The 562,787-nt window shown below is 43.5% G+C and overlaps 2 protein-coding genes across 8 annotated transcripts; both read right to left on the bottom strand.

Moving 5' to 3' along the window:
- Window positions 1-64,186: 64,186 nt before the first annotated feature.
- RNF24 (ring finger protein 24) lies at window positions 64,187-204,338 on the bottom strand. Of its 4 annotated transcripts, none has more exons than XM_029593520.1 (6): window positions 203,896-204,338; window positions 119,315-119,464; window positions 93,775-93,817; window positions 92,496-92,537; window positions 77,811-77,890; window positions 64,187-66,658 (listed from the first exon to the last, which is right to left on the bottom strand). In XM_029593520.1, the coding sequence occupies exons 2-6, from the start codon at window positions 119,455-119,457 to the stop codon at window positions 66,520-66,522; spliced, it is 447 nt and encodes a 148-aa protein (XP_029449380.1). In that variant the 5' UTR covers window positions 119,458-119,464; window positions 203,896-204,338; the 3' UTR covers window positions 64,187-66,519. The 4 variants fall into 4 exon arrangements, with proteins under 4 accessions (XP_029449380.1, XP_029449363.1, XP_029449388.1 ...); XM_029593503.1 differs by lacking the exon at window positions 203,896-204,338 and adding an exon at window positions 203,246-203,464; XM_029593528.1 differs by lacking the exon at window positions 203,896-204,338 and adding an exon at window positions 128,710-128,853.
- A 61,379-nt stretch (window positions 204,339-265,717) lies between these two features.
- Window positions 265,718-510,650, bottom strand: CHL1 (cell adhesion molecule L1 like). Of its 4 annotated transcripts, XM_029593458.1 has the most exons (27): window positions 510,589-510,650; window positions 466,937-467,003; window positions 443,839-443,981; window positions 427,622-427,730; window positions 422,115-422,305; window positions 419,771-419,893; window positions 416,562-416,732; window positions 398,215-398,326; window positions 371,757-371,941; window positions 367,041-367,172; window positions 359,334-359,477; window positions 355,095-355,206; window positions 354,815-354,981; window positions 353,675-353,840; window positions 347,267-347,391; window positions 346,209-346,310; window positions 344,177-344,374; window positions 341,822-341,892; window positions 339,065-339,287; window positions 335,728-335,843; window positions 325,548-325,752; window positions 317,091-317,213; window positions 309,919-310,098; window positions 291,264-291,425; window positions 289,349-289,480; window positions 279,811-279,883; window positions 265,718-267,777 (listed from the first exon to the last, which is right to left on the bottom strand). In XM_029593458.1, the coding sequence occupies exons 3-27, from the start codon at window positions 443,921-443,923 to the stop codon at window positions 267,567-267,569; spliced, it is 3,618 nt and encodes a 1,205-aa protein (XP_029449318.1). In that variant the 5' UTR covers window positions 443,924-443,981; window positions 466,937-467,003; window positions 510,589-510,650; the 3' UTR covers window positions 265,718-267,566. The 4 variants fall into 4 exon arrangements, with proteins under 4 accessions (XP_029449318.1, XP_029449327.1, XP_029449309.1 ...); XM_029593467.1 differs by lacking the exon at window positions 466,937-467,003 and having other exon boundaries at window positions 510,589-510,637; XM_029593449.1 differs by lacking the exons at window positions 466,937-467,003; window positions 510,589-510,650 and adding an exon at window positions 497,924-498,111.
- Between the last annotated feature and the right edge of the window lie 52,137 nt (window positions 510,651-562,787).

Here is a 562,787-nt window from a genome sequence, read left to right as displayed (position 1 = left end):
TTTTTTTATACTTAATCTGATCCCATTCAAACTAGACATGAGCACCATGAATCAAAGTTCTGGTTCGGTTCACATTTCTTGCTAATAAGAGATACCAGACACCTCTGACTAGTTGGGAACACTGCTCTGCAGCCATTGGTTGTGCTGTATGGCTTTTTGTTGAATGTTTGGTGTTACCTATGCCCAAAATGTGTTAAAAATATAGTATAATTCATTGAAGATCACTTGTTATATGAAAAACAAACTGTGCCTAATGCTGTAAACCTGGAAAAAAAAAACATGCACAAAGTTAAGAAAAAGCTGGGGTTTTTGGGGGGGATTTTTTTTTTTTATCAACTTACTCAAGTGAAAGACCAGTTTCATCTCCTGATATAAATCCTTGTGCTTTATGGTTACCAAACAAAAGGCCAGATGTACTGAAGGGTTTTTCCAACTGTTTGTGTGTGGGAAAGAAGCTTTAGCACCTCTGGCCCAAAGTTTCCTGGGAAAAGATATCAGCAATGTGAGGAGTTCCCCAGATTAGATCACAAGAGGATTTTCCCTGGGCCCTGGATGACAAGCTACAGCTTTTCTTTTTTATTGGAAATATGAAATTGGAAGCATAGGTTTAGTGCTGCAAAAGATCTGTTATAAAGCATCCAGGCCACAGTGAGATTAAGCAGGAAACATTAGGTTGGCAAACTGACAACATAATAAACTACAACTAAAGCGGAGAGTAAACACTGGAACTTGGAAGTCCCCAGGCAGTGACTTAACAACAAAAAACTCATGATTCCACTAACATGGGGAAGAAAGACACTGCGGTTGGAGACTGCTAGATATCCATCCCCCCCCCCCCCCCCACACACACACACACACACACATATGAATACTCAAACACCTGCTGGCTTTTAAAATTGGCAGCAGTTTAATAATCACGAACCCAAGCCCTTACGATTAACTTTAACTGTAAACACCCCTGCCCTCCCCCACCCTTTTCCTGACCTCCATCACCTTAAACCCCAATGGTGGAGTTACCCTCCTTTCCACCTGCTCTGCCTCGTAGAGATGTGAATCGGAACCAGAATCGGTTTGGATTTCAGTTCCGATTCACATCTCGTGCCTCGTACCAGGGAGAGCAAGCTCTACCGTGAACCTTTGCCCCCACGGTTCACCGGTCCTCCCGTATAGCAGCCCCCCAACTACACCGGGCACTCCCCCCTCCTCCACAAATGACTCCCCCACCCCATCATAACAATGGGCTTGGGTTTCCCGCCACAAACAAGCCGGATATGGCTTGTTCCCCCACTGCGGCCCTCAATGCCTGCTCGCTAACCCTCCAGCCCCTCTTGTAACGCATTATTAAAGAGATCCATCCCTATCTCAGAGAGATGTACTCCATCCCCGCTAAATAGACCTTCCTTAACCCCCCCAGGCCCATTGATGCCTGATCCAAAAACCTCCTTCCCAACCCATCCATTTCCCCAGCTGTCGATTTAATTTTTTGACACCAGTGCTCCAAATGGTGTCTTCCCTATTCTTCAGGCGGACAATAATGTTCGACCACCCTATCTTCACCCGGGGCCACCAGATCATGATTTGTGCCAAATCCTTCTTGATGCACGTCATCAATGCTCTACATGTTTTGTGTCCCACATCATTGCCCCCTAGATGAATCAGCAAAATGTCCGGAAGGCCCCACATTTCAATCCTTTCGGCAAGAAATGGCAGCAGTTCGTCCCACTGCATGCCCCGACGGCTAAACCAGGCTAACTTCCACCCCAATCGCTCCAGCTCCAAATCCTCGCCGTACGGCCACTTTAAGGCTCTTCGCTGGGCTCTGTGGATATACAAATGATCCCCGATCCAGGCACATCCGTTCTCGCGCTTCCGCCCTGTATAGTCTGAAACAAAACAAACGCATTAGTAACTTGATCACACCTGCCCCCCCCCCCCCCCCCCCCCCGCCGCTTCATTCCCCTTTCCCCATCCAAATATACTCCCTGAAAGCTCCAGATTTCCATCTTCCAATACTCTGCCTTCGTCCGTCAACCCCCCCCCCCCCCCTCCTCAGCTGCAGATGTCTCTGCACCAATCCTGAAGGAATGGGAACTATACCTCTGCGCATCCCTCCCGTCCTCTGTGACTACCCTTCTTAAAACCTGTGCAAACTGGTACCTAATCAGCAGCATACCATCTGCATGTACTAGGAAAGAACCGACCACCGCTGGCCGGATCCTGTGATTCGCTAACGCCGCGTGGACTAGACAGGCCATTACATTCTCAGCAGGCAACATAGTAATGAACATGCCTTTCCCCATTTGATCCGTTTTGGATTTGGGAATAAACAACTTCACCCACTGCTGAGTAATCTGAACACAATTGAACAGTAGTCCTCTGTGTCGTGTACTCCTGCGGGACTGCGCTATAAGTTTGCTAACCCTCATAGCACCAAAAAATGCCCTCGAGAGAGCCACCCGAAATAGTACTACTTCGAACCCTGACCTGCTGTAGCAATACTGAAAATCATATCACATCCTTATATCTGATAGGCAATCTTTGATCCCTATGTGTGCCCACTCTTTTTTACCAACCTCTCAAAACCTTGCTCAACCAAAAACTGTGTGTGGGGTTGCCCCAGCCCTTCAATTTCTGGAAAAATGAAAAACCCGCTAAGTGAGCTCTCACTGTGGCCAACGAATAACCGCTTTGTTTTGCCCACAACACAAAACCCACCAAACATTGCTCAGGCACTGCCCCTCCCACCCCTGCTGCTGTAAATAGGAGGCTAACACTGTGTTTCTTTTTAGGTACGCATTCCAAGTACTGAGGGCTACGGAATCCTGTATTAAATCCCAATCATCTTCATAAATTATATCCTGAAACATCTCGCTGGCATTCCAGCGCCTGGAAACCCTGTAATCTATTATAAAAGAAATTATCAGCTGTCTACCTGTTCGATACTTTAACACTGATGTCCTGCCCAGTAATTTCCTTTCGCTGCGAGTCATATGGTTCCCCCTTTTTTATTTTTATTTATTTATTTTTTGGTAATGCTCCCCTTGTCTATTCCCCAGTGCCCTGGCAGGACCATCTTTGTGCCCTCCTGCCCCGCCTCTTACCTAAATTCCCCTGCCAAAACCCCTCTCCCTCCTCCGCTATGTCCATCCTGATGCTGCCCTAACCCTTCTACCCGAGCTCTCACCCCTCGTCCCGTGACACTGCTACGGTTTCGGTACCCTAACATTTCCTTTGGCATGGGCCTGAGGACACTTGATGCTAGGGTGGACACCGTTACATACCGCGCATGCATATCTGAACTTGCATTCGGGAAACAAGCAAGTGGCCCTATTGAATCTCCAGCAAACATCGCTGTGCACCAAGCTTCCCTTTATTTCTCTAACTATCTGGCTCCCGCTCCCGTGCTTTTGTCCCCCAGAGTATTGCCTGCACCGCCTACCGTGGAACTGCCTGCTCCTCCTGGTGCCCCCGCCCCTATTCTTCCTTGCTTTGCGCCCTTATTTGTCATTTGCGTGAGGCATAAATTAACGTCCTGCATTCCCCAGGACATGAATCTATTCCCCGCCATCTTTTCCCTGAATCGTTCATCGTAATTGAGCCAGGCCCAACCTTCATAATCCTTGAATGCTCCATGTTGTCCGGGCTGATAATGCCCCACCATGCTCGCTAAACGCAGGAAACCCCTCATCCAGTTTAGGATATTCTTAGGTACCTTATTCCCCGGCACTTTCTCGCTCTTGTGCTTACTGCCTTTCCTATGCCTCCTCTTATTGCCCCTCCTGCCATCTAATAACTGGAAGATGTTGACATACTTGCGATGCTTGATTTTTCTGCATAGATTCCCTGGCACTCCTTCCCACAATTCTGTAAGGGTGGTGGGTGACCCATATCCTGCTCTGGACCTAAGCCACCCACCCTGGCCCGTCGTGCCAATGTGCTGGAGGCCGTGGAGGACTCCGACGACGAGCTACTACTCGTGTCACTTGATGAGGAATCCCTTTTGCACTTAGCCCTGCACTTTTTCCCGTGTTATGTTCTGCGTGCCGTAATCCAGCATGGCTTGCTTATAAAAGGGAACTGGAAGAATCCATAATTAAACAGTGAGCAGATACTGTTGCATAGGTTGTGGGTGCTTGTGAATCTTTCAAATCCTAGACATAAACAGCATCTCATTGAGGCTTTGGGGGGTTTTTTTTTTCTGTGGTGTTTAAGAAGAATACATAATATTGCCAGGGAAATTCCAGCACTGGGGCTTAAAAAAAACTATGCTACCCAGAGGCAAAGAACAATTGTTTTATGGGCATTCCATTCAAAGTGCACATCCCGTGTGCTGACCTTCCCTTCTAAAATCAGCAGATCCAAAACTGGCATAAAGCAAGATGATAGAAAACACACACACACACGTACGTTTAGTATTAACGTCACTTGTGAGATGAACCTCAGTGGAAGAAGGGGAAAGGACCTCAGCTGATGTGGTATGCAGTTACCGGCACAAAGCCATAGCATACGTGCTCTCCAGTCATTGGTCTAAAAAAAAACCCCTTCTCAATATGCTTTATTTTACTTTATTCCACTGATTCAAAAGCACCTCATTTTTAATTTTATATTTATATAAAATTAAAAATTTTAATATCCCACTCATGTTGATCGGAGCTACTTACTCTGAGCTGTTATTTAACTGTATTCTAGGTTTATCTGTTACTGTAAATAAGCCATGTTTAATGTTTTCAATGTAAAAAGTTTTAAAGTTTTAATGCAATGTTATGTAAATTTTAATGTTTTAATGTAAAAAGCCCTGGCCAGACAAGCCCTGGGCGAGTTCCCGTTCTCTGTAAACCGGATTGATTTGTATCTCATACAGGAATTTCGGTATAGAAAAATTAAAAATAAATAAATATTTGTAAAACTGCCAAATTTTAGTTTGAAAATAGAACTTACCTTAAGAGCATCATCCTTGTGCCAGATTAGAGGCTTGCAATCTTGTGCCAGATTAGAGGCTTGCAATCTTGGCACGCTAATCTGGCCCAAATGTGATAAAGACTCTGAACTTTGGCTTTCTAAAGTTCCATATGACTGAGTAAACTCTACCCCCCCCCCCCCCACCCCCCATTTCTTCCACTCGTTACACTGTACTTTATCTTACCACTGTACTCCGTCTCAAGCATGTTATAATTCTGTTAGTTTTGATTTGCACTACTTTCACTGGTAGGCTGTTAAGAATCTATCACCCTCTCAGTAAAGAAGTATTTCTCATGTTTCCTTTGAACCATATTCCATTTAACTTTATTTCATTTGAAATTTTTTTTTTCTATGGAAGATTTCACCCTTTCATACATTATTGATGTCTGTCAACTATTTGAATGTTTCTATCATGACCCTTCATCCCTTTTGGTGAGTGCTTTTTGAGTGCTGTAAGTCTCTTTGTAGTTTGTGTTGCAAACCTTATGTCATTTTATTAGCCCTTTTCTATGACCTGCTCCATCTTCTTAGTGCCTATGTGAACCTACTTGAGGTGGGGGTCTCACTAAGGACATAATATTGCTTCTGTATGTCACATCTTGCTGAACATACTGTTAGCTTTCCTGGTTGCTTTACTAAATTGACTGGTTCTCTAGAAGTCAGCTGAGATTATTATTCCTATATTTTGTTTGACAGCTCCCAGTTTGTGTCCTAATTGATACGTGATGATGAATTTTTGTATTCTAAATGTGTGATTTTATATTTTTTCTCATTGAAGCCCACTTTCTAAACTCTCAATTCTATGATATAAGATTGAGTGAACCCCACGTAGACACATGGTATATTGCATGCTCAATGAGGTTCAGTCAAAGTTTTAGAAATTTTTCATGCTGGGCTCCGTCTGATGATATCACCCTTGTGTGAGGACTGACATCCTGCTGTCCCAGGAGACCACCTGTACAGGTAAGCAACTCTACTTTATCCCATTTAATTTCTATGCTCTAGCCAGCAGGATCCTCTGTGTTTGTAACCCTTTTGAATTCAATTACTGGTTTTGTCTTAAACACCTCTTCCAGAAGGGCAATCCACCCTTTCTGAGAACAAATATTTCCTGACATTGTTCCTCCTATATCTTCCCCTTTTGTGTATCATTAATTCCTTTCATCTCTTTGAAAGTGTGTAACATATCTCCCCTGTCTCTTCTCTAGGGTATAATAGTGAGGTCCTTTAGTCTCATCTCATAAGTCTTTCCCTGCAGAGCCCAAACCATTTTGATTCTTTCTCTGGACTACTTCTATTCTGTCTTTATCCTTTCTGAGATACAGACTCCAGAACGGATCAGTACTCCCAGTGAGGCTCACCAAAGGCACAGGGCATTATTACCTCCTTTTCCTGCGCGTTATGCTTCTTTCTTTCCAGTCTAGCATCCCTCTGGTCTTAGCCACCACCACCACTACCTTGTCAGATAGCTTTGCTGCCTTCAGATCATCAGACACAACACTCTTTGTATACCAACGGGGAGAGACACTTCAGTCTTTTGCCCCTTATTTTATACAACTCCTTTGGATTGCTGTCCTCCAGATGCATTACGCTGCAGTCCTTGGCATTGAATCTCAGCTGCCAAGCCTTCAATCATTTCTTGAGGTCTCCTAGGCCTTTTTTTTTTTTTTAAATAAAATTCTCTACGTCTTCAGCTGTGTCCACTCTACTGCAGGTATAAACCCCTCACTAGTGGGCAGAATGGTTTAGGAGCCACACAGTTTCCAGGGCTGCACAGTGACTTTCTGTACACCTTTCATCTCTACCCTGTTCCACACATTAGCTCCTAGGTGGGTGGGGGTTCAGCAGCGGAGAGGAGGTTATACACCTCCAGAGCACTTGGTGCAGTAGTGGGGGATCTGTATCACCGTCCTTGACTTTCACTCCAACACACTCACTGCTCAGTTTGTACTCGCTGATAGAAGAGGCCTCCTGATGAAGCAAACACCCTAAAACAGGGAAGGAGACGGCTATGGTCTTCAACTCAAAAATATTTACTTAAGTTTGAAAAATAACATCCATGCTAGTATGGCAAATATCATAAACCGCAAAACAAAAATCCTCACTTCATAAGCCATGGTGCCAGGTCTTTTAGTTCCTCTACCTCCCCCTGAATCAGCGTCCAGGCCAAAGTCCTCTCTATAAAGGGTGGGAAAATTCTGTTCTTGCTCTGATATGTGCTAGAGGGGGAAACAATCCAAAAACCCCTCTGACTCAAATCTTGGTATCAAAAATCCTTCCTTCTAGTAACAAAGATTGTCTTTAACTCCCAGTGGACCTAACCCTACTGATACTGGTCATAGGCTAGATTCACCGGTTCCCCAGCCCTTTCACCCCCCCAGGGAAACTGGCTGAGATGTCTTGCACTGGTCAAAAACAGAATAAATTTCAATCGCTAGACATGAGGCCTACCAACAACTTCCCCTCTCTCAAAAAAAAAAAAAAAATCTACTTTCCCCTCTTCCACATAGAAGGGTTTCCCTCACCACCACCAACAACTCAGAACTAGAGCTGCAACTGAGCATGCTCACCACAGTATATATAGAAAGCACAGGGGCATGGGCTCCCCAATAGCGAGGAATAAAAAAAAAAAAATAAAATCCTCTCAAACTGTAGAAACTTCATAAAGAGGCAAAGCTCTCTTTACCCTGGAATAAAGCTCTGCAAGAGAACCTGATGAGTGGGGAGAGGGGCTGAAAGATGTTATGCCAGGGTGGAGAAGGAAGGAGGTTATGCCAGGGGATTGGGGGGGGGGGGGGGGGGAGTGGGAAGGGAAGGTGAAAATGCTGACAAGGTAGGGGAAGGAAAGTGATGTGTATTTACTGAATCCCTTACTTTGAATGTCACTGCACAACAAGCTTGCCCTGACTGTTTAGCTTCTAAGATCTGATACCTTTGGGTCACTCAGGGTCCCAGTGAAGGCAGTAGAGACTAAAATTAATATAATTCAAGAAAGCAGAGCACTAGTACAGAATATCCTTTGATGTAAGGATAAGGCCTGGGCTTGGCTAGGATATAACACATTACATCCGCCATGGGCAGACCAGATAGTCTTGCAGTCCTTATCAACCATCGGGTTTTCCATTTCTATCTCTGAAAAGTTTGGAAGACTACAGTGTTAGGGTGTTTTTATATATTATGTCAGCAGGTGTCACTAGTGAGTTAAAAATGCATATTAGATTTAGAAAACTACATGGATATAGATAAGGCATAGAAAGCTCCTGGAGGGGCAATCCTTGCCAGGAGCAGGATAGATTCCCAATGGATGCTGGGTCCTTCAATGTGGTACAGAAATATATACAAGACAGAGGAATTTCTGCCTTCTCCTTAGGGGAAAAGGCAGAACTCTGGGCTACCAGTGACAGCTAGTGCAATTAAACTGTGAAGGGTAAATTAAATTTGCATTATAAATTATTTGTGGCAATATGGTGGAAAGAGAAAAGCGTGGATGGGGAGAGAAGGGAGTTAAGCGGGAGAAGACAAAACAGAGAAAGGGGTATATTCTGCTCCCTAATCCAGGTCCTCCATTCCTGTCATTCTCCATGCAGAAAGGCCTGGGGTCAGGGACCAGAGGGAATGGGCTAGACCAGCACAGGGATTCAGCTGGAAAGGGACAAGGAAAGCACTAGAGAATTTTTTTTTTGGGGGGGGGGGGGGGTGAGAGAGCATTGGGGATCAAGCTGGGAGGGGCAGATAGTGAATCATCAGGAGAGAGGTGGAAAAAGGAGAAAGAATACCTCTATAGCAATGGTTCTCAACCCTGTCCTGGGGATCCCCTAGCCCAGTGATGGCTAACCTATGACACGCGTGTCAGAGGTGACACGCCGAGACATTTTTGCTGACACGCGCAGCGTTTCATGGACTATCGGGAATTTTTTTTTTTTTTTTTATCGGCTGTGCTGAGCCTTTTTTTTTTTTTTCCGGCTGCGCCGACCCTTTAAAAATAGTTTTTTACTATCCCCCACCCTCCAGACCCCTCCACCCCCACTCCCCAATGCCCCCGGGCACAGGGAGGCTCGTGCAGCGATAGGCAGGGCAGTGGTGAGGCTCACATCACCACGGCCCGAAGAAATAGATCACATTTAAATGCGCTGATGTTCCTCCTCCTTCCTGCCTGTGCGGCCCCGGAAGTAAACGTTGCCAGAGCCGCGTGGGCAGGAAGGAGGAGAAGCATCAGCGCATGCAGAAGAGGAGCAGCACTTGTGCTTACGGGCCGCTGCCGCGAATTCCAAGTCACAGCGGCCGGAGAAGAGGAAGAGGCCGGGTAGCAGGGTCACTGCGGCCCGAGAAGATCAGGGCCGCTGCAGGGCCCATCCTGCGGCAACCCACGAAGAGGAGGCCCAGAGGTGAGAGAGTGGCTGAGGGTCTGTAGAGTGTGTGTGTGTGTGTGCGCGTGTATGAGATGAGTTGAGAGATTGTGTTTGAGAGTGAGGACCTGAATGTTTGCAGAGACAGCATGTGCTTGAGCAAGACAGCATGTGGGAGAGAGAGAGAGAGCCTGTGTGTATGAGAGTCAGACAGCATGTGCCAGTGAGAGACTGTGTGTATGAATGATTGTATGAGAGAGAGCATGTGAGAGTGAGAGCCTGTGCTTGAGCATGTGTGAGTGAAAGAGAGCCTGGGTGTGTAAGTCAGACAGCATGTGCCAGTGAGAGATTGTGTGTATGAATGATTGTATGAGAGAGCATGTGACAGAGCCTGTGTGTGTGTGAGAGAGAGAAATGCATGTGAGAATGAGAACCTGACTGTGTGTTTGAGGGAAGAAGATGGAGAGAAAAGAAACAGAAAAAAAGACAATATAAAAGGAATTGGCAAAAAAAATAAGAAACGGAAGGTGGAAAAAGAAATCCTGTGACCAACCAATTAGAAAACTAAGATCAGACAGCAAAGGCAAAAAAAAATAGATTACTTTTTAGTGATTGGCACATGTAATCTTTGGGAATGTGCAAGAATAGCACTTTCTCTACGGATCTCACAATGTACGAGATCAGCATGGAGAAAGTGGAAGCCCACAGGGTCTGCACAGAGGAGGCAGCAGAATGGACTTCAGTAGCAGCAATCGGCACCTCCCCAATAGCCATGTGGCAGCAGTGACAGTGGCAGCAGAGGAATGAGAGAGGTTCCGAGGTTGCTGGCAAAAGAGAGGGGGGTCTGAATTTAGTGTGTGGCATGTGTATGAATGGGACTCTGCCTGGGGGGGTGTATGTGTGTGAATGCATGGGTGCCTGCCTGGGGTTCAGTGTGTGTGTGTGTGTGTGTGTGAGAATGCATGGGTGCCTGCCTGGGGGTCTGTGTGTGTGAGAATGAATGTGTGCATGCCTGGGGGATGGGGAGGGAGTGGTGTGAAAATGAATGGGAGCCAATAAAAGAAACAGACTGACAGATGAAGTTTGTAACGCTTGCTTGGGCTTGAAGTGTACGAAATACCAACCTTCAATTGAAGATTTAGCCAATGAAATTCAGCAACAAAAAACTCACTAAGCAGGTAAGGTAAAGAATTATTTATTTTTGCTTTATTAATAAATACAGTACATATATTAAAATTATAACTTTGTTATTAGAGCTACAAATATCACAAAATTATGGATTTTTCTAGAAGTGACACACCACCCGAGTTATGCTCGGGTTTTTTATGAATTTTGACACACTGAGCTCAAAAGGTTGGCCATCACTGCCCTAGCCAGTCGGGTTTTCAAGATATCCACAATGAATATGCACGAGAGAAAATGTGTATGTTATGGAGGCAGTGCATGCAAATGACTGGCTGGGGGAACCATTGCTCTATATGAGCTTGGGGAAAGGAGAGACAGCACCTGCAGGAGGAATGGAGAGATTGAAGGAGGACGGAGATAAAGCTGGAGGAAGGTGGATAGAATAGCACAAGTGAGGGGAGAGAGTGTTGGAAGAAAGGGAAGAGGTGACAAGGCCCAGAGTGAAGTGCAAGATCTCAGGAGCAAAGAGGGGAAGAGCATGCAGGGGCCCGAAAATGCTGGAGTAAACATAGGAGAAAAGAACACAGGATGCAGATGGGGTACAGAGCATGAGGGAGGAAGGGCTTGGGGTGAGAAAGCACAGAGATAAGAGGAGAGAAAAGCAGGCTTGGGGAGAGAACAATGGAGGGAGATGGAGAAGAGGAGGGAGCAAAGCAAAGAACACATTTGAAAGGGGAGAGGTGTCACAGTCTACAGCAGGCAGATGGAGATGAAAAGGGGAGAGAAGAGTACACAGGAGAAACTGGAGGAGCAGGAAGAGAAAGAGTAATGAGAAATATACTGCTGAAGAAAAGGGAGACAAAAAGAGGAAGAGACAAGGCCAAGGCAGAAAAGAAAGAAGGAAGTGGAACAAAAAAGGAGAGAAAAATATTTCCAGCGAATGAGAAAAGAGACCTCCTAAGCTATAATCAGGCCAAGAGCCAGGAAAGGTTAGAAACAGTTTTATCACCTGAAAGAGAATATAAGTCAATGCAAAACATCCTGTTGCCCAATTCCAGTGATCCAGATGTATTCCTCACAGAGAATTTACAGCTAGCAATTACTGAATTTAACTGGTTGATCAGGTTCATTCTCTTCGCTGCAGAACAAATCCTCCAGATTGGAAGTCTGCAATGGGCCCTTTGAATTTTGTGGTAACAATATGTGCTTGTAGGTAAAAGGAAATTGCCTTTTTTTTGAGAATAGATTATTATATTTTTTTCTGGTTTACTTATAAACTGTATGTTGCTCTGACTACTAAACTATTACAATTGTTATATATTTTAGTGTATATACATTTGCAGGGGGGAGAGGAAAAGAGATGCACCATGTATCAGTGAGTGAGTGTAGTTAGGGCAGGAATAGAGGAAGGGGCAGGCAGCAGCAGCAGTCCTATGGGCCTGTATCTAGTAATGCATCTGCAGCAAAGACTCCTGCAGCGCTGGAACTGAACTACAGATGTATGAAAAGACTGCCTAGGAATTGACTGGAGGTGTTTTATATTTTGAACTTTAGCCCAAGAAGCTCCCTGACAGATGGATGCAACCACATCTACCTTCAGTGACTGAAGTTCCTTTCTTTGTTGTTGTTTTTTTTTACCTTGAGATCAGGGGTGGCTCAAGGCAATCTGCTGCCTGCGGTGGGAGACAAGATGGTAGCCCAATACCCATAAGATACACTGCAGAAAGATGTATTTATTCTTGGATTTATTAAATCACCTTGCATGTTACTCAAGGCCAATAAATAACATGAAAAAGGAAAGGCAAGATGGCCACCTAAAGGATGATGCTACTCCCATGGCTCTCCTGATTTTCATAAGAACATAAAATATGCCATACTGGTTCAGACCAAGGTTCCATTAAGCTCAATATCCTGTCTCCAACAGCAGTGGCCAATCCAAGTTTCAAGTACCTGGCAAGTATCCAAACATTAAATAGATCCCATGCTACTAAAGCTAGCAACAAGCAGTGACTGTTCTCTATTGATTAATATCAGTTTATGGACTTCTCCTCCAGGAACTTATCCAAACCTTTTTAAAATCCAGCTTCACTAGTTGCCTTAATCACATCTTCTGGTAAGGAATTCCAGAGCTTGATTGTGCATTGAGTGAAAAAGAATTTTCAATGATTTGTTTTAAATGTGCAACTTGCTAACTTCATGAAGTGCCCCTTAGTCCTTGTATTATTGCTCATTATGCCTCCTAAATGTAAGGGCGAGGTCAGGATTTTCCCCACTAAATCCCCTTGCCTAAATGGACAGCCATTAATATCGTCCTTCTTATCCATGGCTCAAGATATGATGGGCAGAGATGTCCCTGTTGTGGATTCCACCAAGGGAGCTTTGGTGTCTTCAGGGGGACGAGGAGTTGCTCAGCCCCCATCATCAGAACATGTTATTGGTTTGCAAGCTTGATTCCTCCCAGATGGCGGTGGAAGTGCTGGATGTCAATTCATTGCTAACCAGTTTGTAGGGGCCCTGGAAGGTTCAGATTCTGCTTTACCACCTTTGTATACACCCAGTGGTTCCCCACAGATGGTGGAGATTCTTAATCAGGTGATTGCTTCCCTAACCTCTGGATCTAAGTTGGTGGATGCAGCCTTGAGTAATTGATCTGAGGAACCCCGTTTTTAGATGAGAACCCGAAGCTTGTTGGTAAGCTGGCTACCATTACACTCAATTCACTGTGAGACCTATTATCCAAGTTTGGTCAAGTTATGATTCCTTCTTCCCTAAAATTGGACACCATATCTCTAAATTGGATCCTCAAGTTTCAAGGTATGACTCTTTGCTAGTGGATCAAGTTAACACTCTCAAAGTTGTTAAATAAGAAATTGGGGAAATAAAAGCTGTACAGGGTACTATGTCTCAGGAATAAGGCACTCTTTCACGAAGAATTGAGTCTCTTGAAAATGCCCATAAAAATTTAAATTTTCGGGTTTTGAATTTTCCAAAAGTTTTGGGGGAGCTTTCTCTTATTGCCTTTGAGATATCTAGTGGATTGTTTACTTTATTCTGCGGACTGTATTCCCTCGGTTAATAAGGTTTTCTTTACATCATCCTCATCTATTTCTTCTAATGTACAAGGCACAGTTACTTCTTCACCTTTACTTAACCTGACATGTTGGAATCTCTGGGGGTAGAGATTATAGAGAGATCCACTTTGTTTTGTTTTTTACTGATTTGGATTTGAGTAAGTCATGTCTGCATATTTTAGAAATATAAATGCTCTTTTCTATGGTCAAACTGTGAGAGTATACCCAGATCTATCTCAAACAACGCAGCTGAAGAGAAGAGCTTTGCATCAAGATACTAATTATAGCATTGGGTGCAACATTTTTGCTTCATTACCCCTGTAAATGCTTTGTCAAATATCGCAATGAAACTTGTTTCTTTTACCCGACCAACTTAAAGCTTTCCTGGATGCTAGGAGAGCTGTTTTGATGTCTTCTGTTCCCACAATGACTCAATAGTCCTGAGTTATATAGGTAGTCATTGTGGTCTGGACTTCAGATCATAACCATAATAATTTCCTGTTCCCCCTTTATTACTATTGCTTTTTGCCACCCAATTGCTTATTAAGAAAACAGAAATGTTTCCCCCCTTGCTGCTTTTTTTTTTTTTTTTAATGATTTTAACATTGGTGTTATATATCAAGCTTTTTGCTTTTCTGATTGTGTTTCTATACAAAGTTTTCTGGTTTTGTTTGACTTTATAATTTCATAAAAATAAAGTGAAAAAAAACCCCATGAAACACATTACAAAGAACAAATGGCAAACATACAAAGCTAGACATTACCAAAAATCATAATAAAATACAGTGCCTTGTAAAAGTACTCATACCCTTGTGCATTTTTCATATCCTGCGACCAAAAAAATATATTCAAGTAGAAGCTTGTATAGAGTAAGTCGTGTAGATCAGTAAAACATTCCTGATGAAAACAGTTACAGAAATAGTACAGAAGTCATTTGGTCACAATGTTTTACCTTCAAGCAGGGCAACTCAGGATGAATCTTGCCAGGGGCAGATTGAAAGAAAACAACATCAGCCCGGGGAGCTTTTTTTTCAAAACAGGCCCACATGTTATATATCTGACCCCCTCGTGCGCTTTCTGTGCAGCCCGCGCTTCAACAGCTCCCAAAAGCAGGCCCAGCCTACCCTTGAGCGGTCCATCATTTAACCTGGAGCCAAAATATCTCCACGTAAATTTCACATTTTCCCTAAATAACTAAGAAGTAGAGAACACCTAGTCCAAGGATGATGTAACTGAACTACAGTCCTCCTCCCGTCCATCCAACTGGTCGGCCCCCTGCCTCCCACAATTTTGGTTAACATGGTAAATGAAAGCAGAAAAAGACCCAAGTGGTCCACCCGGTCTGCCCAGCCTGTTGTTTGTTTGTGTTTTTAATTTCTTTTAGGGTAGTGACTGCCACTCTGTGCAGGTTATCCCTTTCTTCATTTCCATCCTTCTAGCTACTGTGGATCCTCTGTGTTTACCCCACACCCTTTTGAACTTCATTGCCATTCTTGTCTTCACTACTGCTCCCGGGAGGGCATTTCCCCCATCCACCACCCTTTTCGTGAAGAAATATTTCCTGATGTTGTTCCTGAGTCTACCTCCTTGGAGCTTCATCTCATGAACCCTAGTTTTCTGCTTTCTCTTTCACATATGTGCATTAATACCATTCAGAAATGTAAAAGACTATATCATATCTGCCCTGTCTCTCCTCTCCTTCATGGTATACATATTCAGATCCTTCCGTCTGATTTCAAATGCTTTCGAGGCAGAGCCCACACCATTTTGGTTGCCTTTCTCTGGACTATTTCCATTCTGTCTCTATCCCTTTTGATGGTCTCTCTCATGTATATACCCTGGATTCTTGGCCTGGTGCTAAGTCTCTTGCTAACCAATCAGCTCTTGTACCAGTTGCCAATTGATAAGGCAACCACACTGTCAACCAGTGGCTCAGGCACAGACATACACATTCTGCTGTTATGCTGCTGCTCATGTGCTTACTTAGGGGGTCATTTTCAAAAGCATTTACATGCATGAAACTTGGTTTTACGCATGTAAATCACTTTACCTGTGTAAGTGGGCTTTTGAAAATTGCTACAATTTATGCCATTGTATTGTCAAAAGTTTTTATCTATGTAAGTGCACAGTAAACATGGCTAAATGGCTTTTGAAAATTGCTACAAAGTATATTACATTTACCTGTGTAACTCTTTTGAAAATTACCTTCTTAGTGAGCATTCCCAGAAACATTATGGAAAATTCTTGCTTTCTTCCCCAGTCTTCAGTACCCCCTGTCTTTCCATTTTCTATGCCTTCTCAGCATCCCCCACCCCCTCTCCAGGAGACTCACTGGTTCCACAGCCCAGCTAGTTCAGACAGAAGCCTCCGTATCAATGCACAGGCATTTTCTTAAGGTTCACACCCTCCTTTACTATGACTGTAGCTTTCCTCCATTTCTCTGCACACCCCCCCCCCCCCCCCCCCCTTCACCCCCTACTCCAGCACCTTCCCATTGATTGGGTGCTGCTTTTACAGTTATGGTTCTCCAAGCTCTGCTCTGGCTACCTACTCCAAGGTAGAGAGGACCAGAACTGATCCATGCTGCCGGATACCTCTAAGATTATAAAAACAAATTTAGCTATGGTCAAGACTGCACGCAACACTTCTGCAACTGAGACTGGGAACAACCAGTGGCACAAAGTTTGAGATGGAATCCTGCTTTCCTACATTGAACCAGGGCAGCCAGGGCCATGGGTGTTAGACACCCTAGGTAAACCTTACAGCCTTGCATTCCCCACCCTCCACACACACAACTGAAAATGATGCATTTATAATAGATTTTACATGAAAAAGGACATTCAAAATAGTCTGAGGTAGTAAAAATATAATTTACAACATGTATTTACATGCAGTGCAGTGGTGCCAACCAGAAAACCCTGCAAAAAAGACATTTGGAACCCATATCGTATTAGACTTATTCTTACATGTGTTGGGTGTGGACTTGGCTCTCAAAGTCTTGAATTATAATATAGTAAAACTGAATTACAAAATAGTAAACCTATCATACCAAAATATTACTAACTGACAGCACTCAAACAGTAACAACCTTACTTATGAAAAGGCAACACTACAAATATTACACCAGGCTCTAAAACACCAACAAGCTGTTATTGTTTGGGATAGTTGTGGGTGGATCCTTGGGCCAGTGGCAGATGACCATGCCCCCAGGGGAAGATCCCAAGAGGGACCATTGGTCAGGCTCAGAATTTGGAGACAGACACACACTAGTTCTTTTATTAAACAGTATATGGAACCACCAGAGGTGGCAGTAGTGAGCTGGAATGCCCGGCTGGGCTGTAGTCCCTCAGGTACTGGAACAGCGATCCTGGATAACTGAACTGTAGAGAAACTGAATATAGTGAGTAGGCAGGGTATGCAGAGTTCAGGAACAGAACCTTGATGGTAACTCTCTTACAATAGTCTTTTAGAAGCAGCTCAGGAGCTGGAAAGAAGTAGGCCCTCGAGGAGCGAGTACCTGGTTCCAGGGAATGCTATGAGAGAGAGATGGTAACTCACTGGTGTTGTAGGCAGCGATGACTTCCTGGCAGAAGTGGTATTCAGTAGCAAGTCCGGGTACGTGGGCCCTCGAGGAACGAGTACTGGTTCCAGACTGCGACCTGAAAGGCAAAGAGAAACGAGGCCCCCGAGGAGCAGAAGAACATAAGAAAATGCCATACTGGATCAGACCAAGGGTCCATCAAGCCCAGCATCCTGTTTCCAACAGTGGCCAATCCAGGCCATAAGAACCTGGCAAGTACCCAAAAACTAAGTCTATTCCATGTAACCATTGCTAATGGCAGTGGCTATTCTCTAAGTGAACTTAATAGCAGGTGATGGACTTCTCCTCCAAGAACTTATCCAATCCTTTTTTAAACACAGCTATATTAACTGCACTAACCACATCCTCCGGCAACAAATTCCAGAGTCTAATTGTGCGTTGAGTAAAAAAGAACTTTCTCCGATTAGTTTTAAATGTGCACTATGCTAACTTCATGGAGTGCCCCCTAGTCTTTCTACTATCGAAAGAGTAAATAACCGATTCACATCTACCCGTTCTAGACCTCTCATGATTTTAAACACCTCTATCATATTCCCCCTCAGTCGTCTCTTCTCTTAAGTTTCCTCTGCCTCTTCCCCCTCTTATTTTTGCATGTTTTTATTTTTTCTTTCTGTTTTTATGTGATTTATTTTATATTTTATTTCTTATCGTGGTATATTTTATTTGTGACTATTATCAATGTATTATTTTATGAGGCTATATTTTTTAATTGCGATTATGTATTTTTAAATTTTGTGAAGCGGTGTGATTTTTTTTTTTAACATCAGTATATAAAAATAAATAAATAAATACATATCACACACAGAAGCACCCTCCCCATCTCACATGCATACCACACACACATAGAAGCCCCCTCCCTCTCTCACATATCCACCACACATACAGAAGCACCTTCCTCCTCTCACATGCACAGTGCACCTTCTCTCACATGCACACACACACACAGGCCCCCAGATAAGCAACATCAATCTTTGGCCCCACCAATCTGGTCTCTGATGGTGGCCAGCAGCACAGTCTTATACAGGATGATGCTGGACACAGTGATGCTGCAGGTATGGGGCCACTGTGACCAACACCAACCACATGATTGGGCCTACTGGTCCACTGGAGCAGCCCGAAGGCCTGATCGGCCAATCTGCCCCTGCTCTTACCCCCTTCCCCCTCCCTCTCTTCAACCCTCTTTAACATTTACCTCACCCTCTTCTGCAAACTCTTATCAGAACTTGGCCTCAAATTCTTTCTCTACGCTGATGATGTGCAAATCATCATACCCATTCAAGGCTCCCTATCTGACACCCTTGAATCCTGGGGAAACCATCTCGCTGCCATCAACTCCTTACTTTCCAACCTCCACCTCGCTCTAAACACTGCCAAAACTGAACTCCTCCTCATATCCCATCACCCCCCTACTAATCCCGCACTCTCAATTGACTCTGCTATCAAGATTCCTCATGCACAGCCCTGCGCAAGGAACCTGGGGGTCCTAATCGACCAACAACTGAACTTCAAAAAACATATCAGTGCCATACTCAAAGAGGGTTTCTTCAAACTTAAAGTCTTAAAAAACCTGAAACCTCTCCTTCACGCTAGTGACTTCCGCACTGTCGTCCAGGCTACACTGGCATCCAAGATGGATTACTGTAACTCCCTCTTTCTTGGCCTACCCTACTCCTCCTTAAAGCCCCTCCAAATGCTACAGAACACTGTAACCAGAACCCTCTCCAACGCTCACAAATACGACCACATTTCCCCTTTACTGAAGGACCTACACTGGCTCCCTATTCCCTCCCGCATCCTCTTTAAATCCCTGACCATTATACATAAAGCCTTATATTCCCATCACTCCAACTGGCTGGCAGATCCCCTCCAATTTGCCTGCTCGAATCGGCCGACAAGGACCACTAACAAAGGGTCCCTCCATGTGCCATCCCTAAAGAAAGCGCACCTCACAGCTACAAGGGATCGGGCGCTCTCCATTGCTGGACCTATGCACTGGAACTCACTCTCAACCCACCTCAGACTTGAACCTTGCATCACCATTCAGAGCCCAGCTCAAAACCTGGCTATTCAAACAAGCCTTTCCTCAACACCCTTGATGAATATTGAATTGTGATGGATCATGACCTGAATTTGACTATGACCTTGTTCTTATGACATTATAGTTCACTTGTTGTTTGTTCCTATGCTTCTCTGCTCTCCTTATGGATTTTTGTACCCCTTTACCCTTCCCCTGTTACTTGTAATTTCCGTTGCTTTTGTTCCATGTAAACCTAGTTGATGTTTCACTAACATCGGTATAAAAGACTTTTAAATAAATAAATAAATAAAATAAAATGCAGAAGGGACAACAGCTGCCTGTGGTTAATTTATTTTTTAAAGTTTATACTTGTATGCTAAGGGAGATGCATGCAGAGACCTGGGATAATAGAGTGCCTGAGGGCTGCCACATTCGCTTGTCTGCCTGTTGCTGCAGAAGTAGGTAAACTTTTCCTTAGGAAGTGGTAGACTACAAGGCCTCCATACTTTTCACCATTTTTTTTTTGCCACAGCCCAAGGACAAGGGGTCCCACAGCAGATCAGAAGGCATAGAACTGGGAGTGGCCATGACCTGAGGGCGAAGAGTCATGGGGCAGAGAAGTAGGCATAGAGCTGGCAGCAAGGCAGTAGGGGGTGTGCATTCGTTTTGAACTTAAATGGAAAACGCAACTTATTTTTTTTTTTAACTTAAAAAAGTGATGAGGCGTAAACGATCGGATTTCCAACTTATTCAACTTATTCAACATAGCTATGTTGAATAAGTTGGGCCTCCTGACCCCCCCAAGCTGGCCAAAAGTGCCTTTTGGGCCCAACGAGGGGTCCGGGAGCAAACCCGCGGGGAATCACGTGACGCCGCGTCACTCTGACGTGGCGCCGACGTCACGTGATTCCCCTCGGGTTCGCTCCCGGACCCCTCGTTGGGCCCAAAAGGCACTTTTGGCCAGCTTGGGGGGGCCTCCTGACCCCCCCAAGCTGGCCAAAAGTGCCTTTTGGGCCCAACGAGGGTCCGGGAGCGGACCCGAGGGGAATCACGTGACGCCGCGTCACTCCGACGTGACGCCGACCTCATGTGCTCCTTGCAAAGGAGTTCAGAAATGGCGTCCTGACCCCGCTGAACCACCAGGGAGTTTTGGTAAGTCTTGGGGGGGGGGGGGGGATTAAGGCGGGTGAGGGGTTTAAATTTTTATTTGCACATATGAACATAGACTCAACTTATGGAATTCTCCATATGTCCATATTGACCGCAAATGACCCCCCCTTTCGACTTATGGACTTATGAACTTAAACTTTTGGTCTGCACATCCCTACAAGGCAGTCACAGTAGGCCTACCGCCTGCCTTCCTCAGGAAGAGACATAACTGGAGACGTTGAGGGGAAGCGGTTGGATTGGTTGCCCACTTCTGTGGGGGAGGGGGTCTGAAAGTGCAGCAGCAGCATGACTAGGAGGCCGCTGCCATGGGAAGAGTCAGTGAAAGGAGGGTCATGCTATGTGAGAAGCGCAGCTAGGGGCTCCATGGTGGTCACAGTGGCTCTGCAAGCATGGGGTCACTGTGACCATCCCTAATCACATAATTGGCTGAAGCAGCCCATCGGTGTACGCTCGAAGGCCCAATAGAACAATCCACTCCTGATCTTGGCGCTCTAGGGGCTCTCACTCACAGGACCGGCTCTAGGACAAATGGTGCCTTTGGTGCAAATCATTGATGCCTGCACCCCCCCCCCCCCCCCCCCTCCTTGGCTCCTCAACTGCTCCCTGCTCCTCAGGAACAAAGTATAAGGAAGTCAGATGGGCAGGGGGAGGTAGAAGGGTGAACACCCCTCCTCAGAGTGCCATGGATTGGTGGACATACATTCACTCTCCCTAATCTCAGCACTCTCCCCATTCCCCTCTATCACTCCAGTGCTGGCCTTATAAATATAGAACTACATATTCTCTAGATACAGAAATGATGCAGTTAAAGAATTAAAAAAAAAACATGTTTTCATTTTCTGTTAATTATGTATCCTTGGATCATGCATCACCAGCAGCATAGAACCAAAAATTCTCCAACCCAAATTTCAAATTTTGTCTAAATAACCAAGAAATAGGGCACACCCCTAGACTAACATTAACTGTATCTGGTAACTTGGTTATGTTGCGAGAGTGGGGGTGCGGTGCCTTGCTCTAGGGGGATGTGAACTCTTGGGCCATGGCGCGGCTCAAGGAGGAGCCCCGAGGCACACACCATGGGAGGCGAGAGTGTCCAAGCACGGGCTGGAGCTGGAACAAGGCTGGACCAGGATCGAGATGTGGGACTTCGAGGAACTGGAACAAGGCAGGCTCAGACCTCCACTGGACCTGCACGCACACATGAGACCGAGCAACACAATGCCACTCGCTAGCCCTTCCAGACCCGCCGCTTGGGAACGACGAGTGCGTGAGGCCAGATGGAGGCTGAGGGCAGGAACAAGACTCAGACAAGGACTCAAGGAACTTGGAAGACTCAGACGAGGATTCATGATTCGGGCACTAGTACAGGGTTAAGTACTGCACCGCAGCGTACACAGCCACCCATGGCTGGTCACGGACCACGCTGGAAGCGAAGCAGACTCCAGATGAGAAGGTGAAGACTTGGAACTGGAAACATGACAAAGATTCAGGAGAGGCCTGCACTGAGGTGCGGCCTACCCAGCCGTCTGTGGCCGATCACTGGCCACGTTGAAGCAGAGCAGGCTCTGGCTTGAGTCTAGGGCATGGACGGAAGCAGGAACAAGGAACTCCAAAGACCGGGAACAGGATTCAAGACTCAGGATTCAAGGATTTAGAACTCGGATTCAGGAACAGACCTCGGCATTAAAAGCAAGGGCCTTCCTGAGACTTGTGCTGCAGACATGAGGACAGACCTTGTGCCACGAAGCGCCCTACACTGCCCCCCATGGCCTGGTCATGGATCATGACAGTGGCACGCCAGGAAAGGTGGATGAGCAGGAAACCTGGAAGCAGGACGAAGAGCCGGAGACAGGAACATCAGGACCAGGACTAGAACATCAGGAATATTGGAGAGACGACGATGGCGCTCCAACAAAGAACAGGAACATCCACGGAGGCCAGGAACATCTAACATGGAGCCATCTAGACAAAGGCAGACCACAGAGGATCTTGATCGGACAGAGGAAGCATGGACTACCACGATGATCTGATGTGAAGGCCCCGAGGAGAACAAGCTGAGCCCTTTTATAGGGCTATGGGAGCGACGAGGCGATGACATCATCAGTTGGGGCCACCAGGCTTTTCCCGCTGCTGGCCCTTTAAACTGAAGTGCAGAGGCACAGGTGCGTGCGCCTAGAGGAGCCAGGAGGAGAAGGACATTCCTTCTCCTCCTGGAGTCGGCGGTACCCCGCCGTGAAGGAGTGAAGCACAGAGGTGGCGGCGACACCAGGGCCATGAAGAGTGTGCTGACAGCGGTTCCATGCCCCGAAGAGGTGGAGTCAGCAGTTTCCATGCCGCGAAAGAGCTGGAGTCTACGGCGGCGGCACTCCTGCTGTGAAGAGGGAAGGAGCGGCGGGCCTTACCCACCGGACAGCAGCTTTGGAGGCGGCTCCCCAGCTGCAGAGAGAGGCGGCAGTCAGGCACCGGCCCGCACGGCGCAGGCAGCGAAGGAGAGGTGAGAGGCTGCTTGCGGGCCCCACCGCGAGTAGCACTGTAATAGGTTAAAAGGCATTATAAGATAAACTCCCAAGGGCTCTATATACAATAAAGAAAGGCCTGGCCAGTTGTGGCCACCTAGCAAAACTTTTTTTTTTTTTTTTAAATCGACTGTCACCTCATGGATTACACAAATTAAAAGCCATAGGCATCAATTAACTGTTAGAAACAAATGCAGAATAAAGAGACCATAAGCTATATGCAGAAACCAGAAGCTATATGCAGTGCAACATTACCCTTACTCATAAAACATCAAATAAAAAAAAAAAAAAACAACTCATGAATCATCATAGTTGAATGATCCTAAGAAAAAGAAACATTTCAAAACCTCTGATGAATAAAATAACCAATAATTAAAAAAGGTTATAAACTTCCCAAAACACCAAGAAACTATTTCAGAAAGGCAGAAACATCAAATTATACTCAATAATTAAAACTAATACAGATTCAAAAATCTCTCTGTACCTTGAATCCTTTGCTTTTCAGCCACCCTGAGATTGTCTTGGATTGGAGAGAGGGGATGCACAAACTTCATATTCTTTCTCTTGCATACTTATTTAATTTATTTATTTTAAAAAGCTTATATTCTGCTGTTTCTAAATAAGTTATCCATTCAGATTACAGTAGAACAATCATGAAAACAGAAAACACATATAGCAGTCGTAAATTTAAACACACATGTTTATTCTCTCACACATTCCATCTCTCTCATTTACACAGGTACACACACACACACACACACACTCTCTCTCTCTCTCTCTCTCTCTCTCTCTCTCTCTCTCTCTCTCGCTCTCTCATCACACACACAGACAGGCTTGGAAGGCCTTCCCATCTCTTCAAGCTTCGGTGGGATAGGGTCTCCTTTGGCCCCACTGGGTCTCTCTTCTGGCCATGGTAGGATAAATGATGCTGGAGGTACTTAGGGCACCTGCCCAATGTGCCCTACCCAAAGGCTGGCACTGCTCACTCACCTGTCACTGTCATCCCATCCCCCCATACCAGTCTCTCTCTCTCACTCTCCAGTAAGTGTCATCCCCTCCCCCAGACCAGTCTCTTTCCAGTCAACCCATCTCCTCAGACCAGTCTCTCTCTCTATCCAGTCACTATCACCCCCTGCCGCTGACCAGTCTCTCTCTCCATTCACTGTCACCTCCTACCCCTAGACCAGTCTCTCTCTCTCTCTCTCTTTACAGTCACTGTCATTCCCTCCCTCAGACCAGTCTCTCCAGTCATTGTTTTAACCCCTTTCTCCAGACCAGTCTCTCTCTCTCACCAGTAAGGGGGGAGGAGCCTGAATTCATTTGGTCACCTGCGGTTCAGTGGGAGAACCTGTCACTGCAGCATGGATGCTGCTGCTTACTGAAGAGAGGCCTTCCTCTAAATCTGCTCCGGTCCCCACCCCTACACTGTCACAGCCTCCTGTTTGTGTTGCCACACTACTGCTGCCTTGGCGAGTTCCGTCCCTTCTTCTTGGATTCTGCCTCTGTTTCACTTCCCCAGCACCCAGGGTGGATGGTCACTGCCTCTCTGAGACTCCCTCAGCCCTTCTTTCTAAGACCTCTGTCTGGCTTCCTCTGCTCCTGAGGCCACTGATCAACAGAGGGGGCAGAAGGAGTCGACAGAGGCTGAGCAATAAAACGTGACAACTTAGTTTTTAAATTTAACATAATGCTTACTGCTTTCTTTAATCTGAGATCCCAACCTGGCAGTGCAGCACAAGCAAGGCAGCAACCTTGAGCAGTGCATGCGGAACCAGCAAAGGGGACCATTGCTATCCTGCACTGTTTCTTCAGTGCTGTACCTTGCTCAGCAACGCTCTGTAGTACAAGGCACAGGAGGCAAAATAGAGTGATAAGTCTACGTGCCTGGTGACGCTATATCTCTGCAGACAGATTTTAGGTGATCATGTGTGCATTCTGCTTTATCAAGTGAGGCAGCCAACACTGGGGTGTTTTTGGGGACATTTTTTGCTGCCTCAAAACTTTGCCGCCCAAGGTGGCTGCCTCACCCTGCCTCATGTAAGAACTGCCCCTGCTAGAGACATATGAAGGATTATGGGGCCAGAAGATTCCTAGTGCAGGGATGGATGCTACTTGATCACCCAGATCCTGGTCTCTGAAGAAAGGCCTCTTAATCCTTGTTGAATTTTATTAGTTGAAGTTACCTGTTTAATTTTTTGTGGTGAACCTGGAAATAGTTGGCTATTTAATATATTTTTGTTGATATTTAAAGATTGATGTTCTATTGATTTTTTTTTCTTTTGGTGTGAAAATTTCTTGCATTCTTCTGCATGTTAGGATTATTATATGGATCCCCAAACCACAACACCAGGTGAGCTCTTTGATGGGAAGCATTTCCATGATTCAATTAATCTTGAAAGCTAAATGTGCTGCCAATGTGCCTAAACTAGTCTTTAGTGAGCAAGAAATATCCTCGTGGCCTTCTCATAACTCAGCACAGCTTAACCTTCCTTCCAGAGATTAGTGTTCGCAGGTCATCATGTTGGGTAGTTTTTAACATTCCTCAGCAATATTCCACGGCAGACATTAATCAGTCTGACCAATCAGTAATTATCTAGCATTCAGCTTAAGTGTAGTGTCAGCAAGTCTGGAGCCCCAGCTCTCAAATTAATATCTCTTATGTTAGCCCAGCACATGAAGGTGAGGGGAAATCAGATTCCCATTGTCAACACATTAATAAAAGAGAGAGAAGATGTTATGTATTGGGGGGGGGGGGGGGGGGGGGGGGTTTGTGTATTGTATCCAGCAGTTTCCACCTGCTTCTTTTGTATTTCTAGCTCAATCAGAACCAGAGCTGGGAGTCTGGCACCATGAACCTTCATTTGCAACTACCGGGAGATATTTTCCTTATTTCATATCACCTCACTCGTAATGTACATAGTCTGGTTATTGCACTGATGATCCTGGACTGGGAGCCGTGCACCACGGCACCTTTAGGAACTCCGCAATCGTGAGACCCGAATCTGCCGAACAGGTGTCGCCCTTCAGCAATGACTGTGACTTCCTCCCCCTCCAGGGTCTGTGAATGCTTCTTCTGCAGTGTGCCCAGGTCAAGCCGACCCAAGGAGCGAAAGATCTTCCACGTGGCAGGGCACTGCCCTGTCCTTTAAGGCAGCCCAGGACATTATCTATTCTAGGTACTGACTGTTTCTGTGTTCCTTGGAGAACCGACACAGAGGCTGGCAGGACCTTATTCAAAAAGATTCAGAATCTAGAAACAATTTACTGATAGGGAATTTGTCTCTCTAATTTGTAGGAAACATTTTGTATGCAACACCTCTCTAAGGCCTAGATTCATCATTTTGCTATAAATTTTGCGTGAATAGTGCCTGCGATCAAAGAGGAGTTTGGCTAGGGTAATTTGAGTTACTGCAACACCCACTATTTTAGTGCTTTGCATAGGTATTTTACTGCAATGCTGAGAGAGAAAGAGAGAGAGAGAGAGAGAGAGAGAGAGAGAGAGAGAGAGAGAGAGAGAGAGAGAGACTCTTTATAAAGCTTTCATATTAGTCATCTATTTATACCAATATGGAGAGACCTCTAGTAACTTGAGGTGAGGCTTTGGTGCTGGTCTCTACCTGGGTTCTATCAAGCTAGGGCGAGAATACATTGTAGAAATCTCATCTTTGTGTATCTTTCTTAATTCCAAATAACATCAAATCTTCACTGTGCTGTTCATACGTCTGACTGTGCATGTAAAACTGGCCCCCAAACCCTAGACCACCCCCAAAACCTCACCTCGAGTTACTAGTTGACCCTCCTACAGTGGTATAAATAGATGACTAATATGTGTGCCACCCTAGAGGCTCTCTCGCTCTCTCTACTCTGCTCTCCTTTTCTGCCCAAAACAGGATTCACAATAAATATCATGAATTCCATTTTGGGCATATTGCACAGCTTAACACCAGGAAAAAAGGTGTCGTTATTTCCAGTGTTAAAACATGGGATAACGTGTGTTATGCTGTCACACACAATGTTAAACATTCCTCTTTTTCATAAACCCCACCCAAACTCTTCCCCTTTGACTAAATTTTCAGAATTTGCGTACACATTGTGTGATGCAAAAAATAACGCATGCATTATGGTGTTTTCACGGATGTTAGGTCCCTAATGCCCACGATAACACCCAAAAGCATTTTGATGAATAGCTCTGGCAATCCTTAAGCTGATAGTGCTGTTTTCTTAAGATGATTTCCTTCTAACTTCTGCTTGCCACAAGTATAAATACGGAAGAAATATACTGATTCCAGAGCCTTCCACTGCCACAGGTATCCTACTACCAAAGTGGATATTCAGCCCTCCAGCGTACACAAAGGGGGCCCCAGTCCCTCCATCCTGCAGCTTTTTAGAGCAAGCAATATCCAGAAATCCTACTTCAAAAGAAAAAATGTTGCTTAACCACACAGTCAACAGAAAGAAGATTAATGTATTTACACTGTGATGGAAAACAGATAAGAATTTATATCTATAACGAACAGAAAAATAGAAACAACTTATAAGCAGCTTTAAAAAAAACCCAAGAACACAAGTAAGCTGCTTGCTCTTAGATATGAGAAATAATTTTCCTCACTGAGAAATCATTAATGTCCCCAAACCACTGAAAAATATTGCAGGATGCAGTATGTTCAGAAATCGTAATTTCAAGTTTGTGTATGTTTGGGAAATGGATGGTCACCAATAGAAAAAAACCCCACCCTCACTGCAGGAGCTTGCTGATTTGTATAGAAAGACAAACATCTGAGCTAACCAGCTGGTTATAGGATCTTTTAGCAATTTCTCCCTCATTTACAAAGTTAAGCTGGGCAACCTACTGACTTTTGTTATTGGAAGTTAAGCTGACTATATATATTCAGTGTGTGTGTGTATATATATATATATATATATATTACGCAGTGCTAGCTAGTTTTTTTCTCTGTTTTTCTATTCAATGCAAATATTGTGAAAGCTTGTATAAAATGTAATAAATATTAACTTTCATTTTTTTGTGATTTTGTATAATGTTCCTGTTTTCTTGTTACAGTATATATATATATATATATATATCACAAAAAAATGAAAGTTAATATTTATTACATTTTATACAAGCTTTCACAATATTTGCATTGAATAGAAAAACAGAGAAAAAAAACTAGCTAGCAGTGCACAATGAGGAGTAAAAACTAACAGAGTTTATTTTCAAGATTATTGAAAATTCAAAGTTCTTTGAATTTTCAATAATCTTGAAAATAAACTCTGTTAAGAATCCTGTTAAGAAATGAAAACCTGCTTCAGGATATTGAGAAAGTAGTTGCTTGATGGAAAAAATCTATGAGAAAGTTCCTTATGTTAACAGCTCCAATGGGAGTCTGTGTAGGTTGAAACGATCACAATAAAGCATATCCTACTTCAGGGAGAGGCTGTGGAAGGAAAGGAAATCAGAGCTGAGCGCACCTCGACAAAAGGCCTGGAGATGTTTTGCCAATGCTGTCTTCTTCAGGGGGGAATGATGTCAGAAACACTGGGCACTGTGAAACAAACATATTGAAAATGATACTAAAAAACTATAAATTAATATAAAATATATTTCAGCACAAGATCACTAAGTGTAAAAAATACCCAAATGTTTTTCTCTCATTTATAATATACACTCAACATCACAACAGAACAAGTACTTAGCCTGACTCAAACATTCACTATCCCTAATGGGTTTGCTATATTAACTCCACTTCACTGCTACTTGCCAACATTATTACAATGGTAGAAGTGTTTAAATATGCTTACACAGCTTTAATCAGCCTTCTCTCCCTGCATTTCATGTAAAAGCAATTTTCATTTCATTTAAAATTATTTTATGCCCCAATGTTACCGCATCCGATGACTAACTGATCAAGACAGTTAAAGACCTTTTCCTTAATGGCACAAAAGCACCTCTGAAAATGCCGACAGGAATTGCCTCCATTTGTGGTCAGCAGGAATTGAATGATACAACTTTATTGTCATTTTAATAGAAGAATTCCCATTCAATAGCCTGATTCAATCCCGTGGGGCTAATAGTGTGCCATCTGAAGATATATGCTTGCTCCTTACGTCACAACGTTAGGCCTAGATTCATCAACATGCTATTCATTTTGCATGAATAACGCCCGCAATAAATAAAAAAGGGGTGTGGTTAGGGTAATTTTTTAGTTACTACAATTCATGTTAAATTTATTTCATGTGAGAGAGAGAGCAAGAGAGAGAGAGAAAGCCTCTTTATAACGCGTGTATATTAGTCAACTATTTATACCACTGTAGGAGGGTCAACTAGTAACTCGAGGTGAGGTTTTAGTGGTGTTCTAGGGTTTTGGGGCCAGTTTTACATTCACAGTGAGACGTATGAACAGCACAGTACACATCAGTGAACATTTGATGTGATTTGGAATGGTAGTGGTATAAATAGTGTGCCATCGCAAAGGTGTTCTCTCTCTCTCTCTCTCTATCTCTGAAAACAGGAGAAAGGTGTAGTTATTTTCGGTGTTAAAATGTGTATTACATTATTGCATGCGATGTTAAATGTCCCTCATTTTCATAAACCCCACCCAAACACTCAGGTCCATACTCTAAGGCCGCGGTAGAAAGAGTACGGCAGTGCCTGGCGCACCCTCGTTCCCCGCACGCACAGTTCTCTTCACCTACTGCTCGATACTCTCTTCTAATTGCACGCAAATGCATGCCGCGTCTGCGAAGCGTTAGGGAAGCGTTAGGCCCGCGCAACCCATTTTACTGTATAGAGCGCCTATACAGTAACCTGGGTGCTCGGGCCTAACGCTTCACGGCCATGCTGGTATCTGTCATTTCAAATGTCATTTGAAATGACAGATACCAGGAAGTCGGGATTGCCATCCCCTCTCCCCTCCTCCCGAAGCAAATAAAAAGTGAAAAAAAAAGTTGCGAGAGGGGAGAGGACGGCAATCCTACGCTCGGCGACTTACTTTTGCAGCCCCCCTCCGGACATCGTGGCTTCCCCCGTGCCAGTTCCCCTTCCCCTCCTCCCGAAGCAGGGCGCGAAAAGCGCGAAGCGACTTACTTTTTGCAGCCCCTTCTGGACATCGGACGACCTCTCCTGCCTCCAGCTGCTCGCGTCACGTCTCCTGCCTCCAGCTGCTCGCGTCACGTCTTCAGCAGCCTGCACGGCTGCTGAAGACGTGACGTCACAACGTTTGACGTCACGACGTTTGGCGTCACGGCATGTGACGTCACGTCTTCAGCGGCCGTGCAGGCGTCCATCTTCGCGAGCAACAGGAGAGGTCGTCCGATGTCCGGAAGGTGCTGCAAAAGGTGAGTCGCTTCGTCGCTTTACACTGCCAGTCCCTTCTTCCCTCCTCCCGAAGCAGGGCGCGAAAAGCAGCCTTGCTCCGGGAGGAGGGAAGAAGGGACTGGCAGTGTAAAGCGGCGAAGCGACTTACTTTTTACAGCCCCTTCCGGACATCGGACGACCTCTCCTGCCTCCAGCTGCTCGCGAAGATGGACGCCTGCATGGTCACATGCCTGACGCCAAACGTCGTGACGTCACGTCTTCAGCGGCCGTGCAGGCGTCCATCTTCGCGAGCAGCTGGAGGCAGGAGAGGTCGTCCGATGTCCGGAAGGGGCTGCAAAAAGTAAGTCGCTTTGCTGCTTTACACTGCCAGTCCCTTCTTCCCTCCTCCCGGAGCAAGGCTGCTTTTCGCGCCCTGCTTCGGGAGGAGGGGAGGGGGAACTGGCATGGGGGAAGCCACAATGTCCGGAGGAGGGGGGCTGCAAAAGTAAGTCGCCGAGCGTAGGATTGCCGTCCTCTCCCCTCTCTCTCTCTCTGGCAACTTTTTTTTTTCTTCGGGAGGAGGGGGGAGGACTGGGGCTGCCCCGGAGGCCAGCATCCATGGACGCAGCCAGGGCAGGTGAGCGGGGGCTGGGGGAAAGCTTGCCGCCTACCCTTACCCCTGCCTCTAACGCAGGGGTAGGGGTAGGCGGTAAGTTAGCAGGTTAAATGCGGGGCAAAATGGCAGCGATAGTCGGGGCGCTCGTTACAGTATCGGAGGGGAATAGCTAATTCCTTCATTATACAGCTAATTCGTTCATTTACATATCATATACATGCTGCGTGCGGAAAGGGTTATGCGTCTGTTTTAAGAAGCGCTAAGGACGCGTGAAACTGGAGACTGTATCGCTGGATCGCCTTACGCGTCCGAATTGTGCGCTCCCAGCACGTTACAGACGGGAAATCTTCAACCGCATGTTACAGTATCGACCTGATTATCTTTAGGGCCCTAATGCATTTTGATGAATGACCCTTTTAATGTGGTATCTCCTCCCCTAGTCATGAGCAAATGATGAATTATAAAAAGCTGGAGCTGATCAATAGTGTGCCCATGCTGGATCCAATGGTAAACCAAAGGAGCATCTACTTTTTGTTTCTAATACAACTCTTATGTTGTATAAATCATGTCTTAATAGATCTCTTAGTATGTCCTATGTATAGTTCTAAGCATGGATCTTGCACTGCATAGACAACTTGTGAAGTGTCACAAGTATAGCGCTCCTGAAGAGTGTGTGGGAAGACTAGACTGATTGTGTCAGGCATAGGGTCATTGTTAGAACCATTGTCTAAATATATTGATTTTTATCAGCCCTTTGGTTTCTCAGACAAGATCATATGTCAGAGATTTGACCCATTTTCTTCAGATTTTACAGACCTTAGCTCCACAGTTTGATGAGGGATGATTATTGGTTACTGGTGATATTTTCTCACTGCATACTAATGTTCCCCAGGAGCAGCATTGGGGGTCATTAATAAAGCCTTAAAATCTGCAGGTTTTTTGAAATCACATTGAGAATTAATTTGTGAATTAGCTTGACTCTAACAAAAAAATGTCTTTACTTCTTCAGGACAAAATATATCACCAAATTAAGGGCACAACCATGGGGGCCACTATGGTCCCCTCGGTTGTGTGCTTGCATGTGTCAGCATTTGAAGAATCATATGTGTACCCTTCTCCATTTTGGAATTACATAAAAATGTGTGTATGCTTTATTGATGATATTTATTTCATCAGGTCGGGGTCCCAAACTATGCTTGATGAATTCACAGTATGGTTAAATTCTAGGAACAACACCAATCTGCAGTTTACATTTCAGTTTGACATGAGGAAAATATCTTTCTTAGATCTAATTGTCTATAAATAGGAAGGAACATTTAACATTACCATTCACTATAAAACTACAGACAGGAACTCATTGTTGTCCTTTCTAGCCACCATCCTTGTAGGCTTCAGGAAAATACACCAGTAGGCCAATTTCTGCAAGTTTCTCGCTTATGTTCTTGTGAGGAAGAATTTAAGCATCATGCCCTCTACATGCAGGCATGGTTTACAGAGAGGGGATGTCCCTGGAAAGTTATAAAGAGAGCCTTGTTTGCTAACAGAGATTTGTTGTTAACATCAGTCAAGAAGGCTCCTATTGATTGCTTGATATGTACCATCCCATACATCATTTTGAAACACTGGAATATGTTGACAGTGCATGATACATTATTTCCATTAAACACACTCTTCACTAGCACTATATGATAATCCCTATTTTTCATATCCTGTAGGAGAGAGAAAGAGAGAGACTATCTACAAGGCCCTCTTACTAAGGAAGTATTTATATCTCTATAGGAGGGCCACCTAATAGGTCGAGGTGAGATGTTGGTGGTGGTTTAGGGGCCAGTTTCGCATGTAGAGTGAGATCTGATGTTATTTGGAGTGAGGAAAGTCTCAAAAAGATGAAATTTCTATTATGTTCTCTAACCCTAGCTAGATGGACTCTATTTCAGGGTAGCATCAAGCTAGGGTGCGATAACATAGTACAGGTGTACTGTGCTGTTCGTCTGTCTCACTCTACATGCGAAACTGGCCCCTAAACACTAAACCACCACCAACACCTCACCTCGACCTATTAGGTGGCCCTTCCAGAGAGATATAAATAGGTGCACACAGTGAGGCCCTCCCCAGAGGCACTCTCTCTCTCTCTCTCTCTACCTACTCCACTCTACTCCTCACTTCTCATTTCTCTCTTCTCACTCCCAAGCCCAGAAATGGCCAAAATGCAATTAAAAAAATGTATCACAAATTGCTTTATGGCCATTTTGGGCATATCGTATAGCCTAATGCCAGGAAAAAAGATGTAGTTATTTCCGATGTTAAAGCCATGCAATAGCATGGATTATGCTATCGCACGGTGCGATATTGCCCCTAATTTAACTAAATCCCACCCAAACCCCTCTCCTGATCCCACCCCCCAAAAATTTGCATTTATGCCATGCATTACCATACATTATGGTGTTAACACGCACATTAACTCCATAACGCATTTTGATGAATGATGGGGTAAGTTTGCGATGTAAGGAGCAAGCATATATCTTCAGATGGCACACTATTAGCCCCATGGGATTGAATCAGGCTATTGAATGGGAATTCTTCTGTTAAAGTGACAATAAAGTTGTATCATTCAATTCCTGCTGACTATAAATGCAGGCAGAGTAGGCTGATTAAAGTTGTGTAAGCATATTTAAACACTTCCACCGTTGAAATGTTGGCAAGCAGCAGTGAAGTGGAGTTAACATAGTAAACCCATTAGGGACAGTGAGTGTTTGAGTCAGTTAGGCTAAGTACTTGTTCTGTTGCGATGTTGAGTGTATATTATAAATGAGAGAAAAACATTTGGATATTTTTTACACTTAGGTAAGCATTTAATGATCTTGTGCTGAAATATATTTTGTATTAATTTATAGTGGCAAGGCTCGCTCTATTAGCTTCTTGAATAAGACTCATGATGAGATGCTATAGAAAACCAAACCCAGTTCAGGTGAATCTTTGACGAGACTGTTCTTTTAAGAAACATGCCATTAGCGTGTCGGCTCGGGTGAAGCTCTGCTAGGATTATTAATTTGTGAAGATCACTGCAACAGCCTTGGTTCCTCCTGAGAAAGCTCATAATAGGGCGAAAAAAAGCTTTTGTAGAGGTTGTTTGTTCATTGATCACCTTTGGAACTGTTGGTACCTATTTTTGAACTTTGGAACTGATCTCCATGATATGCAGTGACATAAAAAACATAGAACGTTAGTCTAGAACATGGGCTTGTGGCAAAATGAGTCTGAGAAACAGCTGTGCCTAGTATATATTTATAAAACACACATTTAGTCTATAAAGTATTTTTGTATATTTAAAAAAAACAAACATAAGAAGAGTCATTGGGACATGTAGGGATATTGTTTTTAGGATGGTATGTGTGTGTGAGTGGGTGTTGTGTGAGGTGTTTTATATAAAATGCTAATAAAATTAGAGTATTTTTCACATCGAAGAGAGAGCAATAGACAGGTTTTATGAAATTTAATGCAGTCAATAAAATTTGTTTTGTAATCATTGGAAGAATAGTTCAATGTTAATTGTATATTCATTGTCGGAGGCATTCTGGATGGTGTGTGTGTGCATGCACCTCCCTCAATGAATATACAATTAACATTGATGAGTGTATATATATATATATATATATATACACACACCCACACTCATCTGTACTTTTCTACTGTCAGAGCTGGTGCTTCCATTAGGCAAACTAGGCAGTTGCCTAGAGCACCAACATTTGGAGGGGGAGGCAAAATCCTACCAGCTTAAGAATATAAAAACATAAGAAATTGCCATGCTGGGTCAGGCCAAGGGTCCATCAAGCCCAGCATCCTGTTTCCAACAGAGGCTAAACCAGGTCACAAGAACCTGGAAAGTACCCAAACATCAAGAAGGTCTCATGCTACTGATGCCAGTAATAGCAGAGGTCATTCCCTAAGTCAACTTGATTAATAGCAGTTAATGGACTTCTCCTCAAAGAACTTATCCAAACCTTTTTTGAACCCAGCTACACTAACTGCACTAACCACATCTCCGATTAGTCTTAAATGTGCTACTTGCTAACTTCATGGAGTGCCCCTTAGTCCTTCTATTATCCGAAAGTGTAAATAACTGATTCACATCTACTTGTTCAAGAACTCTCATGATTTTAAAGACCTCTATCATATCCCCCCTCAGCCGTCTCTTCTCCAAGCTGAACAGCCCTAACCTCTTCAGCCTTTCCTCATAGGAAAGCTGTTCTATCCCCTTTATCATTTTGGTTGCCCTTCTCTGTACCTTCTCCATTGCAACTATATCTTTTTTGAGATGGAACGACCAGAATTGCACACAGTATTCAAGGTGCGGTCTCACCGTGGAACGATACAGAGGCATTATGAAATTTTCCATTTTATTAACCATTCCCATCCTAATAATTCCTAACATTGTTTGCTTTTTTGACTGCTGCAGCACACGGAGCCATCGATTTCAAAGCATTATCAACTATGATGCCTAGATCTTTTTCCTGGGTGGTAGCTCCTAATATGGAACCTAACATTGTGTGACTACAGCAAGGGTTATTTTACCCTATATGCAACACCTTGCACTTGTCCACATTAAATTTCATCTGCCATTTGGATGCCCAATCTTCCAGTCTTGCAAGGTCCTCCTGTAATGTATCACAATCCACTTGTGATTTAACTACTCTGAATAATTTTGTATCATCCATAAGTATGATAACCTCACTCATCGTATTCCTTTCTGGATCATTTATAAATATATTGAAAAACACCAGTCCAAGTACAGATCCCTGAGGCACTCCACTATTTACCCTTTTCCACTGAGAAAATTGACCATTTAATCCTACTCTCACCAAATCCTGCATTCCACTAAGAATTACATCTATAATTGCTCCCTCTCTCGTTGGTTCCTGAACCAATTGCTCCATGAAGCAGTCATTTATTACATCCAGGAACTTTACGTCTCTAGCAAGTCCTGATGTTACATTTCAAAAGACATGCTATATTTATAATGTTATATTTATAGGCACATATTCCAACTCGATAAAGAATTTAATTAAGAACTTTCACATGCCCCTAAAAGAAGCACTGCTGTTGCAAAACATCGGCCATGTTGGGCGCTATTCAATGATTTTTAGAGTGTCTTTTTGGAATATATTCTCTGGACCAGCGGTTCTCAACCGGTGTGTCGCAAAACACCAGTGTGTCGCCAAGCACCAGCAGGTGTGTCGCAGCTCCCGGTGTTCTACTGCCCCACTTGTGCTTCCCTTCTCCCTAGAGGTGGGGCTGAAGAGTGGAGAGATGCTGCATCTCTCCACTGCCGGAGGCCAGGCCGGCAGGGGCCGAAGAAGAGAGAGACTTGTGTGCCACTGCCGACAGGGCTGAAGAATGGTGAGATGCTGCATGCCGCCACCGGTGGCTGAAGAGTGGAGAGACCTGTGCGCCGCCACTGGTGGGGCCGAAGAATAGAGAGATGCTGTGCGCCACCGCTGGCAGCTGAAGAGTGGAGAGACCTGTGCACTGCGCTGGAGGCCATGCCAGCGGGGCCGAAGAGCAGAGTGACCCTGCGCACTGCTGGAGGCCAGGCCAGTGGCGGCTGGAGAGACGTTGCATGCTGCCGGAAGTCAGGCTAGCAGCGGCTGATAAGCGGAGGCCATGCTTATTGGGCCAAAGAATGAGAAGAGGCTCCATGTGAGCTTGTGTGTATGTGTGTGTGTGTGGTAGAATGGGTGCCTGGGTGCATGAGTGAGAGCTTGTGTGTGTGTGTGGTAGAATTGGTGTCTGGGTGCATGAGTGAGAGCTTGTGTGTGTGTGTGTGTGTGTGTGTGTGTGGTAGAATGGGTGCATGAGTGAGAGTTTATGTGTGTGTGTGTGGTAGAATGGGTGCCTGGGTGGTGAGTGGCAGCTTCATGTGTGTGGTAGAATGGGTGCCTGGGTTCATGAGTGGCAGCTTTGTGTGTGTTTGGTAGAATGGGTGCCTGGGTGCATGAGTGAGAGCTTGTGTGTGTGTGGTACAATGGGTGCATGAGTGGAAGTGTGTGTGGTACAATGGGTGCATGAGTGGAAGTGTGTGTGTGTGTGTGTGTGTGATTGTAAGTGACAGAGCATGTGTGTGATTGAGAGAGAGAGAGAGAGAGAGAGAGAGACTGGTCAGAGGTGATGTGTTTCTGTGTGAGAGAGAGACAGACTGGTCAGGAATATGACTGGTATGTGTGTGTGTGTGTGTGTGTGTGTGAGAGAGAGAGACAGAGATGGTCAGGGAGGTGACTGGTGTGTATTGTGTGTGTGAGAGACAGAGACTGGTCAGGGAGGTGACTGTGTGTGTGAGGGAGGCAGACTGGTCAGGGAGGTGACTGGTGTGTGTGTGTGTGTGTGTGTGAGAGAGAGAGACAGAGATGGTCAGGGAGGTGACTGGTGTGTATTGTGTGTGTGAGAGACAGAGACTGGTCAGGGAGGTGACTGGTGTGTGTGTGTGTGTGTGTGTGAGAGAGAGAGACAGAGATGGTCAGGGAGGTGACTGGTGTGTATTGTGTGTGTGAGAGACAGAGACTGGTCAGGGAGGTGACTGGTGTGTGTGTGAGGAAGAGATACTAGTTAGGGAGGTTACTGGTCTGTGTGAGACAGAGACTGGTTGTGACTGGTTGTGGCCCTAAGGAAGAACACTGTGAGGACAGAGCTTCAGCAGCCACTGCTGCTTCTGGTGAGTGCTATTGGCCTGCAAGGGAAAGGAGTAAGAGAGTTGCTGGAGAGGGTAAGTAAAGGTAGCTTTTTAAGTTTATTTTTCTTAATTGACTGCCATTTTAATTATTGGGTATTATGTGTCTGCTGTTTTGAAATATTTTATTGATATTTGGACAATTTTAAATAATTTTTATGAGTTTTTAATTGGATGTTATTCTATCATCAGCTGTTTTGTAACATTTATTAGTATAGTTTTACAATTATTTCTTAGTGGGTATCTATCTACAGCTTGGCTTGCTCTGTTTTCCTAATAGGAGGTATATTAGTGTTTAGGGCCTGGTTATTGTCTTTTCATAAGGAGGGGTATTATGCCTGACAGTAAAGAGAGTTTGTTTTGCTTTTAAGGAGATGTCATCAGAACCAGAATATCTTCTTTTGTATGGTGAGTTGTACGGGTAATGCCCTAGTTCTGTTCTGCACCCATTTTTGGGGGTTGAGGGGGTTCCTGAGGATGCAGAATGTATATTTACATTTTGCCCCGTGACAGTCACATGTTCAGTGTGTCACGCATGTGAGAACCATCTGTCAGGTGTGTCTCGGCCGAATAAAGGTTGAGAACCACTGCTCTGGACTGTGGTTTGCAATTTGAGAAAAATATTTTGAAAATAAATTTTTTGAAAATTTCTAAAAAAATTATAGTGCAATAAAGTTCTGAAGGTGAATGATTGAGAAGACCGGTTGGTTTCGGTTGAAACATACAACATCAGGCTTGCTGACACCTTCATTTAGGCTTTAATTATAATTTGATTTATAGTTCCCATTTGGCTTTGATTTGGTTATTTCCTTACTTGGGTAACTTTATGACTTCCTTGAATTGAATTTGGGTAATTGAAATCTCCCGTTATTACTGCACTGCCAAATTGGTTAGCTTCCCTGATTTCTCTTAGCATTTCATCATCTGTCTGAACATTTTGTCCAGGTGGATGGTCGTATACTGCTATCACATGGGATTTCTACCCATATAGATTCTACTTAGCATTTAGTCTCTAGCATGATCTTTATCCTGTTGGACTCTATACCCTCCCGGACATAAAGTGCTACACCCCCACCAAGTTGATCCTCCCTAGCATTGCGATATAATTTGCACCCTGATATAGCACTGTCCCATTGGTTATTCTCCTTCTACCAGATCTCTGTGATGCCAATTATGTCAATCTCATCATTTGCTGCTATACACTCTAACTCTCCCATCTTACTTCTTAGACTTCTGGCATTGGCATACAGACATTTCAAAGTGTGTTTATTGTTTGTATTAACAACCTGCTTTTCAGTTGATAGGGATAATTTGGAAATCTTTAGCTCAGGTGATTTTTTACATATAGGCACATAGACTACGTTTGCTTTTATTGGAACATCTCTGTTGGGATGCCCTAACTCTCCTGTTTCATTAGTTTTCTTCAAGGATACATTCCTCCGAACCATGCACTGCTCAGTGACTGTCAGCTTTCCCCCTTGTTCTAGTTTAAAAGCTGCTCTTTCTCCTTTTTGTCATAATTGTCCGTACGTGTGATATGTTTAGGGACTATAATGCAAACTGTAACCAATTTTAATAATGTAATAGTTTTATTTGATGTATTATTTTAAATAATTGTTAATCAATGTAAACCGATATGACGGTCCCCACCAAATACTGGTATAAAACAGTTTTTAAATAAATAAATAAATAAATAAATACAATTTTTAAAGTTAGTGCCAGCAGCTTGGTTCCACTCTGGTTAAGGTGGAGCCCATTCTTTCAGAAAAGTCTCCTCCTTCCCCAAAAGTTTCCCCAGTTCCTTACAAAACCAAATCCCTCTTCCCTGCACCATCGTCTCATCCACGCATTGAAACTCTGGAGCTCTGCCTACCTCTGGGGACCTTCACGTGGAACAGGAAGCATTTCAGAGAATGCCACCCTGGAGGTTCTGGATTTCAGCTTCCTACCTAAAATCCTAAATTTGGCTTCCAGAACCTCTCTCCAACATTTTCCTATGTCGTTGGTGTCCACATGTACCACGACAGCCGGCTCCTCCCCAGCACTGTCTATAATCCTATCTAGGTGATGTGTGAGGTCTTCCACCTTTTCACCAGGCAGGCAAGTTACCAGGCGGTCCTCACATCCACCAGCCACCCTGCTATCTGCATTTCTAATAATCGAATCACCAACTATGATGGCCGGCCTAACCCTTCCCTCCTGGGCAGTAGCCGTGGGAGACTTGTCCTCAGTGCGAGAGGACAATACATCACCTGGAGAAACAGGTCCTTGCTACAGGATCACTTCCTGCTACATAGGGTGATGTTCTCCTACTGGGAGACATTTCTGATCAAAGGCAGCACTGGGGCTGCCAGACTGGATTTGGGACTTGGCTACTCTGTCCCTGAAGGTCTCATCTATATACCTCTCTGTCTGTCTCAGCATCTTCAAGTCTGCCACTCTAGCCTCCAGAGATCGGACTTGTTCCCTGAGAGCCAGGAGCTCTTTGCACTAAATGCACACATACAATCTCTCACCGGCGGGTAAAAATCATACATGTGACGCTCAATGCAAAAGACTTGAAAGCCCCCTCTGTTGCTGCTGGACTGCTGCCATCAGCTTGAATATCAGAGAGGTGTTGTGTCAGAGCCAATATCACCAAAGAAGGGAGTGCTGTGCTGGAGCCACTGCCACTGGTAGGAAGCACCACTATGCTGAAAGTAAGTTGGGGAGGTGACCCTTAGGTTCGCCTAGGGCACCAAATACTCTTGCACTAGCCTTGTCTATCTCAGTGTGCAGGTATGAGGAGAAATAAGAGGGGTCTCAGAGCAATTCCCTAAGAATTCTGATTTGCTTCCAGTTCAAAGCTTGTAGCCTTTCTTTCTTTTACTGTGTGCCATATGTACTATACCTGGGAACATTTCAGTTGTGGGTAACCAGAGATTACTGTTGATTAGCGGAGGTGGGGGTGGGGGCAGAATATGTATCAGCTTTCTCTCTTCCACAGCTCCCAGCCCCCTTAATCCACATTATCTCTCTCTATCTCCACCTTTTTCCCATTCCAAGAGCTGACCCCAGTTCTCTTCTCTTTGCCTCTTCCTGGTCCCTGAAGTCTCCTTCCCTTGCTTACCCCTTATAAGTCATATCCTCAGCTCCTGACTTGTACTCTCCCATGCTACCTTCAGCTGAGTCTGGAGTCCTGAAATCACAGGGAGCTGCAGTATCTGACAAGCCCCGTGCTCCACTTTCTCCCCACAAGCTGCCTCTTGATGCAGAGGGAAAGGAGTGAGGCTAGAGTAGCAAATCAGAGCAGAAAACAATAGCTCTGCTGCCTTCTCCAACCCTTCCCTTCTGTTCCTTGTATACTTCCTGAAGGGGAAGGGCTGGAGCAGTAAAAATGTAAGGCCTCTGCCAGGAGCTTTCTAGTTTAAAGGGGAACTTATAAAACTGTTCCTTGTGAGAGATGAGGTGTAGTGCTTTCTGACACTCCCCATTCGGGGGTGTCTTGGGGTTTTGGTGATTCAATATACTGAAGGAGCCCAGAAGCTTCTTTGTTCTTTTCCTTATGGCTTTCTCCTAGGAAGGAGTCCAGGATTTAAAATCCAAATCGTCACCAGCAAAGTTCAAAGCGAGTTACAATCAAATAATAGATTTTATTAAGTCAACAGGCAAGAGACAGTATAGTTCATTAGTTATATCACCATTCAATAAGGGAACTTTAACTGTGTTTGGTAAAGCGTTCTGTGTAGATGATGTGAGTGTGTGTGTGTGAAAGTGAGGGGGTGGAGATTTCAGCAGGTCCAACGTGCCTCTCTATATGAAGGAGTAAGTGGGGTGCAGAGTTATTGCTTAGTAGCAAATGCTGCTTAAAATAGCCAGGTTTTTTTTTTTTTTAATTATCACTGGTCTGGGGTTAGGCTGATGTGAAGAGATAGGGAGTTCCAAAAAGTAGAAGCAGAGTCTGCGAAGGTACTTTTTCTGGTGTTTGTGAAGTGAATAGATTTCTGAGATGGGATCACCAGATGGATCTAAGGACAGGGAGGGGCTTATAAGGGGGAGGGGCTGAGGTAAGTTGATGTCATGTCTTTTAGAGATTTGTAGGTCAAGGTCAAGATCTTGAATTTGGTACGGTAAAGTGCAGATAGTCGGTGAGAACTTTCCAGGACTGAAGTTATTTGGTCAAATTTATGTAGTCTGCAGAATTTTGTATGAGCTGTAGGCGGTGCTTCAGGGCATTTGGGATTCCCACATACAATAAATTACTGTAGTCCAGGTGAGAGGTAATGGTGGCCCAAACAGTAGTAGTGAAAGAAATGCCATCCAGTAAGAAGTTGGAGTTGGCACAGGTGGAAGAAAGCTGTTTTAGTTACTGCATGGACCTAGGCTTTGAGAGTCTAGTATAAAGCCTATACTCCGGACTTGTGAGCTGAAGGTAAGAGTTGTGTCCCCCCCCCTTACATGGTCACTCTGGGAGAGGATGACTGGGGTCTTTTTTTTCCCAATCCATATCATCTCAGTATTTTGGGGATTTAGGCTTACTTTGTTTTGGCACAGCCAACTGGCAATTTTCACCAGGGATCTATTCAGATATGGGATGTTCAGGTCCCGATTTGTGCCAATTGGGATTAGGAGTTGGATGTCATCCGTGTAGGAGTAGTAAATGATGTGTCCTTGATTAACTCATCCAAGGGGGGCTGGGTAGATACAGTATTGACAATGGAACCTTCTAGTACTCCACAGGAGAGCAAGTGGTATTTGGAGAAGGCTTTTCCCATTGAGACAGTTTGGGTGCAGTTTGGGGGGGAAAAAAGTGAACAAGGTAAATGCTGGGTCTGCCTGTCCTATATTATATAGTTGGGTGAGGAAGAGTTTGCAGTCTACCATTTCAAAATGCATGGGACTCTGGAGATGCAGTTTATGTATTTAAAGAATTTTACTCATTTTACTACAACCAGGGGACCCAAGTGAAGAACATAGCGCATTATTAACAGCAATAACCTATACAACCTTGAAGCAGCTTTCAGGCTCTGAGTTGGTCAAAGAAGATTCCTTTGGAGGGGAAATCTAACCCAGATTTCTTGTTCTTTTGGGAGTCCGTTAGATTGTGTGAATTTGTGGAAGAAGTGGAGATAACACTTTGGAGTAGTCCAGGCTCCAAGGAATATGTGTTCTGCTACTGAAGAGATTCTGCAACCAAGGAGAGAGGTGGCAAGAATTCTCTAAAGTTCATGTGAAGGGAGTTCTCGGAGGAGAAATCACCGGAGTGGGAAGGATCTCATTTTTGTACAGGGAAGAAAATGCCCTGCATTTTATCAGTGGAGAAAATGGAAATCAGCAGCTTCATACAGGTACCAAAAGAGGGATCTCACATCTGGGGTGGTCTCTAAAGGAGGCCAGAGGAAGCCCTTGCTGCTGTCGGGGAAGGGCTAATTTTATTTATTTATTTTAGAGTAAGCTCACCCCTTTTCATTGATAGCTCCTGGCAATTTACATTCAGGTACAGTAGGTATTCCACTGTTCCCGGAGGGCTTAGTCTGTTTGTACCTTAGGCAACGCAAGATGAAGTGACTTCCCAAGGTCACAAGGAGAGTCAGCAGGACTTCCCTGGTTCATAGCTCGTTGCTCTAGCCATTGGGCTTTTGCTCCTCTCTTCATGAGCGGTATTTTTGTTACTATTTGGATTTTTGTTTCCGATACTGATTTTGCCAAAAAAACTGTACATTTTGTCAAATTACCATTCCACAAATACTGCAGTCAACCTTTATTTTTGGAACAATCCCTATCTGTTATGTAGCTGTGTTGTTTTTTCCTTACTGGAGATACAGACAAGGGTCAGAGCAATAAGGGCCCTGAAGGCAAGTCTTCATCCCTATCAGAAAAACCCAGGAGGCTCGTAGAGTGAACGATGGCCCTGCTGTTCCCAGCTACATTAATATAGCCAAGGAGAGAGTGGAACAGAGATTATACCTGCACTATTTTCTATTTTATGGAACAAATCAGGAAAAAACCCAATTCTATGTAATCCCTGCTGTCTTACTGTTGTGTTTTAGAAATTAAATTTAAAGAACAAAAAAGAGCGTAGCTTGGAGGTTTCTTTCTCCTTTTACCTTTCAGCTCGTTCAGAACCGGTACTGGATTCTGCTGCCACGAGCCTTTACTTGTAATCACAGGGGGATTTTTCTCCTTTTTTTAATTGTTCCTAGTCTGGTCTGTGCACCAATGGTCCTGAGAATGGAAACCATGTCACAAAAAGGAAGTCATGCAGGGTATGATATTTACTGAACACTGTAACCTTAGAGGTGACTCAGCGCATGACTGCATTAAATATCTCAATGCATATATATGGGATGGTGCACTTGCTAAAGTATAATTGGCCCTAGACTCAAAGCCCAATAGGTGAAAACTGTCCAGTTGTATGGGCAGAAGTCAAAATATAGACTCCATATATGCCATGAGGATATTGGGCTCACAATCCCTTACAAATGAGAGATGCCTTCTACAGAAGTAGACACTTTACCAGGTTTCATCTTTGTAATGACAGCATGTCTAGTATTATTCCTCATCATTTTAGTCATGCATTTCCTGTCTTATATCTACACCATGTAATCGTGTTGAAAGATAAGAGATTTGTGGTTAAGGGATTTGTGTTAGAAAAGCATCTAGGCTAGATTTTGTTTTGTTCCTTAAGAGTTGTTTAGCAAGTTTTAACATTTGCCATCATATAGCCTTTAAAGCCAGCTTTCACTGCTTCTCTTAAATAGTGTGACTCACACCCAAATCAGGATTTTCTACATTATAATTAATCCAGCAATGTCGTAAATATTCCTGAAACCTTAGTATAATCCAGGATCCATTTTCCTTTATTCTGACTGAAAAGATGTCTTCCCACTCTGCAACTGGAGAAATAGCATTTACCCTAATATGGGAAGTTTCCAATTTAGCAAATAAGAAATCTGAAATCAGATTCTCATTAATTCTAGAACAAACACTATGGGGTTTGAACAAATAAAAAGCATAATTGGATTCATCGAGATGCATACGTCTCCAAATATCTGGTTAGCCCAGAATATGTATTCCTAAATTATCATTATGAGGTTTAAGCTTCATTTTGGGGGGGGGGGAATCACAGTCAGTAGAATGATCTGTGATGCATCACAATCACCTCAGATAATCAGATGGTATCCTCCTGAACAGGGGCGGTTCTAGAATTAGACAGAATGAGGCGGCCTCCCCAGGTGGCAAAATTTGGGGGTGCCAGCAAATACCCCCCCCCCCAAATACTTCTGCAGCAGCCGCCTCTCTTTGCCTTTTGAATCCTGCATCCCAGCGGTCTGAGTTTGATGAGAAGCCAGTGGGATTCCTGTACCCCGCTGGCAGGAAGAAGAAGATCCGGTGGTGGTGGTGGTGGTGGTGAGGCGTTGTAGTGAAAGGAATGGAGGGGGTTGAGTCAAAAGGAAGAGAATGGGAGGAGAGTGAGTCGGAATGGGGATGAGTGAGAGGGAAGGGGAAGGGAAAGGGTGTTATAATGTGGAAGAGGGATTGAGAAGGAAAGAAGGGGGAAAGGGAGGGACGTAGATCGGGAGCAACGCTCCATGGCAGGGTGTGCGACTGGGAGAGAGTGTGCAGGGCCGGTGGAAGCAGTAGGAGGTGCGGGCGATTGCCTAAGACGCCACAGTCTACAGGGAGGTGCAGCAGTGGTAGCACCGTGGCCACTGCTCCTCTTTGTTGTTCCTGCCCGCATTGGCCCAGAGGACCAAGTTATGTTGGGTGGGCAGGAAGGAGACAGTGCAATCTCTGTGGCCTGAAGGCGCAGAAGTAGCATTGGCCCACATGGCTGGAAGAAAGGAAAGGAGCAGAAACAACTACAGCCTGTGCCGCAGGAGGAAGAAAGAGGAGTCTTGTCAGCCTGGTGGGCTGAAGGTGGACGCTGCTGCCACTTGTGCGTACTGGAGGGGAAACGCAGTGAGCATTTGAGTGAATATGTGTCAGCGTGTGTATGTGATAGAGAGAGAGAAGATCTGATAGAATCTAGGAGTATCTGTCCACTGGAAACAGGGTTTCTTCTCCTTTGCCTTTTTGATGTAATGCAGTGCTCCCCAACCCTGTCCTGGGGGGCCCACCAGCCAGTCGGATGTCCACAGTGAATGTGCATGAGAGAAAATTGGCATGCACTATGTGGATATCCTGAAAACCCGACTGGCTGGTGGGCCCCCAGGACTGGGTTGAGGACCCCTGATGTAATGGATGGGAATAAAATGCCAGATGACTCCATGCAGGACTTTCTTTCTGATACTTGATGCTATGGGGACCTTGCCCGCTCTTGCATCAGCCCCAGGGAAATGACAGGAGAGGAAGGGCTGTAATAGGGAGCGGAGCAGTTCTTCTCTGATCGGTGCTGTCTGCTCCTGTTTCGCATGCTCTGCTCCTGATCTCTGCAGACTGCTATCTCAGAGGGGCGGGGCTCCGTACAGCAGGAAGCACTGGGCTGTGGTTTGCAGGGTGCAGGCCTTGCATGCGGTGACCCGAGACAGCATCCGAATCTGATACTTGTTCATACTATTAGTCATTCTACACTAATGCTATTAGTGCTGTTATTCATTTATAGAGATTCATTTGAGTGTTTCTGCACTTCCGTTTCTGTCAATTGTTTGTTTTATTACGAACATTTTCTTTTCGCTGTTAAGCCGCTTAGAGCCTTGGTTAGTGGGTGGCGTAGAAATATTTTAAATATAAATTAAAAAAAAGAAATAAAAAATAAAAAAAAAAGAAATATTTTAAATAAATAAATGCTTTTTGGTTTTTTTTTTTCACCTTTTAACCACTTTATATACATACCTGGGAACTTTTGACTTCCAGTCACCCTGAGATTACCATGGATTGGCCGGGGGGAACTGCACAGTGGGACAGGATGCTCACAAATTTGCTCTCATAAACACTCTTACATGTTCACACTTACTTTCACTGCTCATTCTCACATTCTCACATCCATTTACACCTTTACTTCTGCTATTCTCCCAACACACACACACACACACACACACACTCACTCACTCACTCACGTCTCTCCTTCTTCCATACACACGTGCCCACTCATTTTCACACCCATGCTCACTTGCACTCGGCTCTCTCCTACTCACCTACATACACTCTCAGATCTCTTCCTACACAAATACACACTCACTCACTCTCACAGACATGCTCATTCATTCATTCTCTCCACCCCTTTTAAAACACACTAGGAACAGCAGACTCTAACTTGGGTTCCTGGAGCAGCAGCAGCCTCTTCCTTCTCCTCCTGTGCTGCGGAAGTGGACGCTGCCTGTTTCTTACTCCTCGTTTGATGCACGGGCAAGAAATCACAATGTCGATTGGCCAAGGCAAAGAGGATGGGGCGGGCAAGTGGCTGGATACAGGAAACAGGCTGTGCAGGAGCAGGTGGTGTCACGAGGAAGTGAAGATAAGAGTTAAAAAGGTCCGGAGATGGTAGAAATCACTGTCGAGTTCCTCCTTTTTCAGCCGTGCAAGGCTAGTGACATTCCTTTCTTCTTTCCGGGTCCAAGCAGATTGGTTTTGTTGCAGCACCCGGAGATTTCCGGTATTGGCCCGGAGACCCAGTAATTCTTTTAGAATTCCGGAGTCTCCGGGCCAAATCCGGAGAGTTCCCAGGTATGTTAATGTATTATTTTGGAAATACATGTACAGATTTTCTCATGATAATAAAGTTTCCTGAATCTACATCTGAGAAAAGGGTCAGAAGGGGAGGGAGAGGAGATAGGGAGAGAAAAACCACCAGTGGTGCCTCTCTCTTTCTCAACCTCCCCTCTCCTCTCTCCCCTCCCATCGGTGCTTTTCCCATGCCATTATGGTGGCAGAAGAAGAACCAGCATGTAAGTGCGCTGAGGACCTCACTCTGGCTGACCCTGTGGCAAGCCACAAAAGGTGGGGGCTACCATGGGGTTGCCGGATACTGGGCTGTTACTCCAGTTCTCCTCACCCTAAATATCGCCCTGCATCTGAGTCCTGGCACCTTTCTTTCTAGATAAAAGTAATGACTGTGGTAGAATTGGAGGGCTACTGCTCTCTCTCCCTCGGGTGGGGATTCAGCATGGAGAGTGGCGATGGAATTAAGACATGCTCTGGGTTTTACAACTGTGTATACTGCTTTAAAGCTTGAGGTTTGTGTTTTGGTTTTATTGGGATTTTATTTCTCAACTGAGATTGGATTGATTATACCTGAAAAAAAAAATATAAATGTTTAATGAAATAAATAAAAAGAAAAACCAAAACTGTTGCTTTATAGAGCATACTGTTACTTTCAGTGCTAGCTAATCCAAAAAGCATGCTCAATTTAACAATGAGCCTACATATGCACAGCCCACATATTAGTTCCTGATAAATTAAAAAAAAAAATCAATGTTATCTTATTACAGAATATGACTTAACTGCATATTCATACGTTTATTCAAGCAGACTGCTAAAAACCCTGAATACTTCATCCTGTAGATATAATTCTTGATAATACAATATAACAATTAACCTCAAGTGTGGAAAAATAACTGCAAGAATGCAACAAAAAATCCCATACTGTGAAAAAAGCTGCTGTGATTTATCAACAAATTTTTTTATAATTTTTTTATAGAGTGACCATCATATAGAACACATATTCCAAATGCTGATTGTTATGCAGATATATAGCATTTTATAATCATCGATCAGACTTGATCAAAAAAACATCAAACAGTGATCCATTTTTTTAAAGCAAATTTTATTCTTGCAGGTAAAAGTGGTCATTTATCTTAAAGCACTGACAATGTTTCAAAATCTTTGAAAATTCTGCTTCAGGGGTGACTACGTTTATAACAAAGAGACTTGATTACAGCGAGCCAGGCAGCAGCGCTTCTGCCTGGTGCTCAAGTCTGCAAGGGAACATTTTAAAAAGAGCTTTTGTTCTAAAACTATAGAAAATGTTTGAACAGGAGCAAAGGACTCTGGATATGAACTCTTGACTGTTCCAAAGGATGTTGGGCGCCAGATCTCAGATTGGCCCTTCTTGTAACATACATATGCCTTAACCAAGTGTACAATCTTTATGCATATGTACCGGTAAGTTTGAAAACATAAAAAGAGAAAGGCCTGAAAAGCAAGCGAGAATCAATTCCTGTCTACTCATAAACAGGCTAATTAGCTAATTTTAAAACGAGTGCGCAGGTGCCCATACACATGCGTATGGGTGCGTGAGTGGACATATGCTGGAAGTTTAAATCTTGTGCATGTATGATTTAAAATACACCGACTACACGTAAGTACGCGCATAATTTTAAGTGGTTACTTGAACCATCGTACTCTGCGTATCTTCCTTAGGGCTTTGTTGGCTTTAACTCGCACAGGTAAGCGGATTTTAAAACATGCTCAGGCGAAGGACATTCACAGTTTTACCAATTGTTCCACCAGTTTGCCCAGTCAGTCTCGAGGTTATCCAGCCCCCTCTGGTTTTTCATCCTGCACTCCCTCCCCCCCTTGTCGTGTTAGGCCTCAAACGTGATGTCTCCAGTCTTACTCCTCATCAGCAACAGCAGTAAATATATGTGGCTGATAAGTCACTGCGCGCTGTGGTCTCCGGTTTTAATATATCGATTTGCGCACGTAACTGTTAGCCCTGCCCTGGAACGCGCACGTGCAGATAAGCACTCAACTAGCGGCTTTTAAATTCCGTGTCGCTCAAGCATGGCCCACATACTCACGTATATGAGCCTTTTAGCGCAAGCAAAGCTTTTAAAATTTGGCCCAAAGGTTTGAGAGATCATCCTATATAACTTTGGGAACAGAGTGTGAATTGGGCAAATTGTACATTAATCTGATTTCTTATTGCATTGTAAAATTTCACATATAAAGGACTTAAAAGAACGGGACAAATGTATGTTTATAATGGAAACTTTAAATAAATAATTATTTTGCCTAATTAAAAAAAACTTACATTTCACTATCTTTAGGCAAACAGCAGAGTTCTTTGTTCTAAGAAAAGAATCTAAAATAAACTCTGATACCCAAACATTCATAGATTTGTAGATATCTTTACAATCCTTGTTTTCCAGGACATTAGCTACTCTTTGATACATAGATTTTAGTTTTGCTGGAGAACCCCAGAAAGAATTTAATTCCTTTACAATGAAGTTGAGAGGATTATTTCATAGCAATTTGCCATCACTTTCACAGAAAAGTCAGAGGATATTAGCAGATCCCTCCCTTCATACATAAGTTCTCTGTTCTTTCCATATACAGCCATGAACTTATATTTTTATCAGCATAGTTCAAAATGTGTGCAATTAGCTGCCTGGCGCTCTGTGAACTGCTCTGCTGTATTCCTAACCAATAGACAAATTCAGAAAGAATTTTGGTGATATTTTGTGCACTACCCAGCTACTCAGGAATCTATTTTTCACACGTGTCCAGCAATTCAGAATTCTTGATTGCCTCAGGAAGTCCCATGATTCTAATGTATGTGTGTTCTCAACATCTAACTGCTCATTTGTTTGTTTAGGAGCAGTAAATTGTGATCTCACAGTTTCCAAACTGTCTTCTGAAGCTGGCACTCTGTATTCTACATCTGATATCCTCACAGTATTTGAATCTACTTTCTCTTTTGTCTTCTACAACTGCAGTTACTGTCTTTGAGATTTCTTTGATGAATATACAAACTGTGCTACTGCTGAGCTCCATCACTATCTTGGACTGTGTATACATTTATTTATCTCCCCATTGGTTTTCTTAGGCTTTTTTTTTTTTTTATAAGGATGTCCTGTTTTAAAACTACATGGGCGCATTCATAATAATTGTTACTTTCTTTTGTGTGACTCCTGATTTCACCATAAGGGTGGAAAGGATCAGTCCATTCTTTGTGCTAGGGCAATGGCTTACTTTGGATGAACTTTAAATAGTACGGCAATTTTGCACATATCTCACACAATTACAATCTCAAAATAATAAAGTGATATAAAAAAACAATTTAGAATTTATAATTTTCACTTTTATTTATCCAAATTACAAAAATTTCATAAAATATTTTCTTTACTAACAAGATACACATAGAAAAAAGTACAGGAACAATTCATAGCTCACAATTCATCTAACAACATTAAAACACACACCCATACAACCATTCATACAAAAAAAAAAATCCAAGTTTTCTGAATGTCTCCCAACATGTTTCGCTATACAAAGCTTCTTCAGGGGAGTTCACTTTAATCACATGTCATCAACTGATCGATGTTCCTGCACACTTGGAAAAGGCACGTTCTTATGCTTCTTTGTTTCAAATGTCAATATCTCTCGTCTAATAATAAATCATAGACGTGTATCTTCCCAAATCTATCATCTATGCTCATATATGGCAACAAAGGCAACCTTCCTTCAATTTTTCACGTAGTTCACATCAAGATCCACAGGGGACAAACATATCTTTCAATGTGGAAAACGCGTACCGTATCAATATCGGAGATGGTATGGTGATATTGATACGGTATGCGGTTTCCACATTGAAAGATATGAGCATAGATGTTCAGGATTTTAGATTTGGGAAGACACACGTATATGATTTATTATTAAAAGAAATATATCGATGTTTAAACTGCTTTAAACTGGTATTTAGCTCTTTCAAGAGAGTAGAAGAAATTTAGTACAATAACAAAGGCAAACCATCCAAACTTGGTCATTTTCAAAAGTCTTCATTTATTTACTTTTCAGGTCATCCACATGCAAACATTTTTTTATGAAGAGCATGAGCAATAAAATGCATTATTATATATTAAAATAGCAATTAAATATACAAAAATATTGCTTACAAAAAAAAAAGATGCAAGTGCTTTAAAAAAATATTCTGTTGCAGAATTCTTAGTATATAAACAGGTCTATGAAACCAGGTGCTACAGGTGTCATAAAATATTCTTAGGAAGAGTTATATAATATCTAGAGAAAAATCCTGATAGCCTAACACTATCATTGCTTATACATGATATATATTACAGAAAAAAATTGGAATCATTTCTCTTTCTAAGGAAGAATACAGTCTACTCAGAGCACTGTACTGCACACTTCAGATCAGAGGTACATGGAAATATCTAGCTCATCGTCTTAATATTAGAATATTCTAAACCAATACAATTGCTACCTCCACCCTATGGGCAGATTTAAAAACCTGCGCGCGGGCGCAGATTTGTTCGCACAACCCTTAGATTAAGCAAAAGCTATGGGATAGATAGAGGCACGGTTCTAAACGCACTACAATTATACATGGGTATACAAAAGCACAAAAACTGTTGGAGGCCTCCTAAGTTTGCTGCTGTCCGCCTTGCCTGGAAAGTGTATAACTCTCAGGGCAAAGTTCCCCAACCTTTTTCCTTACAGTTTACTGATATGGCATACCTCAGAGCGAAAGGCTGGAGGGAAAACAGTGATAGTAAGCAAATATTAGTAACACAGCAAAGGCAAATATTTTGGCTTGATTTAACCAGCATGGAATGTTCCCAAGAGAATTTATACTCTTAACAAGCAAGTAGTAAATCACATTTTTGAATCGCACTCCTGTCATATTCTAAGGCAGGTCAGAGATATAGAATTTGTATCCACAGTCAAAGCCCTGCTTCATAATGAGAACCAGCTGTACCAGATATGCTACTAATTCACAGATGACGAGCAAGAGGCTAAACATTTTCACCAGTGGAATAACTCTTTCTGCTGATGGGATATATCCTAAGGATGTGCTCTCATTTTGTTTAGTTTAGTGCGCATGACTATAAATTTTTTTGGTGCATGCTAATTTTTTAGGGTACACTAAATTGAATTAGTGCGCACTAAATGGGTTTTAGCACGCACTAAAACGAAATGATATAAACTGAAACAAACAAAAAAGCAAAACAAACTCCCTCCAAAACAAAATGAAACCAATGAAAACTTTTCGACTGCACACCCCTAATTATAGCCCTCAATAAGTGCAATAAATTGGGTCTGATCACCAAGGCTTTTCTCCCATTCTGTGTCAAGGGGGGGGGGGGGGGGGAACTTGGTGAATCTTGACATTTTTGCAAAGGTAGATTATCTTTGAAAAACGAGTTGAGTTGAACATATAATTTATGTACATTATTTTAGAATCATATTCTCATGAACCCCCTCCCTATCTTTTTCTCTTATTGAGGAAGGGCAAATGCTGCTATGAGTAAATTGCTATTGACCCTTGACCTCCCCCATTGTTTGGCACATTACAGAGCATGGAATGTTGTGAGATCTGAGAGATCTAATTTCAGGGTGAGACTTGCTGACTGCTGGACGACATAGGATGAAATCGTGGCCAGTTAGTTTGGTAGCATGCACTGTATGCACAATTTTGTGATTATTTTGTATCCCATGTTGACTTACCTTCAGACAGCCCCATGCACATTTGGTGAATGGAAGCTACTGAACTCTTATCAAGTGCTAAACAAAACCATACAAAATAAGAATTGTTTTTGTAATGTAAGATTGTCAACAAAATGTCCCTTAAGGTATGGATCAGAGTCTTCATTGACACCGAATATGTGATATAAGAGAGAGTAGGAATGTATAGTGTTCCCTGAAACTCTCCCGAGCAGAGCTGTTCCCCACACTTTGAGGGACCTTGTGCCACCATGGTAGCTCTATACCCAACACTACAATTTCCTGTCAACTTGGGAGTGGAACCATGCATGCTAGCATTCTGAGCCCCAGCAGCAGTCGATTCATCCTGGGTCCCATACCATCCTAAGGTCAGCCCTGCCCCAGTGGGAAGCATCTTGGCAGAGAATGTTTTAACAAAACTCAGAAGCCTACTTTGGCTTCAATGGCTTGTGTAATTTCATCCAGTCTTCCATTCTGAAAAGGTGGCCAAGACTCAAGGTCAGAGACCTCAGGCTTTCCAGGAGGTAGGGAGATTTTCTTGGGGCACAAGAAGGATCCTGAGATTAAGAGAACCAAAAGAAGTGAAGAATAATTAAAGAGGAGTTTGCTCCATAAGCCTTGCATTTTACTGAAGATTTGCCAGAAGGTTTGCATGGTGAATTTCTGGTGGGTGTCAGAGTAAGGACTGTCACACTGGAAGATCTGCTTTCAGAGTTGCTGCTTGGAAGGAGCCAGCGGAAGCTCATCTGTTCAGGAGAGTGTTCCAGTTCAGCTACTGGACTATGGAGAGCTACACATCAGAAAGCAGAGTCCAGAGAGGGGAAAGTCCAGGAAGGGTCCCATTCTCCAAGTTGTCCATAGACTATAGAGGCCGATTTTTAAAATGGCCGGGCATGCAAAAATCTGCACTTGCGCATGGGGCCGGGCCCTGCGTACGCTGCACGCATTTTCAAAAGGGCCTGGCCACGTGCGGAAGGGCCGATATGTGCACAAGTGCCGGGCCCTGAAAAAGGGGTGGGCCAGGGGGGCGAGGTCCTGGACGGCGGCCATTAGCCGCTGTCCTGGGGAAACACGCACTGGCAGCCAGCTGGCGCGTGCAAACTACTTCTGCTCCAGAGGAGAAGCAAGTCGTAAAATAAAACATTTTTGGATAGGTAGGTTGGGGTTAGGCGTCAGGGTGGAGAGGGGAAAGGGGAACAGGAAGGAAGGTTAGGCAGGGGGGTAGGGAAGTTCTCTCTCAGTCTTCTCCTTATTTGGAGCAGACTGGGAGGGAACTGGGGAAGGCCCGATTGCGTCGCTGCACGTAATTTAGTAAAATTCTCCCCCTCTGCGTGTGCTGCCTGCATATGGTCATGCGGCTTTTAAAATCTACCCCTTAATGGGTACTGGAGGCAGACAATCCCTACTGTAACTTTTTAGACTGTACATTGTCTTTTTGTATTTGCTGTATGATTGGATTGCAATGTTGTTTAGTGTGCATTCTACTGCTTTTATTTATCTGCATCCATTATTCCAATAAATCATTTATTTTTTACCACCACCAGACTGTATGGCAGTATCTTATTCTTACTGGAAGTTGTCACTAATGTTCTGTCCATCAGGAAAAAGCCCAAGGGAGCATGGGAGGAGTGTGTGTGTGTGTGTGTGTGTAATTATCCTATTGATTCCAAATATGCCTCAAAGTTCTAGTAGCTTGTGCAATAAGGGTTACAGTAATTAAATGGAGTTAACATCATTTTTTAAAACATATGTCCAGGATTTTTTAAACCATGTTCCCTTCAAATGTGTCACATTTAGAAAAAGAAAATAAATACTATAAAAAAAACTAGTCTGCGCCATTATTTTGGACCCATACCAATAACATGCTTTTTTTTTTTTTTTACAAAATGTCCAGCTCCTCTGCAGTGTGAATGGTGCTTGTGGAATCCAGCTGCACTGTGTGTGACCATGGCAGGAAGGAATTATTGACCTAGGGTTACAGGAACAGCTGATACTGATTAGTAAATCTTTATGTAACCCTCAGCAGGGTTTTTACCCCAAGGGCACACAAACATATTTATTTATCTTCAGGGGCTGCTCCGGCTAGCAAATTACTCCCATGCTTGGCTCTTAATCCCTGGGGGGGGGATTCTTTTTATGGAGGTAAGCTCTCACTTTTGGCCCAGATGATGGTGTGTTGCTTCTCACAACTAATGTGGATACTTCCCAGGTGTTAAAATAAAGTTTACTGATAGGTAATCAATAAATTAAGTCCATTTGTCAATAATGCTGAAGTTGCATCTGTGTGATGGTACATGAATGATTTTCCTCTGTAGGTAGGTGTCTCTTATTCAGACCTCTGGGTGGAGCTCCCACGGTGATATTTAACGTGCAAAGCTCACCCCTCAGCTCTCCGGGAATCCTAGTGGAGGGGGTCCCCAACTTCACAGTGAAACAGTCCCACCTTACTCCATCTCCTTTCTGGACACCCAATCCGTATTGTTCCCAGAGGTGTGGAGATCCGGTTGGGGTCTCCCGATCCTTGATTAGTTGGTATTTCTGAGGGGACATCTCATGGGGAAAGGTCAAGTGGGATCAGGCTACCTCAGCACTGCAATCACAGCGGGGAAGGGAGGGGGGAAGGGGGGGGAAAAGATCCAAAATCCTCCCCAAACTGTTCAGATCCAAAATAAATACTTCTGAAATTTAAACTGGATACCTCTTCTGCCCTCACTGTCTCTCGCAGCAGGATCCATCACTGGGGCTTGCCCACCTAGGATTTAGAGTGGGCTCACAGGTCTTTGGTCCCCCGGTGAGAGCCTTTTTGCCCCCAAAGGTTATCAGGTGTAAAAATCTCTCTCTTCTGTAAAATAGTAGAAGGCCCCTCTGGTAGGGGGTGCACTATGAGGTGTCACTTCTAACTGAAACGCATGCTGGGAGGCTTCAGCAGAGTGTAAAACCGAAACATCCTTACTGTTCCAAGGCTTCCTCAAACTGATCCCAAAGGGCCCTACAATGGCTGGGCTAAATAGCGTTGAGGCATCCAATCCTGACCCTCCAGGTGGCAGGGACTGAGGGGAACCGATGGCTCATGATATTAAGGACAGTGACAGCTGCTGGCAAGGCTTGGGGGGGGGTGTCCTGCCACATTTAAACCAACAAATACATTGAGTGCCTCTCTCTAATAGCAATAAATGACACAGAATATTTTTTTTCTCCTAACAGAAACTATGAACCCAATATTTTAAATTAATGACCTTATCCATACAATCTTAAAGGTGTGAGCTCAGCGCAGAATTCTCTGGTAAGGTGATTGATCAATAAGGGTTGCTATTCTGCCTGACCAAATGCTTCAGTTTCTTCTGGCAGTGGGAGAAAGAAAGGTCCATATACTATATAACCTGCACTTCTTTAGCTAAATGCAATCAGTCCATTGCAAACTACAGTATGAAGCTGTAAAGATGTCGGCATCAAAAGGCGTTGCTATGGGGACCTCATCGCCTCCATTAGTCCCTTGCACACGAATAATGGGCCAAAAGAGATGATTCGTCAAATATTGCATTTATTTTACTCTCCACGCTTCAGGCTTTAGCTGGATAGACAAGTGCACAAAAAGAAGGGACATTTTATTTTGGCGTAATTCTGGGACCTTCACGCATACATAGACATAAAGTTATAAAAAAAACGAAATTTTTTTTCCTCAATAAAAAAATAATTGATTGTATTGTATACATTCAATTCAATGATTTTGTTTTCTACAGCACTCAAATGGACGCAGAGCAATAGCAGATAACAGGGGTACCCATGGATTAATGTCATCCCTGTGTGAAAATAAAGGTTTCATGTTTGGAACTTCCACTTCAACTGCCAAATGGAATTTAAAAAGAAATATACACATACCCCATGTGGACTTATACTTGAGCTGTTTCTTAAAACCGATGACAACTGTGAGTAGTCTTTATAAATATATATATATATATCTATATATACATACACAAGTAGACTCTGTACACATTCTGACAGGTGATTACTACAGGAATAGTGGAGGGAGAGAATACTTATATTTTCTTTAGGTAATCAACTTGATTACTATGCAACACTAATACATAGGGGAGGGTTATTTTCAAACAGCCTGTGCAGGCTGAAATCTGCAGGTACTTTTTATCCGAATTTTCAAAGTGGTTTGATGCACATAAAAGTACACGTGAAATCGTATTTTGCCCATACTTTTACATGTATGCACTCCAAACTGAATTTCAAACTGGGATTTATGCACCGAAACCGGGATTTCTGCATGTAAATCCTTTTGAAAATGTACCCCCTTAGGGGATCATTTTCCAAGTCATCTCTGCAGATAAACCAGTGCTTTACCCATGGAAATGGGCTTTTACAACGCCGCCCACCCGATCTGCGGGTAAAAGTGCATGCCTAGGGCCGGTATGTGTGTGCTGGGGAAGAGACACCTTTGTGGGCGGGACTGGGAATCGCAGCAAACTGCATTTTCATAAGCATGTGTGTGCCTTTCCCTGCAAACCCTCGGCATGCGCATTAGCAGGCAGAAATGTGAGCAGGTAGCTTTGGTGCAATCAGTTTCAAAGGGAAAATATGCACATTCCTTTCCTTTGAAAACCGGTGTAAAGTCTATGAATAAAAAGTACCCGCAGACTACACCAATGTGGGCAAAACAATTACCCCCGTAATGCCAGTATGACAGCACCATCTATATAGGCCATTATATATGCCTAAAGTACACGAACAGAAAATAATAAGAAATCGAGGACCTTGCCTGAATAAGGGCATTCAGTATTCCAAAAAAGCCTACACCTTTTACTGTTCGTTGGTCTAAAACTGACACCCCCGTTTCACAACTTCATCACTGGGTTTCTTTTAACGAAAGTTTATTATTTTTGACAGGTTAATAAACCCGTTCCCTCCAGCCCCAACCCCCTTCTGTGTCCTGTGCATATTTCCATTCCAGTCTAGCCAATCCAGATTTTGCGTGTTTTAAGTGGTACAACCTAAGATTATGTCTGAATCAGACCCTAAAGTGTAACCTTCATGAAGCTTTTCTTGACCAGATTCAATAAGGGGAAAACAATCTTCAAGAAACCTCACTATAACCTTTTTCTTTTCTAATTTCTTGGTTTAGATAAACTATTGTACTATTGTGTTTGGGTTAGAAATATGGTGTGTGCCCAAGGCTGACTGCTGTCTGATTCGAGCAGGTCCCAATCTCTTAGTTCACCTTAAAGGAGCTGTTCCCATTTACATTTATACATGGGGCAGGCAGAAAGATATGTTTAATACATACAGTCATTTTGCCTCATCTTGTCACATTTATTAATAAAGTTGGAAACTGAATACTGAATGGATAGGAGAGGGGCAAGAGCTAGAAAACATGGCTTTAAATTAACTTTATCCCACTATACTTTGCTTTGTGCACTGGGGTACAGTGGAGACCAAGAGAAGCCAAACTTATTAATTCAGTGCTGCTGCTCTTGCTCGGGGACTGTCTGGTGTCTCAGGCTACAGCCTGAAATGCTGTTGCAGCTTTTTACCACCTGTCCATATGTGAGTTAGACGCTGAAAGTCATATGGTAATTAATAACTGTTCTTCCAAGCAGCCACACCGCGTACAAATGCAGGAAGCCTGCAAGAATCAGCACATTTTTGTCCTAGCACTTTGCAGAAGGAAACAATCCAGTACCATGAAGTAAATTTCCAGTGGGAATATGAACACTGCAGCCCTTGTCATTCCATTACAATAGCAAAAATTACATTAGCCTGACCCAGCAGAATAAAAACGACGAGTATACAGAATAAAGTAGGGCGGCTGCAGTATTAATCCACTTCAATACGCAGCATCGGTGATGTGCTTACCCATGACAGTAAGTACACTGAAAATTGCCAAATCCAATAAGCACGTTAGAGATGAGTCTGAAAAGCAAAACTATCATTTCAGGGCACTGATTGGGGTCTAAACTTTTAAAGTGCTAGGCAAGAGCTTTCAGCATTATCGTATCCAGAAGCAAATCAGGAAAATGTTGTGCCAAGTTAAGGAGTCTGAGTTACCCATTTCATGGTGGAAAAGGAGGCAGACAATAAATAGCTGGTGAATAAAACGTTTACTATCCAGTGCTGGAGTAAAGGCTGAGTGGATGGCTGAACAGTAGCAAAACTGTGTTTAACGATGCACTTCAGAATCACTCTGCTCTGATTGCAGAACGCATCTCATTGACAGGGCCTGAGTATCTCTTAGTGAACATGCAAAGTTGCACTGGTGACAGTGACACTGGTCCCGTTAACAAAACAAAACAAAACCCAGGGAATCTGCACTGAGCACTGTAGAGGCAATGTCAGTGCAATTTTAAAAGGAACACACGTGTGCCCATAAACGCACATATCGGTGTGCAAGCGGCGAAACACAATTTTAAAATGTGCTTGCAAGTAAGCCTGTATCATTTAAAGTACCCTTCCCCTGCTTCAGCTAGAACTTTGGCGGCTTATAAGCGCGTATGCAGGCGGATTTTAAAACATGCTCAGGCGAGGGAAAAACCAGTTTTTCCAAGTAGTCCGTCAGTTTGCCCAGTTCTTATCGAGGTCTTCAAGACCCCTCTGGTTCTTCATCCTGCAAGCCCCCCACTGGACCCCCGAACCCTCACCCAGTCCTAAAGGCCCTGAAACACGAGATCTCCAAACGTGCTCCTCATCAGGACCAGAAGTAAAGCTACGCGGATAACAAGCCCACGCGCGCCATGGTCAGCTTTTTTTTAAAGTGCAGCCTTGTGTGTGTAAGTCTTGGCCCTGCCTCAGCACACCCCCTTCTACCTGACACGTGCACGGGTCCTGTCTGTGCATACTGGGGTAGATTTTTAAAAGGGTTACGCCCCTGCGTGCGCTGGCCCCGGGACGCGCGTTAAGTCCCAGGGCTTCGCTTGGGGGGGGGGGGGGCGTGTTGGGTGGGCGGCATGACGTTCAGGGCGTTCCAGGGGCGTGGTGCCGGCCCGGGGGCGTTCCGGGGCTGCGGCCAAGGCCTCCGGAACAGCCCCCGGGTCGGGAGATGGCCAGAGGCAGGCGTAACTTTTACAATAACGGTAAGGGGGGGGTTTTAGATAGGGCTGGGTGAGTGTGTGCGTGTGGGGGGGTGGGTTAGGTAGGGGAAGGTGCGGGGGTGGTGGTGGAAGGATAGTTCCCTCCGAGGCCGCTCCGATTTCAGAGCGGCCTCGGAGGAAACGGGCAGCGCGCGCAGGGCTCGGCGCGCGCGCTCTTTTTTAAAAATGTACCCCTTAGGGTCAGATATAGTAAGATTTTTTTTCCCCTTATACACAATGGGGTAGATTTTCAGAGGGTTACGCACGTAACCCCCGAAAACCTACCCCAAAACCCCCTTGCATAGGCTTCCAGCGCGCGCAAAGCCCCGGGACTTTCCTGGGGGGGCGTGTCGAGACTGGTGCATCATCGGGGGACGTGTTGGGGGGGGGGGGGGCGTGACATGGCGGCGCGTCATCCGGGGGCGTGGCCGTGCGCCTCCGGACCAGCCCCTGGACTGGAACATGGCACGCGGCAGCTGGCCCGGCGCGCACAAAGTTACGCCTGCCTCGAGCAGGCATAACTTGTTCAACAAAGGTTGGGGAGGGGTTAGATAGGGCCGGGGGTGGGGGGGTGGGTTAGGTAGGGGAAGGTGGGGGGAGGCCTAAGGAAAGTTCCCTTCGAGGCTCCTCTGATTTCGGAGCGGCCTCGGAGGGAACGGAGGCAGGCTGCGCGGCTTGGCGCGTGCAGGCTGCCGATTTTAGGCAGCCTTGCGCGCGCCGACCCCGGATTTTAATGGATACGTGCGGCTACGCGCGTATCTATTGAAATCCCGCGTACTCTTGTTCGCGCCTGGTGCACGAACAAAAGTACGCGTGTGCGCAAATTTATAAAATCTAGCCCCAGTCTGTCCCCCTCTTTGTATGCGTGTGTGATGTGATTTTTATTACCTTTCTGTGCTTTCTGTTGCATGCAAGAGAAAGGTATATGCTGTTTCTGTGTTCACTGAGTAGTGACTGTTAAGATGCTTATCTTTTTTTTTTTGGTCACATTGTTTTTTTTCTTCTGGGAATCCTGCTTCTTCGTGTAATGGTAACCTTCTTGTATCTATATTTCTTCCCTTCCCACTGAAAAAATGCAGCAGCCTCTCCAAGGAGCCAGTGCCCTGAGACCAGGTGTGCAATCTATCTATATGCACGCACACACATTCCCTGGAATTTGCTCCTCTTGGTGGTGACGTTGTATGTGCTACCTTCTTTCTTTTGCACCTGGGGTTTATGATTGACCTGGGATGCATCCTGAGTAACTGTTCTTTTTCTTTTTAGCCTCACCCAGATGTGTTCATGTTTTACCTTTCTGAACTGCAGGAAGATGACCCATGGAGACAGAGGTAGAATTTGCACCTTACCAAGAGCCAAGTCCACCACCCTCTTTTCTACCTGCCTCCTGAGAAAGGGGATACATTTTAATGTAATCTTTTTTCTCTGTAATATATTATTTTCTTTCACATTGGCAGTTGGAGTCTTTTATTTTCTTATGAGGAAAGGCTGAAGAGGTTAGGGCTGTTCAGCTTGGAGAAGAGAAGGCTGAGGGGGGATATGATAGAGGTCTTTAAGATCATGAGAAGTCTTGAACGAGTAGATATGACTCGGTTATTTACAGCTTCAAATAATAGAAGGACTAGGGGGCATTCCATGAAGTTAGCATGTGGCACATTTAAGACTAATTGGAGAAAATTATTTTTCTCTCAATGCACAATAAAGCTCTGGAATTTGTTGCCAGAGGATGTGGTTAGTGCAGTTAGTGTAGCTGGGTTCAAAAAAGGGTTGGATAAGTTCTTGGAGGAGAAGTCCATTAACAGCTATTAATCAAGTTTACTTAGGGAATAGCCACTGCTATTAATTGCATCAGTAGCATGGGATCTTCTTAGTGTTTGGGTAATTGCCAGGTTCTTGTGGCCTGGTTTGGCCTCTGTTGGAAATAGGATGCTGGACTTGATGGACCCTTGGTCTGACCCAACATGGCAATTTCTTATGTTCTTATGCTTTTTTTTCCTAGGTTTAGTGGTGTGTGAGCATCTTTGATGGCTGCAACTGCAGGAGTGCATGCATACAGTGCATGTTCAAATGCTTGGGCAGTAGGTAGGGAAGTCAATACTGTTATTCAACAGAGAAGCACCACAACAGGTTGCTTTTACAACAGTGAGAAACAGCTTTACACTGCACTGTCAATGGAATCGGATAGAATGAAAGGAAACGGAGTGGAATGTGCCAGCTCCTTTGATTTTTCATGGGAGAAAATCTAAAAATTTTTTTCTCCCCTACACAACACTGAGAGTGAGGCAAGCAAATGGGAGACTGGATGGATGTACTCCTGCTCTGAACTGGAATAAGCCTCATGGAGATCAATAAAGGCAATGAGGTAGATATGTTAACCAGATAAAATGTATTCGGCTTAACTTACATGGGATATTCCTTTCTATGGCAGGTCTGACTTATTCGGTTAACTTAACCAGATAAGTACCAATATCGCTACTTATCTGGCTAAGAGGGTCATTTTTCAAATCGCGTTAGGGCACTAATGCCCGCGATAACGCCATAACAAATGCGATAAACAACATGTCATGAGATGCATATGAAAATGGGGCCAGTTTTACATGCACAGTCAGAGGTACGAACAGCACAGTAGACATCAGTGAAGATTTTGTGTGATTTGGAGTGAGGAAAGGTATAAAAAGATAAGATTTGTATAATGTACTCTTGACCTAGCTTCATGCATTCTCTACCTAGCTACTATCAAACTAGGTTGAGAGCACAATGTACAAATCTCATCTTTTTGTACCTTTCATCACTCTAAATCACATAACATCTTCACTATCTACTGTGCTGTTCGTACCTCTGACTGTGCATTTAAAACTGCCCCCCCCAAACGTAGGCCACCACCAAAACCTCACCCTGAGTTACTAGTTGCCCCTCTTACAGTGGTATAAATAGTTTAGTTATATGCAAGCCTTATAGTCTCAGTCTCTCTCTTTCTCTCTCCTTGCAATGTGAAAATATTGTGTGATAAATTTAACACATGTTGTACTAAAATAGCAATGCAGTATCAGGAAAATTGCCCTAACCACACCCCTTTTTTTTTTTTTTTTTTATAAATCACAGGCACTATTTTTCACAATTTTAGAGCAAAATGATAAATCTAGGGGCAAGTTAGCCAGATAAGTAGCAGCACTGCCCAATTCACCCACTAGATATTCGGCTATCTACTAAGCTGGATAAATGACTTATCTGGCTAAGTAGCACTGAATATCAAGCTCTGTGTATCTATTTAGATGGGTGAATAACTATCTTGAAGCAGAAGTTGAAATGGAACAGAGCTTGATAATGGAAAGTATAAATGGGCTGTCTCTTCCCTCAAGTGCTTAGAGTATCTTTTTTTATGCCCTTGCAATGTTTTTCAGAGTATCTCCTTTTTATGACAGTAGATAATAGGAAAACCCAAAATTCAGCGACTAATTACTTCCTAAAGGCCAAAACCACCATTTGTATGTCAATCCCTTTGTATGTCAATCCCTTCCATTTCAGTACTCAAGTACGAATAGTGAGCAGGAGCACAGCATGTTGAGTGAAAACTGAAATGACTCATAAAGTGCTGTGCGGGTGTTGTGAGTGGTAAGTTGTCCTGACTTTGCATTGTGCCTACTTAGCTCACACTGACTTGACCACTTCAGGGCAATAATGTTGAGGATGCCTTGTCATGGGATTCTCTACAACACCTTTAGCAGGAACATGTTTAACTTAAAAAAAAAAAGAGGCCAGATTTGTTGGATATATAACTAGATGTGAATGCTATATTATGTGGCAATGCTTTAAAAATGCATGCAATGAAGTGGGCTTGGTCTTCTGTCTGATGTCATTGTGCAAGCCTACAAGGATTTTCCTGAGCTTTAAATCAAAACTCACTTAATTATAGGACCAGAAAGCGGGCTGCCTATCGGTTTCATACGCCATACTTCACAAGGGCTTTCAGAGTGCTGCTGGGGATTGTTTTGGATTTTTTTTTTTTGGCTGAGGATTCAAGTGAGAGAATCTCAGGCACGGAACGCTCTGCAAAGCCCTAGAAAACTGGTAGCCACACAAAGGCGACCTAAGCTCCTCGAGGAAGACAAGGGGTTTACTGATCAGAAGGCAGTGCCTTTCCTTCATTTGTAGGTTCCCCAGCTGTTTACACTAGAGTGTTCAAATCTGCTTGGCAATCTGCCGCTGAGAAAAATGTGCCTGTACTTGCAGCATCAAAATGAAAGCCTGTACATGCCAGAAAAGACACAAAGCAGTCAGAAAATGAACACACAAAGCAAGCAGAGTGGCATGACCATTTTTTTTCAAACATTAAAAAAATATATAAAGAACTTTTTTATGTACAGCTCTTCTCCCCTTTTAACAGTACAACATGGTCTGCAAACAATGTATAGGTGGCACGTGTGAAATGGTCAGATTCAGTGTGCAACATCTGATCATTAAAACAGCTTAAAACAGGAAGCTCACCTTCCATTAAATACCACTTCTATTTAGAAGCCAAAATATCTCAAAATTGAACTTACTGTAAAACTGGCATACTTTGCATACAAGGAAGACAGATAATAATGAGATACAGATATCTTTGTTTTATTTTGTGCTAAGCTTATAAAATAAGAGTGTATTGGCATTTTGATCCAGATCTGTTTGAGTTTGGTGCACTTAATTTAGCGCTGGCTGTAGGTAATCATAACCCAGAGAGGAGAGATGCTGCTGTATCATCTCTTATTGCAAATAAGCAGCTTATATAAAAGCCATAATACTTCCAAGAAGTGACTCAGTCTGAAATTTTCCATTGCTGTGGGAGTTGCAGCACCTATACTTCATCCATGTTTGCCTTTTTCTTTTAATGGCCAATAGGATAACTATCTTGTACTAATATTTTGGCTTCTAAAAGCAATGAAAATTGCTTGGTGGCATTCAGGGAACTGAAAAGAGAGCTTACGAGCAGCATCATTGGGTTAACTTCTAAATGAGATGGCAGATTTTGCTTGTGTGTAGGAAAATCCTCTTCTAAGTGCACAGGTGGGGATAGAGCTAGCCATGGGGGGAAATATGTAAGAAAATGCTTGAGACAAAGTTACAAAAATAAGTACGTCTTTTCTTGAAATAAGAGGCAGCGCAGGGCACAGGTGTGCTAAGAGCAACAAATTCTACAATGTATAAATATGCTATTTATCATTAGATTTAAAATCAGCTAAGTAAATTGGATTTGGGTTTTCCTTCTGGTCTACCTGTGCTCTGTTTTTTTCATTCCATGATCTTATAGACTTGGATTTCATAACTGCTGTATTTTCAACCACTCAAATGATAAGGTCTTCCGCCATCCACCACTGTATGCTGGCTTATTGACAATAAGCATGGTGACTCTTAAAACTGAAAGGGCGTGTAAAACAGATGCACAGACAGCTTTACCTTCTGCATTTCATACTACTTTGAAAGAAGACCTTCGCTTTACTTAAGGTAGGAAAACATTTTTAAAAATAACTATTTTTTTTTTTTGCAGTACATTAATATGGATACTTTTAAAGCATAACTAATACTGCACAGAATAAGATTCAAATTAATGACTTGTCATTAAGCGCGTACTCTCTGATTCCAAATAAGGCAGAAAAAAAAAATGCCACCTTTTTCATTTTTCTAGCTTTTTGCTCTGCATTTATGAACATTTTTCAGGGGGAAGAAGTGCTTTATGGATAACCAAGGTAAGTCAGCTCAGCTGATTCAGAATGGTGCAAAAGGAGAATGGGATAAGAGACGTTAAGTGCTTTTACTCTTTAGAATATGACAAGGCTCAATTCTGTAGGGAAGAGGGAGCGCCACAGACTTTGGGCCTGATTTACTATGGCTTCTTTTTTTTTCTCCCCCATTCTGCATTTAAGGGAAAAAGCTTACTAAAAGTTGGCCTAGAGGCTGATGACACCATAGCTGTTTCCATAATAGCAGACTGCTCGAAGTTCTGAGTACTTCGGTGATGCAAACAAATCCTGTTTAAATTGTAGAGTCTAATGGACCCTGCCAAAGTTGCTGTCAATCTACGGAAGTCACCAGAGGCTTCCAAAAATCTGGGACTGTTAGCACGCGCTAAGCACTGCTAGATTTTCCCTTGTCTTATTTTTTTTGCAGGTAGAGAAGAAGTGCACTGGTAAGAGAAGTTGTTTGCATAGTATCCTGAATCATCTGATGGAAGCTTCAGTATTTGTTTTGGAGAGGCCTTCCTCCGCTGTCTTTGTACTGGTAACATTACCCCCATATGCTCAGTTCATGCCGACCCCCATTTAGAAGAACTCCCTATCTGAGCTATCAAGAAAGTACTGGGACTAGTGGTCCTTTCAAAGTACTCCTGAAAAAGCCCAACATTTTACACAATCCGTTCTTGCCCTTTGCCCTCTTGTTGCTCTAATGCCTGAAGTACCTTGGTTGCTCAAAGCCCAAACATAAGTGCCCAAGCGCATCCCGGGAGCTCTTCCCAAGAGCTGGAGGGAATCCTGAATTCTGGGAGTACACCAAGAACATAAGCAACAGATTTTAGAAATCTGATTCCCCGCATAGGTGGACCGTTTGTTTCCCTCTCACAGTCTTTTGTCCTCCAAAAGCAGCCAGGTCCATCCAGTGAACTATACTATGTTTTCGGCTCCTGGCAGGGGCCCTTCCGGAGGCCTGTGGTCCTGTTTACTGTGGAGCTGAGCCAGCTGAAGAACAGGCATGTTGCACAGGGGGCACACCTTCCGCACCTCCAGCCACTTAATGAGGCACCTGTGAGGAAGAAACGAGAATCAGTTGTCAGATACACTCTAGGCCTTTTTTTTTATGACCACAGCAGTATGTCCTAGGAGAAACCTCAATTTCCATTTCAGTTCTTGTACCTTTCGAAACGTTTATGAGAAGGAAGGACCGATGGCAGACATGGTACATACTTGCCAACACGGCCATCAGTACAGGGCTTTTTTTGTTTTTGTTTTCGCTCCTTTCCATTCAAAAACTCTTGTGCATGGTCTCTAAAGTCTAACCCCCTCTTACACACACACGACACAACCACTGAGAAGATTTTCTGTGCCTGAAAGCAGGATCCCACTATGGCTGCTCCACGCACCGAGACCTGGGAGCTACCTGGTAAATGATCAGGGTTTCTGTCCTCCCCAGCAGCAGGTGCAATAGCACAAATCCCAGTTCACAAGGAGCAGCAGAGTTGTCCACGTGACAGCGAAGCTCACCGACTGCTAGGCCAGGGCTTCCGAAACCTGTCCTGGGGACCCCCACAGCCAGGCGGGCTTTCAGGATATGCACAATGAATATGCATGAGATACATTTGCATACCAAGGAGACTGAATATACGCAAATTTATCTCACGCATATGCATTGTGGATATCCTGACAACCCGACTGGCCCTGTGTGCTAGGCTTTCTTTATTGACATATTTATTCATTTAATTGATCGCTGCTCCCGGGAAGGCTCCAAAGCGGTTTACAAGGAAAACATAATACAATTGCTATTCATACGAACCATGGTGGAATTTTCTTGTACGGAGACAGCCAAGTGTATTGAAAAAAAATGTGACTTTTTGACAGTCAAATGTTCAATGTCAGCTACGTTAAGAACGTTTTAAATATATTTTGCTTGGGAGTCAAACCAGGATTTTTAACTCTCAGTTCACAGATAATTTGACCCATGAGGTTAAGGAGGAGTTGGGTTTATTTAGCCTGGAAAAGAGAAGAGCGAGGGTGTGACTTCAGTTACACAGATAGGGATTACAGGAAGGACGGTAATTGGTTGTTGTTGCCGCTCCATCTCCACTGGGAAAAGGACAAGAAGTCTCAGGCTTAGACAATGGCACAGAAGATTAAGGTTAAACACGATGAACAGCAGCTAACCGTAAATACCGCTGGCACAGGACCAAGCGGCCTAGGGAGGTGGCTGAATCTCCATCCCAGGAGGTTTATTAGAACATGTTAGATAAGCATGTGTGTGTGTGACAAAAACTAGCTGGCACAGATCCTGCCTGGAGGTAGGATAATGAACTATGAACATGGCTTTCCAAGCTGATCCTTTAGCCTTACCTAATGGGTCTATTTTTCTGGACATTTACCACAGATACAGGCAAATGTATCTCATGCACATTCCTAATAAATATCCTGGAAAACAAAACCTCTTAGGTGTCGTTCCAGAAGACCTCTCCAGGTTCTCTCTGGTCCCCTTTTCCTATGTTTCTATAAAACGTATGGTTAATGCAACAACAAGCTGCACCATTTAGCTCTCTGATATACTAGAAGTATTTACATCAAATATCTGGGGGTGTTTGAATCCTTTATCCACTGAGCTTCAAGCCCGATTCATGCGATGCAGCCTGGCACGGAAGCCATTTCCCCCCATATATTCAATTCACATCAACCAAACTAACTTTGAGGCGGGCAGGGCAGGAGAAGTGCTAGTTTCTAAGTTTAGATGCTTATGTCTGGAATGTTCCAAGCCAGGTCTTAACTAGCTGCAAGCATCTGTGTAGCAGGATGGCTGAGATGGCAGATGCAGGTTCCTCTGCATGATCTGGAGGCTTGGAATTATTGTGCCAGCTGTGCCAGTGCGTAACTGCTAACTTACTATTTCAAAAACATTTTGAGAGGCTTCCTAAATAAAAGTATTAAAAAAGAAAAACCTTTCTACTGTAATACACATATCCAGTGTTTTCTTAGGAAAAGCACTTCACAAAATACCACAACATGCATCACTGCAAAAACTCTTGTGTCTTATGCCTCTGCCTCCTTCTCCGAGGATAAGCAGGACGGCAGTCCTCACACATAGGTGACATCATCAAATGAAGCTGGGCACGGAAAACTTCTGTCAAAGTTTCCAGAACTCTGACTTGGCATACAGAGCACACCCAGCATGCCCTACACCACGCGTGCATGCGGGATCCCTCTTCAGTCTGTTTTTTTCCGTGGAACTTTGCATCGCAGTTTAAGTAAGCTCTTTGCTTTTTCTCTAAAACTTGTGGAAACTTTTCCCCCCCCCTGATTTTTTCTTCAGGTTTTTGCGTTCCATCGATGCTGGGTCCCTCTTGGTCCCTCCCGTAGCCTCCTTAGCTAGATTTCTCGGCATTTTGAGTAAGTTTTCTTTTGCATTGACTTCCCCTGTGGCGGTGGTGCCCATCGGTCATCGTAGCCCGCCTCCATCATTGTCGTTTTGCATCCCTCTTTTTTTGCTTCTGTCATGACCACAACCAGTTTTCATCAATGCCCCTGGTTTCCGAGGGCCATGTCTATCACAAATCCCTATGCTATATGTGTCCTCTGCCTGGGGTCATCGCAAGATGTCTAGTGTTGCTCCAGTGCACCCAAATGACCCCGAAGGGACATCATGCCCGACTCAACAAGATGGCGAACTGGGGAAGTCCAAGCCATCGACTTCGGCACTGGCGGCACCGATGAACCTTGGAGCTGCACCGATGGACATCACGCCATCAACATGGGCGGGCCCGTCTGTTGATGCCGCCGGTGGATGGGGCACAGGAGACCAGTCATGCTCGATCTTCTCCAGGTTGAGGAGATAGGGTTCCTCATCTTTGACCTCAGCACTGGCTAAAGACCGCTTCAAGTACCAAGAGAAGCTGAGGAAGAATTGGCATGGTTGCCTTTGAAGCATGGGTGCCGGGCACAGGGATGAGCTGGCTCATGCAATGATGCCCCTGAAAAGATACCACGGTGAGGAGGACCATCCTTCATCGATGCGATGGTCTCCACCGGTCCTGGTGCCAGTTACAACCCACCTCAGGGATTCGAGAAAGATCTGGCCACCCCTCTTTCCTCCCAGTCAGTGTTGGCTTCATCAACTTTCGAGTAGGAGCTAGAGTGGTGCATTGAAAAGCTTGCTCTATGCTTATGGCCAGGGACACAAGAACACTTAGACTCAGTAAAAAGTATAATGTATTTTTATTAGTTAATATAAGTGTTCTCAGGAGATGCTGGATACTGGGTGCCCTTAGTCTTACAAACTAATCTAGCTGGCAGTAGTCTTGTGATACTGGTGGCACTGATGCCGGTTCTGTCCACTTTGGAACTGCTGCTGGAGCAGCTCAATGTGCTCATCAGTGTGTTACCGGCCTGGCTGGCGCCGGTTCCTGCGAGGCCATTGATACCTGGCAGGGCACTGAAGCTTCCCCCAACCAATGCAGTAATCGGGCCCTGACCTTTACAGTTTGGGGAACAAATAAACATGGGGGTAACTTGCTGATGTGGCTTTTACTACCCTTAATCACTAAACCTAATACTTTTAATGCAGCTCCAACATTGCTCTCTGCTTTCACGGCAAGGGTTAAGGAAACTGGATTCAAACAGCATCCAAGTGCCCTGACTTTTACAGTCTGGGAAACTAAGCACGAGGGTAACCTGCACAGTGCAGCAGATACTGGCATAAGCTTGCTGGGCAGACTGGATGGATCATTTGATCCTTTTCTGCCATCATTTCTATGTTTCTATTCTATATTGCTGGTTCCTCCGAGGAGGTAGCTGCACCTTACGGAATGTTGTCCCCAAAGCCTATGGTTCAGCTTTGCCAGGACCTGTACAGGGTTTGCCGGTGACTGTACCCCTGGACGAAGGACCAGCACCCAGGGCCCATCCCCTTTTGATTACAGTGAGGATGAGGGTCCCTAAGATCTCTGGGGGGATCATACTGCAGAGTTCTCTTCTGAGGACTCTTCAGTTATTGATGGAGGAAGATGCCAGGTTCAAGATGCTGGAGATCCTCCATTTTGTGGAGCCTCCTAAGGAAATTGTGGCAGTCCCAGTGCACCATATCCTCAAGAACCTGTTGTTGAAGATATGGGAACACCTCCTCACAGTACCTCCTGTTAACAAGAAGGTGGACAAGGTCTACTTCGTCCAGAGGGCTACCGGATTCAATAAGCGTCAGATGTCCCACCAATCAATGATCGTCGAATCGCCCTCAAGAGGTCCAAGCACTTTCGGATCCATTCCTTCAGGCTGTCTCCCCCTCTGTTACCAACACTATGTACACAAACTATCAGCACTATATAACAATAAAACAATACATGATGATCCTGTAATTATTGCCATTGTCACTAAGCTATCAGTGACAGATAAACCCAGCTTCAATAGAGCAACTTTCCAACAGAAATCAGGAAAACTTATCTCAAAATACAGGGTGACAGGAAATAAACCAGGACTGGCTCAGCCTTTCCTGGAGGAGAAGTCACTTGACATGCATGCAGAGTTTAGTCTGATATAAACTTTTATTTATTTTTAGCATCTTCATTTCAGTATCACACGATGCACCATAGACTTTGGGGACAACATTCCGTAAGTTGGCTAAGTGCAAGGGATGTGGGCACCTTTGTTCACTCTTGATAGCCAATTTTTAAAGAAAACTATACAAGCAGTATTTCATTTTAAAATTTGCTTACTTAAATACCTGGTGACAAAAGCACCTGCAAACTTTGCATGTGGAGGAAAGGGGGCAAAAAATTAAAAAAAATATACCTATTCAGATTTTAAAATTCCATTCTGTGCACGTGTTTCACTCTCCTGACCTAAACACACTCCCAGGAACGCCCCTTTTTAGGGAGGACAGAAGTACATGTGTAATGAAGCCTGTGCATGTTTTGAGTAGGGCAATTTGAAGACAGGCCAATCTGGGTACTTGACTTTGAAAACTGTCCTCAGGGAAGGTAATTTTCTTTTTTTTTTTTTATTGACAATTTTTATTGCAATAAAACTTCATATACAACACATTGTCAACGTATAGTACTGACACATGCACATAGTCGACTTCAGTTATCTTTCAACATATTTTGCCAATAAAACGTGGCTAACTATTGAGACTATACATCCAAAGTTTGTCACTTGCCCCTCCCGCCTTACCCTCCCCCCCCTGCCCTCTCCCCCCTGCTATCTCCCCGACTAAATCCTTGTCCCTCCCGACCGCTACCGACCTGTGGGGGCCAGCGTGATACCCATGTACCACATCATTCCTGCAGATAATACTTTAGATGTGACCAGGTCCTATAAAACTTAGGTAGGGAATCCCTTCTAATAGCCGTCAGATATTCCAGCTTATAAATATGCCATAATTTAACTAGTAACTGTGGGCGGCTTGGTGTAATGTTTGACTTCCAGTTTGCTGCCACCAACATTCGCGCTGCAGTAGTCACAAACAAAAACAAAGTGTGTTGGTCATCAGTGTAACCCTCATAAGGAAGTCCCAATAGCCAGAACTCCACCTGCATCGGGATCCTGACGTCCAGTACACTCTCCATCAAACTCTGACAGACTTTCCAAAATTCTTGTATGTGTGGACAACTCCACCACATATGGAAAAAGGTGCCAACTCGGGAACATTCTCTCCAGCGTAAAGGGGAGCGATCTGGAGACCACCGGGCTAGTCTGGCCGGCGAATAATGCCAGCGGAATAGCAGTTTATATCTATTTTCCAGCAAAGCTGCCAACATCGAGACCAGTCCCAGATTGCGAAAACACTCCTTCCATTTATCCCTAGCCCATGTGGCTCCCAGATCCGACTCCCAAGCAGCAATATGTGTCCCCTTCAGGTTATCCGGGCCAACCAACAATTGGTAGGTCTTAGAGATATATTTCCAGACTCTACCAGCCAAAATGCAATACCCTTCAAAGAGGGATTGGCCCTGCTGCAGATCCTTGGTCACTCCCTTGGAGGCCAGAAAATGTACCAGCTGGGCAATGGCTAAAATGTCAGTGTTAGGCAGGCCATAGGTTCGTTGCAACTGCCCAAAGGGGATCACCCCATTTTGCCAGACCTGTCCCAAACATGTAAGACCCAACCTTTCCCATCTATGAAAAATGGGGTTCAGTCTCCCAGTAACAAAGGCTCTCAAATGGCGGATGGGTGAGAGAGTTGAGTATAATTTCCTGATATGTTAGTCCCTCCGACCAGAATATGTTATATAACGGGGGCCCGGCAACTAACACTTGCTCCATCCCTACCCATTGTTTGGTTGAAGCTGAATCATGACAGTCTATCACAGCTTTAATTTGGGATGCCACATAGTAGTGTACCAAGGATGGCAGCCCTATCCCCCCTTCCCGTCTGTTCCGGTATAGTACCATCCTAGCAACCCTCAGCGGTCTCTGCTGTCAAATAAAATAGAACAGCTTCCGTTGTAGTGGCTTCAGCTCATGCTGAGGAAGGAGGCAGGGTAGCGCCTGGAATAAGTATCTCAGTCTAGGTAAATTGTTCATTTTAATCGTATTTACCCTTCCAAACCATGAGAGCGGCAATCTGTCCCATCTATCCAGATCTCCCATTAGACTTCTTACTAAGGGATGATAATTAATCTGTGCCAGCTCCTCTAAATCCAGCCCTAGAGTGATTCCCAAATAACGAATAGGACCTGTGTAGTGAGATAAGAGGGTGTGTTAATGAAAAGATAATGGAGCAGATTTTTAAAAAGTATGCACGCGTGTACTTTTGTTCGCGCACCCGGCGCAAACAAGAGTACGCCGGATTTTAATAGATAAGCGCATAGCCGCGCGCATCTTTTAAAATCCAGTGTTGGTGCGCGCAAGGCTGCGCAAAATCGGCAGCCTGCCTCCGTTCCCTCGGAGAGAACTTTCTTTCCGTCTCCCCCTACCTTCCCCTCCCTTCCCCTACCTAACCCACCCCCCCAGCCCTATCTAAACCCCCCTACCTTTATTATAAAAGTTACGCCTGCCTCAGGCAGGCGTAACTCGTGCGCGATGGCTGACTGCCGGCATGCGATTCCCCGGCCCGGGAGCAGTTTCGGAGGCCTCGGCCATGCCCCCGAAACGCCTCTGGGCCGGAACTACGCCCGCGGCCCTGCCCCTGGAATGCCCCCAATGACGCAACGGCCGCGACATGCCCCCCTCAGGAAAGCCACGGTACTTGCGTGCGCCGCCGAGCCTATTCAACATAGGCTCGGCGCGCAGGGGAAGCTTGGGGCAGGTTTTTTGGGGGTACGCTCGTACCCCTTTGAAAATCTGCCCCAATATCATCTGCATAAAGTGATATTTTGTACTGATTTAAACCTACTGAGATACCATGTACCTCCGGGTCCTGCCTTATTGTCTTAGCAAATTAAATTAAATAAAAAAAACCCTAAATAAATAAATAAATAAATAAATAAATGGTTCCAGGCTAAGAGCAAATAACAGAGGAGACAACGGACATCCCTGCCAAGTCCTCCTCTGTACCTTGAAGTTCTGTGTATGGCTATGATTGATTTTTAAACACGTTAGAGGATCTCAGTATAGCTCCCTGACCCACAGAGAAATATCCCCCAAGGCCCACCTTATCCATGACCGCGAATAAAAAGGGCCAGAATACTTTATCAAAGGCCTTTTCTGCATGAGGAAGATTGTGGGCTGCCCTGCTCGCTTAAAGCTATAGATTAAATCTATAAGCTTCCTGATATTGTCTGCCGTGGTTCGGTCCGGCATAAAACCCGCTTGGTCCGTGTGTATAACCCCCTGAATTCTGCTCCTCAGGCGAAAAGCCAATATTTTGGCCAAAATTTTCAAATCAGTGTTGATTAACGAAATGGGCCTAAAGGAAGCACAATTAATAGGATCTTTCCCCGGCTTAGGGAGCAATGTTATCCCCGCAACATTACTGTATGGCAACAACTGCCCTCCATCTCAAATAAAATTAAACATACGGGCTAATGGTCCTCTTAAAATATGCCTGTATTTTTTGTAGAATAGTGGGGTAAATCCATCAAATCTGGGGCCTTCCCGGACTTGAGATCCTTAATGGCCCAATCTACCTCAAACTCAGAGATAGGTTTCCCCAGGGTACGTTGATTCTGGATGGATAGAGTAGGCAGGGCTATCCCCTCTAAGTACTCGTAAATGTCCGCCATGGTCGCCGATGCCTCCAGGGTATATAATTTCCCATAGAATGTTTGAAACCTGGTCCTTATTTCCTCAGGATTTGTGAGCATTTCTCCCGTGCTGGCTTTTATGTGATATATCATACCTTTAAGGGTTCAAGTTCGCAATTGGCGTGCTAGAAGTCTACTACTTTTATCCCCAAATTTGTAATATTTTTGTTTAAGAAGGTCCAGGCTATGGGCAATCGCCACAGTATGCAGGGCTGTTATCTCCTCCCGTTTCCCTTGTAGTATCCCAGGGTGTATAGATCCTGGATTTTGTTTATGCCTGTTTTCAAGCCGAGCTATCTCCAATACTAGGGTCTCTCTCTCTCTGTCTATTCATTTGTTTTTTATGATAAGTACCCATACCATTGAGATGACCTCGTACAACTGCCTTCGTACCTTCCCATACTGCCGTGGGGGGTACCTCCTCTCCCCCATTTAACCCAAAATAATCTTCCAGCACCTCCCCCAGTCTTTCCTGATAAGGATTCAATTTCAGTAGATAATCATTTAGTTTCCAGAATTTGCGCCCCTCCTCTCCTGGATGTCCTAATAAAGTCCAAAGGACTGGGGCATGATCTGACCAAGTGATGCATTCAATATCGACCACCTCAGTTTGAGCTATAAAATCTTATTAGGAACCGATCGATTTGGGTATATGAGTTATGGGGGTGTGTATAGTAAGTATAGTTCCGACTATGCGGATATTGTAACCTCCATATATCCACTAATTGGTAGTCCGCCATCAACTGCTTTAATATTTCCCTAGGTTTCCCTTGCCCACCTACCATCTGCGTAGAGGTGTCTTTCACCGGGTCGAAAGAAACATTGAAATCCCTAGCTATAACTAAAGGATCCCCTGTATATCCCTCCAACCGTTTCCCCACCTCTTGCAGCATTTCCATCTGGAAGGAGGGAGGACAATAAACACTTACTAATAACAATGGAGAATTTTGCAATAGGACCCACAAAATCAAAAATCTGCCCTCCGGATGCTTGATTGATCTAATATTTGTACTATTAGATGCTGAGAAAACAGAATCCCAACTCTCCAGTATTTCTTGTGCCGGGGGGCAGGGGCAAATTACTGAAAAGGGTATTTGTGGGAATGTAACAATAAGAACATAAGAACATGCCATACCGGATCAGACCAAGGGTCCATCAAGCCCAGCATCCTGTTTCCAACAGTGGCCAAACCAGGCCATAAGAACCTGGCAAGTACCCAAAAACTAAGTCTATTCCATGTTACCGTTACTAGTAATAGCAGTGGCTATTTTCTAAGTCAACTTAATTAATAGCAGGTAATGGACTTCTCCTCCAAGAACTTTTCCAATCCTTTTTTAAACACAACTATACTAACTGCACTAACCACATCCTCTGGCAACAAATTCCAGAGCTTAATTGTACATTGAGTAAAAAATAACTTTCTCCGATTAGTTTTAAATGTGCCCCATGCTAACTTCATGGAGTGCCCCCTAGTCTTTCTATTATCCGAAAGAGTAAATAACTGATTCACATCTACCCGTTCATGATGTTAAACACCTCTATCATATCCCCCCTCAGCCATCTCCAAGCTGAAAAGTCCTAACCTCTTTAGTCTTTCCTCATAGGGGAGCTGTTCCATTCCCCTTATCATCTCTGCCCCGGTGATGGGTCTCCTGAATAAATGCTATGGAGGCTAGGGAAGGTAAGTTTCAAAGACATTTCAGTGGTTGAATGGTGCCTTTTACAAAACTGCTCATCTGATATGCAGATAAATGTACACGCATTATATCTTGTTTCTGTGTAAATTTACCGGTAAATTTGGTGGGATAATTTTCAGAGCAGATTCACACACGGAAGACCACTCTGAAAGCTGCTGTAACTCAATACATGTTTTTGGAGACCCTCTATGTGGGCTGTTTGAAAATGCCCATCCCCCCCCCTTTATGCATTTTAGTTCCAAAAAAGAAATGCACTGAGCAGTGGAATGTAGCAGCTCATACCAGATGCCCTGGTCAGAGAGGAAACAAGACTCATTTTGTTAGCTTCAAGAAACAACACTCCAATACGTAACCCCCCCCCCACCCCTTTTGGTCGTCTAATCAGAACCTTCCGGACATTCCATCTCCCAAACTCGCGCACCTAGCCAAGACATGAGAAAGGGCTTTGTCCTCAGCAGCTCCCTTACTCCCAGCCCGTAACCGTAGGCAACGCGAGGGAACCCAAACCTTTGAGAGAACACTTCCGACCTCCTGCCCAGACTTCCTCCCTGTATGCCCGCTCCATTCGTACCGTATACGAATTAAGCAGTATGGAGTACCTTTCAGCAGCTGATTTGAGGTTGCTTGACTGTTGTCTGGTTTTATGTATGATCCATGTACTATTTTTTATGTAGGTGATATTGTACCCAAACTTTGGAGGGCGCGGGCAATAAATATAAAATAAAATAAATGTAAAGCGTAAGATTTTATCCCAAGACCTTCAGTACTTCTAAGCCACAAACATTAATACAAAATATGGGGTGGCCCATCAGAAACTGAACCAGCTATCCACATATCCTGGAATAGAATCTGAGTGGTATTGGACGATCTTTTATTCCCTAGCAACTGGACTTTCTGGTTGGAAGCCACAAGTAGCAGCTATTCAAGGTCTAACACTTAATTTATAGCTCATAATCCCAAATATACCATCAAATCAATTCTATGCCTAACAAACTGGAAAGTAAAACATACAAATATCCCTTACATAAGAGTGAAACTCTGTGTAGAAGACAGCTTGGAAATAAGTATTGGTTTATTCCGTTGCCTTTTCTCTATGTATCGAGAATTTTCCAAGTGCTAAATTGTCTTATTTCTGTATATTGGTAATGATTATAATTAGTAAATAAGTTCTTGGCAAAAAAAGTATATGTATATACTGTATATTCTTACTCTTTAACATATGACAAAAGACTAGTGAATATATGAAATGTGGTGATAAATGCACTTTCCCTAAAGACCTGCAAACAGGACTCCAGGGTACATGTATTAGTGGTATGGCACTTACTTCCTATGGAAGGCGTGTTTGCACGGACAGATTCCCAGCTCATCCTTGGGCTTGAACTCCTCCAAACAAACTGCACAGATCTGAAAAATGAAGAGATTAATGAATGAACCCCATGCTAAGAACCCTGACCCTAAACAAATATCCTAAGTGTTCGCCTACACAAGTATGGTACCTAAAGACATATCAATAACTTCATTTCCTATGTGGAAACTCATTTCCTGCTACTAGCTAATCTGCAAGCAAGCTTAACAGATTGAGCTCTGCATGCTTCCTGCTGTAGAAAACATGATTGCAGTTGCTTGGTTTAACAGTTTGTGAAGTGGTGGTAAACACACACACATACATATGTTTATCCATATTTCAGTTTTACAGTCGCTCCATTGGCTTCCTGACTAATGGCTTATTAAATACAAATTTGTAACATTAGTACAGAAACTATTACTTAAGAGCACAGATCCAAGATGAACTGTTATTTTGTACATTTATAAATCCATCTCATACTCTAAGATCAGTACACCGTAGTCTCCTGGAAGTCCTCTCATCACACTTTGCTCACCTATCAGAACCTTGGGAGAAGGAGTTTTCAGTGGCAGCCCCTATATTACAAAATACCCTACCAGAAAGGGTACATAAGAACATAAGATATGCCTTACTGGGTCAGACCAAGGGTCCATCAAATCCAGTATCCTGTCTCCAACAGTGGCCAATCCAAGTCACAAGTACCTGACAAGTAGCCAAACATTAAATAGATCTCATGCTACTAATGCCGGCAACAAGCAGTGGCTATTCCCTATTAACAGCAGTTTATGGACTTATCTGAAAGAGAAAATAAACGTTTAACATTTACCCATTCTAGTCCTTTCATGATTTTGTAGACCTCTATCATATCCCCCCCTCAGCCGTCTCATCTCCAAGCTGAACAGTCCTCACCTCTTTAGCCTTTATCATAGGGTATGTTCTACTATTTACATCCGAATATTTCAAAAACATCTAAAGGCATATTTATTCAGACAAGCATTTAAAACAGAAGACGATTATCTTGTAAATCCCTCTGACTGCTCTCTATTTTTGAAGGATATTTGCTAGCAAGGATTACTGTCTGTGCATTATGATGTATGTGTATTTATTCAATGTTTGCATTATGTTTGTTTTAATGTACCCTACCTTGAATGATGGATAAGGCAGAATTAATTACATATATAGTAATATAGATGATGTTAAATACAGTAGATGATAGCAGAAAGACTAACTGACCCATCCAGTATACCCAGTTATTCCTGTTCACACTACAAGGATATATTCCAGTAGCAGGTAGCTTGACCGCTTTTATGGCATCACTCCTTATCCATGTTACATTTTGTTTTCTTCTTCATTGGTTCTCTACCATCCTGGGTAGATAAGTAAAAAACATCCCATCTTAATCTAATACCAAGTCCCTTGACCCCCAATATCTTACCATCAAGCTACCAATACTAGTGAGGCCCAAATAGCCAATCTCTTCGGTCCCTGTGGCCTTGATGCTTGTTGCCGGCATTAGTAGCATGAGATCTATTTAATGTTTGACTACTTGTCAGGTACTTGTGACTTGGATTGGCCACTGTTGGAGACAGGCTACTGGATTTGACGGCATCGAGCTAGTTGGTTACTGGGGATTTGTAGCGTATTGGTTCCAACCTGGCTGCCCAATAGTCTGCAATATTGCAAACTCATGCTTTCTTTAGCCATCTTTTGCTTTATCCTTACCGCCTCACTTGCCACTGCACTTTAGGGAGTAAAGGGCGGGTTGTTTGCAATACTGCATCCGCCCAACCCTGATCCTACCACTGTCACAGAATATGACAGCAAATAAACACCAATGAGCCCATCTGCCCTGCCCAAATTCATTCCCGGTGCAATGCCAAAGACCCCCACTTAATCTCTCGCTTTCTCTTCCCTTCTTTGCCACTAGAGATCCTCTGCGCTTACCCCATGCTTTCTTGAATTTATTATTGTTTTTGTCTCCATCAAGTCCATTCTGTTCATCCATCACCCATTCCATGAAAAAAATATTTTCTAACCTCTGGAATCTCTGTGACCTCTTATTCTCGAGCATTCTTTCATTTGGAAAAAATAGATTCTTCCACCTGATTTGTACTTTTGAGGTATGAATGTCTATATCATATCCCCCCATCTCACCTCTCCTCTAGAGTATACATATTTAGCTCCTTAAGCCTCACATGAATGGTTTTCGGAACAGATCCCACCACATATTAGTAACCTCTCTCTGGACCACATCTACCCTTTGTATACCCTTTCACACACAGTTCAAAAATAAGCCCCCAAAGAGTAAATATCCCCCCCCAGGTTCTAATGCTCCCCCCCCCAAGGCACCCTGCCCTCCACCCTTCTGTAACATTAGTCGTCCTTGGTGTCTAGTGGCTCCCCATCCCCCGACCCCTCCCTTCCTTGAAACAAATCTCTGATGTCTAGTTGCCCCACCCACCCTAGCCCATTCCCTGGACCCCCACCATACCTTATGAAGATATCCCTGGTGTCTAGAAGGGTTTGGACTGGCACCAACCAGCCTTTGCCCGTATCACGTAATGGGGCAAAGGCTAGTCGGCACCACTTTTTAAAATGGCATTGACCAGCCTAGAGTCTAGGGGGTGCTAAAGGCCCCACTAGACACCAAGGATGTTTTCTCAAGGTATGGCGAGATCTAGCATGGGGGGGGGGGAGGGGCACCAGTTACCAGGAACTACTTCTCATGTTGGGGGTGGGGGGTGGGGCAGAATGCCTTGGGGGTGTTTTGGAAGCCAGGGTGGACTATTTATTTAAAGGGGAGGGGCATTGTCTTAATTATTTTTTTAATTATTTTTCAACTTTGGGTCCTGAGGGGGCCACCTTGCCAGAAGGCGGGAAACTTTAAAGACTGCCCAGGGGAATTTTTATACTTTTGCAGGGGGTGCTTTTTCATGCTGCATGCCCTTTAAATATCAGTGTGGGAGCACTGGGAAATGTATTAGCATTCCGATGCTCCTGAGAGAAAATATTTACAACTCCTGAGTTGTAGATAAAATAACGCGGCTTGCCAAATTTATGGCAAGCCACATTATTCTATTAGCAAAGTATTACATATGCATTAGTTGCTTTGCATGCATTTGTAAAATTTATGCATGGAAAACAGCTCTTTGTAATAGGGTATGTTTTGGGTCAAAATGTGAGAGATCACGCAATATTCAGCATTTATAGTGTGTTAATGGCATCTCACAGCTTAGGAAATCTCCTTCTGAGTTTGTACCCGAGGCACTGAAGAGTGAAGTGATTTATTCAGGGCCACAAAGAGGTTTAGAGGGAGAAAGGGGTTTGAATCCTGGCACTCTCAGCTTGCTGCTCTAATCACTTGGCCATTCTTCCATCCCAGCTGAGGTGCATCTGTGCTAAAAAGGCACACTAACACCAATCCATACACTACTGGACCCATTACACCAACAGAAACTTCTGCCACACCTTATATGCTTCAGGAATGATAGACAAAGCATGAAAAATGTGGAAAAAGGAGGTTCTTCATGGTTTTATGTGTTCTAAGTGCCTATGACATAATTATAAAAGCAATTTTATCTTGTTTTGTCCCTTATCTAAAGAAGACAACAGCATTAAACTCCTTGCTCCAAGACTGAAGTTGTCACTCAGTGTGTGCACAATGTTGAAATCTGTTTTACCACTCTTGACAGCAGCTGAACGCTCAGACCCAGTCAATGGCTGTACAATGCCTACCATAAAAAATGAGATGCTTCACACGTGATGTAGGAGAATGCACGGAAATTATACTGATCCTTTCCTGTGTGGTATGTCTGAAACCTGCCATTTTCTGTTCCAAGTCAAATCAGTTACAGCTGTGTTTCCCAACCTTTTCAAGCCCAAGGCACACCTAAATTAACAAAAAAACTGTTGTGTGGCACACTAACCTCCATGGGTCAGGCAGTGTGGACATGGAGAGGACTAGCGGTCACAAAAAGAGCTAGGGATGCACTGAAAGCCCCACCAGTCTCTCTTCCAAAGTTATAAAAGGGGAGAGAGAGGAGGTGGAGACACACATGAACTTGACACAATGGGCCAGATCCCTCTATGTACCAGTGCAGGAGGAAGGAGAAGTCAGTCTGATGTGAGCAGCTTGCTCGGTTAGTTAACTTGGCTGCCACATGGGCTGCCAGAGCTCCTCTGTTGCCGCTGCAGCTCCCAGCACTCAGAATGAGTCACAGCCAGTGCTCAGTGCACGCTCTCCCTGTCTCACTCAGCCTGGAGATAAGACAGAGGCTGGAAGGACGCAACGGAGGAAGCTCAGGAGGGGGGAAGATGAAGAGGTGCTGTCTAGCTATATTATAATATTATTATAACTAGCTCACTTTACACTTGGAATCCATACTCTAGAAGGAAATTCATACAAATAAACTTTTTCCATCTTTGATTGGGGTGCTCTATAATTAGATCACTTTAGGATAGCTTTCAAAGTGACACACGGCATATTGTAGCTGCTGGAAAACTTAATGTATCAGAAGTTGTTCTCAAGAGTAGTTGTCTGTGAACCACTTGAATGTAAGTAAGAACTGGATTCAAGATATTTCTCTGGTTTTGCCAAAGTAGATCAAGAAAAGGATGGATTGTGCAGAGTATGAAAAACCTCTCAGCCTAGGGGCTAGGCAAACTAGCAAAACACGACCATATGAAATATTTGTAGAACATTCTCAGCCAGCAGTCATATGCACTATACTGTCACTTCAGGCTATCTTTTGGATGGCAAGGAAACATGGTTCAGTGAGACTCAGGCCTAGGATACAGACTTACCCAGTTATAAGCCAGAGTAAGCAGAAAGAAGAGGTAGCATGTTACACTAAATTTACTATTAAAGCAACAGATATGCAAAGAGGTATGGAGAAAAGAAAAAAACAGTGTGGTTCACCTTGGAAAGGGGAGATGGCACTTCCATTTGTACAGGAGTGACCCGCGTAAGACTGCAATGAAAGGGGGTTGGGGGGGGGGGAGAAGTACTCCTGATGTAAGTTTTTAATCTGCTGGGTGTGAACAGCAGCGGTGTGACTTCACGGTGCTTCCATATAGGCACTGGGATAACCTGCTCGGAGTGACAATTACAGCCCTGAACAGAGCGGTACATGGTATCAGGCATCCAAGAAAGCTGAGGTGAACTGCATGGATGCACCATGGGTAAACAAAATGGCAATGAGTATGGGGAGGCTGGAATCATTTCTTCACCACTGCACCACTAACCTTGTGGTTACATAAATTATAAAACTTGATAATGAGGTATGATGGTGGTGGTGGTGGGGAGGAGTGTTGGCTGAAGTATTGGTCTTGTAAGAAGCAAAGTTGAAGACAGCAAGGTCTGAAAAGGCCTACTAGTGGTGGTGGTGGTAGTAGCCTTCATTGTAACAGTTTTTGAGCACACTTGGGACAGATATGGAGGGTAGTAGTAGTAGGAAGGACGAGTGGTTAGGTAAAAGACATGGGGAGGCATCCGAGAAATGAAAGCCTGTATCTCTATTTCTCACACATTTCTGTTTTATTTTTGAATGACTATTGCTCACGCGTGCTCACAGGAATTTCACAAGTCAGGGATTTAGTTCAGGGGTAGGCAACTCTGATCCCTGAGTGCCACAAACAAGTCTGGGTTTTAGGATATCAATAATGACTATGGATGAGAGGTATTTAAATGCATTACGTCCACTGTATGCAAATACTCTCTCTCTCTCATGCATATTCATTGTGGATATCCTGAAAACCAGAGCTGTTGCAGCACTCAAAGGCCAGATTATCTACCTCAGGTCTAGGCATTTAACACATACTCTAATCCATTCTTTCTTTCTTCCCCCCCCCCCATAATCAAGTAGTTTTTTAGGCCTGATGACCATGATTATTAGGATATTGGAAAAAAACAAACCCAAGTTGGAGAAGCTATATACTTAGAGGGCATACAGATAAAACTAGTGTTTTGCTCATGAGGCCTTGATGCAAAAGATGGCAGAGCCCTCTCCTTTTTTTGCATGCCAACTGTGTGCCTTGTCCTGTGTGGCCAAACGTTAGCTCCAATTCCAGCTGCTGGCACTAAGGTTCCCTTATGATGATGCTGTATAGCAGTTGGTCTCCTTGAGTCAGCAAAAGCATATATCTAGCTACCGGCTCCCCAGACCTTGGTGCCCGCCCCCTACCATGCTGCATCCACGTGTCTGGTCCTGACGTACTGTAACATAGGGGTTCATAGACAGACTGACAGATATTACCAGGAGATAAATTGTTTGCTTGCAGGAAGGATACCTAAAAAATGCATTAAAAGAACTATGGAGACATGTCAATTATTGGCAAAGTTTATCTGAAATGCCTTTGTTTCTGGGATAGATTTGCTGTGCCCTCAGAGCCTGGAATCCTGCTCTTCCTCACTGTTGAACTGCAGAAAGGATGTCGTCTGATTAAACACACATAATGGACTCGCTGGGCTAACCTACATGGAGCAGTGGCTCAACCTGTAAAAGCACTGGTATGACTGCTCTGAGCTTCCAAGGAAGCACTGGGAGGAGCCTGCACATAGGGATGCTGACGGTTTCCTGCAAGCCTTTTGCATTAAAGATGCTGCAAGCAGTGTTGGGCTCCTGATTTACTTACAATGCTGTTGTGTATAAGTTGTTCCAAATACTTTAGAAAGAAGTTTTCAGGCACCTTTCACAAGATAAAAGTGTTTTTTACTTGCATATAAAAAAACTATGCACCTTTGGCAGACCCTATACCTTGACACATGAGTTGGACATTAATCATACTTGTATAATGTGGGGTCAGCATCCCTTATAAGATGTGATGATTATAAAAGTTTGGCTCAGTGCAACAAAGAGCGGATCTGTTTCTATTTTTTGACTGACAACCTTACACGGCACTGGTATAATTGCAATGTTTAGAGCAGGGGGCTACAAAGCAAGGAAGCCAGGGTTCAAATCCTACTGCTTCTCCCTGTGACCTTGGTCAAGTCACTTTATCCCCCCATTGCCTCAGGGGGTGCCATTTACTAAGCTGCAGTATTTTCTCATAAGAGGCGTCAAATATCACAGGGGCTGTTCCCACAGTATTCTGCAGCTCCCTGACAAAATATTGTGGCAGTTTTGCCACATAATTTTTTTTTATCGTGGGAGAAATGTGTGACCAAAAAAAAAAAAAAAAAATCACATGAAGGTGGCCTACCTTGGCTGGGGCTGCCATCACATTACAGGGCCCGAGGCCCAAACTGCAGGGCAATACCACATGATTTCTAAAAGAATGTTTTAACTTTATTATTGCAGAGCAGCCTCAACAGGCAGCCCCGGGGTGGGCAGGGATCTACCAAGAATCCCGGGTGACATTTATATAGGGGGGGGGGGGCTATTATTTACATAAGATATGTCATACTGGGTCAGACCAAGGGTCCATCAAGCCCAGTATCCTGTTTCCAACAGTGGCCAATCCAAGTCACAAGTACCTGGCAAATACCCAAACATTAGATAGATCACAAGCTACTACTGCTTATTAATTACTGTCATAGCACTTTATGGATTTATCCTCTAGGAACTTATCCAAACCTTTTTTAAACCCAGTTACACTAACTGCTATTACCACATCCTCTGGCAGCCTGTCTCTTTAACAGGCCTCCAGAGGACATTGAGATGTGTGTTAGCATCCCGATGTCCCAAGGAACAAATAATTACACTTTACTGCGATAAAATAACATGGCTAAATTTCTTCTGTCAGCTACATTATTTTATTTGCATTGAATTGCCTATGCATGATCAGCTTTGCATGCATTAGGAAATTTTATGCATGCAAACCAGCTAATTTTCAAAGGGGGAGGAAATGTTTCAGGGAGTGGTAGGGGTAGTAGAGTTTTGTGTGGACAGGCAGACTAGATAGGCCGTATGGTCTTTTCTTGCCATCACTTATCTATGTTTCTCTCTCAGAGAGCCCCTGTTTGTACTATTTGTTGATACTCCATCGCTCTCCAAAGCTTTGACAATCCAGGTGCCCTTTTAAACTGGTAAATTCTGACCTCCATTGGCTACTCAAAACCAACAGTAATGCATAACATGAGTGAGGAGGCGCGGAGATGGGAAAAGTAGGAAGGAGAAGCAAGGGAGAAACCAGAAAATGAACACAGATTAAATCAATATATTCCTTCCCTTACCCTCCCAAGATCCAGATTAAGGAAAAGTGCTGCATACTGGCAGTGTGGCAGGGTACAAAATGATCTCAGTCAAACAGTGGGGAACTGAAAGTGCCAGAGATGGCTTTAGCTTTTGGGATGGATTTAAGCAACAAATCAGAACTGGAATCTGTTTGCCATTCCCGACTCCATGCCAGTAGCATGATTAAAGACAGTGTTAAGTTTTAGGTTGTGTTGCTTAACATGGAGATTTCCCATACTAGCTGAAAACTAATCACACTGGAAAACCATTCCAGCACATGAAGGTGAACCAGCCGCTAGCAGTCTCCCTCTTGCTCATTCCAAAGCGGCTTACTATGGCTCTCTTTCGTGGTCTTTCAATTAATGCAGCAGTAATTTACTATATGCAGAGACTTCCAGTGTACACCTCACATGGTTCAAATAACTATCATCTTAAGTTCTGAGCACAGGGTGAGCTCGTGACCCTCTTCGGTCACATATTGATAAGGGACAAGACGGGTTGCAGCTGTTTTAGCAGGTTTCACCACAGGTCTATTCCAGGAGCCCAGGGCTGCAGTGGTGAACAGGGCCCTCAGTCCTTTCACCATTGAGCCGCATGGCACTGAACTATCTCAGGAAGCAGGCTGACTTCACCTAGTCTGGAGGGGTTCTGGGCCCCGTTTCTGACTGCAGGACTCCTGGCATCATATAGGCATGCTATTTTGCATGAGAAAACAAATTTCTGCCAGCTTTGTTTGTCATCTTCATCGATTACAGTAGATTTTAATTTGTGAAAGCTGTCATTTGCTTATGAGACTGTTTTGTTCAATGAGGACCCCCTCCCCAGAGCAGGTTACAGAACTGCCAATTTATCTATTCATTCATATGATTACTTGCCATATCAGAATATCCATCTTAGTGAGACACAATGAACAAGTTACAGCATATATCAATATAATAATAAGTTATATGCTTAGTTGTGACTGAACACAGCAGTAAAAAAAACAAGTTTCAATGTTTCATTTAGGGAGCAGATTTAAGTTTTGCAGCAAAACTAAAGTATAAGAAGCCTGAAAGTCAGTTTGCTCAAAAAATTTGGATATAGTACATTTTTTTGTCCAATGATTTAATTTCTTGCATTTTCACATAGGGAAAAAATTCTAAAGAAGAAACTGTGAAAGCAGCTCCTACGAACCCCCCCTCCCCTTTACCAAAAAGTGCCAGGGTGGGCGTGTGGTGGTAGTGGGCCTGTCCCCGTGCGCCCTGGTTTGGGGGATGCAGGTTCAGGTCAGACCTGGGTCGTATTGTGCTCAGAACTGGGGAGGAAAGGAAAGCAGCTGCAGTCACAAAGCACTGCTGAGGGGGCTCCCTGGAGAAGGGGCTACGCCATCCTCAGGCTGATGAAGGGTTGGTTTTCTGCCTCCCTTGGGGGGTGGTGAGAGGTGACGTGGCAAAGATTGCTGAAGGCAGGAAAAATGAGGAAAGTTTAAAAAAATGAGGAAAAGAAAAGCCACAGAACTTTTGCCTTAAGGGCTACATTTTTGGATAGGGCAAAAATCACAGAGCATGTTCTGCTGACATTTTAATTTGCGCAGTTTTCAAGGTACATATGTCTTCCCTTCCTGAAGTTGCAGAAAACCAAATCTTTGGGCAAAAGTTGAACTATTTCAAAACTGTACAAGCAGACTGGCCTGCTGTCAATTTATTTGTCCCTCTTTTGGTGGAAATACAAATCTAGCCCACTAAGAACAGCAAGCAACAAACACCGTCACGGTTAATGCCGCTGAAACCTCAAAATGATAAGATGTCACCCTTGCCTCCTTTAAAATTTGACTAAACCAGTCCCTTAGTGGGCTTGCCAGATGTCGTAAATCCAACCAAGGGCATGAAGCAGCTGTGTACTCCCAGTTGTATTCCAGCAGCAGCAGTGCCTGAAATCCAGCCCAGGTTACTGAGTAGCAGCAATGTTGCAACAGTCACATCTGACCCACTAATGTAAACAGAGACACACACACACACACACACACGGCTCACTCTGTTCCAAACTACAGATACACACACACACGGCTCACCCTGTTCCAAGCTACAGATACACACACACACACACACACACGGCTCACCCTGATCCAAGCTACAGATACACACACACACACGGCTCACCCTGTTCCAAGCTATAGATACACACACGGCTCACCCTGTTCCAAGCTACAGATACACACACACACGGCTCACCCTGTTCCAAGCAATAGATACACACACACACACACTCGGCTCATCCTGTTCCAAGCTATAGATACACACACACACACACACACACACACACACACACGGCTCACTCTATTCCAAGCTACAGATACACACACACACACACACACGGCTCACTCTGTTCCAAGCTATAGATACACACACACACACACGGCTCACTCTATTCCAAGCTATAGATACATACACACACACACAGCTCACCCTGTTCCAAGCAATAGATACACACACACGGCTCACCCTGTTCCAAGCTACAGATACACACACGGCTCACCCTGTTCCAAGCAATAGATACACACACACACACACACGGCTCACTCTGTTCCAAGCTATAGATACACACACACACACACGGCTCACCCTGTTCCAAGCAATAGATACACACACACGGCTCACTCTGTTCCAAGCTATAGATACACACACGGCTCACCCTGTTCCAAGCTATAGATATACACACACGGCTCACCCTGTTCCAAGCAATAGATACACACGGCTCACTCTGTTCCAAGCAATATATACACACAAACACACACACGGCTCACCCTGTTCCAAGCTACAGATACACACACACACGGCTCACCCTGTTCCAAGCAATAGATACACACACACACACACACACGGCTCACTCTGTTCCAAGCTATAGATACACACACACACACACGGCTCACTCTGTTCCAAGCTATAGATACACACACATACACACGGCTCACTCTGTTCCAAGCTATAGATACACATACACACACACACTATCACAGCTCACCCTGTTCCAAGCTATAGATACACACACACACACACACGGCTCACTCTGTTCCAAGCTATAGATATACACACACACACACACGGCTCACTCTGTTCCAAGCTATAGATATACACACACACACACACACACGGCTCACTCTGTTCCAAGCTATACACACACACACACACGGCTCACCCTGTTCCAAGCTACAGATACACACACACACGGCTCACCCTGTTCCAAGCAATAGATACACACACACACACACATGGCTCACTCTGTTCCAAGCTATAGATACACACACACACACGGCTCACTCTGTTCCAAGCTATAGATAGACACACACACACACGGCTCACTCTGTTCCAAGCTATAGATACACACACACACACACACACAGAGACACACGGCTCACCCTGTTCCAAGCTACAGATACACACACACACACACGGCTCACCCTGTTCCAAGCAATAGATACACACACACACGGCTCACTCTGTTCCAAGCTATAGATACACACACACACACACACACACACGGCTCACCCTGTTCCAAGCAATAGATACACACACACACGGTTCACTATGTTCCAAGCTATAGATACACACACACACGGCTCACCCTGTTCCAAGCTATAGATACACACACGGCTCACCCTGTTCCAAGCAATAGATACACACACACACACACACGGCTCACTCTGTTCCAAGCTATAGATAGACACACACACACACACGGCTCACTCTGTTCCAAGCTATAGATACACACACACACAGAGACACACGGCTCACCCTGTTCCAAGCTACAGATACACACACACACACACGGCTCACCCTGTTCCAAGCAATAGATACACACACACACGGCTCACTCTGTTCCAAGCTATAGATACACACACACACACACACACACGGCTCACCCTGTTCCAAGCAATAGATACACACACACACGGCTCACTCTGTTCCAAGCTATAGATACACACACACACGGCTCACCCTGTTCCAAGCTACAGATACACACACACACACACGGCTCACCCTGTTCCAAGCAATAGATACACACACACACACACGGCTCACTCTGTTCCAAGCTATAGATACACACACACACGGCTCACTCTGTTCCAAGCTATAGATAGACACACACACACACACGGCTCACTCTGTTCCAAGCTATAGATACACACACACACAGAGACACACGGCTCACCCTGTTCCAAGCTACAGATACACACACACGGCTCACCCTGTTCCAAGCAATAGATACACACACACACGGCTCACTCTGTTCCAAGCAATAGATACACACACACACACACACACACACACACACACACGGCTCACCCTGTTCCAAGCAATAGATACACACACACACGGCTCACTCTGTTCCAAGCTATAGATACACACACACACGGCTCACCCTGTTCCAAGCTATAGATACACACATGGCTCACCCTGTTCCAAGCAATAGATACACACACACACGGCTCACCCTGTTCCAAGCTACAGATACACACACACACACGGCTCACCCTGTTCCAAGCAATAGATACACACACACACACACACACACACACGGCTCACTCTGTTCCAAGCTATAGATACACACACACACACACACACAGCTCACCCTGTTCCAAGCTACAGATACACACACACACACACACACGGCTCACCCTGTTCCAAGCTATAGATACACACACACACACACACACACACGGCTCACTCTGTTCCAAGCTATAGATACACACACACACGGCTCACTCTGTTCCAAGCTATAGATACACACACACACACACACACACGGCTCACCCTGTTCCAAGCTATAGATACACACACACACACACACACACAGCTCACCCTGTTCCAAGCTACAGATACACACACACACACGGCTCACCCTGTTCCAAGCTATAGATACACACACACACACAGCTCACCCTGTTCCAAGCTACAGATACACACACACACACACACACACACGGCTCACCCTGTTCCAAGCTATAGATACACACACACACACACACACACACGGCTCACTCTGTTCCAAGCTACAGATACACACACACACACACACACGGCTCACCCTGTTCCAAGCTACAGATACACACACACACACACGGCTCACCCTGTTCCAAGCTATAGATACACCCACACACACACGGCTCACTCTGTTCCAAGCTACAGATACACACACACACACACACACACAGCTCACCCTGTTCCAAGCTACAGATACACACACACACACACACACACACACACGGCTCACCCTGTTCCAAGCTATAGATACACACACACACACACACAGCTCACTCTGTTCCAAGCTACAGATACACACACACACACACACGGCTCAACCTGTTCCAAGCTAAATGCTCCCTTTTCTTGAGCCACATGAAGTTTGAGCCAAAATGGAAGAAAACATCTCCCACCTCATAAGGGACTATAAATCAGATACCTTTATTACTTTGCTTGTGTAAAAAGACCTCATGCAAGCAACTAGTATTAGTAAAAGATGCTGGGGTTTAAAATAAAATAAAATAAAATAAAATAAAAAATCCAAACAACAAAACTCTCCCTATGCAGTGAACCCTGATTTCTTTTAAGTATCTCTCATTTCTTCCCCATGATAAAAAACAGAAAGACAGAATTTGCTAATAACTTCTTTTCTTTTGCTGTCTGAACTGCTCAGCTCTCCGTTCGCCCTCTGAAAGGGTCTTGCTCAATATATGAATCCAAGCTCAAGGTGAGATACAAATTCAGAGATGGTAGGGATTTTGCTGTTCCAGAGGACCTACAATCTAAGGGGCCGATGCAAAAAAAAAAAATACGCGGAAAGAGGGCGCTGAAAAGTCAGTGCCCGCTTTCTTAACGCCCGCATGGTGCCCTCAAGGGGGGGGGGGGGCGCCCCTAGCGCCTCCTTGCTAACACGAACTCGCAGCGGCTGCCGGTTATGCAAACGGACGCCGAGTCGGCAGGCGTTAATACCTGAGAGCTAAATGTGCGTCTGAGAGCACATTTTTTTTTTAACGAGGAGTGAATGAGTAATAGCCTCATTCACATGCATTTGCATGTGATGAGCGCTATCGCATTTACTCCGTGTCGGAAGCGCGTTAAATAGGCGCTAATCCACCCCCTAATGCAATACTGCGGGTTATACAGTGCGCTCGGCTGTGTCACTTCACCCTCCTGAGGAAAAGGAGGGTGAAGTGACTCGCCCAAGGTCACGAGAAGCATCACCGAGACTGGAACCTTGACTCCGCTGGTTTGCAGCCCTGCTGCTCTAACCACCCCTCCAGGAGGAAGCCACCAAACAGCGCATCTTGGATTCATGCGCTTGTTTACAAGCCAGGCGGCAGCGTCTGACCCAGAACGATGCTACCTCAGGACTGGGTCGCGAGCAGACGGGCAAGTGCTGCAGAGTCGACTCGCCTAACATGGCTAGCCCAAAAAGCTGATCCAGAGAGGAAGGAAGGAGACAGGATTTGCTCCTGCAGGCTTCCACTTACCTCATGCAGGTTGAGCTCTTTCACCTTCTCCTTTAGTATAACCTGAGGACAAATCATATTTGTTAGCAGTCTGGCCTGACTAATTAAACAAACATGAATTACTTTATTTGCAGCCACAGCCTTTTGAATTTCTATAATTAGAATGCACTGTACGTATCTTTTTTTTTTGTTTCAGTTAACATAAATAAAGCATTAGAGAAAGACGAGAAGGGCAGGAATTTCCCAAAAGGAGAGTGCAGGCTCATTTTAACAATACAGGCATGAAGAGGACAATTTTCAAAGCGATTACTTGGGCAAATTCTCCCTGCCAGAAATTGCCGGTATCTCTCCCAAGCAGGCAAGTGTGTGTGCGACAGAGGTGGGCCTGGGTCGGAGATAGACTTTGCCCCTGTGATACGTTTGCACCCACAGGGAGTTTCCGTTTCAGAATTAGCTTGCAGATCCAACTACCTGGGTGGTTTAAAGACGGCCCCCTTCCCATGTTTCAAATCCTATTGCCACAGGTTGATTTATTAATCTGTTACGCTTCAATTACCCAGTTGGTATTCATTTTATTCATTCATTCCCAGATGTTAGAAGACAGGGGAGCTGGCCTGCCAGCCTTGCTAGTGCAGAACTGCCAAGTGACTCCGTTTCTGAATGGAAGCTTTAGGCCACTGCTGGTTTTGTTTTCTTAAATTTATGAGGGATGCTAGGTGGTTGTGGCAAGATAGGCATTATGTATGCCCAGAAGTGGTTTCAAATATTTCCTATAAAGCTCTGCAAAATGTAGGATAGTCACTAACAACGACGTCAATCACTTGCGTGACTTCTGAGTCACCTTGTCTTCAGAGAAGACAGCGAGAAAGAGCACAGGAGAACAAAAAGAGCAGGGTGTTGTCAAGCATATCACATCAGGAAGCTGGTCATTTTCTACAGGATTACATCGGGGAGCTTTGCATAAGAATCTGCTTACTTCATAATTTGTGATGGTGACTGGGGAGTACTGTGTTCTAATTTAATGTCTCCTTTGTCTTGAGTAAGGTTGCCAACTGGCTCCAGATTTTCAGGACAGGTTGATCCAGTCCTGGTTTTACCCCACTGCATGCAGGGACTTGTAGTTCTGACTTCCTTATTGCAAGTCCTTAGACAAGCAAGACTACAAGTCCCTGCATGCAGTGGGGTAAAGCCAGGTCTGGATCAATCTATCCTGAACATCTGGATTCTGTTGGCAACACTAGTCTTGAGCCAAGAAAAAAAGGTATAAATATTGAATAGACTGTATCAGGTAGAGTCTCACCTGCTTGTATGCATATAGCTCCTTGTGTGCTTGATGCCTCAGTCTGAAAGTTAAAAACAGAAGGAAAAATTATGAACAGAACAGCACAGGCTTTCAGGACATCCATGATACTCAAAACAAAACAATTGGTCTCTTGTTTCTTTCTATTTAGAAAAGGCTTATTTAGATAGCATGTATTGTCCATGAACTGTTTCTTTCTTCCTCCTTATCAAAACCAAAAAATGAGAAGATTGCCAAGTACTTGAACCTCCCAGGCTATTTAAAAAGCCCTACAGTCTCCTATTCATTTCATTTAGTTACTTCTATGCCTCAATTTCTGCCAGGAAAAAAAAAGCAAGTTTGCTTGCTGTAAATAATATTCTCCATAGACGGCAGGATGAACTAGCCATGATGCATGGTGACGTTAACTGATGGTGCTGAGTGGATCCAGCTCTCCTAGAGCTTTTGCTCTGCTGAGAATGTGTGGGAGTTCTTGGGCCTGGGCTGCCTCACGAGTCCCTCAACTGCTTTTTACAGCTTAACCCCTTTAGCTAAGGCAATCAACTCTCCACGGAGGCAGGCAGGTATTAAGCATGGCTAATTTATCCTGCAGTCGACAGAGAACACACCTTAAGGTAAGCAAACTTGCTTTCTCTGCTGACAGGCAGGGATGAATTAGCCATAGTATGTGGGGACTCCCGAGCTGAGGGTCGCAGCAGAAACCCTTACAGGCCGATTCAGTAAAAGGTGCGGGAGAGCTGGCGCTCCGAGTGCCTCCTTATTAGTGGACGAGGCGGCTGTCAGCGGGTCCGACAAACAATGCTTAATTTTACTGGCATCAGTTTTCGAACCCACCGACTGGCGGGCAGATTTTTTTTTAAATTTATTTTTTAATTTTTGGTTCCTCCGACTTAATATCGCTGGGATATCAAGTCAGAGGGTGTACAGAAAAGCAGAATTTTCTGCTTTTCTGTCCTCTTTTCAGATCGCTTCCAACTTAACGCCTGCCCTTGGCAGTATTCTGGGCAACTAACTAATAAGCTCATCAACATGCATTTGCATATGATGAGCGCTATAGGTTTTTTTTGGGGGGGGGGGGGGGGTTGGCCACATGTTTTCCACATGCTATTACTATCCCTTACAGTATAAGGGGTAATAATAGCACGTCTAAAACACGCGGCCAAACAGGAGCTAAACAGTGTGCTCGGCCGAGCGCACTGTTCTGTTTGGCCTGTTAGTCTCCCTACTGTGGAGGGTGGACAACTGGGTAAACAGGCTGCACAAAACTGCTTGTCCAAATTTACAGCAAAAAGACCATATTGCTCATCTAATCTGTCCATCTGTCCAATTAATTTAGCATTATAATTCTCATCATTTTCTTAGAGATCCCCTGTAATTATCCCATGCTTTCTTGAATTTAGATACTGTTTTTGTCTCCACCACTTCCACTGGGAGGCTGATCCATATACCCACCACCCTCTCTATAAAGAAATATTTCCTAACATTACTCCTGAGTCTACCCTCTTTCAACCTCATCTCAAGACCCCTTGTTCTAGAGCCTCCTTTCCATTGAAAAAGCATGGAAACTTTTGAGATATTTAAATGAGACCATCTTATCTCCCCTATCTCCCCTTTCATCTAGGGTATACATGTTTGTTGGTCTATTGAATGTTTTTTTTACATGTTTTATGTTTATATTTTGATATTTATGTTTTTATTATGAGTGCTATTTTTTTTATTGTAAATCACATAGACCTTTCTGAGTGAAGTGATTAATAAATTTTAATAAATGAAATGAAATGTTTAGATCTTTAAGTCTGTCCTCATATGCTTTAGAATGAAGACCATTGACCATTTTGGTAGCCACCCTCTGGACAGACTCCATTCTGTTTATATACTTTTGAAAGTGTGGTCTCCAGATCTGTACACAGTATTCCAAGTGAGGTCTCACCAGGGATCTATACAGGGGTAATACCAGCTCCCTTTTTCTGCTGGCTATTCCTCTCCTTATGCAGCCAAGATTCTTTCTGGCTTTTACCATCGCTTTATCCACCTGTTTGGCCAACTTAAGATCATCAGATATAATCACCCCCAGATCCTGCTCTTCCTTTGTGCTTAGAAGAATTTCATCTCCAATACTATAACATTTCCCTTGGGTTTTTGCATCCTAAATGCATTATTCTGAATCTTTTAGCATTAAATCTTAGCTGCCAGATCTTAGACCATTCCTCGAGCTTTGCTAGATCCCTCCTCATGTTTTCCACTCCTTCCTTTTCCACCCTGTTACAGATTTTGGTATCATCAGCAAAAAGACAAACCTTTCCCAACAACCCTTCCGTTATGTCACTCACAAAAATGCTGAAAAGAAACAGTACAAAGACCGATCCCTGAGGTACATTGCTAGTAACAACCCCCTCCTCAGAGAAAACTCCATTTACCACTGTTTGGCACCTCCCACTCAGCATGTTTCTAAGCCAGTCAGTCACTCTAGGATCCATACCCAGGGCGCACAATTTATTTACAAGTCTTCTGTGCGGAATCATGTCAAAGGCCTTGCTGAAATCCAAGTTCACTACGTCTAGCACTCTCTCTTTATCCAACTCTCCGATCACCCAATCAAAGAAATTGATCAGATTTGTCTGACAAGATTATCCTCTGGTAAAACCATGCTGCCTTGGATTTTCCAATCCATTGGATTCCAGAAACTGCACTACCCTCTGTTTTAGCAGTGATTCCATTAGTTTGCTCACCACAGAGGTCAAACTAACTGGCCTGTAGTTCCAGCCTCCTCCTTACTTCCACTTTTATGAATAAGAATCACCCACCCTTTTCCAGTTCTCCAGAACTACTCCAGACCATAAAGAAGCATTGAAAAGGTCAGCCAGCGGAGCTGCCAGGACATCTCTTATTTCCCTTACTACCCTCGGATGTATCCCATCCGGCCCCATTGTCTTATCTACTTTAGGTTTAGTTAGCGCTTCACAAGCACACTGTTCTGAAAATCGATTGAGGTTGACCTCACTTTCAATCTTATTTGTGTTTGTTTTTATGGATCCTATTCCTGGCCCTTCCACAGTGAACTCTGAACAGAAATATTTGTTAAGCAATTTTGCTTTTTCCTCATCAGCCTCTACTTATTCCTCCCCTTCACCTTGGAGTCTCACAATGCCACTTTTGCACTTCCTTCTATCACTAAAAGATCTATAAAATATTGTCCCCCCATTTTACTGTATTTGCTATTATTTCATCTATTTGAATTTTTGCATTCCTGACTACTTTCCCAGCTTTTCTTAATTTTCCCAGATATTGTCACCTGTTTACCTCTTTCTGTGATCTCTTGTAGTTAATGAATGCTAACCTTTTTTCCCTTACCTTTTCAGCTCCTTGTGGTACTACCCCTATTTTAACAAAGTTAGTTTTCCTGAAGTTTAGGACCCTTGTCTTTGAATGAATCTTCATCTCCTAATTCTGAACTACACCATCCGGTGATCACTGGATCTTAGATGATCATCCACTACCACATCAGAGATACTGTTCCTGTTGTAAGCACTAGGTCGAGTATTGCCCCTGTGGTGTGGGTTCTATTATTACCTGATTAAACACTTCTCCCTGCAAAAATCCAGAATCTCCCCAATTCTAGAAGAAACTGCAGGCTGAGATGTCCCAATCAATATCCGGCAGATTGAAATCCCCTTTTCATAGCATTAAATCTCTATCCATTTCTTCTGTCTGTGACAGAACAGAACAGAAACCTCCACCCCCAAATTAAAAAAAAAACTAAAAACTTGGCTGTTTTTACAGGCCTTCCCGCAATCTCCTCCCATTAATAACTAAATACTCTGAACTCTAATTAACATGACATCAATATGCTAGTCCTCATGTATTTTTCCACTCTTGCGATCCGTTTTTGCTTCTATTATTGATCCTGTCAATTAACCCTTCTCCACCTCTGTTTCTCCTCAATGCCAAATGTAAATACTCAATGCCAAATGTAAATACTGCCTCCTTAGATAACCAATTTTGTACCATTTTCATTGTATAAGAATATGTAACCAGTTTGTTGATCCCTGTTCCATTTTGTTCCTTGTTCCACGTAAAAGCCTCACCTTTTTTTCTGGTATCGCTCTCTTAGTTCTGTGTAAACTGATACGATGTGCAAACGGATATCGGTATATAAAAAACTCTAAATAAATAAATAAATAAATAAATAAATTAATTAATAAAAACAGATGTTCCATTCCTTTTCAGATTAACCCACAGTGCCTCCCCTGCAAGTCTGTTGCCTTAATATTATTTTTTATATATAGTGCCTTGCCTCTTCCCTTTCTTCCTACTGGGTCTTTCCTGAATAGATTGTAGCTCGGTATAACTATATCTCAGTCATGGTTTTCCATTTACCACATTTTTGTGACAACCAGTACATCCAAGTCAGCTTGTCGTATAGCTGCCTCTAGATCCATGATTTTTTCCCCATACTATGTGCATTAGTGTACACAGCTTTCTAGATGTTGCCATTTTTTCAAATTTTAATATAAATATTTAATATTTTACTTATCTTAGGGTTTTGTTCACTCATCCCAGATGATCCTAGTTTAAAGCCTTCCTCAATAGGTTTGCCAGTCTGTGCTGGAAGACACTGCACCCTTCTTCGACAGGTGGACCCCATCTTTAGTCAGCTGTACTTGAAACATCATCCCATGGGTTAGAAAGCCAAAATTCTCTCTGACACCATTTATTCATCTCTAGAATATGAGCTTCCCTGCCTGGGCCTTTATCCTTGATTGAGAGAAGGGAGGGAAAAACCAGCTGTGCACCTATCTGTTTTACCCTCTCTCCCAGAGCCATGAAGTCACTTTTGATATGATCTGATTGGTACCTAGCAGTATCATCTGTGCTAATAAAGATTTGCAACACTGCATAGTAGTTAGTAGGCTTCAGAATTTTCGGCAATCTCTCCATGTCATCTTGGACTCTGACATTCAGCAAACGGCAAACCTCCAAGGATAACATATCTAGTCAGCAGACAGATGCCTATGTGCCCTTCAGAAGCAAGTCACCAATCACCATTACCCTCTACTTCCTAAGTACAGTAGTTGTTGAGCCTGCAGCTTTGGAGTTTGCATGTTTTGGTTCCTCCTTATCTAGGGATGGTTTCTCCTTCTTCATTTCCAGGGCTGCTTACTGGTTCTTCAGCTCAAGAGTAAATCAGAGTCATGGTGTAGGATTTAGTGGCTGTAGTGATATTGGTCAATATTTAGATGAAAACTGACACCGTTTTGGTACGAACTTGGAGTGGGTGCCGGGCATCACCCTATTGTGGAAGAATTGCATATATGGAGAGTAATGCACCAATATCTGAAGCTCATTGAATCTCCAAGCTGACGTAATCACAAGGAATAACACTTTCTATGTGAGAAATTTCAAGGATGCTGACTCCAAAGTTCGAAGGGTGGCTTCATAAGCTGTGTCAGTACCACATTAAAATCCCATGACACTGGTAATCTGGCTATCAAATGTTTTGTATGCCATAAGCCTTTCATGAACATTGATACTAAAGGATAAGTGGCTGTCAGTTTTTCCTCCTCTTGAATGTGGTAGACTGCTCTGGCACTCAGAGCACCTTGACTGAAGAGATACTGAGACTTGTGAAGGAAAGAGAATAAGAACTGAAGCAGCTTCCATGGTTTGCAAGCGAATGGGTACAAGGAGCTCTGATGACACCAAAATGAAAACCATTTCCATTTAAAGTTGTAGGCCCTACTGGTTGAGGGCTTTCTGCCGGATACCAAAACGTCTTCAACTTCCTTGGGCACTCAACATCCAAGCCCATTAATTTACGAGAGGGGAGGTTTGGACGAAACAGACAGCCCTCCTCTGGAGGCAATAAGATCAGATCAGCTTCTAGAGAAATTGAGGACAACTGGATGAGGTACAATAAGTATTAAGCAAGCTCAGTGTTTGAACACTTTGTGCATTGATGTGGCTATTAGTGGAAGCGGTGGAAAAGCATACTTGAGGTTTGCATTCCAGCTGAGCAGAAAAGCATCTGGAGAAGACCTGTGTTTGTTTGAAAGAATGGAACAAAATCTTTCCACTTTTCTGTTTTTTTCTGACACGAATATGTTGACCAACAGATGTTCCCAAAAATCTGTCTGCTACTGACTAATATAATGACCACATGTGAGCAGGAAAGAGGCAATCCACTAACATGTTGGAAATCCCTGGAAGGCAGATTGTTTGCAGTAAGGCTTAGTGGTGACAAGCACACTCCCAAATCCTTATGGCCTCTTGACAGTGGGTCCATGATCTTGTGCCTCCTTACTTGTTGATATAAAACATGGCCACTTGGTTGTCAGTTTGGATGAGATGTTTTTCTCCAGAGGAGATATGACAAAGCTCTCAAGGCATGTCCGACTGCTTGAAGCCGCAATAGATTGGTTTAAAAAAGCCATTCTGCTGATGACCAGGTTCCCTAGGTTCGGAAAGGACACATGTGTACTCCTCATCCCTAGGCGGATACATCTCTTGCAAATCTGACTTGATGGGGAAGCAGATGAAGGGGGTGCTCTCATTTCTAAAATGTTCAGGTCCAGCAAACATTGGTGCCCTCTTTATTTTGTGTGAGACATTTACCAGGGTCGAAAAGAGCTGAGTCAACTGGTCCCATTGTGTGTGAAGGTACCATTGGAGGAAGAAAAAAACTATTTGAACTGTAGCCATCATGTAGCCCAATACAATAAACACTTCCCTGGCTGTTGCTTGATCCATCTGCATCATCCAATGTGCCAGGGATCTGAGGGATCTATCTGAAAAAACAGTCTCTCTTCTAGAGAGTCTATCCATGCCCCAATGAACATGATTTTCTAGGATGGAATCAGGTTAGATTTTTAAAATTTATGATGAACTCAGTGACTGAAGAAGTTGGATTGTCTTCTGCACGGAGTTCAATACCCCCTTTATTAGCCAATAGTTTATAGATTTTCTAGACCGTCACATCAGCCGTAGCCTTTACAACGGTGTACAATTTATAATTAGAATAAGAAATACAATAAATTTATAAAAGATAACAGCTAAAAATACTAAAAGATGAAGCACGGAAATAAATTAGCTGTTAAAATTACTTCAAAATAGTAAAATATCTAAAATAAACACCAATCATCCAGGTAAGGGAAAACAAGATGATGATGAAGATGTACTGCAACTACTCTTAGGCATTTAGTGAAGATCCTTGGCGTTGCTGAGAGCCCAATGGAGATGATTCCACCATAAAACCATAGATAATGCCAATGGGAAGGATGGATGAGAATGTGGGCATACACGTCCTTCATATCCTATCTCCCACCTGAATGAAAGGCCGGATTACATGGAGGGAGTTCACTTTGAATTTCTCCTGTAACAGGCTTCATAAATCGAGGATGTGCCTCAATTCCCCTGATTTCTTAGGCATAAGGAAATAAAGGGAGTAGAACCCCTGGCCATGTTGTCTGGAACGACAAGTTCTATCACCCACTGTGTGAGAAGCAACTCCACCTTCAGGTGGACCTGAGAGGTGTGAGAAGGATTTGGATTGAAGGCTGAACAAAGAGGTAGCTCCGGAAGCCAGGAGAAACATAAATAATAACCAGATTTCACAATCTTGAATACCCAGTAGTCTTTGGTGATTTTATGCTATGCCCAGATAGAGACAAATCATCCAACCCCCACAACTGGAGAAGCCAAGTTCTGGATGCTGAGGTTGGTCAAAAACTTGACCCAATTTTGGGTTGGGCCTGTTGAGTCATTTTTAGCTAACATCTCTCACATTATCATCCTCAAACTGGAAGCTCTTACTGTGGAAGCACAGGTGGAGCACAATTCCACTGGAACTGACAGGAAGGTCATCTTTAGAAATAGGAGCACTTAAAAACAAAGTAGGGTCACCTCAATGATGACTGGTACTCAGATCCTGTCTACAGAGACTGGACTACAATGTGTTGCTCCTTGATTTTGGTGATTGTTTCTGAGTTTGTCTATGAAGAGGTGATCTCCATGGCAGGGAACATCTGCCAACTTGTCATGCAGACTGCTGGTTCTTATGCAAGTCATTCAGCAAGCCCCAATGGCTGCCAATGATGACTGGGCCATATCAAATGACTCGCATACTGACTGAATGAGGTGGTGTATGCAATCTTCTGCATTTAGAAGTGTCTGTGAATATCTGGCATAGCCAGTGTCCCCTGGCCCAGCAGTGGTTTCAGTTTCTGAATGCATTCATGTAAGTATTGCACCATATAAAACTGGTGAGTGGCAATGTGGGCATTAAGCACTGAGCTCTGGAAAATCTTACCAAAGTTGTCTAGCAGACTAGGATCTTTTCCTGGTGAATTTTGGATAAGATCCTTGTTTTCTTTGCCAGCTTTAGCAATGACTCTACAACAACTGATTGATCGGGCAGTTGCACTACCCCAAACCCTGTGATTTTTTGAACTCTATATCTGAAGTCCAGTTTTCTGGCTATTGGAATACAAGAGATCATATTTTCACATATTCTTGTTTGTAGTTCCTGCAAAATTTTCCAGCTTGTTGCAAGCTTCCAAGTTTCTCTCCCCCTGTTGATTGTAACTTTGACTTATTCCTACTTATTGTTATCTTTCGTTTACGTGAATTTGTTACTCTTGTTTTTTTTCCCTTTGTTAAACTGTAAACCGATCCGATATGGTAATTTACTATGAAGGTCGGTATAAAAAACTGTTAAATAAAATAAATAAAATAAAATCAAGTGTATTGGAATCACTGCAAGTTCTGCTGGTATTTCCAGGATCTGGAGAAAGCCGAAGACTTTACAAACCTTGACTCTTAGGGCCTTCCCCAGCTTATCCAAAAACTTGGAATAAGAGAGGTCTCTGGGTGATGACAAACTCTCAGGAGGTTCAGCTAGAGGATCTGAAGGAATTCCCATCAATTCTTCCACTGAACTTAGGGGTAAAGGAACACATACCCAGGATCCGATTGATGATACAGGTGGCATCGTCAGTCATCTCGGAGGGGAATATTTCTGGAGAATGTCTTCCAATTGGCTGGACTCCACCATGACAGAGCTGCAAGGGCTAGAATCTGCCCATGGGGTTTCTGATGGAATGTCTTTGTTGCTGGAGGAAAAAGGACTCCCTCTTCTGAGAGCAAATCTGACAGTAGAGGTTGAAGAGTGCCCAGCTTTACAGGCAAAGAAAGTTCACCAACTTTGCCACTTGTTCTGAGGGCTGCCGTGTCCTCTGGCCAGGCAGTGGGGGAGGAACATCTTTTGAAAACAGTATAGGTTCCTCTTGAAGGCCCTCTGGACTCTATAGTTACTGTCTTGCAGGATGCATGAAGATAAGGCACCACTGAACAAATAGGATCCATGTCTCCAGATGAAGACCTTGTTCTAAAAGCCTTGATGGCAAAAAAACCCTGAAGTCTGGGGGAGGTAAATGGACCATATCTCCTTCTGGACCTCCTGTCCTTCTGGAATGTGCCAATGGAGTGTTGCACCAATTTAAGGAACAGTTGTGTTGGTAGCACCTAGTTCCAGTGCATCAATTATGCCAATATGTGCTCAGAGGCTTGGGGTGTTGATGGCTCCCAGCCCCGATGCATCGATGGCTCAGAGGGTGGATGTGTCAAAGGCACCAGGACCTGAGGCATCACAGGCACTGGGGCTTGAGGCACCAATGATTGGTGTGTCAACTGTGCTGTGGCTCTGTGTGATGATGGTGCTGCAGCTTGGTGTTCCTTCATTGGCACTGACTGCACCGCTGACTCCAATAACTTTTCTTTTTGGTTGGTGCTGAGCCCCATGAGGCCCTTAAGGGGCTTGTGGACCCCCGAGTCTAATGCTTTCATGTTTTACTAGAATTCGACGAGGCGGAGGGGCCCAAGGCTCGCTCCAAATTGGGGAGAGCTCTGCTTGAGGAGTTCTTGCTCAACTCGGCATCTGGGAAGCTAGAAGAAGCTCTACTCTAGGAGGAGAATTGGCTATGGCTCCTGTGTAACTCATCCATCTTCTAGGCTCTAGATTGCCAGGTCCATGGTAACATTCAGCCATAGTGGTAATACACACATTGTGATCAGGCCTGATATACTGATAACAGATGTTATGGTTGTCAGTGATGGATATCTTTTTACAACACATGCAATCCTTAAAGCCTGCAGGCGTAACGTACGCGGACCGGCTAACGGCCGGCCCGTGATCCCGGGCACAGCGGCAAATAGCCGCTGTGCCTGGAGGCTCAGGCCATGCCACGCCTCGCACCCCAGACCGCTCACGCCCCACCCCTACATGCGTCCCAGGGCTTGCGCGCGCCGCCGAGCCTATGCAAAATAGGCTTGGCGCGCGCAAGGGTTTTTTTTAAGGGTTTCGCACGTAACATACGCATGTAACTCTTTTAAAATCCGCCCCAAAGTGTTGAAAATTTTTAAAAGAATTTCAAAAAGAGTTAAGAAATGAATCAAGAAAATTAGAGAAAAGGGTACATGTTTGTGTTGTAGCTTGGAAGAAAAAAGACTGGGGGGGTGGCATGAGGCAGCACCCACACAGGAACTCCTGCACATGCTCAGTAGCGCAAAAGCTCTTTGAGCTAGAAGACAAGTATCCGTTCAGTACCATCAGATGTCATCACCATGTGTCATGGCTAATTCAGCCCTGCTTGTTGATGTGGAAAAAACAGAACAAAAATAGATGCTGCATTATTTTATTTTAATTTTGGAAAAGGCAGTAACTGCTGGAAGATTAAAAATGAATTGTTAATTCAGGGTTGTTTTTTTGCTTCTTTGATACAGAAAGACTAAAGTCACGTAGCACAGTGCACTGTGCACTGCTGGCTGTTAAGCCATGCCCATCCATTTAACACTAATCATTTCTACTTGACTTGCTCATTAAAATATTTATTCAATTTGACTTCTATTTTCCACCTAGATTTCGAGCATATGCTAATGGTTCCTAAAGAACTCAAAGATACATGTAATGCACATCTTTACAGTAACGGATTTAATCATCTGTGATAGTTTCAGCCATTACATAAAGCTGAAGCAAATAATGCCATCACTACTGATAAGTCACATTTATATATCCAATTTAGAAAATAAAACAAAAAACAAATAGATTCTGCATAAAGAATCTGAATACCAAAACAATATTAATATCCCTTTTTTAAAGAAAGACAAAAGATAATTTGTGGGGAGAAAAACTGGAGATTCACATTTGATAGTTACGATGAACTGCTAAGCAAGTAATGGAGGTCATTCTCATGGAGATCTATGGTTTTACAGATAAAAACAAGGAAATATCAGTGCTCTAGGTGAAAAACTTCTTGACCCACACAAGTTTAGTAATAGTTTTTCATTTCCTGTTTAGATGTAATTTGTCTTACAGAGTTCAGATTCAAGGTTTTATCATAATGCTATCATATCATTCATTGACTTCAAAGTAATCCCATCCACCTTTAATGCTGATTAACTACCACAACTCTGGTCCTTCATGGGCTTTATTTCTTTAAAAAAGGGAACAGTGCACATCTTTGGGAAATCCATAATGCTTCTAGATATTTACAGAAAGGCATTCTTCACCAATGAACAAAATATGATAGCAACAATATTTCAGAGGAAATAACAGTTTATAGATTTACCTCCATAATTAGTAACCTTAACCTCTCCGAGTTCAAAGATAGAAATCTGTGAAACAGGCAGCACAGTCTAGAAGAAAAAACGTCATCAAAGTCTTACGTTTTTAGCAACGGGGAAGCATTTAAAGATGCAGTATCCTTGGTTGTGACAAGAAGGTCGTCTTAAGGCTAGGAGGCTTGGAGCGCCTCTAGAAGAGCACTAAAATGCATCCTCAGAAGGGGCCGATGCAATATTTTTGTGAGGAAAACCGGTGCTTAGTGTGGAGCGCCCCTTTTCCTAACGCACGCCCAGCCACCTCTCCTGGGCGCTCGATGCAATATTTAAATTAGGGGTTGCGCTAAAATGGAGGCGCTAGGAAAAAAATAGTGCATCCCTAATGCCTCCTAGACATCGGGCGCCCAGGAGAGGTGGCTGTCAGTGCGAGCTGGGAAAACGGATGCTCAATCTACGAGCGTCTGTTTTCTCCCACTACCGGCATAAACACGCACAAGATAAACGGCCTGAACCGTGTATTGTGTGTGTGTGTATACTGGACGTCCAGAATTTTTTTTTTTTTTTACCTAAATCTGCTTTCTTTAGTTCCTCCTACTTAGTATCATGACGATACTATTAGGAGGAATCACGAAAGCAGGATTTTTCTTTTTCTTTTTTTCAATGCACCCATGAGCGTGGTATACCTTTAAACCAGATCCGGGCTGGCATAAAATTTGCCGCTTTGCAATGGGCGTATTGGCCGCGTGGGAAATTTTTTGCATCGCGGGGGATTAGCTAATAGCCTCATCTACATGGAATTTACATGTGATGATTGCTATTAGCTACGCGGTGATTTAGACATGCATTTTGGACACGCTAATCCCCGTATTGCATTAGGGGTTACGGATACACGTCCAAAACGCATGTCCAATCACGTGTTAAGTCGTGCACTAGCAGCTGTGCACAGTATTGCATCAGCCCCAATGTGATTTACATCTGTGGGGAGATGACTCACAGTCTGTGGGGTTTAGGTGGCGGAAGAGATTAATCTGCCTTGAGTTTTTGGCAGAATAGCATCCCTGTTTATTCATTAATTTGTTAGACAGTGAGCATTCTGAGTCTTAGGAATGCCAAGAGCATCTTTGACCTAGTAGAAATAGATCAAGGAATTGGAGAGAACAAGTTTGTTTATTTTTTTAAAACATTTCTAGATCACACAATTCAGTGTTTTAGGTGGCTTATAATAAAAACACACATGTAAAGTTGGGAAGCACTGTAAGCACCAGGAGCCAGTCAGCCAATCTTTTTGCTGAAGGCTCCCCAATCCTTCTCTCTTCAGATCCTCTCCAGTGGTTTTTGGCAGGTCTGTGCATGATAAAAAAAAAAAAAAAAAGGGCCATAGATGGTGTAACATCCTGAGCGCCTATTGCCCTGCTTCACTCTGGTCCATCTCGGCTTTGTAGAGACATCAAATGCAACGCCTCCACTAACTGAAAAGTTATCCGTCTATTTGGCTACTTGCGATATTCATCATCATATGCGCCTAAATTCTAGGTTCACAACGAGATATGCGCCTAGAATTTAGGCACATTACATGGCAGGTGTTTCTGGGCGAAGCAGAGTTAGCCGCCTAGGTTAAGCAGCTAACGCTGATATTTTTTAAAATTAAAACATACATCTGCTCTTGAATAGTGATAGCTAAATATATTTAACTGTCCATACTTTACATACAACTTAAGAACGCAACTCTTTGCCAGACCACCTATTTCACTTGAGCCACCCACTGTTCCACTGGGTTTGCAAGTCATTGCAGCTCAATTTGAAAAATAAACATGTACTTTGTAATGAGTTTAACAATCTTCTCCTACCCTTAAGAGGGCAAAGTCAAGTTATTTAAATAAAATGCTACTAGATTTAAACCAACTGGCGTGGAAAAACGACAGACCTTTCACAAGGCGGTGAAGTGGGCAGGTGTTTCCACGTAACGTGATATAAAAGGTCTTTCCAGAAAGAGGAGACAATGAGTGACTTGCTTAATCTGAGCCTGTAGTCAATATGAAGGGGGGTTAAAAGAAACAAACAGCATTTTCAATGTTCACTGATGCAGCAAATGCTCTCTTTGTAATGATAAATTTCTTTAACCACCATGTCAACAGTTTAAAAGTGTTGCCAAGCATGACAGACATGCCACCAACTGTAGCCAAGGTCTGATCATTAGACATTAGATTATGGAATGTTAGCACTGACCAAACAGCAGCCACATTCAGCAGTTATCAACTCACATTTTTTTAAATTACCTTGCCATAAAATTATATTTTCTTTAAAAAACTTTGAATTTTTTAAAACATGCTTCTAGTGAATTCAGTACTTTTGAAAGAGGCTGGCTTAAACAGCACTACGAACCAAAGTCCTCCATGTATTCACCAGGTCCAGCATGGACTGTGGCAGGGCAACCTTTCCCAGACTACACTACCAATGTGCCTCAGCCCTGCAGGGGATGGACCATCTTTAGGGCTGAGAGGGGAATTCAGTCTTCATGACTCTGCAATCTTTGGCCTCCCTTGACACGGACGGCTATGGAGGCACTTAGCATGACATGTAGACTGTCCACTCTTTTGAGGCCCGAGACCACCACTCTTATCACTACTGACCCAAAGTTAGATTTCAGTAAATTTATTATTTATATTTTAAAAGGTAATGGGCCTATCTACCTAAGGAATAAATTAGAGTGGCTCCACCCCACCAACCCTAACAACTATAGCCTAGGTCAGTGTGTCGCCAAGCACATGCAGGTGTGTCGCCACACTTCCCGGTCCCCCGCCGGCCCAGCTGCTCCCCCTGCCCCAGCAAAATAGGAACTTATCTTCCGCCTGGGCTTAAAATGACGATAGCCCAGGCGGAACACGGCAGAAGAGCCACGGTCTCTTCTTCCCACCCCTTGCGGCCCGGAAGAGGAAGTGACATGCAGCGGCCGAGCGCATGGGAATGAGAGACTATGCTAGTGCGGGCAGCATTGGCCCAAGAGAGGCGCGGCCTGAAGAATGAGCAGCGTAGCACAGAGCAAACGAGGAGCAACGTCAGCCCCAGCGGCCGATGGGACTCCTTTCTGGAGGCCTATAAGTAGAGGAGGCTGCTTCTGCCCATAGTTTGGTGGGGAGAAAGAGTGAGTGAGCAAGCAAGCATGTATGTTTGAGATCGTTTGTGTGTATGTGTGTGTGTGTATGTGTGTGAGACAGCATGTATGTGTGTGATTGAAAACCTGTTTGTGTGAGAGTATGTGTGTGTGATTGAGAGCCTGTGTGTGTGACTGAGATCCTTTGTGTGTGAGAGAGAGCATGAATGTAAGTGTATGATTGAGAACCTGTATGGGTAAGTGAGAGAGATCATGTGAATGTATGATTAAGAGCCTGTGTGTATAAATAAGAGAGAGATCATGTGTGTTTGTATGTGGCTGAGAGCCGGTGTAGGTGAGAGAGCATGTGAGTATGTGATTGAGAGCCTGTGTGTAAGTGAGAGAAAGAGAGAGCATGTATGTAAGTGTGTGATTGAAAGCTTGTGTGTATGTATGTGTGAAAAGACAGACAGCATGTGAGAGAGAAAAAGCATGTGTATATGTGTTTGACTGAGAGCCAGTGTGAGAGAGAGAGAGCTTGTGTGTGACAGAGAGAGGAGAAAGTTGAAAGCAACCATACCTCCTCCTGCTAATTCAAAACAATCTCAGGGTATCTGGATATCAAATGTTCCCAGGTATGCTGAGCAAAGCATTTTTTGTATCCTTATTATTTTTCATTATTGGGCCTTTGTGTCTGCTATTTTGAAATATTTTATTGGTATCTAGAAATGTTTTATATGAGTTTTTAATTTTTGGATATTCCATTCATCAGCTATTTTGAAATCTGTTCTTTTTGTTAGTATGGTTTTACTGCCATTGATTTTATGCTTCTTGATTTGTTTGAGGACTGGTGGTTACTCTTTTTCCTTTGTTACGCTGCATACAGTCTCTCTGGCTTATTGCGGTTTCCCGTTCAGTTTTTGTCTGCATGTTTCTAGTTATGCTTTATGGTCTCTCTGTTCTTTGTTAGGTGAGGGTCTGCACATGTGACTGAGGTTAGGTATTCTGCTGGCATGTAGGGCTCTACAGCAGCCTGGCTTGTCCGTTTTCCTAATAGGAGTTTTAAGGCCTGGTGTAATATTTTCAGTGTTGCCTTTTCTTAGGTAAGGTGGTTACTATTTAAGTGCTGGAAATTGGTGTTTTGATATGGGATGTTTGCTATTTATGCAATTTCAGTTCAGACAGAGTACTTATCTTTCCCTTGTGTCATTTTTTGCAATAAAAGTAATACTGGGCCTTTATTTTTTATTTCCTCCATGAATTGTAATGAGCAGTGTGTCACACATGTGAGTGTGGTCTGTCACGATGGGGAAAAGGTTGAGAACCACTGGTCTAGGTAATTTATTATCTTTATCTATTGTTAAAGTAGTTAAAAGAGCCAGGATTTGGGATAGGATTGTTTCAGTGGCCACCACTCTTTTATGAAATAATGTACTGGTGAATGTTAGGTCAGAACAAAATTATCTCCACTTTTGTAAATTGCTAAAAGCCTCATTGCTCCCTTAAAAGATGGGTGTTGGTTCCTCTGAGTCAGGGAAATGAAGTGAGGGTCTGATTTTGGTAGGTTGTCTGCATGTTTTTTTATTATTTTAATAATGTTTTATTGTTTAAGTCTGTATTTTCTGTATATGTTTTGTACTGTTTATTGGTTTTAGTGGTATTTGGTTTTGTTTTATGAATTTTTGTATTGCTACATGTTTATATATGGTACTCTTTGGATGAACTGCTTATGGCTGGGGAAGCAGTGCAGAAATCTTTAAAAATAAATAAATATACTGCTTCCCCATATACCAGATAGCGAACATAATTTAAAAATTACAGTTATACAATACAAACATCAATTAAAAAAAACCCAAATATTCCCATCAACCTTCCAAAATGTCCTTCGAAAACTAAATCATAAGCAAAATAAGTCAAACGTCAAATTCAAAGAGAAAATGCATCCCTGAAGCAAATCCCCTCTTTGAACAAGGCTCCCTAACACAGACAGTCAACAGGAGGAGGTGGAAGCAATAGCAAGGAGACCTTTACTGTGCCAGGCAATTCTTCTATTGACACTCTGGTAGGGTATATTTTAAAGAACATGCAGAAATAAATCAAATAATTATTATTATTATTTTTTTTTTGAACAGCCACATTCTCTTTAAGACTAAGTATAGACTAAGTATTCAATGCCATTAAGGCTCTGTTTTTGTAAATGTAGAAACCCAAACACACTAGGAAAAATACGTCATTATACATTCTAGACTGCCGTCAAGTGCAAAATGCACATATTCAATGGAATCTGTCGTAGAGGTTCCTACTCTACCACTCTTGTCTTGCATTTTACCCAACATAATCCTTGGCCTAGAACTGAAACAAAAGCACATGAGTTTTCAAGTCTCCCACACTTCCTAGTTACGCTGTAGAACATCTTTACTGCTTTACGGGTGAACCCCACCACTCACAGCACCAGCTCTGTAGGAGCTACAGCATCCCCAATATTGTCTCCTGTAGATTGGGAGCTGAGATGTCCTTGCTGCAGGCCTAAGGGGGAGGGCAGTAATGGTTTCTCTCTTCTTGCTATTGCTCCCGCCCCCCCCCCCCCCCCCGCAACCTGTTACTTTGCTGAGTAATATCTGAAACAGGCAGAAGGGGAGGGCAGGTCTGTCTCCCAGTTACTGTCTCCCAGTTACTGGCTGGTTACAGAATGTCTGATCAATGGGCTATTGGGAAGGGCAGACAAGACGTGCCTGTGTTTCCTCTAAAACTATTGCAACGCCCTCCTGACTGGCCTTCCCACATCCACCCTCAAGCCCCTCCAGCTCCTACAAAATTCCGCAGCAGGGTCACTAACAAATAAGAAAAAAACAGATCACATCACGCCAGCACTCAAACAACTCCACTGGCTGCCTGTCCCATTCAGATCCCAATACAAAACACTCATGCTCATTCATAAAGCATTACATAATAACAAAGCCAGCTGGTTACAAAGACCTCTGACCACCTGCATCCCCACTAGAAATCTCCGCTCTACCAACACAGGCCTACTCCCCATTCCCCCCACAAAGGAAGTACATAAAGTCTCCATGAGAGAACGCGCCGCATCCGTAGCGGGTCCTCACCTATGGAACAACCTTCCAACCGCTCTCAGAACTGATCCTTCTACACCTACCTTCAGAAAAAACCTCAAAACTTGGCTCTTCCGGAAAGCTTTCACCCTAGACAAATAACCCTGCCACAGTCCCCCCTCCCACCTTATAGCATGCCCACCCTTCCTCTGTACATAGTTAATTTATTATCCTTTTATAATGCTGTATTAAGTTATGCTATTCAAGCATGTTATAATAATAATTTGTGTAAAACCGTTATCTGTATGTAGCCAGTTACTCAGTTAAGCTGTTATAATGTACTATGTCATTACAAGGTTCGCCTTAGACATATTGTTATATGTAAACCGATGTGATATGCCAGATCGAATGTCGGTATAGAAAAATAAATAAATAAAATAAATAAATAATACTGCTGCCTTCTGGCTGGCTGTGCAGTGTCCGACCAATGGGCTGCAGGGGGGCTCCCTGAGGTGGAGTGGAGATGGGGAGGGCTACTGATAAAGGAGCTAAGAAAGGGTAAGAGGGGACAGAAGACTTATAAAGAGGACAAGGGGGACAGAGAGAGGATACTGTTAGGATCTGGGAGAGGGAGTAGTGGGGAGGAACTGGGAGAGGAGCTGTGGGAGTCTGTGAGGGGTGATAGGGGCTGGGAGAGTAGCAGAGAGGGCAGAGAGAGGACTTGGGATGCAAGAAGAAACGGAGAAGAAGAGGCGAGTGGTTAAGTGAAGGGAATTTAAGAGGAAGAGAGAGGTGAAAAGGACTGGGAAAGGAGCTGTGTGGACAGGTTGGGTTAGGTGGGTAGGGGCTGATAAAGGAGGTAAACCAAGAGAAGGGCTGTGAGAAGAGAGGGGAACATGGAGGAGGGACGAGGAAAGAGATGAGGCATGAGATGCAAGTGGATGAAGGGGTAAGATTAAGAGGAAGTGAGAGAAGACAGACAATGAGCGGTGAAGAGAAAGAGATAAACAGATGGAGGAAAACAACAAGTGATAGAGAAACGAGAGGAAGATCAGAAAAGAAATAAAAAAAAGAAATGAGGAGGTAGAGAGGAAACTAAGAAAAAGCAATAGTAAGCAGCGATACAAGATACAGTCAAATTACAGACACAAGGGTTGGAAAATTGTTTGTTTGAAGTTTGGTGAAGATTTCTGTGCTAGCTGGGCACGTCAAGGATGGGGGACAGGTATCTTCTTCCCTTTCCTTCCAGCCCTGCAGTCACTATGATAAATGAGGTATTTTACTGGAAGGAGGAATAGGTTGTGGTGGCTTACAATATCACTAGATCAAAATCGCTTTCTTCAAAATTGGCAGCTTCACTATTGAGAGGGGCTGCCGTCAGGGCTTGAATTGAGGTGAATATTGTTCCCCCTGTGCACAAAAATAAATAAAATATTCCCCTGTTATATCCCCCACAGGACGCCGCAGTTATCTCTGGGGTTTCCAAATCGAGGGCAGCTGGGGCCCTGGAGCTGGGGAGAAACTGACTGCTGGGCTGCTAGGACTCAGGACATACAGGTAGTGGAGTATCTTAGGTGGACTCTGCAGGAACGGGACTAGCTCTGGCCTGCTAAACCGGTGTGATATGTCCGATGAACATCGGTATAGAAAAACAAACAAACAAACAAATAAATAAAGTAGGGAGGCAGGAGCGGTTCCAGAAAACAAAAGTGTCTGGACTCAGAGAGTGCAGAGCAGGGAAAGGATCCGCAGGAAATCACACATTATGAACTGCGCCTGCCAATGAAGGGAAGCTTAAGCATGCTGACTAGGGGTGGGAACCAGGTGAAAGCATGGCTGAATCAAGCCTACAGAGGAGAAGAGCTGGCTAAGAAGGGGGTGAGGAGAAACCTGCTGGGGAGTGGAGGGAAGGGAAGAGGAACAGAAAAGGACAGGTCAGTAGGAAACAGGGAACGGAGCAGGCTAAGGGGTGCTGAACCCCCTCCTCCCAAATATAAAATTCAAAGTATGCCCATGCAGGAAGGGGAGAATTAAGGAGGAGGAGGAGGAGATTAGAGAATGAGAAAAAAAGGGGGGGGGGGGGGGGTTTGAGAGGGCATGTAGGTGACAGGTGGAGGTGGGGGAAGAGACTGGTGTGAGGATGCTATTGTTTGGGGGGGGGGGGTCGGGGAAATGGAACATGAGGGAGGAGACAAGGTTGAGGAGAAAAATGTCTGGTTGGACGTTCAGTCTTCCCCAGCTTTTGTGTCAGCCACGAGTCTTCATCACTATGTCCACATTACCTGTTCTCCTCTTGACATTTAAATACAGGCAGGTCAGTAACACTCAATATACTGTCAGGCCGATGCAATAAAATCGCGCCTGACCACCTCTCCCGGGCACCCGATGCAATAATCACATGAGCTGCCGTGCTAAAAATGACACACTAGGGGACACCGTGAGGCTCTAACGCTCCCCAACATGAGGCGCCCAGGAGACGCGGCCGCACGCGGGTTAGGAAAGCGGACGCTCAATACGAGCACCCGTTTCATCGCGTAGCTTCAGAACGCCATGAGCTGGCCGGTCCAGCGTCACTTGAGAGAGGACACCTTACATACGTACACGAGGGAATGGCCTGCAGAAAAACTGAAGTAAAACTGTTTCATGATTTAAGGAAAAATAAGAAAATGGACGAATCCTTGACAGTTTATTGCTGCAATACACCGAACCCGCAAAATAAGAAAAGCTTTATTTAAGACAGAACCACAGAAAGCAGTATTGTTTTGGTTTTCAGTTGAGCCCTGCACGCGCGGGTTGGACTTAAACACCAGCTCCAGCGCTGGCGTTAAATTTGCCGCGTTACAAAGGGTGCGTTAGCTGGCTCGTGCGTTCTTTTTCTTTTTTTGCTGGGGGTGCTATAAAATTTGCGTTGAGTTCAGCACTCCCAATCATTTTCAAAAGCTGGCTCCTATGCCCCCACTCCAACTTTCACTATCTCTAGGTTCAGCATCTTTGAGAGGCTGAAGAGGTCCAGGACAGACATTTGTTAGCACGACACTGCAAAGTGAGGAATGGGGATAGAGAACAACATATACCAGTTAAGAAAACAGGCAGCAGTGCCCAACAAGGAGCAGGAGACTGTGAGGTTTCCCCACCGTCTAGTGGCAAGGCTTATAAAGGTTAGAAATGAGCTGCTGAAATGCAACGATAATTTCTTGTTTATTAAAGTCTTAAAGAGACCTGATATACAGCACTTAAAGGTCAAGTGTTTGCCCTGGCTCAAAAGGGATTAAAAGGACTGAATAAAACTTCAAATAGTCATATGAAAATCATCTGTCGCTGCAGTACTTGATAATTATTTTGAAGAAAAAGAAAGTTCATGTCATTCTCAGGTTCTCTTGCCACCATTCATGTCGGCCATCTTAACTCCTAACCTCCTGCTTCATTATTAGCATTTTCTGATGCCTAATAGTTAACATGGATATATTTGAGAAGATGAGGCTACTAAAGATTTTAGAAGTAAAAGATTTGGGGAAAGAGATGTCTGGTTCATAATCCAGCAGAGTTCAGAGGTTTGCCATTTTGCTGGCTTCAGAGGGGCCCACTGTAACAGTGGTTCTCTACCATTTTTCTAGGAGGACACACCTGACAGATGATGCTCTCATGTATGACACGCTGAACACATGACCATCACGGGGCTAAATGTAAATATATATCCTTTGTATCCACAGGAAACCCCCCTGCCCCTCGCCTCCCAACAAGGGATGCAAAGCAGAACTAGGATATTTCCTCGTACAACTCTCCATACAAAAAAAAGATATTCTGGTGTCTTTTCAGTAACATCAAAACAATCTCACTCTACTAAGAGGTGCACTGTAATAAAGCAAAATTTGAAAATAAACAGCACAAGTGTAGCAAACCTACCATATTATAACAGCACTAACGGCGAGGACTCAAACAGCAATGACCCTATCTATGAAAAGGCAGCAGTTCACCAATAATGCATGTCCTATTGAGAAAACACAACAAATAAGACTGATACAAACCCCTACATGCTAGTACAATACCTTACCTCAGTCACACACACAGAGCACAGACGGACCATTTTCACCATATACAGAATGGAAGATAACAAATTACAAATGTGGAGACAAAAACTGTAACAGAAACTCCAAGAGGTTCCTCTGCATCCAGCGCACAACTAGAGAATTAGAAATGGAAAACATTTCCTCCCACACTAAGCAAAGTACAAAGAAGAAATGCACATTCTCAAATGACTCTTGCACTCCATCATCCCTCAATTCCTCCAACTACTCCTTTTCAATCATCCCCTCGCATACTCATATCCCTGCCCAGCATTCCCAAGCCCTCCGACATCCTATCTGCCACGCTCCCTCTCTCCCCTGCTCAAATCTCCCTGCCCTTTGACCCCGCAGGATATCCCTGATGATCTCTTTCTCAACCTTTCCTGCCTAGAATCTCCCTGACCTCCCCTCTCCCCTCCATCTCTCCCAGCCCAGCAGTCTCCATCTCCTTTTCCCCACCCCTTCCTACCCAGCAGACTCCTCACCCATGCTCTCTCTAATTTTTGATATGCTTTGTGCACAAAAATGTTCTTCTGTGCAACGTTTTATAAGCCGAGTTCAAACTTGGGCGCTATGAACCAGTATAATGCAAATAATGGAATTTCTTGTGCGCACTTGTTTTGTCACGTGCGCGGGATTCGTGACCTGTGTGCACATGCACACAGCTGAGAGGGAACAGTGCTCCTGAACCTGTCTCCCCACGCCTTCCTGCTCAATAAGACTCCTGAACCTGCCCCACCCCTCCTCCGTCCTAACAGCACCCACACCCTCTCCCTGCCTAACAGCTCCATACCCCCTCTCTCCCCATCCCTTAATGCCCAGCAGTCTGCCCAGACCCCCTCTTCCCTCCACCCAACTCAGCAAACTACTGATCCCTTCTCCCCCACTCCTCCTTGCCTAGCAGCACCCACACTCTCTTCTCCCCCACCTCTCTGCCTAGCAGCTCTCATATTTCTCCCTCCTCCTGGCCCCAGCCAGCGGGAAAATCCTCCACTGCATCCACAATCTCCCTCCTTCCTTTCCGGCAGATGAAGGAAAAATACTGGGGGAGGAGGAAGAGGAGGCGGTGGTGGCAGGAGTCGGCGGTGGATCTATGTTATGTGGAGTGCGCACCTCTCCCCCTTGTGCTGCTGCCGCTATCTGTCACTTCTGGGTCCCGGGGGGATGAAGAGAGCAGCAGCAGCACCAATACCACACCTGGAGGAGGAAGATAAAGTCGGTGTCCCACCGGGGCCCAGAACAGCAGGACCTGGCTATGTCTTATTTTAACCTGGGTGAAGGAGGAGGGAACGGCCTCCTACGGGGCCAAGAGCAGGAGAAGAACGTGAGAACAGCCTCGTGTCATGCTCGATAAAGGAGACGTCTGCCAACTCCCAGCCAGGCTGATCAGGACAGAGCGGCCTCCTGCTGGCTCCACAACGCGCCTGCTGAGAACCGCTGCACTATATAACGTGTCGTCACGACACAAGAAAAAAAACAAAAACGTCCAGTACTTAAAAGGAATCTGAGCTGATTACGTCGGGAGACCAATAAGGAAGCAACATCGCAGGATTATCGTGCCGGGGAGGATGAGGGGGGAAGGAACCTAGCATTTCATGGGATGGCACTGCTCATGTTGCCAGAGGAACAAACGTAAAGATCTGTTTTTCTTGCACAGCAAAACATACGTAATTGCTTGCCATTTCACTGCTGCTATGTGGCAAACCTATCGAAACACTGAAAGCAAGCCGGCATGCCACGAATAGTGAGCAGCTCTCTTCTCGTCTTGTGAGGCAGCACAGAGGGCGTCCACATTTTGTTTTTACGCCTGTTAACGTAAGGTAAATTCTGGCTCAAAATCCAATACCACAGACGCTATATTGTGTTAGACTGGCCCCTGTAAACCCACTGCCCCGTGAACCTCCTGCTTAGAGCAAGTAATGCTAGCAAAACATTTTTTGATTTTCCCTTGCAGCTGAAATGAGCAAAATCTTTTACAGGTCAGAGTGAGAAACGGGGGTGTATTTAATTTCTGAGAACATATCAATAGTTAACGTTTTGGAAAGTTCTTCGGCCATTCCCACCTTTCTTACCCTCAGGATACAGGGTGCGAATGTCAAGATCTTCCATGGGAACTCCTCGCAGAGATCGCACTGCCACATGCAAAGCACGGACTACGGCATGAGCAGCTGAATAGGGAAAAGCTTTGTGAAAACAGGGTACACGGCCAGAAGAGGCCACATCTTTTATTGCCAAATAAAGCGCTAGAACAGTTAAGAACGAAAGACACCTAGGTAACTAAGCCAAGAGCCAAGACTTAGCCCAGGAACAGCGAGAGCTGACTCTAAAAATGGAAGAAAACACAGCCAAGAGACTATTAAAGCTGGCATTTTGAAAAAAAGCAGTCTTACCCTGCTTGAAGATGCCTGACCTTGTGGAAATTTTCAAGGACCCAGGCATGGAGTGGCTACAAGTTTACAGCACTCATTTTACACAGCCCTAAAGCCAAAGCTTGTAAATAGTGAATATGCAAACTCTACTGCTTTACAATGGAAACACGCAGCTCTGCTGCTGCGTCTTAAAAATGTATCGTGTTCATGTGCAGGGTGCGGGACAACCGTTCCCAATCAGCAACAAATCCACACAGTTCACTGCTTTGCTTTTAACCAACAAAGAATTTTTACAGGAATTTAAATCCTGATATGGCCAAGGTTCAAACAGTTTCATGGCTCCCAAAAGACACCTGGCATTAACCCTCCTTGTTACAATGGGGGTGGGGCTCTGTCTGTCAAAAATCCAAGAAGGGCCAGTCCCGGGCTCATAACTCAGACCTTACATCTGATCTTAGACAAAAAGACTGAGAAGCAATGAGCAGAGTCAGGGGAAAGGGCCTGAAACGATCCAGACCCTGGCAGGAAGCTGCCCGACAGGCTGCACTCTCCATGTGGATAGCTTTGCCTTTATTCAGGAGGGTGGGTCCAACCTTTTTCCCCTTCTTTTAACATCTGACTTTGCTTTCCTTGCTTATCTCTGGGGGAAAACGTGTCTTTACAATTATTATCAGGAAAGGTTTCAAAACTGAAAACCTTTGCTACCAACATAACTGTTCAGATTAACATTTCCGCTTTACATGGCCACTCGACTGTGGTGTTGGGGAAGCCAGGGGCAGACAACGCAGAAATCCTGGTGGACTCTAAGGAGTTGTGAAGGAACTAACTAGGGCGCCGTTGGGAACACCCAGAGGGAAATTTATATTTTACCCAGTTTCCTTCTTATGTTTTGTTACAGAGCCACTTCTCCCACCTCCCTTTCCAGCACACTGTACAGACAGACATTTAAGAAAGGCACAAATGCAGATAAGGGCTTATCAGGCAACCTGTGCTATCAAGGTACAGGCTCCTTTCATGTTTACTCACATGGTTTTACAAGAGAGAAAGCCAGAGAGATGCATCAAAAAACCGAGTGGCAGACCATAAACATTTATTCAAAGTATTTCAAAATGTAGGGGATAAACATGTGAACCCTAGGATTTCTTCTCTGAAAAATATGCCTCAGAGCATGCAATTGAACTGCTAGGATTAGCATGTAACCCCCCACAGAAACATGCACTGGAAAAGCAAAACTGGCTTCTCCGGGCGAGAAATGTGCCAGCCACATCAGCGTGCATCACAGCTTAAAGATAATACATATTTTGTAAAGAAACAGGAGAGCGGATGATATCAGGAAGGTGCGAGAACATTTACCTGATCAAGTAGCAACAGAAGAGTAAACTGAGGATAAAAACGAATATGGCAGTGCCAAAAACCACAATGTATATGTTCAGGGGCAAGTTCTGGAATCCGATGTTTGGCATCCTGAAACTGTACTTCTGGAAATCTGAGCACATAGATGGGCTAGGGGAAGAAAACACAGAAAAAAAAAGTAAGCACTTCATGACCTCCACACAGGGTGAAAAGGCAACAGCAACAGACAAAAGGATTACAAAGCCCAAAACAGATGTCTGTAGATTTTTACACAAGGTAAGTAAAACTTCATTCAAGCTGGGAACACGGCTGCATGTAAATTGGTGAGAGTAGGTCTTAAGATAGCCAGACTGAATAAATTTATACCACAATTCTCTCTCTCTATATATATATAAAGAATGTTATGTTGTATTATTATAATTATTTAATACAAATTCGCCCCAGACTAGTTTACACTAAATCACATACATCATAATAACAATCCAATACATCACTAAAAGACAATACAACATAAGAATTACATCCCTAAAATGCATTCCCGCCATGGAAGGGAATGCTGACCTAATGTTACAGAAATACAGAGTCAACGCTCACGTAATAATTTATCACGCCATATAAATGCTATGAACAGCTCAGATTTTCTTCCAGGGCTGAAAGTGCCTTGGAGGGATAAGGGAAGCTGAGCCCACCATCCTACTGAAGGTTACTGTGGAGGTTTGAGCTGGCATATGTTAACAAAAAAAACAATCCATTTATAGCCAAGACTATAAATTAGTAGTGGGAAGCAGAATCTAGCTAGAATGCCACACTTTCTACTGGTTTGTTTTGCAACTGGATTTTTATTGAGTTTGAAAAGCCCTCTCTCAACAATGGCACACGTGCAAATACAAGAAAGTGCCACGGGACAAGAGAGTAACACATGTGAGAGAACTTTATCTTAGAATACGCCCAGAAAATACAAAACAAAAGGTTTCACACTTGTGAGGTACAGATTATTTTATCACAACATTTAGGATTTAGGTACACAAAATGTTCCAATAGCGGTGACTAAACTTTCCCATTTCTTATGCAAGAAGAGAAAGCTCAGATGGCCCAAGAACCCAGCGGAGGTTTCCTAGCCTCTGCCGATGGGATCACAAACAGGCCCAATGCAATACCGTGCGCTGGCCACAGTGCTTGGCTCAACGCACGTCTATAGCCCACGATGCAGAACAGGGGTTAGAGCGTCCAATCGCGCGTGTAGGTAATAGCGCTCATCACATGTTAATGCATGCTGATGAGAATATTATGTATTTCCCCCGATGCAAAAAAAAAAAGAATGTGCACCCGACGCGCACATTTTTACTCGCCACAATTAATGCCTGCCCTGAGCAGGTGTTCATTTTGGTGGAGCCCAAAAAGTGGCGATATTAAGTCGGAGGAACTAAAAAAATTAGAAATGTTCCCCCTCCCCCCAAAAAAAGGGTGCCGGCGGTCAGATCAGGAAAAGGGATGCTCTAAAATTGAGCGTCCGTTTTCCTAACCGGCTGACAGCCACCTCTCCCGAGCACCCGCTGCAATTTCCCCTAGCGCCTGCTTTTTTACTGCGACACCCGGTTTAAATATCAAATCGGGGCTCCCGGGAGAGGTGGATCGGCCTGCCTTAAGGGAGCGGGTGCTCAAAATGAGTGCCCGTTTAACACGCGCCGATACTGCATCGGCCTGAAAGAGAACTGCGGGGTCCGGTGTGACAAGGCATCCCTCTTTCCAGTTCAGGAAGGACCAAACCCTTTATTTTGCTGTTACAGTAATCTAAGAGTAGTGCGCAGCAGATTGCTGATTACACGGTAAGGAAATCTCATCTTCAACCCATTGCTGGTCCGAACATACGCTGACAGTTTTGGGTGTGGTTATGTTTGGGGTTGAAGAGGGGAGGAAAAATACATGGCTTGGACCTTTTAAAACATTGTGGGAGAACCTGCCTGCCAGAGTGCTATATTCTTTTTATGGCCAAGTTAGGACATTTATTTTTCTGTTCAGTTCACGTGAGTGAGTGTTGGTCTCTCTCTTCCGCAGGGCCGCATCCCCTGAAGCACTGAACCCTTCAAGAGCCAGGGATTCCTAAGACTCCAAGGAGCGTTGAGGATGGGGGAAGAGGAGAGCACATGCAGTGCCAGAAAGAATGTGACAGAAATGGAAAGGGAAGCCAAGAGAAGTAAAACCTTTTCCCTGATCCTGGGACCCCAGATGCAGGCAGCTCCGGAATCTTAATGCACGAATAAGACGACGGTGCAGGGAAGAGGGCTTTAGTTTTCTTAGAAACCGGGCAACACTTTGGGGAAGGGGGGGGGGGGCCTTTTCTGAAAGAACAGGCTCCGCCTTAACCACAGTGGAGCCAGGCTGCTGGCGCTAACCTTTAAAAAGAAGATAAAACAGCATTTGAACTAGATCATGCGGGAAAGTCAAGACTCGCTCAACAGTGCATGGTTGGGAGGATGGTATCTTTGAAGGATAATAAAATTATAGGGGTGTTAGAGCATCCAGATAGAGACGTTCCAATAAAAGCATGCATAGCCCATTTGCCTATAAGTAAGGAACAGATTGCATTAAGGCATTCTAAATTATCCCTGTCAAGTGCTAAGAAAGTTGAATATACAAATACAAAAATGAACCTTGAAATGTCTATAAGCTAATGCCAGAAGTCTAAAAAGATGGAAGAGTTGGAATGTACAGCACTGAATGAAGAGGTAGAATTAACTGGCATCTCAGAGACCCGGTGGAAAGAGGATAACCAACAGGACAGTGCTATATCGAGGTATAAATTATATCGCAATGATAGGGTGGATCAACTTGGGGTGGCGCTTTATATTAGGGATGGCATGGGATCCAACAGAACAAAGATCCTCAGGAGACTAAAGGCACAGTAGAATCTTTATGGGTGGAAATTCCAGGTGCAAAGGGGAATAGCAGTGGGGGATATACTACCATCTGACCGGCCAAAGTGAACAGACGGATGATGAAATGCTAATGGAAATCAGGGTAGCTAACAAATTTGTCAGCACAGTAATATGAGATTTCAATTACCACAATATTGACTGGATAAATGCCACATCAGGACATGCTAGGGATGTAAAGTTTCTAGATTAAATAAATGTCCTTCATGGAGCAGCTGGTCTGGGAACCGACAAGAGGGGGGGCTATTTTAGATCCAATTCTTAGTGGAATGCAGGATTTCATGTGAGAGGTAATGGTAGTGGGGCTGCTCAGCAATAGTGATCATAACGCAGTCAGATCTGAGTTTGTGATTGGAGGGAGGACATTAAGTAAAGCTACTGCTCTAGCATTTAACTTTCAAAAGGGAGACTTTGATAAAATGAGGAAACAGAAAACAAAACTAAAAGGTGCAGCTACAAAAGTAAAGTGTTAACATCAGGTATGGACACTGTTTAAAAATACAATCTTGGAAGCCCAGACCAGATGTATTCCATCATTAGAAAAGGCGGAAATCCAAACAGCTGCTGGCATGGTTAAAAGATGAAGTGAGAGAGTGGCTGCTTTAGCCAAAAGGGATCCAACTGAAGAAAATAGGAAAGAGCATAAGTACTGGGAAGTTAGGTGTAAAACACTGATAAGGCAGGCAAAAAAAGAGAATTTGAAAAGAAGCTGGCCATAGAGGCAAAAACTCATAATAATACCTTTTAAAAAACAGATCTGCAGCAAGAAGCCTGTGAGAGAGCCGGTTAGACTGTTAGATGATCGAGGGGTTAAAGGAGCACTTGGACAAAGCCACAGCGGAAAGATTAAATTCATTTTTTGCTTCGGCGTTTACTGAAGAGGATGCTGGGGAGATATCTGTGCTGGAAACAGTATTTAATGGCGATGATTTGAAAGAACTGAACAAATCACGGTGAACCTGGATGATGTGATAGGGCAGACTGATAAACTAGCAAATTGCCTGGACCAGATGGTGTACATCCCAGAGTTTTGAAAGAACTCAAAAATGAAAATGCAGATCTATTACTAGTAATTTGTAACCTATCATTAAAATCATTTATTGTACCTGACAATTGGAGGGTGGCAATGTGGCATCGATCTTTAAAAAGGGCTTCAGATGAGATCCGGGAAACGATAGACTGGTGAGCCTGACTTCAGTGCTGGGAAAAATTGTAGAAACTATTCTAGAGAATAAAATCACAGAATATACAGAAAGGCATGGTTTAATGGGTTACAGCCAGCATGGATTTACACAAGGGAAGTCCTGATTCACCAATCTTCCTACATTTTTTTGCAGGGGTTACTAAATATATGGATAATGACGATCCACAAGACATGGTGTATTTTATTTTCAGAAGGCATTTTCAAAGATTCTTGAGAAAAAGAAAAAAATCATGGGATAGGAGGCAATGTCCTATTGTGGATTGCAAACTGGTTAAAAGATAGGAAATAGTGGGGAGGAATAAATGGTCAGTTTTCTCAGTGGAGAAAGGTAAACTGTGGAGTGCCTCAGGGATCTGTACTGGGACTGATGCTTTTTAATATATTTATACATAATGTGGAAAAGGGATTAGTGAGTGATTCAAAATTCTTCTGAGTTTCAGAATCACAAGTTGATTGGAGAAATAGCAGGAAGACCTTGCGAGATTGGAAGACTGGGCATCCAAATGGCAGATGAAATTTAATGTGGACAAATGTAAAGTGATGCACATAGAGAAAAGTAACCCATACTATAGTTACATGATGATAGGCTCCATGTTGAGTTATGGCCCAGAAAAAGAATATGGGTGTCATTGTGGTCAGTACCTTGAAATCCTCATCTCAGTGTGCGGTGGCAGTCAAAAAAGCAAACAGAATGTTAGGAATTATTAGAAAAGTAATGGAGAATAGAATTGAGAATGTCATACCATCTCTGAATCGTTCTATGGTGAGACTGCACTTAGGGGTAAGATTTTAAAAAATACGCGCGCGTATCCATGTGCGCACGCTACCAGGTGTGCGCACATGGACGCACGATTTTGTAACATGTGTGCGCTGGCGGGTGCATATTATAAAACTGGGGGCTGAGGGCGCAAGGGGGGGAGGGTTGAAAATTATAATTTATGCGCAGGGCCTCCCCCAGTTCCCTCCCAATCCACTAAAATTAAGGAGCGGACTGGGAGGGAACTTTCCTACCCCCCTACCTACCCTCTCTCCCTCTTCCCCTCTCCTGCATGACCCCTTAGAAGGCCTTACCTTTTTTTTTTTCCTTGTTTTAGAACTTATGCCAGCTCCTGAGCTGGTGTAAGTTGCGCACACCGGCAGGCTGCTGGCGTGCAATCCCCTGGCACAGCGGCAAATAGCTGCTGTACTGGCTGCCTCCAGCTCTGCCCCCCCCAGACCGCCCCTCTCTGCCCCTGGACCACCCCTTTTCTTCGGCCGAGCTCTTGTGCGCGTAACGAGGGTTATGCGTGCGGCCGGGTCCCTTTTAAAACGCGCGCAGCACGTGCAAGGCCCGGCCGTGCGCGTAAAAATAAAAACAGGGTTGCGCACGCCGGGCATTTAAAATTGGGCCTTTAGAGTTCTGTGTGCAATTCTGGTCACCACATCGCAAAAAAAGATATAGCTGGTCTGGAAAGGTCCAGAGGTGAACGGCTCCCTTATGAGGAAAGACTAAAGAGGTTAGGACTGTTCAGCTTGGAGAAGGGACGGCTGAAGTGGGGATATATAGAGGTCTGTAAAATCATAAGTGGAATACAACTGGTAAATGTGAATTATTTGTTTACTCTTTTAAATAATACAAAAACTAGGGGACACTCCGTGAAATTAGTAAGTAACACATTTAAAACAAACTGGAGAGAATTCTTTTTCACTCAATGCACAATTAAGCTCTGGATTTATTGCTGGAGGATGAGGTAAAGGCAGGTAGTGTAGCTGGGTTTAAAAAAAACGTTTGGACAGGAGGAGAAGTCCAGAAGCTGTTATTAACTAGACAGACTTGGGAAAAGCCACTACTTATTCCTGGGCATTAGCAGCATGTGATTTATCTACTGTTTGAGATTCTGCCAGGTACTTGTGACCTGAATTGGCCACTGTTGGAAACAGATACTGGGCTTGATGGACCCTCGGTCTGACCCAGTGTAGAAATTCTTATGTACGTCTACTTGCCATGGGCATGTCTGAAACCCTAAGAGTGAATATGGAGTACTGTTCTGTTTGCAATAGAGTGGAAGGCATAATGTTGTAGCCCAGCCTGTCGCTGTCACAGCTGTAGATCTAATGTGATTCTGTGCGACCAGGAAAGCTGCAGGCTGCAGTTCTCAACACAATTGCCTCAGAAAGTGCCATGGTTGGTCACTAAATGCCGCAAGGAATGATTTAGGTTTATTTCATTTCCTGTGCTGACATCCGCAGCAGAGCTGGACAAAAATGAAACAAAATTCTTAAGAGAGAGTTGGCAAATGCCATCCAGTCTGATCTGGCACACTTTGAAAACATGAATGTCGTGATCCAGTAAATATCTAGATGGTTTATTTTATGAGTTTTGTATTCATTTTATTTTATTTGTTCGTTCTTACATTCCGCAACTTCTACATTGTATACTGGGCAGATTACAATTTTGATATTCATAAAGAAGAGATTGCACACTATGTTCATGCTATTAACGAGTATCCTGTTAGAATTTCAGAAATATGTAAATGAATTAGTAAGCAGAGGAGGGAGACTAGAAAAAGTGATTCTCTGAATTCAGCCCTGGTTGGGTGCTCCGTAAGCTGATTCTCTTTTGTCTGACAATATCTGATGACTGTTGCTGTTTTTGTGTTCTATGTCTGTCAGCAATAAAAAATTACAAATTAAAAAAAAAAAAAAAAAAAAGAAAAAGTCATTCTTGTAGTCTAAGCTGACCAGTTTTGTTTTTTTTAAAGCTTTATTGCTTCCTTTATGGGGCTTTAAAACTCTTTTAATCATGTGTTATCTACAAAACAGACTAGTGGCCTCTGTGCCAATACACCTCCTCTGTGAATCTAAGGTCTTAATCTACATATTATGGGGTAGATTTCCAGACATACGCGCGGGCATAGATTTGTTCGCGCAACCCGGTGAGAACAAATCTACGCCCGATTTTATAACATGCGCGCGCAGCCGCGCGCGCATGTTATAAAATCCAGGGTCGGCGCGTGCACAAGGGGGTGCACAATTGTGCAACTTATGCGCGCCGAGCCACGTAACCTTCCTCCATTCCCTCAGAGGCCGCTCCGAAATTAGAGCGGCCTCAGAGAGAACTTTCCATCCGCCTCCCCCACCTTCCCCCACCTTCCCCTCCCTAACCCACCCCCCTGCCCTATCTAAACCCCCCTTCCCTTTATCGTCGAAGTTACGCCTGCTGCCGGGCAGGCGTTAACTTGTGCACGCCGGCGCGCCATTCCTTGGAAGGGCCGCAATGGAGGAGGCCTCGGCCCCACCCCCGGAACGCCCCTTTTTCAAAGCCCCGGGACATACGCGCGTCCCGGGGCTTGCGCGCGCCGCCAAGCCTATGCAAGATAGACTTGGCGCGCGCAGGGGCAGGTTTTCGGGGGTTACGCGCGTAACCCTTTGAAAATCTACTCCTATATGTCTTTGGCACCTTTTATCATGGATGCACCCCTTTATTGAAAATGTGGTTCCTCCTGCCATTATACATTATTTATTCATCACCTTCGGTTGTTCAAGCAACAGTAAAGTGACGGCTTGGGGCTTATTACAGCATCACCTCAGCTTCTGAGATTCAGGGCTGAGGAAGTAGCAAAATGGGGTGGGGCTTCAAGAAATAACCAGGCTCAGCCAGTGGTTCACAAGCGGCACGACTGATTCTCCTATGTGCTGGGCCAGCCTGTTAACTCAGTGACGGTACCACACACTGCCATACAGGAGACCTTTAGGCCAGCAGGGTTTGGGGATGTGTGGTAATCACAATTCCTGGGGCAGGGATGGTCCAAGGGAACCGCAGTCATCGTACAACAGCGATTCCTAAATGTGAGGCTCGGGGTGCACATGCACCGGATTCCAAAGCGAGACACACGGTCTCCAGCCCCCTATCAAGGGCTGGCACTGCGAGGGCTGGGTTCTTAAAACAGCTGCAAGCGCAAGAAGTGTGGAAGGCAGCCAGACAGGGCAGCCAAAAAAAAAAGTTTGTTGCTCATCAGGATTCAAGTAAATCACGGAGGCAAGGCACTTGGCTCCCGGGGGAAGTGTGCTGCTGTGGGGGGACTCTCACAAGTGCGAGCGGGGTTGAAGGGTCTCGGGGGGAGCCTTCCCCCTGCAGTCTCCTGTGCACAAATCACCGTCTCTCTCTCTCTGTATATATACACATACACACATACAGATAGATACTGCATCAGCTTTTCACATCAAAGAGCCCCACATTAGAAACCTAGGCATAAAAATATCTCTCTGACTCTCCACGAACTAAGCCTTCAATTTTTTTTTTTAATTAGTGAAAAATATGAAAGATGGCAAATCTCTGAAAATGGAGCTCTCTCTGCATAACTTTAAGCACCGGAGAAAGTAAGCATTACCTCCCTGAAGCTCTGTCTGGGTCTCTTATTCTGAAGTGGTTTCTCAGAGAACCCACGGTTTAATGTTTATAACTAACAAACAGGCCGACGGAGCACACTGTTAACCTGCCCTTGGACGCGCGTTTTCGACACGCTAGCGTTACCCCTTATTCTTCAGTAAGGGGCTGAAAACGCGCGTCCAACCCCCAGAACCTAATAGGGCCATCAACATGCAAATGCATGTTGATGGCCCTATTAGGTATTCCCACGCGATTCAGAAAACAAAATGTGCAGCCAAGCCGCACATTTTGCTTTCAGAAATCAGTGCCTACCCAAAGATAGGCGCTAATTTCTTCAGGTTTTTACTGCTTTTCTGTGCACCCTCCGACTTAATATCATGGTGATATTAAGTCGGAGGTCCTGAAAGTTTCCAAAAGTAAAAAAAAAAAAAAAAATTGAAGTCGGCCCGCGGCTGTCGGGTCGAAAACCGGACGCTCAATTTTGCCGGCATCCGGTTTCCAAGCCCGTGGCTGTCTGTGGGCTCGAGAACCGACGCCGGCAAAATTGAGCGTTGGCTGTCAAACCCGCTGACAGCCGCCGCTCCAGTCCAAAAGGAGGCGCTAGGGCACGCTAGTGTCCCTAGCGCCTTCTTTTGCCTGTTTTTATCGCCAGGCCTAATTTGAATAGTGAATCGCGCGCACAGGAGAGTGGCCGGTACGCGCGCCGGGAGAGCAGGCGTTCGTCCGCTCTCCCGCGGACTTTACTCTATCGGCCCGAAAGTGAGCATCGATGGTGAGGGAGCGGGAGAGACGCAGAGGCACAGGAGAAAGTTTAGAGACTGAAGAGAAAACCTACAACTCCACAAGCCACTATTACTCTAATTGAAACGAATGTGCTCTGGAGCCTTACCTTCTCCTTCAGAAAGTCTTCTTGTAATTAAGCGCAACCTGGCCTCAGAGCCAGCTATCTTTACAGAACTAGCACACACCTCCTGTTGTCCTCACTAACAGAAAAGCCAGGCTTCTGTTTGATTCTTATTATCCATTTCTGTCCTCTGGGTTTATAATTTATTTACATTTTTAATCCTTAGTGATGGCCAAACGAGGGTGAGGGCAAAGAATAAACCAAGCTCACTAGGATCCAGGAGAGAGGGGACATGGGGCATCAGACAGGACGGACAAATCACCTGCTTCTCAGTTAAAGCATAACCTTTCCATGGCAAATCGTGCCTCGTGCTTCGGCTACTGTCCTCAGTTTTCCTGAGAATCAGGAGGGTAGAGGCAGGGGGGAGGTCACGGCTGCACAGCGTGTGCTCGATCTCAGGAGCCACTTTCAGAGAAATAAACAAGGCGGGGAACTCTGCATCCGGTCAGATCACATGGATTTCCGAAAGGAGCAGCCACCATGGCTCTGCCCCAACAGACATGGAGTAGAGTGTAAATACCAATTCCTGTCTTCCAATTTGCTCTATAATCAATCATCATTTTAATTCAAGTTCATTGCAAGGTGACTCCTTTCACATTAAAATTGCATTTACACACATAGTCCTACACTGAAGCATGGCCTTCAACACGTTTCTGTTATCATCGTCTTTCCTATCTGCCAAAAGATGCATGAAGGGTATAAGAAACAGGAATACTATTCCCTGGACGTCAGATCCTCCTCTAGCGGCAGGCTCCAGCTGAGGCAGGCCTTAATCTAGAGCTACCAGATGGGTCTAAATCAGTGGCAAGAAGACTTTATGATAGGGGCTGCCGCACCCATCGAAAAAAACCAAACTTCATGTCTCAAGCATCCCCCTCCCCCCTCCCTATTATCACCAAGGTTAAGTGCCATCAACAAAACAAGCAGAAGGAAACTGTAAGAGGGCCTTGTTGATGGACCTGCTTGCATGAAAGATACATTGATACACAGTGATTTCTGGCACTATCATGTGCACCGAAAAACATTGAGTAACTCCTCCCTTCCACACTCTAAATTTTTCTTTTCTTAGCTTTGCTTGTATTCCTCTTCCCTGTCTGTGTCACTGTTCAGGGATGCAGCTGCTTCCCTCTGTAGAGGTACTATCTGCCACTCTTCTCCAGTTCTCTCCCCTCCAGTTGTGTAAATCACAGTGAACTAAGAGAATGGCCCCAAGGCAGGGCAGACAAGGAAGCTTCTCTCTGCCGCTCACACAGCCCATTGGTTAGTGAATTCACTCAAATAGGCAGCAGGAGAAACAAAGTGCTTCCTGTCCACTCTCCCTCAAGACTGCTAACTACAGGAGGGGAAGAGCATTCCTGGCTGCTGCAAGAGCAGCTGTTCTGTCAGTTCCTGTGTGTTTACTATTCCTGGAGGAATTCTACGCTACTGAGGAGCACAGAATTCCCCTCCTGTGCAGAATTTAGAGAAAGGCCTGTGGACCTTGAGCGGAGCTCAGCCTGCTTATGGCAGAAGCAGAGGGAGGCCGGCATGCCACAAGCAGAACCTATTCTCCTAACCCATTTTCACATCCACAGCTCCATCTTGTTACGTTTGGCAGTCTGCGGGCTTACCCCATGGACCACTGAACTCATCTTCATGGCTGGGCAGTCTCAGCTGGCTCCCAATACAACCTCATCTCTCCGGGCCTCCTCGCGCTGGGACGCTGCGCTCTGATGCGGCGAAGTGCTGGCAGTGTACTTTGCGGTACAACGCTGCAGGCTGCACGCCTCCTTAGTCACGCGCGTCGCCTCTAAACATTTAAAGGGCCAGCGGCTAGAAAAGTCCCACGGTGACTCCTGATAACATCATATGCTCAGGCCTATAAAAGGTTCTCGCTATCATCCCCTCACTGCTTCAGCAACAGGTCCAGTTCCTTGTTGTAGTATGTGTTGCTCTAGCGTCTTGTCTTCAGTTCCAGTCCTGCTTATCTTCAGTTCTGGTTCAGTTGTCTCCTTTCTGGTTTCCTGCCCTGCCTATCTACCCCTCCTGTCTTCCCTCGGATACCCAGTTTTGACCTTGGCTTGGTCCTTCGCTTCACTTGACTGCTGTCAACCCCTGACCATCACACAAACCCAAGACACCTCTAATTGCTGCCTGCCCTTGACCATCATATGGACCCCCAGATGCCTTTGACTGCCGCCTGCCGACGACCCAGCTTACTAAGAACCTCTTCTGCCACCAGCAGAGACCTCACCCAAGTCCTGCCGGCCCTGGCACCCAAAGGCTCAAACCGAGGGGAACAAGAGCTCAAATAGGTGTAGGTCCTGATGGGACCTGCTCTGCCTGGATTTATCAAAATGCACTAAATATTGCATGCGATAGGAAAAGGGATGTGTTTTATGATAATAGGCACTTTATCGCAATTTATGCTAATACCTATGCGAAGCACTATCTTAGTGATAACGTTTTTGCACTTTGCGATAAGTGCCGGGGGGAGATCTACCTGGGTAACATCAAGCTAGGTTGAGAGAACACTGCACAGATCTCATCTTTGGGTGAGTTTCCTCACTCTGAAGGTCATCAAATCTTCACAAGAGAGCACTGTTCTGTTCGTACGTCTCACTTCGAATGTCAAAGTGGCCCCTAACCCCTATACTAATATCTAAACCTCACCTCGAGTTACTAGGTGGGCCTCCCATAGTGATATAAATACCTCTCTAGCGTGAGGGCATTATGGCTAGTCAGTCAGTCTCTCTCTCTCTCCCCCTCCCAGGAGGGCCCCAATACCTTGGCTGGCTCTCCAGGAGCTTAAAACAGCATGTGCAAAAAACATCACAACCACAATGAAGCCCTATCACATAGCTTTACACAAATGAAAAAGGTGTAGTTAAAATTCACATTAAAGCCATGCAATTTAGCTTCTCAAAACTGTGAGCCTACTTGGCCAAAATTCCCACCCCAATATCCTCCCTTTTCTCATTTGCATCATACCAAATGTTATGTTGCTTTCACATGCATTAATGGCGTTTTCGCATGCATTAAGGAATTTTTTTCATGCAAAAACAGCTTAATGCATGCGAAAATGCCATATAGCACTTTGATAAATGACCCCCAATGGTAGGAACCTGTAGGGCTCCTCCCTGCAGGTAGAGACAATACTGCCTCAACGAAAGGGTCCACAGATACAACACATCTCATACCTCCCAGCCCATCTAATACATTTCCACCCATACCTCCACCTATTATGAAGTCCCTGTTTATCATCAATTCCCTATTTTCTCCCTCCACTAAGCCTCTGAACCTCCCCTCTCCCATGCAATCCACACCCAATATCTGAGTGCCCGATTTTACCATGATTCCCAGGTCTCCACTCTCTCCTACACATCCTACCTCTATTCTCTCTTTCCACTTCCTCCTGAATATGGAAGTCGCCTGTTCTCTTTTTCTCTCCTCACTCAGGAAGTTTCTAAAGAGAGACTTTGATAAAATGAGTAAAACAGAAAAATACTGAAAGGTGTATTTTGAAGGCATATGTTGAAGACGTGGACCCTTGGATTGAGGTGAAGTTGGTGCAACCTGCAGGGAGGAGTTTTAAAGGTCCCCACCGTCAGCTGGTGGAGTCGGATGAGGCAGAGGTCCAGCTGGTGCTTCACCTATTGCAGCCCATGTTCCCATTAGGTTGAGCTCTCGAATGCCGGAGCCAGCAGGTTTTAGGTGGGGGCCTTTGCTGAAGTCCTTAAGATCCGTAGGTGCAGCAATGGCAAACAGGAAAGATTGAAGGCAGGCCAGAGTCAGGGGAGGCTGCAATCACGGGAGGTCTGATGTTCAGGAAGTAGTCAGTGGCAGGCAGCAGTCAAGAGAATGTCCAGTGATCAGGCAGTGATTGGTGGCAGGCGGCAGTCAAGAGAATCCAGGAAACAAGCCAAGGTCCAAGCCGATGATTCATTTGAGGAAAAGCAGGATGGATGGGCAGGGCAGGAAGACAAGGAGCATCACAGGAGGCAAGGCACACAGAAGGACCACAGAACTGACCACAGGGGTTGACGGACAAGACGAAGACCATGAGGATTGAAGACCAGGATGAAGGCCAGAAGTGAAGATACGGAGAAGACCAGAAGCTGGAAACACAGAGCAGGCCAGGAACTGAAGACATGGAGAAGACCAAGGACGCAGGAGAAACAATGAGCAACTTGCAGTACACAATGGTAGGAGACCTGTTGCTGAGGCAAGGACCACAGCACAAAGTGGCCTTTTATAGGCCAGGGCTCCTGACATCGTCTGAGGGCGCTGCGGGGCATTTCCTGCCACAGACCCTTTAAATGCAAAAGGGTCAGGTGCACACGCGCCTAAGGGTGGCCATGTTTGGAGGCTGGTGGCATCCTGCAAGGTATCGCATTGAACCTGCAAGGATGAGGTGGTCTGCTGTGTCTCCTTCGGAGGTCCTGTGCGGTATCAGGGGTCCCTGTTGGAGGCTTGGAGCTGGAAGTAAGAGCGACAGTTCATGAGGGAGACCCTCAGACCGCCAAACGCAACAATGTAGTTACAAAGGTTAAGTTTACATCAGGTGTGGTCATTGTTTAAAAATACCATTTAGAAGCCCAGTAGATGTATTCCACACTTTAAAAAAAGTGGAAGGAAGGCCAAATGAGTGCCGGCATGCTTAAAACATGAGGTGAAACATGTGGACAAAGGTAAGCTAATAGATGTAGTGTATTTGGATTTTCATAAGGCATTAGACAAAGTGTCCCATGAGACTCACAACCAATTCAGAGGGCTTTCTCACAGAGGGAGTAAGAGTCCATGCCTCCTTGTTTGTTTATGTAGAACTTGTCCACTTGGTTGTCCATATGGATCAATATTCTGTTGCCCAAGAGTAGATAAGAGAATGCCCTTAGCACATAATGATGGCTCTCAGCTTCAGAAGATTGTTATATAGATGACTCTCCACTAGGAACTACAATCCTGGCTTCACACAGCACTGATGTCACACCCCACCCTTTAGTGGAGGCACTGATGTCACACTCCACCCCTTAGTGGAGGCACTGATGTCACACCCCACCCCTTAGTGGAGGCAGGACAGGGTTAACTGTTGCACTGGGATGTAGAGAGAGAGAGAGAACCATCATCAGAACCTCCGGGTCTATCCATAAATCCTCTGGGTTCATCTTGGGGCTTACAGAGATTTGGTGTGATAATGGTTGATACAGTTGATCTCACTGGCTTCGAGGGCCCACTGAAGGCTCCGCATGTGCAGACGAATAAGAGGAAACACATCACCATGGCCATGTGTCTGAGAAGAACCAGGATTGACCTTGATGATACTTGGTCCTCACTAGACTCATCAGCAGCACATCTTCTTCAATGGGAAGAAACACATTCTCCTGAAGTAAATATATATACAGGCTTCTATGAAGTGAATTGTTTGAGACAAAACCAAACTGGACTTGGTAATGTTAACCAGGAAACCCAAGGATGAAAAAGTTGTATGGTTGTCTTGAGGGATTCCAGGACTCCTGTCAGAGATGGAGTCATCACCAACCAAGGGAATACACACACTCCTTAGCAATAAAGCAGTGCAGCCACTATTGCAAGTCATTTTGAGAATGCTCTCAGGGCCACAAGACGTACCTTATATTGGTAGAGTATGTATGGTTGGGGCAAATGAAATTTATACATAAGCATTTTTCAGATCCAGAGCGCACATCAAATTCCTTGGTTGAATGAAGAGAAGACTTGTCTGAAGGGAATTCATCTTAAACCTCTCCCTTACCAACAACTTATCCAGCCTTTGCAAGACCAGTATAAACCTCAATCTTCCTGATTTCTTGGAGATGAAAAAATACTGGGAATAGACTCTGGCCATATTCTTGCAAAGGGACGAGTTCAATCACCTTCTGCTAAAGGAGCAACTCTACCACCAGCTAACTAGGAAAATTGAGAGGGGTCGGAGATAAAGACTGAAATCTGCTGGGATGAAGGAGGCCAGGAAAAGTGCAAGTGGTAGTCATACTCCACAATTTTCAGGACCCACTGGTTCCTGGTGACTCAGATCCATGCCAGAAGGATTGGACCCTTCCCCCCACAGGAGGAGCAGGCAGGCGGGCCTCAAAGACATCAAAAACTGATCCTGAGATCTGGGACTTCAGTTGACACTTTTCCCTCTCCCAACCTATAATAGGCATTGTTGCTGAAGAGTGGGAGGAGCTCAATGACATTGAAAAGGACATAAGGGGTGACTTTGGAAGAACAGACATTTGTAGGAAAAGTATGCTGTCAGACTGGAGCCAGCTAGTCCACTGCTACTGCTAACAACCGCAGGATAGACCAATACTCCTTAATCAGAGCCTTTACCTCCCGAACCCTGTCACCAAACAAGTTGTCCCTTGTACAGGGCACATCCGCCAAATGGTCATGCATATCTTCATGGAGGCCACTTATTTGCAAGCTTTCGAGCTCCTATGGAAGAGGTCAAAATTCTGGTCGCAGTGTCAAAAGCTTTGCACATGGAGTGGATCAAATGTTTCTCACATTTCTCCACGTCTTCCACTGCTCAATGGAGGTCCACCTTTCCTGGGTTTGACAATTCCATCAAATGGTTCAAGTTCTGCATGCATTCATGTAAATACTGCACTATGTATACAGCTGATGAGTCACAGTCCAAGCATTAGGCATGGATCCTTTGAACAAGACCTATTAACTCTCAAATATGGTCAATGTTTTGGGATCCTTCCCAGGAGGCATGTTAAAGGAAACATGAGTGCACTTTGCTAACTTCAATGCAGACTCCATTACAACAGAGAAGTGCAGTAGCTGGACTACCTCAAAGCCTGGATCCTATATAAGATGTAAAAACAAACAAATAAATAAATGTTATGTCAAGTTTCTGAGCCACCCTAATATATGATGTTGAGGTCTGCCACATCCTCATTTGCAGGTCCTTGAGAAGTCTATGCACTGGAATGGATGTGGAGTCCACTGAAGGTTGAAGAAACTGAAGAAGCCAGAAAGCATCTGTTCTTGGGTTTTGCTCCTTCCTGTTTCTGATAGTGTCTTTGCCTGCTTATCCAAAAAACGCAAGTAGCAGAGATCTTCCAGAGGAGAGGTATGCTGAGGCAAATCTGGCAGGGGGTCCAATGGAATCCCGGCGGAATCTTCCCCCACCTCAATCAAAGGAGAACACTGAGCCATGACCCTGATGATGAAAAAGGTGACCAAGCAGGGGGTCTCCATCGGTCTGAGGGGGTTACCACTGGCAGGAACTCAAAACAAACTGACCCTTTTTTTTCCCCTTCTGATGCATGAAGAGACTCCCCCTGGAGGAGATGAATTTACCACTTCAGGATAGGAACTTACTCCCATTGCTGGAAGCCACTGGGGTGAAGCATGAGCCCCTGGGGATTTTGGACTCTATTGTGTAAGAAGACAAAGAAATTCTTCATCAGCTTTGAAATCTGGACTCCCACAGGATGAGAACTTGGGGCCGCAGTTGTAGCTTTCAAAGTGACTGGCTCGGAGGCACTCTGTATTGGTTGCGTCGATTTCTCTCACTGCCCTGCACCAGATCTGGTCAATAGTGCCGGTGAAACATTTTTCTGTGCTATAGCAGGGCTCTTGTGCTTATGTGCTGAGGCATTCTGATCCAATGAGGAAGCAACCTTTGGGGGGCTATGCTGAGAAGGTGCTCCATGGTCTGCATTGCATCAGGATAGAATAGGTGGCTTGGCACCAAAGATGGCACCTGAGACAAGGACATGAACTTCCAACTCAGGGTTGAGGACAATTCCACTCCAGCAGAGTCCCATGACAATGACGCTGGCTTCTTTGGTACCAAGGAAGATGGCCCCAGAGAGCCCTCCCATCTCTTCAGTACCTTAATATTCTGTACAATGCTCAACCCCTGATCTGTCACGGATCCGGGAACCAGTGCCAGCATGGGAGGGGGGGGGGGCCTCCCCCAGACTTATGGTATAGAGTGGACAAGAATCCTGCTTTGATTTCCTGTGCCATGAGACTGACGTCTTTCTCCAAGAAGTAAAGCAGCTCCACCAAGCACCATAGTCTGGGCTCTTACCTGACAGCACCTTCCACAGGTCTCTATTTTCCAGGCCTAGTACTGCTGCGCCATCAGGAACATCCTAGCGTAACTGTAGCAGTCAGAGGCATGATCTACACCTAGGCACTGATAAAAAAAACCGCATGGGTATTGGTAATGCAGGCCTTAAATACACTAACCTCAGCCTTCTTGGCTTTGGGCTTTTCCATTTTTATTTTATTTTTGGAACTGAAATGTTCTGAGGAGAGGCTGATGAGGAAGCAGCAAAAACAAAAGATGCAATGAGGCCAATAATCGTCACAAATAGAACTTTTTCAGAGAGAGCTTGAGAACACATCTGTGCAGTAGATTGACAAAGAAAAAGACTGAGGGGTTCATGAGGAAGCGAGTGCATGGGGGAATTCCCATGTATGCTCAGTAAAGCTCTTACTAAACTCTGAGAGCCGCTTGTTGATGGATAAAACTGGGGGGGGGGGTTGTACGTTACATGATTATATGCACTTTATATAAAGTTGTGACTGTGATTTTTACTGTAATCCGCCCTGGGATCTGTGATATGAAGTGGGCAATCAAATGTGAATCATAAATAAATAAACGCACTATTTTATTTGTAGCCCGGCTTCTTCCATTAGAAGAACAGGCACCAAAATGCATCAGAAGCTGGTCTACAGCTTTGTCAGGAGATGTAGAAGAAAAAAAAAAACTGAGACAGAAGATGTCAAGGTTGTATATGACAGCTACCTGATAAACGTCAGATGGAAAAGAATAACGGGTCTCCTAGGAAATAAGAATTAAAAAAGAAAAAAAATAATCTTCAGCCAATAAAAGCACCAGGAGTTTTGTGTGAATAGCATTGGTAGTGCAGTATGGCGGTGGTTTACAAAGTTGTGAATCCTGGAGACCCTCAACCCTCACGCTCCATGACCTTTAAACTTCCTGTGCCCAAATGGTTTTATGCAAATACCTTGCAACCACAATTCATTCTGTACAGGGCGGTACACACTACCAGCATTATGTAACTTTTTAAAAGCACTTCCATCTGAACATTTGTCTTAAATAAATATCGGAGGCAAAACCCATGCTGGGATTAACTGTCGCCCTCAGACCCTTTGCTTCACATTTAGGCAAAGTGCTGGTGACAACGTCTGCACTCACACAAAGGTTCTTACGTTTACCTAACTCAAGATCAAGAATGCGCATGTTTCATTGGGGTAAGTTCGAATTAAAGGCCTCCAAGGGACAATTTCAGAAAGGATCCACCTCAGAAGATCTTTTCTTCTTTGGAGTCCCCGCTGCACTGCTGGGGCTGCTTGGGTAGAATTTACTGTAGAGCTGAGGCCAAGCAATTTGGCACGAATGACCAAGTGAAGAAGCGTGACGCACCCCGAATACATCCACACCACCATGACCTGAGAGACACTTAAAAATAAGTTAAAAAAAAAAATTAAACCTAATATTATTATTTGGGAAACAAGAATGACCTTGGACCCAAAAGCGTGACCCTTAGTTCTGTATGGATGTGATCCTTAACCTCAACCCAACGGATTAGTTATCTCTGTCTCGTTAAGCAACAGGGGTTGAAAAAGGAGTGTGTGGCTTAAGCCTTGATAATGTCATCTATAAACAGCCCCTCAACAAATATAGAATAAGGGATCACAGACTGGAAACAAACACAAACTGAAATGGGAATCCTCAGGATGAAAGACTTTGCAACCCCAGAGAAAGAAAGAGAAACAAACATGTATTTCCTCTTGTACTGTGCAAAATACCAAGATATCACGAACACATTCACTGTACTGAAACTAAAATAATTTTTCTTGTCTGGACATTTGGAGTTGAATTTTCAAAGGGGTTTTGTACGTAAAAATAGCATATATGCGCGAATAAGTAGTACACGTGTGTCTGTGTGTGTATGTATATATATATATATATATATATATATCGTATATATAAGCTATTTTATAAATGTCAAGAGTACATGCATATGTTTGGTTTCATGCATACCTTTTACTGGAGGAAAATAAGGGGCAATACAGGGGCATTCCAGGGCGAGGCTCTGAAGTAAGTGCGGTAGCGTTTTTTTTTGTTTTTTTTTTTATAAGAGATCACATATACATTACCAAACTTGTTCCTAACACTTTTACGTCTGCTAATTGGCTCACGCACGTGAACTCAGACTTGCCTGTAGTTTTTGGGTGGGAGGTAAGGAAGAACTGGTAGGGGATTCAGGGTGAAATGCCAGAGGATCTAGGTCAGTGATGGCGAACTCCAGTCCTCGAGTGCCACAAACAGGGCAGGTTTCCAGGATACCCACAATGAATATGCATGAGATAAATTTGCATACAATGGAGGCAGTGCATGCAAATCTTTCTCATGCATATTTATTGTAGATATCCTGAAAACGTGACCTGTTTGTGGCACTCGAGGACTGGAGGTCACCATCACTGATCTAGGTACACTGGAGAAGGACTGGTGAACTGGAGGAGCGATCAGCAAACTGGTGAGTCCAAGTAGGTGTACAAGCATTTTTCAAAACGGTATATGCACATTTAATTCTGTATTTAATTCTCCTCCACATTTAATTCTGTCTGTTTATTCACACAGTGTCATGATTATTTTACATGTATGTTTATATAATGGGTAGATAAAGTATGCACTTTCTTGCATTAGAAATATACGCGCGTGCTGAAGCATATGCATGTTATTCCTATACAGCCTGCCTAACCCCTGGGCTCTTCCTGCATACTCTAAAGGACACCTTTCTGCTTCAGAACAGGGATTCTGATGGAGATTTTAGAAATGTGAGAAAGTTGTCAGATTTGTCTCTAAATTTTTAAATAGCTAAATTAGCTCCATCTCATGTTCCCATTTCTGAAATCTCCATCAGGTTGAAAAAATATCATCAAATCTAGAGTCAAAAGAATCACTAAATTGGCAACACAGAGGAGCAGGAAGAAGCAGCTATGTACAGGAGCACTGGAAAGCAGCATTAATGCCCCCTAGTGGATAGTGTCTATGACCGAGGGCAAACTGACCATAAAGTAGCCAGCAGCATATTTTGAACCATCTGAAAGACTTTGCATAAGCTATACATGGTAGCAGCAGCTGCTTGCGCTAATCTTCCTGAGTCCTGCTCTCAGGATATAATACTGAGACAGGGAAATGTAAGCAAATGCAGCAGGCATCACTGTTTCTTACCAGGAAAAAATAATTATAAACAAACTATATCAAAAGAAGCCCTCAACTCTTGGAGGAGCCAAAATTTAGATGTATACAAAAAGGAGAGTACAAGCAGAGTGATCTGCGTAAGAAAAAATGTGCACAACCATTACTGTGCTGCTGCTTTTACATTGCACAAAGAAAATTGCATGGCTTTAACTGAAGAAAAAATAATTAGATTAGAAAACCGCGGAATGCTGGCATGGATTCCTCAGCTGGGTTGATAATTCTCCTTCAGATAATACCTTGATCTACTGTAGCACTGAACAAAACTCAGCAGTGCTGTAGTTAAGAAAAACAACTAGCTGAATTTATATCACAGGAATAAAAAAAAAAAAAAACCTCCCACACTGGTTTTCCAAGAAGGAAATCAGCATTCGACACAAGCATTACACAGTCCAGTTCCTACGGAGAAATCCTGAGGCAGGAGTAGCTGCTCTGAACGAGCCTGTGTGCAGGCTGCTGCCGCCGCTCTGCACAAGCAGGAGGATGTGAAGCTGGAACCCTGCGTTTCCGCCCCCGAGACCTGGGACGTTCTGTGATCATTTCCCTATCTGGCTACTCAGAAAGAAAAACAGAACCCAAGCCAGCTCACAGCTGCATTAAAGCAGCTGTGAAATGTTGCCAAAAAAAAAAAGAAAAAAATCTTCTAACAACATTAAAACATCTCAGCCTCGTGTAGAAATCTAACTGCAACTAAAAATAAAGCCAGATAAAAAAATCGATCCCCATCCCCTCAATGATTGCTTAAAATCAAATGAAATACCCACTGTATCCAATAGGGACTATCAATAAAAGGAAGACTGGTCACGATCCCCTTCGCAGCTGACTTAGCTCGCAGCGGCTACCAATGCCAGTTTTCCTTCTAGGCCCCTGACAGACTGGATCACAGACAGGCCAATTCAGTATGGAGCGTTCAGGCCGAGCGCACAGTTAGCCCCCGTTTGGACACGCGTTTTCGACACGCTATTATTACCCCTTATACAGTAAGGGGTAATAGCGGGTGGAAAACACGTGTCCAACCCCCCCCCCCCCCCCGAAACTAATAGCGCCCGCAACATGCACATGCATGTTGATGAGCCTATTAGTTAAGTCCTGCGCCATACAGAAAGTAAAATGTGCAGCCAAGCCGCACATTTTACTCTCAGAAATTAACTCCTGCCAAAAGGAGTTAATTTCGGCCGGCACCGGGAAAGTGTACAGAAAAGCAGAAAAAACTGCTTTTCTGTACACCCTCCGACTTAATACCATAGCGATATTAAGTCAGAGGTCCCCACCCCAAAAAAAAAAATCTGCCCGCGGGTTGGGTAACAGACGCTCAATTTTGCCGGCGTCCGTTTTCCGAACCCGTGGCTGTCAGCGGGTTCGAGAACCGACGCCGGTAAAATTAAGCATCGGCTGTCAAACCCGCTGACAGCCGCCGCTTCCGCCAATAAGGAGGCGCTAGGGAAGCGCTAGTGTCCCTAGCGCCTCCTTATTTGCGCGGGCCCTCATTTGAATACTGAAATCGCATGCCCAGGAGAGCGGCCTGGGCGCACGTTGGGAGAGCGGGCGTTCACCTCGGAGCGCCGGCTCTCCCGCGCAGTTTACTGAATCTTCCTGAGAATGTGGCTGTAAAAGGACAGAGCACACCCACACACACACACACACACACACACACACACACACACACAAATGACAAAGAAATGAATAATCAGAAAGGATTAAGTATCCTTAATCATTACCGGTAAATCCCAGAGCTGTAGGAAGCCTAAGTCACATTCAAGGAAAGGTTGCTTTCTGGTCTGCTTTCTTTTTTCTTTCCATGACAACGAGTTGCATGATGGAAGAGCCCTCCTGCTGATCCTTTCTGCCATCAGCCCTTCACCTCCATCCTCTCTTGGAACGTCTAAGAGAGGACATTCCAACCCAAGGACTCTCAACCTGGAGCACTACTGTCAAGTCACAGGGCCCACCCAGATACAGACATTATACCGATGAGACGCAGACATGCACTTCGGGAAAGGCAGGCAGAGACAGAGAGAGAGAGGAGCATGCATCTTTCTGTCCACCTCCTCACTGCTTCCGAGGGAACAGCACAGCTTCCTCGTATTAACCCAACGCTTCCCAACCCAGCCCTTGAGGCACACCCCAATTACGGTAGTTTGGTGTTCTGCACAGTTAAAATCAACATGCATAAGATAGATTTACATACACTGGGTCTCCAATATAGGCAAATGTCTTTCATGTACATTCAAAGCAGACAGCTTGAAAACCATAACAATGAGGAAAGTACTAGACTGGGAACAAGTTAAACTAATCCAGGCGGCATCATCTCTTGTGCTTCTGCTGAATAAAAAAAATTCTCTTTTATGCCAAAACATCTGGTTGGATCATATTTTAGGCCAAAAGGTGAAACACCTCTTGAACGTCACAGGGAGTTAGTGGAATTTCCGGAGAACAGATCCTACTGTTTGCAACTTAATCACACTCTTAGCTGCCTGGGGAACCTTGGAGGAGTCTAATAATTAGCACAAAAGCAGGAAATGTTTTAAATAATTAGTTATCATGACATGATGTGACTTGTTTAAAAGGTTCATTTCAACGTTCTTTGACCAAGGAAGTGAGGCAGTGTCCTGCACCATTCCAGCAACATTTAATTGGACTACACAGAGAACTTAAAAGCCCTGGGTATCTTACGATAACAGCAACAGGAAAAGTACAAGCATTAAAAAAAACCCAGAAGGCAATCTGGTTGTAGAGCCCCCATCACCAGGGCTGAAAATATATTTTGAAAACTTAGGCAGTGGTCCAAAGTTTTCAGGAGCCCAGCAACATTTTTTTCCTTTCTCCTGTTTCTGTGACATACAGCTGAGATCCTCAGACAAGAGGTTTCTTGTGAGAGTTTGCTTACATTCTCAGAAGAAATTCCCACTTTACAGGACTTCAGTCTGGTTAACACAGAAAATATGTGAGCCTGTTAAATGAATTTGCATCACTAGAGTGGTGTTATATGAAGGGGAGAGTGTGTGTGTCCGCAAATCAGAGCACTTCTGCTTGCCAGACCTGGCTAGATCCTCTACACAAAGCTCTTAATGTTCATTCAAGCTTGCACACATCACAGGAAAACTGCTGTTACAGCTCCAGTCTCAGCCATGAACACGTTGTTCAAAACCATTATCTCACTGGCCTATTAACTTCAGCCCAGTGTTTAAATCCCCAAACAGCCTTGAGCAGGTACCCTGTGCCCCACCCTTACCTACTGGTGCCGTACCTCTTCTAATTGAATTTTTACATAAGAAATGTACTTATAACTGGACTTAATTTCATCTAACAGCATAGCTGTGCTGATTTTGAACACCGTAACACTTCACTGGAGATGTCCATCTCCTGTAGGGCAGCAGAATTCCACTGCTCATTTTTTTTTTTAAAGCTGGTGACCTTGAGAGTCCATTGGTGAACACTTCCCTGCTTCTTCTATATAACCTATTAGCTACATTTCTCTCCTGGTCCTCAAAGACAACATTAATAGCCATATCCATTCTTGGCGACCTTTGCTCTATTTTTTTGCCCTTTTCAATTCCCATTTACAGTATTCACCCCATCAGCCGATGCTTGTCAAAGGGCAGCGGTGACACAATGTCGGGATGGGGAGATTATTGTGGTTTCAGAGCCACCGGCAAGCACAAGGCTCAACCTACCTAAGAACATAAGTGCCATGCCGGCTCAGACCAAGTTCTATCAAAGGCATCATCCTGTCTCTGACACTGGGCAATCTGGGTACCTGGCAGATCCCCCATAGTTGATCTACATTTTGTATCTTACTCCCAGGGCTAAGCACTTAGCTTTCTCAAGTCTACCTGGCTAAACTGCTTATGGATTTATCCTTCAGGAACTTGTCCAACTCTCTTTTGAACACCACTACGTTAGCTGCCTTGACCACATCCTCTGGCAACAGATTTCATAACTTCTTTGTGCACAGAGTGGAAAAATACTTAAGATTTGTTTCAAATCTGTTGCTTGCTAGTTTCATGGAGTGTCCCCTAGTCCCAGTGTTATCGGAAAGGGTAGATAACCATTCCCTATTTATCCATTCTACGCCTCTCATAACTTTATGCATCTCAAATATCTTCCCTCTCGTTTCCAAGCTAAAAAGCTCTAACCTGTTTAGCCTTTCTCAGTAAATGAGCTTTTCCATCCCTTTATTTTATTGATTTATTTATGTTCTTTTCTATACCGAAATATAGCTGGGAGCCTTCATTCCGGTTTACAGTGTAACAACTTCATTACATAGAACAGATATAAATTATAAATATAATATAATACAAATAGTAATACATATAACATCTCAGTAAAGAGCGGAGAATAACATGTTAGAAAGATACCAATTAGGTTTAAATTTTGCAAAGACTTATTGTACAGAAGTATTAGGGTTCAAGATGGGGTTGAATTGTTAAATATAGATATAGATTATATCATTCTGTGTATGATTGTCTAAACAACCATGTTTTTAGTTCTTTTTTGAAATTTTTGGGATCTTTGATGGAACTTAGGTATCCTGGGATAGAGTTCCATTCTTTTGGTCCGGCAATAGAGAAGGCTCTTTGTCTAGTAGAAGATAGTTTTGCAGATGAGAGAGGAGGAATGAATAGTTGTAGTTTGTTCGAAGATCTTGAAGAACGGGGTGATTTATGGATTGTAATCATGTTGTCCAGGGATGAATTGTTGACTTTGTGAATTTCATTGTGTAGGATGGTTAAGGATTTGTATTTAATTCTTTGTGAGATAGGTAGCCAATGAAGGTTTTTTAGGGTTGGGGAGATGTGATCGAACTTCTTTTTTCCGGTGAGAACGCGTGCCGCAGCATTTTGAAGTAATTGCAGTGGTCTTAGTGAGGATTTAGGTAGACCTAGGAGAATTGCGTTGCAATAATCTAGACTTGAGAAAATGAGGGTCTGAAGAATTGTTCTGAAGTCATTCGGGTATAGTAATGGTTTGAGATGTTTTAGGATTTGGAGTTTATGAAAGCCTTCTCGCGTTTTTATGGCAATGCAGTTTTTTAGGCTCAGGTCATAATCAATCCATATGCCAAGATCTTTTATTGGGTTTTTCATTTGTAAGTTGGAGTTGTCAATTTGAATGTATGGGATTTGAGAGGAGTGAATAGAGAAGTTTCTTTTTATTAGGATCCATTCAGTTTTGTTCATGTTTAAACATAGTTTTAGTTGGTTGAGGAAAGTTTTTGTTTGTTGTTTTATAGTTTTTGTTACCCTTCTCTGTGTCTTTGCCATCCTTGTCCACTCTGTCTTTTTTTTTTTTTGAGATAGGACAAACAGAACTGCACATAATACTAAAGATGCAGTCTCATCATGGATCAATACAAAGGCGTTATGATATTCTCAGTTTTGACATGAGCGGCGGTTGTCAGCGGGTTTGACAGCTGACGCTCAATTTTGCCGGCGTTGGTTCTCAAGCCCGCTGACAGCTACGGGCTCAGAAACCGGACGCCAGCAAAATTGAGCGTCCGGTTTTTGGCCCAACAGCCACGGGCCGAATTCAAATTTTTTTTTTTTTTTTACTTTTTTTACTCTTCGGGACCTCCGACTTAATATCACCATGATATTAAGTCGGAGGGTGCACAGAAAAGCAGTTTTTACTGCTTTTCTGTGCACTTTCCCGGCGCCGGAAGAAATTAGCGCCGACCTTTGGGTCGGCGCTAATTTCTGAAAGTAAAATGTGCAGCTTGGCTGCACATTTTACTTACTGTATCCCGCGCGCATACCTAATAGGGCCATCAACATGTATTTGTATGTTGAGGGCGCTATTAGGTGCCGCGGGTTGGACGCACGTTTTCCTCCCCGTACTGAATAAGGGGTAAGGGAAAATGCGCGTCCAATAGCAGGCTAACAGTGTGCTCCGTCGGAGTGCACGTACTGTATCGGCCTGCTAGTCAGCTCTGAGCAGCTCTTATAGTATATTAATCCAATAAAAGGTAGCACAAGCTGCAAAAGAATCCTGCAGTCTTGTGGATGCAAGAATTATGCTACAGGCCTGATCACTCTTGACATAAAATAACTGACATGTGGCTCCAGGAAAAGAAGGTAACAGTGAGCTCTAGTCACATATTTATTGTGACAGGTACGCGAGAGAGGCATGGTAACACTGGCCAAAAACATCTGCTGGAGTACGCAGTTTTTCATCTCTTATGGCCAAACGTTGATGGAAACTTGTGTTAAGACTCTCTCATAATCGGCAATGAAGGCAGCTGGCGCCTAGGGATCCTCTTTTTAAAACAAAACGAAACAAAAAAAACTTCCTATAGCTTTCTAATTATTTGGAATAAACGATATGCACCGTTTTGGCACAGATACCGTTTTCTGCTATTTATGCAGTCGCAGGATCTTGCCTTGGATGAAGGTAGATGATACAACCACAAAGTTTCTGATGAGATCCAGCACGCAGATCTCCTTCCAGGCATCAAGGGGGGAGCAGTTTAGCAGACAAAGCTTTCCAAAAAATGAGAGGGGCAATTATTGCACTCCAGGAATGAAATAAAACCCAGATAATCTTAATAACTGCCTTAGTTCCATTAAGAACACCACTTAAAACAAATACATGATTGGCACTACCACTCTTTCAATTTAAAGCACCCACTTGGCTGATTAGGGATCCCATTCCCCCCTCCTTTAAAATAAAAAGAAAGTAAAGCCCAGAAATGTTTAGCCTTTTCTCCCCTCTAATGAATGAACGGTTTTATTTAAGCTCTTTATAACGTGGCAGAAGCACCACGATGCATGCTAATCTGGTCCACTCCCCTGCTGCCGCCCTATTGAAAACCGTTCCATAACGCCGAACTGATTTAATGCCGTCCCGAAAACCTGCCAGCAGGCCTGGGCCCCAGATCAGGAAAGCTTTCTTAAAATAAAAAAAACAATCCGAAGAAAAACCCTTACAAGAAAGCAACACAGACGCTTCAGTAAGTTTTCCCCACTCCCTCCTGCTTCTCCCTAAAGCTCCGGGGTAAAAGGCCTGGCTGACTAATTACCAAATGAGCAGGACTTTTCCGGAGGGAGACTTTAAAGCTGGTTTGTGATGCATATTGGCTCCTGTAGTGCTGATGTCAAATGGATGGAGAACTACGAACGCTGTAATGGGCTACAATTCTAGGGGGGGGTGGGGGTTTTAAAGGCCTTGGCAGCCCTTAAGGGGTTTTATCACAGCACAAAATGGGAGCAATCGAGTGTGCTGACCTCCCCGCAACGTTCACTTGCCGGTATTAGCCTAATGCTGACCTTGAATCCGAGATACAGACAACTGAATCATCGAAAGCTTTTTTTCCCCCCCAACTGTATCCTTTCAGATAATTTACAGAAAGGAGGATTTCAAAAAGAGGAGGCTGCCAAAAACTAGAACACCGATGGCCCTGTGACAAAGAAAAGCTGCTCCTCAGTTCCTGCTCTTAAAAGTTGCATCGGAAAACCCAAAGGCCAATACTCTGCCAGTATCCAAAGGAAAAGTGCTCTCTCCAATTCGCAGCTCTTGCAAAACTGTCTTGGGTCGCTTGTATAACAGGCTGAGGAGTCACAGCAGGGCATGTTCAAGGCACGATTTCTCTCCCACGGTTGGGCTTGGCTTCAACTTTATATTCTAGTAATATCTGGGGAATTCCCATGGTCTGGCACAAATAAATAATGCTGTTCAAAAAGCTGTCATATGCTTTTTGTTTCAAAGGTTCTATTTTTAAGGTTCACTTTCATTTTTACGTACAATTTTGCAGCTCACTTTCATTTTTTTACCTGATTCTAGCATTTTACATTACAGCGCTAGTAGTCACGCTATACTGGCAACTGCCGGAGGAGCCAAGTTACTATAGCAACCGGCGCTAAACAGCAACGTACAGCACCATCGATTGTACGGCATCACCTGGTCTATAGGGGACGTGGTAAAACCCCCCTTTACTCATTCTCTGCGGTATAACTGTAAGCTGTGCCATATTCAACTCACAATGTCTACACAGCACAGGACCCCCACCCCCCCTGTTCCAACATATAAAACCAAAAAAAAAAATACCACATGGACCGAACTGCACATAGGGTTCTGATGCTCAGTCAGGACTCCGGAAAATTGCGAGGATGACAACACCTGCCATCTAACAAATCATCATCGTGGTTTATTTATACCACGTCTTTCCAACCAGAGAGTTCAAAGCGAGTTTCAAGACAAGCTTGCAATGTTTACATCAAGGTTGGGTTCATGGTACAACAGGTTAGGGTAGTGAACTAGTAAAACTAAAGAAAGGCAGTAAGTAGGTCAGTACATAAGGTGGGCTAAATAAACAAGAGTTTGTACTTTGGTCAGTCACAGGAAAACAACCATTAAAGGCATAGCATATTTGGTCAATGTTAGTATAAAAACAGGGGGGGGTCTGGAAGGTGCAGGCAGGTGCGAGGATCGTACAAGGGAAGGCCGATTATGACAGTAGATTTTGTGACACACAGAACATGACAGCAGATAACGCCTAATGGCCAAGCCGGTCTGCACAGCTTTGTAGTCCCTTCCTTTCCCCTCAGAGATCCTCTCTGCTTGTCCCATATTTCCTTGAATTCTGATACTGTTCTTGTCTCCACCATCTCCACAGGGAGGTTGTTCCATGCATCCACCACTCTCTTCTGTAAAGAAAATATATTTCTTTATATTACTTCTGAGCCTAGGCCCCTTTCACTCTCATCCCATGAGCCCCAAAAGGAAAGCAGTTATTTTTTCAGCTGACGGGAATCATTAAACATCCCCTTCATCTGTTACTCTGGGATGTACACCTTCCCCAAATGCCTCCCACTGGCAGACACTTGCTTGTAACATTTCACCAGCCCCATTATGCAGAACGAACAGATTATAGCACCATAACATCCCTAGAACTGGTAAGAAAAGGCCCAATTTACAACCCTTTTTCCCCACAGGCATAAAAACCTGCCAATTTACTAACTTTAAACTAGAAGGCAAATTGCTTTCCATTGTGCCATCTTTTTATCCAGGTGCAGGAAAGGGGGACGCCCGATGCGTGTATTCTCCCTCGAGGGCCCTGCGCATATCCTGTGGCATCATTTCCTGTTTCTCAAAAGCATTTTCATGGGATGAGGGGGGAGCTCTCCTCTCCTTGCCCCCGCAGGACGGAACGAGGTATTTGCTGGCCGGGCGGTCTCCACTCCAGCTGCGCTCCTGCTGTCCCAGTCTCCTTCCACTGGACAGGCTCAGGCTACGTCTGTCAGTGCCTTGTTAAAAATGATTGGCAACCTTTTACAGTGAATCCGTTTTCACTTTGTTTTAGCTACGTCCAGCTAGCTCCTGATACATAGGTTCTATTCTCCACCAAGATGAGTTTTATGTGAAACGTTATCTGACCAGTCTGATCTCAGCAGTTCCCGCGCTGCACTGAAATATGAATGTAAAAATAAGATGGCTGCAGAAATGAAGCCGGTCGTCTGTGCTCTCAGCTGGGCAAGCCGCGCGGAGGCAGACGCACACCCATGGTCTGTATCAACCCTTTGGGCCGAAAAGAAAATTCTTCCTTTCTCTGAAACTTGCTTTTTACTATTTCCTGATCATGTTATACCAAGTATAAACATAAAAACAGAACCATTTTACCTTCACTGGGGTAAATCTACGGTAACTTTGTATTGATGACCTTGCGCACTGACGCATGGCTCTTCTATGGCGTTTATGGTCCTGTTTAAGAAGTAACACTTTACTGGAAATCTATTTTCTTCATTCACGGCGCGGAAAGAGCAGGGTTACAAATTCCATAGGTTTTCAGAGAGCAGGTTGAAAATAATACTGCTATAAAGGTTTGGACAAATATAATCCAGTGAATAGGGAGTCTTCAGGTCACTTTAATGTCTGTGTCTACCTTAAGGGGCACAAGGGTTTTAATGTGCTCAAACAGGAATCCACTTGCTCTTCAGCCTGCATTTATTCTTTATAAAAACTGAACTGCCTGTTTATGTTGCCGTACTGCTAGAAATGAAACTAACCACTCACTGTGACTCCTAATGTGCAACAAACATACATTTTCATTTTCTAGCAGGCTGTATCCCTTACTATTGTTTTAAAAAAAAAAATCCAAACAAAAGGTTTTCAAGAATGAAACAAAAACGTAATATATGTGATTTGCAATGAGCGAGAAGGGTCTTCACCAACTCCAAGGCAGATAGAACAGCTCTGCTCCTTTAGCTGACCTTGTGCTCTTCATTCCGTAGAGTTTAATGCCAATTGCACCTATCAATATACATTTGACAGCCTCGTTGGGAAAATCTGCAGGTGGGTGGGCTGTGGCACTGCAGTCCATGTGAAAGAAATTCCAGACATCCCATTGCTTTGAAAATGGTGCAAATCAACCATGACGGCACAGCAACAGCAGCAAATGCCACATGCCTGGTCCCCTCTCCCTGTGTGACTTTCTTCTGTGATGTTTCCCCAGCCGGTGTGTCTTCAGACCCGAGCAGGTGTGCCACGAAAAAGTCACCACTGCCTGATGTTCTGATCCAGATCGGCTACCGGGCTCTGCTCTCAGCACCTTGCAGCAAAAGACACCAGTGGCAGCTCTTAAACTGACAGGAACTCGTTTCTGAGAGCGTGTTTAATCATGTATGCCTCTTCTTAGCTAAAGCATAAGACCAGGAATGTGGTAATTAATGGGCACCACACAGGGCACGGAGAGCTGGGATCCGCTTCGTGCAGCACCACCTCTTTGAATGCTTCAAGCCCCTGTCTCATCATCCCCAGGCCAAGTAAGACAGGGAGAGAGCGTGCACTGAGCACTGGATGGGATTCACTGAATGTTAGCAGCAAGCAGCTGTGATGGAGCTTTGCATGCCACATATACAATCAGCCAAAGCAACTGAGCTGGCTGCCCACACCAAACAGACTTCTCCCTTCTCCTGCGGGAGCTGGGACATCGTGATGGGTTCATGGATGCCTTCACCCCTTCTCCCCCTTTGTTTTAAAATTCAGAAGCGAACCTGGTGGCTCCTCTTTTGCTATCGGGCCGATACAGTAAAATGCGCGGGAGAGCCGGCGCTCCGAGGCGAGCACCCGCTCTCCCGACGCGCGCCCAGGCCACTCTCCTGGGCGCGCGATTTTGTATTCAAATGAGGGCCCGCGGTAATAAGGAGGCGCTAGGGACATTAGCGCATCCGTAGCGCCTCCTTATTGGCAGAAGCGGCGGCTGTCAGCGGGTTTGACAGCCGACGCTTAATTTTACCAGCGTCGGTTGTCAAACCCGCTGACAGCCACGGGTTCGGAAAACAGACGCCAGAAAAATTGAGCGTCTGTCTTCCAACCCGCGAGCCGCGGGCTGATTTTTTTTTTTATTTTTGGGGCCTCTGACTTAATATCGTTATGATATTAAGTCGGAGGGTGTACAGAAAAGCAGTTTTTTCAGCTTTTCTGTACACTTCCCTGGTGTCGGCCGAAATTAACGCCTGCCTTTAGGCAGGCGTTAATTTCTGAGAGTAAAATGTGCGGCTTGGCTGCACGTTTTACTTTCTGTATGGCGCGGGAATAACTAAAAGGCTCATCAACATGCATTTGCATGTTGCGGGTGCCATTAGTTTTTTGGGGGTTGGACACGCGTTTTCCTCGCGCTATTACCCCTTACTGTATAAGGGGTAATAATAGTGCATCGAAAGCGCGCGTCCAGACGGGGGCTAACGGTGTGCTCAGCCGAGCGCACCATTCTGTACTGGCCTGATTATGAGTCCTCTCCATGCCCGCCCCGCTGCTCCAGTGAGGTTGGTGTGCCACCCAACATTTTTGTTAATGTAAGCGTGCCTTGTGCTTGAAAACGTTTGGAAACACTGATGTACAGCACACACATGGTTGGGCATTTCAACACCACCCACCTCTGCATGGTTACTGTGAAGTGTTACTGTAATGCTATGCGCTTTGCCTGTTGAACTAATAATCTAAGGCCACACAGTTCATGCTGGCAACTCCAGCCATCAAGTGCAGGCTTCATATTCAGTATCTTGTTAAAGGTCAAGCCAGTCTGAAATTTAGATGAATAGTAACACAAGCCTTTAATGGCGCAAGATATTTTAAAACAGGGATATTAATCAAGCCATTGACAAATTCCATGGCTACCCAAGCACCTGTCTCTATTCTAGCGTACACTTCTAAGAGCCAAGAATAAAGGGAAGGGCTAGAAATGTTGCCTCTGTCCAGTTATTTTAATGTTATCAATGCTTGATAGCACTGCCTGGTTCACAAAGAAGGGAAAACAATGAATAAATTAATCAAATAACACAGGAACTGAAGTGACTTCTCTTTCTTACTCATTATTCCTCTCTGCTGCATGTCATCTGCTCCTATTCCCTTCTTAAAACAATATTTCAGCATAGCTTTCTCAGTGAGCGCACGCAGTAGAACATCACTATTATTTAGAGCTGAAAATCCACTACAGGAAGTGTTTCTATCCACTCTTTGTACTTCCTTCTGGGCTTTAAACAGGGTAAACTGGGTGCCTGGGCTTTATGAGCTTTCCCTGGCCCCGATATGAGTAAAACATGTGGACAGAGCTTCAGTCACATTTTCTTTACTCACGTGCAAGAGAGTTAACTCGCAATGCAATAAGCTACTAGTATGCCAATGCATTGGGATTTTTTTTTTTTTTAAAGCATGCTAACCTGAAAATGTGAACACCAAAGACATGCTGAGTGCACATAAAACATGATTTATGTACAACAACCAAGATCTGTGCTCCTAAATGTTATGCGCACAAAACATGAGCTAGGGGCATAAAAGTTGGGAACAGAAGACACGAGTTAGGAACACAACTTTATGCTCCCAACTTTAAGGAACACAATTCTTATGCTTCTAACTCATGTTTTGTGCACAGCTTTTAGGGGTACATCTTATGTGTGCAAATCCATGGCCAGACTTATGAGTTTTACACCCATAGGTAGGGTTGGAGAGTGGGGAATGAAGACCTTGAAGATGGGAAAGTAAGGGAACATAAGAACATAAGAAATGCCATAGTGGGTCAGCCCAAGGGTCCATGAAGCCCAGCATCCTGTCTCCAACAATGGCCAACCCAGGCTGCAAGTACCCAAACATTAAATAGATCTCAAGCTACTTATTCCTTATTGATTAATATGGATTTTTCCTCTAGGAACTATCCAAACCTATTTTAAACCCAGTTACACTAACTGCCGTAACCACATCCTCTGGCAATGAATTCCAGAGCTTAATTATGCGCCGAGTGAAAAAGAATTTTCCTCGATTTGTTTTAAATGAGCTACTTGCTAACTTCATGGAGTGCCCCCTGGTCCTTCTATTATCTGAGAGAGTAAATAACCGATTTACATTAACCTGTTCAAGTCCTTTCATGATTTTGTTGACCTCTATCATATCTCCCCTTCAGTCATCTCTTCTCCAAACTGAACAGCCCTAACCTCTTTAGCCTTTCCTCATAAGAAAGCCATTCCATAACCTTTATCATTTTTGGTTACCCTTCTCTGCAACAATATCTTTCTTGAGATGTGGCAACCAGAATTGCACTCAGTATTCAAGGTGTAGTACAGTCAAGCTATTTGGTGCCTTCAAAATTTGGTGCCCTTGGCAACTGCCTATATTGCCTTTACCCAAATCCAGGCCTGAACCAATCATGTGCTGCACACAACAATGCACAAATCATGTTTAATATGGATAAATGCCCAGTACAGGATTCCTGTACCATGAATTCTGAGCCCCATAGACTAACACTAACCCCAGAAACTTTACTCCACCTCTGACCAGGAGTTAAATTGCTAGCGTTAAGAAAATGAGTTAATCCTACAAACCTCTTTGCACAGAGGAGTAATTATTTCATTTTTATACTGCCTTCCCATCCTTCAGAAGGTTGTCCAAAGTGATATACAATAAAATATAACCAACAAATACAGCAGAAAACAAAACAAGAAAAACCCCCGGTATAAAACAACATAAAACCAATCTTAACAGCAGACCCAGCTCAAATTAAACCAACGAAACCTTCAGAACACTCTTCCTATCCTGACCAACTTAATAAGCCAGGAAGAGAAAAAAACTCAAATGTGTTTTCTAAACAAGGCCAATTCAGACTCCTGCCTCAACACTTCAGGCAAACTGTTCCAAAGCTGGGTACCAATGACATAGGAAAGTGCAGGAGGGAGGGGTTCTGGAAGCCAAATTTAGGGTTTTAGGTAGAAAGCTGAAATCCAGAGCTTCCGGAGTAGCATTCTCAGGAATGCTCCCCATTCCACATGCAGGACCCCAGAGGCAGGCAGAGCTCCAAAGTCTCAATGCATGGATGAGACGATGATGCAAGGAAGAGGGTTTTAGATTTGTTAAGAACTGGGCTTCATTTTGGGGAAAGGGAGGCCTTTTCCGAAGGGATGGGCTCCACCTTAAACAGAGTGGAACCAGGCTGCTGGCACTAACCTTTAAAAAGGAGATAGTGCAGCTTTTAAACTAGATGATGGGGGAAAGCCGAAAGTCGCTCAGAAGCACATGGTTCAGAATGACGTATCTTTGAAGGATTCTAAGAGAACAGGGAAAATAGGACATCCCAGTAGAGAGGTTGCAATAAATAACTGTAGTGTAAATCTCCAAAGGGATTGCTTTGTACTAATTTACCTTAGAAGCACAAGATATATTGCAAGGCAAGAGCTCAGTAACCCACAATCTAGTAGAAGCACTGAGAGGAGAGGATTACCTTGCTGGTAGCTGAAAAGAATCAGTAAATACTGCTTATGGAAATTTTAGAACCTGAACGTTTTGGGGAGAAGTAAACTATTTGGGGTATATTCTTTGGTGTGTTTGCGTGGCTGTATTAAATAGCTATTTAGAAGGCAGACAAAACAACTAGGAGTTTTGTGTGTTTGTTTTTCCCTCCCTCCCACCCACCTCTAGCTCATCCTTTAATATATAGGCAGCTGACACTTTAAAAAAAAAAAATCGGCTTTTTAATTTTAATTCAGAAATTCGCAATGTTAGGTTCTTTCTTAGGAGTTACCACCCAGGAAAGAGTTCTAGGCGTCATAGTATATAATACATAGAAATCGTCAGCTCAGTGTGTTATGTCGGTCAAAAGAGCAAACAGAATATTAGGAAGGGAATGGCAAATAAAATGGTGGATGTCATAATGCCTCTGCATCGTTCCATGGTGAGACCGTACCTTGAATAGTGCAATTCTGGTTGCCACATCTCAAAAAAGATACAATTGCCCAGGAGAAAGTGCAGAGAAGAGTAACCAAAATGATAAGGGTCATGGCACGGCTCCCCTGAGAAAAGACTAAAGAGGTTAGGGCTGTTCAGTTTGGCGAAGAGACGACTGAGGGGGCATATGATAGAGGTCTACAAAATTATGGAAGGATTTGAACAGGTTAATGTAAATCGGTTATTTACTCTCTCGGATAACAGAAGGACTAGAGTGCACTCCATGAAGTTAGCAAGTAGCTTATTTAAAACAAATTGAAGAAAATTCTTTTTCATTCTGCCCATAGTTAAGCTCTGAAATTCTTGCCAGAGGATATGGTTACTGCAGTTAATGTAACTGGGTTTAAAAAAGATTTGGATAAGTTCCTAGAGGAAAAATTCATAAACTACTGTTAATATGCATTATTTAATGTTTGGGTACTTGCCAGGTACTTCTGATTTGGATTGGCCACTGTTGGAAACAGGATGCTGGGCTTGATAGACTATTGGTCTGACCCAGTATGGCATATCTTATGTTGTTATGTAAATTCCAAAGGGGATCAGGTGCCTTTAAGTAGTGCAGAAAGATTCTAAATTACCCCTGTCAACTGATGAGCAGGCTGTTAATACAAACTAGAAACACACGTTGAAATGTCTATATACAAATGCTAGATGTCTAAAAAATAAGATGGGAGAGTTAGCATGTATAGCAGTAGATGAAGAGGTAGATATAATTTGCATCTCAGAGACCTGGTGGAAGGAGGATAACCAATGGGACACTGTGATACCAGGGTACAAATTATATTGAAATGATAGGACGGATCAATTTGGTGGCGGGGTGCACTATATGTTAAAGAAAGCATTGAGTCACACATGATAAAAGTTCTGCAGGAAACAAAATGTAATGTTGAACCTTTATGGGTAGAAATTCCAGGTGAAAAAGGAAAGAAAATAGTAGCGGGGGTGTTTTACCGTCCACCTAGCCAGAATGAACTAACAGACAATGAAATGCTAAAAGAAATTAGGGAAGCTAGCATCAGCAGTACAGTAATAAATGGTTATTTCAATTACCCCAGAATTGACTGGGTGAATGTTGCATCAGGACATTCTAGAGCAAGTAAAGTTCACAGATGAAATAAATGACTGCTTCATGGAGCAGCTGGTACAAGCACCAACAAGAGGGGAAACTATTTTAGACCTAGTCCCTAGTGGAACACAGTATTTGGTGTGAGTTGTAGCAGTGTTGGAGCCACTTGGCAAGTGATCACGACATTATCAAATCTGACAACTAGAAGGAGCACAAAAAGGAAATATAATATGACAGCACTTAACTTTCAAAAAGGTGACTTGTAAAATGAGGAAAATGGTTAGGAAAAAACTGAAAGAAGCAACTGCAAAGGTTAGAGTTTAGCTCAGATATGGATGTTGTTTAAAAATACCATCTTGGAAGCCCAGAACAGATGTATTCCACACATTAGAAAAAATGGAAAGAAGGCTAAACGACTACTGGCATGGTTGAAAGGTGAGGTGACAGAAGCTATAGTATCTAAAACAGTGGTTCTCAACCCTGTCCTGGGGACCTCCCCAGCCAGTCAGGTTTTCAGGATAACCACAATGAATATGCATGAGAGAAAATTTGCATAACATAACATGCAAATTTTCTCTCATGCATATTCATTGTGGATATCCTGAAAACCCGACTGGCTGGGGGGGTCCCCAGGACAGCGTTGAGAACCACTGATCTAAAAGACCATCTTTCAAGAAATGAAAAAGGGATTTGAATGAAGAAAGCAGGAAATAGCATAAGCACTGGCAAGTCAGATGCAAAGCACTGATAAGGAAGGCAAAGACAGAATTTGAAAAGAAGCTTTCTGTGGATGCAAAAACTCATAATAAAAACATTTTCAGGTACATTTGAGGTAAAAAGCCTGTGAGGGAGTTAATTGGACCATTAGATGATCAAGGGGTAAAAGGAACACTTAGAGATGCCAAAATCATAGGAGACAGACTAAATGAATTCTTTGCTTCAGTATTCACAGAGGAAGATGTAAGAGATATATCCATAATCGCAAAGAATACCAATAGTGTCCAAATTTATTTCATTCACCAAGAACCTTTAAAGTGAGTGTACATACTAGGCTTCAATGACCTTCATAATAGGCTTCATTGTATAGCATAGTTTCACTTTCACACTTCGCCTTTTATTTAATCATTGGTCAATTCAAATATATTGTTTTTGTTATATTTTTTTAATTTGCAAATCTCTCGTGTAAATGCCACCTGTGATGTGCTCTTATAATTCGCAGTACCAAATCATATCAGTCATATTACTTAGCTTAGTAAATGGAAGCTGCATTGTCCAAATAGCCCGGTAAATTCTGCCTGTTGAAACAATCCTTTATCAAGGGCTCGTTTATTTCAACCGCTCAATTGATGCAACATTCAACCAGTCAATTCTGGGGTAATTGAAATAACCATTTATTACTGTACATTCACTTTAAAGGTTCTTGGTGAATGAAATAAATTTGGACACTATTGGTATTCTTTGCGATTGTGGGTCAGTATTTACCAACGGTCCATCTCCAAATTGTTATTTATTCAAGGTCTGTGGTTCTAGAATTTGCAAAAAGAGATATATCCATGCCAGAAATGATATTTAAAGGTGATGATTCAGAGTAACAAACAAATCTCAGTGAACCTGGAAGATGTACTAGGGCAAATTGACAAACTAAAGAGTAGCAAATCACCTGGACCAGATGGTATATATATCCTAGAGTGCTGAAAGAACTTAGAAATGAAATTGCGGACCTGCTATTGGAAATTTGGAACTATCAAAAACATCATCCATAGTACTTGAAGACTGGAGGGTTGCCAATGTAATACCAATTTTTAAAAAGGGATCAAGGAGTGATTCAGGAAATTACAGACCAGTGAATCTGACATCTGTACCAGGCAAAATGGTAGAAATTGCTGAACATATAGATAAGCATAGTTTAATGGGACACAGTTAACATGGATTCAGCCAAGGAAAGTCTTGCCTCATATATTTACTACATTTGTTTGAGGCCGTAAATAAACATGTGGATAAAGGTGAGCCAGCTGATACAGTATATCTGGATTTCCAGAAAGCATTTGACAAAAACCTTCATGAGAAACTTCTTACGAAATTAGAAAGTCATGGGATAGGTGGCAGTGTCCTACTGTGGATTGCCAACTGGTTAAAATTGGTAAATTTTCCCAATGGAAAAAGATGAACAAGAGTGCCCCAGGGATCTATTCTGGGACCAATGCTTTTTAATATATTTATAAATGCCCTGGAAATAGGAACAACAAGTGAGGTGATCAAATTAGACGTTGACACAAAATTATTCAAAGATGTCAAATCACAAGAAGATTGTGAGAAATTGCAAGAGGACACTGCAAAACTGGGAGACTGGGCACGTAAACGGCAAATGAAAGGTAATGTAGACAAGTGCAAAGTGATTCATTTAGGGAAAAGTAACCCAAATTATAGCTACAAAATGCAAGGTTCCACAATAGGAGTCACTACTCAGGAAAAGGATCTGGTGTCATCATTGAAAATAAGTTGAAATCTTCTGTTCAATGTGCAGCAGCAGCCAAGAAAGCAAATAGAATGCTAGGGATTATTAGGAAAGGAATGGAGAATAAAACTCAGAATATCATAATGCCTCTATATTGCTCCATGGTGCAACCTTGAGTATTGTGTGCAATTATGGTCACCACATCTCAAAAAAGATATAGAAGAATTAGAAAAGATACAGAGAAGGGCAACCAAGATGATAAAGGGGATGGAAAAAAGACTAAAGAGGTAAGGACTCTTCAGCTTGGAGCAGAGACGGCTGAGGGGAGATATGATAGAGGTTTATAAAAGAATGAGTGAAATGGAATGAGTAAATGTTAATCAGTTGTTTACTCTTTCGAAAAGTACAAAGACCAGGGGACACACAATGAAGTTACTAATAAAAGAGAAAATATTTTTTTTTACTCAACGCATAATTAAGCTCTGGAATTCATTGCCAGAGGATGTGGTGAAAGCTATTAGTATAGCTATGTTTAAAAAAAAGTTTGGACAAGTTCCTGGAGGAAAAGTCCATTAACAATTATTCAGGAAGGGGATAAGTAGCTTGGAATCTATTTACCCCTTGAGATCCTGCCAGGTACTTGTGACCTGGCTTGGCCACTGTTGGAAACAGATACTGGACTTGATGGACCCTTTTTCTGATCCAGTATTGCAAGCCTTATCTTCTTTTGTAAGTTGAGGGCCAATCACTGAAAGCGTACAAGTTCACATCCGCACCCTAGTCACTTCTTTAAAAGATACAAGTAATAATTCCGATTGACTAGAGTGCAGACAACGTGCTGGAGAGTGCCACTTCAACTTGTGTCCTAAATAACTTGGACCCTTACCTCTCAAGGTACGTAATACCAAGCAAAGGACCTTCAACCAGATTCTACATTCAATGGGGAGCACATGCAAGGCCTTGAGCAGCGGAAATGCCACAGTCCATCTAGGACAACCAAAGTTGATTCTTGCGGCTGCATTCTGGAGCTGCTGAAGTCTGCAACTTGAGCCACTGTGGGAGACCCACATACGGACCACTGCAGAAATCCAAATGAAATAGCATAATGAATTGTACCTCAGATCTAGAGAATCCACTGTCCAAAAGTGGATGCAATTTCATCAAAAGTCTCAATTTTAAAAAGGCTGTAAGGATGACTTGAGAGATCTGGATGTCCAAAATAAAATCAAATTAAGTAAAACCCCTAATTATTTAACTTCAGGGGCCTTCATCAAAGGGTCCAAGCTATCTTCAAATAAACAGGATTTCCCAATAGAGGGCAATTCTGTCTTCTGGATATTTAGTAATAGCTTACTTTTGTCCTCCCAATCTGCTATGCTTTGAAAATTAGACATTTTAAAACCTCCCTTATCCTTGCCAGTGTGCCAAGGAATCACTGGGCACAAATATAGCCTGTTACACTTAACAAACCAAGCACATGCTCAAGAGGCTGTATAGAGATACTGAAAAGCCTTGGTGATAGTGATAGGTGATAGGAACTCCACACAGGTAGCTGGCTAGCCTAAACTGACAAAGGTTTGGAGAGAACACTTTTCCAGCCACTGGAAAAGTGTTCTCTCCAAACCAACCAATCTGCATCTTTCAACAACACATGATCTGCTAGATCAAAGGCAGAGGAGGAAAGATCATGTAAAATCAACATCACCTCCTGCCCTCCATCCAACAAATGCAAAACATTATCTTAGAACAAGATAACAACGGTCTTGGTACTATGGCCTCTGTAAAAGTCTGTTCTGTTTTCAACCAGACCATTAGATTCTTCCAAAAAAGAGTAATCTGTTCATTTAGGAGATATTCACCATCTTTAATATCTATGGCAGACAATCATCTGAAACAGGCTTTGACAGCCAAGTTGGACAAAGATCAGTCAGGCAAATAGCTGACTTCATTTTAACTAATGCAAAGTTCAGAAAAAGAAAACTTCATTCAAAGCCGAAGTCTGTGATCCTATAAACCAGGGGCTTCCCAAACCTGTCCTGGGGACCCCACAGCCAGTCGGGTTTTCAGGATATGCACAATGAATATGCATGAGATACATTTGCATGCCGTGGAAACTCGGTATATGCAAATGTATTTCATGCATATTCATTGTGGATATCCTGACAACCCGACTGGCTGTGGGATCCCCAGGACAGGTTTGGGAAGTCCCTGCTATAAACATTTGCGGAATAATTAATACTGCTTCGATTAACATGGGATTTGCCTAGAGGAGCGCTAATTTGTGTGCACCCTTTGACTGACCTTTGTGCACACATATTTTTACCCTGAATTCCTTGCTACATCGGGAGTACAGCTGTATCACAAAAATGAACAGAAATCTGGCAACAGCGAAGAGTAACTAGGCAGCACAGACTGAACAGACAAATCAGGCTCAGTCCTGTTATCTGTCTCAAGACCCCATCACAAATGTAACAAGAACAGAAGTTATGTTTATATGTACTGAATATTCATATTCAGAACACCCTGTTTACAAGAGTCAGGAAAATAAATTCCACAAACATGCATTTGATGTTTAAGCCAATAGCAAGAGTCACATTCTAGATAGCCTTGGTTCCATTTGTACACAATATTACCAGTGGATGTAAAAATAAATCCAATAAGATGTAGTCGGAGCTTTCTATATGTAACCAATTTGGAAATATAATCTGGAATGCAAATTAGCAGGATTGATCATTTGGATAAAGAGGATATCCCTTGTGCTTCTATTCATTTTCATACACAAATTATGCCAAATTTCTACTGCAAGGAAAAAGACAAAAAGAGAACAATTTCATAAGAAATGCTAGGTGATAGAAATATTGAAATATGTGCATACTTAAATGGGCTGTATGGTCCTTTTGGACTATCATATTTCTGAGTTCCTATGTAAATCACTACTCAAATATAATATTTAGTGAGAATCGTTTCAGCAATTCTCAAGGTGGATAGAAGCTGTCTCCAAAGCATTTCTTATTGGCAAATTGTCAATTTTGCTCCTTTCTTGGGCCTCCCTTACCCTCAGATCACTTGCCAGCAGGGCCGTCTTTAGGGTGGAGGTGAATAGGGAAGAACACCTTGGCTGCTCCATCCTCAACACCATAATTTATGCACCCAGAGCCCCACTGCTGTTCATTTGTCTTAAGTTCCAAGTCCTCCTACGGTCTCTGCCCTGCTTGCCAGCTTTGAAAAAGATACAAAAATCAGATGCCCCCTCAAAAGCCACTCTTCATGCAAACTTTGGTTTAGCTCATATTCGCAGTTTATAAATCGAAAGGTTAGTGGGGAAGGGGTAACAGTATACACAGACATAAGAACATAAGAAATTGCCATGCTGGGTCAGACCAAGGGTCCATCAAGCCCAGCATCCTGTTTCCAACAGTGGCCTATCCAGGCCATAAGAACCTGGCAATTACCCAAACACTAAGAAGATCCCATGCCACTGATACAATTAATAGCAGTGGCTATTCCCTAAGTAAACTTGATTAATAGCCGTTAATGGACTTCTCCTCCATTGTCTGATCAGACACTATTCCTTAAGGAACTGAGACTGAAATAAGAGGATTCTGAATGTTCACCTATGCCAGACATCACAAAAGACCTTAGATTGGAAGCCACTGATCTTCTTATTTTTCTTTCCATTGTTAGATTAAGAATCTCAGTTTCACTTCCACACAGGCCAGTTGTCGATAACCCCAGGGCAGGAGCAGCACAGGGCTCAGGAACAGGGCCCTGTGCCTGACTGGCCACCCCCTCCCCACCTTGGGTTGAGCCCGCAGGTTCTGGTGGCTGGCAGGACTTAGCTGAAGGTGCAGTGAGACAGGGGTACAGGAAGGCACCCACTAAAGCAGAACAGGTTGCAGAGTACAGAAAGTTGCTCACAAGACAAGGAACAAGGAGTGCACCACAGTAAAGACCAACAAGTAGACAAGACACGAACAAGACCAAGCAAAACATAGGGCAAGACAAGAACAGGGCAAACAAGACACCAAAATCCAGGAATTAAGCCAAACGGGCAGAAGACAAACAAACATACACACACAAGGGCCAGGAAGGCCACCCAAAAAAATAGTAATGATAACCAGAAACCTAGGCAAGGGCTATGGTGAACAGAAAAAAAGCGAGACAAGAACTAGGAGTACCATAGGAAGAAGGCCTCCTAACAAAGAGGGCCGAAACCAAGACAGGAAACCGGAGGGCCAGCACAAGGAGTGAGGAGACTCCAAGCTGAGGCGTGGGAGCTGCGAGTAAGGCAGGCTTTAAAGGCGTGGAGGTGATAACTCGCGTGCCATTGAGGCAAGCCTGCACGGCTCAGACTGTGGCCCACTGAGGGCCCTTGCAGGCAGGATCACTGCAAAGAGTCTCAGCACATTTACAGTCTTCTGTACTGAAGCACACACTGCATCCTTCTCCCACATCCAGTGGTGCTCTCTCCCCATTGCCAATCACCACGGTCACTACCTACAGCAATGTGTGAAAATGCATGGACTGAGCTGCAGCTCACACGTGATGCACATGCTCAGGAAGTTACAGAACTCTGATTCAGAATACATCTAATCTCAGCCTCTTGATAATTTAGTATGCCACTGGGTTATCCTGAATTACATGTAGCCATTTTTCTTGTTGTACCTTGCCTTGGTTGAATTTCTTATTGATAGAGGAGAGTAATAAATCAACATAATAAACAACAAAGCTAGGATATTACACATACTAGTAACGATACTACCGTAGTATGTCAACTACCATATTCCGAACTGCCTATTTACAAAGGTGGAACATGTATGTGGAATACTGAGTATTCACAATATTAACAAATTGCTTCTATGTACAATCATACTGACAGATCAAAATAACAAACTCTTCTTCATCCATAGTGAATCTTCTGGTATGCTGCTTTTTTTTTTTGGGAGGGGGCTCTATTAGAAACACAGTCCATTAAAAATGATGATTCTAGGATCATCAAATGGCTATTTTCCCATCACATACTCCCTAATCTAGATTTCAGGTTTTCCACTTGTCACATTACATTTGGCTAGTCACAAGACAAATATAATAATTTATTAAAATAAAAAAACAACAACCCGACAGAGGAAATGGTTTAACTTTACACCAGGATTTTGGTTCTCATTCTTCCAAGGCCTTCTTTCATTCTATGCATCTACAGCCTAGGCTCACTCAGTTTTCAGAAATGTAGAATACTGTTAAGTCTTGTAAACTGTTTTGTGCTGGCACCAGTGACCTAGGAGAGCCCAAACTCATTAGATCTCCGAAGCTAAGCAGCGTTAGACCAGTATGGGGGATCCCGAAGAAAGATCCAAGGTGCTGTGGGTCACAGAAGTCAACAGCAAACCACAGCAGTATTCTTCCAAGAGAAGCTTACAGCCTATCAACTAACCCTCAACACCCAGAAATAGGTAGAACGAGGACAGGATAAATAAGAATGTGTGTGAGACATATCTAATGGCACTGCTTACAAGTGTAAAACTTAATTACTGTACAAAGCCTTGATATGCCATACAAGTTCTAAACTTATACTAAGGGTCTGTATGCATTAATTACTATAAATTCAATGTATGCTAGCCACATTTCCTCTTGCAGCACATAAAATTAAACATTTCCAATGAAACTTATACAAATAACTTTTAATCAAATGGTTTCCTTTCTACTTGTTCAGCATTTACGCGTGCATCAAATGAAGCTTTGTGCTGAAAAGAGGGCACCTTTAAGCACTCTCTAGGGAGTTTTAGCAGTGTTATGAACCACTGATCTGCTGATTTCAGTGTAAGTGATTCAAATTACCCGATGACCTGAAAAGTCCAATTAATCTTCTAAAATAGGAGAGCTGAACCAGCTGCCAAGGAACAGAGAATCTCTATCCAAGCACACAGAAAGCCACCGTCAAGAACCTCCAAGCAGGGAGCGCTACTGAAAACATGCTACACTTCACCTTCTTTAAAAATCTTAACAGGAAGACCAACCACTAGTAATGGTCTTAAAAATAAAATATCACAAACCCCAGAATGGATTCCATATCATGAAGAAGTCCACTGGAAATAAAAGCAGCAGTGCACCCTGCGCATTCAACTTTGATCAAATTTGACAGAGCCATACAGGGACTTTTCTTGCCCTGTGGCTGAGATATGTGTCCAAGATTTGAATCTCAGTGTACCTGGAAGATGTAATAGGGAAAATTGACAAATTAAAGAGTAGTAAATCACCTGGGCCAGATGGTATACATTCCAGAGTGCTAAAAGAAGTGAAAAATGAAATTGTGGACCATTTAGTAATTTGTAAACTATCATTAAAATTGTCTATGGTAACTGAAGACCGGAGGGTTGCGAATGTAACGCAAATGTTTAAAAAGGGGATCAAGGGGTGAGCCGGAAAACTACACACCAGTGAGTCCGTCGTCTGTGCCATACAAAATTGTAGAGACTATCATATAGAATAAAACTATAGATAAGCATAGTTTAATGGGCCAAAGCCAACATGGATTTAGCCAAGAGAAGTCCTGCCTCATCAATCTGCTACATTTCTTTTGAAAGCGTAAATAAGCATGTTGATAAAGGTGAGCCAGTTAATAGAGTGTACCTGGATTTCCAGAAAGCATTTTACAAAAACTCTTAAGAGCCACTTCTTAGGAAATTAAAAAGTCATGGGATGGGGGTAGCATCCTATTGTGGACTGGAAACTGGTTAAAAGATAGAAAACAGAGAGTAGGTCTAAATGGTAAATATTCCCAATGGAGAAAGGTGAGTAGTGGAGTACCATAGGGATCTCTTCTGGGACCACTGCTTTTTAATATGTTTATATATGACCTAGGAATAGGAACAGTAAGTGAGATGATCAAATTTGCCGATGACTCAAAATTATTCAAAGTTGTTAAATCACAAGAGGATTATGAGGAATTGCAAGAGGACCTTGCAAAACTGGGAATGCAGATGGCAAATGAAATTTAATGTGGACATGTGTAAAGTGATACACTTAAGGAAGAGGAATTCAAATTATAGCTACACAATGCAAGGTTCCACATTAGGTATCATCATTCAGGAAAAGGATCTAGGTGTCATCATTGATAATACGTTGAAATCTTTTGCTCAGTGTGCAATAGCAGCCAAAAAAGCAAATAGAATGCTAGGAATTATTAGGAAAGGACTGGAGACTAAAACAGAGAATATCATAATGCCTCTGTTATCCATGGTACAATCTCATCTTGAACATTGTGTGCAGTCTGGCCACCATGTTCCAAAAAAGATATAGCAGAATTAGGAAAAATACAGAGAAGGTGACCAAAATGATAAAGGGGATAGAACGATTCCCCTATGAGGAAAGGCTAAAGAGGTTAGGACTCTTCAGACTGGAGAAGAGACAGCTGAGGGGAGATATGTTAGAGGTCTATAAAATTGTTACATTTCACCGCTCGCATCCCACGAGCGGCTACACCTACTCCAGGACCAATGGGCCTTGCTGCAGTGGGATGCTGCCGGGCGACATGGCACAGTGGGACGCCAACAGGTTCTCTGCATCGGGGCTTCCCTTAGGCGCACACATGCCTGAAGTCTGCTCCTTTAAAGAGCCTGCAGCGGGAAAAGCCCATGGTGCCCTTGGATGATGTCAGACTCTTCACCCTATAAAAAGGGCCCTGCAGATGCTCCCTCATCACCTCAGCTAAAGATCGCCTGTCTTGCTGCAGCCTTGCTCCAGTCTTCAGCCTCATCACCAGCTTCAGCTGCCCTTCGGCTCTGCCCGTAGTTACTAACTTATGGGCTTTCCTTTAGTCTGGCCCATGTAAAGATTCGTTCGTCCACTGTGGGCGCATACATTAGGGCTTTGCCCTCAAAGTTGCATCAATTGTGCCACGGCAAGAGGGGTTCATGTTTATGTCACTCGCAACAAAAATAATGAGTGGAATGGAACGAGTAAATGTTAATCAGTTGTTTACTCTTTCAAAGAGTACAATGACCAGGGGACACACAATGAAGTTACTAGGCGATACATTTAAAACTAAGAGAAATTATTTTTTTTACTCAACGCATAATTAAGCGCTGGAATTTGCTGCCAGAGAATGTAGTGAAATCTATTAGTGTAGCTGCATTTAAAAAAAAAGGTTTGGACAGGTTCCTGGAAGAAAAGTCCATACACCATAACTAAGGCGGGCTTGGGGAAATCCACTGTTGGATAAGCAGCATGGAATCTATCTAGCCCTTGGGGTCTTGCCAGGTACCTGTGTCCCGGATTGGCCACAGTTGGAAACAGGATACTGAACTTGATGGACTTTTGGTCTGCCCCAGTATGGCAAATTTAGGTACTTGCGGTCTGAACTCTTGCCCATAATTCTCAGAAATTGTAGAAAAATAAAAATGTAAAGAATACCTACAGTGCTTGAATGAAGCCTGCCTCAAGCTACCAATGAAAAAGCTAGAGCCGAATAAATAAATAACAAGAAGAATCTGGTGCATTTTTCAGATTTCTTCAGGTTTCTAACCCTTCCCCATCTGCAGCTCCTGTTTTTATGGTGATTTCAAGGTCCAGGGATTTTGCAGATAAACTGGACAGACACAGTGAGGCAACGTGACAATCCAGGGTCTCAGTGGCACTCAGCACTAAAAGAATCACGAAATAAAATTGAAGATATCTGTAAAAAATTAGAAAGAAATACAGAAGATTTTTCCTGGGGTAAAGTAGTACATCTTCACATTGTTCTAGATTTGTCCAAGGAGACATTGTTACCTTACATACTATCTAATAAACTACGTTAGCTGCACATAATATTCATTATTTATATACCACTGCCGGTGTACACAGCATGAGCACAACACACTACGTTTATTTAAATTAAATATTTTGCCTCTCATGACTGGTCGGCCACTTCAAAGCAAATTGCATTCAGGTACCATAGGTATTTCTCGGTCCCCAGAGGGGTTTACGACATAAATTTGTACTTGAGGCAAGTGAATTGCCTAAGGTCACAAGGAAAGAGAGTGAGTGGGATTTGAACCCTGGCTTCCCTGCTGCTCTGGCTTCTCCTTAGCTCCACCCCATGCCATGTTGGCTGCAGGGATCCTACCACAGAGAATGTACACTCTTCATTTTTACTTCAAAGAAATGAACTGATCTGCTCAGACAGCCAATACTGTAAAGTTGCATTGAGGAGAGTCTGAACCTGGTTTTTCAGGTTTGATATTTACTCTAATCAAGGAATGACACTGTCAGCCTCCGCTTCAGAAGGAGATTTATGACTACACAGAAATTCAAATACAAAAAAGACTGGAGGAATCCTACATAATAAAAGCCAGTATCCGTATTTCACACTCCCTTCCATAAGAGGAGTCAGACGTCAAAGTCTCTTGCTGACCAGCCAACTTTTTAAGCCTCTCCCAAGCAACCAGGCAACCAGACTTGCAGCCGGAGGCTCCGAGCCATTAGTTGTGTTTTTCTTCCAGCTGCTTGATAGGAGCTCTCCCCCTTACCCGCAAGCACACAGGGGAGCCGAGACTAGGAGGGAAAAGGGGAAAAGGGCAGCTAAAGTTAAGGCTGCTGAGCCTGAGAGGAGTAATTAAGGTTGGGAGATGGCGGTGGGCTATCAACCCCATTCTGCTAAGATACGGGAATAAGGGACAGAGGCAGAAGATGAAAGGGGGATGGATGGCCAAGGCTGATGGGGGGGTTGCATGGAAGGAGAATGAACTGAGTGGGGATGGAGAGAAAGGACTGAGGAATGAGCAGGGCAAGGGGGGGGAAATAAAGGGCTGAGGACCGAGCAAATATATTATACTTAAACTTCTGAATTCAGATGGTGCATGCTCTCAAAGACAAAAATACATAAATGAATTCCTGGGTAGATGTTAGGATAGGAGGCTGAAAATCTGCTGCTTGTTCCATCTCTGCCTGATTATAAATTGCAAACTGCACATAAAAGGGCCTTTTCATGCACTGCTCCTGCTTTTATAGGAATGCTCTCTCATTGACATATGTGCAGAAAGGGATCTAAAAGCTCTCAGTAAAAAGGTTAAGACTCTTTATTTTATTGAAGCATTTAAATCAATTGAGTAATCTTGACTTATACTGTTTAATTTTTGTATGATTCTAAATTTATTTTATATTAATCTGTTGATTATGCCTGTTTTTATTTTTTATGAATGTTTTTGTAACCCATGTTGAGCTGATTGTGAAAACAAGCAATATACAAGAATTGTAAATAAGTAAATAATATTTTCTATTTGTTAATACGGTACAGTGTTTGGGAACATTTTTTTAAAATAATAAATAAATATATAACATGGCCACACACAGAAAAAGGATGACTTTGGAAATTCAGGAGCAAACCTTTCCAATCAAGATTCAACAGACAGTGGGCCAGATTTTAGTACCTATGCGCGGGCGTATATTTGTGCGCACAAATCTACGCCTGATTTTATAAAATGCCGCGTGCATGTTTTTAAAATCTGGGTTCAGCGCGCGCAAGGGGGTGCACACTTGTGCAACTTGCGCATGCCGACCCCTAGGGGAGCCCCAATGGCTTTCCCTGTTCCCTCCGAGGCCGCTCCGAAACTGGAGCAGCCTCGGAGGGTACTTTACGTCCGCCCCCCCACCACCTTCCTCTCCCTAAACACCCCTCTGACTTTTATTTTAGAAGTTGTGTCGACTGCCGGCGCACAATCCCCCGGCCTAGCGGCCCTACGAAGGCCTCTGGCCATGCCCCCGCCCCAGACCACACACACCCCGCCCCTTTTTTCAAGCCCCGGGACATATGCGTGTCCCGGGGCTTGCGCGCGTCACCGGGCCTATGCAAAATAGGCTCGGCACACGTAACCCCCCTCTGCGCGCGTAAATCCAGCTGGATTTACCCACGTAGGGCTTTTAAAAATCTGCCCCAGTGTGTATACACCGTGAAATTTCTGAACTCTCAAATCCTGTCAGATCTGGGCATTCATCTAGTAAATAAAAATAAGAAACTGTAACTGGTATGTACAGCTCACTAATTTATTTTGTAGTAATAGCCATGTGAACTGCACAATGCACAACCTGATCTTAAAGTTTGTTTTTTCAGGTACTGATTCCCGGATTAGCCCATATTGCCGTTCTTTGTAGGGAAGGGCTCAAGCAGCCGTTAACATGATGTCTTACAATGTGCATTACATTCAATTTGGCTGATTTCAATTTTAAACTGCAATATCACACCATCTAATCTACAGCCTGAAATCTATGTCTTCATTGGGTCCTTCGGGGCCAATTTAAACTATTTGAGCACCTGCACATCCTCCCTTCATGGGCAAAAAAAGTCAGAGTCAGCCAATCAGATGGATGGATTCTGACTTTCTAAAAATCAATAAAGCAGAGATGCACAGCCACAACAACAACAACAACAAAAAAAAGGCCTTAGTGAATACAGTTATGCATACTTCAGCTGTCTCCTCAGCTCAATCTGGGACCAAGAATGTGTGTGCTTTGAACTTAGGAAACAGGGAGGAAGGTCAAACAAGCCTCCTCCATTTAAACTCCCTGGAAGTTTCTTACAGCTTGGAAAGCCTGCAATCTAATGCCGTTAAACCTACAAGTGAAACTTCTCAACGCTGTGGAACACATTTAATGATACCTGCGTTGTACATTCTGTCAATTGCTACTAAGACCCCTCACGTACCCTTCAGGAAAATCTGGGGGACCATGCACTGGGAGATAGTGTTTATTAGGTATCTAAAGGTGAATAGGGAGGGAGCTTTTAAAATCCATTTTCCATGGGTAAAACAGCGCTTAAACAGTGGAAAGGGGCTTTTTCAGCATTGCCTGCCCAACATGCAGGTAAATGTGCGCTTAGCAGCACTCTGAGCTGCTGCTTTTCTGGGCAGGGTTTGCTTTTGCGCACGTGCTTTTGAATTTTCGAAACTGTGTGTGTAGCTTTTCTTAGAAATTAGCAGGTGTACATGTGTGGCATAATTTCCTTTTGGAAATTAGTATAAAGACTGCAGATAAAAACTACCTGCAGACTTTGCACAAATGCTGGTAAATATGTTTTGTTTTTGAAACAATTCCCTTTCATAAACATAGTGGACACAAAAATATTTTTTTTGGGATACAGGTTACAGATGGGTAAAAATCAACAGGAATTGGAATAGCAAGCCAAAATGCCATCATCATCTGGCCATTTCCTCTGGAGCGAGGCTTACTGAATCTGTTTCAGATCACATAAAAAAGATCCACCAAAATTATAGGAAAAACAGAGTTCCCAATTATAAGGGCAAACATGCTTAACGGTAAGCCACCGTGTGCGCCAAACGGGAAGGATCTCAGGGTAATCTATCCAATAACTTCAAGATTGCAAAACAGTGCAACAAGGTGGTAGCAAGAGCCAAAGAAAATTTGTGCACGGAGAGATATAATCACCAGGAATAAGGAAGCGACAATGTCTTTATACAAATCATTGGTGGGATCACGTCCCCATGAGGATATAGACAGAACAGATGCAGGCCAGAGGATTAACAAAATGGTGCAGTCAGTCTGCACTGTAAACTGTATGAGGTGAGATTTAAAGACCCACAGTAAACATGCATACCCTAGAGCAGAGGTTCTCAACCGTTTTTCGGTCCGGACACACCTGGCAGATGGTTCTCACATGCGTGACACGCTGCTCATTACAATCTACGGTGGAAATAATAATTTAAAAAAAAAGGTCCCGTATTACTTTTATTGTTAAGAATGACACAAAGGAAAAATAAGAGTAATCTCTCTAAACATAAATTATAAACATAGTAAACTTCCCATAACAGAACAGCACCAACTTCCAGCACTCAAACAGTAACCACCTTACCTAAGAAAAGGCAACACTGAAAATATTACATACACAAGGCCTTAAAACTCCAATACTTCTATTAGGAAAATGGAACAAGCCAGGCTGCTATAGAGCCCTACACAGAAACTAAATGCAGCACAATTCCTTGCCTCAATCATATGTGCAGACCCTCACCTAACAAAGAATAAAGAGACCATAAAGCATAAACAGAAAAATGCAGTCAAAAACTGAACTGAAAACTGCAACAAGCCAAAGTCTCTGTATGCAGTGCAACAAAGAAAAAAGAGAAATCAACAGTCCTCATAAAATAAAGCAAGAAATATAAAATCAATAGCAGTAAAACCATACTAATAACAAGAACAGATTATTTCAAAACAGCTGATGAATGGAATATCCAATAATTAAAAACTCATATAAAAAATTTCTAGACACCAATAAAATATTTCAAAACAGCAGACACAAAGATCCAATAATTAAAAATGATTAAAATGATTAAAAATGCTCTGTTCTCCATACCTGGAAATGTTCGATTTCCAGGTGCCCTGAGGTTGTTGTGAATTAGATAGCGGAAGGGGGGGAGGGGTGTTTGCAAATTTTTCCTCTCTCTCAGTCACACACATGCTCTCTCTCTCTCTCTTACTTACATAGGTGCTCAATCACACAATTATACACATGCTCTCTCTCTCACTTACATAGGCTCTCAATCAAACAACTACACACATGCTCTCTCTCTCTCATTTACATTGGCTCTCAATCACACAGTTGCACACATGCTCGCTCTCTCACTTACATAGGCTCTCAATCACACAATTACACATATGCTCTCTCACTTACATGGGTTCTCAATCACACAATTACACACATGCTCGCTCTCTCACTTACATAGGCTCTCAATCACACAATTACACACATGTTCTCCCTTTTAGATAGGCTCTCAATAACACAAAAGCTCTCTCTCTCATTTGCATAGGCTCTCAATCACACAATTACACATATGCTCTCTCACTTACATAGGCTCTCAATCACACAATTACACACATGTTCTCCCTTTTAGATAGGCTCTCAATAACACAAAAGCTCTCTCTCTCATTTACATAGGCTCTCAGTCACACAATTACACACATGTGAGTTGAGTGAAAAAATATGCTCGGTTTGTTTTAAATGTGCTACTTAGTAACTTCAGGGACTATCCCCTAGTCCTTTTATTTTTGAAAGAGTAAACAACCGATTTGCATTTACCAGTTCTACTCCACTCATAGTACTCCACTCTTTAATACCTCCCCTCAGCTGGCTCTTCAGCAAGCTGAAGAGCTCGAACCTCTTTAGCCTATCCTCATAGGGGAGCAATTCCATCTTGTTAATCATTTTTGTCACCCTTCTCTGTACGTTTTCCAGTTCCACTAGCTTTCAAACTGCTGGATGCCTGCCAAAGGAAAAGCAGCTTTCAAATTGCTTGGTATCATCATCATGCCCTCTTAGATCCCTGAGATTTCAATTGAACCGAACTGCTCTGTTCCATCTCCTTTATCATTTTGGTCACCCTTCTCTGTACCTTTTCCAATGGAAGTATATCTTTTTTTGGAGATACGACAACCAGAATTGTACACAGTACACCAGGTGCAGCCTCACCATGGAGTGTGATTCAGAGGCATTATAACATTTGTTGTTTTATTCTCATTATTTTCCTAATAATTCCTAGCATTCTGTTTGCTTTCTTGACTGCTACTGGGTCAGACAAGGGTCCATCAAGCCCAGCATCCTGTTTCCAACAGTGGCCAATCCAGGTCAGAAGTACCTGGGAAGTACCCAAACATTAAATAGATCTCAAGTACTATTGCATATTAACAGCAGTTTATTGATTTTTCCTCTAGGAACTTATCCAAATCTTTTTTTAAACCCAGTTACATTAACTGCTGTAACCACAGTTCCAGTTCTGCTCCTGCTTACCTTGTTCCAGTCCTGCCCTGCCTTAGTCCTGTCCTCCTCTGTCTCTCCCTGTCCTTCCCTAACCTAGTTCTCTTCCTCCCTGCCTTCCTTCTCTAATTGACTCTTGGATCTGACCATTGCCTGGATACTGATGCTGCCTGCTCTCTGCCTGCCCTGACCTTTTGTCTGGATACCAACGCCGCCTGACCATGGCCTGTTTACTGTCTCTGCCTGTCCGCTCTCCTTGGGACCCTTGCCTAAGTCCTGACAGCTTCAGAACCCAAGGGCTCAACCTGTGGAAGAGGCTAGTAGAGGAAGTCTAACTTCTGTCCCAGTCCGAGTGAGTCTGCCTACTGTCGTGGGGGCTCAGCTGGTTCAAGAGCTAGGCAGCGCCAATCCCACCACAGTTGAAGGGCTCACATTCCATGACAAACATCGAGTAAGGTGAGCAAATTTGCACAAAGACAAAATTATTCCAAGTTGTTAAATCACAAGCATTACTGGATGTTGTCTAATGTTTGTATAATGATGTTATGTTTAATGTTTAAATCACCTGGACTGGATGGCATACATCCCAGGTTTCTGAAGGAACTAAAAAATGAAATTTCAGATCTATTAGTTAAATTTTGTAACCTATCATTAAAATCATCCATTGTACTTGAAAAATGGAAGGTGGCTAATGTAACCCCAATATTTAAAAAGGGCTCCAGGGGTGATCCAGGAAACTACAGACCAGTTAGCCTGACTTCAGTGCCAGGAAAAATAGTGGAAAAAGTGTTCTAAAGATCAAAATCACAGAATATATAGAAAGACATAGTTTAATGGAACAAAGTCAGCATAGCTTTACCTGTTGCGCGCCCCAGCCGCGTTAGGGCTGCGACCGGCCCTGCTCACCTTCCAGACCCAGTCTCCACTGCTCCCCCGGTCTCTCCCGCGGTTGTAGCTAGCCGTCTGCGTCAACTCCGGACCCAGTTCCCTCCTGCTCCAGATCTCTCGCAGCACAGAGGCCCGCGCCACGCCTTCCTGCAGTCGGCCCCTAGACTCACACACAGGGCAGACCTTTAAAGGTGCCGCGGCGGGAAACCACTCCGCGATGACCAGTGATGGCGTCACCTGAGCCCTGCATAAAAGGCAGGGCTCAGCCCTCCATTCCTTGCCTTGGCAAACAGGTCGTCACATTGTGTGAGCTAGTTGCCGTCCTTGTTCCTGCGTTCCTGTGCTTGTTCCAGTGTTCCAGCGTCTGTTCCCGTGTTCCTGTTCTGGTTCCAGTGTTCCTGCGTTGCTCCTGTGTTCCTGTGGTCCTTCCTGTGTTCCAGCGCCTGTTCCTGTGTTCCTTTGTTCCTGAGTTTGTTTCATGTTCTGCAACCCAGGTTGTACCTTCTCAGACCGATACCTGGTACTGACCTAGGCTTGCCTCTAACCACGCTTGGACCGATACCTGGAACTGACCTCCGCTTGCCTCTGACCACGCTTGGACTGATACCTGGAACTGACCCTTGCTTTGGCTGACCATCCTCGGATACCCTGGCTTTGACCATTGTGCTCCATTCGTACACTCTCTTTGCTTCTCCTGAGACCACCAGGCCCACCTGCCTTGACGCTCTCTGTGGCCTTCCTCAAGCTAGACCACTAGGTGCTGCCTACCCTGCCCGGAGGACCTTCAGTTCCTGCCTTGTACTCGTGGTCTCCAGTACTCTCTGTTCCGGTCTAGCTCGCCTGTTCACCGTCAGCCGCGCACTTCTACTCCTTGTGGGCACACCTCTCCACCATCTCTCCGGGAGACCCCCAGAGGCCCACCAAAGCCCAGGCAGCCTGGGAATCCAAGGGCTCAACCTGCGGAGCCCACGGGCCATTATTGGTGAAGCTCCAGTTTGCCTCTGTCTCCTTGTGTGCTCCGCCTCCTGGTGGCAGGCGCTCTTTGGGATCCCTCAGAGGGCCGTACCAATCCTGCGCTAGGTCAAGGGTCCACCTCCAGCGGAACATTACCCAAGGCAAGTCTTGCCTCACAAATCTGCTTCACGTTTTTGAAGAGGTTAATAAACACATAGATAAAAGGTAGATGTGGTGTATTTGGATTTTCAGAAGGCATTTAAAGTTCCTTATGAAAGGCTTCTAAGAAAAGTAAAAAGTCATGGGATAGGTGGCAATGTCCTTTTGTGGATTACAAACTGGCTAAAAGACAGGAACAGAGAGTAGGATTAAATGGACAATTTTCTCAGTGGAAAAGGGTAAACAGTGGAGTGCCTCAAGGATCTGTACTTGGGCTGGCGCTTTTCAATATATTTATAAATGATCTGGAAAGGAATATGACGAGTGAGGTAATCAAATTTGCAGATGATACAAAATTATTCAGAGTAGTTAAATCACTAGCGGATTGTGATAAATTGTAGAAGGACCTTGTGAGACTGGAAGATTGGGCATCCAAATGGCAGACAAAATTTAATGTGGATAAGTGCAAGGTGATGCATATAGGGAAAAATAACCCATGCTATAATTACACAATGTTAAGTTCCATAATAGGAGCATATTGCCCAGGAAAGAGATCTAGGTGTCATAGTGGATAATACTTTGAAATCGTCAGCTCAGTGTGCTGCAGCAGTCAAAAAAGTCAACAGAATGTTAGGAATTATTAGGAAGGGAATGGTGAATAAAACGGAAAATGTCATAATGCCTCTGTATCACTCCATGGTGAGACCACACCTTGAGTACTGTGCACAATTCTGGTCACCGCATCTTAAAAAAGATATAGTTGCGATGGAGAAGGTACAGAGAAGGGCAACCAAAATGCTAAGGGGAATGGTGAATAAAATGGAGGACGTCATAATGCCTCTGTATCACTCTATGGTGAGGCAAAATACAGAATTAGAAGCCAAATGTCCGATCTGGATTCTTTATTGGACAGAGACAAATATCTTTAGGCAAGCCCGACTCAGGCCGAGTTTTGCCCTATTACAATGGGCTACAACATACAAATAAGTCAAACTTATAAACAAATATAAATCATAAAAAACATATTTAAAAAACTGACATATAAAATGGTAACATCCATGTATGTGGTGTAGCATATAAAAAATGAATATGATATGAAAAGTGTATATATGAGAACCTATTAAATGTACTTAATAAAAAATGTATTGCCTTTACCTCAGCTTTATCATTTGAGGATTTCTGTATATCCAGGTCAAAAGTTATAATTGTACATCAAATGGTCTGAAACTTGTTAATAAAAACAGGGGTTTAAAATTAATAAAAGCATCATTGCAAGACACTTTGTATTTGTAAATATCCAATCTAACAAAAAATGTACCTCTGACAAATTGTATTATCCTGTGCAGCAGTGTAGTTAAAAAACCAACGCTCTTCAATACTGTGAAAAATGTTGAAAAATACATCGCTTTAAAACAATGGCACTAATCTTGTGTATATCCTTATTCTAAGCGAATGACCGCGTCTACTAAAGCAAACTGTTCTGGACCAATACTATCTAAAGAAACAAATGCCTTGCCGAAAAAAATTCTTTACTAGAAAATACAACGCAAATGCCGCTTTCATGGTCGAACCCACATAGTTTTAATATAGAGAACTGAAACCATGCGATGATTATTCTTACGATTTGGTGCGCTGACAGATCTCTGGTCTCATAGCGGCAAAAAGTCTTTATCTCTCTCCAATTGAAAAGGGAAAAACTACAGACGCCAGCAAACTTTTAACCACTGAAAAAAGGCGCCAAAGAGGTTGTCCATCAAAAAAGAAGGCGCGTACTCGAAAATGCCCGTATGTAAATAATGAATGAGCGGCTCTGGATTGCCGTTGTAATGAATGACAACTGAACACGATCTATATAAAAAAATATGTCGGGTACATATTAGCTGAGACTAAGCTTTAAAAAATAAAATAAAATAAATAAATAAATAAGAGTGCGATAAAATAGGGAAAAAGGTACTGAACAAAAAATAAAAGTGAGCGCTGAGTGAAGGATGCCACAGGTATCAATATAAACACGGGGGAACAAAACATGAATAAAAATAAATTAAAACCTCCTCTAAAAAAATATGCTAACCTGCAAAATGTATGACTACTGAAAATAATATATATAAAAATACAAAGATTCAGCCAACTGGGATAAAAATTAAAATTGGAAATAAAAATAAAAATAAAAAATGATGAAAAATAGTAAAAATATGTGTGGACATCAGCATAGTTAAAACAAACTTAAAAAACTATTTTGAAAAAGGCACAACGTGTGATAATTGTGAAACGAGAAGACAAATTTGAAGCCACACCTCAGTATAAATAATAAAAATCATAGAACTCACACGTGACTACTAAAAAATAAGGGGGAGATGATGATATGACCACTTGATAATGCATGTTGATGGCCCTATTAGTTATTCTCGCATGATTCACTAAGTAAAATGTGCAGCCAAGCCGCACATTTTACTTTCAGAAAATAGCGCCTACCCAAAGGTAGGTGTTAATTTCTGCAGGGGAAAGTGTACAGAAAAGCAGTAAAAACTGCTTTTCTATACACCCTCCGACTTAATATCATGGCGATATTAAGTCGGAGGTTTCAAAAGTTAGAAATGAATTAAAAAAAATAATAAAAAAAAATAATTTTAAATCGGCCTGCGGCTTGAAAACCGGTCGCTCAATTTTGTCAGCATCCGGTTTCCAAACTCGTGGCTGTCAGCGGGTTTGAGAACCGACGCCGGCAAAATTGAGCATCGGCTGTCAAACTCGCTGACAGCCGCTGCTCCTGTCAAAAAAGAGGCGCTAGGGACACGCTAGTCTCCCTAGCGCATCTTTTTAACGTAGGCCCTCATTTCAATAATTTGTTTTAGTGAATCGCGTCACAGGAGAGTGGCTGGTGCACGCGCTGGGAGAGCAGGCGCTCGCCCACTCTCCCGCGAACGTTACTGTATCGGCTTGTTAGTGTAGCTGGGTTTAAAAAAGTTTTGGATACGTTTTTGGAGAAGTCCATTACCTGCTATTAATCAAATTGACTTAGAAAATAGCCACTGCTATTACTAGCATCAGTAACGTGGGATACACTTAGGGGTAGATTTTTAAGAACAGCGCGTTCGCGTACTTTTGTTCGCACACCAGGCGCAAACAAAAGTACGCTGGATTTTATATCTGCGCACGCAAGGCTGCCGATTTTGGGCAGCCGGTGCGCGCCGAGCCGCGCAGCCTGTCTCCGTTCCCTCCGAGGCCGCTCCGAAATCGGAGCGGCCTCGGAGGGAACTTCCTTTCGCCCTCCCCTCACCTTCCCCTCCCGCCCCCGGGTCGGGTCTCGGCGCGCCAGCGGGCTGCTGGCGCGCCGAGACCCGACCCGGGGGCGGTTCCGGAGGGCGCGGCCATGCCCCCGGAACGCCCTGGGCCGGAGCCACGCCCCCGAAACGCCGCGCCATCCGGTCCCCGCCCCCGACACGCCCCCAACACGCCCCCTTTGAAAAATCCCGGGACCTACGCATGTCTTGGGGCTCTGTGCGCGCCGGCGGCCTATGGAAAATAGACGCACCGGCGTGCAAGGCCCTGCTTGCGTAAATCCGGGCGGATTTACGCGAGCAGGGCTTTTAAAATCCGCCCCTTAGTTTTTGGGTACTTGCCAGGTACTTGTAGCCTGGATTGGCCACTGTTGGAAACAGGATGCTGGCTTTGATGGACCCTTGGTCTGACCCAGTATGGCATTTCCTTATGTTCTTATTGTTTTAATGTAATTTTGTAATCCACTCAGCATAATTTTATTACTTTGTGGAATATAAATATTTTAAATAAATAATAAATAAATCAAGCAGATTATGAAAAATTGCAGAAGGACTCTGCAAGCCTGGAAGGCTAGACATTTGAATGGCAGATGAAATTCAATGTGGACAAGTGCAAAGTGATGTACTTAGGGAAGAGCAGCCTAAATTATAGCTGCACAATGCACGGTTCCACATTAGGAGTCACCACTCATGAAAAGGATCTACGCATCATCGATGTTATGTTGAAATCTTCTCCTCAGCGTGTGGTAGCAGTCAAGAAAGCAAACAGAATGCTAGGAATTAGGAAAAGAATGAGAATGAGAATAAAACGACAAATGTTATAATGCCTCTGAATCACACCCCATGGTGAGGCTGCACCTGAAGTACTGTGTACAATTCTGGTCGCCGCATCTCAAAAAAGATATTCAAAATAGAAAAGGTACAGAGAAGGGTGACCAAAATGATAAAGGAGATGAAACAGCTTCCATATGAGGAAAGGCTGAAGAGGTTAGCTTGGAAAAGAGATGGCTGGGGGAGGGCGGGGCCTGATATGGTAGAGGTCTATAAAATCAGGAGTGGAATACAATGGGTAAATGTAAATTGGTATTTACTCTTTCAAAAAAATACAAACAGCAGAGGACACTTCATGAAAGTAAGTAGCAGATTCAAAACAAATCAGAGAACATTTTTTTTCCACTCAAGTGTTCAATTAAGCTCTCAAATTCACTGCCAGAGGATGTGGTTAGGGCAGTTAGTGTAGCTGGATTTAAAAAAAGATTTGGAAAAGTTCCTGGAGAAGTCCATAAATTATTATTAAACATTTCTTTAAGTAGACTTAAGGAGTAGCCACTACCTATCAATGTGTGATAGCAACATGGGATCTATTATACTGTTTGGGTACTTGCCAGGTAATTTCAACCTGGATTGGCCACTGTTGGAAACAGGATATTGGGTTTGATGGACCCTTGTCTGACCCCGTATGGCAAATTCTTATGTTCTTATGTAATACTTACCAGGGAAAATAGACAGACAAGCTGATTTTATATGTAATACGTACCGGGGAAAACAGACAGACAAGCTGGTTTTATAAGGCCAATTGCACCACAGGAAGCTTAGGTCGAAAGGAGAATATGTGGAACAAGATCAAAGGAATAAGTAAACAGAACACAGAAACAGGAAAGTGGATAAATCAGAGGGCTCTGGCTAGTACAGCTGCTTGAAAACAAACCATTAAACAGAGGCCTCAACCCGAAGCTAAACTGTAAGCTATTATATAAATACAACATTAATCACATTTCACTAATGCATTTTCTATACAAAATATTTTTCTACTGACACAAAAATTAAAATTTGTCAGAAAATTATGGGGTAAATAATCAAAGGTGGAAACTCCATACGTGCACACATGTATGCCCGATTTTATAACATGCTCCGAAATCGGAGCGGCCTCGGAGGGAACTTCCCTACCCCCCCTCCCCCCCCAGCTTTGATGACTTCTTTTTTTTGTTTCTAAACTTACTTCAGCCCTGGGGCTGAAGTAAGTTGCGTGCGCAAACCAACTGCCAACGCGCGATCCCTGGCACAGCGGCAAATGGCCGCTGTGCCTGGAGCCTCTGACCCTGCCCCCTTCCCGACCCTTTAGTAAAGCCCCGGGACTATAACGTCTCCCGCAGCTTTACGCGCGTCACCGGGCCTTTTGAAAATAGGCCCGGCGCGCGCAACTTTTTAAAAATCCGGCCCTTATTGCCTAAGGAACAAGCAGATGGAGGAACATTCTATCTAGTCTCAGTTCCAGTCCTAACGTATTTCTTATGGCACAATTCCCAAGTCTCCCCCCATCACATGACCCCTGAAACGCAGGCACTCTCACATGCGTGCAAGGTGGGCAATAATCAAAGAACCTATTTCAGTGACCAAAAGAGTGATTTGCCTGAAGAAATGCCCCTCCCTAGGGCTGAAACTAAACTTTTCTTCCCTTGCCGTTTCCCCCCCCCCCCCCCAAGATGTTTTTTTTTCCCCTCATGATAGCTGGTGTTTGTACTTCTTCATTGCATAATAGCCAAGATTTACACAGTGTTGCTCCTCAGCACCTACAGTGTGGGTAAAGAAAACGCAAACTATAGGAACAGAACAAAAAAAGGATCAAAACACAGAACATGAGATTGCTGCTAGGCGAGGACAGGCCTAAGTGTGAGGGTGGAGGAAAGCCAAGATGCAATGCACAGGAAGGCTAGAGGAGTGTGAAATTCAGCAAAGTGTGTTGACTACGGTATTTAAAAATAAAAAAAAATACCACACTGGACTTTGGATAAGGAATTATTTAATAAAACACCAGTTCAGACTAGGAGCAAACCCGACATTTAATCAATTATTTGATAGATAACTGTTAGCCAACCTCTGACAGACTGAAAAAAATAAATAAACAACAACAACAACAAAAAACCCCCAAACAAGCCAGAGCTGTCCACGTGGTGTCTTGAGCACTGGTGGCAACTTTTGGATGGATACAGTGCATCCACTCCCCCTGAATATTTCTAAAGCAGCAGCCATGAGTCACATTAACAGTACAATTTGCTTTGGTCTGCATCTAAATGTCAGCTTCACAGCTTCAGAGGCAGGGGACAGGCGGCTGGGAAGACAAGATGAATGCACATGCTTACCTTGCACTCAGCACAATAAGCAACGAGCTCTCGCTGTTTTATAGTGCTACGAAAAAAAACGTTTGTGACATCCTCTCTCAAGAGGGTCATTATTTTTAGCCCAATGTATACACTAAGCATGTTTTGATCCTTATTTAAGCCCTGACAAGAAACATAACCCCCTAACAATTTGGGCAAAAAGGATATATATATTTTGATTTATTCAACCAAAAGATTCAACTATAAGTATCCTTCTGTGCAAAAGTTATGTGAACCTTCATTAGCAACAACTTCAACTAAACATTGCCTGTAACTGATTAAGTCTCTCACATCGCCCTTGAGGAATTTTGGCCCATTCTTCCATGCAAAACTGTTTCAGCTCTGTGACATTTGAGGGCTTCCTTACATAAGCAACCCGCTTCGGGTCTTGCCGCAACATTTCAATAGGGTTTAATTTGGCCAATCCAGCACACACGATCTCTTCTTCTTCAGGCATTCCGTAGTGGATTTATGTGAAAGTTGGGCGTCGTCTTGCTGAGCTGATCCGATCTTAAACTCTCGTGATCAGACTTGGGGCTCACAAGTGTTCTCAGCAGAGTGAGCCCGATATTCAAAGCACATTCAGCGCTATTTAGCAAGGTAAGTGGGACTTATGCGGCTTAAGTAGTGGCTGCTGAATATGTGCCTATGCCCCTTATATGACTACTAGTTGCATACACAATAAGTAGGTGTGTGCTGGGCAGATCGGAGGTGGAGAGAGTTAGCCATGTAACTTAATACGGCTAACTACTGATATATGGAGTTAGCCACATAAGTATCCAAGTAAGTTTAGACTCCCTACAGAGCAGGTCTAAACTTATCCGGCTAAGTGCATATATATATATATATTCAGCGGATTCGCTGTGCCACTAAATATACATCGTAACTTAGCTGGCTAAGTTCTAAATGGCTAAGTTACTTATACGGCCAGCTTTCCATATCTACCCCTCTATACACTAGCAGAAGGAAGATTTAAATAAAGACATTTCCCAGGGATATGGTTTGTCCAATATCACTGGTCTAAGCTGTACGAATAGCTGTTTTGCATGAAAATCATACAAATGTTGCATTCTTACATCATTATGTGGCTCTTCCATAACCACCGCATTAAAATGTCAGGCTTCCCCACACTTGTGACTGTCCCAAACCTGCCTTCCAGGGCTAGTTTACTGTTTTGCAGCCAAGTATTTACAAGCTTGATTATGATGGGTAACTTTATCCTGGAGTTTGTATTTTTGCCAATGTTCTCTGATTAGAAGTGCACAGTTAAAAAAAAACACAAGGTTGAGTAAACAGTGCGTTTTAAAGTAACAGTACACGGCACAGTAAGCCTGGGCAAATTTTGAATTTTCTCTGCATCTAGGAATCAGTTCAAACATTTAGGAGGCAGAGCAAGGTGGGCCCCCAAAGAAAGGGCCAGCAGCTGAGAGCTCCCTCAACCTCAGTCTCCCTCCCTCAATCTACCCTCCTAGTTCCCAGCATTCTTCCTCTCTCGTAAGCCCCCTCCATCCCCAGCATTACTCCAGCACCAACAGGCAGCAGCTCTTCTGGCCCAGTAAAGACAGTATCCCTTTGGCCGTACAAGTACCAATTTCACTGCCTCCTCCCACTGACCTGCCTGGCCTGCTTCAAGCCACCTCCTGCTGGAACATTGCTGCTGCTGTTGCTTGCTCCCTCTGCTCTAAATTGGCCTGCCTGGACAGCTAATGCCAACCTGCTCCTCCTGGAGCTGGGTGGGCTGCCTCCTCCTGCTCCCACTGGCCTGCCCAGGCTGATAACACTTCCTGCTCCCCCTTCTTCAACTTGCACAGTCTGCCTCCTCTGCCTTTGCTCTTTACAGGCTGTTGCCACTGCACTCTTCCACTGGCCCACACCCCTCTCTGGGCCTTCTGGCAACCTGATGCATGGGGGGTTTTCAAAATGTCAACTTGTCTTATTTTGACTCTGTTTCTTCCTAGCTTGTCTTTTTCGTTCCCCATTTATATTTTCTTTGTAACCCCCGGGCTGATGTCCTCTGCTGAGCCTCCAAGGGCCATCTTTAAATTCAAGGCTTATAACTGCTCACACCTCCCATTCGCAACCCTTAAGCCCCTCTCTTTCCAGGATTCCCTGTCCAGGGGAAAAGGGGGGGGGGGGGGGGGGGGGTGGAGAATAATCTCCAAAGCCCTGAGCATTGCTCATGCAGTCTTTATCAGCAACAGCAGAAAGCACGCTGGGCTCAGGACTGTCGACAGCTGGTTTTAAAGGCCGTAAAGATGGTTTAATAGGATCTTTACTTTCCACATTCTATCCTAATTTCAGGAGCAGTTCTGGAGCTTCCTCCCAAACGTGGTAGATGTGATACATGAATTCGTCTGGATGCCATTTCGTATGCCTTGATTCAAAGGTCTTCAATGGATTTCTTCCTTCTTATCCAACCTCCTCCGCCGAGTGAGTGGGTGCCTCGGTTCGCTTTGCTTTCAAATCCTTTCCTCTTCCCACTTCCTCTGCGCAACCTCTGAAGGGTCACTGGATCTCTGGGTGAGAGAGACTCTTCCGGAAAAAGTTCCTCTCCCAGCGAAGGTTAGCTAAAGTCCTCTGGAAAAGCAGCAACTGAACTGAAACCAGACTCCAAAAAAAAAAAATCCAACAAAATGAACGAAGGGTGGATGAAACTTCCTTCAACCAAACTCCACCTATCCTTAAGCAGCAGGAAAAAGGAAGACCTCTTTTCTAGCTTACGAAACCGTAAGGTCAAAAGGTCTCCTCGTCCTAGAAATAAAGGAAGAGAGGAGTAAGCACAGACTCGCCCTGCTTCCTCTAAAGCCGAACTAAAAATCCACCCCCTGAGATAGAGCCTCTGCTTTTTATTGGACCAGGACATTACAAATACAGCAGCCAACGTACATGGGGAGCTGTTAACCACATCGATGGCACAGGCTTCTTAGGGGAGACCCATTAGAGCTCTCTACATTGAATTTTCACCTATGGGAAAAAAAAAGGGGGACATTTTTGTTTTAGCTACGCCTCCTGTTTTTAAGCACCTCCTCTCCCCAACTCCAAACAGGATCCTTAAAAGGATGAGAGCAGCGTAGATCTGGTGTCAATAATATCGATGATGAGGGGTGCACCTCAGTAGGAGAAGTTTTGAAAATCTGTGACCATCAGTATCTCTCCCAGAACAGGAAAACGAAACAGAAAGAGAAACAAGAAATGTAGGAGGTAGTTGTTTAGCTATTAAAGGAATTATGCAAGATGTTTTTTTCTTGTTTTGTTGTAAGCCTCACTACATTAAGTTTGTGTTTGAGGCAATCACCGCTTGTAGTTCACCAGAAACGGGCTGTAAACATTCCCGTGTCAGCAGTAACAGTGGGAGATCACTCTTTTGTGTTTATGTTGAGAGGAGGTTTAACTCAAGGTCAGCCCAGTGTCCCAGCCATAATCAGTGCTGTGTGCTGCTGCGGTCTGAAAGATCTGGACCTTGCTCCTTGGGACGGATGGGGCAGTCCAGATTCCAAAGGGAACTGCAGTCCATCATTATCCCTCGCCCAGCGGGCTAGGCAAGATGGGGGAAATGAAATGGGGAAAAGGTCCCGCTGCCACAACCTCATGTTGGACAAATTAGGAGTAAAGAGGAAGCCCAAAGGAGAAGGGTAACGGGCAAAAAAGAAACACCATAAATTAATGTTCTTATTTTGATCCCAGTAAATGAACAATCACGGCAAGCTATGGGGAATGCGCGAGGCAGCGGTCAGGGGAAGTCACCTGGAAAGGGAGGGTTAATGTATCTTTTAAAGTTACTACATGGGGTAAATGCCAGATGGAGTTCTCTGCATTAAAAATAAGCGCCTTGACATCACAAATGCGGCTCTGCTGCCTTCTTGGAATATTACTATATCCAGTAACTCGAGCAATACGAACACATGCCAGTTCAGAAGCGGATCATCTGCTCCTGCCAGTCCCGAGGGATTAATGCATGTTTCCACAGTATACTAGGAGACTTGACTACAGCAAGCATGTTGGGTGATCTCTATCAGATAAACTCATGTATCTGAATACACATCTAGATCTCAAGAGAAGGGGGTGCCAGGTATGAAGTGGGGGCTTCAAGTTTACAAAAAGAAACCTGAGAGACCTTCCAGAGCCCAAAGCAAGGACTCCAGCACCCAGTCAGGCGCAGAGCTCTCATGCTGGCTTTACTTCAGAAACATGAGCCCTGGACTCCTGATGAAACCTCAGCATCCTGTCACACTCAGAGCGCATGGACTGGGGGCCAAGAATTTTGCTGATAAGTAAAGTTACGGATTTAGATTTTCTACAGTTGCACTCAAGCCTCCAGACAGAATTTAAACAGTCACTATGTAGAGGCTAAACCTATTTCATAACATCATTTTTTTTTTTGCCTCTGCCTACTGCTGCTATTTTGTTGTGTTGGACAATGTACTGTTGGTGCATCAGTGAGGGAAAAGAAAACGATAAAAAAAAAATGGTTAGCCTTACAATTAAAGAGAAGACAATTTCTTTTAAAAGTAGTAATGCATAATTTGACATGGTAAAGAAATGTACATGTTCGCTAGATACTCATTCTGAGAGCAGAGATGGAAATGAATGGATCTCTATGGCAATTTGCAAGCAAGCAATAGCTGCTTCTGCAACATCTCCTGATGCTGATGGAGCTGCCCCCGATGTGCAAACTAAGCTGCCAAATATATTTGTGCATGGTCTCCAAACAGTTCCCACCCTCCCCAAATCATTTTTCCTTTCTCCTGCTCCGTCCCCTCCCCAAATCTGTGCAAACTGTTTGACTTGCGTGGAGCAGAGAGTGGGTTTGCTGAACTACTGGGGACATCGCTTGCTGTACAAATCTCGGAAACCATTTTGATCCCTGTAAGAGCACACTTTCAAAACTTCCAAGGCATTCTAGAACAAAGAATGCCAGGACCTTCAGTCCACAGCTAGTTAATGGACCGGTTAGCAATATTAGTTACATACCTTCCCAGTACCAAGTGGCTGTGTTGTTAAACCACTGAAGAACACTTGGGGTTCGAGCAGAGAAAGGGAAGGAAACCAAGAACGGGTCCCATGGCTTGTGTAGCAAAACCATTTCGATTCCATGCATCAGCGAAGCCAGCAGCACAGCTTCTCACAGGACATCACAGACATATAGTTTCAGCATTGCTGTGATGCTTGTGTTATCACGGCTTTGAATTTGTTTTATTTACTGGCTGCATCAATTGTAAGACACACCCTTTAGTCTTCATTTTAGTACCATGAAAAAGAATAGTTGGAAAAACAAATCATTTCAGAAGATCAAAAATCAGAATACAAATATAAACACACTCAGCATTAAGGAAACAGGCTTGGAAAGGTCATAAAAACTGGAGATAAGCCGAAGCCTTGAAGACTGGTGCTACTGCTCATAAGTTTCAAACTTGTGTAACCCCCTACTAGGGTACCTACTGGGGTTTCTTTGAAAATGGTTAAGCAGGTGGTGTTGTAGACGAGGCTCAAAGAGCAATCTTGACTGGACAAGGAAGCTTCTCTGTGAGCGAACAGATTTTCACCAAGTGGATGGTGTCCTCAGATCAATGACAGTTCACAGGCAATGCCACTTCAGGTGAACCCAAAACCTGGTTATAAGGAGCTCAGTCCACATTGCAAATTAGTGGTTCCAAAAATGCCAAATTGATTTAAACACAAAAAACTGGATTTCGTCAACAAGTTCGACTTCCTCAAAAGGAATGCATACAGTAGCAAAAGATGTTTTAGCAGAAAAATTGCTGATCACAAATAATTCATTCCTGGCAAACTCCAGCACTGTTCATCAATAGCAGATCAATCACTGATTCAATTCAGTGGCTGAAATAAATGGATGAGACTGCCACAGACAGGCGGTTCTCTCTGGTAGTGTCTCCATGATTTCTCCCTGAGGCTCTTCCAAAAAGAAGTTAGGCCATAAAATTAGAAGCCATGTTAGATTTTATTTCCTCCATGGAAAAAATATGTCTCCTCTGGCATTCTCACCAGACAGAAAACATAATGCTATGAATATAGGACTATATTCATCAACAAAAGGATGTCATGAGATTTCAAGAGAAGTTAACTTGGTGTATTTGTTAGAGTAAAATGAAATGCCACCCTGTACTGGGTATGCTGTCCTTCAGTGGCAAGAGTTGTCAAGGATTTAAACTTTTTCAATCTTGTTGGAAAGAAAGGTCGGAGGATTACATCCCATCATTTCTATTGTGTATGATGGCTCTATAGAAATTAGTAGCAGTAATCCTTGTTTTATTTCTGGAATTTCCCACGTAGGCACTCCTGACAATCAGCAGGCAAAAAAATGTAGGTGCGTCTGTACTGCAGTAAGTCATCTCTTGGGTGTTTTTGTCCAAGAACTATGGCTGCTTCAGCATTAGCTGCATCTGTTAAGTCAAGAGCAACTTTAGAGCTAGGCACACTACATAAGCATCCTAACGGGGTAAGGCGAGGATAACCAGCAAATATGGGTAGCACAAATTTAATGAAAAATAGTCTCAGCAGGATGAATACTAGCCAGGAGAGAAACACCTGCACCCCTTTCACAAATGTATAGGAAGAAGCACTTGCACATCCTTCACACAATTTATAGGAAGTTTAGAATCTTGTTGTACACTACAGATAGCTGAAATAACTGAGACAGGTCTTCCTGAACGATTAGCAACTCTGTTATGGAAGAGCACATGACTTTTAACATCTCCTCTGAGAGATAATGAGAAAGGCTGAGAGGTTAGTAAAAGGAAAACATATTGTTGCAGTCTAAAGTCTAACTACAAGTTCCTGAATTAAGACAGAAGAGTTATGAAGAACAGAAAAGGCCACTTCAGTGCTTTCGCAGGATACATGTCTCATCCAATTATTAACTTTTAACAACAACTTTGAAGACACATTAAACAAGTACGCTGTCAAGCAAGGGTATTTTTCTACAAACCCTTGTTTCCGGAGGGAAAAAAGTGCCTTTGTGAAAATTATATAGGGAAGATTCTCGGAAGATTATTGAGATGTGAAGATGGGTTAACTATGAATCAAAACAGGTCCCCAATAATTATATAAATGTGGATCTATATATATATATATAGACATAGATATATGTGTGTATATATATATTATATATATATATATATATATATATAGAGAGAGAGAGAGAGAGGGAGAGATGGAGAGATGGCACAGCTTAGAATATGGCACAGCTTAGAACAGTATAAGAAGCTTAAGGCATGAGAACATAGCTAGATTATATAGCATACTGTCTTTTGCTTTCTTTCTTCCTTAGAATGCCTGATACTAATGAGCTGAGATAGGATCGGAGACATCTGGTTAAAGGTTTCTTTAACAAGTATTTTCTTAAGAGATAACCCCTGTGAAAGAGTCTGGTACAGGATACTCCTTAATAGCCAAAGTTGTGCCATAAATCTCATTCAAACTGGGAGTCTTAATTGGTCATAATTCGCTAAGGGTGCAAATCGAAACATCTAACTTGCAGACACTGGACTGAAGCCAGAGAGAAAGAGATATAAGAAACTGCAAGTGACAACATTCTCTAGATAAACCACGACAGGAGCAGGTAGCTTGTGTGTGGAATCTCCGGGCTCGCAGTCTTCCGTTTCACAGAATGCATTGACTCGTAGATAGGAAGACCTATGAGGGAAGTATTCTTCGTAAAAAAAATCTTTTTCAGGTGGGGGATGGGACAATAAGGATGGGATTGAATGTTTCCTGACTTCTGTAATTTGAGGATGTTTAAATGTTTTGCCTCTGAAAAAAAAAACAATAAAGAGATTATACAAAAAAAAAATCTTTTTCTTAGTTCTGTCTTTCGTTACTGCAATGACTAATTGTCTTGATTAACCTATGTAATGTTTACTAGTGTTGTGTGCTTATTGCTGATATTTGCTTTTTGATATTGTCTTTGCTGTTTATACAATTTTCCACCAATTATTTACTATATTTAGTAAACTAAGTTTGCTTTACCAGATTGTGTGTAGCGTGTTCAATAACATAATATACATCTATATCTGGCCACCTCACACAGTGCCTTTAATAGATATTGCACCATAAGTGCAGAATAAAGTGCTCGTCATCTATAAACGCAAAGACATACTGTTTAACACATTGTTTTTAAAATCAGGAACATAATAATACGTCTATTCTTTTAACCTTGTACACTGTAGGCAGTCAGTATCATGTGGCATAAAGTAAACGTACAATACCAGATGATATCAACTTTAAAGAAATGCAACTTAAAGCTTAATAATTAGTATAAACAGTATTTCCAAAATATCAATCCAATTGCATCAAAAAACTATCTGCTGTTAAAGTTAGAGGAAAACACAATATATATAAAATATAAAGATGCAGCATAATCATCTATTTGCTATAAAATTCATTTATATTTATATATATATATATATATATATATATATTTTTTTTTTTTTTTTTAAATCAATAAATTCCTTGTTTTTCCTACATCTTAGCAGGCCCAGTGTTCCTGGGTCCTTCTCTGCAGAGGACTGGCTCTCTGGGTAGGTAGCTGCTGCTGGGTTTAGAGCAGGTACCTTATTAAGAAGGGTCACAGGATACAAGGATGCTGGATCTGAATCCCTGGAGCTTGGTAATGGGAAGGTAACTTTGTGCTAAAGAGAATGTATGCAGGGCCATTCAGGTTCCCATGAGGCGAGGGCCGTGGTGCTGACACATTCTTCAGGTTCATCTCAGTGGGAAACAGATGCTCAGCAGACCTCCTCCTGCATCCCATGCAGCTCTCCTCTCTGATGCACTTCCCTGACTTCCAATAACTAGGGGCCCCCTAAATTACAAGAATAGTCAAGAAATTGTTGCATTCGCAAATCACATGAAAAAAAGGCTAACACAGCCTTCGGCCTGAAAAACATCACTGTAATAAAAGTCTTTGAAAGCAAAGCAGTACAGTTCCAAAAAAGTACAAGGAAAGTGGAACACAAGCAATGCAGGCGACCCTGTCTTTTTCTGCAAAGCCTGCAGTGCAAGCTCTCTGCAGAGGGGACTGCTTGGTTTGCAGGAGCTGGGAACCAAGCCAATCAATAACCAGTTCCAATGAAGAATTGTTACAGCACCTGGCTGCCTTGTGCACGAACAAAGAGAAAAAAACCCTCCCACATATCGCTATCAGAACAAAGAGACATTTTTGGGTGGGAAAAATATAAAAGCAAAGACAAGGACCTCAAGAAGCACAGGTATCAAAAAACAGCACGCAAGAAAATGCAGATTTATAACTTGCTCTGTCTACGGGGCATCACAAAAATGAGTCTCCTCTTGCAATTCCATAATCATCATGTGCAAAAGAATCACAAAAATCATTTTCAACTCTCTCTCAGAGTAGTCACCAGCATTTTTTTCTAAACAGCAGTTCTCTTATACATTTATTTATTTAAGAACTTTTCTATACCGGTATTCGTGGGTACATCATATCGGTTTACAGGTAACTTAACGTATTACAGAGAACAAGGGTGGGAGAAACAAGGGAACGAACGTGGAACCCAAAGAACAAGGGGGCGGGGGAGAATAGGATAAAAGGAGTAACTAACAACAAGGCATAGAAAATACTGAAGAACGGGGCATAAAATATACTGAGATACAAGACATAAGAAATACTGAATTACAAGCTGTAAAATATACTAAAGTTCAAGGCATAAAATATACTGAAATACGAGGCAAAAAATATACTGAAGTACATTGGGAATAAAGTACAGGACTAAAAATGGATACTATAAAATAAGGTGAATCTAATAAAAAAAGGCAAAAGATATACTGAAATACATCTGAGTTCGGCACAGGGCCAAGCAAACATTTAAGAAAACTTAAATTTCAGATTGGCCGACTTCTTAGATAAGGCGATGAATTTCTTCTTAAAGAAAAAACGGGAATCCAGAGCAGGCAGAATTCGTGGTTTGGATGCCATTTGTAAAGAACTGGAAGGCTGCCATACAACCGAAAGGCACCGGGCCCATGGGCTGACTGGCAGCCATTTTGCTAAGTTGAAGGCCTGCAGCAGAAGCACCAGGGGGTGGCTCCTGCCCCCACCCCCCGAAGCCCTGCAGAACAGTGATATGGTAAGGGCTGGGATGAGGAGAGGTTAATGGGCTAGGGCACTGGTTCCCAAACCTATCCTGGAGGTGGGTCAGGTTTTCAGGACACCCACAATGAATGAGATAAATTTGCATGCACTGCCTAGGGAGTTGCTTTCTCTGAAGCGGCTAAGTGGACAGGGGTCTGGATCCTGGACTTTATATTTTCTAAGTTTTGAATCTGGTGGGTCAGTGGCTGGTGCTCCTTCTCTAGGGAGACGCGCAGACCTGCAAAAGAGCAAGGGTTAGGGGGAGGGGGGAGGGGAGGAGAGGGTGCATGAAGGTCTGGGAGGGCCTTGGCTCAAGCGGGTTTGGTGGGCAGGGGGAAGGGGTTCTTTCATTTCCTTGACTATTTCTGAGGTTTGTTTCTGTTGGGTATTTCTTTTCTTTTGGGTAATCGGAGGGGGGGGGGGGGGGGGGGGGGGAAGAGTGTGCTGGGACTGGGCCAGTAAGGGGCAAAGGGAATGTTGGAATCAGGCTGGGAAGGAGAGGGGTCAGAGTGCTGGGGTCGGCTTATTTATTTATGTATTAATTTAAAATGGACTTATAGCCCGCGCCCTCCAAAGTTCAGAGCGGGTTACAATTAAAAACATTCATAATAAAATGTACATGATAAAAGAAACGTAACAAAAACAAATAATCATACAAAAATAAAGCCTGTTCAAGGCTTAGGTGGAAAAAGGCATAGACAGAAGTAGATATTCTGAGGGAAGCTGGATTCAGGGACTAGAGGAGCCTAAAAGACGATTATGGTCTGCTAAGGTTATTATATGCTTGGCTAAATAAATATTTATTTATTTGTTTGCTTGTTTTTTATACACAGACATTCGATCAAAATATCACATCGGTTTACATATAACTGAACATAAATAAGGCAGGGGCTGCTTATTTTACATTAAATTAGTGTTTCATGGCTCTTTTAAAGTCCCTAGCACTGGGTATGGATCTTAAGTGGAGCGGGATACAGTTCCATATAATGGGGCCAGCGATGGAAAAGGCACGCTTGTGAATTACTGCCAGTCTGGTACGTTTTGGAGAAGACTTAGAGAGTGGGGTTGGCTGGACAGCTGAGGACTGCTGAAAACAGGCTGAGGAAGCAGAAGGGAGTGCTGGGTCCGGACTGGGGAGCAGAGGTGAGCAGTGGGTCTGGGGTCGGGTTAGGGAAGGTGGCTGGGAGTGTGCTAGGCCTAGGCTGAGGAGGACCTGGGAAGGGGGGGGGGGGGGGGGATCACAGTGTGCAGGGTGTGGACTGAGGACAAGCTGAACAGGAGGGAAGGGCTGGGGTTGGGCTGGGGAGGACCATAGTAAATAGGAACCTCTGGGGAATTGCAACAGGTTTCATTTAGTATACAGATGATTCCAGTAACCAAGCAAACAAATCTGGGTTCCATAAAGCAGAGGAGCTCTAGCATACTTCCTGCAGCCTCACATTACAACTCTCTACTAACTTAGGGGCTTAGGAGCTTAGGTTTTCGCCCGGTTTGCATCTATGGGAGTAATGCTTAGTACACAGGACCCTACGTAGCTTTCCAGGCACCATACTAGAGGTCGGAGATCACAGTGCTGAGAGGAGACTTAAGAATACACCAGCCCCCAAAAAGCACGTTCCTTACAGCGATGAAAAGTACAGGTTCTGACTAGTGAAAGGTGAAAATGGGAACGTCACAAGGATCTGTAACAAGCCTCTTGCTCTCACTGTATTTATTAAAGATCTGCACAGAAAAGTGAAAGACAAAAACAATACCTTTCACAGGTGATGCCAAAACTAAACACTAGAACAAATGTTACAAGAGACACTGCCGGGCTGTAAGGGGGTATTAGAGAAGCTGGAGGATGGGCAATGAGTGACAAATGTGATTCAACGCAAACAGGCTGTAAGGCTATGCACTCGAGGGACAAAATTACCCAGGCTGTTTATAAATCAAGAGGCGACATTTAAAAGACGACGAGTCAGAAAATAAAGGACTTAAGCACTTAGATATACAATAAAACTAAAGATAACCCAACATTACGAGTGAGCAGCTGGCAACGCACCAAAACTCCTGGCGTGTCATGAAAAGACAAGAATAGTATGGCAAAAGGAGGAATCGTTACTGGAATCAGACTTGAGAGAGGCCTCATCTGAAATCTCTCTCTCTCTCTCTGTTTTGGCTGCCTTACTGGAAGGACCTGGATGAGAGAGAGTTCGCAATGAAGTTCATGGGAATAACAGGGTGTTTACCGTTATCTGCAGAGTCTTGAAAGACTTGGGATGTTCATGGCAGGAATATGATAACACCCTTCAAGAGGCCTAAGGGAAAGATGATTCAAGATACCCTAGATAGGAAGAACAAGACCGGGACAGACTAACGATCATAACATGTAATTTATAAACCAAGGAAAACCTTTCCAAGGGCTCTGAGGATAAGATACTGAAATAGACCTCCATCAGCTCTATATGAACCACTTTCCAAAAATAGCTAAGCGTACATGAGATCTATCTTTAGCTGCTAAAAACATCACTATATATCTATCTATCTGAATGAACAGGCAAAATACACTCCAAAGTCGGCTAACATGATGAACAAATGTCCTTGTTCAGTTTACAAAGGGAATCTTGCACAGCCTTGCATGCAATAAAGGCGCTATACAAACAAAAAATTATAAAGCCATTGTCTGTGGTGACAGCTGGCTGTCTGAAGTCATTACAAAGGCTTTTCTCCTCCGTTTCCACTCATGCCAGAGTGTACTACAGCCCCTCCCTCTATCCTAATCCACACTTAAAAGGAAAGAGGATGAGAAAAAAAAGCTCTAGACCAGCAATGACCTAAAGAGATTCAAACACCTATTTGCAGCTTAGTAATGTGTAGAGAAAAAAATGCTGACTGGCTGGATTGCTAGGAATGTGAATATTTTCACTCCTGCTAATGAGGTGCACTTTCTGCCACTGGGAGGAGAGGGCAGGAGAATGATAGAAACTTAAGTGTTTACTTTCTCCCTCCCTCCCCATTTTTTTTTTAACTGAGCATTAAGCTAGTATCCCCCACGTTTTCCAACAACATCTTTCATGTCGGCCTTGCAAGAGAGAACCTTAGATGCTAAATATTTTCTCTATGTTTGTCTAGAGGTAATGTGAGCTATAAAACAGCCAACTTTAAATCTTTAATAGCTCTCCAAAGCATGTCAGGATAACCTTCCCAGGTAGAAGAAAAGTCATTGTTCCATAGAATAGAAATTTGCTTAACTAAAAAGGTGTTGACTTCATATCAACCACCAACCCCCTCTTCAAAAGGGAGAGACATTGCCGATGACACCCAAGCAGGTGGTGCTCCATCTAGTACCACAATTCCAGACTTATCGCATGCAGTGCTCTGCTTGCCTCTCCCCCCTGTCTCAAGTTTCCCCACCACTGACTGCCAGATCACAGGAAGAAGACTCACTAGCAGTACCAGACTGGTCCTCTGTTGAAAGGAGCGATGGACCTTTCAAGCTCTGTGTTGTCTATTTCATAAACGGATGCTGCTGGTGGCAATTCCTCTTCCTGGTGATCTGGTGGTCCCTGGTGGGGAAACCGGAGACACTGGGGAGTCAAGCAGAGCACTTAATGTCAACACAAGTACGGAGGTGGTGTGGGACATGGAGCATCAGCTGCTTGGGTGTCATCTCTGAAGTCTCTCACTTTGAAAGGGGGTCTTGGCGGTTGACGCAACGTCAACATGTGGTCCTGAAGGATTATCATGCTGGTTTCGGGGCTGGGGGTCTGATCACCTTCCAGCTCTGAACAAGGTATACTTCCCAGCTACCATGAAGAACTACTGGTGCCCGATTCCAGCACAGGAGGCAACATAATACAACACACTGCACCGAGCTGAATAATATCTGCAGGAGGGAAAGTCCCTCAGATTGCTTTCCTGTTGCATCACTAGGAAAACTAAAAAAAAAAATATATATAGTCTTGCATTCCCAGCAGCATCTGTGAGCAGAAACCATCTAGATAAGACCAAAACAGACATGGAGACCAACTAGCCCTAGAAAGGTACACTGCAGATTCTTCAGGGTCAGGTTTTGTATGAATGGGTTTGTGTGTTCCAAACATCCTGCAACCATTTACAAACCTTAAAGCTCTTCTAATTATAAAACTCTGTATTAATCCACAGGTTGTGGGCAGGAAGCCAAAGCTTTCTCAATCACACTACAGGCTGCTTGATTGTCTTGGACCCTTTAAACATAGCTCCTGGGCCAGGTTCGTATGAAACGCAGGGACCCTGATTTCACATTTCTTATCAGCAGTCCTGAAGAACAGTAGGGGGCTTTCTGGAATTGCTGGGTCACAGCAATGGTCCATCAAGCTCAGTATCCTGTTTCCAACAGTGGCCAATCCAGGTCGCCAGTACCTGGCAGGGTCCCAAGTGGTAGACAGATTCCAAGCTGCTTATCCCAACACCTCGATCATATTTTCTCTCAGCTGTGTCTTTTCCAAGCTGAAGAATCCTAACCCCTTTAGCCTTTCTACATAGGGGGATTGTTCCATCTCTTTTATCATTTTGGTTGCCCTTTTCTGTTCCTTTTCTAATTCAGCTATTATCTTTTTTGAGATGTGGTGACCAGAACTGCACACAATACTCAAGATGAAGTCGACCATGGAATGATACAGAGGCATTGTGATATTCTCTGTTTTATTCTCCATTCCCTTCCTAATAATCCCTAGCATTCTATTTGCTTTCTTGGCTGCTGCTGCACATTGAACAGAAGATTTCAATGTATGATCAAGGAAGCCACTCAGTACATCTTAACACACAGGCGTTTTGCATAAACTGTTTTACTCAAAGTGACTAACTAGACAAATGACAATATCATACGATGTTTATGCTCAAACAGTGTAATCTGCAGCCTCTCACCGCGCAATGGGTCACAGGCTGTAATCAGCTCATAGAGCTTAATTTTTTGTAATCATTTACCGTCATTTGTCCACCCACTACCTTTATTTAAACCATTTCATTAACTATCTAAAGAATTTTTTATTAGTGATTTTTAATTAGAACAGAACGTTCTTCTAAAATAGAATACTTAGCCGTCAATATTTTTCAGACCAGCCACTCCGGGCTTTGCTGTTTAAATTTTAACCAACCCAACATGAATCACGTTTCAACTGAAGTATCAGTCTTCTTCAGGGGAGATATAAATTGTCAATTCAGGCCAATATATTCTGTGTACCCTAAAAGTTAAAAAGTAAACACAAGTTTAAAAATATACTCAAAGCAGACCTCACAGCCATATCCTCAAATAAAAACTAAATGCACCCTATTATCCTAGTAGTAAGGAATACAAAACTGAATATTCCACTTACCCGGACCAAGTTTAAAAGTCTCTTTATTGGGATACAAAAAATGGCGCGTCAGCGTCTCAGATGTTCTTTGCTAACGCCCTCACTCTATATTTAAGCACATCCCACTTATACTAACCACCGGAAATCCGGACCGTGTAGCCCAACACAACTGAACTCCAATTCCCACAGTCCTACTCTCTAAAAGCGCCAAAGCTTTTAAAACACTGACCAGTCAATGTCTTTGTTCAATCCAAGGGGATCCACCGTGTTAAAGAAATAAATCCACTTTTGTTCTCTTTGAAGTAAATAACCGTCAAAGTCACCTCCACGGTTCTTAGGTAGAGGTTTTTCTATCACGGCAAATCGTAAATCCTCAAATGTATGAGTGTTAGCAAGGCAGTGTTGTACTACCGGCGCTTCAATCTTGCCGCGTGTGATGGCACTCCTGTGCTCAATCATGCGAACCTTCAAACAACGTTTTGTTTTGCCAATGTATAGGCGGGGGCATGGACACCATAACCCGTAAATGACGCCTCTGGACTCACAATTGGTAAATGATCGTAACTGAAATTTGCCATTGGCAAAGAATGGTAAAACTTTACCAGCATAAGATTGAGCACAAACAGTGCAACTCCCACAAGGGAAATGTCCTTTAATCACACTGTCTTTTAACTGTCCATCCATCTTTTCATCAGTGAAGTCCGAGTGGACAATCATGTCTCTCAAATTCTGTCCACGCTTGAAAGCAAATCTGGGCAGTTCATTCAATTCCTCATGCAAATGTAGAATGTGCCAAAATTTACGTACAACTTCAGCAAGAATCGAGTTGCATATTTGGATATTTCAATCACGTTATGTTCGTGGGGATTTGAATTTTCTATCTATCGGAAACCCACCGATAGAAATACGTTGTTGCGATATGACAGCTGTCATCCCCACCACCTGCGCAATAATCTGCCTTATGGTCAGTTCTTGAGACTGCGAAGGCTTTGCTCAGATGTGAGAGAATATAAATTAAAAGCTCAAGTGATGAGCCAGAATTTCCAACAAAGAGGCTATCCGCCTCAGATTGTTAGGAAGGCTTACAAACGAGCACGTTGGATAAATAGAGATTTACTGTTCCTACCTAAAAATGTTCAGCCAGCGACCAATAGGGTGGTCTGTGTTTTGCCGTACTCGCCACAAGTATATAAAGTTCAGAATATTATAAAAAAATTTTGGCACATTCTACATTTGCATGAGGAATTGAATGAACTGCCCAGATTTGCTTTCAAGCGTGGACAGAATTTGAGAGACATGATTGTCCACTCGGACTTCACTGATGAAAAGATGGATGGACAGTTAAAAGACAGTGTGATTAAAGGACATTTCCCTTGTGGGAGTTGCACTGTTTGTGCTCAATCTTATGCTGGTAAAGTTTTACCATTCTTTGCCAATGGCAAATTTCAGTTACGATCATTTACCAATTGTGAGTCCAGAGGCGTCATTTACGGGTTATGGTGTCCATGCCCCCGCCTATACATTGGCAAAACAAAACGTTGTTTGAAGGTTCGCATGATTGAGCACAGGAGTGCCATCACACGCGGCAAGATTGAAGCGCCGGTAGTACAACACTGCCTTGCTAACACTCATACATTTGAGGATTTACGATTTGCCGTGATAGAAAAACCTCTACCTAAGAACCGTGGAGGTGACTTTGACGGTTATTTACTTCAAAGAGAACAAAAGTGGATTTATTTCTTTAACACGGTGGATCCCCTTGGATTGAACAAAGACATTGACTGGTCAGTGTTTTAAAAGCTTTGGCGCTTTTAGAGAGTAGGACTGTGGGAATTGGAGTTCAGTTGTGTTGGGCTACACGGTCCGGATTTCCGGTGGTTAGTATAAGTGGGATGTGCTTAAATATAGAGTGAGGGCGTTAGCAAAGAACATCTGAGACGCTGACGCGCCATTTTTTGTATCCCAATAAAGAGACTTTTAAACTTGGTCCGGGTAAGTGGAATATTCAGTTTTGTATTCTTTACTACTAGGATAATAGGGTGCATTTAGTTTTTATTTGAGGATATGGCTGTGAGGTCTGCTTTGAGTATATTTTTAAACTTGTGTTTACTTTTTAACTTTTAGGGTACACAGAATATATTGGCCTGAATTGACAATTTATATCTCCCCTGAAGAAGACTGATACTTCAGTTGAAACGTGATTCATGTTGGGTTGGTTAAAATTTAAACAGCAAAGCCCGGAGTGGCTGGTCTGAAAAATATTGACGGCTAAGTATTCTATTTTACAAGAACGTTCTGTTCTAATTAAAAATCACTAATAAAAAATTCTTTAGATAGTTAATGAAATGGTTTAAATAAAGGTAGTGGGTGGACAAATGACGGTAAATGATTACAAAAAATTAAGCTCTATGAGCTGATTACAGCCTGTGACCCATTGCGCGGTGAGAGGCTGCAGATTACACTGTTTGAGCATAAACATCGTATGATATTGTCATTTGTCTAGTTAGTCACTTTGAGTAAAACAGTTTATGCAAAACGCCTGTGTGTTAAGATGTACTGAGTGAGCTCATTCTCCTCTCTCCTTTGTTATGTGTTAGATTAAGGAGAGGTAGCTGCTTCATTAATTTGTGATGATCAAGGAAGCCTACATCCATTTCCTGAATGGTGACTCCTAATGTGGAACCTTGCATTGCGTAGCTATACTATGCATTGCTCTTCCCTAACAGGTGAATTTTAAAAGGCTTGCATGCATAAAATTTGGGGGTAAGGCAAGTGACTGGGCCCTGCGTGCGCATTTTGAAAAGGGCCCGGCCACGTTTGTGACCCTTGATAAGCGCAGAAGTGCCGGGCTAGCCAGGGCAGCAGCCATTAGGCCCTGTCCCAGGGAAGCACGTGCCAGCAGCTGGCTGGCGCGCATAACTTACTTCTGCTCCGAAGGAGCAGGTAAGTTAAAAAACAAAACAAACAAACAAAAAAAACCAACTGTTAGTTAGGGTTAGTTTAGGGGTCGGGGAGGAGAAAGGAAAAGGGAGGAAGGGTAGATAGGGGTAAAGGAAAGTTCCCTCTCTGCCCGTTTCTTAATTGGAGCGGACTGGTAGGGAACTGGGCAAAGGTCCGATCTCCTTGCCACGTGTAGATTACAAAATCCCGCCCTCCGCCCCCCCCCCCCCCCCGCCAAGCGAGTCCTGACCTGCCCTCACATGCAGACATTTAAAATCTGACGAGCGCGCGCTATAAAATCGGCAGTCCATGTGCACGCACCAGGAACCACACACGCGTGCACCTTTTAAAATCGACCCCAAAGTGCATCACTTTGTACTTGCCATATTCAATTTTATTTGCCATCTGAATGCCCAATCTCCCAGTTTTGCAAGGTCCTCTTGGGATTTAACAACTTTGAATAATTTGACTGCTGCACTCACTCAGCAGCCCCCCTGTCATAAGACAGGCATTCCCATCCCTTCTGGAGGGGACCTAAGCGATTACTGCTACACCTTCACGGGGAGGAGGTAACAATTATTATTATTGTTTATTTGAATTTATTAATCGCCATTCCATTCTACATCATATTGGTTTACAGACAAAATTGACAATTTACAAATAAATTATGTAAGCATAATGTGTAAATTCCAGTAACTTCGAAATAAAAATTTTTCCATATGTTTTTAAAAACAAATTAAAAAAAGATTAAAATGCAGCAATGATAAATATTGAAGTAACACTGATGAAAGAAGGAATGAAATTAAAGGCATTCCTACAATTATTTGGTGCTTCAAAGTGTCAGTTTTAAAACTCCATAAGCTTGACAAAAATGTTTTCAAACCCTTATGGAATTTTAAGTAGTTTTTTTTTTTCTTTCCTGATGATCAATGGAGTAATATTCCATACTGAGGGAGCAACAAATCTAAATGCTGTGTAATGTGTGTGCTGCAGTCTTCTTATGGAATGAGACGGTATGATCAGCAAATCTTGTTGGGATGGATATATCTGGTTCATAATGGTGCAAAGGACTGAACAAATACTGGGGATCACCCCTAGGCAATGTTTTAAACACTAAATTTAATCCTGTAATTGCTCAGCAATCAATGAAGCTTGATCATCAAAGGAGAGACAGAAATATATTTCTTAGTGTAGTAAATGATCCTAAAAAAAGCTAGAATAAGTATTTACTGAAATAGTCCGCATGGATGGGGACAGTATCCACTCGCAAAATGTTTGATTTGTGTGCCACAGCTGCCGCCCTAGGCAAAGGCCTTGCGTGCTTTGCATAAATCCAGTCTTGTCCATTGTCACATGCCTCTTTCCACTACTTACTTTAGCACCTTCTTGTTATCTATGGTTTTTCCGCAACAGATTGGCTGAGCTATGGGTTGCAAAGATTCAGATCAAAAAAGCAACTCTTAATCTGGACATCTTTAAGGGGATGGGAGTTTCCTAAATTGCAACCAGATTGTATTGCTAAAACTGGAGTAAAAATAAGCTAAATTCCAAAACTGGATTTCACCTGTTCTGGATCCTGATAGAAAACAGAGGGCCGTCTGTTTTAGATTTAGTTTAAGCTCTGCTCCTTTAAAGGATGTTCCTGTACTTTTTTGTAAAAAAAAAAAAAAAAAAAGTGAAGAGCTTTTACAGTGGCAGAAAATTCAAACTATTTGCAAGAAACCTATAGAATTGCACATCTCAGTTTTGTTCAGTAGAGAAGACCCAATTGCCTAATCCTGGTGCGCTAATAGACATTTCCACCCATGGTTTCTGGTAACATTTAATTTATTTATTTATTTATTTATTTATTTATTTATTTATTTAACAACTTTTAGTATACCGACGTTCGTGAGGCACATCACGCCGGTTTACAAGTAACTCAGTTAAAGGAGGAAATTACAATGAACAGGGCTGCACTGCTCTGGCCACTCAGTTCACATGTATTCACTAATTATTCAAAGCATAGCAAAGCTTTACTTCCCTTTCTCCAGCCAAGTGTCCATGAAAAGGCTTAGAACAGTACCTGAGCATTCAGTGTAAGGACACTGTAGTCATAAAACTTCTCTTTTAAATACCTGGATTCCAAACATACAAGGGGCTTTTCAAAAGCAGCAAAATGTAACAGCTAGGAAACTATAAAAATGTGACTAATATTTCCCAAAACATCATAATGCAGAAAGAAACAAAATTAGCTGAGGACAAAAGAATTCACATCTAGGACAATTCACACCATCTATACATATGAATTCTGGACATTCATTCACTAGATAAAGCTGAATAAAGGTGGCCCCCTTCCTACAAATGGCTCTGATAAAATAAACTAGTGGCAGTCTGAGCGAAAAAACCCCTGAATGCTTCTTCTAAGGCTTCCTCTCTTTCCCTCCCCTCTCCCATCCCTCCTATGCCTGGAGTTCATTCTGCAAATTCCTTCATCTAGCAGGAATGCAGGTAGCTGCACCGAGTGGCAAGTAGCAAAAAAAAAAAAAAACTTGTTCATTTTCTGGAGGGGTGTGCCAGGTCAACTGGCAATCACATATTATAAATGGTTCTGGCACAGAGCCCAGCTTGAGGGGCAGGCCCCAGCCAGCAGCTGACACTGGTCAGTGTGTCGTCCTCCCCTTTCCTTTTAGCCATTACAAGCTCCTCGCCCCTCCAGTGCAGTTCTTCCGGCTCCACGGGTCACTATCCGGTTAACCGGGCCCGACTTTATGGCCTTTCTGATTCATCCCCCTCCCCGTCACATGGTGTAATGTTTACAACCACAAGCCCAGCTTCCACCCCAGCACGACGGAAAAAAAAATTTCCAGAGAAAGAAAGAAAGAAAGAAAAAAACCCCAACCCCAAGTTGGTGCTTCAATGGCCAGGGTACCAGGTCAGATCAGCCAAGCCACCGCCTCTCAGGCCGCCTCATGCTTATATAAAATCTCCATCTCCCGGTGTCAGCCTTCTCCTTCACTTGCCTTTTTTTTTTTCTTTTTCTTTTTGCGGGCTTTGTCTCCCTGCTCGCAGAAATTAAAAGCGATGCACGGGCCGCGCTGCTCCACTTAAGCCACGTAGACGTTTCCCCTCCCAGCGCTCCTCGATCGGCCGAGGCCGGCAAGCGGCGACCGGAGATGCGCCGGGGCCAGCGGGAGATTAAAAGGCAAGCGGGAGCGATTCGGCCTAGTCGGGGAGGGGCTTCAATGCCTTCCTCCCCCCCCCCCAAAAACAAGGGAGGTGTGCGCCCCCGCTCACGAGCGATGGGCGTGAAGAGCATTCGGCGTCCTGGAGGCGGCGGCTTCCCCCCCCGGGCATATGATTATAAAGGGGAGGGAGGGAGGGAGCGCCCGGGGCGCTGCTCACCCCTCATATACCGCCCCGCACCACGACTGACGGGAGGGGGGATCTCCTGCAGCCACTGCATCCGGCCACATCAGCCCCGAGCGGGACAGTGCCCCCCCGGGTGCCGGGGATGCCAGCGGCGGCAGCTGGGAAATAAAAATGCTAATATCACGGAGCCTCGCTCCCGCCCACCGCCCGGGAACGGGACTCGCTGCTTCTTCCGTCCTCCCACCTCCAGGATCTCTCCCCCACCCCGTCCCCTTGCAATGCTAGGCTGAGCTGCACTCACCCGGCCAGGCTGTAGGAAATCCGGACCGTCCTTCCAGGCGTGAAGCGTCCCCGAGCCTCCTGCTGCACCCTCCTGCCCACTAACTATGCAGAGAATTTAAACATAAAAAGGAGGCCGATTCCCATCCGTGTCTGCAGGCGACGAAGATGACGTGCACACACAAAAAAAAAAAAAATATTTAGCAGCGGGGAGAGAAAAAGAAAAATAAAGCCAGCCGCCTGTCAGTCACATGTGCTGGGGAGCAGGAGCTGGAGCTGCCACCACTGCGGCTCCGCCACCGCTCTCCGCCCGATGGGAATGCGAGGGCTGCAGAGGCGCTTTTCCTTTTTCTCTCTCTCTCTCTCTCTTTCGCTTTTTTGCAGCACGTAGCACACGATCAGCTCCCTCCTCCCCCTGCTGCTGCCGCCAGTTCACAAAGAGAAGGGACAGGGACGGGGCGGGGAGATAACCGAGGGCTCGCAGTCAGCGCCCAGGCATCCTTCCCTCCCTCCTCTCCCCAATCCGCATCTCTCTCTCTCTCTCTCTCTCTCTTTGCTACTCCCCCTCCCCCTTCTCCTCCTCATCCTTATTCTTCCCTCCCGCAACTCACTCTTAAATTTTGCAGCTGCCTCCTCGCCTCCCTGCTGCACACTCTCTGGTGCCACTAACATCCCCTGCGCTTTCCACTGCAAAGATAGGGACAAATCATTTTTAGTAAAAGCTTTTCATTTCCCGGAGGTCGGACTCTACAATTATCTGACAGCCCTGCTGTCATTCAGAATGAGATATTGGGAGCTCAGATGAATATTTTACACATAGGGGAGAATGGTTGCACTTTGTGCCTGGGTTACATTTTAAGAGCTACTAGCCAAAAAAATTCCACGAATCCAAAAAAAAATCTAGAAGTATTTTTTTTATTATTTCCGGAAGCAAAAATGATAGAAAACCCACAACCTTTAAAGAAAGACAACTTTTGGCAGTTATTTCTTTAACATGAATGTTAACATTAGCAAATTTGGGAAGACTATATACACCTCTGTTTTTTACCTGTTCTTAAGCCTAGAGAAATTCTTTGCAAAAATTTAGGTGCACAATATTTTAAAATTCTGCAGATATTGTTCGGGTAATAAAATGTAAGCACTATCTGAGCAATAATTTATAATGCAATACAGAAAAAAGTTATTAAAGATGCAGAATTTTTTATTTTTTTCAAACTTTTTATAATAACCATCAGCATACAATATAAACACAATAATAGATAAAAAAAACCAACAGAGTAATAATATATCAGTGACAACATTTGGTGCCATGAAACTAAGGCGTCATCTGACAAAACGATTAGCTGTTATGACTCAAGAAATGCAACACTGACAGAAATTCATGGCGCTGTCAAGATGAAATTGTTTTGAATTTACAAGCTGAATTAACTTGTCTCCCTGATGCAGATTCTAACACCAAATGTGGTCCCATGTCAGAAAGTATAGTGGAGACCAACAGTTAAGATTTGTTACATACTGCCAGAAGAGATGAGTGCTTTATTTATTATACTTGCAATATTTGTAAAAAAAAAAAAAAAAAGGATTATGCTTTGACCAAATGAGTATATATAAGGCAAGCTGAAGGCTTATTCAGTTGATAGTGCCTAGTTATAAGAACATAAGAAATGCCATACTGGCTCAGACCAATGGTCCATCAAGCCCAGCATCCTGTTTCCAACAGTGGCCAATCCAAGTCACAAGTACCTGGCAAGTACCCAAACATTAGATAGATCACAAGCTACTATTGCTTATTAATTACTGTCATATCACTTTATGGATTTATCCTCTAGGAACTTGTCCAAACCTTTTTTAAACCCAGTTACACTAACTGCTGTAACCACATCCTCTGGTAATGAATTCCAGAGCTTAACTATGCACTGAGTGCAAAAAGAATGTTCCTCGATTTGTTTTAAATGAGCCACTTGCTAATTTCATGGAGTGCCCCCTGGTCCTTCTATTATGATGGTTGTGATGAGATTTTGAGATTTATAGGAGGTACTGTTATTCATTTTACATTGCTAGTGGTCCTCCATTCTGCTGTGAGATTTTGGCTGGGCACTTATTGCATGAGACACAGTTATCATTTGACCAAGCTAATCCAGTTACAAGTGCTATCATTTAACTAACATTAGGCAGGTCATAATGTTTACTATAGCATCCCCATATCTTATCATACTTGTATCTTTCCCCTAATAATATAAACCTCAGTTTTTCAAGGTCAGCAGCCTCCTTGGTTTGACTACACCAATGTTCTAAACAAGGATTAAATAAATAAATATCCATGCTTTAGCTATCGTGAATCGAGCAGCCAGTAGCAGCTAATAAACATTGCTGCATGCTTTAAAACTCAGCCAGAACCCATGGCCTGCCTCCTCCAGAGGGACAAGATGATCATCTTACAGTGCCCGATGATGAGAAAGGAGGAGGAGTTGGAGGAAAAGGCATTGGAGACTCACCAGCAGCTGTAGAGGAAAGGAATATTGTGACAGAAAGACATTTTCAAAGGTGGAGGTGCATTTATTTGCAAAAGAAAGGAGATACTGTATGTGCATGCCAAAGTATGTTTTTTTTCTGAGCCATCCTTTCCTTTTGGGGGGGGGGGGGGAGGGGGGTTGGCTCTGAAACCTTGGACTGCCCAAGTCTGGTGCTTCTGCACAGTGGTGTGTAATCACTACTCGCAGTGCCTTTGGAAGCCATGGACACTCAAGGCAGAGGCAAAGGATGATACTGCAAGAGGGCTTAGGAGGGGAGTGTAATGAATGTGGAGAGCCTTGATGCTGTTGTGAGGTTGAGGCGGCCTATAGAGCAAACCCCACAGGCAGACGGAGCTGCGCTAGAGAGAGATTGGACTAGGGCTTCACCTATACCAACCCCATTCCCTCGTAGGTTGAGCCCTTGGGTTCTAGGGACTGGGCAGGACTTAGGCGACAGTCTCTATGAGAATGGTGTGATCCAGGGCCAGGCAAGGGTCGTAGGCAGGTGACAAACAAGAGTGGTCAGTGTCCAGGCAAGGGTCAGAGGCAGGCGGCAAGCGAGAGTGATCAATATACAGGCAAGAGTCAGAGGCAGGTCAATGTCCGGGCATGGGTCAGAGGCAGGTGGAAAGCAAGAATGGTCAGTATTCACTCAGGCAGCGGTTAAATCCAAGAGTCAATCCGTAGGGAAAGCATTGAGGCAAGAAGGAGGACTGGTACAGCAGGAAAGGTGGAAGACAAGGAGCACTGGGTAAGACGAGGCAGGGCTGGGCTGGAGAGATGAGGCAAGGCTGGGCTGGAAGCCAAGAACATCAGAGAAGGGAATCAGGAATGCAGGAAAGCAACACATTCTACACACAGGATGCAGGAGACCCATTGCAGAGGGATGTCTTCAGGGCCTGTTTATAGGGCTAGGGGTGGTGATGTCATCAAGGAGCGCCGTGGCCTTTCCCCGCCACGGGCCCTTTAAGTGCAATGATGTCAGGCTTGCGTGCTTGCCCAAGGGGATACGTTAGAGGCAGTGGTTCTGGCGGAAGAGGGTCTGGGCATTGGCAGCGTCGGGGTTAGTATGCCATACCAACCCCGACGCTGGACTTCCTGCAAGCCGCCAATCGTAACAGGGAGAGGGACTCCTGAGAGCTGAGGTTTGGGGTGGGGCAGAGGATGAAGGCTTGGCAGCTCTGATGTGCTCCTTCTCTTCAGCTGGTGTACACAATGAGGCCATCCTTATGTCAGCAAAGGGGGGATATCCCCAGCTGTGGATGCATTGCTGGATGAGATATCCTTGGAGGTGGTGTAGCCACGGGAGGGCGACTCAGCATCACTGGTGGCATTGGACACCCAGGGGGAGCCTCCCACCGGACTGCTGGAAATATAGCAGGTGGAGAAACACACCATGGTGGTGGTAGTGCAAAAACAGGGGCCTGTGGCTGGCATGGAGGCATCCGCAGAGGCATCTCCCTCCAGACAGAAGCCATGGACTGAAATTCCTCCCCCAGCCCATACCCTGCATTTCCTGCGTTACACCCTGCAGCTCTTCCTGCACCACTTCATTGAGGCCCTCTCTGTCCTGCCTTATGCCTACTGCTACTCTTATCATTTTGGAGCAGCATGAGGTCAGCTCTTGGAGAAAGGCTGGCCTCTTCCATTTCCCTGCCTGCCTTCTCTCTCATCAGCACCTTGATCTCAAGAGATCTGGAGTGGGTGGTTCTCTATAGGTTGCCAAAGAATCGTCCTGTAACAAAGCCTGGGTGTGCCCCTCATCTTTTGCTACATCCCACTCCTGCTCCTCTCTGTCAGCTGCAGACTCTGCAGATGCCTCCTCTTCTGACTCACTCTGTTCCTCTGGACTAGCATGTAGCACTTGCGCAATGCCACTGGGTCCCGGCCTGTCAGAGTCATGTTGTGTGCAAGAAGGTAAGGTACACAAAAAGTCGATACTGACTTTTTCAATCTGGCCTTCTCACTTCTCAACCACCGGCCCTTCTTTGCAGGCATGGAGAACAGCTAAATAGGCCCCACTTTATAGCCTCCAGTTACGGAACAACCTTCTTTTCTAATATTCACTTGAGTGTCAAACTACTATTATGCATTCTTTTTAACTTACAAGCATGAAAAGAGAAGTGGGCTGGCAGCAGGGTGTTGTTCATGACTGCAGGACATATCTGCCTTTTGGACCAGAGACAATCTGTAAATATGTGTATATATATGTATAGTTAGAAACTTTATAATAGCTATGATATGCAAAAACCTTATATGCCATTCTTACAAGGACTACTCACCTTGTTGCTAGGGATGTGCATTCCTTTAGAACGAACAGGAAATCTGAAATGTCTGCGATCTTATTAGTTTCTTTTGTGGAGTCCTGAAATAAATGGAGGTGGCTCTATGAAAAAAAACCAAACAAATCCTGTTCATTACATTTGTTCATTTTTCCTGTTCATTTGTATGGCTTATTGAAGCCCATGGCCCATAGAAGTGAATGGGAAACAGGCGCAGCCTGAAAAGAGGCTGAGGCGGAGCCCATCCCACCCGTAGCCCAAAAAGCAACAGAGCCCTTCTTGCTATGACCCAAAGAGTGATGGAGCCATCCTGCCATGGCCTGAAAAGAGGCCCAGCTGTGCCTGATTCCATCCTGCTGGGGCCAGGGCAGGTTCTGACACTGGGGCCTGGTCGAGGCTGGGTCCTAGTCACCAAGGCCTAGACCTGGGCCCAAGGCTGGGTTCCAGTTGCTGAGGCATGATCCCGATGCTGGGGCTCAGATGCCAGTGCCCGGGCCCAGGCCTAGGTCCAGAGACCTAGAGTAGTCCAGAGGCCTTGCGTCCTCTTCTTACTTCATCTATCACAAAAATGACATCCTTCGCCTGGAAGACACACCGCAGAGATATTACTGCAGTGCCCTCCTCTAGAGCGGACAGTGCTATGTCGTATGGCTGTATCAATGTACTCAGTACGGGCACATAACCCCTGAAAAAAAGCTCTGGATATAGTATTTTATAGTATTTTAGAATCTGCATGGACCCATCTGCATACTTTTCAGCATGTGCACAATTTTGCAAGTACTTGGGAACCTAGTTTTTCACTCACACACTTCTGATTTTTCGGGGCTGGCTTATGAGACTGCCCCTCCCTTCCCAATCCAGCAAGACAGTCTAGTTTCACTACCAGGGACATGGTCTGGCTGGCCTCCCTGATTGTGAGGGACAAAGAGCTCTTGTTCCCCATTCAGGGAGTGAATCAGAATACCCGGACAATGCGGGAGGCCTGGTTGGGCCTCTGCAGAGAATTTAATCACAAAACCTCACACTCCCTCTGGGAGTGTGAGAGAAATAGGAGAGGTGAAGGCTTTTGGGGGGAGGGTGATGGACAAAAGCCTAATGGCAAATATTGATGTCAGAAGGGACAGCAAAGAGTCACATGAATGGAAATGTGCCAACGAGGAGGTCACAGAGCTAGCAATATTGAACTAAGGGCATTTTATTCCTATTTTTCCTCTATATTGACTGAGGAGCTCAAGAAGAAGGCCTGGGAGCTGCACCACTTGGATGGGGATTGGTTGCAGCAGCTGCGAGCCAAACACGAGGAGGTCAGAGGTAAGTTACCTAAATGCCTATCAGGGACATGTCAGCGTAGTTTGTTTCCTGCTTCCATCACAAATTCCACTACTACCCTGCCCCTCAACAATTCCCTGTCTCTACTAATAGCTGGACGTATCCCTCATGCACATAGCTCTTCTTCCTTCTAGAGGCTATAGGCGTCCATCCAGTGGTATGGTGGAGACAGCACAAACCCTGTGCCATGGGCTGCCGTGTCATGAAGAAATACTTTTCATGCACTCACAGGCAAACATTCGAAGTAAGTAAATGCCGTTTCCAGGGAATCTCTATGACTTCCTTCCAGCAAGGACCCTTTGCCTTGAGCCAGCATCATGGCCATTGATGGGCTGGAATCGGTGGCGTGTGGTCAGGGCCTTCAAGGGATTCGGTGAATCCCCGGCCCCCAGCCCTCAACCTCCACCTTTTTGTTTCTTTCCAGCCATGGAGCTGCTTGTGGCTTGTTTATAGAAGGAGGAGCATAGCATCTGGCATCGGGCATTCTGTCCCTTACCTGCATAGCGGGGGGGGGGGATGGGCCAAGGCCACTGAGGCACGCAGGCTGGAGCAAGCCAATTAGCCAAACTTGAGGTTCAGGGCCAATAGGTACAGCGACGGCAGCAGCAGACACACATTTTCACAAGATGCAGAGTGGGGCAGGAGGCAGGGCCTTGCTTCAGTGAATCAGCTGAAAGCAAGGCCCTGCCTTTTCTCCTTGTGTGAAAAGCAGAGTGCAAGTGCGGGATGGCCTGGAGCTGTTGAAAGAAGCGGTCAGAGTCAGACAGAGACACAGTGAATGTGATGCGGTTTGTGGCCCTGTGCAGAGAGCACTGGAGGACTGGTTTGAGGACAGGACTTGGAGGTAGGATGTTTGGCAGGATATATAATCTGCTCTGTGCTCTCGCAGCTTTCACTTCAAAAGGCATGGACTCCTTTGTGCATTTAAAAGCCTTCATAGGTGGTACAGACTTTCTTGTGGTTTTTCTTACACACAATAATGTGTGTGCATGGATTGGGAACAAATATCCCTATATATCTGCTCCCACAGTGAGATTTACATTTCCTAAGGAAAGTGAGTCCTTAGAAGCTTGCAGCCGAAATGCACAGCTCTTTGTGAACTAAGCATGAGATGAGTGAACGTCAGATGTAGTTCCACCTTAGAGCTCTTTTTATTTAAGTGCTGCTGGATGGCTAATGTAGTCTTATTATTCTGGCAGTGTTTTGAGTGTTTAAGGTCAGTGACTTTCACTGATTTTAACACAGAGGGAGGCGGGGAAACAAGACTGCTGGTCTGAGAAGGGAGAGGGAGCTGCACTGGCATACTAAAGGGGGAAGAGGTCCGCCCTGGGTGACAGCCAGCATAGGGGTGCCAGCCGGGGGGGGGGGGGGGGGGGGGGGGGGGGCATCAAGCAGAAAGTTGGCAGCCACAAGCAAAACCCATCTCACTCGCGGCAGAAGAAGAGGAAGGCCGCCAGGCCATGAGCGGTGGAACAGTGAAGACAGCGGCCAGATAGAAGCGCAGGCAGCTGAAGAGGGAGAGGGCCAGAAGGACTGCATGTCAGCCTATGTGACTGAGAGAGGAAAGGGTGTGTGAGTCTGTATGTATGTGAGCAAGAGACTGGAAGCCTGTGTGGGTGTGAAGGTGCGTGATTGTGGTGTGAGAGGGAGCCTGTGTATGTGTGAGGGATAGACAAATGGAGGGAAGCTGTGTGCAGAGGGGTGTGCGAGAGAGAGAAAGGGAGCCTGTGTGATGGAGAGGGGAACCGTAGATCATGGGCCGGGGGGGGGGGGGGGAAGGGGGGGTGTGCCAAAGGAAGTATCCATCCCAGGTGCCAAATACTTTAGGCATGCCACTGTGAAGCCGGGCAGCAAGAGTGCTAGGGACTGGGAGGTTTGGAAGGATGGTTAAGCTTTAGATTCCACTTTTGAGTTTCTTGAATTTATATTCCGCCTTTTTGGCACTTCAAAGCAGATTACATTTAGATACTAGCGTGGGAAGGAGAGAGCCACTGAGTGTGAGTGTGTGTGTGTGTGTGTGTATGTGTGAGGGAGAGAGAGCTACTGAGTGTGAGAGAGTGCCATTATGTATAAGAGCCAGAATGTGAGAGTGTCTGTGTGTGAAGGAAAGAGAGACACTGAGTGTGAGAGACTGCCTGTGTGTATGTGAGGGAGAGAGAGCCACTGAGTGTGAAAGAGTGCCTTTGTATCTGTGAGAGACAAAGAGCTACTGTGTGTTTGTGTGTGAGTGTGTGAAGAAGAAAGAGAGTGTGTGTGTGAGTTAAGAGTGTGTGTGTATGGAGAAGAGAAAGAGGATAAAGTTTGTACACCCTCTCCCCCCCCCCCCCCCCCCACCAATCCAGGACAATCTCAAGGTGACTGGAAATCAAAAGTTCCCAGGTATGGAGAGCAGATGATGTTTTTTTTTATTCCTAATGTCTGCTATGTCTGCTGTTTTTAAATGTTTTATTGATGTAATATTTGCAGTGGTCGTCTTTCCTGGGTAGGATTTTTGCTGTTTGAGTCCTGAGAGTTAGTGTCCTTTTGATATGGCAGATTTGTCTCTTGGGGTAAACTGTATTCTTGGCAGGCTGTGAGAGCTTTTATTGGAGCTATGTAAGTAATATCCCAAAATACTGTACGTGAGCTACATAGACAATATAGGACCCGTCTTTGGATGTGAATATCTCTGATCTGACATTTGTAGAAGGGGCCTATGCAGTTTCAAAAGCTCTTGTACAATAGGTAAAGGTATTTATTTTGCAGGGATTTTTAGGCAGCCTGGTTTTAGGGCCTGATGTAATATTTGCATTGTTGCATTTTTATACATAAGATTTTTAATGTTTGAGTGCTGGCAGTTAGTGCTGTTTCGGTATGGGAGGTTTACTGTATTGCAATTGTTTATTCATGGCTTTCTGAGGGCCAAGCCCACACTCAATGCATTTTATAAAAAGCCTAATGACACATGGGTTCCAACTGTCTTTTGTATGTTGGGGAAAGGGGCAGAAGGCGTGAGACTGCTGAAGGGTTGGTGAGCGAGGGTGTGGGAGGGTAGAGGAAATGGAGGGAGCAAGATTGTTGGTGACTTGGAAGCTGGGGGAGGAGGGAGTTGGAAGTGGAAAGGGAGGCTGAGGGAGCGATGCTGAATCCCCAGTTATAAATGTCACTGCACGGCACTGGTTGGAATCCAAGGCCCACTCCAACACATACCATCCAGCCACTGGGGTAACCTCAGAGCTCTTACCGCTAAATAGGCAGCATGCTGTAAAGGACCACATATAAATAGGAATGTTTCTCTGGGAACCCATAATGCCTTCAGAAATAGGGGTCCCACAACTAGGATCACATCCCATTGCCTCTACCTCTCCCATAAATGAAAAGCACTCCTACAATTTTATTTTATTTCTTTATGTAAAAGTATTTATTACCCGCCCCTCCTAATAGTTCAGGGCAGGGTACAAATAAACATAGATAATAATTAAAACCAATAATACAAAAAAAGCCACAAAAACAATAGCTGTCTAGAATAGATGATAAATAGACATCCTACCAGTTTACAAATTTCAATATGGAGATGCATAAAACGAGGTGGGAACATTGGGAAATGCTTGCTGAAAGAGATGCATTTTTAGCAGTTTTTTAAAACAGCTTTGGGTTTTTAGTTAGCCGAATGTTATTCGGAAGAGAATTCCAGAAAGTTCGTCCAAAGATAGAAAAGGAACAATCCCTAGTTACAGTAAGACGGGCAACTTTTGGAGAGGGAATATCTACAAGTTATGGCTAGACGAATGAAGAGTTTGGGCAGGACATTGAATATGTAGAGTAGACTGTAACCATGGAAAAGTAACATTATGAAGAAGATTATGAATAATTACAGCAGTCTGGTATTGAATGCAGTAGTGAACAGGAAGCCAATGTAATGATTTAAGGACTGGCATTCAATGATCCAGAACTGGTGTCCCAGTGAGTAAGCGAGTAGCAGAGTTTTGTATAATCTGTAATGGATGTAATGTAGAGTTGGGCAGGCCAGAAAACAATGAATTACAATTTGATTGAAGCTGCGCATCAAACTCCAGTGCACACCAGCTAATGGCTTGCCACACACTTTTTTCTCTGTTCACAAACATCACCTCCTCTCTGGAGAAGGAAGGGGAGCCAGAGCACCAGGCCTGCCTGCTGACTCAGCTGCAGTGCAGGGTGCAGGTAATCAGCACCTACCACCATCGGCAGCAACACAGCAGCCAGGCTCCGCTCCCCCCACAACTGACAAGAACGGGATCCCCTTCCTGTATGCCTCCTTGCAGGGCCTCCAGTGCATTTTCCCCAGGGACCTCAGGAAGCAGGTCCTAATGGTGGCTAGCCATTGCTGGCAGATGGAAATAAACCTTTTTCTGGGCACTCTCCCCCTTGAATCTGACCAGCAGCCCCATGTCTGCAGAGGCTGGATCTGTGGCTAGAGCCGCAGTTCCATTCCCAAAGGCCCAGGATCTGGTGACTGTGGAAACTCTCATCCAATGGGGAACCAAATAGACAATCACATTTTACATAGCAGTACTCATGCCTCCTATGGTCTTTGACGTTATCCCTTCAGTTTCCACATCACTGTCCTCCAAGTGGAAGTTTCTTTGGATACTGCACAACAAGGACACTGTGAGACATTCCTTTACATCAAACTCACTTGTGGAAAATTATTTTAGGGAATTATTTTAATTTCTCAGAAGAGTATTGTAAGCGAAGCTGGGGTTAATAGTGGATCAAAGCAATCACCAATAAATTGATAAATGTGGATCAATATATATCTATATATTTCACATAGCTTACGTATAAGGATTGTTAAGGCCTGAAAATATAGCATACTGTTTTTTTCCCCTTCTTCTCTTGCTCAGTAACAGGCACTGAAATAAGAGCAAGGAACACATCTGCTCTTTGTCAGATAAGGCCAGTACATAGCCAGACAGTACCAGGATCTCTAATTAACTATATCTATAAATCTGGTCAGTTGTGAGTGTAAGTCAGGACACCTAAAACTGGTAGACTCTGGATTAGTTGATTGCATCCAGCAGCGTCCTGGCTGGATGCAATCAACTCACAGAAATGTCTAACTCGGGCTGAACCACATGCTTCAACCCTTATTGAATATTGCAGAGTTAGAAGAATTCCTCGAGGTCTATATGTACAGAAGGAACCCAGATTACACACTGACAATCCTGTTTTTATTGCACGTTGGAATAAAATACTTAACAAATGCTCTTTTGACCTAATGTTACTTATCATTGAAACAACTAAAGAGCTAATAATTTCTCTGAAGGACGATTTGGAATCTCACATCCAGGCGATTCGAAACAGCACTTCCTCTTTGGAATTGTATGAACAACAACGGGTTGAATTCGACGAGAATCTTGAGAAATTAAAAAAGGATCTAAAGGCAGTAAAATACAAAAAATTTCAGAGAGACGAAACAGTTTACAAAAAGGGCTTTGTGTACTAATGTATGAACACAAACAAGCTCCAGAAGAAGACGGTGACCTTCACACAATCGTTTTCAGATGACTCATCGGGAGAGGAAGCTGCACCCATCACCACACATGTCATCCGAGACAATCAAACGTCCCAGGCATCATCTGGCTCTGACCAGTACTCATCTATAGCAGTTTCTTTTTTGGACTCAGGACAGGCACCCCGCAGCAATCGGGGGTCCCGAGCTCGGGGCCGCCCTTATACCAATCAACAATCGACCCGAACGACGTGACAACAGCAGGACCAGTGGCAGTAAACTCTGAAATAGTCTTCAATTTGTCTTCTCGGGTTCTATCCAACAATGAATTAAGATCTTTGGCGAAAGCACTATCATTTGTACCCACCACCAAATGTGATACTTTTGACTTACAAGTACATTTGTATAGGTTTTTCAGATCCTTGAAACTCAAACTATTTTTTTCAGATTATCAACCTACACAAGATGCATCACTTGCTACTGTGAAATCTAGATGGGTCCCTCCAGGACGTGTTGACCCTATGTTGATAGTTTTTGGAAAACTGGTGCGGAATGATATTCAGTCACTCTTGAAGGATAGACAACACATTAACTATATCCTAACTAAGCAGGAGAAGGCTCTTTTAGGTTCACTAGCTGAGGACCCAACCATTATAATAAAATCTGCTGACAAGGGGGGTGGTATAGTCATTATGAATCGAGTAGACTACATGACAGAGGTTTACCGTCAACTTAATGATAGTAATTTTTACTTACCCCTGTCTGAGAATCCCACGGACTCATTGAAGCTTGAAATATCCACACTGGTGCAGGATGCAGTGACACATCGCTATATTACAAACCGTGAGGCCAGTTTCCTCATGGTTAAGTTTCCAATTACACCTGTATTTTATGTGGTACCAAAGATTCACAAGACCCTACAAAATCCACCGGGATGCCCCATTGTGTCAGGCATCGGTTCTGTCTTAGAACCCCTTTCACAATTTGTGGACATATTTTTTAGACCTTTTGTCCCAACCATAAAATCTTATGTCCGTGACTCTTCACATTTGATTTGTTTGCTGCAAGATTTAGATGTCCCTGCTTCACCTTGTTTTCTGATCACCCTAGATATAGCATCATTGTATTTGAATATTCCCCAGCATGAGGCATTGGAAGTGGTTGAAGAGACTCTGAATCCCTGCCCTGCTCCAATAAGGGTTCCTACATCGTTCTTAATGCAATTGACCTCCTTGGCACTGACAAGGAATTTTTTTCGTTTTGAAGAAACTTTTTACCAGCAAATTAAAGGCACAGCTATGGGGGCCACCATGACTCCCAGCCTGGCATGCCTGTATGTGGAAAAATTTGAAGAGATACATATCTATCCCTCTGTTTGGTTCAGATTCATACATTCCTGGTTCAGATACATAGATGATAATAATTAACCCAGTGCTCTTCACCTTGAACCAGATATTATGGACGCTGCACAGCTAACAACGTTCAATGACCATCATACTAGGCTTCCTCGTCTAGGCTTTCGCCAAATCAACTCGGCCTTATAAATAATCATAGGTCATATTAGTAAAGTTATTTTTTAAGAAATTTTCTGTGATGCAATTAAAATTCACCAAAACAAAGGCGGTATTTAGCCAAAAGTAATGTCATGCTTTGTGCAAATCCAACATTGTAGATTTCAACTTATCTTTCGCAAATCCAACATTGAAGATTTCAACTTATCTTTCAGCGCTTCAATATGTGAAAATCTTAAGCCATAACGATAGTCGCAGTGCTGACCCGACACGGAGCCGTGTTTCGGACTGCTTTCACCATCTATCAGTCCTTCTTCAAGGGTGGTAATTCTGCGTCAAACAATAATTTACATCAAAGTTCAAAAAGTCTTAACTGATCCGTAGAAAATTTATAAGTGGACTATAGTTATAAGAGAAACAGCCGTCAGAGCGCACTAGTACTTACACAGTTGTTGAACTTTTTTCAAAAATGGCGCTTCAGCGTTTTCCGTGGCATTTCCGGTATCTCCCGGAACCCCTGCTTTTGATGAAACCTTGACGTCATACAACTCCTCCCACTAATCAATTGACAGCCTCCACGCCCCTAAAATCAAATGAGCGTGTACCATTCAATAGAGGCATTAAGCCCAGCTGGGCTAACAGTGTTTAACCTGAAAATCCACTGCTGTTCTTTTGTATTGAGAACTTTATTAATATTTCCCCCGCGGGGATGGTGTTGGATTTTTTCTAAAATTCTCCATCGCAACATGTCAAATGAGTGTTGGAACTCTTTACAGTGCATTACCACAGGAGCTGATATTAAGTGCCGCCCTCAGCGGGCGGCACTTAATATCATAGAGACTACTTTAAACAAACGAGTACGGCCACACCGTATTCCCACCACATTCTTGATGCAGTTGACAGAGATAGCTCTCTGTCAAAATTTTTTCATGTTTCAAAAAACGTGGTATAAGCAGATACATGGTACTGCAATGGGGGCCACTATGGCCCCCAGTCTGGCTAATCTCTATGTTACACAATTCGAAGAGTCTTGTTTATATGATGCTGTGGAATTTCTAAATGTCTCACATTGGACTAGATACATTGATGACGTGTTTTTTTTGTGGCACGGAAATCAAGACACACTGATGCATTTTTTGAATTGGATTAATTCTTTGGACAGTAATTTACAGTTCACTATGGTATTTCATCAAGAACACATTGATTTTTTGGACATTCACATTTCTAAAAATGCTAACAAGTTGGCAACTACGATTTTCCGTAAATCTTGTGAACGTAACACCCTGTTGCACTTTTCCAGTTTTCACCCTTTTCAGTTGCGGAAAAATCTGCCAATAGGGCAATTCTTGAGGTTTAAACGAATTTGCAGTACCGGGGAGCAATTTCAGTTACAGGCAGAACTACTAGCCATAAGACTTTTACAACGTGGATATCCAATACGATATATTAAGTCTGCTTGGAAAAGAGCCACAAATGCACAAAGATGTTGGTTATTGTTGGATAAAACCATTGATAATTCCTCCCCGTTGGTCTGCACTATTCCTTTTTCTGACAGAGCTGCCTCTATTGCACGTTCAATTTTACATCATTGGTCTGTTCTACGATTGCATAATGAGCTGTTTCAGAACAATCCTATTATTGCCTACAGTAGAGGACGCAATATCGGAGATACAGTGACACATTCGTTTCTACAAGAACCACCAGAAGATATTTTACCACATGGCACTTGGCCATGCACAGGATGTTCGATGTGTAACCAAGCTATCACTGGTGCGACCTGGACAGAGGCAAGAGGGTATTTACATACTGCTCATCATTACACTGATTGCCGGTCTACTCATGTAGTCTATCTGATTGAATGCCCGTGCAGACTCTGCTACGTAGGAAGAACAAAAAGGATGATCCGCACACGTTTAATAGAACACCGCAGTTGTATCACTACAGAAAAATTGACAGCTCCTGTGGTAATGCACTGTAAAGAGTTCCAACACTCATTTGACATGTTGCGATGGAGAATTTTAGAAAAAATCCAACACCATCCCCGCGGGGGAAATATTAATAAAGTTCTCAATACAAAAGAACAGCAGTGGATTTTCAGGTTAAACACTGTTAGCCCAGCTGGGCTTAATGCCTCTATTGAATGGTACACGCTCATTTGATTTTAGGGGCGTGGAGGCTGTCAATTGATTAGTGGGAGGAGTTGTATGACGTCAAGGTTTCATCAAAAGCAGGGGTTCCGGGAGATACCGGAAATGCCACGGAAAACGCTGAAGCGCCATTTTTGAAAAAAGTTCAACAACTGTGTAAGTACTAGTGCGCTCTGACGGCTGTTTCTCTTATAACTATAGTCCACTTATAAATTTTCTACGGATCAGTTAAGACTTTTTGAACTTTGATGTAAATTATTGTTTGACGCAGAATTACCACCCTTGAAGAAGGACTGATAGATGGTGAAAGCAGTCCGAAACACGGCTCCGTGTCGGGTCAGCACTGCGACTATCGTTATGGCTTAAGATTTTCACATATTGAAGCGCTGAAAGATAAGTTGAAATCTTCAATGTTGGATTTGCGAAAGATAAGTTGAAATCTACAATGTTGGATTTGCACAAAGCATGACATTACTTTTGGCTAAATACCGCCTTTGTTTTGGTGAATTTTAATTGCATCACAGAAAATTTCTTAAAAAATAACTTTACTAATATGACCTATGATTATTTATAAGGCCGAGTTGATTTGGCGAAAGCCTAGACGAGGAAGCCTAGTATGATGGTCATTGAACGTTGTTAGCTGTGCAGCGTCCATAATATCTGGTTCAAGGTGAAGAGCACTGGGTTAATTATTATCATTGGTTCATTCCCAATACTTTTCGTTTATAAATTTGAAGTCCTACTCTATTGTATTCGAGGTGACACCGTCAGATACATAGATGACATTTTTTTGATTTGGTCAGGCACAGACAGACATTCAATTTTACATGTTTTTTGACTGGTTAAATCAATGTAATCCACATTTACAGTTCAGTTTCAGTTTACATTCTTCACAAATACCCTTTTTGGATATGCTAATATCCTTTGATAGTGTTTCATTTGCAACAACAATCTACCGTAAGGACACTGATCGGAATACCATCCTTAATTTTGACAGCTGTCACCCCAGAGCTCTTAAGACTAACATACCAACTGGACAGTTCTTGAGGTTACGTAGACTGTGTTTATCTAAGGCCGACTATATAACCAAAGCTAAGGAGATGTCCTCCCGGTTCAGGCAGAGCTTGCATTTAAAAGAGCTTTAAATGTCAATAGGGAATTGTTATTCCTCCCATCACAGAAAAACATGGACAAAATTTTAAATTGCATCCTACCTTTCTCACCTCTGAGTAATCCCATTTCAAAAATTATTCGTAGATACTGGCAAGCCTTATCGCTTCCGAATCTGTTTCAGGGATCTTTAAGGTTTACCTACCGCAGAGGGAAAAATTTGCGGGATCTACTCACACATTCGGGACTCGACTATTAAACAGTCTATACGGCTGGCACCCATAAACCATGTGGAAACTGTTCCGTGTGCAAACATACCACTACAATGTCCCAATTTATAGATCCTGGTTCAGGTAAATGTTTCACTTTACATGACAATTCTGACTGTAGCTCAGCAGGGGTCATCTATGTCATACAATGCCCCTGTGATAAACTGTATGTGGGTAAGACGAGGAGGCAGGTGAGGACCAGAATCATAGAGCATAGATCCAACATCAAACATTCACGTGAATTAGCTCCACTAGTGGATCATTGGACAACTTGTACACACACTGAGCCTGAACTGTTTTTCTTTGTTTTGGAGGTTTTGACCATTCTCATCAGAGGTGGCGATTTTGATGAGGTTTTAATTCAACGTGAGCAGAAATTGATACATCTGCTAAACACTGTCATCCCCGCTGGGTTAAATAAGGAAATAGAGTGGTTTCACTTCACCTGATTTTTATTGGACGATTTCGACTTTTGCCTGATTGGTGGGTCATCTCCTTAGCTGATTGGTCCGCGAATGTTTTGGCGCCATTTTTGACAGAATTTAAAGACTGTTCTGAACACAGTAAGGTGCGCTCCCTGCCATGTAAATTTGAAACCTGATGCAGGTAGGATTGGTATTTATGATTGTGAGTATATGGCTTGTGCGGCATTGGTCCCATTTCTAACACAGTCCTTTTTGATATTTTGTTTGTAGATTCATTAACATTTATTGTGTGTCCCTCCCAACGCAGCCTCGGCGAAACATGGGTCCGTGTCGGGGGACCCGTTCTTTGAACACAATACTGTTTACAGTGGAGTTGCCATTTAAAAATAAAATAACTTTGGACTTCAACTTATTGGAATTCTGGACTGTGTGATTCATTGATCTAGCACTCTTCTTGGCGTTTTATATGTATATTGAGTGCTGGCTTTTTGCTCGAGTGCTTTCTTAGACTCTGGATTAGAACCAGAAAATGAGGATATAAGAAGCTGCAATTAACAATATTATTTGGATGATCCTTGGAAAAGTGCTGGAGATAGTTCTTGGGGTCCCTGAACTCGTACTGTCTTTTGTTTCATAGGATACATTGGCTCATAGAAAGGAAGATCTGTGAGGGAAGTATTCTTTGCATAAAATATTTCCTTATTTCAGTTTTTGTTATTGCAATAGCTATTTGCCTTTATTGATTTATGCAATATTGCTGTGATGCTGTGTGTTATTATTTGTCTTTGCTGATTATACAATTTTATACCATTGTTTATCATATTTAGTAAACTAAGTATTTGCTTTTATAAGATTGTGTGTGTGTGTGTGTGTGTGTGCGCGCGCGCTATGGCAAAATATAACAACATTCAAGGCCACCACTTACATTTGGTGTTCATGGAACAGGATATTACATAAAGTAACACTTTATTGAATGTTTATTGGGGATGGGATTAGTGGTTGTTTGCTGCTAGTTTGTTACATATATTCAGAAAGTGACAGAAACAATTTGTGTCCAACATCTATCACTGCTCCTGCTGACAAGGTATCTGACAGTCTGTCAGGCTGGACCAGTCACAAACACCTTAATGTTGTAGCAGAACTATTGAACCAAATAGAGACTGTGGATTTAAAGGGACTTATAATGCTTGGACAGAGCTCTGATTTGATTGCTGAAATTGTTATCTTCCTCTTCCAGTGAAGGTTGGCAACTGTCAGGATCTGTTTGCAATCATTTTGGATGCTTTTATCTGTCTGCTGCTGCTGTTCTGTCAGTATACACTTCAGAATGGTGTAAATGATTTACTGCATCAAGTTCAGGAAATGCAGTCTTCCTAAATCTTGGAGCAGGAATTGGCTCCGAATCCCGGAATCAAAGCTCAGTGTTTATCTGCACTTCTAGCAGACATGCACAGTTATATAGAACTGGTCACAAAGGGACACGGAAACTCCTTTAATGAGGCTATTAATGATTCAGTTGCTGCAGAAGCATTTACCAATACTGAAGTTTTAGAACCTGAAAGGACACAGGGAGTTCAGGAGTTAAAAGACTGTGCTGATAGGGAAAAAGCAGAGAGAAAGGGGGGGAGGGGTGAATAGAAGATGGGGAAACTGAAAGTGTTGCTCATATGGAAACACAAACATAGGAGAAAACTCATTTTTACAAAGCTAATGAATTGATTTTTCTGTATTTTTCCTCTCTCTCTCTGCTGCTGCTCTGTGTGGGGAAGGCCTGCGCGATTGGCGCCGAGCCCCGTCGGGGGAAGGTTAGTAATTTCGCTCCCCTCCCGAGCGGCCCAGCGCCGATAGCGGGCGATTCAAAAAGTTAAAAAAATAAAAACGCTAAAACCGAAGAAGAACCGCGCCGAGACCCACCGAGACACGCCCACCGAGCCAGCTCCAGCCTATCAGAATAGGCCCTACTGGACTTTAAATTAGAGCTCTTCCCGGCGCCATTTCTCTCTCTCTCTGCTGCTGCTCTGTGTGGGGAAGGCCTGCGCGATCGGCGCCGAGCCCCGTCGGGGGAAGGTTAGTAATTTCGCTCCCCTCCCGAGCGGCCCAGCGCCGATAGCGGGCGATTCAAAAAGTTAAAAAAATAAAAACGCTAAAACCGAAGAAGAACCGCGCCGAGACCCGCCGAGACACGCCCGCCGAGCCAGCTCCAGCCTATCAGAATAGGCCCTACTGGACTTTAAATTAGAGCTCTTCCCAGCGCCGCGCGCCGAAGGAGCGCGACAAAGGGGCCTGCCCCTTTGTGCGCCCCTTAGTGCGGCCCTGCAGGGCAGCTCCTAACAATTTAAGTCGATTCTAAGCTAGGTTATTAATAATTCAAAACTTATCTTTAAGTCAACATAGTATTCAGCTCCAGAAATTTCATTCCAACACTTGTAGTTTATCCTAGTTCCAAGCCTGTTTTCTATCTACGTATTCAGCAATCAACCAGCTTTCAACCAGCAATCAAATTTTCCAGCATTCATCTCTGCATCCAACAGCACCCAGCATTCATCCAGTAACGGACATCAACTTCCCACCTCTGCAGGCAACCATCATTCATTTCTATCAGCAGTCATCTCTCCTTTCAACCAGCATGCAGATTGAGTCTCCCAGCACTCTAAAACTTCTATTCCATTACCCTTTTCCTTCATCATGCATTCCTACAACATCCCAATCATTCAATACCGAAGGAGATCCTACATAACCAATCCCACCAACTTCATTCACAAACGAATTATCCCAATCATGACCTCTCCTCTGAACCAACTACTAGGCCTTACACTGCTGTCAGTAACCCTCTTTAACTCTCAATCCCTAATTAAAAAGACACACATCCTCAATGATTACCTCCAGGACACCAATCCAGATATCTGTGCTATCACAGAAACCTGGCTAAAAAATTCCGACATTGCTCTAATCAACCAACTTCCTATCCATTTATATGACATTTTCACCTTCCACAGACACAAAAGAAGAGGGGGCGGCCTTCTTTTAGCTACCAAGAAAGGTCTCAAGCTATCTGCACTCTCTATTAAGACTGAGACCAAGTTGGAATTGGGTCTAGCCAAATCAAAGCAGCTACAAATTCTTCTAGTCTACGCTCCCCCTGGAGTTTTAGAAACAGACCCTTCTTTGCTCATAGAATCCATCGTGAAACATATCAACCTAGACCTCCCAACTATGATCTTAGGTGATTTTAACCTTCACACTGATACCATACCTCGCTCCTCAAATTGTGAAGCGCTACTCACCACCCTCAGTGCTTTGGGATTCACTCAGATCATCAATAGCCCCACGCACAAAGCTGGACATACCCTGGATCTAATTTTTATCAACTCCAATTTCTCTTGCACTTCTGAACCCTCCTGCAAACCAATCCCCTGGTCAGACCATTTCCTGATAGAATCATCTTTCTCCATAGATAATCAGACACACTCCTCTCCTCAACTTTCAACTATTCAATTCAGGAAATCATGCCCATCCGATATGCTTAGTGATCAGCTTTCCAAGGAACTCATAAATCTAGACATGTCCAATCCTGACTCAGCCCTATCCACCTGGCACAAGATCACGGAATCAGTAGCTAATAAATGGTGCCCAATTGTTTCCAAAACATTCAATCCTACTAAGAAAGGAAATCAACCTTGGTTCACCATCAAACTAAAACAGATGAAACAGGAGTTACGTCACAAGGAGAATTTATGGCGTAAAACCCCCAATTCTTCTACCCTGTCAACGTACAAAGGCTTTCTACATCATTACATGACTTCTATTCTACAAACAAAAAGGGAATTCTATGCTAATAAAATACATCATCTCCAGTATGATGCACAGGCCCTGTTCTCATACGTTTCTCAAATCACGAAATCAACCCCTCCGCCTATTCCAGATGAACAAGCACTTTCCAAGGCTAATGAACTTGCCTCATTTTTTCAACAGAAGATCCTGAATACGCTCGCTCTTCTACCTCCTAATACTAAACCTCTCACCTCAGACGAAAATCCTCACTCATTCTTGAGAGCCAAGCTTGACAGCTTTGAATCAACATCCTCCAAAGAGATTGAATCCCTTATAAAAAGACAGAAACCTTCTAGCCATCCAGCAGATAACATCCCATCAAGACTATTGCTTCTCATCCCAAACACGATCGCAGGACCTTTGACTAATATTATAAATTGCCTTTTAACTCAAGGAAGCTACCCAGACAGTTTAAAAACCGCATCACTCAAACCCCTCCTTAAGAAGCACAACCTAGACCCCAATGAACCAGCCAACTTCAGACCCATCTCAAATCTCCCTTTCCTAGCCAAACTAACGGAGAAGCTGGTAAACTCCCGACTATCAGAGTACTTAGAAGATCACAACATCTTATACCCTTCACAATACGGCTTCCGTAAATCACGTAGCACGGAAACACTCCTCATCTCACTTACAGACCATATCATTATGGGTCTAGACAAAGGCCATTCCTTTTTATTAGTCCTACTAGACATATCGGCGGCATTTGATACCGTCAACCACTCCATCCTCCTTGACCGTCTAGCAGATATCGGCATCTCCGGATCAGCCCACAGTTGGTTCAAATCCTTCCTTTGCAACAGAACCTTCAAAGTAAAAATTAATAATATAGAATCACCCTTAACAAAATCCACCCTAGGTGTTCCACAAGGATCCTCCCTATCTCCTACCCTTTTTAATATTTATCTCCTCCCCCTTTGCCAATTGCTAACTGATCTTAATTTAATCCATTATCTCTATGCAGACGACGTGCAAATTCTAATCCCTATTACAGAATCTATTTCTAAAGCGCTCTCCCACTGGAATAGCTGCCTTTTATCTATCACTAGCCTCCTAAATAGATTAAACCTTGTCCTAAATTCTTCAAAGACGGAACTCCTCCTCATCTCTTCAAATGATGAAAATTTTCCTCCTTTATCCTCTCACAACTCATTCATCACCCATAAGCATGTGAGAGACCTGGGGGTTCTTCTAGATAATCGGCTAAACCTAAAGAAAATGGTTAACAACACTTCCAAAGACTGCTTTTATAGACTTCAAGTTCTAAAACGTTTGAAACCACTACTATTTTTCCAAGATTTCAGAACAGTTCTCCAAGCGTTGTTATTTGCCAAGATAGATTACTGTAGTGCCCTATTCCTTGGCCTCCCCAAATCTACTACCAAACCACTGCAGATGATTCAAAACGCTGCGGCAAGATTATTGACCAACACCAGCCGTGGAGATCACATTTCTCCCATCCTTAAAACTCTACATTGGCTTCCAGTGAATTTTAGAATACTTTATAAATCAATTACTCTAATTCACAAATTCATTCATCATCAACTCCAACTCGACCTCGAAATCCCCTTCAAATTACACTCCTCCAATAGACCAATTAGAGATATTCTTAAAGGTACTCTGAATTTTCCCCCAACTAAAGCCACACGCCTTTCCTCGACCAAAGTCCGAGCTTTTTCAATAGCAGGACCTTCTATCTGGAATAATATTCCCACAGGCCTAAGATTAGAACCCTGCCTCTCAACGTTCAGAAAAAAACTCAAAACGTGGCTATTTCATCAAGCCTTTGCTGACCCTTCAGACAATCTCTAGTCACCTTTATTCCCACTGAGACGAATTTATCCCCTCCCAGACAAATGGATTGCTATCCGCTCGAAAGATGGACTCTGGCACTTTTAGGTTAAAGCACCTTAAGCTTTAACCCACATCCTTTATTATTATTATGTTACAATACTTCCTGCCTTTTTTCTTCCAGCTATATTTAGCTTCCAAGTTTCTACTCCTTGTTAAATGTAACTTTACCTTATTCTCCTCTATTGTTATTCACTTTATTTATTGCTTCAGTTATCCTTGTTCTATGTAAACCGATCCGATATGGTTATCACTATGAAGGTCGGTATAAAAAGTGTTAAATAAATAAATAAATATAAAGGTTATAAACAGACTGACAATTAAATGAGTTGATTTTTACAGGAAATAAACTGGATTTAGTAAATTTCCTAAGTATATTTAGTACATCAGGACCACCATGAGATCTGCAACTCATCAAAATGGCAGGGTGGGAGATAGCCCCCTAGTGACTTTCATTGAATTCATTCAGAAACTGTACTGTGACTAGGATTTCTTTCCTTCATAGAAGCCATTAAGAAATTCTGTAGTTGATAGTATTATAATTGTGCAACTGTTAGCCCTTATTGAACACTGCCCGGTAGATATAACGTTTAGATTCTTTAAATGCTGGGTAACCACTTGGATGTGAGCCAGATCAGCTTTGTCCCATGGCTTTGATTAGGAAATAGAGAGAGAGCAGCCTGTCTTGTCCATTTTTTCTGAATATAATGTATGTTCTGTTTACCCTCTCCTTTCCCATGTCTTTATTTGGTAGATGTGCCTATTAGTCTGTGTGTCTAGTGACAAAATGAAACTACTGCTGAGATCCCATTTCAAGAAACAAACAAAAAAAAAAACTGCGTTCTTTTGGTCCTGAAACAGCTACTGTAAACTTCTTCCATCAGACCAAAATGCCTGTCACACATGACCAATTGTGTTCATAAGTTTCTTTTTATTTTTTATCCCTGTTATGTGCAATGAAATATTATAGATAATGTTTATTTAGTGAATGAACTTGTATGTTACAACATGAATTGCAGAATGAGTTGAACTATTTATGTGACGAGATTTATAAGAGGCTGGATGTCTGCCTAGGAAACCACAGAGAGAGAGAGATACATTTCATGGAGCTGCCTTAGTTATTTGGATGGGTGGTGGAGGAAAAAGTTATGGAATAATGTGAAACAGTACCATGTACAACGAAACTGATAGTGTTAAAGTTTGGATTTCTTACCCTGTGTTTTATCTCTTATTATATTAAGCAGGAGTCACTACTGAAAGACAGTGGGACATTGTTTGGTTTTACTTGCTGTTTGCCATCAGAATGAATCCACAAACCCTGATACTAGTATAGAGATACAAAAGACCATCAATGATGCACATTTGGTGTTCATCTCTATTTTCATGGAACTACAGTTGTGAACATTCTATACAAAAGACTGTTTGGTTTGTTTGCTTTGTATTTTTTTTATTATTATTTCATTTTACATACTTAGTATTAGAATCATTCACAAATATCACATGATATGATAATTATGGTAACATACATATACTTAGTAAGAGTGAAATAGTAATCCCTCAGAGTTTAGCTCTTGAGATATTATTAACCTTTCTTAATATTTCTAATTATACTGTCTCATGTATGGTATATCATGGAATGCTCTGATACCATTAGTCATAATGGCTAACTGTATACATAGTAGTACTAATCTAAGATTCTTTGTTCTGTACCTATAGGCTAGACCTATAAGTTGCAGCTGCTAATATATATATATATATATATATATATATATATATATATTTGCTAGTGCCATTCGATATCATAGCCAAATATTCCAGCAGTACCAAGTAGTCACTGAGGTAATTTTAGTATCAGTGAATCATGATTATTCTGGATTTTAGTCCTCATAACCTATTTCCCATCCCGACCATGTTTCAGCTCTTGAGTATTTCTCTTGTCAAGGGGATATAAATTTAAGCTACTCTCCCTGTTGACTGAATTGAAGAATGTACCCCATGTATGCTTATCTGCACATTTTTCTTTCTTTATGCTTATTTCCAGACTTTTTGTAAGAGATGCATTATCCTATTGCTCATTTACAGTTATTAGCATGAGAAAGATTTGCATATAATGGAGGCAGTGCATGCAGATCTTTCTCATGCATATTCATTGTGGATATCCTGAAAACCTGGCCTGTTTGCAGCCCTCGAGGACTGGATTTTGCCACCCCGACTTAGATCAAGAACTGAGAACTCATATGAAAGAGAACATGTTTATACTATAGTGTGTAAGACAGCATAAAGAACTGTCAAATGTGATATAATTTTAATGAAGATAGTAGAAATAAACTTATTTAAATTGGCTTGCTAATGTAACTTAAGGTATCACTAAATCCACATTTTTCTTGACAATCTTTTGGGTGCTTGCTTTGTTCTGAGACATTTTGGGTGGAATGTGGAACATTATTTTAGGGAGTTATTTTAGGTTCCTGGAAGAGTATTGTAAGCGAAGGTGGGGTTAATAGAAGAGCAAAGCAATTACCAATAAATTGATAAATGTGGATCAATATATATATATATATATTGCACAAGGCTTAAGAATAAGATTTGTTAAGGCCTTAAAATTTAGCATACTGTTTTTTTCCCTTCTTCCCTTGCTCACTAACAAGCACTGAGATAAGAGCATGGAACACTTCTGTTGTCTGTGAGGTAGATAAGGCCAGTGTTTAGTCAGACAGTACCAGAATCTCTAACTAACTATAGCCTAACGCGTTATAGCTGGCCATAAATCTGGTCAGTTGTGAGTGCAAGCCAGGACACCTAAAACTGGAAGACTCTGAATTAGAGTCAGAAAATGAGAATATAATAAGCTGCAATTGACAATATTTTTTGGATGATCCATGGGCAAGAGCGGGTAGCTAGTTCTTGGGGTCCCCGAGCTCATACTGTCTTTTGTTTCACAGTATACATTGGCTCAAAGAAAGGAATACCTATAAGGGAAGTTTTTTTTAATATAAAATCTTTCCTTATTTCTATTTTTGTTATTGCAATAGCTATTTGCCTTTATTTATTTATGAAATATTGCTGTGATGCTGTGTGATATTATTTGTCTTTGCTGATCAAACAATTTTATACCATATTTTACCATATTTAGTAAACTGAGTATTTGCTTTTACAAGATTGTGTGTATGTTTTCTATGGCATAATATAACACCATTCAAGGCTACCGCTTATATCGCTCATTTCGTGCTCTCCTACTTATCACCTCTGGGTAGTTCCTCAGGGGGGACAAAAAAAACCACTCCACTCTCTGGCACTGACTTCTTCGTTTTACCACTCTTTCCCTGACCTTGTGGGGAAAAGACTCTGTTCCAATCTTAACGGCCTTGGGTCTTTCCCCTAGAGAGGGAAAGCTCCTACAGGGTCCCATTCTCCCCTATGCCTCCCAGCCCTCATGCTGTATACTCCAGTTGATTATATAATTGGAGGTCCCTGTACCCTACCCTATACTGGAAAGGGCAAAAACTCACCAGAGCCTCCCCCTTTTATAATTTCTGCTTCCTCTTAACATCCAGTTAAAAGAATCCAAACATTTAAGTGGATACATAACATTTTTCCAACTTCACAGCATCACATTCAACACAATGCTCATCCAGTGGTTGTTTAGGGGTACTGAAGTATAAAATTTTCAAACATTTTTCTAATCCCAGATGCACTGATAAGGCCCGGGGTCGCCCCCACCTAGAGCCTGCTGTATACCAACCAGGCTCACAAAAGGGCAGAAACAATTGGGGGTGTCCCTACATTCTCCCTCATCTGACATTATTCTAGACCCCCAGACCCCAAGCCAGGCTCAAACAAGGATCCCTTGAAATCAGTTTCTCCTTCAGAACTCTTCTTCCACTTTCAGGCCAGGAATTAAGTGGAATCTGAAAAACACCAAAATACTCCTTCTGTTGCTTCTCCATGATTAGTAGTGGATTTAAGGTACAAATACTCTTTCATATTAGGAAGGTCAAACATTATTGTATATTATCATACTCTTTGGAGATTCTAGTTCCTGATTACTGCAGAGGCAACACTGTCTCAATTAGCCTGTAGCAGGTTAGTCCTGAGAATGCAACTTATCTGGCTAACTTTAAGATAACAAGGTACTGAACATTCGGACCAAGGGCCTCATTTTCTAAAGTATCGCAGGCCTGCGATACTTTAGGTAATGAGGGGCGGGGGGCCGAAACGGGGGGTGGTCCTGCGCTAGCCGGCAGCGATCACACCACTGCGGTGCGATCGCTTCCGGTTTCGCATCCAATAGCGCCACCATAGAAGGTGTAGCTATTGGGCGCGAAATAGGACACGAAAAGGCCCTTACCTTTTCGTCGTCTGCGGTGTCTTCGCGGAGTCGGCCCTAGTGACGCCCCAACTCCTCCTCTTCCGGGGCCGACTCTGCCCCCATCTTGGTATCACGTGCGATCCGTCTAGTAAATGACCCCCAAGTTATCTGGCTAACTTTGCTGGACATACAGTGGCTAAAAATGGACCTCAAGGACTCCAAATTCCTTTTCCTAGGTGGTGACTCCTAATATGGAACCCAGCATTGACTACCTGTATTTGGGATTATTTTTCCCTATGTGTATCGCTTTGCACTTTCTGACATTAAATTTCATCTGTCATTCAGATATCTAGTCTCCTCAAGTCATTCTGCACTTCCTTACAATACATTGCGGTTTTAACAATTTTAAATAATTTCATGTCATTTGAAAATTTGATCACCTCACTCATTCTTCCCTTTTTGTAGATCATTTATGTCACATCAGATTTTATAATACAAGGCGGAACAGCTGATTGCTCATGATCATTTGACTTTTTCTTGGATCCAAAACCTCAAGGATTTTCTTGCCTCTTCATCCCTTAACCCCGGGCTGTCTTTGCTCCGATAGGTCTCTGGACATGCTGTATGTGAATCCTGTTCTATATCACATATCATGTTGGAAATCCATACTCTCTAGCTCTCCACGTTACAGATGATGTGCAGTCATTTAAAACAGGCTCAGTTCCTGTAGACTGGAGAGTGGCCAATATAAAACCAGTTTTTTAAAAGGATTCCAGAGGTGATCCAGGGAACTATAGACCAGTAAGCCTAACATCGGTGCCTGACAAAATGGTAGAAGCTATTCTTAAAATCAAAATTACTGGTCATATGGATAGACATGGCTTAATGGGGAAGAATCAATATGTTTTTTGCGAAGAGAAGTCTTGCCTTATAAGTCTATTAGCTTTGTTAAAGGTGTAAATAAACATATAGATAAAGGTGAATTGGTTGATATGGTGAGGCATCTAACAATGTCCTCCACGAGATACTCCTCAGGAAATTAAAAAGTCATGGAATAAGAGGCAATGTCCTAGTGTGATTGCTAACTAGTTAAAAGATAGGAAAAAAAGTGTAGGAATAAATGGTCAGTTTTCCAAATGGAAAAAGGTCATTAGTATATTGTGATCTGTGCTGTTTAACATATTCATAAATTATACAATTTGGTGCGACACAGACGACCTTTCCCCTCACCTTACACAGGCAATGCTCCAGAAAATGATACAGTTCTTATTAAGACCCTCCCCTAATTTATTTAACTCTTCCTTTATTGTCATTTTCTATGATACTGTGCTGATTTCTGGTCCATTACTACCTTGTTCAGGTATAGAAGATAGTGACGAACATGAATGTGCTGCATGCAGAGCACAAGAAATACTTTGCATTGAGAAGGTGGACAAAAGTTTCCAGAGTGATCCAGAGTAAGAAAATGGGTTTTCAGCAGGCCAGAAATGTACACTGTGGAATGATGACCCTGGTGGAGCTAATGGGTACATTTTTAAACCCCGGCACATATAAATCCCGAGGTTTACGTGCGTGGTCAGGCCTTACACGCTCCGGGCCAATTTTCAAACGGGCTCGGCCACGTGCATAAATCCCGGTACACAATTAAGTGCCGGGGCCTGTAAAGGGGGCGGTCCGGGGGGGCAGGGAGGGGGCGGGGCTGGAAGCAGCTGGAACAGCAGCCACTTGCTGCTGTGCCGGGGAAGTGCGCGCCAGCAGTCGGCCGGCGTGCCCAAGTTGCTTCTTCTCCAACGGAGCAGTAAGCAATAAAACAGAACAAAAAAAAAAAGGTAGGACAACGGCTTTAGGTAGTGGGGAGGAGAGGGGAAGAGGGAGGGAATATGGGTAGGGGGGGTTGGGAAGTCCCCTCCCAGTCCTCTTCTTAATTGGAGCGGACTAGGAGAGAACTGGGAGAGGCCGGATCTTGTCGCCGCGCGTAGGTTTCTAAAATTAAGCCCCCCCCCCATGCGCGTCGCCTGCACACGCGTGCGCAGATTATAAAATCCGGTGCGTATGCGCGCGTGGCCAACGGATTTTATAACATGCGCGTGCTGGCGCACGCATGTTATAAAATCGGCACATCCATGTGGCTCGCGCTTTCTTTTAAAATCTACCCCAATGTGCACAGTTGTAAAACTTTTCTGAGGCAGAGGAGAGATGGAAGAAGAGAATTAGCAGGCAGGCAAAAAGTGAGCATCATTATCACGTAAAACACATAAATGAAGTAGTACTCCATTAAGTGAAAAATACCATGAAAATATTTTAACCACTACTGAAACATTCATAGATTTCAACATTATCTGTTCCCTGGATCCTGACCACATATTTATTTAAATAGGAGTTCTGCTTTAATCTAGGGGCATCATATCAGGACCCAGAAATGTCCATCACATTTACCACCAGAAAAGCATGGTTGTTGCATACCAGATGTTCAGACTGTGATAATGCTTACGATTCCGATAGGTGGCTTCTTGTCCCTTCAGAGGAACCAGTCCTACATGAATGCACCTGATCGCTAATTTCTCTAATGCTATTTTTATTGAGGCCCCTTTGCAGCCTCCTCCACGTTTGTTCACTACAGGGTTATTAGATGCATTTAGGCATGGAGGCAAGCATGAAATCCAAAAAGGCACAGAAACATTTTGTGAGAAACATGTGACTATGACTGATGCCATTCGTGTCTCCTCTGGAGGGACCCAGTCACCAGAAAGTTATTATTTTCACCTCAGCAGCTAAGCTGTGAGGATTGTCTATATAGGAAGCCAGGCATCCCTGTAGCTTCTGAAAAAGATGGGAGATGAGATGTCTGGTACGACAGAATCTGCTTGAATATTTTCTCCCGGTCAGCACCCCTAAATCTGATCTGGGGTAAAAGATTTGACCATGGCCATCTTCTACAATGTACACAAAAGAATAAATGTACTCTTAGAGTCACCGAGGTGTACCTCAGATACATTCCTATTATAGCTAAACCAAGTGGAAGGGAAAAAAGGAAAGCATATCATTCTTCCTATTTCTCTTATAAAGGCTGCTAATTGTGAAATATGAGCACAGGATGTCTTTTAGGTTTGCTCAGAGAGCACAAACAGACACTAGCTGCTGCATTGCCCTGGTGCTTTCACTGCACACTGTAAAACTGCAGGATCCCATGTTGCTTCTCACTGCAGAACAGAGATGACTACAGTACTGGGGATCACCACTGCCATCTCTGGACCAGCCCTGTTCCTGCAGCTGGACTTCCCAGGCCAGTGCAGGGACTGATAGGAATACCTCCGAAGGGTTCTCCAAATTATTCCAATAACAGCAACCTTTTACATATAAAGTTTAGTCTTTTCAAACATTGTTGATAGATCCAGCGTGTGTTGGAAGGGTGAGAGTGAGCAGTAATACTGGATTAGTAGTTTGTTATTACCTTGGCTAGGCCAGGCATTAAATGATATACGGTATTTTCTTTTGTCTTTTATAGACTGACCTGGACTTCATAAACACCTTTGTCTTAGCTCAGGGATTTCCGAGGTGGAGAATGAACTCCTATGTGCTCAGTGGCTGTGGAAGGCCAGGAGATGCACTAGGGGGTCAGGATGCCTGATTTCGCTGATTCTGAACAACTACCCCATGAGTATTTTCCTTTGTTTGTGTCTTTTTTGGACAGCATGGAGAACTGCATGTAATTTTTCAAGATTGCTTAAACATGGGGAGTCTGAGTAGCAGGTTGGGGTGGCTGTTACTCTGCAGTGGTCTTTCTATTTCTGTGCCACAATTCAAGCTTTCATATGTTTCATACCTGCTGCTCTTGTCTCTGTGCCTGCATGTGTTCTCTGTTTTGGGTGCAATTCATTGTTATATGTAAAGGAATGGCGCATGGTGTGTGTGTGTGTGTGTGCTCGCGTGGGGCTGCTTGCCGCAACTTGTTTTGTCTTTGGTGCCTTATCTTTCTTTTCTCTTCTGTGGATTCTGCCCTCCCTGTTTCATTATACTATATGTATTACTGTATCCGCATTTTATTTTCTTGTGTTTTCCTCTTGTAATTCCTTTTGCGATGGATAGAGAGACCATGTAAAGGATCTGGCTCCTCCTGTCTAGGTTTTCCATCGAAGGATGCATGCACATGCACTGAGTGGACGGGATGGCTTTTTTTGGATGTTATGTTGTCTATCTCCACTACTATCTTATCTCCACTTCCTGGACAGAATCGTCCCTATGGTGAGGGCAGGGTTTTCTATAACTTCCTAGGGTACTCCTCCCACCACGCTGCCACTACATTGATATCACATGAAGGCAAAGTCTGTCCCTCTGAGGGCACTTAGACCAGCTGAAGTCTCAAAATGCAGGTTTGTAAAGGGCAGAGCTTACCTTCTTCGGGCAAAAACGGGCATCCCGTTACATTATTCACGTTATTTCTGTTTTGATGTATTTATTGCACCCCTGTTTATTTGTAAACCAGCATGATGTGATCGCTTCATGAATGCTGGTATATAAAAACCTTAAATAAATAAATAAATAAATTATGGTTCTACTAATGTCTTTAAAATCAAACCTTTTTGTCACTTTCAAAAATTATTCACTCAAAATAGTTGATGGTAATTTTGACAACTATAAAATTCACGGGACTGATCTTATTAAACTTCACAACTGATATTTGGGTAATTCACCGTCTGCTTTGGAAGGTAATTATACTCCAGCCTAGACCAAGGTTTTCGTCCGAATAGAAGTCTTCTTGGATATTAACATTAAGATACTGGCATTTTTATATTGTAGTCTCTTTTTTACAAGTTGCCAGTTTATTAAGTTTTATATCCTCCATTGCTTTAACAAGTTATTAAATTGTAAGTCAAGTGCTGATAGCGTTTACCAGTGGAGGTACTGGCTTCAATGAACATGCCTTTTTTCCTTTCCATTGAAGTACAGGATTTTGGATTATATTAAAACATTTGAGCTTATTTATTTATCTAAACTTATATTCCTCAATGCCTGTAGTGTCATGTATTGTGTGTACAGGACAAGAGAATACTTTTTCACCTGGAAATCCTGACTGTGACTGGGTATTTGCTTTGTGATAAAAATGTATTGAGAATAGTTTCTAATTTGTCTGTTTTTCTTTTTCAGTTGCATCATGGAACCAAAAGGAGCATCTCCTTATGTACTCAGTTAATCTGTTATACTGTATCATGTCATTATAAGGCTTGCCTTAGACATCCTGTTGTATGTAAACCGGTGCGATATGTCAATTCGAATATCGGTATAGAAAAATAAATAAATAAATAAATAAATGACCTGTGAGACTGTGCTGTTCCTACTAAGTAGGAAAACCCCTGCAAGAGCGGGGGAGGGGAGGGAATTTTAAAATGTTGTATTTGCCAGCAAAAGTTATATGCAAAGCACTAAATATAAACACTGGTTATTGTAACAAAGGATGGCCATTTTTTTTCTTGGGTTACTATTTTCATTCTTTTTTCTGTAGCAAGATGACCATTTTCTTACAGTCAATATTTTAGTGAACATTCTAGAAATTTTATATCTAATATTTGTAAGTAATATATTTAAAGATGTTGAAATATATATGCCCATCTGGAAGGTCCCTGGTTCGAACCCCAAGTCTGGGTCAGCCATGGCTAGGGATGTTGCTTAAGCTAACTTTGGAGGTATATTCTATAGTGCAGCCGCACTATTGAATATAGCTTAAAGGTAGCCAGCTAACTCTATCTAGCTAACTTTAGGACAATTCTTTGGTCCAAGCAGGCCTAGCTGCCTAATTTTGAATATAGGAGTTAGGCGGATGAATTAACTCCTCCCAGTTATGCTCCCAGATCACCCCTAATTTAGGAAGTCATTCATCAAAATACATTAGGGTGTTATTGCCCTAACTCTCGTGATAAACAGTGCATTGTGAAATGTGAATGCAAATTTTATTGAAGTGGGAGGAGTTTTGGCAGAGTAAATGGAAATGAGGGCTGCTTAATGTTGCATGCGATAATGTAATGCACACTATTGTGGGATTTAATGCTGGAAATAACTACACCTTTTTTCTTGGCCTTATGGCTGAAATGGGATTTATTGCAAATCCCATTTTGGGAGGGGAGAAGGGGGAGGAGAGAGCATCTGTGGAGGCGCACTGATTTTTTTTAACAATTTATACCACTGTAAGAGGGGGCACTAGTAACTTGCGGTGAGGTTCGTTGGGGGGGGGGGGGGGTTTGAGTTTTAGGGGGCAGTTTAACATGCACAGTCATACATACGAACTGCACAGTTGCCATCAGTGAAGATTTAATGTGATTTGGAGGGATGAAAGATGATGCAGCTAGGTAGAAAGAACATGGTACAAATCTACTCTTCTTTCACCTTTCAGCTCATCCCCACAAACCTCACCCTGAGTTACTAAAGCCCCCTCTTACAGTGGTATAGATATTTAACTTTTTTGTGAGCTCCTCCAGAAACTCTCTCTCTCTCTCTCTTTCTCTCCCTCTCTCTCCAGCCCAAAATGCAATAAAAGCCTGACCAAAAATATCGCACATACAATAAATTTAGTGCATATTGCAGTAAAATAGTTATGTGAAGCAGTACCTGGAAAATTACCCTAACCACACCCCTTTTTTTTAAATCATAGGCACTATTTCTGCTACATTTATAGCAAAATGATGAATCTAGGCCTTAGCTGGCTAAATTCTAGCCATCTAACTTATTATCTGGTTGAAATATACCTGGGTAAGTGCCCAAATATCCATTTAGCCGGATAACTTCTGAGTTAATCTGTCTAAATGTTTCTGAATATGGCCCTCCTTGTGCCTGGAATCAGGGCCTATGATTTCAGGGCTCCAGAGGGAGCCCTGGTGCATGGCCTTGAGCTGAAAGGCTGTCACTGAAATGACTGGATTATGTATGGTGAGTGGGTTAATAAAATAGAGGGAACCCCTTTCCTCTCCCTAGGTATATGTGAATGAATGCTCATGGGGCCAGGATGTCAGCCCTGATTCCAACTGAATTGGAAGATCAAAGGAGCAGCAGGAAACTGCTAGGTCAAAAAAAGAAAGATATATGCCAAACTGAGAATGCCTTTCTGTAGTGCTATAATAAGGGAGTGAATATAGTAGCATGTCATCAAGATAAGTAAATGAACATTACAAAGGGAAGCATACCAGTCACAGTAACAGCTCCCTAATCCTGTACTTCATTTTAAAATTCCAGCATTTAGCAATTAATTAAATGGCAATGGTGTAATCACTAATTGTAATTAATTCATTTTGTAGTAATATGAATGCTGTCACCTGCCACCAGGCTTGCATTTTGTAGTTTGGTGTTAGTTGAGTATCAATCAAGCATTGTGTAGAGCTGCCATGAATGTGTACCAGGAGCCAAAGAATATTGTAACTGCTGTACCCTCACTGCTAGGTTGCTAGTCACACTAGGTCATGACTGCTGAGTCTAAAGAATGCTACAAATATGATAAAATATAATGCGCTGTATGCATAGTTATACCACATGAGATCTGTTTAAATCTGCTGCTATTGGCCCTTCTCTATTTTTTAAGGCCTTTATTCTAAAAAAAAAAAAATAAATCTTAAGCCATATCAGTGCTTAACCATCTAGGAATATTCAGCCCTTTCCATTTTTCTTATGCTGTGAAAAAGATATTCAGACTGCCTTGGAGATATTTATTTTTATTTTGTGGATTTGTACTTGTATGCCCATTTTTTTTTCATATATTTGAATTCAACAGAGTTAGGGCCTATACACCTAAACTTTGTCAATCAGAAGTCAACATGTTAGAAAAACATGTAGTAAAACACCATCCAGTTGGAATTTATAATGGTAAAAATACAATACACTTCATTTTGAAAACAGTGGTCTTTAATTGTACAAATCTCAGCCTTGGTCGTGCTGGATCTCACATTGTTTCTAATTATCTTTTTAAAATTAATAATAGACATAACATCACTTTGGGATTAAGGATTTTTGGGTCTTTGGCACAGAAAAAAATAAAGGGCCCACAACTCATTCAAGACATAGGAAAGCATTGGCGGCTATAGCTCTCTATACACACATATTTTTTTCGATCCTACTTCTGTATGATGAGACAATGTTTTCTTATATCTTATATGAGTTGGGGTGGCCCTTGATTTTTGTCCATCCCAGAGACCTCAAAAAACTGATGTTATGCTTATTATAACAAACCACATGGAAGGTTTCATACCAGGCACAATATAGGTCGACAAAAAAATAAAATGTGCCTGAATTAATTGCATTTTATTCTCTAAACCATCTTTATACACATAAACATATAATTACAATCCACAATATTAAAATTATTCCCATAGCTCTAGTTTAGCCGAACTCTGGGGTAGATTCCATTAGGTCCCTGTGATTTGCTATTCTTTAGTTTGTCAATCTGATCGATTACATCTTTCATTGTCACAGATATTTGTTTTAGTTGCTCAGAATCCCCACTATTAAAGAATGTTTCAGGTGTGGGTATGTTCCCAACTGTTACGTTGGTGGACCCTTGAATCAAAGCAAGGTTGGTGCCACCTGCACGGAGAAGCCCTGCTGGTCCTCGCTGTCGCGGGAAGAACTTGGCTGATACAGAGGCCTAACTGGGACTTCACCTCTACTAGCCCACGTTCCCTGCTGGTCGAGCCCTTGGATGCTGGAGCTGGCTGGACTTAGGCACAGGTCTCTGGATGGTAAGGTATCTGAAGAAGGGATCAAGCAAGAAGAAAAAGTCTGTATGGGCCAGTTCGGGGCAGGCAACAGAACAGGAGAAACGAAGACAAACTGTAGTTGGGGCAGGTGGCTGAACAAGCAAGGTAAAAATGAGGTCCAAGGTCAGTCAGGAGACAACATTTAGCTGTGAATTGTACACCTCAATCAGAGCCTCTGGGGTAGATTTTAAGAAATCGTGCGTGGTGTCCATGTGCGTGCGCTACCCGCGTGGAGCAACACGAGAGTCCAGGCTTGACCAGGGTGCCCTGCGACACGTGAGTCACAGGACTGTTCCAGAACTTTCTGATGGAATTGGTATGGAATGACTGTCTTTCCCAGAGGAACAGGCATGGATGCGGCCAAGAGAATCCTAGCCGGATCAATGATGTAGCCCGGGGGTCGGGTGTGTCTTCCATTTCAAAGGACTGAGGGTGTCCACCCAGGTATTTTTGGGTATCTCAGTTCAAAGCCAAACTGGGAGAAAAACAGGGACCATTGAGCTTGACAAGCATTCAGACGTTGGGCCTGATGGAGGTGTTCCAGGTTTTTATGGTCTGTGTAAATCGTAATTCAGTGTTGGGCACCCTCCAGCCACTGGCACCATTCTTCAAGTGCCATCTTGATGGTTAGCAGCTCCTTATTCTCAATGCTGTAATTCCGTTCAGCAGGGGAGAATTTTTGGGAGAAAAAAGAGCAGGGCCAAAGAACTCCTGTATCTGAGTGTTGATTCAACACAGCTCCCACCACCAAGGAAGAGGCGTCAACCTCTAGAATGAAGGGATGTATAGAGTCCGGATGGCGGAGACATGGTTCCTGTTTTAACTCATGGAAGGCGGTGACTGCCTTAGGGACCAGGTCTTGATATCAGCCCCCTTTCTGGTGAGTGCCATGAGGGAGATAGTGATCCAAGAGTAGTTGGGGATGAAGTGCCTGTAGAAGTTTGTGAATCCCTGGAACCTCTGTAAAGCACGAAGTCTGGAAGGTTGCGCCCAACTCTGAATACAGTCTGCTTTATCTGGATTTATGTGAAGGCCGCTGCTGGAAATTATGTACCCCAGGAAGGGTAGGCTCTCCTTATTGAAAATGCATTTCTCAAGCTTGGCATATAGCTTGTGGGCCTGCAGACACTGGAGGACTTGGCGAACGTCCCGACGATGAGACTGAAGATGCTTAGAGAAAATAAGAATGCCGTTAAGGTAGATTACTACACACTTGTACAAGAGATCTCTAATCTAAAGACCTCATTCATCATATTTTGGAAGACTGCGGGGGCATTGCACAGGCCGAAGGGCATAACCAGGTATTCATAATGACCATCCCACATATTGAAAGCTCTCTTCCATTTGTCACCTTGCTTGATTCGAATAAGGTTGTAAGCCTCACGGAGGTCCAACTTTGTAAATATCTGGGTTCCTTGAAGACAATCAAGAAGTTCTGAGATAAGTGGTAGAAGGTAGCGATCTTTCTTGATTATCACGTTCAAGCTCTAGTAATTTATACAAAGACATAATGTCCCATCTTTCTTAGACACAAAGAAAATCCCCGCCCCTGCTGGCGATGTGGAGGGTCTGATGAATCCTTGGACATATTGAGACATGGCCTTGGTTTCGGGAAGAGATAAGGGATAAACTCTACCCCGTGGTGGAGTGGTTCCGGGCATCAGATTGATGGTGCAGTCAAAGGAGCGATGCTCCTATAGTGTTTCTGCTCTGTTCTTAGAGAACACATCTGCGAAGTCCACATACTGCAGTGGTGGACCCAGGAAAGTCATGACCAGAGATACGGATGGTGGAGGTCTGACTTGGAGGAGGCATGAATCATGACATCGAGGGCCCCAATGAGTGAGCTGATGGGTTCCCCAATCAAACTGAAGAGAATGGACTTGTAGCCAGGGTAGCCACAACACTACAGGGTGCACTGCTTTGTCGATGATATGGAAGGTTATTGTTCCAGATGGAGAAGACCGGTGTGGACCGTCATTGTGGTGATCCGACCAGGAGGTGGTTCTCTGTAGATAGAGATGATGATTAGGGACATATCTTGAGGAACTGTCGGCAATTTCAGATGGTCCACAAGAGCCTTCGTAATGAAATTCCCTCCTGCGCCGGAATCAACCAGCATGAAGGTGGCAAACTCATAACTATCTGTGGTAACTGCTACTGGGAAAGTAAGTTGGGGAGCAGGGGGTGGTGTAGCCTAGGATCATATCCCCACTGGCTCCTAGGCTTGTTAGTTTCCCTGCCTCAAGGGGCAATGCATCAGGAGATGTTCCTTCTCAGCACAATAGAAGCATAGTCCCAAGCTATGGTGGCAGATCCAATCCACCGAGCAGAGTCGACTGTCCCAACTGCATGGGCTCTTCGAACTGGGGCGGAGAAGGAATCGCTGTGGGAGTCGGGGTAAGAGGATGTGAAAAGGATGGGGTCAACGTCACCTGCCTAGTGACTTGGGCAGTTCCCATGCGGCCAGTTCATCCTTAATCCACGAGGAGAGTCCTTCCAAGAAAATACTGCAAAGGTTGTCCTCCCACTAGTTTAGTTCAGTAGCCTTGATATGGAACTCGATGGCGTAGTCAATCAGAGGTCAAGTACCCTGGTGGAGGTGCAGAAGGTTGGACCTGATGGTGGCTAAACAGCCAGGTTCATCAAATACCTGCTTGAAGGCTTTGATGAACTGCAGAAGATCCTTGAGCAGCATGTCTCCATGTTCCCATAAGCCAAAACCTTCCCATCTAGCAGAGAGAGAGGATAAAGGTGGTCTTAATGGTGTTGCTGGAAAACTGTGCTGGATGAAGCAAGAAATGCATGAATGACTGGTTAAGGAACCTGTTGCAGTACTTAGGGTCTCCTGCCGGGGGGGTACCGGGAGGCGCACCATCGGCATGGCCACTGGTGCTGCTGTGCTGGCAGGGACTGCAGGAGTGGTTATGGCAGCAGTGGCATTGAGGCAGATATTGAGGAGTTCCCCAGAGCCTGCCAGTACTTCCAAGAATTGTTGCTGTTGATGAATTTTCTGTGCTAATCCAGGTATAGCTTGGAGGCTCGAGAGATCTGCCAGGTCCATGGCCTCAGCGAACTGTTACATTGGTGGACCTTGAGCTGAAGTGAGGTTAGTGCCACCTGCAGGGAGGAGCCCTGCAGGTCCTAGCTGTCAGTAGGTGGAACTTGGCTGATGCAGAGGCCTAAAAGGGACTTCACCACTACCAGCTCATGTTCCCTGCAGGTTGAGTCCTTGGGTGCCAGGGCCGGCTGGACTTAGGCACAGGCCTCTGGATGGCAAGGTATCTGAAAAGGGGTTGGGCAAGGAGGACAAGTCCATACAGGCCGAGGTCAGGGCAGACAGCAGAACAGCAGAAACAAAGACATACCAATGGTTCGGGCAGGCAGCAGAACAAGCAAGGTCAAGATGAGGTTCAAGGTCAGCTGGGAGACAATCCAAGAAGAAGATGGATTCAAGGTAAGCAGAGGTCCAAACTGAAGAGTCAGTCCAGAAGGAAGGAGCTGACGAAATGAAGGAGCAGGAATGGGAGCACAAGGACAGGACCAGAACCAGGAACACAGGAGCAGGAACCACTGCAGAAAGAACACAAGACCGAGACCTGGCCCAGGAACACAGGAACAGGAACTCAAGCAATTTACTATTCACAGGAGTCGGCCCATTGCTTAGGCACTCAAGGCTGGTCCAGGCTGTCCTTATATAGGCAATCCAGGAGACATCATCCGGGGGCTCCACGGTGGCTTTCCTGCTGTGGGCCCTTTAAATCCTGAAGGGGTGCGCATGCATGCATAGGGACGCTTGCTCACTGCAGGAGGTGTCGTGGCATCAGGGGAACCCCGTCCATTCCCAGCTGGTGGTAAGGAGGACCGGCTGTGGGAGAAGCCCGCAGCCAGCCAAATGCAACACCAACATCCTCCTCCATAAAGTCAGAGGCAAAGAAGTAATTCAATTTTTCTGCTATTTCTTTGTCTTCCACGAACACTCTTTTTGCCCCTCAGTCATCTAGTGGCTCAACTGACTCCCTCACAGGCTTTTTGCTTTGAATGTACTTGAAAAAGTTTTTTTTATTCATTTTTGTCTCACTGGCAAGCTTTTTCTCAACGTCTCTCTTGGCCTGTCACCATGCCATCACCATTTTGTTTTGTCTGTCCCTCCCGACGCCGCCTCGCTACGAAACATGGGTCCATGTCGGGGGACCCACTTTGCACTCAAACTTGTTATGATACCACTGTGGAGTTGCCGTTTTGAATGAATATACTTCATCACTGAACTATGTGTGGACATTGAATTTATTCTGCACATTCTTTTGGATGATTTGATTGCTTGCGTGCAGCAGTGCTCCTTTTTGTTTTTTGGATTATTACAGTGTAAGAAGGGCAAGATAACAATTAAATGTGGAATTAAACTTAATTCCACAATTTACGTATGTAGAGTTTCAGAAGTTGCGTTAGTCGTGGGCACCTGAAGAAGGGATCTGTATGGTCATGTACTGCAGGATTAGGCATGTTAGTGCAGAGATTTCCAATCATCATTCCCATGTGCCAGAAAAGGGGGACGGTGGGGTTGGTCATAGTGTGTAGCCCAGTCTTTGTCCTTCCTCTCTCATCAGCAGGAGTCAGTGCAAGAAGCACTACTCACAGACTTCTGCCAGCTGGAGGCTATCTGAAGAAGGAACAAATGTGTGTGTGTTCTTTTTTTTAGGGGAGCGGGGGCGGTTAAGAGAAGGTGCATATGCCGGGGAAGTTAAGGAGGGATGGAAGGTGATGATGTGCTACAATAACGTGAACCCAAGGCTAGGTGTGCCACAAACCTTTGTAGTCAAGTTGTACATTACACTTTAGGCAGCCAGAATGGGATCTTCAGGGATGATGGACGCGCTTCCTGAATGTTCACTAGAACATTCATTGTTTTTCAAGTTTGTGGGGTTTTTAAAAAAAATATATATATTCTGCTTTTTGGTACTTCAAAGCAGATTACATTTCCGTACAAACATAGAGGTCATTTACTAAAGGTTTTTTTTTTTCCCATTTTGTGTCTATGGGAAAAATGCTTAGTAAATGATCCCCTTAAATTGTAAGCTCTCTGGGGATAGGGAAATACCTACAGTATCTGAATGTAATCTGCTTTGAAGTGTTGAAAAGCAGAATATTTACCCCCCCCCCCCCCCCCCCGCAAACATGAAAACATTGGGAAATACTGTTCTAGTGAACATTCAGGAAGCGCATCCACCATCCTCGAAGGTTGCCTTCTGGTACAAATTGACTGTAAAGGTTTGATTATGCACTAGCCCCAGGTACCCATCGCTTGTGCGCTGTCCCGGGTATGCACCTCCCTAACCGCAGAGTCATTTGTCTTTTGTACCGCCCCAGGTAGGCACCTCCGTTACTGTAGCGCTGTCCTTCCTATGCACTGGCACCCAGGCATTATGCATGTCTCTCACTGCTAAGCCATTCAGCTCTCGTAGGTACCAGCTTCTGAGGTTTGTTGGAGCAAATGAGACCTCTATCCATTAGACCCATCAAAAATACACAGTTTAACCAAAATAAGAGGAAACACGTGTGCTTCACATTCAGCTTTATTTTATTGTGTGTTGGGTTATTCATTGAAGTTCTGTGATGAATGTATTATTTCACAGTACCTATTCATCTACTTCAAAACACCACACATTACAACATTGTAACACACCTTATAACAATTCTATCATTTTACACTATTTGTAAAAATTAACAGAAATTCTACAAAGAATTCATGAAAAGTTGGCAGGCATAAAAAAATATACATAAACGGCAGGAGAAGAGCAATAGGGCTAGAGAAAAGATCTTTTTCTGAATGTAAGGTTTGAGTTATGGGACAATTGAGCTACCCTTTAACCTGAAAACTTCTCATGCATGTACAGTAAAACAGGACATTTGAGGTTCATATCCACTTGATGCTCTAACCCATCCAAGGAGCATGAGATACAGTCTATGCTTGATTTATACCAACCACACATAGGCTTCCAGTCTACACAATGATTATATGGGGGCAAGTTTCATTAGGAAGCCCTTACGATAAAGCTTATCATGCACAGTAAAGGCATTTTTTACATGCTAAAATAACATGCGATGCAATTAGAAGCCAATTTCAGACTTCCTGAAGGCATGCAAGCTGTGGGGTTTCCCTTTGTGAGTTTCTTCCCCAGTAGGAACTGCGTGCATATAAATACCCAAAGAGTTTGCATGTGAGAAATACATGCAGGAATTAAAGCTAAACTCCCCGCACATACTTTAAAGAAAAGGTGTTGAATGCATGGGACAACCTCCTGGAGGAGATGCTGGAGACAAGGACAGTGAATTCAAGAAAGCATGGGATAAACACAGGGGATCTCTGAGATAGTGGAAGGGATTGTGAAGCTGAATTAGTTGGTGTAGATGGGCTAGATAAACTTTTTTTTTCTGCCATCATATTTCTCTGTTTCTACTTGCCAGGACGTCCTTGGTCCTGCCCCTGGCATCACCCCTTCTGCAGTGACCCAAGCATGCATTCACTGGACAGCTTGCGCTTCTCTGCACTGAGAGGGTGAGGCCACTTTTCAAAGGTGATTTTTCTATGGGTAAACACCTGTTTAGCAGCAGAGAATCCCTTTGAAAATAGTCTCATGAAGGCCTTAATGTTGTTAAGCTGTTTATTTGCTTGTGGACAGTTGGACTGGTGAGCCAGCTAGGTGGTCACCAGTTTGGGAGAGGCTGGGGATCAGCTGACATGACTCAGAGCCAGTGACGATCACAGTTTTCACAGAAAGGAAAGGGAATGTAGCCCGTGCTGCTCCCGTTTCTCAATGGCTGCATTGGCAGCCTGGCCCTGTTATGGTTTGAACCAGTCTCAGCCATGGCCCCACCCAGAGGTGAGCAGGAGGCACTGCAAGCCCAGCCACCTTCCCCATCAGGAAGGGAGATTGTATTAGCCATTGACAGCAAGGCCAGGAACATGCTGGAGTCTGGTGAGTACTGGGATGCAAGGAGGGCAACTTGACGCCAACAGTTGACGCATTCCCCAGTGGGAAGCAATACATTGCATCAGGTGCCTCACAGATTTACAGCTTCCTCAAAGTAGGGGCTTTGCAGCTGGGACTGGATTGGTATGTTCTCACAGTCACTCCTCTACCACGGAAGTCAGGGCCGTAAGAAACAGGGAGTTGGGGATGGGAGTGGAGAGAGAGCAAGGACCAGATCAGTGGTGCGTCACATACAATTTTCAGCAACTGGCTGTGATGAGGTGCAGCTGCCTTCGCTGGTGCCATCGCCAAAACCACCTCCCTAACCCAGCCACAAAACTCAGTAATAAAATGCATGGATATCTATCTAGCTATCTTCTATCTTCAGCAAAGAATTGTGGTTGCCCTTTTAGACCACTTGGATACTGGAATTAAGGGTTAACAGACAAGTTGTAGGAGATACCTTTTTATTGGACTAGCTTAAAACATCTGTCACAAACTTTCAAGAGTCATTCTCTCTTCATCAGGCCACTGAAGAAACAGTGCAGTTCCACTGGATTTAAATAGTACAGCATGTGCAGACAGCCTAAGATTTAGATGACTCAAAATTATGGTGTTCCAGCAAACATATAAATAGGTGAATTTTAGGATTATACGTGTTGTGTCATTTAATATGTTTGTTATTTATGCAAGTGTGTTATGCATCAAGGTTTTTTCTGTATGCTGCTTTGTAGTCCACTTTGTTGAGCTATGTTGGATGCAATAGAATATACATTTTAAATAAATAAATCAGTTTGTCTTGGCTGGCACTATTGGATTGTTACAACAGCTCTCAAGAGTCCTTCTGCATCTTACCTCTCTCTGTCTTTGAGCGAGGAAGAGATTTTCTGAGAGAGCAAATGAGGCAGCATGAGTCAGCACCATTTACCTGCTCCTTTCCACCTGTTTTCCCTAAGACAACTTTGATTTTATGTTCCAGAGAGATTGGTTCTGTCTGAGATACTCACTGGGAAGGTAGACTCCTTCTCAGGGGCCTATGCCTTAAAATCCAAGCAAAAAATAAATAAATAAATAAATACAAGATTTTGCGTGCATGAGATATATATTTTGCCTGCATGCTACAATGCCACTTAACATACTAAGCACTAAATTATATATCATGCCAACAAACTAACAGGTGAATTTTCAAAGTAGTTACGCAAATAAATTAAACATACTATTGTAGCAATTTTCAAAACCATTTACTTGCATTAAGTACACTTAATGCAGGTATAACCTATTGACAATTCAATAGCATATATTGTTGCAAATTTCAAAAGCCCACTTACACAGGTAATGTGCATTTACCCATGAAAAATCCAGTTTTAAGCGTGTAAATGCATTTGAAAATTAGGCCCTTTTATTCTTCAGAACAATCACATGCTAATAATGTGCACACTAACCGATAAAACTATAGCATTCCTGAACTAAAATTGTCTGGGTGCTAAATAGCAAGAAAATGGTACAAAATAGAGGTGGAAAGGCAGACAGAGCATCCAACTTTGGATGGGACTCCTAGTTCTCACTTGATGCCTTTTGTGAGATTCTTATGGTTCAACTGTACAGCCTCGTCTCTGCTGCAACATATGATTATTACGCAGGGCATAGAACATATGAAGTACAACATTTCAGAACAATTGCACAGTGGGGTCAATATTCAAAATATAGCCAGGAAGTTAGCCAGTAGACTTATCCGGCTAACTTAAGACGGGATATTTGGTGCTACTTAGCTGTATAAGTCACATCTGTCTAAGCTTAGACCTGCTATTGAGCACGTTTAACCTAGATGGATAACTTATCTGGCTAAGTCTCAATATTGCTACTTAGCCAGAAAACTTATCCAGTTACGTAGTGCCTTCCCGTTATGCCCATTGCCAGCCCACAAGTAATCTGGCTAAGTTCTTAGTCAGATAAGTCATTTATCTCTAGCTAAGTGGCGGCCGCTGAACATAGCTGGATATTCAGTGGTCACTACTTAGCCAGGTAGGTCCTATGTATCTGGCTAAGAAGCTTTTCAATGTTGACCTAAGTATGTTTTTATACAGTATGTCTCCCTTAATGCAATGCCACCATGTCCTGTTGTAATATTGTCTAGCTTAAATTCTCTAATAGGTCATCAGAGCTGCTGTTTGATTGTTCTAAACCTGGGACAGTTTATCACTTGGAGGGATTTTCAGTTTGAAAAATGCTCTCAGCAAGCTAGCTGTGCTTTCTGTATCTTATCCTTATGTGCAAAATTCCTGAGAAAGGCATAGTTTCTTACCAGTTGCAGTTTGAACTCCAGCTTCTATCACAGTTGCAGTTTGCCTCATATAAACTCAATTAAAATGTCAGAGAAACTCAGCACGTCGTGACAGTTCCAAGAATTTGTGCAGTAAATCTTGACTCCAGTTCTTCACACTGAGTGTCTTCTAAATCATTGTTCTAATAAATGTTTTGGAAGTTAATACTGAGTCCAGTTGATTACCTGAAGCTAGATCAATGGGTTATAACTGGCTGCAGCTCAAGCAAGGACAAGCGTGTCTTATGGAGACAGCACAGCAATCATAGCATTCGATTGGAACTTGTGGCTTGGGCCTTTATTTGCAATAATTACAACACTGGGCCTTATGCACTGTGCGGTGTACAAATGAAACACAGTTGTCATTGGTGAACTTTTAGTATGAAAATACATTTTCTTGTCTACATAAATTTGGAATTTTTTTTTTTTAAATGCTCCATTGTGGGTTCAGTGTCTCTCCTCTTTCTTTGGCCCACAACAATTCTCTTCCTCTCCAGTTATCTACGTCACACCTTCTACAGGATCTTCTGCTCCCCCCTCAGTCAGTAACCCCCAATGAATTTTGTTAGCTGAGCCCTTGTAATAGCATGTGAGCTAAAAAGTTAACATCTAGCGCGAAACAAGTGTTAAATCTTAGACCTTAGCAAATGTGAATTAAATAGCTCATAGAGGAGAGCAAACCACGTTCTTTTTCACATGTCCACCAAAGCCTCAATTGTATCTGATCTTCTTTCATTTACATGCAGGTACATGCTTACATGCTAATTTTAGCTCATACATGCTAACATCTTTTCAGGCAGGTTTAGTGCGCACATCTTGCTTAATACTCAGTGTTGTGACTATGTTAAATGGCTTTAGCATGTATGCTAAGCTTTAGTGCACAGATCCCTTTTTGTGTTGGCATTGTGTACATTTGCAAAACTTGTGGGCTTGCAATTCTTTGCTGTGCTGATATCACAATGTATGAAATCAACACAGTTATTGCCAATCCGCCAGTTTAAAAAATGCTCACACAGAGTACAGACGTGACTGGGAGCAGAGGAACAAGCTTCTTCCTCTGACTGGCCCTGTGCCTCTGCTGCTCTTCTCTCAGGATGGACTCAGGAGTCAATGGTGCTGTGGCTCCTTCTCCCTCCTGTTAGTCATGCACAGGAGCTGGTAAATCTTTCCTCCTCTTTGCATGTCTTCAGTCTGGTATAGCACAAGTGCTTCAAAGCCCTTCCAGCTGCAGGCCCCAGTTGGTAGGGCTATTGAAATAAGTCTTAAGATGGCTCGGTTTTCAAAAAATGGCTTCTCTGTCTCAATACTATGAGCTGCCAGCAACAATGTTGGCAGCAGTATGTGAACACAGGAACTGACTGTAAGCCAGAGCACACATATCATGCTTGTGTGGACCCTCCCTCTCCTCCTGAGGGGCTTCCTGTTTGGGCAGGAAATCCATACAGGAGGAAGGGGAAGTACACATCCAGAAATACTACATGGCCTGGAAAGGGGAAGCAAATGTGATTGGATTCAAGTGAGTGGGGGGTGACTGGGGGTACAGATTTTGTTTCTGCCTAATACAGCCAAACTCACTTTGAACCTTGAAAATACAGAATACTGATTGTATGCTAGCTATATGCAGGCTGTATAAAATGATGTTGATATTCAGTGCCACTTAGCCGGTTAAGTTCCAACTTAGCTGGCTAAGTGGCACTGTTTGAAGATATGGCCATGCACTTAGCTGGCTGTCTAGCTGGTTAAACAGCTAGATAAGTGAGGGGTGGGATGGGAGCATTCTGAGGTGGAGCTAGCTGAGGTGAGCTGAGGTGGGCTGAGGTGGGCTGAGGTGAGCTGAGGTGGAGCCAGCAAACAGGCCGATACAGTACAGTGCGCTGCGGCGGAGCGCACTGTTAACCTGTGATTGGATGCGCGTTTTCGACACACTAGCGTTACCCCTTATTCAGTAAGGGGTCGAAAACGTGCGTCCAGCCCCCCGAACCTAATAGCACCCGCAACATGCAAATGCATGTTGATGGCCCTATTAGGTATTCCCGCGCGATTCAGAAAGGAAAATGTGCAGCCAAGCCGCACATTTTACTTTCAGAAATTAGGGCCTACCCAAAAGGTAGGCCCTAATTTCTCCAGGCACCGGGAAAGTGCACAGAAAAGCAGTAAAACTGCTTTTCTGTGCACCCTCCGACAATATCATGGTGATATTAAGTCAGAGGTCCCGAAAGTTACAAAAAGTTAAAAAAAAAAATAATAATTTGAAGTCGGCCTGCGACTCGCGGGTTGAAAACCGGGCGCTCAATTTTGCCGGCGTCCAGTTTCCGAACCCGTGGCTGTCAGCGGGTTTGAAAACCGATGCCGGCAAAATTGAGCGTCGGCTGTCAAACCCACTGACAGCCGCTGCTCCTGTCCAAAAGAGGTGCTAGGGACGTGCTAGTGTCCCTAGCGCCTCTTTTTACCTATTTTTACCGCCGACCTTAATTTGAATACTGAATCGCACGCACAAGAGAGTGGCCCCTGTGCGCGCCGGGAGAGCAGGCGTTTGCCCGCTCTCCCGCAGACTTTATTGTATCGGCCCAAAAGTTAGCTGGTTAAGTTCTGATTTTCAGCCTTATCTGGATTAGTTAGTTGAATACATCCAGGATAGGTATTTGGCTGTCCTATAGTCAGCCAGACAAATGTATCCAGTTTACTTTAAGATAGCTGAATATATTCAGTGGCGCGACCACTTGAGCTAATTTAGCCGAATAATTTGATCTGGCAAACTTGCTCAACTAGACAGTGGTTGAATATTGGCCTTGTTTTGTTCATTGACTGCATTTAGATCACATACTGCACACCTTTGAGGAGCTGGTAGTATTACAAAATGTAGGCCTTCAAAATAAAGTAACAGACTATGAAATGCTAGATGAAATTAAAAAAGCAAATATATTTGGCAACACAGTAATGGGAGACTTTGATTACCCCATAATTGATTGGGTCACTGTCTAATCTGTACATGCTAGTCAGATGAAGTTTCTATATACCAAAAATGGCTGCTTCATGGAACAGCGGGTCCTAGAGCAGCTACTTTAGATCTAGTCCTCAGTGGAATGCATGAACTGGTGAAAGGAGTTACTACGCTGGGGCTGCTTAGCAACAGTAATCATAATGCAATCAAATTGGATATAATCACTGGAGAGAGGACATTAAGGGGTAGATTTTTAAACTTACGTGCGTGCGTCCATGTGCGCACATAGACTCGTCAGCGCGCGTGTGTTATAAAATACGAGGGGCGTGCACACATGCTTGGTGGATTTTAACATCCACGCGCGCAGCTGTGCGCGGGCTGCGACTTGTGTGCACGGGTGGGGGGGGGGGGGTACATTTTTAATGTATGCGCAGCAATGTGATGGTCCCTTTTCCTAGTTCCCTACCCCCCCTACCATAACTCCCTCTCCCCTCTTCCCCTCTCCTTCCCACCCCCTAAACCCTTTCTCCTACCTTTCCTATTTTTTTGTTTTCATTGCTTACTGCTCCGTTGGAGCAGAAGCAACTTGTGTGCATTGGCGAACTGCCAGCGCGCTTCCCAGACACGGTGCCAAATGGCCGCTGTACCAGCTGTCTCCTGCCCCACCCCTCCCTGCTCCCCTCCCCGCTCTTTTCTCTGGGCCCAGCACTTCAGCACGAGACGGGGGTTACGCACATGGCCGGCCCCCTTTGAAAATGCGTACAGCACACGCAGGGCCCGGCCACACGCATAATACCCGTTTTTTACACATGCAGCATTTAAAAAATCTACCTGTAAGTCAATTTACTGTAGTAATATATAACTTTAAAAAAGAAGACAATGATAGAATGAGGAAATTAGAAAAAAAAATAAAAGAGCAGGTGCAAAGGTTAAAAGTTTGTATGAGGTATAGATTTAGTTTAAAAATATCATTTTGGAAGCCTAGAAAAAATATATTCCATACATTTAAAATCAGTTGAAGGAAGACACAACTGCCAGCATGGTTTAATAGTGAGGTGAAAAGGGGCAGTTAAAGCTAAAAGGGCATCATTCAAAAAATGGAAAGCAGACCCAAATGATAAAAATAGGCAAGGGCATAAGCACTAGCAAGTTAGATGTAAAACAACAGTAAGAAAGGCCAAGAAAGAATTGAGAAGCAGCTTGCCAGAAAGGCAAAAACTAATAAAACCTTTTTCAAGTGTATTTGAAGCAAAAAAAAAAAAATTGTAAAGGAGCAGATGGGCCGCTAGATAACTGAGGGGCAAAAAGGGTGCTCAGGGAGGACAAGGAAACAGCAGAAAAACTGAATAAATTATTCGCCTCGGTCCTTATGGAGGAGGATGTTGGGAACATACCCACACCTGAAACATTCTTTAATGCTGGAGATTCTGAGCAGCTAAAATAAATATCTGATTATCTGTGATAATGGAGATCAGATTGACAAACTAAAATCACCAGGACTGGATGGCATCCACGCCAGAGTTCTAAACAAACTAAAGCATGAAATTACAAATCTGTTACTAGTAATCTGTTGCTTATCATTTAAGACAGTCATTGCATCTGAAGACCGGAAGGTAGCCAATGTGAAACCAACTTTTAAAAAGGGCTCCAAAAGTGATCCAGGAAACTGTAGACCAGTGAGCCAGATACCAGGCAAGATGGTAGAAGCCATTCTTAAAAACAAAATCACTGGCTGTAAAGATAGACATGGCTTAATGAGTAAGAGTCAACACGATTTTAGCAAAGGGAGATCTTGTCTTACCAATCTTTAAGATTATTTGAAGGTATAAAAAAATAAGTAGATAAAGGAAATCCATGTATTTGGATTTTCAGAAAGCATTTGACAAAGTCATGGGATAGGAGGAATTATCTTACTGTGGATTGGGAACAAGCTAAAAGACTGAAATGGACTCAATGATCTGTTTCCCAAATGGAGTACCACAGGAATCATGCTGTTTAACATCTTCATAAATGATCTGGAAAAGGGAACAATGAGTCAGGAGATCAAACTTGTAGAAGACACAAAATTATTCAAAGCTGTTAAAACAGCAGTGGCTTGTGAGGAATTGCAGAAGGACCTTGCGAGACTAGGAGACTGGGCATCTGAATGGCAGATGAAATCTAATGTGGAAAAGTGCAATGTGATGCATACAGGAAAAAATAATCCCAACTATAGGTACATGAAGCTGAGTTCTGTATTGGAAATCAGCACAGAAAAAAGACCTTGGAGTTCTTGTGGATGTTACATTGAAATTCTCAGCTCAAAGTATGGCGGCAGTCAAAAAAAGCAAATACATTATGATTTTGAAAAGGAATGCAGCATAAAATGGAAAATATCATATTGCCTCTGTATTGATCCATGGTGCAACCACATCTTGGGTATTGTGTGAATTTCTGGTCACCCCGTCTCAAAAAAAGTCATAGTGGAACTAGAAAAGGTGCAGAGTAGGGCAACAAAAATGATAACTAGGATGGAATAGCTCCCTTATGATGAGAGATTATGCAGGTTAGGGCTCTTCAGCTTGGAAAAGAGATGGCTGAGGGGCCATGATAGAAGTTTATAAAATCATGAGTGGGGTGGAACAGATAAATAAAGACAGTAACAGAATAAATGACAGAAAAAGACTCAGATAGTCCATTCAGTCTTTCCAGCAAGTTGCTTGCATAGTAACTGCCATTCTGTGCAGGTTAGCACTCATGCCTTCTGTTAAGGGTAATAAAGAATGATTATTTACCCTTTCAAATAATACTAAAACAAGAGGACCACCATGAAACTAAAATAGTTAGAAAGTATTTAGCCCACAATCAAACTGGAATCTGTTACCACGGACATAGTCAAGGCAATTAGCATAGTAGGATTTAAAAGAGGTTTGTACAAGTGGCTGTAGAACAAATCTAACACACATTATTAGCCAGATAGACTAAAGAAAGCTATTACTATCCCATGGAGAGAGTAATAGGAAATAGATCTACTTCATGGGATCTTCCAGATATTTGCAACTCAGACTGGCCACTGTTTGAGACAGGATGCTAGGCTTGATGCACCTTGGGCTGACCTAGCTTGGCATTTCTTATGTTCTTATGATAGGCCGTGATGCAGAGATGGGAAGTGATGGGTGGTGCGGAGCTGGAGTGTGACAGTGAACAATACAGAGTGATGGGACACGACAGAAAGTAATGCAGCAAAATGGGAGTTATACGGAGTGTTGGGGGTAATTGGGAGTGATGCACAGTAATGGGAATGGTGCAGTGATGGAGTAACAATGCAGAGGGATGCAAAGTGATGAGGAGTGGCAGGGTGTGATGCAAAGTGACAGGGAGTGGCAAGGAGGCCAGCATAGTGACACTGCACGGTTGCAGAGTGAGGGGGCGTTAAGGGCAATGATTGAGAGCAATGTGGATTGGCTTGGAGTGATGGGGGAGGGAAGTATTCAGATGCTGAGTAATGCAGAGTGATATATGGCATGATGAGGAATGATGCAGAGGAATGGAGAGTGACAGACAGATAGTGAGTAATGGAGCATGAAGTTGCATGATGGAGAGTGACAAAGAGTGATGGGAATGACGCAGAGGGATGGGGACTGACATGGCATGATGGAGAGTGATGCAGAGGGTTGGGGAGTGATATAGACTGATGCTGGATATTGGAGAGTGGTATGGCATGATGGGAGTGATATAAATTAATGATGAGTGACATGGAATGATGAGGAGTGATGCAGCATGGTCAGGGGTGATGGAGAATGATGGGAAGTGATGTAGATTGATGTTGAGTAATGGAGAGTGATGGGGATTGATATGGCATGATGGGAGTGATGCAGAGTGATAGGGAATGATGCATGCAGACATTTAGTAATGAAGAGGGAAGGGAGGTTTGACCAACTTGAGTTACCACAGAAGGTCTATGGGGTATAATCAGAGGTTCACAGGGAGTGTAAAATGTCTGCTGTGTGTACTGTATCTGTTTTGGCCCTTACATAACTGACCTCAGTTTAAAGCTCATGATTGCAGGTCCATGATGACAAAGATGGCCATTTGAGATATCACAATGGCACCTGTCCATATATGGTATTCTTCTATGTTAAGGGTTTTCAACTCCAGTACTTGAAGAATGCACAAAAAGGTTTACTTTTCAAGATAACCAAGCTGTGCTAATTATCCACATGTTTGCAAATAGTGTGAATATTTATTATGAATATCCTGAAAATCTGACTTGTTTGTGGCCTTCACTGAGAAGTCATTGCTACGTGGCTGGTTTTGACCTGAATCAGATGACAAGCTGTACAACCCAACTTAACATTCAATGTAGGGAGGCAGATGAGATACCCTTGCTGTCCCTGAGAAATCAAGTTCAGATTTCTCGTGTTGGTTTAAAAGGCTTCATTTATTTTTTGGTATTGGCTTGAAGAGATACGCTGGGTTTTCCGATACAGTTTGAAACAAAATTATTGTATCCTCACTTTGATTACATTAGAGCTATTCATTTATTTTTTGTCATTTCCTTTATAATATTCTTGCATGGCTGTCTGGGAAAGTGGAGGATAGTTCGTGGAGAGCAACCTCTCTAGGGAGCCAGATCTCAAAAGAAGGCCTGCAGAAACATGCAAGTTAAAAACAGCATTTGCAACTGATTACGATAGTCACAACATACACATGGTAAAAAGCCTATGCTAGTGGAAATCTGGTCACACCGTGCATATCGGAATCCCTTGTGCTTATTGACTCAACGTGCAATGGCCAGTTTGCATGGAGGATCCTTCCCTCATTTGACACAAAGGAAACCTCCCTGCAAATCAACAGAATCCATCACACTCCCAGAATGGATCAAAACCTCCCCTCCTTTCCCTCTCCCCAATACATCAAAAAGGTCCCCCAGAGCCAACTGCTCTCTCCCACAGTCACAATATAATAAAATGACTCCTTCATGCTAACTTTGTTACAGGCCGATTCAGTAAAGTCCGCGGGAGAGCGGACAAACGCCCGCTCTCCCGGCGCGCACACCGGCCCCTCGCCGGTGCGCGCGATGCAGTATTCAAATTAGGTGGCATGGTAGAAACGGGGAAAAGGAGGCGCTAGTGACACTAGCGGGTCCCTAGTGCCTCCTTTTTGACAGGAGCGGCGGCTGTCAGCGGGTTTGACAGCTGATGCTTAATTTTGCCGGCGTCGGTTCTTGAGCCCGCTGACAGCCACGGGCTCGGAAACCGGATGCCGGCAAAATTGAGCATCCAGTTTTCAGCCTGACAGCCGCGGGCCGAATTCAAATTTTTATTTTTTTTTTACTCTTCGGGACCTCCGACTTAATATCGCCATGATATTAAGTTGGAGGGTGCACAGAAAAGCAGTTTTTACTGCTTTTCTGTGCACTTTCCCAGTGCCGGAAGAAATTAGCACCAACCTTTGGGTAGGCGCTAATTTCTGAAAGTAAAATGTGCGGCTTGGCTGCACATTTTACTTTCTGTATCGCGTGAGCATACCTAATAGGGCCATCAACATGCATTTGCATGCTGAGGATGCTATTAGGTGCCACGGGTTGGACGTGCGTTTTCCTCCCCTTACTGAATAAGGGGTAAGGGAAAACGCGCGTCCAATAGCAGGCTAACAGTGCGCTCCGTCGGAGCGCACTGTACTGTATCGGCCTGTTAGTGACTGGGCTGCCATAGAGCATGCATGCAAAGTGTCAGCGGCCCTTAGTGACTTGGCCCCAGAAAGGCTGATATTCAACACTGTCAGGCTAGGTTGGAGAAATCAGATCTCATTTTATCTCTGCTTTAATATTTTCATTTCAACACCCAAAGTACGTGCCATTCAAAAACAAAAATTGTTGACACTGCTTACAAATTATTAATCTTAGCAAGGATAAGTTTTTCAGGTTTGCCCTCATGGAGAACAGATCTATCTATCTAAGAAACAAATCACATTGCAATTGATTTCTGAATATGAGAACCAGGTTTTTCCAAGAACAATTCTGTGCCTCATGGAAGAAAAAAATGGGAACTTTGTATATTTTGGCAATTCAGTCTTCTGTTTTTTGGGGTTTTTTTTTTGTATAATAAATGCAAGATGTACCTCAATCTTATAATTCATAAACTTTTAATCAAAAAATGGAAAGTATTTATAACATCACAAAAGTATCACATGAAAACAAGTTTTCATACTGTCTAAAAAAAAACCTTTAATAAGTACTCTAACAATAATATAAATAAAAATGAAAACAAAATTCACAAGAAAACAAAAAAAAACAAAACACTGTCAAGGGATCTCAACAAAAAACAAATATACAGATACCACACATAGACAAACATTAGACAAAAACTATAAAAATCACCTCATAAAATGCCCCCCCCCCCAATAGACCATTACCACTTTTATATCAGTCCCTAAACATATCCACCTTATACACATTTTTACTGTAACCCCCTTTAAGTCGGGGTTCACTTTTGGCAGCTGCAAAGGTGGTGAGCAACCCTTCTGCAGCCCTGGAACAGACAAAAACCAGAGTTCTCACCAGTTGGAGACCAATAAAAGCTGGGAGGCCCAAGGGGAGACTTGCACACAGAACACAGCTGGATGGTGCTCCAAAGAGAGAAAAGAATTTATTTTAGAGATCAAAATCCAGGAAGTTAGAAAAATATTGAGATATAAAGTCCAGCACTTAATATCAAAGGCAACTTTACATTTAAATCACAAAACCCTTAACAGTTGGTATTCACAGTTTAGATCCAATCACTGCAGCAGAAAATCACCTAGATATTATTTCCTCTTCAGCTCTCCACAAAGGTCTCTCTCTTCCTTGAGACCATCTGAAGAACACAAACCTTCTCTTCTTATAATACTTCTGCAACTTTGGGCTTCGCCTGACAGAACCTGTAACCACCTGGACTTGGGGTCCTTATTCTTCTTGGTGGCCCACAATTGTACTAATGGGAACTCTCTACTGCTCTTCCAGCAGACTTCCTAAGCTTCTATGTAGCCCTGAAGGCCTCGAGGGCTATCATAAGAGACTGAAAGATCTACAGCCTCAGAATCTATCTCACAATTCCTCTCCGGTGCTTGTGGAAACATCTTTTATGTCCTCACCTCAAACCTATCCCCTCTGGGGGAAGGCACCCACCATCACTCAATACTAGACACATACCTCTCTGAACCTCCCACCTTTGGAAAGTTCTACATTTTGCTAAATGGCCCCTTTCTAGTGAACCCAGACAGGGGTCACACTCACCGCTATCCCCTCAAATATTTTTTTTCAAGAAATCACAAAAGGCAAACATTTTTTTTCATACCATATAATGCTTAAAACATCATAAGACAGATACATTGTATATTAATAATGACATCATCCAAAATATGGTAATAGCAGATCAAGAAGACATATTCCAAGGGGAGCTCCTGGAATTTGTATGGTCAACATAGAAATCAATCTAAAAAAAAGAATTTTTAGAAAACGTGCTGCCACTTGCTGACAAAAATGGTAAGGTCATATTACATTACAGTTCACTAGAAAAATGACAAAAATACAGCAATAGATTAAGGTAACCTGTAGGCATGTCAATTATTCACACCTCATGAGTGAATCTGTATTCCAATATTACACATTACTCTCAATGCAACTTCCGTTTTAGACCTGACAGTTGCCATTCACTTTGAACTAGGAGAGCAACAATCTCATCCATAAATGTTGATTAGCCAAAACATTATCAATAATCCAGATTACTTTCAAGCAACTACATCAGGGAATTGGCAAACCTAATTCCATCCACAATCCCTCATCAATCACTACAGGGGACCAATAGGGAATTCTTCATCACATTTCTTCTTCACTAATTTCCTGGATGGTGAAAATGTTCTTTACTTCTAAGGACTAGAGAAAGTATAGTCTGCATGTGGAGAAATACCACTCCTTTTAGTTAAGAACATAAGAACATAACATATGAACATAATATTTGCAATTACTGGGACAGACTAAACGTCTAGCAGGCCCAGTATCCTGTTCCCATCGATGGCCAATCCCAGTCACAAATACCTAGCAGGATCCCAAAAGGTCGATAGATTCCATGTTGCTTATTCCAGGGATATGCAGTGGATTTCTTCAAGTCCACCTTAATAATGGTTTAGGGATTTTTCTTCCAGGAACTTATTAAACCATTTTTAAACCCAGCTATTCTAATAGCTTTCACCACATCCTCCAGTAATGAATTCCAGAGTTTAATTATGCATTGAATAAAAAAATATTTTCTCCTGTTTGTCTTAAATGTATCATCTAGAAACTTCATTGAATATCCTCTAGTCTTCTTACTTTTTGAAAGAGTAAACAACCGATTTGTGTTCACCCATTCCAATCCATTCATTTTATAGACCTCTGTCATATCTCCTCTCAGCCGTCTTTTCTCCAAGCTGAAGAACCCTAATCTCTTTAGACTTTCCTTATGGGGAATCATTCCATCCCCTTTATCATTTTGGTCATCCTTCTCTGTACCTTTTCTAATTGTGCTGTATCTTTTTTCAGATGCGGTGACCAGAACTGCATTCAATACTCAAGGTGTGGTTGCATCATGGAGTGATACAGAGGCATTATGATATTCTCTGTTTTATTATCCATTCCTTTCCTAATAATTCCTAACATTCTACATGCTTTCTTGGCCACTGCAGCACACTGAGCAGAGGAGTTCAACACATTATCTATGATGATGCCTAGATCCTTTCCCTGGGTAGTGAGCCTTGCATTGCGTAGCTGTAATTTGAGTTGCTTTTCCTTGCATACATCACTTTGCATTTTGTTACTATGAGTCTCTGGGTTAGAGGTCCACACAAACACCTAAGATCTCCAGGTTGGAGAAATCAGTACTCCTCTATACTCCATATCCTGGCCAGATGCTGCTAGGAGAAATGTAAAGTTAGTGGGATAGGGTGTCTTCATCTCCTAAACACATCTTCCTAAACACTTGTTACAAACAGGATATCATAGACAGTATTAAAGAGAGGAGAAAAAGGAAGTAGAAGAATGTTTGGAATTTTTTTTAGTATTTTGTAATTTTTTGTGATTTTCCTTTTTTTTTCCCGAACGCAACACATTTTTTAACTAAAGTCCTAGAAATCTCTGAAGATTCTTCAGATCTACACAATTCCAAGCAAAATCCCTTTCAACTACAACAAAGCTGAAATTTTAGTCCACAGGTTGCAGCTCACTCCATAACCACTGCCAATAGGAAACCACAATGTAGGTGTCTGGCATCAACTGCACCTGCAAGAAAAAGCAACCAAGACAAACAGAGAGAAAAAAATGTTATGTTCTAGTGTCCTCTTCAAAAGCAAATTAATTCAAATGGAAACTCTGGAACAAAATTGATAGTTATAGTAGTGGCACCCTTCTTCAGCGGCACCAGGACAGATGACTTCATCCTTCTGGATAGCTCCCTCTGGTAATCAGATGAAGATGAGCATCCCTGGATGCAAGGCTGCAGGCTGAAATATGAGGATGGACTGTAGACCTGGTCTGGAATTTCCAAGTCTCAGGCCTCCGTTTGCAGCCGTTTGCAGCCTGTCACTCACCTAACTCCATGGTCACTCCATGGTCAGCTATTGTCACCGTAACTTTGGGGGCTGTTGCAGTAACCTCAGGGGTGCCAGGGTCAACTCCATCCTCAGTGCTGCAGGCTGCTACTGTTTCTTTGAAATCACATGATACCAGCTCTAGGATCAGCAGCTGCCGTGCCTGCAGTCTGCCTCAGCTTGCATCTCAGCCACTCTGTTTCCTGGGCTCAACCATCTGTTTAACTGAGCTCTGAGTACTGATGAAGGCTTCCACTCTGCAGATTTCTTGGACTGCAGGAAAGTGCTGCTTTACACTCAAACAGCTCATCTCTGCCTCTGCAGCAAGCCACATCCCCTCCAAGAGCCATCCCCTTTCTGATTGACGTCACCAGACCTAAGGGCTCCTGTACCAGGTACGTCTCTTGCCACCACTCTCTGGTGAGTAGCCATGAATTTTAACTCTTCTCCATACCCCCCCTCAGACACATAAGGGCCATCTTGGCACATTATAGGTAATAAGAGCAAAAAGGAAAATTGTCCAGTCTCCTCACACTGGAAAGCTGCAGTTTTCACAAAAGAATGCATAAAAAACAGTTCGGAAACGAAATCTTCCTGCCCCCTTCAAATCCACTGTTTGATGTCAGTTTTGTGACCCCTTTTTCGATGGGGGTTCATCATCGACAACTGCAAGGGCGGTGAGCAACTCTTCTGCAGCCCCGGAATAGACAAAAACCAGAATTCACACCAGTTGGGGGACCAATAAAAGCTGGGAGGCCCAAGGGGAGACTTGCACAGAAAAGCAAGAACCGCCCACAACTGGATGGCGTTCCAAAGAGAGAAAAGAACTTATTTTAGAGATCAGAGTCCAGAAGGTTAGAAAATTATTGAGAAATACAGTCCAGCATGCAATATCAAAGGCAACTTCTCAGTTAAATCACAAAAACCTTTGCAGATCTTACTCACAGTTTAGTCCCAATCACCGCAGCAGACAGTCATCTAGATATTTTTCCCTCTTCAGCTCTCCACCAAGGTCTCTCTCTCTTCCTTGAGACCCTCTGAAGAACACAGTCAGGGAACCTTCTCTTCTTATAATACTTCTGCTACTTTGGGCTTCACCAGACAGAACCGGTATCCACCTGGACTTGGGGTCCTTGTTCTTCTTGGTGGCCCGCAACTGTACTAACGGGAACTCTCTACTGCTCTTCCAGCAGACTTCCTCCTGCACTGTTTAGTCCTGAAAGCCTCAAGGACTAGCATCCAAGACTGCAAGATCCACAGCCTCAGAAATCCATCTCACAACTCCTCCCCAGTACTTGTGGAAGCACCTTTTATGTCCTCACCTCAAACCCATCCCCTCTGGGGGGAGGCACCCACCATCACTCAACACTAGACACACATCTCTCAACCTCCCACCACTACATTTTGCTGAATGGCCCCTTTCTAGTGAGCCCAGACAGGGATCACATTTCAATAGCACAATGATTCAAAATGTAATAATAGAAGACCACAAATTCTCAAAGTAATTTTTACAACATCTCGATGGAATTCTCAAACTGATGGCGATCTTATGAGCTTCAACAAAATGTGATGAGCAGCAGTCGCAAACGCCACCTGCGCAGCAAAATCACCTAACAGGTAGATTTTCAAAGCGTTGCTCGTGCAAAAATGGCCCCATACATGCGTATGGGGGTCATGCGCAAGCAACGTAAATTTTAAGGAGCTGGGAAGTACATGCGTCAAGAATAAGGATGCAGGGAATGGGCCTTCTGGGGGTGAGGCCAAGACATACATGTGTAAACCCTGAATTGCAAGTCTGACCATGGCAATGTGATAAGTTACACAGGTAACTTTACTGCTGGTTCTGATGAGGTGCAAGTCTGGGCTAGAGGGATCCTGAGCACTGTGGGGAGGAGAGAGAGAGAGAGAGAAAACACCTCTTTTAAAGGGCTAGTCTGACACTCCATATACCTCCCATTGTAAGAAGGGCACTTTCAACTCAGGGTAGGTTTTGAGGGAGCAGTGTAACATTGGTCTGCCTTGTAACACGTGCTTTCTCTCTCTCTTTCTCACTCAGCCGCTTGTGTGAATATGCGCATAAATGCCCCAACACCTACACGCAGCAGGGATATTTTAAATGGTGTGTGGGTGTACTTGCATGGACAATATAAAATCAAGCATTAAGTGCACTCCAGTCCATGTAAATGTAAGGCCTGAATGTAATGAATATAATGATCAAAGGGATTTCAACAGGGTGCAAAAACCCCACAGATTTCATAAAATCTTCAATGTTCCTATCCTTCAGAACCCAAGCATCATGGCTCCATAAGACTAAATATGAAATCTGCATTCAAATCAAGCACCCAAACTGTTTTGCCCTACCGCTTTTTCAAGGATAAATATAGCACTAGCTATCCCCAACAGTGCCTTCACTAAAAAACAAACATACAAAACATAAAATGCACATACACCCTAATAACTTATAATCATATCCCCATCTATAAAATCAATATCCTTACCAGCCCGAGTAACCGCCCACATAGTCTTACCAATATAAATCATATCACAAGAGAATATTAAATAAACTACTTGACTCACAGGGGGTGTGTGAATGCAATATATAACATTTATCTGTATGAAAATGGACAAATATTGGCATAGAAGGTGACAAATCACTTACCTTACAGTGATCACATCTATGAAGACCAAACTTCTCATCATCCAAGTGAGAACAATATATGGGACAAAACCAAATAATCATGTATATTATGAGCCTTCTAACATACATTACATTCAGCCCTTACATTTACATGGATTGGACTATTCTCTGCAAGTGATATTTATAGCTGTTCAAGAATTTGTTACGACACATTTTGTTGAAAATTTTTTAGAATTCCATTGAGATGTGAAAATTATTTTGAGAATGTCCTCTTGTTGTTGCATTTTGAATTATTGTGATATTGTAACAATATATATTAGGTGGATATGTTTAGGGGCTGATATTAAAAGTGGGTAATGGTCTATTGGTGGGGTGCTTTATGAGGTGGTTTATATTATTTTTGTCTGTTTGTCTATATGTGGTTTGTGTGTATTTTGTTGTTTGCTGTGTGCCCTTAACAGTGTCTTTTTTAGTTTCCTTGTAGATATTGTTTTGATTTTTGTTATTTATGTTATTGTTAGAATGAACATAAGAACATAAGAAATTGCCATACTGTGTCAGACCGAGGGTCGTCCAGCATCCTGCTTCCAACAGTGGTCAATCGAGGTTACAAGTACCTGGCATGTAACCAAACAGTAAATAAATCTCACGCTACTAATGGTAATATCTATTGGCTATTCTCTATGTCAGTTTGATTAATAGCTGTTTATGGACTTCTCCTCCAGGAACTTGTCCAAACCTTTTTTAAACCCAGCTATGCTAACTGCTTTAACAGTTACAGGGTTGTTTTTTTGTTTTGTTTTGATACAGCGTGAGCATTTATTTTTGATATGATACTTTTGTAATGTTATGAATATTTTCTATTATTGATTAAAAGTTTATGATTTATTAGATTGAGGTACATCTTATATTTATTATTACATACATTGCTGTATTGATGTACTTTCTGAAACAGTATGCATGTTTTTTTTAATGTGCTGGCAAATACATTTATGATGAGTTTATCTTTTTTATGATATATAATGTTGTGTTTGCTGTTTGTTTTTTGTATACCACTCCTTTAGAAAGATGAGGAGGCAGAATATAAATAAATGAATGGATGACAGGCACTGAGATTGCCACATAACATGTTATTTGACTGAAAAGATATCTGGCTAGCTTAGGTGCAGGGTGGGAGCATTCTGGGGTTAAATTACTGGATAAAGACCAGTTTTCAGAATTATCTGGCTAACATAGCCAGATAACTTTGGGATTGCTGAAGAGCAGTCCTAAAGTTACCCCGATAAACTTATCTGTCTAACTTTGCTGAAAATGGACCCAAAGTCTCTTTGTGCCTTGTGGTATTTTATAGAAGTCTCTTAACTACTGCAGGTCTCTGTGGGTGGGGTCTCTTTCATTACCATATGTATGAGGCCTGCCTTAGCAGGAAGTTGTGAGATGAAATTATGTGCCATTGACAAACTCTGAATTCCATTATTTTGTAATTGATCTTTCTAGACCACAAAGTGCCTTTCTCGATGTGAAATGCAGCCTTGAAGAAGGGATCTCTGTCATCTTGCAAGCTCATTACATCATTGTCGTTGGAGAATTTTTCCAGTGGCCTAATACAAAGGATCCAGCCTGCAATGAATCCAGTTCTCTGCAGGAGCAATAAGACCACCACACACACAATGTACATAACTGTATGGTGCTTTTGGTGCACTGCAGTCTTACAAATGAAAACTCAATCAAATGCCATCTGTGACATTATTTATTCTATCAAAGGGAGGCAGTGTTCACAAACCCTAACTGGGGGGTGTGGGGATCCCCAGCCATTGTACAACAAGAACACCTACAGGGTGCATGCATGCCAGGTTCAGAAGGAGTGTACCAAGGACTGTTGCAGTGCTGGCTGGATTACAGAGGGAAGATGGAAAGGGATGAAACTGGTAGAAAAGCTCATGGATCTGTGGTCCTATTAGGCACCCATTTCATTTGAACTTGAAGTTCAAAGCTGCAAGAGGAACTGTCAGGCAAAAAAAAAAAAATAAAAAATAGAAGGAGCTACAGCAGGGATCCTCTTGTTGAAGGTTAAATACCGACCTCTAGTAAATCTGTGATCTTGGAAAAGTCACTTTGTCTTCCCTTGCCTCAGTTTACCAACTGTAATTGGAAAAAAATATTGTCCCCTTTCCCTCTGGAAAGCAGGCACTCAGTATGGAGATCTGAAAAATGTGATACCAGATTGTTCATCTCAGAGATGACTTCATGCATGCTTCTGAATTATTAAATTGTGATTTTCATAAAGATCTAGTTGGATGAAAAAGATACAAATATGTAAACCAGGGTTCTCGACCCAGTCCTCAAGACACACTTAGCCAGTTAGGTTTTCCGGATATCCAAATTGAATATTCATTGCACCTCCATTGTGCACAAATCTATCTCATGCATATTCACTGTAGATATCTTGAAAACCTGGCTAGGTGTGTCCTAAGGACTGGATTGAGAACCACTGACCTAAATTATTATTATTATTTCTATCAATAATAATAATAATGTTTATTGAGAATATAAGAGATACCATACTTGGTCAAACCAAGGGTCTATCAAACCCAGTATTCTGCTTTAGTAAACAGCTCTTTTGACCTGGTGAAAGCATCTCTTCAAGGGTGGTGACTTTCAGTTCTCCAGAAGTTGTCTATGTGCTAATGTCCTGAGCAGCTATGGGTTGAGGCAATTCAGAGACTAGGCACAGGAAAACAACCTTTAGCTGTCAACTGTACACCAGATTCAGCCTTGATCTTTAATCAGGGTGTGCCAGGCCAGCAAAAACATTACTTCATTATTCGATTTGTTTTGGGAAATGGGTTCGTTTCATATCGATTGTTTTCCATTGCATTTTTTTTGTGTACACTAAAAAGAAAAAAAAAAGATTGTTGTTTTTTTCTGTTTTGTTTTGAAAACGACGTGAAACAAAAAAACTTAAATGTCATTAATGTTTTCATGTCATTTCAGAATGAAAGCATATCCCTAATTTCTAATGAACAAAAGATGTCACCATAAAATGTCCGCTGATTAGCTCCTTGATATAAAACAAGTTTGTATCATAATAGCGTTACCATTGTGACTGGCAATGACTAGACCCATGTAAGAATGTCAGCACATGAACCAGAAAAGGAACTTTGCACAACAATGGAGGTGATCTCTCTCGAGCAGGGTTCAGGCACATAGGTAAGGAAGCGTAAACGCATATACTGCCACCGCCCATACTGCACCTATATTATGAATAAGGAAAGGCCTTCACTTTCTAATTATGTCATTCTGGCACTTTATGGAGCTATAAAATATAAAATAGCATGGATCTTCCTTCAGGAGGTCCTGTTGGATTCTGTAGGAAGGAGCTTGAGGATTCCCACAGAAGAGCTGATGCATTGCACTTTGGAGCAGACACTGAACGTACCAGTGTAAGGCGGGAATCTAGGCATGGATGGGGTACAAGATTGTAGAGTTTCCATTTCCTTCTATGGTTTCTTTGCCTTTTGATCCGATGTATGCTCCAATAAAAGAACCATCCTCATTGAACTGGCCGTGCTCTCCATCTCCGTAGTCCACCAGGCTATCCGCGCTCTCTGAGCATTTCATGTCCATGCTGAGCGACTGCAGACTGCTTTTCAGAGGCTTTTCATCACTAGAAGAACAAATGAAGAGTGGGCAAAGAAATTTACCAGGCTATATGTTATATTTCTACCAGTAGCTATTTAAATTCTTAGAAACCATTACAACCCCCAATATGCATTCTTTCTAAAGACGCTTAGCTCATTTTGTACAGACCTAGTGAAGGAAGCATAGCTCTCAAAAACTAGTGATAAATATCGTATGTTTGTCCAATAAAATGTTATCCTCCACAACTTATTTGTTGACTTTTATTTCTAAGTTTCTAAAGCAGAAACTTTGGAATAGTCCAGATACACTTACCAGCCCAAAGAACTTCTTCCCATCTGAAAAACATAGATTGCACTACACAGAGCACTTCTCACAGACCTTCAGCCATTACCAAATAAAAGGGCGATATCTCGGCATGAGCCCCATGGATATTTTCTGTATCTTTTTTCTGTTTTTTTTTGTCTGTCATAGTAACAATGTAGTGGTAGGGAAGTTAATTCTAAACGGCATTTCTGAAGGTAAAGAATGAAATGTCCTTTTATAAATTTGCCCAGTTGATATACGTGCTTAAGATTGCTCTGTGCGCAGTTATTCCTGCATTTTTGGGAGAAGGCGTTCTGGGGCGTGGGGTCTGAGCAGAGTTTTCATTTAAATGCATATTTTCTTATTTTAAAACGTATGCATAGAAATTTCCAAAGCAATGCCACCTGCGTGAAACAGCGAGGGTCATAGCATATGGGTAGTTTGCCCAAGGTAGTTTTCAAAGCGAACTTATATATTTATTTATTTATTTAAAGGCTTTTATATACCGGAGTTCATGCACTAGTGCATACCACTTCGGTTTACACAGAACAAGGAACAGAAAATTACATCAAACAGATTGAACAATTAAACAAATATACAATTACATCCAACAATTGGGTATAAATAACATGGCTAACTTAGTAGGAACTTAGAGTTTGAGGTAAAGGAGAGAAATAGTACCAAGTGGTAACAGAACAATGTTAATAGCTAAATAATAAATATAAATAGTAAATACAAATTCTTATAATAAATACAGGTGTTATATATATATATGTTGAAAACTGGTGTCACTTCTGCATGTAACAGCCCACAAATTTATTTTGGCTTTACACAATTTCCCCCATAAATCATATTAATGCTTTATGGGGGTAATTTTCAAAATCATGTACATATATAAAATTTGATTTTATATGCACAAATGACTGTTACAAAGTTGCACACGTGTACTTTTATGTAAACCAAGCAAAGGTACTCTGGGGAGGTGCAATTGGTATTTGACAAACAGCACCCAGTCCTGCTCAGCCTCAGCCTGCATCTCCAGTCCTGCTCTGTTTGTCCCAGCCTGCTCCAGTGTCCCAGCCTGCCTCAGTGTGCCACACCTCCCTGTATCCGGTTCCAGACTCCAGTTCCACACCTGCCTTTGGTTCCAGCCTTGCCTCAGTCCCAGTCTCCAGTGCAGCCTGACCTCAGACTTCAGCTCCTGTCTAAGTCCTGCCACCCGCCAGAACCCAAGGGCTCAACCTGTGGGGGAGGTGGCTGGTATAAGCCAAAGATTCCCTAGCTTAGTTTTGCCTTGCCCTGTAGAACAGGACTGTTCCCGTGGGTGTTCCCCAGTCTAGCTGGGTCTTCATCTACAACAGATGAAGTGGTTTCCAAAGTGGTTTTAGGTCAAAATATAGCATGGAAATGCTACTTGTTTCTGTCCAAGACTATGCTATGCTATACTGTCTGATTTTGACACCATCTCAAAGACTAAAATCATTTGGAACAGGTAGGAAAATTGTTCAGTGGTTCAGATCCTTTCTGTCTAAAAGATCTTTCCAAGTTAAAATTGAGCAAAATGTCTCAAACTGAAAGGCTTTAGACTGTGATGTGCCACAAGGATCCGTCTTTTTTGGCTTGCTTGTACAGACTGAGCATTTGTTTGAAACAAATTGATAAAATACAATGAATGAGACCATTTTGTTTCATTCATGGCCCTCCAAAATGAATGGAGAGTGTCCATGAATTTAAACAGAAATTTTTGTCTCATTCATTTGATTACATTCAAGTATTTGACCCATTGAAAAGTGTTGCTATGAGACTGGTAACTATAACAACCAACAAGGTAAGGTAGCACCCAGGTCGGAGCCGAGGCGGGAGAAATAGGCAATTAGACAGGGCGGAGGACTTATCAAAGTGAAGAATTTTTTTAAAGTAGCCTATAGCTGGCACCTGGCTCAAGTGATGCTGCTGCCCTCCCATGGAAAGGTCTGAGCATAAGCTTGTCTTTTCAGAAACTCTCTTAGTAAAGGTAAGGTTCTTGAAAAGAAGGAGAGAAAGGAATTTTGGCATTGGCAATTGGCTTTTTGTTATCTTCACTGCTGCAGTTATAGTGCACTGTTCTCACTGTGAGTGAGAGACATTTTATCTGTTCACTAGAGTAGGGCAAAAGGCAGTGCCAGTGAAAAAAAACAAAGAGCAGTGTTAGTGTTTTTGCCTTTGACTACACAGTGTGCACTGGCAAAAAACAGAAAGAACTGCCTTGCCAGTATCTTTTCTAGTTAATCTGCTGTTCACACGCATGTGTGTGAATGAGAATGAGCCATTTTTGCACATACTGGGGCGGATTTTCAGAGCCCTGCTCGCCTAAATCCACCCAAATCCGGGCGGATTTAGGCGAGCAGGGCCCTGCGCGCTGGTAAGCCTATTTTACATAGGCCTACCGGCGCGCGCAGAGCCCCGGGACTCGCGTAAGTCCCGGGGTTTTCGGAGGGGGCGTGTCGGGGGGTGGACCCGAACCGCGCGGCGTTTTCAGGGCGTGTCGGGAGCGTTCCGGGGGCGGGCCCGGGGGCGTGGCTACGGCCCGGGGAGGCCCGGGGGCGTGGCCGCGCCCTCCGGACCCGCTCCCAGATCGCGTCCCGGCACGCTAGCGGCCCGCTGGCGTGCGGGGATTTACTTCTCCCTCCGGGAGGCGTAAATCCCCCAACAAAGGTAAGGGGGGGGTTTAGACAGGGCCGGGCGGGTGGGTTAGGTAGGGGAAGGGAGGGGAAGGTGAGGGGAGGGCAAAAGAAAGTTCCCTCTGAGGCCGCTCCGATTTCGGAGCGGCCTCGGAGGGAACGGGGGTAGGCTGCGCGGCTCGGCGCGCGCCAGCTATATGAAATCGATAGCCTTGCGCGCGCCGATCCCGGATTTCAGCGGATACGCGCGGCTCCGCGTGTATCTACTGAAATCCAGCGTACTTTTGTTGGCGCCTGGAGCGCCAACAAAAGTACGCCTATTCGCGGTTTTTGAAAATCTACCCCACTGTGAGGGATAGCACTAGCCACCAGCCAGACAGAGACTGTGTTTGTGCCATTAGTGAGTTGTTAACTCTGCTTGGGAGATTGGCACTGTGCTTGCTAAGCACTGAAGAGAATGCAGTCTGTCAACTTGACTGAATGTGTGTATGACAGACAGAAATTCTGTCTGTATTGTACCATGAAAGTATATTGTGACATCAAAAACCCCAGTAGCCACTTCTATTTCCAGTATGTCACTACAAGCAAAGGGGAGAGGAGGGAATGGCTAGGGGTGTGCATTCATTTTCGACATATTGGCAATCCGCAATGTATATATCCCTATTCGTTGTATTCGTGGGGAAGCAAAACGTATCCCGACTCCCCACGAATATAACATATCATCCGTTCCATACGTTTGGCGCCGCACGCTTTTCTACACCGCCATTTGCAATCGGAGAACGCCATTTGGCTGTATCCAGAGCCAAAAACCAGCCCTTTCATGTGAGTCATCAGTGACCTCACAGCCCTGTCAGAGTGGGTCAGACAGGTTGGCACAGATACCAGAATGCAACGTATCAGCGATAAGATTTGTTGAAATGCACTGAATGCACCCAATTGTGCTATCATTCAGTGCTCGGTGACACTTTTCCTGATGACCCAGCACTATATATACTTAAGCACGTGGTGAGCCACACACTTTCTTTGCAGGGGTGGTGTGGGGAGGTGGACTTTGCGGAAGGTGGCTGCACTCAGAGCTAGACTGAGTTCTGAAATCTGTATTGAATTGCTAGCTAGGCTAGTTACTTAAGAGAAAAAGATATTTATTCTTTATTTGGCTGCAGTGCCTGTGCCAGCTAGCCCTGTTTGTTTTTTAAGCAGTTTATTTAGGTGATCTGAGACAGTCTCTCTGTGCCAGGGAGAGAAGCTGCTAGCAGTGCCATTTTTTTTAATTCACCCTCTGGGCTAGGCTGCAAGCAAGCACCATTTGGGTGTTGTGGGTGGGAGAGATATATTCAATTTTTAGCTAGTTTGCTAGAACTTCCATTGGAAAATATATTTCATTGATTTTCCTGCCGTGCCAACAATTCCAGCTTTTTTAAACTGAATTTGTTTAATTGAACTCACTCAGTCTCTCTGTGCACTGGGCATCAGTGCCAGTGGGCTGGCAGTTTAGCAGACTCAAGTTTATTATTGGTACAGTCTGTGCAGTGAAATCCCCAGTCTTCCTCTTTTGTGTCTACAAGCAAGCTCTGTGTGTGCACACCACACACATTACATTAGTGCATATCAAGGCACTGTGACAGTGGGCACTGGGTAGTTTAGCAGACTCAACTTTATTATTGGGACAGTCTGTGCAGTGAAATCCCCAGTCTGCTTCTTTTGTGCTTACAAGCAAGCTCTATGTGTGCACACCACACACATTACATTAGTGCATATCAAGGCACTGTGCCAGTGGGCAGCCAGTAGGCACTAGGCAGTGACATTAAATCCATAATGTCAGGGAAAGCTAGATGTGGTCAAGTGATTGGGACTGGCAGAGGAGGCACTTCAAAAGTCACTAGTGCCAGTCCCCCATTAAAGTTAAAAAGGGACCTGTTGCAATCTAAACTCTTTGGAGGGGCAGGCAGTTCCATCATGAAAAAAATGAAATCTTAACATGATGCATTGCCACCACCTGTTTCTGACCCTGTAGTTTTGGAAGTGAGGGAAGGGGAGGCTGAGTCATGCCAGACAAAATGTCGACACCCAAAAGCGGCAGTGGGACAGAAATCTCGACTTAGTGTTGACAATGTAGCACAGGCACTGTTTGCTTCTGATTCAGATGAACAATCATCTTGTGTGGGATTCTCATCAGAAACGGAAGAAGTAATAGCTGAGCCTGACGAAGTTTTAGGAGGATCAGTTAGTACTGTCTTAGCCTCCACTTCAGTGCAGCAGGGGAGAGATGAAACTGATGAGGAGGAGGAAGACCAGTCAGCGCAGGCACAGGGTGCATCCACTACTTTAGCTCTAGTGCCAGCATCCACCCCCAAGGCTATAGAGAAGGGAGGATCACGAAAGACATCTGCGATCTGGAGCTACTTTAAAGTGACGGATGACCCGCGTTTTGCTCGGTGTAATTACTGTGGCAGGACTATTAGCAGAGGCAAGCAAATGGGACATCTATCTAATTTTGGCATGACGCATCATATGAAGAGGCAACACCCAACAACAGTATTGCCATCTGGGGATGGTGGCAGTACCAGTCAGGGGACCCCTTCCAAGCAGAGTTGAGTGGTTCAAAAGCAGCAGAGTCAGCCCATGCCCTCATCACCTTCTAGCAGTCAGGTGGCAGGCCAGCAACCCCCTGACATGTGGCAGAAGCGACAATCCACCATGGAGGAAATGGGGTGGAGTGCGGTAACACTATCCCGGGGTAGGAGGCAAGCAGCCTCAAAAGTTGTAACCAGGAGCATTGGGGAAATGATTGCCCTTGATGATCAGCCCTTGCAGTTAGTGGAGAATATGGGTTTCAAGCATTTTCTGAAGGTCGTAGTTCCAAATTACAAAGTCCCCTCCAGAACCACATTTAGTAGAAAGATCCTCCCCAGCCTGTACAAGCAGTGTCGCAGTCACATCCAAGTGCTGCTAGCTAAGGCAGAGGGGAGTGTGCATTTCACCTGTGATATCTGGACCGCCATGAATGCTGCACACTCTAACCTCTCCCTGACAGCACACTGGTGGGACCTGGCTGAGGCAGGGGCAGGCAGCAGCTCTATTACTGAACAAGTATCAGGGTGGAGATGGCCTTTACTGCACACCCACCTGACGGACCAGGCCCATACCGCAGCCAATATTCTAGCTTGCATCAGACAGATGCTGGAGGGCTGGCAACTACACCAGCGAGAAAGGAATCCTCAGGCAGGGTTCTTTGTCACAGACAATGGTGCAAACATGGTTAAAGCAATAAACGACGGGCACTTTAAGAACATCCGATGTTTTGCACACACTCTGCACCTGGTAGTGAAGTCAGCTCTGGGGTTGGATTCCAGTGACAAAGAGAATGAATGCCTGCATAGGTTAATACAGAAGTGCAGGATCATAGCAGCGTACTTCCACAGAAGTGTGAAGGTGGGACAGGTTCTCTGACAAAAGCAGACTGATTTGGAGATGCCTCACAAGCGTCTCATTCAAGACATTGCCACCCGGTGGAATTCCACCTTTATGATGCTTGAGAGGTTAGTGGAGCTGCAGACACCCCTTCATGAACTTTCTGGTACAATGGACATAAGTGTGCAGAATCCCCTAGGGCATCATGATTGGTTAGTCATGAGTCAGCTGGTAAAAACCCTGCAGCCCTTCAAGGATGTCATGGAGGAGCTGAGTTCCAGAAGTGCCACCTTGGCTGACATCATCCCTATAGTTAATTTCCTGGATGAAAATTTGGAGGCCTTTAAACAGGAAGAGGGAATGACAGTTGAGGTGCTGCATTGTCTGGACATTTTGCAGCAGCAGGTGGAAGAGAGATTAAGGCCTTTAACAGAACAGAACACATATATGCTCGCCACAGTCTGTGATCCCCATGTGAAAGGGAAACTCGCCCTACAGTCCAATTGTCTCTCATTTGTGAAGGACCTGCTGTTATCAAAAGTCCGTGAACAGGAGCGCCATAGGCAGAGACAGATTAGGGGTGAAGCAGGGGGTGGAAACAGCGGGCACTTCAGAGAGTTGGGGTAGCCCAAGCAGGAGCAGCACTCTGTCAGTGACAGCTAGAACTTCCTCCTCCTCCACTTCAGAATGCCAAAGGCATGTTGCCCGTAAAGATTCATCTGTTGTGCTATAGGCTAGAGAGAAAGCAGGTGGCATGAGTGACTCTCAGTCCACCCAAGCAAAGGAGACACCAGCACAGCTGTCAGTGACACGGTATCTCTCAGAGCTGACAGAGAACATGCAGATAGATCCACTGGCATATTGGGCACAGAAGTCCACTGTCTGACCACACCTAGCCAAAATGGCTCAGCGATATCTGTCATGTCCACCAACCAGTGTGCCCAGTGAACGTGTCTTTTCAATGACAGGGGATATCATGAGCCCTCACCGCTCAAGGCTGGCACCAGAGTTGATGGAAATGCTAGTGTTTTTGAAAGTAAACCTGCCTTTGCTTGGGTTTCCAAATTTTCCCTGTGAATGGCAAGATGAATACAAGCAATTGAAAGCCTTGTAGCAGCTCCAACTGCCTCCTATGCTCCAGATAATGTAAGCACTGAAGCACATGTAACTGACCTGAAACGCTGTGCCTGTCTGTCCACTGTCCAGGCCATACATCCCTACAAGGGCCTGACCTCAAACGCTGTGCCTGTCCGTCCACTGTCCAGGCCGTACGTCCCTACAAGGGCCTGACCTCAAACGCTGTGCCTGTCCGTCCACTGTCCAGGCCTTGTGTCCCTACAAGGATTTAACCTCTATTGCTGTGCCTGTCCGTCCAAGTCTTATGTTCCTAGGTGGGATTGACCTCTGTCCTCTATTGCTGTGCCTGTCCATTCAGGCCTTATGTCCCTACAAGGGTTTGACCTCGATTGCTGTGCCTGTTCGTCCAGGCCTTATGTCCCTACATGGGCTTGACCTCTGTCCTTGAATGCTGTGCCTGTCCATCCAGGCCTTATGTCCCTAGGTGGGATTGACCTCTGTCCTCTATTGCTGTGCCTGCCCATCCAGGCCTTATGTCCCTAGGTGGGATTGACCTCTGTCCTCTATTGCTGTGCCTGTCCATCTAGGCCTTATGTCCCTACAAGGGTTTGACCTCAATTGCTGTGCCTGTTCGTCCAGGCCTTATGTCGCTATGTGGGATTGACCTCTGTCCTCGACTGCTGTGCCTGTCCATGCAGGCATTATGTCCCTAGGTGGGTTTGACCTCAATTGCTGTGCCTATCTGTCCAGGCCTTATGTCCCTACAAGGATTTGACCTCGATTGCTGTGCCTGTTCGTCCAGGCCTTATGTCCCTACAAGGATTTGACCTCGATTGCTGTGCCTGTTCGTCCAGGCCTTATGTCCCTACGTGGGCTTGACCTCTGTCCTCAAATGCTGTACCTGTCCGTCCAGGCCTTATGTCCCTACGTGGGATTGACCTCTGTCCTCGACTGCTGTGCCTGTCCATCCAGGATTTATGTCCCTAGGTGGATTTGACATCGATTGCTGTGCCTGTCTAGCCAGGCCTTATGTCCAGTCCTAACGGCTGAACCCTCGTTACAAAGGGAAACCTCAGTCTCTGTCAATTCAAACTAGTAATCCTTCACAGCATGGATCCTTAAATAAAACAGTTTTCTTTAGTTTCAGGGCAGAGAAGAGAACTTCCTCCGTCTTGCTTATGAAGTCATGATCTGTTTGCAAATGCTTAAATCCTAACAATTTGTACCATTATACACTGTAGGGGCCAACCCATTCCAGGGAGCCCTTTCCTGCTCAAAGGAAAGGGAACTGTCTCCGGTGTTGCAGCCTATCTCTTAGCACCTGTTGACCCATGTTCAGAATGAGAAAAGATCTCCAAGGTATTTAGACTGTGGCAAACACAGTGAGACCCTGCTCACAGTGAAACCCTGCTCTAGGTCGCCAAGTTTTGAAGGCTCGTGCTCCACTCTAGGGGCCAACCCATTCCAAGGAAGCCTTTTCCTGCTTAAAGAAAGGGAACTCTCCCCTGTGTTGCAGCCTATCTCTTAGCACCGGTTGACCCATGGCACCCTGCTCCAGGTCACCACGCTTTGAAGGCTCGTGCTCCACTCTAGGGGCCATTCCGCAGAGCCCTTTCCTGCTCAAAGAAAGGGAACTCTCCCCGGTGTTGCAGCCTATCTCTTAGTGTCTGTTGACCCATGTTGAACCACTGTTCACATGGCACTCTGCTCCAGGTCGCCACGCTTTGAAGGCTCGTGCTCCACTCTAGGGGCGAACCCATTCTAGGGAGCCCTTTCCTGCACAAAGGAACGGGAACTCTCCCCGGGTGTAACCAGCCTGTATCTACCCTCTGCCTCTGTGCCTTGCTGCCATACACCAGATGACTCACTCAACTCCTTGTGGTGCTCTTGCCATTATCATAGTTGCTCAGTGTGTTGGTGCTAGTCTCTCTGCTTGCTATGTTCCCCCTTCATTGTGCTGTAGGATGTTGATGCCACTTATCTTGCCGCTTTGCCTGTTGTGCTGCCTTCGAGGGTTCATGCATCTGTTATCAGTGCTCGCTATTGAAGCTGTGGTGTATTTTTGACACTCTCGCTGCTGCTTTGCACCTCTATTAAAGCACTCTTCTTGCCACACCTGGTACCCCTTTGCCCCTTTAAAGTACCTTAGGCTATTCATGCCACTTTGGTGCCACTTTGCCACAGTCTAAGTACCTTGGAGCTCTTTTGTTGTTTTGATGATTGCTCCCCAGAGGTTTCATCAAAATTGATAATAAAACCCCAATTCTGCAGCCAAAAATAGACTGCAAATACTTCCCCCATTGACTTTAATGGGAACCGGAAAACGAATGCACGTATCAACGTATCGGGGGCGCCATTGGACGAATGCAACGTATTTGCCCACCGACGAATACGAATACCGAATCGGATGAATCCGTACCCTCTGCACATCCCTAGGACTGGCAGAGGCAGAGTATTGTCTTGCTGTCACACTGTCTAGCTGCCTTGCCCCTGATGTTACATCTGGGGGTCTTGCTACCACCTGCCAAACCCTAGACTCTATAGCTTATGGGTCTTGATGCCACTCTGCCTTGCTGTTATGCTACACCTTGGGGGGGGGGGTGCCTTTTTTTAAAATGTATTATTTATTCATTTCAATATTACTTCCACAAAGAATAAACTTTGCTACAGAAAAGTGATACATATAGGCAGACATTTTTAAGTCAAACAATATATATAAAAAGAAAGGAACAATATTCCTTCAATACATCTTTGTATCCATTAGACCCCCATCAGTAAGAGGAGGCTAGCTTATTAAGGAGAATTACAGGAAAAAAAATAATACTTGAAATTACCTAGCTTAATACAGCAACATAAAACAATTTACGTCAAACATTAGTCACATCAGATGGTACAAGCTTCCTTGACTCAATGAACTTTTTTTTAGCTCTTCCGGGGAAGTGAAGACAAAATTATCGCCCCCGAACTTGACCATGCATTTGCATGGATATCTTAGGAAGAACGATGCCCCTAAGGCTTGGGTTTCCTGCCGTAAGGCCAGGAAGCCCTTCCTTCTTTCCTGAGTACTTTTAGAAAAGTCCGGGAAGATTCTCACTAAATGTCCCATAAATGAAACATTAGATTTCTTGAAATATTTCTTCATGATTTTACTTAAATCACTCTCAGTCAGGAAGGTAACCAATAATGTAGCTCTCTCTATAATTTTATAATTAGAGGATTCCAAAAAATCTGTGAGGTTATATCCAGATCTATAGCTTGTGTCTGCGCTTGTGATCTTGAAGCCTATGGTAAAAAATACACTTTGTCAAAGGGGGGGGGAGAATCTCTTCTGAAGTAAATTCTAAGATTTCCAGGAAATATCTCCTTAGGGGGGGTCTTTCTGCCATTCAGCCGTGCTGCCATACCCCAGACGCTACATGTTGTGGCTCTGTAGAAGGGCTTGGAGAAGGACCACATACATTGAATAGGATTAGAAGTAAGGTAAAGCTTAATCAATTTTCAGAAGTGGATAAAGCAATGGGGCTGGATGGAAAAGAGGTGATCTGGAGGTTGTAGCTGGGAGAGTGAGGATGGAGGATGTGCTTAGGAGAGGGGGGGGGTTCTTTGGAGGGATATGCATTGTAGGGAATACGTATGGGGTGGGGGGCTCTGGAGATATGTATGGGAGAGGGGGATCTAGGGGTTGTGTATGGATGGATGTATATGGCAGAGAGGGGCTCTGGAAGATGTGTTTGACTGGATGTGTATAGAAGAATGGGGAATTGTGGAGGATATGCAAAGGAGGGAGAGAGGACCTCTGGGGGTTGTGTATGAAGGTGGGGGTATGCTGCAGGCCTATATTTCTATACAGGCATAGTAAGTCTATGCTTAGTGAGGCAAAAATCTGGGGATGACATGCACTGCTGACAATGTGCTATCTCCTGCTGCTCAGGATGGGCCTGAAAGGACATGCACACACATACACACCCCTAAGTTACACCCCTGGGAATACTTTGATTTAAAGTGGCCCTGCTTTAGGCAATTTTTCAAATGTATCTAGCCAGATGAGGGATTGTGAGCATTGTATTCTGCTGAGCAGTTAAACACAGTGGCCTAGTTTCACTGCATGGCTATATGCAAGGGAGTCAATAATCTGAATTTAAGCTGTTTTGATGCTTTGCTCAAAATTTGCCCTATTTATTGACTCTCTCTCATTCTTAGCCACTTCAAAAGGTGGGCATTTTGGTAGGTGGGCTTGGGTCAGGGAGGTTTCAAATATATGTGCATAGATTTTCCACCCATAGATACAGCACGAGCTGTACCAAGTGTTAGCAAAAGTTGAAAGGGAAACTAACTGGGTAGTTTTCTTTTGAACTTCACGACAAGTTATGCGGGTACGTATCATGGCATCAGCCATTCTATTGAAAGTTGCCCCCATGTGTCTTAAAGGTACACAAGGGGTTACCTACTGCTCTGCTACCTCTTCACTTAGATCATTAATATGCACATAAATGATATCTTTAAATCCATCTCCTGTATGTGAACAGTTGTGGCTTTAGTACTGATAGCTCATGTAACCTGCAAACAAACCAAACCAAATCAGCTATTACTTAGGAATTTTGCTTTACCTATAGTCTCCAAAATTTTCATCTTTCATAGACTCTGCTTCAAGGTCTGGATGCAGATCTTCCTTTTCTTTCACTGCAAAGTAATAAAAAAAATTGGCATTTTCCTCCATATTGTGTTTTCTTTGTTAGATCACATGGGGAAAAGAAAAAATTGCCCCTGAAAACAGAATGCATCACACTACCCGAGCACAGAGGAACCCCAATTAAAGGAAAGCCAGGACAAGCACAGAGGTGTGGAGATGTAGGGGAAAGCCAGAGATCAGTTGGGATTTATGGCATTACACCAGAAATGAAATGGCACAAACCCGACAGGACTCAGGGTCCTGATCTGTCGTTATGTTTTGCTTCTGCATTTTTGTGTCAGTGCATACTGAGGACTGATACTCGGAGCAATTTTTAGAGTGGACCGTGGGTAATGAAATGCATGATCATATATACACATAGCAAATCCCATATTTCACTACCACACTAGGTAAAATTTATATATTTATAATCTCCTTCCTCATCCCTTTCGCCTCTCTATTTTTCTTTCCTGCCCTCATTTCTCTCTCCTTCTCTCCTCCTCTATATTGCTTCCCACTTCCAACCTCCTCCCTTACCCTGGATCCTTTACTTTTCTTAAGTCGCCTCTGCTGTTTTACAGTGTCCCCCATTGTGCCTTTGAAAAACAACAACAGCCACTGCTGCTGGGTAGCCTAAGCAGGTGAGGCATTAGGAGGGGGAGCAGCCATGGGAATGGAAGTGTCTCTCCGCCTGCTGCTCCTGCCTCTCCCTCCTCCTAACAGCTCATTTAGGCCGAAACAGACTGGAGCGCACAGTTTAGCCCCCGTTTTGCCGCGCGTTTTAGAAGCGCTATTGTTACCCTTTATACTGTAAGGGGTAATAGCGCGTGGAAAACGCGGGGCCAACCACCCCGAATCTAATAGCGCTCATCACATGCAAATGTGTGTTGATGAGCCTATTAGTTATTATCCCGGAATACTGAAAGTAAAATGTGCGGCCAAGGGCAGGCGTTAACCTTAGAAAGCACTGGGAAAAATGTACAGAAAAGCAGAAAAAAAACTGCTTTTCTGTACGCCCTCCGACTTAATATCATAGCGATATTAAAGTCGGAGGCACCAAAAGTAAAAAAAAATTATTATTTTTTTTTTAAATCTGCCTGCCGGCGACCGTTTTCCGAACCCATGGCTGTCAGCGGGTTCGAAAACCGACGCAGGTAAAATTAACCGTCGATTGTTGGACCTGATGACAGCCGCCACTTCTGCTAATAAGAAGACGCTAGAGACGCACTATTGTCCCTAACATCTCCTTATTAGCTCGACACCCAATTTAAATAGAGAAACGCGCGCCCAGGAGAGGTGCCTGGGCGTGCGTCGGGAGAGCGGGCGCTCAACATGGAGCGCTGGCTCTCCTGCATTTTTTTACTGAATCAGCCTGATTGGTTGCCAGAACAGAGTGACCAGTGAGCTACAGGAGGTGGTAGAAACAGCAGCAATGCACTGAGAGCACCTACTCCCCATAGTGCTGACCCTGAAAGTGGACATGGCCCAGTTCCTGCCATAGCAGCGGCTTCCAAGGCAGAGGCTAGCTTCCTGCTATAATACTGGCCTCCTAGAGCATGCAGCAGCCCAAGTTCTGTCCTAATAGTGTTCCCCTCCACTGTACAAAGGGGACCAGTTTCTGTCTTAGAAGGCTTATGCTGTTTTGTGTGGACACTGAGTAATCAGCAGTCTGATGTGAAAGAAAGAATAGGAGTTAAGTGGGGAAAATGCTCAGTAAATGGGGTCATGAGTTCATTCCTGAGGCAATGGAGGGTGAAATGATTTGCCTAAGGTCACAAGGAGGGGCATTAGTATTTGAACCCTGGCTTTCCTGTTTCTCAGCCCACTGCTATAACCACTAAGCTAAAAATGCAGACAAAAAAAGCAATTGTCAATCAGTTAAAAGACCTGTATTAAAGAAATCCTAAAATAATTTTGGCAATGAGTATCTGTAAGCCAGTATCAACACCTGTCGACCAACCCACTTCAGAAGAATAAGATTCAATTCTGTAGGGTTTGGACTCGTTAAAGATTACCATGGCAAGTAACACCCAATGAGTGTTGCTGCATTGGACTATATTGAGTTAGCTAGTACTGGAACAGCTCCCCTATGAGGAAAGGCTGAAGAGGTTAGGGCTGTTCAGCTTGGAGAAGAGACGGCTGAGGGGGGATATGATAGAGGTCTTTAAGATCATGAGAGGTCTTGAATGAGTAGATGTGACTCAGTTATTTACACTTTCGAATAATAGAAGGACTAGGGGGCATTCCATGAAGTTAGCAAGTAACACATTTAAGACTAATGGGAGAAAATTCTTTTTCACTCAACGCACAATAAAGCTCTGGAATTTGTTGCCAGAGGAGGTGGTTAGTGCAATTAGTGTAGCTGGGTTCAAAAAAGGTTTGGATAAGTTCTTGGAGGAGAAGTTCATTAATGGCTATTAATCAATTATACTTAGGGAATAGCTACTGCTATTAATTGCATCAGTAGCATGGATTCTTCTTAGTGTTTGGGTAATTGCCAGGTTCTTGTGGCCTGGTTTTGGCCTCTGTTGGAAACAGGATGCTGGGCTTGATGGACCCTTGGTCTGACCCAGCATGGCAATTTCTTATGTTCTTATGTTCTTAACAGGGTTTCCGTACAACGCTGAATGAGTACTTGTTGCTTTCTGTTTCTACGTGAGTTAGGTTGTTAGCTGCTTACAGCTCTATTTTACTTTGTTAATAAATCAGTGCTATTTTACTGCTTTTGCAAAGAAGAAACCTCCCTGACTAGTTTTTCTTTAGAAAGCATTCTTTTATCTAAACTAACTCCATTGCGCCATAAATCTCTAATGGAACCCAAATAAAGCGGTAACTTTACCCAGTTATGGCGTGCTGAATATCAACCTCAATAAGAATTGACTCCCTAATTGAAATATTCAAATGTGTTTGTGCCCATGTTTGGACATGTCTCCTCCCAATGAGCACTGCAGCGAAATTCAGAAGCTACACATAGAAGCTGTTGAGAATACGCGATTTAAAACTTAAGAAATGTCATGCTGGGTGAGACCAAAAGGCAATCAAACCCAGCATCCTGCCTTTGACAGTGGAAAGTCCAGGTCACAAGTACCTGACAGGATCCCAAAGAGCAGATCCAGTCCTTCATATTCAGAACCAGGGGTAAGCATGGTGACTTTCCCAAGTCTACATGGCTAACAATGGCATATGGATTTTTCTTCCAGGAACTTTAGCCAGAGCTGCTTATGAGGAAGCTACTGCCACCATTGCTCCTAACTCAGGTCCAGTTGTTTGTCTGAAAAAATGCTTGGTCTTGTCGGGCAAGGCCACACCCACTCACTGTCATCATCCGCTGACTGGATAAGGGCTTAGCCTTTAGACGGGATATCTGCCAGCGGGCCTGTGCCTTTGAGAGCCCTTCAAGCGGCCCGTGAGAGCATGAGAAAATGGCAATTATAGGTGCTGGCTGGATATTCTTGGCCATGGGCTAGGACTATTGATTAAAGTCGCTACTGGTATGTACTTCGGTATTTTAAGGTGGACTAAATCTGTTAAACTGGGTGGCATTATGACCAAGCTGATCCCAGTAATTAATAGTAATAGGGCTGGATAATTAGGGTGGTTATAGTACTTCTCGGGCTTTGAAACATCCATTGCCCTTGGACATTGTTGGTGGTAATTTGAAGCCCCATGGTGAAAACAAATATGCTGTTTTTAATGATTTCAAATGTGGCTTGTTAAATACCCATTATATCAAGTCAAAAACACAATAATTACATGATTTGATTCTTGACAATGTGGTTTATATATTTTGTATAGCAGAAACATGGCTTGGAGAGGCTGATGATATGGTTTTACATGAGATACACTTTTTACCTTTGTAGTTGCTCCTTTCAGTTTTCTTCTATTTTTCTCATTTTATCAACGTTTCCCTTTTGAAAGTTTAGCACGAGAACCATGGATTTGCTTACTGTCCCTCTTCCAGTCATTAATTCAAATTTGATCATATTATGATCACTATTGCCAAGCGGCCCCACCTCAATTACCTCTCTCACCAAATCCTGTGCTCCACTGAGAATTAGATCTAAAATTGCTCCCTCTCTTGTCGGTTCCTGTACCAATTGCTCCATAAAAATGTCATTTATTCCATCCAGGAACTTTATCTCTCTAGCATGTCCCGATGAAACATTTAACCAGTCAATATTGGGGTAATTGAAATCTAAAGTATACAATACTCTTATAACCACTGTACAACGAATTATGTGACCTTAGAGAAAATATTGTATCATTTAATTTTTGCTTAAGTAGGTATCAATGCTTAAACTGTAGTATTTATACGTACATGTCACATTTGTAGATTAGGGACCTTCATAACATCCACGGTGCTGCAAGTTAATACTTGTATTTTGCACCTGTGTGGATCATTTTTAATCATTGGTCCAACAGTCCATTACGCAGACACAAAATTGTATGCTTTTTAAGGTGTTTTTGTATTTTTCAATTTTTTTATATTTGTATAAAACCCTTTGTTAAATACCCATTATGTCCGGCATGGCATAGAGTCCAACAGGATAAACATCCTGCATGAGACTAAATTTGTATAAAACCCTTTGTGTTTTATACAAATATAAAAAATTAAAAAATACAAAAACGCCTTAAAAAGCATACAATTTTGTGTCTGCATGATGGACTGTTGGATCAATGATTAAAAATGATCCACACAGGTGCAAAATACAAGTATTAACTTGCAGCACCGTTGATGTTATGAAGGTCCCTAATCTACAAATGTGACATGTACGTATAAATACTACAGTTTAAGCATTGATACCTACTTAAGCAAAAATTAAATGATACAACGTTTTCTCTAAGGTAATTGAAATCTCCCATCACTACTGCACTACTAATTTGGTTAGCTTCCCTAATTTCTCTTAGCATTTCACTGTCCGTCTCACCATTTTGGCCAGGTAGATGGTAGTATACTCATATCACTATAGTCTTCCCTAACATACAAGGGATTTCTACTCATAAAGATTTGATTGTGCATTTAGTCTCATGCAGGATGTTTATCCTGTTGGACTCTATGCCATCCCAGACATAAAGCACCACACTGCCTCCCGGGTGCTCCTCTCTGTCATTGCGATATAATTTGTACCCCGGTATAGCACTGTCCCATTGGTTGCCCTCCTTCCACCATGTCTCTGAGATGCCAATTAAGTCTATGTCATCATTCACTGCTATACATTCTAATTCTACCATCTTACTTCTGGCATTAGCATACAAACATTTCAAAGTTTGTTTTTTATTTGTATTTTCATTTTGCTTTTTAATTGATAGGGATAATTTAGAATTTTTTTTAGCTCAGTTGAGGTTTTAGTTACAGGCACTTTGACTACTTTTCTTGTTACTGGAACCTCACTGTCGGGATGCCCTAATTCTAATGTGTCATTAGTATCCTTTGAAGATACCTCCCTCCGAACCATGCGCTGCTGAGCGACTGTCGGCTTTCCCCTTTGTTCTAGTTTAAAAGCTGCTCTATCTCCTTTTTTAGATTAGCGCCAGCAGTCTGGTTCCACCCTGGTTAAGGTGGAGCCCATCCCTTCAGAAGAGATTCTCCCTTCCCCAAACGTTCCCCAGTTTCTTACAAAACTGAATCCCTCTTCCTTCCACCATCGTCTCATCCTTGCATTGAGACTCCAGAGCTCTGCCTGCCCCTGGGGACCTACGTGTGGAACAGGGAGCTTTTCAGAGATTGCTCCCCTTCAGGTTCTGGATTTAAGCTTTCTACCTAAGAGCCTAAATTTGGCTTCCAGAACCTCCCTCCCTCATTTTCCTATGTCGTTGGTGCCCACATGTCAAGACAGCCGGCTCCTCCCCAGCACTGTCTAAAATCCTATCTAGGTGACGCACCAGGTAGGATGTTACCAGATGATCCTCATGCCCACCAGCCACCCAGCTGTCTACATTCCTAATAATCAAATCACCAACTATGATGGCTAACCTAACCCTTCCCTCCTGGGCAGTAGGACTTGGAGACACATCCTCGGTGTGAAAGGACAATGCACCACCTGGAGAGCAGGTCCTTGCTACAGGATCCTCTCCTGCTGCACTAGGTTGATGCTCTCCGATCATGAGACCTTCTTCCTCCAAGGCAGCACCAGGGCTGCCAGTCTGAAGTTGGGACTTGGCTACTATGTCCCTGAAGGTCTCATCTATATACCTCTCTGTCTGCCTCAGCTCCTCCAGGTCTGCCACTCTAGCCTCCAGAGATCAGACTCGTTCTCTGAGAGACAAGAGCTCTTTGCATCGCATGCACATGTACAATTTCTCACCGACGGGTAAAAAATCATACATGTGACACTCGATGCAAAAGACTGGGAAGCCCTCCTCTTGCTGCTGGACTGCTGCCTTCATCTCAATTTTGATCAGTTCCTAGTTAAGTTTTAGGTTGCTATGGGAGTAGGAATGTGTCTAATTAGAGTCCTTTAAATGTATTAGTGAATTCACTATATGTCTGGTAGTGGCCTACAGGGGAATGATCAACCTCTCAATAAAGTGTGGGGAATTCGTGAAATGAAGTTAAAAGGCTGGGTTGTTTTTTTTTTTGTGTGAAAGTGGCACCTACCTATAAATTAAATGATGAGCTAGGGGTGGGAGAGTTGGGAAATACAAACAGTTTAACTTATGTTTATTCGCTGCCTTACTATTAAAAGCACAAAACACAAAAAACCCACTAAATAATATTCCTCAATAGTTAACTTCACCCCAATACTTTTAAAAAATAAAATTTCCCAAGCAAAACTTACTGATTCCTTTCAGCCACCAGCTAGGTGATCCTCTCCTCTCAGTGCTTCCACTTTGTGAGCAATATTGCATAAGGAATAGAAAGTAAAGTTTGTCTATTTGTGGATGATACTAAGATCTTCAATAGAGTGGACACGCCGGAAAGATAAGAGAGAATGAAACGTGATTTAAGGAAACTTGAACAGTGGTTGAAGATATGGCAGCTGGGATTCAATGCCAAGAAGTGCAGAGTCATGCATCTGGGATGCAGTAATCCAAAAGAGCTGTATGTGATGGGGGGTGAAGGCTGTTGTGCACAGACCAAGAGACGGACCTTGGGGTGATAGTGTCTAGAGATTTAAAGATGGTGAAGCAATGTGACAAGGTGATAGCTAAAGCCAGAAGAATGCTGGGCTGTATAGAGAGAGAAATAATAAGAAAAAGGAGTTGATAATCCCCTTGTGTTGCATCCGTCGGTTGCAGATGGCTGCGACTACTCTGCCTCACCTCTCTTCTACCCTTTTCCTCCTGCCTTGGAAGGATGGCTGCCTCCACTGCTGTTTGCCAAAACCCTCGGCGTCTCTGAGCCAGCATGGGCGTCCCTGTCCGCCATGCTTCTTTCTGAAGGTCTCCTAGGGCACGCGCACGCATGCTGCCTACGTTTATGAATATGTCATGGTGGGAACCTCGGGGGTGGTCCCACCGCATGACGTCAGTACCTCTGGGTATTTAAACCTTCACTCCGCTCCAGTTCAACGAGTTAGCAAGGACTTTGGTTTTGCTACTCTGACCACTTCTAAGCTGCTCGCTTGGATTCTTCACCACCCTCTGGGGTATCTCGCTCCTACGGAAGCTCTGGGTACCCGCTCCTCGGGGGCCTCTCGCTTCTACTCGCCCCCTGGGGTTGATCTGCCTAACCTTAAGGACACTCACTCCTTGGGGGTCCAGTCTGCTTTCTTTCAGGAACCCTCGATTCTCCTAGGTACTCACTCCTCGAGGGCCTAATCTGCTCAGGGTATCCTGCACCTCGGACCTCGGGTCCCTTTCCTCCTTCTACTACAAAAGGAAGTTATCAGCACTGCCACTCTGTGAGTATCACTACGCTCCAGCTCTCCTCATTCCACCCTTCAGGTTCACGGCCTATTCCGTGCTGCGGAACACTACCAGACGTTTGCTACATCTGGGTGAGACCATCTTCTACAGCGACTGTCTGAGCTTACTGTGTTATTGTTGGACTACAGTACTGTCCATTCCTTGGGCAAGATTCAACTCTTCAACAGCAGTATAATAAAGCTTTTTTTCCTCAGTGTCTGCTTACTAGAGTCTAGCCAATCGCTGTTGTTCCCAACGGGGATCCTCCCCATGGGAGGAGTCATCGCCACTTCGACCAAGAGTCCACAATATGCCACAAACCCAACACCTTGTATAGGTCCTTGGTGAGGCCTCACCTGGAATATTGTGTTCAGTTCTGGAGTCTGTATCTCAAAAGGGACAGAAACAGGATGGAAATGGTCCAGAGAAGGGTGAACAAAATGGTCAATCAAATGACTTATGAGGAGAGGTTGAAGGCAGAAATATGTTTACTCTGGAGGAGAGGAGATACAGGGGAGGTATGAAACAGACCTTCAGATACCTAAAAGGTTTTAATGATGCACAATAGACAAACTTTTTCTGTTGCAAAGAAATCAATAAAACTAGGGGTCACGAAATGAAATGCCAGGGAGGATGACTCAGAACCAACATCAGGAAATATTTCTTCACTGAAAGGGTGGTGGATGCCTGAAATTCCTTGCTAGCGCGGCAGATACTATCCTTAGCCAATAATCCTGCATACTGTTCATGCAACTCCATCATTGATTTCTGCTTCAATGGCAGGGGGAAAAGAGGAAAAGGGGAATTGGATTCAGACAGCAACCAAAAAGGACCCTGACTTTTATGGTCTGGGGAAACAAATAAGCATGGGGCTAACTTGCTGGTGCGGCGGTTACTACCCTTAACCAATAAGCCTGATGCTTTTGATGCAACTCCAATATTGCTCTCTGCTTCAATGGCAAGAGGTAATGAGGAATTGGACTCAGTCAGCAACCAACAAGGGGCCCTGATGTTTGCAGTCTGGGAAACTGATAAGTGTGTGGGTGACCTGCTCGGTGAGGCAGATACTACCATAAGCTTGCTGGGCAGACTGGATGGAGTATTTGGTCCTTTTCTGTCGTCAGTTCTATGTTTCTATGTTTACTTATTATCACGGACTTTTCCGTTACCTGTTCCACCCCACTCAAGATTTTATAGACCTATATCATACGCTGCCTTGACTAAATAAAATGCAAGTCACATCATGGTTTCTTTTTGCCTCTTTTCTCTCTGTTCTCCCTTTTTGCCTTCCCAGGATGAGTACCAGGACGATCCTGGTCCTAATGCAACTGAAAGGTAGGAGAGATAATTTACTATCAAGACTGAATCCCTCAGCACCGTTCTGCATGGACAGCAATCTTCTTACCTCCGCCCTGGGACTCAGGCACCTCACCCCGGCAGTGCTTCTAAAGTCTGCTACCTGTATCAGACAAGAGGCTCAAACACAAGTCTCCTGCTTTGCATCCCTTTATAGAGAGAAACCCTGTTTCAGTCCTTACCTGTGTGATGAATACAGAGCGCCCGAGAACTGCAGAATACAAACTTAAGTACATTTATCGAAATTGGGGGCTTTTTCGGCTTTCACTTACCAGAATATTTTCCTCCTTTATTTCTGTGAACAAAACAAACAACTAGCAAGATAAGAGTGAGCAGCGCTACAGCGCACATGAGTCCAATAAACCAGCCTTGGGTGGAGACGCCCTCGTGGACCCCAACGTACGCTGAAAGAAGGGCAACAGAAGAGTTAGTGAGAGCTTTACAATTAAAAATGGGAACATTTTTTTTTTTTTTATAGTACAACTTACTGCAAAGTTATGCCCATACGTCTAAGCCCACACACAGCCTAATTTCGAAACACAACATACCCATATAAATTGTCTTTAAAAGCTGGGTTGTTTGGTAGCTCAATATATACATTACATAGGGCCATTCTTGGGGAGGGGTGGCAAACTGGGGCCCTGCACACTGTTATGCCACTTGATTTCATTTCCTGTTCCTGGAGAGTCCTGGCAGGCGAGGAACTGAAGCGGCTCCTCCAGAAAGCCTGGAAGGACAGACAATTGCTCCTCAGTCTCAGGGGTTTCCTCTTTGCCCTTCGTGCTCAGGCAGCGGAGGCCACTCTGGCTGATTTTTCCTGGGCTCTGCAGCCCCCTAGGTTCAGCCCTGTATATGTGTATGTAACATTAGTGGCACACGATACGCGTGTTATTGGCATGCTTCCTTCTGCTCACATGTACTTGTTGAAAATGTAAATCACAGATTTAGGTTCAGAAGTCTCCTCCCGCCACCGAACTGCCTCTTATGAACATATTTTACACACACACAGATTTAGGGAGCTGAAAATTCACTTAAGTGCATTCAGCTCAGCTGAACTTTTAATTCCTTATTCTATGAGCTTAGATCCTGTCTAAACTTTCGAAAATGTGCCCCAGAATTGTTTCTAGAACTCTCTGCCACAAGCTAACCTTGGCATTTTTATTCTCAGGGCTTTATAGGTGACTTTGATGATAGGGAATAAGTTGTCTGATGTACATGATTTCCTGTCAAGGTTAATGAATGATCTGTACCACAAAGACAGCATTCAGCATCCAGAGACACCTGCTACTGCTCCAGTGAAATTAATGCTACAGCAGAAAGCTGGAGATATTCTTTAATGCAAAAGCAATTGTGAGCAGAAGCATTTCAGTGTGTTTGAGATGCAGCCAGACTGCCACAAAAGCCTGGTCTAAAGAAGAGCATATTACACTGGATGTCAGACTGCCGCAGGCGTGTGCTATAAGGCAGAGAAAGCTACATAGGATGGCAGAGTGGCACAGGGGCTCTAGCATATGGCAGAGAGAGCTGTATAGGCTGGCAGAGTGGCATAGGGGCTCTAACATAAGGCAGAGGGTATTGTGCAGGTTGAAATGTTACCAATCATGCCAAAGTACTAATCTGTGAGTTCACTGTTTAGGATTCTGAATTCAGTTTTCAATCAGAAGTGATCACTTTTCAGCTTAACCCCTTTCTGACCATGAACATAAAATAGCAGCAAAGTTTAAATCTGATCAGCTTTAAGAAAAGAACAATTTCTTTCTTTTTTAAGGGTAAATTTTCAATAGGGTGTCTAACTTCAAACGTACATGGGCACTTTTCATCGGGTACAAACCCAGCTAATGATATCCACACATGATTTGTTTTAATATTGGCTTGTTACTTAGCTAAATACATGCACATTAGTGGTATCCCTATTAAACATTTACATTTTGGAAACAAATTTATGCATGTAACTTACAACCATACACCCGCAAAATCTTCCCGCCCACCCTCCCTGAACTCCTGTATTTAAAGCGGCTAAACGTACACATTACGAGCCTGTGTGCATACTTTCAGGAAACTAAAAATCCACTCATAGGGATCCAGTCAAGCTACCCGCGTAAGTTCATGTTATGCGTTTGGATCCTGACTGGGCCTTTGAAAATTTACCCCTTAGTGTATTACCCCAAAGGGGTATGCATTTCTCACCTCTGCCCCTCGTCTCAATTACATCTTCAAAAATGCTAGAATTACTGGCCTCACTCTTAGTGACTAGCTGGACAGTGAGCTGCACTCTTGGCTCGTGCGAGTCAGTGGGGCGAAACCTTTGTGTGGAATTTACTGCTTCGGAAATCCTCCCGATCCCCATGCCTATGAAATGTTAATGTACAGAATCAGGTCATACACATTAACGGTATTAACCCTGAAACACAAAGTTACTGTTCAGTGACATAACAGGGGGGAAAAAAATCCACAATGATTCAGCAACCCTTTGCTAATTCATTCAACAGCAACAATGAACTAGCTTGCTTCGTTATATTTTCCAAATAACACAGTGGAAGTAATACGTTTTGTTTGATAGGTTTGTGCTGTTATCGTTTGAAAAGCAATAATGTACGTTCATGCCTTGACTAGGGGCAGGGACTGGGGTGTGCAGCAGATCTTGTGGACTGCTCACCAATGAAGTGAAGTGGAGAAACACAGCATCACTTCATAGTGTTAAAATCCAAGGCTGAAGTGCTGCCCTTGCTGTTACATACAGGTACATTTTCAGCAGTGTCTGTAACTGCACTGAACTTTTAAGCCCACACAAAACTCGATTTGAAAACCCAAGGTACCCGCAAGGTCTTGTTTTGTATCCGAGTACTGCTATATAGAATTATTGTGTTATTATGAATGTACTTTTTTATCCGCCAAGTACTGTAATACCCCTCACTTCTAGTATGAAGTGCCTCCAACATCAAGTTGCATCTAAGAACCCTGGCTGAACTTCCTGCAACTAATAAACCTTTTTATAGGTCCTGCTGCCTGGACTTCCTGTGACACACAGCGATAACATCACATCTTGCCTAGTATAAAGGGAAGCTCAGTGCAAACACCTTTAAAACAGGTCCCTGATCATTGCAGTGCTGGTTGCTTTTGCATGTCTCTATCCTGCTCGTACCCTATTCTTGTTTTTCCAGGCTTCCTGCCTTGTTCCAGCCTGTCCAGCCTGTTCCCATCTCTCTGCTGGGTCTTCCTTGGACTGACTTCTCGTGCTGACTTCTGCCTGGAATTTGACTTCTTCTTATTTGCTGCCTGCCTCAACCTCAGCCTGGAACTCGACTTCCACTCTATCTTCCGCCTGCCTGGACTTCATCTTCGCTTTGCCCTCTGCCTATCTCGATCTTAGCTAGTATCTCGACTCTGCCTTGCTGTCAGGCTGCCCTGACTGCTGCTTGAACTCAGACTTTGCCTTGGGGCATATCAACTGCAAGATAGGCTGTATCAACTTAACAGCGGACCAACATCCAGATACGGACTGGCCCTTTTTCTTCGAAGTGGATACTTCTTCCATTGGGGCTGCAGCAGTTCTTTCAAAGGCAGCACCAGATAGCAAACTTCGCCCTTGCTCCTCCTTCACCAGAAAATTCTCATCCACCTAGAAAAACTATACAATTGGGGATTGGGTACTCCTGGCCTTAAAGCTCAGTCTCAAAGAATGGTTACATCTCTTGGAGGGGGGCCAAACACCCCTTCACTGTTACAACCAATCATAAAAACCTTCTCTACCTCCAGGAGGCCAAGAGACTAAATCCCCATCAGGCTCATTAGTTACTGTTCTTCAGCAGATTCGATTTCCGCCTGGTCTTTCACCCTGCTGAAGAGAATGCCAGAACAGACACTCTGTCCTGCTCATTCGACTACTCCAAGGCCTCCACTGAAATTTATTCGAGATCTGGTCAAAATTCTTTCTTCAGCCTCCTTTACAATTCCTGTCAGTAAGATGATAATGCCCATGTGCCTTAGAAAGAAGGTCCCCAAGTGGGGGCCATGGCTCTAAGCTGGGCGGATACCAAGGGATCCAAAAGACTACAGCTAATCTCGTGTCAATACTGTGGCCTTGGATGACCCAGGAAATCCAGACATATGTGGATTCTTCTCCCAAATGTGCTCACAACAAGTTGTCCCATCAATGCCCGTGGGGTCTTCTCCAACCTCTGCCTGTTTCAGACAAGCCACTGACTTCATCATAGATCTTTCTCCACCTGAGGGATTTATGGTTACCTAAGTTGTTGTGGACTGCTATTCGAAGATAGCATACTTTATTCCTTTGCCTTCACTGCCTTTGGTGCCTACTCTTTCTTGTCACTTCCTTAGGGAAGACTTCTGTCTACATGGACTACCCGAATACACTGTGAGTGATAGATGGGTACAGTTCATGTCTAAATTCTGTAGAAGTCTTTATAATAAAATCAATGCGTCCCTCAGTTTTTCTTCTGCTTACCACCCCCAGTCCAATGAGCTAACTGAAAGAACCAATGAAACCCTGAAAGCCTTCTTTCAGCCCAATGTCTTAGAGCAACAAAACTACTGGGCTCAATTGTTGCCAAAAGTGGAGTTCTGCTATAGCATGGTAGACATCCTAAGGTGCCCCTTCCTCTCCTCGTGACCATTTCAACACTAACAGCCAACCAAACAGCAATCAATCTTTTAGAATTTTGGGGAAGGACTCATCAACCTCTCCTTAAAACTGCTGAAAATTATAAGAAAAGTGCTGATAAGAGAAGATGTCCAGCAATCCAGTTGTCACCAGGAATCCTGGTTTGGTTAAGCATGCAGAACCTTCACCTAAAGCTTCCCTCCACTAAATTTGCTCCCCATTTCATCGGTCCTTATTCTATCTTGGATCTGTCACATAACAACTCATGTTACCCCTTACTCTGTGAATCTACAATGCCTTCCATGTGTCATTATTGAAGCCCTTGGTCATTAAGAGGCCAATATTCAGTAGGCCGATTAATAGAGACATTATTCGGCTACAGTTAGCTTGATAACTTGACCTGTATATTCAGTGGGATAAACGTCTCGCTGAATATACTTGCTTAAAGTTATCTAGCTTCATGTAACCAGCTAATTTTAAAGATTAACCGGCTATATTTGAATATAGCCAGTTAGATTTTAAAATTATCTAGCCTTATATGGCTGGATAACTTCAAAGATACCTGATTAAGTAGGGCTGTCAGTATAACTAAAAAAAAAATACAAGAAAGGGCCTATGACCCAAAAAACCATCCTTCCCCAACTAATATATAAATGACCCTGTCAGGCCTAGTGCCCCTCAGCCCTCAAAACATTACTGATCCCCCTCCCCCCATACCCTATCCCCATTTTTATAAGGAATGTTTCAATTATAACCCCCCTAGACTTTCAAACCCACCCTTGCAGTCAGAAACAAAATGCTATCACCCCTCCATCCCACACACCCCCAATGGTCAAATCAGATCACTGCTGGGAGCGAGGGTCTTCACTCACCCACTCCCAATGCTCCAGCACTGCTTCTGATAGACAGCGCTGATAGCGTCAACTAAACGTAACTACTTATCTGGCTATAATTTAGACAGATAAATGGCTGAATATGCCGATTTTGTTTTGAATATCAACTTCTAAGTTGAGAGACAGACAACCACCATTACCCATTGTAGTCTCCTCAGATCCTGACTCAGAATTTTTTTTAAAACTCTTTATTTAACAGGTTTTTAGGCATACAAGGTTTGAAGACATAGCATAGAAACCAAGCAAAAGTTCACACCTTTTCTTGCAATATCAAACAATCAAGGGTTCAAGGTTCATAAATCATATAATGGTAAAAGACCATCTCATAAACATTAACATCACATATCCATAGGTATGGATTGACCAACTCAGAATTTTAAGTACAAGAAATCCTGGACATCAAGCAACAATTAGGTAAACTCTACTATCTGATCTCTTGGAAGGGATATGGGCCTGAAGAAAACTCTTGGGAACCAACGGGCAACGTCCAAGCCTCTCTCCTAACCAATAGGTTTCACCAGCTCTTTCTCCATAAACCTGGAAAGGGGACTTGGGGGGGGGGGGGTACTGAAATGCCCTTCAACTTTAGTCTGAAATGCCTCCAGCATTATGTTGCATCTAAGCTTGAAGAAGTTAGGGCTGTTCAGCTTGAAGAAGAGACGGCTGAGGGGGGATATGATATAGGTCTTTAAGATCATGAGAGGTCTTGAACGAGTAGATGTGACTCGGTTATTTACACTTTCGAATAATAGAAGGACTAGGGGGGCATTCCATGAAGTTAGCAAGTAGCACATTTAAGACTAATCGGAGAAAATTCTTTTTCACTCAACGCACAATAAAGCTCTGGAATTTGTTGCCAGAGGATGTGGTTAGTGCAGTTAGTGTAGCTGGGTTCAAAAAAGGTTTGGATAAGTTCTTGGAGAAGTCCATTAATGGCTATTAATCAATTTTACTTAGGGAATAGCCACTGCTATTAATTGCATCAGTGGCATGGGATCTTCTTAGTGTTTGGGTAATTGCCAGGTTCTTGTGGCCTGGTTTGGCCTCTGTTGGAAACAGGATGCTGGGCTTGATGGACCCATGGTCTGACCCAGCATGGCAATTTCTTATGTTCTTATGTTCTTAAGGATCCTGGCTGCACTTCCTGCAGCTCCTGAGCCCTTTTTTTTAGGATGTGCTGCTTGGACTTCCTTTGACATGCACCGATGATATCTCATCTTGCCTTGTATAAAGGAAAGCTCAGAGCAACCATCCAGTGCTTCTGTAATAGGTCCCCTGCTCATTGCAGCATTAGTTGCCTCTGTGTCTCTCTATCCAAGTTAGGGTTTCATCTGCTACACAGACTTATCCTACCTCCATGACACCTCCCCACCAGCAGAGGCCTTCAGTATGCCTCATCACTAGTCTTGTTGAGTTCCTTCTCACTGCCCTTGCCATGCCCAAGCCCCAGCCCTATATAAACCTGCCTTGCCATTCTATCCTTATCTTCTCATGATGTCACTTCTGGCTCCGTGATCTGACCCTTCTTCTTGCCTTGTCTTGTGGCCTAACGACCTTCTGCCTTGCCTTGAGGACCATGGGCCTATCCTGCCTTGAGGCCTTTGGCTTTTTCTCTCTTGTTTATCTGCCTCGAGGCCTTCAGGATGATTCTGTCTGTTCCAAGCCCTGCTGCTTTGGCTTCTGTGTTCTTTGTTTGGCGTTTCCTTTGTCTGCCTTGTCTAAGCCCTGCCCTAGTCTGCCTTGCTGGAGGTATCCAGTCTGTATCCTGTCCAGTCCAGCCTAACCCAGAGTTCTGTCCTTGCCTTGTCTCACCCTTGTCTTATTTAGTTCCAGATCCTGCTTAGTATCCAGCCTGCCTTGTCCAAGCCTTGCCTGTGTGGACTCTCCACTATGATGTACTGGCTCCCAGAACCCAAGGGCTCAACTTGTGAGGGAGGATGCTGGCTAGGCAGAAGACCTAGTCCCGTGTCACTCCCCAGGTAGGCTTCCCAGACTCTGGGACCCATAACAGAATGAGAAGACCAACGCCTAGCTGCCAGAGTGAGTATGAGACCCTTAGCCCTGCCGGTTGGTCCAAGCCAGTTTTTTCTGTTACTACTAAGAATAATTCTGTTAAGAATATAAGAACATAAGAAATTGCCATGCTGGGTCAGACCAAGAGTCCATCAAGCCCAGCATCCTGTTTCCAACAGAGGCCAAACCAGGCCACAAGAACCTGGCAATTACCCAAACACTAAGAAGATCCCATGCTACTGATGCAATTAATAGCAGTGGCTATTCCCTAAGTAAACTTGATTAATAGCAGTTAATGGACTTCTCCTCCAAGAACTTATCCAAACCTTTTTTGAACCCAGCTACACTAACTGCACTAACCACATCCTCTGGCAACAAATTCCAGAGCTTTATTGTGCATTGAGTGAAAAAGAATTTTCTCCGATTAGTCTTAAATGTGCTACTTGCTAACTTCATGGAATGCCCCTAGTCTTTCTATTATTCGAAAGTGTAAATAACCGAGTTACATCTACTTGTTCAAGACCTCTCATGATCTTAAAGACCTCTATCATATCCCCCCTCAGCTGTCTCTTCTCCAAGCTGAACAGCCTTAACCTCTTCAGCCTTTCCTCATAGGGGAGCTGTTCCATCCCCTTTATTTATTTATTTATTTATTTATTTATTTATTTGAAGCTTTTATATACCGAGGTTTAGCACATGCCTTCACCCCGGTTTACATTGGAACGAAACAATGATACATAGAACAATTTGAGAAACAAAAGTATATGCAACTAGCATATGGAGAAGGATGTAACAGGAAATAACTAAAAATAATTTAATTCAAATAACGAAAATGAAAAAAGAAACGAAAAACGAGGAAGGTATATACAAACTCGTGCTCTGAATACAAGAAAGTCTGAATGGGAAAAGAAGGAAAAGAGGGGGGATGGGGTAGGTAATGGAAGGAGGAAGGGGTAGGTATGCGGAGAAGAGAAGAGGGGAGAAGGATGGGAAGCTTAAGGCATCACAATTGTGGTTTGCTTAAATCATCATTGAAAGTCTGGCTGAAGATCCAGGTTTTCAGTTCTTTTTTGAATGATTTATTTTCGATGATAGTGGTGAGGTAGCATGGTAGGGCGTTCCAGAGTTTAGGCCCCGCTGTGGAGAGAGCTCTATTTCTGGTGTTAGTAAGCTTAGCCATGGGATATGTGGGTATTTCGAGTAGACGTTTTTCAGAAGTTCTGGTGTTCCGTTGAGGTTTGTGGGGGTGGAACATTTTACTGACTGCGGAGTTAACTGAATTGTGTAATGCATCGTGGATGATCGTCAGGGTTTTGTATTCAATTCTCTGAATGATTGGTAGCCAGTGTAGGCTTTTTAATATTGGGGTGATGTGATCCGATTTTTTATTTCCGGTCAGTACTCTTGCAGCGGCATTCTGCAGTAACTGCAGCGGTTTTAAGGTGGATTTGGGGAGACCTAATAACATTGAGTTGCAGTAGTCTAAGCTGCTGAAGATCAGGGATTGTAGAACTGTTCGGAATTCCTGATGGTGTACTTTATCATATTGGTTGCCCTTCTCTGTACCTTCTCCATCGCAACTATATCTTTTTTGAGATGCGGTGACCAGAATTGTACACAGTATTCAAGGTGCGGTCTCACCATGGAGTGATATAGAGGCATTATGTCATTTTCCGTTTTATTAACCATTCCCTTCCTAATAATTCTTAACATTCTATTTGCTTTTTTGACTGCTGCAGCACACTGAGCTGACAATTTTAAACTATTATCCACCCACTATGATGCCTAGATCTTTTTCCTGGGTGGTAGCTCCTAATATGAATCCTAACATCATGTAACTACAGCAAGGGTTATTTTTCCCTATATGCAACACCTTGCACTTGTCCACATTAAATTTCATCTGCCATTTGTATGCCCAATTTTCCAGTCTTACAAGGTCCTCCTGTAATGTTTCAGAGTCTGCTTGTGATTTAACTACTCTGAATAATTTTGTATCATCCGCAAATTTGATAACCTCACTCCTCATATTCCTTTCCAGATCATTTATATATATATTGAAAAGCACCGATCCAAGTACAGATTCCTGAGGCACTGTTTACCCTTTTCCACTGAGAGAACTGACCATTTAATCCTACTCTCTGTTTCCTGTCTTTTAACCAGTTTGTGATCTTGGCTATCAGAATCCTTAGGAAACAAAATCTTCTGCCTTGTTTGTTATGTTGAGGGTCCCTACAAAACCTTTGGAAGGTCAGCTGGGCCCCGTGCACAGCTGGCCAGGATAATGTAGGCTCAGGCGCGCGTCGGGAGCAGGGTAAAGCGGGGGGGGGGGGGGGGGGGGGGGGGGGAGCACATAAGGGAGGCAGTTAGGTCAGGCAGGGGTCAGGGGAAGTAGCAGAGGGCGTGGAGTAAGGAGGAGGGGTAGGCAAGGCACGGCTGCGGTGTTGGCAGGCCGTAATTGGTGGGAAGCCCAGAGGGGGATCTTGAGGGGGCGGAGTCTCGGGGCAGGGCGGCGTTGGTTTCACTTCGCCGCGACTGCCCTGAGAGCCGGTCGACTGTTTTTCTTTTCTGGCTGCGCTTTAAAAAAAAAAAAAATAAAATAAATAAAATAAAAATAAAACAAGGCAAGTGATAATTTTGTGGGCAGCTGGAAGGATTGGAGCGGTGGGCTCTGCTGACTTTGGACGGCTCTCCGGGCCTTCGTGTTGAAGGCATTCGCGCCGGGTCTGATGGAGTCGGAGGAAGCTGCCTCTGTGCCCGGGGAGCTGGAGGAGGGCGGTGACTTGCCGCGACGGGAGCTCGTGTCCGTCCCCTTTGCGGCGGATTGGGTGAGTCCTGTGCCGCTCGGGGTGGCCGGAGTTGGGGGGCTGATGGCGGTGGAGGGTGGGGGTGTCGGCGACGGGGTGCGGCTGAGTCCGCGGCGGGACGGCGGTCCTGGTCGTGGGAGGGCAGGGCGTGGCGCCGGTAGTGTGCGGGCTTCGCGGGCTTCCAGGTCGCGATCGCGGGCGCCGGGCAGGGGGAGAGGACGGGGGGCGCGGTTTCCCGAGCTGGCGTGGAGCGTAGCTGGCGGTGTGGGGTGTGAAGGTCCTGGGCAGGGCATGGGGACGGCTGGTGGTGCTGCGGGGGGTGTAGCCGGGGGGTAGCGGCTTGGCGGGGCCGGTAAGGGCACTGAGGCGGAGCGGGGTAGGTCGGCGTGCAGCTTCTGGGCCGCCTTCGCGTGCCGTTTCCCTTGGCGGGGATGTCCCTGAGGGGTGGCAGGCGGGGTGGCTTTGGGCAGATGCGAGGGGGGGCTTCGGGGAGCTGGGTTGGCAGGAGGGGCGGGAGGACTTGATGGCCTGGGGGGGGGCGTCGGGCCAGCCATCTGTTGCATGGCTGGAGGAGCGGGGTCCGATGGCCCGGGAGGGGCCTGTTGCAGGCCGGGGGGGTGCAGCGTGGAGCGTGAATGGCGGGGAGTTGGGGATGCGGGATTCCCTTGTTTTCCCGCCCGGCACAGCGGGTTCCCTTTCCCCTCGAGGCTCCAGTGGGGGTAGGGGTCGGTCTGGGGACTTTGTTCCTCGGTCTGGGCCTGGTTCGGGGTGCGGGGAGTCGGGGGCGGGAGCCGCGGCTCCTGTTCTTGGTCCTGGACGGGCGGCGGGTGTGGTCGGGGAGCTTGGGCTGGTCTCTCCTGTCCCTGTTTGTGTTCCTCAGCAGGACTTGACGGGTGCGGAGTGGGAAGAGCCTGGGTCGTCGAGGCAGGAGGCTTGGCGGAATGCGCCACCCGGTGAGGAGGGACGGGCGCCTAGGCCTTTGGCTGCAGCGCCAGGCTTGCTTGCAGTGGATCGGAGGACGCCGGGTGAGTTGGTCTTCTTTCCCACCGCAGGTGTTCGCGAGGGATCTGAGGGGGGACACCCCGGGGGGGATGGGGTTGAAGCGGACGTCGGTGGGGGGGGTTCGGCAGCCCATGGATGGCGAGGTTGACCCGAAGGATGGGGGGGGTCGGGCGAGGAAGGTTCGTGCGAAGAAGTCCAAGTCAAAACGGCGGCGCGCACGGGATAGTTCGTCGGGGTCTTCGTCTTCTTCTTCGTCGTCCTCGACCTCCTCGTCTGACTCTGCGGGGTCGGTGAAGGCGGCTTCTAGGTCCGGGGGGGCGGTGCGGGGTACCCCGGCCTTGGTCGCGCTTACGGAATTATGGGAAGAGGTGCCCCGGGCGGTCCGGAAGAAGATACGGCGCCGTAGGTTCGTTGATATTTTTAAGCTGCTGGAGGGGCGTCGGGGGAGGAGGAAGGACAAGAAGAAACGGGACAAAAGTGGGCGCTTTCCCGGGTCGCGGGTGCCGATTGCGCGGAATATCCATAACTGGATGCGTTCGTTTTTGAGGCTGGCGAGCGTGATTGGTCACTATGACCCATCGCAGTATGGGCCTCTGTTGGCATACGGGGATGCGATTTTGGCTGCTAGTAAGACCTATGAAGGCTGGTCGTGGCTAAACTATGACGAGCGCTTCCGGGACCGGATGGAAGAAAACCGGTTTATGTCCTGGGGTACGCAGGATGTCGGCTTGTGGTTGACGCAAATGGCCTCCAAAGTCCCCGGGGGGGGTTTGGGGGTGGGTGCGTCGCAGGGGGTAGCTTCTTTTCGGCCATTTCGTCTGGGGTTCCCCGCGGCTAGTGCGGGGAAGGCTGGTGCGGGGGGCAGTGACGTCTGTTGGCAGTTCAACAGATCCCAATGCATGTTTACGGACTGCAAATTCCGGCACGCGTGCGCGTCTTGTGGTGGGGGGCACCCCGCGTTCAAATGTGTTAGGAAGCCGGGAGATGGCTCGGGGCCCGCTCCTGGGCCGAAAGGGGCAGGTAAGTAACCGTTTCGGTAGGGCGGCCACTCCTGTCCGCATAGAAGCGATGCGTCCGTGGTTGCAGGGGTACCCGATGGCAGGGATGGCGGAAGTGTTGTTGCGGGGTTTTACACGGGGGTTTCGGATCCCGTGTTCGTGGGGGGGACCAGTGGGTGGGGGGTTGCGTTGTCCTTCGGTGACCCGTTTGTCTCACGTAGTGCGGGCTAAATTGCAGGCGGAGATTGATTTGGGTCGTATCGCGGGTCCTTTTGCGGAGCCCCCGTTTCCGGACTTGGTGCTTTCACCATTGGCGGTGGTGCCTAAACGGGAGCCGGGTAAGTATCGTTTGATTCATAACTTGTCCTTTCCTGAAGGGGGCTCTGTGAACGACGCTATTCCCAAGGAATTGTGCGGGGTGCGTTATGCTTCATTCGATTCGGCCGTCCGGGTGATTTTCCGTTGTGGCCAGGGTGCGCTGCTGGCAAAGGTTGACATCGAGGCGGCTTTCCGATTGTTGCCCGTAGATCCTGAGAATTTTCGTTTGTTGGGTTTTCGTTTCCAGCGGGGCTTTTATTTTGATATGTGCATGCCAATGGGTTGCTCCATAGCGTGCGCTTATTTTGAGGCGTTTAGCTCCTTTTGCATTGGGTGGTGGAGTGCCGCTCGGGGGTCTTCAAACATCGTTCATTATTTAGATGATTTTCTGCTGGTGGGTGCTGCGGACACGGACGCATGTGCGGAGTTGTTGCACTGTTTCCAGGCGGTCGCTCTGGAATTTGGGATTCCTCTTGCGGGGGACAAGACGGAAGGGCCTTGCACTACTTTGGTGTTTTTGGGGATTGAGGTGGACTCGGTCGCGATGGAGTCGCGTTTGCCCCTGGAGAAGGTTGAGCGTTTGCGGGGTCTGGTGAGCTCCGCGTTGCGTCGGCCCAAGTTAATGCTTGTCGAGCTGCAATCGCTGGTGGGGAGTCTCAATTTTGCGTGTCGGGTGATTCCGATGGGTCGGGTTTTTCTGAGACGGTTGACTAGGGCCACGGCGGGGGTGGGGAAGAAGCATTACAGGGTTCGTGTGACCAGCTCGATGAAGGAAGATTTGCTGGTGTGGGATCGGTTTTTGGTTGGGTTTAACGGGATTGCGTTCTGGCAGGAGGATCCGCTGTCCAACCACGACCTGGAGTTGTTTACGGACGCGGCGGGCTCTTTCGGTTTTGGTGCCTACTTTCATGGGGCGTGGTGCGCGGCGGCGTGGCCGGAGGATTGGGTGGTGTCTGGTACTACAAGGAATATTACGTTCCTTGAGCTTTTCCCGATTGTGGTTGCCTTGCACATTTGGGGGGATAGTTTGAGAGACAAGAGGGTTGTGTTTTGGTGTGATAACATGGGAGTGGTGGAGGTTATCAATCGGCGGGCTGCTAGGTGCCTCCGGGTGTCTGACTTGTTGAGGGAGTTGGTGCTGCGTTGTATGTCGTGCAATGTGACAGTTTGGGCCCGTCATGTGCCGGGGGTTGCTAACGGTGTGGCTGACTCTCTTTCTCGTTTCCAGTGGGAGCGATTTCGAGAGTTGGCCCCGGATGCGGATCCTTCCGGAGCAGTGGTACCGTCTTTCCTCTGGAGCTTGGGTTCCCCGAAGCCTGGAGAATGCTGCGGGCTTCACTAGCCCCTTCAACGTGGGCAAGTTACGTGGGAGGTGCTCGGAAGGTTTCGGTTGTGTTGTCTGCGGCTGGATGGGGTGGGGGCCCTGTTTCGGATGTTGCCCTTCTTCGCTTCCTGGAGCACAGTAAGGCGGCCGGCTTCTCTAGAGCGGCAGTGGCTCGGCAGTTGTCTGGTTTTTCCTTCTTTATGAGGGCGCATGGCTGGGGTTTTCCTTCGGGAAGGTTTGTGGTTCGGCGTGTGTTGGCCGGTTGGGCTAAGGCGGTGGGCAGGAGAGTAGACAAACGTCTCCCGATCACGCATGATATTTTGTTGCGATTGCTGGCTGCGTTGCCGAGTATATGTTTTTCTTGTTACGAAACGGGTCTTTTCCGAGTGGCGTTTGTTTTTGCCTTTTCGGGGCTTTTCGGATTAGCGAGTTGGTGGCTCGGTCCGCAACCAGTGCGGATTTTCCGGGTTTATTGGCCAGGCATGTGACGGTTACTAATCGTTCGGTGTCCATTTGTATCCCGCGGTCCAAGACGGATCAGCAGGGTAAGGGGTTGTCTGTGGTGTTGTGTGCTGTGCCGGGATTGCCATCGTGCCCGGTGAACAACGCGGTGCATTATTGCCGGGGGCGGGCGTCGGGGCCGGCGCAGTTTTTGATTCATGAGAACCTGCGCCCGCTGACTAAGTATCAGTTTGAGGTGGTTCTGCGTTCGGCGTTGTCGTCATTGGGCTTGGATGTTGGTCGTTTTGGGACCCATTCGTTTCGGATTGGGGCAGCGACTGCCGCGGACTCCGCTGGCTTGTCCGGGGAGGTGATTCGTAGGATTGGGCGGTGGCGTTCGGACTCGTTCCGCAGTTATGTGCGTCCGGGTCAGGGGCAGTTTTGAACGGGTCTAACTCTGTTTTTCCTTCCAGGTGCGGAGTCTGCAGGACATGCTGGGTGGATCCTTGGGCACTCTTTCACCTATTGGGCGCACAGGCATGCCTGCGGACGGCCATACGGGCCGCATCTGGACTTACAGACGCGGGGGGTTGCTTTGCACTGGTTGGGGCGTCGGGGTATGGTGTGGGCCGAGCTGCTTCCTTGCGTGCGGGAGGGTTTGGAGCGGCTCGGTGCCCCTAGGGCGTTGGTAATTCATTTGGGAGGGAATGACTGGGGCAAAATGACGGGACGGCAGTTCATCAGTATGGTCCGTCAGGATCTGATGTTGGTATCTCTGCTGTTGCCGTCCACTGTTTTGCTTTGGTCGGATATTATCGCCAGGCCGGCTGAATTGGATAAGGTAATTTGGCGCAGGAGCAGATCCAAGGCGAACCAGCAAATTGGCTCGTGGCTGGTTTTCCGGGGCGGGCGGCATATTAAGTATGATTGGTCTTGGGGGACGGCCACGGGACTTTTTGGCAAGGATGGAGTACATCTGTCCTTTATCGGAATGGACTTATTCCTTAATTCAATTCAGGAGGCCTTGGAGACGGTATTTCCCTTGTAGTTGGGCCGCATCTTTGGGGGGCACGGGACATGTATGCCCATGTCTGTGGCGGATGGCCCGAGCCGGTACAGCTTGTATAGCATAATGAGTAAGATGGAATTATGTGGTAATTAATGAACGGTGGACAACTGGGATAGTTGTCGGATGTGGATTCCTTGCTCGTCAGTGGCGGGAGTCCCCTGGTCTGGCTCCTTGCTCGTCAGTGGCGGGAGTCCCCTGGCCTGGCCCCTTGCTCGTCAGCGGTGGGGGCCGCCGGGTTGGCTCCTTGCTGGCAGATGGCGGGGGCCGGAACCCGGGAAGGGTCGAGGAACGAGCCGTATGGCTGGCGGGGGATCGTCCTGCTAGAGGAGTGGCGGACGATGGTCGGAGATGTTGTTTAAATGTTATGTTAATTCAATGGCTCGGACCTCCAAGTTATTAAAGCTGCGGCCCAGTTAACCCAAAGTTTGTTGTCAGTTGCATTTATTCAAGGTGTGAACGGGGGTGGATGCGAACGAGCGATGTCCTGGATGCCTGCATTATGGAAGGTCAGCTGGGCCCCGTGCACAGCTGGCCAGGATAATGTAGGCTCAGGCGCGCGTCGGGAGCAGGGTAAAGCGGGGGGGGGGGGGAGCACATAAGGGAGGCAGTTAGGTCAGGCAGGGGTCAGGGGAAGTAGCAGAGGGCGTGGAGTAAGGAGGAGGGGTAGGCAAGGCACGGCTGCGGTGTTGGCAGGCCGTAATTGGTGGGAAGCCCAGAGGGGGATCTTGAGGGGGCGGAGTCTCGGGGCAGGGCGGCGTTGGTTTCACTTCGCCGCGACTGCCCTGAGAGCCGGTCGACTGTTTTTCCCTCCCACCCACCCTTTTCTAATTTGTTTGGTTTGTACTTGTTGTTTCCTTGTTTGTCGCAGTTGGCGGATGGCCCGAGCCGGTACAGCTTGTATAGCATAATGAGTAAGATGGAATTATGTGGTAATTAATGAACGGTGGACAACTGGGATAGTTGTCGGATGTGGATTCCTTGCTCGTCAGTGGCGGGAGTCCCCTGGTCTGGCTCCTTGCTCGTCAGTGGCGGGAGTCCCCTGGCCTGGCCCCTTGCTCGTCAGCGGCGGGGGCCGCCGGGTTGGCTCCTTGCTGGCAGATGGCGGGGGCCGGAACCCGGGAAGGGTCGAGGAACGAGCCGTATGGCTGGCGGGGGATCGTCCTGCTAGAGGAGTGGCGGACGATGGTCGGAGATGTTGTTTAAATGTTATGTTAATTCAATGGCTCGGACCTCCAAGTTATTAAAGCTGCGGCCCAGTTAACCCAAAGTTTGTTGTCAGTTGCATTTATTCAAGGTGTGAACGGGGGTGGATGCGAACGAGCGATGTCCTGGATGCCTGCATTATCAGCATTTTTCTTTCACTATTCCTTCTAACAGTGCTCTGTGCTCCATTATATCTGGGTTCTCTGTGTAGTAGAAATGCTCTGTTTATACCTTTCTCTTGGTCTGGTATTGTATATTAGTTGTTGTGGTTCCTTGCTAATTGTTTGTTTTTAAGATTCAGTATACCTGCAGTTCTCTTATTGTATAGCTGTTCTTTAATAATCTGTTTAATATTGGCACATAAGTGCTGAGGGATCATTTAATAGCTAAGGACTAGAAGGTTCCTAAAGGTGTCCAGTTATAACCAGATTGGGTGTGGCAAAATTAGAGGTTTGGGGGAAGCTAACTAGTGAACTGGCTGGAGCAATACAGACTGCTTAGTGCCAGCCCAAGAGAGGATTCCTCTGTTTCCAGTGCAGATAAGGCTGTGTTAAATTGAAATTAATATATAGTAGAATTTCTGTGCATAATAGAACTCTGTGTTTTTTTTATTATTCCTCTACTGGTGCTCTGATTTATAGTCTCTGAGCTCTGTGTAAAAAGAAACAGTCTCTCAATATCCCTTCTTTCTAGAGCTCTGACTCATAATTTCTGTGGTGCTTTCTCTGGAGAAAACCCCCCCAAAAACCAAAAACAAATCTGCTGTGTTTTCTTTCACTATTCCTTCTAACAGTGCCTGCATTTCTCTTATTGTATAGCTGTTCTTTAATAATCTGTTTAATATTGGCACATAAGTGCTGAGGGATCATTTAATAGCTAAAGGGCTATTAAAGTTCCAGAAAGTGTCCTGCTCTGCCCAGCTTGTCCCAGGATACTAACTGCAAATCCTCTTTTGTAGTTTATTTAATTCAGTGCCCTTGCCCATTGCTGTACTTGGGCAGAACCAGTCGACAAATTAAAATTCGTTTACGCGAGCATAGGAACCGGATTAAGACAGCTAACATAGAAGCACCCATTGTCAATCACTGTATTCAAGCTCAACACATTTTCTCCCAACTTAAATGGACGGTATTAGAACATGTTGTGCCACATTCTTGTGGTGGTGAGATTCACCGTCATCTGAATTACTGTGAACAATGGTGGATTTTCACCCTTTCTTCACAAGCACCTAATGGTTTAAATGAAAGCATTGCATGGTCAACGTTATTGCGAATTCTCATTGGTAGCTGTCAACTTGCTTCTCACCCATTGGCTGTTTCTACATCTGTCAGTCAGTTTAAAATAAGCTAGGAAAATGGCGGATCTCAGCTCCGGCAAAGCTGAAGTTCAGTAGCAGATGAGAATGGAGTCCTGACAATTGAAACGTATGTAATTTAGCAGCTTGAAACATTACATCTCTAAGAATTTGCAGATATAATGTAGCATGTTTATTTCTGTTTCGCAGAGCACAATTTAAAAGCCACCCCTGAAAAAGTGTACGAAACACGAGCTGTGTCTGGTTGGGCGATTCAGAAGTGATGCTTTCTTCTTTAATGATAAGTGCTAGTGTCTTTACAATGCTTAAAACTTGAAAAAATAATGGGGTAGATTTTACAAATCTACGCGGGATTTTATAAGATACACGCGTAGCCGTGCGTATCTTATAAAATCCGGGGTCGGCACGCGCAAGGGGGTGCACATTTGTGCACCTTGTGCGTGCCGAGCCCTGCGCGTGCTGCCCGTTCCCGAAATCGGAGTGGCCTCGGAGGGAACTTTCCATTCACCCCCCCGCACCTTCCCCTCCCTTCCCCTACCTAACCCACCCCGCCTCCGGGCAGTAGTAACTTACGCGCGCTGGCGCGGCAGGCCCCGACACAGGCCGCTGTGTCGGGGCACTCGGCCACACCCCTGGACCACCCACACACCCCTGATCGAAAACCGCGCCCCCTGGCCACACCCCCGCCTGTCCCTTTTTGCAAGCCCCGGGACTTACGCGCTTCCCGGGGCTTGTGCGCGCCACTGAGCCTATGCAAAATAGGCTCGGCGCACGCAGAGGGGATTTAAAAGGGTTACGTGCGTACCTTATGCGCGTATCCCTTTTAAAATCTGGCCCAAAATGCTTACGTTATAAGGAGTAAGCTTGGAAACCAATGATTAAAATTTTATAGCCTTTTGTCAACAAACTGGCTGTAATTAAGACTTAAAACTGAGCCTACTCAATAAAGAACAAAAAGAAAAAATAAGCGTTAAAGAATTAACGTGGCAAAAAATGGTGTAACGGCTGTTTTAAAGTGAAACAACGAACATGTTATGAGGTTTTCCAAGTTTTCTCAAAAGAATACCAAAGTATTATCAGCTTTCAATATATGATGTTTTCATATTAATATATCAAGGCTTTTATAAAGGCACGTAGCAAGGGGGATGAACTCGGAGGTAAAAAAGGACTGCCCATGCTCTGTTTAGCATGTACATGTTATTTTCGTCATGGCCTCATGTGCATGCTGTAGTTTAATGGGTTAGTTCGCATGCTATCGCTCTTTTTTTTACCACTTGCATCACATGTTAAGGGGTGTTTTAGCCTGTACATTAAATATATTAGGAAGCGCATGCAAAAATATATTTTGTACAAGTTTAAGTACCCAAGCCTTAACACTGAAATACAGAACACAATAAAGCTAGATAAATCTATCTGTTCAATGCCTGGCTCAGTAAAAGTTGCTTTAATTTAAGTGTAGTTATGCCAATTGCACACTCTGAGGTGGTCATTTATTCCAATGCTACAGGAATACAAGAAGAAGAAGATCTACCCCACAATGAAAAGCATAATCCTTGGAACAGGTAAACAAGTAGAATCCATAGATAAAAGTCCCAACCAGGCAAAACTCATTCTGGGGCTCCATACAGTAGCAATATGTATTCATTTTCTAATGAAATGAAAAACAACAAAAAATATGTTTTGTTTGCTCTGAAAACCAATCAACTCCCCCCCCCCCCAGCCCCCCAGATGCTACTTAGAAAACCCATCCATGAGGTTCAGTAACTGAAATGGCACAGGAGTGATTCTGCAGGAACCATTTTCAGAATGGTGCTGGCTGGCGGGTGCCATTTTGAGCATGGACCTGGCAGGGCAGGCACGACAGGGGATTGCTCCTGCTTCATTTTGACTACTGTAACCCCTTAGATGGGGTAAATGGCATCCAGGAAGGGTGGGGGATAGGGAAAGATCTGAGGGGGTCGGAGTTAATTTTTAAATATTTATGCCGAGGGGTTTTCGGAGCTGAAAGGTCTCTTCCTTTCTTTTTTCTTTAACTTTTTTATCTTATTCATTATGGGGGTCCATAGTCAGTGGTTTTTAGCCTGATAACTTGTGATTTATCTGGCTAAATGCTGACTTTTTAATATTATGGTCATTTATCTGTCTAAAATTTAGCTGGATAACTCAATCTGAAACCAAGTTTTAGCTGAATAACAAGGGGTATACGGGGGTGTTCTGGGGGCAGTTGTTAAGTTATATGGCTAACTCAGATATTCAGAATTAGTCAGACAACTTATTCAACTAGCACTGGTCATGCTGTAGTATGGTAGAAAGTTAGCCAGATAACATTATCTGGCCAATTTTAAGACAGGTAAAGTTAATGGTGCGGCTATGCTGCTGAATATTCTACCAAAGGTAGCTGGATACGTTTATCTGTCTAACTTTGCACATTGGCCAGTGGCTGAATATCACCCCTATGGTGTTTGTTTTGTTTCTAATAAACAAAATAAACATTAAAATAATTTAAAAACAAACAAAATATTTTTTTTTTTCCGTCTAGCACCCCATCACACAGTAGCCCAGAACTTTTCCTTAAAAAAGCCTTAGAAGTCAGTAATTGAATCTTGGCATTCAAATCAATAACAAAGAAACGGGTAATCTCTTAAATTCCACTAGAAGGAGCAAAACATGACCCAAGAACAGGTCGTTACTACCAAAAATAAACCAATAACTGTTTTAGCTAACTAATCAATGCCACTCCAGAAAGAGAAGGGACTGGTGGGCAGGAGCTTCGTGGCTTCGTGGTGGAGAAAAGCTTCATGGCTACTGAATCTCATCTTGTAGGCTGCTGAATTAACTTACTTGCTTGCATTGTCGTCAGGCCTTCCTCTGTGACAGGCTTCCCACAGCCCAAAGCGGTACAGGCATAGAGGTAAAACTTGTAGCGGGTGCTGTGGTCCAGCCCAGGAATCCTCCACGCCACTTTTAAAGGGTTGGTTACATTGATTTCGTTTAATGTTCCAATCTCGTCCGTGTCATTTACTGGAACGCAGACACAGAGCATGCAGTTAGCACTTGGCAGAGAAAAAGCTGAAAGCTCACAGGCAGAGAGATTTTAAGGAACATGTTAGACAGAGATTATGGGGTTTTTTTGTCATCTGAACTTGGATAACAGCTGTGTGCTCCCCCTCCTCAAGCCAGGGTTGTCTGATCAGGTAGCATCCTGAGGAGGGCACGGAGAAATGAAATGCACCTGAATGAAGTCGAAAGGGTAAACTGGGATATGTGTAAACCTTGTTACGTGAGATAAATATGGGAGACTTTGATGGCAGAATTTAACTACAGTAGCAGCTGGGTCTGTTTGGTTGACTGCAAGTACAACAATCACTAAAACTTCTTGTGGAGCTCGTATAGCCAAGTCCGTTTGGCAGGCTATGAAGGGGAACTAAAATTAAATTAGTAGCTGGGTCAGACAGTCATCCACCTGATGTAATTACAGAAGAGACTGGGCTCCCGGTGAAATCGGAGGTCCGGGTGCTAGGAGTTACTTTGATACCACACTCTATAGTTCAGTTCTGGTTTTCTGTTTACATCCAATCAATAATTTACATCCATACACAAGCTACTTGGATTACTGCAGTTCATTATATATATATATATATATATATCAGACTTAAAACTCTATCACTTCAGAATTTGAAGATCATCCAGAACAGTGTGGCTAGATTACTGTGTGATCAGAAACGATACAATCATATCAGTACAACTCTAAACTCCCTTCACTGAGTACCAACCCCTTTTAGAGCCCAGTTTATCATTTGTATTCAGAATCTTACATGGGGATAGTGATATACCCATGGGGGTATATCACTATCCTCCAAGGAGGAACTTGTTGCGTAGCAGTCAGAACGGCCTCTGAAGGCCTTGCATTCTGTTGAGAAGGGGTGTTTAGTGTGCCCTTGGGCCTCAGCCCGGGCCCAGACCTTCAGGGCCGAGCCAAGGGTTGACGGCGGGCTCCGCATGGCTAACGGGCTGACCCTCTGCAAGGCCTGCAAGCTCCCAGAGCCAACAACATGAGATGTTGGTAGGGGAACGGTCCTCCGACTGTTCCGAGCCCTTTCGGACCTGCCGCTTGAATCGGCATGGAGCAGCAGGCCTGGCCTGAGGTTGAGGGCAGATGGGCCTTGACACGTAGACAGGACTATGATCGATGCAACGGCATCGCAGACAAGACACTTAATTGATGCGACAGCACCACTGACAAAGACACTTGGTTGGAGCGACAGCACCACTGACGAAGACACTTGGTTGGTGTGACGGCACCACTGACGAAGACGCTTGGTTGATGTGACGGCATTACAGATGGAGACACTTGGTTGATGCGACGGCATCACCGACGAAGACACTTAGTTCTTGACAACAGCTGGGAGGAAGGACATTTGCACTGTCTCTCAGGGCGCCCTACTCAGACCACCCGCGGGACTGAGTCGCGGACCACCCTGTCCCATTTCACGCCCTACACAGCCCTCGGAGGCTGGTCATGGACCACGAGGAGAATGGGACAAGCGCGGGGCAGGTCCAGGCAAAGAGGAACTCCAATGACGGAGTCGGTGTCATCCGAAGCTCCCTCTATGGCTGGCGGAAACAGAGGATCCGGAGCACGAGGACCAATCCCACCGGCAGACTGCACCAATCTCGGGCATACACCATCCGAGAACCACAGCTCTGCAGGAACGGAAGGCTCAGGAGCACCAGACGAAGATGCAGGGAAGAACAGAAGACCTTACAAGACTCTGGCTGGCAGGAGCCTCCAGAGGGATGTCGCTCAGATGCAAGGCCACGACAGACTGAGAAGACAGCCCTTTTATAGGGCTCAAGCAGGAAGTCCACTTAAAGGTGGGGTCAGTACACTTCCTATGTCTGGCCCTTTAAATCTGGCAGAGGGGCGAGGGCCGGCACCTAAGAAGCAAGCAGAAGCAGGGCTGTGCAGGACCGAGGACAGTGGCCTGCACAGCATCATCGCGTAAACACGCAGGCAGGGCCTGAGGAGCAGGCCCTGACATCGGCAGCGGCTCCAGCCACTGCGGGGAGCCCTGGGGACGGCTCCAGCCGCCGGATGGAACCGGGGCTTGTGGCCTAGCGCCGCGAAGATGGAAGTAGCATCGGGGGCGGTCCCTGTCCCGCGGAGAGAAGCAGGAAGGCCGCGGCTCCGACCTCGGAGCAGGTGAAGATCCGGAACGGAGGCTGCGCAGCTCGGTGCACGCAAGTTGCACAATTGTGCACCCCCTTGTGCGCGCCGACCCTGGATTTTATAACATGCGCGCGGCTGTGCGCGCATGTTATAAAATCAGGCGTACATTTGTGCGCGCCGGGTTCCGTGCACAAATGTACGCCTGTGTGTACCTCTTAAAATCCGGCCCTATAACTTTACTGCTGCTCCTGATGAGGAGCACAGGGTGAGGGATCCGGGTCAACTGGATGCAGAACCAGAGGGGTCTGAAAGACCTCACTATTAACTTTACAAACTGGTGGACTAATTGGGAAAACTGGGAATGCACCTCGCATGAGCATGTTTTAAAATTCACTGACATACACACATAAAAGCCGATGTGGTCCTATGGAAGACACACGCGTGCTATCTGTGCTCAAGTAAGCTCTTAAAATTATGAGCATACTTACACTCAGTTAGTGCATTTTAAAATGTGCACACGATAAAACATTCTAGTATATCCTCACTCGCGTGCCGATATGTGCATGTAGGGGTGCACACACGCTCGTTTTAAAATCAAACTCATGCTTTTTAAAATCAAAAGATATGCACATAAAGCAAACCCTTCCCTATCTCCGTCCCCAGGAACACTTCTGCTCATTCTGGGTAAACCTATATGTGAACATGTCATATGCGCATAAAGTAGGCAATTTTGTAACAGACCATTTCTGTGCGTAAAGCCATATTTTTACCTGCAGAAGCCCCTTTTGAAAACTGCTTTCTTGGAGGATATGTGCAATGTTTCCATCATGAGTGATCCCTTCACCATGTGGAGGCCCTTTTGGACTATACAGGATTCAACACATACAGCCATATTTAGATATACTATTTCTATGTGATTCTTGAGGTTTTATGACTATTGAGAGAGAAATCTTTAACTTCATATTTGATCATTTTAAATATTGCCCTGAAGCAGGCATTTGCATTGAAACATGGCCAAGTTGGGGGTTTCTGTTTTAATCTCTGGAAATGTTTCCATTTTATTATATTTATGTAGCAATAGTTTTTTGTTTTCTTGTTTCTTGAGTCTTGTGAATTAAAGGTTTTAAAGTTTTGATCAACTTCAACTAGGGATGTGCAGGAGAAAAAAATGTTTCATTTCAAAGTTCATTTTGTGGGAACCCCAATTTATTTCTTTAGTTTAAAAAAATGTTTTTACATTTGATTTGTTTTTCACTTGTCATTAAAATCAAAGAGGAAGCATTATAGCCTATATTGGGCTCCAGAATTGAGATTTTCTACTCAGTTGTCTTAGAACTTGTGGGAAGCAATCATCAGAAGGGTTAAATAACTCCAAGGTATCTAGAAAGTGTGGAAAGTGGCACCAAAAGTGTCATTAATAGCCTAAGGCTCCCAAAAGAGGCAAAGGGGTACCAGCATTGGCAGGAGTTCTCCAATCATTGTAAGAAGAGTAAAAAATCAGCAAAAGTGGGAAGAACACCCCAAGGCTCTAAAAGAGGACACCATCTATAGACTACAGTGACATGAACCCTTGATGGCATCTTGAATGGCAACCTGGCACTAAAAGTGGCATCAGCTTCCTAAGGCACCATGAAAGGGGAATGAAGCAGAAAAGGAGGCAGAACCCTCCCTTCCCCATCAAAGCAGGCACTGTTAAAGGGGCTAAGCAGCACAAAGAATGGCTTCCAAGACTGCAAAGCAACATAAGAGGTGCAAAGCAGCCCCCCAACTCAAAGTGTAATGTCTGGGGTATGACAACAAGGCACAATGGCACAGAGAACTCCAAGATGTAAGGTATGGGCACAGAAGCAAGGCTGAGTGGCACAAAGATCCCCAAGGTGCTGAGTGGAATTTTGATTTTTTGTGTAAAATTGGTTTTCCAAATGAAAATATCACATTCTGAACATGTAAATGGTTTCACAAATGTGTAGATAGGTTGTATTTTTTATGTTTCCTCTATGCTATAGCTCAATTCTAGCTGTTCTATTTCCTGAATTTCTGGTTTTGCATGAGTTCTCTCTGCCTGACTCACACTTTTAACACACTCAGAACATGTAAATGGTTACTCTAATGAGTATGATTATGTTATAGTAAGCTGTGAGGGTTTTTTTTTGCCAGAAACTTTTTCCCATATTCTGTATTTGAATTCTGGCTGTTCCATTCCCTGATTGTCTAGTTTTGCATGAGTTCTCAGTGCCTAACCGATACTTTTAACGTGTTTAGTACATTGAAATTGTTTTTCTCGTCTACATTTTCTGTTCTGCCTGCATTTCTTCCTTAAGACTGAGGGCTTTTATGGACAAACCACCCAGTATAATTAACAAACAGCGTGGGAGAATAAGGCTGGGATCATTGCAGACGGTTTAGAAGAAAACAAAAAACATAAAATAGGTGGAGGGAAGGACAATTTTTTTGTTTCTAAATTTTTGGGGAAAAGCAAATACCCTAGTACAAAAAGAAACAAACAGCAAAAAACACAGTGGCTCAAAAACTCCCATGCTCATTCATATTAGGCAGGCATAAGCAGGTAAGTGGAGCAGTAACACCAAGACCTCTGTGGTGATATAAGGGGCATGGCAGCCAAGTAGAGTGGTAACAGTCAGGCCCTGTGTTGGTAAAGGGGCTTGACAAGTATGCATCAGGCTGCAACTTGCAAGTTCCCTATAGTGGCATAAGGAGTATGGTAGGTAGGCATGTGCTAGCAAGTTCCCTATTGTAGAATTAGGGACATGGCAGCTAGACATCAGGCAGCAATTTCCTGTGAGGGAGTTTACAGAAAATTCCCTCAACCCATTTTAGGGGACCGGCCACAGCTATCTAGACTAGTCCTCCTTAAGGATCAGCCTCACAAGAGATTCTGGGCCCAGGTAGGATCCCTTCAGCTTGGCATAAAAAGGCAGGGCCTAGAAGGGTTAGAGAGGCCCTGGGGAGTAGGCAGGAAGCCAGAGTACACATAAACCAGTTATGTTTGACTTTGTTTGTTACCAGCACTGCAAGGTGAGCAGTTTCTGTTTTTTTTTGATCAGTAAATAAATTGTATATAAGGAAACAACCAGTGTTTAACTCCTTTATCATACTGGTTGTTTCCCAGACCATGACAGTTCCAAGTTATCACAGTCTCCTATGTTGGTTCTAGGAATATGGCAGGTAGGTATCAGGCAGCATGTCTCCTATGGTAGAGGTACTAGGGGATGTCATATGGGCATCAAGCAACAAGTCACCTATGCTGGTCCTAGAGGTATTGCAGCTGGCAATCAGGCTGCAAGTTCACTATGCTGCTACTAGGGCTATGGCAGGACAGGTGGGCATCAGGCAGCAAGTCCCCTATGGTGGTTCTAGGGGCATGGCAGGTAGGCTAATGCCAGTAAATCCCTTATAGTGGAATTAGAGGTATGGCAGGTAGGCATGTGCCACTGCCAGCAAGTCCCCTATAGTGGAATTAGGGGCATGGCAGGTAGGTATGTGCCAGCAAGTCTCCTATGGTGGTATGGCAGCTGAGTATCATGCAGCAGGCAGATATAACAAAGACTACAGAAGGAATCCACATATTGCACCAAACATCTCAGTCATGTGTTCAGTCTTCAAGATAAGTGTCTCTGGATCCACAGAACAGTGATAGGTTGGTTTAGAAAGATGCTTCACTCCTTGACACTGTGTCCTACCAAGGTATAACAAGGCACACATGAATCACTGGGCTGGCTGCATAATAGCTATACTGTAACAATTCCTTACTGATTATATTGCATATGTTCTTCTCCATAGATTATAATGGCTATTCAAATAAATGGGGTAAAAAACAAATGAAACAAATAGGATTCATTTAATTCAGGGATCCTTCTAAATTCGTTTCTGGAACCCCCAGAAGAAACAAATTAGATCCAGTTTGTTTCAGAATGCCCATTTGTTTTAAATGAATACACATTCCTACTAATTAAACACTTTTATACTTCTATACTATTTATTTCCCATCACTCCTCCTTTTTCTTATGTTTGTTTTGTGGCAAATTTACCTCATGCATTTTTTTTTTGTTTATATTTGAAATTCTGGTTTAACCTACAGCATCTTGAGCTGCTTTAAATATTCTGACTAAAACTTTCAGCCTGAAGCATGAAACACGGGTAAAAGGAAAAGTCTACTAATACAAGAAATAATAGTGGGGGCACCTTGACAGAGTTTGTAAAGTCTGTGGGAACTTTTTACCTGCAGACTTTGTCAGTTTTCAAAGGGACAAAGTTCTTTCAAATTTGAGTCAGGAAAAAACTCTGTATACAGGCCTAGAGCTGCTAATTGTGCGGGAACTTTTTTCCAGATTTGAGTTTGAATGCAAGTGTTTGCATAAGTGCTAAACTAGCCCAGACTCCCCCCCAGGGCCGCTTCCACTTGCTCCCTGTAAAAATACAGGTGTACTGGCATTATGTGCGTATACCCAGATGATGTAGGCAATTTTCAAAGACCCCATTTCCATGTGTAAAACACTGTTGTGTGCGTGGAAACATTGCCTTCATTATCAAGACATACAAAACTCTGTCAGCCCTTGCTAAGAAACTCCCTGCATGAGGCTGGGGAGTTAAACCATGCTCATATTGCCTCTAAACTGTAAAGTGAAAGCTAAGGAACTGCCTAGTATTATAGAAAAATCTCATCATCGCAGCCTCTGGTCATCTGGACCCTACCATAGTAATATTTTCCCCATCTCTCCAGACAGTCTATGTCATAGCAGTGTAGTGCTTCGGTGCTCTTCTTCCATTTATCTCAAACATTCAGCTCCTGATGAGTTTAGGACATTTTATTACATTTACTTACTCATTTGGTACTGCAGAAGATAGCCAGTGAGAATGCCATTTGGTTTGCTAGGAAGTCCCCAAGACAGTGTTACTGAATCTTTATCAAAGCTGAGAATCTTCAGGAAATGTGGCTGTTCTGGGACTGGAGAACAGAAGTGGAGAAGCGGCTGAGTATGGTTTGAATATGCAATGTAAACTGACATAGCATGGGAGTACAATATATATACTAACTTAGCACAAGTGCAATACAATCTGCCTTAATCTTAGAGCCTAACTTTCAAACCTGAGGTATAGCATTTACACATGTAAGTGGATGCACAGAGAATAGTACTGCACTGTTTATAAAACACTCTGTAATTTTGCCCCCAAATCACATGCTTATATTTCACCAATAATTCCAATGCAAGAAAACTCATACTTTATCTATTTTATAAACAAAATGAAAATATTTTAGGTGCATAAAAAAAAATCACGTTCGCATAATAACCTCAATGTAGATGTGGAAACAAGTATTTTATAAAGTATGCATGCGTACCGTTTTGAAAATACTTATTTTGAAATTACCAGTCGGCTGATACCTCTGCCAGTTCACCTAGTCCATCTCCAGTTTACATAGACCCTCTAGCACGACATCATGAATCCCCACCTGCTCACCCGAACCTACCACTGAGTTCACTGGCATGAGTTACTTAGCAGGTATAAAAGTGTACAAATACGTTTGGTAATGTATATTTGTACCTTTCTTACAAAATGCAACTACCGCATGCTCTTCAAAAGCCCCGCCCCAGAGCTTTCTTATTCTGCTCCTTTTCCCACTGGGAAAATGTATGCGTGAAATGGAAAATACATGCATGCTCTTGACATTTATAAAATAGCATAGATGCATGTTTATGCTACTTACACGCACATATACTATCTTTACATGCAAAACCCTATGAAAATGTACTCCTTAGTACGTAATATAAAAGAGGCAATTTTCAGAATGTCCAGATTGGGAGAAAGTCCACGGCTGCCTTATACCCACGAGATTTGCTCCAAATTTCAAGGTGAAAGTAGGTACATACGTAATTTGACATTGATAATTTCCACAGGCATAAAGTAGCTGCGGACGTTTGTACCTATATATTTTGTGTGGGCTCGTTGTGAATGGAAAATAAGATGCAGAGAAAATAGCATGCATAGGACTAAAAATACAATCTACGTGTGCTAGTTTCCTCCTCTGACCAAAGTGTACCTCTGCAAACCCCTTTTCTTAATGTGGGTTAAAGTCTGCGCGTTGGAACAATACTTTTAGCTGCATTGAGGGAGGGTAGTTTTCAGATGACCTATGTAAAAGGGTAAAATGCTTTGAAAATTGCCCTCAAAAGATAGGGACTGGGAGAGAACTTCCCTACCCTCTGCCTAACCTTCCTTCCCTTTCCCCTCTCACCCCGAACCCTAACCCCTACTTAGCTAACGCAAATTTTTTTATCTTACCACTTACTGCTGCTCTAGAGCAGAAGTAGTTTCTGTGCGCCGGCGAGCAACTGGACCGCACTTTCCTGGGACAGCCTCCATCCCGCCTCCTTCCCTGGGACAGCCTCCATCTCGCCTCCTTCCCCGGGACAGCCTCCATCTCGCCTCCTTCCCTGGGACAGCCTCCATCCCGCCTCCTTCCCCGGGACAGCCTCCATCTCGCCTCCTTCCCCGGGACAGCCTCCATCCCACCTCCTTCCCTGGGACAGCCTCCATCCTGCTTCCTTCCCTGGGACAGCCTCCATCCCGCCTCCTTCCCCGGGACAGCCTCCATCCCGCCTCCTTCCCTGGGACAGCCTCCATCTCGCCTCCTTCCCTGGGACAGCCTCCATCCCACCTCCTTCCCTGGGACAGCCTCCATCCCGCCTCCTTCCCCGGGACAGCCTCCATCCCGCCTCCTTCCCTGGGACAGCCTCCATCCCACCTCCTTCCCTGGGACAGCCTCCATCTCGCCTCCTTCCCCGGGACAGCCTCCATCCCACCTCCTTCCCTGGGACAGCTTCCATCTCGCCTCCTTCCCCGGGACAGCCTCCATCCCACCTCCTTCCCCGGGACAGCCTCCATCCCGCCTCCTTCCCTGGGACAGCCTCCATCCCGCTTCCTTCCCTAGGATAGCCTCCATCCCGCCTCCTTCCCCGGGACAGCCTCCATCTCGCCTCCTTCCCCGGGACAGCCTCCATCCCACCTCCTTCCCTGGGACAGCCTCCATCTCGCCTCCTTCCCCGGGACAGCCTTCATCCCACCTCCTTCCCTGGGACAGCCTCCATCCCGCCTCCTTCCCTGGGACAGCCTCCATCCCACCCTGCCCCGCCCCTTTTTCAGGGCCCGGCACTTGTGCGCGTATCGGCAGTTACGCGTGTGGCCGAGCCCTTTAGAAAATGTGCATGGCGCACGCAGGGCCCGGCCACGCGTATAACTGCCGGTATTTGCGCACGTGGCCCTTCGAAAATTAGGGATTTAGCGAAAAGTCTGCTCATTGTTTCACAAAGTGCAAACATTTACCCTCACAGACGGAGGCATTCTCTGGGGCATGTTTAGGGTGGGGAGCCAAAATCGAAGGTAGATTGTATTTGCATTTGCATGTCTTTGTGTTTACTTTTCCAGTAAAAATGCGCCCACATAAAAAGCAGGTGCAAATGACTGAGCATCCTTTGCTTCCAAGACAAATTTCAAAAGAAAAATATGTGCGTACTTTCACTTCGAAAACTGGTGCAAAGCGCATGGATAAAAAGTACACACGGTCTTTGTTCCAATGGGGACGCTCTCGCTCCCCCCCCCCCCCCAAATCCTGTAAGGTGTAAAGAATCTCAACCTTGGCTTTACCTACAAAGTTTGTTTCCTATATTCCTGCACCCACTTTGTAGGGCATCGCTGGTTAAAATCCCATTCCCAAGATGACTTCCTACATTTCAAATTCACAATTATCTCTTTCCAGTGTGTATTTACATTCAGCAATTAAGCCTATTATGCCCATTTGACAAACACTTTTGCCTCTAACTTCTGACACTTTTTTGCTATACTTGTCTTCCTCCTCAAACTGTCTCTGCTTCCCAGATCCCTTCACTCTCTACCCAGACTACGGCTGACTTCTTCAATGATATAGGTCACAAAATTAACATTAAGTCCACCACCATGCTCTTCTCTTTCACTTGATTCTTCTCTCCTTCCATTAGCTCCTGCCACCCTTTCTTCCTTTTCAGAAATGAGAGAGGAGGAACCTGCCTATCTTCGTTATTTCTCTAAACTCACAACTTGTTCCTACCCAGTTCCTCTGTTCAATCTGCCCTGTAGTCATGCCCTCACTTGTACCCTCAATCTATTACTTTCTACTACAACTGTTCTTGCTGTTGTCATACAATCTCTGTATATATCACCCCTTCAGAAACCTTCACTGAACCCTACCTGCCTTGTTAATGATTTCCTTTCTCTCTTTCCTTTTGCATCCAAACTATTCAAATGTGCCATTCACCTCCACTGCCTTGACTTTCTTGCATCTCAAACCATTCAGTATCCATTGCAATTTAACTTCTATTCTTTAGATTGCATGGAGACAGCTGTTGCCAAAATCTCCAGTAACCTCTTCATGGCCAAGGCCAAGGGTCTACACTTGATCCTCATCTTCCTTGAACTATTTATTGCTTTGACCCCATGTATTACCATTTACTCCTTGATACACTATCCTCTCTTGGATTCTGGGACTGTGTTCCATCTCGGTTTTCCTCTTATCTCTTCATCACATTTTTAGTATATAATCTTGCGGATTCCCCTCTTAACTCTATCCCTTTATCAGTGAATGTGCCTCAGGGCTCTGTCTTGTGGTAGGAACTGCGGTGTTTTGAAACCCTGACCTTGTTGGTATGGGTCTAGAGCCCTGCTGGGGAATTATATTGGGTCAGAAGGAATTGGGGAAGCGATGGTTTAGTAGCATCCCAGGTTTTGTGGGCAGGGCTAGGCCTAGTCAGACTTCCGTTGGCTGTGAGTAAACCCATCCCAGTTACACAGCTGTGCTTAAATAGTAGCAAGTAAATGTTGTTGCATGTGTCTCCAAAGTATTTTCATCTAGTTTTGAATTAAAGTAGCACCTGAAGGATTGTTAGCTGGTCTAGTTCTCTTTCTCTCTGCTACTGGCTAAGAGAAACTATACCTTTTACTACTTTGGTAATTTTCCCTCCCATAGCTAAAAATCAGGAAGTATCTACCTATGTTTGCCTTGGTTTCTGGCATTAAAGAATCCTTGTGAGCATCGCTACTGAGCTGTCCAGTTTTTATTTCTCTGACATCTTGTCTTTTCTCTTTACACTTGTTTCCTTGGTGTTCTGAATGCCCCTCACGCCTTTCAATAACTCATTTATGATGATAAGTCTCAGATCTACCTCTCTGCATCAGGAATGTCACAAAGAATCAAGTCCCAAACCTCAGCCTTCTTTTCCGACATTGTCGCCATGATGTCCCAACCACCATCTTAAATGTTACATGGCCAAGACAGAACTTGTTATCTTTCTTTCCAGATTCATTTCCCCCACTCCCTCTTTTTCTGTCTTCATTGATAGCAGTTATCTTCCTGGTACTCTCAGCCCACAATCATGGGGTCATCTTCAACTTCTCAATCTCCTTGTCTGCACATATACAAACCACCACTGTTAAAATCCAGGGACTTGCAAGTAAATTTTCAAATCGAAATGTCCTATAGAGTTTTCCTCTGAAAATTCAGGGACTGGCAGGAGAAGTGGGTAATTCGTGTATCACTTATTTTACAGTTACAGAGTATGTGAGGTAAAGTACTCTTGGGTAGGGATGTGAATCGTTTTAGGACGATTAAAATTATCGTCCGATAATTTTAAAATCGTCTTAAACCGTTATGGAACACAATACAATACAGATTCTAACGATTTATCGTTATAAATCGTTAGAATCGTGAGCCGGCACACTAAAACCCCCTAAAACCCACCCCCGACCCTTTAAATTAAATCCCCCACCCTCCCGAACCCCCCCCCAATAACTTAAATAACCTGCGGGTCCAGCGGCGGTCCGGAACGGCAGCGGTCCGGAACGGGCTCCTGCTCCTCAATCTTGTCGTCTTCAGCCGGCGCCATTTTCCAAAATGGCGCCGAAAAATGGTGGCGGCCATAGACGAAAAAGATTGGACGGCAGGAGGTCCTTCCGGGCCCCCGCTGGACTTTTGGCAAGTCTCGTGGGGGTCAGGAGGCCCCCCACAAGCTGGCCAAAAGTTCCTGGAGGTCCAGCGGGGGTCAGGGAGCGATTTCCCGCCGCGAATCGTTTTCCTACGGAAAATGGCGCCGGCAGGAGATCGACTGCAGGAGGTCGTTCAGCGAGGGTTCCGGCGCCTTGCTGAACGACCTCCTGCAGTCGATCTCCTGCCGGCGCCATTTTCCGTACGAAAACGATTCGCGGCGGGAAATCGCTCCCTGACCCCCGCTGGACCTCCAGGAACTTTTGGCCAGCTTGTGGGGGGCCTCCTGACCCCCACGAGACTTGCCAAAAGTCCAGCGGGGGTCCGGAAGGACCTCCTGCCGTCCAATCTTTTTCGTCTATGGCCGCCGCCATTTTTCGGCGCCATTTTGGAAAATGGCGCCGGCTGAAGACGACAAGATTCAGGAGCAGGAGCCCGTTCCGGACCGCTGCCGTTCCGGACCGCCGCTGGACCCGCAGGTTATTTAAGTTATTTGGGGGGGGGATTTAATTTAAAGGGTCGGGGGTGGGTTTTAGGGGGTTTTAATGTGCCGGTTTTTCGATTTTTCGATTTTTCGATTTTTAACGATTTTTAACGATTTTTCACGATATTTTACCCCCCCAAACGGCAACAATACGATTCCCTCCCCCTCCCAGCCGAAATCGATCGTTAAGACGATCGAGGACACGATTCACATCCCTGCTCTTGGGGATTTCAAAATGAATTTCCCTTGTGACTTAGTCTCTCAGTCCCACTTCTATCTCCATCCCTGCCCCTTTACGCTTGTTGGCATATAGTGAAAGTACTTTTACCTGCATTCAGGGAGAAAGGAGCAATTTTCAAAATATAATTTTACATGGATAAACTTGTGTACCAGCATAAGAACTTTTTAAAATCAAGGAGGCAATTTTGAAATGTATTTGCATTGTTTTGCCCCTGCACAAATGGAAGGTGCAAAGTAGATGGATGCTTTTAGCATGCATACTTTGTAGCCATTAATTGTCAAAGGAAAATTATGCAAGGGGTTGCAATTTGAAAATTAGCGCAATGTTCTTGGGTTAAAAGTGCCCACAGATTGCAAGCAATGCAGGCTTAAAACTACCACAGAATAAAAAAACGTCTTGAAGCCTTTTATTTGTCTTTTCTCTCTGCCATGACTTGAACTTGGGATAGTAACTTTGATACCGGCATGTGGGCGCACATGTACGCGTGTATGCTGGCTCATGCCAAAGGATGTAGTCATTTTATAACATACGCACGTATATGCATGCATGCTGTAAAATAGGCTGTACACGTGAATATGTGCATGCAATTTTATATGGACTTTTGCATATGTGCGCAAATACCGCGTCGACTGCATAAATGAGGGGATTTCAGTAGACATGCGCGCTGATGCAATTACCAATTAAAGCAGTTTGTTTCTAGTTTGCCCAGTTAAGGGATCAGACTTCCTAACCCCTCTGTTAATTAGCCTCCCTTTTACCCTGACTCTTAAAACCCTGCTCATCTCTATTTTTTTTTTTGTTTTCTGATTGCCACACCATCCATAGCAGAAGTAGGGGACCCTGGCACGTGTTTGTGCGTGTCAGTATTTAAGCGCTGGATTCATTAAGAAATCTTGGAACGCCCATGCCCTGCCTAGACTATGCCATGCCCCGCCCCTTTTTTAGAAAGTTTTTTTTTGTAAGTGTAAGCGCGCACTTTTTAAAATCTGCGCCGGCCCAACTTCTCCACATATCTCCCAGATTTGGCACGCATTGGACTTTTAAAACTCAGCCAAAAGGACAACGAGCACACACTGCACTTCAACAAATATTGTCCAACCAAAAGTGCAGACAAACCAGATCAAGTCTGAGAAGTATGCCTGAACACAGAAGACCAAAATGGAGAAGGAAATTCCCAGAGGCCTCTGCGTGTCTTTGGCCTGCCTGGGCTGAATGGACTCTGAGTGACTTACAGAATGTCCCTGGATATCTGTGGAGGCAAACTAGCACCAGACAGGTGATGTCTATTCATAGAGTCACCACAGGGGAGCTTCAGGCACTATTCTCAGGAGTTTGTAATCCACACAGTTACAGACGTATTGATTGTCTTGACCAGTAAGAGTTTAACCAGAACAAAGAAAGTCATGGGAAATGGGCTACACATCCTGGGAAGCCAATCAGGGATAGTTAGGGATGATTTAATCATGCATTTGACATCACAACTTATGTAAATGATTCTTTGGGCAGTCATGCAAGTCTCCAGAACCTTCTATCCTTTTCCTCTATTTGAATGTTACCTATAAAAGAAGGATCACTTCCTGTATCCAGGGAGATGCTGGTCAGATTGTAAGACTAAGGGCACCCAGTACCCAGCATCTCCCGAGAACACTTATATTGACTAATAAAAATACATTATACTTTTTACTGAGTCTAAGTGTTCTTGTGTCCCTGGCCATAAGCACAGAGGAAGCTTTAACAAGTCCCAATCGAAGAAATTCCAAATGCAAATTTTTTATTAATGTCTTGTTGTTTTTAATTCGGCAACTCCACTGATTTAAATTACAAGCATCTTTTTGCAGAAGTCTCCCGACACGGTCCCGTGTTTCGCCAGAGGCTGCATCGGGAGGGACCAAAGATTTCACAAACAAATCTATAAATAAAGCATATAAACGATCAGGACAAAAATGAACTTAGTACCAACCCAGCAAAAGTAACACATATCACGTTTAACAGGTTACCATACCTGGATGCAGAAACTTCTAACCTGCTTGTATTGAGGTCTAATGCACTCCCTGCCATGTTAGAAGATTCTGCATCCAGGTATGGTAACCTGTTAAACGTGACATGTGTTACTTTTGCTGGGTTGGTACTAAGTTCATTTTTGTCCTGATCGTTTATATGCTTTATTTATAGATTTGTTTGTGAAATCTTTGGTCCCTCCCGATGCAGCCTCTGGCGAAACACGGGACCGTGTCGGGGGACTTCTGCAAAAAGATGCTTGTAATTTAAATCAGTGGAGTTGCCGAATTAAAAACAACAAGACATTAATAAAAAATTTGCATTTGGAATTTCTTCGATTGGGACTTGATCTGGTTTGTCTGCACTTTTGGTTGGACAAACTTTTAAAACTCACCCATAAGCTCCCTGGAGGTTGAAATCTCCTATGTGTCTCTGTACAGCGCTGCATACCTCTAGCAGCACTGATGAAATAATGATGATTAGGTGTAGGATTTATAAGTTTACTCACTGTTTAACATTCCCTTCCTAAATCTTTTGTTCTTCTTACCTCCTTGGGGGGTTTGAAATGTTTTCCTCACACTCTCCGGTCCATCTCCCCTGGTGTTAAAGGCTGCAACGGATAAATGATATTCACTGAATGGTTCGAGGCCTGGAACCATACCAGAGTCTCTGTCACCTGGAAATGTTAGGAAGTGATGCTCAGATTGATGTTTTCTTCCATCCAGCAGGCTCCTGACTTTCCACCAGTTCACCTGTGAGGAAATGTTTGTTAATTAATGTGCACAGTTTAAAGAATAGCTGCACTTTGTATTGAATTTTCTCTCTCTATTTCTATTTTACACTTAATGTCCTGCTTTTTCAGTTCCACAGAATTTCCCAAAGAAGTTTATGGTATAATTCATAAAAATAAAATAAATTCTCAGAATAAAGTACAATTCATATAACCCAAACCCAAACAATTCAATATACAAATTAAAAAAAATAAGAGACAAAATAAAAACAAATCCCTAGTATTCCACTAAATCCAGTCCGTACTCTCACTAGGAATGAATCAGCAGCAATACAATAATTTTACATAAATAGCTAATACAGTTACTAAAATAACATGAATCAAAAACAACCCATCTAACCTCCCAAATTGCTAATAAATCTTTATTTAATTCCCAGAAAAATCTTCACCTCAAACAGGGAAAATTAATACAATCTAAGAATAATCTTCTAACCTGCATATATAATTCACTACTAAAGGACTGGCTAGACATGAGTAGGCCCAATCCCTCCCTGAAGAGATCCCCAGAATCGACCTCTTTTGGCTTGCCTCTTTGGAAATGTCATGTCCTGTCGCAGAATGCCTATTTAGCTTAGCCTATTATTATATCAGTGGGAGAGGGGCGTGGTCAGTGTCTCTGCATTGACCATAATGAGGTAGATATTGAAAGAATATTCAGCTAGGAAAGTTAGCTGGATAAATATATCCAGGTCTAAATATCAAGATAAATATATCCAGCTAACTTAGCTAGGATAGTCAATGATGCTGAACATACCCAGATAGCTTTTTGTTAAAAGTTTATCGTGATCTTTAGACCTGCTCAATAGGAGGACTAATTTATCTTGCTAACTTAGCCTGAATAATCAGATAAGTAGCTCCTCCCTAGTTTGCCCCCATCTTGCCCACCACTTAGCCAGATAACTGTTTAGCTGGTTAAATAGTTATCTGGCTAAATAGTGGCAGTCTCAACTTATCCAGCTAAGTGGCACTGAATATTGACCTCACTGTAATTTCACTTGACATAATCTGTGGGGGACAAATACTAAAGAAGAATACTGCAGTAGCATTTTACTATAAAAGGGGAAACTAGGGTACAATGAGAAAATGTGTTAGAAAGAAACTAAAAGGAGCAATTCACATGGTTAAAAATTTGCAGGGGGCATGGACATTATTTAAAATGACAAACCAAAAAAAGAACTGTTGTAATTTCCACTCCTATAAATAACTATCCGAAAAGGAAATGTTGTTAGAAAATCTTCCACAAAATACCGCTCCCAAAGATTTTTGTCGACAACCTTTTTGTTAAATCTATGACCGCATCATCAAGCCTGACAGCGTGCTCCCTGTATATTCAAAGAGGGGGCCGCCCGGACTTCTAATCATCTGCGGCATTCATTTTCTATTTTTGCTGTTTTTTTAAAACATTTCTTCTATTATTTTTTTCTTTTTAGTCAAGCGAATTATCATCGCTTTTGAGACTCACAAAAGCGATGATAATTCTTAGACATGCAAGGAGATATATGAAAACTGTTTTCAAAATTACTTGAGAAAAAAGAAAAAAATAATAGAAGAAATGTTTAAAAAAAACAGCAAAAATAGAAAATGAATGCCGCAGATGATTAGAAGTCCGAGCGGCCCCCACTTTGAAAATACAGGGAGCACGCTGTCAGGCTTGATGATGCGGTCATAGATTTAACAAAAAGGTTGTCGACAAAAATCTTTGGGAGCGGTATTTTGTGGAAGATTTTCTAACAACAATTCCTTTTCGGATCATTATTTAAAATGACCATCCTTGGACAAATGCAAAATAATCCCAACTACAGGTACCCAATGCTAGGTTTTGTGTTAGGGGTCACCACCCAGGAAGAAGACCTTTGAGTCCTTGTGGATGGTACCTCAAAATCTTTGGCTCAGTGTGCAGCGGCGGTGAAAAAGGGACATAGAATGTTAGGAATTGTTTGGAAAGGAATTGATTGGAAAGGAATTGATAACAAAACTGAGAATATTATATTGCCTTGAGTAGATCCATGGCGCGACTGCAGCTTAAGTATTGTATGCAGTTCTGGTCACCCCACTTCAGAAACGACATAGCAGACATACAAAAGTACAGAGAAGGGCAACAAAAATTATAAAGTGGATGGAAAAGCTCCCATTTGGAGAAAGGCTAAATAGATTAGGACTCTTTAATCTAGAAAAGAGAGAACTGAGAGGGGATTTATAAAATCATGAGTTGGGTGGAATGGGTAAATAGGGAATGGTTATTTACCCTTTCAAATAACACTAGGACTAGAGAACTCTTCATGAAACAAATTGCAGGAAGTATTTTCTTACTTAGCACACAATCAAATCATGGAATCTGTTGCCAGAAGATGTGGTCAAGGCAACTAACATAGGGGAGTTCAAAAGTCAGTTGCACAAGTTTCTGAATGAAAATCCATAAACAGTTATGCATGTAGGCTTGGGAAAGCCAGTGCTTATCCCTGGGAGTGAGATACCAGAAACAGATCAACTATTGTGACCCAGACTGGCCACTGTTGAGGACAAAATGCCGGGCTCAATGGACCCTGGGCTGTCCCAGCATGGCACTTCTTATGTTCTTATGACTAAGCACCAGCAAGACAGGCGTCGGCACATCCTTCTCCTATGAGGCAGCCCGTTGACAGAAGCCCTCTACTTGTAATCTGCTTAGGGGCCAAGGGCTGTATTAAGGAGAGAAACACCCAGTAGTATATATTAGGGAAATGTTACTTCCCCGAGAAATAAAATACTCTGCTTCAGAAAAGGAGGCCCTGGCAATGAAGTGGCCACGAAAGTCCCCGTGCTACAGAAATTTGTGTTGGTAACAGACCATAATTCACATTTGTTTATTTATTTTCATTAACCACTTCTCTGAGTCACAAAAGAGTTGCCCGAACCCAATCATTAAATGGATCTACTGCAATAAGGATTACAATTAGAGAGTGATGCAGTAGGTTCCTGACCCTCCAGTCCTTTGATTTTAAAGTAAAACACTGACCAGGGAAGTATAATGGAAAAACAGATTTCCTCTCCAGGGAGGAACATCTAATAGAGCAAGCACCACAACCCATAGGTTTGGGGTGAAGGGGAGGGTATGTTCCTAACTGGAGGATATAGTGCTTGGGACCATGGGAGTTGATCACTCAAAGGGATTGCTGAGTCACTCTCCCTGCCCATAGGGGCCAGCTAGAAAGGATTGACCTGGAATGGGAGGTAGGATAAGGAGGCCTGGAAGAAGAAAACCCGCCAAAAGCCTGTAAGATAAAGCCTAGAAGTGGGAAGAGAATTTACAACAGACTGTGTTTGTTAAGCAGATTTAAACTATGCTGAATTTTTTTTTTTTTGGTGCTAACAAGTTTAGTTTGGCTCCTTGCAGTGAGGGAACTGCCAAAGTGTTCTTATTTAGTGCTTAGTCAGAGCCAGGATTTCTGTTTTTTTTTATTTTGTTTCTTTGCTGTACATATTGTTTTTTCTTTGTTTTTCCTGTTTTCTTGGAATAAATCCACTTAGTCAAAATCTTAAATGCTTTGTGTTCATCCCTGATACCAGGGAACCCCGAGGAGTTGCAGATACTTAGCCACAAGTTGGCCGCTTCATGGACCATCACTGACAACTTGCCTCAGGCATCAAAACCCTTTCCTGTGCAATGATGAGGCATGGCAAGGGCCTGCACTCCATGAAGGAGACACAGCAGGCTGTACCATGGAGAAAGGCAAGGTGTATGGACATGTTGATTCAACTTGCTCCCCTCTATATGTAATTCACCACTTTAATTATTTTTGCCTATTTATTTATTTTCAAATCACACCCTCCAAAGTTTAGTGCAGGCTACAATGCATGTATACAAGCAAGGAAGCAAGTATACACATTCAAAATCAATTAATACAAACTACAAATAAGACTTAAAACAAGGATCGCATAATAATACAAATAAATTTTTTAAAATTGTTTATATTTTCTCATAATTTGTGAAGAGAGAGCTCAACAAACTGGGAGTCTCACGATGATATAAAGCTGCTACATCATTGGGAGAGAATTAGGGCGCAGTTGAGGGAAAGGCAATTGTGAAAAAATATGTTTTTATAGCTGTTTTCAAATTCTTTTTATTTATGAGAAGTCGTATGTATGTTCTGCGGGAGGGTATTCCAGAGTATGGGCCCGGGCAATGAGAATGCTTTCTCCCACGTAGATGCCAATCTTACAGTTCTGACAGAGGGGGTTTCTAATAGTGCTTGAGAATATGATCTGAGTGCTCTGAATGGTACTTAGAATTTAAGAGAGCTAATGACCCATGGTGATTTTACGAGATATAATAATTGTAGGCTAAATACAGTTGGTAACCAATGTAGGGTTTGCAAAGCTGGTGTAATATGTTCATGTTTCTGGATATTGGTAAGTAATCTCGCTACTGCATTTTGAATTAACTGGAAAGGTGTGATAGAATTATATGGAAGACCTATGTATAGCACATTACAGTAATCGAGGGAGGTTAGAATTAAAGATTGTAATACTATTCTAAAGTAGTTTGAATTTAACAATGGTTTTAAGTGATGAAGTAGGCGTAGTTTATACAATAAAGATTTTGTAACAGTTTTTATATGAGGTTGCATAGATAATGTTGAATTTAATCAAAACCAAGGTAGATAACAGTATTGGAAATGGCTATAGGCTGAGAATCAAAATAAACAGAAGCTGGAATTGGATAGGGAATTGAACAATCTAATACTACGATCTCAGTGTTGTTAAGATTCCGTGACAGTCTGTTATGGATAAGCCAACCTCTGATAGAAGAAAGACATAATGAAATAATTTGAAATGTTGTTGTCCATGAAGCTGAGATTGGGAAAAAGAACTCTCTATCATTGGCATAGATACAATAGGATAACCCTAAGGTAGCTAGAAGACGACAAAGGGGTGCTTTGTAAATGTTGAACAAAGTGGCTGAAAGGGCTGAGCCCTGGGGAACATCTGTTGTGATAGGAAACCAGGAGGATGTATTATCAACTATTCTTATTTGATGTGTTCTCTCTGTCAGATAGGATCTGAACCATGGTATTTTGATTCCTGAGATACCAGCTTGGCAGCTTCAGCAAGACAAAATACCACTGCATCACTGGCATATTTTATAACATGTTGGCACGCTCATGTTATAAAATACGATATCCATGTGCACATGAGCAAACTTGTGAGTTATCCATCTATATGGCTTTGAATATTGACCTCATAGACTCTAGTAATAAACTGAATATAATAATAGTAGAAGCACAACAGCTATGGAGATATGAAGAAATAAAATAAAATATTTAGAGAGAACCCAAAGCCATTCTACAGGGAACTTCTGAAAAATATTTGTGCTGTTAAAACATCACTGATCAATGATGAAACAGAAAAGTGCTAGAGAAATTTATATGAGGATACTGTAGAGCACAACAGAAGCAAAGTGCCTAAGCCAGCATACAGGAGAACATGGAAGAGGCAAACATGAGAATGATCGAATGGCCTGATGTAACAACAAAAGAGCTGGAAATCAGGGAAAATGGAGGAGCCCTAGGCCCCTGCTGGAATGTCCAATATTTGGTTCAAACACTTTAACCATGGTATTTTGGTTCCTGGTTCTTGTGGCCTGGTTTGGCCTCTGTTGGAAACAGGATGCTGGGCTTGATGGACCCTTGGTCTGACCCAGCATGGCATGTTCTTAACTTTTCTTCATTAAGGCCTAACAAGCTGCAAATATCTATTGGACAGACAACCAGGAGGTCAATATTCAGTTTAGCTGGATAACTTGTCCTGTATATTCGGCGGGATAAATGTCCCACTGAATATACTTGCTTATCAGACTACATGTACATGGATAACTTAAAAACCTAACCGGCTATATTTGAAGATAGTCGTTTATGTGTTTAAGTTATCTGGCCTTGTATGGCCAGGTAACTTGCTACTTATCTGGATTTCTTCAAAAGATATTTATTTATTTAAAAATTATTTATATTTCACCTATAGTGACAAATTGTGCTAAGCAGATTACAATTAAAATAATCATAATAAACATACATACATATATAAATCAAAAAGCAAAATAAAATAAAAACAATAAAACATATAAAATAAAATTCCTGTTAAGCATTGGTCCACAATATTTATCATTATGGTTCAAAAGCCTGCATAAAAGAGTATGATTTCACCCACTTTCTGAATGTATTAATATCATTGACAGCACGTAGGGCTGAGGGTAACGAATTTTATAATTCAGGCCCTGCCTTTGAAAAAGATCTTGAATGTGTCTCTTTCAAGCGTTTTCCCTTGATTGTAGGAATAGACAATAAATTCTTGTCACCAGATCTTAACACACATCCAGGGACATATATTTGCAAAGAATTTGCTAAATAACTGGGACCATCCAATTTTAGTGCTTTATAGGTCAGAACTAATACCTTAAATTTAATCCTGTATCCTGCAGGGAGCCAATGAAGCTCCCTCAACTTCAGGAATATATACTCCCAGCGCTGAGTGCCCAATATTAAACGGGCTGCCGAATTTTGCAATACTTGAATTGCCTACAAATAGGGAATTACAATAGTCAATAGTACACAGCACGAATGCTTGAACCACAGTCTGAAAATCATTCACTTCCAGCACATATTTTAGATGTCTCAAAAGTCTAAGGGGGTCATGCATCAAAGGGCATTATGGCATTAACGCATGTGATAATGCATTAACGCTTGCAAAAAATGCTGTAGTGCATGGTGCAAATGCAAATTATTTTGGGGGGGCAGGATCAGGGAGGAGTTTTGGGCGGGAATTAGTTAAATTAGGGGCCATATCGCGCCGTGCGATAGCATAACACATGCTATCACACGGTTTTGATGCCGGAAATAACTACACCTTTTTCCCTGGCATTAAACTGTGCGATATGTTCGAAATGGTCATAACGCAATTCATGATAAATTTTTGGAAATGCATTTTTGCTATTTCTGGGCTTGGGGTGAGGGGCTCACTGTGTGCACCTATTTATATCTCTATAGGAGGGCCACCATAGGTCGAGGTGAGGTGTTAGTGGTGGTTTAGGAGCCAGTTTGACATGTAGAGCACAGTACACCATGGTGAAGATTTGATTTCATTTGTAGTGAGGAAAGTCTCTAAAAGATGAAATTTTGTACTATGTTCTCTCACCCTAGCTTGATGGTACCCTGTTATAGGGATCATCACAGGGCATGCTATTTCCATAAACACACCCCTTTTTTGATAACACATGCAATATTGATGAATCTAGGCCTAAGTATGAAATATCCAGATTTTAGAACATGATAAATATGCTCCTCAAAATTTAACCTATGTAGCACCAAGGATACAGACTGAATGTTTAAATGGAATGCAAGTATACAATATAGGAAGCATATTTACTCTTAGACAAGAAATCATTTTCTCGTGAAAAAAAAATTGCCTCAGTTTTTTGGACATTTTCTATCATCCAGTCATTAATTACTTGGACACTCGCTGCAATTTGATTAAAGGCGACCTGCAGATCACCTTTTTACTACAATAAACAACTGTAAATCATCTGCATACATTTTAAAAGGAATTCCCTGCTTATCCAAAAGAGTGCAAAGTGATATTAAATAGATGTTAAATAATGCTGCTGCCAACACGGAGCCTTGGGGAACCACACAAGGAATGCTAAACCATTCAGACTGGTTCCCACCCAAAGATACTCGCTGTTGTCTTGTATCAAGGTAGGAACGAAACCAAGCAAAAGCAGTCCCTCCAGTTCCTATTGATTTTAATCTCTCCGATAACACACTATGAGACACAACATCAAATGCGGAGGCTACATCTTTGTCTCTCCTCCAGCTCCCCGGCTCTCTCCTTCCCCCCTGCATCTCCTCAGGCAGAGGAGTTCTAGTAGTGGTGGCAGAGGCATCTCCCATAGCTCAGCAGAGCATCCCTTCAAGCTCTGTTGCGGAGGATTCTTACAAGTCTGGCAGGTGGCAGTGGCATTCAGCTCCTGTTTGTAGTATCACCCTCTTTCTAAGCAGCCAGTGTGTGGCAGAGGTTATAGGTCCTACAACTTCCACTATGCATTAGCTGCTCAGAAGGGAGAGGATCGCCTCGAGGCACATGACATGAAACAGGAGGGTGTTAGGGGAGGACTGCATCCAGCCAGCCTTGCTGATGCCAAGTTCCAAAAGTATTCAAGAGCCGCTTTTACATATGTGCGACCAGACCCCCAGTCCGTCACTGTATGCCCTAGTTCCATTTCCAGAGAGGTAATAACTTTGGAGCTATCCATCCCCTTTGCACTCCTCCCACTTAGGAGAGCTGGGATTGGTTGTTCATTTTACATTTTAAGGTGTGGCTAGACTCAGATCAGAGCAGATCTAGAACAGGAAAGATGTAGATTTTTGTCCCTCCCTGGTGAGGCCTCCCTGCCTCATCAGTTACCCCTTTCTGGAGGGGGGGCTTCACTGTGCACAAACTGCCAGTGGATCCTAAGTATTTAGTTTCAGTGAAGGTAATTTTGGCCTGAATGCATTTGGATCTTGCACTCCTTGACTGAAGACCAGTGAGCCCGTTCACTCCCTGAATGAGGCAGGCACCTGTAACAGGTATGGCTGTGTGAGGAGCTTGAAGGCTGGAAGAACTCAAGCAAGGAAGGGACTATGTTTCACCCTGCTCTTTTGGGGGAAGGTCATCCTCGCTAGCTGTTCTCAGAGGACTGGGGATGAAGATCAGTGAGCCCATTCACTCCATGAATGTAGCAAGCACTTGTGAAAGCAGAATACCAGTCTAGGAAGGCTTTGTAAAAGAAAGTACATATCTTGTGGAAGGAGGCTTTTTGGCCACCCCTCCTCACTGGGAGCTTGGGTGGATCAGCAGGTTCATGACCTCAGACTTTTCAACCCGAGGAGTCACCCTTTTTGGACAATTAAAGGAATCAAGTAAGATCATGGAGACCCCATCTGGATTTCCACTGATGTGGGACCAAGGATACAGGGCTGGGTGTTCAGGAAGACGCTGGAGCATCAGGTAGGATAGAGTTTTGCTATGACAGAATCCTGATATAGGAATCCTGGTTAGGCTGCTGAGAGAGCTTTTAGCGCACATCTTACATCACCATGGGAAGCTCGTCCAGTTTGCTGAAGGAAAGGACACCTACTCAAGAGTGAAACTCCCTACTTGTGATAAAATCAACTGTAACTGCACACTTATTCAAATATGGACTTTAATTTGCCTTTAACTAATCAGTATAATTATTATTTAACACCCAGTACCTGGTCCTGCCTGGTTATTCACAGCATCTCCCTCCAGGGGATACCCCAGCTTCAAACATAGACAGGATTATACACCACTGGGCCATAGACGAGAATCTCCCCCCATAAAAAGAATCCCCTCCCAGGGATCAGGAGTGAGCTTGGGATGCAGTCACCTAGTCAGAGCAGCCCTGAAGAGTATAAATTAGATGTGTACCCTGAAGGGAATCACCAGTCCCAAAAAAGAGGTTACATATGAAAGAATCTATGTAGCTCATGAGCCAGATCTAGTTTTTTTGAATGCTTCTTTGCTTTGCCTAAAGTTGGTTGGTCCATGGCCCATCCGGCCCATCCCATTCCAATGCCTTCAAGTAGAGACAAGGAATGAGAACAGAAACTGTATGTGAAAACCAAACAGTAAAGCATATTTTGTTCTTGTAAGCAGAATGTAATTAGTCTTCAGACAATATTGTCTGTTAGAAGTAGAATGCACTGTGACACCAGTTCCCACATATCATGTTTGTACATAAAAATGATACACCACATGGTAACATCTGGATTCTCTGAAAGCCCAGTATAATATTCCATTAAAATCAATACCAACCATGTTTTCTGATTTTCTTTCCTGATTTTTTCAATTATTGTAGTCAAATGCATCAGGTTACAATATCAAAAACAAAACAGTCTATTACCTTATATCCTCCGAGGTGTCCCCGAGCTTGGTCTTCTGTGATCTTTGACCAGCTCACTTTAATTAATGTGCTGTTCAGAATCTCTACAGTCACATTCAGAGGGGCGGCGTCTGGAGCTGCAGGAAGACAAGTCACACTGGAGAAAGACACATTTACATTCACGGCCAGAAAACATGCAGCAGATCCCTCGAGAACCATAACACCCAAAGATTGGATAGTAGGAGAATATTTTGGGAATCATACAGTTATAATGCTTTCAACTGTCCTTCTTGAACAGGGATTTTAATCCTATGTAAATAAAGCCAGTGCCTGTCATGCTCACATGAAAGGAAGCTGATATCATAAAGTCTTTTGCAGACCAATCAGCTTTTGAACCAGATGCCAAGCATCTGTCAGCCACACTGCCGGTCAGTGACTCAAGGCCCACATTTTGTTTCTCTTTGAGTTGCTGACGGGAGCTTCCTCAACACACACACACACACACACACACACACACATATATATACATGCACACACATACACATACACATATATACACATACACACAGATACACACATAGACACACACACAGATACACACACATATACATATACACACACAGATACACACACATATACACATATACATAGACACACATACACACACAGATACACACACACACATACACAGATACACACACATATACACAGACACACATACACATACACATAGATACACACACAGATACACACATACATACACACACACACACATAAACACACACATATACATACACATATACACACACATATACACACACATACATATACACACACACACAGATACACACACATATACATACACACACATATACACATATACATAGACATACATACACACACATATACATACACACACACACACACACATATACACACACATATACATACACACACACAAATAGAGGATTTGAGATGGTGGGAGCGTGAGAAAATGAGGCTGGGGGCTATGCTGTCCACTCCTTTCTGTTGAGTAAGGAAGTGAAGAGGGGAGCTGAAGACTGAGAGAGGGTCCTGGAGAGTAACTGATTGAGGATTGGTGTGAGGGGGGAAGCACTGAAGGAAGGGTGGATCAAGTGCAGGAGGGGGAGAAAGGATTGAGAGGGGGAGGGGGAAGACTGGGGCTTGAGCAGACATAAACACAATATTAAGAAAACCTTTAGAAATTTTGTGTACTCCATGTAGTACAGCTTTCTAATCTCATGAGGACTATACTGTGAAACTGTAAAACTCTTAAATCTTGTCATTTGTCACAGGTATCCTTCTAGTAGTAAAGAGGTTGATATTCAGTTGGTCTGGCTCTGTTTGTCACTTAAGCTGATGGGAGCCAGGGAAAGTTCTCTGCGTGGGCTGGCTGAGCTGATCTCAGAGAAGGGCAGTGCAGTGGATTATTGACGGAGCAAATGGAGACAATGAGTGCCTGAAGAGGGAGGAGGAAGCATGAAGGTGGCTGCTGCAGGCTTGGGAAGGGATAATAACAAGGGCAGGAACTATACATGATGATGTAGTATCATCCTTAGTTAACCAGTACAGAGGAGGGGATACTCACTTACAGGCCGATACAGTACAGTGCGCTCCGTTTTTGACGGGCTACTTTTACCCCTTATTCAGTAAGGGGTAATAGCGCATCGAAAACTCGCGTCCAACCCCCCCCAAAACTAATAGCGCCTGAAACATGCAAATGCATGTTGATGGCCCTATTAGTTATTCCCACGCGATTCAGTAAGTAAAATGTGCAGCCAAGCCGCACATTTTACTTTCAGAAATTAACGCCTACCCAAAGGCAGGCGTTAATTTCTGCCAGCACCAGGAAAGTGTACAGAAAAGCAGAAAAAAATGCTTTTCTGTATACCCCCGACTTAATATCATAGCGATATTAAGTCAGAGGTCCCAAAAGTTAAAAATAATTTAAAAATAAAAAAATTTAAATCGGCCTGCGGCTCGCGGGTTGAAAACCGGACGCTCAATTTTGCTGGCGTCCGGTTTCCGAACCCGTGGCTGTCAGCGGGTTTGAGATCCGACGCTGGCAAAATTGAGTGTTGGCTGTCAAAGTTGCTGACAGCCGCCGCTTCTGTCAAAAAAGAGTCGCTAGGGATGTGCTAGTGTCCCTAGGCCTAGCGCCTCTTTTTACCACGGGCCCTAATTTGAATAATTTTTTTTACTGAATCGCGCGCACAGGAGAGTGGCCTTTGCGTGCGCTGGAAGAGCAGGTGCTCGCCCGCTCTCCCGCGATTTTTACTGTATCGGCCTGTAAGTGAGCACATAAGCAGCAGTAGAAGCACTGTGTGTGTGTGTGTGTTTGTGTTTGTCAGAATATCTGAGAAAGTGGGTCTGTGTCTGAGGGACAACAACAGTTTGTGTCAGTTTCTCAGAAAGTGTGTGTGACTGAGAGAATGCAAGTATGTGTCAGTTTCTGAGACAGCAATATACTGTGTGTGAGTGTGAGCTACCCTTCTTTCCCCACCAATTTTAGGCTCACCAGCTATACTGACGCCATTCTGCAACAACATGGTTTTAGCTATTTTTTTACCTAATCTGGAGACTTTTCACAGTGGTTCTAATGACTTTCTTCAAGTTGGAGTTGGCAACATTGGCGACACCCAGGCCCTGTCCTGCTTTGGCTCAGGAGCGGGCCATCCCTGCCCGCAGGCAGAAAGAAAACCCTAGCAGTTTTCTATCGTAAGTATTTTGTGGGTAGGTTTGGAAATGAATAATTCTATTCTATGATTTAATCAAAGAATATATATAAGAAAGAATGACATTAACTGAAAACATAAAGTAAGAATTTGGTAATGGGGCAGAACTAGAAGTGGAGTTAGGGTGGAGCTAGGGCGGGACTTGGTTGGTCCCCTCCAACCAAAGAGGCATTCCACAGCCCCTGAGGCAAAGGGACATTCTTCTATCACCTTTCTAATTATATCTTATATGCTGCTCCATAATGTGCCTCCCCTTCATGTTTCTCTAGGCTTACTGTAAACCGAGTCACTTACATAGCAGGAATTTAACCATAATTCCAATCCCATCCTCCTCCTTGAGAACGGCTTGGTAAAGGCGGAATATCAAATGTTTATAAATCAATAATATGCCTTCATTTGTTTTCTAAAGCAGGTGAGATCCTGCACGCCTGCTCGCTCTCTAATCATACTTCCACATCAACTTTCCTGTTCTGCAGTCCACGTCCGACCTTCAGGGTGTAACGGAAACATTTGGACTGCTTCTGCCACATTAGGCAAGAGTAAAAACAAAAAACCAAAACACAAGTGACAGGATAAAAAAAATAATCTTGTCCGTCACTCACCCTTCTCTCCAGAGTATGCCATGAATATTTTTGGTTTTGGTGCGGACCCAAAGCGATTCTCCGCCTGCACTTGAATGTCATAAGGGACATAGGCGGGGGTGTCCTTCACGGTGAAGGAATGCCTTCTTACTGTCTCTTCATTCCATTTGCTTTCCTGCCCGCTCAACCTCCAGCTCACTCTGTATGCCAGGCCCGGCCCATTGTGCTCCGCCGGCTTCAAGGGCTGCAAAGGAAGAGAAAATAGTTGCAACTTGGAGCTGTATAGAAATCCTGAGAAGAAACTTCAGTCTTCCTCAAAACTATTGTTACACTTAACAGATCAACCATTAAAACAGAAACAGGGCGATTTATTTTTTAATTTGTTCTCGTGGGCTTGCAAGCACATTTTCAATGGGGAACATCCTATGGAATTTTCCCCTGAAAAATTTGGGGCGGGCTGGCACCACTGGTACTTCTGTGCTTTGCATACCTGGGGATTTGAAAATGAAATGACTGCATGTTATTTTCTGGTCCTGATCCTTTCCAATGCAGGTAAAAGTATATTGTTTCATGGTGCAGAGGGACAGAAAATTTCAGTTGCTGATTTTACCTTAGCTACCTGGATAAAATCATTTGAAAATTGTCCTCAGACGTTTATTTATAGGGCTATAATTCTATGTGATAGGTACTAAAATTAGCTTAGATGTACCATAAAAGCCTTTCATTCCAAAGCATCCCAAAGATCTTTGCATATATACAATATTTCAGAAACATTCACACACTCACCTCTTACATGATAAAAATGTCCTGTGCATAACAGGGTAACAAATGGACCCTATGTGTTACAGAGCAACAAAAAGACTGTGTTTTTTACAGGATGACAAACAAGCCCTGTGCATTTCAGGGTGACGAATAATAAGCCCTGTGTACCAGAGTGCTGGCACATAAAATTTACAAAGTTGTGGATCAGCCAATGGCTCAGTGTATTGCCATGCAGAGAACCTGGTTTTGATTCCTGGGTCAAGTCTTTTATTCCCTGTGCCAGTTGGGGCTTTGGAAAGCTGCAGAGATAGCATTCACAACTTCTAGAGGGAAGGAATTTCAACCATTGCTCAACACTTCCAGCATTAATTACCAAAAAGCTGAAATCTTTCGGGACATATGCTGGAAGGAAATAGAGAGCATTTTTTTGAAAGGAGTTGTGAAACCCCCTGAAGCAGATCTTATACCGAAACATGGCCATGTCGGGGTTGTGAGCAGAGTTAGCCTCCAGATATAAAGCTAAATAAAAACGGCTCTCATTAGAGATTTTTGCAATTAAGATGATGTTTGAGATGTGACCTATTCTAAGGATCTTCACGGGTTGGGACTGCGTTTTAAGAAAAACATAAAAAGTTCATAGATTATGGACATAAAAAAAGAAAAAAAAATACATTTAAATAAAAGTGGACCAAAAGGTTATACAACTTATTAGTTGGTTTAAAGTTGTTCCCATGAAGGTCCTACAAAAATAGTTGATATAAAATACAGCTGATCGAATGTGATAAAACTATACTGAGGAACAGTGTGGTGTATTTTTTTATTTTTTTAGATTCAGGGTATACCTGTACTGGGTTCCAGAGGGGACCATGGTCTGTGGCCCCTGGTCTGACCCAGCATGGCAGTTTCTTATGTTCTTATTATGGAGCTAAATGGAGGGATGTAAAACAGATGAAAAAACAAAAACCTTTGGCAGTTGTGATAGAAGTTTCATGGTGCTGCAGTCCAGTAGAGGTCTCCTCCCATTGAGCTGGAAGCCCAAAGGAGAAGGAAGAAACTGCCAGACCAAAAAAAAGGAAACCAACAAATCTAGAAAGATGAATTTTTGTACTAAAAGCTTGTGTACCTGTGTTGGATATGCTGGAGGAATATGGGAAGTTTGGTTTTGAGAGTTAATAATTACAACAAGTCAGAAGTAATGCCCTTTGCATAGGCAGCCAATAAACCACTGTTTCATAGATCTGGCTATAAGTAAGGTTAATCAGCTTTCAAATATAAATTAAATTACCCAGATATTGACAAGCTGAAACCAGATTTGTCTGGGAGGAATATCATGATGCTGACATTGTTTGACTACATAAATGCAATCAAATGAAACAGTCTACCTAGATTCCAATGTTTAGTTTAAATGATCCTTATATTTTTCAGTCATTCAAATATTGGATTGCTGTACTTTTCTTAAGTATAGCAGTCCAACATCTGAATGACTGTTTCTCTAAATACAAAAGACCTTACATTTGTCTTTGGCTGCAAGTTGTTTATCTGAGAAACTGGAAAACAGAGGATGGGGGAATCAGACCATTGCATCTTGAATGTCACTATGTCCAGCCCTGAAAATTATTTCAGATAACTTTTGTACATGTTGGGTCTCTGCCTGCCTAGCATGATCAAGAGGTGTCCACTAATATATTTTACCCTCTACATTTGGCATACAGTCTCTTGCAAAGGCAGGGTGGAAGGAGAGAGAGGTCCTGCTTGATCTGTCTTCTCTTTCACTCCTTTAGAACAATGGATCATCTGTTGTTATCCCAGGCCTTCTTGAATTTTCTTACTGTTTTTGGCTTCACTACGTCCACTAGGAAGCTGTTCTATGCATCTACCATGATTTTTATAAAGAAACATCTTCTATTGTTATGCCTGAGTATACCCACTTTGATTATTATAACATGACCTCTTGCAGAGGTCTCCCACATCAAATGGAAAAAAGCCTCCATGCAGTTGGGGGGCCTATGATCTTACCTCCCACTTTATGATCATCTCATTTGGGTCATCAACTTCTACTCTGAGGTTTCCAGGATTTCTGTCCGGGGCTGTAAAAATTGTATCTTTTAGATAAACCAAGTTTCCACTTATATTAACTTTTAATATATATCAAGAGTAATAATAATATTTTCTGAGCTTAGTGTAGCCTACAACGACACCTTCAACAATAACTATGGGCCTCATTTTCCAATATCTCATTGGTATCGCATGCGATACCAAAAAGGGGTGTAGCTTATGCTAATAAGCATGTGTATCGTGAATTGCACTACCAGCTATGCAAAAGGCTATTATTGCTAGTTGCCCAATTTGGGCTACATTGCAGTTTATGAGAGAGAGAGAGAGAGAGAGAGAGAGAACAAGAACCTTACCATAGTGCCTCCTCCCTAGACAGGTATTTGTATCCCTATGGGAGGCCCACCTAGTAACTCGAGGTGAGGTTTAAGTATTAGTGTAGGGGGTTAGGGGCCACTTTAACATTCAACGTGAGACGTACGAACAGAACAGTGGTCTCTTGTGAAGATTTGATGACCTACGGAGTGAGGAAACTCACTCCAAGATGAGATTTGTGCAATGTTCTCTCCACCTAGCTTGATGGACTCTCTACCTGGGTAACAACAAGCTAGGTGGAGAGAACATTGCACAAATCTCATCTTGGAGTGAGTTTCCTCACTCCGTAGGTCATCAAATCTTCACAAGAGACCACTGTTCTGTTCGTACGTCTCACGTTGAATGTGAAAGTGGCCCCTAACCCCCTACACTAATACCTAAACCTCACCTCGAGTTACTAAGTGGGCCTCCCATAGGGATACAAATACCTGTCTAGGGAGGGGGCCACTATGGTAAGGTTCTCTCTCTCTCTCTCTCTCTCTCCCCCCCTCCCCCCTCCCTCCCTCCCTCCACCCACATTAACTGCAGTTTGTAGAATTATCACACATGGTAACTCCTTGGAAAATGAGGCCCTATATTCATAAAAAAATTACATTAAAACAGGAGAGACTACAGTAACTAAGGAATGTGGTCCTAAAGATCAGTATTTAGCAGGTGTACAAATACACAGGTAAGTTGGAAAATGTACACATGTCTTTTAAAATGGCAACTTAGTATGTAAGTGTTGGACATACACCACAACGCTCCTAATCTGCCCCTTTTTTATGCACATACAGTGCATGTGAAAATGAAAATACATGTGTATTTTTTGTGTTTATAAAACACGGAATATGTGAGTAGAGGCTACTTATGCGTGTATGTGCTAAATCCTACACACACATTTGGAAAATTCTACTTATGGGTTTGAAAAACCCAATTTAAGTGTTTTATTTTCCTTCCTACCCTAAATATGCCCCCAGGAGTGCCCAAGCCTCATGTATCTAGAAAGACACACGTTGTGCAACCCTGGGCATGCTTTTAACTGGGAAAAGGGTGGACAGTTATACTGGGAAAAACTGGTATTTACTTGAGTACATAACTATTGGAAATTATCTTCCCGGGTCTAGTCAGCAATTTTTTGCTGTTAACACTTCAGTGGCACCAACCACCCTAACAAAATTGTCCTCCTCTGGCCTTCTAATTCTATGACATAAAAAGAGCAATTTGTTGAAGTCATTTGCACGAGTATGAGGTTACTAACCTGGGTAAAACTGCCTGCCCTCCCTGCAGATAAAAGCAGATGCATTACTCCACAATATGCCTACTTTTACCTGGATCGAGCGGAGACGTTCCTGGGGGCGGGATTAGGGTGGGGAATGCAACGCCACGTTCAGTTTGGCATTTTCACAAACGTTATTCTGAAGGGAAGAAAAGCAGGTGCAAATCCCTGTGGGCACTACTTTTTCCCAAGCAATTTTCAAAGGGAAAATCTGTGCATAGTTTTCTTGGGAGAACTGGTGCAAAGTCCACGACTAAAAGGGCACAAGGGCTTTGCAACTACCTGTAGATATTTCAAAACTGCCCCCAAAGGCTTTGCCTGCATTGATGCAAAGTCTACGGGTACTTTTATCCATGGTCTTTGCACCAGTTTTCAGAGTGAAAGGGCATGCATACTTTCCCTCTGAAAATTGTCCGTGGAAAAAAAAACACTCTCAGAGATTTGTACCTGCTTTTTCTGCAGGTACATCTCTCTTGGAAATAAGTCATGTAGATCTGAAGATGTCTTATTACTTTTCCCTTCTTTAAACACACCCCTGGAGATTGCTTACTCTTTACTCCTGAGTTGTTGATCCCCCATGCCTACTTATACCTGGATAAAGGCTGAGCAATGGCTTTTAAAAATTACTCTGCAAAGGATCATCTGTGCTGCTGTGCGACAGACGTAATCGGTGGTGATTTGCATACCGGCAGGAGGCGTTTCATAAAGTTCTGATGGTTCGCTGGGCTGACTTCTCCCCACATCATTTACCGCCAAGACCCGGAACTGATACTGCAGATACGGGGCTAAAGGCAGCAGCGCTGCGGTCTCATTAGGTGGGACGCGTGCCAACTCCTGCCATTCTCCAGGCTCCCATCTCTTCTCTTCATATTCTACAATAAATGCTGGATGGGCAAAGGAAGGTGTGAAAAGTGTGTAGCATTATAAAATAATAATAATAAAAAAAGAGGTAGGGACTAGCATGGAGCAGAATACGTTTGGCTTTTCTGAAACATCTCAGTTAGCCAGCGAGTTGCAAAATTATCTGGAGAAAAGTTACATACATAACCTTTCCCAGATATTTAGTGGAACTTAAGTGCACGAGTATTCCAGGCAATACACTCGGATAATGCTGTGACTGAGGTTTTTCTGACCAGACTGTACGCGTGTAATCTTAGCTGGACACTAGTCTGCATATTGGCTAAAGTTTAGCCCTATTCCTGGAATGCCTCCATTGGCACCCTTTCTTGTCTGCTTAAATTTTGTGCACACTAAAATTTGTGTGCACAAAATGTATGCCGCGAGCTAGAGGAAATATTGACAGCTTGTTTTTTGTGCATGAAATTCAAAGTAACCCGCACAGAGGCTTTCTATATTAACCTCCCTGTGTTCATAATGCAGTTTCCTGGCTTAGGTTTTTGGTCATATCCAGGTTCCAGTTTCTAGTAGATTTCTTTTGTCTGGGACCTTTTCCTGAAGTCTGTCTTTCCTTCGTGTCTGTGGTTCCATGCCTTCTCCGGCTGCTAGACAAACAAGTTCTTGTTTTGCTTTCTATCTGGTTATGACAACAACTCCTGTTACTGCAGACAGCTCAGCTATGTCGCATTCAGGTGGTTGAATCTTTTTTTTTTTTATTAAATTCAAGGATTCAACATAACCAATACTAAGCCTAGTTTCCAGTGAAAATAATTACTCCTCATCTTTTAACCAGGTGACAGTCATTTTAATGATCTGCCAAGTTTTGTTCTTTCTCCCTAAAGCAATAATTTGTAACTTTATCACTTCAGTCCATTCACTATTTATAGAATATGTGTCAGCCAGATGGAATAAGAATTGCGTGGCAAATTGAAGGAGGGCATTTATGGGTGATCATCACAGGAACCAATGAAATAAAAATGGGAAAAGGCCATAAAAATAAAAAGTGACAACTCTGTGAAATCTCCTTCCTCTCTCCTCTGGCGCAGTTTGCCTTGGGGTTCTGACCAACCAACTGCCCAGGAGACACTGAGAGCTAAGAAAAAAGCTTTATTGCAAAGAAAAACCTTCCATCTAGGATATGCAGAGAGAAAGCTGTGGAGAATATAAAAGGCAGCCCTCTCCTCTCTCCAGCACTTTTCTCCTGCCTCCTCCACTAGGTCCTGAGCAATTAGGGAGCTACTGACACCTGCACCCCTGCCCTAGCTCCCCACTCTGCAACCTCCACATATCTACGAAGAAGGGAGAAAGGAGGTGCCAGCCTTGGAGAGGTCTTTGGTGGGAGAGGCAGCTGGCACCAGGCACCACCAGCTTACAACTCACCCCCCTCTCCTGCTGCTATTGCATGATTTTAATGACACATGCTGATCCAACTCCTGATTGGTTCCCCCACAGAACCGGCCCGCCCACGCAGCCTACTTGGCCCTCAAGGATTGGATGGAGGAGTGCCCTGCGTGAATGGTGGGAATGTACAGGCGCCCCAAGCGGTCACTCTGCATTCAGAAAGGCTGACATTGGCCTGCATTGTAGAATTAACCATTTTCCTGCTATGGGGAGTATTGCCTGGGCATCTGATAGTGAATTTGGAGATATCACGTCACAGATGGACAAATCTATAACATAAGTGTGTTTTCTTTCATAAAATGTACTGTAAAGGACATGCAGGAAAAAGCTGAAAGCCAGTTATCCTGCAAGGGTTTCTCTGCTGTGTTGTTTTTTTTTTCTTTTTTTTAATAATGAATCCTTGGCTGACATGCGCCTTACCTTTCATGGGACTGTGGTGGCTATTCCCAGCCTCCCAGGATAATCGAACACTCTGGTTTTGTTTCTCCATCAGTTGAAGATTTTCTGGTGGATTAGGAACATCTAAAAATAAAAGACGACTCATCTAATGACTTAAGTATAGCCCGCAGGTTCTGATTCCTTTTATTGGGACAACAAAAACAGTCTCCAAAATTGAGGCAGCATCTGAGTCTTCCAAATCATAAAGGTCCTGCTTCAGATGGGGCCTAGGTAGTCTCAAAAGCTTGTGGAATAATCCATGTTATTTATAAAATACAGCTCTTTCAGCCCCAAATTAAATAATTTAAACATATTTTATGATATTTCTCTGGCTATCTAATCATTACTTCTCTTGCCATCCCTCCTTCTTGACCCCAGCCGGATTCCCCAGCATTCAGGCCGATATAGTACAGTGCGCTGCGACGGAGCACACTGTTAGTCAGCATTTGGACGTGCGTTTTGGACGCGCTAGCTTTACCCCTTATGCCCGCAACATGCAAATGCATGTTGATGGCCCTATTAGGTATTCCCGCGCGGTTCAGAAAGCAAAATTTTACTTTCAGAAATTAGCGCCTACCCAAAGGTAGGCGCTAATTTCTCCAGGTACCAGGAAAGTGCACAGAAAAGCAGTAAAAACTGCTTTTCTGTGCATCCTCCGACTTAATATCATGGCGATATTGTCGGAGGTCCCAAAAGTTTAAAAAAGTAAAAAATTAAAATGGGCCCACGGCTGGCGGGTCGAAAACCGGACGCTCAATTTTGCCGGCGTCCGGTTTCCGAACCCGTGGCTGTCAGCGGGCTCGAGAACCGATGCCAGCAAAATTGAGCGTCAGCTGTGAAACCCGCTGACAGCCGCTGCTTCCTTCAAAAAAGAGGAGCTAGGGACGCACTAGTGTCCTTAGCGCCTCTTTTTACCGCCGGGCCTAATTTAAATAAATTAAAATACTGTATCATGCACACAGGAGAGTGGCCCGCGATTTTACTGTATCGGCCCTAATGTGAGTGAACAGTTTGCATGCTGTGGAGGAAAAGGCTCTTACCAAGGACGGTCAGATAGGCTTTGGCTGAGGCGCTGTCCAGGGAGGTGTGAGCAACACATGAATAGTTGCCCTGGTCCTCTGGCATCACGCTTAGAATCGACAAGGCGTTCTTCTCGATGATTATTCTGCAGCGATAAAGAGTCCAAAAATGCAGTGTATGCAAAAATGACAGAAAGAGAGAAAGAGAGAGGTAAAAGAAAGAGGAGTGGCAGAAGACAGTTAACAGAAATGAAGCTGCTACCAAGCAGCAAAGAATATGGGCACTGCAGTACTCACAGAAGAGTAACAAAATTTCTAAGGGACGCTACCCAGGCAGGATCTATTTGAAAATTTACTAAAGCACACATGGGTCCAAAAGCGCCCATCTACTGTACCCATGTTATATCTGCAGATAAGGTGAGGCAGGGAGACGTAAGCGTGTATATTTCAGTATTCAGTATATGCATGTATGTTTTTCTCCCTATCTTAGCCGCTCTGGAATGCCTGCATTTAGGGATTTATTTAATTCTTTAAAAAAATTTAGAACTCGTCTTATCACAAAACGGTGCATTTCCCAAAGAAATGGGTTTTTTGAATATTGTCCATCCTGTACACTTTTACCATTAAGCGTTCTGGGAGGGAAGAGTGTGCACTTTAGTAAATAAGCCCCTTAGAGTGGCTAAAGATATTTATTTGCTCAATACAAGGAAATGTTCAAGCCCTTTGATCTAACTGGCTAGTCCCTTGCTTAGGTAGAGGAATCCCTTTGAAATCTCTCCTCAGACACAGCTACAGCGATCGTTGATAGAATTGTTTTAGATGGCTTATTAGTCTATTGAATTCAGCACTAAGAACTCTTATATGCTGCAATTTGATTGGCTGCTGAGCGTCCACCCCATTTTTTAAGAGATGGAGTGATCAGAGAGTTTACTCCATTTGCCATTTCTCCATTGGTGTGAAAAAGTATTTTCTTGAGTTGGTTTTCAGGAGCTGGCCCCAATCCTCTCTTATAATCTCAAGGTTTGCTCTTTAATATACTAGCAATATTAACTAGCATTTAAGTTCCATAAACCTTCAGAGTCACTGAAGAATAGAGAGTAAGAAAAAGAATATCGGGAGGTACTTTTATACCATGTCCTTTCCACCAATTCTTAAACGGCAAGTAGGAGTATGTTTTCCATTTGAAAATTGCCCCAGAAAATGTACCAGCAGTCATCTACACCTGCTTTTGCTGCAGATAATTTATCCTTTGAAAATTATGCATGTAGATTCGAAAAGGCACTCTACGCATGCTTTTTCCTCCCCCAACCTAAGCTTATCCCTGGGCCAACCTTCTTTTAAAGAACACCCACTGCTGATCCCTTTGTGCACTTTTATCAGAGTAAGGGTTGGGAAATCTTCAAACAGACATTTTTACCCAGGTAAATCAGTACTTACCCGGGTAAATCACCTTATTTTAATAGACAGCCATATAAAGAATATTTAACTGTAAATCATCAGCTATCGCATAACCAAAGCAATATTTATTGTATCACAGGCACGGTGTTCTGTCTCTTCCCTGCTGTGTGACACATCCATAGGCACTGTTACTGATGTTAGCTTACAGATTGATGCCATCTTGTGGCTGATTGTTATATTTCACTGTTTTCGACTGCCTGTCTTTGTTACTTTAACCTTGCCTGACAATACAATACAACATGGCACCTGCTCACTAGCAGCCTTAGTTGTCTTTATTTCTACGCATGAAACATGATGTCAGAAGTATCTGAACATGCATTGCTTCCCGAGGTGAGAAGTTTTCAAAAAGAAAAACTCTGAAGTCCTTACACTTGTATAAGGTGTTGTGCTGCATCTAACAGGGAAGAACTTAAGTTTTATGGACAATGAATTTTCCATACACAGACTGCTTTAAGACAGGAAAGCTACTGCCTGTTTTATGCTAAGGCCCTTCTGCTGGTAGATTTAGGCCTGGGGTCAGATTGCTTCCTGGACAGAGAGAGAGAGAGAGCCTGGCAATAGCCAACCAGAATCATCACCCTCCTCAGCTTGAAATGGCTATAAAACACAAGGTTTTGGTGAGATATAAACAGGGAGCAGACAGATCAGAGAGCTGCTAGCAGAGTCAAGGTTTGACTGATAAGGACCTGTCCTAGCAGCTGGAGCTGCAAGAAGAAGCAAAGTTTTTAAAATTCTTCCTTCCCCCAAATCTGGCCAGCAGAGATCCCGCCCAGGGAGAAGCAGCCAAGATCCAGGGAAATAATTATCCAAGGAGACAGGGTTCCTTCTTCAAACCCTGTTGGTTGCTGTGAAAACTTCCTGAGGGGTGAGCTGAGAAATCCCCTAAAATCGGACAACTGTAGTGTGTTCAAGGTAAAGAGTGAGCAATATTTGTTTCCAGAGGATCCCAGACTTTGTGAACAGTAATATTATCTACTTCGACCTCCCTTGATAGTTGAGGGATGGGAGAGACTGAGATACATCCTAGGTTACCCGGGTGCTGTGAGGGTCAGGGCCTCTTCAGAATGGCATTTCAGCCGAAAGCACCCAGCGACATCCCTAATAAGATGAGTTGAGTGGCACTGAATATCGGCCTCACTGTGTCCAAGACAACCCACAAGATTTGGTGAAGACAGGAGGACTAATGGAATTAAAAAAAAGCATGGGATAAACACAGAAGATCCCTAATGGCTAGAGGATGGAACTGAAGAGGAGGGATAACTTATTGCTAACTTTAGATGTAACTTTTCTGAATGGGGGTAATTTGAATGGAGTGACAGTTACTGCCCTTAACAGAAGGTATGGGGTGAATGGGAGGGGTAACCTGCTTAAAGCGGCAGTTATCACCCAAGCAACTTGCTGGGTAGTCTAGATGGCCCTTGTGGATCTTTATCTGCTGTCATTCATTGTCTATGCAACCCCTTAACAGTAATTATTTGCGTATAGAACCCTTACGAATAACGAATTACTTATGCTGGAACTCTGAGTCAGCACCTGATCTACAAGCAGATTGTATTTTTGTTTTCCCTTCATGTTTGAGAGAGTTTTAGGCAGGAAATCTTATGCATATGGGGCCCCTGGTAACTCATATGAGATGCTGATAAAATTGCAGTGGTGGGCAAATACATTATTGAAAATGTGATATTTGGGGGGTTCTCTTTTAAAAGTATAAAGAGGAGATGACATACAATTAAGTTACTAGGTGATACATTTAAGTAAAATAGGAGAAAATATTTTCTTATTCAGTACATAATTAAACTCTGGAATTCATTGCTGGAGGATGTGGTAAAAGCTGTTAGTGTAGCTGGATTTTAAAAAGGTTTGGACAAGCTCCTGGAAGAAAAGTCCACAAACCATTATTAAGGTGGACTTGGGGAAATCCATTGATGGATAAGCAGCAAGGAATCTATCTATCCCTTGGGATCCTGCCAGTTTGGAAACAGGATACTGGGCTTGATGGACCTTTGGTCTGACCCAGTATGGCAAATCTTATGTGTTATGTTCTTATTAGCAGTGCATTTAGTTGAAATTCTACTGCACTAACTATCAGAACCCCTGCAATTCTGCAATATGGGCTGAAAAATTTGGTCCTTGCTGTGGAATTAGCCAGTTCTAGCCAAATTGCTGTGGGAGACCATGGACCTTCTCAGAAAAACAGCATTGGTGACAGTGGAAGGGTGCATTTCCCTTCTGTCTCTCACCCGCCCTGGAAGAGAAGCATTGATGGCAGTGGGATGGTGCAGTCTATCCTCCCCCTCCTGGATCCCCTCACTCACCAGCTCCTATCAGGGTGAAACAAGGGAGGAGGAGAAGGAAGAGGAGGAGGAAGAAGGCAGTCTTGTAGTCCCCTCTGGGCACCTACTCCACCCTACCCCCCCTCTGCTGGGGCCTAAATGGTCTGCTTTGAACAAGTGGTTCAAAGCGTGATCCTCGGGCCAGAAGGGGGGAGGAGAAGCACACGCTCAAAGTGCTGCAAGGCCGATCCTCCTTCTCCTCCTGTTTCATTATGATAGGAGCAGGTGAATGAGGGGTTCAGGAGGAGGCTTTGAAGGAGTGAACCAGGGATTGCGGGGATGGGGTGTGGGGTGAGCGAACTGACTGTGGATCACTCTCAGTGGGGAGAGGGAGTGAACCAGGGTAAGTGAAGGGCTGCTGGGGGGGGGGGGGGGGGGGGACCCAGGGTGAGTGAGGGGGATTGCGTTAGAGAGGGAAGGAAGTGAAAGAGGGAGAGTGAGGGGATCAAAGCAGCTTTGGAAGGGGGGGGGGGATAATAAGGGAACTAGAATGAGGGTGTGAGTGGGGTTGGTGGTGGTGCTATGGCTTCCTTTATTCCCCACTCATCCTAATCGTCCCTCCTTCTCCACCCCCTTGGTATCTGCATGCAAGAGGCTTCACTCTGCTAATATCTGATGGATGTTGAAGGAACTTTCTATTCCCGTAATCATGTGGATCTGTGAGTGGCTGAGCAGCCAGCTTCACAAGGCTGCTATAGACAGCACACACATGGCTCAGGTGGTGCGCCAAGTAAAACAGTACATGCCCGAGAACTGAGAGTAGAGGATTTGTAAGGAACAGCATTGATGGGACTGCTGAGCAAGCATGCATACCTGTTGGGGCCAAGCATGATGACCAGGAGAGAACAGCCCACTGACACCGGAGAGAGAGATCAGCAGCTGCATTTACAAAAAAGCCCCATCTACACTCTCAGTGCTTGAGAAAGCCTCCTAATAGACCCAGTCTACACATTTTACAATAGAAAGTTGTGCATATTAGGGATGTGCATTTGTCCTGGATCAGGGAGCCTGAAACTCGAAGGAATTGTTCCCAAAATTGGGGAGAAATGTGTTTCGGGTTTAGTGCGCACTAATGGGAGTTAGGGTGCAGTAAACCGAAATTCGGGTCTCCCTGAATTTTAAAGGCCCAAACTGGGTGAAATACGTACAGTCTCCTGCCTTTCCTATTTCTTCCCTGCTTGTGCTATATGTGCAGATGCCTGTCTATTTTCTGTTTTGTGTGTTTCCTGTGCTTTCACTGTCTAATATTCCTTAGATGTGGCCGAACACACATTTTAGACTAAAAAGGAAGAGATGAGGGAGGAGGAACACAGGTGAGGGAAAGCAAAGGCAACAAAGTGGAGAGGAGAGAATAGGGCAACTAGAGGAAATGGGGAGGAGAGGAATAAGGAAATGGAAAGAGAAAAGAAAGTTAGAGAAGAGGGACATTAGAGAAAAGAGGGAGAGGCAATAAAGAGAAGTGGAAGAGACAATGAGCAGAGAAGAGGAAAGGAAGAAAGGAAAAAAGAGGACAAGAAGAGACAGAGAGGGGAGAGGAGAGGAAAAAATGGAGCTAAGGCATGGAGAGCAAGTGTGAACAAGAAAAAGTGAGGAAGAGAGAGAGAAGGGGGTAGGTGAGCGAGAGGAAAAGGGAGTAGTTTCCTGTATCTGAGAGAGAGAAGGAGAGAAGGCAGGGGAGCGAGAGGGAGTAGTTTCCTGTTTCTGAGAGAGAGAAGGGGAGAGGGAAGGTGAGAGAGATAAGGGGAGTAGTTTCCTGTTTCTGAGAGAGAGAAGGGGAGAGGGCAGATGAGAGAGATAAGGGGAGTAGTTTCCTGTAACTGAGAGAGAGAAGGGGAGAGGGCAGGTGAGAGAGATAAGGGGAGTAGTTTCCTGTAACTGAGAGAGAGAAGGGGAGAGGGCAGGTGAGAGAGATAAGGGGAGTAGTTTCCTGTTACTGAGAGAGAGAAGGGGAGAGGGCAGGTGAGAGAGATAAGGGGAGTAGTTTCCTGTTACTGAGAGAGAGAAGGGGAGAGGGCAGGTGAGAGAGATAAGGGGAGTAGTTTCCTGTATCTGAGAGAGAGAAGGGGAGAGGGCAGGTGAGAGAGAGAAGAGGAGTAGTTTCCTGTATCTGAGACAGAGAAGGAGAGAAGGCAGGGGAGTGAGAGGGAGTAGTTTCTTGTATCTGAGAGAGAGAAGGGGAGAGGGCAGGTGAGAGAGATAAGGGGAGTAGTTTCCTGTATCTGAGAGAGAGAAGGGGAGAGGGCAGGGGAGCGAGAGGGAGTAGTTTCCCGTATCTGAGAGAGAGAAGGGGAGAGGGCAGGTGAGAGAGAGAAGAGGAGTAGTTTCCTGTAACTGAGAGAGAGAGAAGGGGAGAGGGCATGTGAGAGAGAGAAGAGGAGTAGTTTCCTGTAACTGAGAGAGAGAAGGGGAGAGGGCAGGTGAGAGAGAGAGAAGAGGAGTAGTTTCCTGTAACTGAGAGAGAGAAGGGGAGAGGGCAGGTGAGAGAGAGAAGAGGAGTAGTTTCCTGTGTCTGAGAGAGAGAAGGGGAGAGGGCAGTGAGAGAGAGAAGAGGAGTAGTTTCCTGTAACTGAGAGAGAGAAGGGGAGAGGGCAGGTGAGAGAGAGGAGTAGTTTCCAGTATCTGAGAGAGGTTTCTCTACCTGTTGTGTTCTGTGCCCATCAACAAGATCTCTTCGTCATCCTTTCTCCAGGATATTTTCAAACTGTTCCTCAGTTGGGGATCTGTTTCCACATGGCAATTCCAGAGCACAGTTTGGGATTTTAGAATATAGGCACTTGCAGGCATTAACCCGACCTCTGTGGCATCTGATAATCAGAAAGCATTAACTTGCTTATGTTTCCAGAAACGTTCACATCAAGTACTCTATAGCAAGGCTGCACAATTAAAGGTGGAAACATTTCAAAGCAGGCCCCATACTAAGACGGTGAAGGTTTCACACTGTGGGCATTGTTTGACTCCCAACCAGCCTTCAGCCTCAGATTTATTTATAACACTTTACCATACTTACTGCAGGAAGAGGAAAGGAAGGAAGAAGAAAGCCAGTGACCTCAATGTCAGATGAAGTGACAAATGTTAAAAGTAACAAAACTGGCTTTCACAGTAGCACCAGGGAAGGATTTAGGATTTTGTCGCCCTCAGGCACTTTTGGTGACTTTACCCGCCCCTCCCCCCCCCCCCCCCCCCCATCTCCTGTAAGGGTCTGATACAGGGTAGCAGAGGGCTGTTCTCTGCTGAATGAGCTTCAGCAGAGCTGGAAGGCAGAAAATCTTAGACAGCCCGCTGCCCTTAAATGTCTGCTGCCCTAGGCGCAGGCATAATGGGTGCCTATTGACAAATCCAGGGCTGAGTGGCATCCTGTGGTCTTAAGAGGATCAGCATTAGGAGGAACTCTGGAATAAGCTGTGTTCTGCCCTTCTGCTCCTTGGTTACAGCAAGGAGCTGTAACGCCTCTTGTGTTATACAGGGACAAAGTGGGAATATGTCGGAGGGTGTGCTTGGTAATTCCCTGATGAGCGTTAGATGCAAATTGGTGAGAAAAGAGAGGTGTGTGCATGACAGCTGCCTGAGAAACAGATGGAAAGTGGTAAGGATGGCTCCCTGATGAGTGCCAGATAAGAAGTGAGGAGAGATGGCCTGTCTATGATGGCTTCTTGAAAGTAAGCAGTAAGGAGACAGTCTTCGTGTGATGGCCGCCCGATGAATGCCTGATGGGAAGCAATAAGGAGAGAGAGGACATTAAGGGAAAGATTGTAGAGAAGAAGTTAGCGAGAGGCATTACCTAAGACCCTCAGGTGGGCGGTTATTGCTGTTTTTTTCAATTCGTTGGTCACCCAACATGTGTAGGACCCAGAATCGTCCTGATCCGGCTCCTTGATTTCCAGGGTGCCGTTATCATGAATGAAGAAGTTGGCTCCCTGTAGAGGAGCAGTACTGTCCTCTTTGATCCTGCGATATAACAAGCACAGACGTTACTGCTGGACTAACATGTACACCATCTGAGAGGCAATAACCACATAAGGAAGAGCAGCAGTGTGGGAAGTTCTCAGGATTACACTTACCAAGATATTACTGGTGTTGGGACAGCAAAGACTTTACAGTGCAAGAAGACTGGCTTTCTAGCCACAGTGAGGTATTCCACATTGTTCAAGGACAAAATCAGTGGAGGAATATCTGCAGGACACAATGCAAGTCAGCTTATCTGTTCAGAGAGAGACGGAGGAAGGAGAACTGGCTGGGGGGCTGCTCATTTGTCTTGGAGTGGTGTGGGACCACTGGAGGTACTCAGGCTTCAATAAAAAGACTCCTGCATGGCAGTCACTGGCTCCATACACACCTGCAGCATTGCTGTTACTTCATTCAAACAGCAAAGGGAGAAATGTGCTGTAAAATGGCATTTGTAGACGGTTCCTTGGGGGTTAGCAGTAGCTGAGGTCATTGCATCTCTGCATCCCCAGTAGTGATTGTTCTTAGAGCAGCCTGGCAAGTCAGATTCTAATGAGAAATGGGGATAGGACTGTTCTAAGCAGAGCGGATCTAGCGCTAATCAAGTAGAGGGAGATTATTAGGAAGTGAGAAACCAAACCGAGATCATGTTTGGAAAATGTAAAGCCCTGTTTTGGGCACAGGGCGGATGATTTTCAAACTGCCTGCACAGCAGTATTTCTGCATGCGCATTATACTTATGCTCCTAAGACTGCTTTCAAAATACTTAGGTAACTGCCAAGTATGTGCGCACATTTCATTTAAATTTAGTATTTACATACCACCCAATCAGACTACCACCCTTTTTGGAGGGCATATCACACATAGAGATCAATATTCAGTAACACTTAGATGGATACTTGGAACTTAACCGGATAAATGGTACTGTTTCAATATTTGGCTAAATAGTTATCCGGCTATGTGAGGGCTAGGGTTGCCAACTGGCTCCAGATTTTCAGGACAGGTCGATTCAGTCCTGGTTTTACTTCCCTCCACGCAGATACTTATAGACTTGCTCTTCTTAAGGAATGCTCTAGGGAAATCAGAATAAGTCCCAGCATGCAGTGGGGTAAAACCAGGACTGGCTCAACCTGCCCTGAAAATCTGGAGCCAGTTGGCAACCCCAGCAAGGGGTGTTCTGGGGCAGACCTACTTATCCAGCTAGCTTAGCCACAAGATATTTTAGTACAGCCATATACACTCATAAAACGGAATATTTTGCACATGAATGGCTTTGAAGATTCAGTCCATAGAGCAGTGAATAGGGAGAGTAATTTTATAACAACCTGCATAATTTATGTATTGCCAAAACACATAATTTATGCCAGTTTTCAAAACAAACTTGTGTACATACATTTGCTTTGAAAATGCACACAGAGTTACACCTGCTCTTTGCAGGGCATAACGTTTATGTGCATGAAAGTATTTGTGAAACCAGGTTACATACATACTTGTATGTTCACAAACCCCACGCAGTTTTATGACAAGCCATTTATGTATGCACATACATGGCTGTGAAAGTTACCCCTATAAAGGGCAGTATTCAAAGTGGTGGGAATGGGGGTTGGAGAGAGGAAGGTTAAGGACCCTCGTCCCCTGCCCATGCTTCAAGTACATGGATATCTTCCCTGCTGCTTTTGAAAAGAAACTCCAGAGAGTTTCTCTTTGAAAATTAGCTTGCAGGTGTCCCCCACGGATCTGCAAACTGTCCAGGGACTTTGACAGTTTTCCACATAGAGGGCAAGTTTCAAAACCAGTTGCCTGGGTGAATTGGCCTAACTATAAAATTTATCCTTCCCTATCTAGCTGAATGTCTGTGAGGGCCTCCACAGTGTGGTCATATTTAGCTGAGTTGAAAAGAGGCATTTCAGGGGGGTTGAGTAGGTCTTTAAGTTGGGGGAGGAAAAAAGCATGTGTACATTTGATTTTCAAATGTATGTGCGCTACTGTTCGGCCACTCAGCTGTCTACATCAATAGATGGTGGAATGTGTACAGGCCCGTTGTACATGTGCAGGTTAAAGGGGTCATTTTTCAAAGCCATTTACATGCATGAAAAGGGCTTGTGCATGGAAATGGCTGGTTCTAAAATTCTCTGCTGTGGTGCACATAGAAGTATATGTGTGTGTTGTCTGATTTCTTGCATACTTTCAAGTACACAAAAGATAGGCGTTCCTGGCCATGGACCTGGGAATTATTTTAAAAAGTGTGCAGGTAAATTAACAGAAGGCAAAGAGCAGGTATAACTTTGTGGGCATTAGTTTGTGCAGAGATCATTTTCATAGCGATCTTATGGCCATAAATTCACTTTGAAAACTGGCGTAACTTATCCACGTTGGCAACGCATTTGTTACACAGGTTCACAGAAAAACTATCTTCTACGCTAGATATTTTTCAAAGAGAAATTACCTTTGTGGTTTCTCTTTGTACATTAGTTTATGTACTTTGCCAACTAGGTGGCCTTTGAAAATTGATCCCTTCATGGCTCTTGTAAGTCTCACTGCTGCTCAAGGCTGCTCGTACCCTGCCAATGCTACAGTATTAGCCCCTCCCACAGCAAATAATGCACTGTTTGGGCTTACATCCTGATGATGTCACAGTGCTAGCCCCTCCTACTCAGCAGAAGGTCCCACCCACATCATACACTGTACTGTTTGAGCTTACATCCTGCTGATGTCACAGTGCTAGCCTCTCCCATTTAGCCATGGATTTGCTCAAGCCAAATACTGCACTGTTTGAGCATACTAGAGGATCAATACAAATATTGATATACCAGAATACTATTGCATCTACTTTGTGTTCCACTGGAAGTGTACACTTCTCCAGCTGGTTAAAAATAGAGTAACCGGAATTGGCCACAGTATTCCAAGGTGCACTATGGATTTGTATAATAGCATAATGACAATTTTGGAATTGTTTGTAAGGCTTTCTTAGTAATTCTGCATGTTCTATCAACATTTTTGCATGTCACTGCACACACTGAGCTGATGTTTCTAGAGTCCTGTCCACAGAAAAGGTAATTTTATAACAACTTAAGCTTTGCCAAAATGCATATTATGTTAATTTTCAAAGTGAATGGATGCGCAAAAGGTTGCTTCGAAAATTACCTGAAATATTGCACACAAACTAACCTGCCCAAAGTTTTACCTGCTCTTTGCAATATGTAACTTGCACGGGTTATTATATTCACATACTTTTAAACTCAAAAGTATGCACGAAAAGCCCAGTTCTGCTCCCAGGAACACATAATTTTCTTTTGAATAAAAGTATGTGCGAAATATGATTATGCACATACTTTTGTGCGCACAGACCTCACACAATTTAACAAAGGCGCTATTTACATACATAAATCTGTGTCCCTAAATCTTAGGCTTCTGAATTTTGGTAGATTTTCAGCTGAATTCAGGTACATAGATTGCCAGTTGAACATGTTCTTCATTTTAGTGACCTAAACCAGGGTGGTTTGGGTTTATGAGCTGTATTTTGTTTGGTATTTGATGTCATGATTTCAACTACGATGGCAGATAATGGAAGTAGGGGGCTAGTTGTAAGACTGGTGTTTATTTGTGGTAACTTGTTTTATCTAGTGATGTAAGCCACTCTGAACTGACTGTAAATCAGAAGTGGGCTATAAATCCCATATTAAATTCAACTGAAACTCATGCGTTTCGATTCAGGCCTTCAGTTCATGGGGGCAATTTTCAAAGTACTGCCAGGGAGCACCTCCTTGACCCTGCAAGAAAAAGGGACGATGCTGAGGGCAGAGTTAGAGGTGGCAGGCTGCAGCATGGAGAGGGATTTCATTTTGAAATCTTCTTTTTGAATCTGCAAAGTAAGCAGGGCAAAGAATCCCCGCAGCACCGGCCTCTGGAGCACTTTCAAAGAGAAATTCTGCGGGCCTGTAAACTAAGTGGGAAGGTGGCAGGTGCAAATAGCCCTCCATTTGCCTAGATTTAGATGTCTAAATTAGGTTCCTAATGCTGAATATTAGTGCTAAGCACCTTCACTTTTTTTCTCCACTCTGTCTCTGCCCCTGTAGTCACCCACTTTTTAGTACCTAAATGTAGTTGTTCAGTGAAATTAGGAGCCTAAATTTAGGTGCACCTCTCCAGCCACTTTTCAAAGAGGCTGATTTAGGATCCTAATTTCCCAAGTTAAGCACCTTTGAAAAATTAACCCCATTGACTCTAAGATCTCTTGTAGGAACATAACAGTTGCCAAAGTAGATCAGATGTAAAGTGCATCACCTTGCATCTTTCCTCCAATATTAGTTAATGTGCCTTGTGAGTGTAAAAAATAAGTTGGAAGGGTTACTTACGTAGCACATCAATATTGGCACTTGTGAGGATGGTGCCATGTGTGTTGGAAGCCTCGCACTGATACACAGCACTGTCTTCTAACTGTAGGTTAGTGATACTGATCTCTCTTCCAAAATCCAGATGGTTGAGAGGAAGTGTTACATCTAAAAGATAAGACACAATGGGAGTAATTTTGTAATAGTCTGCATAAGAAAGTCAGCAAATATGCACATAAGTTACACCAGATTTCAAAGTGAATTTATACATGTCAATTCATTTTGAAAATTATCCCACCCGAATTACACAGGTTTCTGGCAGGATCCCAAAGAACAGATGCAATCCTCCTTGCTCATAACCAGGGATAAGCGGTGCATTTCCCAAGTCTAGATGATTAACAGCGATTTATGGACTTTTCCTCCAGGAACTTGTCTAATCTTTTAAAAGCCAATTACATTTTCATCACATCCCCTGGCAATGAGTTCCACAGTTTAATTGTGCACTGAGTGAAATAATACTTTCTCCAATATGTTTAAAAGCACTACCTATTAGCTTCATGTGTCCCCTACTTCTTGTACTGTTTGAAAAAGTAAATAACTGTTCCCTGTTCATCTTTTCCACTCCACTCATGGTTTTATAGACCTCTATCTCAGCCATCAATTCTTTGTGCTAAAGAGCCCTAACCTGTTTAGCGTTTCTTTATAAGGGAGCCGTTTCATCCCCTTTATCATTTTGGTTGATCGTTTCTAGTTCTTTTTGAGAAGGGGCAACCAGAATTGTAAACAATACTCATGGTGAGGTCACACCTTGGATTAATACAGAGATATTATGATATTCTCTCTTTTATTTTTCATTTCTTACTAAATACTTAACATTTGATTTGTTTTTTGTTTGCCTCTGCCTCTCAAAACATTTTCCACAATGATTCCAAGATCTTTTTCCTGGGAATGATGCCTAATACAGAACCCAGCATTGTATAACTATTGTTTGAATTATTGTTCCCTCTATACATCACTTTGCACTTATCCACATTAAATTTCATTTGCCATTTCAATGCCTAATCCATCAGGCTCACCTCCTGCAATTCTTCACAATCAGCTCTAATGATTTAATTTTCTGTCATCTGAGAATTTGATCACCTCACTCATTACTCCCTTTTCCAGGCCATTTATAAATATATCAAAAAGCATCAGTCCCAGTAAAGATCCCTGGAATGCTTCACTGTTTACTTTTCTCCATTGAGAGAAATTACCGTTCAGGCCTATTCTGTTTCCTATCCTTTAGCCAGTTACCAATCCACAATAGGAATTGCCTCCTATCCATGACTTTTTAATTTCCTGATGAGTTTCTCATGAGGGACTTTAATATCGTGTAGGGAGACACCTGAAGTTTCACTACTATGCAGCAAAATATGGATTCTGCCTCACAAAATGGATGCTTGACCTTCAGTAGAAATACAGAGATGATGAACTTTGACCAGACTAGCAATACATGACTGAGTTATCTGATCTGCCAGCACATGCTGTTTAACTAGGCCCCTCTGAAGGAATACAATTTCTGTACAGAAACAGACCTGACATAAAACATTACAGGACAGATGTTTGTGTGTGTGTGTGTGTGTGTGTGTGTGTGTGTGTGTGTAAAAAGATCTAAGACCTGCAGCAGAACTCAATTCTGCCTGGAGACAAGATCCTCCAATGCTGGAAGATGATCTTACAGACAGGCCAGCTCTGTCATGCAACCAGGTCATTTCCCTGGTCAGATGCCATTCAGCCCAATCGTGCACCGGAGAACACAACCAGAGGGGTCAAGTGAGGGGGATCCAGCAGTCCGAAGTGAAGAAGAGATCTCTTTTTGTGCTCCTGTTTTTACTATACTTGAGCTCTTGAATATGCATATCCTGGCTCTTAAAAACAGCATGAGAGAGGGGCTTAGGGAGGTGGTGGTGAAGATAACAGCCGATCCATCGCCCCTACCCATCCCTGCCACCAAGCGGATGAGCTTCTATGTCCTGGAAGGCACTGCAGTTAAGAGAGTTTCCTGATGGCTACCTAGCAGCTTGAGTCAAACCTGTTTTTTTCTTCTGCTGGGGTTAGACAAGTCGTCTTAGATCAGCAGGTGACTGGAGCCACTAACACATGCCCCCATCAGCAAAGACAGCCTCTGGAAACTCCAGCTTTGTTCTTGGCTCAGCACAGAGACATCATCAGTGGTAAGACAAAGGTTAACCTTCTAAGAGTTATGGGGATATTTAGCTAAGTTTATTAATAATATTCTAAGCAAGTCAAGGTTATTCTGATATATATTGCTCTGGGTTCACCTTTACTATGCTAAGCTTTAATCATTATTAGTATATGCTGTGTTAAGGACTGTAGTATGAGTTTCTTACCTAAGAGGCATAAGTGGTCTGTATTATTCTGAGTATTAAGTCTGAAATGTCTGAACATAAAGGTCTGATTCTGAGATAAACCATTGCTATTCATGGTTGTACGCTCCTTGTAGATCCAGTTTCGTGAAAATCTGTGCCTCTTGCAGACGGTCAAACAATTCGCTGATGAGGGGTAATGGGTAGCGATCTTTGCGGGTGATGGTGTTCAGCCCCTGGTAATCGATACAGGGGCGTAGTCCTCCGTCTTTCTTCTTGACAAAGAAGCTCGCTCCTGCAGGAGTGTCAGAGGGTCTGATGAACCCTTTTTTGAGATTCTCTTTGATCTATTCGGACATCGCCTGGGTCTCCGGGCGTGAGAGTGGATATGTTCTACTCTTGGGAGGTGTAGTGACAGTTAGAAGTTCGATAGGACAGTTATTCTTTCGGAGTGGAGGTAGTGTGTCTACTTTTTGTTTTGAAAATACATCCTCGAAGTCAGAGTATTGGGCCGTCTGACGCCAGGACTCAAAATGGCGCCGATAGCCTTTGCCCATACTATGTCACAGGGGCTACCGGTGCCATTGGTCATCCCCTGTCACATGGTAGGAGCACAAGATGGCGCCGATGGCCATGTGACAGGGGCTGACAAATGGCACCGGTAGCCCCTGTGACAAAGGCTATCGGTGCCGTGATGAAACTAGCACCGAGGGTGTGAGTGAGTTCCCGGACCCCACCGCTGGACCACCAGGGAGTTTGGTGACTCTTGGGGGGGTCAGGAGGGTGGGGGGGGGGGTTTACATTTTTATTTAGGTCGAATTAAACAGAAATCTGTTTAATACGTGGGGAGTTGCGATGCGTTTCGCCTCCCCACGTATTTAACAGATAGCAAAAAATAAGTTGCGGATTACAAATACGTGGAAAACGGATGCACACCTCTAATGCACATGCGCTTGCTTACTTAAAATGCAGCACACATGTGCCGATATGAAAGTCCCTGGGAGCGGGCTGACGAACTTGCACACATGTGCATCCGCACGCCAGTATGAAAGTTACCATCTTAGTTTTTCTGCTATAGCCTTGTCTTCCCTGAACACCCATTTTATGATGAAAACCACTGAGCATTTGAGCATTATAGTATGCCTTCCAGACTGGCTCTGTTTAGTTTAAATCATTGTAAAGATGTGCTCTCAAGTATTATATATTGTACTCCAAATGAGGTCTCATCAGAAACTTATGCAGAGGCATGATCATCTCCTTTTTCCTGCTGGCTATTCCTCTCCCTGGAAACACAACGGAAGCTGATCCAAAATGGCAGTGTAACAACCAGAAGTAGAAAGATCGGTTAAATGCAAAGATTCTTTATTATCACAGAGTCGGGCCTATATACTGTGATAATAAAGAATCTTTGCATTTTACCGATCTTTCTACTTCTGGTTGTTGTTCCTCTCACTGTACATCCAGGCATCCTTTTACCATCACTTTGTCTACCATCTTAAGAAAATCAGATATGACCACCTCCAAATTCACTTTTGTTTTGTACACAGAAGAAATTCTCCTCCTATACTGTATTGCTTCCCTGGGTTTTTCCAATCCAAATATATAACTGCAATTTTTAGCACTAACTTTAGCTACCAAATTTCACGAGATCCCTTCCCAAGATCAAGCTTCACTAGATTCCTCTTCATGTTTTCCACACCTTCTAGAGTGTCTACCCTGTTGCAGATTTTGGTGTCATCTGCAAAAGGGCTAATGTTTCCCGATAGTGCTTCTGCAAATTCACTGATGAAAATGTTGAAGAGAACTGGGCCGAGGTCCGATCCCTGCAGCACATCAATGGTAACCTCCCTTCCTCAAAGTGAACTCTTTTTATTACTGTTCTTTATTGCCTCCCACTCAATCAGTTTCTAACCCAGTCAAATGCTTTAGGGCCTATATCTTGGGCGTTCAGTTTGCTTATACATTTTTTATCCAGAAAAGTGTAAAAGGCCTTGCTGAAATCCAAGTGCATTACATCTAGTACTTTCCCCTGATCTAACTCTCTGGTCACCCAGTCAAATAATGATTAGATTTGTCAAGGCCTACCTCTGGGGAAGCCATGTTGCCTTGGATCCTGCAATCCATTGGATTCCAGAAACTTCACTATCTCTTTTAGCAGCGAATCCATTAGTTTATGCACCATAGAGGTTAGACTAAACCACAAATAGTTCCCAGCCTCCTCCTTTCTTTCACCTGAAGGGGGACCACATTTTCCTGTCTCCAGTTCTTTGGAACAACTTCTGTGTCTAAAGGAGTGTTAAAAAGGTCAGACAGCAGAGCTTCCAGAACGTCTCTAAGCTTCTTAATAGCCTCAGTTGTATCCCGTCTGGCCCCATTGCTTTATCTACATTTTGCTTTGCTAGTTCTTCTTGAATAAGCCTTCTGAAATTGATTCATTTCTGTTTGTGGCAGTTATTTGTGGTTCTACTCCAAGCTTTTCCTCAGTGAACACTGAATAGAAATATTTGTTAAGTAATTTCATTTTCTCCTCTTCAGCCTCTACATATTCCCTGCCCCTGTCATCTTTAAGTCTTACAATCCCATTTTTTCATTTCCTCCTGTCAGTAATATGTCTACAAGTGTCTTGTTGAACTCTTTTACTATATTAATTATTTTCTGTTCCATTTGTGCCTTTGCTTTCCAGATTACTTTCTCTGCTTTTCTTAGTTTTTTCAGATATTTTTGCTTGTCTTCCCTCTTTCTGTGATCTCGTGTATTTTATGAATGCTAACCTTTTTTCCCTTACCTTTTCAGCCACTTCTTTGGAAACCACAGTGGCCTCTTTTTCCTTTCACTCTTATTTTCCTTTGTGACAAAAAGGTTTGTTGCCCTTACTATGTCTCCTTTCCTGGCATTCAGGTCCCTTGCCTTTGAATGAACTACTGCTGCCTGTGTGCTAATACTGAACTGCGCCATCCAATGATCCCAGGTGATCCCTCACTACAACATCAGAAACACTCTCCTCTATGGAACATTATGCCCTGCTCCCTCTCATGTTATTTTCATTACCAGTTACCAGAACAGTTCTTCCTGCATATACTCCAAGAATACCAGCTAGGTACCTAGGGGTAGATTTTAAAAGATGCGTGCGCGGCCTACATGTGTGCGTGCTACCCGGCGCACGCACATGTACGCCCGATTTTATAACATGTGCGTGCAGGTGCACGCATGTTATAAAATCAGGGGTCGGCGTGCGCAAGGGGGTGCACAACTGTGCACCTTGCATGCGCCAAGCAGCGCTGCCTTCCCCCGTTCCCTTCCCCCTAACCTGACCTTCCCACCCCTTCCCCTAACCTTTTCCCCCCCAGCCCTACTCTAACCACCCTGTCCTTTGTCTTATTTTTTGCACCTGCCGACAGGCTGCCAACACATAATCCTCTGACACAGTGACAATGGCTGCTCTGTCTGAGGCCTCTGGCCCCACCCCTTTTGTAAAGCCCTGGGACTTACACGCGTCCCGGGGTTTTATGCGCTTTGCCAGGCCTTTTAAAATAGGCCCGTTGCGCGTAACCTTTTTAAAATCCAGCCCCTATCTTTTAACCCTTTCTCCAAGAGCCATTAAATCACTTTTGTTAGGTTCTGTGTGGTGCCTAGTACCTGTTAGTGCAACTAGGATTGCCAGCCTAACCTTAACTGGTTAGCACTGGCAACGCTCCTACTTAGCCAGATACATTGGAATTTATCCACATAAGTAGTGCGCAACTGCTATACTCATGTATTTTTATGTCAGCTTTAAAAATAAGATTTTACCTGTGTAATTTATAGGCATTTACCCCTGTAAATTGGCTTTTATATGTGTAAGTCGGAAGATTTTCTAACATGTTCACAGCAATGACATTTCCAGTTTTACCTTTTAGTCTACAAGTTTGCCCAGGCCATCTACAGGTCGTCGAGACCCCTCCTGGCCCTTCAGCCTCAACTCCCCCCATTTAACCCAGACCTCCCACCCAGTCAGCATTTCACTTTTATGATGTTTACGATTACTTACGCCAGAAATAGAGCAGATATAAATATATGCAAGAAACTGCCATATCTACATGCACAAACTGGTTATAAAATAGCAACTTACTTGCCTAAATGTTGGCCTTGCTCCAGAATGGCCCTGGCTTGTCCCTTTTTTACACGTGCTAATTTCCTCGCAGATCCTTACTTGTGTATTTTGAGGTTTATAAAAGAGCATATATGCAAATATATGCTATGTACATGCATGTGTGCTGATTTTTATGTATGCAACTCTTTGAAAATTCACCTTTAAGTGTCTATGGGTATTGTAGTGTCTCGCTGTACTTGCTACCTACAGGTTTCTTCCTAACATCCCAAACACATTATAGGTGTTCTAGGATTAGTTTTCAGCCTACCCATGGTATTTTTAATCCACAGGGCATGCAAGCAGATTTTGTAAAGAAAACTCTCCACATGTATCTCTTTCAAGTTCTGCCAGACAGCCAGTACTATGGAAATTCCTGTACCCTACATACTTTGTAGGTGCAAAATATGTAAGGTAAAGCTGGATGAAGCACATGCATGAATTTCAGAATTTAACCACTGCCCCAGCTCCACCTCTAGCAAAGTCCCTTTTCCCCACAGTGGCCAAAAGCAATTTTCAAAGAGGGTTTTTCTTTGGGAAAATTGCCCCTATATTATTTCCTAGGCACTTAGTTTATTAGTTTATTATATTTAATATACTGCCTTTCCATATCACAAATCAGTGTGATTTACATAATTATAAATCAAACAAAAATAAAAACAATTTACATAATTATATTTATAACAAACAGATATAACACTATGTCACTAACACAAAACAGCATATCAAATAAACTAATAAACATAAAACATAAACCCATAACATCTCAACAAGGCCCTAACACCAATAAAACTGTCAATCTCACGAGAAAGCACATCATGATACATACTTCATAGCATGAGTAAGAGCAGTACATCCGCCTAAATATCCAGGTCTTAATACCCTTTCCAAAATTCCTAGAATTGAATACCTTGTGTAAATCAGCGGGCAAAGAATTCTGTATCAGGGGACTCTTGTAAGTAAAAGCGCACTATCTAGTGTTATTCGCAGCCCAAGCAAATCTTGTTGAGGAGGTCGCAGAGCTCTGCCTCGTACATATGGAAACATGAGGTCTGCCAAATACTTTGGTCACCTTCTAGATAAAGTTTTAAAGACTAGGCATAGGATCTTAAACCTGACACTATAAACTATTGGAAGCCAATGCAGGTGTTGCAAACATGGCATAAGATGACTGTATTTCTTAATGCCACATATCTACTTCCTATGTAGGGGTATCATATCCACTCCATATATACTTACTAACAATTGGTACTCCATTCACTTTCCATTTGATTTCCGGCTGTGGATTACCTGTAGCATCACAAAGTAAGACAGTGTTGGAGCCAATACTGTACACATTACTCTCTGGTTTCTTCTTCCATTGTGGAGGCTCTGATACACAGGAAATAAGAAGGCAGCTTAAGTACAATTATTGTCATTGAAACCCTTGAATTTTATTTATATACCCTTAAGCCTAATGAACAAACTATTGTCTTTCCCTTTTTCCCCATAGAAAAAAATCAGACAGGCTGAGAAGTCTATGCTTTTTGTCTATACACAGAAATGAACTTAGAAAAGGAACAATTCTTTGGATACGAGTCAAAATAACAAAGAAAAAGGTATAATTTATAGAACAATTTCTGTGTCATGGTGAATATGCAGGTGCTTTGGTAAAAGGTAGAATACTTTGTGATGCCACATTTTTTCCATAAATCACATAGCCTCTCGTGGATCATCTTCTCACTCAGTATTAAACAATAAAGACTAAGGGGTCGATGCAATACTTTGGTGCAGAAAGCGGGTGCTGAAAGTCAGTGCCCGCTTTCTTAATGCGCCACCAGGTACCCCCCATGGGGGCGCCATGCAATATTTAAATTAGGGGGTTGCGTTAGCAAGGAGAGCCCGAGTGCATTGGCCCACCACCGGTTAGGAAAACCGATGCCGAGTTTATTGGCGTCGGTTTTCCTAAACACCGCACAGCTAGGGGGGGTTCAGGAATCAGACGCTTCTCAATTGAGCATCTGTTTCTGCATCCGACTGCCGGCGGTTTTTTAAACTTTTTTTTTTGTTTAAAATTTGTTTACTTTTTCCTCCTACTTAATATCGCAACAATATTAAGTCGGAGACAGTAGAGAAAAGCAGTTTTTTTCTGCTTTTCTGTACTGGTTTAAGGAGCGGTTAGCAATTAACGCCTGCTCCAGGCAGGCGTTAATTTCTGATTGCTAAATGTGCGCCCTAGATGCACATTTTTGTTTTTGAATCGGGAGTGAATGGTAATGGCCTCAATCACATGCATTTGCATGTGATTAGTTCTATGAGACTCACTCTGCATTGGATGTGCATTGTAGAGGCACTAATCCCCTTATTGCATAAGGGGATTAATTATCGCCTATACAATCTGCGTCCAACTGCGGGTTATACAGTGCGCATTGGCCCCTAAATCTGCAATCAGGGTTCCTTCAGAGATCTAGATGAAAATTGACTTAGTCTTTCTAAAAATGCATAAATAATTGAATGGAATCTATAGTAGAGCATGTCCCATTTAGAAATGGACTATGGTAATGCAGTGAGGAATAATCATGGCAAAGATCAAAGTCTCTCCTGTTTAGTCTAGCAATAGTTAGAAAATGCTGCAGTACAATTTGCAAAATTTTGTGACACATTTATTTTGAATTATATATAATTACACTTTATAGAGGCAATTTTTTTTTAACATTGTAGGTAACTTGTGTGGCAGCTGTGAACATCATAAATTGCACCAATTATCAAAACAAACATATGCACTGTTAACTTTGATATTTTGCAAAAAATAATGCACACAAAGTCATCCACACAAAGTTATACCTGCTCTTTGCAACATAACTTGTGAGTGTGTGGATTTACTTGCATACTTTTTAAAATGAAAAGTATGTGCATAAATCCCAACTCCGTCCATCAAAAACCTTTTTTGCACATAAAATTATTTGCAAAATCAGGATAATGTACATATTTTACGTGCACAAGCTCCAGGCAATTTTATAGCAAGCTATTTACATGCATACATCAATGTTTTTTGCATGTAAATGACTTTGAAAATTTATTCGTATGAGGATATTTTTAAAAGGTATTTCTGTGGTGCTTTACTATGGAAATACCCTTATGTAAACTTGCCTGCCAGATATGTGGGTAAAGGTGAATGTTTAAGTCCTGTGTACACATACTTTACCTGCATTTGGAGAGGTGCTCTGGGGAAGGGATCTGAGAAGGATTTTCATTTACACACATGTATACACAAACTTTCATGGTAAAGCCACCAAAATAGGAGATATAATTATGTGTGAGAAGTTTTGCCAGAGTAATTTAAAAAATGAACTTATGCAGGTAAGTTCACTTTGAAAAATGTTATAACTTATACATGTAATCTCCTGCAAATGTAGGAAGGCTGCTAAAATAATTAGCCCCACTGAAGGCAATATTCAAAGACATTTCCTGTTTTACCTGCAGAATTGGGCTATTTGAAAACTGGTCATCCTTCATGGAAGTAAAATTATTGTGCATTGATCAACAACATGCACAACTTTACCCACGTTCGGGCCGATACAGTAAGTCGTGGGAGAGCGGGCAAATGCCCGCTCTCGCGGCGCGAGCACAGGCCACTCTCCTGTGCGTGCGATTCTGTATTCAATGAGGGCCCGTGGCAAAAAGAGGCGCTAGGGACACGCTAGTGTCCCTAGCGCCTCTTTTTGGACAGGAGCGTCAGCTGTCAGCGGGTTTGACAGCCGATGCTCAATTTTGCCGGCATCGGTTCTCAAACCCGCTGACAGCCACGGGTTCGGAAACCGGACGCCGGCAAAATTGAGCGTCTGGTTTTCAACCCGCGAGCTGATTTCAAATTTTTTTTTTTTAACTTTTTTTTAACTTTCGGGACCTCTGACTTAATATCGCCATGATATTAAGTCGGAGGTGCCTGGAGAAATTAACGTCTACCTTAGGGTAGGCGCTAATTTCTGAAAGTAAAATGTGCGGCTTGGCTGCACATTTTGCTTTCTGAATCGCGCGGGAATACCTAATAGGGCCATCAACATGCATTTGCATATTGCGGGCGCTATTAGGTTCGGGGGGGGTTGGACGCGCGTTTTGAACGCGCTATTACACCTTACTGAATAAGGGGTAAAGCTAGCGCATTGAAAACGCGCGTCCAATCCCGGGTTAACCGTGCGCTCCGCTGGAGCGCACTGTACTGTATCGGCCTGTAAGTATGGAAGCATTCCCACAGGCAGGGTTAGGTCGGAGGAGGCAAGAATGTGCATAGTTTTGTATGGAGAAAATGCCTGCAGATAAAGTAGGTGCAGATCTTTGCAGGTGCTTTTTCTGGGTACATAATCAAAGCAACAACTTTGTTCATATAACTTTAGACCAGATATTCAGCCAGTGTGACTTTGGGCTGAATGTCTGGATCAGGTTAGCCATACCAAGCAACCCAGGTAACGTTACCAGACATGGCTGGCTGAATTTACACAAGATAAACAAAAAAGAGCCAATAAGAATCCCACACAATATCATGCACAAAAAAGGAATCTGCGAATCTAAGAAAGTATCTCACTTTGCCACTCCCAATCGTTGCTTTTCAATCATTTTTTTTAATATAATATAAATCTTTAATTTTAATTTTTAGCATTAGTAACCACATCAGCAAGCCTGACAACGTGCCTTATACACTTAAAAGGCCGTCCGGACTAATCAATCATTTGCGGTATTAGTTCAAATCTTATAAATACCCTGTTTTTCAATTTTTCTTTTTTTGATATTGTTACATTAGCAATCCTTTTAGAACTTCAGAATATGTCCCTTGTATTAATGGCTAAAGTTCTAAAAGGCTATTAAGTTCTAAAAGGATTGCTAATGTAGCAATATAAAAAAAAAGAAAAATTGAAAAACAGGGTATTTATAAGATTTGAACTAATACCGCAAATGATTGATTAGTCCGGACGGCCTTTTAAGTGTATAAGGCACATTGTCAGGCTTGTTGCTGCGGTTACTAATGCTAAAAAGTGAAATTGAAGATTTATATTATATTAAAAAAAATGATTGAAAAGCAACGATTGGGAGTGGCAAAGTAAGATACTTTCTTAGATTCGTAGATTCCTTTTTTGAGCATGAATTTACATAAGAACATATAACATATGCCATACTAGGTCAGACCAAGGGTCCATCAAGCCCAGTATCCTGTGTCCAACAGTAGCCAGTCCAAGTCACAAGTACCTGGCAAGTATCCAAACATTAAAAAATCTCAAGCTACTATTTCTTTTTGATTATTAGCAGTTTATAGATTTTTCCTCTAGGAACTTATCCAAATCGTTTTTAAACTCATTTACATTAACTGCTGTAATCACATCCTCTGGCAATGAATTCCAGAGCTTAACTGTGTGCTGAGTGAAAAAGAATTTTCTTCGATTTGTTTTAAATGAGCTACTTGCTAACTTCATGGAGTGCCTCCTAGTCCTTCTGTTATCTGAGAGAGTAAATAGCTGATTTACATTAACATGTTCAAGTCCTTTCATGAGTTTGTAGACCTCTATCATATCCTCCCTCAGTTGTGTGTTCTCTAAACTGAACAGCCCTAACTTCTTTAGCCTTTCTTCATAGGGGAGCCTTTCCATGCCCCTTACCATTTTGTTCGCCCTTCTCTGCACTTTTTCCAGTGTAACTATATCTTTTTTGAGATGCGGTGACCAGAATTGCTCACAGTATTCAAGGTGGAGCAATACAGAAGCATTATGACCTCCTCCTAGATTAATTTCCTAGTGCAGAAAAATCTTTTTCCTGCACCTTCGTCCTGTGTTACCATGAATCTCTTCCCTCATTCTCTACTGAAATGTACCTGAAATGTAATTAGCCCCTGGAATGGGTTTGGAAAGGCAAGTAATCATATCTAAAATACAAATCCAAATCTTCACTTCCAGTCTGTTTGAGAATTGAAAGCACTTTGATACATACCTTCCACATTGATATGAAATTCATGCTGGGCTGTGCCGATGTGGTTACTGGCTATGCAACGGTATGTTCCACCATCTGCCTCAGACACATTCTTTACTTTCAGGATCTTCCCATAATTTTCTGTCATGACTCGATGTTTTGGTAAATCTCCTCCAATTTTCCTCCACTCTAATTTAGGCGTTGGGCTAACAGAAAAGAAGAGGACAGAGACTATAATCATTAATATAATAGCGGAACAGCTTGTGGTTTTTGTTTGCACGGTGTTTTAGTGGTTTGTGATGCATTTATTTTATTATGATTGTGTTTTTTGTCTGTACATACAACATGTATATGTTAATTGTCTACTGAATGTATCCTTTGGTTTGTTAACTGCATAGTTTCTTTGACTTACAAGCTGTATATTAAGTACAATAAATAATACTAATAATAATTACACTGTCTATTGTCCTAAGCTCTTTGACTCTTTCCTTAGACCCTCCAATATATTGACTGACAGCAGTGATAATTGATTGCTAATTCAGAGAATAAGGAAGAACAACCTGCTTCCACAATCCCATCATTCTGTAGCCAGCTCCTACCCACGGACCTGCAAGACAGTTTTCAACAGGAAACTCCTCACTGAATGTTATGAAAATCCGACCAGCAATGCTGGCAGATAGAAAAATACCCTTGGATTTTGCACCTGTTATTTGTGCAGGGCGGTTCCAAGACCTCATATGTGTCCTAATACTGAGCAAGGAAAGGATAAAATCGCCTTAGGCCTCAGGTAGTATCTCACCCATCCTATTCCTATTTTTGTTTTATTATTATGTTTTTATTTTTAGTTTAATTTGGTTCCTATTTCCTAAGAATCATTTTTTAGCTTATTTATTGGTTTCATAGATTATCTTTTATTAACAGCTAATTTATTTCCTTTATCCTGTGTAGTTTTTAGCTGTTACTATTTTATCAATCATTGTATTTTCGAATATGTTTTAATTTTGTAAACAGCTGTGGTTTTGTCTGATACAACGGTATATAAATGTCAATAAACTAAACTAAACTAAAGTAAACTATTGCACCTTACTCTTAAAGATAGATTTAATAACATGCGCGTGGGTGTCCATGTGGGCATGGTTCCCAGCGCGCGCACATGGATGCACTGATTTTATAACATGAACGCGTCCACGCATGCATGTTATAAAATCAACTACCCATGCACAATTGCACGCCCAATTTTATATTGGCATGTGCGGGGGGGGGGGGGGGGGGGGAAATTTTATAACATCTGCCCGGTGTTGCAATTGGCCATTTCCCCTGTTCCCTCCCAGTTTGATCCAATAAAGGAGCAGACTGGGAGGGATCTTACCACCCCCCTAACTCACCTGCCTCCCTTTTCCCCTATCCTCCCCAATCTCTAAAACCTACCTAACTACCCTTCTTTTTTACTTTTTCTCATTACCTGCTCTACGGAGCAGCAGTAAATTGCACGTGCTGGCCAGCTGCCGCGTGCGCTTTAGAGGGACCGCGCTTAATGGCGTTATCATGGCTGGCCCCCTCCCCCCTTTATTTTTTAGCGGCTCTTCTGCACGTACCGGGAGATAGGCGTGTGGCCCTGGGTCTTCGAAAACGCCCGCGGCACGTGCGTGGCTTGGTCACAAAAAATAAATAAATAAATAGTTCCCGGTATAGGTGCTTAGGGCTTTTAAAATCATTTATTTATTTATTTATTTATTTGTTAGTTTTTATATACCGCCAATCATCAGAGATATCACGTCGGTGTACAGAGAACTAAACATACGCCATAGCATTATACATAAAACAGTATGGAAACAAATGAAAACCAATACATAAAACAGCTAATGCAGTAACAGTGAATAACTTAAATAATTAATAGAAACAAGGTATAGCTATTACAACACAACTCAATAAATTAACGAGGTATAAATTAGGGCAAAGCTTAAGGGAGAAAAAATAAATTATTAAAACAATAATAAAATTTAATAACTTAAATTAGCCCATTTCCTTTTAATCTGACCCCGTATGGGTCCCCATCTAGCCTCGGCACTGGTCCACAGCTCCATCTCCTCCTCCTCCCCTGTATCCCATCACTGGCACTGGAGGAGCTATGGGTGGCATGGGTCACATATACACCTGTGCGTTTCCAATGAAAATGTATTCTGATACTTCCGTTATATATTTCTGGCGGCTTTGTTATACCTGCTATATACAAAGCTGGTCACTTATTTATTGCATGCAGCAAGTTTTACTATTGTATATTTTTGGAAGTTTGCCTCTCATACTGACTATGGAGGAGTCATGCGGGGCTGGCTTAGCAGGTATTAAAGACTAATTTATGTGCATAAACTGACCAAGAAAGATAGGAATATTTGGGGTTTGTGTTAGAAGTAGTGCACGCATCCAGTTAAGGGTGGGGTGCAATTTTCAGATCCTATGGGGAGCCTGAAGAAACACAGGCGCTTTGAAAAAAAAATTTGGCTGGTGAGGGCAAATGGGTCGAAAACTATCTGTGAACTTTGCACCTGCTTTACATGGCGTGTAAAGTATGACCTCATAAAATATGCTTAGGGATTTCAAATTGAAATTCCTGGGCTTACGTTTGCCTTCCACAACCTAAGCCCATGGCAGCCCATAGTGAAAACTATTCAGCTGCTGAGGGGGAGGGCAGTTTTCAGTTTGGGTAATCTACCCAGGTAACTAACTGCTAAACTGCCCAGGCAATTTCCTTTGAAAACTGGCTGCTGTTTTACCAGACACAGTAAAAATGCCAGTTATATTTCTTTTATTTAGCTGGTGCATAAAATCTCTTGTACAGGTACTGTTCTTTTGAGGTGCAGTTGGTAGCGTTTGATGGTGTGTGGATATGTATATCAACATACTATATGTCTGTAATAAATACATTATTAGTTATCATTTATTTGATATACTGCCATTCAATAAAACGCCATCTTGGCGGGTCCTGAGTTTTACCAAGGGGCTTGAGGAAGCATTAACTGGGCCCAGGGATCACGTTTTGCTGGGTCAGATGAACTGAACTGAACCCCCCCCCCATTAAACGAACCAAAAAACCACCCCTCCCCCGAAACGAAAACAAACCAAAATTAAACCCCGGGGCTGCACATTCCTGACACTAATATTGCCATAGCCTGCTGTATATAAACTTATGAACCCTGATCAAATCAGTGCCTTAAGATTCATAAACCTGACTGCTGTTTAAACCCCAGAATTTGTGATAGAACTTTTATGAAAAATGAATGAGGAGTAAGTCCTACTTTTTAAATTGGAAGGCAGTCCTAGGGGGGGTCACAGAGGGGAACAACTGTAGAGAATGTTTTCCCTATTTCACTGGGCAAACTACAATCCATGCCTTTGATGCTGGGCTGCTACACCGTCTGCTTACTGATGTTATTGTTTGTGAACCCTACGGAGAGAGACTGGCGTTCAGCTGCTAAACAGGCATCAGACAGCTCTCTTATTTTATGTGCCTCAGCTGGGGAGGGTTACATGCAGAAAAAGGAGATGCAAAGCTCTGTGTGTAATGTTCCTTAGGCAATTATCAGAGTCAAAATGTGCACTTACTTTTCCTTTAAAAATTGGTGTAAAGATCACAGTTAAAAAGGACCTGCAGATTTTGAAGCAGTGAGGAGGGTTTGAAAATTTCCCTCAAAGTGTTTGCTTTTAAATTACCCAAATTAGCCAGACTAGAATATCTAAGAGGCCAATATTCAGTAGGCCGTTTTAGTAAACAATGTTAGCCGGGTAATTTGTCCCGTATATTCAGCAGGATAAACGTCCCGCTAAATATACTTGCTTAAAGTTATCTGGCTATTTTTAAATTGCTACATATCCAGATACTTTCAAAAGATATCTAGTAAGTATAGCGCAGTATCAGTAAAAAAAAAAAAAAGGAAAAAATATATCAAAGGGCCTGTGGCTCCCATCCGCTTGTAAATTGCAAAATCTAGCCCAGCGCTCCTCAAATACTGATTACTGGGCCTACTGTCCTCCGCCCCCTCCCCTGCCACCGACACCATTTTCCCATCCTAACTATAAAAATTTAGATTGCTCTCCCCCCCCCCCCCGGACTTTGGAACCTCCACCTCCACTTGCAAATAATGTGGGACCCTCATCCCATCCTCCCTTTCACCCCGGGGACAAAAAAATCATTCCAGCCTGGAGCGGAGGGTCTCACTCACCTGCTCCCAGCGGCTCCAGCGCTACATCTGATAGGCGTGATATTTTGTCATTGGGCGGAGGGTGGGATGGGATGGGGGTTCCGGGGGGGGGGGGGGGTGTCTAACATATAGTTCGAGACTGGGGGAGGTGAGTTCCAAAGTCTTGGGGAGGCGCAGTAGAAACATTTAAAGTGGAGAAGGGAAAAGGGTGCGTGGGGGAGGGGGGAGGTGGCAGTAGGCCCGTTAATTAGTATTTGAGGAGCGCTGGGCTAGATATTGTTTTATTTATTTTACTTTACTTTTTTATTTTACTTTACTTTTTTATTGCAATTTACAAGTGGATGGGAGCCACAGGCCCTTTGATTTTTTTTTTTTTATTATTGTTTTATTTTTTTACCTTTTAAAGATATCCGGATAAATAGCAAGTTAGCTGGCCATACAAGGTCAAACAACTTTAGACCTGCTCTAAAGCAGGTCTAATTATCCTGCTAACCTGGTTGGATATACTCGATATTCTGCTACGGAGCCGGGTATCTCAGACCCTCTCCGGAACACCCCTGAAATGCCTCTTTTTATCCAGCTAAATTATAGCCGAGTAACTAGTTAAGGACTAAATATAGCCAGGTAAGCCATTTAGATGGATAACTATTATTTTATCCATCTAAATGGCTTGAATATGAACCTCTAAATCTTTTCCATTAATGAATCAATAGGGATCTTTGTTTTCAGTTTTTATTATATTTTGCCTAGGGATCTCAATGTTAGAACAAAAAAAAAGTCTGTGGAAAAATGACTTTAATATAACACACAGGAGAAAAATCATTTTTCCACTGATTTATTTTTCGTTCTAACATTTGAATTTCCCAAGCAAAATACAATAAAAACTGAAAACAAAGGTCTTTATGGATCAGTTTCCCTGGTTTTTGTTCTTTGGGGGTCACTTTATCCGGCGATTCATGTCACATCATTTCAAAATTAGAAGCTATGGGTCTGATATTAAAAGGGATTTAGCAGCCTCAGTTAGATCCCTCCATAGCATGTCTATAGGTGCCTCTCCTCCTATGCTGTCACTGCTTAGAGTATGCTATGCTGGGAGGGGTCAGAGACAGGAAATAACTTATTGCAGCTCCAGCGTTCATTCGGAAGAGGGGGAAGCAAAGCATAAGGACCCTCGGGAATAAGACAGTCTGTCACCCCAGGACTCCCAGGAGTTAGTGTTCCAACAAGAATAACTTTATTTAAAATTCAGTTTCTTCAGTGAAATGATTTGACATAAAACTCATTTCTTTGGAAATGATTCTGGTTTTTTTTCACTCTGCAATTTCACAAACATTCTCTCTTATGTTCCCCTTTTTTTTCTTCTCTGATACCAGGTCCTTCTCTTGAATGGCTTTTAGGGCTTTTCCTATGGAGTTGTGCTTATGTGAGTGTCTTAAAACATTTAAAACATCATTAAAATCTTTCCTGTTTGGGCAAGCTTACCTGTATAAAGCGACTATAGGCTTGATGGAAGTTAAGCTTGTTTATTTTCTGAGTCTGGGCTGGATCTGGTCATAATTGTGCTTGCATGTCTTATTTTTAGGAAAGTTAAGTTTGTAGACGTTAATGAACTATGTATGCTTTCCCATGTATATTGCTTAGGCCAGTGCGCTAAGCGATTAATACATTTTTTTTAAAAATCTTTATTGATTTTCCATAATTAAAACAGAAAAAAGAAAATACACAAAGTTTGGTTTGGTAAAAACCTTCCAAACTATCTTTTCACGAATAATTTTTAAGCAACTAACATGTTTCTTATATCTTAACCAATGTAATAGGTACTTTTGTCAACAATACAGAGGTATTAAGATATTGGGAGATAATAACCAAATATTAATTACATTAAATTGGAAATTCACAGGTCTGTATTATTCTTTTCTTTACTTACTCACTAGGGAGAGGGGACGAGGTGGTTAATCTCTTCTGTTCAACAAAAAACTTTAACTGGTCTGGTAGAAAAAATATGAAAACATCTTGGTCTTTCTTAATTATGCATTTGCAAGGGAATCTTAGAATAAAGGAATATCCCATAGATACCACTTCCTGGCGGTATACCAGAAACTGTTTTCTCCTCTGCTGAGATGCAAAGGACAGATCAGGAAAAATTTTAACTACTTTTCCATGGAAATTAATGGGGTATTTAGAGAAATATCTTTTCATGACCTTATTAAGGTCGGAAAAATTTAAAAATGAAACTAATAATATACTCCAATCTATTACCAAATTATTTGAAGTCTCTAAAAAATTTGTTAAATCACCTTGAAAAGGCAATTCTGAGACATTTAGATTAGCAATTTTCTTTGGCAAAAAATAGCAATAACTGATAGATGGCAATTCCTGTTCTGAAAAAAGCAACACGTCTTGTAGGAATTTTTTTTAACGATTCCATCGGTATCTCTCCGACTACCCTTGGAAAATTAAGGAGCTGGAGACTTAAACGTTTGGAATTGTTTTCAAAAATTTCTATACGTCTAGACAATGCTTCTCTGTCCTTAACAACAGCAGCCTGAAACTCCAAATTCTTTTCACCCACATCCTCCAGGGCCTTAATTCTATCTTCAGACTTTTTTTTACCTCATTATGTATATTCACTAAATCCTGCTGACTCTTCCCTGCAATAAAATCTATATTTTTCTCTAGACCTTTAATATTAGTGGACATCACAACCATCAAGTCCCACACTCGATCTAGTGTAACCACTGCAGGGAGAATTAGAGACTCCAAAACCTCTCCTTCAGCTGTCTGTTTTCCTCCTCCAATATCGGCTTCAGTAGGTGTCCATCTTTCTTGCTGTTCTTCACTCTGGCCTAAACGTAATCCCACTACAGCTGAGGATTCTCCTCTCATACAGTCCAAGGAGACCTCGGCTCCTGCCAAGGGTGGTTTAATCGTTATATTCCCAGGTAACATCTCATTCGCCCTCTGCACAGGTGGTAATCCTAGATTGGGGCTCAGCGAAGCCTCCTCTATAGAGCCAGATCTTCCTCCCACTTGATCTGGTTCAGCAGGTTCCTTGGCTGCTGGTGTATTAAATGCAGACGCTGACATATATCTTACAATCTCTTGTTGGGTAGGAGATAGAAGGGGTATAGTAGGATATACCCTAATTTTGCCCTTTCTTTTAGGCGGCATAATGACAATAAAGAAAAATATTTCCAACAGGGGTTGTCACTATAGTCAGTTGTTCTGTGATTTATTTTCCTACCTCTGTGGCTGTGAAATCGGATTGTAGAGCTTCTCCCGTCACTCCGTCCTATTCCTTAGGCATGCGTGGCTTTGGTGGCACGCCGGCGGCAGTGGCGCGCCACTGCTGCGCTGATCTTATGGCACAATGGGGCTCCACCCACTTACGTTGGGGCCTCTGGAGCAAGTTGAAATTAGCCCTCATCCTCAGGAAAGCTCTCAGTCCGAGTCAGCAGCGTTGAGACGCCGCTGCTGCGCTGATCTTTTGGCGCAATGGGGCTCCTCCCACTTACGTTGGGGTCTCTGGAGCAAGTTGAAATTAGCCCTGGTCCTCAGGAAAGCTCTCAGTCCGAGTCAGCAGTCGTGATTAATACATTTTAATAAAGTAAAAAGTCAAAGTAGCTCTGGTCTCTTCCCCCTCCTTGTACCTGCTCTTCGATGCTCTGATCTGTTTTGGCCTCCTCTTGACTCCTTGTTGAAACAGGTGGGCACATTCTCCTTTCCTCTCCTCTCCTTCTGATCTGTGTCAAATAGACACATCCTTCTCTGTAACACTGGCTGGGAGGCATTAGGTCGCACTGGTTGAGAAACCCAGGGTGCAACTGTTCCTTGTCTTCTTACTGCTAAATCCAAGAAGCTCAAAAATCTCTTGGTCTCCAAAAATGGGTCTCTTTTTTTCAACAAAAGAAAAGAAACCCTAAGGATAAAGGCTATCACCCAGAAATGGGAAACCATTTCTCTAAGAAGTCCTATGTCTTAGGAGAATGACTCCAAGTCAAGAGATGGAAGGTTGTAATATCGTCCTCCCTTGAATGATAGACAAGCAAACAGAAAACAAAAACAAGGATAAACAGCTCACTGGCCCCCTTCCTTTGGGCAAGTAACTTTTCTCAAATATACACCATAGATCCTACTAGGGTACTTTTCTTTGGAAAATTGTCCTCTATATTATTTGCTGGAATAATCCATTGTGGAACCTCCCTGGGGGACACAGGGGGTTCTTTATCAAATGGATCTTACCAAACTTCCTACATTTACCACCAATATGTCCTTTCTACAAGAGATGCACTGCTTGCTAAGGAATTTGATGGGTCCTTACATGTGTAACGCTACCAAGGTTCACTAACTTTCTTCTCTAGGTCCTAAAGCTTTCTGGATGGTAACTGCTGTCTAGGGTTCACCCAAAGTTCAGGGTGTTCTGTGTGCAGAGCTCTTGTATTTGTAAGCGTCCTCTGTAAGGAGGGGTACTAAGGAGGGATGAGGAAATGCTTGTTTGAAGAGTGAGAGATGCATGAAGAAGATTAGGATGATGTCCAGGGGAAGTACATTTCTGACACGGGAATGAGCTGGGGAAAAGTTATTTAAGGTGCTGTGAGGGGCATCTTAGGGAGAGAGAAAGGGAGAAGAGTGAAGGAGTACTCTGGAGCATAAGGGCTCCTGAGCTGGTACAATTTTGAAGTCTGCTGGTACTGAAGATTCCTGTTAGCCATTCAGAGGGAGGACCCAAGGAGAAAGGGTGGAATTCCTGCCGGAGAAGCTCCAGGAAAGAAAAGATTTTGTTGTTTGATCTTGAAAGAATATTGCATCAAAGCCCTTGAGGCTGAAGTTTAAATTGGAGCCTAAAATTCAAAGAAATATTTGAAGACAGGGGAGAATTTTATTTGAGTTGCTGAACTATAACCTGTTACTACAAATTTAAGAAGCCTTTCTCTGAAGAAATTATCTGTTTTCATTTGGATTTACAAAATAAAATCTTCTGTTTTGGAACCAACTAGAAGTGTGGACATTGGACTTTGTGTTTTGGTAAGTCTTCCTGCCAGAGGCAGTCAGGTCCCCAATTGGCAATCCCTGGTGGATTTTACCTGTTCCTAGGGCTGCAGCAGTGGCACTCACATCCCTCTGCAGTTATGAAGGTGATCCCAGAGGAAAGGGGGTTACACATAAATATACCTAGCTGCCTTTTTACTAGGTGGCTATATTAAGCTGTTTATTCTCAAAGGAGAAGTTGGATCAGTGTGTGCAAGTTATCTAGCCAAATTTAGGTGATGCTATTTATTATAGGATTAAATCTAATTGATTAGAATTGTCCCAGCTAGAGTTAAACCTAATTTCAGGAGCTACCTAGCTGGCAATGTGGCAGCTGAAAATTATCCTAAGCTCCTAGTCACTTATCCCCTATGAGACAAAAATATATTCATAGGCTTTGTCCAAGTGAGAAGTGTTAAAACAATCACAGTTTGAGAACCTAATCATTCGTAATGGACCTTTGTCCTGTGGTTCCATCACTGGAAAATAACATTTAGTATTCCACCTTCTACCAGGATTGTCTCAAGGCGCATTACAAGCAACATTTCAACAATTACAGTTGTAGTGCAGCCTATACCAGAGAGTGATGGCAGCGCCTTGGCCTAGACATAGGCCTGAAGCTAGGGTCTCGCTTAGGCATAGACCGTGGCCCGATGCTGGGGTCTTGGCCTAAATCCAGACCCAATGCTGGGACACCGGCTGAGACCCAAGCCCCTAAAATTTGTCTGGGGCCTGAAAATCCCCGGCCCCCATTTACCTGAATCGTCAGGTATCCAGCACCAGGTCCTGGCCTGGAGACTAGGTCCTGACACCTTGGCCTTGGCTGAAGCCCAAGTCTGATGCCGGGGCACGGACTGGAGGCCAGGTTCCAATGCCTGGGCCTTGGGCCAAACCTAGGCCCAAGACAGAGGCCTGGTGTGGATGCTGGGTCCTGAATCTGTGGGCCTCTGCCCAGGGTCAGGCCCAGGCACAGAAGTTGGAGCCCAGGCCTCATAGGTCCTCTTTGTCTTCGTTCTTTGAATGATGCCATCTGCATCCTTCTGAGTGGAGGGCACCATTTTGGTGTATGGCAATTAATGGAACTTCTGTTCACCAAAATGACAGCCTCCATTGTGGAGAATGTGCTGGAGTTAATCTATTCCCGCACTTCCCCAGCGAATGGCATGATTTGAAGAAAGAAGACAAAGAAGAAGAGCATCTAGGAGGCCTGGGCCTGACCCTGAGCCGAGGCCTTGGTGTTGGGATCTGGCCTCCAGGTTGGGCTTCAGTATAGGGTCTGGGCATGGGCCAAAGCCCAGGGATCGGGACTCGGCCTCTGGACTGGGATCCGGTGTCGGGCTTGGGTCCAGGCCCAGGTCCAGGCTGAGGCCCAAGCATCAGTATCTGGCTTCTGGACTGGGCCCCGATGTTGGACTGGGGCCCAGGTCAAGGCCCAGGCTTTGGGCTCTGGTGTCAAGTCTGGGCTGAGGCCAAGGCCCCCGGCCTCTGGATTAAGCCCTGGTGTTATGTCTAGGCCACGGCTCAGGACCAAGCCTCAAACCTGGGCCTTGCATAGGGCATAGACTGACGTCGCAGTGACCTACTGTGGCCTAAGCCTACGTAAGGCCCAGGCCCCTAGGTCTCATCAGTGGATCTCCCCTGGACTGGGTAAATGGGGCTGGGGAGGATTCTGGCCACTTCCAGGAAGGTCTCATCACTGGGGATTGGCTTCTAGGTTGGTATACTGCTCTCACTACAACTACACAGCAACTAATCTTTGCCTTTTTCTCTCCCACCTTACCGCTTTGACCCAGGAGGCCCGCTCCAGCCTCTACCAGGTAACAACCTCACCAGCTACCACCTTGGGATATCTCCTTAAGCTCTTCTCTGCCTTTTCCTTTACAGGTGAGAGAAGGCATCCACTTAAAACCTGGCTTTTGATTCTGCTGGCATAGCCACAGATTGCATCAGATGTCTGTGACACCAGGACCCACTGGCAGAGCAGGGAAGTCAGCAAGAGAACCTTTGGCCTACTCAAAAAACATCTCTGCTGCCTGGACAGATCAGGGAGATATATTTTCTACATCCCACAAAGGTATGTGAGATGTTGCTAGCCTGCTGCATGCGTCAAAAACTAAGGCCTGCTGCCTCTAGAGAAAAAGATGATAATCTTGAAGAGGAGAATGCATACGACCTGAGTGAATAGGAATTGCAGGAAATACATCACCATATTAATCAGCAGGCTGTAGAGGAAAGGAACACTGATTCAAAATAAATTTTTCAAAAGTGAAGGTGCATTTATTTACAATACTTTCCTAGGCCATCCTCTGTTATTGAGGGGTGGCTCACATCCCTTGGACTAACTTGGAGAGCATTAACACTAGAGCAGTGGCAGGGGATGAAAGCTGCGAGAAGGCTATGGAAGGGAGAATAGTTCCTGGGAGCTAATGTTAGGTGGGCCTGAGGATGAAGGCCTGCCAGCACTGGTATGCTTCTCCTCTTCAGCAGCAGCACAAGAGGCCATCCCTACAGCACCAGAGGGGTTCCTACCTGTGTCCTCATAGAGGGGGGATCCTTCCTCTGTGGTGGTGGAGGTGTTGCTGGAGGTTACATCAGTGCAGAAGGTGCATCCATAGGAGGATGAGGCCCATCATGGACACACAGGGGGAACCTGCCACTGGTCTGGCAGAACTACAGCAGGTAGTGGAACAATTTAGAGTGGTGGTGCAAATGCTGGTGGAGGCATCATTCAGGGGCCCTGTGGCTACCATGGCGTATTCTGTGCAGGCTGTGGTTAGCATGGTGGCATCCCCTGCAGCATCTTCTTCCAGTCTATAGTCATAGCCTGCAGTTCCTTCTGCAGTAGCCTGCATCTCTTGACTGAAACCCTGCATCTCTTCCTGCATCACTTCTTTCAGGCCAGGATGTCCTACCTTAGGCCTACACGCTGGTCTGCCACTGTCTCATTCAGTTGCAGGATGCAGCTGTCTGCTGGAGTACAAGGCATCTCATCCTCTTCTGTACCAGAGAAGCCGCCCTCTTCCAAATATCTACCTTCCCCCTTATGTACAATATGTCGCAAAACTTCAGGACTTGGTGGCTGGTTGTATGTGGACCTGGGCTCAATCTTCTCCAACAAAGCCTGGTTCTGCTCTTTTGAGGTTGCCACATCCTGGTCAGGCTCCAGTTTCTCAGCATTGGATTCCACTGATCCCTTCTCTTCATCCCCACTCTCTTCCTCCAGGCTTTCCTGCAGCACTCGTGGATGCTGCCGAGCCCTTCCAAGACCACTGGGTCCTGGCCTGTCCAAATCATGTTCTGTCTGATCACTTGCAAAAAGGTAAAGTATACAAATTGTCACTCCAGAGTATTTCTATCTGCTGCTTTCTTTTTTTTTCCTTCTAGACAAGGAAATAAGCTCAATGAGACCCACTCTACGGCCTCCTGCTAGTCAACTAACGTCTAATCTAGCATTCCCTTGGGTGTCAAAGCTACCATTATGCACTTTTTATTCACCTATATATATAGATAGAAAGAGGACTGACAGCTCTTGACTGCAAGCCCTATCTGCTTTTTGGACCATTGAAGATCTCTAAAAAGTAGCATATGTATATTTATGTATGGTTAGACAAATTATTATACTAATGATGTGCAAGCATCTTACATAACTTTCTTACAAGCACTGCTCACCATGTCAGCCTTCAGAATGTGAGGTGTCCAGCTTTCCAACTCCTCTCATTGCTGCCTCTGAAATGGTGCTGAGGACCTATTGTACAGCTGGGGTGAATGTAATCTGGCTGGAATGCCCCCTCAGCCCTTATTCTGACCTGCTTCTCTTTGAAGGTCTAGTCATTTGTGATTGAGGTCTTGCATACTCCTATTATTGCGGAAGATTGTATTCAGCTGATGGTGGATTTTCTTCTAGGCCCATTCCTTCCAGAAGGAACCTATTTTCCATGACGCCTTCCCATACAAAATGTTCTCCCATGGATGAAAGATAGACCTCCTAAGTAGGGCTCACCTTCTTCCAGACATGGAGCAATTAGGAATATAGGCTATGAGACTTGCCCTAATATATCCACACTTGCACATAAAAGCAAGATAAATACAAGTATAAAGGGATAGGATTTACACACATAAAATTTACATATGAACTTTAACAAAATAGATATCAAATTTTTGTGTAGAAGCTGTACATGGGTAAATGCACTGGATATATGTGTGTACATACAGTGCCTATAAAATAGTGGTATACATGTAATATTGTTCTTATAGAGGTATAGAGAGGGTTACCAGGTCTAAGTCATCAGGGAAAGGCAGAGCCGGTTGTGGTTTTATCCCCATTGCATTTAATGTAGTAAAATCAGGACCGGCTAGGCCTGTCCCTGATGATTTGGAGCCATCTATTAACCCTAGTCCATAAGCTAAATATTAGGTGTAAGGAAAGCAAGGCATGTGTGAACGACTAATTATCTGAAGCCTTATACTTTTTTATTGGCCTTACATTTATTCTCTATGGATGGTATTTAATCAGAAAGGGAAAGACCCTTTATTCATCTAAAAAATTCTTTTTGGTTACTGTATGGGTCCTGTGTATTAGAACAGTGCTTCCCAACTAATGTGCTAGGGCACATTGGTGGGTCTTTTGATCTAGTCAGGTGTACCATGAAAAAGTCATTGCTGCCTGATGCTCAGATCCAGACCAGCACCTGGGTTCTGCTTTCAGCACCTCAAGGCAACAAGAGTCACCAGTGGTGACTCTTAAACCTGTAGAAGCTTCTGTCTGAGAACATGTATAATCATGCATGCCTCTTCTTCCTAGCTACAGAATGAACTTTGGAGTATAGTAATTAATGGGCAGCATGCAGGGCATGGAGAGCCAAGCCTTGCTTTGTGCAGTACACACAGTGCACACAGCACCTCTTCATATTCACCCTCCTGAGCATCTGTCTTATCCCCAGGCTGAGTGAGCATGCACTGAGCACTGGAGGCGACTCATTCTGAGTGCTGGGAGCTGCAGCAGTGGAGGAGCTCTGGCAGCCCATGTGGCAGCCAAGTTAACTAACCGAGCCAGGTGCCGGCATCACACTGATTTCTCCTGTCCTTGAATTGAAAAGGTTGGGAAACACTGTATTAGAAGACATCGGGGTATTCATTTCTACAGGATTTTGTTTGCTATATCTATATCTACCCTACAAACTCCATTTAGTGTAATTGATGTCTAGATGGGAATCAGCTGAGGGAACTGACAATTCTGATCCTGTTTCAGGTGATTGCCCCCAAGCTCCAAAGGCTTCTCAGTTATAAGTGGTGCGGGTTGTTAAGGGGAGAAGGTAATGGAAACATCAAAAAGTCCCTGATAGCTCAGAGCTGGAAGCTTTTATTTGAGAGCCCTCAAATACTGCTTTAGCGTACTTGGCTGGTAGAAGGCAGGGGCCCAAGGGATACCTGTGTTCTATCAGGCAGACCTCCGTTGACATGTGGATCTTTCAGAGCAAGTATGGCGATGGAGAGATTTGCGGCTGGATGCTGCGAGCTTTCTGGAGGTAAACTGGCCCCCACTGAGAAAGAGAGGTTCTGTAATTAAATCAATCAGATACCTGTAGTGCTCCGGGATTTTGTTCCCTATTACTTTCATTGACATCACTGGATTTTGGGAAATAGAGGCGAATGATTAGAATTGGATGCAGAACTTGATCTAGAGCAGTTTTGTTGAAAGGAGCTCCTGCCTGCATACCTATATGACAGCTCTTCTTCTGCTGGAACATGCACTGTTGATGAAAGAACCACTAAATGTCAGCTCCGTGTCTCCCTGTGTTGAGTGATGTTAATAGTGATGAAGCAGACAAGATGTTTGCCTCTATCGGCTATGCAAGCGTTTGTGGCTTGGCAGCAAACACATCTTTGGCACTTTGAGGAGGCGAGATCTAAGCAATGGCTTACAGCTCTGATATGTTGGTAAGGACTTTCAGGGGAATAAGTAATAGAATGAAGACCCAAATACCCAGGTGTTAAGCAGAGGCATCTGTAAGGGTAGATGAGAGAAGGACAGAGAGTAAAAGACAGAGTTGCAGGCCTAGCTACATGCATGCCAGTGTTTGGGTGTGAGATTGAGTGTAGTGGGCTAGGCTCTGGGAGGACATGGTATTTAGCCTGCATAAAAAGACACATGCTGGGATGAATTTTAAAAACTTTACACATGTAAAAATGATCATATATGTGCATAAGTAGCAGGTACTCACATATTTTATAAACATCAAAAATAAGCACCACCATATACGCATGTAAAAAAAGGGGCAGTATAGGACGTTCCCAGGCGGGGCAAATATTTACGTGAGTAAGTTGCTATTATAAAAGACACACGTAAATATGGCAACTTATGTAATTTTATATCTGTTAATTATTTTGCTTAAGTGATATCAAATATGTTTATTGTGCACTATTGATTGGACATTGAAGCGATAGTTCTTGTTTCTTGTAAACCGGGGTGATATGTATTTTATACAGGAACCTCCGGTATATAAACCCTATAAATAAATAAATAAATAAATGACCAGGAGGATCTCGATGACCTAAAGAAGAACTGGGCGAACTAGTGGAGTAATAGGTAAAACTGGTAATTTAATTGATGAGTGCCTGTTTTAAAATATGCTGACTTACACGTGCAAATTAGAATTTAGTTTACACAAGTAAGTCTTACTTTATTTTTGTGCATAAAGGGCCTGATTTTCAAAAGCATTTACATGCGTAAAACTGGTTTTTACACATGTAAATGCATGTTATCCGTGTAAGTGGGCTTTTTAAATTTTCTATATTATATGCCATTGCTTTGTCCATAGATTTTATTCCCGTAAGTTCAATTTACTTGAATAAATGGCTTTTGAAAATTACTACAAAAGTAGTTTCATTTACACATGTAAATCCTTTTGAAAATTACCCCCAAAATATACATGTGTATATTTTTAAAAATAGGTAGAAAAAGTGCATGTTCAATATGTTAAAATACTTGCTTTCCATGCATTGCATGTATTGTGCATAAGTATACATACGCGCATAAAGTTGAATTTTAAAAGCCCGGTGCACGTCAAAGCTGGGAGATATATGAGCATGTCTGGCCGGTGCGCGCCACGCAGATTTTAAAAGGCGCCCATGTATACACGTATCTTCCGGTACGCACACAAGTGAGAGAGCCTAAAAAGGGGAGGCGCTTGGGCATGGTCTGGGCAGGGAGAGGGCGGGACATGGGCATTCTAGGACTTTAACATGAAATTTGTGCCTATGTATTTATGCGCACAAGCTCGCCAGGACCCCCTGCCGTGTAACTGTACTACTGCTATGGATGGTGTGTAAGTAAGAAAATGAAAAAAACTATGCTAGTCAGCAGAGTTTGAAGTATTGGGGCTAACAGGGGGAACGGCAGGCTAATTAACTAGGAGGGGGGGGGAGGGGGTTTGGAAGACCTATCCCTTAATTGGGAGAACTGGGAACAAACTGGGAAAATTAGTAATGGCGGCACACGTCCCTTATAAAATTCCCCACTTAGGCGGTAGAGGCGGCATTTGCACACACATGCGCGCATCCATACAAAACAGTGCGCACATGCATGCACGCGTATATGCGCATGGTATAAAACGGCCGCGTCCTTTTGGTGCGAGCTGGCATACGCGAGTACATGTGCGTGCGCACAGCTGTTTAACAGCTACCATCATATGTTGCAGGGTAGAGAGATGTGTATTTTATAATACGTGTGTATGTGATACACACGGGTTATAAAAAAAAACTATCGTAAATCTACACACAGCCATATATGTGCATATATGTCGCCGTGCGCAGTTGTTTGAACGTTATCCTCATAGGGGCGGATTTTCAGAGCCCTGCTCGCGTAAATCCGCCCAAAACCGGGCGGATTTACGCGAGCAGGGCCCTGCGCGCCGGTAAGCCTATTTTACATAGGCCTACCGGCGCGCGCAGAGCCCCGGGACTCGCGTAAGTCCCGGGGTTTTCGGAGGGGGCGTGTCGGGGGGCGGGCCCGAACCGCGCGGCATTTTCGGGGCGTGTCGGGAGCGTTCCGGGGGCGGGCCCGGGGGCGTGGCTACGGCCCGGGGTGGCCCGGGGGCGTGGCCGCGCCCTCCGGACCCGCCCCCAGGTCGCGTCCCGGCGCGCAGGAGGCCCGCTGACGCGCGGGGATTTACGCCTCCCTCCGGGAGGCGTAAATCCCCCGACAAAGGTAAGGGGGGGGGTTTAGACAGGGCCGGGCGGGTGGGTTAGGTAGGGGAAGGGAGGGGAAGGTGAGGGGAGGGCAAAGGAAAGTTTCCTCCGAGGCCGCTCCGATTTCGGAGCGGCCTTGGAGGGAACGGGGGTAGGCTGCGCAGCTCGGCGCGCGCCGGCTATACAAAATCGATAGCCTTGCGCGCGCCGATCCAGGTTTTTAGCAGATACGCGCGGCTCCACGCGTATCTGCTAAAATCCAGCGTACTTTTGTTTGCGCCTGGAGCGCAAACAAAAGTAGGCTATTCGCGCTCCTTTTAAAATCCGCCCCATAGATTATAAATTTAAAATAAACTTTTATAAAAATATTTTTAAAACTTTTAAACTTTATACAAATTTGAAAAATAAATGTGGAAAGGGATGGGGAAAAGCTAGGGAGTAAACAATTTACATAAATTAAAAGGGTCCAGGAACCTCTTGAGGCAAGGTTCTGATAGGACGAGTGAGGGGGGGTTTTTGGTGGTCTTCTTATGCCTACCAGTTGAAGATTGGCCATGAAGCCTTCTTGAACCTGGATGAGGCCCTCCGCTTGCCTCCCAAACTCAGCTCGCAGCTCATCTTCTCGCATCCCTTGGACTGCTTCCCATACTGCTGCTAGAGACTGGCTCTCTATGTTAGGAGTTGGAGATCCAGCTACTGAGCCTGCCTCTGCAGCCATGGGGTGCAGGCCTGAATCCAGGGGAAGCTACCCAATGAGTTGTTCGCCTCTCTCACCCAGCAATGGCTGGAGACCCTCAGGACCAGCATCTTAGAGGTCCCTGGGCAGAAAGGGAAGGAGGCCCTACAGGGGAGCAGAGAACTGCTGCCTGAGCAGACAGAGGCCCGAGCCGCCAGTTGAGCTTGTTTGTCCTTGCTGTGCTGTTGCTGGGGCCGGTAGTAGTGGTGGCTGCTAGTCTCTAGCAGGTGGCACAGCTGCTGCTCCAGCAGGAAGGGCCAGGTGCTCCTCCTCCTTTTCCTCTGCAGAGCTGGTGGTCTCTGTGAACAGAGACAAAAGTGTGTATAAATCCATCTGCTGATGTGCTCAGTAGTGTGATGTGCAGCAGCATAAAAACGTATAGGCCGATGCAAAACCATGTGCTCAGGCTAGCGCACAGGTTAACTCGTGGTTGGACGTGCATTTTGGATGCACAACCATAGCCACTTATGCAATAAGGGGGATCAGCGCGTCTAACACGCACGTCCAAACCAGTGCACAGCTAATAGCGCTCAACACATGTAAATGCCATGCTGATGAGGATAATAGCTATTACCCCCTAATGTAAAAAAAAAAAAGTGCACCTGACACGCACATTTTTACCCTTAAAAAATGAATGCCAGCCTTGGAGCTGGTGTTAAGACTTGAGGAGCCCCAAACGTTAACAGACAAGCAGAAAATACTACTTTTCTGTAGTTCCTCCAACTTGTGGCAATATTAAATCAAAGGAACTGAACAAAGGAGTAACATAAAAAAAAAATATAAAAAAAAAGTCTTGCTGGCGGTCAGGTTAGGAAAACAGATGCTCAATTAACAAGCGTCCATTTTCCTAACCCGTACCCAGCCACTTCTCCTGGGTGCCCGATGCCATTGATGAGCTAGGGATGCACAATTTATCCCTAGCACATCCTTTTTAGAGCGGCGGCTAATTCCCTATTGCATTGAGGTGATTGTGCATCCAGTTTGGACGCATGTTTTTACTGCATCGGTATTGCATTGGCCTGCTAGAGTGCATTCCATTTATGGGCGAGGTGGAGACATTGGCATGTGATCCTATCTGAGGGACACCCATCTGCTACATGGGGTTGCAAGACCATATGGAGATTCCCTGAGATATTTTAGCTTCTGTACAGCAGACTTTTATAGCACTAGTTTAGTTTAGTTTATTTAATTGATAAATTACTGTTTCATATACTAGTAAAACAAACCAATATGCAAAACAAACTTAAAAGCTAACAAAACAAAATAAAATACAATCGAAAAGTAGTAAATAAAAATAATATAGTAATACATAAGGAAAACTTAAAAGTACAAAAATATTAACATGATAAATATTGAATTTGACAAACATAAAATAAATGAAACTATTAAGAGAGTATACATGATAAAAGGTAAATAAGTCGGTCAATCATAATACAACAATTACAAAATTATAAGTTAATTTAACAAAAGACTGTACTAATATATAATTCTTGCTCGTTATAGAAGCAGGATAATTTAAGTAAATTATGTCAGTTGGAAGGATAGAACTATGAAAAAAGAAAAGCTTTCAGAGCTTTCCTAAATGTTAAATACTTTTTTTTCAAGTTGCAAGGCTAAAGGCAAAGAATTCCAAATGCTTAGAGTAAGATAAGAGAAACTGGCTTCTCCTGTTTCAAGCCCGCTCTCCCTAGGCGATGGCATGGTCAATAGCACATGTTGGGAGGAATGAAGTATGCAATTAGGAAAGTATGGTTGGTTTGATGAAATTGGCAACTTCTGATGGAGTACCCAATTTAAAAGCTTTACAAGTTAAACATGCAATTTTGAAAACAATATGTGCCAGCAATAGTAACCAGTGGAGCTCTTGAAGAGGAATCATGTGATCATATTTTTTTCTGAATATTAATTTACCTGCTATGTCTTGCATGACTCGTAATCTTCTGATTTGAGTAGAGAGACCATGAAAAAGAACATTACAATAATTGGCTAAGTATGAGCAAATGAGTGAGAGTCTTGAAGTCATTCTGACCAAAAAAAGATCTTAATCATCAAATGAAATAAAGAAAAAAATGTCTTCAATGAATGAGAAAGATGAATTGCGAAATTTAAGGAAGACTCTAAATGGACTCCTAAGGTGGTGAAGACCTTTTTTACTCGAAAGGACTTCCATCCATCACTGAAATTGCCCGATAATTACTAAGGAGATCAGGATTAGCATGTTTTTTTCCATGTATTTGACAACTAATCTTTTGAGGTAGACAGCCATGCTCCAAGCTTGAATTAATAATGTTTAATAAAGGAAGAAAAAGATTAAGGATTAGATTTATGATAAGATATAATGGCAGGAGATTGTAGGTCAAAGAAGATGCATGTATTGCTTATGAATTAATTGTAGACTAGCCTGTGTAACTTTATTTAATGCTGAAAGTTTGCTCTTAGAAATATTAGGGTCCTCTGGAGATGATGGCAGAAAAAGTGTCTTAATACTTAGGGCTGAAGTTGAATCTGACATTAATTCTGATTTAACAGAGTTGCTTTTAGAATCAAATGTTTAGATAACTTAATTTCTGTTGATATGACAGAAAAAAAAATACTAGCTTTAGATTTCAGATCAGAAATTTGGGAAACAATATTAATTTTTCAGGTTGATTTGTAGCTTTTTCAAGTATTTTGGTATAATAATTTCTTGTGGCTTTCTAGATGGCGCCTAGCTTGCGATAAGGGCTCGGAAGTAGCTCCAGTATCTGGATGGTATGTGTTAGATTGTTTCTTAGATTCCAACCTGTCAATGGCCATGATGCAGCCACAAGTCAATGGGACCTTGACATTCATTGATAAGGGTATTAGGAAAACAACGTTCTAATACCCTATTACTGTTACAGTAGGCCTATGAGTGCATTAAAAGTAATGATTCATGACAGGGCAGTCCACGAGGCTGGGGTTTTAGAAGGAAGAAATTAATGTGCATGAGGGTGTTTTGCACCTAATAGCAGAGATAGGGTATAGTTGGCTGGCAGGGCAGTACTGGGGCCTGTGATGGATACAGGAAATAGATAGACCATGTGACATCTCCTTGAAAGGGCATTTAGGGAACTTACCTCTGATCTCCTCTTGCCTGCCATGTAGCTGGTCTAGCCATTCCCCGTCCTTTAGGGCATAGCTCCTGTTACTGTCGCTATGAGGTCTTCAATCTATATAGAGAATTAGGAATAAAATCTTAATTCAAAGTTGTTGTTTCTGTGACTTCTTCATTACTATCTTTTATCTTTTTCCCCTGTAAACCCTTGATCCTATGGTATCTTGGCTCTTTGCTGATCCTTTGTGCATCAATATATGCTGTTAGGCTTTTGCCCTCCCCCCTCCTCTATTCTCACCCTCTACCCCTCTCCCACCCCATCCCCTACACCATCTTACTAGATACTTACTCCGCAGGGTAGGAAATTTGACGATTAAAAGATACTTTCAGGCTCCTCCAAGCCTGAAAAGCCTGTTGCAGGACCTGGTTCATCCTGTGGATCTCCCGGATGGGGAAGAACAGGTGCTCCATCTTCACCTTCAGGAACTCCAGCCTAGCCATGTCCCTGCGACTCCCTGGTGGTAAAATTTTGTTGCCTTGCTGGGGAGGCCATCTTGGAATGAACCCGCCCCAGAATACCAGAAGTGTGAGCGCACCCATATTAAAAGATACATGCGTGTGACACTTCTCGTATGTTTGGACTATAACTTACACACCTGTGTTGAGGAATGGAGACATATATTTTAGAATATGCGCATCCATATCCGCACAGATTATAAAATACTATAGTAAATCTGCAAAGACCCCAATAAACGCGTATATGCGAGTATACAGAATGGTTTGAAAGTTGTCCTCTAATTTTTGAGATGAAAATTCACATAAATATAGGTGCCTAAAACTTAGAGCCACTAAGCTGCAATATTTTTCACGGGAGGGGTCCCACTATCATGTGTGTGTGTGTGTGGGAGGGGGGGTTGTGTGTCACCACAATAGTGGGACCCCTTCCCCCAAAACGTATCACAGCTGTATGACACATTTTTTTTCTCATGGACAAACACCACGGGACAAAAGAACACAACTGGCGGCCCTTTAACACAATGGTGGCCCCATCCTCAAGGGACCCCCATCGCCTTAAAGAGTCACTGGTCCAAAAATCAAAATGTCATGGCCACATGTAGAGGTTGAGCGGGGGATCAGTGCTGACCCCTGTCTGAAACCAGGGCTGCCAATCGGCGCGGCCTCAACTCCACCAAAATGTTAAAAGTAAAAAAAAGGGCATTGCCACAATGGTCCCAACCCCCCTTCCCCTTCCCCAAAACAGAAAAGTCAAATTGGCCCCGGCATCCAATCCTAATACCCCCCCACCCAGCCAAGTGACATTCTGATTCCAATCCCCCCACCCTCCAGGTGACAGCAATGGCCTCCCGATTCTAAAAAAAAAAAAAAAGTCCTAAACCCCACCCTATTCTCCCTTCCCACCGTCCCCCCCAGAAAGGAAAAAAAGTGGTGTCCCAGACCCCACCCCCCTTTCCACCTCCCACAGCTCCTCATACCTAAAAATGGATCTCACGTCAGGGCTGGGTGCACCTTCGCACCCCACCTGATCTTGCCACAGTCACATGGCTGGGGTAGGGGGTAGGGGCAGGGACATTATTTTTGTTTTTCCTCTCTGGAGGAAGGGTGGGAAGTGGGGAGGTGGGGCCTGGGACCTTATTTTTTTTGTTTTTTCACAATCGTTAGGGAAGCCATTACTGTCACTTGGGGGATGGGGGGGGGGCATTGCTGTCACTTGGGGTGGGAGTATTGCTTTTACTTGGGGTGGGGGATTGAGATTGGGATGACATTTGGGGGGTGGGGGGTCAGGATGTCACTTGGGGGACACTTGGGGGTTGGGGTATTGGCATTAGGGGCAAGGGCCACATTTAAATTTTGTGCTTTGGGGAGGGGAGAAGGAGGGCTAAGGCCATCACTGCACAGTACTTTTTATATTTTTAACATTTTGGGGATTCGGGGTTGCCTTGACTGATAGCCCTGAGTTGAGAGGGGGGCCAGAAATGATCTTTGCTCAACCTCCCCATTTGCCACAATTTTTTTTCCTGCCACTTTAAATGTGTGGCAGGAGCCTTGGGACCTGCGTTAGGGTTCTGGGCCTCCTGCCGCACATTTAACGCATTTCAAATGCCTTAGCCATGATAAAATATTTACATCGAATTGACTAGTAATGGCCTTCTTTGCATTCATCTGCATTATTCATGCATGCAAATCACATGCAAAGAAGGTCATTGTAATAGGAGAGGGAACCTGAGTGGAGAGACGCAAAATATTGTGGATATCATGTGATGTCACCGTGATCGTGCTCTTATCATGGCAATACCATGAGATATATGCGATATAACGCGCGTTAGAGAACTAACGCAACTTAATGCATGTTCCAGTAGGTTTTCTGCCTAGACAAGAGTCATGTGCTCTAACATTTAGGAAAAGACTAAAAACTTTTCTTTTCAAAAAAGCATTTCCAAGCCTTGAATAAAACGCACTCAGCAACACAAACTCCTATGTAACACCTGGACTCAAATAAGAATCCTCCCATCACAAACTTCTCACTATTACCTTTTGAGTTTTATCATATCATCACCATTCACTACAATGTCATATTTATTCTCTTATTTATATTATCGCTCATATTTATGTACCGTCACATTCTCTCAAATAGGCTTATTTACCTACTCTGATACACTATCACTTGAATTGTATTAAATGTAAATATTGCATTGTTTAACCTCTCTCCCCTCTTCCAGTTCCAAGTTTATTTTCCCTGTTTCATTGTAACTTTCTCACACCTTTCAATTGATTCTCTGTATTTAAAGTTCAAATTTTTATTGGAAATTTGTATTACGTTACGCTATATTTTGCACACATTGTTATTTGTAAACCGGGTTGATGTGATCCCTATCATGAAACTCGGTATATACAAAAATAATAAATAAATAAATAAATAAATAGTTCTGAAAATCAGTGCTCTGCTTCTTTTTGTTCTCCGTCCTAACTTCACCCCTATAACCTCCCACTTATAACGATCCTGAAAAACCGGGAGCCTAAATTTAGAAAGTGAACTCTAGTAGATTTTCAGAAGGGCCATTTGGGAACCTAACTCTAAAGTTAGGAACCTAAAACCTTTGAAAATTGGCTCCTTAGTGTTCAACAAAGCAGGAGGTGGTAAACGCTTCTCTTCTTCATGCTTTGCTTTTGGGGGGGTGGAGAGTCGGGCAGTTTGGCCACATGTTTTTAACAAGTAGAGGATGGCAGAAGAGGGATCAGTGACTCTTGGCCTGACAATTTTTAAGATAATGAAGGGGTTATGAGGGGGGCCGCTTGGCCTGTGCTATAACTTTTAAAGAACTTGAGGATGGGGGTTCATTTGGCCTGTGCTAAAATGTAAAATATATTGGGGTGAGGGAGGATATCGGGAATTGGTCCTTGCTGGGCATTTCTTTTTTAATGTTCAGTAAATAAACAGCAAAATAACCATATAATTTTATCTATGTAACTTTAGCCAAATATATTCAGCAGAACAATTATACAGATAAGCTCTGCTGAATATTTGCCTAATTTTATCTGGGGAGCATTAATCCGATAACTTCTCCACTCACCGGCTTACTGAATATTGACCTCGATACACACATACTATGAAAATTCATGTTCAGTTTCCCATTCTCCAGTACATTATAGGAGCAAATTTCACTATCCCACCTAGGTGCAAAGTTTTCAGTAGTTTTTTACCGCAGACCTGCTTGCAAATTTTGAAACAAAATATGCATAATTTTTCTCTTGAAATTTTACTTAGGTAGTTTCCTGTTGACTTTGCACTTTCTTCTTTTTCTGAAGGAAGAAGAAAGAGGGAGAAAGCAGATGGGCAGATTTGAAAACTGTATTCTGTCTGTGTACTTTCCTCCCCTGATCAAAATGCTCCATGAATGCTCCTTTTTAATGTGGTTAAATGTGCACACTGTGAACCCCTTGCAGCCTTTTTAACTGTTCTGTGGATTGAAACTTTCGGAAAGGCTATTTTATTTGCAGAAATCATTATTTACCTAAATATTGACCTCAGAATCGGGACCAGAAACTGACAAACAAGATACTATTTCCCAGTGAACATATCTTGGGAACACAGTAACAAATACAGGGAAGGGAATATGAAAAGGTATGTAATAATAACATTCTCTGCTAAATATAATGGAACAAAAGAAAGATGCAGGAACATAAATCTTGCCATATTGGGTCAGACTAAAGGTCCATCAAGCTCAGTATCCTGTTTCCAACAGTGGCCATGGCCAATCCACATTACATTTATCTGACAGGATCCCAAGAGGTAAATAGATTCCATGGCTAAGCAGTGGATTTCTGCAACTCCACCATTAGTAATGGAGTGGACTAATCTAAGGGCTGATGCAATAAAAAGCGTAGAAAGCGGGCGCTGAAAAGTCAGATTGCTGAGCGACTGTATTGCATTGGCCCCCTAGTGGGTAACACAGTAGGCGGGAAACCAGGATTCACATCCCACTACCTCTTCTTATGACGCTGGGCAAGTCACTTCACCCTCCTTTGTCACAGGTACAAACTTAGATTATAAACCCACTGGGGACAGGGAAATACCTACAGTACCAAAATATAATCCAATTTGAAGTGCCTGAAAAGCAGAATATAAATAGAATAATGGTTTATGGTCTTTTCCTCCAGGAACTTGTCAAAACTTTTGTTCACTACATCCCCTGGCAACTTTTCCCAGAGTTTAATTATGCATTGAGGTAAAAAATAAAAAATCTCTTATTAATGTTTAATGTATCATCTTGTAACTTCAATGTGTGAAAGAGTTAACAACTGATTAAAGTTTATCTGTTCCACGCCACTCATTATTTTATAGATCTTTATCATATCAGCCATCTCTTCTTCCGGCTGAAAAATGGTAACCAATTTATTCTTTCCTCATAGAGAATCGTTCTAGTCTCTTTAGCATTTTGGTTGCCCTTTTCTGTTCCTTTTCTAATTCAGCTATTATCTTTTTTGAGATGTGGTGACCTGAACTGCACACAATACTCAAGATAAGGTCGCACCATGGAGCGATACAGAGGCATTAAGATATTCTGTTTTATTCTCCATTCCTTTCCTATTAATCCTTGGCATTCTATTTGCTTTTTTGGCGGCTGCTGCTGCTGCACACTGAGCAGCATAGCATGAAGAGAACCCAAAATGTGCTTTCCCCTTTATTCTTCAACCACCATAATTACAGGATTATTAAAGTTTTCACTTGTGACATACAGTGCCTCAGCAATGCACTCCATCACCAGGTCTTCACCTCGGAGGATTACCCTGGACGTGTTCCTGCCAGTTGGTATAAGCAGCTTTGGGCGTCTTTCATTGACAGAATTATCTACAAAATAACAGAAAGCTCAGATTGTTAGCATTAAACAATTACTAGCTGAATTTCTTGCACTGTATGAGTTCTATAGTATTTTAGGAAAACACTGTTGCTTGGCCTTTGCTAATACAAAATTATATCATGCACATTTCTTACATTTACATATTTTTAAGTCCTCAGAAATGAAAACCTCATATATTTGTAAAGATGGTGCAATCTTACAGGGGGGTAATTTTCTAACTGCCTGCACTTTTTACCTATGCACTTTGCACCAGCTTTCAAAGCAAAGGTGTGCATCTACTTTCAATTTGAAAATTATCCTGGGAAAACCAACCATGCGCATATGTACTTGCAAATTTATGTTGACAATCCTTTCCCAAGGAAGAAAAAAAACGACACATGCTTTAAAACAAAACTCTCAGAAATATGCGCTCAAGTGCAAGCCCTTCCCCAACCATGTCCCTGGGATCGCCTCTTCACACCGAGGGAGAAGCTAGGCATGTAGCGGCACTGTGTACGCAGGTTTACCTGCACAGAAGGAGGGTGGGTTTCTTCTACAAGTCTGAGTTCTGATTGGGGATTGCCTCATCAGCTGTCAGTGAAGGGCCAATCAGTGGAATGCATTTATGAATACATAAGTGCCGGGAGCTATCAGGGCTATTAGCACTCCTGCCTCCCAGCTTCTGGGAGCCTTTTTTTGGGGGTTCCAGGTAGAGTTGGGGCAGAGAGAACTTTGCACAAACATTATTATTTTTTTTTAAACTCTTCATTTATATTTTTATTAAGTTTTATTTCGGCTAATGTGTATTATGATATTGATTGTGCATCGCTTTCAGTGATTCTTAATTGGAAAGAGTGATTCCTAAATGTCGTTAAATAAATAAATAAATAAAAAACCAGTGAAAAAAATGCATCGTGGCATACATTAAGGTGTGTCCAAAGAAACAATTAACACAACTAGATTGCAATAGAAGGCACGGGTTGGTACAAAAAACAAAGGTGTGACATAAAACAAAATAAGATCCTATGCGCCATTTATATACCCAGTAGAAAATAGAGAATAGGGAGGGGGTGCAATGTAAACCTCTCAGAGTACATTAGGCACAGCAGGTCATGGGACAAGTGCTGAATTAGCCACAATTAAACTAAATTTGACTTAGTCCATAATGTCTCTTATAACAAACCCAAATGTTATCAAATTTAAACCTTTCTCCCTTCAAAGCAAATCTGAGTGGTTCAAGATCAGCAACAGTACAGCACTGCTTTTTCAGTAGTCGAAACATGGGTTACATTTCCAAAAAGTAGCAATTGTGAGCTCTGCGGAGAAAAGGAGCTGAGAAACTAACAGCTTATGCCTAGATGGGACTAGCGAAGCCTCCCATCTCCCAAGCAAACCAAGCCACGGTGTTAGGTATTCCGGGGAGCCAGTGTCTGAGATTTCTTGTGCCACATTGTCCCAGAAAGCCCTTACCCCTTGACAGTGCTACCACCACATACGGATTATAGGCCCCTTGCTCCCCAGTCCCCATAGCCCCGTCATGAAATGGTGTCAGGCTTGGGAAACAGTTTTGAAAAATATACCAGTGTACGATACGCTCTATGCAACAGTTTGATCGACACTTCCACTCTACTGGCACAAATCAAGGCACTGTGAGTGGTTTTTCCAGATCGATTCCCGCATTCTCTCATCAACATTAATCCCTATATCAGTATTCCATTTAGTAATTATTTCAATGGCTGTTGCTTTTCCATATTTAAGCCTGCAGGATACCTCAATAAATAAAGCAAGGTAAAGGAAGGGGGTGGGATCAACCTAGCTTAATCTAATACTTTAAAAAGCAATTTGGTGGGAGGGGGTATCACTCAACCTGATAGTTATTTTGTTTAAAGAAAGTTCTGGGGCGGGGAAAACTCAGCCATGGCTCACCTGCTTGCTCTTGTTTTTTTTTTCTGCATTCAGTAAGCAAGTGAACGGCAAAGTTACCCAAGTATATGCAGCGGAAGAATTGTCCCACTGAATATACCAGCTAAAGTTACCCAGTTAACTTTAACTAGGAAACTTGCCGCTCACTGACCTACTGAATATGGATCTGCATGATACTATGTTAGTATATTCGGAGAAAAAAACACTGAAAAAGTTTATTTTAGCAAAACTAGCAACATACCAGTGCAATCAAACAATGAATGTGTGTCCAAAACTCATCCCCTGTGAAGGCATTACTGGGGGCCCATGATGCATTAAGTGTTTTAACTTCAAGGAAACAAGAAAAAAAACAAAAAAAAGAAATGCAAACATATCTGTCAAAGACAAAGTAAAATCTATTGTGCAGTCTATGAAGAACGGTGAACACAGAGTGCAGGTCGGCACCGAGTCAGAGAGAATAAAAGGAAAGCATAAGTAAACTGAACAATGCCTTCATGTACCGTGGGATGAGAAAAATCCTCTTACAAAAGCAGCAGGTATTTTATTCTTTTCATCAAAGAAATAAGGGTGAACAAGCAAACTGCAGGTGATATCTTCTTACTGGTCTAAAAACACAGAGACCAGCTTTGGAGCGTTTACATCCTTGCATAATAAGGACCTGACATTGATAAATGGGGAACGATTGCAAACCCGTTACAAAGGAGGGATGGATGTGAAGTACTTGCACACACGAGAGAGGATATTGTCATGGGATGGGACCCAAACGTTTGCATGCCAGGCTACTAAAAGAGAGCTCGAGATTGTGCTGAGGTGCCCCTTGCAATTCTGGTCAACTTGTCCCTGACGATGGGTAGGACATTTGTTTTCAGTTTTTATTTTATTTTTTTTTTTTTCCAAGGAATTTCTCAGTATTTATTGTAAGATAAAAATGGAAGAAAGTCGCTGGGGGAAAAGACTGTTCATTTTTTTTTCCACTCCCATTTTTGTTAATTAATAGTCATCATAGACTCTGAGAAATTCCCAGGGGACCCCCTCCCCCCCCCCACCAACGAAAACGAAGGCCTCTAAAGATGGGGAAGATGGAGAATTGTGGATATAGTTCTACTACACAAAATTGGGTACCTCAGACCTGTTAAGTCTAACTTCAGTAAGAACGTGAGAAGCAATACTAAAGAAAAAGAGAGTGTAGCAGTTTGAAACAAATAGGTTACAGGAGGATACCAGTAAACATGGCCTCACTGTCAGGCCGATACAGTAAAGCGCGGCCACGGTTACCCTGCTTCTAACCCGCTTTGTACCCACAATTTGGCTGCGTAAATTACTATTACTGAATTACTAGCTGAATTTCCTAATTACTATCTAATGACATAAATGTCATTAGATAATAAATAGTAATAATAAATAATTAGATAATAAATAGTAATAATAAATAGTAATGACAGACTTCCTAATTACTGACAAACTTACTGTGACTGACAGACCTCCTAATTACCAGGTATCCCTTAACTATGGACGCTGTATCAAGTACTATTTTTAAGAATCTGCAACTGGACAATTATCTTTGAGCTCAAAAATTCACTTTATTTCATATATATATTAGGCACTGCTTATATTTATATTTATTGCTACCTCCTAATTACCAGGTATCCCTTAACTATGGACGCTGTATCAAGTACTATTTTTAAGAATCTGCAACTGGACAATTATCTTTGAGCTCAAAAATTCACTTTATTTCATATATATATTATGCACTGCTTATATTTATATTTATTGCTACGTTAAATAGTTATACTTCTTATATAAAATATTATATTTCTTTATTTATTACCAGTTAAAATATTATTACTTTATTTAGCACTATGTTAAATTGTCAACCAGTTATACTGTTCCATATGTTATACGGTTCCATGTAAAGCTCCGCTCTTTGTTGAGCAGTTCTTCATTGTATGTAAACCGGAGTGATTTGTAGTCCCTACAAGAACTTCGGTATATAAAAATTAAAAATAAATAAATAAATAAATAAATAAATCCTAGCTGCGATTCACTATCCCTTTTAACCCATCCTTACCGCTTCTTTAAATCAATGGGTAACCCTTTCTGCCCGCGGCATGTATATGAGATGTAAACGATCGGATTAGCTATTCCTTCCCATACAGTAACGTGCGCCCCGATTATCGCCTTTTTAACCTGCAGTTTTGCCGCGTGTTTAACCTGCTAATTTACTGCCTACCCTTACCCCTGCGTTACTGTGGAGCGTCAGGTCAGAGAGACGAACTTTCACGGGCAAACGACCCCCTCACCCCCCGGGACAAGAGCCAGGATCGGGCAAACTTTCCCCCAGCCCCTGCTCACCTGCTCACGGGAGACTGGTCCATGGTGCCGGTCTCCCGTGCGGGCGCGCTGACAGCTCCGGAGCAGGAAGGAAGGACCTGTTGTTTCCAAGCATAACCTAAACTCTTGCCTGCCCAACCTAAAATCCAACGCGCCGGGAAAGCCACTCTTCAGATCATGACTAATCCCATCACTGGAAGGACGAAAGATTTTTTTAAGCGTCCCAGTCCCTCTCTCCGCTATATCAATGTATTCTCCTTTCCACTGCAATGCGAACAGTATTCTGAAAAATAACTTTCAAACCCAGGGTGGTGGAGCATTGTGGTGCTTGATAAAACCTGCACTCAACAGGACTGAGCAAACTTTCCCCCAGCCCCCGCTCACCTGCCCTGGCCGCGTCCATGGGTGCCGGTCTCCGGAGCAGCCCCAGTCCTCTCTCCCCTCCTTCTGGGGGCAGCCAGCGGCGAGAGAGGCTTCAGCAGCCCGGGGCGGATCGGGTGCTCCCCATGCGAGGTGGCTTCCAGCTGCCCCCGCCGGCGAGGGTGCATGAACGCACGCCGTGACCTGAGCGCCCGGCTGGACGTCCAAGGTCACAGCGTGCGCTCATGGCAGCGAAGGTGCATGAACGCATGCACGCCGTGACCTGAGCGCCCAGCTGGACGTCCGAGGTCATGGCGTGCGCTCATTCACCATCGCCGGCGACATTTCAAATGACAGGTACCAGCGCACCCAGGATACTGTATAGGCGCTGTATAGCGCTCTATACGGTAAAATGGATTGCGCTTCATGGATGCTTCTTGGACATGGCTTTGCATTTGCATGCCATTTAAATACTGTATCGAGCGGTATGTGATCCGAACTGTGCGTGCGGCAAACGAGGGTGCGCCCGGCACTGCCGCACTCTTTCTACCGCGTCCTTACTGTATCGGCCTGTAAGGAACCTATGATACTTGATTGAGGTCTTTAATGAGGTAACAAAATTAGTGGATGAAGGACTGCAGTAGATGTCTGTGTGGTCTTCAGTAAGGCTTTTGAAAACCTTTCTGCAGAGAAGACTGGTAAGAAGGCTGAATGATATGAGATCAGTTTTCTAGCTAAGTAAAAATGTAGATGGCTAGATCAAAAGTCACTTCTGGACCCCATCCAAACCCCTTGCCCTCACATCCGGACATCTGAAAGCCTTCCCCCAAGCTGAGCAGGCCTCCTTGGTTGAATACTGTGCTGGGACTTAGAGGAGCCTACCAGCACATAGCATTTATTTATTCACGGCACTGCCAAGAGGAGACCAGTTTCTTGACGGTGCAGTGAATAATTCAATCCTAACTGCTGGTAGGTTTTCTTAGCTGCTGGCACTTAAGGAGGGGAGATCAGGGCTTTGTTTTTATTTTTTAAATTGAACTGATTAGCACTGATTTTCAGAGCTAACTACCTAAGGGAATCATTTACTAAGAGAGGTTGATATTCAAAAGCGATTTAGATGGAAAACTGAAACGTTATCCGTCTAAATGTCTTACCTGGCTATATTCAGGCTTTATCCTGCTAAGTTCTAGTCAGCTAATAAGTTAGGCAGCTAGAATTTAGCTGGATAAGATGGGGGCATTCCAGGGGTGTAACTGGCAAGAGTTGAGTTAGCTGGCTAGGTCTGGACAGGTCAAAGAGCTGTCCTAAATTTAGCCAGCTAGCTACTTAAGATAGAAGGCCATATTTAATTGTGTGGCAGCACTACTGAATATCCCTCTAAATTAGCTAGATAAACTTATCTGGCTAACTTTGCTATCTGGACTGTGCCTGAATATAAACCTCCAAAGTTTTTTTTCCCATGTTGTGTCTACAAGAAAGATGTTTAGTAAACAGGGCCCTGAGTTTGTTTGTAAACTTAGCAAATCAAATTTTGACTGGCTAGATTTAGCCAAATATTCAGTGACACCTTTAACTGGATAAGGACTGCTGAATATTCAGATAAAGATAACTGGGTACATTTACCCGGTTATCTTGCCTGCTCTGTGAGTTCTTTGAATATTGGTTGATATGGGTTTGGACCAGGAAGTTTTAGATTAGGTGAGGAACTGTTTGAAGCGCAGGATAGGAGCTGACCTGGTGGTTCAGTGGCAGTGCTGGGATGTGAAGGGTCCCTGGTTTGATTCCTAGACTAGGCCTTCTGCATCCTGGGTTAGATAAGACTAGGGATGCTGTGAATGCCCTTGGGGGTAGGGAGCTGTGGCTATCATTTAGGGCAAAATCTGAGGGCTGTTTTTAATTTTGTTAATGTTCATTCTTTTTTTTGTATTAGAAATGAAATAAGCACCATAACAAAAGGGGACCCCGCAAAAAAAAAAAAAAAAAAGAATGGAAGACACTTCCCCCTACCAACCCCCCCCCCCCAGCTCTGCCAACATTAAAAAACGTAACTCTTTCTTTGGCCTTCCTCTAACCCTCGCTCTCCCGCTCCCTCACCTTCCCTGGACCCATATTTCCCTCTCCATAGGTCACAACAAGTCAAAGTGGGATAGGAGCGATCCCTACTTGCTCCTGTCCCACCATTTTCAAATTGGTACCGGCCAGCCCTAAGGCTGGTGCCATTCTGCTGTACGGCTCTACGTTGTAGAGATGTATAATAAAATGGCATAGAAAAACACATTTTGGTGGTGGTGATGGGAAACCAGGCTGGGGCTATATTCAAAATGAAAAAAAAAACAAAAACCCGAAAAATTTAATTTCATTTATTATTTTTACACTGTCTTGCCAGGAACAAGCCTGCCTAATGCGGTCGGTATTCAATGATTAAAAAAAAATAATTTCATGAATACATCTCAAAGCAAAATAGAAATATAAAAACATATAAACCATCCCCCCCAGCTCCCCTCAATCCCAAGCCCCCCAGCAACCAGCATATCCACCACATCCTGCCACAAACACCCTCTCTCTACAAGTGGCCTTAACGTAATGGTAAACCTTCCCTTCCAACTGCCCAACCAATCCTCCTACCACAGTACCTGTCATACTAGCCAGAGAGAAACAACCTTGTTTTCAGATTTTTCCTAAATGATAGATAATTCACTTCCAACATAATGTCCAGAGGGGTAGAGTTCCACAGCTCTGGGCCAGCAACTGAAATAAAATCCCGCTTATGGTAATTTGCTCTTGTCCCTTCCAGCCTTGAAGGAACTTGTAATAAAGCCCTCTGGGGTTTTCTTTTCATTTTATTTTGAAACTTGTAAGACAGGGATAGGCACCTTTGTTTCTGGAGCATTACAAACAGGACCTGGTTTTCAGGATATCCACAATGAATATGCATGAGGTGTATTTGCATGCATTGCCTCCATTCTATGGAAATGTATTTCATGTGCAGTCCCTCGGCTAGTGTCCCATCACAGAGTACCAAAGACCACACCTCAGTTATGGGCTTAAACTAAGCAACATTTCTTTTCTCAGAAGACACTTCAACTTCTTTGTGCTTGCACCAGCTGGTTAGGTGGAGCATGACACAGCATTACCTCAGGTCAGTAGATGTTTCCTTCCCTTTATTTCTTATGTCTCCACTATTTTATTCCATGCTACAAACCATTACTAATATCAAGTCTACTGTCCCCATTCTGTACATTCTTTACCTCACCTGACATTGAATTCTTCCCTGTCCACTGCTCTTGAGCTTCAACATTTTCTTCTTATCCAACCATCTTCACTCTTCCTGACAGCATCTCATCTTCGTTGCTGTTATCACACCTCCATCTCTCTTCTTTGTATTCTTCTGCTCAGTTGGGGACATCAAGTCCAATCTTGGCCCTCCAAGGCAACTTTTACCCCATCTGTGCATTAAACCATTACACTGGCAATCTTAATCCCTATTCCCTTTGTTGCGATCCTGCCCGCGAGGAGCACGGGCAGGCTCTTACCTCGTGCGGCCAGTCAGGCCGCTGACGCTGCTGCTGCTGCATCTATCCCTCCGCGGCCTCCAGGCTCTCCTCCGGCCGTCTTCTGCTCCGTGCAGCGGGGCCGACCCGTCGCGAGCCTCCCTCGCGGTCAGGATCCCCGCTGCTGCTTCTGGCTCTCCCCGGTGTGCTCTGCCGCTCCCGGGGTCCTCAGCCAGCAGGGAGGGCCTCCCTGCCGGTGCCCGTGCTGCAGTCCGGGTCCTCACCCGGCAGGGAGGCCGTCCCTGCCGGTGCCTGCAGCCACTTCAGCTCCCTGCAGCCTTACCTCTGCTTCTTACCTGATGTCTCCGTGGCTGGGAGCCGCTCCTGCAGCCTGCCATCACTCCTTACCTCAGCCCATGGCAAGGCTGCTCCCGCTGTCTGCCTGCTTCTCCTTGGGCCTTCCACGTGGCTGGGAATGCCACCAATGACCCAGCTCTCTCTTCTCTCCAGCCTCCTAGGGCGCGGGCGCGCACCTCTACTCCTCTTCAAGGGCCAGCCAGGTGTGGCCCCCTGCTGACCCCTCCCTGGGCGTTGTCCACCTCAGCTCTACTAAAGGGCTCAGCATTCAGTCTGTCTTTGCCTTCGCAAGGAGTTGGTCACTCCTGGGATCCTACCATCCTTGCTCCAGGAGTTGTCTGTGTTCCAGCCTTCTGCAAGGTCCAGTGTTTCTTGTTCTCTGTTGGAGCTCCTCATCCTGTCCTGATGTCTACCTGCTGTTCCAGTCCTGATGTCTGTTTGCTGTACCAGCCCTGATGTTTGCTTGTTCATGTTCCCGCCCTAAGGTCTGTCTTCCAATCTGCTATCCGTGTTCCAGCCCAGATGATGCAAGCCTTGTACCTTGTTCCTGAATTCGCCTGAAACCTAAGTACTTTGTTCTTGAATCTCCTGAAAGCTAGCACCTTGTTCCCGAGTTGGTTAATGTCCTGGTACCTCGCGGCAAGCCATGTCGTCGTCCGCGACCAGCCCCACGGGCGGGCTGAGTAGGGCGCTTCGTGATGCAAGCCATGCACTTCGTTTCTGAGTCTCTGAGAAAGCCTTACCTTGTTCCTGAATCTCCTGAAAGCTAGCACTTCATTCCTGTGTCTTCACAATATCCTGGTACCTCATGGCAAGCCATGTCGTGGTCCGTGACCAGCCCCACGGGCGGGCTGAGTAGGGCGCTTCGTGATGCAAGTCATGTACCTCATTTCTGAGTCTCCAAATAATCCTTACCTTGTTCCTGAACCTTCTGAAAGCCTGGTATCCTGCTGCAACCCATGTCGTGGTCCGTGACCAGCCCCTCGGGCGGGCTGTGTAGGGCGCTTCATGTTGCCAGTCTCGTACCTCGCCCTTGAGTCTCCTGTATGCATCATACCTCATTCCTGAGTCTACGTCTGCACTTCCAGTACCTCGTTCCCAAGTCCACGTCTGTGCCTAAGTCCACATCTATGATTCCAGTACTTCGTTCCCAAGTCCACGTCTGTGCCTGAGTCTATGTCTGCACTTCCAGTACCTTGTTTCTGAGTCTACGTCTCTACTTCCAGTACCTCGTTTCCGAGTCTCGTCTGCATCCATGTTCCAGTCTTCACTGCCCTGGCCTCCATCTGGCCTGCTGCTTCGTGCCGTACCCTGCAGCAGGTCCAAAAGGGCTGGGAATGGTCGGAGGACTGTTCACGAGACCAACATTGCATTGTTGGGTCTTCCGAAGCGTGCAGGTCCGGAGGATCGCCTGTCTTCCCAGTCTTCAGTCCAGCCTCGCTCCCGTCCAACCCATGCGTGGGCATGCCTCGCCTCCCGCGGCACATCTTCAGACTTCTCTGGTGTCGAGCCGCGGCCCTAGGACACACACATCTCCCAGGAGTGGGATCGCTCTCCTAGCGCTCCACAACACCCTTCCCCTTCCCTTTTCTCTTATTTTCTTATGTTCCATGTGGAATGCATGTTCTATTTCCAACCAGCTTGCCTACATTCATGTCTTCTTTCTCTCTTTATCTTTTTGCCATGACTGAGACTTGGCTTTCCTGAGGAATCTGCTTCAGTTGCTGCTCTCTGTCATGCAGGATTTCTCCCATACACCTTGCACAATGGGCTGAGTGGGTGGTTTTGGATTCCTGCTTTTCCTCTCTTGTAGATTTCAACCTCTTCTTCTATCTCTGTCCCATTCTTTTTCTTCTTTTGAGATCCACTCCATCTGCCTATTCACCCTATTACTTTTCCAGGTAGCTGCCATTTATCGACTCCCTGATAAAGCCCCCTTCTCCTTTCTCACCATCTTCTCCTGGCTTTACTTATTCCTTGAGCTATCTTCTTCTTCCCTTATTCTTGGGGACTTCCATGCTGATGACCCCTCTGACTCATGCCTCCAAATTCTTTGGCTTAACCTCCAGCTCCTGCTACTGCCTTGACCTATTCCTTTCTTCCAGTTGCTGTGTCTCAGATTTCTTCACCTTAGTTCTTCCCTTCTCAGGCCATCATCTGTTGTCTTTCACATTAAACCATTCTTCCCTACAGCTTCATCCAGTCATGACCAACATCTTCAGGAATCTCCAGGCTAACAACACTTGTATCCTGTCCTCTACTGTCTCATATTGAATCACTTCCACTACGTTGTCTGAATAAATTGATGAGGCAGTTTCTTCTTATAACACTATACTCTTCTCTCTATTAGACACACTTGCATCTCCCTTCACCCATCCTGTAAGGTACACCAAACCCTAATCTTGGCTCACATTCAGAATTTACATCCTACATTCCTATGTTTGCTCTGCAGAGTGTCTCAGGCTAAAATCACGTGCCCATGCTAATTTCATACATTTCATATTCATTCTGACCTCCTTCCAGTCTGCTATTGCACTTCCCAAGCCACACTACTATGTCCATTTGACAAACCCTCTTGCATCCAACCCTTGCCATCTCTTTGCTACATTCAATTTCCTTCTCAAACTGCTTCTTTCACTTTCACTTTGTCCCCAGACTATATCTGATATCTGACTATTTCTATGAAAAGGCCTCAAGTACTCAACCGGGTCATTTCTACCTCTCTCTCCTCCACATCATTCTTCTGCCCCTCCTCTAGCCCCTGATATCTTTTCCTTTTCTGAAAACACAGTGGAAGAAACTCCCCATCTTATGTCCTCTTTCAAACTCAGTGCTTATTCCTGTGACCAAATTCCCATCCAGCTCCTCAGCTCTATTAGCCCTATAATCATCCTTTCCTTCTGTCACATCCACCTATCACACAGTTTATAAAAGACTAGCATAAATATCCATGGGGCTACTTAGATGTGCATTTGGTGACTTGCACAGACTATTGAAAATTGGGTTCTGGTATTGTGGGCCCTCTATAGACAGGACCTATTGTACTTGAATGTAATGTGTCTTGAGCTACTATGAAAAGACACAAGCTAAATCCTAACAAACGTCTACACTAGACCCAGGATGAAATTCTAACCTTAAACTATGTACACAATTAATTCAGCCGCTATCTTCCAGCACACACACAATTATACATTTAGGATTAAATTCAAACCTTAAACTATACACAGGATTCATTCAAGCTGTCAGACTACTAACCAGAACAGAAATATTATGTATGTTTTTATTGTAAACCACCATGACCTTATGCGGTAAACAAATCATTTAAATAAATAATTATGCACAGGCAGTAATAGTTTAACCCTCCAACAAATTCCTTTGCAACATTTAAGCACTCTTCTCTGCAAGTTCAATTTACCCAGGAGCAGATGCAGCTTCTACTGTCAGCACTCACTCAGGACAGAGGTTTACTCAGTTCTTGCCTTACTTTATATCTCTGTTTCTAAGGTAATTATTTTAAGCAAAAATACAAAACATTTTCCCTGAGAGATTCGCACTGTAAGTAGTTTAACTATTTGACAGCCTCAGCTAATCTCCTTTCTTGTTTCTAAGAACTTGCCCTAAAACACTTTTTCAGATCAAACATCAGTGACTACTTGCACAGGAATGCTCAGATCAAGCAAGGGACCATTGCAAATTCACAAGTTAGTATCAAAATCTTTAAATTACACACAGAATTAATTCAGCTTCTGTCTATTTCCACCTTCACCAGTTCATCCTGACTTCTACCAGTTCACCTACACTATCCATCACTTTACCCCGACGCCCCACCCTAAAACAAAAGAATGCAATTTCATTTCCACGACGCAGCAGTTATAAAGTCTACATATAAGTCTGGTAATACATGCTCATGTACCACTTACAAAACACTAACGTGTCTGCAAACTTCTGAACTCCACCCCAGTAGGATTCAAAGCCACCCCTTTTCTTCTCAATGACATTTATGTGCGATACTGCTAGTAAGCACACCCTTCAGACTTTTACAAAACAATTCTCGCACATACAGTACATGCTTTTACAAAACAGTACATGCACATACAGTACATGCTGAAATCTTTTGAAAATGACCCCTTAAAAGTGTACTTTAGGGCAGTCCTCTGGTGCAAGCTTAATCTTGAGTCTTCAGTTTACTAGAACATTAGGGGATCAAATATTTATTTATTTATTTATATTTGCTATTATTTATTATTTTACTATTTTCATATATAGGCAGATGACGTTCAATTCTTTTGTCTGGTTACCATTTCTATCAATAATGCTCTTCAATATCTTTCTACTATTGAAAAATGGTTATTTCACAATCGTCTTATTCTTTAACATTTCAAAAACAGAAATCATTTCCTAACTCGGCGCTTCAATTGTGAATAACTACCAAAGTTCATGATTGGGAATCATACTATTACATATCCTTGGATTGCTAATCTTAATAAGAGAACACATATTCACAATTTAATAGAAACTGAGAAAGCAGCGCAGATTAAAACCTCTCTTGGAACCCATTGATTTTAGGACAGTGCGACAACAATTAATATTCTCCAGTTTTGACTACTGCAATTCCCTTGGCTTACCAGACTGCGCTATAAGATGTCTCCAGTTGTCACAAAGCTCTGTGGCTTGTATTTTAACTGGTTGCTCAAAATATGATCACATCAGTCCCACTTTGTCTACATTACATTGGCTCCAAATCCGTTTCAGAATTCAATATAAAATATTAACAATTGTGCACAAAATCAAAAATTGTGCTAGGAGCAGCTCTCCATGTATACACCTGTCAAAGAACATTGAGATTTGCAAGCAAAGGCTTACATGCTCTCCCAGCTGTACATCATGGTCATCTAGGCGAGGTACGTGAACACGCAATTTTAATATGGAATGCCATGCCAGAACATCTTCGATTAACACTCGATACCAAAACCTTCAAGAAAAACTTAAAAACAGGGCTATTTGAACAAGCATAGTACTATTAGACCGTAAGCTAAGATTCATGCATATACAGTCTAATAGTACTATGAAGCTACCTATTCATGCTCATCATGTTTGCATTTCTTGTTCAATTTATCATGTTTCTTGTATTATACATTTATTTTATGTATGTTTTCTTTGGAACTCACCATGATGTTTGAAGCGACAGGTAAGAAATGCTTTTAAAAAAATAAATACATAAAATTCGGTTTTACCACCAGCCCAAAAAGGGTACCAAAAAATCAACAAAAATTAAAAAGTTATAAATAATGACGAACAATAATCACCACAAAGCAATCAGACAAAACATACTACCAACTAAGGGGGTCATTTATCATTTTGCGTTAGGGCCTTAATGCTAGCGTTAGGGCCCTATCGTAGGCGATAACGCCGTAATGCATGCGATAAATACCGCATCGCAAAATGCGTATGCAAAAGTTAAATTTTTTTATTCAAGTGGGAGGGGTTTGGGCAGAGTAAATGGAAATGAGGGTCGGTTAGCATGGTGTGCGATAGAGTAACGCACAGCAACGTAGGTTTTAATGACGGAAATAACTACACCTTTTTTCTGAGCGTTGTGCCTGTGTTAGCTTTGCATTACTGGCCGAAATCGTTTTTTATTGCAAATCTGGTTTGGGAAGGGAGAGGGAGAAAGAGAGCTTCTGTGGAGGCCAAAATGTTAGTTAACTTTTTATACCACTGTAGGAAGGGGCATTAGGAACTCGGGGTAACGCTGTTGTAGCATTATCCTAAAATCAATGGGTTCCAAAAGAAGTTTTAATCTGCGCTGCATTCTCAGTTTCTATTAAATTGTGAATATGTGTTCTCTTATTAAGATTAGTAAGTAACAGCACTCCAAAGTTATGTACAAAGGAGGAAAAGGAAATAGTGTCATTCCCAGTCGTGAACTTTTGTAATTATTCACAAATGAAGTGTTAGGAAAATGATTTCTGTTTTTGAAATGTTAAGAGTAAGACGATGGTGAAATAGCCATTTCTCAATAGTAGAAAGATAGATTTTCAGGTATTGGAGAGCATTAGTGATAAAACTGGTAACCAGCAAAAAGAACTGAACATCATCTGCCTATATGTGAAAATAGTAAAATAATAAATAATAGCTAATATATAAATAAATAAATAAATATTTGATCTCCTAATGCTCTGATGAACTGAACACTCAGAGTTAAGCTTGAACCAGAGGACTGCCCTAAACTACATTTTTAAGGGTCATTTTCAAAAGGTTTCAGCATGTAAAAGTAGAAATTACATATGTAATTAGATCTAAAATAGCTCCCTCTCTCGTTGGTTCCTGAAACAATTGCGCCATGAAGCATTCGTTTATTCCATCCAGGAAGAGGTCTGTTGGGCCACCAGCACACCACAACCTGCTGTCAGCCAAAATCAAGAAGAGGCCGCCTAAATAAGGAAAAGGCTTCAGAAACCCCCCCCCCCCACACACACACATACCCCTTCCTCCTCAAATTCCATTAGATGGAGAGACCCAGGTAAGAGGGAGTGTGAGAGTGTGTTTGAGAGAAAGGGAGTTTGTGTGTGAGAGCATGTGTGTATGAGACAGAGGGGGCTTGTGTGTGTGTGTGTGAGAGCATTTGTGTGTGGGACAGAAGGAGCTTGTGTGTGTGTGTGAGAACCTGGGCGTATGAAAGACAGAAGTGTGCATGTGTATGAGAGGATGCACATATAAGAGAGAGGGAACTAGGAACTAGATGCCTAGTGGTGGGCAAAATGATGATCTTCCGACTGGTTTGCCACACCTGGCCAACAGGAAGAAGAAGAGTAGGACCACTGGGGGGAGGGGGAGTTATATGGTGGGTTGTGACTGAGAGGGAAGGGGTATGAGTGAGGAAAGGAAAGGGGATTAGAGTGATGCATGGGAAGGGGGAGAGAGAGGAGGGAAGGGCGTGAGGGTAGTGACTGACAGAGGGGAGGGAGGGGAGAATGACTGAGAAGAAAGGGAAGGGTTTGAGGGAGAGGGAGAGAAAGGAGGTGAAAGGGAGGGAAAGGGAGTTGAGTGAGGGGGGGATGTTTGCAGCGGTCGTGCGGGCGGCCGGGGCCCGGGGCGTGCGGCCGTGGACGCGGCGTGCGGCCGGGTCGCCGGCTCTGTCTGTGTCTCTCCACCGAGGAGCGCAGGAAGGGGAGAGAGAGAGAGAGGAGAAAGTTTGTCAAGTTCCTCCTCTCCTGCTGCCCACCCCCTCCTGTCCTCCACTAATCCAGGACAATCTCAGCGTGACTGGAAATCAAACATTCCCAGGTATGGAGAGGGAACATTTTTTTATCCTTATTAGTTTAATTATTTGGGTGCTGTTTGATATGTCTGCTGTTTCTAAATATTTAATAGATTTTTGGGAAATGTTTAAAGTTGGTTTTATCCTTATTATTTATTAGATGTTCTATTTGTCATTTGTTTTGAAATATTGTATTTTATTACTAACACGGTGGATTTTCTTGTTTTTGTTTTATGAGGCATGGTGATGTTTCTGTTTTTGCATTATTGCTGGGAGGGCTAGGGAGCACGACTGCTGGGGACTGGGAGGTCTAGAATGGGAGAAAGGGTTAGGGAGCAAGACTGCTGGGAGCTGGAAGGGAAGGAGGGTGAGACTGATATTGCTTCTGATGATATTGCCTCTGAGATAGGAAGTGGGAAGAATTGGATTTTCTCTGTGTCATTTTTGGGGAAATGTGAATGTGAATTTTTCCATATTTTTATAGTACAGAGAAAACAAAATTGTTTTTATTTCTCTGGTGTTGTACTGCAGGCAGAGTCTGGCTTTTGGCGGTTTCCAGTTCAGCTTTTTTCTCCATGCTTCTCTTTCTAATTTGTGGTTAATTATTCTGGATTTGGTGAGGGGAGAGGCAGTGTGCTGTAATGAGCCTGCAGTGATATGCGCAGGTTTGGAGAAAAGGACACATTTTCCTTTTTCTCTGCTGATAGCAAGAAATGGGAACATTGGAAATTTTGGAGGAATTTATAAATTTTACATCACAGTTCCTTCACTCTTGTTCTTATTCTTTAACAGAGAAAGTTTTTGATTGCTTGCAATACCACAGAGGGAGGGAGCAATGTTAGTGGCCTGTCTGCAGGCAGGGAAGCTTTTTCCTTATGGGCTGTTCATTTCTTTACTGGGGTTTGTATTAGTCTGATTTTCTTGCCCTTAAGCATTTCTGCAAGGGGGATGGAGGGGGTGCTGGGGAGGCAACACAAATGCATTGGACCCCAGGCACCGGAGGCCTTTGGCGTGCCACTGCAGAGGCCATTCAGTTCTCCTCCCTCCTGGCCAAACTAGAAATTAAGGGCTAGAGATTTTCAAAGATGCGCGTGTGCGTCCACGTGCGCGAGGTTCCCAGCACGCACGCATGGACGTGGCGATTTTATAACATGCGCGCGGCAACTCATGCATGTTATAAACTACAATTCCCGCCCACACATGCGGGCGCCGATTTTTATATCGGCGCCCGCATGTGTGGGTGGGTCACGACTCGCGCACGCAGGGTGGTGGTGGTGGTGGGGATTTTTTAAAGCACGCACAGGGACGCGATCGGGCATTTGTCCAGTTCCCTCCCAGTCTGCTCCAATTAAGGAATGGACTGGGGGGGGACACCTTTCCTGTACCCCCCTGCCTAACCTTCCTCCCTTTTCCCCTCTCCTTTCCTCCCAGACCCCTCCCCCCCCCCCCCCCCAGCTAACCTATTTTTTTTGTTTTGGAACTTACCCACTCCTTTGACAGAGCCCGGCACTTCCACACGTACCGAGAAATACTTGCGTAGCTGGGCTGCTTTTAAAATGCGTTCGGCCCGCACACGGGCCGGTCACGTGCGTGTCTCCCGGTTTTTGCGCACTCCAGACTTTTAAAATGTAGCCGTAAGAGCCAGTCAAAATCCCCTCTGATTCCCTCCTCCTACTTGATGAAATGAAAAATTAAGAAGGGGCCAAGACCCCCTCTGATTCCCCCCCCCCCCAGAGCCTATATGGAATGAAAAATTAAGAGCAAGGAAAGAGCTGTTGCCTTGTACATCATTTCAGCTTTGGGTGGGAGGGGGTTATCAGAGGGGCTGTAACCCCCCCACACACGCACGCACACACTTAACTCCAGCGATTGTGTGGGGGATTGGATGGGCTCTTAGGCCCGCTCTGAATTTTTCATTAAGGTGGGTGGTGAGGAGATCGGAGGGGGCCCTTAGGATATGCCCTTAATTTTTCCTTCAGCTGGACAGGAGGGGCTTACAGTCCCGCTCTTAACTTTAAATATCAGTAGGTGGGAGGAGGATGGTGGGTGGAGGGTAGAGAGGATTGATAAGAATTAACTGGCCAGATGTAGGCCTGCTATTGCAGCGCTGATATTTGACTGGCCATATTAGGGGGCTAACTCTGAAAATCAGAGCTAGCCATCTAACTTTCTTCCTCTGATGTAACCCCACTTCCTGGATCATCTAGAATTTGAGCTGCTAAAGTCTAGTGAAACATAGGTGAATACATTTTGCAGGTCAGTCCTGTAAATATTTAAAAGCTTTGCTCTAGCCAGTTAAGTTCTAATTTATCTGGCTGGATCCTGTTGAAAATGGTACCTTTTGCCTGCAAAACTTTCTCATTACTACGTACTGGTTAATGAACTTAATGTAAGCATTGAATGCAATAGCCTTCAGCTGACCAAACAACAGTAGAAAATAAACAACGCATTTACTTCTGTCATAGGAATATTAAATACAGTCAACTACAGCAGTCTCTGGCCAGATGAACACTGATTCCTTACCAGAATGAACAGTCAAGGTCATTGGCATTTTTTGGACCATTGTTCTAAATATCGTGAAGGCAGCAACACAGCAGTAATCACTCCGGCTGTCTATTTCTTCCACATTTGCAAAATATAGATTTCCATCCAAGCCCACAGACACGCGATCATCTTGAGGAATGTGTACCAAATCTAGGAAGAAAGAATTATTGAGCTATAACAGTAAACCACACAACTCTTATAAACACAAACACCTATATACTCCAAATACAAATGTACATCTACAGACACTGTACACACAACCCCAGCCGTAGGGGGTACACATTTATTTATTTATATGCAAGTATGTAGATTCTGCTAAAATTCTCAGCATAGCCCAACTGAAAAATGAAATACAGCAAAGGGTACATTTTTAAACCCGCTCATGGGCGTCTGTGTGCGTGCGGTTCCCGGCGAGTGCACATGGAACTTGGACCAGTGAGGTGCTGTTTAATTCCTTTGAGTGGGATAGGGGTATAGGACTGCTAGGCCTAGGCTACTCTTGCTTTTTTTTTAAGCTCCTTGCCACTTAACCTGCTATATTCTTTAATTATAGCAGGTTAAGTCTAAAATTATCCGACCACACGAGGCCAGGTAAGTTGAGACCTGCTGTCTGTCACATCTTGAGTTAGCAGAATAATTTGTTTGGCTAACTCCACATATTGGAATTAGCCAGATATGTTACTTGGCTAGCTCAGCCCCAGCCTGGCATGCCCCCCTAATCACCCCTTACTTATTTGTCTTTTAGCAAAGAAACCCTATCACATAAGACAACCATGTGGGCCAGATACAAAAGGCAGTGGCAGAGGGAAAGGGAGGGAGAGCAGGATCTGTGGTGCATAGAAGATGAGGGTAACCAGGCAGATCACGTGTACCAAGAAGGGCATCATGGACCCACGCTTACTAGAGTACACTAGCCCTTGTTGTAGGAAGGTCCACGGGTACTTTTGTACTTTCAGACCTGGTAGCTAATTTTCAAAGAGAAAAAATGTAGGTAGTTGCATCTGCTTTGCACCTTCTGTTTCCACAGGTGGTAGAGTGGAGGCAAAACACCACACGTACACTGGAAATGCAAATATATCTATAACTATATTTACATCTCTATCTATCTATATCTTGTTTGTTCCCGTACTCACATATGCCCCCAGGAATGCCCTCCTTTAAAAACAAATTAAAATATGCATGCTATGCACCTGCTTTTAGCTCTTCTGAGGGGCACAATTTTCAACAAGGACAATATATGGGGTAAATTTTCAAAAGGTGTAACTGTCTAACTTCAGGATTTATCTGGTTAGTTTCGAGATATTAAAATGATTTCCTGCAAAGCAGCTAAATATAGTTCTGTATGTTCATTAGACAGCTATATTTAGCCATTGCGAAAGTTGGCATTCTAAGAGGCGTGGTTAGGACAAGGGAGGGGGGAACTTAGGCAGCTAGTACACATTTTCTGTACCAGCCAGCTAAGGTCTAGATTTACCAACTTCGCAGGGCTCCCTGAATCCCACGGTAACGGGGGGCGAAACGGGGGGGGGAGGTCCTGCAATAGCCGGCAGCGATCGCACCTCCGCAGTGCGATCGCTGCCGGCGTCGCACCAACTCCCCAACTCCTCCTCCTCTTCTCCTCCCCAACTCTTCCTCTCCCGGAGGCTGACGCCGCCCCGACTCCATCCCCATCTTGGTATTGCACGTGATCCACTGGGAAACTGACCCCCTAGGTTAGGTTGTTATCCTTGCCCAAAGAAATGCTAGGGTTAAACCTAGCTAGCTAGGCTGCAGCACAAAGATAGCCGACTCTCTCATACTTGTTGCCCCATATTCAAAAACCCCACAATCAGGTATGTGTATAACTTTCTCTAGATATTCAGCAGAACTTAACTGCCTAAGTGTTGTGATGATAACCTGGATAAAGTCATCTGAATATAGCTCTTCAGACAACTTTAGGCCTGCTATTAGTGTGGATCAACTAGTCTGCATAAATTGCAGGGTTATGCATTCATTCTACCTGAATGAGTAAAAGTAATGAATGAATCATTTTTTTGATGTGGTTTCTTGAAACCAAAACATCCACTCGTCTGTAAAATTTTGAATATCTTTGGTTTGGCAAATAATGCATGTTACTAGCAAATATCACACACTATTTGCTTTAAAAAAAAAAAAAAAAAGAGCACTCATTTGCATTCTCCTTACTCTCTGGAGACCTCTTATCCACTCTACTTTCTCTCCAGATTCTTCATTGAATAAAGAGGCCCCTTTCTCAATTGGACAGTACAGATAAGTACACAGAAGCAGGTAAAGGGGGACTGCAGGAGTTATGCGAAGGACAGTGAGTCATTTCTTTTTGGTTTTTCTTTTTCTTTAATGTTTCTTTCAGTTCAGCAAACAAACCTAATCAAAACAAACATTAAAAGAAACTAAATCTGAAAAAAAAACCCACCCCCAAAATGAAAAAATTAACTGAAACAAATTTTTACTAACACATTTAGCTGGATGGTACTTAATATTATTCTATCCAACTAAATGTTAGCCTGTCCTTAGCAAGCTTTCATACCCGCCCTTGCTTTTATTCAGATAACTTGGCACAATTTGTACATACAAAATTATCTGGGCAAAGAGGGGATATTTTTAAAAGACCAGATGTATGCAGTTAAAAGCTGATTTTACCCACCTCCATACTATTATTGTAATATTGTATTAGGTGCAGATAGGTGAATATTTCAGTGTGACTGGTTAATGAGGCCAATCTATGGTGTCACACCTGTGTGTTAATGGCTAGATAATTTAGAGATAAGATAACAAGTTTGAAAAATCCAATACCGAAGAAATCTATACAAATATTTCTTATTATACTAGCATTAACATACACCAGGTTTTGTTTTAACATGAACAGTTCAGCACTTCAAGTGTTGTAGTGTGTTGCTTTCAGCCTCAAGTCTCAAATTGCACCAAAGGCTGTGCAAAACGTTGCATTTAAAACACCGGTAGATGAAAAGCAATAAAAGAAATTGTCCAAAGCCACACACACACTAAACATTAGTAGCAGGGATGGCAAGTAGAACAGAGGCATAGGGAAATGGTGACTTTCCCCAACATCACATACGGGAATCAATGGTAGAGCTGAAATAAACCCATCAGAGCTGGTTCTTTAGTGGACTGTCCTTCCCCACAATCTCTGCCCTGGATAAGTCACTCACCTTGTGTCATCCAATAGATGTGCAGTGGGGGGAGCCCAGTAGGAGGGTTACAGTGTAAGACCACAGGGTCCCCTTCCTTTACCACCACAGGCTCAATTACCTCGTTAGGAAATGTTGGTACACCTATGGCACATGGAGGAATTAGGCAATATGCACTATGGATTCTTTAAGTTCAGTAGATTTTCTACCTATAGTTATATACATGAGTATACAAGAGAAAGAAAACATGTTGCATATAACAGAAAAAGTGATACTGAAAGTCTGAATGTTATGGGCTAGGTTTCAAGCTAAAAACACATAAAACCCTGTACACTGTCGGGCGGATTTTCAAAGCCCTGCTCGCGTAAATCCGCCCGGATTTACGCGAGCAGGGCCTTGTGCGCTGGCGCGCCTATTTTCCATAGGCCGCCGGCGCGCGCAGAACCCCGGGACATGCGTAGGTCCCGGGGTTTTCGGAAGGGGGCGTGTCAGGGGCATGTCGGGGGGGGGGGGGGCGGCGCGCTCTCTCGGCGCTCGCACAGAACACGCTCTCCAGGCGCTCTCCCGGCACGCGCACAGAACACTCTCCTGTGTGCGCGATACAGTAATTTAATTTATTTAATTAGGGCCGGCGGTAAAAGAGGCGCTAGGGACACTAGCGCGTCCCTAGCGCCTCTTTTTGGACAGGAGCGGTGGCTGTCAGCGGGTTTGACAGCCAACGCTCAATTTTGCCGGCATCGGTTCTCGAGCCCGCTGACAGCCACGGATTCGGAAACCGACGCCGGCAAAATTGAGCATCTGGTTTTCAATCCGTGAGCCGCGGGCCTATTTCAAATTCTTTTTTTTACTTTTTTAAAACTTTCGGGACCTCCGACTTAATATCGCCATGATATTAAGTCGGAGGGTGCACAGAAAAGCAGTTTTTACACTGCTTTTCTGTGCACTTCCCCGGCGCCAGCAGAAATTAACGCCTACCTTTGGGTAGGCGCTAATTTCTTAAAGTAAAATGTGCGGCTTGGCTGCACATTTTACTTACTGAATCACGTAGGAATACCTAATAGAGCCATCAACATGCATTTGCAGGTTGCGGGCACTATTAGGTTCGGGGGGGGAGGTTGGACGTGCGTTTTCGACGCGCTATTACCCCTTACTGAATAAGGGGTAAAGCTAGCACTGTACTGTATCGGCCTGTAAATGCTCTAAAGTACTAGCAGGAATGCAGGCACATTTTCAAAGAGAAATCCAATATGGTATTTCCCTTTGAAAATCTGACTGGCTACAGATGAATAGGTACAATGCACCTGCAGAAAGTATGCATGCATCTGTCAGACTGAAAACTCCCATGCATATTTTCCTTCTGCTGTTCTCTCTCTTCTCCTTCTCTGCTCCTTTTTTGAAGCAGATAAAAGTTCTCACACTATGAACCAATGCAAGTACTTTTATCTATAGAAGACAAGGGACAATTTTCAGCAGGGCTTTATAACTGGGTAAACAGTGGTTTATGCAGCTTTGAAAATTACTTTCTTAACCTCCATAATTTTGAATAAGTACATTACTGGTCAAGGTATAAATCTGGTGGATCACAAACACTTGAGCAAAAAGGTTGTGCAAGTAGCGCTGAAGGACCTTTTTGCGCAGTGCTTATATCTGGCTCTAAGTATTTTTCCATGTTGATACATACGAGGACAATAAATTTGACCACATCACTCCCATCCTTAAAGACCTTCACTGGCTCCCGATCCCCTCACGCATCCTCTATAAAACTCTCACCTTTATACACAAATTCCTCTACACACAACTCCAACTGGCTTGATGAGCCAGTCCGCTTCACACTCTCTAGCCACCCCACCAGAGCTACCAATAAGGAACTCTCCACACGTCTTCCCTCAAGAAGGCACACCTTACCTCCATGAGGGCCCGAGCTCTTTCCATCGCTGGGCCTACCCGTTGGAACTCTCTACCCACAAACCTCCGGCTTGAGCCTTGTACCATTAAATTCACAACTCACTTAAAGACTTGGCTCTTTAAACAGGCCTACCCCGAATAGATCCTCTGCACTCTTAACTCTTGATGCACCAGTACGTAACCTGAAACCTGAATAAAGTTATGTTTTCAATTTTCAATTTGCTTTTACTTGTTAACTCAAGCAGCCTGTTGCTCTTGTCTTTCAACTCCATGCTACCTCTTTGTTCCTATGTAATCCCATCCCTATTACCTGTTTAATGTAATTTTTAAACTCCAGTTCTGCTGTAAACCGATATGATGTAGCTACTAATATCGGTAAAAAAAAAAAAAAGCGTTCAAATAAATAAATAAATACATAAATATGCAAAATGGGATAAACATTCAGTGGAGAATTTCTTACTTGGAACAATGAATTGGACCTCCTCAGAAATGGCTGTGCCTAGACTGTTGGAAGCATAGCAGCGATATTTCCCCTGGAAGTCACTAATATTTCCATTGTTGTGGATTTTGAAGGTTCCAGAGTATTTGGCTGTTTGCACTCGGGGGTCAACGAATGGATCATAAGGCTCTCCATCTTTTGTCCAATGGAAACTGAAAGAGAATTGCAGAACCATGAATGAATGGGTATGCGACTCCTGGTGATCACCACAGATACAAATAGGAGTCATCGGTTATGAGCTCGTGGAGTGAGCTTGGAGAGTGGCAATGAATATTAGGATGTATTAACACAGGATTTCTAGCCAGTGGCACTAATGCTATAGGATCCCAGTATGCATTACTTTATAGAGGCAAGGGAAATGAGGACACAGTCTTGCGTGTTCACCAAATCCTCACCCTGGGACAAGTTTTGAGAGTGGTTTCAACATGTGTTCTGAGAGTTAGGAAGGGATTATAAAACTGAGCAGGAGGTGTGGATGGGCCATATGGTCTTTCTCTGCTCTCATGTTCTAGATTTCTACATTCCTATGTTACTTTATGCAAATTTTCAAAGCGAAATTGTCCGCATTGTTTCCCTTTAAAGATTAGCAAGTGCAAGATGAGTGCGTTAAAAGTGGCTGAGCACACTGCACCGCTCTTTTGTGTAGATAGCAGAGGGGGCGAACAAATAGCGCAAGGACCTTGGAAATCAAATGTATCCGTGCTGCTTTCCTCTCATGGCTGAACACCCATCCACAGGAACACCTTTTTTAATGCAACTAAAAGTGTGCAGGTTGTGGCGGTCACGCATAGTTTTAGCCATATTTCGGAAGGGAAATGCTGTTAGGCCATTTCACCCCGATAGTACATATTTACATGAACCGATGCCTTTGAAAATTTCCATCCTAGTTTTTTTTTAAATAATGATGCTTTTTACTTAACTTAGTGTACTTCAGTAGCTTAATGTAGGTTGCTTCTTTGTTTTACGTGCAGAAGAGACCTCCTACAAAATTACCCGCCTGATGTGCAGGTAAACTTCTGTGCATGTATCCTGTTCACGTGTAGTTTCCCGGACTGAGCGGAGGCATTCCTGGTGGCAGAACTGCGGCAGGGTTTGGACTCATGTGCATAACTTTGTAACATTTGTCCATATGCATGTAAGTTTTCAGGCAAATATTCTGTGCACCAAATAGCAGGTATCACATGTGCGGAGTAAATTTGGTGGGATATGCGTGTAAGTCCACGGTGCACCCTCCAAATGCGCATACTTTGCACCTGGTAATTTTCAAAATGAAACAATTCATCCTCTCTAAGAACATCTCATATGCGCTCGTTCGAAGCACTCGTGTAGTCTGTGACTACGGGTGGGTGCCGTGGAAATTGCTCCCATAATGGGGGAAAAAATGCCTGCGTACCCGTGAGTAAAGGCTTATGCCTGCATAATCCAATAAAGGGGAGAGCTCCAGTTGAGCGGGAAGTTGAAAAGATGCAGGAGGAAACTTCTGGTACCCCCCCCCCCCCCCCAAGAAAACCAGTTTAACGCTGAGGAAGGATGCTAGTTTTTCTGTGAGAAGGAAATGTTCAGATTTCCTTTGCAAGGAAAAGAAGAGGTTTCCCTGTGATGAGAAGAGGGATGTTTCCCTGTCAGACAAAAGGAAACCTTTCCTGTGCAAAGGAGAAGGGCAAGTTTCCTGTGGGAGGGAATGAGCAGTTTTATAGTTGGCTGAGGACAGATTGGCTCAGTGTAAGCCTTTATTTGCTGCAGCAGTTTCTTAAGTTTTAAGATTCATTTTTTTCTCTGTAGACTTGGAGGTCCATATTTAGCGCTTTTTTCTGGCTAAGGGAGTCATTTAAAAATCTACTATGCTTTATCGCGGGAGGGGCTAAATATTGCAGGAGGGTGGCGTTCCCAGAATATTTTGCCCCTTCCAAGGGAAAATATTGTGGCGGTTTCCCCGAGATATTTTTTTATGCAGAAAAAGCCCTCGATAAAAAAAATATTATGGGGAAAGACTCGCTGACACAGGATAGCGGCCTAATTCTCCTGGGGCCGCCATCGACTTAAAAGGCCATGCGACCGGAAATCCCCCCCAGTGAGTAAAAACCCCACAGGAGGTCTGAGTAGACCTGCACCCATTCTCCCGTCACCTGCTGAGGTGGCCCAGCAGGTCCAATTGTAAAACATAATAGCATGATGATGTCCCACCCCCCCTTTCCAATCCCCTCAAATTCCCCCTATGCAAAGCCCCCATCCCTCCAGTATCTTTCCCCCCCTAGGATCCTGCCTGACATACAATAAAAACCCTGGTAATCTAGTGGCCCCTTTCCCCAACCACCCTTTATGAGAAGGACCCCAGGACTCCCCTTACCTAAAACACAACCCCCTGGTGGTGCAGTGGTGGCCTGTAGCACTCCCTACTTCCAGGCCAGTCGACACCACTTTCTAAAATGGCATCAACCAGCATTTGCCCCATCAAGTGATAGGGGCAAAGGCGGGTTGGCATCATTTTGGAAAATGGTTTTGACCTGGCCTGGCGCTAGGGGGCACTCCAGGCTATGATTTGACCACTATGGATTGATTTCATAGGTAAAAGGGTGTCCGAGAGTAGGTGCAGGTTTGGGGACCCCCAGACAACCAGAATCTATTGTATATATGTAAGGGGGTGGGAGGGGGTTGAGGTGCCACTAGACTACCAGGGATTATGGTTTATGTTGGGGGGACCTGTTACTTTGTGTGCGGGGGTGGATATGGGGGCATCTTTGGTTGGGGTGGGAAGAATTTTGAATAAAGGGGAGGGGTTTGGGAAAGGGAGCGAGGCATTAATTTTTTTAATATCATTTTGAGCCTGCCACTTTGCCAGGAAGTGGGGCAGTGGGCAGGTGTCACACAAGACCCCTGAGTGGGGATTTTTGAATGGTGGCAGGGGGCTATTTTTGGGCTGTGTGGCCCTTTAAGAAGCACCCCAAGGATATCAGGATGCACATCAGTGTCCTGATGCCTCCATGATCTTTTATCTACAACTTCTGAGTTTGTATGACAAAAACTCTGCTTGCTTTTTCTGAGGCAAAGCACATTATTGTATTTGCATGCAATTACCTCTGCATTAGCTGCTTTGCATGCATTAGTACATTTTATGCATGCAAAGCAGCTAATTTCAATAGGGGCAGATTTTTTTTTGGCCAAAAACGTATGATATTGCCGCAATTATGGGTATATCATGCAATAAACAGCATTTTAATGTGTATTATACCCTTATCGCAGCTTAGTAAATGTACCCTTAATTTTGGCATTTAGCTGGACAAATGCTGGGATTTTAAAGTTATGCAGCTAACTTTAAAATAGATGGTTATATTCAATGGTTCACATGCACCACTAAATATCCTGGCTAAGGCCTGGATTCACCATTCTAATGCAGAATGGTGAATCCAGCGAAAACGGGGGGGTAGGGGGGCGAAGGGGGGGGGGGCTGGCCTGCGAAAGCTGGCAGCCATCGCACCACCGCGGTGTTATTGCTGCCGGCTTTCGCACTCAATAGCGCCACCATGAAAGGTGGCGCTATTGGGCGCGCTACTGGCGACGATAACGGTGCTTACCTTATCGCCGCCGCAAAGACATCGCAGCATCTGCCTCCTCGCCGCCTCCGACTCCTCCCCTCGCTGCCCTGACTCTGCCCCTGACTCCGCCTCGACTCTGCCTCGGCAAGCTATCGCAAGCAATAAGTGATAGAAAATGACCCCCTAAGCTAGCCACATAAATCTATGCAGCTACCTTTCCTAGCTAGCCAGTGGTTGAATGTGGACCTCTATGTATAGACGAGTCATTTTATATGTAATTCATTATGAACCCTTCCTAGAATTGCAGCTAGGTGGGTTAGAAAACTTTATAGATAAATAAATAACTTAGGGGGTCATTCACAAAGGATTTTTCCCATAGACACAAAATAGGAAAAAAATCTTTAGTAAATGACCTCCATAGTTGGAGAATATGTAGAAAGCTTGGGGTGGCCATAAGCATGCATACAAGTTTTACATAAAGTAATTTCTTTGACTGGTGACACAAAAGGGCACAGAACAAACACTTGTGGAGGTGCAGGTTTCTACGCTTCTCTCTGTCTATCCTCTCATCTTTGATTTCACCCCTCTACCTCTCTCCCTCTTATCTGTTTACTGTCCTATTCTAACTCTGGCTCTTCCTTCCACCCGCTTCTTTCTATTCAGTTCTCTCCAGTCCCTTCCCACCTTTCCACCTCTCTCCCTTACTCTGTATAGCCAGTTCTGTCTAATTTCATTTTATTCTTCCACTGTCTCCCTTTCCTCTCTACTTGCTCTCTAATCTCACCGTGTCTCCACTTCTGTTTCCTTTCTAATCTGTCCCATTCTCTTTAATACCATGCAATCCTTCCATCACCATCTCCTTCATCCAATTTGATCTCTTCATCTCCCTCTCCCTCTTGTCTATGCCATTCTCCATAACCCACCCCTAATCTTCACCCTGCTCCTTTTTCATCTGTCCTATTCTATTGTTTCTCATCATTCCACATCCATCTATATAATTCTCTCTAATCCAACCCCTTCTCTCCACCTTCTTCCTTATCTATCCCAATCCGACCCAACCTATCCTTCTAAACTTCTCACCTTCTTTGTGTATCCAATTCTTTCTAACCCCACCCCATCGATCCAACTCACTTTCCCCTTATCTATTCTATTCTGAACCCCTGTCCTTCTACCTTCCCCCTCTTCTTGTTATCATTTTCTTTCTAACCTCAGCTCATCTCTCTACCTCCCTCCCCTAGCTACCCTGTTCTCTGTTACATTTTCACTGCTATCTGCGGACTCTAAGATAAATAAATATCAAATAACCACCCATCTTTCCATAACCTCCCCTTCTCTAGCTATCCAATTTTGTAGCTTCTTCCCTTTCCCCTCTGTCCATTCCATTCTTTCTAACCCTGCCTCAACATTTTACCATCCGCCTCCTCCTCTGTTTGCACCATTTGCTCTGTCCCATCCCATCATTCCCCCTCCTCTGTCACTTTTTCTCTAATTCTTCCTGTCCTTCCACCACTCTCCTTCCCTCTGTGTACCATTTTAACCCTACCCCATTATCTCTAAACCCTTTCCATCTCTTCACCTTCTATACTATTTTCTATAACATCACGCTACTGTCCCACCACCTCATTTCTCTATCTCATTCTATAACCCATTCCTATACTTTTACCCCCACTAAGTATCTCTCTAACCCTATCCCATATCTCCACCTCCTTCCCCATCCTCTTATTTCACCTCTCCATCCATTTTCCTACTATTTATTTAACATTCCTCATCTCTCTTCATCTAATGCTTCACTATTTATATCAACTCCTCCCATCAACTCTAATTGCTTTCACTTTGTCCTTATTCACTCCATTTCCTGCTTTTTTATTTTCATATCTGTTTCTCTACCCACTTCTCTTATTTTACCCTTTTTGTTCTCACAGCACAAGGACTTACACAGGCTCTGGATTTCCTTTAGCTTCGCATTTAATTGAGAAATTTTCATCAAGAGGAAATGCTACTAGTGTTGCTGATGACCACTCAGTAATTGTGGGGAGCTGTTTCACTTAAAAACAAACACAAAAAGAAAACATGATTATTATAATCAAAATCCAAAGCAATAATATACAAATTATATTATGAAAACAAAAGTAATGTCATTCTGTAAAAAATAACAAATTATCTAACTCAAGTATCACAAATAAATTCCACACATAATAGACGACAAATAATCCAATACACAATATAAAATCAAAATATTAAAATATAAAATTAGATTAGAAACTAAACTATAAAAAAATCCCACCATAGTCAGATACTCTTATGTCTTCCAGAACATGAAATAATTTTTCTATTAGCCTGATTTATTTTGGAAGAGAATTCCAAAGTGCAAGAGATGGTGCCACATATGGAAAGGACCCACTTTGTGTTCTAAACCAGTGAAATTCTGCAAATGACAGCAATGATATCAGGCCTTCATTTACAGAGCATACGTCTCTAGAAGGAACACAACACATCAATAGCTTCCCTAACTGAGGGGGTGATTTTCTAAAGCTATAGCATGCGTGCGATAGCTAACTCGGGGCAGAGTCGGCCCCGGAAGAGGAGGAGTCGGGGCGGCACCGGGGCCGACTCCGCGAAGATTTCCCAGACAACGAAAAGCACGCATGCTTTTCACTGTCATTTTTACGCTGAATAACTACACCTATTATGGGATTCACTATGCCTTGCAGCATTAGTGAATCCAGCCCTAAATGGGGTAAATAAATATGATGTTTTTTAAAACTTATTTAAAGTTATTCAATATTACGTTTTTATTGCTAGGAATTTTATGAATTGTTTTTAGAAACCGCTAAGAAATGCTGATTGGCGGTATACAAATGTTGAAATAAATAAATAATTAGGGCTTTGAATGCTAAACAAAGCATTTTAAATTAGCAGCAAAAAGGAATAGGAAGCCATAATAGGTAATATGATCATAAAGACCTGTTCCACTGAGAATCCTACTCACTAATTTTGTACTAATTGCAATTTTCTCAAGGACTTTTGTTGAATGCAACTGGCCAATTTCAGTCATTGGTGTATGAACAAAGGTGACTCACTAAATCTTTATGATCCAGTAAGAATTTCAACTGTCAAGTCATCCTTGGTTTCAAATAACAGCTTTTGGCCAAGGCTCCAGTTTGGAGATGCAAAATCTGTAATAAAATATGGGCTTCACACATGAGGTATGGGGATGCCTTACTGTAAACAAGACACACTAAAACAAATAGAAATAAAACATGAAAAAACAAACCCACCTACCATCGAAAAACATCGGATATGGGACTTTGTGGGGGTTTGTTGTCATGGTTTTGGGAGTGAGGGGAAGTGGGGGATGTGGGAATCATAGGGGAGAGGGAGGAAGAGGTTGGTTTGGTGGGGAGGAATGGTAGGGGGTTGGAGGGAGGTGGGGAGGGAAGGGGTTGGAGGAAGTTAAGAAAGTTGTGGCTTGAAGTATATTATGAAGATTCTACTTTATTATTGCACTATGAGGGTAATTTTATAATAGGCTAAGTAGTGCTAGTCTGCTTTGAAAATTTGTGATTAGTCATGGTGCGCACATATACGTATGTGCAGAAAGTTATACCTGTTTCTGAGAAGGTCATAACTTTCAAAAATGAATCATGTAAGTGTTTTCTCTGCTCCAACTCTACCCCCAGAATGCCTCCTTCTAGTGCAGATAAAACTAGGCGTTAAATGAAGTTTCATGCATTCTTTTACATGCACAACCCCCTAATTGATTTTCAAAGCACCACTGGTGCTATTAAAACAAGCTTTTAGGTTCATAAGTCACCTTTGAAATCAAGTTCTGTGTATGTCTTCTGTGACATTAGTTAATATGATTTTATTGTAACCCGCTTTGGGGGTTTATAATGCAAAGTGGATAATCAAATTTACACTGTAAGAGGAACATATTCCAAAGCTATTTAGCTTCGGTAAGTGGAGACTACACGTCTGTTGTGAGGAGTGAAGGCATTGTCATTTTAATAGAGCCCACAAGATTGTGACTCGGTCAGAGCATTTAAGACTTGCTTCTATTACAGATTGGTTTAAATGAGATTGATTTCTAAGCTTGATGCTTTATCAATGGTCCGAATTTTCAATGAGAGTCTAAGCCCCTAAGGCAGCCGTCACGGCGAAACTCGGCCTGAGTCGGGCATTTTAAAAAAATATATGTCTCCACTGCAATAAAGATTGAAAAAAACTTGGGCATCTAATCCTTTGTGTTTTCCCAATGTAATAGTTATCCGTCTAATTGGCTTACCTGGCTATATTATTTAGCCCTTATCCAACTAAATTCTAGCCGGGTAACTAATTACCTGGCTACAGTTTAGCTGCATAAGAAGAGGGTGTTCCAGGGTGGAGTGGGAGGCGTTTTGGGGTGGCCCAGAGTTAGGCACATAAATTATATGGCTAATTCTGATATTCAGACTTAGCTGCTTAACCAATGCGGATAACTCTTGTTGGTCTGTAGGGCTGTCCTAAAATTAGCCAGGTAAACATAACCAGCTAACTTAAGGACAGGTGGGTATACTCAGCAGTGCGGATGTGCCGCTGAATATGCCCTGCTAGTTAGCCGGATATGTTCATCAGGTTAATTAGCCGAGCCACACAGCAGCTGAAAATAGACTTCTAAATAAATAAAGAAAAAAAGAAAGAAAAAAAATAATCCTGCACAAACCTAGTCAGTATTTAAAGAGGATGCTGTTCAAGGAGTTTATCCAGTTTCTTTCTTAATTACTAGGTCCCGAGATTAAAATGTTTAATACCCCAGACAAAATGTAGCCAGGCAAGAGGCAGTGCTGAAGACACCTCGAGGGTGAGGCTAAACTTTACCAGGTGAGTGCTGGTATTCAGTGCTGCCCAACTAAGGTTAAGCCAGATAAATCAGGTCAGAAAAGGTAGCTGGGTACCTTTAGCCGAGTGCATTCAGCAGAACACTTATCTGGGTATGTTCTGCTGAATAAGAACATAAGAACATGTCATACTGGGTCAGACCAAGGGTGCATGAAGCCCAACATCCTGTTTCCAACAGTGGCCAATCCAGGCTACAAGTACCTGGCAAGTACCCAAAAACTAAGTCTATCCCATGCTACTGCTGCTAGTAAATAGTAATAGCAGTGGCTATTTTCTAAGTCAACTTGATTAATAGCAGGTAATGGTCTTCTCCTCCAAGAACTTATCCAAACCTTTTTTAAACCCTGCTACACTAACTGCACTAACCACATCCCCAGCAACAAATTCCAGAGTTTAATTGCGCGTTGAGTGAAAAAGAACTTTCTCCGATTAGTTTTAAATGTGCCACATGCTAACTTCATGGAGTGTTCCCTAGTCCTTCTATTATCCGAAAGAGTAGATAACCGATTCACATTTACCCATTCTAGACCTCTCATGATTTTAAACACCTCTATCATTAGGGATGTGAATCGTTTTTCAACGATTAAAATTATCGTCCGATAATGTTAATATCGTCTTAAATCGTTATAGAACACGATACAATAGAAATTCTAACGATTTATCGTTAAAAATCGTTAAATCGTGTTAGTGCGCACTAACGGGAGTTAGTGCGCACTAACTCCCAGTTAGTGCGCACTAACTCGATTTAGTGCGCACTAACTGAAAATGATACAAATAAACACTTTCCAGGTCACTGAAGGTCAGTTAGGAATGAATATGTGTTCCTATTGGCTGGCTGCCCTCTTATCTATTGATGTTACCAAGGTTACCACTGACGTGATGGTTGGGGGGATGGGAAATGGAACTGGAAACTAACGAACACCAACAGAAAATGAAACAAAGTGTTCACACTTCCCAGGTCAGTAAAGGTCACTTAGGAATGAATATGTATTCCTATTGGCTGGCTGTGCTCTTATCTATTGATGTTACCAAGGCTAACACTGAGGTAATGGTTGGGGGGATGTGAAATGGAAACAGTTGGAAGCCTGACAAAAAAAGTAATGTAATGATCAGCACTCACGTGACTAGAACTTGTTTGTTTATTATTTTTGTTAGCAGGCACCTGAAATGCTAGTGCATGTTGAATTTGCCAATCACTGTGCATTTTAGAAAGGTGGTCCTGGCTGGAACTGTACACAGTTCAAATATATGTAATTGATTGTTGGTAAGTGTAGATTTTAAGTGATTTTCCTGCACACAGTGCCCTAACCCTGGCACCAGGGGTGTTGTGATCTTCCTGCACACAGTGCCCTAACCCTGATACCAGTCTGAGACAGCTCCCTCCCTGCATTACTAGTGAGAGGCTGGCTTCACAGACAGGGGGGAGCTGCCTGACCCTCACTCCTGACTTCCCCCATGTCCCAGCTAGTGAATGGTGTGTGGGTGAGGGGGGGGGGGGGAGGATGGTGAAGTCTGAGACAGCTCCCTCCCTGCATTACTAGTGAGAGGCTGGCTTCACAGACAGGGGGGAGCTGCCTGACCCTCACTCCTGACTTCCCCCATGTCCCAGCTAGTGAATGGTGTGTGGGTGAGGGGGGGGGGGGGGGAGAATGGTGAAGTCTGAGACAGCTCCCTCCCTGCATTACTAGTGAGAGGCTGGCTTCACAGACAGGGGGGACCTGCCTGACCCTCACTCCTGACTTCCCCCATGTCCCAGCTAGTGAATGGTGTGTGGGTGAGGGGGGGGGGGGTGGATGGTGAAGTCTGAGACAGCTCCCTCCCTGCATTACTAGTGAGAGGCTGGCTTCACAGACAGGGGGGAGCTGCCTGACCCTCACTCCTGACTTCCCCCATGTCCCAGCTAGTGAATGGTGTGTGGGTGAGGGGGGGGGGGGGAGGATGGTGAAGTCTGAGACAGCTCCCTCCCTGCATTACTAGTGAGAGGCTGGCTTCACAGACAGGGGGGAGCTGCCGGACCCTCACTCCTGACTTCCCCCATGTCCCAGCTAGTGAATGGTGTGTGGGTGAGGGGGGGGGGGGAGGATGGTGAAGTCTGAGACAGCTCCCTCCCTGCATTACTAGTGAGAGGCTGGCTTCACAGACAGGGGGGAGCTGCCTGACCCTCACTCCTGACTTCCCCCATGTTCCAGCTAGTGAATGGTGTGTGGGTGAGGGGGGGGGGGGGAGGATGGTGAAGTCTGAGACAGCTCCCTCCCTGCATTACTAGTGAGAGGCTGGCTTCACAGACAGGGGGGAGCTGTCGGACCCTCACTCCTGACTTCCCCCATGTCCCAGCTAGTGAATGGTGTGTGGGTGAGGGGGGGGGGGTGAGGAGGATGGTGAAGTCTGAGACAGCTCCCTCCCTGCATTACTAGTGAGAGGCTGGCTTCACAGACAGGGGGGAGCTGCCTGACCCTCACTCCTGACTTCCCCCATGTCCCAGCTAGTGAATGGTTTGTGGGTGAGGGGGGGGGGGGGGAGGATGGTGAAGTCTGAGACAGCTCCCTCCCTGCATTACTAGTGAGAGGCTGGCTTCACAGACAGGGGGGAGCTGCCTGACCCTCACTCCTGACTTCCCCCATGTCCCAGCTAGTGAATGGTGTGTGGGTGAGGGGGGGGGGGGGGGAGGATGGTGAAGTCTGAGACAGCTCCCTCCCTGCATTACTAGTGAGAGGCTGGCTTCACAGACAGGGGGGAGCTGCCTGACCCTCACTCCTGACTTCCCCCATGTCCCAGCTAGTGAATGGTGTGTGGGTGAGGGGGGGGGGGGGGGGAGGAGGATGGTGAAGTCTGAGACAGCTCCCTCCCTGCATTACTAGTGAGAGGCTGGCTTCACAGACAGGGGGGAGCTGCCTGACCCTCACTCCTGACTTCCCCCATGTCCCAGCTAGTGAATGGTGTGTGGGTGAGGGGGGGGGGGAGGAGGATGGTGAAGTCTGAGACAGCTCCCTCCCTGCATTACTAGTGAGAGGCTGGCTTCACAGACAGGGGGGAGCTGCCTGACCCTCACTCCTCCGGGGTGATCTTCCTGCACACAGTGCCCTATCCCTGATACCAGGGGTGTTGTGATCTTCCTGCATGCAGTGCCCTATCCCTAATACCAGGGGTGTTGTGATCTTCCTGCATGCAGTGCCCTATCCCTGATACCGGGATGTGTGCAAGAAGATCCCAACACCCCCGGTATCAGGAATAGGGCACTGTGTGCAGGAAGATCACAATACCCCTGGTATCAGGGTTAGGGCACAAGTTCTAGTCACATTGACTGATCACATTACTTGTTTTGTCAAGCTACCAACTGTTTCCATTTCCCATCCCCCATATACTGTCAGTGGGAAGCTTGGTAACATGAATAAATAAGAGGGCAGCCAATAGGAATACATATTCATTCCTAAACTGACCTTAACTGACCTGAAAAGTGTCAAATTGTATCATTTTCAGTTAGTGCGCACTAACTCTCCGTTAGTGCGCACTAACTCCCGTTAGTGTGCACTAATCGGAAAAAACGATTTTTAACGATTTTTTAACTAAAAAATCGTGCCTAACACGATTTTCTTGCCCTGCCACACGATTTCTATCGTTAAGACGATATGGAAAACGATTCACATCCCTATCTATCATATCCCCCCTCAGCCGTTTTTTACCCAGCCTGAACAGTCCTAGCCTCTTTAGTCTTTCCTCATAGGAGAGCTGTTCCATCCCCTTTATCATTTTGGTCGCCCTTCTCTTAACCTTCTCCATCGCAACTATATTTGTTTAGATGCGGCGACCAGAATTGTACACAGTATTCAAGGTGCAGTCTCACCATGGAGCGATACAGAGGTATTATGACATTTTCTTCACCATTCCCTTCCTAATAATTCCTAATAGTCTGTTTTCTTTTTTGACTGCCGCAGCACACTGAGCCGATGATTTCAATGTATTATCCACTATGATGCCTAGATCTCTTTCCTGGGTGGTAGCTCCTAATATGGAACCTAACATCATGTAACTACAGCAAGGGTTATTTTTCCCTATATACATCACCTTGCACTTATCCACATTAAATTTCATCTGCCATTTGGATGCCCAATTTTCCAGTCTCACAAGGTCCTCCTGCAATTTATTACAATCTGCTTGTGATTTAACTACTCTGAATAATTTTATATCATCTGCAATTTTGATTACCTGACTCGTCGTATTCCTTTCCAGATCCTTTATAAATATATTGAAAAACACCGGTCCCAGTACAGATTCCTGAGGCATTCCATTGCCCCCTCCACTGAGAAAATTGTCCATTTAATCCTACTCTCTGTTTCCTGTCATTTAACCAGTTTGTAATCCACGAAAGGCCATCGCCACCTATCCCATGACTTTTTACTTTTCCTAGAAGCCTCTAATGAGGGAATTTGTCAAATGCCTTCTAAAAATCCAAATGCACTACATCTACCGGTCCACTTTTATCTACATGTTTATTAACCCCTTCAACAAAGTGAAGCAGATTTGTGAGCCAAGACTTGCCTTGGGTAAAGCCATGATGACTTTTTCTATTAAACCATGCCTTTCTATATGTTCTGTGATTTTGACCTTTAGAACACTTTCCACTATTTTTCCTGGCACTGAAGTCAGGCTAACTGGTCTGTAGTTACTAGTTTCCCGGATTGCCCCTGGAGCCCTTTATAAATATTAGTTTACATTGGCCACCCTCCAGTCTTCAGGTACAATGGATGATTTTAATGATAGGTTACACATTTCTACTAATAGATCTGAAATTTCATTTTTGAGTTCCTTCAGAACCCTGGGTTTATACCATCCGGTCCAGGTGATTTACTACTCTTCAGTTTGTCAATCAGGCCTACCACATCTTCTAGGTTTAGCGTGATTTGGTTCAGTCCAGCTGAATCATTACCCATGGAAACCTTTTCCGGAACAGGTATCTCACCAACATCCTCTTCAGTAAGCACCGAAGCAAAGAATTTGCTTAATCTTTCCGCAATGGCCTTATCTTCTCTAAGTGCCCCTTTAACCCCTCGATCATCTAATGGTCCAACTGATTCCCTCTCAAGCTTTCTGCTTTGGATATATTTTTAAAAATTTTTACTGTGAGTTTTTGCCTCTACGGCCAACTTCTTTTCAAATTCTCTCGTAGCCTGTCTTATCAATGTCTTACATTTAACTTGCCAGCGCTTACGCTTTATCCTATTTTCTTCTGTTGTATCCTTCTTCCAATTGTTGAATGAAGATCTTTTGTCTAAAATAGCCTCTTTCATCTCACCTTTTAACCATGCCGGTAATGGTTTGCCCTCCTTCCACCTTTCTTAATTTGTGGAATACATCTGGACTGTGCTTCTTGGATGGTATTTTTTAACAATGACCACGCCTCTTGCACACTTTTTACCTTTGTAGCTACTCCCTTCAGGTTTTTTATAACTATTTTTCTCATTTTATCAAAGTTTTCCTTTTGAAAGTTTAGCATTAGTGACGTGGATTGCTTACTGTTCCCCTTCCAGTCATTAATTCAAATTTGATCATATTATGATCACTATTGCCAAGCGGCCTTACCACCATTACCTCTCTCACCAGGTCCTGGTCTCTATTGAGAATTAGATTTAAAATTGCTACCTCTCTTGTCAGTTCCTCAACTAATTGCTCCATAAAACTGTCATTTATTCCATCCAGGAACTTTCTCTCTCTAGCATGTCCCAATGTTACATTTACCCAGTCAATATTGGGGTAATTGAAATCTTCCATTATTACTGCACTACCAATTTGGTTAGCTTCCCTAATTTCTCTTAGCATTTCACTGTCTGTCTCATCATCTTGGCCAGGTGGACAGTAGTATAATCCTATCACTATACTCTTTCCCAACACACAAGGGATTTCTACCCACAAAGATTTGATTGTGCATTTAGTCTCATGCAGGATCTTTATCCTGTTGGACTCTATGCCATCCCGGACATAAAGTGCCACCCCGCCTCCCAGATGCTTCTCTCTGTCATTGCGATATAATTTGTACCCCGGTATAGCACTGTCCCATTGGTTATCCTCCTTCCACCATGTCTCTGAGATTCCAATTAAGTCTATGTCATCATTCACTGCTGTACATTTTAATTCTCCCATCTTACTTCTTAGACTTCTGGCATTAGCATAAAACATTTCAAAGTGTGTTTTTTGTTTGTATTTCATTCCGCTTTTTAATTGAAAAGCCCAGCAATGACAAATTTACCCAGATATTCAGAGGGTATTTGAATATTGCAAACTTATTCTGCACTAATTTGTGTCCTAGTCCAGGCCATTCTCTGCCATCTCTTTTTCAAGCTAAAGAGCCTTAATCTGTATAGTCTCTCAAAATAGGGGAGCCATTCCATCCTTCCATTATTGTTGCCCTCCTCTGTACCTTTTCTAGTTCTGCTATATCCTTTTTGAGATGGGGTGAACAGAACTGCACACAGTACTCAAGGTGTGGTTAGACAATAGCTCTATACAGAAGCAATATTACATTTTCCATTTTATTCTCCATTCTTTTTGGATCATTCCTATCTAATTTGTTGACTGTCACTGCATATTGGTGAGGATGTCAATAGACTGTCCACAAGAACTTCAAGGTCCTTGTCCTGGGTGGTGACTCCCAATACAGAACCCAGCATTGTGGATCTGTTGTCGGATTTATTTTTCCCTATGTGCATCACTTTGCACTTTTCCACATTAAATTTCATCTGCCATTCAGATGCCTAGTCCCCTAATTTCACAAAATCTCTCTTCCATACCTCACAATCCACTGCTGTTTTTAACAACTTTGAATAATTTTGTGTCATCTTTAACTCTGATCACCATATTCATCGTTCCATTTTCCAGATCCAAGAACTGAACCCTGTGGTAATCCATTAATCACTTTTCTCCATTTGGAAAACAGACCATTGAGTCCTACTCTTTGTTTCTTGCCTTTTAACTAGTTATACGACACTGCATCCTATCCCATGACATTGTAATTTCCTGAGAAGTCTGTCATGGGAGACTTTGTCAAATGTCTTCTGAAAATCCAAATACAGTATATCAACCAGCTCACCTTTATCTGCATGTTCATTTGCATCTTCAAAAACATCTAAAAAGATTGGTAATGTAAGGCCTCCCTTTGCTAAAATGAGATTAATTCTTCCCCTTTAAAGCCATGTCTATCTATATAGCCAGTGATTTTGTTTTTAAGAATGACTTCTATCATTTTGTCGAGCATCAATGTCAGGCTCATCTGTTTATAGTTTCTTAGATCACCCCAGACCCTTTTTTAAAAATTGGTATCAGATATTGTGGCTGTTTTAAATGATAGGTTACAGACTATTAATAACAGGTTAGTATTTACACGTTTTAGTTCTTTTACAACTCTGGGGTGGATAGCATCTGTTTCCAGTGATTTGTTATTCTTTGGTTTGTTAATCAAATCTATTATATCCTAGATATTCTTTTAGTTGCTCAGAATCTTCACCATTAAAGAATGTTTCAGGTGTGGGTATGTTCCCAACATCCTTCTCAATAAAGACTGAAGCAAAGCATTCTTTCAGTTTTTCTGACCCTCAGTCATCTACTTTTTGCCTCTCTGGCATCTTCTCAAATTCTCTCTTGGCCTGTTTTATTACTATTTTACATACAACTTACTAGTGCTTATGCTCTTGTCTATTTTCATCATTGGGTTTGCTTTCCATTCTTTTGAACAATATCCTTTTAGTTTTACCTGTCTTCCTTACTTTGCCATTAAACCATGCTGATAGTCATTTGGCCTTTCTTTGACTTTTTTAATGCATGAAATACATTTTATCTGGGCTTCCAAAATGGAATTTTTAAACAATGTCCATACCTCATGCAAACATTTAATTTTTGCAACCAGTTCTTATAGTTTTTTCTAATTTATTTATTTATTTATTTTAATTTTTTCTATACCGGCAATCGTGATAACATCACATCAAGCCGGTTTACAATAAACAATGGGGTAATAACCGGAACCGAGAACAAATATGTAATATACATATTATAAATGCAGTTACAATAAACAAGGAAACATGCAACTGGGAGTAAGAAGAAGAAAAGATAGTAACTTTAACATGGTGTATAAACCTGTAGAAGGTAAAGTTTCCAAAAAATGGAAGTGTATAATTTACAATGAGTTGTTCAGTTCAAAAATGCAGTTTTTAACAATAAAGAAGAAATCATAAGTAATGAAGATACTAGGTATTTATAAAGTTTAGGGGAAGATTATCAGGATGGTTATAAAAGAAAATTGTTGCTTGGAATTCTATCACAGTCTTCCTTTTTAAAGTTATATACTACAGCAGATGAAAATTTGATTACATTATGATTGCTATTGCTTAATGGTTCCACCATAGTAACCCCTTGCACCAGGTTGTGTGTTCCACTGAGGACTAGTTCTAAAGTAGCTGCCTGTCTTGTTGGTTCTATGATCAATGAAGCAGTTATTTATGTCATCTAGAAATTAACCTATCTAGCAGGTTCTGATGAGAAACTGACCCAGTCTATACTGGAGTAATTGAAATCTTTATTATTGTGTTGCCAAATGTATTTACTTTTTAAATTTCAGCTAGAATTTCACAGTCTGTTTCTTCATCTTGGCCAGGTGACTGGTAGTGTACACCTTCTGCTACACTCTTGCCTGTCACATGTGGAGTTTCTATTCATAAGGACTCCCTAGTGTATTTTGTTTCCTGAAGAATTTTTATTGTGCTTGATTCTCTGCCATCTTTTACAATTTGATTTGCCCTATCAAAGCAATATAATGTATACCCTGTTATCACAGTATTCCATTGGTTATCTTCCTTCCAACTTGTCTCTGAAATGCCTATAATGCCAATTATTGTAACTCACCAGTCTTACTTTTCAGACTTCTGGCATTCACATGCAGATATTGTAAAGTATGTTTTTTATTTGTTTTTTTCATTTCTCTTTGTATTCACAACCTGCTAAATAGCAAATGTTACAGGCAGTGTAGAGTCATTCACATCTGGGGGCTCTTTGTCTACAATCATGTGGGCTACTTCAGCCTTAATCACAACCTCTCTACTGGGTTATTCTAACTTCCCTGTTTTACAAGTATTCTTGGAAAATACATCCTGCTAAACTATGCACTTCTGAGCAACTGTCATCTTTCATCCATGGTCCAGTTTAAAAGCTGTTCTATCTCTCTCTTTTTTTTTAAGTTAGCAGCCTGGTTCCATTCTGGATAAGGTGGAACCCATCCCATTAGGATAGGCTGCCCCTTTCACAGAACCCCAGTTCCCAATAAATGTAAAGTTTTCTTTCTAGCACCATCATCTCATCCACATATTGGAGCTCAGCCTGCCTTTGGGGTCCTGCATGTGGAACTGAGAATATAACCTTGGAGGTTCTGGATTTCAATTTCCTATCTAACAGCCTAAATTTAGCCTCCAGAACCTCCTTTCTTACCTCCCTATGTATTGGTACCCACATGTATGATGACAGCCAGCTACTTCCCAGCATTTTCTAAAATCCTGTCTAGGTGGCATGTAAGATTCACTAACTTCTCATCAAGCAAGCAATTTAGCATGCGAGCCTTACACCCAGCAGCCACCCAGCTATCTACTTTTCTAATGATTGAATCACCAACAGCAATGGCCACCTTAATCCTTTCTTCCTGGGCACACACCTCTGGAGAGGCATCTTTGGTGTGAGAGGATAAAGCATCTCTTGGAGGACAGATCCTAGCTACAGTATCACTTCTTGTTGCACCAAGGTGACCATGCTCCTCCAAAGCAGCACAGGGGCTGCTTGACTAGAGATGGAACTGCTCTGTTATGTCCCTGAAGGTCTCCTCTATATACCTCTTTATCTGCTTCAGCTCCTCCAGGTCTGGCACACTGGCTTCCAGAGATCAAACTCATTCTCTCAGAGCCAGGAGTTCTTTGCACTGGGTGCACATATACAACCTCTCACCAACTGGTAGATACATGCATACATGCAGCACTTGATGTAAAAGACTGGACAGCCCCCCCATCTTGCTGCTGGACTTCTGTTTGCATCTTAATTTTGTTAAGCTGGAAAAGCTGATTAAAGAGTGGGTATATCTCTCAATTGAAGGCATTTAAATTTGACTAGGGTTTTTAAATTTATTAGATATATTTAAATTGATTATTAAGTGACTAATGTTGGTCTGAGAATGACCAGCAAAAGGACTAAAATTAGTCAATTACTAAAACCAGGATTAATTGTATATTCTTTAAACCATTATATTGACTGTTATGATGAAGATTTTCCTCCTAATGAGGATAATAATCTGTGTAACAAAAAATGTCACAGGGCTGGGTGGGAGATGAAGAGGGATGGAGGGTGGGAATCAAACTAATGACTAATTGATCAAGAACCTGTATTCTCACCTTCTTAGATCAAGAAAGTTACTTTTGCAAACTCACAATTCTAACATTTGCAAACACATTCTAACAAATGCTAACTTTTCTTAACTAATGGAATTACTCTAAAGACTACCTTCCTGAAACACACACAACTATAAACACTTGCAATCAAATGTTAACATTTCCTAGTTCACAGAATTAATCCATGGTCTATTTTCCTATAATATATTCTATTAACACTTGCAAACAAATGCTAACTTTAAAAAATTAGCACAAATATACACAGCCAAGAATAATTTAACCTTCTATGAATTTTTTTTCTTAAATTTTAAGTGCTCTTTCCCAGCAAGTCCAACTTACCACCCATAGATGAAGGTTCTGCAGTCAGCACTTCCTCTGAACTGAGGTTTACTCAGTTCTTGCTTTCTTCTATATTTGTATTTCTAAGGCAATTACTTCAAATAAAACTACTTCAATAACAATCTCTTCTGAGGGAGTCACGCTGCAAGTAGATTAATAATTGGCCTTCCCTTTTCTTGTTTCTAACAATACTTGCTTTTAACACCTTTTCAGATCAGCTATTGGTATGAAAATAAGATGAAGAGTTAAAAGCAACTATAAGAAAACCATTATGACAGACTGGACATGGACAACCTATCACTACGTTTGTAGTTCAATGCTAAGAAAAGTTCAAGGGAATGTACTGTGGATCAGAAAGAAAATGAGTTGATAGTCAAAGGAAGCCTCATGGGAGACATATTCTACAAATATTTTGAACTGATAGGAAGTAAGCACAAATTTAAGAAAAGTTGTCTGAGAGGTGTAGATCTAAGGTAGTTGGTTTCAATTAGAGATAATTGGGAACTTGAAGTCAGTTGGGTATCTAAAGTCAATCTGGGAAGCTTCAACTAGAGTAAAAAATCAAACTGCTTATGGAGAAAAGAAAAAGAGGCCTCAGATGTCAGGAAGGATGAGGCCTGGACAGTATTTAGGATTTGAACTCTGGGATCACTGATACTCAACCTGCTGTTTTAGCTGCTAGGCTTTTCCTCCAAGAAGCAATGTGATGGCGAGAAGCTAGCCTATTGATTACTGAAGTAGTCCAAGGTTTCCTTTGAGTTGGCAGATCTAGAAGGAAACCCAGAGCGACAGTGACCAATAGTGTCCAGCCATAGAAGGTCTCGAGAGTTGTTAGACTCAGATAGGACTAACCTTGTTCAGAATAGAGAAGAGCAAGGCCAACTGAAGTAAGCAGAATGGGGGAAAGAAGCTGATGACCTACTGAGAAATGGGATTGTAGAAACCTAGGAGACCAAGCAGATGCCAGAGGGAAATTTAAATCTAAGTCTAAAGATAATTAAATGGCATAAAGTAAGTTTTTTCCTCTAATAATGATACAGCAGAAGACATATCAAGGTATAGCAGAGATGGGCACCAAAGAAAAAGAAGTTCACTTAGAGTGAATGAACTAAATAGGTTTAATAGATGACCTGAGCAAGGATACAAGTTTAATCCAAAGGATCAAGGCCAAAGTGAGAGGGTCAAACTCATCAAAGGAGGAAGGTAGAGTGAATGGAATTAGAGCCAAGAATGGCTAAGGCATCCACCAGAAGGGGTGGTTGGTCACAAGTTCCATACAAAAAGGGTAGTGAAGGGAATGGCACTGATTGTAAGAGAAAGTCCAAGAATAAGGGATTGAAGTAAAGTTGAACAGAAGAAAATTATTTGGGAATATGAAAGCCAGAATTAGAAAAAAGAGCTCGGCCATTTAAAGGGCATGGACCAAAGAAAGTCAGAAAACTATAACTTGCAAGGCCTTTCTATGAAACTGGCTGTGGAGTGTGGAGTTTGCAGCCAAGCACATAAATGTAACACTGTCAGGTTGAGAGCGAGTTTAGGGGGACACCTGATTATATTGGGGAAAAATGTACTGGGGGGCATCACTTTAAGGAAGACTTTCCGGAGAGGTGGGGAGGTGATCTCGCCGAATGCACAAGTACGTTTCATGGTGGGGAGGATTATGATGTACTGGATTTGCAACTGTTTGTCACTAGGTGGAGCTTGAGAGAGTGCACTAGAGACCAGGATGGAAGTGAGCTCACAGTTAAAGAAGCCTTATGAGAGATGTAGTCTGCAAATATTCTGAACAGGAAGCGTGTTCATATTTAAGAAAAGCCTTGTAGGGAGGTATGGTTCTTGGGCAGCTTGCGTTCAGGACCCAATTGAGAAAGCTTCAGCTTCAGTAAAGAGCCAAACTGCTCATGAGGAAGGAGAAGAAAGAGGCTTTAAACAACATTAGGAAGGATGAGACCTGGATGGATTAGGAGCCCAGGAGTGAACCAAACAGGTAGGATCTTTGTTCGCTTGATAGCCTTGGAGCAGTCAGCTGTTGGTAAGCTGACAAGCAAGTGGTCAAAGAGCAAGGCTGAGTTCTGTTCTGTACTGTAAAGTGTCAGACTAGCCTGGAATCATGTCTTTAATTGCTTGCTTAAATGCCCTGCTGTGTTGAACTATAAACAGAGTCTGTAATTGGCAGGCAAGGACTATAACTGGAATCAAATTGTGAATTATGAACTCCTGACTGTAAATAGCTCATGTAAAACAGTGTGTAAGCATCCTGCCTTGCCCCTAGGAAAGGGAGAGACACTGATTTCCTGTTCAAAAGAGCTGACTCAAGGAGGCTGCCCTATAACCCCAGTCTGACGAGAAGGCCTTTCAGGCTTGATTTAAAATGTGCCAGCTGCATTGTTTCTTGGATGTCATGAAGAAGATTGAACCAAAAGTAAGAAAGCAAAACAAAAAAAAAAGCAAGATACTGACTGATAGGTGCCTGGGGTGGTGAGTAGGGTGTAACTACAGGAGGAGAGAAGAAAGGAAGCAACTTACCCTGAGGTGGTATTTCCACAGCTTGAGCTAACCTTTGTATGGAGAACACACACAGAAAAAAGACTTCTGCAGCAAAGTGCTTCATCGCTCGGCTGTCTGCTAGGGGAGCAGACAGATGCTTCTCAGCCACAGTAACCCAGCGTCTGTGAACAATGAGGGAGCCATAGTTAATCCAGAAGGGGAGCCATGCAAGTCTGTGGTAGCAAATGCGTCACAGAAGTTGTTGGCAATTTATAGATTATCGAAGCATAAGCTTTGAGGACAAGCATGCACACACACACACATTCTTGAGCAATAAATTTAAAAAGGGCTTTATTTTTCTGTTCCAAGATTAATACATTTTTAGTATGAAACATGACTTATAGCCACTGTAGGAAAGAACTAAAAACATTTTGCTTTTCTCTTACTATAATAACATAGATTTTAAAAAAATAGTTCTGCGATATTCCATTCACTAACATTTTCAACTCAATTTATCCATATTTGTGGACTTTGAAAATCTACTTCCAGAAATAGTCTGAGAGTTTGCCAAATAAAATACATTTCATCCTTACCCACATAGCTCAGAGGTTCTTTGTATCTTGCAAAAACCTTGCAAACCCCAATATTTCAGTTTTAAACTGCCTCTGCACTGACTCATAAAATGTTTTATTACAATATGATATTATTTGCAGTTCTAGTTGCCCCATTTAAAAAAATGCATAGCAGACATAGAAAAGGTACAGAGAAGGGAGACAAACATGATAAAGAAGATGGAAAAGCTCCCTTCTGGAGAAAGGCTAAACAGATTAAAGCTCTTTCGCATGAAGAATAGACAGCTGGGTGGGGTGGAATGGGTTAATTAGAGAATGGTTATTTACTCTTTCAAACAATACTAGGACTAGGAGATACTCCATGAAACTCACAACTGGCAGATTTAAAACAAATCATAGGAAGTATTTTTTCACTCAGTGCACAATCCGGCTATAGAATTGGTTGGCAGAGGATGCGGTCAAGGCAACCAACATCATGGGTTCAAAAGAGGATTGGACAAGTTCCTGAAGGAAAAGTCTATAAACAGTTAGTAGCCAGGTCAATTTGGGAAACCCATTGCATACCCCTGGAAGTTAAAAGAAATCAACCATTTGGAATCTGTTAGATATTTGTGACCCAGAATGGCCACTGTTGCTGGGCTCGATGGACCTAAAAGTGGCACCTCTTATACTTTTACTACCATATGCATGAATCTCATAGTTCTTTTTTGTATATACAAAGTTGATCTTCTGATGTCATCGCATCAGGACCTAAGTAGAGGAAATACCTTAAGCATGCTGTTGTGATGTTGGTTCAAGCTAAGGACAATAAGACATGGTTGCCCATACTTCAGTTATAACACTAATATACACAGAAGCATGGGCAACCGGATCCTGGGCCCAGGCCCAATGCCGGAACCCAGGCTGGAACCCAATATCGGGGCCTCGGCCCAGAATGAGGCCCAGGTCTCGAGGCCGAAGCACTGGCTGGTAGTTCATCTTATTGTCTTCTTTCTTCGCAGATGACTGCATCCATGGGTACGCACCAGGCATTTAATATTAATTTGTTCAGTCCTTCTCTTATTGCCGATTGGTCTGTTCACTGTCACACGTCAGTGAAAAGAATCAATCGGAACAGCCCTGTTGGAGGAGGGTCTTCAGCAGGGGTTCCTGGCCGGGAGGGATGAGATTTGCAGTCTGGCAAAGGCAGTTTTATCATACTGACCTCGGATTCCCAATTTCAGGTACAGGATCCTTGGATCTGACCTGGACCTCTTGGACCATTGGGCCAGACCTTGGGGGGAGGGAGCGTAGGTCAGGTCAGCCGCTTGGTGCTGGCCATGTCTCCTGCAAGCCTGATGCTAAGGACACATTAGGGATGCACAATTTTCCCTAGCATGTCCTTTATAGCATGGCACATCATTTAAATATTAGATTGGGCGCCCAGGAGAGGTGGTTGGGCATGCATTAGGAAGACGGACGTTCAGCATTGAGTGCCCATTTTCTATGTGCCAATATTGCATCAGCGTATTTGTTGGCTAAATAGTTAGCTGACTAACCCCCTCATTTATCAAAATGCGCTAAGGCGTTTTTGCATGCGATAAGAGCTTATTGCATGCGAAAACGCCTTTAACGCATGTGATAGCACCATATTGTATGATGTGATGCAAATCCGAAAAAGAGGAGGAGTGGGCTGGGTTTACCGTTTTGCGAAGCCCTATTGCACAACTTTAATGCTGATTTTAGCTACAACTTTTTCAGGAGTGTTAAGCCGTGCGTTCACCTGTTGCGATGTTTTTCACAGATGCCGGTTTTGGTAGTTTTAAGTGTCCACCTAGCTATCGGGGGGGGGGGGGAGAGAGAGAGAAAGAGAGAGAGAGAGAGAGAGAGAGAGAGAGAGAGAGAGAGAAAGAGAGAGAGAGAGAGAGAGAGAGAGACTAGCCATAATATGGTCCCCCTAGTGGTTGGATGTAGGAAATACCACATTCTGGCACTTATCTCAAAGTGTGAAAAAGTTATCGCAATTTGCGGTAGCTTAGCTCTTCGCATAGGTATTAGTGCAAATTGCGATAAACTCCCCATTACCATAGAACACGCCCCTTTTCCCATCGCATGCGATATTTACCGCATTTTGATAAATCCAGGCCTAAGTGACAGTTGTTTCTGGTCATTAAAACAGTAGTGGAATGTGAGGAACTGCAGAAGGACCTTGTGAGACTGGGCCTCCAAATGGCAGATGCAATTTAATGTGGACATGTGCGAAGTAATGCATGTAGGGAAAAATAATTCTAATTACAGGTGCACACTTCTGGGTTCTGTGTTAAGAGTCACTATTTAGGAAAAAGACCTTGGAGTCCTTGTGGACAGTTCCTTGAAATCTTTGGCTCAGAGTGCAGCAGGCAGTCAAAAAGGCAAATTAGATATTAGGAATTATTTGGAAAGGAATAGAAAACAAAACAAAATATCATAATGGATATTATAAGTAGTTCTAGTCTCTCTATCTCAAAAAAAGACTTAGCAGACATTGTAAAGGTAGGGTGAAGAGCAGAAAAAATGATACAGGATGAAAATGATTCCTTATGGAGAAAATCTAAATAGCTTAGAGCTCATTAGCTTGGAAGAGAGACTGAGAAAGGGATAGGATTGAGATATATAAATCATGAGTGGGGTGGAATGGGTGTAAATAGGGATTGGTTATTTACCCTTTCAAATAACACTAGAACTAGCTTCCTACAATTTAAAACAAATCTTAGGAAGTATTTTTTCACTCATCGCACAATCAAGCTATGGAATCTGTTGCCAGAAATATGGTCAACTAATTAACAACCAACCTCGTTCCCTTTATTCAAGAGATCTTCAACACCCAACACCAAGGGAACCCCTTGATATGTGGTCATGTGCGGTCGCTATTTTAAGAACAGCCACTTTGTGACTGTCCTATTCAATAGCTCCCATGTTTTATTCTTTTAATTCTTTATTTAAATACTTTTCTTTTTTAATTTTGCTTTTTAAAAAATTTTTTATAGGTAGGTCGGACAGCGATCTGTCCGACCTACCTATAAGTTACTTCTTTTTTTCTTTTTCAAGTACTTATCTGAGAATACTGATTGCTGCCGCTTTTATGGGTTCGGATTGGGCAGGCGGATCCGAACCCATTAAAGCGGCAGCAATCAGTAATCTCAGATAAGTACTTGAAAAAGAAAAAAAGAAGTAACTTAATAGGTAGGTTGGACAGATCGCCGGGGAAAACGAAGCACATAAAAAATGTAAAAAAAAAGCAAAATTAAAAAAGAAAAGTATTTAAATAAAGAATTAAAAGAATAAAACACGAGAGCTATTGAATAGGACAGTCACAAAATGGCTGTTCTTAAAATAGCGATCGCACATGACCACATATCAAGGGGTTCCTTTGATGTTGGGCGTTGAAGAAATGTGGTCAAGGCAACTAAACATAGTGGGGTTCAAAAGAAGATTAGACAAGCGACGGTATACAAAATCAGCTAAGAAAGAAAGAAAGAAAGAAAAGTCCCATAGCAGTTATTAGCCAGGTCAACTTTGGGAAGCCAGCGCTTATCCCTGGGAGCGAGATGCAAGAAACAGATCAACTATTGGGCATCTGCTGGGTACTTGAGAGCTGGACTGGCCACTCTCAGACACAGGATTCTGGGCTCGATGGTCCTTGGTCTGACCCAGCATGACGCTTATGTTTTTATCTATCCTTTAGAAACGTGCCCCAACTTTTTTAAACCTGCCTATTAAACTTGAACATATCCTCTGGCAACGAATTCCACAGCTCATTTGTGGTTGCCTGCAAAACTTCTATTTTCTTAAATTTGTTGTAAATCAGCTACTAGTTTCAAAAAGTCCCAGTACTGTTGAAAGAGTAAAATACATGTTCCCTATCAACTTACTCCATACCGTTCATCACTTCATAAACCTCTTATCATATCCTTTCTCAATCATTTCTTCTCCAAGCTGAAGAGCCCTAATCCATTTATTGATTTATTTGTTTCATTTATATTCCACATTTCCATTTTATCAATGCGGATTACATAAATTACAAACATATTCAAACAACACACAATAAAACACAGCATCAGTTAAAAGTTTTCATAAACAATAGGGTTTTCACCTTTTTTTTCTAAAATTCAGATAATCACTGTCCCTATGTAATTCACAAGGTAAAGAGTTCCAAAGCTCTGGGCCCAGAATGGAAATAGGTTTAGATGTAGTAATAGTCAAATAAGCAGCAGATAATGATGGTACAGATAACAAATACTGCAAAGCAGAATGCAACGCACGATTTAGGGCATAGCATATTTCTCAGACAAAATGCGTCTGCATAAATGGCGTTGTGCATTAGTGTGAAAACCTTAAACTTTATTCTTTGTGCAATTGGGAGACAGTGCAGATCCTTCAATTAAGGAGAGATACTGACATTTACCTGTAGACCAAATATTGTTTTAACTGCTGCATTTTGAATTAATTGCAGCACCCATTTAGCCTTTCTTCATAGAGAAGCCATTCCATCTCCTTTTTAGTTGTCATTCTCAGTATCTTTTCTAAATTCTCTGAGTAGTTACTCAGGCAAAATCATCCACTGAAAATTGCCCTCTCCTTCTTCAGGTAAAAATATTCATGCACCAGTGACGGAGAGGGATATCAGGAGGGCAGGGATAGCAAGAAACACATTAGGGATGTGCATTCGGGAGAAATGAAAGAGGAAATAAGACAAAATTTCCTATTTCATTTCGGGTCATTTTGAAAATCTAAAACCTCAAAATCATCCATCTGGCCTAGGCTGAAACTCATAGCAGGGGCTACGGCAGGTGACACCAGCACTTCGGCCTGGGCCTGGACCTGATGCTGGGGCTTCATCCGAGACCTGAGCAAAAGCCCAGGCCCAAAAGATTTTGCCTGGGTTGGGAAATTTCCCAACCCCCACTTACCTTCTCCATTGGGGATCTGACACCGTCACCAGACCCAGGCCTGATGCTGGGGCCCAGGCCTGATACCAGGGCCTGGCCTGGAGGCCAAGTCTCAACACCTGGGTCTTAGCCTAGGCTGAGGCCCGGACCCAGACCCAATTCTGGGGCCCGGGTCTGGAGACCAAGTCCCAAAGCCTAGGTCTCGGCCTGGACCCAGGCCTGACGCTGGGTCCTTGCCCAGATGCCCGGTCCCAATGCCTGGGCCTTGGTCTAGGCCATGGCCCAGGTCCAGGCCCAATACCAGGGCTCAGTCCATAGGCCTGGTCTGAATGCCTTGGTCTCGGCCCAAGCCCAGGCCCAGGCCCAACTCCAGAGCCAGCCAGGAGTTTGGCTCCTTCCCCTGGGTCCTCAGCCCAGGGCCAGGCCCAGACCTCAGAGGTCTGACATCTTTTTTTCTTTTTTTTTTCTTCTTCAAATGACGAGTCCGCTTGGTACACACCAGATTTAATTAACTCTGGCGCATCTTCCCCAGTGGAGAATAGCATTTTGATGTTCAGCAGTTCAATGACGGCAGCCCCGAGCAGACGCCGCCATTTGAGGAGCAAAGACAGAAAAAAAAGAAGACGCCTAGGCTCCAGGTCTGGGCCTGACACTGGGCCAAGGCCCCAGCCTCCAGTCTGGGGCCTGGAGTCAGACCTGGGTTTGGGCCGAGGCCAAGGCATCGAGACCCGGCCCAGCTTCTGAGCAGGGCCCTGATGTAGGGCTGGATTAGTGGGGGTGGGAAGGATCCTGGCCCCAGCATTTTTCCAGGTGGGAGGCAAGTATGATGGGCACAGGATGCTTCAGGAGGCCCCGTTTATTTTTTTCCATTGTCAGGATTAAAAAAAAATGTTTATTTTTGGGGTATTTTTAGCTAAAAAAACAAAATAAACAATAAATTCAAAGAAATTTGTGGGGAACCCTCCCAAAAAAATTAAACAAAAAAAAACGAAATTAAATTTTTACCCCGGTCACCCCTAAAACACAAAATTTCATTTAGAAATCCCTGTTTGTGCTTTATGGCACTGAATTTGCATTGCTACAAAGCAGGTTCAATGTCTACAGGTATGGAAGTATCCACTCTCCACAGCACCTTCCAGCCCATGAATTTTCAAAAGGATGCTGTATGAGGATTATCCCTTTGGAAATATGCTTTCAGGCTTGTAAGTCTTTTAAAGAAAAATTGCGGGAGAGCATTACGTAAGAGACATATTAGTGAGATATTATACAGAGAGAGAAAGATTCAGAAAGATATTATACAGAGTCATTATACATGGTTTCCAACTGACAGCATTTTTAGTCTCACTACTCACAAGTCAAAGGGTTCATAACTCACAAGTACCATAATCAAAGACTCAGCAATAGAATTGTTAAGTAGCAGAGGGCCTGCTGGGTTTATTTTCTATATACTGCTTTTTTCTTTTATGGAAAATATATAGCTGTAGATATTCAGTAAGCAAGAAAATAACTTTGCCCAGACATTCAGTGACACCTCCTCTGGATATAGAGAATAAAATTATCTGGGTAAAGATGTCCAGCTAATTTTAAGTCAGGCATCCAATGCAACTTGATTTACCTGGTAAAACACTTCCAACTCCACCTTTCCAGTGTAGGCACCAACTTGTCCTGATAAAATTTACCTACTCATCAGGGGAATACTTGTAACTCACAAAAAAGTAGATTTTAAAAGTGTTGCGTGCGCAAAAATGGTCACAGGCATGCAATGCGAATTTTAAGAAGCCGGGAAGTACACTCATACATACCCTGTGTGTGCTTCAAGAATAAGGGGGGATGAGAGAGGGAGAGAGAAAGAGAGAGAGCAAGAGAGAGAGACACACACAGAATATGACACTTTTTTTTATCTCCCACTGCAAGAGGGGCACTTTCAACTTAGAGTGAGTTTTGGGGGGAGGGGGGCGGTGTTACATTGGCCTGCCTAGGATGAAAGGGTCTTTAGCCCTTGTAACACTGTCCCCTCCAAAACCCACCCTGAGTTGAAAGTGCCCCTCTTACAGTGGGAGATATATAGAGTGTCATATGGTGTCTCTTACAGTCTCTCTCTCCCTCCCCTCATTTTCAAAGGTAAAAACTGTGCTTTATCTGGGAAAATGGCCCTTAAGAAAGTTACCTGGATGATATGTGCATAAAATTACATGTATACACCCTATCAGAGAAAGCTGTTGGTGGGTTTTGCAATTATGCACATTCCGGCCGATACAGTAAAATGCGTGGGAGAGCCGGCACTCCGAGGCGAGTGCCCGCTCTCCCGACGTGCACCCAGGCCACTCTCCTGGGGTGCAATTTAGTATTCAAATGAGGGCTCACGGTAATAAGGAGGTGCTAGGGACACTAGCGAGTCCCTAGCGCCTCCTTATTGCTAGAAGCGGCGGCTGTCAACGGGTTTGACAGCTGACGCTTAATTTTACTGGCGTTGGTTGTCGAACCCGCTGACAGCCACGGGTTCGAAAAACGGATGCCAGCAAAATTGAGCGCCTGTCTTCCAACCCGCGAGCTGCAGGCTGATTTTTTTTTTTTTACGATTTAAACTTTTTTTTTTTATTTTTGGGGCCTCTGACTTAATATCGCTATGATATTAAGAAATGAACACCTACCTTTGGGCAGGTGTTAATTTCTGAGAGTAAAATGGATGGCTTGGCTGCACATTTTACTTTCTGTATGGCGCCGGAATAACTAAAAGGCTCATCAACATGCATTTGCATGTTGCGGGCGCTATTAGTTTTTGGGGGGTTGGATACGCGTTTTCCTCGCGCTATTACCCCTTACTGTATAAGGGGTAATAATAGCATGTCGAAAACGCACGTCCAGATGGGGGCTAACGGCGCGCTCGGCCGAGCACACCGTTCTGTAGTGGCCTGATAATTTTCAATTTTGAAACGTTATGAGTAAATTTTCAAAGCTCCGCACAGAAAATTGTCTTGCACATCAGATTTTCAGAATGGGTCGAGTACACACACACTCCTGTGTTTGCATGGGAAGGTTCACGTGAACAAAGTGGGCATTGTTGAGGCATGTTAGGGCATGGTTTGCAAGTTCTCACACACTTTACTATTTTATAAACAATGTACATGGAAACAAAATCAAGTATGGGAAAACACTTTTACATCTGCTATTTAAAGTGCCAATTTCAAACTTGCTTTGTCTTTTTGCACATTGTGTTTTGTGTGCTGGCTTCCCCCAGTGAGTGGAAATGGCAGCTAGCTTGGAGGAATTGGTGGGGGGGGGGGGGGGGGGGGGGGGGGGAGGGGTGAGAAGGGGCTAACTGTGAAATCGTAGTCCTTGCCCGGAAGTTTGTTTCCATGTAAAGTATTTGTTGAATTTGCCCTTCTGCCTGAATCAAGGCTAGCTTTTATTTTTTTGGAGGAACCTTTCAGTGAATGGCATTGTGTTTCTGAGAGTGTGTGTGTGTTTCACTAGGTGAGTGAGTGGTGAAGAATTAAAGTTCAAAATGAGTATTATAAACTTATGGATACTCTTTGGGCAACATTTGAATAGGGAGAAAGAACTGAGTAGGAGGAGGAAGTACCCCTTAGAGAGAGTATACAGGACTAGGGCACCATTTTTAGATCTGTCTAAGGAGCAAATCTTGTGAAGATTCAGGTTCAACAAGGAAACCATACTGTATCTATGCCAGCAGTTAGAAAATGACCTTACTCTTCCAACTGGAGAGGCCATGTCTTGCCAGTACAACTCATGTAATTACAGTTCTGGCATTTTTTGCCACCAACACCTTCCAGACACCTTTGTTACGTGGCTCACTCACCCAGTGCTACTTTTCAGCTGACATCAGCGTTCCCACATGCTCAGGATGCCGCTGCCATCACCATCGGGACCTTCCTCTAGGCGTATGCTGGCCTATGAAGGCCCTCATGAGGGAACAGTGCTCCCAGGCACCCCCTGATGATATCACTGGCCGGGTATTTAAACCCTGATCATACAACACTGTTTTACCTCAGCAATGGGTTGTCTACCTTCCGATAGTGTGAGTTGCTGCGTTCCTTGTCTCTCCAGCCTGCCTTCATCTCTCCAGCCTTTCCTTCATCTCTTCAACCTTGCCTTCTTCTCTTCAAGCCTTCCTTTCATCTCTCCAGCTTTGCCTTCATCTCACCAGCCTTGCCTTCATCTCTCCGAGCCTTGCCTTCATCTCTCCAGTCATGCCTTTGTCCCTCCAGTCTGTCTTCATCTCTTCAGCCTTGTCCAGCCTGCCTTCATCTCTCCAGCCTCATCTTAGCTACTGCATTCCTATCCTCAGATGGATTATTGGTAATTGACCTTAGCCTGGACTCTTGATATCCCTGCTTTCCACCTGTCACTGACCTTAGCCTTGACTCCTGATATTGCTGCCTGCTGCCTGACACTGACCTTAGCCCAGACTTTCAAGATCTTTGCCTGCCACCCACCTGTGACCTCATTCTGACCTTAGATTTACTCTTCTGCCTATGCCTCAGAGACTGCTACCTAAGACCTGTTGGCCCATGGAACCCAAAGGCTCATCCTAAGGTAAAGGGCTGATATAGGTGAAGCTCCAGTTCAGTCTCTGCACCTATGTGCTTCGCCAGTTTATGGTGAGGGCCTCCCCTGTGGGTTGTGCCAACTTCACCCCAACACAAGGGTTTACAATCCTAACTATCTTATGGATGGTATAAGCCAGTTAGCCACCTCCTTGTGTATTGATCAGTTTCTGGCTGCATTTCTCAGGAAAACTGATCATATATATATATTTATTTATTTATTGGTTTTTATATACCGTCGTTCATCCTAGGATATCGCGTCGGTTTACAAGTAACAAAAACAATACGTCAGAGCGTTGTACATAGAACAAGGTAGTAATAATAATGAACTAGTAAAAATAACTGAGAAGGCGTAACATTGTACATATAACAAGATAATAGTAAATTATGAACTAATGCATAGATAACTAACAGTGAAAGTAACTAAGTATTTTGAACGGCAAAAACTAAGATTAGAGAAAAAGAGGGTGGGGGAGGAGGAGGAAGAGAGAGGGGAGAGGGGGGGGAGGAAGAGAGGATTGGACGTGTCGGGGTAATTAGAAATGTTGCATCAAGGGGAAGGCAGAATGAGAGGGATAATGTTTAAAGTGCTTGTAAGATGGAAAGCATGGAGTTGGCAGTAGCAAGGGGATCATGTGTAGGCTTGAGTAAATAGCCATGTCTTGAGATTTTTTTTGAAAATCTTCGGGGACTGTTCAAGTTGTAGTTCAGTGGGCATAGAGTTCCATAAGGTAGGGCCAGCTAGTGACAGGGCGCGGGCCTTAGTGGATGAATATTTATAGAGTTGAGGTGAAGGGGTTTGCAAGGTAGCCATGTATGGGTTTCTGATCGGCCTGTTAGAGGTATGAAATTGTAAGGCGTTAGAGAACCAGTTCATTTCGGATTTATGGAGGGCTTTGTGTATGAGGGTTAAAACCTTATATTGATGTCTCCGATGCCCAGGCCATACTGGCACTTTTACCCATGTGTTTTGGTCCTGTCCCATGGTCCTGCGCTTTTGGACTCGTATTGCCAAATACCTAGCCGGGCTCTTGGGGATTTCGATTCCTATTGCACCTCGGTGGTTGCTGTTTGGGTACCTCCCGGATTCCCGGCTTCGAGATCTGGGAGTTCGCCTTTTTCTCCAAAAAGCAAGTGCGGTGGGGAAAAAAGTAATTCTCTTACAGTGGAAGGAGGTGGATCCACCCTCTTTCTGGGTGTGGAGAAACCTCTTATATACAATGATGCATATGGAGTCTTTTTCCGCCAAGGGACCTCCTCGCCTACGGAAGAGGTTCTTAGACGTCTGGGAGCCATACCTACAATTGCTTTCTCATCAGGCTCGGAGTCGTATTCTCAACAATTGACATTACCACACCTCGAGATTGGTCCGACATTTTCTAGGATTTCTTCATTTTTTATTTTTTTTACATTCCACGTTGGGTATGAAAGTACAAACATTTGGTATGTACTGGGATTCCTTCAGAGAGGCAACTGGACTTGAGTCAACGAAGAAGGGGGGGTGGGTGGGGAGGGTGGGTTGGGGGTTCCTGGTTTGGTTCCGCCACTGCTGTATTTGTTGTCAGTATTGCTGGGGGTAGAGGCAGAACAACCTGCGCCCAGACGAATGTAACCTGATCTTTTGTAAACCTTTAATAAAAATGTTTGAACATAAAACCTTATATTGAATACGAAAGTGAATGGGTAGCCAATGTAATCGTTTAAGGATAGGTGTAATATGCTCCTTTGAGGTAGTGTTGGTGAGGATGCGAGCGGCAGTGTTCTGTAGAATTTGTAACGGATTGATGGCATTTTTGGGTAGTCCTAATAGCAGTGCGTTACAGTAGTCAATTTTAGAGAATACCATGGCTTGGAGTACGAAATGTAGTAAAGGTTTTAATTTTTTAATTGTGTGGATCTTTCCCTTAAAGAAGACAACAATAACAACAACAAATTATGGATGATTTTCATCCAATTGCATGGTTCTTCTCTGTTTTGTGAGCTATCAATTGCACTCACATTGCTATAAGGGTACCTTCAGACAATGAGGTCACCTGCAGCTGCAAGGATTTCCATTCCCTTATCATTCAGGTGGTCTGTAATGCCAAGGGAATCATCATGAATATTGTGCCCACTGTTGAAAATGTCTACCAACTAGGGTTTGTCTACCAACTAGGGTTGGTTTCTAAGTAGGTATGGAGCTCTGACTACAACCACACAGCAATTAACCATGCTTTTTTCTCTTCCACGTATCTAGGTTGCTTATCCTTTTGGCCCAAGAGGCTCACTCCAGCCTCTACTAGGCAACAGCCTTGCTGCCTGCTACCTTGGGATATCTCACTCTGCTTTTATCTGCCTTCTCCCCTATGGAAAATAGAGGATCATGAAGGCATACTCATAGGGGTAGATTTTCAGAGCCCTGCTCGCCTAAATCCGCCCAAAACCGGGCGGATTTAGGCGAGCAGGGCCCTGCGCGCCGGGAAGCCTATTTTACATAGGCCTCCCGGCGCGTGCAGAGCCCCGGGACTCGCGTAAGTCCCGGGGTTCTCGGAGGGGGGCGTGTCGGGGGCGTGTCGGGGGGGCGGGCCCGGTCGTCGCGGCGTTCCGGGGGCGTGTCGGCAGCGTTTTGGGGCGGGTACGGGGCGTGGCTACGGCCCGGGGGCGTGGCCGCGCCCTCCGTACCCGCCCCCAGGTCGCGGCCCGGCGCGCAGCAGGCCCGCTGGCGCGCGGGGATTTACGTCTCCCTCCGGGAGGCGTAAATCCCCCGACAAAGGTAAGGTGGGGGTGTAGACAGGGCCGGGCGGGTGGGTTAGGTAGGGGAAGGGAGGGGAAGGTGAGGGGAGGGCAAAGGAAAGTTCCCTCCGAGGCCGCTCCGATTTCGGAGCGGCCTTGGAGGGAACGGGGGGAGGCAGCGCGGCTCGGCGCGCGCAGGCTATACAAAATCGATAGCCTTGCGCGCGCCGATCCAGGATTTTAGTGGATACGCGCGGCTCCGCGCGTATCTACTAAAATCCAGCGTACTTTTGCTTGAGTCTGATGCGCAAGCAAAAGTAGGCTGATCGCGCTTCTTTTAAAATCTACCCCATAGACTGCAGTAGATGTCCACATAAATACAGCCCACTTGCAGAGCAGAGTAGTCATCAAGAGACCTTTGGTCTACTCAAAGCCCATTTCTGATGCCTGGACAGATCAGGAGGATGTTTTCTCTACAACCCTACAAAGGTCTGTGAGACCTTTCTATCCTGCTGTATGCTTCATAACCTGGCTAAAACCCAGGGCCTGCCTCCCCAGGGGGTAAGATGATAATTTTACAGGGCCCCATGATAAAAAGGAGGCATATAAACTGAGTAGGGAAGAATTGCAGGAGATACATCACCAGACTCATCAGCAGGCTGTAGAGGAAAGTAACATACTGATTTAAAGACATTTTCAACAGTGAACATACATTTATTTGCAATATTTGGTGATATTTGCATAGAAAAAAAACCCATAATGAGGTCCTTTCTCAGCCACTAAAAGATAAGTTTATCCAGCTATCTTTAGGACAGGTCCATGACCCAACCAGAATTAGCCAGATAAGTTATCTGGGCAACACTCAGCATTGGTGTTGCCCAGATAACTTATCTGGCTAACGTTGCTACTCCCCGGAATACCTCTCACTTATCCGGCTAAATTCTAGTTGGATAACTAGCTATCCAGCTAGAATTTAGCCAGAGAAGTGTCTGGATATGCTGGTTTTCCCATTTAGATGGATAACTTTTAAGTTATCTATCTAAATAACTTTTGAATATTGACCTCCACATTTCTTCGACAGCCCTCTATTTTTGGAAGGTAGCTTGGTCCCTTGGACTGACCCAGCCTGTTGCTCCTGTGCAGCAGTGTGCAGTCACTACTCATATTGTCTTCAGAGGGCATGGACAATGAGGTTAGTGTCAAGGGATGATAACTGCATGAGGACTCTGGAGGGAAGAGGTGATTTTGAGAGCTTACATTAGGGGACACTGAGGATGAAGGCCTGCCAATACTGGTATGCTTTTCCTCTTTAGCTGCTGCACAGGATGAGGCCATCTCCATGTCAGCAGAGGGGGATGTCTCCACCTGTGTCATCACAGAAGAGGGAGCCTTCCTCTGTAGTAGTGGTATTATTGGAGGATGTATTGATGTAGGTGATTGAGCCATAGGAGGATGAGGTGGTATCATGGGTGGTAGTGGACACATTGGAGGAGTGGAGGAACATGCGAGTCAGTGTAATGGTGGTACAAATGCAGGGGCCATGTGGCTGCCAGGGAGTATTTCGTGCTGACTGTGGTGAGCATGGTGACATCCATTAGAGCATCTCCCTCCAGACTGTAGTCATGACCTGCAGTTCCTCCTGCATCATCCCGCCAAGACTCTGCATCTCTTGTCTTGCAAGATTTCAGGAGTAGGTGATCCACTGGATATGGACATGGGCTCATGCTGCGAAAAAGCCCGGGTTCACTCCTCATCAATAGCTACAGCCCTCTTATACTGCTGTTTGTCAGCAGCAGATTCTGAAGACCCCTCCTCTTCTTCCTTGCTTTCTTTCTCCAGGCTTTCCTGCAGTGCTCCTGGACACCGCTGAACCCTTCCAAGTCCACTGGGTCCCTTTCTGTCAGAGTCATGTTCAGTCTGATCCTCTGCAAAAAAATTAGAGTGCCTTTTCTTGTCTCACCCACTGGATCTTCATTATGAGCACGGAGAATAACTCAGTGGGCCCCATTCTACGGCCTCCAGTATGGCAGTCCCCTTTTGTAATTAAAGCTACCATTATTCACTTTTTATTAATTTATGTTACGTCCGCTCAGGTGGCGGGTCCCTGATACAGGGGCTACAGCAAAGAACCAGGGCTATGTTTACGCTCCTGGACCTCTATCATTCTCAGACACTAAACTTCAGCCCTGCGGGCCAGGATTCTCTGGTGGGGAGAAGGCATAAGCCTCTGGGGTCCTAGGTACTATGGTGGGGTAACCAGGCTGCACGGTCACTTTCACGCTTGCTCAATACTCAAAGGGAGGGGGTCTGATGATCCAAAAGGGCACACACGAATAAATGCCTAGGGCCTGATTTTAAAAAAGCATTTACACTCACTTAAAACTGGGTTTATACGTGAATGCACTTTACTCAAGCAAGTGGGCTTTTGAAAATTGCTTCAACATATGTCCTTGAATTGTCCTTGGGATTTACTCGTGTAAGTACACTTTACTCGAGAAAATGGCTTTTGAAAATTGATACAATAGTAGCTACATTTACACATCTAAATCTTTTTGAAAATTACCTCCTTAGAGTCCAAGGTTGGTGTTCAAATAATAAAAAGGTTTACTTCAACCTAAAAGGGAATATCTACACCAGGATTCCAAAAATCATAAACAGGATTCCAAAAATACAAATGAAACATACACTTGTCTCTTTGTCCTGATCTTAACTGTGTTCTGGTCCAGAATTCACTCCCCAGTAAAGGTAAGTAAGTTCTCTTCCAGTTCTAACAAATACTAGGGATGATGGAAAAACATTCCCCAGCTTCAATAATAAATTGAATCTCCAAATTACTTCTCAAAATACTCAAAAACTCCAATTTGTCTTCCACCTTGCCATTAACCAGAAGCAAGATACAAAAGACATGGATACCGCCCTTTCTTCTACAGAGTCCTCCATCTCAGACAGGAGCTGATCCAAAAATATCCAAAAATCACTCTTTGTCTTCTCCCAAAACTCTCTAATCTCAAACCACCTCTTCACGTGACTAGGCCTTAAAGACGTTCTGAAAATCTCCACCTCAGAACACTTTTCTTTACGGTAATGTCCAGGATTGATCTCTTCCCTGCACCACTGACCAACTCAGCATCTCCTTCCCTTTCAGTATTTCCTTCCATCTGCAGTGTCTCCTGACCTTCTGACTACTGCTTATGCTCAGTGGTAATTTAAACTACTGAGACCCATCCCAAAAAGAGAAAGTCCCAAAAGCTGGGGAAGTGCAAAATATGCAAAAGGCCTTTCTGAAAAATCTCAAAATGACCACTGGGAAAATATTTGTGCAAGCTGTAATCCCCGCTACATTTACAAGCTTGACAGCTAGGTCTAGTTCTTATCTGCTTTTTTGATCATTGAAGATCTCAGCAAATGTACATATGTGTACATATACACACACACACACACACATACATACACACACATACACTCACACACACATATATACACACACATACACTCACACATATACATACACACATACACACACACACACACACACATACATATACATACACATACATACACACACACATATACACACACACATACATACATACACACACACACACAAACACACATATACATACATACATTTGGCCTACAGGCCCCTCGACTATCATTCTAAATTGCTTATCCTGGAGCTTGCATCTGAAGTCTCGCCACTTGTGACTGAGGTCTTGCACACTCCTGTTATTGTGGAAGACAGCATACAGTAAATGGTGGATCCTCTCTCAGGTCTGCCCTTTCCTGAAGGATCCCCCTTTTCCTTGACTCCTTCCCATACACAATGTTCTGGATCTTCATTGTCTCCTTGACAAGAAGGTCCATCTCCCTTGTCTGGGAGTTGGGCTTCCTAAGCAGGGCTCTCCTTCATCTGGACATGATGCAATTAGAAAGATAGGCTATGAGACCTAACCTTATATACCTGTATTTGTGTGTAAATGCAATGCAAATTCTTATATAAAGGAGCAGGGTTTACACGCATACATAAAATAGTAATTTTTTGTGTGGAATCTGTATATGCATATATCCACTTTATGTATGTATGTATATATATATATATATATATATATATATATATATATATATATATACATACACATTCAGTACCTATAAAGAAGCAGTATATGCATATAATTTTCTTTTAAATGTATGTAGATAAGGTTCATAATAGAGTTACCAGATGCCTCCAAGCCATCAGGGACAGGCTGAGCCAGTCTTATTTTTACCTCCATTGGGTGCAATGGGGGTAAAACCAGAACTTAAGTTGGCTCACAGCTTGGTGGACATCCTCCCCCTGGTAGCTGCTAGAGACTGGGCCTCTGGGGTTTGGAGCTGTCAAGCTTTATGGATTCATACAGATTCTAAAATGCTCCAGCCATAGAGCCCACCTCTTCAGGCAAGGTATACAGGCCTGAATCTGGGGGGAAGCTTCCCTGCGAGTTGCTTGCCTCTCTCAGCAGGGGAGAAGTGGCACCTGAACGGGCAGAGGCCCAGGGCCATCAGTTGGAGGGGGGGCAGGTGGCTCCTGTGCCACATCTGGGTCTGTTGGTGGTGGTGGCTGCTAGCCTCCTCCAGCCGGCACAGCTGCTACTCCAGGAGACGTGGGATTGGGTGCTCTTCCCCCTCCTCCGAGCTATTGATGTTTGTGAACAGATACAAAAGTGTGTGTGTGTTGAATTGTTGGCTGGCATGCACAGGGTTATGAGATGCAGTATCATGCAAACTGTTAGTGCATTCCATTTATGGAAGAGGTAGAGGCAATGGGAGTGATGCCATCTGTGGGACACCCATCTGCTATAGCGGGTTGCAAGGCTATCTATAGGTTCCTAGAGATACATTGCCTTCTTTACAGCATTGTGCCAACCTAGTGATACAAGGTCTAAGAGAGCCTCAGTGGCTGGCAGCTTTGATGCTGTCCCAAGGCAAAGGGTCCTTGTTATGAGGGAGACAGACAGTACCAGGTAAGGGTATTAGGAGTAGGTTCTAATACCCTACAAACTGTGACACCAGGCCAAACTCCAGACTCCCTCTCCCAAACTTATGAAGCATGTCACCACTAGAGAGCGCTCATTCATTATAGCAGGAACCTCCCACTGGAATAAAATGCCCTCCCATCTACGCCAGGAACCCTGCCATAAAAAATTCAAACACAATCTTAAAACCTGGCTTTTCAAACTAGCGTACCCTGACTGACTAACTGACTCCCTTCCAAAGCTGCGGTATGACCGACGGACTGACTCACGCCCAATATATTTATTCTCTCCACCCCCCCACCATGTGGGTATCCTCCTCCCCAACTTATCACTCATAATACTTTTCCCCTCTTGTTAATAACCTGACTGCTTTGATTAACTCCATTGTTAAAACAAAAAAATAAAAAAATAAAAAAAATAAAAATGTATATATGTATATAATTCACGTACTATCTCCTCCTGCCCCTGTTAGCCTATTCCCTGTTAGAATTGTTATTATTGTAAAGCTTGTTGCTATGTTTTGTTACATTGTGAACCGAGGTGATGTTTGCAAACGTGCCTCGGTATATAAAAAACCCTTAAATAATAATAAATAAATAAATAAAAGCAGTGCTTCATGACAGGGCAGGCCATGACGCAGTGATGTGACAAGGAAAATGTTAATTTGCATGCTATTGGCAGTCAGGATCTTGGTGAGTGGTAGGGCAATAGTGGGGGCCTGTGATGGAAGCAGGAAATAGACAGACCATGTTGATATCTCCCTGATGGGTGTTTAGGGAACTAATCAACGGCCCTGCCTGGCACACATCTGATCTACCCACTTCCGCGCTATGCGACGCAGCTCCTGGGCTGCCTTCTTGAGGTCCTCAATCTGTACAGAGAATTAGGAATAAAATGCTCTTAGTTGAATGTTGCTGGCTCTGTGACCTTTTCAATGGTATGTTTACATTTTTTTTTCTAGTTTACCCTTGACCCAATGTTTCCTGGCTCTTCGCTATCCCTTCATATATCAATATATGCTGCTCAGCTTTTGCCCAATCCCCTTCCCCCACCTTTCTATTTCCCACCAGGTACTTACTCCAGAGGAGTAGGAAGCTGCACAAATACATTTGGCTTGCAGGCCCCTCCAGGCCTGACCCTTTCAGATGAGGAAAGGCAGGTTCTCATTCTGGACCCCAGGGACTTCAGCCTGGTGGTAAAATTTGGATTTCTTGCCAGGGAGGGGGTTGTATTTTGGAATGAGCCCACCTTTGAAAAACTGGAATTGTGCTTGCTTGAAAAAGTATGTGCACACTAAAGTTTCTAACTACGTACGACACTAGGTATGGAGTATAGAAAAAACATGGCAGATAAAAAAAGGTTTTGTTCCTGCTAATTATAAAATATATATGAAACATAGAAATGAAGGCAGAAAAGAACTAAAATGGTCCATCCAGTCTGCCCAGCAAGCTACTTATGGTAGAATCTGCCACACCATGCAGGTTACCCCATGTTTCTCTGAAGGGTAGCAACTACTGCTCTCTGCAGTTCACAAAAGTACACAAAAGTAAGTGCAAATACTAGGGGGTGTGGATGCGTGTGTGGATTCATACAGATTCTAAAATGCTATATCAAATACGTGTGGACTTGTATGATATACGCACTTCCTTGGGCTCGCGCGGGATTGTTTGAAAGTTATCCTCTATGTGCTTTGACATCCCTAAAGCTTTCCCCATGCACAGTAGCACGTGTAACTTTCTGGAGGTAGTTTTCATGGGATAATTTACAAAGCAGGCTTTCGCTAGTAAGTTCACTTTGAAAATTGATGCAGCTTACATGTAAAACAGCTCGTAAATTGATGTGGGCTGTTTTAAAATCACCTCCTAATTGGGCAATTTTCAAACTATCTGCACTGGGACATTTTGAAAGCAAAAGTACATGAGTGTTTTAATTTTGAAACTTACTGTGAGTACTAAGTACCCCCAGACATCTGAGCCTATTTTTACTGCGAGCATTTTCAAGGAAAATAACAGATGTAGGGTGGTAAATGAATTCCATGCCACATTGTTTTGCATCCTGTTACTTTAACAACCCCCCCCCCCCCCCGGGAATGCCTCCACTCAATGCAGATAAAAGTACGAGCATTGTGGGACACCAATGCATACTTAGCTTCACCAAGGAATATGGCCTGGTGGAGAGTATTCAAGGACCACCATAGCATCCACAGGCATTACAAGAGGAATTTCTGTGTGAGCGTTAAGTCAGAGGAGGAAAAGCAGCATGCATACATTTGTACTATTTTGCTCTTGCTCGGCTGCCCAAGCTTTTAGCACGCATACGCTGCTGCAACTGGCTTTCAATGGGAAAGATGGACAGCTCCCTTTTGAAAATTAGCTGAAAGTGCCCCCAATCATTGCAAAAATGCATTAGTCAAAATTGCCCCCCTAAAGCAACAAAAACCAAAGCATGTTACTTTGCAGATATTTCTGTTTATTTTCTTATTCATTGATGTGTGTGGCGGATTCTTCACTGTGATCACTATAATAAGACACTGATGGCAAGAGGACCTGCTTCTCTGACTGATGCTCCTTGCGACCTTGCACAGTTTGCTTCACTCTCCATTGCCTCAGGTACAACTTAGAATTTAAGCCCTTTTTGGCAGGGAAGTATATTTATTTATTTATGTGTTCATTTACACGTTTTGTACAAAATATAGAATAAAACAACATTCTATCTAAAACACAGATAAACTAATAGTATAATCCTGTCCCTGACTTGATAATTCGCTTTTTGCTTGGATTTTGAAAGATGAGTAATTAAATCTAAAATCCAAGACCACTATCCTGCCAGCATTGTCTGCCTTCCAAGGATGCACGTTAATAGGTCACATTTGGTCAGGTTCCCCCTCTGGCATCCCCCATGGCAGCTTTTGTATTTAACAGCTTTGATTTCACTCCCTTTTCATGCCTCTGAGCAGAACTGCAGTGCTTGCAATTGCCCTGCACAATGGGCCGATTGTTCTGGACTGTGTGACCTTTATACGTGTTTGATCACTAGAAACATGCGATAAAAGTGTACAAAAGTTACCTTTTCTGCTCTAATTGCTTCATTTCCAATTCATAAAACTTTAAACTCACTGAGTGCACAACTTTAAACTTAAGATCTTAGTCTCCGGGTGTGCGCACTGGCCCAAACAGACATTTCCTTCTCTACACAGAAAGAGCTTTGAATGTCTTGCAGTTGTATGGCTAGTGTGAGGGCTCCAGTAACGCTGCTAACCATCCCCTTCCTTGTAACAGGGCTGTCTGAAAGCCCTGGATCATCAGGGCCTAGGACCAGGGCCCAGCAGCATCTGCTGGTGGCCACAGATTAACCCCACTCACCCGATCCTCAATCATGCCAGTGGGAATCCTCTACCCTTTCCTTGATCTAGTCAGCATCAAAGAGGGGGCCCCCTCAATCTTCTGGGCCCCAAAATAGGTTAAGATGACACTGTTCCTGAACACATTTATATGTAGATTTATACCAGACTTTGCAACTTCTCAGGAATCGCAACAATAAAAGGAATGATATGCAGTCCAAAAAAAAAAAAGGAGCTCCCCTGTATTTGTTGTATTATTGTTCAGGGTGTGTGCTACCAAGCAAAAGACCAGGGCTCCATTCCTGGCTCTAGCTCTTTCTTCTATGTTCATCTAGAGCTGAGTATGCTGTTAAACTGCACTCTCAGGAGTGAATGTTTAGCGGGATCCATGCATTAAAACAGCATGTGCATGCATATATACTATTTTATAAACATTGAGAGTAGGTGCATATTTTCAGTTTCATGCATACGTTCTACTGGTGATAAAAAGTGGCAATCAAGGGATACGGTGCAGAAGTTACGTAAGGACATAAGATTTTCCTTATTGGATCAGACAAAGGTCCATCAAGCCCTGTATCCTGTTTCAGATAGTGGCTATTGACCAATCCAGATCACAGGTCCTTACAGGATCCCAAGGAGTAGATAGATTCCATGCTGTTTATCCCAGAGATAAGCAGTGGATTTACCCAAGTCCACCTTATTAATGGTTTATTGACTTTTCCTCCAGGAACTTGTCCATATCTTTTTTAAACCCAGCTACAATGACAGCTTTTACCACATTTTCTGTCAACAAATTACAGAGCTTAATTATGCACTGAGTAAAAAAATATGTTCTCCTATTTGTTTTAAATATATAACCTAGTAACTTCATTGTATGCTCCCTAGTCTTTGTACTTTATGAAAGAGTAACTTTTTGAATTGTGCTATATTTTTTTTTAGATGCAGTGACCAGAATTGCACATAATTCTCAAGGTGCGGTCACACCATGGAGCAATACAGAGGCATTATGATATTCTCTATTTTATTTTCCATTCCTTTCCTAATAATTCTGAGCATTCTATTTGCTTGTTTGGTTGCTCTTCCCTACATGCATCATTTTGCACTTGCCCACAATAAATATCATCTGCTATCTGATGCCCAGTTTCCCCGTTTTGCAAGGTCCTCTTGCAATTTCTCACAATCCTCTTGCAATTTAACAACTTTGAATAATTTAGTATTACCTGCAAATGTGATCACCTCATTTGTTCCCATTTCCAGGTCATTTATAAATATGTTAAAAAGCAGTGGTCCCTGCACATATCCTTGGGGTACTCCACTATTCACCTTTCTCCATTGAGAAAATTGACCATTTAGCCTGGGTTTGTGGCTGTGGCTGATGCAAATATAGAATTGGGAGATACCACTGCATGCTTCCTGACCAAACTCAATCATCTGTTCCACGCCCATCTTTTTCCCTTCTCTCTCTCTCACCCTACCTCACTCCTTTCCTCTGCTGCTTACCCTTCTCTCCTCCTTTATCAATGTTGCTGGTGTTTTGTTGTATGCAACATGACTAGAGTGGCCTTAGGAGCAGGAGGAAGTACCTCTCAACATGCTGCAACTTCTCCCACCTCATGTGGCTTATTGTTTCTCCTAACTCCGGCCATGCTGCCTACACGGCACTGACAGTACTTAAAAAGATCAGCTGTGATATCAGTAAGGAGAGAGGAAGCCATGCTAGTGGGTAAACGGTGGGTCAAACATTCCGAAGGAGGGATTCATGTGCCCCCCCCCCAGAGCAATGCCTATGTTCTGTTGTGACTGAAAATATCATTTCACCATTATAAATAAGATTATAGCTCCTTGCCTTACAGATTAGAAGAGGAAGAATGCAATATTTTGCTTGACAGTTTGGGAAAATCTCATGTTATAATAATCCTGATAGCCAGAAATTAATGTAAACATCTCATTAGAAAAAAAACCCTCATAATTGCTGCACAATATGAGAGCTTTAAATATTATGCTTTTTCATTTGTTCTTTTCTTACCAGTAGAATGCTGTCCCGCACTTGCTTGTGACACCAGCTGGACCGTACAAGAGCAAATGCTCATTCCCTGGGATAAGTGTAAAATTGGAAATGTTATCTAAAGTTAATAAATGGTGCTTGTTTCACCACAACAGTGAAGATTACAACAAATAGTGTATTAACCTGTGGAAGTGTCTGTGGGAATGACCTGATGTTTTTCTCACAGTGCCATTTGTATAATATGTAAATGGCTGTCTTGGCAATTTGCATATGAAAAAGCGTGAAATCATTTCCCTGATGTATAGCTAAGTTTTGCAGAAAACTACCAGTTTGTGCAATCTTCCATGTAAAACAGAATTTATGCTAATGAGCTGATTTGCATGTTTTCTCAGCTTAAAAAGCCCACATTTCAGTAGTCTGCATAAATCACCAAATGCACACATAAGTGATCACATGGAGATTTCTGCTAGTATTTTATAAACCGTGTGGCAAGAGCTGCACGGTTTATAAAATACCATTTATTTCTGCCCCGAAAGTAGGCGTATATTTCAGTCTGTGCGTATATTTGTGAGGTAGGAAAATGCATATTTTATTTATATAAAAAGATTTATAATCTACCATATATACTATTCAAAACAAGCATAAAAATGTAAAACAATAGAGAATAAAACATCAACATCATGGAAAAAGACCATAAAACCAATTTAACATAGGCATTTGCTCATAAGTAACCATCAAAAGGGGTAACATATAGCATGGCTGAAGGAGTCAGAAAGGAGTTAAAGATATTCTTCTTCAATTTAAATGCTTGTCTGAACAAATGTGACTTTAACTACTTCTGGAAAGACTGCATGCAAGTACTGGCACGCGTGCTTCCCTTCAAAGTGCTCCATAGGATAGGGCCTGCAACTGCGAACACCCTTTCCCGAGTATCAGACAGAGGGCCAGGACATGCAGAAAGAACCTTCAAAAGGCCCCGATCGGCTGACTGCAATATAAAAGTAGGGTTATAAATCCATAGGATAGTGCAAATCCAAGAAGAACTTTTATTGTGCAGCTACTTGTCTATTAAAGTGGCTATCTTATATTTAACATGCCACTAGGCAGGAAGCCATACTTTCTTTAGCTATTTTATATAATAGTGCAAATATGTTATGCCTGTAAAATTTGTAACATCTAGATGTAAAAACCCTGAGTTATTTGCTTTATAAAAAAATGCACATATTACTTTTCTGAAAATACTTCTGTGGAACTTGCAATCTCCAATTCGTTAACACATCCACCTATTCATCCAGACCTCTGTGAAGGGCGGCGGGTGTGGAGCTCTTTGTGCTGCAGCATAGTTGAAGCAGCCTCGAGGGTGAACCCACGAGGCTGACATCGGCAGTTGGTGGACTCACCCTCTAGTGGGACGGCCTGGAACTTTACCTTTACCAGTTGCCTCTCCACCAGTTGAGCCCTATGGTTCTGGCAGCCGGCAGGTGGGTCCTTAGGGCAGTTGGAGATAACTAAAGTCCAAAGGCACACTGAGGTCAGGGCAGGGCAGGCAGCTAGCGAGAGTGACCAGGTCCAGGCAAGAGGTCAAGATTCAAAGAGTCAAGGCAAGGATGGGCGGAGACACTGGAGAAGATGAGTAAGACAAGGTGAGACTGGACGAGGAGGACTGGAGAAGATAAAGCTGGAAGGCAAGACTGGATAAGGCAAGGCTGGAAGACAAGGCACCGCTCAAGGATTCCTGCCACGGCGTGCATATTATGTGTGCACATGCGTGTGTGCATGCCTATGGGGAGGCAGCAGCCTGACTGGGATGGCGGCATCAGTGATGCTTGGCTGAGTTCAGTGACAGCGGGAGGCCACCACAACGGGAGTCCTTGGACAGCATTGGGCAGCGGCAGGGGTGAGTGTGTCAGCTAGCGGGATCATCCCATGAGCAACAGAACCTCCACCAAAGCCCATCTTTTGGGCTTGGGCTTCCTGGGTTATTTCTTGTGGAATTTCAAGATGATTTGGGGGGCTTGCAGATTGGAGGCTGGCTCCCATGAGCTTTTCCAGGAAATAAGATACTGTAACTGGTTTTGGAACTTTTGGGAATCCAAAATCTCTTGGACCTCAAATTCAGTGTCTTCTTCTCTAGCAACTTCGGTGGTCTGGAGGAGCAGTCTGCCCAGCCAAGAAAGAATCACAGATTTCAACAGACAGATGTGGAATGTATCATGAATCTGTAAGGAAGCTGGTAATTTGAGCTTGTAAACCATAGGCCCCAATTATTGGTCAATGGGAAATGGACCCACAAACTGGGGTGTGAACTTCAGAGTGTTATGCTGGTCAGCCGAAGAGGCCGACCAAGCTTACCCCTTCCGGCTTCGGTCCAATGCGCTCCAGACCCCCGGGGGCTACCGCAACATCGAAAGGCCTACCCCTCCGCTCAGGACGCCGTTACAATGGAAGCCCCTCCCCCCAACATCCTCTAGATGCACGTGGCGAAGCCAGCCTTTCTTTTAAAGAAGATCAGCACAGGAAGGCCGGCCTACCACCATTGGTCTCCGCCCCTTCCTGGAGGTATTTAGCCTGCCCTTGTTTGCTAGCTCATCAAGTTAGCAAGGATCATGTTGAATGAAAGTCTCCGGTCTGTGCTACTCTGCTGCTTCCTTGCTGCCGCTGGAAGCTCTTTCTGCCCTTCGGGGTATTCTCTAACCTGGGTACCCGCTCCTCGGGGGCCCTTTGCTTTCTTTCAGGTGCCTTACTGGGATCGGGCACTCGCTCCTCTAGGGCCTGCTCTCCCTGCCTCGGTGCCTGTAACCATCTACTTCTGCCTGGTGGAATCGTCTACCTTACAGCTACCATCTAGTGAGCAATCTAATTCTCAGTCTGTCTCATCTACAGATCTGCTACACTGGGAACCTGCAATCGGACTTCTCTAAACCACCTCTGTGAGACGGGTCTCCTCTGCTGAGGATCCCTGGACTGCTATCTCTGGATTGCCTCACTACTGCCACCTCTGGTAGAACTCATCAGCTGTTTAATAAAAGACAAATCTCTGTGTTTGTGCATCCTGAGTCTAGCCTGGTACTGTGGTTCCTCACAGGGCTCCTCCCTGTGGGCGTGGTCATCTCCACAGTACCCCGAGAATCCACTCAAACACCTCTAAACCATAACACAGAGATGACATCTTCAATTGAAGATTTTTAATTCTGAGTCAGACTAAGCTTCCCAGATGAAGTTGAGGTGCTGGGTGACATTTCTTGTCTGTGTATCTTTTAAAATGCTCTGCCATTTGTTCAAAGAGCTGGTGTGTCTTCTGCCACAGTTCTTGGAGTTTCTATCCCATCAGGTTAGCTGCAGGGTAAGTGTCAGAGATAGGAATAGGCCTGGGTTTACAGGCATGGCCATGGAAGGAGATGCCCAGTAGGGGTGTGCATTCGTATTGAACATAAATGTAAAACGCTACTTATTTTTTTTTTTAACTTAAAAAAGTGATGAGACATAACGATCGGATTTCCAACTTATTCAACATAGCTATGTTGAATAAGTTGGAAATCGCGATTGTTGATCCAAAATAAAAATTTAAACCCCTCACCTTCCTTAATCCCCCCCCAAAGACTTACCACAACTCCCTGGTGATCCAGCGAGGAGTGAGGACGCCATTTCTGAAAGCCTTTCCGAGGAGCACGTGACGTCGGCGCCACGTCGGAGTGATGCGGCGTCATGTGATTCCCCGCGGGTTCGCGCCGGAACGCTCGTTCGGCCCAAAAGGAACTTTTGGCCAGCTTGGGGGGGTCAGGAGGCCCCCCAGGGGTCAGGAGGCCCCCCCAAGCTGGCCATATACTCAACTCATTGAATTCTGTTTATGTCCATATTGACCGCAAATGGGACCCCCTTTGGACATATGGACATATGAACTTAAACCTTTGCTCTGCACATCCCTAATGCCCAGTTATCCTGCCGTTGGTTCACATAGACTTGTAGAAAAGCTTTGAAACTCTGATTCACCCTCTTGGTTCGTCCATTGTTCTGGGGTTGCTAAACTGAGGTGAAATCCAACATGATTCCAAACTTTCTGCATAAACCTGTCCGGTAGTGAGCTGAGAACTGAACTCCTCAGTCAGAGAGGATGTGAAGGGGGAGCCCATGCAGATGGAAGAAATGTTGGACAAAGAGTTTAGCCATTTCAGCTGCAGACGGGAGGCCCGGAAGGGGCATGAAATAAACCATTTTTAGAAAATATATCCACTATCACCCAAAGGGTGATGTTGCCGCCACAAGGGGAAAGGTCAATGACAAAGTAAGTGGCCAAGTAGGTCCAGGGTCCCTTGGGGTCTGGTAGCAGCTGTAACAACCCTCACAATCAGTCATTCTCGCACACTTTTAGTCATGGCACAGGTAAGGCGATATTTTACATGATGTTTCACATTGGTCTTCATCTGAGGCCACCAATAGTATCAGACGATTAATTCCAAGGTCCAGGTGGTGCCTGGGTGCCCTGCTAAATGGGAGTCATGAGCCTACTGAAAAACCTTTTGCTGTAATTTCTTGGATCACCCCTTGATCCCCTTTTAAAAATTGTCAATCCATTGGCAACCCTCCAGTCTTCAGGTACCGTAGATGATGTCATTGATAGTTTACAAATTTCCAATAGCAGGTCCGCAATTTCTTTCTCAGTTCTTTCATCACTCTGTGATGTATACCTTCTGGTCCAGGTGATTTGCTACTCTTTAGTTTGTTATACTCTTATCCTGTCCCAGCTGGTCCTGCCCTCTTGACTCTCCCCTACCTTGCAGGGTCCCACCCACAGTGCTCTCTCCCTCTGTGGGAGTTAAGGTGGAACAGGCATTCAGCCCGTCCTGCACAGGCAAAAAGAGGAGGAAAACAGGGGCATTACATCACAATGTTACTTACACATGTATATGCCAATTTTACGCATCTAACCCTTTGAAAATCAAGCCCTTAGAGCACATACTTTGAGGATACTAATTTGCAAAGGGAAACGTAGATTATTTTCATTTGAAATTATTTCCAAAACTACATGCATTAAATATTCCTGCATAGTTTACAGCAAGGCATGATATTCCAAAACTGCCCCCAAAAGAAGGCATTAGATAAGCATAGAGGATCTTTAGTTGCAAAACATGAAGAAATAGGAGCAGTCATTTTACATAACTGCAGCTGATTTCCAAAATTCAGCTCTGTTTGTCCAGCTACATTGGGTCTTAACCAGATAAATGGTGAGATTTGAAAATCACACTGCACAAACTAGCCTTGAGATAGCTGGATATGTGTTATTAGGCTATAAAGTTACTTGGCTAGCTCAGGGAAGGTGTAAGGGCATTCTGGGGCAGAGCCTGTTATCCAGCTAGTTAGACAGATAAATGCTGATTTTCAGCTTTATTTGGCTTTCATAGCCATATCTAAAATAGATAATTTTAGGATAGTTGAAGAGCAGTCCTCAAATTAGCCAGATAAACTTATCCAGCTAACTTTAATATAGCCAATAATATTCAGTGGCCATGGGTGTGTAGTTGAATATTCCGAGAAAGCTAGCTGGATAGAGAAGCTTTTAAACTAGAACATGGGGGAAAACTGACATTTGCTCAGCAGTGCATGGTTCAGAGAGATGATTCTTTGAAGGATGCCTTTCTCTAAATAGAGGAGTTAGACTAGAGCATCCCGATAGTGAGGTTACAATAAAGGCAAAATAAATTAGCTAACAAATTTGACAGCACAGTCATAATGGGAGATTTCAATTACCCCAGTATTGACTGGGTAAATGTCACATCAGGACATGCAAGAGAGGTGAAGTTTCTAGATGAAATAAATGGCTGTTTCATGGAACAGCTGGTCCAGGATCTGATGAAAGGAGAAGCTGTTTTAGACCAAGTTCTTAGTGGAATGCAGGATTTGGTGTGAGGTTACTGTAGTGGTACCTCTTGGCAACAGTGAACATAACACAATCAAATTTAACTCAATAAATAGAGGGAGGACGTTAAAGAAAATTACTGCTCTAGCATTTAACTTTCAAAAAGGAGATTGATAAAATAAGGAAAATAGAAAAAAAACCCCAAAACTAACAGGTGCAACTGCAAAAGTTAAGAATTTACATCAGGCATAGATATTGTTTAAAAATGCCATCTTAGAAGCCCAGGCCATACTCAGTGTATTAAAAAAGGAAGTAGGAAGGCCAAACTACTGCTGTCATGGTTAAAAGGTTATTTATTTTAATAAAAAAAAAATGGAAAGCGCATTCAGCTGAAGAAAATAGGAAAAAGCATAAGCACTGGCAAGGTAGATGCAAAACATTGATAAGGCAAGCAAAATCAGAATTTAAAAAGAAATTGGCCATAAAGGCAAAAACTCAAAAACTTTTTCAAATACATCTGAAGCAGAAGCCGGTGAGGGAGTGTGTTTAGCCAATGGATGATCGAGGAGTCAAAGAGGCACTTAGGGAAAACAAGATCATAGAGGAAATACAAAACAAATGCTTTGCTTTAGTGTTTACCCAGGAGGATGTTAGGGAGATACTTGTGCTGGAAACAGTATTTAATGCGGTAATGATTCAGAGAAACTGAAGCAAATCATGGTGAACCAAGAAAATGTAATAGAGCATATTGACAAACTAGAGTAGCAAATCTTCTAGACCAGATGGTATATATCCCAGAGTTCTGAAAGAACTGAAAAATGAAATTGCAGATCTATTGCTAGTAATTTGTAACCTATCATTAACATAGTCTATTGTAATTGGAGAATGAAGGGTAGCCAATGTAAGACCAATTTTTAAAAGATAGTTCCAAGGGTGCTTTGGAAAATTATAGACTGGTGACCATGACTTCGGCACATAGAAAGCAGTTTTTGTGCCCATAACTTTTATTTTATGTGTAGAAAATGTGATTTGTTCTGTGCTTTTCTGTGCACTTAGGGGGTAATTTTCAAAGGAGTTACGCATGTAAATGTGACATACTATCGTAGCAATTTTCAAAAGCTATTTACTCGAGTAAAGTGCACTTACTTGAGTAAATCCTATGGACAATTCAATGGCATATATTGTAGCAATTTTGAAAAGCCCACTTACCTTGAGTAAAGTGTATTTACTCGAGCAAAAACCAGTTTTGCTCGAGTAAATGCTTTTTAAAATCAGGCCCTAAGCCTTTTCTAAGCAAACATTTTCTGGATTGCGCACATTTTTAAATTTCATTTACCGATGCGTTTGCAAAGTATTAGCTTAGTATTTTGAGAGTTAAAAAAATTAGCTTGTGCATTAGGAAACTGTGCATTGAATTTAAGAGCACTGATTTAATGCTCAGCTTTTTGCATTGGCCCCAGTATTAGAAGATAACACAGTTAAAGGATCTAGGCATCACTGTGGACAATATTTTAAAATCCTTGGCTCAGTGTGCAGTGGCAGTTAATGAAACAGTGTTGGGAATTATTAGGAATGGAATGGAAAGAGTAAAACAGAGAATATCATCATACCTCTGTATTGCTCCATGGTGAGACTGCAGCAGGAGTACTGTGTATAATTTTGGTCACCGCAGCTCAAAAAAAGTATAACTGAACTGAAAAAGGTACAGAGAAGGTTGAATACAGTAATAAAGGAGATAAAATAATTCCCCTATGAGGAAAAGCAAAAGAGGTTAGTGGTCTTCAGCTTGGAGAAGAAAGCTGAGGGGGATATGATAAATATTAGGGATGTGAATCGTTTTTCTGATGATTGAACATATCGGAAGATATTTTCAAACTCGTCAGAATTCGGGGGGCCCACAAACACGATAGGAAAACCCCCCTCGAAATTTTTTGTGGGGTTCTCTTATCGTTTTAGGGGGGTGGGGGCGGGAAGAAAGGGCACTTAAAAATAACCCCCAAACCCACCCCAACCCTTTAAATTTAATTCTTTCTAATCCCCCGCCCTCCTGACCCCCCCAAAACTTTTTTAAAGTACCTGGTGGTCCAGCGGGGGTCCCGGGAGTGATCTCCCGCTCTTGGGCCGTCGGCTGCCACTAATCAAAATGGCACCGATGGCCCTTTGCTCTTACCATGTAACAGGGTATCCGTGCCACTGGCCGGCCCCTGTCACACATGGTAGGAGCACTGGATGGCCCGCACCATTTTTAAAGATTGCGCTGGCCAGAGTTAGGGGGGAAACCATTCATGCTCACACTTTCTAAAATTGAAAGTATATACCTAAATGTGCGCATGTACGCCACACAAGCATTTGCAAGTACCTGCTAATTTTCAAAGTGAATGTACACACAGAAATCCATTTTGAACATATTGGCTGAGCTCCCTACTTCATGGGATCTTCTGGGTACATATAACCCCAGACAGGCCATTGCGGGAGACAGGATGCTGGGCTTGATGGGCCTTAGTCTGACCTAGCAGGGCACTTTTTATGTTCTTAAAACTGAGCTCTATGCATGTAGCTGTGGTCTGAAAAAGTATCCTTAGAAAAAGGAGGTATAAATCCCTGGGGCTCTTTACATATTTACATAATACATTGTTCTAAGCGTATTTCAATTGAAACACACAATAGTAAGAGAAACATAAAAGAATACATAACTCAATAACAAACAAAGCCACACGTATGCAGGTTGTTTTTTTCACTAACCGGTTATATATTCGTTGCTATTTTCTTCATTTTGTTAATAGGAAGTGAAGGTGTGAGGGGGATAGGTGAGGAATGTATGGGGCATTTGACTTTGTGATTTTTATAATGGATTGAATTTAATTTTCTAGAAATTGAATGGTGGCTTGGGGGAATGCATAAGGGAATATCAACATCAAAGGCCAGTGCAAAAAGAAATACACACTTTCTAAAAATTAAAAAAAAATCATACACTTCTGATAGGCAGAGGAAGAGAATTCCATAAAACAGGTCCAGAAATCGAAAAAGAATGGTCAAGCTTATCTTGCAATCGGAAGTTTTTAAAGAAGGGAACAGGTAATAGCAGTTTCTCATCAGAATGGATAGTTTTCCCTGGTACAGTTTTCAAAGTAAGTAGAGATGTGCAGAGCAAAAGTTTATGTTCATAAGTCCATAAGTCGAAAGGGGGGGGGGGGGGGGGGGTCAATTTCGGTCCATATGGACATATGGAGAATTCCATAAGTTGAGTCTATGTCCATACGTGCAAATAAAAATTTAAACCCCTCACCCTCCTTAATGCCCCCCCCCCAAGACTTACCAAAACTCCCTGGTGGTACAGCAGGGAGTCAGGACGCCATTTCTGAACTCCTTTGCGAGGAGCACGTGACGTCGGCGTCACGTCGGAGTGACGCGGCGTCACGTGATTCCCCGCGCGTTCGCTCCGGGACCCTCGTTGCACCCAAAAGTAACTTTTGGCCAGCTTGGGGGGTCAGGAGGCCCCCCCAAGCTGGCCAAAAGTTCTCAAAGGAGTTCAGAAATGGCGTCCTGACTCCCTGCTGTACCACCAGGGAGTTTTGGTAAGTCTTGGGGGGGGGGGATTAAGGAGGGTGAGGGGTTTAAATTTTTATTTAGGATCAACAATCGCGATTTCCAACGTATTCAACATAGCTATGTTGAATAAGTTGGAAATCCGATCGTTTTCGCCTCATCACTTTTTTAAGTTAAAAAAAAAAAAAGTTGCGTTTTACATTTAAGTTCAAAACGAATGCACACCCCTAAAAGTAAGTACACACATACTTTCTCTTTGAAAACTGGTGCAAAGACCATGGGTAAACAGTCACCTGTGGATTATAATGGCCACAGGCTCCAAGTCACATCAATTTTCAAAGCGCATGCAGTTCTATCTGCTTTTTGATGTGTGTAGATTCGGTGAGAAATTTTGTGTGTATACTTTCTAAAATCAAAAAGTCCCAACCTTGCCTAGACTTCACTCTTTGGAATGTCTCCGATGTGCAGGCTGCATGTGCCTAATTTTACATCTGTCCTGACCAACCATGCAAATTTCTAAAGGGATAATTCTGCAGCCAAAGCACTACTTCACCCACAGAAGCATCTTTGAAAGTTAACCCTCTTAGGGGTTGATTTTTTTAAAGTATTGACTTGTGTAAAACCCAGTAAATGTGCATAAATCCCCTTTTGAAGATCAGCTGGGGATCAGTGCATGTACAAGAACGCTCATAACTCAGTTATGGACTTTTATGTGCACTTGCACAAGGCAGTGCAGGGGACAGAGTTGGGGGCTAGGAAAGGATTTGCATGCCTTCTTTCGATTTTCAAAGGTATGCACATATTGGGGCAGATTTTCAAAGGCTACGTGCGTAACATACGCGCGTAACCTGAGAAAATCTGCCCCTGCGCGCGCCGAGCCTATTTTGCATAGGCTCGGCGGCACGAGCAAGCCCCGGGACGCGCGTATGTCCCGGGGCTTCGAAAAAGGGGCGGGAAAGGGGCGGGTCCAGGGGCATGATGGCGGTCCGGGGCAGGGTGGGGGTGGGGCCTGTGCTGGGGGATGGCGAGTCGGCAGGCGTAACTTTTGAAATAAAGGAAGGGGAGACGATTTAGTTAGGGCTGGGGGGGGGGGGTTAGATAGGGGAAGGGAGGGGAAGGTGGTGGGGGGGGGGGGTGGCCGAAAAAAAGTTCCCTCCAAGGCCGCTCTGATTTTGGAGGACCTCGGAGGGAACGGGGAAAGCCATCGGGACTCCCCTCGGGCTCGGCGCGCGGAAGTTGCACATGTGTGCACCCCCTTGCGCGCGCCGAGCCCGGATTTTATAACATGCGCGAGGCAGCGCATGCATGTTATAAAATCGGGCGTAGATTTGTTTGCGCCCGCGTGTACATTTTAAGATCTGGCCCATTATGCACGCTCACAGGCTTAGCCATGTCCTTGGAAGGTTGCTCCCTCATCCCTGTCTCACCAGGTAAGGACTTACTCAGGTAACATTTTCCTGGTAAGAGTAGTGGGAAATTCAGATCTCGGGGTTAACAAAATCAACCTCCTTGATTTTAACCATTTTTCTTTAACAAATAATTTCCTGAAGTCCCTCATTTGCCCTGTATGTGTAGTAATCAGATTGTAATATTTAGAGCATTAATTTATAATCAGCCTTCCTGGCACGCCAAAATGGATTACATTCAGTACTGTATTTTAGGTGGTTCCCTGTCCCCAGAGGGCTTTCAGTTGAGGTAATGAAAAGTGAAGTGTCTTGCCCGAGGTCACAAGGAGCATCAGTGTGGTTTGAATCCTGGCTTCCCTGATTCCCAGTACAGTGCTTCATGTGTCTAGGCATGCTGTATAAATAATTAGTAATAATAATAGTACTAGATAATGACCATTTGGACCACCCAATCTGCTCCTTGGATAGAGAGGACAATTTTCAAAGAGATTTCTGGAGTAAAACGTGTCCATAAGTAGCCTGTGTGAAAACTGGCCACTTTGTATGCGAGTATAAGTATGTGTATAGCTATGCAGCATACCTGCTTTTACTCGCCTTGTCGTGGAGGCATTCCTGTTGGTGGGGTTAGGCTGGGAGAGAAAACCAAGTGCGATAATGCCATAGTGCATGCGATAATGCATCGCGAGATGCGTATACAAATTCTAAAACGTTAGTCAAAAGGAAGTAGTTTGGGCAGATTTTATGAAAAAGAAGGGTGTTTAACGTTGCATGCGATAGCGTAGTGCAAGTTATCATGCTATAAGGGCTATGGTGTGTGATATGCACTAAAAGTTACAAATCCTGTTTTGAGTAGAAGAGGGGAGAGGGGGAGAGATGGGTTTGGGGATCAGTTTTACATGCACAGTCAGAGGTACGAACAGCACAGTACACATCTGTGAAGATTTGATGTGAAGGAGGAAAGGTACATAAGATGAGATTTGTACAATGCACTCCCTACCTAGCTTGATAGCAGATATCTAAAAAATTACCATAACTATGCCCCTTTTTTTGTATCACATGCAAAATGTATAGCAAAATGATGAATCTAGGTCTATGTGTGTAATTGTGGTTGGAAAATGTATCTGCAGAAGAAAGCAGAAACAAATCTCTGCAGGCACTTTTTCCCCAGGCAATTTTCAAAGTAAAAGTATAAGAACTTAAGAACTGCCATACTGGGTCAGACCAAGGTCACATCAAACCCAGCATCCTGTTTCCAACAGTGGCCAATCCAGTCACTCGTACCCAGCAGGATCCCATATAGTAGATTTTTATGTTTGCTACAGCCAGGGATAAGCAATGGCTTTTCTCAAGTCTACCTGGTTAATAACGGTTTATGGGCTTTTTTTCCCCCAAGAACTTTTCTAAATCTTTTTTAAATCCTTTTTCCTTTATATAAATTTTTTTAAATCCAGCTACACTAATGGCCTTTACCACATCCTCTGACAATGAATTCCAGAGCGTGTGTTTAGTGGAAAACATTTTTCTCGGATTTTTTCTTCTCAGTCGAATACTAGGAAGTGGCGGGGGTGGCTATTCTTATTGGGAAAGCTGTTTCTTTTAAGGCACATAATGTAATAAATGTTCTATTTATAAGTTCATTGAGTATCCCCTAGTCTTAATATTTTTTGAGAAAGTAACGAACTGATTTGCATTTCTCCGTTCCACTCTACTTATTATTTTTGAGGCCTGTGCCATATCTCCTGTCAGCCAGCTCTTCTCCAAGCTGGTGAAGAGGAGCTCTTTCGTCTTTCTTCATCGGGAAGCCACCCCATCCCTTTCATCATTTGGTGTGTACTTTTCCTTAATAACAACTGGTGCAGAGACTTTGGGTACAAAGCACTAGTGGTGAACTTTGCAGCAGTAAGACTGAGGATGTTAGGGGATGGGAGATGTGGTACAGGGGAAGGAAGAAGATTTTGTTTGGACCAAGTTGGTGGGCCTTAGGATATTGGGGAAAGTTGGAAGGGGGCCGACATCAAGGCTGCATTTTTAAACATTTGCCATCTCAGGGTGCAGTGGGAGGAGGGAAGAGGGTGTCCCACTAAACCATGGTTTTTTACCTTTGGACGGGGGGGGGGGGGGGGGGGGGGGGGGGGGGGGGCTGGGACTGCTCGGGACCTTTAAATAATGATCCTTGGAGCATTGGATCATGCATTAGCACTCCAATGCTCCTGGAGGGACGTTAGTGCCACCTTTTCAGATATACTTCACTTTCCATCAAATAAAGCAGCTTGCTGGCTTTGCCACAAGCCTTGCTATTTGATGAACATGTTAATGAGCTGATCTGCGCCAGATTTATGGAGTTGCAGATATTAGGAAATTCCAGTAGGGCGTAAAAACTTGGCTCTTCCAGGAGACTATTGCAGAGTAGTCATGTGGAGCAATTTTGTAACTAGAACACAGATTGTTTTTTTTTAATTATTTTTAAAGAATGTGTTAAAATTTATTTTTAGAATATTATGATGTTGTTTTTAACATTATGGTAACTGTTTATTTTATGTTGTACGCTGCATCAGATAGATCTTCTGAGAGAGAGCGGAATATAAATGTAACAAATAAATAAATACACAAATATGTGGAATTTGAAATTCTGTACAGTAATGAGTCTACCGTGGCTTATTAAATGAGCCACATAGATTGAATTTAAGTCTTCATGTGTTATCTCTACAAATCTGTCTGCACAGCAAGCAGGAGGAAAAATGTCCATGGACTTTTCCATAAAGAGAGAACAGTATTAACATTGACTCCCTGCAAACATAGTAAGTTCATTGGTATTAACCTTATTTGGTTGCAGTGCAGGGGTATAGGGTGACTGCTGAAGTTGGTGGTGCACCAGAAAATTTGCTGCTGCCTGGTGCCCTAGAACACAGCACACCCTCCTACATTACCCTGTGAGAGTTACTTTCTTTGATGCAAAACGCCTATCAATTTTATGCTCACAGCAACCCAATCCTTAGAGGGGAAATTAGCTAAATCCATCCCTTAAAATAATCGCTTAATCTACTAACAGCAGTTACAATAAAATATGTGAATGAAAAAAAATATTTTCTGCAAGAACATTCACAACCATCTTTCTGCATACAAATGAAATTCATAAAGAACAAACCTCTGCTTAAAATAGAAATGTGGAAGAGAGGACCATAATGCCATAAAAGCCAGCGATGATAAGTACCATAGTTTTCACAGCAAAATTCAAGTTACACAAGAACTGGATCTTTAAATTACAGACAAACCCTCACCAAATACAAAATAGAAACATGCCAACAAAAACTGTGCTAGAAACCAGAAGCCCGACTATCCTTGCAAAACATCAAGCAATAAAATGAAGAGAGATAAAACATCATTTCAAATATTAAAACCATGCTTATAAATGGCAACACAGCCGACGAATATCCAATAATTAAAAGAAAAGTGCATAAATTTGTTATATTTCCAAAACATCAATAAACTATTTCAAAGCATCTGATGAAGAAAACATCAAATAATTTAAAAATGTACTATTTCCCCCCAAAACAGTAAAATGTTTTAAAACAATGGAAACATCAAATTACACCCAATAATTAAAACTAATAAGAATTAAAAAATCTCCTGCCCTCCATACCTGGGACCTTTTGATTTCCACTCACCCTGAGATTAATATAGATTGGGGAGGTAGGGCCACACAAACTATCTCTTCTCTCTCTCTCATTCACACACACATACTATCACATTTATTCTTTCACATATTCCCTCTCTCATATACATGCCAATGCTCTCACGCACACTCCTTCTCTCTCACACACGACTCTCTCTCCCATGTGCCTGCCTGTGAGGGCCTGTGTGTGATACACCAGGCTCTAGAAAACTAATTAACCACCTTCTGGGCAAACAGACAAGCCAGACTGCTACAGAGAAACTACACGCTAGTCAAAATACTGCACCTCGGTCACACATGCACGTCACAGACAGACCCTTACCTAATACAGAATAAGGGATTACAAATTAGAAGCAGAAATATGCAGGTAAAACCAGACTTTGTGAACTCTGGAATACAGAAGAAAAGGCAAAATACAAATATATAAGACATGCATATTCCCAAAGATGGCATTTTCCAGTTGCTGAAAAGTAAAATAATTTTTTTTTTATCTTTGTTGTCTGATCTTATTTTCCTAATCAGTTGGTTCCAGTCTATTTTTCCCCTTGTCTGTCTTTTTCTTATTCCTTCTTTTATTCTTTCTGTTTCTTCTCTCTCCTCCTGTCTTCTTTACTTCCTCCATACACACACAGGCTCTCTCTCACATTCACATAGGCTCACAGTCTCATATGCTCTCTCTCACAAGCTATCCCTCACACGCAAGCTCCTATTCCCACAAGCACCCGCAAGCTCTCATGCTTACATGTTTTCATTCACACACAGGCTCCCCCCCACAGACTTTCACACTCACAAGATCTCAATCGTGTATGCTCTCTCTCACATTCACACAGGCTCCAAGTCTCATATGCTCTCTCTCACATGAAGGCTCTCACTCTCACATGCTATCCCTCACATGCAGGCTCCCATTCACACACGCACCCGCAACCTCTCACTCTTACATGTTTTCATTCACATACAGGCTCCCCCCCCCACAGGCTTTCACACTCACATGCTCTTACAAGCATGTTCCCATTCCCACAAACACACAACCAGGCTCTGACTCTCACATGCTGTCTCACACACAGGCTCCCATTCCCCCTCAGACACACACAGGCTCTTACTCTTTCATGCTCTCTCACACATAGGCACACAAGCTCTCACATGCAGGTTCCCACTCCCATACATATGTACACAGGCAGATTCTCACTCTCACATGCAGGCTGCCACTTTCTCACTAACAGAAAGGCTCTCACTTCACATGCTGTCTCTCACATGCAGGCTCCCATTCCCCCCCTCCCCCATAGACACACACATTCTCTCTCACACAGTTTCATATTGCCACAAAAACACACAAGCTCTCATATGCTCTCTCACATGCAGGCTCCCACTCCCATACATATGTGCAAACACACACACACACACACACACACATATAGACTCGATTTCTCACATGCAGGCTCCCACTCCCACACACCCATACACTCCCTCACACCCATACACAGACTCTCACTTCGACTTGCTCTGTCTCTCACATATGCATACAGGCTCTCATACCCACATGCTCTCTTTCTCTCTCTCTCTCACACACACATACACTCAAGCAGGCCCCCTTTCACCCCCCCCCACGCAGGCCCCCATTCACACACACACACACACACACACACACACACACACACACACACACAAACAGGTAGGTTAACATTCACACTGCACACCCAGGCAGATTACCATTCACACTCACCCAGGCAGCTTACCATTCTCTCTCTCACACACACACCCAGGCAGGCTACCATTCATACATACATACACATACACACACACACACACACACATACACACACAAACCCAGGTAGGTTCCCTATCACTCACATACACAAAGACAAAACATAGGCAGGCTCCCCATTGATTCTGGAAGGCCGCCAGTGGCCAAGAAGAGGAAGGAACCTGTTCTCCCGCTGCTCCTCGTGTGCCTGCCCCATGCTATTCAAAACTTGTGGGGCTAGCACTTCCTCTATGCTGATCTCGCGATGCAAGAAATCAGCAAAGATACATAATGGCCGCATGTGATTTGAAGGCCGGCACACAGAGAAGCAGGAGAACGGGCTTCTTCTTCTTCTCAGCCACCGGTTAGATTGGGTTTGCTGGTGGCCTCCTGAGCCTCTTCTTCTTCTCAGCCCCCGGCAAAATGGGGTCCGCTAGTGGCCTCCCAAGCCTCTTCCTCTTCTTGGATGCCGGCAAGATGGGGTCTGCTGGCAGCCTCATGGATCTCTTCCTCTTTTCGGCTGCTGCTCTCCTGGATGTGCACGCAGTTAATGGTGCATGGTACACCTCATTTCAAAGTTGGTGGTGCCTGTGCACCACTGTGCACTATGGGGCAGATTTCAAAGCCCTACACGCGTAAATCCGGGAGGATTACGCGTGCCGGGGCTATTTTCAAAAGGCCCGGCGGCAAGCGTAAAGCCCCGGGACGTGTGTAAGTTCCGGGGCTTGAAAAAAGGGGCGGGGAATGGGCGGGGGCAGGGGCATGGGTGGGGCCAGAGCCTCCAGGCACAGTGGCTATTTGGCGCTGTGCCTGGGATAGCGGGCCGGCTGTTGGCCGGCGCGCGCAACCTATGCCTGCCCAGAGGCAGGCGCAACTTATAAAATAAAGGTTAGGGGGGGTTTAGGTAGGACTGGGGAGCGGGTTAGATAGGGGGAGGGAGGGGAAGGGAGGGGAAGGTGGGGGGGATGGAAGGAAAGTTCCTTCTGAGGCTGCTCCGATTTTGGAGCAGCCTCGGAGGGTACGGGGAAAGCCATCGGGGCTACCCTAGGGCTCGGTGCACGCAAGGTGCACTAGTGTGCAGCCCTTTGGGCGCGCCAACCCCAGATTTTATAACATGCGTGCAGCTGCACGCGCATGTTATAAAATCGGGCGTACATTTGTGCGCGCTGGATTGCGCGTACGTCTTAAAATCTGACCCTATGGACGTTGCACCCATGTTGCAGTGTGTCTGATGTGAAAAGTTCCAGGGCTAAACCTGAGGTTTATTTCATGTGAAGTAAAGGCAGTTAAACTGGCAGGTAAAAGCTTGTAGCTCAGTTATATTCAGAAATCTGAGGCATGAAGCAACAGGAAAAGAACAGCTCACATTCTTTCAGCTAGAGCTCATCCATTTTCATTCAGGTATAAATTAATTGTCTAATATTCTTCTGTTCTTTGACAGCAAACCAGTATACAGCACTGAGTCTCCTCAGAGAGAAGAAATATTTTGATAAGATAACAAAAAAGATGAAATGTAGCTTTTATACTGATGACATCTGACATGTACATATCTAGTTATGTAACTTCTCTTAGCTTCCAATGTGTTTAACCCACTGTAACATGCCTTGAGTGCCCTGGGTGGAAAGACGTGAGTGACACAGGTAAAAGATGGGAAGGATGATGATATTTATGAGGCACTGAACTGACTGCTGCTTTACCACCTTGAGTGAGAGAGGGGAAGAGAATAGGTGAGGGATAGGCGAGAGATTTACTCTTCAGTCGCCACTTGAGGTCATGTGAATTTTCAAGGGTTAAAACGGTGTCATATTGCATAAAAAGGTTTGGGAAGTTCTATTATTGGTAGTCTCTGTCTCTGGTTCTCCATGGGAGGTTTGGCTATATTGTCAGTATATCAATACCTGAAATCCATGTATGTTTGTGCACAGTCTCTTCCTTTGCCTTTAGATAATGCCTTTGATCTGGGCTCTCTGTTGACTCGTTATTCAGTTCAGTGCTCATTGTATTTATATGGATCAGTGAGGGTACGGAACTGCTTCTGTGTGCCTTTTTTCTATGATGCTCTTCCGTCTTTCTATTCAGTTTTGTGAGAGGCTTATGTTTCAGATAAGGGTGGGGCAGGAAATCTACTCTGTTTTATTTGTGACTATTTTGCTGTAATACTTGGTATCTTTAGATCTGTGGAATTTGTTTGTTCTCATAGTCCTTAACCATTTGCCTTATAACAAATGATTCCCAAACTATAGATCCTTCCCAGACCTTGCCTGCCCCTCCCTAAAAATACTACAGCCTCCTTCTTAGGCTTAACTCAATATAAGATGAGGGTAGATCTCCTAACATTGAGGTACTTCCCACAAAGTAGTGTGATAGACAGTGAGGCAATGCTAATAGCAGCTCAGCTTTGTTGGGCTGACCATTCTGTGTGTGGATAGCAGTCGTATTCCCAAAAGAATTTTCTTCGGGCAGCTGGCAAATGAGCAACAATCACGAGGCAGACAAAGGTACAAAGGCAGTTTGAGAACTCCTGAGACAACATGTGGTCTGGAGAACTCTGATTTTTGCTCTTTATCCGGTTATCTGGATTTGGATATTCAGCAGAAATTATCTAGATAGGTCTTTATGTGGACTAGGGATGTGAATCGTTTTTCAACGATTAAAATTATCGTCCGATAATGTTTATATCGTCTTAAATCGTTATAGAACACGATACAATAGAAATTCTAACGATTTATCGTTAAAAATCGTTAAATCGTGTTAGTGCGCACTAACTCGAGTTAGTGCGCACTAACTCCCCGTTAGTGCGCACTAACTCGATTTAGTGCGCACTAACTGAAAATGATACAAATAAACACTTTCCAGGTCACTGAAGGTCAGTTAGGAATGAATATGTGTTCCTATTGGCTGGCTGCCCTCTTATCTATTGATGTTACCAAGGTTACCACTGAGGTGATGGTTGGGGGGATGGGAAATGGAACTGGAAACTAACGAACACCAACAGAAAATGAAACAAAGTGTTCACACTTCCCAGGTCAGTAAAGGTCACTTAGGAATGAATATGTATGTATGTATTCCTATTGGCTGGCTGTGCTCTTATCTATTGATGTTACCAATATGGTTGGGGGGATGTGAAATGGAAACAGTTGGAAGCTTGACAAAAAAAAGTAATGTAATGATCAGCACTCACGTGACTAGAACTTGTTTGTTTATTATTTTTGTTAGCAGGCACCTGAAATGCTAGTGCATGTTGAATTTGCCAATCACTGTGCATTTTAGAAAGGTGGTCCTGGCTGGAACTGTACACAGTTCAAATATATGTAATTGATTGTTGGTAAGTGTATTTTTTAAGTAGCCACACTGGCACCAGTATGTTTACTTTTCCTCCTACTTAACTCACTAGCTCAGCTTTGTAAGAAGGGCTTCTCTGCTTGTGTGTTGTTTTTGTTTGGTGTGAGGAGAGCAGAAACATCAGATCTTTATTCAATCTACTACAGTCATCTCTTACAGTGCCCTATCCCTATTAATACCAGGAGTGTTGTGATCTTCCTGCACACAGTGCCCTAACCCTGATACCAGTCTGAGACAGCTCCCTCCCTGCATTACTAGTGAGAGGCTGGCTTCACAGACAGGGGGGAGCTGCCTGACCCTCACTCCTGACTTCCCCCATGTCCCAGCTAGTGAATGGTGTGTGGGTGAGGGGGGGGGGGGAGGATGGTGAAGTGTGAGACAGCTCCCTCCCTGCATTACTAGTGAGAGGCTGGCTTCACAGACAGGGGGAAGCTGCCTGACCCTCACTCCTGACTTCCCCCATGTCCCAGCTAGTGAATGGTGTGTGGGTGAGGGGGGGGGGGTGGATGGTGAAGTCTGAGACAGCTCCCTCCCTGCATTACTAGTGAGAGGCTGGCTTCACAGACAGGGGGGAGCTGTCTGACCCTCACTCCTGACTTCCCCCATGTCCCAGCTAGTGAATGGTGTGTGGGTGAGGGGGGGGGGGGAGGATGGTGAAGTCTGAGACAGCTCCCTCCCTGCATTACTAGTGAGAGGCTGGCTTCACAGACAGGGGGGAGCTGCCTGACCCTCACTCCTGACTTCCCCCATGTCCCAGCTAGTGAATGGTGTGTGGGTGAGGGGGGGGGGGAGGATGGTGAAGTCTGAGACAGCTCCCTCCCTGCATTACTAGTGAGAGGCTGGCTTCACAGACAGGGGGGGGCTGCCTGCCCCTCCCTCCTGACTTCCCCCACGTCCCAGCTAGTGAATGGTGTGTGGGTGAGGGGGGGGGGGGTGGATGGTGAAGTCTGAGACAGCTCCCTCCCTGCATTACTAGTGAGAGGCTGGCTTCACAGACAGGGGGGGAGCTGCCTGACCCTCACTCCTGACTTCCCCCATGTCCCAGCTAGTGAATGGTGTGTGGGTAAGGGGGGGGGGGGGGGGGATGGTGAAGTCTGAGACAGCTCCCTCCCTGCATTACTAGTGAGAGGCTGGCTTCACAGACAGGGGGGGGCTGCCTGACCCTCACTCCTCCGGGGTATTGTGATCTTCCTGCACACAGTGCCCTATCCCTGATACCAGGGGTGTTGTGATCTTCCTGCATGCAGTGCCCTATCCCTATTAATACCAGGAGTGTTGTGATCTTCCTGCATGCAGTGCCCTATCCCTATTAATACCAGGAGTGTTGTGATCTTCCTGCATGCAGTGCCCTATCCCTGATACCGGGATGTGTGCAAGAAGATCACAACACCCCCCGGTATCAGGAATAGGGCACTGTGTGCAGGAAGATCACAACACCCCCAGTATCAGGAATAGGGCACTGTGTGCAGGAAGATCACAACAACCCCTGGTATTAGGGATAGGGCACTGTGTGCAGGAAGATCACAACACTCCTGGTATTAATAGGGATAGGGCACTGTGTGCAGGAAGATCACAATACCCCTGGTATCAGGGTTAGGGCACAAGTTCTAGTCACATTGACTGATCACATTACTTGTTTTGTCAAGCTACCAACTGTTTCCATTTCCCATCCCCCATATACTGTCAGTAGGAAACTTGGTAACATGAATAAATAAGAGGGCAGCCAATAGGAATACATATTCATTCCTAAACTGACCTTAACTGACCTGAAAAGTGTCAAATTGTATCATTTTCAGTTAGTGCGCACTAACTCCCAGTTAGTGCGCACTAACTCCCGTTAGTGCGCACTAACTCGAGTTAGTGCGCACTAATCGGAAAAAAACGATTTTTAAACGATTTTTTTAACTAAAAAATCGTGCCTAAGGACGATTTTCTTGCCCTGCCACACGATTTCTATCGTTAAGACGATATGGAAAACGATTCACATCCCTAATGTGGACTGATTTGTCAGCACAAATGCAGCCAGACAGTGCTGAATATGAAGTTAGCTGGCGACTGCCTTGCTGCCGGTCCCACCCCATTTTTGTCCAGATAACCATTATCTGGACAAAGAGGTGATATTTTGAAAAGGCCAGATTTATGCAGGTAAAAACTGATTTTACCCACTGTGAATCTTTTCAATTTGAACCTCATTGGTGTCAGAATTATCACATACGTATGTACCAGTTTGAACAGAATCACATCTTGTCGCCGATGGAAGATTAAGGTAATTCATTTTCACTTTTCATTTTATTTTTCCCCAGAAATTTATCAGTGTTTATTTAAAAAAAAACAACAAAAAAAAAAACAGGAGGAAAATCAGTGGAAAAAAATTGACCCTTTTTTCCATTGATTTTCTCCTATTTTTGTTCCATGTAATAAGCACTGATAATTTCCCTAAAAAATAAAATAAAAACTGAAAATGAAGATTTCTATAGGAGAAACAGAAGCAAAGCAACTGTGTAACCCATCCAGTACTCAATAGAATGCAATCCCCATGGAAGCAGCAGACAATTCAAGAACTGGCCTATATTCACATACGGGCCGATTCAGTAAAGTCCGCTTTTCTGTGCACTTTTCTGTGCACTTTCCGGTGCCGGCAGAAACTTCCCGGTGCCGGCAGAAACTTTCCCGGTGCCGGCAGAAACTAGCGCCTACCTTTGGGTAGGCGCTAATTTCTTAAATTAAAATGTGCAGCTTGGCTGCACATTTTACTTTCTGTATCCCGTGGACATACCTAATAAGGCTATCAACATGCATTTGCATGTTGAGGGCGCTATTAGGTGCCGCGGGTTGGACGCGCGTTTTCCTCCCCTTACTGAATAAGGGGTAAGGGAAAACGCGTGTCCAAGGGCAGGTTAACAGTGCGCTCCATCGGAGCGTACTGTACTGTATCGGCCTGATAGAAAGCATGAATGCTGATAAAATCCACTGATGGACAGCTCAGTCCAGACAGCCTCCTCCCCAATTTTAATCTCCTAAGTACTACAGCCTCCTCTCCAGGCTTATCCCCTCATCCCCTACTGCTGCTGCAGATTTATTATGTGTAATTTCATGTGAGCATTTATTCTTGCATATCTTTGCCCATTTGAGTATGTGGCACATTTAAATGTGTGCCTTTTGGGTGCAATTTTTCAAAGGATTTTCACGAGTGAACAAGTTACCCGCAGAAAGAATCCTTTTAAAAACTGTGCATCCCCTCTGCAGGGAAAAGTAAGCTTAAAGGTGGATTTTAAAAGAGATATTCACACAAAACGGGCCTGAGTGTATGTGCTATGTATTTTATAAAGTGTTCACATACGTGCCCATATATGTGTGTGCGAGCAAAATTGTGCATGTAAAAAAGGGCAGTCCAGGGGTGTTCCCAAGCAGGGCCAATGTTTACGCCTATAAGTTGCTTTTTTAGGATCTGCCACTGCAACCTGTTAATTATCTGACGTGAGAATAAAAGTGTTTATTACCAAATACTGACAGGATGAGGGGTCTGGGTAAACTGGGGGGGGGGGGGGGGGAGTTCAGCCTGAAGAACCAGAAGGGTATTGATGACTTAGAGATGGATTGGGCAAACTGGTGGCTGAATTGGTAAAACTGGTAATTTCCTTCATGTGCACAGGTTTGAAAATTTGCCGAATTGTGCAAGTAAAAGCTGACAAGTGCCAAGGAAAATACACATGTGGAATCTTCATGCATAAATGTTTAAAATTAGAAGCACAAATACACACATATAGCAGATGTGGACCACTTATCCAGATGTTGTAATAATGAATAGGATCTGTCTAGTGGGATATTATGAGGGGGTGGAATGTTCCAAGAAGAGAGGAGGGGGCTATTGGTTGTATTTAGAAAATGCTATAGAGTGAAAAAACTTGTGAAAGAGAAAAGCAATTTTGAAGTTTTAGTTGTGCAGCTATATAGTTGGACATTAGTGTATATGTCCCCCACTCAGATGCCTGAATCGAACTTCTGGCCTCTTTAGGTGTGAATCTTCAAAAGACAGTGATTTTAGGTGATTTTTAATATATACATTGAGGATGTTAATGTGGGAGGGGCTATGGACGTCTTGACAACAATGAAAGTGTTAGGCAAGCTGCACATTTTACTTTCAGAAATTAGCGCTTACCCAAAGATAGGCGTTAATTTCTGCCGACACCGGGAAAGTGCACAGAAAAGCAGTAAAAACTGCTTTTCTGTACACCCGCCGACTTAATATCATGGCGATATTAAGTCGGAGGTCCCAAAAGATAAATATAATTACAAATTAAAAAAAAAAATTTAAAATCGGCCCGCGGCTCGCGGGTTGAAAAACGGACGCTCAATTTTGCCGGCGTCCGGTTTCCGAACCTGTGGCTGTCAGCGGGTTTGAGAACCGACGCCGGCAAAATTGAGCGTTGGCTGTCAAACTCGCTGACAGCCGCTGCTCCTGTCCAAAAAGAGGTGCTAGGGATGCGCTAGTGTCCCTAGTGCCTCTTTTTACCACGGGCCCTCATTTGCATGCGGGCCGATACTAAATCGCCTGCATGCAAATGAGAGTGGCCCACTCTTCCGCGACTTTTACTGTATCGGCCCGATAGAGAGGTGCATGGTGGGCTGTATTTAACTATTTTGTATTATTTTAAGAAGTGTGATGTTTATGTATTGAAATGTTATTGCTTTTGTGTTTGTACTGGAATGTAATCTGCACTGGACAAATGGAGGATTTCAAATGCACAGTTTTTGCCATCGCTTAGCCGGATAAGTCAAAACGTATCTGGAGTTGTTGAAAATACTTTCCACCTACCTCTTAAATAAGTGTGCATGTTGTAGGGTAGATTTATACGTCTTTTACATCATGCACGTGCATTTGCATGCACAATATAAAATGCATGCTCATAAGCATGTACGTCTCTAATCACAAGTACATGGGCACGTGTGCTCATGTTTTAGAGTTATCCTCCCTCTGCCTATAGCGGGGCTACTGTTCCCTGAAGGAAAAGGGGCAGCACAGTAGTGCAGAGTTAGGGGGGATTGGGTGAACTACATATAGGGATTTCATTTTGAAATATCCGCTTGTTGCTCACCCCACATATTTTGCTCTTGCCCTGCTGGCTGCCCACTCCCAACCTTTCTGCCATTAAAAAGTAGAAAAAAGAACAAAATGTATCCGCCGACTCCCTTCCCTTCTTCTTGGTCTCCCCAGCATTAAAAAGGTTTTAGAAACTCTTCCCTCTCGAAGAGGGGGCATAACTATGAGATGTATTGGGCCAATTAACCATAAGTTTTCAAAGTGACTTATGTTCAGACTTTACCCAACCGCACACACGGGCCGATACATTACAGTGCGCTCCGGTGGAGCGCACTGCTAACCCACATTTGGACGTTCGTTTTCGATGCGCTAGCTTTACCCCTTATTCAGTAAGGGGTAATAGCGCGTCAAAAACACGAAGACAACCCGCCCAAAACTAATAGCGCCCGCAACATGCCAATGCATGTTGATGGCCCTATTAGTTATTCCTGCGCGATTCAGCCAAGCCGCACATTTTACTTTCAGAAATTAGCGCCTACCCAAAGGTAGGCGTTAATTTCTTCCAGCACCGGAAAGTGTACAGAAAAGAGGTAAAAACTGCTTTTCTGTAGACCCTCCAACTTAATATCATGGCGATATTAAGTTGGAGGTCCCAAACGTAAAAAATAATTAAAAAAAAAAATTTAAAAATCAGCCCGCGGCTCGTGGGTTGAAAACCAGACACTCAATTTTGCCGGCGTCAGTTCGCAAACCCGCTGACAGCCACGGGTTCGGAAGCCGGACGCCAACAAAATTGAGCGTCTGGTTTTCAGCAGCCCATTTCTGCATCAAATTCCTTATTTGAGGAGGACGGTCTTCAACGTGATTCATGCAGGTAAAAAAACTGTTCAGTGGAGCTGCGGACTTTTAGCCATATGGGAGGCGCTGCTCTTGGGGACAAGTTTAGACGGGCAAGAAAAAGTACGTGTGTACTGTGTAGATGACATTTTCAGATCTATTTATTTTTCTCTTGCAGAATTTGCCTCTGTACATGTGGAGATGTAATAGAACAGTTTCTGCACATACTTTGACTCTCCCAACCTGTCCCTGCCCCTTATTTTATGGGCAAAGTCATGAGGGTAATTTTCAAAACTGCCTGCATTGGTGCAAAATCCATGAGTATTTTACCATAGGTATTTTGCATCAGTTTTCAAAAAGGGGAAAGTGTATGCATACTTTCCCTTTGAAAATTGCCTTGGGAAAAATTGCTCACATATATTCTCCACCTGTTTTTCTGCAGACACTATTTCCAAAAAAACATAAGTCATTTTCAAAATTCAGAATTTGCTCAACTTTCAAAACTGTCCATGCTACACCATTTGCATGCATAAGTGGGTGCTCGGAGATTTATGTTAAGGACATAAGAACATAAGAAATTGCCATGCTGGGTCAGACCAAGGGACCATCAATCCCAGCATCCTGTTTTGAACAGAGGCCAAACCAGGCAACAAGAACCTGGCAATTACCCAAACACTAAGAAGATCCCATGCTACTGATGCAATTAATAGCATTGTCTATTCCCTAAGTGAACTTGATTAATAGCCGTTAATGGACTTCTCCTCCAAGAACTTATCCAAACCTTTTTTGAACCCAGCTACACTAACTGCACTAACCACGTCCTCTGGCAACAAATTCCAGAGCTTTATTGTGCGTTGAGTGAAAAAGAATTTTCTCCAATTAGTCTTAAATGTGCTACTTGCTAACTTCATGGAATGCCCCCCAGTCCTTCTATTATTCGAAAGTGTAAATAACCGAGTCACATCTACTCGTTCAAGACCTCTCCTGATCTTAAAGACCTCTATCATATCCCCCCTCAGCCGTCTCTTCTCCAAGTTGAACATCCCTAACCTCTTCAGCCTTTCCATCCCCTTTATCATTTTGGTTGCCCTTCTCTGTACCTTCTCCATCGCAACTATATCTTTTTTGAGATGCGTCGACCAGAATTGTACACAGTATTCAAGGTGCGGTCTCACTATGGAGCGATATAGTGGCATTATGACATTTTCCGTTCTATTAACCATTCCCTTCCTAATAATTCCTAACATTCTGTTTGCTTTTTTGACTGCTGCAGCACACTGAGCCAACGATTTTAAAGTATTATCCACTTTGATGCCTAGATCTTTTTCCTGGGTGGTAGCTCTTAATATGGAACCTAACATTGTGTAACTACAGTAAGGGTTATTTTTCCCTATATGCAACACCTTGCACTTGTCCACATTAAATTTCATCTGCCATTTGGATGCCCAATCTTCCAGTCTTGCAAGGTCCTCCTGTAATGTATCACAGTCCGCTTGTGATTTAACTACTCTGAATAATTGTGTATCATCCGCAAATTTGATAACCTCACTCGTCGTATTCCTTTCCAGATCATATATATATATATATATATATATATATATATATATATATATATATATATATTGAAAAGCACCGGTCTAAGTACAGATCCCTGAGGCACTCCACTCCACTGTTTACCCTTTTCCACTGAGAAAATTGACCATTTAATCCTACTCTCTGTTTCCTATCTTTTAACCTGTTTGTAATCCACGAAAGGACCGCCTCCTATCCCATGACTTTTTAGTTTTCATAGAAGCCTCTCATGAGGGACTTTTTCAAATGCCTTCTGAAAATCTAAATACACTACATCTACCGGTTCACCTTTATCCACATGTTTATTAACCCTTCAAAAAAAATAAAGCCCCATTGGTTCTCCATTGGACACAACTGTCTCATACAGTGTCAGACCTAAAGTTCTTTGTTATTGATGTCGTCACTCCTCCCGTGAGAGGGGGGGATTTCTCTGTAATTCTCATTAGGAAGGAGCAGAAATGGATTCATATTTTGGACACCGTTTCCCCAAAGGGTTTGAATGTGGAACTTGAATGGAGTTACCTCATTTGACAGCATATTTATGTCATTGAACCTGTATGAGTGGTGATTGGTTAGTGTGTTCGCTCCTGCTATTGGTTCACGCATTTGTGCCAAAATGGTCGGCAGGGTTTAAAACTCCTTCATTAAAGTCCATTCAGAGCACTCCCGTACAAGTTCGTTACAGTCTATGACACAGGTATGTTCTGGATGTTAGTAAATTTAGTTTTCAACTGTTGCCTCGATCCCAGTTTTCTGTATTTTGGTCATTATACACTTCCCTTTTTGTTACAGATTGTTTGTTGTTAAAAACTGCCATCCCTCCCGAAGCAGCCGGACTGGAAAAACACGGGGACGTGTTGGGGGATTTGCTGTACAGCACTGTGTTCAACTAAGTGGAGTTGCCGAATTGAGAATAAACAAAACACACTTTATGAATCTTGACCAATAAGAATTTATTAGCCCTTGTCGTGTGTACACTCATCACCCCTGAAAACCATCTCCGGAACTGGTATCTCCCCAACATCCTCATTAGTAAACACGGAAACAAAGAATTCATTTAGTCTTTCTGCAATGGCCTTATCTTACCTAAGAGTCCCTTTAACCCCTCGATCATCTAATGGTCCAACCGACTCCCTGTCAGGTTTCTTGCTTTGGATATATTTTAAAAAGTTTTTATTATGAGTTTTTGCCTCTATGGCCAACTTCAATTCAAATTCTCCCTTTCGCCTGTCTTATCAATGTTTTACACTTAACCTGACAATGCTTATGTTTTATCCTATTTTCTTCAGATGGATCCTTCTTCCAATTTTTGAAGGATTTTTGTTGGCTAAAAATTCACCTCACCTTTTAACCATGACGGTAATCGTTGTGCCTTCTTTCCACCTTTCTTAATGCGCGGAATACATATGGACTGCTCCTCTAGGATTGTATTTTTAAACAATGTCCAAGTCTGTTGAACACTTTTAACCTTTGCAGCTGCACCTTTCAGTTTTTTTCTATTTTCCTCATTTTATCAAAGTTTCCCTTTTTAAAATTTAGAGTTAGAGCTGCAGATTTACTTATTGTCCCCCTTCCAGTTATTAGTTTAAATTTGATCATGTTATGATCACTGTTGCCAAGTGGCCCCACCACCGTTACCTCTCTCACCAAATCCTGCATTCCACTTAGAATTAAATCTAAAATAGCTCCCTCTCTTGTTGGTTCCTGAACCAATTGCTCCATGAAGCAATCATTTATTACATCCAGGAACATTATGTCTCTAGCAAGTCCTGATGTTCCATTTACCCAGTCAATATTGGGGTAATTGAAATCTCCCATTATTATTGCACTGCCAAATTGGTTTGCTTCCCTGATTTCTCTTAGCATTTCATCAGCTGTCTGACCATTTTGTCCAGGTGGACGGTAGTTTACTCCTATCACTATACTTTTACCGCAGGGTTTATAAAATACTGTGTATTTCTGCCAGTATGCATGTATGTTTCAGTATACATGTATATTTGTAATGCAGGCACATACATACTTTCTCTACCAATTTTATATAAATATGCATCTGTATTTTAATCATGCAATAATTGTAACAATTTGTGCGTAATAACCCAGAATTAAATGCAGAGGCAGATATTTTGTAAAGTAGGCACCTACTGCACTTCTGAAAATGCTTGAACACATATTTGGAATCAGCAGTTCGCCGATACCTCCACCAGTTCACCCAGGTTTTTGCCAGTTCACCTAGATCCTCTAACACTTCACCCTGAAGCCCACACCAGTTCGCCCAGACCTTCCACCCAACAACTGCAGAGACAAGACAAGTGCGATTTCAATTGCACAAGTCAATTAGCAGGTGTAAAAGGGCTCTGACAAGTTCAGTAATGTATGAGTGTATACCTCTTACAAAATAGCAACCTGCATGTGCACTTCTCAGCCCTGCCTCGGAATATCCCTAGACCGAAGGGCGTTCCGTGTTCGCATTTACATGCAACACTGAAAATACGTGCATACTCTGAAGGCCTATAAAGTAGCATACACACACACACACACGTGCTACTTACGCATGTATATGCAAATTTTATGCACACAGCCCCCGCATAACTCTTTGAAAATGACTCCAATGTGCATTATTGCCTAACCCCGTTCCCAAGAACACCTCTGATTAAGGCAGGAAAAGCTATAGCAGTTGAGGACGCACATAGTTTTACATGCTCGGAGCATGTGCAATTATCAAATGGCCAAGTTACGCTGAGCAAATTGGCATTTACCCAGGTAAATAGCTTTTGCAAATTTTTTTTGTCGATGTAGCCAGCAGCTTGCAGCCCCATGGGTAGTTTGTAGCTGCTGTGCCACAAGCAGATTTTTAAAGGGAAACTCCCCACACAATTTCCCTTTAAAAATTTGCCAGCTGGCTAATGCCACCAAGAAGCATTCCCCCATATTCTTTGCAGTTTCAAAGTACGTGGGAGGAAGCAGGCACAAGGATTTCAAAATGAAGTCCCTGTGCATACTTCTGCTGGCCCGTCCCGAGTACCTCCGATGCGTCCCACTGAGATCTTGGAGAAATACCTATTTACCATAGAAATCCCTTTGCCAGTTGACCCCTTGTGACGTGTAAGTTTGAGCTAAGCTTTGGAAAATGTAACCCTGTGAGTTGGTAGGCAAAGTAATAAACACATTGTGATGACTCTTTGGGATCTGCCAAGAAAATGAAATAGGATGCTGGCCCAGCATGACATATCGTTTGTTCCTAACAGCCTTTCTAAAATGTATTTAGATTTAGCTTCATGCCTTTTTAATTGGTAAAAAAAAAAAAAAAAAAAAAAGGTTACATTCAGGCACAGTAGGTATTTCCAATCTATGGTGTTGTCTATTTATTTCCAGAGGGGAAAATAATACGGGATTCGCTAACGTGAGGTACTAAGTACTGCATGTAAGGGATTCCCATGGTATTTTCCCTGGCAGTAAGATACTGTGGCTTAGGGTGACCTAAAAAAATCACCCCCTGAAGGTGGACCCCCTATATCCCGGCTCCACCATTCTTTAGGGTTTGAGTGGTCTGCAAGCTGCCTCCCCCACACAGAGTAAAAAACCTAGGGGGGCTGTACCTGAAGCAATAGTGAGGAAAATGGCTCGCCCAAGAAGCATGAGGGAGATTTGAACCCTTCCTTCTCTAGGTGGCAGGCAGGTGCTCTTACCACTAGGCTGCTCCTCCACTCCCTCCTTTGGAGCTGTCATTCATTTTTCTCCTTTAAAGCAGAAAGGAAAGCAAACAGTATTGTTTCATATCTGTTGTGCTGCATTGTTTGGATGACAAAGAACCAGGAATCTGGTGACATAATTTGAATAGCAGAAATGCTTAATCCTCACTCAGTAGCTGACAGGTGGTGTTCTTCGAAATACAGACTGCACACAGCGCAGGCACTTTTTAAAGTGAAGCCTGAGCATTGTTTCAGCTCCAGCAGAATTGTTTCTTGTTAAAACAGCTAAAGGTAAATATTTAGGTACCTTTTGTGAGTTCTCATCACTAACGTGTTCCCACGCTCTGTGAAGCCATCCTGTGCATCTTCTGTCCTATCTCAATACCGTGAGCCCAACAGAACCTGCGGTCACCAGGCCAACCCGAGGGCGCATCTCCACCAGAAGTCAAACTCCTCCCCCACCCGTAAGGTAATGCCACCAGGATGTTAAAAACCTCATCGGAAAAGGCCGAACCTGGCGGAAGGGGTGCGCACTTACTGTCTGAGCACAAAGCCTGGCAGTGGGAGGGGTCTTCGTCAGAGCTCAGAGGTGCGCACGCCCACTCATCACAGAGCCTGAGTGGATTGTTTTCAGGTATAAAGACAGCAGGACCGTGTGCCAAACTCTCCTCCCAGTGAGTAATAGAGAGAAGATTAGCAGAGACCGTCAAGGTGCAAGAGCCAGCTTGTAAAGCTTTAGAAAAGGAACACACCTAGCTCTCGTCCAGTCACCTACTCATGACAGGAATGCACAGAAATGAAAGGCAAATATATATTTATGTAAAGTGAAACCTTTTTATTGGTCTAAATACATTAATACCTCAAGAAATGTATATTGTATTTAGTCCAATAAAAAGGTATTACTCTCTCTCTCTCTATTTATATGTTTTTATTTGTTAACCTTCATTTCTATACATTCAAGTGGACTAACACAGCAGCCAAACTATTTCACATCAGGAAGTCTGCATGCAGTCCACAGAAATAGTGAAAGGGATGAATATGCTGTCACGGGCAATCAGGAAGGCAATTTTTTTCAAAGCCATTTCCAATTAACCCATGGTAACGGGGGCTGCAAAACTTACCCAGAGGCATCCCTAGGGGTGGGGAGAAGGCGGGGTAAGCAACAGCTCATCTATTTTGTGCCGTTTGACACCGCACATGTGATATTCATTGGTTTCCAACAGAGAAAGCAGATGCAAATCTGTGGCTAATTCTTCCAAGGGGGAGGAGTGGGGTCAATAATGAAAGCAAAACTGCCCATGTAATTTACCTATGATTACTGGTGTGAACCCCGTGAGTAAAGCATACTTATGGGATTTGCACTAATGTGGGCTGTTTAATTATTGCCTACAATGAGTGCAATTTTCTAAAGCCATTTACTTGGGTAAATGGGAATTTACTGTTTGGCCGCTGCCCGCCCTGTCTAGGCATAAAAGCATGCACGGGGCTGAACAGCATACGTGTTACCTGCAGAAAAGGTCAGCCTGCTCTGCGCTGGGGCTAGATTAGGGCAGGCAAAAATGCCAAACCATGCAATGTTGTTTTGAAGGGAAAGAGTAACCACAGACAAGCAGGTACATATTTGTGCAGGCACATTTTCTATAGGCAATTTTCAAAGCGAATGGCCACTCATACTTTCCCTTTGAGAAATGGTGCAAAGTCAAGGGGTAAATCCCATGGACTGTGCAACTTATGTGGTAAAGGTGTGAATACAAAAAAAAAAAAAAAAGTATCAATTGTGGTATTTGTCATTTACAGAAAGGACAACAGGAAAAGCAATGCATGTGCCCTTGTAGCCTTTATTGGGAAGGGCAGCCTAAAATTTTGGACTTTTAAGGTTTTCCATCCAATTTTTTTGAAACTAGCAGGCAGGCATCAGCAGCTGAAGGAGTGGCACACTCCAAGGCAACGAGAGGTGGGAAAAGTAGTGGCATCAACTCCCCAAAGCACTGATAGAATGGTAAGGCAGAAGCAGCAGTGGCATAAACAGCCCACGGCACCAAGAGAAGATAAGAGCATCAGGATCAGTGGCATGAATGCCAAGTGGCATGAAGAGGAGCAGGCGAGACTAGGGATGTGAATCGTTTTTTGACGATTTAAAATATCGTCCGATATATTTTAAATCGTCAAAAATCGTTAGGGCCACGATACAATACCAATTCCCCCGATTTATCGTTAAAAAATCGTAAATCGGGGGAAGGGGGAGGGCAGGAAAACCGGCACACTAAAACCCCCTAAAACCCACCCCCGACCATTTAAATTAAATCCCCCACCCTCCCGAACCCCCCCCCCCAATGCTTTAAATTACCTGGGGATCCAGCGGTGGTCCAGAATGGCGGCGGTCCGGAACGGCCCCCTCAATTGAATCCTGTTGTCTTCAGCCGGCGCCATTTTGCAAAATGGCCGCCGCAAAATGGCGGCGGCCATAGACAAAAACGATTCGACGCAGGAGGTCGTTCCGGACCCCCGCTGGACTTTTGGCAAGTCTTGTGGGGTCAGGAGGCCCCCCCAAGCTGGCCAAAAGTTTCTGGGAGTCCAGCGGGGTTCAGGAAGCGATTTCTTGCCGCGAATCGTTTTCCGTACGGAAAATGGCGCCGGCAGGAGATCGACTGCAGGAGGTCGTTCAGCGGCGGTCCGGAACCCCCGCTGAATGACCTCCTGCAGTCGATCTCCTGCCGGCGCCATTTTCCGTACGGAAAACGATTCGCGGCAAGAAATCGCTTCCTGAACCCCGCTGGACTCCCAGAAACTTTTGGCCAGCTTGGGGGGGCCTCCTGACCCCCACAAGACTTGCCAAAAGTCCAGCGGGGGTCCGGAACGACCTCCTGCGTCGAATCGTTTTTGTCTATGGCCGTCGCCATTTTGCGGCGGCCATTTTGCAAAATGGCGCCGGCTGAAGACAACAGGATTCAATTGAGGGGGCCGTTCCGGACCGCTGCCATTCTGGACCACCGCTGGATCCCCAGGTAATTTAAAACATTTGGGGGGGGGGGGTTCGGGAGGGTGGGGGATTTAATTTAAAGGGTCGGGGGTGGGTTTTAGGGGGTTTTAGTGTGTCGGCTCACGATTTTAACGATTTTCACGATAGTTTACACACCCAAACGGCAACAATACGATTCCCTCCCCCTCCCAGCCGAAATCGATCGTTAAGACGATCGAGGACACGATTCACATCTCTAGGCGAGACAGCAAGAACAGGCGGCAATACCACCACAGGGGAACTAAGAGAGGGTCAGGCAGACAGCAGGAGCCATGGCATCAACACCCCAAGGCACTGAGTGAGAATGAGAGAAAGGAGCAGGACCACAGTAAAAAAAAAAAAATCCCGCCATGCGGTGCTTCCTTCATGTGTTTCAGTGGGGAATGAAATGACAAATTAAATTTTGTTACCAGTTCTGTTTTATTTCAGATACAAACACCACAACGTGAAACAGCTTATGTCACTGATGTTTCAATGTTGTGTCAAAAGAACAACACACACACCCCCAACAATTATTAGACAGGCAAACTTGGGAAAACCATCACTTAACACTGGGAGTGAGCAACAAGAAACAGATCTGCTCTATGAGATCTGCCCAGTACTTCCTAGTGACTGGGGCTGGCAACTGTTGGAGACAGTATGCTGGGCTCGAGGGGGATTTGATCTGACCCAGCATGGCAAATATTTGGTTTTATGTTTTTGTGTTCTTACTAGTGGCTGTTTTGATAATTGCCTCTAATGATATAAGAATTGAGAAGAAATTCATTTCTAGAAAGACACAGAAAATCCTGACTAGTAAACTCAATGTAGCAATCCCTAGGTCTCCACTATCTAGTTGGTCCCTAGCTCCTTCCATAGGCTAGGATTTTTGTAGTTTGCAGACCATCCCTGCAGGCACCTCTGCAGAGTTTTGTCTGGATTGGTCAGCAGTGCACTATAAAAGCAGGATGTGCATGAGGTTTGTTGTGGTTTCTGAGCGGGACATTTTGAGTAGCAGGAGAGTTTTTTTGAGGTTCTCCTCATAGTTGGGCTCTCTGTCTGATACCAGAGGAAAGTGGCTTTTCTTTGTGGAATATGAAGAATCAAAGAGAGTTGTGGTATTTTCCCACGTTGGGCACCCATCCTGGATCCCGGGAAGAGGTTATTTTTCTATTGTCCAGTACCTCATAGTCTGGAAGGAAAGTCTGAACAGTGCAGAGGAGAAGTTGAAGATGCTATGACTCCCTCCACCCAACTAAAGAAAGGACAGCAATAACCTGACAACGAATACCAGAGAAGAAGAGAACAGTATTTTTGCAAAGTTTTGTTCCAGTTGTTTTGGGAGGAATTTTTTGCCACCAGTTCCTGCCTAGCAATAAGTAGGAGAGTTTTTTGGACTTTGAACATTTTTGGGACTTCTACCTCTAGAGGTCCACCAGTAACATCAGGAATAGAGTTAAGGAAATCCTTGCCCTACAAGGAGCTCACTTTCTAATATCCAGAGGGTTTTGGTTTGCCGAGTGCCTGCCATCCAAAGGGACACTGACCCAGCTTACCAACCTGAGAAAGAGGACTGTTTATTTTTTTTTGTAGGAAGATTATTTGGAGAATGTTTGTTGTGAATTAGACTTTGAGTAATTTTGTTTACAGTAAATTTTTGTTAACACACCCCACCACAGTGTCCAGCATCTTTCATTCAGTGTCAGAAGTGCCCTCAAGCAAGGACATCTCAAGCGTGAGTATGGTGGAGAACAAGAGCTCAAAGACACAGAGAATTTGTGAGGATTCCCACCCTCATGAGCCTAGGGCCCCTGAAGCTTTATCCTCATCCCTACTGGAATGGACTTTGGCACCTGGGGCTTTGCAGTGAACTGTGAAGAAAGAGAGAGAGTGGAGAGATACAGAAGTCAGGGAGTAGAAGTGGCCCTGGGAGCAGCAGTGAGCCCCTGCATTCTGGGAGGTCCCCGAAGAGCAGTTCTGAAATTAATCAAATATGTGAGGTCAGTATTCAGTGGCACAGTGAGTAGTCAGTTTATTCAGCTAACATCAGCCAGATTATTTGTCACGGATATTCAGCAAAGTTCTGCCCATTAGGTGCTCCTCTGAAGATAAAGTCCTCCTAATTAGCAGGATAAACTTGTCCAACTAACTTTGGGACTGTTCTCCGGCATGACAGAACTTAGCTGGATAAGTTATCTGGCTAATTATCTCTACCCCGGAGTGCCACCAGAATGCTTCAAATTTCTCCGGCTTTCATCCAGTTAAATGGTTCGCTGGATAAATCAAAGGTGGTCAGAGAGATGGGAAAAACCTGCAGTTTGTCCTTACCGTCTATAGTGAGTTTACTTCTAAACTTAAGAAAACATAAACAGCTCAGGAATTTACCTTAGAACAGGGCTTCCCTAACCTGTCCTGGGGACCCCACAGCCAGTTGGGCTTTCAGGATATCCACAATGAATATGCATGAGATACATTTGCTTACCATAGAGACTCAGTATATGCAAATGCATCTCATGCATATTCATTGTGCAAAAGTAATGGACCTTATATGTCACATGGAAGAATTTTCAAGAGTGTTGGAGAGGAGTCTGCTCTCATGAGACTGATGACATAGGAAAGTGCAGGCAGGAGGTTCTGGAAGCCAAATTTAGGCGGTTAGGTAGGAGACTCAAATTCAGAACCTCCAGGGCAGCATTCTCAGAAATGCTCCTAATTCCCCATACAGCACCCCAGAGGCACACAGAGCTGCAGAGTCTCAGTGCTTGGTTGAGACAATGGTGAATGGTAAGGGGAAATGTCCCTGTTCAACTCTGCACTCGTGCTGGGGGAGTTTCAGTGAACTCAGGGTGTTTTAGAATTTAAGGTGCAGATTTTATATTGGGATTCTGTCCTATCCTGCATAGACCTCAGACTTCACTCCCATATAGAAGAATTTTCATTAATTGATGGTCTCAAATAATTTTAGTGGTAGTTTTACTAGCTGGTTAAAACTAGCCAGGGGTTTCTTTGTTACTTAGAATGCCCTTCTGTCTAGAGATGCCATTAACATGCATGCGCAGCATCTTGTGACAATGGTGAAGAATGCTTGTAGAGCTGCCTCCTGCTTTATGAGTGAGGGTGTCCTGTTTCTGAATGGATGGACTTTGCCGGCACGCATATGACCGATTATGCACGTAAATCCTCTGGATTTATGCGCGTAACCTTTTGAAATTCCGGCCCTATGTGTTTAGAAAACTCCCTACATCTCCTTACATCTCCAGTAGAGGTCCTTAGCTTAAGACTTAATTTTGGCAACATAAACAATGGGGGATTTCAAATACCCTAACATTGATTAAGTGAATGTCTCATCAGGGCATGCAAGGGAGGTAAAAGTTTTAGATTCCATAAAGACTGCTTCATGGAGTTTTGGAACTGTCAGGGGGGAACTACTTTAGACTTATTTCTCAGTGGATTGCAGTACCTTGTGCAAGAGGTAATGCAGGTGGGGCTGCTTGGCAATAGTGATCACAATGCAGTCAAATTGATAGAATTTTGGTAGGAAAAATATTAAGTTCAACTACTGTAGTAATATTCAACTTCAAAAATGGAGACTTTGATAAAATGAGAAAATTAGCTAGGAAGAAACTAAAAAGCACATTTAAAAGGGTTAAAAATTTATAGGAAGCATGGATCTTGTTTAAAAATATCATCTTGGAAGCCCAAATAAAATGTGTTCCATGAATTAAAAAAGGTTAAAGGAAGACCAAACAACTGCCATCATAGTTAAATGGTGCTGTGAAAGATCCTATTAAAGCTAAAAAGATATCTTTTATAAAATTATCATTATTGTTTATTTATGACATGCTTTTCCAATCAAAAAAAAGTTCAAAATAAGTTACATCAAATCTTCAATAATGAATCAAGTAAACAAGAATAGTTACAGTGAGCTAAGATAATATGAGAATAGGAAAGAGCATAAGCACTGGCTAGGGAGTAAAAGGGGCACTCACAGATGTCAAAGCCATTGCAAAAAAAAAAAAAAAGTAAATGAAGTCTATGATTTAGTCTTTATTGAAGAGGAAGTTGGGGAGATAAGAACATAAAAATATAAGATATGCCATACTGGGTCAGAACAAGGGTCAAGCCCAGTACCCTGTTTCCAACAGTGGCCAATCCAAGTCACAAGTACAAAATATCAGAGCCATTCTTTGAAGGTGATGTCAGAGAAATGGAAGAAAATCATTGTTAAACTGGTGGATGTACTGAAGCAAATTGACAGGCTAAATAAAAAATCATCAGGACCTATGGAATTCACACCAGAATCAGAAGAAATATGAGATTGCAGATCTGCTTCTGTTAATCTGTAATATATCATTAAAATCTTCCACTGTGGTTGAAGACTGGAGGGTAGCCATTGTAGTGCCATTTTTTAAAAAGGGCTCCAAGGTGATATGGGTAACTACAGACCAGTAAGCCTGATATCAGTGCCAGACAAAATGGTAGAAGATATAGTTAAGAACAGAGTTAGTGGGCATATAGATAGGCATGGTCTAATGGAAAAAAGTCAGCATGGCTTTTTACATAGGGAAGTCATGACTTGCCAAAACAAGATTTCTTTGAGGTTTATAAGAGTGCGTGTTATAGTGCACCTGGATTTTCAGAAGGCCTGAGAGACTCCTCAGGAAATTTTAAAAAGTCATGAGATAAAATAAAAAAAAAAAAGTCATGAGATAAGAGACAATGTTCTAAAATGGATTGGTAACTGGTTAAGAGATAGGAAACTAACAGAGTAGGTCTAAATAGTTTTTCTAATGGAGCAAACTGAAAAGTGGAGTGCTGCAGAGATCTGTATTGGGACCAGTGTTTAACATATTCATACATGATCTATAAAAAGGAGCGGTCAGATTTACAGATGACAAAATTATTAGTTAAATCATGAGCTGATTGTGAAGAATTGCAGAAGAACACTGTGAGACTGGGAAACCGGGCATTTAAATGGCAGATGAAATTTAATGTGGACAAGTGAAAAGTGATGCATTTAGGGAACAATAATCCTAATTATATGTAATCCTACCCCGGTATGCATGTTCTGCACCGGTGGGACCATAAAAGAATTTATAAGTTCTTTGGGGCAGGAACCCTGACTAGCTCTTTTCTGAGCCTCTTTACCCAGGGTGTGGATCCTTTTTGATGGGGGCAAAGGTTTACTTTCAGGGCCTAGTGTGGGGTTAAGTTCCTTCTGATTGTCCCTAGGAGAGGAATGATTTTTCCTTACTGCTCATGCTGCATGCCCAAATAAATACACTGGATGCACTGGGTTGGGGTCCAAAATTAAAGTTTTTACTGACAAAATAGTTGCAAATGACACAATAAGTATGTTTCCAGCACCACAGTCTTTTCTCTCCTTGGTTATAGTCTTTATCTCTATCTGTGCAGGAATCTTTCAAACAGGCAAGGGATCCGTCTACCCTCTTGGGTTGGGTTAAATGGAGGTCCTCGTTGTCAGGGTAACCCTTAAGCTGGTCAGGAAAACCCCTTCCAAGTTGGCCAAAAATCCTGTCCCCGGGGGTGATGACTCCAGATGGGTGTCCTCAAATATCTTTACAGTTCTTTTACTCATGGCTAGCAGCTCTTCCAATTCCTTAGATATATCACAGACCCAGTCTCTCCTCTGGACCCTTGATGGAAAGGATGCAGCTATCTTACCCTGCTCCAATGCAGGAAGGAAGGAGCAGCCAAAATAATCTTCCTTCTGGATGTCTCAACTTAATGTCCTTTTCCCTTAACCGAAAATAACATCGGAGTTACTACTTGCAGCAGGTCACCACCTCAGATCAGCAAGTTTTCCTTATCCCTGGGCTTCTCCAAACTCAGGGATCCTCATTCCCTGAATCCTGGAAAGGCCCAGGTGTCCAGCAAGGCTCCTGTCACGAAAATCTCAAAGTCCCAACCAGCTAGTGAGTAGACTGGAAGGAGAAACCCTCCTGACCCTGGTTCAGGATCCACAGGCTGGGTTAGCCTGCTTCCTCTGACTGGGCCTGAGACATAAAAAAAAGGTGAAGCTCCTCACTGCCTCCTAACGCTCCAAAAACTATAAAAGGACTGCCCACAGACTCTCAGAGAGAGCTGTTATAAAGCCTCTCAGGGGGAACAACTATTACCAGAACCCTCAAAGGGAGGAGCTGAATCCGAATGCATCTTCCCCTCCCCCATACACTAACCTGTTCTATCTGGCATTTCCCGGGGCTTACTGGTAACCAAGAGGATGGTCGGGTTAGATATGTACAATACAATACTTGGCTCCATATTAGAGTTATTACCCAGGAAAAGTGCCTTAGGGTCATTGTGGATAATACGCTGGACTCCTCAGCTCAGTATGTGGCATCAGTCAAAAAAGCTAATGGGAACTATTCTGAAAAGAATGGACAATAAAACTGGGAATATAATAAGGCCTTTATCAATCCGTGGTGTTGCTACATCATAAATATTGTGTGAAATTCTGGTCACTGCACCTCAATAAAGATATAGCAGACCTGGAAAAATTGTGGCGAAGGGCAAGAAAAATGATTATGGGGATGGATCAACTCCCTTATGAAGAAAGTCTAAACAGGATAGGGCTCTTTAGCTTGGAGACGAGACGAGTTAGAGGGGTAATGATAGAGGTTTTTCAAAGTTCTGTTCGGTATGGAACAGTTATTCACACTATCAAATAGTGCTAAATCTAGGGCAGTGCCCTGAATAAATAGCATATTTGAAACAAATTTAAGAAAATACTTTTTTCAGATAGTGCATAATTAAGCTATGGAATTTATTACCAGAAAATGTGGTTAACATTGATAGTATAACAGAGTTTAAAAAAAGATATGGAGGACAGATCCATAAATAATTGTTAGCTAGATAGGCTTTCATTTCTCCCCCTCCTAATGCTTACAGAGCCCAGCTTTCGAACCAATCTGTGATACAGCTTATTGCTAGTATTTTATAAACCGTGTGGTGGGAGCTACACAGTTTATTTCTTCTCCAGAAGTATGCATATGTTTTTTAGTGTCGCACGGATTTTAGAAGGCCTGTGCGTGTAAGATCTGAGGTTTACGCGCTTGGCCGGGCCTTGCGTGCGCCGAGCGAATTTTCGAAGGGGCTCAGCCACGCGCATAAACCCTGGTACGCGCACAAGTGCTGGGACTCCTCGAAGGGGTGGGCCGGGGCGTGTTCTGGGTGGCGAGAGGCAGGGCGGGGGGTGGGCCGGGACAGCACCATTGAATGCTGTCCTGAAGACTCGCATGCTGGCAGCCAGCCAATGCGCACAACTTAGTTCAGGTCAGGCCCTGAGGTAAGTATGAAAACAAAAAAACACTAGGATAGATAGGTAGGGTTTGGGGGTGGGGAGGAGAGAGGAAGAGGGAGGGAGTTTAGGTAGGGGGGAGTAGGGAAGTTCCCTCCCAGTCCGCTCCCTAATTGGAGCGAACTGGGGAAGGCCCAAATGCGGTGCCGCGTGGAAATTGCGAAGGTTCCCCTCTTGTGCATGCCACCCGCACATGCATGGGTGGATTGTAAAATCTGGCGCACATATGCACGCGGCCACCCAATTTTATAACATGCGCGCCGGCGTGCACATGTTATAAAATTGCGTGTCCATGTGTGCGCACCAGGAAGTGCATGCACGTTATAAAATCTACCCCCATTGTGCATATATTTCCAATGCAATAAAACATATACTTCATTTACCCATTGTATAAAAATATACTTGTCTATTTTACAAGCAAAATAGTGACACTGCATGATTAAGCAGAGGCGGGCGTTTTATAAAGTATGCATGAGTACTTGTAATAATCAGTTTGAAGATACCTTCACTAGTTCACCCGCTCCGCTTCCAGTTCCCCTAGAACCTCTAACATTTCACCCTGAATTCCAATCAGTTCTCCCAGACCTCCCACCCAGAAACTGCACAGACAAACAAGCCCTATTTCACTTGCATTAGTCAATTAGTGGGTGAAAAAAAGTGTACAAACAAGTTTGGTAAGTTATATACTGTGAGGTGAATTTTAAAAGCCTGGTGCACACATTAATTAGGGGGATTTCAAAAAAGGGTGGAGCCTGGGAGTGGTCTGTGCAGGGCATGGGCATTTTGGGGCATGAACCAGAGACGTGCACATAAATACTCACATGCCCTGAGGTGTGCTGAGGTCCCCTGCCACATAACTTTTCTTCTGCTATAAATGACATGGAAATTAAAAAACTAAAGAAAACTACGCAGATCTGTGGGCTTTAAGAGTCAGGGCTAACTGGGGGGAGTGAAAGCTATTAACTAGAGGATTTTGGGGGACTTCTCTGTTAACTGGACAAACTAGGGATGAACTGGTAAACCTGGGAATGGTGTTGGCCCAAGCCCCTTTTAAAATCTCCCAATTTGTGCGGTGGAAGCAAGATTTGTATGCACATTCATGAGCCCACTTAAAAATCGGTGCACATGTGTGCGCGTCAAGACTATGTTATAATAAGCACATATACACGCGTATGTTATAAAATGGCCACGTCCCTGGACGCGGGCCGACGTATGCATGCAAATGTGCACCCACACGCCAGTTTGAAAGTTACTGTCCTATGTATATCTCTTAAATATAGCAACTACTTTGGCTCTATATGAGAAGGCAGTATATGCTCAGGGTGCGCTTGTCTTGTGTATATTTTCTTAGGTATTTTTTTTTTTTTGCTTTAAGACCTTTTTCTTTTTCACCATTATTTGAGGTTTTTTCGTGAGTGTGTTACAACTTAGTCTGTTTTGTCTTACATATTTTGAGCATTTACTAAGTTTGTATAACCTCAGATTTTCTGTAAAATATGTATATATTTGAATTATTGTTTAAATTACAATAAAAATAAAGTAAAAAAAAAAAAAAAAGCAACTAATGCACTTACTTCTGAATCCCACTGCAGAATGCCCCAAAGATTGCCTTTTTTTCTCAGTAAAATGTTCACATGAAACTGAAAGTATATGCCTACGCAATCCTGCTACTTTTAGAACCCTTTTGAACATTACTTCTGCAAAAAGCAACATGAAACAGACTTTCCTACTGGAATTTGGTGAGCATTTCCAGGCGACCCAGACCCTCCATTGGCAGAGACTGAATACTGGGCTCAACTGACCATTGGTCTGACCCAGCTTGGAATTTATTTTGATGTTATGCTGTCTGAAGCTTGCGATCCGCGTACTAGGTTTTTAAAAGTAAAGACACATCTTGGGAACTTCAAAATCTGTGAGTGAATTGATTCTTCTTGCAGAAGAAAATTCCATTGCTTGCTCCTCACAAGAAGGCTGTTTCTCCCCTACAGATAGATAACCCTCGGCATGCTAGTTGAGAGAAAAATGGCCAAAATGGGACAGACCAAAGATCCCTCTAACCAATTGAGCCCATATGCAAGACCATTTCCCTAATCCTCAACCTGATGTTCTCTTTTCCTGACATTTTCCTTTTCAGCGCAGGAAGCTTTACATCAATAGGGATGTGCATAGGAAAAAGTTTATTTTGTTCTTTTTTTGTTCCATTGTTGTTGTTTGTTTTCATTTATTTTGTGTTTTACTGTGTGCTAAATCATTTTAGTGCTTACTAAACCCATTTAGTGTGCACTATACCGTTTATCATTTGCAGAAATACAAAACCAAAACGATTTTTTTTTCCTGTCATTTCAGATTAGAAAAAAACATGAAATGAAGCAACAAATGTTGTTGATGTTTTTCTTATTTTAAACAATTGCACATTCTTATGGAGCAGAGGTGAGGCTGCTCTATCATATCTCAGAAAGCTTTATTTATAAATGTCACCATCGCTTTAGCTTCTCCAGTTTAGCCACCTTAGCCTCGAGTCACTAACTGTACTCCTTCTTTCAGGGTTACAAGCAGTTTGTACATTATACCCACATATCAGACCCTATCCAGAGGACAAATAATGATATATTTTACATTCCGTGAATCTTATTAAATGGGAATTTTAGCTTACCTTAATCAGATCTGAACAGCAGGGTTTAGCTCTCTTCCTTTAGACTGACACCAGCAGTGAAATTACCGATCTCATTAAATCTGACGCTCCCTTCTGACGTACCTGGTTCTGCAAGCTCCTTCTTTCCCCAGGCAAGCAACTTTCAAAGCTGTAAATTATATTTAAGAGGACCAACATATTGTGCAGTATATTTTACCATGCAAATACTGAAAAAGACATAGGCTAATCTGATCAGTGTGAAGCGATTCAGATTCGTGGGATTAACCGATATAAGAGGAATTGATCAAGGTAAGTCAGCATTCTTATTGGGTCAAATTTTTTTCCATAGAGGCAGGAAAATGCAGATTTATGTATGTTTTGTTGCTGTTTTTAGTTGTATAACTAAGGATGCTGTTACTGTACCCCACCTTGAACTCTGGAAAGGCAGATAAAAAAAAAATCTTTCAAATAAATAAATAAATACAATTTCAAAAGACTAAATTCAGAAATTAGCAGGTTAAACATAACCAGTTAATTGGAGCGGACCGGGAGAGAACTGGGGAAGACCGATGATGTGTCTCCGTGCGATTTTTGCTTTAGTCTGCGTCCCCTTGCACGCGCCGCCCGCGATTTTATAACAATGGCGCACTGGCGCACAGGTTATAAAATCTCACGTCCTTTTTTTAAAATCTACCCCAACACTTCTAAGAAGATAACTTGTGAATATATTTCTGAACCCCCATCCTGGAATGTCCTTAAACCATTTCTTTTAATTCCTGTTAACATGTACTCACGATACTGCAAGTGCGTATGTTATCTCAGAGTTATAAAAGAAGATGTATTTGCATACATGCTATTTATGTTGTGCATTTGTCCTAATTATATGCATACAACCTATGCGAAACCCTTTGAAAATTACCTCCCTTGGAAGTAAAGGCCCGATTTTAATTGGATTGCGCACGTAAAAAACGGGGGTCACACGTGCGGCCAGGCCTGGCTTGTGCCGCACGCATTTTAGAAGGGGCCCAGTCACACACGTAATCCTTGTTATGTGCAGAAGTGCCGGGACCTGCAAAAGTGGCGGGCCAAGGGGGGGCGTGGTCTGGGCGGGGAGGGACAGGACGGCGTGGTGGTCCGGGACAGTGCCATTAGCCTCTATCACAGGGATGTGTATGCCGGCAGCAGGCCAGTGCGCAGAGGTGACCTCTGCTCTGGAAGAGCAGTAACAAAAAAAAGTGTAAGGGGTCAGGAAGGAGAGGGCAAATAGTAGAAAGGTTTGGTTGGGGCACAGGGAAGCTCCCTCCCAGTCTGCTCCGTAATTGGAGTGTATTGGGAGGGAACTGGGGAAGCTCTACTCGCGTCGCCGCGCGTTGCCTTTTAAAATCCCCCCCCGCCCCCGTGCGTGGAGGAGACCACTCGCCCATACATGAGCTCATGGATATTAAAATCCAGCCTGCTTATATGCGCAGGAAACGTATTTTATAACATGCATGTGCTGACGCGCGCATGTTCGTCCATGTATGCGTGCCGGGAACCGCGTACCCATGGACGCGTGTGCGAGGTTTTGAAAATCCGGCTTTAATATTGTGACTTTACACATAAGGATGTCAGCAAATATGCACAAAATATTCACCAAATAGCAAAGCAAATTTATGTGCATATATTCGCTTTCTAAATTATTTCACAAAAACGACCTGCACACAATTACACCTGTTAATTTGTGTTTAGAAACTTTGCACACATATTTTTGAAAACTGAAAAGTATGCATTTAAGTCAAAATACTTCCATGTCTCAGCCTCAGAAATGCCTCTGCTGAGTCCAGGTTATTAATGTACACACTTACAGGAAATATGTATGCAAATTTACTGGCTTATTGGGCAGGCACTTTTATTACAGTTGCTATTTTATCTATGTAAATGCCTTGGAAAATTACTCTCCCTGTAACTTTAGCTAAAAATTGCTTTGAGCACAAATTTATTTTTGGATGTATTGCAGAATATAAATTGAATCATCATCTATTTATTACACACTTTCCCAATTAGCAGAGCTAAAAGCATGTTACAACTTTAGTTTAATAGCATATGATATACCGCCCAAACATCAGAAGCATCTGAGCAGATTATGATAAATAAAATAAAACACAATCATATATAAAAGAGGTTATAACTGGCACTGCCATCTCCACCCCGTCACAGCACCCTTACAACCCAAACTCCACCCAATCAACATAAATTGGTGCAAAAAATAAGCAATTATAGCAGCATGCCTAAACAATTAATTCAATTTTGAGATAACCTCCCTAAAACTTGTTAAAAAAAACCAGGTCTTGTTTTCTAAACTTCCCATAGTTTAATTCATTATGTATGTCCAAGGGGATAGTATTCCATAAAAATGTGGCCTGATATGAAAATGATGTATATCAAGTCTAAGTAGTTCCTGGTGAGTAGACCAGAAAACACTCACTGGTCTATATGGAACTAACAATCCTGCCAAATTTTGGGAAGACCTCTAGGTAAGCTTTAAAAATCAGACTATAAATATAGCAAAAATATTGAAGAGAGAGAGAGAGACTCTTTACAAAGCTTTCATATAAGTAAACTATTTATACCACTGTAGGAGGGGCAACTAGTAACTCAAGGTGAGGTTTTGGTGGTGGCGTAGGTTTTGGGGGGCAGTTTTTCATGCCCAGTCAGAGGTACGAATTGCACAATACACAACAGTAAAGATTTGATGTGATTTTGAGTGAGGAAAGGTACACAAAGATGAGATTTGTATAATGTACTCTTGACCTAGCTTGATAGCAGCTAGATAGAGAGTGGCAATACTTCCCCATGATAGTAGGACACCTCCTGCAAAAAGACATCACAATTTGATCAATCTAGGCCTAATTTTGGTAGTTACTCTATGTAAGTTAGTATAGTTAAATGCCAGTATATATATATTTCCTTTTGGCCTAATTTTACATTTTTATTTATTTATTTATATTTATATTCCGCTTTTTTGCACTTATGTGGACATTAGTAGTTAAATTTTTTTTTTAGGTTGATCTAATCTTGTTTTTCCCATTTCTTTATTTGAAATCTGCCCTCTTCTAGCAAAAGTCCTGGTTTCCTCTGTCCAGCTGACCTTTCACTTTTATTGTCGTTATCTTAAGTTTCCTGCTACTTTTCTGATCTGTACAATAAGGAAGAAAGGAAAGACTGGTTTTCTTAAGACAGATGGTTGATTAGATAGCAATCATACGCTTAACTGTTAATTATCCAAGGATTGTGAAACTGTAAGAAGTATACGTCAGTGGGCATCAACTCATAAAAAATGGACATTTGAAATTGCAAAGACTGCAAAAAACTTATTGGTCTGAATGTGAGACTTTAGAAAATGAACTATGTCAAATCCCAGTCATCGGAAGCAAACTATGTTGAATTGGAAAAATGTCAGCATCTTGCATGAACAGTGTCACGGCAAGATTTACGTTGATTGATTTTGAAAAGTATAAGCAACTAGGAGACAGGTCTTGAAAAAACTCATTTTTGAAAGAACCCACGCTTGAAGAAATTTTTACTTACTAACTAGTTCACTTACACATACACAGCTGTGCATAACTGCAGTAACAAATAAGAGAGATTCATAACACTAGTGAAAAGACTAACAGCAACATACACACATAACTGTTGTAGCATCCATAGCGGCCTCATCATCATCAGAAGCAGAGTGAAAGACCTGCATGAGAGAATCTGAAGACATCTGGGAAGAGATAAATGGCCACTGGCAATTTCCAGTTCCAGCTTATGGGTGAGAAATTTCCATGAAGGGTGGGATTTGTAAATGGTTTTTTTTATTTTAAAATAGATTTGATCACACATTTAAAAGGTGATTACAAGGAGTTTAAGGTAACAGGCCACCAAAATCTACCTTATATTTTCAGGGATAGGTTTAATTTAGAAAGAGGGTTGCCGAGATTATAGTATGGAGAATTGTTGTTGGACTGTGACAGTTTTAAGTCAGACTGGGGTCACTGAATTTGACAAAATGATGTGCGATGATATATCTTGTCTGCTACTGTGAAATATATTTTGTCAGGAAGCTTTATTAATAAATTTGGGTGACTTATTATCTTTTATCTGACTAACAGTGTGGTTTACTTTTGTTGTATTTGGTGTGAGGTGGTGCCTTGAGATAAACGAGGTGAAGTTTATTAGAGTAGTCTCACATCAAATTAGTGGAAGAGATTTGAAGGTGGATTTAGGACAATTCCCCAAGGTTTCTTCTCTAGTACTTTATAGTTAGGGGATACATTTCACCATTTGAAAACTGAGCACCTAAATTCAGGTGCCTAGTTTCACAAGGAGGTTCAGTGAGAGGGTAAGTAATTGGGGTAAAATTATGCATGGAACTTTAGATATTCAGCTGGACTTACTCAGATAAGTCTGTGGCTGAATATACCCTGACAAAGTTATGTTAGTAACTTTAGATTAGGATGGACATTTTTCTGACAACTTGTGCCTAAACTTTAGCTGGACACTGCTCAATATCTGTATGTGCCAGCTCGAGTTAAGCCCCACTGCAAGAATACCTCCAGGGCCACTTCTTATCCGGTAAATTTTGGGCAAGCCATGAGTTGTGCACACAAAATATATTCACTCTTTGGTAGGAAATCTTAGCTTTACTCTGGTTAACTCCAAACGTTATCATCGACCTGAGGTTGCCTGAATTTAGGTGGCCAAAAAGTGGGTGGGTTCAGGGTGGAGTTAAATCAGGAGAAACAACTTAGGTGCATAACGCTGATGCTCAGTGCTAGATTCTTAACTTAAATGACCAAGTATAGAAAATGAATAACAGACCTAAATATAGATGTCCAAGTTTAATAAATTTCAGATGAAAAGTTTCTTAAGCTGACCATGAAATTTCTTTTTGAAAATTCAGTCTAGTGGGTGCAACCTGTACTTTGTACCTGCATGCATTCCCCATGCATACTTACCATCCTAATCTAACCCCACCCTTCTTTTTCCTGTGAACAGCATGTGCAAGTTTAGCCGCAGTGAGTAGGAGACATTTTTCAAAGGCCCTTTTTTCATGGGTAAAGAACTCTATGGAGGCAATTTTCAAATCTGCCTGCACAGATGCAAGGGTACTTTCACCAATGGGCTTTGCACCAATTTTCAAAGGTAAAGTCCATACATACTCTCACTTTGAAAACTGCATTGGAAAAAAATTATGTGTAGCTGTGTTTAATACTCACAGAATTGAAAATTGAAAATGTAATCTACATGTACTATTTTTCTCTTCTGTCCCAAACATGCCTCTAGGCCAACCAATATTTTACTCAGCTGAAAGTACTTTTAGCCAGGGTAAAGGGTAGGCAGCTGATTTACCCTGGTAAGTCGGTACTTACCTAGGTAAATTGCTATGAAAATTGCCTTCATGAATAAGGCCCAACATGGGAAAAATTTGGCAATTATAAGAGCCAGAAAAGAAACTGTGGCCTCTGAAGTGGATGCTTTAAGCACCTCCAGTTGCTATCCAGCTGCGGTTCTATTGTGCCTGCTTGCTTGCTCCAGGATCATTCAGCTGTCTGGAAGCTGTGGTGAAAAATGAGGGTTCACAATACAGCTCAATATATTTCCTCATTTAGTCATCATTAGGGTTTTATTTCACTGTCAATGATGTTCTTTAACAAAAGCTCTTTTTTTCTGTGTTGCTGGATAAATATACAAGAAGAAAGGCCAGAGTAATGTTTGGTTGCTAAGCAACTGACTCTGGCAATCATTTGTCTGTGATCAATTGAGCTCATTCATGAAGTTGTAAGGAAGCTGGTATAGGAATCCCAAGCAATATGCTCCTTAAAAAAAGAAACATAAAAAGACATAGGAACACTAATTGCCAGAGAGAGAGAGGAGAGAGACAGAAACATATGCTTAGGCACAGGAATTTAGAGCAGGGTCTTCCTTAATAAAAGCAGTGACACAGGAAGATTCTTTCTAAGAGAAAGAGATCCAGAGTGATATACAGATAGGCAACCCTGCCCTCTGCCCAGCCTTCACCTCCCATCAATTTCCAAGCAAACAAAGAGAGGTTACTAGGGTTGCCAGCCTTCAACCATCACGTTTCCAAACACTTGGAGATGCTGATGAGGTTTACACATATGTGACATTTATTGCCACTCTTCACCTATAGAAAAACATAGAATATAATATCGGATTAAGGGCCCTTCTAATCTGCCCAAAATACTTCCTGCTACAGTGCCAGTTGGTCTCTGAATTTCCCCGCAATTCTTTGCATTTAATACTCCTCTGGGTTGGTCCCATGCTTTCCTTAACTGTTGTTTTTTGCCTCTAACACCTCCACTGGGAGGCTGTTCTACACATCCACCACCCATTCCATAAAGAAATATTTTCTGATGTTAATCCTTGGATCCATATTCGGCCACTATGCTGCTGAGCAAGTTAGCCGGATAAATTTATCTTGCTAATTTGGCTGAGATTCAGCAGCACAGCTGCGTGGTTGAATATACTATGCTATTTAATAGCTGACTAGCAGGTCTAACCTATCTGTCTAACTTAGGTCTGGATTTATCAAAATGCACTAAGTATCGCATGTGATAAGAAAAGGGGTGTGTTTTATGGTAATAGGCAGTTTAACGCAATTTGCACTAATACCTATGCCAAGTTACCGCAAATTGTGATAACTTTTTCACACTATGGGGATCATTTATCAAAGTGCTATATGGTGTTTTTGCATGCAAAAAATGCCTTTAATGAATATGAAATGAGAGAGAGAGAGACTAGTTATAATGCCCTCATCCTAGGTAGGTATTTATTTCTCTATAGGAGGCCCACCTAGTAACTCGAGGTGAGGTTTAGGTATTTGTGTAGGGGTTAGGGGCCACTTTGACATTCAAAGTGAGACATACGAACAGAACAGTGCTCTCTTGTGAAGATTTGATGACCTTCAGAGTGAGGAAACTCACCCAAAGATGAGATTTGTGCAATGTTCTCTCAACCTAGCTTGATGTTACCCAGGTAGAGAGTCCATCAAGCTAGGTTGAGAGAACATTGCACAAATCTCATCTTTGGGTGAGTTTCCTCACTCCGAGGGTCATCAAATCTTCACAAGAGAGAACTGTTCTGTTCGTATGTCTCATTTTGAATGTCAAAGTGGCCCCTAACCCCTACACTAATATCTAAACCTCACCTCGAGTTACTAGGTGGGCCTCCTATAGAGATATAAATACCTACCTAGGATCTAGGATGAGGGCATTATGGCTAGTCTCTCTCTCTCTCTCCTTGTAGAAGCACCCTGATAGCTAGGCTAGCTCTCCAGGAGCTAAAAACAGCATCTACAATAAAGCCCTATTGTACAGCTTTATGAAAATGTGAAGTTAAAGCTGTGCAATACAGCTTCACAAATCACACCCCAAACTCCTCCCTTTTTTCTGATTTGCATCTCACCATGCGTTATGGTGCTTTTGCTGGCATTAAAGGCGTTTTCGCATTCGTTAAAGGGGCTTAACGCATGTGAAAATGCCTTATAGCAATTTGATAAATGACCCTGTTAGCCAGATACGGCTAAATATAGCTCTGATCTTGTTCCACCCTTCACTTATCTGGTTAACATTTTAGCCGGATAAAAAGTTATCAAGATACTTGGTGGCACTAAACGCAGCCAAATATTGAAACAGCGCCACTTAGTAGGATAAGTCTGAACTTACCATGCTAAGGAGGCACTGAATATATTGGCTTCCTTAATTCTATCCTGTTGGAACCTCGAATCATGATCACTAGTTCTCAATCTTCTTTACTCTGAAAAGATTTTTTACCAGCCCAGGGATGAAATTACTATTTTTTTTAAATGTTTAAGGTCTCTGATTGAATCGTGCATGGAAGACTGTTAATGACACGGAATAAATGTATCCAGCACATATTGAGTATAGAGTACCTACCAAAGAGCACACTAAATTGTATAACTGTAGGGGAGGATTGGATGCTAACCTGCAGCTAGAGAACTAAAATCAAGGCATTTCTGAACATTTTAACCTTCCCTCTTTTTTTTTTTCTGTATGGTACCCTAATAATCTGTACAGTCGGGAAAAAAAATCAGGACAGTTGGCATCCCAAGGAGTTACAGATATGGATCTAAACAAGCAACTCTCCTCCCACCCCTGGTTAATAAGAGGATCTCTTTTTATTTATTAGACTATTAAGCTTAGACACACATAGGCATTGTGGAATTGTGAGGCAGTGCCCCTAGTGTTCCCCTATTTTCCTGTGCAGAACCAGGCTAGATTCCTAGTCCACCTTAAATCCATTAAGGAGAGTATGCACTATGGGCGGGATCCTGCGGGGCAGGTGGGGTTCAGAGGGCATAGCCAAAGACTGGGGAATAAGAGCTGGGATCCAGGTGGGGATAAGCAGACTAGGTCTGAGGTCTCCGGGAGGAAGGCAGCTCCTGTATGCAATACTGTCCAAACCTTGAGCTGAGACGAAGCAACACACTAGGGATGTGCAGAGCAAAATTTTATGTTCATATTTTTTATGTCCGAAAGGGGGTCCCACTTGCGGCCAATATGGACATAAAAAAAATCCAATGAGTTGGGTATATGTACATATGTGCAAAAAAAAAATTTAAACCCCCTCACCCTCCTTAATCCCCCCCCCAGACTTACCACAACTCCCTGGTGATCGAGCGAGGAGTGAGGACGTCATTTCTGCAATCCTTGGCGAGAAGCATGTGACGTCGGTGGCACGTCGAGTGACGCGGCGTCACGTGATTCCCGGCTCGTTTGCGCCGGACGGCTCGTTCGGCCCAAAAAGAACTTTTGGCCAGCTTGGGGGGGCCTCCTGACCCCCCCAAGCTGGCCAAAAGTTCTTTTTGGGCCGAACGAGCCGTCCGGCGCGAACGAGCCGGGAATCACGTGACGCCGACGTCACGTGATTCCCGGCAAGTTTGCGCCGGACGGCTCGTTCGGCCCAAAAAGAACTTTTGGCCAGCTTGGGGGGGCCTCCTGACCCCTTCAAGCTGGCCAAAAGTTCTTTTTGGGCCGAACGAGCCGTCCGGCGCGAACTTGCCGGGAATCACGTGACGTCGCGTCTGAGTGACGCGGCGCCACGTGATTCCCGGCTCGTTCGCGCCGGACGGCTCGTTCGGCCCAAAAAGAACTTTTGGCCAGCTTGGGGGGGTCAGGAGGCCCCCCCAAGCTGGCCAAAAGTTCTTTTTGGGCCGAACGAGCCGTCCGGCGCGAACGAGCCGGGAATCACGTGACGCCGGCGTCACTCAACGTGCCGCCGACGTCACATGCTTCTCGCCAAGGATTGCAGAAATGGCGTCCTCACTCCTCGCTCCATCACCAGGGAGTTGTGGTAAGTCGGGGGGGGGGGGGATTAAGGAGGGTGAGGGGGTTTATATTTTTATTTTGGCTCAACAATCGCGATTTCCCACATATCGAACATATCTATGTTCGATATGTGGGAAATCCGATCGTTTATGTCGAATCAATTTTTTAAGTAAAAAAAAAATATGAGTTGCGTTTTACTAATGCGGTCAATCCGAATGCACACCCCTACAACACACTGTAAATAAGAGTACACTGTTTGAGGGGAAGACAGTATATTACTGTGCATGTGTGAAGTTATAAAAAAGTGTTCCTGTTTTAAGAAGATTGGAGTCAGACTGCATTCTGTCTCCAGGCCTGTGGGAATCACGGCTCGTTCCCTCATATGTCATGCGTGGGATTTTTCTAAGCTTTGCACAGACAAACCCCAGCCTTCAAGAAAGTGATTGTTTGGAGTACAGAGAGAGTTGTGAAGAGGACCTGTGGTTCTAAAACTAAGTACAGAGCACAGGAAGTGCAAGAGTGCATGACAGTTTGTAAATGGGTACGGCAGAAGCTACTGTGAAGGTTTAAAGTTTCAGGTAGAGAGGAAACAGTGTGTGGGCCCGGTTTCAGGGACAGCTAGAAAGTTTAGGTAAAGGGAGAAGCCCTGCTGGGAGATAGACAGGCATTTAACAGTGAGCAAGCTTTTGCTGGTCAAGCGGGCTTTTGTTTTACTTTTTGCCTTGAAAAGAAAAGTGAAAGAAACAACGGTGCAGCAGGGCTGTACTGAGCAGGGCAGGGTCTTGGGAAGCTTCCAGAGTTGGCTGAAAGTGCTTCTGTTGAAGGAAGCAAGCTGCTCCGCAGCACTAGGTGTGTAGCCAGAAGGAAAAACCTGGAATGGAGTAGTCAGGTTATGGCAGCAGCAGAATGCAGCAGTCAGGGAGCATGACAGAGGCCTTGATCCAGACTCTCCAGGAGGGAGATAAAAGGTTACAAGAAAGCCTGGCAAGGAGGCAGCAGACCTGGGCCATCGTCAACTTCTATGTGGCGTGGAACCTCGTAGCCTTGTCAAGAAGTGGTGACGCAGAGGGCAAGGGAGGGGGCATTACAAAATGGCAGCAGCTTGTCGCTCAACTACAAGAAATTTCAGCAGAGATGACACAGTGGGAGGAGGACCGGAAACATGATGCCAAAGAGAATGCTAGGCTAGTGAGCGAGCTGAGAAAACCTCCGAGCCTGCCAGAAGCAAGGCCAGAGACTGGCACTACAGATCGTCATGAGGAAGACACTGCAGGGTGCCCAAACATTACCGGGAGTCCAGGAATAGCTCCTGTGAGAAGGAGGCTCAGAAGGAGCCTCCTTCTCACAGGAGCCCCTCAGGAGCCCCTTCTGAGCCCCCTTCTCTGAGGAGCTCCTCAGAGAAGGGGGCTCAGAAGAACCCTGAGAAGGGTCACAGAGAGCCCTAAAGAGAGTGACACAGACTGCCCAGGAGGAGGCAGTGTTGAGAAATTGGAAGTCGGCACTACAGGCAGTCTGGATGAAGACCCTGTGGGTTGCCCAAACACTTCCGGGAACCTCAAGACAACTCCTATGAGAAGCCATGAGAGAGAGAGGGCATGGAAAGGAAAGCGAGAGATGCTATGCGAGCCCAGAGGTTGGTGCTGTGGAGACCCCAGTGAATGAGGCTGCAGAGGAGCCAGCTACCGGCAAGTAGGCCAGCTATTGGCAAGTGGCCAGAGTGTACAGAAGAGGAGACTGCGGAGAGCTCAGAGGGAGGCACTGCAGAGAACCTGGAGGAAGAGTCCACAGAGAGCCCAAAGGGAGGTGCTGTGGAGACTCCCAACAACAGAGGGTACAGAGGAGCCAAGGAGGGGCTCTATTCCAGAAGCCAAGAAGCAGGCACAGCTGATGATAGAGGAACCAGCACTGGTGGTTCACCAATTGGTCCTTATAGTTCCTCTGAGGTGGAATTCAAATCCAGAGTCAGCAAAGGACTTAACTAAAGGACTGGGGATGTGCACTGCATGAACTGCACATGGGATAGTGGTTGTGCTGCAGTCAAGGGTAACCCTAAGTGAAAGGGACTGGGAGGTCGTGGATTCTCCTGGATGGGATCCAGGAGGGAGTAGGGACACTTGGCCCTATGTGAGGCAGCATCCCTAGTGTTCCCTTATTTTCCTGTGCAGGACCAGGCTAGACACCTGGTCCACCTTCAATCCACTAAGGAGAGTATGCTCTATGGGCAGGATCCTGCGGGGCAGGTGGGGCTCAGAGGGTATAGCCAGAGACTAGAGGATAAGAGCTGGGATCCAGGTGGGGATAAGCAGACCAGGCCTGAGGTCTCCAGGAAGAAGGCAGCTCCTGTATGCAATACTGTCTGAGACGAAGCAACACACTGTAAATAAGAGAGTATAATGTCTGAGGAGAAGACAGTATATTGTTGTGCACGTGTGAAGTTATAATAAAGAGATACTGTTTTAAGATGGCTGGAGTCAGACTGCATTCTGTCTCCAGGCCTGTGGGAATCATAAGAACATAAGAATGCCATACTGGTTAGACCAAGGGTCCATCAAGCCCAGCATCCTGTTTCCAACAGTGGCCAATCCAGGCTACAAGCACATGGCAAGTACCCAAACATTAGATAGATCACAAGCTACTATTGCTTATTAATTACTGTAATAACAGTTTATGGATTTAACATCTAGGATGTTATCCAAACTTTTTTTAAACCCAGTAACACTAACTACTATAACCACATCCTCTGGCAATGAATTCCAGAGCTTAACTATGCGCTGAGTGAAAAAGAGTTCTCTTAGATTTATTTTAAATGAGCTACTTGTTAACTTCATGGAGTGCTCCCTGGTCCTTCTATTATCTGAGAGAGTAAATAACCGATTTACATTAACTTGTTCAAGTCCTTTCATGATTTTGTAGACTTCTATCATATCCCTGCTCATTCTCGCAGGGATTTTTAGCCAATCAGCTGTTAGGCACGTGTGTTTCATTCTTTCTCAGGGTCTCTAGTGGCAAATTAGTTAGGAAGAAGCAGGGGTATCAGTGCTTCCCGGCTAGGTTTAGCCGGGTAAGTCTGGTCAGAGTGGAGAGCAGGTATATGTACCTAGATAACTTTAAACATAACTGGTGTATATGCTGAATAGAGCTGGCTAGGGGAAAAGAATTAACAGATCTACAGGACCAATCTCCCCCCCAACACCTCCAGCCCCTAAAATAATTTTTTAAAATGTCGGTGCTTAGCACCCAATTCTTCCCAACCCCCCCAAATATTATTAAAAGAAGACAATCCATAGCAACTTGAGCCTTTCCACTCACCACATATTAAAATGAGATGGGGCTTACATTTATTGCTTTACCCGGATAACTTTAAAAATAACCAACCGTATTCAGTTAAGCAGGCTCTCACCCTCCAAAGTAATTTAAAAAAATGTTTGTGCTTAGTTTCCAACCCCCCCCAACTCCCAAAATAAAAGAAGACAGAGTCCATAATACAGCCTGAGGCCCTCTCCTATCAGATATTAAAATTAAGGCCTAGTTCAGGTCCCGCCCCCCCTCCTGCCCCCACCTGCAACCATCCCCAACCCCCAAGGCTGAGACGGGAGGCAGTAGAGTCTTAGGACGCTCCTGGCTGCATCCAGCATTGTTCTAGCAGCAGCAGCAGCACTGTACACTACCAGCTGTCAGTGCAACACTGGATGCGGCCGGAAGCACAGGAAGACTATCTCCTGGCTCTGCCTTGGGGAATGGGGCGTTCCAGGTGAGGGAGGCAGGAAGGGTCCTGGAGCCGGCCTTAATTTTTATACCTGGGAGAATATTAAGTCCCGTCTCCGGAACACTTCTGCACCGCCCTGAGCTCAGTTGGACAAATCCCAAGTTTTCAATTTCCTGTCCCTTGCAGCAGATGCGTTTTAGCCTGGTAAGCCATTATCTGGCTAAAACTCGTCCAGCTAAAAAAAATAGAAAGGCAGCACAGAAGTGCTCTCCCTGTTGGGCTTACCTTTTATTTATTTATCTACCTATTTATCTATCCATTTATTTATTTATTTATTCCAATTTCTGCTTTTCCATCAGTCTGAAGCAGTTTACAAAAGAGCATAAACCATTAAAATCAGCATAACACACAGTAAAAGAAAACATATTACAGTCATCCAGCCTACTTATCACTGACTGTGTCATGGACCAAAGAAGCTAGGTCTTTTCTCTCAATGAAAGGATGCAAATAAAATAAATAAAACCAAAACAAAACAAGCTCTTACAATAGAACCTACCTGAGGTTTAAGAGATAAACTGGCATCAACTAGCACTCCTAAAATGTGAGCTCAATCCTGCGAACTCAACATCTCTCCATCCAATGTTAACATTGGGGATGGCTTCCATACCCAGAGACGGATTTAAGTTTCAATCTATTTATCCTCATCTGATGTGAGATCCTACACATACTGTACTATCCAGTATCCAGTACATACTGTACTATCCAGTATCCAGATCCTACACATACTGTACTATCCAGTATCCAGTACATACTGTACTATCCAGTATCCAGATCCTACACATACTGTACTATCTAGTATCTGTAGGATACGCTCCAGGTGTATATCTGGAACTTGACCCCTTCCATTCATATAAGATAATATAGAGGGCGGATATACATATTAGAAACCATGAGAGAAATAATGAATCCCTGAGGAAGTCCACAGAACCTGCAGGCCGATGAAAAACACTTTAAATAATATCCTCTGAAACTGGTCAGTCAGAATGGTTAAAACCATTCGAAGGCTATGTCTCTGACACTGCAGGACCTAAGAGGAGATAGAAATGTCATGGTCCATGCTGTCAAAGGCTACCATAAAGTCTAAAAGGACCACATGCAAGTCCTTTCCAGAATCAAGATTCTTTAGCAGGTCCTTCAAGAAGGACACCAAAATCATTTCTGTACTAAAAATTAGATGAAAGCATGATTGCCTATCATCCAATATATTATTATTACCTGGAAAATACATGAACTTACAAAAAAAATGGTTAAATTAATTTGCCCAGATATGGCAGATTTGATACAAGTCTAATTTGTTAACACATTCACATCCAAAGTGATGGCTAATTGCTTTCTTCAGAGGGGAAAGAAATTGATGATAATCTCTAAAGAGGTCATCAATCTACTTTTTGCATTTTTAGACAAACATGGGTCTAATTGCAAGATGTTGACTTAACTGTAGTCAGCATTTCTTCCAGGTTGGTAAGTGATAATTCAGGGAAGAATGACAAAATAGTGTATTTCTGTGAAATCAACATTTGCTCTCTTAGCTGCAATGAAAAAAAAACCCCCTGACTTTCTATCTATTGGTTCTAACAACAGTCCCAAATAAGTTAAACCTTTCAAGTAACCTATATCCTGTGAGACCCTAGATCCTTGATTTAGGTCCACATTCCTTTGATCGCCAATCTCAGACTACAAAGACCACATCCCCCAATTCTTGTTGAAGTTTTTCATACCTTTTTACTACAAAACATTTGTGAAAGACTGACCATCTAAACCATCCAGGGCAAAAGAGCTGCTGGTAAGACTAGGGTTAAGTAAAAGTTCTTTTACTAAACAGTAAAAATCATGAGGTTGATATTCAGCTGCGGAGCGGCTAGTGAAGTTAGCCGGATACAGTTATCTAGCTAACTTAAAGGGAATATTCAGTGGTGTGGCCACTATCAACCTGTAGATGCATTTTCAAACTACTTCCACATGTAAAATCTGCATAGATACAAATGTAAGTGGCGTGCACACAAGTACGTGTTATTTTGGAAAGTTTGTGAGTATGCATGCCAGGGAAATTCTAAAAGGCGAAAGAAGGGGTGGTGTAGGGGCCTTCCAGGGTGGGGTTCAGACTTATGTGCACAAGTTGCTATTTTGTAAGGGTCACACACACATACATTACCAACGAACATGTCCATATGCTTTTGCACCTGCTAATTAAGTTGGAGGTTATGTTGCACTTTTCTTTTCTCTGCAGATTTGGATTGGCAGTCTAAGTTAAGTAGGGTGGGGGTAGGAGAGCCAGGGTGAAGTGCTGGAGGGTCTGGGTGAACTGAAGAAGGTATCAGTGAACTGGTAATTGCAAGTACATGCAAAAGCATTTTCATAAGCGGAGTGATGCAATATTTATAAAATACCTGCCTCCACATGTAACTTGCGATTATTGTGTTATAATTATTATGGGCATAAAATATATGAATGTGATTTTATAAAATGGGTGGAGAAAGCAAGCGTTTTCCTGCCTTATGTCAGGGCTATCAGGTTTCGGCTATCAGGGACCACCCCAGCCAGGAGGTGTGTATCTGGAGAGGCTAGGTCCAAGGTGTGATGGTGGAGCCCAGGGACTGGACAGGAGCCAGGAGAGAGGTGGGGAGCAGGAACACTACAACTGGTTTACAAGGCTGGAACAGGGTTAGGATTAGAAGACAGATGAACACAGCTTCTACAGGTGCTAAGAAGTTTGTTGGACCAGCAATTGTGGTCAGACCAAGGGTCCATCAAGCCAAGTATCCTGTTTCCACCAGTGGCCAATCCAAGTCACAAGTTCTTGGCAAGTACCCAAACATTAAATACATCTCAAGCTACTTTTGCTTATTAATTAATAGCAATTTATGGATTTTTCCTCTTGGAATTTATCCAAACCTTTTTTAAACCCAGTTACACCTAACCCCACTGGCAATGAATTTCAGAGCTTAACTATGCGCTGAGTGAAAAAATAATTTTTCTTTGATTTGTTTTAAAATGAGCTACTTGTTAACTTCATGGAGTGCCCCCTGGTCCTTCTATTATCTGAGAGAGAAAATAACCGATTTACATAAACCTATTCAAGTCCTTTCAGGATTTTGTAGACTTCTATCAAATCCCCTCTCAGTCGTGTCTTCTCCAAACTGAACAGCCCTAACTTCCTTAGCCTTTCCTAATAGGGCAGCCATTCCATGCCCCTTACCATTTTGGTCTCCCTCCTCTGCACTTTCTCCAGTGCAACTATATCTTTTTTGAGATGCGGCAACCAGAATTGCACACAGTATTCAAGATGTGATCTCACCGTTGAGCAATACAGAAGCATTATGACATCCATCGTTTTATTTGCCATTCCCTACCTAATAATTCCTAACATTCTGTTTGTTTTTTGATTGCCACAGCATACTGAGCTGACGATTTCAATGTATTATCCACTATGATGCCTAGATCTCTTTCTTGGGAGGTGATTCCTAAGATATGTTGTGTGCCCTGTCTGTGTCCGACCCGCGCACGGGCCTGCTCACCTTGATAGCTCCTCTGTAGGTCATGGGTCGGCTTCCCCAGTGACAGCCGCGAGCTCTGCTAGGCCTTGGCGTCCGTGGCGGCAGTCGCCAAGCCTTCCACTGCGCACCAGGCCTCACGCCGGAGTACGGCGTCTCCAGTGGCATCGGCCAAGCCCCTACGCACGCGCACGCGGACCGCCCGGCCTCTTGTAGGGCCAGGGGTGGGTCCTAGGTCCACGGCGTGCCCTGATTGATGGAACAATATAAGGAAGTCCCTGCCTGCATTTCCTTGCCTTGGCAATCGGGTCGGCATTGTATTGTGTGCTAGGTTGCCTCCGCATTCACAGTCTTGTTCCAGTCTTGTTTCCAGCCTGTTTCAACCTCGTTCCAGGATCCTACTGTTCCAGCCTTGTTCCAGTGTCCTACTGTTCCAGCATCCTCCTGTTCCTGTGTCTGTCTGTTCATCTTCCCAGGTAGTACCCTCAGACTGTCTCTCTGGTACTGACCTTGGCCTGTTCCTTGACCCTTCCTGTCTGCTGCCTGCATCCTGACCTTTGCCTGCCTTGTGACCCTCGCCTGACCTCCAGAACCTGACCTCTGCCTCGTTGACTACTCTTCGGATTGATCCTCGGATTCTGACCTCGGCTACCATTGGCTATGTCTCCTGATTCTGGCTCTGTCCTTTGCCTTGTCATCGCCTATGCTGTTTGGGCCTTCCTTGCCTCTCCAGGCCAACAGCATGAAGTCCGACCGTGCTCCCTTGCTGATTGAGGGCACGCCTCTCTACTACCTCTCCGGGAGACCCCTGTGAGGCCCACCTAAGTGGCCCTGGGTCCCTACGGGCTCCACCCGGGGGGACCTCGGGCTTCCAGTGGTGAAGCTCATCTCAGCCTCTGTCTCCTCCTGTGCTCTCCCCATGGGGGCAAGGTGCTCCCTGGTCCCTACCAGGGAGCCATTCTCCACTGCTCCAGGACAAGGGTTCACCTTGAAGCGCAACAGATACAACCTAATATTGTGTAAAATACAGCAAAGGTTATTTTCCCTATATGCATCACTTTGCACTTGTCCATGTTGAATTTCATCTGCCCTCTGGAAGTCCAATCTTCCAGTCTCACAAGGTCATCCTGCAATTTATCACAATCCGCTTGAGATTTAACTACTCTGCATTATTTTGTGTCATCTGGAAATTTGATTACCTCACCATTGTACCCTTTCCAGATCAATTATAAATATATTAAAAGCACCAGTTTCAAATACTGATCCTGAGGCAGTCCACTGTTACCTTTTTTCATTGTGAATACAGACCATTTAATCCTACTCTTTGTTTCCTGTCTTTTAACCAACTTGCAATCCACAAAAGGACATCGCCTTCAATCCCATTACTTTTTAGTTTTCTTAGAAGCCTCTCATGAGGGATTTTGTCTAATGCCTTCTGAAAATCCCAATACACTTCATCTACTGGCTCTCCTTTGTCCACATGTTTATTCACCCCTTCAAAAAAATATATGAGATTTGAGAAGCAAGACTTCCCTTGGGTAAATCCATGTTGCTGTATCCCATTAAATCATGTCTATCTAAATATTTTGTGATTTTATTCTTTATAACAGTTTCCATGATTTTTCCTGGCACTGAAGTCAGGCTCACTGATCTATAGTTTCCTGGATCACCCATGGAGCCCTTTTTAAATATCGGGGTTATATTGGCCATCTTCCAGTCTTCAGGTACAATGGATGATTTTAATGATAGGTTCCTATGTAATGTTCTTAATTTGGGGCAACACCAGGGCTGGTGCAAAATGCTAGAATAGATTTCCCACAGGCTCACTTACCACACACTTTTAGTGACTTATACAGGGCCACAGGAAATTGGGGATCTATAAAATTCCCTATGCACATGAGAACCTGATGTTAAGTCACTTACTTTCAAAGCTGCCTTCCAAACCTTTTTTGAAAATTAATTTTTATTGGTTTTTATTCAGCAACATCTTCAGTTCAACTTGACACACAATTCATTTTAGCATATCCAGTACAGAAATAGCCCAACTGATATGATACTCAAACCATCCCCTCCTCTATACAATTCCCCCCCCCCCCACTACCACCACTCTATATCCCTCCTGCAACCTCTCATTGCAAATTATGCCCAGATCACACCAAGCTGTTAGTGGGTCAATCCATGTTCTCTATATTTAGTACCACTGGATCCCAAAAGTGCTTAGATTTGTCCAAAACTCCCTTAGCCTTATCTGTCAAAACCTCCTTTTCCACCTTTGCTCACATCCCCGCCTACCATTCCTCCATCATTGGCGATTCACTATATTTTTTCTTCTCAGCTGTTTTAGAGAGCCGAAGCTCTTCTGTATACCAAGGGGGAATTATAACAACTTTAACCAGCTTCTTTGACCTTGAGTACCAATTCGTCTATAGTTAATAGTTTCCTGGTACCGATAAGTAGCCCACTCAGGAGTCGCAAGCCTGTAGTCTTCAGAGGAAAAGAATGAAAAGCTTTTATGACATTTAGGAAGAATTAAACGTCTTCAGATACATAACCTGACTTGTATATCTTGTTCTTTTTCTTAACTTGCAAAGAAAAAATAACAGCTTAAAATAGATCATGAAATGATCTGACCAAAGTATAAGAGCAATTTCAATAACACTAATTATTTCTGCAATAACACCCCCACTATGAAAAAAGAGGAGGGCCAAGGTATGAGCTGCTTGGTGTATTTGCTGGTCGATATATTGTTTAAAACCTAACAACTACACCAATCTTGTGATGGGGGACCCTCATCATGAATATTAAAATCACCTAAAAATCACTGAGGTTCACCTGCAAAGAGGTTTATCTGGATAACTTGAATTCACTGAACAAAGCATGAGGTTTAAATATCTGGCCCCTTTAATTGGATAAATTTTATTCATCTAAGTTATTATCTGGATATACTTTTTCTGGATACATTGGAGGCATTCTAATGGTGTTCCAAGGCAGAGATAATTTAGCCAGTTAATTTGCCTGGTTAAATTTGATATTCAGAGTTGGCCGAATAACTTATGCAGCTAAGTCCGAATGTGCCTCAGAGCAGGCATAAAGCTATCTGGGTCTGTGTACCTGGATAACTTTAGGTGACATTTATCCCACTGAATATGCCTGACCATTCATCTGGCTAATTATAGCTGGATAAGTTTGTCCATTAGCTGTCCTCAATATTATCCTCAGTGTACTGGAAATCTACCATCACTGAAAAAATAGTTTGCAACAATTTGACAGGAATGATGTTATCCTTCTGAGGAGCCTGATAAATAAGGATAAAACTCAATGTATTTTTCCCCTCTAACAAAATCAATAGGACATTAAACACCAGAAGAAGAGAAAAAAAGTTTCTTGTATGCTAATCATAACAGATTATCTCACAATTCTCTACTCCACTTTCCCTATTCTCTGAATGAGGATTTTGAACAGATTTAGCTGGGCAAAACCGATATTCAGCATTTCCCAGCTAAGTTTAGGTTGGTAAGCCTGATCGTGGTGGACAGCAGGTCTGAAGTTATCCAGGATAAGCTTACCTGGATAACTTTTAATCTAACCAAGTATATTTATTGGGTTCAATTTCCTGCTGAATATCCTGGCAGAGATACTCAGCTAAATCTACCTAGGTAACCTGCTGCTTCCCCACCTCGCTAAATATAGACCACTCTGTTTTCATCTTTAGGCTTATGTGCAGTCTATTTTTTGTATTACTCAGGACTCCATGTTGGATTCTAAAGTACAGGTAATTCTTTGCAATATAGGAATCCTAAGCAAAGATACACTGATCCAATCATCAAATCACAGACACAGATACCCAGACCAGGTGCTGTAATCACAAGCACATTCACTGATGCAGTGCTGAAATCCTAGGCACAGTTACCCTGACCCAGTGCTGCATTCATAGAACAGATACATTGATACAATGATCATATCAAAGACATAGATACTCAGACCAAGTGCTGGAATTACTAGTAGTAGGGATGTGCAGAGACAAAGTTTTTGTCTCTTTTCTTGTGTTCGTTTGGTAGGTCAGCTCCATTTGTTTGGTTAATTTTAAATTAAAAAATAATTTATTTATTCCATTATTTTTTTTATTTCCCATTAAGTTAGTGGGGTGGGGAAAGCAATCCCTGAGCCCAGGCTGTAGGTTGACTCCCTCATTGACATCAACGGAAAAAGAAAAAAAGGACTGGACCAATGCAAAGGCTGAGGCCCCCGTGCCAAGTGGTCCAGTCTCAATGCTGAGGCCTAGGCCTGGTCCTGGTGCTGAGGCTTAAGCTTGGTGCTGGGGCCTGGTGCTGAGGCCTGGTCCTAGAACTAAGGCCTAGATCTTGTCCGGTCCTAGCACCGAGGTCCAGACCTGGTCTGGACCCAGTACTAAGGTATAGGCTGAGTCCCAGAACTAAGGCAAAGGCCCAGTGCTGGGGTCAAACACAGAAGCCTGATCATAGCCCTGAATGCTGATCCCAGAGCTGAGGTCTAGGCCATTCCTGAGGTCTGGTCTTGGGGCTGAAGTCTAGGCTGGCTCTGAGGTCTGGTCCTAGGGTCAAGGCTTAAGCCCAAGGCCCAGACCTGAGATCTAGACTCTAGGCCCAGCCTGGCCCCGACACCTGGTCCTAGTGCTGAGGCCTAGGTCCAGGCCAGACAGTGCTCCATTGCTCTCTTCCATGTCCCAGTACTTGAAAAACGATGCCATTCACTTGAAAGATGGACCTTTAGCAATGTCATTTCATCATTTTCCTCTGAAGTGGGTGGCAGCATTTTGATGTGGCTTACATCAAAAAGGCGCCACCTGCTCTAGTGGATAGCACTGAATGGAAATCATTAAGGTGCCGACCTCCAGTGAATGGCATCATTTTTCGAGTGACACGACACAGGTGGGAAGCACTGGAAACTCTTGCTTGGCCTGGGGCTAAGTTTCTGTGCTGTGCTGCCGGAGGCCCTTTTTTTTTTTTTTTTTAAATGCAATGAATATGAAAATATCCAAAAATGTTTGGGTATTTTTGTCGGAGGTTATTTTTAGTTCATTCCATTCAGAACACGTTAAAAACAGCCTCATTTGTTGCATTATTTAAATTTGTTAAAAACAAATGCATATCCTTAACAGGCACACACACACTCATGGAGCCAGGGCTGAAGTCAAAGACAGATACACTGAACCAATGAAGAAATCACAGACACAGCTACACTAATCCAGTTATGAAATCACAGACGCAGATTACGCAGAGCAAGTGCTGGAATGACAAGCACACATTCACAGATCTAATGCTGAAATCCTAGGAGCAGAGACATTGATCTAATACTGGAATCCTAGGCACAGGTCCACACATCCAATTGTAACGGACCCGAAGGACACGTTGCCATTAAGCCCTAGGTGATTCCTGTATGTAGTTAGAGCGGTATAAGTCAGTGAGTAAAGGGAGACATCATTCTGTACAGCCCCTCCCTTTGAGGGTGCTGGAATGGGCCATAGCCTGTGAGAGGTTTTTTTTTTAAGCAGCTCCCTCCTGAGAGCTTTGGGGGGGGGGGGGGGGGTGTCAGTGTGAGTCGCTTTTGAAGTTAGTGAAGGTGTGGTGGACCTTTTGTCTGTTTTCAAATTTTGGGCCTGCTCTGAGGACTCCGGCAAGCCCTGCACGAGCTCCATGAGCTGCTGGGTCCAGGGGATCTGCTTTTCCCTATCCACTCGCTAGCGGGTAAGGCCTGCATCCCGGGCTTGATGAGACTTTTAATTTGCTGGAAGTCTGGTGAAGCCCTGTGTGCCACCGGACTCAGGGAACGGGGGACCCGGTTTCTGAGGCCGCACGGGTTAGAGAGCACCTGCTCCCACACAACTCTCAGTGAGGGCGGAGGAAAGGGACCATCCAGTGCCAGCACCTTCCGATGTTTACTTCCGCCTGGGGAGAAGGACTTTGTTAAAAAATCTGGGAGGAAGCGTTTAGCCTCCCATCAGGAATTCGTACAAGAACTAAAAAGAGTACTGTAAGATCAGCTAACTGTGAGTAAGAGCTTGGAGGACACCCTTCCTGGCAAGAGAAAGGATTGGACTCTCTGTGCAGGGACAATGATTTTGCCAGTTTGGAAGGGGGGGCCTTCCTGACCAGCCAGAGGATCACCCGGGAGCTCGATTTTTTTTTCCAAACCCTGGAAGGTAGAATTTTCTCTTGCCCTACTAAAGAAACCTATGCACAGACTGAGGAAAGAGACTGTAACAAAAGAAAAAAAAAATCTTGTGGTGCTTAGGACTAAGTTAATTGTGCCATTTTCATCTGACTTTACTATCAGCAATGCCTTTAATTTTCGGACAGAGTTACTAGCTCCAGTATAGTTACTGGCATGTAGAGCGCACACACAGGGAAGAGAAGATACCCCTCTTCCAGGGAAAAAGAGTTAAGAGTAAGGTCACTCTTGGTGCTCCCTGCCCTTAAAGTAAATCTTTGCCCCCAACCCTGGGGGAAGGCGGGGCTGTGCAAAAGCTCATCTGATAAGGTTATAGCCCCAAAGAGTAACAAATACTTTTATGGCCCCACCAGAGCATAGCTCACTCCTGGAGGTGGGGGTTACACAATGACCAAATCCCAGGCACAGATACCTCTGTCCATTGCTGATCGGAGGCACAGATTTCCAGACTCAGTCCTGGAATCACAGGCAAAGAGTCTGTAAACCATACTGGAGTTTTTATGAATGGGTGGGAAATAAGTTTAAGATCTAAATAAATAAAAGCAGTTGTGATTTTCTTAAAAAAAAATAAACAATAGAATAAATGTATCATGTCAGGTACATCCAGCTGCAGTGGGAAAAAAAAAAGCAAGCTGAAAAAGGTTCCAGGTGAGTGGCCTGGCATAACCTGGCAGAAGATCACGACTGCAGACATAGATAAAACAATACAATACCAGAATCACAAGCTCAGATACACCGATCCAGTGCTGAAATCTGAGGTATGGAGAACCCCACCTAGTGCTGGAATCCTACACATAGACACACCTCTCCAATGCCGAAATCAGAAACACAGATAGCCAGACGCAGTGCTGGATACCGATCCGCTAACCCAGTGCTGGTATCACAGGCACAGATACACCAATCGAGTGCTATAACCTTACACACAGATACACCGATCAAATGCCAAAATTACAGATGCAGATATATTGACCCACTGTTAGATTCACAAGCACAGATACACTGACCCAGTTCTGTAGTCTAAGGCACCCATACACTGATCCATGAAATCATAGCAACATATACGTGGCTCTAAAATGGAATCACAGACACATATCACAATCCAGTGCTGGAATCTGAGGCACAAGATCCCTGACCTAATGCTGGAATCCCAGGCAGAGATAGTTGATCCAAAGCTGAAATCATAGACACATACACATTGAATATATATTGAAAGCACAGACACAGATTTCCCCACCTATTGCTGGAAACACAGACATAAAGACACCTTTACCCAGTGCTGGGCTGATAGGCAGATACACCAATCCCATTACTGCAATCACAGGCACAGCTACTGCAGCCTAATGCTGGAATCTCGGACAGAGATACACTGATTCAGTACTGCATTTACAGGCATATATACCTGTAGCCAGTGCTAGAATCATAGACACAGACACATAGACCAAATGCGTTATACTGTGCTCTCAGTACTTACCCCAATGGATGATAGTCCATGGAAGGACTCCTCTCTACTTGTACATCAGTATGTCCCCTCAGATCTCATAATAATCCTGCTGGTTCCTCTGCCTGTCTCCGGTTGCTGTTTAACAGAGCGCACAGCAGCAGAATTTGTTATAATGTTCAGAGAGAAGAGAAGTAAAGTGAAACATGACTGAAAGGTTCCTCATAAAATACTCCAGACATCCCTCGCCCCCAACATCTCCTCCCTGTGACAGCCCCCTTTACTTCTCCCCTCCCATGGTGGTATCAATCTTTCTGTTCAGAAAACACCAGAGAACAGACTGGGGCGTGACCAGAATCCAGATCTACAGCATCTGTTTCTTGGAGCCATGGAAACTAGCCTACCACTGACAGAATGCAGGAAAAACAGAAAGAAAGAGAGCGCTGCCTCCCGACTGACAGAATGCAGGGGAGGGAGGGGCGAGGCGGGGAAAGAATCCTAACTAGTCTATCAGGAATAAGAAACCCAACTCAATAAAAAAAAAATAAAAGGATAACTTTCAAACAACTCCGTGAGGCCCCCGTGTATTCGCATATATAGCCCCGCACAGATTTGCTATAGTATTTTACGAGTGCACATTCTAAAATACGCGCATTCACACCCCGAAACATATGCACGCATGTTCATAGCATGCACAAATGTTTGCACATGCACAAACTTGCTTACATGCATATATTTTACTATGCGTACTTTCATTTTTGCCAGGATGGGCTTGTTCTAAGATGTCCTCCTACCCCCCCCCCCCCCCCCCTATCAAGGTTACCCAATTTTACCACCAGAGATGAGTCTAGGCTGAGGTTCCTGGTGGTAAGAAAGAAAGCTTGTTTCTGCTCGGGGGGTGTCCAGCGGGACAACAGAAAGCTGCACCAGGTCTGCTACAGCCTCCAACAACAATTTAATCTCGGGGCTTCCTAACCCCATAGGGTAAGTACTAAGTAGGAAATATGGAGGAGGAAGAGAGTGAGGAGGTGGGGGGAAAAAAAACAAAAAACATCTATGGATACACTAAAGAACAACATAGAGGTCTTTATTCAAAGCCATGTAGACGGATATCTCACAAGTTATTCATCAAAATGGCAAGTTTTTGTATATTTAGCCCCTTATCTGATTAGATTTTAGCCAAATAAGTCATTGGCTGGCTAAAATCTAGCCGGATAAAAAACTACGATTATGCGACTCATTAAAAGCATTTGGAGGACTTTTAAAAACCTTACTATTTAAGCTGGCATACATGTGATATATTTTAATTTTTTAAACTTTATTTTTATCATATTTAAACATTAATAACAAGAAAATAAACTTCTTGTTAAGAAACGTGAATAATAATAGAAAATAAACAATGATAACAATACAAGAGGAAAAATACACAAAAGTCCACAATATTTGGAGGAGGCAGGTCAAAAAGCAAGGAAAATCTAGAAAGAAACAAGAGATAAATGGAGCAGCTCATTGAATTACCAGTCCATAAGTATTAAAGATAGATACTCTGACATATGCCCAAGAAAAAGGAAATAAAAAGGAATTTTTACACATTCACGGAAGGAGCCTCATGAGAGAGAAAAGCAGTCAACTGGGCAGGTTCAAAGAAAACAAATTTCACATTACGATATTTAACTAAACACTTAGGGGCAGATATTAAAAGCTACGCGCGGGCGCAACTCGGCACGCATGTTATAAAATCCGGGGTCGGCGTGCACAAGGGGGTGCATACTTGTGCACCTTGCACGCACCCAGCCGTGCAGCCTTCCTCTGTTCCCTCTGAGGCCGCTCCAAAATCAGAGCGGCCTCTATAGGATGGCTAGAAGTCATTGTTCAACTTGGATTCTGAAGATCACAGATTCCTCTTGCATGAAGAGAACCTCTCCCTTTAGAATGAAGAGCAAACTTAAGTAATCTCAAATGAGTCCCAATTTACTGAGAACTCCAAACTTAAATAAATCAGTTGAAGAATATAAGGTGGAATGAGAGGGTGAAAAGAAACTCTCATTCATGGAGGCAGAAGTTAATTAATAGAAAAATTAGAGAACAGCACAGAACATGCTGCCTTTGCAAAATCATAACCTCACTACCTTGCAAAGGAGATTGGCAGACCATCTAATACATGCTGGGTGATTCACGATAGCCTTGATGTGGAAATTGGCTCCTATGTTGAGTCACTGGCTAAGCTTGGTACATGAAATTGCTTTGGTGGAGAAGCTTACCTATATGATTAAACCTATATGGTCTCCATATTGGAAGTACCGTAATAGCCATTCTACATAGATATAGCTATATGGTCATGGCATGTAGGAATGATGTTTGTTCATAGCCTTTTTTTGAAATTTTGCTAATATGATCTGTGATGCTTAATATCTTGCTTTTGCTCCCTTCTAAAGGAGGGGGGAGGATGTTATTGTTGTTCTAGAAGGATTGTTCCCTTTCTTTTCTTCTTTATGCTAAAATAAAGAGTTGTAAAAAAAAGGGAAATTCACAAGGTAAAATGGTGCACTGACTCTAAGTGCCAGAGGGATATACCATTTTTAGCTTCCACATGGGGGAGCTGCAAACCCAAAATGTTATTACTAAATCTACTCCCACACCAATGGTATATTCTGCTACCTAAACTCTAGTAGGGAGCTAACAGGATCCTACACTATGATAAGGTCACACAACCAGATACATAGAAACTAAAGCATTTTATTCATCTTTCTTTGTATAGATTGAGGACTTCAAGAAGAAGGCCCAGAAGCTATGAGTGAAGGAGGGGGAATGGCTTGATCAGCTGTGTACAACAAAAGAAAGTACTTAAGAACAATTCATTTTTTCTCACATAATCAAAACATTTAATACATACACATCATACAAAACAGTCTCCCATTAAAATCTCTCTCTCTCTCTCTTTCTCATATGAAATGAGCACTTTGCAGCTAGGAAAATGCAATGTGTGCTCACTTTGCATAGATATTACCACAATATACAGAAAAGTTAACACACTTTGTGGTAATACTTATGCAAAGCACTAACATTGTGATAATTAGGAATTAAAATGCCCCTTTTTCTACCGCATGCGATATTTACAGCAATTTGATAAATCCAGCTAAAAGTTTAGGAGAGATAAGAAAAATTGAATGTTAGGAAATATTTTTTTAAACAGTAAAAAAAGAGTTTTATAGAGCGAAATGAGAAAAAAAACGGTCATTAAAAGAGATAATGATACAGACTGCACACCCCCATAGAACTTAGAACGGGCAAACGTGTCATCACCAACTAAGCATTAACTACATAACTGTTAGGATAAGTAAGTGAGTGGGCCCTTTAGCCGAGGTGAGAGGTGTAACTGCCCAGGGGGAGGAGCCCTGCTGGGCCTCACCATCGGAGGCGGAGCCTTGGCTGCGGGATGGGATACAGCAGACGTAGAGGTGGAGCAGGAGAGGGTGACCCCTGGAGGCGGACCACCACATGACAGCAGAGATGCTGACATCAGACTCAGCTTGAGAGACGAGAGTCTAGGAGAGAAGCGGCACTACCTGAGGAGCAGGGAATGCTGAGAAAGTACAGTCACTGAAATACACCAAATCTACAGTGAAGTATGCAGGAGGGTTCCTCGATGGGAGAACACAGTAGTAGTCCGTAGAGCGGGGTACACCAGCGAGGGTTCCTCTGATGGTATCACGGCTCAAATCTGCAGAGCAGGGAGGAACCTGGGAGTCAGTCCTCGCGGCAATGGTCCGCAGAGCAGGGTACACCGGCGAGGGTTTCCCTGATGGTGACATGGTGCAGGTCCTGCGGAGCAGGGGAAAACCCGGAAGTGACTCCTCATGGCAATGGTCCACAGAACAGGGTACACCGGAGAGGATTCCCACATAGAAATCACCACAAGGATCCAGAAAAAGGTACTCACAGCGACTGGAAGCAAAAGGAAGTCAAGAAGTAGGCCTCAGTGATGAGGCGGGCTGAGATCCGGGTGAAAGGCCCTCTGAGGAGCGGATAGCCAAGAGACGAGGAGGGCTCCCGAGGAGCGGGTACTCGAAAGTCTCACACCATGGAAGCAGAAATCGGAACAAGGTGAAGAGAAGCTGTGGAATGCAGCAAGTGAACTCGTTGCCAAGTCGCTGGTTGTCTGGGCTGGCGAGTATAAGTATCGGAGTGGAGTAACGTCATCTGCTAGGGACGCCCCCGAGGTTCCCGCCATGACGTGGTTAAAGCTGGTCGGAGAGCGCCTAGGGAACCCCATAGGTAAGGTGGTGGTCGGCAGCATCCATGCTGCTCGAGCAGGCCTGGGAACGGAGGCTGGAAGGCTGGTGGTGGTTGGCTGAAGCTGCGAATTCGCCCAAAGGAGCCAAAGTTGTAAAAAGAGAGGTGAGCAATGGCGGCCGCAGCCAACTGTGGCTGTGGAGCATAACAATAACCAAGCTTATAAGAGATATTGTATCCAAGGGCATGACATTGGTTTCCCCTGGATATGAGTGAAAAGTCCAGCACAAGTATAGGAATAGGAAAAAATTAAAAAATTAAATACCATCCAAGTAACCCAAAATATATATATAACAATAACAATAACAAAAGAAAATTAAAATGAAATCAAAGAAACATAAAAAGACAGAGAAATAAACAGTGCATAAAACTATTTTCCCTGGCAACATCAGAGAGAACATGAATAACTCCAGCTATGATAGTAAGTGACAGTTACAGAGTATTCAAGGTGCGGTCTCACCAAGGAGCGATATAGAGGCATTATGACATTTACCGTTCCATTAACCATTCCCTTCCTAATAATTCTTAACATTCTATTTGCTTTTTTGACTGCTGCAGCACATTGAGCCAACGATTTTAAAGTATTATCCACTATGATGCCTAGATCTTTTTCCTGGGTGGTAGCTCCTAATATGGAACCTAATATCGTGTAACTACAGCAAGGGTTATTTTTCCCTATATGCACCGGTCCAAGTACAGATCCCTGAGGCACTCCACTGTTTACCCTTTTCCATTGAAAAAATTGACCATTTAATCCTACTCTCTGTTTCCTGTCTTTTAACCAGTTTGTAATCCACGAAAGGACATCACCTCCTATCCCATGACTTTTTAGTTTTCGTAGAATCCTCTCATGAGGGACTTTGTCAAACACCTTCTGAAAATCCAAATACACTACATCTACCGGTTCACCTTTATCCACATGTTTATTAACCCCTTCAAAAAAATGAAGATTTGTTAGGCAAGACTTCCCTTGGGTAAATCCATGTTGACTGTGTCCCATTAAATCATGTCTTTCTATATGCTCTACGATTTTGATCTTGAGAATAGTTTCCACTATTTTTCCCGGCACTGAAGTCAGGCTCACTGGTCTATAGTTACCCAGATCACCCCTGGAGCCTTTTTTAAATATTGGGGTTACATTGGCCACCCTCCAGTCTTCAGGTACAATGGATGATTTTAATGATAGGTTACAAATTTTAACTAGTAGATCAGAAATTTCATTTTTTAGTTCCTTCAGAACCCTAGGATGCATACCATCCGGTCCAGGTTATTTGTTACTCTTTAGTTTGTCAATCTGGCCTACTACATCTTCCAGGTTCACAGTGATTTTGTTCAGTTCATCTGACTCATCACCCCTGAAAACCATCTCCAGAACTGGTATCTCCCCAACATCCTCATTAGTAAACACGGAGGCAAAGAATTCATTTAGTCTTTCTGCAATGGCCTTATCTTCCCTAAGAGCCCCTTTAACCCCTCTGTCATCTAATGGTCCAACCGACTCCCTCACAGGTTTCTTGCTTTGGATATATTTAAAAAAGCTTTTTTTATGAGTTTTTGCCTCTATGGCCAACTTCATTTCAAATTCTTTCTTCGCCTGTCTTATCAATGTTTTACACTTACCTTGACAATGCTTATGTTTTATCTTATTTTCTTCAGATGGATCCTTCTTCCAATTTTTGAAGGATTTTTTTTGGCTAAAATAGCCTCTTTCACTTCACCTTTTAACCATGATGGTAATCGTTTTGCCTTCCTTCCATCTTTCTTAATGCGCGGAATACATATGGACTGCGCATCTAGGATTGTATTTTTAAACAATGTCCAAGTCTGTTGAACACTTTTAACCTTTGCAGCTGCACCTTTCAGTTTTTTTCTAACTATTTTCCTCATTTTATCAAAGTTTCCCTTTTGAAAGTTTAGTGTTAGAGCTGCAGATTTACTTATTGTCTCCCTTCTAGTTATTACCGGTAGTTTAAATTTGATCATGTTATGATCACTGTTGCCAAGTGGCCCCACCACCGTTACTTCTCTCACTAAATCTTGCATTCCACTAAGAATTAAATCTAAAATAGCTCCCTCTCTTGTTGGTTCCTGAACCAATTGCTCCATGAAGCAATCATTTATTACATCCAGGAACTTTATGTCTCTAGCAAGTCCTGATGTTACATTTGCCCAGTCAATATTGGGGTAATTGAAATCTCCCATTATTATTTAATGGGAGATCTCAATTACCACTAAAAAGACGTCATGCAACTGTAATTTTTCTTAGTCAATGTGCTATTGTTTATAGGACCATCATAACACCTGCAGGCATACCAGCATATTTTAGCTTAAGGTCTTGCCACTTCAGGTCGTATTTAATCATTGGCCCAAGTCCTTTATTCTTTTTTGCATATTTTGTTAGTATTTTTAAGATTTTTGTAAAAATCTGTATTGGGGTAATACCTTCCTTGGCGTGGCTCAAACTTTCAAAGAAACGTGGTTATTTAAAGTCCAGTCCGACGCGCGTTTCGCATCGCTGCTTCAGGGACTGCAACAAAACACTTCGCTTCTGTATTTGATGATTGACAGGTATATTTATCACTGCCCCGTTACTTATTTACTTGCTTTCCGACCTTGCCGCCGTTTCCTCTTACCCCAATTATTTACTGCTCAGTTATCTCCCCCTTTTTTTCTTTTCCAGATCCCAGTTATTTACTTCTCTGTTTTATTGTAACTATTTCACTCTCTTAACCATGCTCTTGTTACTGTGGTTTGAGTTCTCTCTACCTTATACTCATTGTTAAATGTAAACTGGTTTGATGTGATTCCTGTCATGAAAGCCGGTATAGCAAAACAATAAATAAATAAATAAATAAATAAATTATTGCACTGCCAAATTGGTTTGCTTCCCTGATTTCTCTTAGCATTTCATCATCTGTCTGATCATTTTGTCCAGGTGGCCGGTAGTATACTCCTATCACTTTACTCTTAACCAACACACATGGGATTTCTACCCATATAGATTCTACTGAGCATTTACTCTCTTGTATGATCTTTATCCTTGGACTCTATACCCCTCCCGGACATAAAGTGCCACACCTCCACCAAGTTGATCCTCCCTATCATTGTGATATAATTTGTACCCTGATATAGCACTGTCCCATTGGTTATCCTCCTTCCACCAAGTCTCTGTGATGCCAATTATGTCAATCTCATCATTTGCTGCTGTACACTCTAACTCTCCCATCTTACTTCTTAGACTTCTGGCATTGGCATACAGACATTTCAAAGTGTGGTTTTTGCTTGTTTTAACAACCTGCTTTTCAGTTGTTTGGGATAATTTGTAAATCATTAGCTTTGGTGTTTTATTACATATAGGCATATTTATTTATTTATTTATTACATTTCTATACCGTTTCACCATTACATGAATGACCGAAGCGGTTTACAAAGTTATCTAAAAAAAACCCCCAAAACTATTATGAACTATGGGGGTCATTTTCCAAGGAGTTACCGCGGGTGATAATTCTGCAAATCGCGCTAACAGCCATTAATGCGATTTGTGAATGCAAATTTTTAATTTTGTATTCAGGGGGTGGAGTAAATGTAAAGTAGGGAGGATTTATCATGTGTCATGAAACAGCTGCAGTGTTAGTGTGGCTAATAACTACACCTCTTTCATTTGCATTACATTGTGTGCTAGAGGCTTATTGGAGAGAGAGAGAGAGAGAGAGAGAGAGAGAGACAGAGAGAGAGAGACTTGGGCAAGGTTCTCTCAACCTAGCTTGAGGGACTCTCTACCTGGGTAACATCAAGCTAGGTTGAGAGAACATTGCCCAAATCTCATCTTGGAGTGAGTTTCCTCACTCTGAAGGCCAGCAAATCTTCACAAGAGACCACTGTTCTGTTTGTACATCTCACATTGAATGTCAAAGTGGCCCCTACCCCCCTACACTAATACTTAACCCTCACCTCGAGTTACTAGGTGGGCCTCCCAAAGGGATACAAATACCTGTCTCTCTCTCTCTCTCTCTCATCACATGTGATATTGGAAAATGAGGCCCTATGTTTGCTTTTAATGGAACCTCTCTGATGGGATGCTCTCCTGTTTCATTAGTATCCTTCAAGGATACATTTCTCCGAACCATGCACTGCTGAGTGACTGTCGGCTTTCCCCCGTGTTCTAGTTTAAAAGCTTCTCTATCTCCTTTTTGAAAGTTAGTGCCAGCAGCTTGGTTCCACTCTGGTTAAGGTGGAGCCCATCCTTTCGGAAAAGTCTCCCTCCTTCCCCAAAGGTTTCCCCAGTTCCTTACAAAGCTGAATCCCTCTTCCCTGCACCATCTTCTCATCCACGCATTGAAACTCTGGAGCTCTGCCTGCCTCTGGGGACCTGCATGTGGAACAGGAAGCATTTCAGAGAATATAGTTTTACAAGGCTCTCTTGCATTTGCCTCTTACCTTCCAGGAGGGTTTGAATCACAGCTTGCATTACTTGCTTAGTCATGCTTTTCAAAGACAAGGCTGACTTCCTTAAGCTCTAGAGCAGAGCAGCTGGCTTGCTTTTGTAAGGCTATGCCTTGTTCAAACATACACACCAATTCGGGCAGCTTCATTCTCTTCATGGGCCATGCCCTTTTCAAACACACTCAGTAACAAACTGTTCCCTTTGTTTTCTCTGAGGAAAAGGTAAAAACCACCTCTGCTTATACTGCAAATAACTCATTTTTAATCCCTGTATAAGCAAGCGGAGCTTCTCCCCTTGCTTGCAATAAAACCTTTCAAGCTATTATTTTTCTTCAGGCCCCAATGTGCAGCTGTCTCTATTGAAGAAAACATGTTAAGCTGTTTGGCTTTTGTGCTCCTTCCTGAGCCACAGTCTTTTTAAACTTCTCAGCATTTTGTGCACAGCTATCAGCATTGCTTCTTTGGCAGGCCACAAACAACAACAAACTCTTTTTTTCTCTACTTTCTATTCCTCCCCTGGAGACTTGGGTTTCTGCCTGTGCAGAAAGTAGTGCAGAAATACCCAAACTGACACCATATGTGGGAAAACCAAGTAACTTCTTAGGCAGGAGGCAGGCAGACTTCTTTCTTAAAAGATTCCACTTTATTCACATCAGTCAGTATACAACATGTAGACTACTTACCTCCAGCTTATGCTAGGGATATTTCAGGAGCTGCCTTCTCCTGAAAACACAGGGTCTTATGTTCCCAGCTGAGCTCATCCTTTTATCCTGCTCAGCTGGGAACACCCATGGAGCTCTTTCTATGGGTTTTTAAGATGCTTCATGCCTGGTCCCATATAGGTTAAAAGAGGCTACTCCTTTACACATAAGCTTAGCAACCTGAGATCACTATTAGAATTGCATAATTTTGCACTGTCCTACAGGCCCTTGTTTAAACTGGTCTTGACTACCGCAAGTCCCTGTACACAGGCCTGCCAGCAAGTTCAATTCAAGCTTTGTAGATAGTTCAGAATGCCACCACACAGATTTTGACGGGAGCCAGCATGCATATTCATTCTGGTACTGCTGTTCCTATACTAGTTGCCAGTGCAATAGCATATTCAATTCAAATTGGCCTCTGTTATGCATGGACTGCTGCATAATGTCTCTTTTCCCTAATTAATGCAGTCCTTAGAGTATGCAAACCATCTTGCTCTCTCAGGTTCTTTTTCTGAATTTAGCTTATTTGGACATTACTAGAGAAAGGGCCCGCCGGACCACTATATTGGAATTCCCTCCTGGAGCATCTGCGCTCTATTACCTGCTTGAGGTTTTTCAAGAAGGTCTTAAAGACCCAACTTTTTTTCCAGGAATTTTATGCGGAAGCTCCCAGGACAGGTATTTGTTTTGTTTGTTATTGTTTTGTTTTGTTTTGTGTAGTATTCAGATATTTGTTTTTTTACTATTTTTAAACTGTGCATAGGCTCTATTGTACTCCGCCTTGGACATTACATATATGAGTGTGGAAAAGAAATCTTTTACAATAAATAAAATAATTAAACATGGCAATGGAGGTCTGCCTGCCAGAACACAAGTTTCCTCTGGGTCTCTGTCTTCTACTTGACAAGATAGTAAATGGAGAATTTTGGGGGGCGGGGGTGTCTCACATTAAAGATTCTAGCTGTGAACTATCAGGGACTCCTTGCAGTTTCCATTACCTCATAACATCATCCACATTTACCATCTATGAGTGAGAAGGACCCAAACAAAGCAAACCTGAAGAGCTTGGGGCCAGTCACTTGAAAATGGCTCTGAACTGTCAGTTTCTGTCAGCTGCTTTCCATCATGGCATCAATTACACTACACCTAGTCTAATTAAGTTAGCTCTAATTAGGGTAAATCTAGCTAATTAGACCCTGTAGAAATTAACATCCAGATATCTTCTAATACACAGAACCCATATACAAGCTAGGTTGAGAGAACATTGTACAAATCTCATCTTTGGGTGAGTTTTCTCATTCCGAAGGACATCAAATCTTCACAAGAGATCACTGTTCTGTTCGTACGTCTCACTCTGAATGTCAAAGTGGCCCCTAACCCCTATACTAATACCTAAACCTCACCTCGAGTTACTAGGTGGGCCTCCTATAGAGGTATAAATACCTAACTAGTAGAAGTGCCCTTGGAAAATAACCCCCCAAGTTAGCTGGATAAGTAGCTTCTCTCCAGAACACCAATAATTGAGCTATTTTACTTTGCAGGATAAGTACTTATCCAGTTAAGTGGCACTACTGAATGGTACCAGATTTTCAGCTACCACCACTTAGCCAGATAAGTTCCTATTTATCAACTAAGTTGCACTGACTATTGGCCTCTAGGTTCTGAGAATAAAAGCAAAGGCCAATACAAAAAATACTACAAGGTTTCAGAGTATTAGTTATTCTCACACCACATACTTTGCTTTAGTTACAGCCAATAATTAGTTTATGGACTTGGGTAACCAGATGGCTCCAATTTATCAGGGACAGGCAGAGCCAGTCCAGGTGGTACCCCCACTGAATGCAATTGCCTTAAACTCTGGACTGGCTCAGCCTATCCTAGATGATCTGGAGCCATCAGGTAACTCTATTATGGACTAACACTATACACACTTATGAGACAATTATACGCACATTCCACAACTTAAAAAAAACCACTGTATTTATTATTTATTTATTTTGATGAGTTTTATATACCGTTATTCGGTAGAGCCATCATACGGTTTACAAAGTGAACATTTTTAACAGTAATAAACATTATAGCAGAAAGAGCATAAACAGAAGTAAAACAAGTCAAATACAATAATTATTCTTTGGATGAGGAGGGTAAGTACGATTGGTTGGAGGTTATAGTTGAGAGTTTATTTGATGGCTGTATGGCCGGAAGACAGAGGGTCAGTGAAGAATTTGCGGAAGAAAAAAAGTTTTTAGGTCTTTTTTGAATGACTTTATGTTGTGCTGGGTTCTTAAGTCTTCAGGTAGTATGTTCCAGAGTTTGGGGGAGGCGTGGAGAAGGCTCTTTCTCTTGTTGTTGCCAGGTGAGCATCTTTGATGGAGGGGATGTTTAAGTAGCTTGAGTTATTGGAGCATATATGTTAATGTGCAGTGAATATATGCATGTATAGCTTGCCTGTGAAATTTTGCTACCTAATTTATAAAAGTTCACATATATATTTTATGTGCATAAATCCTGCCCCTTTATATGCATATTTAGTTTACATGGTTTTTATGTACACCTATAAGAGCTGGTCTAGTAGTTTGTCTTGCTAACACCATGTCTGGAAGAAAGGGAGCGTTGCTTAGGAAGCCTAACTTCCAGTCACAGGAGGTGGACCTTTTAGTGAAGAAGGCTATGAAGATCCAGTTTGGGAAGAAGTCATGGAAAGTGGGATCCTACCAGAAAGAGTAGACCTGGGAGAAAATCTGCTACTGACTCAACAGGAGTGTGCAAGACCTGAATCACAAGTGGCAAGATCTCCGATGCCAAGTCAAGAAGAAGCAGGTCAGAATGAAGTTGAGGGGCTTGCAAGCTAAATTTCATTCAACCAAGCTGAATGGATGACCCTTAACCCATTGTGGACTGTAACACAAGGGTAAGATGGGGTTAAAATAATAAATTAAATAAATTACCTGGTTTGGGTTTCTTTGGGTTCTTTTCCTTTACCTCTCTGGCTGGTGCTTCATGGGGGAAATTATGTGACAGAGGGAAGCTGTTGGGGGCTGCTCTCAGGGCTAATGTGGCCCAGGATTGCAAGAGAAGGCTTTGTTTTGTGGCAGAATGGGACTGTAAAATAGTGGAGGCAGCATTTAAAAAAGCAGTATCAATGCTGCAAGTGAGAGGCAGCTGCAGGAGTGCTTTACTCTAATGATGCCGTTGCCTCTCTCCAGCCCCGGACCTCTGCATCGCCTGACTACTCCATTGCCTCTCTCCAGCCCCGGACCTCTGCATCGCCTGACTACTCCGTTGCCTCTCTCCAGCCCTGGACCTCTGCATCGCCTGACTACTCCGTTGCCTCTCTCCAGCCCCGGACCTCTGCATCGCCTGACTACTCCGTTGCCTCTCTCCAGCCCCGGACCTCTGCATTGCTTGACTACTCCGTTGCCTCTCTCCCTGCCCCGGACCTCTTGCATCGCCTGACTACTCCGTGCCTCTCTCCAGCCCCGGACCTCTGCATCGCCTGACTACTCCGTTGCCTCTCTCCAGCCCCGGACCTCTGCATCGCCTGACTACTCCGTTGCCTCTCTCCAGCCCCAGACCTCTGCATTGCCTGATTACTTCGTTGCCTCTCTGCAGCCCCAGATCTCTGCATTTCTTGACTATTCCATTGCCTCTCTCCAGCCCCGGACTTCTGCATTGCCCGACCATGCAATTGCTTCTCTCCAGTCCTGGACTTCTGCTTTGTCTGACCATCCTTTGACTCTCTCCTCATCTAGACTTCAGCCTTGCTTGCCACTGCTTCCAGATTGCCACCAGCCCTGATCCCAGCTTGCTTAAAGATGCCTCTTCAGCCTTTGTCCTGGACTTGGTTCATTCAGGCTTCAATCTGCTCTTGCTCGGGTGCCCTCTGTCAGACTGTGTTCCTATTAGTGCCCGGGTCTCCAGGACTCTGCCTTGTCCAGTACAGACTGATACCTGCACCAGTTGCTGCCTCTGGGCTGACCTCGATCCACCCATCGACAATCACTGACGGAGGCCACCTAAGTCCAGCCGGCCCCGGCACCCAAAAGTTCAATCTGCGGGGAACGAGGGCTGGTATTGGTGAAATACCTGCCGGCCTCCATCCGTCAGCCATCTCTGCCTGCCGACGGTGGGGACCCGTAGGATCCCTCCTAGGGTAGTGTCATCTCCATCTTGGCCCAAGGGTCCACCTCCGGTGCAACAACTGTTACCTAGGTTACCTGGCTGTCTTGAGGAGATATTGACAGAAATAGTAGGGTGAAGTGGCCAGTATAATAACACTGTAGTTAAAAATATACATTTATCATCTCTTGGGAGCTATCATGGTAAGAGATAGAGTAGTGATAATATTTAAAAAATGGCTGAAGTTGTGGAATTGTATTCATCTTAATAGAACAATTGTGTGAAAGCCTATGCTGCATGAGAAAATTGCTGCACTTATTATTTGAGTATTAATGTTAAAACTCCAACTTGCTTCACCGTGACTAAAGTGGAGTTGGGTTAAATTAACCATTAGTACCTGAATAGAAAGTGCTGGGGAAGTTTATATATCGCAGTGGACCCGCACTAGAATTAAATGAGATAAAAGAATTCCTACATATTTATGTGGAGTGGAGAAAAAATATTTCTTCCCTGAATAAGCCATGTGTTCTGGAGAAACCATGAATTCAAATTCAGGAATTTTAGTGGCTCATAAAGTTTGAAGAAGCTTATAATACAGAAGCATAACAAGTGTTGAGGGAAAAGAAAATGAAAGGAACATCTTGAAGAATCCACCACTGAAACAGAAGTAAAGCTAATGAAGCTTTTAGTTTTTGCAAGACACCTTAAGCTAGATTGACAAACTAAAGAAGTACAGAAAATTTCAGTATTCATATTTATAGAAGACATTTGCTTAATTGTGACAGCTCAAGACATCAAAAGAGAGAGAGAGGCTGCGTGTTTGTGGCACCAATATCACTCCATAAGCCAAATTCCATCTGTTTCATCTAAGAATAGGGAATCATAATTAGCCTTTTTTTTTCTAAAAAATAGCTAGCCTCTAGTACAACAAGCTATCGAGACAACATCTAGGGAACATACTAGATTTATCACAGGAAGATTTATGCATTAGTGTAGATAGTTTCTCTCCCTTTAATTTATTTAAAGAGTAGAGCAGTAAGACATAATCAGGCCGATTCAGTAAAGTCCACGGGAGAGCGGGCAAATGCCTACACTCCCGGTGCGCGCACCGGCCACTCGCTGGTGCGCGCGATTCAGTATTTAAATTAGGCCCGGTGGTAAAAACGGGCAAAAGGAGCGGCGGCTGTCAGCGGGTTTGACAGCCGATGCTCAATTTTGCCGGCGTCAGTTCTCGAGCCCGCTGACAGCTACGGGCTTGGAAACCGGACGCCGGCAAATTGAGTGTCTGGTTTTGACCCGACAGCCGCCGGCTGACTACCAATTTTTTTTTCTTTTTAATTTTTTACTCTTCGGGACCTCCGACTTAATATCGCCATGATATTAAGTTGGAGGGTGCACAGAAAAGCAGTTTTTACTGCTTTTCTGTGCACTTTCCTGGTGCCGAAAGAAATTAGCGCCTACCTTTGGGTAGGCGCTAATTTCTGAAAGTAAAATGTGCGGCTTGGCTGTACATTTTACTTTCTGAATCTCGCGCGAATACCTAATAGGGCCATCAGCATGCATTTGCATGTTGCGGGCGCTATTAGGTTCAGCGGGTTGGACGCGCGTTTTCCGTCCCTTACTGAATAAGGGGAAAGGGAAAACGCGCGTCCAAGGACAGGTTAACAGTGCGCTCCGTTGGAGAGCACTGTACTATATCGGCCTGAATGTCAGGAGAGAGAGAGAGAAAGAAAACCCTATGGCTCCTGGAGCAGAGTGAGGATCAGCCTGTGCTCCCCAGCCATGCAAGATAGAAATGTGAGCTACGATCGCAGCCTGCAAACTCATGTCATGATGGGGAGATGAATCAACGATCACAAACCCAAACCCTAGCCATGTTCTCAAGCTGCTCGTCCAGCAGTACTACAGATAAATGCACTCACAGACTGAAACATTAAAGTCAGAAGAGTCTATCTAGACAGAAACACTCACAACAGAGCAGAAGGACAGAAAAGTGTACAAACACAGAGATCATACAAAGTTAAGGAAGAATACAAAACATTAAAAGAGAAACCATACAAGTGATACTGAAGAAAAGTAAAAATCAGAATGGAAACAAACAATATATATTATACTCACCATTTCCATCTGGTGACATCAGTTCCACTTGGAAGTGTCTGGTGACATCTGCAAAAGAAAATTTGCAAAATAAAATGCTGTTTTGACAGTAACACAACATCTTATTTTAACATCAGTAACAAAGTATATCTAATTCATATTTATCTGATAGTTTATCTATCTGATATTTATCTGATGTTTTCCATCAGGTACTGTTCCTTTTCTCCTCTTCCTGTTTTTCCCTCTCTTCTCTCGCCCCTTCTCTCTTCCTATCTGCTCCCCTCCCCCCACCCTGGTTTTTTGTATTTTCCTCCTTCAGTTATATTGTAAACCGGCATGATGTACCCACGAATGTCGATATATAAAAGCTAAATAAAATAAAAAAAATAAAAATAAATCATAGTTCTGTGGATGCAATTCTAAGTTAGAAGTATGCACCCTAAAAAGAAGAGCTCTTATTAGTTTAGTTTGTACATTATTTGTCTGCTCTGTGTATTCTATGCACAGCATTAACAAATAGCTTAACTCAGTCGTTACTCGTAGACAGACAAGGATGTTTCTTCAACTCCAAATTTGAACATGTGCAACAATTAACAGAGTCTTACTGTGCTTAAATTGAAGACAAGAGCTGCCAGGCTCAGTCTGGGCCACTAAAATAAGGACAGGTAAAATGAAAATTATGCAGGGTTGACCAGGTTAGCTGCTGATTCACATAGACCAGAAATGAGAGAGAGCCACGGGGTAAGAAAACTCCTAGGCACCCCTGCTTTCAGTCACCCCTTTAGAGCCAGCTGTGCTGAAAACAGCAGAAGCTGTGAACATGCAGGCTGACCACCAGTTGGCAGTAAAATAAAAAACACAGAAACTATACAAAGTAAAGCAGGCACACATCATTAGAACTGAAATAAACAAGCAGGACACTGTGAAAGCAGGAAGACAGTAAATAACCCAAAAAGCACTTGCGGAGACAGGACACATATCTAAGTTTAATTGTTTCACCTAATTATTTGTTGCCAGTTTATAATTGTTTATACAGGAACATAAATTCTTAAATTTCAAAATTCTTATAATTGATTATTTTGATTCTATCTGATTTTACTTTTAAACTTTGTCTTCCCTTTCTTTCCAGGAAACGAATCGGGTGGGTTCCAGACCCTTTTTCCTGTAGGAGACCTGGTTGGGAGGAGGGCTTTTGTCCTCTTCTGACCCTACTCTTGCATATACCATCCAGTGATTCAACTCACTCAGCATCAGAAACTTTATTAAATATATTTGCCACCTTTGCCACTGTTAGCAGGAGAGTCGGTTTCGACGAAGGCAACTGTGAGAGGTGTGGGAGAGCTGGACACCTCATATTCTTAAGGCTGACAAGGTGAGCTGTAAGAAAGTCATGTAATTGCTTGTTTGTTTTTACTATAATAATATGTAATACTATATATATATATATATATATATATACACACACACACACACACACGTACCTTTTCAGAGATCTTCAGTAGTGCTAAAGGCAGATAGGGCCAGCAATTACGGTAAGAGCTAGATCAAGCTTTTGTCCTCTTTCTCTTCACGCATATAGTTACAAAATAGTGCATAATGTAGTGTTGACACCATTGGGAATACTAGATTAGCAGGAGTAGCAGGAAGCCATAGACTTTGGACCATTGAGCTGCTCTCCATACTTATAAGGAAGAGGCCTGGACCCAACTTTATATCCAGATTCTGGAGCTTGACCCAGAGGGCTGGTCCTGCTGCTGAGGCTAGACCTAGGCCTATATCCATTGCCGGGGCTTGCTGCCATCACCAAGACTTTGGTCCAGTCCTAAGGCCAACACCAGGGTCTAGCCCGATGGGTTAGGACCAGTCTTTCTGATGTCTTCTGACCATGATTATCCAAAAAGACTCTGTCTGTTCTGGAGGAAGGTGCTGCAATGGCATCACTATGGTGGATGCAGTCATGTTTTAAGATTATGGACAGAAGATGTCAGGAGGCCTGTTCCTAGGCTTCTTGGCTGGGCTCCAGCATCAGGCCTAGGTCTCAGGAATGGGACCTAGCCTTTGGGCTGAACCCAAGCCTCAGGCTTTTGAGCATGCCTGGATACCAGGGGACTAGGCCCCGCCATTTTTTGACCCAGGATGACCTAGCCATGGTTACCACAGGAATTTTAGCTGTTGGATTTTTTTTTGTTTTGGCTTTTTAAAAAAGGTTTAATTTTTTTTCTGGTTTGATAAGCAGAGTAAAATGAAATTAAATGAACCAAATAAAAAAATAAGAAAACCCCAAAACCATATATCAACTGAACCAAATATTTGGGGGTTGTATATCCCTAGAAGTTACAGTGGTTGAAAAGAGAAAAGACCAGATACAGTGTATTGTGACAGTTTGTACACTTTTATATTTTTGCAGGGGAAGAGACTGGCTAAGACTAGCCAAGACTGACAGTTTAAATCCAGTGGCTTTGGAAGGGGTAGGTGGCAGATGCAAAGTATGCATTCATGTGGAGTTAACCGAGTAAGGGCAAAATAACACGCATGCAATTGAAAATCACCTGTATGCATGCCATTTTCCTCCTTGGACTTAAATACTCCCACATAAAGTTCTCTTTTAAATAAGGATAAAAGTACACATGCTAAGCAAGCCATGCATAATTTTAGCTTAATTTCAGGAGGATTTTAGTGTACTTTAAGGATTATTTTCAATTTAAAACAGGTGCAAAATACAGTTACCAAAGTATCCATAGAACACAATGGCTGGGAATTTTCAAAGGGAAACTCCATGGAAACTTTCTTTGAAAATTAGCTTGCCAGTCTATGGATTTAAAGTAAGCTCTCTGTGGGATATGACAATTCCCCTTCCCCAATCTGTGAGGAAAAGTGTACATGCAATCCACAGTGCATGTGCTTTTTACAATGTGGATAATGTCTGAAACCAAGGGTGGTGTTAGGGCAGTCCCAGTAAAGTATGCATGAAAATTTCATTTTGAAATCTGTGCACATTCCATACCCCACACATGCAGAGTAAAGAATCCCATGGTGCTGGCCCACTGTGAAATTTTCAAAGGGAAACTCCATGAGATGTTTCCTTTTGAAAATGAGCTTATAAAACTGTAAGTGTAAAGCACCCATGAACCTGCAAGAACCATAGGAAGATTCAAATCGCTCTCCCCATGTGATGGGATATTATGATTTTTATATTTATCATATAGTACCCTGGTTTTAAGTGCTGTATAAATTCCAAAATAAATAGAATTTTATTTTAAAATTAGGGGGACAACAATCAAATTCATATTCAGTAGACCAACAAGTAGAAAAGTTATCTGGATAACCTCAGCTGAATATTCAGCTGGATAACTCTCTTGTTGAATATACTCTGTTATAGTTATCTGGGTAAACTAACCCAGCTATTTTTAAATCTTCCTGAAGCTAAAAGTCTGTGAAAGAGTCAGTACGTCTACTGAATGACCAAGGGGCAATAGAGTTTCTCGTAGATCAAGAAAATTGTAGAAAAACTGAATTAATTCTTTGTTTTAGTATTTTCTTCACTGGGAAGGATGTTGGGGAAAATCCATACCAAAAACATTCTTTGCTGGTGATAATTCTGAGCAACATATGCAAATCTCTATAATAAAGGAAGATGCAATAGATCACATTGACAAACTCAAGAACAGCAAATCACCAGGACCAGATGTCATTCACCCCAGAGTCTGAAAGAACTCAAATATGTTATTGTATCATTTTACTAGTAATCTTTAACTGATCATTTTTAATAGACACAGTTCCTGTAGATTGGAGAATGGCTAATGTAAAACCAATTTTTGAAAAGGGTTTCAGGGATGATTCAGGAAATTGTAAACCGGTGAGCCTAACATCAGTGCTGAGCAAGATGGTAGAAGCAATTCTTAAAGACAAAATTACTGGCCACATAGATATGGCTTAATGGGGAAGAATCAACATGAGTTTAGCAAAGGTAAGTCTTATTCTACAAATCTATTTGTTTGAAAGTATAAATAAACATGTAAAGGTGAGCCGGTTGATATACTATATTTGGATTTTAAGAGAACATTTGATAAAATCCCTCAGAGAGACTCCTCAGGAAATTAAAAAGCTATGGGGGAGGAGACAGTGCCCTGTTGTGAGTTGGTAACTGGTTAAAAGACAGGAAGCACTAGGATTAAATGGTATGTTTTCTAAATGGAGAAAGATCATTAGTGGAGTACCACAGGGTTTAGTACCGGAGCCTGTGCTGATCAAATTTGCAGATGACACAAAATTATTCAAAGTTTTTAAAAAAGTAGCAAATTGTAAGGAATGGATGAAGGATCTTGTGAAAATAGGAGACTGGGAATTTGAATGGCAGATAAAATTTATTATGAATAAGTGCAAAATGATGCACATAGGGAAAAACAATCCCAACTACAGGTATATAGTGCTGGGTTCCATAATAGGAGCTACCCAGGAAAGGACTTTGAAGTCCTTATGGACAATATATTGAAATCCTACAATCAGTGTGTGATGGTAGTCAAAAAAGCAAATAGAATGTTAGGAATTATCCAAAAAGGAATGGAAAATGAAATTGAGAATATCATATTGCCTCTGTATTGAACAATGGTGCAACTACACTTTGAGTATTGTGTGCAGTTCTGGTCAATCTCACTTCAAAAAAGAAATAGCTGAACTAGAAAAGGTAAAAAGAAAAGGGGATAGGAATGGCTCCCAAATGAAGAGAGATTTCATAGGTTAGGACTCTTCAGTTTGGAAAAGAGACAGCTGCGACGGGATATGGCAGAAGTTTATAAAATCATGAGTGGAGCAGAATGGGTAAATAAAGGACATTTTATTTATCCTTTCAAATACTAAATCAAGGGGAAACTCCATGAAACTAACAAGCAAATTAAAAACAAATCATAGAAAGCACTTTTTCACTCAACACAGTCAAGCTGTCTAATTTGCTGCTAGAAGATGTTGTCAAGGTGGCTACCATAACAGCATTTAAAAGAGGTTTTGACAAATTCCTGGAGGAAAAATCCATAAAACGTTGTTAACCAAGTAGACTAAGGAAAGCCATCGGTGTCTCTGGGAGACACCTCTGCGAGTAACAAGAAATAGATCTAGTTTTTGGGATTTGCCAAGTACTTGTGTCCCAGATTGGCCACTGTTGGAGACAGGATGCTGGGTTTGATGGACTTTGATCTGACAAAGCATGGCGTATCTTATGTCCTTATGGCTATATTCTGAATATAAACAAAAATAGTACCACTACAACTACAATTTTAATGCTGAGGTGGGGTACTGGTAGCAACTACACTATCGAAAATTACCTCCGCTCCTCTATGGTTAATCACAATTTATTAAAGCAGATGCAAGGCTGATTAATTGATCATCATACTAGGCTTCATCGGCTTCAGTAAACTCCTTATGGCTCAGCCTTTTATATAATGTGAAAGTGCAACTTCGTGTTCAGTGATCATTATACTTAAATTATTTTGTTTGATTTTTCATAATGCAATTAAAAGTTCAACTTCGCAAGTAACATAAGCCAAAGAGAGTCAAAGTCAGAAGATCAAGTTGTTTATCTCATAATCCATTATGTATGTATTTATTTATTTATTTAACATTTTTCTATACCAACCTTCATGAAAAGGATTCATATCAAACCGGTTTACATGGAACTTAGGGACTAACTAAATAACCATATAACAAGAAGGCCAAAGCAAAGTTACATATAACAAGGAGATTGAACTTGGGGGCTAGAGTAGCCGGGAAGTAGAAAGACAGCAAAAAACTAGAAGTTAAATACATATGAAAAATACTGGGACTGGTCCAAGAGCCTAGTCAGTTGGGCTGAGTCTGGTTTATTTTAGAAATTAGGGGAAGGCTTGGAGGAAAAGCCAAGTCTTAAGTTTTCTTCGGAAGGTTAGAAGGCAGGGTTCCAATCTTAGGTCAGTTGGCAAGTTGTTCCAAATGACGGGACCCACTGTGGAGAATGCACGTTTTTTGGTGGAAGTTAGGCGCGTGGATTTAGTTGGTGGGACTTGTAGGGTTCCTTTATATGCTTCTCTGATGGGTCTTGCGGATGAGTAGAGTTTGAAAGGGATCTGAAGGTCTAGTGGGAGTTGATTGTGGATGGTTTTGTGGATTATGGTGAGTGCCTTGTGCAAGATTATGCATTTTATTGGCAGCCAGTGCAGGTTTCGGAGTATGGGGGTGATATGAGCTCCCCGGTTGGTGTTGGTTAAGATTCTAGCTGCTGCGTTTTGGAGCATCTGTAGTGGTTTGATAGTCAAATGCCGACCATGAACCTGGACACGGGACCATGTTTCAAGCTCCTCTCCAGCTCTTCTTCAAGGGACAGTTGTTCAGTTCTTATAATTTAAGCATTGATAAAAGCAGGCACTCTCTTTAAGCCCAGTGGCATTTTTTGGCGTTTTTCGATAGTGTAGTTTATATTTTGAATATAGCCAGTTAAGTTTTGCAGGTAAGATAATTTTAACTCCACCATTTTATAATATAGCCAGAATACAGCTGAGTAGCTTAAGAAAAAAAGCTTCTGGACCAGCAGGCCTGATTCCCCACTCCCTTAACATCCAAAATAATTAGAAATTATAGTGGGGCATAGTACCTGATCCCCCCATACCAACGACCTCATAAATTGGCCGTAGCAGCTTGAGGAATCTCCCTCTTTCTCATATGAAAAATCCCACAAGGCTCTGGGGCTAGTTATAGGTGGATAGGGAGACTGGATCAGGGTTAGGAGGGGGCATGAAGGGTGGGTTGGGGGAGGCTCCTCAGCCTGCTATGGTCTGCAACTTTTTTTGTGGAGGTTGGGAGGCAGGAAATTGGGTGCTTTGCTCTGATATTTTTACTTATTTTGAGGGATACAGGGGTGGGGGATAGGATCTGCTTGCCTGGAAGGATTTTTTAAAAAATAATAATGGCTATATTCTGAATAAAGCTGCTTAAAGTTCAAGTTATCTAGGTACATGTATCCATATAACATTAGGACTGCTTTGAGAAAGGCCCTAACTTATCTGAAAAACTTAGCCGGATAACGCTGAATATCAGCGTTATCCAGCTGACTTATCCTGATAAGTTTGGCGCATGTCTGGCATGCCCTTAGGTTTTCTGGACAATTTCTTTTCTAGCTAACCAGTTAGCCATATAATTTTGGAGCATTCAGACTGGTGGGAAGTTTAAACTTAGTTGGACAAGCCCCTTAGAATATGGACTTCAGAAGTTTTTACAATGGTAAACACCTGCATGAAAATGTAGTCACATTATTGCTTCCTCCCTCCTCCTCATTTGGGTAAAAGTATTGCATGTTCACAGGAAATACTTTTTGCCACTGAGAAAAAAAGGGTGGAGTTAGGTTGAGGAAGAGAAATCACATGTCTTGGCAGAATGTCTGGTGCAGGCATCAAATACATAGATACTTTGTACCCATGTTCCACACACCAATGGTATTTTCAAAAGGAAAATGTATGAGGATTTTCCCTTTGAAAAAAAAAGAGCTTGCAGTCCTATAGAGGCTCATTATTACCTTTCATTTGTCTTTTTCTAATTAAAAACAGGGGTAGATTTTAAAAGATGCACGTGTGTCCATGTGTGTGTGGTTCCCGGCGCGTGCACATGCGTGCCGGATTTTATAATATGCTCGCACATGTGCGGGTGGCGGGCGTAAGGGGGGGGGGATTTTTGCAAAGTCCGCATGGCGATGCAATCGGGCCTTCCCCAGTTCCCTCCCAGTCCCTAATCCCCTGTCTAACTTTCCTTCCCCTTCCCCTTTCCTTCTCCTCCCCAGCCCCTAAACCTAACCTACCTTTCCTCGATTTTTAAATTTTATTACTTACTGCTCCTTGGGAGCAGAGGTAATTTACGCACGCCGGCCAGCTGCCGGCACGCACTTCCCCTAGACAGCAGCTAATGGCCTTTGTCCCTGCCGGCCTCCATCCCAGCCCTATCCGCCCTTCTCCACTCACACTACGTCCCCCAGCCCGCCCCTTTTTCAGGGCCCGGCACTTGTGCGTGTGTCGGTACTTACGCGCATGACTGAGCCTTTTTGAAAATGCGCGAGGCACACGCAGGGCCCAGCTACAGGCGTAGGTACTGGGTTTTTTTTTACGCATGCCGGACATTTAAAATTCGGCCAATAACTTTTAGTTTTCCTTATTCTGAGGTGTTCTTGCAAATCATTTATCTGTTCTCCTTCACGCTTTCATGGCAATTTTCAAATCAATTTACCAGGGTAAATTGTCTGAAAATTATGCTTGCTCAATCTGGCTAAAAGAACTCAGGGCTTCTACAACATGCAAACCTTTCGATGGATTGAGGGAGATAATTTCTGGAGCATGTTCGGGGCAAGATTGAAAATATTGTGTAACCCCATTTCAGTGGATGGGCTGAATACTAATGGGGCCATGAAATAATCTATAAGTCTTTTCCCACCTTACTTGAGGAATTTGATTTAGAAGAGAAACATATGTTTGTCTATTTCCAAGTTAGAAGCTATATTAGGTCCCTCCGGGTCCAGGATTGAGGTGGTGACAAGAGGGCATTGTTGTTCTGATATTTTAGATGTGGACCACCCCTCTCCACATTCTATCTCGTACTTTTACAAATTACTCCTGGGTCTAAAACCTCTTTTAAATTTTGCCAATTTGTTGGCACAGTGGAAAAGTGAATTCCCACTGGATATGAATACGGCCCAATATGCCTTATGTTTTAAACGTATATCGACTATTACAAGTGGCCAAGCTCTCAGGGAGACCCAATATAAATTTCTGATGCAATATTACTATTCCCAGGTGTGGGCTCACCATCTCATTAGCTCCTTCTCCTGTCTGTGAGAAATGTGCTCAGTCTTCTGGCCAGTTGGGTCATACATTTTGGAGTTGTCTGAAAATATACCCTTCTGGAAGGCCATAGTTGCTTATATTTCTCGAGTTGTGGGAATTCATCTGCCTTTACAGACCCACATACTCCTTTTTGATCAATTATGTAATATAGCCCTGGGACAGCATCATAAGAGGTTGTGGATCCGGAAGGTTTTATTGCTCGCAAAGAAGTCCATTCTGATTTATTGGGTGGGTAAAAATCCACTGAACCTGATGTATTGGAGGAATTAAATCCACCTTCTATGCACTAATGAGAAGCTGGTGGAGTGAATTTATGTAGCTCGTAAATCTGTCTTTTCTGTTAATCTGGGACACCTATATTCAATCCCTGCCACATTGAGCTCGTAGTCTAGTGTTAAATGATTACTCCTTGGACCATGCACAGTAAATCTTTAGGACTCCTTGGTACCATGCCTATAGGTGATAGCTGAGGCCATGGGGGGGGGGGGGGGGGGGGGGGGGGGGGGGGGGGGGATTGGTTGGGATTATTCTCACTAGAGGGAACTGAGATTCCACCAGGATCTCTGTTCCTGTTGCATAATGTTAGTTGATTGCCCAGGGTTGAAATGTTGTTCAGCTTTCCTACCATCTGATTGGTGGACATGGAAGAGGATTGTTTGGGGGCGGGGGGAAGGGGGGGAAGGGGCTTGGGGTATAAGGTTAGGGATGTCATTGCATGCGATTCTTATATAGGGACACTTGGGGTTTCCAGTGTGCCCATTCTTGTTCTGTACTTTTATGGAAGTGTTATAATTTGTTAAACTCAATAAAGACATTTAAACATAAAATAATCTATACTGTATATCTTGGGGCTAAATCCAATTGTCACTTTTACATTCTTCTCGTCCCAAAAGGGGGATTCTTTTCTACTGGGGGGAAGGATGACCTTCAAGACCCAGGTGGGTAAGTGGACTCCCCTTCCTTCTGTATGTTACTATGCCTTCTCACAGTGATGGTGCTGCAAAGGACACATTTTAAATGTTCAAAAATACAGTTTACTTTGATTATCTTGAGAATAAATAAAGTCCAATTAATTAGAAATAACTGGTCCAGAATACATCTGTGCTCAAGTTGGTTCCTTTCACTGAACTCCTCTTCCCTCTCTATCTCCATGTATATGTCATCAGTACAGACTCCTGGGCATAAAACTTACCCCTCCTGGAGTGAGTGGGCAAGTGGTCCCAGTTGGAGGGGAAACTCCTAGATGTGAGGAGGATCTCCTTATTCCCAAAACATTGTACCTGAGAGTCCAGTTCTTTCAACCCAGCCTGTGCTCTGTGTCCGTCCGAAAGGGTGGAGATCCTAAGGATGGGTCTCCAAAGATCTTGTCTCTTCTCTCTGTCCTTCATATTCTGGACTCCTTCTGATGTAACCTTTCTTGGGGAAAAATCTGTTGCTAGAAAAGACCAGGTTATTACAGCCCAGCTTCGGTATGAGGAAGGGTGATGATAATGTCCTCATAAACGAAAAAAAGGAAAAATACTTTCAAAGTCCAAATTTCCTGGGAGGTGATGGGTCACAGCTACATCCTCACTGGCAGTGACAGGGGCCCAACAAATTGTCTTCCCCCCTGACCACAAGATTCAGGGATGCCTTGACTCCAGAAGTCAGGTTCACACCTTAGGAAAAAAAATCCAAAAATCTTCAACTGCACAGTCCGAAGTGATAAGGAGTTATTTTTAGATTATATGAGCAACTTTGTTATGTGGCAGGTGGGAACAATAATTGTGGGAAAAGGCAATCACTAATCAATAAATAAAATGTGGATCAATATTAATAGCACAAGAGCTTTATTTTTATTTATTTAAAAGATTTTTATATACCACGTATACACACAGAGTGGAACTAAGTGGTTTACAAGAGATAAAATATGCATAATTATTAAAAACAAAAAGCATACATTAAGGAAAAATTACAAATCACAGTGAAATTGAAAAGGAGTAGTAAAAAGAATGAATTGTCATTTTAAGGTTCTGGATCTGAGAAAGCTTTTGAGAAAAGATGTTTTTATTATTTTTTTGAAGTTGTATTTTGTAGTAAGTTGACGAATATGGTTGGGAAGAGAATTCCATAAATTGGGACCTGCAACCGAGAAAGCGCAATTGTGAGTTAGGTTTAACCTAGCAGTTTTTACAGTTGGTACTTGGAGGTAATTTTTGGATCATAATTGAAGGGGAGGGGGGGGGGGTTGATAAATTCATAGAGTGGAACATAACCAAATGGAAGTAGTACTATGTAATAGGGTGTGAATGAGCATTAAAAGTTTATATTGAATTCTGTAACGAATGGGTAACCAATAAAGTTGCTTAATATGAGATTCTTTTTAAACCATGCTGGTTTCACTTGCTTTGTCTCTTAAGTCTGTTAGTAAGTGACCAGTTGAAACAGGAACAGGAAATATCTGCTAACTGCTGAGAAGGGCCAATGTCTGAACTGTTGGTGACTCATGCAGTAGCAGGAGGTCTTTTGCTGGCAGAAACCACAATTCAGGCATAAATCTGCTGAAGTTGTGAATACAAAATAAGACCAACTGAACTTGCAACATCTGGACTAGAGCCAGAAAAGGAGAGTATAAAGGTAATTGTAATGAACTAATTCCTTTAGATCATATGAGAAGGAGAGCAGTACTAGCTGTTCCATCTATGATTTCCAGGCCTGCATCTCCCGGATTCTTCACAGATACGTTGTCTTGCAAAATGGTAAAAAGCTTAACAAGTAAATTTTTAAAACCCAGTGCATGGAAATCCCGGGAGATACACCTGTGGCCAAGCCAAGCACGCATGAAGCACATTTTCAAAACATCCCAGTCACACGCATATCTCCTGGTACGAGCAGAAGAGCCAGGATTTTCAAAAGGGGCAGGACAGAGCAGGTAGGGGCTGGCCAGGACAGGGCCATTAGGCCCTGTCACAGGGAAGTGCATGCTAGTAGCTGGCTGGCACACAGAACTTACTTCATCTCTTCAGATGAAGTAAGTTCCAAAGCAAAAAAAAAAAAAGTTAGTTAAGGTGCGTTTAGGGGTTGGGGTGGAGAGGGAAAAAGGAAGGAAGGTTAGATAGGGGGATAGGAAAGTTCCCTCCCAGTCCATTTCTTTATTGGGGTGGACTGTGAGGGACCTGGGCAAAGGCCCAATCGTGTCACTGCGTGTGTTTTAAAAAATTCCCCCTCATGCATGTGTGGGCACCCACACGCAAATGTGCATGCTGATATAAAATTGGCATGCACATTTGCATGTGGGCATCAGATTTTATAACATGCACATGGGAACCGAGAGCCACGTGCACATAGCCACCCATGCGGGCCTTTAAAAATCTATCCCTTGTTATCTCTTTATAAATATATATCTGTTATCTGCTTTTTACTGACTTATGCAATATTGCTGTGATGCAGTTTGCCTTTAATGATATTCGTTGTGATACTTTTTACCTTTGCTGATATTTAT

The sequence above is a fragment of the Rhinatrema bivittatum genome, chromosome 1 (assembly GCF_901001135.1).
Source record: "Rhinatrema bivittatum chromosome 1, aRhiBiv1.1, whole genome shotgun sequence".
NCBI classification, from domain to species: domain Eukaryota; kingdom Metazoa; phylum Chordata; class Amphibia; order Gymnophiona; family Rhinatrematidae; genus Rhinatrema; species Rhinatrema bivittatum.
This window is presented reverse-complemented; position numbering and strand designations above follow the sequence as displayed.

What these genes read in the sequence shown, in the direction of transcription:
- RNF24 (XM_029593510.1), bottom strand. Translation starts at nt 203,541, where the DNA reads ATGCTCTTCACGCCCATCGCTCGTGAGCGGGGGCGCACACCTCCCTTG. An exon ending in TTCTGTTGCTACTTGATCAG is followed by an intron (nt 105,463 to 119,314) that starts GTAAATGTTCTC and finishes TTTTTCTTCTAG; the next exon opens with ACTGTGCTGCCTGTTTCACA. An exon ending in TAAGGTTACTAATTATGGAG is followed by an intron (nt 93,818 to 105,395) that starts GTAAATCTATAA and finishes TTTAACTTTCAG; the next exon opens with ACTGAGGCATCAAGCACACA.
- CHL1 (XM_029593449.1), bottom strand. An exon ending in TTATGAAACGCCTCCTGCCG is followed by an intron (nt 341,893 to 344,176) that starts GTATGCAAATCA and finishes CAATTTTTACAG; the next exon opens with CCCCGGACAGAAATCCTGGA. An exon ending in AGATGATCATAAAGTGGGAG is followed by an intron (nt 339,288 to 341,821) that starts GTAAGATCATAG and finishes CTTCCTTTGCAG; the next exon opens with CCCTTGAAGCCGGCGGAGCA.